The 549,570-nt window shown below is 41.2% G+C and overlaps 17 protein-coding genes, 3 long non-coding RNA genes and 1 pseudogene across 30 annotated transcripts; 10 read left to right on the forward strand and 11 right to left on the reverse strand.

Moving 5' to 3' along the window:
• Window positions 1–14,558: 14,558 nt before the first annotated feature.
• tmem102 (transmembrane protein 102) lies at window positions 14,559–33,498 on the reverse strand. Its single transcript, XM_053343370.1, has 6 exons — window positions 33,392–33,498; window positions 31,204–31,415; window positions 18,460–18,801; window positions 16,694–16,887; window positions 16,314–16,526; window positions 14,559–16,142 (listed from the first exon to the last, which is right to left on the reverse strand). The coding sequence occupies exons 2-6, from the start codon at window positions 31,403–31,405 to the stop codon at window positions 15,543–15,545; spliced, it is 1,551 nt and encodes a 516-aa protein (XP_053199345.1). The 5' UTR covers window positions 31,406–31,415; window positions 33,392–33,498; the 3' UTR covers window positions 14,559–15,542.
• A 7,935-nt stretch (window positions 33,499–41,433) lies between these two features.
• tmem256 (transmembrane protein 256) lies at window positions 41,434–45,023 on the reverse strand. The gene is made up of 4 exons (XM_053343359.1): window positions 44,887–45,023; window positions 44,203–44,240; window positions 43,723–43,803; window positions 41,434–42,326 (listed from the first exon to the last, which is right to left on the reverse strand). Exons 1-4 carry the CDS (start codon window positions 44,966–44,968, stop codon window positions 42,183–42,185), a joined length of 345 nt encoding a protein of 114 aa, XP_053199334.1. The 5' UTR covers window positions 44,969–45,023; the 3' UTR covers window positions 41,434–42,182.
• Window positions 45,024–131,810: 86,787 nt separating this feature from the next.
• Window positions 131,811–242,263, forward strand: nlgn2a (neuroligin 2a). Of its 5 annotated transcripts, XM_053342934.1 has the most exons (10): window positions 131,826–132,333; window positions 167,624–167,640; window positions 176,455–176,500; window positions 177,258–177,272; window positions 184,695–184,844; window positions 235,108–235,293; window positions 238,168–238,433; window positions 239,612–239,765; window positions 240,716–241,082; window positions 241,429–242,263. In XM_053342934.1, exons 1-10 carry the CDS (start codon window positions 131,826–131,828, stop codon window positions 242,261–242,263), a joined length of 2,544 nt encoding a protein of 847 aa, XP_053198909.1. The 5 variants fall into 5 exon arrangements, with proteins under 5 accessions (XP_053198912.1, XP_053198909.1, XP_053198910.1 ...); XM_053342938.1 differs by lacking the exons at window positions 167,624–167,640; window positions 176,455–176,500; window positions 177,258–177,272 and adding exons at window positions 137,271–137,294; window positions 141,420–141,442 and having other exon boundaries at window positions 131,964–132,337; XM_053342937.1 differs by lacking the exons at window positions 167,624–167,640; window positions 176,455–176,500; window positions 177,258–177,272 and adding an exon at window positions 162,106–162,159 and having other exon boundaries at window positions 131,811–132,333.
• A 2,814-nt stretch (window positions 242,264–245,077) lies between these two features.
• Window positions 245,078–258,479, reverse strand: LOC128383441 (interferon-induced very large GTPase 1-like; annotated as a pseudogene).
• Window positions 258,480–262,255: 3,776 nt separating this feature from the next.
• Window positions 262,256–292,348, reverse strand: LOC128383336 (interferon-induced very large GTPase 1-like). Its single transcript, XM_053342959.1, has 6 exons — window positions 292,237–292,348; window positions 291,945–292,005; window positions 291,765–291,843; window positions 269,963–270,217; window positions 269,346–269,606; window positions 262,256–267,557 (listed from the first exon to the last, which is right to left on the reverse strand). Exons 2-6 carry the CDS (start codon window positions 291,987–291,989, stop codon window positions 262,873–262,875), a joined length of 5,325 nt encoding a protein of 1,774 aa, XP_053198934.1. The 5' UTR covers window positions 291,990–292,005; window positions 292,237–292,348; the 3' UTR covers window positions 262,256–262,872.
• Window positions 270,373–271,092, reverse strand: LOC128383338 (uncharacterized). Its single transcript, XR_008323893.1, has 3 exons — window positions 270,972–271,092; window positions 270,550–270,610; window positions 270,373–270,442 (listed from the first exon to the last, which is right to left on the reverse strand). It is a non-coding gene; the product is annotated as an uncharacterized LOC128383338 (long non-coding RNA).
• On the forward strand, window positions 274,351–278,552 carry LOC128383337 (fucolectin-1-like). The gene is made up of 5 exons (XM_053342960.1): window positions 274,351–274,426; window positions 275,900–276,185; window positions 276,825–276,979; window positions 277,886–278,168; window positions 278,398–278,552. The coding sequence occupies exons 1-5, from the start codon at window positions 274,366–274,368 to the stop codon at window positions 278,546–278,548; spliced, it is 936 nt and encodes a 311-aa protein (XP_053198935.1). The 5' UTR covers window positions 274,351–274,365; the 3' UTR covers window positions 278,549–278,552.
• A 6,222-nt stretch (window positions 292,349–298,570) lies between the features above and the next one.
• LOC128384272 (up-regulator of cell proliferation-like) lies at window positions 298,571–308,010 on the reverse strand. Its single transcript, XM_053343819.1, has 4 exons — window positions 307,918–308,010; window positions 306,178–306,244; window positions 305,962–306,040; window positions 298,571–303,301 (listed from the first exon to the last, which is right to left on the reverse strand). The coding sequence occupies exons 2-4, from the start codon at window positions 306,181–306,183 to the stop codon at window positions 298,635–298,637; spliced, it is 4,752 nt and encodes a 1,583-aa protein (XP_053199794.1). The 5' UTR covers window positions 306,184–306,244; window positions 307,918–308,010; the 3' UTR covers window positions 298,571–298,634.
• A 3,732-nt stretch (window positions 308,011–311,742) lies between these two features.
• pop7 (POP7 homolog, ribonuclease P/MRP subunit) lies at window positions 311,743–312,983 on the forward strand. Its single transcript, XM_053342983.1, has one exon. The coding sequence runs from the start codon at window positions 311,787–311,789 to the stop codon at window positions 312,240–312,242; it is 456 nt and encodes a 151-aa protein (XP_053198958.1). The 5' UTR covers window positions 311,743–311,786; the 3' UTR covers window positions 312,243–312,983.
• A 21-nt stretch (window positions 312,984–313,004) lies between these two features.
• Window positions 313,005–321,207, reverse strand: epoa (erythropoietin a). The gene is made up of 5 exons (XM_053342982.1): window positions 321,091–321,207; window positions 317,139–317,269; window positions 316,900–316,986; window positions 316,450–316,614; window positions 313,005–314,695 (listed from the first exon to the last, which is right to left on the reverse strand). Exons 1-5 carry the CDS (start codon window positions 321,110–321,112, stop codon window positions 314,543–314,545), a joined length of 558 nt encoding a protein of 185 aa, XP_053198957.1. The 5' UTR covers window positions 321,113–321,207; the 3' UTR covers window positions 313,005–314,542.
• Window positions 321,208–321,310: 103 nt separating this feature from the next.
• LOC128383353 (uncharacterized) lies at window positions 321,311–325,640 on the forward strand. The gene is made up of 2 exons (XR_008323897.1): window positions 321,311–321,665; window positions 323,974–325,640. It is a non-coding gene; the product is annotated as an uncharacterized LOC128383353 (long non-coding RNA).
• A 3,899-nt stretch (window positions 325,641–329,539) lies between these two features.
• LOC128383442 (zona pellucida sperm-binding protein 3-like) lies at window positions 329,540–333,787 on the reverse strand. Its single transcript, XM_053343063.1, has 8 exons — window positions 333,470–333,787; window positions 332,660–332,787; window positions 332,411–332,514; window positions 332,117–332,294; window positions 330,431–330,548; window positions 330,091–330,182; window positions 329,855–329,940; window positions 329,540–329,625 (listed from the first exon to the last, which is right to left on the reverse strand). Exons 1-8 carry the CDS (start codon window positions 333,785–333,787, stop codon window positions 329,540–329,542), a joined length of 1,110 nt encoding a protein of 369 aa, XP_053199038.1.
• Window positions 333,788–334,520: 733 nt separating this feature from the next.
• Window positions 334,521–335,467, forward strand: ufsp1 (UFM1-specific peptidase 1 (non-functional)). The gene has a single exon (XM_053342981.1). The coding sequence runs from the start codon at window positions 334,567–334,569 to the stop codon at window positions 335,311–335,313; it is 747 nt and encodes a 248-aa protein (XP_053198956.1). The 5' UTR covers window positions 334,521–334,566; the 3' UTR covers window positions 335,314–335,467.
• Window positions 335,468–336,162: 695 nt separating this feature from the next.
• Window positions 336,163–337,685, reverse strand: LOC128383443 (endonuclease domain-containing 1 protein-like). Its single transcript, XM_053343064.1, has 2 exons — window positions 337,362–337,685; window positions 336,163–336,744 (listed from the first exon to the last, which is right to left on the reverse strand). Exons 1-2 carry the CDS (start codon window positions 337,683–337,685, stop codon window positions 336,163–336,165), a joined length of 906 nt encoding a protein of 301 aa, XP_053199039.1.
• A 1,124-nt stretch (window positions 337,686–338,809) lies between these two features.
• On the reverse strand, window positions 338,810–339,855 carry LOC128383444 (endonuclease domain-containing 1 protein-like). The gene is made up of 2 exons (XM_053343065.1): window positions 339,604–339,855; window positions 338,810–339,397 (listed from the first exon to the last, which is right to left on the reverse strand). Exons 1-2 carry the CDS (start codon window positions 339,853–339,855, stop codon window positions 338,810–338,812), a joined length of 840 nt encoding a protein of 279 aa, XP_053199040.1.
• A 6,582-nt stretch (window positions 339,856–346,437) lies between these two features.
• si:dkey-85k7.11 (endonuclease domain-containing 1 protein) lies at window positions 346,438–347,801 on the reverse strand. The gene is made up of 2 exons (XM_053343066.1): window positions 347,508–347,801; window positions 346,438–347,061 (listed from the first exon to the last, which is right to left on the reverse strand). Exons 1-2 carry the CDS (start codon window positions 347,799–347,801, stop codon window positions 346,438–346,440), a joined length of 918 nt encoding a protein of 305 aa, XP_053199041.1.
• Window positions 347,802–349,057: 1,256 nt separating this feature from the next.
• On the forward strand, window positions 349,058–351,840 carry LOC128383446 (perforin-1-like). Its single transcript, XM_053343067.1, has 3 exons — window positions 349,058–349,064; window positions 349,546–350,056; window positions 350,454–351,840. The coding sequence occupies exons 1-3, from the start codon at window positions 349,058–349,060 to the stop codon at window positions 351,697–351,699; spliced, it is 1,764 nt and encodes a 587-aa protein (XP_053199042.1). The 3' UTR covers window positions 351,700–351,840.
• A 2,333-nt stretch (window positions 351,841–354,173) lies between these two features.
• Window positions 354,174–374,034, forward strand: gigyf1a (GRB10 interacting GYF protein 1a). Of its 6 annotated transcripts, none has more exons than XM_053342890.1 (25): window positions 354,174–354,392; window positions 359,196–359,871; window positions 359,988–360,051; window positions 362,443–362,572; window positions 362,825–362,920; window positions 363,125–363,242; window positions 363,948–364,056; window positions 364,495–364,694; window positions 366,039–366,268; window positions 366,458–366,578; window positions 366,708–366,884; window positions 367,343–367,497; window positions 368,083–368,248; window positions 368,346–368,647; window positions 369,281–369,381; window positions 369,545–369,645; window positions 369,750–369,823; window positions 370,007–370,144; window positions 370,407–370,628; window positions 370,789–371,009; window positions 371,283–371,440; window positions 371,637–371,800; window positions 372,654–372,698; window positions 373,086–373,230; window positions 373,873–374,034. In XM_053342890.1, exons 3-25 carry the CDS (start codon window positions 360,017–360,019, stop codon window positions 373,938–373,940), a joined length of 3,276 nt encoding a protein of 1,091 aa, XP_053198865.1. In that variant the 5' UTR covers window positions 354,174–354,392; window positions 359,196–359,871; window positions 359,988–360,016; the 3' UTR covers window positions 373,941–374,034. The 6 variants fall into 6 exon arrangements, with proteins under 6 accessions (XP_053198865.1, XP_053198867.1, XP_053198869.1 ...); XM_053342892.1 differs by having other exon boundaries at window positions 369,551–369,645; XM_053342894.1 differs by having other exon boundaries at window positions 368,346–368,569.
• A 30-nt stretch (window positions 374,035–374,064) lies between these two features.
• Window positions 374,065–379,788, forward strand: LOC128383287 (uncharacterized). The gene is made up of 2 exons (XR_008323881.1): window positions 374,065–377,211; window positions 377,338–379,788. It is a non-coding gene; the product is annotated as an uncharacterized LOC128383287 (long non-coding RNA).
• Window positions 379,789–379,794: 6 nt separating this feature from the next.
• wrap53 (WD repeat containing, antisense to TP53) lies at window positions 379,795–395,224 on the forward strand. 2 transcript variants are annotated; one of them, XM_053342896.1, is made up of 11 exons: window positions 379,795–380,094; window positions 380,402–380,849; window positions 381,034–381,220; window positions 383,891–383,986; window positions 384,487–384,595; window positions 387,317–387,405; window positions 389,664–389,887; window positions 391,115–391,326; window positions 392,417–392,520; window positions 392,745–392,888; window positions 393,581–395,224. In XM_053342896.1, the coding sequence occupies exons 2-11, from the start codon at window positions 380,606–380,608 to the stop codon at window positions 393,804–393,806; spliced, it is 1,635 nt and encodes a 544-aa protein (XP_053198871.1). In that variant the 5' UTR covers window positions 379,795–380,094; window positions 380,402–380,605; the 3' UTR covers window positions 393,807–395,224. The 2 variants fall into 2 exon arrangements, with proteins under 2 accessions (XP_053198871.1, XP_053198872.1); XM_053342897.1 differs by having other exon boundaries at window positions 381,037–381,220.
• A 12,471-nt stretch (window positions 395,225–407,695) lies between these two features.
• efnb3b (ephrin-B3b) lies at window positions 407,696–480,939 on the forward strand. The gene is made up of 5 exons (XM_053342898.1): window positions 407,696–407,844; window positions 444,663–444,952; window positions 474,282–474,374; window positions 477,157–477,216; window positions 480,503–480,939. Exons 1-5 carry the CDS (start codon window positions 407,696–407,698, stop codon window positions 480,937–480,939), a joined length of 1,029 nt encoding a protein of 342 aa, XP_053198873.1.
• Window positions 480,940–549,570: the final 68,631 nt, after the last annotated feature.

The following is a 549,570-nucleotide window of genomic DNA, read 5'->3' on the forward strand; positions in this document are numbered from 1 at the left end:
TGGTCTCTACCAACTCTTGAGGGTAATATCTGGCTTTTTAGCAGCTAATTGCTCAAATTACATCATTTACATAGTCTGCAGTCATAACCTGACACACCAGATGATTTGCTAACATAACCAGTGAGAAGTTGGAAACTGTTTGGAGAAAGGGGAGGCACTCTGAAAAAAAATACTTGGCAGGTGATTGGATGAACATCTGTCTATCACCGCCATACCTTGGCATCATTCTCTAGGAACCGTGGCTCTAGGTTACGGTAAGGCAGCAGAATGCTCATAGGGCGCCAATTGGTTCCAACTTCAAAAGCGCTTAACTTGTGAATCCAGCTGCCTCCTTAGATAGAGTCATGGCCCAAACAGAAATAACCAAAGCAATGAGCTGAAAGAAGCTAAAGCGCTCCATAGAGAGTAGGTTTGTTACTATGACTCATTTCATCTGTTGTTTAGATAAAAAAACAAGTGACTAATCCCAAATGTCCCGTAGTTTGACTCACCATAAACCACTGACTGTCAAACTCAGTGGTGGCTTCACATAAATGCCTTCCAGTCCCTGTAGCAGCTGATGAATAATTACAAGCTGTTTTCATAAATAAACTATAAAAGCTTCTAAGAGGAAACATTTGCTGTAAGGTCATGAAATGAGGACGAGCGGCCTTGATAATGCTGCTACAAAAACCAGATCATCACACGCTCTTTATTGATCCCTGTGGGGGGGGGGGGGGGGGGGAACAGCTCCTCTTTCACCCCTCCGAATCTGAATTTCTCTCCTTAGTGATTTCTGGTTCAGGACTCAGAAGAGCAACAGGTGTGAGCTCAGGTAGCTAAAAATCTTGAGGTGGGGTGGGGGGTTTGATTTATAATATATAAAGCCCCCACCTTCACAAAATGCCGTTACAGTACAGCAGCTTTTTTATTTCCCGGAGTAAACTTTGCTCAAGTAATTTCACTTCAAAGATACCGAGGCCGTGACCAATTTTCCTTGCTCGCCTCAGATTCACTTCTCGACGATAGTAATTACACACAGATTTAATTAATGTGGGAACGGGAAGGGAGGAGCAGGGGGGTCTTTGAACTGTATGTTTGGAGTAGACAGAGAAAGAGATGGAAGAAGAAAAAAAAAAAGAGAGAGAGTGAGAGATTAGTGAGCAACGGCAGAATGAGTTATTTTAGATCGCAAATGTGTGCCAGAACTGAGGCCAATAATCTCTGGTGGATCCGTAATGTGTCAGTCTTTCTTCTGTCGGCTTCTTTATCCATCTGTCCCTTCTGTCTAATCTTTTTTTTTTTTCTTGTTAGAAGTTTAATGTGTCCCTCTTTGCTGCTCTGTTTCTTTCCCCGCTCGCCTCTCCATCACGTTGCCTTTGTTATAGCCAGAACTGCCGCTCTTTCTCCGAGGCCCCTCTGGGACAAGGCTGCTTTTCTTCCCCTCTCCTCTCTTGCTTCTCCTTCCTCCCTCGTTTCCTTTTCTCTTGGGCTGCGGATGCGAGGGGAGGGGAGAAGGATGTGGGGGAAAAAAATAAAATAAAAGCAGACGACACAAGACAATTCCTCTGTGCTGTGCTACGCTGCGTCAGCATCGGCCATCCCTGGAGGATAATAAAACGGCGGCATAATTCAGCACTGACGAAGGGCTAATGAGGGATGGAAGGGGAAAGATGGAGAGAAAGGGAGGTTGGAAGGAGAGGTGGGTGGGTGAGGTGGCTTGCAGGTGTTCTATCATTCAGGTGAGACCACACCATGAAAAAATAATTGTTGAAACAGCCTTGAGTCCATCGTTTGCAACCTAACCTTAACCCTAACCTTCCTTAAAGAAAAAGTGTGTTTAACCCTTTATAGGACATTGAAAGGAAGGAAGGATGGAGGAAGGATGGAGGAAGGAAAGGAAGGAGGGAAGGTAGGGGGGAGGAAAGAAAGAGAGAAGGAGGGAGAGAGGAAGGGAAGAAAGAAGGAAGGAAGGAAGAATAAAGGGGGATGGATGAAGGAAAGAAGGAAGGGAGGAGAGAAGGAGGGAGGGAGTAAGGACAGATGGAAGTAAGGAAAGGAAGGAAGGAAGGACGGAGGAAAGAAAGAAGGAAGGGAGGAGAGAAGGAGGGAGGGAGGAAGAACAGATGGAAGGAAGGAAGGACGGAGGAAGGAAAGAAGGAAGGGAGGAGAGAAGGAGGGGGGAGGAAGGACAGATGGAAGGAAGGAAGGACGGAGGAAGGAAAGAAGGAAGGGAGGAGAGAAGGAGGGAGGGTGGAAGGACAGATGGAAGGAAGGAAAGGAAGGAAGGACGGAGGAAATAAGGAACGAGGGAGGGAGAAAGGAAAAGAGGAAGGAAGGAAGGAAAGAAGGAAGGAAGGAAGGACGGAGGAAGGAAAGAAGGAAGGGAGGAGAGAAGGAGGGAGGGTGGAAGGACAGATGGAAGGAAGGAAAGGAAGGAAGGACGGAGGAAATAAGGAACGAGGGAGGGAGAAAGGAAAAGAGGAAGGAAGGAAGGAAAGAAGGAAGGAAGGAAGGAAGGAAGGAAGGATATTTTGGGATATTTACAGAAGTTACCAAATATAATTATTTGCCCAATAAAGGGTTAAATCAGATTCTTGTTTACTGAGACTCACAGCCATCACTTTTTACATTCTTACCTCACCATATTGTCATGTCTGCTCTATGTGTTTGATTCAAGCCACCAGCAATGACAATTTGTTTCTTTTTAACCTGGCATGATTACAACTTTCATTTTAATTAAAATGTGATACCGCTCCTCTACCGCTGCAATAGTGGAAACTAATCATTTCAAGAAATCATTAACACAGTCTAATTATTATGTATGAATACTGTATGAGGTGGTTTCATTATAGCCTACTGCTCTGTGATTAGTATTTATGAAGAGCTACAGTGTGTTTAAGCGATCGTTCCAACAGGATGTGTGTTATTATATAAGGGTATGATAGCATGCTGTTAGGGTTAGGGTTAGGGTTAGGATTAGGGTTGGGGTTAGGGTCATGGTGGTTAGGGTTAGGGTTAGGGTTGGGGTTAGGGTCATGGTGGTTAGGGTTAGGGTTAGGGTCATGGTCATGGTAAAGCCAATTTAAATATTTGGACTATTTCGACTGCCCCAAAGATGTGCTAATTAATAGTGTTTGACTGTATACAGCTTAACAATATGAATAACATTGTAACAGTGATGATACAAATATTTTGATATTTGCAATAAATATAAAATATACAGTTTTGTAAATTCTTTTTTTCCCACCTTGACTGACAATATTTGCAAATTTGTGCAAATGATAATCTGGCTGCACTCACTGAGAACTTGTCTACCTCACAAACACTGACAAAGCATTGCCTCACACACACACACACACACACACACACACACACACACACACACACACACACACACACATATTCTGGTGACATTGACAGCAGTTCTGCAGTCAACATGAAGTATTGTGAGGCAAGTGTATTGTGTTTTCATTGAAAGGGAAAACCCCCAGCAAATCTTCTATCTTGGCTGTGTCAAAAGGTACAAAAGTCACGCTAATGTAACACAATAATGTTTGGCTGCAGTGTGAAATAAGTAACGAGCAAACTTCTTTTTTCCTCTATCCCAATTCTCCACTAAACATCCTGTCCTGTTTTCTCTCCTCAGGACAATTATGTTATATTTGACATAAGCAAAAAAGCTATAGCAAACCTACACTACATATAAGTCATATCAACTTTAAAGGTGTTAATGGCTGTTTTTACTGGACAGTGGTTGATTACACACACACACACACACACACATGCACAAACGCTGCATCTGACGCCAACAGCAACGTCTGCAAAGTTGAAAGGAGAGCAGAGGAGAAGAGAGGGGTAGAGATGGTGATCAATAAAAGTAATTGTGTCCAATGACAGACATGACTGCCAGCATTACAATCAACAGTGACATCATCAAGCAGCCATTTGCGCACATACACACGTACGCACACAAACGCACACACACTCCTATGCAGTGAAAGGCAGAAACAGAGAGGAAGATGCTTGTACATTATAATTAAGCAACAGAGACGTGACAATGATTAATTCTACAAACACTCATTCCAACCAAATGCTCACTCACACACACATACACACACACACACACACACATACACACACACACACACACACAAAGATGCAGCAAATCTTCCAATCGCAGCAAACTTGATGACAGCCGAAAACTAATGACAACCCCAACAGAAAAAGTGCTTATGTCAAGTACAGCAAGGGAAACACTCAGGGTGAGGAGGACGGACTAAGCCGAAGACACTGTGGGTTTTTTTTCATTTCTTTTTCTCCTGAGTCTGGAGATGAGAAAACTTGAAGCTGGAGGGTTTACACTTTCTGGCCAAGCCACAAAGTCAACAGTATCGACTACAGTGTCAACAATCAATGACAAAAAAAAATCATTTTGGCATCTCTGCTTCAGGTTAGAGCCAAACATGTGGGTCCTCATTTGTATAAGGCATGCATACCGTACACAATGAATGGAGATTAGTTCTAGCTGAACATACACAATTGGTGAAAATGTAACCGGCTGATCACACCATTAAATTAGAGCTGCGACTCGGATGTGTCACAACATTGGCTGAGGCCCCAGGTGTCCGAAATAATTTAAAGCAGAGCTGACCTTTGGTACAACCTGGGGCTGTGTAGCTTTCTGGTCATGATTACTGACCCAATGTGTTGATCATCTGCATTAGCTGATGTGTCCATCCACAGCTCTGTATGAAGGTGACAGGAAGTCTGTTTTATTTACAGTGACCACTTAAGCTATAGAGTCTAAGCATATATTGACACATGACTAAGGAGGCTTATCAAGAGAGCCCTCCCCTTCAATAGGCTGGGCAATCTTTCTAAGCAGACCCATATATCACCCTTCCCTTCTACCAACAACTGGTATGTGACGATGCCATGTATCAGTTAAAACATTGCACTCCTTTTATTGAATTGCTGCTATTTATTCTTTCTTTTATTTTAATCAAGTGTACTGCAGAGAAAATGTCTTCGTTATAAGCTGTATAATGACAATAAAGACTATTCATCCATTCAACTGTTTACACACACATAGTTTCATGATACCAGACAATCGGACATCTCCATATACCGAAATCTGGGGATTTCTAAATGCATGGTAGTTGCTTGAATGGTGGTTGCTAACAAATCTACACCACTTATTTTTGGTAAAGGACACAGCTTACAGGAAATGATGCTGTTCCCTGCATGTCACCGTCCCAAAATGAAGGGTCGCCCTAAAGACTTTTAATTGGTATTGCAATGCAATGTTGTTTTTTCAAACTCTCTGATTGTTTCCACCCAATTCTAACAATGAAGCCTGGGAGGTTGTCTTCAGTCTCTATGAGTAAAGCATTTAGTGACCTGAGAGTCTAAAACACACATCATCCACAGCATAATCCTTACCATGAGCCAAAGTAAGAACACATCACATCAATACTAAACCAAACACTTAACCCAATACAATAAATCCCCCCCATACCTGGCCTAGCCTTAAGCTTCAAAGGGGTTGAGTATGGTGAGTCTAATAGTCTAAGCAAGCTAATATATAACTAAAGAAACTCAGGATTTAAAAGAATAAATAACTGAACGTAATCTATACTTGCCTGTCTTGATTATATCATGAATGTAAATGTAAGAAAACAATGTGAAACTCAAAGACTACCTGGGATACAATGTGAAAGCCAGGCTACAGTTCTACTGCCTAAACAAACAAATGGCCAGTATGGCAAGAGTAATGGGTACAAATGGTGAGATCTCACCCACTTTGTCACCTCATACTCATATGTGGAACTGTGCAAAGCAAACAAAGTCTTTTTCTCCCGATCTGATTCACAGATCTCAATTCAAGTTATCTGCACTCATTAAAAATTGGACTCATTTTCTGTAAGGTATGAAGAGTTGCTGCACTAAAAACCATGGCTGAATAATTGCAAGTGATAGTGGAAACACTGAATTATTTAATTATAGTACTTAAGAATATGTACTTAAAGTAGATCTGTCATTTCATGGCAGATATTAGTTCCATTCAATAAGACCAGTGTTGCCATGAATACTAAGTGTATTAAAATCAAATAAACATGCTCAGCACGGTCAAAGACTAGACTGGTCTCCAAACTCCATAGCTTCAATATCTAACATATTGGTCCTTATTAAGTATTCTACAATGATACTATCAAGCTACTTATCCATAGCTAACTTAATAATCCAAAATCTTTGCAATTACTAAATATTTCTTCAATGTATAAATGTCTCTAACAATTTGGATATATGTCTGGAGGCTGATACCAGATGTAGCACACACTTGGTTCCTTATGATGTTCCCACCTGTATCTGTGCATTTTTATTACAATATGTGGACTATGTCTGCAATGTGGTGGTAACCTCCATCTATCTAACTGTCTACTGCCACTTACCTGAGTCCAGGTCGTAGGGGGAGGACGCTAATGTAGTCCTTTCCCAGCTTCTCCTGGGGTCCATAAAAGCATTTGCAGGCACAATGTGTCATTTTTATGCTTTGCCTTTGTTTGGATGAAAAAAATGAGATATAGCATGTTAGTTAGTGAGCTTTAGAGATGCTGGTAGGCGACTTCTGTTACCAAGTAAGCAAATTCCCCTGTTCCCAGTCTTTGTGCTAAGATAAGCTAACCACCTGCTAGCTTTAGCTTTGTATTTTTCTGTTCAAATATGAGAGCTGTATAAATATTCTCATCTAACTCTCTGCAAGAAAGTGAATAAAAGTATTTCCTCTGATGTTTTTCTTCATTTAAGAACAGCTTAAAAGCTAATGACTGCTAAATAATGCACAGGCTAGTACTTGATGAAGTAAGTAGTGGTGATTTTGATATAGTGGTTAATATTTGAATTAACTAATTGCCGGTCAAATGACTGTCTAATCAGAAATTTTACAACAGCTCTAATGTTGCTCATCCAATCAGAACTAAGAGCTATCGCCTTCATGATGTGAGATTTACGATTAGCTCCGATTGGGTGTGTTTTTGCAACTCTGCCAAAACGGACCAGCTGAAAGTGTACAAGGGTAAAGGTGGGGAGACACCCTCCATGTGTGATCTGCATGAAAACGATGCAGCAATAGATGCAGGGTTCTCTTCTGGTTGTCCTCCTGTTTTCTCTCTCCCTGCAAACTCTTAATACACGTGATCCAGTAATGGAGATTAATGCACACTGGCACAGGAACAAGTTCAACACACACACACACACACACACACACACACACAGACTGAGGGTGTGATGGAGAGGAAGGCAGAGTGTGAATATAAAGCAATAGAGTGTGTGTTGAGGGGTGTCCTCGGCAGAAAGAAACGAGGGCAGAGATGAAAGATAGATTGGATTCAAAAACAAGAAAGTGCAGCACTGACCAGCCCAACGAGCAACAAACAAAGGGTTACACAAGTGAGTCTTTCACACACACGTGCACACACACACACACACAGATTGTGTGTGAACTCCATCAGGTAAGTGAGGCGGTAAAGAGGTTGCAACATCCAGTCTGACTACCTAAACGCTTTTAGGTCAAGGTTATGGATTTATGATAGCTCCACTGAGCATTGTGGGATGCATACGTGCTCATACACACACACACATACACACACGAACACACACATACACATACACACATCAGCAGATGGACACCAACAAATACAAAACCTCTTCATTTATGCAGGATGTAACCAGGATGACAGGATGAGTTTACACAAGCACTGACTACTGTTTCTGTCGTGTGAGTGTGTGTGTGTGTGTGTGTATGTGTCAGGTGAACACATGTCATCGTTCAGCCCCAGTTTCTCAGTGACAGACAGCCAAGTGCTATGGAGTTACAGCCTGGCCTCGTTCACACAACACACACACACTTTTATACCTGCAAACACACACACACACACAAACAGGCTGCCTGAGGGCTGAGGTTACAGTGGCCTATTTACAAGGCAGATTAGGTCACTATTGGGTGGTGAGGACACAATAAACATGCAGGTAGAGGACAGGGACACATTAACAAAACTAATATTGATGTATATATAAATCTATTTTTGAGCTGGGTTTGTTTATGTGACACATAAAACCAAGAAAAAATTGACATATTTTTGTTTATAAAGAATACATTTATAAAACCATCTGATTTCATTCATTCCTAGACACAATTTACACCTGAATTCATCCAAAAACAAAAGTTGTTATTTTTTTAAACAATAGCCTGAACCAAGAAGATGGACAGGTATGTTTAAAGACTGGACATAAAGGGGAACTAAAGGTATCAAAGTCTGTTTACAGGTCTAGGGAGTGCTAATAATGAATGTGCCTTGTTTTCCACTTGTGACAGGCTAACAGAGTCATACAGAAAATTAGACAAGCAGCCCGTGCCTCCATATCAGGTACAGACTATGAATTGTCCCTGTATCCACTTTGGGACTTCTTGGCTCAGCAGCTACTAAACCGGTTTGAATCCTATCTAAAGGACAGGGATTAATTTGTGTCTATAGGTAATTACATATCTGAGCAGATAAAAAAAATTATCCTTGGAGTTCCCCAAGGCTCCATTCTGGGGCCTCTTTTGTTTAACATCTACATGTGCCCACAAGCTCAGATAATGGAAAACGACAAAATGTTACCACTACTATGCAGATGACACACACATTTACATAACTATATCACAACGGGACCATAATCTCATATAAGTGCTGAGTAACTGCATTGAACAATTTAGAAATTGGATGTAGCAGATTTTTCTTCACTTAAACAAATTCTTTCTAAAGTAGCCTAATACAGTGCTCATCTTCAATCGATTAAAAACCAGAAACCAAGCCAGAACTCAGACCTGAATAAGTGAAAGTGATAGTAGAAACTCTTAATTATTTAATTACAGTACATAAGAATATGTACTTAGAGTAGATCTGTCTTTTCATGGCAGATACCAGTTCTATTTAATAAGACCAGTGTTGCTATGAATACCAGGCTGGTGTATTAACATTAAATGAAAAATATGCTCAGCACAGTCAAAGACTAGACTGGACTCTAGGCTCCATAGCTTCATTAGCTAACTTATTGTTGGTCCTTATTAAGTATTCTATACTTAAACTATCAAGCTTCTTATCTATAGCTAACTAAATAACCTAAAACATTGACAATTTCTAAATATTTCTCCAAAGTATAAAAGCCTCTTACAATTGAATATGTATTTGGAGGCTGACACCAGATGTAACACACACTCAGAGAAGTTCAGAGACTTTCTGGAGCCAAAGAAGAACAAGTAGAAGTCAACGCACACCTTCAATCGATAATTGTAAAAAACAGAAACCAAGCTAGAACTCAGACCTGATTTTCGGTGTCTTCACAGTTGTCCCTAAAAAGTTAGTCAGAAAGCTGCCACTGTCAAAACTAAACATTAAGAAGCAGTGTTCAGTTTCTATGCTCCACATATCTGGAACAAACTCCCAGAAAACTACAGGTCTGCTGCAATTTGTGACCAAGTGCCTCAAGAGGTGTCACTAGTGTCAACATCAATTGGGTCTAAAGACTAAAAGTTTGAAAATGTAAAAATTGGGCACTACCAGCATAACCCAACTGACGAAACTCCTGGCAGTAGATTTGGCACCAGTGTAGGCACCAGGTTTTGACAAGGAAGAATAATATGTGGAATTAAAAAAAGGTCACAAAGTATATTGTCAGGTCTGGTTTGTTTAATCAAGTGTAAGCTAGTTGTGCTTTTTTTCTTGGTCATGTGCTCCAGGTTTGTTGTGCTAGGCTAAGCTAACCAGTTTCTTACTGTAACCTTATATTTCTTAGAGAGATTTGAGCAAGATGTTGTATTTCCCAGAACGGTAGTTAGTCATTCATGAGGTCACATCTGTAAATCACACAATCCAGCAAATTCTTCGCTTCATAATCTCCTTAATAGGTCAACAGATTGCTGCTGTCAGTCTGGGCATGTGGTTCGGGGTATTAATGGAAAATGATAGGCTGTGTGTTCGTCCCAAAAACATCTGCGCCATCATCACATAACTAATGATAGATAATAGCCAAATATTTCTAAAGTCAGAGATCGCCTGGGGACACGGGCACATTATTCATAGTTACTCCTTTTTACCAGTCTCATTTAGAGTATGTATCGTCTGCATGGAGAGTGTTTAATTACCAGCTCATAACAGCTTTTTCAAGGGCTTCTCAATGGTCCCAGTGTGCAGATTCCTTCAAGGTGCTTCAAAGTACTTTTAGAATGTTAAAATATGGGTTTTTATATATGACCCAGTTTATTTGTGTCTTATTCTGAACTTTCTGTAATTGTGTATGGAGTTGTGTGTGATGAAGTTCATAAGATTCCTTTTTTTTTTCTATTGGAGGGGAGTGATGATGTATATTGGTGAGGACCTATGGGATAGTTGTGGGGATTGTTTATTGGTTCTGGTAGATTGTGGCTACAGATAATACTAAAGCATGTATTCAATCATATGTACATTTTTACTTTGACTATATTATTTACGCTTGTTGTTAGTGTACTGTCTGGTTGCCTTGTGTTGCAGCCTCCACCTGGGAAATAAAATCAAAAAATATATGAAAATCAGAGAAAAGGTTCATCTGTCCATGTGGTTCTTAAATCCCCAATTACCAAGTAACCCTCCACAATATCACAATCTGACAGGTCACGAAAGGTCAAGTAAGAAAAATAGTCATAGCTTACTTTAGGAATGTTAACATTGGTAGTTAAAGAGACATTCTAGCAAAAACAGCAGAATATTGTGGACAATTTATAGTCATAAAAATCCCCAATGCCACAATGTCCAAATTGTTGTAACAGTAGGTTAGTTGATATGAACTGATATGATGGCATTTTCAATTGATTAAGTTCAAAATAACACTTGAATAATGTATGGTGTCCTGTGAGGTGCTGTTTCTGTATTTGGGAGTGACTGTTGCAGCAGCATTGATGTTCAGAGACACCCGAGAAGCCAGACAGACAACATGCGCAATATGTGAGTGAAGCGTTTGTCTGGCCTGTCAGCAAGAATCTGTACTGTCTGTTTCAATCCTGACTTTGATCTCTGACCCTTGAGAAAAGACAAGTCCCTGACTAAGTAGACCCATAAAGAATCACATTATGACTCTATAGAACTGACATCATGCTGTAGAGTGAACCTGTGACTTGGAGAAATGACACTAAATGTAAAAACACAGTACCTACAGTATACAAATACATAATGTCCTGTATAACTGCATGTGTGCAACATCTGCCTAGAGAAACCTCTTACCCAGCTCAGTGTGACGGTGCAGAACACACTCAGGTGAAGCATCCTCAGCACAAACAGTCTTGGGGCGCCCTCTGTTGGCCTAAACATGTGTTGCAGTTCATTTTAAATCCTCCCTGTCTTGCTACTGACTGTGAACAAGATTTCCAGAGAGAGAAAAGAGAGTGTTTGTCTTCTTTTTTTATCATCCTTACATTTCCTGACATCTTACTACAATATTGATAGAAAACCAGGCTGCATGCATCATCAAAGGATATCCACACCATGTGATTTGAAATGTAGTGATTTATTTCATGCTAAAGCTTGAAGACTGATCAATATAAACCCCGCAAAAAAAACAGTAATAAATACAGTAAATCAGTTATGATACAGAGAAAATAATTTGCACTTTAAAAAAAGAAGGAAGAAGTCAAGTAATAAAAGAGATATGAAATATTCAATTTGTCAAACTGTGGATTCAGTACAGATTTTTTATCTCAGCACTTTTAAAACAGCAGGAAGTTAAGATTTTTTAAATTTTTTTTTAGAAATAAAGAGGATACATTCATTGTATTTAGTTAGTTATTTATCCGCAGCAGTTGACTGAATCTTAAATAGAAATAATCAGAAGTTCAAGCACGGAAAAAAAAAAGGAGTAGATTATAGATTAAGTAGCGCTGAGCGACGACTGATGTTTTGGGAGTGTCATCTGTGTTTCATGCAATCCCTGGAACAGCAGATTAATTATCCACCCCCCCCCCCTCTTGTTCATCACTAAATCTACACTAAAGTACAATTAGAGTCGGCGTTGTAAACGACAGGCCTTTCCAATAGGGGGCTCGATTGCATATCTAGAAACTGACGCTATTGTAAAATACAGGATTTTGATATTCTCCACAAAGATTTTTATGTGTACAATTCAGGAAAAACACACATTGATTGTTTCCAGTGTCTAGTAATCTCTAACTAGGCCCATTAAGGTACAAAGTGAGACGCACGCCTGATACGTTTTTTAAGCTTCAAAACACTCAAGTCAGACGTGAAATGGGGGCGGAAAGGAGGGGCAATGAGAAAGTACCTTAACATGAACTAGATTTTTCCAATAAATAAATGCTGTGATTTTTCTTTAGAACTTCTTGAAAACTTGAGTAACAACTGGAACCATCTTGAAAAAGTGCTGAAAATGCGCACGACCCTCCCCTCACCTCACCTCACCTCGCCTCATGTGACACCTGGCAGCTGAATGCACACCCTGCTTCCTCTGTGCGGGAGGAGCCCACATTCTTGTGCCACCTCAAAAACAGACACACAAAAAAAAACACACTTTGGTTTTTTTTTTTTCTCAGGTTCAGCTATTATACACACACACACACACACACACACACACCAGCAGTACAGACATTGTAATAAAAAAATTCATTCAGTAGTGCGCACTGATACTGTAACATGAGATTTAGCAGTGTTTAGAGAGGGAAAAAAAAACACCCTATAAAGACATTCCACCAGCAGCTTATTAAAAAGAATCAGCAGAATTAACCACCACCACTTGTTTTTAGTTCTTCAGCATGTAAACTTGGCTGTTATCACCAGTCATGTGCTTTGTAGCTTTCATGGAAGCAGCATTATAGTGCTAAGTAACCCCCATCTACTTCTAGTCATCTAAATCATTAAGATAAAACAAGCAAGTATCATTTAACTAGTGGAAGTGAGAAGGAGAGATTGAATGCTTGTCTGGTTAGACTTGCCACTACATTTACTATTGGAACAGCTCCTAATCAAATCAGCTGAGCGGCGTTGGAGCGGTGTGGTTACTAACAGTGTAAACACAAGATTGGAAGAATACCAAGATTCAGGAGATTTAGTTTGGTTCTGGAGCCGAGACAGAAAGATGCAAACCCTCTGAGGAGAAAGCCCCCTCTGTGCTTAGTTGGTAGGAAGGAGGAGAAAAAAGTGAAATGAATGTTTGAGCCATGAGAGTTTAAAAAAAAAAAAAAAAAAGACAAAAAGAAATAGGCAGAGAGAGACAGAACAAGTCCCGGAGAGAGGAAGCTGTCCAGGCCCCGCAAGGCCCATCTTCCCACTTCAAATCTCTTCAAAGGGGAAGAGGAAGGCCTGTCTCCCTCCCTCCCTCCACCCATCCATCCTCCATCCAAGCCCTCCATCCCCCCGTGGATAACTCACGTCTGGTGAGAAACGATAGGGCCCAGCAACTAACACACACCCACTGAGGGGATAATTCAGTGGGCAGCATCTGGGTGTCTGTCTGCATCCTGCTGCGTGGTTTGTGGTCGTCTCTCTCTCTCTCTCCTACCCACACACACACAGACACACACACACATATATATACACACACACACACACACACACACGCACATGCACGCACAAAGCTCATTAAAAAAGACCAACCAAGCAGAGGAGACAGGGGACAATTATCAGAATCAGTCAAGTCAGAACCACTCTCCACAAAAAAAAAAAGAAAAAAAAGAAAAATCGAATCAGAGACAAACTGAACTGTAAGTTCCTCCAGTTGAAAGTTAGCGGACACGCTCACACCATGTGCAACAAGATGTTTGACACACTGGACCCCTCCGAGGTCATTTTAACAGTAAAGTACCATGGCATAGTCCTTACTACTGTAGATGAATAACCCACATTCTCACTCTACAGCTATTCTCTGCCTGGCTGACAATACAACGCTGCTAATTCTCTAAATCCCTTATAAAGGGCCTACGATAATACGCCAAAAAGTTGGACAAAAAAAGTTTAAAAAAAACTCATAATAAATGCTTTAAGAAATCATAAGTCACTGTGCAGTACCAGTAAAACACTGTTTCATCATATAATTGACCTGTTTAATCACTGTAACATCCCCATTCTTTCTAATCTTAACCTTTTCTCATCTGTAAGGCCTGGTCACAGCAAATAAAAGTTGTAGAAGTTTGGTGACGTAGTTGATTAATCTGCTAATTATAATCTTTATTAATCATTTTGTCTGTAAAGTGTCAGAAAACAGTGATAAATACCCATTATTAGAGTGTCCCAGAGCCCAAGGTGACATCTTTAAACTGCCTGTTTCATCCACTCAACAGGCTAAACCCAACACATGTGCTATTTCCAACAAAGAAAAGCATTACATTATCAAAATCTGAGAAGATGATATGAATGATAATATTTTAGATATTTAGATAATTTTGCACATTCCATTGGAATTAATTGATTTCACCGCTAAATTTTTGCCATTTTACATGCTGTGTGACCTTCAGAGGATAAAAAAGGAAAATTGATATACTGAACATGACTTCAGGTAGATTTCATCAAGTTAGACCAAAGATTTCCAGATATGTAAGATGTATGATTCTCTTTGCAACACCGGTTCAGTCAAACCTAACTCTTTGGTACATCTCCATCACCCGATGAAATGTTAGCGGCATTGAAATATGATAAAAGACCTTCAAAGGGACTTGTTTACGTTTTAAAATGAAAAAGGAGGAGCGTTGTGAATACCTGAGAAAGATTAAAAAAAGTGAAAAAAGATGCCGTCGTGAGAGGCGTGGGGGTCAAAAAAGAAAAAGGAAAAAAAAAATGGAGTTGAAAGAGAAAACAGACTCTTTGTTCAAGGACTCGGCAGTTCTCACAACATTACATTCAGTTACATCAGCCACACCTTGTTTTTCCTTTTTACAGTAGTTCAGCCATCGCCCACTCTGATATCAGGGGCCAAAAAGTAAAAAGGAGAGAAAAGCAGCGATCAAGAAGCTTTTCTCCATCTGTCTTTAGAAGTAAGTAATATGTGAAAAGACTTAGGCGTACATATACACACATACACACGCTCTTTGTGTGAAATTCAAATTCACTCGACTTCTTTTACATGACTAAAAGCCTGCTCCTTCGTCTTTGGAGCGCCGGCTCGTAAGTCTAGTTAAGGCCAGCTCGTTAGGAATGGGCCATCTCCGTGGCAACAGCTCGGTGACATCTTGTCTGTTGTGCTGTCAAAACTTGGACGTCATGTCATTGTGTCAGTAGTAGGACATGAAGTGTTTTTTTTTTTTTTTTGGTTTAGAGAGTCAGTTAAGCAGCGAGGGGGCTGTGTTGCTGTTATGGTTCAGCCTCAGGATGGTAAAGCAGGAGTGTGTTCAGTTTCAGGCCTGCGGTGATTTTAAAGAGAAACACCCGCCTGGTTTTTTTTTTTAGTCTCCGTCTCCTCTGATGTGACAGATCAGTCACAGAGCGCATGTGTGTGTAAGCTAAACACACATTCCCGCATTTCTTCTCCGCAGCGTGTCTGCTTCAGTAGAACTTGTCGTCGATGCGGAAGTGCGGCCTGGTGACATCATCGGGGTTGAGGAAGACGGATATGGATTTTCCGGGATTCTCCGTGACCAGCTGCTGTAGCCGCTGCGCCAGCTTGTCCTCCGAAGGCGAGATGATGCCGTTGGCCGGGTGGTGCCCGGGGGATCCGTGTCCGTTGGTGCTCGTCGCTAGCTCCTTCTTCAGCTGGCCCGCCTGCTGAGCTTGGTCCAGAGCCGCCCGGAGGTGCTCGCTGGGATCCGAGCGCACGTGGGCAAGTTTCCTGGCGACGAGCAGCGCCTGGCTGTCGGTCAGGTGCTCCAGCATGTTGCACTGGGGCAGGAAGTAGTTGGGGCAGTTTTTACCCAAGATGCAGTGGGCGAGGTCGTCCAGGAGGCCCAAGAGGAGGCGGCCGGGAGTGTCGGGGTCGGAGCTGGACAGGTAGGCGGAGGGGAGTCGGTCGCAGGCCCAGAATAGCAGAGTACGGAGGTGGTAGAGGCTGAGACCTGTGCGAGGACGGGCCAGGATACGAGCCAGCACGGCTTTGGCTGCTTGGAAAGCCTGAGCCATGGGGAAGGGGATGCACTTCTTCAATTGAACCTGGTAATGAGAGAGGAATTCATTACTGCGAACATTGGTAAGGAATAACAGAGAGACAGAGAGGGGAAATGGGGGAAAAAGCAGACTAAAATGGCAAAGAAACAAACAAAAAACAAGAAAAGTAGATGGTAAAGTGCTGATGTTTGGTTGTAACATTAAGAATCTCCTCACTTCGCTGCGGGAGAAGGCGAGTCTCCACTCCCTGTCGGGCCGGCCACCCAGTGGGGAGCAGCAGGGCAGCAGATAGAAGCCAGATATGGCCTCCTCCTCTGTGATTTTACCGTCCCAGAAGTGGTTGGCTGTCAGCCAGCCTTGAGCCACAGCAGGCCAGCCCCGAAACGACACCACAGGTAGCAGGTCGTACAGCACCCGGCTAGAGCCTGCCTGCAGGGAGGAGAGTGGTGGAATATAACCATGTCTTGAATTTTTATTCCTCTGTAAAATTTTGTTGGAAGGTGATTTCTGGAAAATCATTTTAACACTTGACTACAATTTGCTCTGATGTTGATTTCACTCAAATGTCTGTGTTGTGACTACAGCCTGATCGGTACCTGGAGGATGATGGTGGTAAGCGGCCCGTTCCTCTCCAGGCGGTCAGGTGTTGGGATGCCTCTCTGCGGGCTTCGTCTCAGCTCCTCCACCGCCTCGCTCACCACCCCCCAGAACCAGTCTGTCACCAGGCTGGGGGAGAAGTAGCATCCATCCAGAGACTGGGGAGAGCATAGCGTGGGGATGGAGGCTTTACCTGAGCAGGGAGAGAGGAGAGGAGGAAGACGAAGGCTGAATACTGGATCTCTCCAACATCTATCCAACATTTAGGGAGCAAAGTTCTTCCTTTCTGTACTTTTTGCACACATTAGTACCACAGGTCTGTAAAATCCTATGATTAAAACAAATGACATTGATTGTTTCCTGTTTTTATAGTATATCTCTATTCAATGGATACAGCAGATAATGACCAACTACAATTCAACTGTGCTGTTTAAACGGGAAGAAAGAAATACTTAAACTGCAGGTACTAATTCTAAACAGAATTTCAGTATGTTTTTTATAACAGTGAAACAGTAGGGAACTGATTCATGTGTGAACTGCAGGTATGTTAGTAAAACATTATTCAGCTGTTCACTGAATGTTTGTGTATTTCTCTTTGCCAGTCTGTGTTAAGCAGATAAATGTATTTTGCCAATCCTGCAGTCACAACCCAGAGGCACTGGCACTGCACTCCCAATTTTCAGACATACTGAACAATATGTGCAGAGAAATGCTGTTACTGTAGAGCCCAGCTGTTGTAAATGAGTGCAGCTCTGCAACACTAGCAGGCTGAGGTGGACGAAACACAGTACAGTAAGTGAAGAATCAGCATTTTACCAGGTTTATGTTAGCCAAAAATTATTATTTCAATTAGTGATTCATTGTTTTAAGTCATCTATCAAGCAAAATTGAGGTTCCAACTCCTACAATGTGAGTATTTGTTGCTTTTCTCTGTTTTCTATCATTGTAAAATTAGTCTCTTTGACTTTTAGAATGTTAAATTTAGACAAAACAAGCAATTAAATGATTATTTTTCACTGTTTTCTGACATTTTATGGACCAAACAATTAATCAACTGATTTTAAAAGAGGTAATAATGGTTGTTGCAGCCCTAAAGTTGACCTTTGGGTGCTTGTAGTATGGAGCAAAATTCAAAAAAAGGTGACAATGCAAACGACTGTAGAGAGGCCCTGACTAAATAACTGCATCCTGCCATCCACCACCGACACAATAAAATGAAATCCTTGTAGGAAATGTTATGAAATGACCAGTAAATATGTGTAATGTATTTTCCAAATGGCAAACCAATTAAAAAGATTTATAGTCATGTCTTCTTCTCATATAGGATGTTTGGAGTGTGGCAGAACGATGTTGCGGTGGAAAAGCTGCCGTGTACTCTTGAACTTTCTATTGTTAACTTATCCTCATAAATGTTTCAGTGCCTATTTACCGAGGTAGAGTTTCTCGGTTCACCTGTCTGAGGAAGTTTATGGGAAACGGGGCATCATAAAATTGCATCATAACAACATGCATCAAATTATCTCAGTGAAACATGGACAAAATTGTATCAGCTTCCATTACTTCCACTCTGCACTGCCTCTGTAGCTTTCATCCTGTCTGTTCCACTCTCTTCTTCCTCTCCTTTCATCTTTCCATTTCACATTCTTGCTTACTCTTCTCCCTACTTCTACTTTCACCTGTTTTCTTACTTTCTATAGTCACTGTTCCTTCCTTCCTTCGTCCTTGCAATCATCATCCTACTTTCTCCTCGGTCTCTGCTACTTACCCATTTCTCCCTCTTCTTCTTCGTCGTCTTCCTCGGTGGGAAGACCATTCTCCTCCTGGCAGCAGATGTCCCAGCGTGACAGGATGGCCGAGTCGCAGAGGCGGAGGCTGAGCCACGAGTGGCAGGGCGGGGAGTGTCTCATGTCCAGGGTGACGGGCTGGTTGCGGTCGTGGAGCTTCAGGGCGGGAACCAGCAGGGTGAAGTCCAGGTCGAAGTCGGCCCCTTTGGCGTAGTCGCCCAAGTCTTCGGGGTTGAGGTCCAAGACGCCTTCGCGGGCGCCGCCTGACAGCAGAAGGTACTCGTTGGCCACCGGGAGGCGCTGGTCCACCTTCTGGACTAAGCCTGGAAAAGATGGAGGAGTGAGGAAATCAATCACACTGAGCAATATTCATATTCAGAGGCCCTTTATATGTGCAGAAATGTGTTTCTAGCAGCAGAACTGATGCAAGGAGCAATGACCGGAAAGGTTCTAACACCCTCTCTCTCACACACACACACACACACACACACACACACACACACACACACATATTAAAATGCATTTCATATTCAGATGCACGAACAAGCTCGCCGTACACACACTGCCTCTCTAGGACAGAAAACAGCAGGTCTTGCAGAGTGAACGAGTGAGGCAGGGAAATTTCTGGAAGCATAGCTTAGTTTGTTTTGAAAGGTGTTGCATATATTTATGAGACTGAGCCACAGTAATATTGACACATGAACTTGTGTGAAATTAACAAGTCCCCCAGTGACCGCCGGGCTAGACAAATCATTTCTGTGGCTCTGCTACATGTGTGCTCAGTGAAACCCTCAACTCAGCCTCCATATACTCTGTACTCTCTACTAACAGGATGCTGCTAGACTGTGATTTACAGTATACATCAACAGGAAGTCTGCATGTTATGAGTTAAAGAATATAACCTGGGTCACATTTTTGTACTTTGGTTAGTTAATTGCGGAGTTGAAGTTTCTATAAGGAACTTTTCACAGCATCCAGTTGTTTTCACCATCATCATATTACAGATTTTAATGTTACACAGCCTAAAACTATACAAATAGCTGCAATTAAAACACAATTAAAAATAATCTCATTTCCAAAACAACCCAACCCATGATTTTACAACACAAGGTGATGATGCTCATGGGTAATGTGATCTTCATTCTGGGAAGACATCATGGCTATTGTCCACAGGGGGCCACTAAAATCAACACAAAACAAAAGTTTGTGTTTATAGTTAAAGTAAGTCTATAGTTTCTTATGGAATTTTAGACTGGGCTGCAACATCATTTTTAAGGGTGCTAAAAAAAGCATTCCCTGCCCTCATCTAAACAGTTCACATGAAGGAACTTTGAGACTCCAAATCCCTTTATGGCTACTTAGCTGTGTTGTAAACTACCCAGGATCTGGCCCCCGTGGGATCCACAGTGCTGGAGTCAAGTAAATTATGTTTTGCCAGCTTAAAAGAGCATCTGAGAAAAGGTTTGATCCTCCAGCCAAACCTGTGCTGGTCTGGAGCGAACTGCTAGTTAACTGCGGGTCAAAAGGTAAAAACACGGACACTTTAAAACCTTTAACGCTCTCTCAGGTGGGAGATTGTATGAGCTTGAGCTTGAGCTTGTGTGTTTTATCCCTCTGGGGCAGTTAAGTGGCTTCGGAAAGCTGAAACGGGGGCATCAGACCGAGCTGGCAGGCCAAGGCTGGGGGCACAAAGCTCCTAACATGATTCCTCTCATCCAATTACATGGCCACACAACCTTGGTGGCAGGGTGCCATGTGATGTTTTCATGGAGAGGTTTATGTGTGTGTACTTAAATGTGTGTTTGGATGTGAGAAATGCTGCCGATGCTTCCACTTTTTGAAGTTGAAATGAATAATTATCATAATTTAAAAGGTGGTTGACTTTGTTATTTTACTCCAATCCTTATGATAATTCACCAGTACTTTCAATACAGTATTTGTGTCAAGCAAATAAAAGGAGAATTCACACCTTCATCCGTGAGAATACCACACAATCATCTGCTACTTTACATCAGAAAGGTAGATCAGTTTGAAGGAAAACATCCTGAGACCCAAAAACGAGCCAGCAAGACTGACTAAAGCGGGAGTCAAAGTCAAATGTGCTAACGTGGATCTCCCTAGTGCTTCGCTTTGAAGGGGAGCAAAATGAAAGTGCCTCATTTGATGCCACCACAGGGGGAGCAACCGAAAAAAGAAGAACAGAATAGAGGAAGTATGTGACAGCGAGTCTTTGAATCTTTTTATTCCTCGGCAGAATCAGCTCATCTCCGCTCTGCGAGCTCCATTCATCCGCTGACTAGACGAATGCGGCTCAGTCTTCGGCTGGGAGCTCCCATTGCACTTTATCCAGAGCGCTGCAGTTTCTAGAGATCCTCAGCCTCTCTGAAGCCCCCTGTGGTTAAGATAGTTCCAGGTAGTGTCGACATCAAGTCTGCACAAAGTATTTAACTTTCGGAAACTTTCTTCAAGCTCATACCTCTGATATTAAGTATGATAGACTGAAAGAAATGCTCGGCCTTGACCCCCAAATACACTGATATCACATATATCTGATATAGTAACAAATATTGATACTGGTATGTGATTAAAAATTGTTTGAGCGTTGGTCTTTCTAGTATTTAGTCTGCCCTTGTTGATTTCAATGGGTTTGACAAAAAATATAATATCTAAACTTTAATCAACCATCTAAAAACAGCTGTACAAAAACAAAGAATTATAACCTAAATGAAGGTAGGACTCATGGAGAGGCACTGACTTGTAAATCCAGTATATACTCTACCTTGTTGGGGAGCACATAGCAAAATATGTCAATTAAAAGCCAAAAGAAACTTTTCCAATAAGATACATACTATTATAATAACCTTAACTGAGCTTAAACCATGTCTTTATGATGGAGCAATATATAACCTACTTCAATAAGTGTGAGTCCCTCTCTTAAAAATGCAGAAGTCAGTAGTACAGTCTTTGTAACAGACTGCTAAAGAGTTCTATATCCCAGCTGGCCTTCATAATAAATAAGTCAGAATTAAAGTTGACTGCAGTAACAGAATAGAGTTGGGTCTGCTCTATATTTCTGCTTCACCAGCATTCAGGTCATAAAACATGAAAATGACCTTAGTAGTTGCAATAAATGCAATCTTCTAACTCATCTCTCCTCTATCTGAGGTGAGGGTTTGTGAATGCAACTTGCAAACACAAATCGCAACCTATCGATTATCTGAACTTGAAATTTCAGGCGGAGTGAAAGCAGAAAAGAGAGGAGAAACGGCAGATGAGCAGACCAGAGAAGAGAAGAAAGTGGTAGAGACGCGTCAGAGGGAAGAACGGATCAGACGTCAGCCAAAGGGCGACGAGTTTGAAACTGCGACTCCTCTGATTCATTCGGTTTTTATCTGCAGCTGATAAATTGGGTCAAATAGGCGAGGAGGAGGAAAAACAGTGATGAAGAAAGAGAATAAAGAGCATCTTATCTCTCCGGCAGGGGCTTCCGTTGGAAAGAGAGGAGAGCGGAGAGGGAAAAACTGTCTCAATTAGAGAAGCTTCTGCAATCTCCACGCCGGCTGCAGGAAGTTTGAGGTTATTCTAAGGAACATTATCAACTTTTCATATCCAAACTCTCAAATCGACAGTGGCACGCTACTCTACTGGGTGTCTGCCAGTGAGCACGCACAGATGCACAGATGCACACATGAACACGCTCTGACATGTATGTCTGCAGACACACACAGTCTGAGAATGAGTGCTGGAATGGAGACAGTCTAGGCTAGTTTCACAGCCACAGATTAAACCTAATCCTGTAAGAAATGTCTTTGATTGCAGATTTTCCATTTGAAGGAAGTTTTTCTATGAACTATTTTCAGACTAGAAACCTATTCCACTATTTGATGGCTATAGAATTCTCTCTTCTTGTCTTTGATATGATATTTTCTATTCTATTTCTGAAGGCCTTCTTTCCCATCTTAACTCTTATTAGTATTTTCTTTATGTTTTATGTTATCAATACTGTAGTAGTAGCAGTAGTAAAGAAGTTAACATTTGATTGTTGTCATTCATTGTTGAAGTTCCACATTACATGATGTGTGTGTGTGTGTGTATTGCTGTTTTAATTGAAATATTTGTTGACAGCTAGGCACACTCATGCATCATGATAATGAATTAAACCTTTTATACCTGCACATCTACCAACACTGAAATAATGAACCGAGCCTTAGAGGTTTAAAGTCACATATGATCAAGGAGCAATCATGATGCTGTTGATAGAATCTCCCAGCAGATGAGGCCTGGGGGGGGGGGGGGGTGGATTCAATATCTGATTTGATCAATCACAACATTAATCCTGAGAGATAGCTATGGTTATAATAACCATAGACAGTCATCACCAGCAACCTCTACACTACATTTTACTTTAAATGTAGAAATGATGAAGGTTGCTTTAAAAAGAGGTATTTATTTTGCTTACTAAATAATGCAGCATTTTATTTCAGCCTTAATATTCTAGTTTCTCCGTTTGAGCTACTGCTTTCATCATCCACATATGAAATACTACACAGAAAAACTACTGTACAAACTCTACTTGAGATTTAAATTGAAAAGGGAAAGACGACACGCATCAACGTTCTTTCCTAACAGAGATAAATGAGGTTTGTGGGAAATGTGGTCCGAGATTCGAGAAAGACCACATTTACTGTATATATAGCAGTGTATAAAAATGAATTATGAAGTATAATGAAAACATCATTATTTATAAACTAATTTACTGTGACTCTAAAATCAATGGAAAATGAATTTGCACCACAGCCTCATTTTGTCATCTGTCTTGAGAGTTTGTTAACAGTTCAATTCATCAGTGTGTGATATTACACACTGATGAATTGAACTGCATCAATTACAGCACGGTCTCACATACAGTATTCTACTAAAAGGCCCCATTTCTTTCAAAAGAAATCAGAGGTTTTAAAAAGCTGCAAATCGCACCATAAATCTGTTTAGAAATCATTTAAAAAAGAAGCTCTCTGTAGAACTCTAGAAATTGCCTGAGATAAAGCATGATTTGTCAGTTTTTCAGTATCAAAGTAATCCAGTGATAGTTGTCTTTATATTGATGGGCATGTTGCAAACATAAAGCCATAACAACTCATTCGGCATATATTTAGTTGTAGCCCACAGTCTAATGGAAATGTTGCACTTCCTGTTTACGACCCCCACGCCGTTATGGTAACTGCAGTTCTAATCGTGTATTCTCCTCCAGCCCTGCCCTAAATTATGGTTTGACAGTTTATATACTTACACTCTTCTACACTGAATACACTTAATCTATACTATATACTCATTCAGACATGCTTAAAAATGAGGCTACAAAGTGACGCTGCTGCTCTGCTTTAGGGGATTTCACAGCAGCGTCATTTTGTAGCCTCATTTTTAAGAAAGACGTCCTTTCTCATGGCAGCCGGAGCAAAGTGAGAATATTCTGCCACACACACACACGCACGCACGCACGCACGCACGCACACATACACCTCTTAACTGATAGACTCCAAAAATAGCGCTGTAAATCTCTCTGGAAAATGGGATTCCTCTAAATAAGCCGATGACTTCTATGTGTTGATGCTGGAAAGGCCTGCTGAGAGGGAGGGGGAGGGGGAGAGAGAGAGAGAGAGAGAGAGTCTGAATGTGAGACTGACTTAAAAACTAGGCTGAGATCTAAGAAAAAGCTGAGTTATGTGAATACCAACATCCCACAAAATATATATAATCCATTGGTTCACTTCTCATGTGAATAAAATGCTCAAATGTTCAAAAATGCTCTTTCTCTCATCTTCATGTCCAATATAAGACAACTTCTTGTTTACTGGGCAGGGCAACTTCTCTCTAAAATAAAACTCAATTATCTTTTAGAGCTATTACGCTTTCAGTTTCTCAATTTCCAGTCTATTGTGATCACGATATCTCGAACTCTGTGTGACCTCTCTGTTCTAGACAAGAAAACTCAGAGCGTGCCTTAACAATAATCTTAAAGGCAGCCTCATTCCAAAAAGCAGCAATTCAATCTGTTACAAATAACTCTTGACTATAGTCCCAACTGGATGTTATCACCACTATTCAACCGGCTCTGGCAGCCTCACCTCGCCGTCTAATAGCAGGATTAATCCCAGACAACCCCCGCTATCGAAAGGTGAGCCATTCCTCCTCCTCGCTGTTTATGAATTCATATCAAAGGCAGGAGATTAGCTCCGAAATAGAATAAACAAAGAGGAATGGAGGAGTTCCAATTTGATCTGATTGGTAGAGAGAGGATGCAGGAAGCTCCTCACCGCTGCTTTGATACCATGCCCTGCTAAATGACAGGTAATTATCATTGAAAGAGGAAAGACGTGGCGGTTTCATCTTCTTTTTTTTTGGGGCAGTGGGGTGGCCCAGACTTTCAAGAAATCATCTTACAACGATCCTGACCTTTGATATACCCATTAAGCAGGGGGAAAGATAAGTGAAAAATCCTCTAAAGAGATCAATTAGGTGTCATATTAACTAATTATGAGGTAATTAACTTGTGACCTTATATTTGCCCTAGTAGCCAATGTGGAGTACTATAGGTGAGCAGCTAGAAAGCTTGAAGATCACAATGGGAGTTAAACAAGATTGGGTCAAAAGATAATATGTGGCTCGACTGTTAATGGTCAATATGAAAAATTGTGGCTAATTTGTTACAGAGATAGTCTGTGGTTGTGTCTATAATATGAATTAGTGGATATTAAATGTTCATCAGCAATTTTCTGTTATCTCTGCAAGTGTTTTATTTCTCCGTTAGCTCCCCCCTGCTCTTTTATCTATTTCCATCTGTGGATTACGTAGGATTAGCATGCTAGGCTAACATACCGTTAGCTGTGCGACTTTATAGCCTCACTGTGACAGCAGTTCAGAGCAACCAACACCATAAACACATCTGTCACCTGCCGTTAACCAAGAAAAACCACAGCTTTACCTTTTAAACAGTCTGTGGACTACACATAGCATGGTGGGCTATGCTAACGACGGTAGCTGTGCTAAGTAGCTGCTAGCTGCTGTGCAGGCTGGTAAAATTGGTCGAGTCTTTTTTATATCTACAGGTTGGTGCTCCGAACCTTTGTGTGAGAGCCTTTGACCAGTAAATATCTGTTTTTATTATTTAGTTATTTCGGGACTTTGAAGACAAAATTGTTTAAGCCAATTCACTTTGAAAGAGCAATGGCTAACGGGGAAACTCTGGGCTAGCCGATCAGAAGACTAACTTGCAAGCATACTTTTATCATGATAAAAACTACTTACACATATTTCCCTTCATAAATGTTCATACTCTGATATTTAGATAATAGTCACACGTGTTGCAAAGACATATTTTAACGCAGGCTTCACTCATGTTATGTATCACACTGTCATAATTGATTGAGTAAGTCCACCCTGTTGTTGGGAGTTTGTGGAGACAGAATATAGTGTTGCAATAAAATGCATCATTTAAAAAAGCAGATGGTGACTATGAAAAATAATTAACAGGACTGCTGAAATGTCTCATTCTGTGAGTGACGAGGTGTCTGGCAAACAAACAAATTTTTTTAAAGATTTCTTATTCCCGGCAGCTCAGACAGCCACAGCCTGCGTATGTGATACTGTTATCAGCTGACAGCTTCTACCCAAATGACTCTTTCCTTCTTCGCCTCAGGAATACTTAAAGTGTGATTATGAAGGAGCAAAAATCTAAATGTCAGCCCCGGTTATTAAAAATGAGCACGACTGCAGATAACATGTCATGCGATGTCAAAACACTTGTCGCTGAAAGAGCCAAATTCTGAAAGTCATATTAAATTAGATACCGCGAAAGACGGTAAATGAATGATGTGATGTGAAGTCTGTCTGTGGTTGTATGAGTGTGTGCGTCAGTGTGAAGCAGTTCAGACAGCTGTTGGTTAATTTGTCGTACAGCTTCGGCTAACTGAGGTTGCGAACTCACGTAAATTAACATCAAGCAAATTGTGTATTGCGGTCGTTTTGGCTGATGTGCCAGCTTTCAAACTATTAAGATTTAATGCTGCTAAGTGCCAAAAAAAAAAAAAAAAAAAGTGGACAGTGAGCAACAATGGCCGTTAGTTTATGGCGGGCAAGATGCTGCTCATCTGTGCTGCCTGGCACTGCTGAGTCCCCACTGATGATAACTAAGCACAAACAAAGCCGGAATGATCAGTTACAAATATTTCAGTCATCTACTGTTGCACTGTCACAGATCTGCCCCAGCTGCCAGATGAAGACTCTCCAATCCAAAATGGTATTAATGGAGAATTACTGAGACGGAGCAGCCCCCCCCCCCCCACCCCACCCACGGGCCCAAAAGCTAGGCCTGCATCTTTTCTCAGCTCGAAGAAACAACATCCAGCTGTGAGTCGTTCACACATCAGACCACCAGCGTTAATAGGCTGCAAAGAGAGAGGGAGAAAGAGAGGGAGAAAGAGAAGAGAGAGACTGGCCAGACGCCCGATCAATCCTAGCAGGGGCCAGCCGCTAGCCTGGCAAAGTGAGCTGCTTTCCCACGAGGGGTAAAGTTGCCACTGTGATGGTAAAAATTTAAACCAGAGGGATTTCTTTTTCCCCGCCTAACTAAAATATGCATGCCGTCACATTGAAGTTAGCACAGAGTCATAGAGAGGTTTGAATGTCTGGGAGGAGAAGTTTAGCAGCAGATAAACGCACCCAAATATTCCAAGTCTGATGTAAAAAAAAACTCTGGATGTTCAACTCTGTGTGACCCTGTCCATTTTTTCAGGCAGCTATAAGCCTTAAAAAAAAAAAAAAAAAAGGACAATAACACACAAAAATAAATCAGACTCTGCAGTAATTGTGTGTACTGCTGTGTCTACTACTGTACCAACAGTACAGCAGTGAGAAATGGTTCAATTATAAGAATGTCTCATTTTCGGAGAAATAACATCATATAACTGGTTTACTATTGGTAGTTATAAATGATAAATGACAAGCTCTTTCAATTATTTCTCTGTTTCCCCACTGACTTGTCATTTCAGATAGGACTGTATTATGACAACAAACAGCAGAAACATGTTTGCTGACTGTACCTCCTGTATTCTGTTGCAGTAAAACAAGTGAATTCGGTGATCACAGCCGCCTCGAGTGGGACCGCTAAATATTAAAGCCTGCACTACACGCGACAACGCTCACACACAAACACAGACGTCTTCTGCTTCGTTTGCTTCAAGGTGAACTTTTGACTGGAGTCTCTTCTAAATTGGGTGAACTCAGGAGCTGATTGGTCTCCGTCTAACCTCCTCCGCTTATCGCTGCTCACGACTAAATGTGAGTACAGTCAAGTGATGTGATGTGAAGAGTAATGGGGGAAAACAAAAAGGAGCTGATGTAAGATGCTCTGAAGAGAAGGCAAGAGGCGTAGCGTAGGTCGACGTGGGACAAAGTGAACATCTGGTGTAACAGGAGATGATAAAGGAGTATTTCTCCATTTAAACTGATGCATCTTTTCTCATGACTTCTTCGGAATTTGACGCAACAGGTTATTTTTCTTGTTTCGTTGATAAAAATGTCAAATTGTGAGCCGAGACAGTCCAGCGCTCATGACTCATTTTTTAACTTGCATCAAAAGTATCCGTTTCAGGGCAACATCAGGGAGACAATGAACTCTGATCTGCACTCCCGAGCCGGCTGACAAACTTTAAGATCTGAAAAGTTGGGTTTGGAGGGGTGGGGGGGGGGGGGGGGTTTGTATGTAACACCGCCAGATCTTCTGCTTCACTGGCAGCGTGCGTCTATTTCTGCCTTCATCAGACTTTTGGTTTTCAAAAATTTATATACACTAGCCCCCACTGGGCTCGCCTGAAGGCAAACCACAGTGTTTACTCAAACGCAGGGTAAATAAGAGCCTCTTCTTGGATCTGTCAGGCTGTGAAGAAGAAATTCACCGGGTGCACTTGCATGCGTGCGTGTGCGCGTGCCTGTGTGTGTGCATGTGTCTGTGAGAGAGAGAGTGAGTTTAATCTCTTTTCTCTTTCCTTTTTCCCTGACAGTGCGCAAAGCCCTGTGGGATCTCACTGCAGCTCAAACTTTATAAAAGCCTGGCAAAAATAAATAAATAAATAAAACAGCCACAACCACCCAGGATCCAGTGTTCAGCATCCACACACACACACACACACACACACACACACACACACACACACACACACACACCTATGCAGCTATAAGGCACCTCCTACAGCAGGCCTGCATGCTGTAACAAGGCACCTCCATCAGGCGGATGATATTTGCTTTTTAGAGCTGCCTTTTATCCACAGCAGGGCCCACAGAGGCGTAGAGCTACTAATGCAGCTACCACCATGTACTTTACTTTATATTCCTAGAATCCAACACCAGCCGCCTTCCTCTGTTCAAAGTGCCAAACTTTTTCTTTGTTTCTTCTTCTTTTCTTACAGTCAGAGCTGTCACAGCAGGCGGTGAGGCGCAGGGTATGAAAATACCAGCAAACCATTGGTGATTATGCCAAAAGGCAGAAAGCAGCCTCTAAACTTTACCAGAAGGTTCTCCACCAAGATGGAGTGACAGCAGACTAAAAGGAAACTGAAGGGCTTTTGCAATGGAATCATAAAAAAATAATAATAATGAAATCGGAAACAAAAGAAAAAGTTGAGGTTAAAAGTTTATGAGGAAAGTGTCTGACTGTGGTGATATAGTAGAATGAGAAAAGCAGGTCTGGATAGCATTTAGATCTATGTGTGATTTCTCGATGGGTGAAATCTGTCAACTAATCCGACACGAGTAACTTGACAAGAGGAGTAAAACAGTGTGTTGTGATATTCTGGAGGCACAGGATGTGAGGAGCCAAAAATGCAAGTCTCTCTGTTCTTACAGGCGTGACACAGGAAGACAAAGAGAGAGAGAAAGAGAGGGAGAACTGGCAAAAATATAAAAATTGGGAAATGGAGACACAAAAGCGAGCCGAATGAAAAGCTGTAAAAGAAATGGACGCAGCTCTCCGGACGCTTGCCAAACATGCTTTGTTTCCCAGGCTGACAGTGACATGAGAGAATGGGGATGACAGAAGCAGGGAGGGGGGAGAGTGCCACCTATTGGACAAACAAACACACTTCACTTTTCAACTCACAACTGTCAATACTGAAAACCCCCCCAAAAAAAACAATACAATTGAAACACCTGCAAGTCTCACTTCCCACCGCCTCACAATGAACAAATGAATCATTATAGTGAGTGTGCTTGAATTCCAATGTGTCTTTAGAATCTAATCTCCATTAAAAAGACTCCACATGTGCAAGTTTTAAATCATTACATTCACACTCCCACGAATTATAAGCCTCTAATTTTGCATTTGAGACATTTTTTTTAAATAACAAGCGTGTGATAATGTGTCTATCAGAGGATTAAATTGGAGATATTGTAATTGATCCAACATTTTAGATGCAGATTGAGTCTATAGTGTTAATCATGTTTGTTACGGGCGCTGTGTCACAACCTGAGTCATAAAATGAGACTTAAAAAAAAAAAAAAAGAAGCGTATCCCATCCCATTTAAATGATAGCTTGCTGCTTTTTTTTCTGCCAGAATTCAGTCTGGGAGTGCACACACACGCACACACACACAAGCACACAGAGAAATCCAAAACATCCTCTCTGATGCCGCAGAATGTAGACTGAAGTGGAATAAAGCCTCAGACATAAACAAAAGGGAGCTGATGTAGCTGTGGTTGATTTTGATTTGAAATGTGTCGAGCTGAAAGAAAATCCACACTATTGCTTTAAGAGTGAAATATCTCAGGCACTAATTTGCATAAAGCATCATTATTTCATTCTTTTTGGGTATGCTGTACTGTAGAAGCTTCATTATTCACTAAAGCTACCACTGGACACTTATTTCTCCTGTATCAACAGACAGCAGTATAACCACTATAAATGGTACATCAGTGAAATATAGGCTCCATGTTTAGAATGGGTTTTAATGAGAGAGCCAGAGCAGCATGTCAGGGCACAGTCAGAGGAAAACACTAGTGCACAGACTGTACTGGGCAGCTCCCAGACAAAATTGGTTGCAAGAGTGCAGGGCGTTCCCTAAAAACATTGCTTATTGTTCCTCTGTGACACTACCCTAAGTAAATAAAGGTGAGCTTATGCTTTCCCTGTAATGCACAAAACACTGGTGAGATAAACTACGTTATTAGTCACAAGATAGTTTATTTTAATTGATGCTATGACAGAACGGGGGTGTAAAAATAAGGAGCAGCACACACACACTTGCATAAAGATAGACAGAGGTGCGGTGCAACAGACTCGTAACTTCCACTATGCAACCCTGCCTTCACAACCACAGTAAAGTATATTAATAGTTCATTGACAGTAACTTTAACTCAAAGCAATAAATAATTACTAGGATGAGGCTTGTAGTGCATTAAGATCACATTCCATTAAAATAACGAGGACGAGTGTGTAAGTGGTTCAGTGTGAGAGTAAAAGAGGAGAATTCTTTTTGTTCTTCATTGTCTTCCCGGCTTTTAATCATCACAGGCAATTTAATTTAAAGCTTTCAACAAAAGCCATCACAGCTGAGGTTCAGAGTTAACAAATACTCCAATCAAACAGAAGTCCATGATCTCATTTATAGCCGTTTGGGGATTGAAGAAATGAAAATGTTGAGTAAAAAGAAATCAGTGTTTTTGTTTGGAGACGTACCCAGCATGTTGAAGATGAAGTCCTTGGCGGTGTGGACCTCTAAGGCGGTCTGATCTCCAAACTCCCCCTGCTCCAGTAGAACCAGCTCAGACACCTGGGCCGACAGCTGTTCCAGAGTGGCTCCGGACCGGAAGTCCACCTCGGACAGCTTCTTGGCAGGGGCTGGGGAGCGCGGCGCCACCGCACTCATCAGCGAGTCCATCTCTACAACCCTGTGAGGTGAGGACGAAGGATGAGAAATTGTTTTAGGTTTGTTCTCCTACACGGTCAGGGTTTTAACATCACAACAAACTCATTCCTACAACTAACACAATCGAAATGGGTCCCTTGAGCGATGAATTATGTTGTCAGAGCGCCAATAATCTCTGTTGTTTTTGAGGGTTTTATTGTTTCACGCTGGAACAAAATACAAGGCTATATTTGAACCTGTTTTCAAGATGCGTCTTACAGCCTGTGTTTAGTGTGATTTAGTACTGTTGAGGCCGCGTGTGTTTTCTTTGCTGTATAATGCCTGCCTTGTTTTCAAAAGCCTCGTGTGAATCATGAGACTTTGAGAGGCGCTTCTAGACAAACATATGACAACAGAGAACAACCAAAATTAGCACTTAAACAGCTGAAAATGTGATGTGGTCACACAAGCACAAAAAATACAATTTGATTAACTAATTATGCCTCCATACTGTTACTAAGTATAACCTCATGTTAAATATAGAATACGAAGTGTAGACTGAAATATTGAACTGAAATATTAATAACCTAATCTAACACAAATTACCAATAGTGTGCAGTTAATTGCTGAGAGGAAGGCTGTCTCATTTAATCTATATTTTTGCATTAATTCTTATATTTGAACTCCGACTATCTTTCTCCTAAATATATCTCACACCATATAGGTTGTTTAAACTTCATCCTACCAGCATATTTAACATACTGCCGACTGAGGTCCCCAGGGACCCCAAGAATACCACAGCATGTTAATTTATTTCATCTCAAATCATTAATTATAATTAATGTCATACAGAAAAAACAGATTATTATTATTTTAGGAAAGTTGTTGCTGATTTGCATATTGTGTTAAACAAAAATATATACTTTAATTTAGAATAAATTGCTGCCATTATCCCAGCTTGCCACTGTTGTCCCCCAGGAGCCCAGTACATTGGTATTTTTGAAAATGCACTAATTAAAACAGACACAGAAAGCAATTATATTAAGGACATTAGGACAAATCTGATTGACAAAGTCATAAAAAATGGAATAATAATAAACACCTGTGCGATTATGGTACACCTCTGAGGTCTGCATTATCCCAGTGAGAGGGATTAAGTTGAACAAAACTTAAATCTTTGCTGTTTTAAGAGTATTTCTACAACCTTTAAAACATAATTATATTATATTTTCTTTGCTGGGTTGTATATTGTGTTGGTTGAGCCTTATCAGACAGGTTAAAATAGACTTTACGATGTACTCAACGTTAACAGCGTAAGAGTTTAGAGGATTTACAGGGAGGAGCATAAACGTTATTTCAGTGACAGGGTTACTAACATTGCGTAAATGGTGTAGTTGTCTATTTACACATTCAAATAACTGTATAAAATATTATAACATGCAAAAAAGTTACAATGTAAACAAAGCTCGGTCGAGTGTTATGACAACATGGCCTCTGCCCCACCAATGTAGGTCAATTAGCGGCTAAGCTAATAGCAAAGCAAATTAGCAAAGCCGGCTGGCAGGCAGTTGACACGGGCTAATTAAGTAATGAGTAAAAAAAGAGAATAAATGAGCCCGAGCTGCGTTAGATAGGGTTGTATGCCGGCTCCACTATCGTAGTTGCAGACCATTTGACTTGCAGTGGTAAACTCGGTTTGCGGTGCCTCGCCCACAGTCGGCTCATTTCTTTTATTAGCCAATATTAGCCGGCTAGCTTCATCAAATTAGCATGCTCGCTAACATGACAGCTTGGGGACAGTGAAGACATGTGCAGCGACACACACACAAACATACCGAACACGAAAAATACACACACGCACCCCCCACACACATACACACACATGCCTACATATACACACGCACACACACACCAAAGGCACTCAGCTCGGCTCTCTTTAGCATTGCGAGTCAAATCTTTAGCTATCAGGCTAAGTCCGTCAAATACCACGAGCAAACACATACACACACACTCACACACCCTTTATACGGTGAGTTTCTTCGCTATCTTCTACGTTTACTGTTATTTTGATCCCTGTGCTTCAATCCGCCTTCTTCAGCTGTCATTTCCAACAGGTCCCAGGCGCCACCTTCCCCCTGGCAACACCGTCCCAGAAATCACGGTCCTACTCTCTGAGGATGCGGGGATTAGTAGTCACGCCTCCACATTACAAAACTACAAACGGATTTGTGAGGTCAGGTTTATGATTGAAAATTGTGCCTGCGTGTCCTGCTGAGGTTTTTAGGCAAAAGCAGGGCAGGGCAGTTGGTGTTTTGATGCACGGAAGCAGTCCTGCTGGAAGTGCAGCACGGCAGCGGTGTCCCTGCAGCAGAGGGGCAGGCTGCTGCATGTGGGAGTGGGAAGCAGCTCTCCCCTGGTCCTCTTTATGTTAATAATGTCTGCTGAAAGAGCTGGCTGCTTATAATGCTGCTTAACATATCAAATAGGGAGATAATTAGACACACTGGACCACATTTAAAACCTCATGATATTGGATGACTACTGTGTTTTAGTTGAGAATATAGATTTTTTTTAGGTGGATGCAGACCAGTTTGAGCCTCAGTGCAACTCCTTACTCTATAATGAATCCCTTTATGTGAAAGTGATATTCTTAACACACAAAAAAACATTGTAAGTGTAATCCACTAAACTAAAACTGCTTTAATCTAGTTCCTCATTTAACACTCTCACAGCAGCTCCTAATTTAGAAATACAAAATGTCTCACTTTTAAAGGAGAAGTAAGACTGGATCCTACATTTCCCACAATAGCCTCTTTCATCCAACCCTCTTTGATGGGTAAATGCCTGCATCTTTCAGATTCTGAGATATTAGTTTGTAATGCTTGTTGTTAAAAATGTGATCTGTCTCAGGCTCAATCAACTCAATGACAACAAGGAGGTGTTTGGGGGTTTTTTAAAACTTTTTTCATAGACTGAGAAGCTACGATCATGTCATGTAAAGTGATTTTGATGTGTGAAATTATTCTTAAATTGCCCACCCTTTTTTTGGATAAATATACTTTAATCCTATTTATTTAAAGGAAAAGACTGAGATTTTAATGATCCCAAAGGTGTGACACTACTTGGTTAGACTTTTTTATGATATAGTATTTTATTTTTTTAATCAAAAAAATAACACTGTAGAGTTAAATCTATATAAAGTATTGTTCTTGTACATTTTCTCATCATTACACTGAATGGAGTGAAGATGAAATGTCCTCTGGTGTAGAGAATCCTTTCATTATTCTCCTGGTATCCTTCTCTCAACGATCTGGCAACCACTTGCAGTTTAATATACATGCGTAAACCTCATTGATTACATTTCAAGTTACTCATTTTCTGCATCACTGCTAAACTCCTGTGGATTAATAGTGTCTGCAATAACCTGTCAGACCTCTCTCTTAGCCCGTCGATGGATCATTGTTACCTAACAGACGGCAATCACACTGTGCTGTGAGAAGAACTGTCTGTATAGTGCTATACAGTGTCTGGTTCATCAGCCTATTCAGTGGCATAAGTGGAACATTTATCAAGATAATGGTGTACCAAACAGCACTTAATGAGCAAGGAGTGAGCGACAATCTCGGCCTTCAGCAGACAGAATGAGACACTTGAGTGCAATGTTTCTGAAACTCACTGCTTTTAGCTTTTCCTCACTTTCCTCGAAGTGGAAAACATTGCTATGTGTCTTGACAACCCTCCATATATCACAACTGTCTGCAATGGTGCAACCATAAAAAATGTTCCTCTGTGCAAGCCAGATCAGGCTGAAATTACAGGCATGTGGTTGCAACATTTCAGGTTGAAGATTCAGCCTTTGGCATCACGTCATATACTTGCTCAGCAAAACTATGAAAGACAGAGCGATGGTAACTTATGCAGGTGATTAATGACATGAACATGAAAGAAGAAAGAAAATACAGTATTACATGTCACGCCAACAGGTTCAATCTTCATATTTCTGTTATAAAATAGCAAATACTGCTTGAAGCTACCTTTATTTTCAACATTTTCAAAGCATCTAATCGACCCTCATTTAAGTCCCCACTTCTTTCATAAACACCCGCAGACATCACGCTGATTTCAGACAGGTGGACAAGCTGAAAAGATTTAACATTAATTGATGAACTGAATAGTTGGTTGACAGTAAATCTATTTTGACAATCAATTCATCACATTTAATAAGGCTTTCAAAACCTGACTAAATTCCAGCTTTTCTTAGCAGCAAAATTACTTCTTAGAAGCAATATGACTTCTGATCACCCCCAATTCAAAGAAATAGTTTTAGAAAATGTGCTCATTCCTTTTCTTTCCAAGAGTTAAATGAGAAAGCTTATACCGCTTTCATATCTTTAGCTACGCTTAATATGAAGCTAAAATCAGGAGACTGCTAGCTTAGCATTAAGACTGGACACAAGAAAAAACCACTAGCAGGCCTCAGTTCAAACGTTAAAAAAAAAAATCCACACAATAGCACCTCCAAAGCTCACTAATGAACAAGTTATGAGTAGTAATAAGTAATAAGTTTGTTTAATCAGTAGAAAAGCTGAAGTTTGAACATGGCATTTAGTGGTTTTACAAGTGCTGGATTGTTTCTTGACTGGGTACAGTGACTTCCTGGAATATTTGGTTTTTGTGTAGCTTAAACAAATAAGTTAGTTTTAGAGATTCGGATTTTCGGATTTTCTTTTTTCCATTTAGACTAAACCAGGCTCACTCTTTCTTCCTGTTTTCAGTGTTTATGCTAAGCTACGCTAACAAAATCCCATGGCTCCAGCTTCATATCTGGTAAACATGAGGGTATTACTGAAAGCTAGAAGTTAGAAAAAGATTCATTTCCCCCCAATAATTATCTCTGTAGAGTGAGTACTAAAATGTTACTGTGTTTTGGTCACAAGGAGAAAAGGTAATTAAAGTCCCCCTCCACTCAAAATGATGTTTTTCATCTTGTTGTTCACTGTGCAGAGTTTGTTTTCACATTCATCTCCTGAAAGTGGAAAGTTTCTCTGTGCTCATTCAACATCTGATTTTAAGAGCAGGATTTGTGACATCACAACTTTAAGAAGCTGACTTTGGTCCAAAACTCAACTTACACAAATGTTATGTAGAAACTTGAAGCCTCTAGTGCACAAATACTAATAATGATTGATGAAAGTAAGAGACATCTTGTGTCCAGTACTTAAACTTCTGAAATGAAATACATTTGCATATTCATAGATTCTGGGTAATTTAACAAGGGAGAAGGAGTTGATGTAATTTTAAGAAGTTTAACGAGATAATTAACTTTTTTTTAGTGGAAAAACTGTATCAGACACACATCATTGTTCCAAGCCGAGTATTTTTATATGTCTTAGTATATATCTGGAGGGGACCTATAATTACTTTCAACTTTTATCCTTAGCTGTAAATCGTCATAGTTCCATTATAGAAAGTTTGTGTAATAAAATTTACATCACGCAGCATAACCACCAGTCATTAACACCAGCTACCTACCTCCCAGCTGGCTAATAACAACTCCTAGACATTACATTACTCACTGAGATGACTGCTGCTGATAGTGGTTATGGTGATATGGTAACAATGGCAGCTCCCCCTTGGTGTCATCCCCCTTAGTTCCTCTGATGCATGGCCATCATCACTGTGCCGCAGATTGAAGTGAAATGATTGGGTATAAAGCCGTGAAAAGGGGTCTGCAGTGATGGGGCCTCAGTGTCCATTGAAGTGAGGGAATAATCTATCTCGCGATGTGATAGTGCTGGCCATCATTTAAGTGGCTTGAAAAGGTCAGCGGGGCGACCGGGATGCGGGAGTGATCTGGACGGCCATTACATCCATTCCGCTTCGATGTGCAAGCCGCAGCAGTCTGATTGATGCCTCCGAGAGAGGATTTGGCGCTGCTGTGGTGTGTATTATACAGCATGCACTTTAATATATTGTCTGTGTGCGTCTGCTGGTTGGTATTTTTTTGTGTCTCCTGGTCCGTGTGAATGAAAACGAGGAAGCTCTGGTTAATGGTGTACGATGGCCCGGGCAAAGACTTTCATCACAGGTCTTCAGGAGAGGATCTGGAAGAGCAAAGTCAACCCCATCAGCTTCTATAAGCTTTCCATCACCTTACTCACTCATGACTGATGACTCCCAAACAACCACTCTCTTCATCTTTGACCAAAATAGACTCAGACCAAGAAATCAATGGAACAAGGAGCCGTTCCCTGAGAAGCTGATGTAATTAAATCTGTCTGCAGGGTAAGAAAAGAAAAGGGCAGGAGAAGGAAAAGGGGGGAACATTTTTGACTAAATAATATGTTCTCGAGTGGTGAAAGAAAGGAGAGAGGAAAGCTTGTGAAGTGTAGGGGGGAAGTCCCTGGAGGTATAATTAACAATATCTAACATTAGTATCTGTGCCTCTACTTTCTCTGACGCTCACAACAGTACAGACTGAGGCGAAACCCAGACAGACTTACTGCCAAGGGGTTTGCTTCTGTGTAGACCTTCCTGCTTTGTAGTCTGTGGATTAAACACCATCATACAGTGCTTTTTAAGTATTCAGTTTGCCTTAAAAAATGGAATCAACTAGGATTTAATGTAGCTCAAAGTATTTACCTGTACACCGAAATCATTACTGGTGCTTTTTTTTCCCCCCGCTGAAGATATTCTGCAGTAGATAGTGAAATTAATAAGAGCTGATATTTGTGCTTCTTTCCACAAACAAGTCAGGGTTTTTAAAAGCAAAGTCGACAGGTGAATGTGCGCACCTGTACAGAGATGCTGACACGTCTAGGAACATTTTGGAGATGGGAAAATTGGCAGCACAGATGGCAAGGTAGTGAATTGAAGCCAGATTGTGTAATGATTCCTTCTACACATTTAATTCCACTTCATAGCAAACGTTAAGGCTAATCATAGATCTACTTTAACATAAACATTCAAGACAGCAGTGTTACTTCTGCTTCTGCTCGTATAGTGAGCAATAACTATTCCATTAGCACCTCTCAATTTTAAAAGCTCAAAGCCATCTCAACTCTTGACCAGTTACAGCTTTGATTTATTATTGAGATGTTATTGAAAGATTGAGCTCAAAGTGTGAATATACTGATTCCTTTTCACCTCAACCATAATTCACCTATGTATAGTCAAGGTGTTTCATTGGATTGTAGTAGATCTATATCTGTATGGTTCACCTTTTGGTATTGTGGTAAAACCTTCACCATGAAAACAAAGGAACACTCCAACAAAAACTGATAATGGAAAAGCACAAGCGAGGGAACAGATAAAAGAAAGTGTCCAATACCTGGCCAAGAAAGAGTATAGCACATAATCCACTTTAAAACAGTAAATTGTTGTTTCCACTGCTGTTTTTGTCTGAATTAAACAGCCAAGATATAATATGTTAATTACTGAGCTTTGAAGGTTTTTTAGTAGGCGAATGTTGTTACCTTCAGGCAGAACCAGTCTAGCTGCCTCCCACTGTTTCCAGTCTAGTTAACCGGCTGCAAGCTGTAGCCTTACATTTAAGTGATAGATATGGCAGTGGTATTGATCTTCTCATTTAATGCTCTGCCAGAAAGCGAATAAGCATATTCCCCAAAATGTCAAATTATTACTTTAGGAAATGGGAAAAAGGGAAAAGGTCCAGGTTCTGTTTTGCCAGACGTAGTCTTCATCAGGACATGACATCTGTTCTGTTGAAATGGAGATGAATTGATTGAAATACAGATTCAGTAGCTGTTATGATTTCATACAACATATTATCTAATACATGTCATGTTCACTAATGAATAGAAAATGTGATTGGGCTGAAAGCACAGGAAAGGCTGGTAACAGGAGCTGGCACTGTTTTCTCAAACTACATCTACAAGGTCTCTATTGTATTTTATATATTTTAAGTTTGGGGTAGTGGGGGCCCAACAGAAGATATTTGCCCCAGGGCCCCATAGTAGACTAATGCGGCTCTGTTTGGTACAGGGAAAAATAAAATACAAAGAAATTCTGGAGGGAAACCTGTTGCAGCCTCCAAGAAAGCTGTACCTTGGGAGATTTGTCTTCTTGATCCCAAGCATAACGCTAATGCAACACATGAATAACTTAACAGCAACACTGCTAATGTCCTGTAGAGTGGTTGAGTCAAATCCAGATCTCAATTCAACTGAGAATGAACGTGTGGACTTTAAACAGGCTTATCACTCACGATCTCCATGAAATGTCCAGATGTGCAAAGCTGAAAAATAAGTATCCACACAGATTGAAGGCTGTAATTGCTTCCAAAGGTGCATCTACTAAATACTGACTTTGGGGAGTCTGAATATGCAAATGCAAATATTTTGTATTCAGATCAATTTAAATCACTTTGTTGTTTTCATTTTGGCATTGAATAGTCATCTTTTGTTTGCTGAATGCTTCAAGGCACCTGCTTTGCTGTAGCTAGGTGACATAAAGTAGATGTGCACAGTTCTCATGCATAGTGAGAGGAATGACTAGCTTTGTTTGAATTCCCTGTGAGGTAACTGTAAAGGATATTAGGGCCCAGACGCAATTGTCTCCCTTTATCTCACTTTCTATGTCTCCCTTTCCCATGTACCCACACATTAAATGTGGCCTGCCAGAGCAGAACAGCTTGATCCTGTTAATGGATTTTAACACAGAGGTGCTGTGCTGGCAGCAACAGGATCCACACATCTGAATGTCAGCTGCAGAGGAGAGACATAAATACCCCTAAAATAAGACTGTCGTGTGAAACTGGTCGAAATTTGGAGCTTGCGTCTTGTCACGGAATCCGATGATTTTCACCTCAAGTATTTAACATGTAGCTGAAAATTTGCTGCAGCGCCTCAGATATGTACCTAACAGTGCAGAACACCCTGTGACTTTCAGTAAGGTGTTTCCCATCGACTTTAAAGTTGTAAGTCGGGGATGTGTGAAAGGGTGTCTGAGTCTCCTGTGCTGTGTGGCTGCTCGTTCCTTGAATAGCAAAATGCTTCCCCATCGTACTTAATTCTAATGAGGGTTTTATGAGTCGTGATCAAGAGCTCATTGGCGACGTGTTCAGTCAATAGCGCCTTCTCTTCTGAGCCGAGCCTCAGCTTATGTGCCGACCCCAGCAAATTGACCCGGAGATTTATACAGCTATTTTCTAAAGGTCCCCATTCGTGGGCCTACAGTCAGGAAGGCGAATTAGTGTGTCAATGGATTTCACTTTCAATTTGAATGCCGAGTGGTTGGAACATGGCCCCGGCTAAGGGGAGGCCATGGGTAATGAACTCCTTTGTGTTCTGCCACTTTACAGGATCAAATGCTGGAGGCTGTGAAGACATTCAGAGTTGCAAGAGGGTGAGTTCCTTCAGATGCCGTAGGTAGTGAATCATATGGATTTATCCACCATTTAAGGGAAACTACACATGAAGCATCCCTGTTCAACTGGGGTGGCATTAATGTGTGTGTGTGTGTGATCGGTATTGACAATTGTAAATCCACCCAGGATGTATTGATCTAGATACATGTAGCACATAAGTCGAATCTAGATGATCTGCAAAGTACTATATGGGTAGCACAAACTGTCTTTTTTTGTTATGGTGATTGTTTAATGATGACTAAAGCACTTTTCATTCAATTAATTACCACAATGTAATAGTCCTACATTCAGAATTTGATTTAATGGCATTTGTAACTATGTCAGGCAAAGTGTGCTTAAAGTATCACAAGTAATAATTATGCAGCATGGCCCCTTTTAGTGATATTATTATATGTTTTATAATAGTAGATTACTATTATTAATGCATTTATATGTGTAATTAGCTTCTGAAAGTTGTAGCTGGTCGAGGTGGAGCTAATTGTAGTAGCTTCATGAAATCTAAAGTGACTATCCTACAACAGTACTTTCATGAATGTATCTTTCACCACAGTCAATATCTATTCATGAAATAAGCAGTATGCAGATATCTACATATTAATAGAAAACACATTAGCATGCGATACTCAACGGATCAGACTTCACTTGTAAAAATGATGCAACACATCAAACTGTATGAAAAAAAAGTATTTATTTCCCTGAAATCCTTCACATTATTTTCTTTATTTTTACTTCATTAGCCACAGAGCTGCAATGATTAGTCAACCGACCGCAACTTTTGCTGATAATCGATGAATTGTTTCAGTTATTTCTTAAGCAAAAGTGCCATGGGTTTGTTTTCTGTTATAATAAACAAGCTTTGGGTTTTGTACTGTTGGTCTGACAAAAAGAGGCATCAGAAAGCATCTTCGGCTCCAGGCCAGCTTTCATTACTTTACTTTTTACAGACCAAACAACTGATCGATTAGTCAGAAAAAAAAAATGTAGTAAAAACAAAGAAGTACAACATATACTACTATATTGTTTACTGTCAAAAACTGCATTGAGAGGTTAAATTAGCCATTGTCATTCACAGCACAAAATTAAAATGCCATTGAATATATAAGATCACCAAATCTAAAATATATCTATTTTAAATGTGACAAAAATACATGACATAATCACATGCTTCTCCATTCAAACTCAAACAAAATACTCAAAGGGCACCAGTCAGAAAACAGACAGCAATGGCAGAAGAGTGATAATCCTGTTGTGACCTTATCTCCTGCTGACACCCACAGCCCAGAGCAGGGAGCGGTTAGATGGGTGAAATAACTCAGCACTTTTAACCTCTCAAATCTCACAAGCTCTCCAGTTCGTCCATTAGCAGTCTGACAGTTTGGTGTCACGCGGCGGCCCTGCGGAGGAGACCTGAGCTGTTACAGTTCAGAGAACCATGGCCAGCCAGCCAGCGATCATAGCCATGCCTCCCATGGGAGCAATCTTGCGAAGACCAGGGTCTCCAGTTAGGGCCTGGTGGTACAGAGAGCCACAGAACATCCCCATACCTGCCAGAAGAAGAGTACCAGCCTGTATATGAGGGGAGAGAGGAGAAGCATGAGCATCATTTTGAATTCAGTTTCCACCCACAGACTGTAGATGTAAGATGACTAAATCAAGTTTTGCATGATAAAGAGTGTCAAATACCATCACAGCAAGTTATAAACCAAGGCCAAATATACTGTTTATTTTTAGTTCCTAACCCCCTACCTATCTACCTTTCACCTACCTGTGAAAACACACATTTCATTTTGTTTGATCAAGTAGCTCTTTATCAACACCACATGTCACGTTCCAAATAAATCTGACCAACATATCAACATTATGTCATAAGTGTGATATGAGAGTAGATGTCATTTTAGATTCTGGTAATATTGTAATATGACATAATTGTTGTCTGTAGTTCTGAGAGTAATGTAACTTATCAGACTGTTCTAGCTGTTTTATACTTCTGTCTTTACCCACTGAGACATTATACCCACATTACTGATGATTATTTATCATAAAATCTCACTGTGTGAATATTTTATGAAAGCACAAATAGTCATCTCTACAATATTGACACAATATTGATAGAGATATTGTGACATTTGATGTTTTTCCATATTACCCAGCTCTAGTTTCACATGTTTTAAATTACATTTAATTTATTTCCAACTTTTTATTTAACACTATTAATTATATAATATTGATATTTTTACAATATATTATTACAATAATTGGTCTCTTTTTTTCCCAATGGGTTTGGTCAAGTTTTCATTCAACACTTTGAATGGCTGAAAATGCATTTTACAACTATTTATCAGCATTTTTATGTTCTGCCTTTCTTTTTATCACCTATTCATTTCAGTTTTTCTGCTCTCTTGACAACGCGTTTTCACTCTATCCAAAAATATTCTATATAAATCCCTGGTTGGGAATAAGTGAAGTGCAGCTTCTGCCAGTCTGTGGCAGCCTGTTCTATAACCATTTTTATTACTAAATCATCTCTCTTACACCTCCTTACAATAGCAATTTGTCGACTTATGACATAATACGTTTTTTTAATAAATGCATCTTCGCATAGACCTTCTACTGCTAATACTTTGCACTGCAAGATTTAGATATAATCCATCTGAAAATTACCATTGAGGCAAGTAACTGAATAAATCTACTGACTTGATTTTTAAAAAGTTTTATACATTTATACATAACTGTATAAAACCACCATGGAGGTTTCCTAAGCACTCAAAAAATATGAAACTATAATTCCCCTGTAGTGCTAAGGCACACGTTTGTTCAAAAACAGCATCTTGTGTAATAACGGTCTAAAGGCATACTGGTGTTCTCAGTGAGCGCGGACAGGAAATGGCAAAATGAGAGTTTGATTTTAAGGACACTGAAGTGCATCGAGCCCTGCAAACTGATATTAGGCTTCCATACTCACCACAGCAGGTTTGCCAGAGTGGGCAGCACCCAGCAGGGCCAGGCTATGGTAGAAATGGTACTTGTTGGCAGTTTCAAATAACTGAAGAGGCAGACAAACAGAGAAAGAGCTTTCAGGAAAATTCCTCTCCAATCAAGTCATTTTAGTGAATCGAAAATTTCCCGGAAAAAGAGCTACTACCGCTGAGAGTAAATGGATCAAAAGAGGACACTTAATGACACACTGGTTTGAAGGGAAAAAATCCCTGGATCTGTTATACATCATTTTCATCAGGCTAAGCTGTCTAATCACACAGACTGAAAAAAGTATCCATTCTTGAAAGGAGTATATTGCTAGTGTCAGTCGATGCAGCACACATGGTAAATTTGTGAAAGGCACTTTCAAAAACTGAGCACAAACCAACCGAAAAAAAAACTACATCTTCTCAATATTTTAACAACACAATTGTGTGTTTTCATACTAATAGTACTATTTACATACCACTCTCTGGTAATCGTCAGGGTCGCTGTGTTTGAAACCTAAAATAAGAGACACAGGACAGAAAAAACACATAATTCAGTGTATAATATACATTTGACATATACAGCAATTATTAGACTGAAGGAGCCTTCTGAGTTTTCCTTGAGATCATCACACACTCTATGTCATAATGTTTATCTTGGTATGGACTTTAATCAATGCTTATGACCAATGGCATAGTTTTGTGTACACTCAGCCATAATGCAGTATAAAGGTTATCTCAGGATACAAAGCATTATTAGTTCAGCCATCAAACACCCATATAAAAATGTTACAGCACCAAACAGCAATGATGCACACAGCATCCACTTAACAGCAACCTAAATGAGCCCCTATCTTCTACCATGATACCCTCTTGGTGCGGGTCACCTTGATTATGAAACTGTTTATCTATCTCCCATAACGGGCTGCTTGCTGACTGTTTTTGGATGCCGAATTTAACATTAGCATATTAAACATTAGCAGAAGCTATTAACTCTTATTTTACAGCTTAGCAGTTGTTAGGATATACAAGCAAACTTTAAATTAGCATGTTTTTGAACGGAGGCTGGCGTAGACATGCCAGTTCGTCCTGGTATTGTTTACTATGCAGCCCAATGAACAGGCTAATGCATGTACGGATAGTTAACTGATGTCAGTCTGTACCGTGAGCCCCGTACGCCCCAGCTGCCACAGCAGAAGCCCCGGACAGGGCTGCTAGCCTCCGGACAACAGCAGCAGCGGTCATTTTAACTCCGTGTGGTTTAGATTAACAGACAGCCGGAAGAGTGAAGGGGATGGTGCCTTCAATGTCCTTTTGTAAGCTCCGTTTTCTGAAAGTTGCGCTCGAGTACTACTAGCAGAGACATTATAATAAGAAGTCCTTAGAAGGACTTTGCTACTAGTGGCAAACTAGCCATGTAGTCTACATTGTAAGGCACTGTTATAAAAAATATAAAAATGTGTGTGTGAAAAATAACAAAAAATAGAGAAGAAGGAACGGGAAAAAATATCAGATGTGGGAATATATTATATTGTCATCCTGTACACGTATAGCTTTTAGTGTTTATTTCATTATAAATAATAGAAATGTGGGCTAGAGTAATTACTGATAGGCTACATGTAGGTCAAAAGGGATACAAAACAATTAGCCTACAGGTGCCAGCAATTAGGTTTTACCCTAGGCCAGTGCTCTTTAAAGGATTCTCATTGGTCCAGATGATGCAGAGTTCTTATTATTATTATGATTATGATGATGATGATGATTATTACTGCTGTTATTATTACTGTGACATATGCTAAAAATGGGGCGGATGTGTTCAAGTATGTATGGCATATCTAGTGAAAATAGTATGGGCCAACCATGTTTTTAATGCCTCTCCTGGTGTGAGTCCAGTAGGCTATTAGTTTGTTACAGGAGTCACGTCAGCTTTCATCAGAGGGCCAAATATTTTGCTGAAGGTCCGGATTTGACCCACGGGTCGCTGTTTGCCTACCACTGCACACTGACATCATGCTTCTCACATCAGTTTTGGCTTGTCCACAACCCTAATTACAACAAACAGTACCACTGAGTCCTTGAAAGCAGCAGCACCCCAGGGCCACTGGTGATGAAGGCTTGAACCAAAATGGCGACTGCCTTGCTACAGTTTCATCCCACAGGGCAGATTTCAAACTCCACAGAGATATTTGACATTAACGTGACACTTCAGCCATCATTGTTGTATCCTTAGGCAACGTGTTAAGATCACGTATATGTAGATATAAGTGAAACAAGACACAGTGCTAGGGTAAAAGTTAAAAAGCACTTTAAGTCATACTTTTATCATTTTATTCTTTTTTATGTATGTGTTAAATCTGGAGGCAGCACAATTAAGCTCAGAGGACAGAAAAGGCCCAAAAATCACTGTTGTTAACTGACCTTCATTTCATAAATGGGAAAGAAAATCAAACCCTTTTTTTTATTTTTATACCTCTGCGTTGTTTAATACCTCACATGTGAAATGCATTATTCATGGCAGCTCAGAATTATAGGCCTACTATTGTGCTGCTTTTGTATGAATAATTAATTTTCTCCACAGAGGGGTTGCTTTTGAAAAGGGTGCATGCTGCCCTTTTTTTCCCCAACACCACTGTAAGCAATGCACCAAATTGCCCGCAAAACCACTGAATGATAGGCTTAGTGGTGTAGAGGGTGCATTAGTGTGCAGCACTTTGCAATTTGTCCATCACTGCAATTTGGGAAAAACTGGTAAATGTCTCTGCTTTAAGCAAATGACTAATGTTTGATGTGTTTTCATGCCAGTAGAGGTGTGGAGGACTAATGTTGGTGTTACCCTCTGATAAAAATACACTAATCCCTGCTGAGGGCCCACCAAAAGGGGGTGCTATATTGCTTTCTCATCTGCCAAAGTTTGTCCAGAGAGGGGGTGTGTGTGTTCATGTGTGTGTATGTGTGCGTGTGTGTGTGTGTGTGTGTGCGTGCGTGCGTGTGTGTGCAGGGGGCAGGGGGACTTCTTCCAATTATCATATTGAAATTACACAGGGTCACACTGCATTACTGGAGAGTCGCTAAACCACAGTTTCCGCCGAGCCTCGTCCTTAGCTGACTTTGACACAGCATTAACACAATGCATACAATTAACACATTTTAATGACCATGTAACCAATTAAAAATAAGCCTTGTGAGTCACAAGCCTTCATCGTCGTCTGTGAGCCTAACCTGTGGCGAGAGTGGGTACGTTTGTGTCAAAGCTTGTATGGGTCTGTCTTCATCAGGCATGTGTGTATTTGACGATGTGTGGACATCTCTTTGGCGTGATTTGTGAGGAATGTGTTGTATGCAGAAGGATGCTTGCTTACTCGCTCCAGAATCAACTCACACACACACATATACACACACACAGGTCATTTTCATTCTGGCCTGTGGCAGATGGGACAGCAAGGACAACAATAAAGTATGGCTTTACATCTTGTTTTCACAGACAAGCAGCAAATTATCTCTAAGTCCCAGCAGCTGTGTGCTATGAGGTTCCTCCAAGAGCCAACATCCATCTCACTTCAGGCAGCTCGCCTGCCCGTCCTCTCCTCCGCTCAAACTCTCAACGTGTTCATGTGGACGTGTGCATGTATGCGTCTGATCGCCTCAGATTGTTTGGCCCCGGGCTGTCTTGTTGCGATCGAGCTGCCGTCTGAGGAAACATTCGACTCACAAGAAAAACACCAGTCGCTTTCAACGTGGAAACCGACTGAGCACTTCCTGCAAATGGAAACTGGTAGCTTGTCTTGCAACTTACACATTTACATGACAGTTGCCGTTGCCTAACCCTGTCCTTCAGCCTGCTGCCGCCTCTTAGGTATCCATATTCACATTTTTAAAAATGTACACACACCTGGAATATCTCCTTTTTCCGTCAACTTAATGTACTGCTGTGGGTTGTGTGGGCAATCCAATTTCCCATCCTTCTTAGCTATATTATTAGGTATATCTGGTGGCATTGCATCTTTAATGCAAGGCACATTAAGTGGAAACAGTCTGTCTTGTCAACATAGAAATAAAGATTCTGCTTTGTTTTTCTTCAACAGGTAACAAGACAGAAACACTGGCAAGACCTCAAAGTCATCTGGAAGTGTCATCCATCTCTTCCGCTGTCACACTCTGACTTTCTTGTATCTCAGAGTGAAAATACAGCAAGAAAACCGACAGGGTGGCTTCACCATGCAAGCAATGAAATCCTGTCTTTTGTGTGCCAAAAGCTTTGCCTGCTGCGCTCCCTCCCTGATAACAAAATTTAAAAAGAACCCCTCCCCATTTCTGAAATTCTCCATTAACCTTGATGTGTTTTGACGGTTGCAGCCCTTCAATGTCTTCGGCTCTCTTTGAGATGCTGCAACCACAGCCAATTATCTATCTGTTAGGGCGCTTTCATGTCTCTGAGATGTTTAGTCACAAATGTACGTATTGTGCCCCAGTGTCAGAGCTCTTCATGCTCCAGCTCTGTCACTCGTCTATGTCATTACATCCCTTTCAGCAAAAAGGAAAGAATTGAAGGAAGAGAGGAATAGAGGCTGAGAGAGATAGAAGAGACAGGCCTGTCGAGTGACATTTTGTCTTGGTGTCCAGGCTATTGTGTGCCAAGGGAGACAACACCAGTCATTGTCATTACACTGGCTGGCAGAGCAGCACACACACATACACTGGACCAAAACAGCCTCAGGTGTACACACACAGACACACACACAAACACACATAAAATACTATTTGTCTCCATACTCATGTCAACACTGAAAATATTGCTCTGTGGTTGTTTTCTGCAATATAGTTCCATTTTCTTTCTTTTGTTGATTGCATAGCAGGTTGTTTGTGATACCAAGAGCTGAAATGATTATATGTGAGGCTCCAAACAACCAAACAATGCAATCAAAAGGCATTCATACTTATTAATCTGCTGAATGATATTAAAACAGAGTCACACTCTTGTTAATATCAGGTTGTTTGTCCCCAGCATAGCATGTGTTAAAGACAGGAGAAAAAAAAACACACGCTCAGACACGCACAAGCATAAAATCCCAAATATGCATACACGCAACACTTGCACACACACACACACACAAGTTGCGGTTACAGCAGGCTCCCCACGCCGAGCGAGCATAATTAGCACACTCGTTAAGCTCATCTGCATCTCTCTTCAAAGGAGATCGATGCAAATGGATAGGATTTAGCCACTGGCAGCAATTAGGCCGAAAAAAATATCCTAGCAGGAGAAACTTGGTTACAGTGAGGCAAAGTCGGTTTCATCGTGGGGAAGAAATGTATTTTCTGCCCCTGCACCGAGCGCATAATACAATCCAAAACGAATGCTTTCATTTAATATCATGCTAAATCAAGTTATGTTAATCACATTCTATACCAGCATTCGTGTATATCACATAAACCTGGGCTTTTAGGGAGAATGAAGTTTCATTAGGAAAACATGACACTACTTATCCTACTAAGTACTGTCTGTGTATCCAAAGCTTGATTGCACATAGTCATCTGTGCCATAGAGCTCTGTTGCTGTCCAAAAACACAAATGTGTATCAATCCACAGCTTGAAATAATCCCCAATGATGCACCATTTACTCCTGTTTGTGTAGAAGTTTGTTAACAACTACAGTGCCAGGTGTTTTAGGAAATGGCTGAGCCTTTAACAAAAACAAAACTATACATTTGTGATGTCATGATCAGTAATGAAAGGAGGAAGTGATGTTTAATGTTTTCAGATCGACTGAAACTGAAAACTGTGAATAACCATTAACCTTTGTGTTTTGTTGACACTGGCTTTATTTTCTCATTGGTTGGTGTCCCACCAAACCCAGTGTTGTATATATATTAAAAATAATAACACTTTCTTTTTTTTGAGTGTCATTTATTTCATGCACTTAAGTATTATATACAATTATTTACATTTACATATTTACATTGATTGAATTATGCTTCAGAAGCAGCAGCATGACATTTTCCTCCAAATGCCACGGAAGAATGCACGTATTCTCTCCTTCTTCTTCTTTTTCTTCACAGTGAAGTTCTCAGCCACCACCTCCTCCTGCAGAACGTTGAACTCTGGTGAAGCTACCATCTCCTCAGGGTGTTTGTCTTGAAGGCTCTCTCTGAGTGCAACCTCTGGAGAAGTCTCCCTCTCCACCAGAGGTGCCTCATATAGTCTTTCCTCAGAAACCTCCAGAAGTCCCTCTTTTAGTAACTCTGAGCTGCTCTGGCTGAATGCTGGAGTCTGAACTTCAGGGTTCATGTCCTGTATCGTTGATATGACACCTCCTCTGACACAGAAAGCACTTTCATCATAATCAATTTGATGAAAGGTCTTGGAGAGATGCTCCGTCTCCTTGAAGATGGCTCGGACCATGTATCGCCCTGCTGTGGTGCAAACCCCGAGCAGAAGATATCTTGAGATATCCCCATACTGGCTGAGAAAGGGAGCTGCTGTGCCACTTAGCAGTCTCCCCACCTCAGTACTGGCAGCTTTAATTTTTCCTTCCATCTCTAGTTCTTCCAGGAGGAACTTTAAAGTGATGTTGACCACCTCTGGAATGACTGGTGCAGTGATGTGTTCAAGCTCCAAGAGCTCTGTTGGTTTTGCATCACCTGCAGAGTCTGGGGGAAGCTGGATGCCACCAAAAATTCTTAGCAGCTTGCTCTGGAGGGATGGAAGGAACGTTTGCACCAATGCCTCTGCCTTTGGACGGATGACTTGCACAAACATTTGAAGACCCTCCAGTGTGACCTTCCTGCCCCATAGCTGTGACAGACGCTCTTCTTTGCTGATTTCCTCGTGGAGCTCCTCCTCCATCAGATTAAGGCAGAATCTCCTCGCAGTGGCCCAGCCCTGTCAACAACACAGTGAGATGATGAAGGTGAAAGTAGACAAGTGTTACATGTAGGTTTACATATCACAGAACAATCTGAAGATTCACTATATTTTACTCACAAGTTCAGCCATGAGGAGATGTTTTATCTGATGTCTGTCAATCACTTCCTGAAACCTGTAAAAATAAAAGCAGTTTAGTTATCTTCTAAAAGTTGTACATATTTGTAAAAAGCTGTAATATAATATATGAGTTTTCTATCATTGTACAAGTCAATTAAATTATCAATTCAACTCACTCCTCCATAAAGCTCCTTCTTGTGCGCAGCCAGGTCTTCATGTCCCTGACAGATAAGTAATCAGGGACTTGATCCTGCTGCTTCATGAGCATGAACTGTCTCAGCATCAGTTTCTGCAAGATAGATTCAGATTCAGATACAAATACTCCATATTTTACTCAAATCTAACATTAAATTGAACAGTGCACTTTCACATTTGACAGTAACTCACTTCTGCTTGGTAACAAGTTCGCTCTTTCTCTGAGAAAGACGATGGTCTCATTTCATGGATACGTTTGAAGATGATGTCCATTTTTAAGAGATGTAAATTTTCCACAGAGGGAAAAACAAAACAACAAATACAATAATACTATCAAAAATACTAATCAATCACTAAAATAACAAGTAAACAGGTTTGTTAAACACTGAGCTACTATGTTGGTTTGGACAGCTGAGCAATCAGATACCAAATGAGTAAGAATCTGCCAGTTAAAAGCATATAGAATGTAGAAATGACATCATAAACGTCACTGACATCATCGAACTCTATGACATCATAATGGTGAAGATTCTGTCAGAGAACAAATCACAACAAAACACGGAATGTGATATTCAAACGAGGGAACCAAACCCAGATATCAATGGATTTATGTATTCAAGTATTTTTACACCAGCAGATAATTCACAGAATCTACATTTATTTATAAAACCAGACTTGGCCAAATGTTTCTCTGACAGACAAAATAATTATAAATATATTATTTACTGTTTGGAAATCCAACATAGACCTCCACTGTTGTCCAAAAACTATTAAAATTGCATCAACAAGCCATTACATTGTAGACTACTGTAGTACTGTAGTATTACTTTATGAGTCAGTCTCACTTTCACCATCCTGCAACTGTAAATACTCACTAGCACAATATAGATTAATGGTGAAACTGAAAATAGTCCTGATATAACCTACATTGTTGCTTTGTGGTTGAATAACACTGTTGAAAACTTAAGCCTTTTAAATGTTTGCCTTCTGTTTTTTTATTATTGTCCATCACTGTATGATCACTGTAGTTTTGTGACCAAAACTCTTAACTGTGTTCAGTGCTTACCAGGAAATATCAGAATGCTGACATGCTAAACTAACAGTGAACATGCTAAAAGGAATGGAAACACACAAAAAACTGTCTGGGCTGTTTTATTTCACAGTTTGTATGTTAGTAAGCATAGAGGGTTTACCGCATGCCAAAGTGGGCTTGTGCCCGGGCCCCAGAGCCAATAGGGGCCCTTGACCTTCAGAGTTGTTGTTTTTTTTTTGGTAAAATTACAAAATATATATTGGAATGAATGTGGTTTTGAAAATGTAGTATGATAATAAATCATTTGAATGTTTTAGAAATTATAAGATCAAAAAAGATCAAAAAATCAGTAATGCGTGATGACACAATGACGTACTGACGCAGGGGGTCAAAGGTACAGTGCGTTTTCAAAATGAGGATGACAGCACAGAAAAAGATGTGGTATTTGATGGGACAAGCAAATTCCAAATAGAAACATTTAGTGTGGCTATCGATAAGTTAGTCAGCTGTCTCAGCCACAGAATTGGTGCATACAAGCACCTGTGTGATCTGTGTGGTGTTCTTTTCATGCCAGAAAACACATCTGACCGGGAGTTAATTGACAAAGCGAACAGACTTGCCTTTTGCCTATCCCGCCGACAGCAATCTTGGAAATGAACTGATTCACTTCAAATCTTTCATCAGATCAGATGGACAGAATGTGCCTCCATCAAAATGTCTTAAAACAATACTTGATTGCGGATTACAGTCAACATTCCCTAATGTGTACACAGGCCCGTCGCAACAGGACAGGCAAACGAAGCAATTGCCTGGGGCCCCGAGCTGGCCGGGGGCCCCCAGACAACGACTGGTTTTGAATTGAATGCAACGACAAACTGTGTGCGCGTCCCTTTAATGCTGTGATGGTCAATGCAGGAAAGTGCAGCGACACTGTTATCGGAATCCCCCTCAAGGGGGCCCCCCACACTGTACCTATGTTCTCCGGGACCTATGTTCCTAGTTCGTAGTTGAAATATAAACAGCAGCAGTGTTCTTTTTAAACCAACAAAATATAACCTCTTAATACACGCCCCTATTTTTTATGTTTTTAGCCTAAACGACGTCATACACCGATGGAAACCTCAGACTATTGGCTAAAAGGTTATCAACTTCATTTCACAGAATATTTCCATTGGCTGGAACAGCTGTCAATCAAAGCCTAGTTGTCGTTGTCGTCGGTCACATGTCCTCATTGGCTTTGGAGGCACGTGCTGCCTAATCCTAAGCACCGATTGGCTGGACTGTGGTGTCGTCAGAAGCAGGAGAGGCTCACGGTTGTAAACATCTAGTCACGTGTACTCTGAGATGGACGTGCAGGTCAGGAAATGACGTAAACGGACCGTATATGGTTTGTTATTTGTGTTATTACGTTACGTGTTAGACTAAATCCATGTTGACATATTGAGGAAAGTATTTCAGTTTTATGGAAACGGATTTCATATTTCAGCAGAATGGATACTTGGCGAGCTGTACAGAAAGTCCTGAGTCATAAGATGATCGTTGTGGATAAAGAGAAGACTTTGAAGGTATGTAGCATTATAGCTGTTTTTACTTTAGCTGAGTGGCTAGCCGAGCTAATCGCTAATACTATTACGGCTGTGAGCAACCATATAAGTCGTGAGTGGTCTTGAATGAACAGGAGAATCTAAGCTTTCTAACAATGTACGGCATGAATATATATGTTTAAGGGTTGGTGTTTAAAACATCCAGAAGAACTTGTGGCTACCTACTAACATCCGTCCCGTCCTGTAAGAGGAACAGCGTGCGTTAAGAGGATAAACTGCTCTTCATTCATAGGAACATACACTCTGCCTTTTCACTCTAGAATACGGTGTGTAGTGTGTGTGTTTAATCAAAGACATGATGTAGTCATGCATTGTAGTGGAGAAATGTTAGCATTGATGTGGCAGGTACAGAATTACGAGTTCGTTTTTTACATTGATCAGAGTCAACTGACTCACTTGCGTTGCTGCTGCCTCTACCGCTACTCGTTTTTTGTTTTCAAACGACGCATCGACGCACAGTTTTTGCGTCAGCGTAATCGATTACGTCGACGCGTCGCCCCAGCCCTACTTTGAAGCTGATAAAGACATATATGAGGTCCACCATGAGCCAAGAGAGGCTCACAGGACTGGCCGTTATGTCAATTGAGTGTGATGTTCACTGGTCTTTGGACATGGAGGACATTGTGGTTGCTATTGCTGAAGCCAAGGCTCGCAAACAGCAGATGTAGATATTTTGCATATTTTTTAACGGTTAATCTTATATGTGTGTGTGTGTACTTTTATCTATGTTGGATTTTATATTTAATACCGAATTTTCACTTTGTTTATATGTTGATAGCAAATGTTCAAATAAAATAAGTAAAGATACTATGTGTGCAGTAGCCTATATGCAACATTTGTAAGCAGTATTTGTAATGTTAAGAAATACTTTATTGATATAATGTTTGGTTGAACTTCAACAGTGTGTCTATGCTGTGGTTCCTGTAGGCTTTGGGCGGGCGGGGCGTAGGTTTTTTTTGCTGTGGTCCAGGGGGTGTCGGCGTCGGTGGGCGGTGGTGGTGGGGGGGCCTCCAAGTTCATTTTGCTTGGGGCCCCCAAATTCCTTGAAACGGCCCTGTGTACATTGCCGTAAGACTGTATCTGACGCTTCCTGTCACAAACTGCGAGGGAGAACGGTCATTTTCTCAAATGGCCAGGATAAAAAATGAACTTCGGGCAAAAATGACCCGCCTCAACAGTTTGTCACTCATGGCCATATGAGCCGAACTGGTCCAAGAGTTGGACTTTGATGACCTTATCATCACCTTATCATTTCCTAGAAAAAGGCCAGGAAAAAGCCAGTGGTTTAGGTGAGTGTCACTGTGGTTTTGTGTGGTCTTAGCAGGCGGGGAGTTCCGGTCCTCTGAAATGAGTCCAACACGGAAGTAACTTAGAGCTGCAGTCTATCAAAAGGCCACCAGGGGGCGACCGTTTTTGTGTTCAAAAGGACTTCCGTCTCAATACAAGTCAATGGAGAATTCACCAACTTCTCACTTGATTTCTAACCTCAGTAAACATTTTCAAAATGTGTTTATGGTCTCAATCGCTAGTTTAAAGCCTTCTTCAATGCAGTATGATGTTCATTTGTGAAATTTTGGCCTCCCTGATTTTATATTCGATCATAAAGCAGGGTATGCATTGGGGCGTGGCTACGTCGTAATTGACAGGTTGATTGACCAATGTCCTCGAGATCCAGATTTCTTTTATACAGTCTATGGGTCTTAGCTGTGGCTCTTTACTGATGTTCATTCATGTTGCCTTTATATTAGGCTTCTTTCACGATTTATTTTAAGTGGTTATATTTTAATTAAGGTGTGTTTTACTCCATAATACTACAAGGCCCGGCTATTTGAGCTTGCTTTCTCTCCCATAATATGTATATTGTCCTGTACATGGCAGTTGCCAAACGAAACAGACCTAAAATGACTTTAATTTTGTGTGGTTGTGTGTTGCCCAGTGTTGTTATGTGTGTAATGGAAAGAGTGTCTTTGCGCACGCACTTTTTTTGTGTGTAGGCCGGTGGCGAGTTTGTGTCCAGGGCCTGTGGTCATGATAATCCGTCTATGTTAGTAGGAGCATCAGAGACCTAAATATATTTGCACATTTCGGCATTAGCACGTGACGCACAAAGCATGGCTACGCTAGTGTGCCTGTCAACACTTTATTTTTATTTTTTTACATTTTGCACTACAGAATTTAATGGGTATTACATGTGAGCTGTGGATCTGCTGGCTTCCCCTAGAGCAAATGTCATATCGACTCCCGCTGTCCTCTGTGTTTTCCACCGTCACTTCATCTACCAGGTGTGTAGTTGCATGTCAGACTCAGAAAGTGAGAGTCAGAGCGGCAGTAGATTAGCCGGCGAGCATGTTAATCAAAGCTGTCAGACAACATGTATACCAGTCACATCGTGGCATCATCCTCGGGGCTTCGGCAGCTCAGGTCATCCATCTCATTCACTTTACCTTGGTTATTCCTCCCTAGTCTTCCAGCTCTGTCGGCTTGTTTTCACACCTCTAATGAGTCCCCCTCTGAATGCTTGTTTTTCTACAACACCTGAATATCCACAACACCGTAGTGAGGGATGTGAGGAGATCAGAAGCTAAATTTAAGGCTGGGAGAAAGGGAAGGAGGATGGATGTTTATGTCTGTTAGTCCAACATTATGAGACTTTTAATACCAGAACTAGGTGCTTGTTGGTTAGAGGTGATCTGTAGATCCATCCCAGCCCTGAATTCATCAGAGGAGTGTTGTTTGGAAAAGCTATTTGGAGATATCTGATATGAAAGGAGGAGTGCAATTTATTGGAGGTCAAGCCTTGCTGTCTGGCATTGTTGTGGACAAGCAAGAAGAAATCACAGAGAAGAATCTAGATGGCAGCGTAAAGACTTCTACAATCAGCTTTTCTCTGTTTGGAAGAAAAGAGAGCAAAGAGGAACAGAGTAGAAAATCATTGTGACAGCTTCACAGTTTGGTGGAGGAGATGTTTGATATTTTATTTTTACTTTTTCAAAAGGTAATATTGGGACTTTTATGAGGAACGTCTTCACACATCAGTGAATCAGTGACTGGCAGGGCTCTTACTTAACGCTGCTCTGCTCAACCACTGTAATGGAGACTACATTTCTTCTACACCCCCATCCATCCACTATGGTTCATTTTAATGGCTGTACATATTTCACTCTGGCACAATATTTGTATATTTGTCTTCATTTTCAAAACACTTACCTTCAAATGTGTGCACCTGCCATCTGCTTTAACTATAGATTTAATCTGAATGCAGCGTTCACAGTAAGGTTATTTCTTTTAGTGCTGTAAAAAAAGACACATAACTACCTTTTGCCAAGACATACATATTTGAAGTTTGAAGGTAAGGCGATTTATATGTTACTATAAATACCTGGAGATGCAGGTTTGGAAAATGTAAAGCTAAAATTGTTGAGAAATCAATTAAATTCTTAGATGTGTATCCAATTTCAGTGATATGAACTTTATGAACCACAATTGAAAACTGCCTCCATACATTCACATCTGGACCAATAGTTCTCAAACTTCCCCAGAGACCTTTTAGAAGTAGAAATGGTCTCTGGAGGTCCAAAGCTCAGGTTTCAATCTGTTCGTTGGGTATGCCCACAAATGGAGAGCTCCATTAAGTAACCTTGGTTGCTAAGTTTCTCCCATTTGTTGTTTGCTCAGCTTGGATTTTGGCTCGGAGGTGTACAGATGTATTTGAGAAATCGACCCTTCGAGAAAAGAACAAGAAAAAGTAGAGAAACCCAACTACTACTGTTTGCTTCATGGTTTGTTAACGTTGTTTCCGAAGCCAGCAGAAGTCTCCTGAGGGAGCGGCTTCCAAGAGTGAAGTAAAGTTCACTAAACTTTTCACTTAAACCAGCTTCCTGCTGCTGCTGCTGCTGCTGTTGCTGCTGGTAATGGGGTTAATGAGAGTTCTGGGCTCCAAAACCAAAACAATGATCTAAAAAAATAGTTAAATCCCTGTAGAGCTGGTGTAGAACTACAGAGCTGAGTGATAACTGTTGGTGGGTCTGTAACTCTAAGCAAAACCTTTTAACATTACACTGTTATTATTGTTCTAATAAAACTAGTGATTAGTGCAGCTAATAGTTCACTTCTCTCCATCTTTAATTATCCGCTTAAGTATTGACATTATGCTCTCTTGTACAAAGCACATCTAGTATTATGTTTAGTAGTTTCCATTTGTTGAATCCTTGTCTAGATCCAATTCTCTGCTGCTGCAACAAGCCCAGTCTCCCCATGGGGACCATTAAGATCTCATCTAATCATCTCGTCTAATAATGCTGAAAAATTCAAGTGTTCAACACATCGTAAGCAAACCATTGCTTTAAAGTGAATGTCATCCATCTGGAACAATGATGTTGCTGGTGATAGAGTTGTTGAGTTGTCTGTCGTTTGGATACACTCTCCCGGAGGAGCTGCTTTCATTATGTTGATTTGGCTCCACTCCTTATGCTGTCTCTCCTTTTTACAAGCGTCTTGCTCATAAGGCAAGCAATGGCAGCAAAAGAAATGCGAACAGTGGATGAATGAAATATATCAAAAACAATTACTGTCAGCAAAATGTCAGACAAGGATAAGCCTTGCCTAATAAACTGTAAAATTATGTCTCATCCTGTTTATTGTTGATGATGGAGTGTGCACGTGGACACACACACACACACACACACACACACACACACACACACACACACACACACACACACATACACACACAGACCCTTGAGCATGTCGGACAGCCGAAACTCACGCACACTCAAGTGTTTGTGCTGATGTTTGTGTGTGAGACAATGATAGAGCATAATACAATGTGTCGGCATTTCAAATTATTCTAGTTTATTATGACTTGGGTTTAATTGTTATGATTATGCTATCAGCAGGGGAAGTTACTTGAAAAATGAAATCAATCACTCATTCTTGTTGAGAATTATTTATTATTCAACAGCAAAGGTAATTTTGAAAAACTTTTTCACTCATTTCATTACTTGAGTTTGTCAGCTCACCTCCATCAAAGGTGCCTTTAAGTGACACATTCTGTATTCAACATGTTTGAAAATGACATATTGAGGTCTAATCAGCAGCCAGCCTATAATTTAAAGCAATCAACTGACCATTAAGATCTAGTTTACCATTTTCTACACTGCTGTGACCTGTTGAGCAAAATCAGGTGAAGGTGTACCAGTGGTTAACATGTCAATAACAGACATTTGGACTGTACCATTTCTCCTGTTTTGGCAGAGTCCTCCCTCCTTCCTAACCCACCTCTAACCTCTACTCCAAGCTAGGACTTAACAGATCAGACACCCCCGCTGTAAGCAGGTAGACAAAGCAGATATGAAAGCTGCCTCCAACTCCTGGTAATACACCCAACCAAGCCTCAAAATGATGAAATATATGAGATAAATGTAATAATGGAATTTCAAATAGTAATGCCTCACAGTAGCCTTTACTAGAGAAAAGAATCACATTGCTGTACTATATATATTACTAGATGGGAAACAGTGACATTGATGAAAAGAAGGAAACACCACTAGATAAACAGATTGTACACAAATCCAAGGTTAGCCAGATGTATTTGGAAGAGAAAACAATGGTCAAACTTAAAATTATTACCCAAACGGTCCACTGTGAATGTCCAGCAACTACTGTACTTGCAGTATATATCCATACATACTGTAGATTTCCTGCAGATTAAGGGATTACATCTTAATTTCAGTATCACCTTCAAATGAGATAGTTCCAATAATCCGGCAAAACCATTGGCTTGTTTACAACCTGCAGATCTTTCCACTTGTATTTCTTGTGGCTGGCTTCAATTTAGCAACGTTCCCATTTTCTCAGATCTTACATCATCATAACCAATAAAAAGTTGCTACAACCCCATGTTGTAATGAACTGAACTAATCCAAAAAGTCATTTTGGAAGCTTATCCTTTTGTTTGTCAGTGTGTGATGTTTTTGCAACAATCTAATGTCCTTATGAGAGTAGAAGCTAATGAGAAAGCAAATTAGTTTGTATACTTGAAGAAGAAAATTGTTATTGTTAAATATAAAGGGTTAAAGTGAGAGTGTCAGGTTAAGGCATAAAATGTAAAGATTAGCTTTAGTCCAACATCAATTGCAAGATGGTGTGTGTGTGTGTGTGTGTGTGTGTGTGTGTGTGTGTGTGTCTCTGACATTTGCCATCGTCCATCTCCACTAAAGGAAGAGGGGGTCTCCTCCATGCTTCATATCAAATAAGCACATTTTCTCTTTATGTGAATTTACTATCTCCTTACTATGAATTATACATCAGTCCTGAGCTAGTCTCTCTCAGCAGGCTCCCACACACACACACACACACACGCACACTGACACACACACGCCACACAAGCAAAGGCACAAGTACAGACACAGCATACGGACCTATTAATGTTAATCATGACTACATGTGCATATATGATCACAAGGCCATAAACTCAAAGTTTTCAGGGCATAGGAAGTCATAAAAAATGCAAAGTCACACTGTGCAGGTCTCTTTCTCTCTTTCATACCTCAGCGTGGCAGCCTGCATTGATGGGACATGTGGTGCTGCAATTAGCGCTGGCCAATTCTTGGATGTGGAGACCATGCCAGTGCTCAGATGGGTACAATTAAAAGCAGATGCCACTCTAGCTAATGGGGTATGTATGTGTATGTGTGTGTGTGGCAGGATGATGCTGAGTTATATAGACAGAGAGAAAGGGGGTGGCATACGATGAGAACCAATGCAAGTGGAGTTACTTTAGCGCTAATCTGGCAGGCACCCTGCTGCTACAGATCAGAGAAAGAGGGATATGGTCCCCGACCCCAAGGGACTGGAGGCTTGCTGAGGAGCAGAGATATAGGAAAACAGGGAAGAGGGTGGGGGGGCAGAGGAGAGTAGACTAACATAGTTAACCATGCGAGGCAGAGAAGCTTTGAGCCTGGGAAATTGAAGACAGGTGAGGGCAGGGAATAAAAGCACCACCAGGTCATTGGCTGGAGGTGAGAATGAAGAAGGAGGAGGAGGGTGAAAGAAGGCTTATCGCAACAAGGGAGCAGATGTAAAATAGGAGAAGAAGGCGGAGAGGTCGATGGAAACTGCTGGGAATCCACCAGGAGAGATTTGCTGAGAGACGAGCAGTGGGTGGAGGAGGGAGGGAGGGAGGGAGGGAGGGATGGAGGGGGGGAGTAGTTGTGGTCTGATGTGCTGAGGAGATGTTATTGGTCTGAGCAATCAATCACTGCTTCCTTTTTGGCCGTTTAATTTTTCTACATTAGTTTAAAGCATTGCAGATTAGTTTTCCTTTAGCTCTCACTTGATCTTGAATTGATACATTAGCACTTGAGGTGTCAGTTCACTAAATATTACATCCCTCCCACTGTATCCACACCAAAAATGAGAAGAAACACCTTTTCAATTTATCACTTTAAATCGTCAAAGACACTGCATTATATTTTCAACCTTTGCCCATGGGTGAAGATTTTGAGTCCACCTGATGAATGTTGGGTCCAATATTCACTCTCTGTTTAGCTTTGATTTGTAGTCCACCGACTCTCACAGGAACATATCTGTCTCTTTATCTGCCAAATATGCTCCACTATGTTACCAGGTCATTGCTAGCTTTATCTGTGCAATGCTGGGCAAGAAGTCTACTTTGGGTTCATCTAGCTTTTTGCCAGAGTGGGCTAGGTTGACTAGAGCAGTAAGACTGAACCAAAACCGAGCAGTTGTGACCAAACGAATGAGCTGAAAGACTAGATACTAGCAACACATTTCACATTACATATAGTCATTATGACCCATTTTTATATAAATGTATTGATTGATGCAGCTTTAAAGTGGACACATTTGAAAATGCCAACCTTGTAGAAGAGAGAGCCTTTTGAAAAAATGGACATAATTTCTCAAACCCTTCATAAGTAAGGTAATTCTGCTTGTCATCAGGTTTCCATGGCCTCCAGCTCCCTTTTCAGTGTATTGTAAGTAATACCAGCCTTGGTTAAGAAGTAGCATTTAAGATCCTTTATCAAATAACTACTTGTGCAGTTGTCTGGCAACAGAAACAGAAGGATATCAATGACACTATACATATCATACATATATTGTGTGAGCAGTGAAATGGTACCAAGAGGTGGAATCCAACATTAAAGTACCTTCAAGTGCTATGCCATCAACAGCCACTAGATGCTAGTTCTCATTGACACCCATTCAAAAAGCATCAACTTCATTCTAGAAATAGTAAGTCATGTAGTCAATGAATCATGGTCACAATAGCTCCTCTATTACCTGTGCTAGTTATCAAACTTATAGCAGCTTTAATGTCGACCATGTGGGTGTTGATTGAACAGGTGGTATCACACCATCTTTATACATTCTATGAATGGCACACATAATGAGAAACTACACAATGAGCCAGAGGTATACTTTCCCTGCTGACAGCAAAAAAAGCTTTCTGATGTTTGCCAATAAATTAAAAGATTTGATTCTGACTGCTTCCCAGTTGTTGTTAATGGTAGTTTTATCTGTGTGAAGCAAATTACAAGGTCACCGTTTGCAGTATCAAACTGAGAGCCATGTTTACCGCTATGTGCCATTAACGCTCCATTGAACAACATAATGCATTAACTATCATTCTGTCCCACGCCTGATTCATACAACACATGCTCTGCACACTGCTTGTGAATTCACCCCATAAACATAATAAATAACCTTGCGCCCACACGTAAATCCAACATTACAGTGAGAAATGTGTGTGTGAGAAACAGAACAAGAAGCCAGGAGGTAAAGAGTTGGACAGGAGGAGAGCATAAGGTTGGAGGAGCACCAGCTACTGACCCGGAGGGCAGATGCCTCATGGCAGGCAGAGAGGTAGAAAGAGAGATGAGAGAAAGAGAAGGGAGAACAAATCTGAAGCTACATGGAAGTCAAGAAAGATTACCAGTGATAGAGTTAGGAGTGAAGCAGGGGAAATCAGTGTAAGGAAATAAGACAGGGTGTGATGTGTAAGAGGTTTAAAGGTGGAGGGACGAAAACACAGAGGACAAGATAAGGGCACAGAATAAGAGAGGGGGGAGATTGTGAGGTTCCAGTGTCATACAAGTGTGAACATTTAAAGGGAAATCATTGCTGCAGGAACAGGAGGCCGATGGGCACATTTCATTGAAATTGTGTCTGTGCTATGCGGTTTTTTCCCCCCTCTCCTGGCAGTCTCTTTTTCCCCCCCTTGAAACAGCTTTGTGAATTAAAAGATCCTGGCATCCACTAGAGCTGGAGTTTGCAATGACATTTGCGTAGACCTTTTTTCTCACTTAGGAATCATTTCTATAATTATGCTTATTATTCGTGCACAGGTGAGTGTGTGCATGATCAATACATGCTGTTTTTTTCCCCTTAAACTGCACCAAAAGACTCACATTCCAACACTACAGTCCTTTTGAATGAGTCATAAACGAACAAATAAATTGTCTCTCTTTGATGGGCTATTTTAATCTCCGTGACAGACCAGGCTCTCACATTGTGCAAACACAGAAGGGGATTTGTGGGCATGCTCAATAGGTCAGGTTGCAGGAAGGTAAATTAAGCAGAGAGAAAATGGGCTTTCTGTATGCTCTGGGTGCCTCAGACAGAAAGGTTAATGGCTTTATGAGATTGCAATGACATATAATTGCAAACACCTCAGAGCAAACAAATTATTTGATTGTAATATGGCAGAATGTAGCAGTTGTTGCAGCCCATTGTTAATGGAATATTAAATCCACAGGCATGTATTGTACATGTGATAGTGGCATGCAGTTGTGTGGACATGTATTTTGTACTTGTATGTTAGTATTTACATATGTGACGGTGTGCTCATTTCATTGTGTGTGTGTGTGTGTGTGTGTTAGTGTGTGTGTGTGTGTGTACATTGCTACACATTGCTTTCCCCTGCAGGCATTCTGCTGCAGCTCTTTTTCCTTTCATAGCTTTAGAAAAGAAGAGACAGAAAAAGAGCCTGAGGCAGGTGTCTGTAGGGGCCGTGGACCCCGGGGGCCACATCAAATGGCCTGTTGACTGGCCACTTGTGCGTATATGACTGTGATAATCTTGAACAACCTCCTATACGCTGGAGGAATAAGAGCATATACACTACAGAGGAATTCACAGCTGACCAGCAGCTCCCACTGAGGCTCTATAGTGGCAAACTGACCTCTAACACAACATCCATCACAGCTGGTGTGTGTATGTGGCGTGAGTGTATGTGTGTGTGTGTGTGTAGGGAGAGATAGTGTGTTTTTGTCTGTGTTAAAGGAGAGCAAAGGGGACCATGTGTGTCCTGTCTTGTACATTTGTTTGGTACCATGTATCGATGTAGTCCATCGGTGACACACAACAAGGAGTTGTGTGAAACAACAGGCAGTGTAGTGTGTGTGTGTGTGTGTGTGTGCTCGCACGTGTGAATGTGCGTGTATCTCAGAGTGGGCTCAGCTGTCAAGTATCCCTGGTGGGCCATTACCTCTGATGCTTGGCTTAGGTCTATCAAGTGTAGGACATCTACGCCCCCCCCCCCCCCCCCCCTCCCTGCACATGCAGACACACGCACGCACACACACACACACACACACACACTTCTTTCACTTCCTCACCTTGGCCTGATGGGACAGCACTGGGGGAATGTACATCCACCACCAAAGACAATTTGTCTTGATAGCCAGGATCGTAGCCCCATCGCGGTCTCTCCCCTCCTCTTTCCCTGCCTCCTCTTTGTCCCTGGGGTAGCTGGGAGTTATCTGACGGTAAAAATCAGGACGGGCTGACACGATGTTTTGGTTGATCGACGACAGCCTGGCTCTCCACATGAGTGGAGAAGTCGACTGTTTCCCTGCCCGAGGTTTATATGAGAAAGTGAATGAACAGTGGCACATGGATGTTAAAGCAGTAAATCTTCTCTAAAATGAGATCTGGATGCTGCCTGGGAGCACATGGGCGTCATTTGGATATGGCTGTGGATGGCACTCATTATACTTTAGCTAAAGTGACTTCATGTAGTGGCATAAAACCAAGAAAGATGAAACAAAATTTCGAAGTCTTTCTTTTTTTTCCCTTTCTTTTTCCGAGGGGCTTTTATCCTATCATCTGGGTATTCCGGGCAGGCGTCGGCCCACCAACTGTGGATACATGGCGCTGCAGTGGGGCCAGTGAGCGAGGCAGATGTTACACTGTGTTATGACCCTGGTAATAAGATAGACATGCGGCTGTGCTGCTTCCAGAGGACCAGGTGCTGCCACCACACAGCCATTACCATTTGCATTGATGAGATCAGGGACTGAGCCATGCTGGATGTTAGATTTTTTATGATCCCTTAAAGTAAAAACATAAAATAAATAAATGTGCAAGCTGGTGATGTCAGCAACTCACCCCCCCCCCCCCCCCCCCCAAAAAAAAAGAAAAATCAGTGTTATATTCCAAAAGGGAGTCATAGTGCTGATTAGTGAGTGTATATCCTAATGTTATTGTATATTATATCATTTTTATCTTCTGTGGTATCACCGATGAAATTCATTTAATACCTCATATAGGCATTCAAAATACTGCTGTGACCCCCTCCCCCCTTGATGATTAACATGGTTAGTCTGCTATGGAGATTAGTGAGGCAGAGATGTGTTGCATTTGGGTAAACCATGATAGAGTGAAGAAAGGATGTATGGAGGGATTCTTAAGTTGTTTGGGTTAATGGTGGAGGGAGGGATGAAAGGTGGAGGGATGGATGAGGGGAGACTTATGATCTGACAGCACTTTATAAAGATAACTGAACTTTGCACGTTATCAATGCTTGAACTTTATCTGTGTTTGCACTTCATTGCTTATTTTAGCACAGGCTATATACCAACTATATTTCACAATCTTGTACATTTTTGATTGTGAAATCCAATAAAAAGAAAAAGAAAAAAGAAAAAAAGAAAAAAGGAAAAAAATGGGCTAGTGTCGCTTTAACGTCTTCTTACGTCATGCTGATGCAGATCTGCCCGGCTGGATGCGAGCGGAGGAGAGGAGAGGAGAGAGGGATGCCGAAAAAAAAGAAACTCCTCAGCACGAATGTCTCCCATCCCTCTGAAAGCACAGAGGGAAACTTTACAATCATTAAAGCATACACTAACCGCTGGGTTAACATGAGAATGCTGTCAACACTATACATTTAGTAAAAGAAAAGCGAGCATATTGAGGTCAGAGGAAAGCGTTGCCGGGGCGACCAGCTTGCTGGGGAGGACACTGCGGCGCGCGTCACACGGCGAGGACGAGCGTGCGTGCTTGCGTGAACGCGCACGCCGAGGCGGTCACGGCATCCACACAGCAGCATCGGCAGCAGCAGCAGCATCCTCCACAAGACTACCGGAGGACCGCGCAGTGTTTTGCCGCCGTTAACGAGACGAACCGAGGCTTGCACCGTGACTTCACCCGGTGCTCGGCGGTGTCGGAGCTCTTCTTCAGAGGATTTATTGAGGAATTACCGACGGCCACCAAGAAAAACGCTTTAAAACTGAGTAATTGCGACCATTGGTCAACACAGGTGACACTTCTCGGCTGTCAAATCCGCCGAGTTCCCGCAGAAACGTCCGGGTTATTTGGGGGTTATTTAGTCGTTTCGGGGCCTCGATAAAAACGGACACTGTTCCCGAGGCAAACCGAACTGTCAGCAGATAAATGAATTAATTTATTGGCGTGCTGGAGAAGACTGAGCCGAGCCGAGCCGAGCCGAATGTGGCTGCTCGGATGGGGAATCATACTCTATCCTGCTGTATGCGGTGTGTAATGCAGTAGAGCAGCTTTATTTGTGGGATTCAGCCTCCGATGTGATTGTCTCCAGTCATAAAGTCCCACCTGCCTGCCCGGTTGGTTTGAACGTGGTAGAGGTGTCAGGAGGGGGGGGTATTTTTTTTTTCTAAAAAAAGATTATTATTTTTTTTATTCAGCTCATGTTCTGTTTTTAGAGAGAAAAAGGGCACTTTTTGCTTGCTTGACATTTACCACTGCTCCAGGAAGGTTTTGGGAAGAGGACAAGGAGGAGGAGGAGGAGGAGGAGGAGGACGAAAAGAAAAAAAAAACATCAGTGGGAATCTGGCAGCCCACCAGCACCCGTGGATCACAAATTAACAGGTAGGCTGAGATTTACATGGTCACTGCTAATTTCTACTGAGATGATTGTCACTACTTAGACATGTCAAAACAGACTCAAATTATTAGCATATGACATATACTTTAATCCTAATTTGCATAACATTTCCATGTTTAATTGTATGTGTGGGTTCAAAGGATGTCTTGACACCTACAATGAGAAAAAGGGGATCAAAACAAGCAAAATGTGACTAAATGTGTGATTTTTATGTTTAAATATGTCATGTTTTCAATTATCTGTTGCCTGCATGTAGTCTCTTAAATGCAGAAAAAAATGATAGAGATGTATGTTGTCAACAGCACGCTGATGAAAGCGTTTCCAGTTGCCCAAAACATGTGTTGAATATTCATCTTGCACAGTTTCTGGATTTTGCAGCATATCTCTGTATGTTGCATGTGTGTGTATTTGCTGTGTGGTCGTGTCAAACCTGTTGTGAACGCTTCGTGCCTCATGCAGGTGAAGTGCTCTTTCCTAACAGTGCGTTCCTCCGTACCGTTAATGAGAACCTGGACTCACAGCTCCTCTGCTGGAATGAGAGAAAACAGAGGCTGCTATTCAGTTAGGGCTGAGCTCGTCTCTCTCTCTGTCTTGTCTTCGTAACATGTCGAATTTGTATATTCTTGTTAATCAAAGTGCTTCGGTGAGATCCAATCAATGCCAGTCTGCTTGTGGCACATATGGCTGTCACTGCGCATATCTTTCATTGTGTGTTGCGTGGAATACAAGAGCATGGGAACGAGCGGAGGGGAAATTCTGCTTGTAAACTAGTTTGTGTTGCAGGCCGACGACTGAAATGGTGCACGCACACATCTACACACAAACGTCCTCCTTCAGCAGCAAAATCATCCCTCAACTTAATATGAGCTTCTTTTTCAGTGGGTCTTTATACTCTGGAAGATCCAGGAAACGCCATGGCCATGAGAACATATTCCCCATAAACGCTCTTCTCCACACACACACACAAATAGATGCACACACACACAGCACGAAGAATGGGGTGCATTTATATGCTGTGGCTGGTGTTGTGGGGCATTCGGATCAGCAGGGCCTGCTAGATGATAGAATTCAGCAGGGACAAGAAGACCTCTGTTCTTATCTAGCGACGACTAGAAGGGAAAGGCTCAGCTCAGGTTTAGGCAACTAGCCTGCCCTATATAGCTAGATAGGGACATCAACCCTGTGGGGAGAAAGCTTTTTAATGGAGACGAGAGGGGGGTGGGGGGTAGTGTGAATATCCTTGTGCTAAATAGATGTTGTCACAGAGGAGTTGTTATTTATCTAGATGGCGGCCGGCTGGAAACTTTGAAGACCTGTGGAGATGTTAAAAGGAGGATAAAGTGCCACCTTTACCCCCACCACCCTCCCCTGCTAATGCGGTGTGAGGAGTGATTGCAGAAATATGTGCACGCTGAAGGGGGGGGGGTACTGTAGTATGTGTGTGTGTGTTTCTGCAGCAATGCCACACAGCCTACTCTCACTGTTCATTCGGTGTCAGCTTCTGATTACAAAAATACAAAAGACAGGTGGCTTTGACAAGGATGTGTGTGTGTGCATCACTTCATGTTTGTGAACATCTTGGATACAGATTTGTATATTTTTTTGTATCTCTCTGTGTGTGTGTGTGTGTGTGTGTGCATGCAAGGCTCCAGAAAACATTGCTCAATGCCATCCATCCATCCATCCATCCATCCATCCATCCATCCATCCTGGGCAAGGAGCTGCAAAGCTGGAGGCAGATGGGACATTCAAAGCGTGGCGCCTGATAGATTGATGGCTTCTAGCGTGGGTCACTAAGCAGTCAACAGATGCAGGCTTTTATTTTGACGGGGTACAGTTTGGAATGGCCGTCACAATCCCAAATCACAACTATCTTCCTCTACAAAATCCTTAGAAATCTTACATGTCTGCTAATTTCGTCCCTCTTTATCTTTTTACTGTTGATAAATCAGCGACAGCACGTCCCCTGAGCGGGTTAGGATGTGTGGAAACGACAGCAGTTGCCGCTAATTTTAGGTGAGAGATGTCATCTCTGTGTGTGTGTGTGTGTGTGTGTGTGTGTGTGAGTAAAAAAAAATCTTCAGGATTATGGCAAGTGACAGGTTGACTGGAGAAGCGGAGGATCGTCTGATGAACGCTGGTGAAATTAAATGTTTGTTTAGCGAAGTCGGAATGCATTAGTAAAGCCACGGCTGGCTGAACACAGGGAGTCCTCAGGGAGGCGCTGTTGTTTGTATCTCCCGTCTGTTAAAAGGGAACTACTGTGTTCCTTTCAGACAGTTTTGAAGACGCATAAATGTATTTTCAGGGCTTGCCTGCAGATTTTTATATATTCCCAATGGCATAAATTTCTCTCTTATATTTCAGCTAACGTCGGCTAGGTGTGTGTACAGTTGTAGAACTGACTTTATAACTGACAGATCATGGAAAAGATCTGTTTGGGTGCACTATGTTATATAGATACATAATTCAGTGAAAGAATGTGTCTCAATGGCAATACTGGACAGTGTGAGTTAAAGTGTGTGTCGCTGTGACCTTATCTTGGTCCATTGCCACACTACACCAGCACTGGATAGACTTTTGAAGGTTACTGACACTACTACTCACAAATAAAAAGGTTTCACAGCTTCTCTTGTGGAAAATAAAGCTCATTAAATGGAATATGTCTCCAATTAATGCTGTACACAATGAGTATAATGCATCTCCTCTCTGTTGAGTCTCCCCATGTAATCCCAAAGTCTCCTCCATGCGTTTGCAGTCACGTGCAGGCCGCCGTTCTCTACCCAAATGAAATTAAATAGACTTTTCAGGGCTACTTCCCCTCCTTCTGCTAAGACAGGATGCTTTTGTAAGACTGCATACACTCAGCACGGCTTCTTTATCGCCTTTATTCCTCATTCATGTATTCATTTGTTTCTCCCCCTCCATCCATTTGCGGCCGACTCATTCATTTGGTTCAAAGGGAGCCTGGCTGTGTTTTTTTTTTTTTTTTTTTTTTGGGTGAGAGGAGTGTGTGTCGTTGCCATGGCAGCATCTTTTTGGAAGGATAAGCCCCGCAAAGATCAGCGTTTTAAAACATGAAGCCTGTGTTTTGTTTTTATTTTTATTTTCCGCCTGTGTGTGTGTGTGTGTGTGTGTGTGTGTGTGTGTGTGTGTGTGTGTGTGTGTGTGAGAATGCGTGTGCGTCCGTGTATATTAAAGCTGCAAAATTAATCAAGAAACAACCGACATCAACACATCGACTGCTGCAATGTCCAAATTGCTGGGGGGTGCATTTTTTTCCCCCTGTTTATGATAAAGCCCAATAAACAATGTTCTCTGCTGCTGTTCAGAAGCCAGACATTAAATCGTTTTGACCAAATATTTTATTATATTTAAAATGAGCAAAGCTAAGCCTGAGCGTGTCTTATTTACTTTAGTTTTTTTGCAGCTGGGAATGGAAAGACCTTGAATACGTTGCAGATCCATTGCTTCATTTAGTGATATACAATCTAATAGTGAAGGTGGAGGTGATCCCACAATTTTCTTTGAGTTATTGAAAAAGTAACGATAAAAGATTGTAGTATGTTCTTGAGAATTGTTTTCCAAGACAAGTAGCTCCATCTTCCTCCCCACTCGGCCTGTCAGTGTGTCTGTTTTGTTGCAATTCTCTCGTGCAGGACTCCCACAGTCCCTCCACAGTCGGCCCATCTCTCTCCTTTTTTTCAGAGCCTGTTGAATCTCTTGGGGTGCAGGATGGAGACAAAGGGGTTAGAGCTATTACTCGTCTCAGCTCCATCCTTCACCTCTCTTTCTCTCTGCCTCAGTCTATTTCTTTTTCTTTATATTGCAGTATTTTTTTGCTGCTGTTTTTTTTTTGTCACTTCTTATTGTTTTTGGCTCTCCTGTCTTACCCTCACACATTCTCTCCAAACACGTCTCCTTCCTTCCAGTCTGTTTGTCTTGAAGCCCCCCCCCCCCCCCCCCCCCACCCATGTCATCCGTCAACCTGCGGCGAGCATCGCACTGTTGTGTCTCTGGTGGGCTCATTAAGGTTAGATCAAGGTTGAATACTGACACATTTTGATTGAAAAAAAAAACCCTTCCCAAGTCTTCAGCCAACAGCAGCAGCAGCAGCAGCATCAACCTTTGCATCAACACACCCCTCCCAACCACAACCAGGCTGACCACCGGCCAAGATCAATGAACATTTACTCTTCTTTTCTTTTAAAGAGATAAAAGCCAAAGAAAGACAAAGAGACAGAGAGAAACACCCATCGAATTGTTAGCTCCCCTCTCAAGTTTGACAAAGCAGGGGGTAGAGAGTTGAATGTACTGTAGACACGCATCCCCTCTTAGAATAGAAAACCTGGAAAGTGTAAAACCAACCACCAACTGTTGAGTGTTTTTTTTTCTCTCCAACAGATAATTTCATTCATAATAGAGGTGTACGGCTACAATGGGATTTCATGCCTCTGTGTTGCAGAGTCGAGCCCTGAATAGAAAAGCACGATACAGATTTGATGGAATCAACAGAACTGGAGTCAGCAACAGCCGGGATTAAATACATCCTGCTTTCTGGCCAATCAGATTGACTGACAGTTGGAATCCATGTCGCTCTAAGCGGTGTAGCTCATCCCTCTGGTGAACTGGTTGACTTCCCTGTATTTCACTAGTTCATCCATGGGAATTCTACCTGTGTACGCTTCTTTTTTTTTGTGGCCTTAATACCCCTCTGCAATCCTTTTCATAGTCCAGGGATTTTATACACAAATCTCACAACAACATAACTTTGGAGATTAATGTGTTATGACAAAAAAAAAAAAATCATTGTTTTTGTTCCCCTGTGTTATTCATTTCACTTTTGTATGTCTATCACACACAACCTTCACACCGCATGTAAGATTTTTGCTGTCGATTGGGAACATTGGAGAAATTGAGTGAGTTATGGTATCGACAATACCTCAAGGTCAGGGGTAGCCACATCCTTGCTAGTTCACCATGGGTAAACCCACAGCATTGCAAACAAGCTGCGGGTCAACAGGTTTGGAGACAGGAAGGTAGGCAGGCAGGTATCGCTGCCCTCTTTACCCCAGACACATACAGAGGGAGGAGGAGGGAATGTGCTCTGACAGTCAAGTGACCACGGATGTCGTAAAGAATAGAAAAAAGAGAGGAGGAAGCATGCTGAAGAGGAAATGTGAAGGTGTATTTGGAAAGGAGACTTAGCAGGAGCATACTATAACACCACACAGAGAGAGAGCAAGAGAGAGAGAGAGAGAAAGATGCCACACTACAACACCACTATCTCTATTTTGCACTCCTAACATCTGCTATATACTACCTCGTCCCTGCTGTTGCACACACATTAGTATAGGCTGACACACCACCACACACGTATTAGTATGAGCTGTCAGCTGAAGCCCTAACAACGAGCTAGAAGAAGACCAGTCGAATGGTAACGTTGGAAAAAGAAAGCAGCAGCAGCAGCAGTGGTGGCTGTGTCGGCCAACACGCTGAAGTGATATCACTGTGGCTGCACTGTATAATGATGAAGGTTGTTATGAAACACACACATTTCTCTTTTGTTTTGGCATACACACACACATACTGAGCATCGGTCTCCGCCAGTCAACTATAATGAGTCTCCATGGCAGCATAGCCAGTGACTGTCCTGTGGCAAAGGCTAGGCTATTATCCATTTGATGTTCATCTGTTGACATAAGTGATGTTGGGTCGCGGCGTTTGGGTTTTAGGCATGGCCAGAGCTGCCAGCTAATGGCAACACTTGAGGATGCCGAGATACCACTGGGTACTGTCGATCTCCTGGAGGTCAATGCTGCTGCTGCCCGGAGGAACACTAGGATGAGCCGCTTTCAACAACACACTCGGCAGCCTCCTCTACTGCCAAGACATATAATGTTAAGGTGTGGATGTGTTTCGTGTCACCTCCTCAGCCCTACCTTAGAAACGAGCCTCAACCCCCTTTACCCTGAACAAATGAAGCATTTCAAGTACTTCCGTGTGCCGTCGAGCTCCAGTTGATGCATTGTTAGGCTGCTGGGCTGTAGCTGTCGTGATGGCAGATGCTAATGAAAAGAATAAGGCTGTTCTTACATAGTAAATTAGGATGTCTCTTTCTTGTGTGTGTGTGTGTGCCGGTTAGAGACCAAAGCAGAGGACCGACAGTGATGAATGAGCACCAGAATGGCAGTGTTACACTTTCACGCTCGATGATGCCAAGCAGGCAATGATCGTCGTTGTTATTGTCACAATCAGCAAAGAAAACACTAACCCTCAGGATGAACGGGAACACACATACATGGGCATATGGATACACACAATACGGTGAAAGTTTCCGCTTCTGTGCACACACTAAAGAACAAACAGCTCTAAACCTTTGGCACGACTTTCTCCTTTGATTTGTTTTAAGGCGCTTTCTTGTTGTTTTCTCTTAATATTTAAGGATGCAGCCGTAGTACTCTCCATTGCTCACGGAAAACAATGCGTGTTGGTTGAATCATTCATCTGCGGCTCTTCACACCGTCTCTCAAGGCTGAAGCAATTCCTCTGCTGATAAATGGCAGCAGGAAAGAGGGGCTAAATTCCAATCTGTGTGGATCACTCCTGGGTCAAACATCCCCGCATGAGCAGATTTTTGTGGACTATACCTGCGCACAAGTAGCAGCTCACAGCACCGGGAACATAAATGTCAGTGTTCTGACTCGTACTGAACTTTATTGAGTGTACTTATCTGCTGCCTTGAGGCCACAGTATCTTGGTGAAAATGACTCATCTTCACTGTGCAGTGCCCTTCATAAGTCCCCTCTGACTATCTCAAATTTACCTGGTGTAAGAAAAGGTGTAACAAAGACAGAAAAAAGTGTAAAGAACAGGGATGCAGATTTTGTTGTTTTGGATTCAATGATTTAGGGAACCAGAGGGTTCAAAATGTGAATGTAAAAGATTAGTATAGAGAAAATGGACTCTAATGGTAAAAGGGACAGGAATGTAGATGATATGGAAAGAAGGGAACAATTCGCCATTAGACGAAGAAAGATAGGGTCTTGTCAACTTAATTAGCTAGGGTAAGGGAGTGTAACCTTGATCACACGCCAGTGCTAACGGCTAATGAGTGGTGAGATTGCTTTGCTGGGATATCTGTTGGTGTGTATCGTTTATAAATGGCGCAATGAGATGGGATTGGGTTGGAGGGTGTTGCTGCAAAGACGAAGACATGGGAAGAAAGCAACCGGAGCTCCCTTGGTGCCTACATGAAACGATCTCTTTCCATTTGGGTTTAAACTCCAGGGGCTTGGAAATGAGAAGGGGAATAGGAAAAGGGGGCGGCGATTTAGGAGGATGCAAGTCAGCAGGATTTCACCGGCCCTATTTCTTTCTGCCTGTTTCTCTCCTTTTGTGTGGAATAAACACATTTCAAAGGATGAGCTGTATCCCTCTCACTGGAGAACGTGCTTCACATTCTGGAATACAGAATAGCCGCAAGGATGCGTGCTGTGTAAGTACGGTTGATGGGTATGTGTGTGCATTATACTCATATTCCTGCCGTACAGATTTTGTTGACAAGTAAATATCCGAAATGATTTTCCAAAGGTCTCTGGAAGACTGCCCCTTAGATTGCTCTCTTGACATCTTATTTCACAAGACTTTGACAAATCTGAAGAGGTGGAGTTGTATCGATTCTGTAGGTAAGCCGATAGTTCAAAACCATCTTTTAACGTGATGAAATTCCCATCAGAGAATTGCTAGATGGGTCCAGTCAATTAAGTAAAGCACACACGAAGATTTGACTCCCAGAGTGGACTCCACATCTTCCAGATCTTAAGTAGTCAAAATCTGTCTACCTCTTCTGTTGTCACCCTCCTAACCTCCATCCATCTGCCCTTCCATCCCGCCCCCTATCTCCATTGCCACTGGCGACTCATTCCATCCTCTGCCCTCTCCATTTTCTCCTCTCTCCACTTAATTAACCCATTGATCAGGACGCACATAAATTAGCCCTCTGGAGAGGCCCTCATAGAGCACTCGTCCCCTTGTCTCACACCCCTCACCCAGAACCATTCTTTCATTCGCCTCAATGTTACAAACAAGGTCCCTGGGCCACTCTAAGCTGCGGTTGTGTCATCGTCTGAAGCCAAATGGATTTTTCAAAATTTTCGGTCGATTCGGCTCCTCATAGATTTACAACAGGGTTTGCAAAAGCCGGAGAGCGTGGAAAGTGGAATTAGAGGCAAGTAGGGAGCAGGGACTTGGAGGGCGAAGGGGGTGGGGTTGGTGGGTCAATGCTGCACTTGTATAACCCTTCAATTCATTAGACTCACATAGTTCAACCTTTTCATGGTACCCCTCTTGTGTCTGTAAATGTTTCCCCCCTTCCTTCCTCTCTCTCTCTTTTGCTCTCTGCCTGACCTGAGCAGGGTGCCGGGTGCCTGCTCAGAGATTTGCCCAATTAGGAGGATCTCGGAGATCATTATTGAGGAAGGCCTCTGTAACACCCCCCTCCTCGACAGCCTCTTGCCTATTTATTCCATTTCCGTCCTGCCTTTTCACTCTTTCTCCTGTTTACATTGCTTGTACCTTTCACCCACTCATCATCTTTTGCCGCAACCTTTCATTGTTCACTTCTTTTATTTAGCCCACTCACTTCTGTCATCATTACATACCTTCCTTCTTATATCTTTCTCCCTTTGCAGAATGTTCTCCTTCTTTTTCTTGACTGTCATCCTTTAGGTAACCCTTGCCACTCTCCCTTTACGTACTTACCCTTCCTTACCCTTCCTTACCCTTCCTTACATTTGTATCCTTTCATCAGTACCTTGCCCCATGGTTCACATCACACCCACACCCCCATGGTTCATCTGTCTAGTTTCCGCTCTGGCCTAACAGACTGTTTAGCACTAAATGGATCTGAACCAGGAACATGTGTTAGTTATAGTCCTGCTCGGGGTGGATGGAGGGTTTGATTTAAAGACCTTTTTTCTCACTGGCACATGATTCATTAATATATCTAGAGGTCTCCTGCTAGGGCCACAGGCAAGGATGTGAATTTTCACTGAGCCAGAAGCTATGTGTGCAGAATGCTTTGGCAAACTGCAGAGGAGGATATACAATATATATCATACTATGAAGCTCACACAGGGTAGCGCCTGTGTGGCATAGAGGAAATATACTTAACCATCACCTTGGTGAGCTGGGTTTGCTTCTTGGCAGTGGTGCGTACGGCTCTGCTGGGTGCTCCATCAACATGTAGCAGTGATGCCAATTGCTGGGGGGAAGCCAGTGAGGGATCATATCTTTGTTGCTGTACTTGGGGATTGTACAGATTGGTCACAGTGCCTGCTAAAAAAAAAGACGATAAGACTGTATGGGTGGAGGTTGTACTTGCTTGCAGTATCATAACCATTAGAATGTGTGGAAAAAAATACAAGACAAAAAAAATGAAACTCATGATTCACCTTTAACACACAGCCATTTTTTTGTTGATGTTGTTATTCCTTGTAACATTGGCAAGTGCTACCACTGCTCTTAATAAAAGGATAGCTCTTACAATATGATAAAAACATATACGAGCTAGTGCTATCCCTTGTGGCCTTCAGCAAATAAAAAAGAGGTAAAGACAGTGAAGATTCAAAGGTACAGAATGCCTGCAGGGCTAATAACAGCCGAGCATGCCCAAGGGTGGTGAACGGATCCCTTCCTGCTCATGCGGTGGTCTACTGTTGCCAAGGCTTGAGGGAAAAGATTCTGCTGAGTTACTGCCATGTGTGACTTCAGAGATCCAACTCATAGGGTCTTGAGTGGGGTTTTCTGTCCATGTATCTGTTTTTACAGTATCTATTTCTATGTGTGTAAGGAGCAAAATATCAAAATGTGTGCGCATTTGTTTTTTGAGGATGTTATGAGACCAAAGCTCTGTGGAGGTGAGTTGTCCTCTTTATTTGTCTGACCACATCGTGTTGCACATTGCATGACTGCTTACTCCTGCATGCCTAAGTGGTTCTCATGGCTCAGTCTGTCATGCACATGCGCGCACACACACACACACACACACACACACACACACGCAAGGACACACACACACACGCACACACACACACACACACACAGGTTTACCAGCCTCAGGCATATTTCACTATAGCTGTCACTGCAGCATAAGAGTAAATATGTTTTAGGGAATAATCTGATCTGCCAAGTGCCCTCAGTACCTCACGAGTCTTTTCTGTACAACAGTTATAATGCTATTACATTTACTCTTGTCAAAGCCAGACTTCAAGGTCAGTCACGACAGACAGGGATTTAGAGTCACTGAGCAGAGAACAAGTTAAACATTGTGGTTTTACGCATTAGAGTAAAATGGTTCCCAAGGGTTCTACAAGTCAAGGTCAGTGATAACACTATCATATGGGGCTAGTTGGCAGATGGGGGGGGGGGGTTCGGTGCAATGTTGAACATCACTACAATTTTATCCCTGGAGTAACAGAGTCTACAGAGATTACCCTACCTGTCAGCACCTCTGTCAGCATGTTTATATGCATAATGTTACACTGTACATAGAATCTTTTTTTACAATTACGATTTACTAGGATGCTGTCAGTAAGCTTAAGCCTATATTTTCATTTGATTAAGGTCAGTTTCCATGAACATTCAGTGTTCTATATATTCATCAATGCATAGCTGCACAGACGCCAGGGCTGTAATGATACATATTGTACCATTCAGGACAGTAGACTTTTTTCTGGTTGATCCCCCATATGAAGCAAATAAGTATAGTTTTATTGGCCTAATGCAGGGTAACATAAATAACAGTAGTCGTGTGTAACCAGAAAGCATAACAGTGTTTTCTTTTAATTGAACATTTCTAGTCAGTCTGTACAGCTCGCAGTAAGGTGATGACAAATTATTTTGAAGATGCTCGCATATCATTTGCATCCTGTGTTTAGGAGTATTATGGTTTCAGATTAAATTACAACAAAACTGGATAAATAGTAAGTGGATCAGAGGGAAATTGTGTCGAATAGAAATGTCACTGATTCACCATTAAAAACCAGAATCAATAAGAAGAAATTTAATGTGTAATGAAAACATACTGAACCATGAGCCATCTATCATAAGCCACCTATTCTGTTACATTGATAGGAGATACATACTGTATAAAGAGCTTATCTTTAAAAAGACCTTATTTTAGATATTAGCCATGAATTACCCTGTGAGAACAGGCATCATGACACATCATTCTTTAAAAACCCTCCTCTTCCACCTACTGTACCTTAATCCCTACCATTATCCCCAACCTGGAAGCAGTGAAGTGGTGGTAAATTACGACTTGTAGTCAGTCATCATCATAAAACTGCTCAGCTGACGCCAGTCTTCCAACCCCAGCTGCAAGTACTCAGCACAAGACCCAGGGGAAGGGCTCCTTTCAATGCGGTTTCATCCCTCTGGAGTTCCCTGACAACGTCCATCCTCAAAATGTTTTAATCCCCCTGCTTACAGTAGAACTTGCTGTTTATTTGTATTTTTTCTTTAGTTGTATCTGTTTGAGAATTTTATTTCATTTTAATTTAGAAAAATGGAATTCATGTATATGTTTTCAAGCTAAATTACCTTCAAAGTACCTACTGTACATCAGCCCAAATGGTAGTTTAGGAGTTAAAGGTGGGTTTGGCCTCTACCATATCCCTGTTTTTTGCCAGTGCTCCTTGTTAAACTGTGACACACTAAATCTGAACCAACATCCAGTCTACCGTGTTATCTCGAACTGATGCATGATGAGTACAGACTCTGGCATAAGGCAGGGATCATCATTCACTTGGCTGTCTGTGTGTCTGTGATGGAATAGCTGCTGTGGCGCGGGATTATTGTCGGCTCTTTGCGTGCCATTATGGGCGACAAGCGGAGCCCTGTTCGCATATAAAAAGGTGTTCTGCATTGCATTAAAAGTAAGAAAAAAGAGACATATACAGAGAGAAAGTTAGAGTGGTAAAGTTTGAGCTCTGAGCTTTGAAATAACATAGCTAGGAACATTTGTGTGTATGTTTGTGTTCTCATACACACACAGCAAACACTTTGACTACAAATATCATGGTTTACAACTGCTGCCAGTACTGCTTGGTGCATAAATGCTCACACAGATTTAAATACCAATACTTCCAAAGTACTGAGCCTTGTGGCAACATGTACTGTAGGTTTGATTTTGAATAAACACACATGTTCACATAACATATACACGCAACATTGCATCGTACAAGACCATTTGAGAATTTGTGAAAAAGGAATGTATACAGACATAGCAAACATGTTCACTTGCACAGTCTCCACAATGAAATTCACTCAAGCAAAAGAACACTCTCTAGGCATTATATGATCAAATTACCAAATGTTCACGGGCAAACCAATGCATGGATGCACTCACTGCAATACACTAACAAGAGCTAACCACATTTTGTATACACATACACAGACTGACATGTGCATTACACACAGATATCACATACCACATAACCTCCTCTGAATGACGTAGTAACGATACAGTTAAGTATTGTATTTGTTTATCTGTTCGTGGCATAAAGGTCATATCAATAATTGGCTTCTGTGAGACACACTGATAGGCATTACATTTCAGTTACAATCAAGCCGATGTAAACATTTCAAACTTGTTTGATATTAAGCCAAATACTGAACCAGACTGATAATACCAGATTTTACCACTAGGTGTCGTATGTGACAACATAGTCAAAACACAAAGTGTTAAATGTCTTACAACAACCACTCAATTGAACTTTTCTTCTTATGCTAAGGTGCTGTGTGTAGCCACAGTCTTTAACAGCTGGAAACATACCCAACCCAAGGAGAATATCAGTTTTCTTCTGAGTGTGATAATACAACCACATACAGTACTTTAAATCTGGTTGTTTGAATGCTTTAAGGTTTGTTTTCCTAACTACTGTTACTCCATTCTAGAAAATCTATCTATCTAGCTAGATAGATAGAAGAATTTTTTTTCTTTTTTTCCTGGCAATGATGCAGCCCTTGCCGCCTTTACCACCCAGTTCTTACACACAGGCACACAGGCACACACACACACACACACACACACACACACATACATGCACAGGCACAGGCACAAGCTTTTCTTAGCGTTCTCATCCATTTCTCCCTCTTCTCCTTCATGCTAGATGCTCTTTTCTGTGCGATCTCCACTTATGTAAGGCCCCAAAGCAGGTGTTGCCAAAAGATTGTGTTTTTTAGGCTATTTCTGGGCACAGGTGGACGTGTACAGTCAAAGCAACACATCAACGTTCCCTAGACGATGCTGCCATTCAGGGGGTCCCAGATGTTGCTGCTCTGGCACAAATGGACCAGTGTGCGTGTGTGCACGTACTAGTGTGTGTATAGGTGCTTTAGTGTTAGAAGCACTTCACTCTGACATTGCAAAAAAAAAACACAGATGCAAGGCAGCAAAATAATATGATTGTATCTGCACACTTGCTGTCATAAATACATTTATCATGCACTTACAGACTGTTGCAACACTGCTTTAATAGCCTCAGGCACGATATCTGCCTCTTGTGGTATACATTTTTCTCCATCACGCCACACAACATACATGTGGCATTTCTTTAAATGCTGTGTGGATAAACATCTTCTCAGCTACATGTTTATCTGCAGGTAAATGCAGTGCTGGAACATTGTCCATGATAGTGGCACTCGGCTGATAAGAAACAAAATGGGATCTGGAGCGCGGCTGGGCCTCGGCGATGAGACATTCGGTCATATACGTGCCTGTATGTGTACGTTTCGGCGCGTGAATGTCGTGTGATGCGGAGATTAGAACCCTATTTCAATGATAAGGATGGCTTTTAGAGAGTGACGCATAGCCTGACGGATGCTGGTGCTCTGATGTAAAGGATTATCCCATTACTGAGACCTGGGCATTAGCACTCAGCTACTCACCTCAGGGAATGACAGACGGAGAGAAAAGGGAGGGAAGGGGAGAAAAGGAAGGGACATAGGAAGATGGGAATGGCAGGGGAGGGGGTTGGAATGAGGAAGAAAGTGAAAGTGATGGAAAAGGCAATGAGAGGGAGATAGAGGCGAAAGGAGCGTGAGGGAGCATAAAGGGAAGGGTTGAAAGAGCAGGGATGAAGTGAGAGACTGAGCTTTGCCATATGGATAGAAATAGAAAGAGGCAAGAAGAAGCAGCAGCAGCAGCAGAAAGAGAAACCAAGACATTAAAAGGGGGAGAGAAGGGGGGAAAGCTGGAACACTAGATAAAAGCCGATGATGAAGATTTGATAGTGTGGCTGTGAAAGAGATAGAGAGTGCATTAGGGAACAAAACCATGAATGATGCATCAAAGAAAGGACTGTTTGAGTTATTGGGGCTGGAGCAGAGGGGGGGAAGGGGGGGTTGGTGGGACGTTTGAAAAGAGAATTTTATAAAAAGGGGGAAAAGAAAGGCGATCAGCAACAAAAGAGAAACGGAGGATTACCGGGGACGGCAGTAAGACTTAAGAAAAGATGGAATGAAGGGGAAATATATGAGATTAGAGGCAACAGAGAGGAGTTATTCCTGGACTAGTGCGACAAGAAGAGAGGACAAGATGAATAACGGAGGGACGAGCGAAGAAGGTTGACATGCGTATGAGCAGTAAAGGAGAGCTGGAGGGGGGGGGGGGGTGAGAAAAGTAGAGCATACAGCATACAGTGAGAGAAAGAGAGAAAGGCTGATGAAAACAGACGACAGGTCATTATTCTATCAGTCTCTTTTCTCCTGTGGATTGATCCAATGATCCGACTCGCCTACACATAGACACTCACAGACACTCACACATGGCGGTGCAATAGACTTTGAACCTGCATTGATTTGATTGGAGTCCTGTCTGGTCCTGTGTTTGCTTGTTGTTTACGAGTTCTGTGTACTGCACGTCAGCAAGAACACACACACACACACACACACACACACATACACACACATGTACATGTACAGGACCGTGGTTTACAACCTGACTTTAGCATTGCCCTTGAGTTTGTCCACATTGCAAACATAAGCTTCTATCAACCATATTGAATCCATAAATTTAGGGCTCTTAGTTTGTTCAAACAGACAAATCAAAGACCTAAGAGGACAATAAACTGACAGTCAAACAAACATAATATTTCCAATATATTTCATGGGGGTCACTTGTAGAATGAAGTGGTCAGTCCTATAAAACGTGATCAATTGTATGGAGGGGCTGTTGCATTAAAATCAGGGGGAAAAAAATGTGTTAAAATGGTGTTATGGACAAAGGACAGGTAGTGCTCAATGGCTGTTACTACATCGCCCCCAAAAACAACCATTAAGAATAGCCTGTAACCCAGTTATATTAAATGTGACGTGATGGTTTGTATTGTGTTTGGCTTCCTTTGGAGACTTTTAGTATCTGTACTTGGATTGGATTGTACAAAGGTTTCTCAAGATTGTTTCTAAAGTGACTTTGTTGCCTCTGCAAAATAACCCTCTGCTAGAACATCTCAATCGGTGGTAGCATATAACAAGAGTAAAATTGGACACAGTGTTTGACAATTGGCTTTAAAGATTACAAATGCACGCCGATAAAGAAATTTGTTGTTTTGCCTTGGATTGGAGTGGGTTGTATTACTGTCGGATATAGCCAGCAGGTAAACCATACCAGAGCTGAATTGCACCTCAAGCTGAGAAGGGATGAAATAATATCTGTTTCTTTGATGGTATCTTTAGAAGTTACGCTAGTGGAAGTTGCCACCCAAACGTGAGTGGGAGTTAGGTGAGTCGAGAGCACACTGACAGTTCTAGTCGAACACGAAATGGCAGCGAGTATATTATATTGTATAGAAGGAGAAGGCAATAAACATCAAAGACGATGTGATTAAATATAATTGCAGTCAGATTGATTTTATTACTTTTATCGCTGTGACTTTGATCATTGTGCATTCTCTGAAGTGTTTAATGTCTAAAGAGGAGCTAAAGCTGTGCACTTTAAAAACATTACTTTGCAGCACCTCAAGATTTAGTGTAGAATATTGCATTAGCAAAAACAAGATCAAGCAATCAGCTTTGTCAATAGAAACATTAGTATAACTGGACAAGAATTACAATGTCATTGAATACATAGAGTAACATTATATAAGGCTGCACACAACATCATCATTGCACTCTGTTTTTTCATTTACAGTAGTAATCTAATTTAATGTGCTATACAGTCGACTGTAGCATCCAGATGTGCTGTGCTAGTATGACGTATGATGATATGCTGTCTGGTCAAAGGGCGTTCATGACGGAGAGGCAAAGAGAACACGTTGCAGATGTCAGGCTTGTGATAATACTACATGTTGAACTCTGCTGCACACATATGTACGTGAATAAGAGCAATAACAGCAATAACAGCTCCAATGTGGAAACACTCACCTGTCATCTGCTGTTGCTGATGCTGTTTTCACGCCTCCATCCACCTCTCTTGATTTTCTGGAAGAATGACAGGATTTGATTTGTCTCTAAATGATCCCTGCCACAGTGTGTCAGCCAGTTGAGAACATGTCATTTTTTTTTGCCCACAAAGGCAGCGAGAGGGAAGAGCTGAGCCAGTCGATGTGGAGTCGATGATGATGAGAAGCCTTTGGCCAACTGTGTTCGTGCAGTTAGTCTCATTACTTGTGGCAATCGGGGGATCAATTAGATCATTTTTTCTCAACCAGTGGTCTGCGGACCCCTAGTGGCACATGGTGTAAGTGTAGGGAGTCAGTGAAATAATACAATATTTATTAAGACTTAACCGCAGAAGATACTAGGCCTTTATTTGAAGCAGACTTGTATTAAAGGCAGACCTTTATTTCCAAGTCCCTTTGTTTAACAGTATAATTGGTCATATATGAGCACAAAGCTTAATTTGGAGAGGTGTGTATGTGTGTGTATGTGAGTGTGTGTGTGGGGGGGTGACCACTCAAAATATACAAGGGTCCAAGTACCCAGTAAAGTTTCAGAACCATCGAATTAGGCCATCTACAAAAAAGGCCCACATAGACTGTCTCCAGGGGGCCGCTGGGTACAAAACCATCAGATTGTGCCAGGATGAGACTGACTGGAGAGTGATAAGAGGGAGGAAGTAAAAAGAGGTGGTGTGTGTGTGTGTGTGTAAGAGAGCGAGAAGAGAGATGAGCGTCACACACAGTCTGAACATGAAGCACTATCCGCGCTAGCAACAATTGTTTATGAAATGGCAATTCAAGCACCTTATACTCAACACAAATCTGCCCCATTTTTATAACAGAATAATAGTGCGTCAATTCCATCTCACCCCTGACACAATATTAGGTTTTTTTAGCCTACTAATTTCTCAGAAGACAATTTAACATCCGAACACTTTAAGAGAGGAGAAAAGAGGAAAATTGCTATATAGGGTATTGAAATTGGTTTTGGAATAGCTCCTTTTTTTAACGTAAAGTGCATCATTATGTTTAATGGAGAGACAAACTATAGTGAGATTGCGGTGCGACAGCGAACGCTGCAAAATGAGTCGGTAATGTAAATCTTACCAAAAAAAACTAAATTGAGACATCAAGGTAAGTGCATGTACAGAATTTGAATGGCCACATTGAGTGCATTAAAGGAGTACTTCCCCCTCATGCTAAACCAGGAAACCTTGAACACGGAACACATTTCGAACACAGAGCGTGTTGATGTGAAACTGTAGCTTCAGGAATACCAGAATCAGTAGTGTAGCTGTATATGTTGATTGTCACACACTGCAAACTTTGAAATTACATACTGCAATATGGTGCTGTCATGTAAATAAGAAAAGACAATAAGCAATCGTGACTATGTGCATTACTCACCATAAAAACTGATGCACCCACACACACACACACACACACACACACACACACAAAAGAATTAAGTGCGTTACTGTCCATCTCATCAGGTGGGCTTGAATCTTCATTACATTTTTATTATCACTGATATTAATTGTCCCCTTTTTACGAGTTGCAAGGCTCTCTGTGGCTCAACTCTATTAAAATAGGCACAACATTCTTTGTTTATGAGTTCTGGACGAGCCAACTCGTTCGGGGTTATTGTCACCGTGGCGCCTGCGAGACCAAAAGCCGGTCTCTCCAGGGTAACCCCACAATCGATCACGGAAGCCGGGGATACTGAAGAACGTAAGATATAAAGAAGAGCAATATTTTCTTAGCTTCTTCTGGCAAGTGTCCTTTTTGTGTGTGTTTGACTTTGAAACGTATGTTGGTGTCTGATTAAAGAGAGGCTGATAAAACAGATGTCTCCAAATTGCGGTGTGGTTACTTGAGGGCTCTCGTGGTGGAGCTAGTTTTGCCAGTCTCTTCATTAACTGAAGCAGAGCGGTGTGTGACGCTCAGCGCTGCCAGCAGACACACACTTAGGAAGACGGTGGGGGGGACGAGAGATCACACACACACACACATGTGCAGAAACGTGTACATCTGGATACACAAGAGCCTACAAATCCTAATGTGCATGTTGGATGGGATGCACATATTAACATAGAGATCATTCACAGTTAGCCACACCTGCACAAATACTACACTTCCCAAAACACACACACACACACTTACCTCTTACCCTGCTCTTCACACCAAACCTGTCAGCCCACAAGTGGTTGAGAAAAGTGTTGGAGAGGCTCAGAGTCAAGATGGTCCCCGGTTGATTAGGAAGTAGCAGTCGTTTACCTCCTCGTGTAAAGATGATAATGACGACTCTAGCAGCCCCTCGGCCACAGTGGGACCGGTGTTGAGGACCCGTGGAGAGGAGCCGGAGTGGTTGGTGGGTGGAGGTTCGGCTCTTCAGGTTGAAGGGCGCTCAGCGATACCAGCAGTGAACTTATTGTTAAAACGAGCTTCGGGATGTCCAGGGCCGTCCTGGGAATAGTGAAGGATTCAGAGGGGAGCGGAGCGCTGGAGACAACAATGGAAGCCTGATGAAAATCTGATGAGGGCGGCTAAATTGTAGTGTGTTTTTACAAAGACTGCATCGTGGCCTACTGTACTCTACATGTTGCATTATGCAGTTGTCAGTGAATGCTTGTACACAACCAGAACAAGTAGTTTAAAGGTCTGGAGAAAAGCTGTGTTACATGTTGAGAGATGAGAACTTGGAACAGGCAGGAACAGTGGAATGAAAGAGTTGCCTTAATGATATTTTAAGGCTGTTCAGTTTGGCATATTGTTTATGTATGCTGTTTTCCATTTAGCCAGTCAGGAGTGATTGTCCCGTTATGTCATCGATCAAGTTGTGTTTTATGTAAACTGACTTATTACAACATGTACAGCTGTTGATCTCGTCCCATCTGTATTCTTAATTCTGCCTTCAACACTCGGATTGGCTCATCAGTGAGTACTTGAGCAATTCAAGTGACAGAAAATATAGTAGATGTGTAAATTTAAGTGACTAAAAAAATATGCTACATCTATAATCTGTCAAACATTGATTTAAGTGATTGACTTTCCTTCAAAAGTGCCATAATGTTTTCATTCTGTGCTGTTAATCTTTTGTAAGAGTAGGTGCTACTAGCTTTCCTTCCAAAAAAATAGACATCTCATTTAGGAATGAAACATTTAATATTGGCTAAGAGCTCAGTTACAAAAAAAAAAAAGTCTTCCCACTCCTCCATGCCTCTCTTCTCTCCCTCTAGAGACAGAGGAAGATGCTGCATCTTCCTCTTCCTTTCTGGACGACTCTCTTATATTTCTCAGCCCTCTTTCCATCCCTGCATGGCTCCCATTTCTCCTGACTAGGCATCTCCCAGCCAGATATTACCAATAGTTCCCGTGTCAGAGTGCAGTGTGGGAGGGAGATAAGCAGATATTAGCCAGCTTTCGCCATCAGCAGAACGGACCCAGGGGGGATGGGCTCGGCGCGAGGCTTGGCTGAGCATCAGTAGGCACTGAAGGGCAGACGCCGGCGAGGACAGTGGAGACCTGCTCCTGCCAACAAAGGTTTGGGAAGGAAATTGATTACATGTCATACTGAGGCTACAATAATCTGATTAGAAGAAAACCAATATCTGTAATCACACACATGCAACTGTAATTAGACTAGAAATATGAATCTTAACTCAACTTTTATGGCCCACAGGCTTTGTGATTTTCTTTGGATTTATAGTTGATTTACAATTATAATTGGGTTATAGTGATTTCCAAACAGTGTGTAATTGTAAATTATGCCGTGCTACATCAAGATAGGGTTGTTAAGTCTTATCCTTGCTAAGAATACCTTAGTTGATATTGTGTACGTGTGTGTGTGTGTGTGTGTGTGTGTGTGCGTGTGTGCTTCTAAAAATGACCAAATCTGGACTAGTGCCTGCATGATAATGAATGTTTGAGGCTGATTCTGATATTAATATTTAAGAGTTATAAGAAATCTGATAAAAATGATTGGCTGATATTCAATTTCTGTGTCATTAACCACAACATTAAAACACATTTTATACCAAATTTCATGTTCGGTTATGGCTAGCTGAAACAATTTGTTACTTAATAATTAATCTATTTTCTCAGTTTTATATAAGCTGTAAATTTGGCACTTTTAGTTAGACAAAATTACCTTGCACCTCTGGGAAACTGTGGTTTTATTACATTTTTTAGACATTTGTAGACTAAAGAATGCATCGATTAATCAAAAAAGTAATTAGTAGATTCATCAGTTATCAAAATGATCCTTAGGTGCAGCCTTAAAACTTGCAATAGCGACACTGTTTAAAATAGTTGTTCTAGAACTTCTTCTTATTTAGCTTAACATTTAACACACTGCCAATATGTGATAAGCTAATATTAGATGGTAATATATATTATACAGACTCTTATCACTGAATATGTAAACAGTAAATTAATGCTGGCTCAGCTGCTCCAGTTTGCTGGTCCTGGTATTTAGCATACTGGCTCAGAATGGAACCAACATCTGGACCTGTGTTGCTATGATACGACTAACTTTCCACTGTGAAAATAACCCCATGGAGAATCCTGTTTATTTACATTCATGAACTATTGATTGATGGGACTTCTGATAAAGAGATTTGCTGCCCAAACAAACAGTTTATCCAAAATACGAACTTAATCAGAATAAGAACAGCTGCTAGAGTACAGCGTGCATGTAAACACACTCATTACTCTTTTCTGAAGTCGCCACTGGTGGATGAAATAGACTGTAGAGCTGTGGTCAGCTGGCAGGGAGCCACTCCGAGTGGCACCGTGTTGCTCTGCGGTTTCTTTATCACTCTATCCCTCAATCTCTGCCTGTCCTCGGTCACCTCACCTCTCTCTCCCTGTCACCCACAGAGTGCCCTCCCCGCCCCTCCCGGCCCCTCCCTCCACCTCTCTGCGTTTTAGGAATCGTATATTCAAACCAAGAAAGTCTCAAACGGAGAGGCTGATTTTTTCGAAAATAAGACTATCGACTCACTCACCAGCACACACACACACACACACACACACACACACACACACACACACACACACACACACACACACACACACACACACATATACACACACACACAGAGCAAAGATAAATAGACAGACTGACTCACATATGTGCACACATCAAATAGACACAAACACACACACACACACACTGAATTACAGACATAAACACACAGTTGTAACAGACACACGCTGCGGTGACACAAACACACAGAGAAAACCGCATAGGCTGCTGTCACACACACACACACATACAAACAGAGTCAGAAATACACACACACACACACGTTTAATTTAAATCACCACTGCACCCATGTACGTCCCAACACTCCACTTTTAATAGACCTCTGCCTCTTTATGGCTTTCTGCCTCCTAAACCCATCAATCCTCTCCCCTCTCTCTCTCTCTCTCTCTTTCTTTCTCTCCCTCTCTCTCTCTTCTCTGTCATATCTGATTGGAGCTGTGACGCAACCTCCCTTTCCCATTCAGTCTCTGTTTTAGCTGGTTTTTATCTCACTCTTTTTTCTGACCAACAGCAATCATTCTGTCTTTTTTTAATTTTTTTTTTTTTATCCCTGATTCTTTTTTTCTTTTTCCCTCTCTCCCCCACCACTTGCTAACCACTTGCTCTCCCTCTGTTTTTCCTCTTTAGCTGCTAAGAAGGCTGGAGCCAATGCAGCAGTGCATGTGGAGAGGGATTAGATAAAAGAAAAAAATGGGTGAGAGAGAGAGAGAGAGAGAGAGAGAGAGAGAGAGAGAGAGAGAGAGAGAGAGAGAGAGAGAAGATGAGTGGAAAGTGAGTCAGAGAAAGGACAAGGACAGTAAACAGAAGGAGACAGATTGACTCAGAGAGGCTGTAAATGAGTGCTGGGGAGGAATGGGTGGGACGGATGGATGGATGCAACGTGGACAGATGCTGCGCAGACTCACGATGCAATCAGGATCCAGATGTGTATCACTTTATTTCGAGTGTGATCTCAGCTGATGTGTGTGAAAGTGCTGCCAAGATATGACAGGAGACAGAAAGAAGTAATAACACATCTGTCCTCTTACAAATTAAATATTGAATTAATTGGCAAGAAAACACTTTAATTCTCAACTCAGCTGCTACAGCCTCACTGCTCTGTTATGAACTGTAGATTATAGTTTTCTGATATTGACTCTTTTCTATTTGTGCTACTGACCAAAAGTCACATAGACTTGCTTTAAAGGTACATTTTCGGTATATTCTGTAACTTTTTCTTAATTAATTATTGCACAGTAAGAAGATAAGCATATTTACAAATGTTCAAATGACCCGTTTAAGCCAGAGGCCTCCATTACTGACTGTAATTAAGTCTGACAGTGCTGAGGTAGAAAGGAGAGAAATGTCTCACCTCATTGGGCAGAGACATACAGAGGCCCATTAGGGTCAGCTGAGAAAAGCTCAAAAAAAGAAAAATATGATTTCTAAACCAAGAGTCCAGATTTACACTTGGCCCTTTTTCTTTTTTCTGATCTGTGTAGAGACGACATTAGCTGTGAGCAAATAAAAACGTGGTAAATGAAGAAAGAGAGAGGAGAAAGGCAGAGGGGGGATGTGGTTGTGCTGCAGAGAGCCAGTGTTGGCTGGCTCAGGTGGTGTGGAGATGGCAGGGGTCCGGGGGTAGGAATCAGTAGGGCCTGACCAGTACATCAGCACTCCGGCCCCCTGCCTCCCATGACCCACATCATCCCAAAACCAGTAATCACTCTCCCCTTGACCAGCTCCTCCATAACAATTACTCCTCACCTCACTTCAGCCCTCCCTTTCCTTGTTTGATCTGTTTCTACCATTGGGCACAGTGTAACCCGTCTACTGTAACTCTGAGGCTTTTGCCCTAACATGTATTGAACTTGCTCTGGATTACATTTTGGATCATTCTAAGCGAGCAAATAAATCAGATACATGAATATTTAACTTGAATTAATCCAACACCCCCCCCCCCCCCCCTCAACGATGATGTCATACACTTGTGTCCCCAGTAGTGCTGAGTGAAGTTTAATATGTTTGATGATTAAATCATTAATCGACCATGTGTCACAGACAGATTTGATGTATGAGGCAAGGCTGAATATGAGAACAGATTTTTCTTTTTCTCTTTTTTCTTAAAAAAAAAGAAAGAAATTCCAAATTAATCATAACTGCCATCCCGCTCTGCCCTCACTATAATCCTACTCACTGAACACTGTCCTGTTTATAGCATAATATATTGAGCTGGAACAAGAAAATGGGTCTCCCAGGATTCCACTTGTACTACAAACACTGTATCAGGCAGCTTGGTAGCAGACATTGGGCTCAGTTTCAGGAAAACAAGCTTTGGGAGCAGACGGGAGTCAGGAGGAATCATGTGACGGTCATTTCATATGCCACAGACTTTAGCATGTTTTCAAAAGAAGAGCCAAATCACTACAGGCATCCTCTCTCGTGTTTAGACCTTTTTGAAATTGGAATTCTAATTGTTGTGAGGAATAAAAAATCTAATGTTTAGGAAATAAAACGGGCAGAGGAGAAGATGGGAGGCTCATTTTTAGCCATGGACTCAAGGGATGGCCGAATCTGCGTGTCGGTTGGTTGGTCCGGACTGAAATATCTCCACATGGCCCCCAGGAGATGAATCCTACTGACTTTATCGATCCCCTGACTTTCTACTTCGTGCCATCCTCAGGTCAAAGTTTCAATTTGTGCAAAACTTTGGTTCGTGACCACATACCTAATGGCATAAAACTAATGACATTGCCATCAGCCTCGGCTGTACTCTGTGTTAAGTAGCCTTCTAAGTAGCAAACATTAGTGTGTTCCCAGGCTAAAATAGGATGGCGAACACGGTGAACATTATACCTGCTAAACATCAACATGTTCCCAGTTTCATTGTGAGCAAAGCGCTGTAAGTGCTGCTACAGACCCAGTCTGACTGAGCCATTACCGTGGCTGTAGACTGTTGGATAATGCTTTAATACAGTGCAGAAGGCATTGAAAGATTTTGGTATTTTTAAAAGATATGTTTCTGTTGGTGAACCTGTTGACCATTTTAGCGAATGAACTCAAGCACTCAACTACAGACCAGGAGCAGCAGTGAGTAAGTGGCTCGGGCATGTTAGTGTGAAGGGAATATAATTTGAAGTACTGTATTACAAAACCTGTCTGTCAAACTAAATCACTCCATCTCTCTCTCTCTCTCTCTCTCTCTCTCTCTCTCTCTCTCTCTCTCTCTCTCTCTCTCTGCCTGATGCACATACACACACACACACACACATATTCACACACAAGAGGGGTAGAGGTGAACTGCAGGACCTCAGTAATACCTGTGTGCACAGGGGTGTTTCAGCGGTGAGAGGAGCCCTCCTCAGAATAATAAAGGGACGGACAGAGGTGAAAAGGAGAGGAAGAGGAGGCCAGGAGATGGAGGAGGAGTAGAAGGGGGAGGTAGAATATAAAAATAGCACAGAATAGCCAGCCTTTCTCAAAACAGGCTTTTGCAAAGTCACATTTGCCCCAAGCAAAAGGTTTGAAGTCTACTGGAATAATAGATTCACCATGCACTCTTTTCTTTCTCAACATGGCTTTCTCCCTCACTACAAAGAGCTGCAGTAAAAGGAGGAGAAGAAAGATACAATGCTTTGTCCATGTTCACACAAATGTTTCTCCTCCAAGTTTCACTGGAACCCTGAGATCTTAGAATTCTTTCTGTCATATTGACAGTGCAGTTTTGACAGTAATGAATATAAAAGCCCTTTGAGCATTTCAGGAAGATTTGGAGTATCTGTTTCTCTGTTGATGTCAGAATTATCCAAAAACCTTAAATATACAGCCATAAACTATTTTTAGCTGACTATTGTGCTGCTCAGCATGGTTCCAAATTGGATTTCACCAGGCTAGCACAGCACAGCTTAAGGAACCAGGAACTGCAAGGAACAGTTTGTATTGACACATAAAGCATAACCTATACAGCACACCTAACTTTATTTATAACATTTAAACCATTGTATAATTTAAAGACATCTAGTGCTCAGATATTTAGTGCTTAAACATAAAAAACCAGCTAATTGAGTTCATAGAGGTGAGCTCTGAAATGTGACACTCCTTCTGGAGGGCAGTTGAAACTCTTAAAGGGTAAAGAGACTTCCTGGCATGTTCAGATATGAGGTCAGTCTCTTAGTGAAATGAAATATCCGCTATTTAATAAATAGAAAAGTCTTCAAACATGTTGGTTCCGTATTGATCCCTGTAGGGAAATTGTCTTGCGGCTGCACTCTGTCCACAGTGGGGAGAGAGGTTAGGGATCAGCTGAAGAAATGCACCTCGGAGCTAGTAAGGATATAGTGTATTGCTCAAGGACAATCCAGCAGATGCCTGCTGATATGGGTCTTGAAAGGTTAAGGAACATCCTGCTGGCTAAATAATTGATAGCAGAAATGTGAAATGAGGATTTGAAAGCAAAGGAGGTTATTTTAGCCCTTGGACGACAGCAGTCTTGACCATGTGGTATTTCACCATTAGCCTACTGAATGAAAAATATGTTTTTCTGACAGAAGGAAACAGCAAAGAAACAAATATAATGGGATACACTTTCTTGAGAATGTCTTTACCTATTGTCTATATGGTATATAAGCACATGTCAATAAATAGTGTGGTTTATATAACAGTTAGAGATGCACACAATGAGCTGGATACATTTCTTACTGGATACATTTGCCACCAGTCTTTAAAAACCTGTCACCATTATGATTAAGATGTCATACACACTTGCTGCTCAGTATCTGCATGATGAATAATTGTAGTAGTATACTTACAGGGTATTAATTTGTCTTTCTTGTGAAATGTGATGTCACGTAAAGTGGTCTCACTGGACCTGGATCTTGTCCTTGGATCTCTACTGGGAAGATCTAAGTTGCCTGTTAGCAATGCAAAGTCTCCGTTGTACCATTTCACAATTTTTTCGACAGCACAGTTAGAATAATTTATCAGAGTCAGTGTTGACACCCTCATTGCAGACCGGTAGCAGTGGGTAATAGCAATAAAATCATTTTATAGTTATTTTATATCGCAGGGAAATCTGGGATATCAATTCACAAAATGCATAAAATACATACTGCATCACACTGAAGTAAAAATTGTATAAAAATTCAATATGACCATAAAACAGTTCTGCATGCTGCCCACAATGATCTAATAGAACCAGATATGTTATGGGAGAGATACAGCAATATAACCAAGGCACGTATGGTAAAGGCTCTGATGGTTGACGATTGAATATACCCAACCCTACAAACCAACAAATACACCACATAAATATCAATCAAAAGATCCACATTAAGTGGATATACAGATTTTTATCAAAGCTATTAGTATAAAAATCTCTTCTCACTGGCTGGTAGAGCAAGTATTGCCTGGCAAATGCATCCGATTAGGCATTCCGTCTGGAAGCGGGGAGACCTTTTGGGACCACAGAGGCACAGATATGGCATGAAATGCTGTGACTGGGCCGAAGGTCACCACTGCTGATACCATACAGACAAAACCATGTTGGCAGATGCAGGCGAGTGTACAGCCCAGACATTCGCAGACAAAACATGAGAGGACATTTGGTTTAATAACTAACTCCCAACCGCCACTGCAGTATTTGGCAGTAGTGTTACCCATATTTTCCCGAGTGATGAGTTGTTCATTTCCAGAACGCAATTTGTTCTTTTGTCCGAGGTAGGTCTTATAATGACGTGTCAGGGCAGGTCACATTGGTTACTAGCCCAGAAGCTAAACGAAAGATGGAGGATGAGGACGAGGGATAGGGTCCTCCTTTGAACAGCTGGAAGTACCATCATTACTTTGAGTTCGTCTGGGTCTAAGATGCAAAGAACATTGTCGTCTGCTGTAAAGTTTGCGCCAGCAGCAAAATGCTTTCAACAGCGACATCATTCAAACACAACATTCTAATTTATTGAAGCATCTGAAACGACAGCCCAGCAATGTGAAACTTGTCGAATAAAATACCAGCGCTGACAAAGAGGCCTCTACTGCCATTGATGCATGCACTTTGTGGAAACAACAGAATCTGGATTTCAGAGCAGCACACGGTGGTGAAGAGAGGTTAAGTGGACATGATCTGAATAAGCTTGTCGGTAGGTATATCGTAGAGGAGATGTTACCTATTTCCAAAGTTGACTCACCCTCATTTTGATGCATTATAGAGAAAATACCCATGAAGAGCAGTGGCAAGCTGCCACAGAGAAAGATGTTTGCTGGCTACCTCGAGAGAGAATATGTGGTGATTGAATCTAATTTGAAGGCCACACTCGGAGAGGTAGACTCTGTTTCCGCCACAGCTGACATCTGGACAGCTAACAACAAAAAGCTTTCTGGTTGTAACAGTTCACTGGATCAGCAGTTCCGCTTTGGAGCGCAACAAGGCCACCGTAGCATGTAAAAGAATCAGAGGCAGGCACAGAGTTGATGTTCTTGGCGCTGAGATAGAACATATTCATTCATCAGGTGGACATCAGCTTGGCAAAGTTGTAGCCAATGTGACAGATGATGCATCAAAATTTTCAAGGCATTTAAAATATATGAGATTGTAAAGAGCCTGATTCTGAACTGGAAGACAGTGACGAGGATGTCGCTTTAACAGAGCTCCTAAAAGCCCTCACCATTGAGACAGATGTTCAGGTTACTATTCCCACCTATTACAGGTGTGCATCCTGACAAATTAACAATCATTTCCACTGGTGAGGTTGAGAAACTGAGTAATTTCCTGTGAAGACACCAACGCTGTGCATAGGAGTAGTATCACACAATGCACAACCTTTTGGACCGATCTACAGCTGCATCAGAACATGTGGAGGAAGTCATTAGTGGAAAGCTACTGGTACGGTGGAATTCGTTTTGCAAAGCTATTTCCAGAAGCATCTCAATTCCCATGAACAAGCTGAATAGTACTGTCATGAAAGCACTTCGGAGCATCGGACATCTCATAAGGGGATAACTGTGTGGGACTTAATTATCAACTCTGAAAATCCTGATGTCAAGGATACTTTCCTTGAAAGACACCCTCCCAAAATGACAGCTGGCTTTCCAGATGTGATGATGAAGGTACGCCTACATTCCCAAACCTCTTTTTGTGAATGTATCGGGACAGATTTGTTACATTGCACCATTCATGAACAAAGGGAGTAGCGATTATTGGATTTTTTTCTTCAAAATAAAGCACCATGGGGGATCAAGCCTTTTGTTCAGCTGCCCCTCAGCTGTGGAACACCCTTTCTGATTAGCTGAGGGAGCTATTGAGACTTTTAAAAAGGGAAAACATTTTTTTTAATAGATCTTTTAATTTTAATTATTTTCTGATCTTTTATGTTTTGTTTTTGTTTTGTTTGTCTTGTAGCACTTTGAATTTTACTTTGGAAATGTAAAGTGCTATATAAATAAAATGTATTATTATTATTATTATTATATTCATCATATTAAATCATATAAAGGGTGTCAATAAATAGCCCAAAACTAAATTAAATCGATGATATAGATAAATAGATGGACAGCAAAGACATTCTTCTTTCAGCTGCCAGTTGTCTGAAGTTCAAGATGAGGGTTGGAGAAATCTTGTGAAGGAACTTCTAACAGCAGATTGTAGCACAGCTGCTCCTGCAGAGGACCCTGCCTGTGTCCATGACGATAGCCAGCCATGATGAAATGAGCTTTTTTGCATTTCAGACAGAGCCTGCGGACAGCTACTCGGCAGAAAAAGAAGTAATGGACTATTTGAGGTCAGGGGGGTATGAGTTTGAGACTCTGAACTAGTTCTCAAACATCAAAAAGGTTTACAAGACTCCAGCCCCAGCTAATGCACCCGTGGAGCGGCTTTTTAGTTTAGGAGATTTGGTGTTCACCCCTACAAGGAACAGACTGTCTGATAAGAGGTCTGAGAAGCTTCTGCTAATGAGATACAATCGTTGTTTCACTTCCGAAGATTAGGACCTTGCTTAATATGTTAGGGCAGAGATAACAAAACAAGAAGCTGGACACGATATCTGCCTCAATGCGGTGTTATGCAACGTTTTATATTTTGTAAAACCACTGCCTCTCTTATGATGAGACTAGCAGAAAAAAAACAAGTCAGGAGAGAATGTATTTTCTTCTTTTATGTATAATTATATACATCAGGTTTGAGAGGACGCAATGTTTTCAGCTATGTAGTTTGGCTGATTGTTGACTCTTCCTGTAAGGTTAATCCTTATTCCAATGAAGTTTAGTCAGTTCTAAAAGTAGCTACGCAAACAGTTGTATGTAACATTTTCGGAGGGGATTGGGGGGGGGGGGGGGGTAACGAAAGTAATGTAGGAACACAAATAATGACTTCTGATAATGAGAAAAGGAGTAATAAAAAAAAAAGTACTTCTTGAGTAACTGGTCCAACACTGCGGCTACTGTAACCTTAATTCAACCCCAATTAAGAAACATTTGAACCATTTAATTATTTATTTATTACTGAATGCACCATAAGTTAAATTGGGGTCACTGCGTCGAAACTGAACCCAAAGTTTTCCACAGTATGGGACCTTAAACATGCACACACACACACACACACACACACACACACACACACACACACACACACACAACCCCTGCATACAAACATCAGCATAATTACCTGCATAACTTGCACCCACTAAACAAACACACACACACACACAGACACATCCAAACTCTTTCTGTCCCTTGACTCCAATCCCCCTCAATCCCCATGGCAGCCAGCGAGTTCGTGCTTGGGTAACAAAAGCAAAATCAAAGTGCTGTGTGAAATATGGCTGGGATTCGTTATTAGGTGAAAGCTTTGTTTTCCCTGGCACGCAGGCAGACTGGGGGATTTAGGCCTCCCTATTGGAAAGCATACAGATTAGCCAGGAGGGAAGCAACCGCAGCCGCACGCTGCTTTTCAAGTTTGTAGCATGGTTGACTCTGAGCTGGCCATGTGTGAGAGGAATGGATAAATATTTGATAGTGCTCTCCTGGTGAGAGGAGGAACAGTTAAAAAAGCAGAAGGCAGTGTTGCCTGTGCTGCCGTTCACAAACTTTCCTTTTGGAAGAAAAACAGTCAAGAAAAGGAGTTCATGTGAATCAGAATAATGACAATGTTATTCTATTCAATTTGCTGGAGCGGAGAGGAAAATAATAAACTCCCCAGTGATTGTCATTATCCTCTCCCAGTTGGCTGCACTTGATTGGTCAGCCAGAGATGAAAGGGAATTACTCAGGTGTGCAAATGTGGAATGGAGGATGCTTTTTGAAACTTCCGCCTCTCTATTTTTATACACTGCATATCTGTGCATATATGGGAGAGTACAGTGGAACTCCTAGCTCAAGGGCATACAACCAGGGACATGTTGAACACGCACTTACACTTGCTAAGTGCTAGCATGCTAACACATACACATAAACACATACACACACACGTGCACACTGTACACACATGCACTCAGAATTGGCTTTTGTCCTGTCATATTTTATTCAGGCCGGCTCTATATGTCTATTTTCAGCTCTGCATCATTCAATAAAGATGAGCTGCTCTCGAGCAACGAGTTTTGGGAAAATGGGATCATTTCAGAAAAATGTTCTCCTTCACTGCCCCTTTCACTCTCGCAAACACACACACACACATACTGTACACACATGCACATTATGTGTAAATTACCCATTATAGTAGCTGCTCTGCATATTCATAGAAGTGTTTTGTGCCAAAGCAATGGCAGCATTCCACATGTGACAGTCAATTTAAATACTGCTCTCCCATACTGCACTACACTCTGCTTTCTGCCTACACCAATTTACTATATATAGACGTGCAATGTGCATTTAACATCTGTTGGAAGCAGACAGACTTAAAGAGACAGAGAAGGAAGTGCGCAGAACAAGAGAGCACAAGGTCACAAGCGGCAACCACCGAACGCGGCAGATACGGGGGGGTGTGAGGGATGAGGATGGAGGAGCGGAGTTAAAATAAGGGGTGAGGAGATTTTGCAGAAGGAGCCACAGCCCCTGTGGTGGCCTCGATGACTCAGCGGTGGAAGCCTGTTTAATTAGAGCCATGCTCTGGGTCTCCGCCATCATTAGATTGGTGCACATATTAAATATTCAATGAGACATTTTGGGCAGACGTGTTCGGGTGCAGGCAAAAGGGCAACTTTGCAGGGGTACGTGCTATGTGCCGTCAAAGATATGTAAACGTGTGTGTGTGTGTGTGTGTGTGTGTGTGTGTGTGTGTGTGTGTGCTTGGAGACTTGTTTTCTTGCATGAATGTGTCTACACTCATGCATTTGTGTAGTTTCATGCACATATATATGACCCCCCCCCCCCCCCCCTCCAAGAGGCTTATGCTAACATAGCTGCTGGGGTTAGCTTCACTATGGGAGTCATGGGCATCTGGTTATTTACAGGAATTGTGAAGCCTGTGTATTTGCCAATAAAACTTTCAGGTCACTACATTTATTAGAGCATAAAGTAGCAATGACTGATGATGACTAACAAGATGATTTTGTCAAGATCAAACAAAAGAATAGAGTGTAACAGCTTCATGGAGATACAAGAGTCAAGCTCATTATGCAACATATGTGCTTGGTTGTTTTCATGTGTGCTGTATGCATAGATGATTTATTCAGCAGTATTGTATGTGTGCTAAGGTGATAGTGAATGTATGTCTGGGTGAAGCCATTATTTATACTAGCATTAGTTCTTTTGGTTCACCGTGCTAAAAAAAGAACTCCACAGATGCAGGTGCAGAGGCAATGATCAGAGCTGTTTAAACATCTGTCCAGTTGTTGTGTTTATGAGAAACTGCCCATTAGCCTACATAACCATACAATATAACTGTGTTCCTAGGCCATGCCATCTTTTATGCAAACAGAGTTGAGTCCAGATGCTGAATGGATCCAGATCACTGGTTGAGCCGGAGCCACTTCACTCCTGAGACTATAATAAATATGCAGATTTGCTGACAGGCCTGCTGCAGATGTGAGTCCTGCAACTGAAGTTTTGTAGTATGTGCTGATGATGAGAGAGTGTAACTGAAGACAAATAATCAAGATTTATCCTTCTTTTGAAATCTTCTTTCAGAAACAAATGAAAACAAGACTCAAACGGAGAGACTCAGAAGACGGCTAAATGCCTTCAGATGATTACTGTTTAAAGATATAAATAGTCTTTTTTTAAGGTAATAATAGCTGTTATCTGATTCCCTGTCAAGCCTGCTTTTATAAGGAGCCTTGATTTCTTGATTTAGTTTTGCAATTGTAGTGTCAAAATCTGTGAAATATTATACTCATATTTTGGTGATGGTTTGTCAGTTTTTGTTCATGTTACCATCTGTTAGACACTCTCAATGATTTCAGAAGTGATGAATAGTAAAAGGCCACAGTTTGATTTCTGACTTATGTGCACAGGTGTACACACACATTGCAATTTAATAAAGGTTAAGGCCTCCTCTTTCTTTTTCTATTTACTTCACCGACAGCGACTTTGTGATTCCACTCCTCTTTTTTTTTTTTAGGTCTTTGATAGCGAATCCAACCGATGCCACGAGCCACAGTAGCTGCTGTAAACCTGTGAGTCCAGCCAGTTTGGGTTAGCCTCACTCAACTCTAACTCTCGACATGTTGCACGAATGCGTCGAATAAGCATAGTAATGAAGCCCAGGACAAATCCCGCTCTATTTTCTCCATCAATCCTCTTCGGACCAACGTGCCGCCTGCTTGCTGCTGATGTATTGTTACTGTACGATGTGCGGCGGAGCTCCATTTGTCTCAATCGCCAGATTTCTTCTATTATCATTCCAGCTCAGTTACTTTTGGGAATGTTATCAAGCATAACAAATGAATAATACAGCACATATTCATTACACAAATAAAATATGAGACGTGCCAAAAGTCCTTTTTTAATTTTTTAATTTTTTGGTTACAAATGGCCCTTTGGCTGTGTTTAAAGAGACCAACGGTGCATTTAGCTGAGGGATAATCACAAGCATCAATACTGGCATTGAGACTAATGGCCAATGGACATCAGCAAACAAATGTAGCAGTGCACTAATTGGGAAGCTATACTATTGAGAACTGCTGCTTTGAAAAATACTTAAGCTGAAAGGTAAAGTTAAAGGAGTATAGTAACAATAGACTGGATTCAAATCTTCTAATAATAGCAGCTTTGCACTGCGGACCACCTGCACGAACGCCAGGTACTCAAAAGTCCTCAATTTCACCCCATCATCCCTCTCTCTGCTATCTCTCCTCCCCACTCTCAATAGTCCCAAACTGGATTGACGGCTGTTTATTGCATGCTTCTTTATGGCCCAAGGCGTGAGCGAGTGAGTTTGTCGCTCCGCAGGGAGAGAGAAAACAGTACAAGATTACACGCCAGTGTTCCACTCCTGGGCCAGCCTCTGTCACAGCTAGCCTCAATCTAATAAACACATGTCTTTATTGATCTAGTCCGCACTCCTGCATGTGTTTTTTTTTCTTTCTTTCTCCTGCACGTCTCTCTTCTCTTGTTGTCTGTGAACGCAGCGTTCCCCTCGGTACCGCATTTGATCTCAACGCTATCAAGAAAAAGAAAACATCGGCTGGTCTTGTTATTTTATATGTGTGTGTGTGTGTGCGTGATAGGAATTTTTGAACAGCTTGTGTGAATATGTGTGTGTGTGTGTGTGTGTGTGTGTGTGTTGTGTAATTAGAGCCCATGATGCAGGCGGTACTCAACTGGGTTTCCATAGATATGTAGATGATGTGCTGGAGGATAGAGACATGTGCAGCTTCTATCATTGATTGAAGGATGCTTTGCTTTTAATGGCAAATACAATATGTTGAATTTCATCAAATGTGTCAACCAAAAAGCCTTGTTTAAATAAAGCTTTATACTAAGACATTTTAAAGAAATTATATTTGCGAGTTGCTAAAACTACTAATATACTACACTCTAGATTCACCCACAAACTAGATCCAGATGTCTTTTTAAACAGAACTAATGAGACACTTTGGATTACGAGGACATAATCAACCTTTTAAACTCGAATCCCAGAAGTCTCCACTTTGTGTCGGCATAGTAACCGCAGGTAAGCTGGCGTCGGTTTTTAAATTCCCGCCGTGCCATGTTATGATGATACTTTCTTGGAGCACGTTCTGAATTGTAAAATATTCATTGTTCATTTTGTGTTTGTAGCTCCTCTCCTAACGAGGGTTATGCAGTGTTGGATTTGTTATTATAGCCATTCGTCTGACTGGCTCATTGATATGCCCGTAGTATTCAGATGTGAGTACTAGGCATACTAAAATTCACTACTAGCCTGCCAGTTTTTCCCCTTATATCATTTTTATACATATCTCAGCTTAAAAAAAACATTAGTCACAATCTGCTCCTGCCTCTGCTGAAGATTTCCCTTTCCGTATTTATAAAGACGGTTGCCATGGCTGCGATAGTGCAAGGCCGCCAAAGTTTGGTTCCCGTGAGGTGGAGAATTGGGGTTGAAGAGTGCGCTCCGTGTCCCCCTGACCGGGTGCGGTCGAAGCGATTGCGGTCAGTGGTTTGGCGTGTCAGGTTTCACTGAACCACAGAGAGAGGGATGGAGAGAGGAGAAAAAAAAGGAGGGGGGGGGGGGTGGACAGAGGACGATGAAAGCGGTCACAGACAGATTTAAGGTGGCAGCTGACTCCAAGGTGGACCACAGGGAGAGGGTTAGAAAAGACCCAAATCGGGAAAGGAATTAGAGAGAAAGATGGAGGATGAGACGGAGGAGAGGAGACGGATACAGTTAGAGGTACATCAGAGAAACTTGTAACTGCAGTCTGGAGAGCTCACGACAACACCAGACTGAGTAAAATGATGCCATTTAAATTGTGGATGAACTCAAATTTTCCACAAACACACACACACACACACACACACACGCATCCCTCTCACATGACTACACACACTCTTAATAATACATCTTTCCACTTTGTGTCACAACATTCGCCACGAGATTGTTGCGAAGCTTGTTAGCCCGCCTCTACAATTTAACAGCCTCAATTTCCCTTTATCTGTTTGTGTGTGTGTGTGTGTGTGTTTGTGTGTGTGTGTGTTTTTGTGTGTGTAATTGCTGACTCAGCAGGCCCCCGTCTATCCAGTCAGACATTTGCGGGGGTGGGATTGTTGGATTGCAGCATCTGTCTTGTACGCTACGCCACACACACACACACACACACACACACACAAACATTGCAGACACATGTTTTTTTTTTACACCTTGTCACACACACGCTGCAAACACATGCTCATTTTAGCAAGAGCAAGCATCTGGAAACATACATGTACTGTTAGCTCTCAGAGGACTTGGTCAGTGGGAATTCAGCCTTGGCTCCTTTTCGGCGCCTAAATGGTGCGGCGGTGACATTTTGCTCCAATTAGCTTCCTCACGCCCCTATCAGGTGGTTTTAGATCAGCCGCTAAGTGGTATGAGATAAGAGGCATGGCCGCTGAGCCCCCCCACCCCCACCCTCCACCCCCCAACGCCATATTCTTCCCGAGCCGTGACCGCGGCAGTCATTTTAAACAGCCCCAGTCACCGCAGCCATTACACACCTCGTTGGATTAAAAGTAAGCAGGAAATCACGCGGCAGGCCAACGGTGTGATAAAAGATGAGGGGGAAGGATCTGTGTGTGTGTGTGTGTGTGTATGTGTGTGTAGGTGTACGTCAGCCCATGTCTGTAAAGAGCCGACTGCGCATCCAAGTGTTTTATGGATGTGCACACTGTTGGCTCACTAACACCATGAAATGAAAGTCAATGAATCCTGAAATCTTTTTCAAAATGTTTTTTCTTCAGAAGAAATGAAATGATCTTCGGCTACAAGTAGATAATTGTATATTTCTTCCTGTTGAAAATCAGAATATATGACGTCTCATCACCGCTGGATCATTTAAAGGTGTGAAAATAAGTCAATTCTCTGTGATGATGTGAGGAAAAACTAACATGGATCACTAAATCTGCCTGGAATAGACTTAATAGGCTGAGAAAATGCTTCTTTTTAAGCAAAATAAACCATTTAAAAATATTAAAAGTATTCTCGTGTTCAGAATCAAAATTAAGTCCATTTGGAAAATCAAACAGAAATGTTTCAAAGTATTTTGGAGCGCATGCTGTGATAGATTTCGGTGAAACAACTTATCATTAATTAAGATGTGACAACTCTTAATAGCTTTGTGTTTGGAATGATTGAACAGAGACGCAATAATACTTATTAACTCCTAACTAAATGTGTTCCCAAAGACGGAAACATTGCAGTAATGCTTCTTCTTCTTCTTATTTCCCCTCCCGCATTCTCTCTAGTAAAAAGGCAGAAATGCCACATGAATAATGAAGAGGAGCATGTAATCTGTGTGTCGGTGCATGTGAGGGAGCGAGAGAGCCTTGCAGCGCTAGAACAGGTAGCAGCCTAGTTGTTGATGCTGATGTGGTCTCAGTATGCATTTGGAAGAGGTTATATAACACATCACGCTGCGTGGCTGGCGAGCGGTGTTGCTGCTATTTATAGAAACGCTTTGATGGAACAAACTCTGTGACACACAGACACAAAAAACATCAACCTGGGTGAGTATACATATACATGCATATATATGTGTTTGTGTTCCTGTTCCTGTGCGTGCGCGTGCCATTTCTCTCTCTCTTTCATAGATACACATGCACACAAACGAATAAGCTGTTCAAATAGAAGAGGCTATTTTAAATCCTCTGATAGTTATTGATTAATTGTGTTCTGATCAGTCATCCTTTCCAACCCCTGAGTCAGTCTTTTAGCTGTGGCGCAGCTCTCGCCGTCTCTCTTTGCCACACATGTGCGTTGTAATGCGCCTGCAGACACCTACACACACACACACACACACACACATACACACATGCACGCACATACGTAGAAAGAATACACACAGCCACAGTCTGGCGCAGCATCCCTCTTTTGTTCATTTAAATACCAAGGAGTCAGTCCAGACAAAAAACCATTACAGGGTGCAATGTGGCGTGACGGCTTTTTGATCAGCTAGAGAAAGAAATAAGGGGAGAAATGTTAGGGGGCATTACTGCTCATTTTGTCGAGGTGCTCTGATAACGTTTAACCAGCTGATTGCTTTGTTTAGAGCACCGCTCGCCACTGCAGGCCGGAAACATGACGCCCAGTCAGGCTATGCTCAGAGGGGAAATCATCCCTGCTGAATTTCAACTGTTCAAACTTAACATACAAGGACACAGCTATGTTCTGTATGACTGTAGTGGTCATATGCATACATTACTTTCAATATTGATTTAAGTGCAACTGGGAGCTGCAGTACTTCTAGTATAGCCATGCTGTGTAAAGACCACTTTAGTCGCAACTGTTGGATGGATTGCAGTGTGATTCATGGTCACCAGAAGATGAATCCATGTGGTAGACTTTGATGGTCCTCTGACCTCTTCTTTAGCAGCACCACAAGGATGACATGTTAATCTTTTAATGAAATATCTCAACAACAATTGGATGGATTGCCATGACATTTGGTCCACAAATTCATGGTCCCCAGAGGTTGAATCCTTGTGGTACTTGTGGTTGACATTGATGGTCTTCTGACTTCTTCTTTAGCAGCACCACGAGGATGACGTGTTCAGTTTTTAGTGAAATATCTCAACAACAATTGGATGGATTGCCATGACATTGGGTCCACAAATTCATGGTCACCAGAGGATGAATCCTTGTGGTACTTTTGGTAGACTTTGGTGGTCCTCTGATCTCTTTCTTAGAAGTACCATGAGAATGACATGCTCGTTTGTCAGTGAAATATCTCAACAACTGTTCCACACATTCATGGTCCACAGAGGATGAATCCTAATGAGTTTGGCGGTCCTTGGACTCTTCCTCTTCCACCACTAGCAGATCAAGTTATTCAGTGAAATGATATAATTGACAGAACATTTTGTACAGACATTCATTTGTAGGTTGTTATTTTTTGGCTCAAAGTGAAATATCTCAACAGTAATTGGATGGATTGTCATGAGATGTAACATCTTAGGTGGTTCCCGTCGTCTAGCACTGTCATAAGGTCAAAAAATTCACCAAATTTCAAATATCTTTCATTTCTAATTTCAAAACTAATGACACCCCCTTCAGCCTCAGCTCTACTTTGTGTTAGGTGCTAATAAATGTTGGTATATCAACACACAAACCAAAGATGATCAATCCAAACCTCACATTAACAGACTCTCAGTGGGCTTCCTTTTTATTCCATCAGCTCTCACAGTTATTCACCGAATGACTGCAGCAGAGAACCACTCATCCAGGCTTCTGTGAGCCTCCATTACTCTTTCATGTTATGCGAGCCACATCCCATGATCATTTCCCTCCATGTCCACCACATGCTACATTAGCTCCCCGCTGCTTAAGATCTACGCTGTAACATCAGCACGCCATGAATTTAAACGGCGCTCCCTGAAGTCAGTCACAGTAGCAGCAACAACCGCAGCATCCGTCCGATATGTGTTCCACAAAATAAAGCTACCCATATAGAAAACAATCAAAAAACCAATATAGAAATTGCCTTTTATGACAGGCTATAACTGCTCACCCTCCCTGCTTGCCAGTTAACTGCCACAAACTCCTGAAACTGCACAAACAAAAGCCAACAGCTGGTTATGTTATGGAGAACTAAATAATGTAGTAAAGCAGCTTTGGGGAAAAACACCAGAAATGTAAATGCATTTACATTTTCGTTGCTAGATTTATGCCTTCACTTGATTCAAACACTGATTTTATAGTCGGAAAATTAATTACCAGATGCATCTACACTTTTTAGATGTTGTATTTTTCCAAACGCACACTTAACTGAATTGTGAAAGAAGCTGTAAAATTACAATATTTTTCAGCGTCAGATTCATTCCATCCCTCGTTTTTCGATTTGAATGATTAAAAGGGCGAGAAAAAGATAGAGAAAGATATGAGAGGGGGGTGGGGAGGGGTGGGGGGGCGGAGGAAGGAGCTGACATTGACAGCTGCCCCCAAAACCAAGCTGCCTTTCAAGATATCAGAGCAACGGCAGCACCTCGGCAACCACGGCTGATAAGACCCCAGCCAAGATATCAAACAGCATCAGCAATAAGCAACCGCCACAAACAAACACTTGCAGTAGCGCCGACCGCTGCCAAACAGCCCCGGGCTACCTTTTCGGAAGGTGTGGATTGGTAAAAAAAGAAAAAAAAAAAAATTTGGACGTGTCAACATTAAAGCGCTGAGAGTTTAGTTTCTAATGTTTGATGTGAATAGCAGGGGGTTGGTGGTACAGTGTTCAGGTGGGGTCTGGGGCAACGGGAGAGAGAGAGGGGGAAGCAGAGGGAGGAATTGAAATGAATGTGTTACTCATTATTGCAACATTATTTGACCGCCTTTACAAAGAAAATAGCAGAGAGCAGTTTAAGGGTAACAACCTGCAGGGGGGGTTTCTGAAAGTTGGGCGTAGAAAAAGCCTCTATTTTAAAGAGTGTGTGACCGATGAGTAACCCTAATATACTTGTTCATTTCTAGAATTCAGCTATCGAAGCAGCAATTATTGTTTTAAATGGAGGGAAATTCTTTATTATCCTTCTCCAATGGAATATTAGCCCAATATTAGCCCAAATGGGACTGAATTAACCAACTTCTGTGATTCATTTCAGCTAAAGACAGACTGTAATAGCTTTGAAATTGTCTTGTTTCTTTACAACAACAGTACGGTTGGTTTCAACAGTGTACTATCATTTGTGTGATACACCGAACAGCTTGTTTTGGATGTTGTGAATACTCTTGAGCCGAGGACAATACACCGCTGACGGCAGTAGATTCATCATTCTCTTCATAATGCTGGATATGAATCACGCTCTCAGTTGTTGTCCCTCTCTCCAAAGGAATTAGTTAAGAGTTGCGAGGCTGTCCCATTCCTCATCCATTTCCTCCGTCTCATTCATCTCTGTCTTTTCCTCAGGTTGTTTTTTTTTTTAATTTTTTTTTTTTTTTTTTTTACAAAGCTCAAATTTATTGTCATCAGAGCCGAGGTGGATGAACGTCTTACTTTACAAAGAAAAGCTGAGATTTACACGCACAAAAGAGACAGCTGAGCCCGTAATCATCCATACTGCAGACATGCCACCTTCATCCCAAAGTGAGACATCTGCCACCAGTTCATATTGTAGAGCTCCAAGAAGAAATACTGCATGTCACATCTCTAAAACACACACATGGAGTTGTACCTTGAGGACTTTTTTTCATTTCAGGAGAGATTATTATTGTGTGCCAACCAAAGCCTCATAGTGCCGAGTGTACTGTATAACACATGTTCCTGATGTGCAAAGTCCCGTCAATAGGGGGCAGAATCTTTAGGAATTTCTTGATTAGATACAATTTGATTGCAATTCTTGGTCTCATTATTAGTTTGGCAATTGGTTCTCAATTCTCGATTCAGGAGATAGAAAATTGGTACTTGGTACTTTAAATTGGTTTGCCAAACCATTCTTTAGTTTTTTTAGTCCACTGAATCGCAATATGAAACATAATTGGCAGTTAAGCAAACCGAACAGAAAGAAGTCCTCTGCTTGTGTGAGAATAATGAAAGTCTACTTTACAACCGTTGGATGAAAGCTTGTCTAGATGTTCAGGTGCACTAGATGAGAACAGTCTGTACTGCAGGGATATCATTGTTATACACTGTAATGTACGAGGGCAGGTCTTTTTTGAAATGAAACGCGCTCTATATAGACTGACTTATTGACTCGCTCCAATCGAACAAGTTTAGTCAAGCAGTGTGACTTGGTATGCAGGAGTTGGGGCGCTTCAAATGCTGCCGGCTGCTTTAAACAATGCATGAGATTTTATTACCTTATCTTTTGTTATATTACTGTTCAGACAATGGTTGAAGCCTGAAACAGCATTCCGCAACTCATGATTGACATGAAGAGGAAGTGCGAGGGAGAAAGAGTGGGTGAGGAGGTCAGGTTGTGTAATGTATACAGCTTTAATACAGGAGATTGGAATTTGCATTTACTTGACATAACCATGATCTTTTCCTCATAATAATGCGATAGTTGCCAGGCACAGACGCTGTAGAAAGAACCGGAATAAAACTAGGATGGAAATCTTTGCCTCTCTGTCCACAAGATGTTTTGTTGTCATGAAAAAGTCAAGTGTTTCTTGTACCTCACTCTCTGAACTCCTATCGTGAGTTTTACATCGGCTCAATAAAGGTGAGCAAACTCTCTTTCATGACTAAACAGACAGAGTTGAGATGGAGTCACCCCCTCCCCTCCCCCTCCCCCGCTGCTCTCGCCTTCAAATCTCCTCTCAATAGCTTCTTTATCAATCCACTTTTTTCTTCTTCTCTCCAGCACTTCCTCTTTTCACTCTCTCTCTCTCTCTCTGTCTCTCTCTCTCTCTCTGCTTCCTTTCATCCCGCAAAACTGTATCTGTCTCTCTGACATCTTTCCCTCCTCCTCCTCTTCTCTTCTCTCCCCCGTCCTTCATTTGCCCCTGCCCTCCATCCTTTTCTCCCACCATCAGCCCTCTCCTCTCCTCCTCCTCCTCCTACACCTCCTCCTCCTCCTCCTCCTCCTCCTCGTCCTCTTCTTCCTCTCTGCTTCACTCCCTGCCTCCAGCTCCTCCATCTTAGCTCGTCATTGCGGAAGCAGTTTTTTTTCTTCTTTTTTTTCCTCTTTTTTTTTTTTTGCATGCCAGTGATGTCACAGGTGTCGCGTGTCGCAGGATGATATCGTTCTCACTCGGACCGTGCGGATGAGATGATCCACCTTTTCGCAGCCTCCCTGCCTCTATCTTCTCCAACACCCCCCACCCCCCCCCTTCAACCTCCCTCGCCCCCTCCTCCCCCGCCCCCCCGCCGCACACTTCCACTTGCATAAAGGAGTCAATTTGTCAGAGATGTCAGGGGTGCTACTGAACAGCCAGCTTCTTGCCATATGCCTGTGTGTGTGTGTGTGTGTGTGTGTGTGTGTGTGTGTGTGTGTGTGTGTGTGTGTGTGTGTGTGTGTGTGTGTGTGCGCGCATCCCTACTGTTGTTGCAGCATGGTGTGAAGAGTGTGTGCTGAGTGTACTGAGTGGAAAAGTACATGTGTGTATATATATATATATAGAGTTGCTGTGTGGAGTGTTATGGGAGACTATATTACACATGTGACATGGTGTGTGTGTGTGTGTGTGTGTGTGTGTGTGTGTGTGTGTGTGTGTTCAGCCTATAGAGGAGGTGAATGTGTTAATTAATACGTGACAGCTCTGCGTTACTGTATAGTCTTGGCTTGCCTTGTCTCTATATGTGTGTATGCAGTGTGAGTGTGTGAGTGTGTATATGTGTGTGTGTGTGTGTGTGCGCGCACATAGGCTCCTCTTCATCCGGTGCCGCCTGAGGAGTGTGATGACCAGTCTATTTGACAGGCGGTCCAGTCACAGCGGTTGCCCCATCACTGCACTGACTGGGTCACCGGAGTTAATTATTCTCAGTGCTGGTCCATCACGCTCCACGCTGCGCACGCACACACGCACACACACACACACACACACATACATACAGGCAGTCACAGCCAGACATGTGAAGTAGAAACACACGTTCTTCCAGCTTTGACCTGTTAAACATGATGCCTTTTAACTAAGAACTTCAAAACACACACACACACACGAACACAAACACACACACACACAAACACACACACACACACACATGTTCCAGTGATCCAGCAATCTAAAGTGGGATCCTTTCAGGTATCTTCACTTTATATTCCACTGAAACACCCACACATGCCGACCCTACACTTAATGTATGGATTTCTGCAGTTGAATATGAATGACAGTGACTAATGTGAGGCAGTCTTCTTGCTAATTAAAGTCTAGTCATACATTAATTACCAGGAGCTGCAGTATTTAAAGTCTTAACTGAGCGCGGGATGATTTTCCGTTTAACCTTTCCTTAACCAGGATTTCATTTTGGATTATTTTATCATCAGAATTAAATAATTTCCTATTTTGATTCCTGCTTCCTGTTTCTAATACAGAACTGATCTAATAAACATGGCCTTCAGTTATTTCATTGGTGCGTTGTTAATTTTAATTGAAGCACTTTCTATCCCTGCAGTTATCATTTGTGTCCAGCCTCACTCCGACGCTCGGCTTCCTTTAATCATTTTCTCTGAATATCATGCTAATCCATGTTATCTGTGTGAATGTTCTACTAGACGGCCCATTCACTGGTGTGAAAGACATATTGTTTCTCAGGAGAACAGGGAAGAATGCGCCGGTGTCACTTATCAGCATTAGGCGTCATGTTTAACGTTGGAAATTGTCTAGAAATGACAACACTTAAAAGGTCTGTGAGCAGAAAACCAAACCAGAAGTTTCCTTTTGAGAAAATGAGATCACAGCATCACTCTTTGCTGCAGACCAATGTATTAATAATTCAAGAGAAGATGCCTTACCATGCACTTTTCTCCCAAAATCACCCTTGAAACATAGTAACAGCAGTAGTCAACTGATAATACATAATAATACTTTTTTTTTCTGTTTGTAAAGACTAACATTTTCTTTAAAACTGACAAAGTTATTAAGCATGGGTCACATTAAAAGATGAACTTAGTATATCTGCATCTGTGTAAAAAAGAAATTCTTTATATTGGTTGAAAATTGGTTTTCCTCACCAATGAATCACTCATTCAACCATTTGTTTTATAATGTAGAAGGTCCAAATGTCATGCACTTCACAAACTTTGGTAGTTTTGAGTTTTTCAGATAAAATGTAGAATTGTTACTGTTTGAATGAAGACAATTCTCTTTCTTCATAAGTTAAATAAACCATTTATTGGACCAAATTTATTGGATCTGAAAATGCATTGTTAGAATGCTGAAAACAAGGCCATTTGTCCTTGCTCATGAATAGTAGATATTTTGAAGTTACATGGTTTTCACAGGACAGCAACAGCACATTAATTACAGCAAAAGGACCTCCAGAGAATAATATGTGAGGAAAATAACCCTTTAAATGCATGATGAATGGGAACTAAACGTTTTACGATACAAGATGGTTTAATGGCTGCATCCTGACTGAACTGTTTGGAGCAGAAGGTAGCCATATGTGAGTGGGCGGGGTGATCACCAAAATGCTCACACAGATATACATACACACACAGTGTTTGTTAGAAAGGCCATGCTGTTCAGGCACTATCTGAATTACATTATTGCGCAATGCTTATTCACAGAGCGAACCAAATGTACCACATGTCTCCTGGTCTGCCTCTCTCTCTCTCTCTCTCTCGCTCTCTCTCTGTCTCTTTCAGTTGGTGTACCGCAGCAGGATCACAGCTAAAAGGAGGGAAAAAAATCCCACAGCTAAAAAACAAATCCAAATAGCTAAAAAAGAGTTCCTAATTTGGCAAAACAAATGAGCACCCTCGCGACTGCGAACACATCAGGCGAATGATATGCAAATGAGTGCTCCACGAGCCTTCGAGCAAGCTTGCCAGATGCCGGCGAGCCCAGCCCGACGGGTGGGTCGTGAGGGAGATCTCACATAGAGAGAGAGAGAGGCAGGAAAAGCAGTAGAGGAGGCTGTTTAAAAATGTGGTGTTATTAGCACTGAATATTTTGGCGATTGCCTTAGTTTGGCATCAAGTGTGAAAGGTACATTTATAGCAGAGCGCTAAGCCAAACAGTCATTCCTAATGCACAAGCATGTGTTAAAAGTTTTTTTGGACCATGTAGATGTAAAGCACCTACAAATCACATGTGGGATTTCTTTGCGAGGGGACTGGCGCAGCAGCTGATGCGTCTCACTGACGTCGATTCAGTCAAACAGAACCTGAAGCTCTGCTGACTGCCTCTAAAGCAGATGCTGCTAAGACAGAGCAAATAAAGGATTCAGTATGTCAAGTCTATCATAAAACAGTACTCACATAACTACATCGGGGGAAACACTGACGGATCATTTTGTACTTTATAAACTGGAACTTTGGAAGACGCCCACTCAATCTGGTGAAGTCAGACTTGGCTGGACATCGCAGTCACACTCTGAAGAGATAGCCTCTGGTTGGGTATGGAGAGGAGGAATGACCACAGCAACCAAGACCTATCTCCACATATGAGAGAGGTGTATTAAGAACTCTAAACTAATCCAAACAACAGCAGAGAGAGAGCCAATCTGTAGATATGAACACAAAAAAACATCAACTGATGACTAGTTTATCCTTGTTTCACGTACCACGCATCATTTTAATCAGTATTCTGATTGGTGATTGCCAGTCCTCTGGAGTCTTAAAAAAAAAAGACCAATTATAATCAGCCCCTGACAAAATGATTGAGACGGCACGACCGACAACCAGACGTACTGAAATGAAAGCAGCGAATAAAAGAATGCATAAAAACTACAGCCTGGGTGTGACAGGTTTACAGGTTACAAGCAAACAGCAGCTCTTCACATAATTAGCCGGTTGCAGATGGAACAATAGGAATAAACAGGAGTGGGTGCAGATGTGCAAACTGTATAGTAAACTAGCACTTCATCAGATATTGGGATGAAGAGGATAAATAAGGGAATAAATACATTTGAGTGTAAGCAATACAATGGCTCATAGATAGTGGGATGTGTGTTGTCCATGTGCATGAAAACAGCTTTATTTTTAGTGACGTATATCTACGTGGTATCATGCTGTCATTTAGGTTGGCAATTGTTCCCTCTATGAACAGAGTGCACAGTTAAAGACACATCAGCTCACTGTGTTCAAAGACTTATTATGGCCTCATCCTCTTCCCCTACAGTACATACACATCTCTGTAAGTACCTAATGTTCCTCCATGAGCAGCTTGAATGCTTATATTAAATGCATTGTGTGTGCTCATTGTGAACATGTCTATAGCCCTTCAGTCACACATTTGATCAGGTCTACATCTCAACGTGTACATTGAAGATCACATTGTACCGCACTGAATATGAATAATCAACTCTTGCTATCTGAACATACTGTTTGCCATTGTGCACTTGTTGGCTATGTAATGGCCCTTGTGTACGCACTGTTTGTTCACACACCTGTTCGCTCCTCACGTGTGTATGTATGAGGAAGTGCCTGTTTTCCAGTCACAAAAGCCATGGAGCTCCGGTGAAATAAAGCAGATGAATCACAGCGCCACAGTTCAGTAAACCCAAGAGGCTAGTGGCTGACGCTAGCGTATTGTTGTGAATCAACCACCCTGTCAGAGCACACTGCACCCCTCTACCCCTCCCTTTCCTAACAGCCCGTGTCACCCAGCTCCCTTGCCAACACCCACACACACACACTGAAAGCTGTTAGCCGCCGCAGTTTGAGAGCAGGTGCTAGCGTGGCATGGCAGCGCCCACAGGGCTCAGAGGCCGCAGACAGACACCAGATCAACCGCCAGTTCTCCTCATTGGGCTCGGCGACCACTTGCTGGTACCCAACCCTAATTATTATTGGCCGCTGTAATTAATTACAGAGCCTCAGAGCGGCTGGCAGCAGTAATCCAGGCTTCACTCCGTGACTTCAGTGGTGTTTCGGTCTGTGCCGGTGTGGCTGGTGTCCCTGTTGAACTGCCAAGCCTGGATCATCCTGCTCTTCTAGCTCCTCCACAGAGCAATTAAAGAAAATGTCTTGTGATTAAACACTTGGTAGTCCCAAACTGATCTCACAGATCGGTATCAGGGCTCATCAAGGCATTTTTTAACTGATTGGTATTGGCTACATCCTCTACATCCTCTTGTAATGTCTGCAATGTGAACATCTTGCGAGGCGGTAGCAACAGAGCCCGGTTCACTACTACAAATTTGTTACAGGGCCTAAAAAAAATAAACACCAAACAGAACACAGGAAGGTCACTCAGGTAACTCAGGCAAAGGCTGCAAACTGGAGAGAGCCAAAAAGATTACAAAGAGGGTAATTGGATTCAGGTTTTTGACGTCTTCCGAACCTTTAGGGGCAACGGTACGCCTTAGACCTCTCGATATTGCATTTCAGACACCAACAGAGCTTTACAACAAAAAACAGCTTGGATGCAGTCAATGTTTCAGTTGTCAATGTTGTTTTAATAACTTAAATGTACTTTTAAGTGTACAAGTAAGTAGGGGTCTTGGTATCGGCAGACATTCAATAGTAAATGAGTTGGATTGGGATTTGGGGCAAAAAAGCATCTTGATTTGGCATATGGTCCGATATTGGAATGACTGATTTATCTTAAATGTAACATCAAATTATTTAGCTATTGGATTATATTAGTTTAAACTGTGCAATCAAGTGTGGGAATCACTTTATAGTCAGTGAGAGCGCCCACTGTAGGCCTGAAAGGGCAATTATTCTTGTTGGGAGCTATAAAGATTATGGGTTTATGAGCAGGGGATTTGTCCTCTTGTGGTCAGAGGGCTGTTGCTGCCTGCCCACACACTAAAAGGGACTTGCAGCACACACACGGGAGCCAAGATTTAGCAGACAAGTAGATGAGTATTGAACGACGAATATATCTCGCTGAAAATTGCACTCGGGGGAGAAAGAAAAGACGGAGTGAGGGCTGAAGAGAAAGGCAGAACAAAAGGAGGGGGACGGAGAGTAAGGATGAGACTTGATGGCTGCAGTCACAGCATCCGGATTTGCATCATCTTTTTTTTATAAAAAGTGGGCTTGTGGCCGTCTTATCCCATCCCTCCCTCTCTCCTTCGCTCGCCCATCTCAAATTACGGCACGGGCTGCGTGAGAGGATCAAACCAGCCGCAATGTCTTATTCATTTTTCATGCCGCCGTACCGAGGAAGCAAAGGAAGGAGAGGCAACAAAACTAAGAGGCTGGGGGAATGAGAGGAAGAAAAAAAAAAAGAAAATCTATCAGAGTAACCTACTTTTTTCACACTGCGTCTCTTGGTGCATATGTAGAAGCTTAACAAGCAATATACTCTAAAACACTTTGCTTGTAATCGCTCCAGTTGTTGCACAGGAACAGTGCGACACGGATCCCAGAGGTGGGGGTGACGTGCTGACTGAGAAACAAAGAAAGAAGAAAATGGGGACGTGTGTGTCATTTCGTCGATGTGCACACACACACACGAACACGCCATCACCCCCTGGCGTCTCACGGCAACATGCCACCAAGGACCAAGCTTGACCTGCCTCCCTTTGCAACGCCAAGCGGCCTCCTCCTCCATCTCACGTCTCAGTCTCCAGTCGGGGCCTTCAGTCGCTGCTCAGCGTCGAAAGGCGCCGCTCTCTCCGCCGGCACCTCATTATTTCCTCGGGAGCCGAGGGGCAAAGGCATTCCGATTCCTTAGATGCAGGGATAGAGAGAGAGAAAAGATTGACGAATAGAGAGAAAGGCAGCGGCGTTCAATATCCCACGGTGCTGCACCACACTGCTGTGACAACTCAAACATGCCACAGACTCACACACACACACAAAAACACACACACACACATTCAAGTACAGTAGCAGTAGAGGAGGAAGACGGAACGGAGGGAACACATTATATCTGCTGTAACGCGGCAGAAAGACAGAGATGGCGAGGAGGGAAAAGACAAACTGTCTGAGATGGAGTTTGAGTGGGAGAAGGCGTCAGCTGGAAAGAGAGCAAGAGCAGAGGAAAGTGTGGAAGAAAGACTGAGAGGCGGGAACAGAGTGAAACTTTTTGCAGGCGAACATTTTTGCCAGCAAGCCCTGCAGTAGCTGAAGAGATGCCTGAGTCTCTCTGTGTGCTGCTGCCAGTCCAAAACCAGCAGACCTCATTCAGTCAGTCACACCTGCAGGTATTCAATCCCAGACTCCCATCACTGGCTACAAATATACACACAAATATAGGTTCACAAATGAGTGCTAGTGCTGAACATATTAGCCAGTTAATCGATTGAATGTTCGCTCAACCTTTCCTCCAAACATGGATTGTCCAATCATAGCTTAGAAACCATAACTAGGCACAACAGGCCTGTCAAGATTTCCCCACGTGCCGATCGGTGTGTGCAGGAACGATAACAGAGTTTGGCAATTGGTCTTTTTTACTTCAAGCCTTTCCAAAATTAAGACCACACGCAAGTATATAAGGGATAAATTGAGCAGTGTGTTCATACTTTATCGTAAGCTGAAAATGTCTACCTGATGAGTTTACACCAGCCCAAGGCCAAAAGTTAGCAAATCACTAGCTAATTACATTATTTACAGGTTACATTAAAATTGACTTTGTGGAAGCTGGACTGGTTTAGATAACCCTAAAGGCTTTGTCCTGCTCTGTATTGGATTAAGGGAAGTATACACTTCAGTAACCCCAGCCAAGCATTATGTTTGCCAAACACATCAGTTAGTCCACCTTTTTCTGTTACATTACACCGGAAATTAACTGTTAAAAATATGAACAACACAGCATAATTCTAGCTTCTGGCATGTCTGTTGAAGTATGTAAGCTTAGCAGCCAAAACAAGGTTATTTTAGATGCCTAATCAGTAATCTTTATAATGCTTACTGATCATAACTAATAAATCAAACCAATGCTGTTTCCTCATTTTCATAACCCTAACCCTAAATCTGACTTTTTCTGCCTGGGGCATGTTGTTTTTATTGAGTATTTTGGCAGCTGTAGCTATCATTTGGCTTATTCCTACTTTTGCCTGAAATCAGCCAGCCATTGTTTCGAAAAAGATAATTCCTAGTATAAATTCTCAACTGCTATCATGTGTGGGAGAATGAGAACCTTGACAGGCTTTGCAACAGTAACTAAGGCATGTTAATTTAGCAAAATGTCAATTAGTCAGTCTATTCTAGCTTCTCAAATGTGAGGAGTTGCTGCTTTCCTCTGATCTGTAGCATTATAAATGGAATATCTTTGGGATCTGGAGTGTTAATCAGACAAAACAAGCAATTGTAAGACATTTCCTTTGTGGTCCTTTGCGTCGTTTGTCTCATGGACATTCGGTAAACAATCAATTAACTCAAGAATAATCATATTTGCAGCAGAAACAGAAAGGCTCCATATGAGAACAAAATGTACTGTACATGCAGCGTGCCAACATCATCATGCACATCAGATCCGGTGGAGAAAAAAACCCACTCAGTATACTTCATATTATCGTGCTGATCGTGTACAGTGTATTTATGAGCACATCTCCCTCCTCCAGCTCTCCCCCAGTTGTAAAACAAACACAGCTCTTCTAGATGAGCTCAGCTATAGATTAAAGCGGCGGATGAATATTCATCGCTCATGTTAATAGCCATCGGAGAGGAGAGGGAATGGAGAAAAAAAAGAGACAGATAAAGAGGTAGAAAGATCTAGGGGAGAGAGGAAGAGTGTTACCAATGCAACTCGTTATTAATAACGCTGATTATCGTCAGAGATTATTCTTTCTGTGCCCTTTCTTTTGATATTTATCCCTCATCCTCTCCTTGGCTTTAGAGGGATGCAGCATAAACTCCTACTCCTCCATGTTGGATTCAATCAATTGAAAGACTGGAATAGACTTGGGCGTAGAGAGGAAAACAACAACAGGTAGAGATAAATACAGCAAATGTTGACGTGCCCTCTTGTGTGGGAAGCAGACAATCATACACATCAGCTGCTCGTGTGTCTCAGCGGCCATCTGTTAGGGAAAACTAGATCAGGATGGCAGCTCTCCAAACCCTCGCTATTCATTCTCTCTGGCTCTCCCTCGCTCTCGGCCTCTGTGGCATTCATCTTTATGTATATCTGTCTCGCTCAAGGTTCATAGCTGATCATTACCAGTCAAATGACAGTGACATTATTTCTCAGTGTCACGTCCTCAGCTGGCCCCCCGATACCCTGCATGCTTTAACAGTCTCAGTCTCTTCAATAGGAACTTTACAAGACTCGAACTCCATAGGATACTAACTTTTTATTATAACTACATCACAAGGACTGTTCCTAAAGATAAGTATGACTTCACTTTACACTGTAACTGGGAAATGTCAACTGTACCTTAACTATAGTAGCAGTAAAACCACAACTAAAACTATATCTGCAGCTAAAGCTACACCCATCAACGTATCAGCAGCTATATCCGGATAGCAAAATTGTTGTGGCCCAGATCCAGCCCACACCCAACACTTTGGGCATTTTATTCTGGCTCACATACCACATGGAATGATGGAACTTGGGTTGTCCACTCTTGTTTCTCAGATCTGGACCACAAGCAAGACATAGCAATGCCATATGTCAACCAAGAAAAAACAGATAAAGCAAAACTTGGTTGGCCCACATCCTGAATACACATACCCAAGAGCACCACGTCTTTACCAAAAAAGCCCACATTTGATTTGGGATATATATGGGCCATATTTGTTATGTCAATGCGGGCCATTTCAGACCCACATCCATTTTGTCCAGGCCGGAAGAAGGCCAGCTGTGCCACATCAATGCCTGAAGTGGCCCACTGACATATGATATCTAGGAACCTACCTATGTTGGATCTTTACTTTATATTGAAACCTCAAAAATAAGGCTCACCCTTTAAATCGTCCCCTATGTCCAACGAATGTCCACCGAAGTAGTCTTAAAGTCATCTTGTTCCAGGTCTTGATTGAAAAAATGCGTTACCACATAGCGATTTTTTAATGGCTGCACCATTCGATCAAATGGCGATATTGTAGATGTCTTGTGTATATTTCCTCCAAAATTCATGGGACCTCCACTGGAATAAAAAACACAGTTCTTTGGGTTTTTAGCAGTGTTCAGCCTCAAAGCATTAGTTTGTAACCACTGGCTTAAACAGTTAAGTGGTGACAGATAATTGGAAAACAGTATTAATATTCAAAGAAGTCTTAGCTTGCTGATTCCAATCTTCCCAAAACATCACTAACAACATACTGAATAACAATTTAAAAGAATATTGCAATAACAGTTCATTACAGGACCAACCAACCGTGTATACACATAGATTATAATAAAGTACACCAGCAGCAGCTCCTAATATCACTTGTTCATGTCTTTTTAGCCTTTAACTGTAGAAAGTGGATGCTTCGACTCAGTCCCACAGGAGGTTAGAACACGTCATCGTTGTGATTCAGATGAAATTGAGACTTGCATTTTATATGCTACAGTCTTTTCTTTAGATGACCACTCTTGGGTATATGACACTTCAATATGTAGACAAGTTCATTTTAATAACCATGTTTCAAATAACAATTTGTTGCCATTTGTTGAATCTGTCAATGACTGATTGAGCGACAAAAAAGGGGAAGGGGGAACAGCAGTAGAAGCAAGTGTGACAGCAGTTACATTCTCCATATTTATTGTGTCTTACTCGACAAATTTGGATTAAACATTCAATTAAACCGCTGATGTCTTAATATCTCTTTTCTCTAGAGTCTTTAGGACATCTCAGGTGGAAAATTACAGATTTCTGTTACTTTACACAAGTTGTCCTACCTCCCTAATCCTCTACGTCAATATTTTAACAGAAAGCTTTTACTTGTCCCCGGTCGCAGGTCCCTGTTCGGCTGTAAACAAAGTCCAAGTGCCTTACTGCCTGTCAAGTGAGCAGCTGTGAGCTACGGCTGACATTCATCAGCTTTACTTTGCCCTGGTGTGGGGAAAACCATTTTACATTCCTCCCTCCCTATTTGTCCTTTTGGACTGTACCCTTGTTTCGGCCACTGTTGCTCTCCATGTGTCAGTTTCCCTTTGGCGTCGTTCATTTGCTAAATTAGACCCCATTTACCCCGTCTCACAAACACAGTTGAGCCATTTTCAGAATCTGTGCCCCATGTTGCTGCGGGCTAAATACTTTCCATTGGTTCATTGGAGTGTCCCACTCACCCAGTTTAAAAAATGACTCTCCATTTATCCCCATTTGAGGTATTGTACCACATTTACATTGTGGGCATTTAGCAGAGTTAACGGCCGGTAAAACCAGAAAGTGGGACAGCGAAATTAATTTGCACACCCTCACAAAGTGGTTTTCATTTGACTACTTGCAGAGCTAGTTAGTGAAGTACTGGACTAACTATAGCTTTCCCATGCTTCTTTATATTTTGGCTGTACTGGGCCATTTACTCCCCCTCGCATTAAGCACTCAGGGTTGTACAGTACATGTATTTCATTCAATAAACAGTTACACACAGGGGGAAAAACAGCTATTACAGCTGGCTTTGCTACTGTAACTATCATTTAGCAGGCTTTTTAGTTGCCTGTCTCCAAACGTTTTACTGAGCTGTGGTGCATTTTTAAAAAACTGGTGCAGCACAGCCAATAATCAGCAACAGCTTCCCCCATTTTGAAACGTCCAGTTCCGAGTTCCCAAATTCACGTGTCAAAGGTTCACCAAAGTTAAACTCGATGCAAATAACTGGGCACTAATTAATTTTGCCCTTGAGAGCTAATCCATTGATCGTGGTGATTCCATTAGAATTAATTGATTTTGCTGTGAAATTTGTCTTTTCAAATGCTGGTGTGAGCGAGCCTTTAATGTAGACTTTACTTCACTGTAAAATAAAAAATAAAAAAGCCTTGAGGTTGTAGAGAAGACGGCGTTCTAATTTGTTAAATCTTTATTGCAACTGTCATTACATTCACTTTAAAGGTCTTGGAAGTTAAAGGCAGCTTTCTTAACAAAACTTCCACATTATTGTGTTTATTAAAAGCAGCTCAGTGTTCGTTAGACGTTTCATGAATGGTGAAGTCAAGTGTTTGATGGTGCGTAGTGGAGTGTATTGTCCCTCCTTATTAAAAAACCAAAGGTAAAGTAGGTTTTTTGATCACGTAGACAAGACCTTTTAAAAGACCCATTTCAGCCCAATTTAATTACCTCTGTAAGAAACTCTTAAAAGTTTTAAAACTGCTCGTGCCACTCCCGTAATGTGGTTCAACCTACAGTACTCTGATCCAAGGTCAAAACCACTTAGAGGACGGTAAAATATTTATGATATACAGAACGTGTTTAATGGTGGCCCTCTCAGCCAACGACTAAACCCCCCCCCCACCACCACCACCCCTTTCTTTCTTAATTCTCACTGATCTCCTCCAGCCTATAGAGGAGCCACGCTGCCCGCTGCCTCTCCTGGACGCTCCCACTGGAGAGGGGTGAGAGCCACAGAAGCTGTTCTAAGTGAAGGGAGATGAGGGGAGGGGGATTTAGAGCTGATGATTTATAGAGGTGCAAACAGGGAGAAGGGAGCATCAGGTAATCAGAACACGACAGCAGGTCAGCCTATCTGTGTGTGCAGATAAATAAGAGGGAACACGGCACGCTCGTCAAAATCTGGATACACTCGTCCTCTCTGGGTGAAAAGAAAACAACTAGAGTGTTTTGCCAGATGAGCTGGTGACTAAGTGATGGGCCCGCGTACAGCTTGCGAACGTGTGTGTGTGTGTGTGGTTGTGAGGCTGCTGCTGTCAGCCTGTGATTAATCTACCACTGTCTGTCTGTCTAATTACCGCCCATGCCCCCTCCGTGTTCCTCAGCTCCGCCACAGACGCGCTGACCCACACCGGAAACTCAATGCTCCCGATGCAAATTAAAGCCCTGTAAATATTTGCTTTTAACTCTTGCCTACACATTGTTTCCAATTTTGCGCTCCGGTGATCCGCAACCCCAACACCCCCCCCCCTCCTCCTCCACACACACACATACCCACAACACCACCTACCACTGAATTGTGTGTGTGTGTGTGTGTGTGTGTGTGTGTGTGTGTGTGTGTATATAGAGCTCTGTGTTGTCAACAAGTTTACTGACAGCCTCTACAGTGCCTCCTCCTCCGTCTAGCCCTCCCTCCTTCCGTCTCCGCATCCTCCCATTGTGTCTGTATTGTGGCTGGCAGTCTATCAGCCCATTCTCTTCCACTGTCAACCCGAGTCTAGTCTCCATAAGGAGTGAATAGGGTCTGGAGAGAGAGAGAGAAGACAATGCACAATGTATAAATATAGAAAGACTGAATAGAACCACATTTGTGTATGATTAGTTGAATATTGAAGAAAAGTTTCATGCCTGTGTGAGGCCAAGTTTGTTCTTTGCAAAGGAACTATGTTATATTGTGATGTCGCATTCATACTAATGTATATGGGCTGGATGTTGGTTAACTTATAAACTCACCCAAATTTACTTTCTACATATTTTTGCCAAAAAACCCTGCTAAAAGTTACAATATAGTATGTGGAATTAAATGAATTTGTATTCAAACAGCTCAGCTAAGACAATCTGCTGATACAAGTACCTCAAAGTCATTTTATTTCAGTCTATCAGCATCCTTTTTATATTGGCAGGGTTATGTTTCCTGGCTGCAAAAAGGAGATTTCTTTATTTTTAATAGGTTTTATATATTTTTTTTCAATTAAGCCTTTAAATTAATTACAATATGATAAATTAGAGCAAAAGACATACATCAGTAGTGTTGTACTAATTGTTTTTTTCTCTTCTAAATCCTAAGGCTAAGACTCGAGGGTGTACAAGCTTGAAACGCCATGCTTAGAAATGATAAATGTTGCTTTAAATTGTAGATTTAAGTTGAATATACTCTATAGACATTGTGTATAATGAGATATTTTATTGTAAATTAGATGGTGTAGTAGTAGTAGTAGTGGTTCAAGATGATGAAACTGATAGGACATAGGATGACCTGAGACTAGGAATGTGTGATATTCTGACCCAAGTGGCAGAAAACTGAAAATGTGGTATTTAAATGCAGAAAGTGAAGCTCTGAGCCTTTCAGATCATCTCCATGACCTAAAAATGTTTTTCATCTGCTTTGCTGTCATGATTTTCCTACAGAGCTAAACAACGGTTGATTGGTCTGTTTTTTTTTTTTTTTTTAACATTTCTCTGCCCCTAGTTATCTCTCCGTCATCTTAACATACCTCCCCCTTCAGCTATCTGTTGAAGCTGTTGAACCCCAGCTTGACTTTGATTCCTTCTCCCCCCCCACACGGTTGGAGAGAGATGGAGGGATGAGGAAAAAAAACAACAACAACAACAACTAAAAAAAAAACAAAAAAAAAAAACAGGATTGACAGGAGCCTGAGCGAGCACTGACCTGCCCGTCGGCTCTTTTCTATTCGGAGCTCGCACACAGGCTGTCAGCAGGATGGCAACCATACAAAACACGCACGCTTACATTGGTACGCTGACGTCTGCCCCATCCGCTCCATCCGCTCCATCCGCTGGCATTAATGTGGCATGTGCAGAGATGAAACGGCCCTTTCTCTTCAACCACTCAGCACCCACTTTACCCTCAAAAAAATTGCCATCAACACATCAAACTCCTGTCACATGGATAAAAACGCACCGCAGATACACACAGGAACTCCACACATATTAAATGTATTCAGATATACACGTGTGTGGAGACAAACACACAGTCAAAGGGACTCCATGACCTTTAATGTCCAATTGTCTTGTCCAAGCCTTTATGTATTAATTAGCAAATGTGGAAACAAGCTGTGCCGATTCAAAGACTATCAGACGTTGAAAGCTTTGAGATGATAATGAGCACGTGAGTGTACATGCTTGGCTGTGCACCGTCATGGCGAACACACTGTACTGTCCTTTTTTTTTTTTGCATTAGTGCGTAGATTCAAGCAAGCTCTTTATTCGTTCCACTACTTTACTTTGTCTCCATCCGTCTGGTTTTTCTGAATCCTTCCTGACCTCGACATCATTTTAAGACTGCACCCCCTGTTAACCTCTTCTATGCAGCACCTTTCCAACACCGAATTCCAGCTATTAGCCTGTACCTCTGTCCTGGTAAAGGCAGGTTATTATCTATCATTAAGTTGAACCCGATGTACTGACAGACTGGCAAGGCAACAAAACACAAGAGGCAGAGGTGGCAAGCAATTACACTGGAGGTCTTGGTGGGTGATTCCGCAGCTGTATTGGAGTCGAATTGGGTAGAATTGGTTCTGGTGGGATATAGATTGTACTTAGTAAGCTATTTGGCAGAATGGTGATGGATTCGATTCACAGAAGGAGATCTTCAGATTAATTTGATCACTGCAGGAAAACTGGAAAACTTTCCTCTGGTAGGCATTGAGGTTAAGACGGGCTTGAAAGAAACTACCTGGTATGACCTGTCATCAGAAGTATTTATAGCTGTTCCAAATGGTCACATTCGAAAGCATGGAGAAAAAGCCTGTCATCTTTACAGGAGTGCGGGGATGTGATAATTGCTCTAATGAAGGGATAAGAGGGCACATTATCGGGCTGTTGGATTTCATTGTACACATGAAAAGTGACAAAAGTAGTTGTCTACAGAATGAACAAAATACCTTTTAAAACCTGCAGGAAGTGGTTGTGAATGTCAGATTGTTTAAGAGAAGTTAGAGAAGTTAGAGAAATGGAATCAGAGGTTGGTCAGGTATTAAGGGAGTGGGTTTCAGATGCTGTTTGACCTTCTGACAAGCCAAGGTTTGGTAGACTGACTCTAGTCTCAGGGTATCTAGCTGGTATCTGGGTTTATTCTGGTCAACTATACTTTACATTATCCTCACATCTTCTTTAAACTAGGTCTAACCCTCTTTGAGCCCTTTTCAAATCTGCTATCTCTTTTTGGAGAATATAATTTGCCTCCTGGGTTCAGGTCTGTTTTGGATCTCATCCAAAATTCTGGAATCGTGAAGAACTTCTATTTGGTCAGTCTCATAAGAAACTTATTAATTGATGATGTTTTAACTGTAAATTTTGCCAATTTTGAATGTTTTATTTAGGCAAGGTTATTGTAGGACTGCTTGTGTTTCAGGCTACATTGAACATTTTGCTGTGTTTGTAGAATGAAAAAGTGGTTTTGTCGAAAGATGTATAATTATTTCACAAAGTAAGCCATTTTTTAAAAAGTGTCTTTTTAATATCAGTACTCAGGTTGTGTCAGCACTATTATACAATACCTAGCCCTAGATTTCATTTGTGTCTTTCAGTCTAAAAGCGTCACTTCTGTATATAATCACCAACTAACTTTGTTAATTAGCCAAGAGAAATATTTAAATATTAAATATATATATAGGGGCACAGTGGAAAATGAAAAAGCTCAAGCATCAAACCATGCTTCTCAAATCTCTGATCCCTTTTCATGCGTTGATCATACAGCCTTTAATTCAACTCATCATCCAGCCTTATGAAACACAAAGAATAATGCTTTCCCCCCTCCCCAAATGAAGTGCAATAACAATCACCCTCACTGATCACACTTCAGTCACCATGAGCAATGACACGAGCCTCCATGTGCAAGATTAACAGCAGGTTAATTGGAGGAAGCCTCTGACACGGCGCCAAACACTCCTCACAGCAATTAAAGATAACAAAGTGGGCTTGCTGTTGAAAACATGAAATCATAAGTACTTTATGTAATTCTTTTCTTAATGTGAGCAGGGAGAAAAAAAAAAGCTTCCCCTCGCTTATGGCGACGACATCAAAGTCTGGTGCCAGTTTTGAAGTCGAGATCCGCAGAATAAAGGACAAGTAATAATATGTGGAATCTGTGGAGACTCGCTGTAATTAATGAGGGAGAAATGTGTTCATATAGATACAAGAGAAGGACACAATAATAATACCTGTACAGTGTAGTGCAGTTTTAATAATCCCCGCAGTCAGCTGAAAGACTGACAAATGCACATTTTTGCAGGGGCTGTCAACTCAATTATAATTTCTCAGGTCGTAGTCTTCAATACTGCAAGAAGTTATTTAAATTTCAATCATATGAGTCTTATTAATCAACAGCTATGTGCCAAAGTCAAATCTAGCCAGTGTTTGTAAGACTGATTTAAGTATTCAAACATCTTTGCAGCATTTCCTGATCAATTATGCTGAGAAGAAAAAATCAATTTCTTTACATTCAGGTTTTGTTTGTTTGACTTTGTCTTGTAATCTCACCAATAGTTTCCTCTATAAGGTGACCCATCAGTTGTGAAACTTAAGTCCACAGCGGATTCACTTTCTCCGTGCTGGCAGACACTCCGTCAGATACATCTAACCCTGTTTAATTGCTTCATGGCAATGTCAGTTCTTACAAAGGGATAGTTAATTGACTCTTAACGTGAACTATGTCTTTCATTTATCTGTACTTACAGAAATAGACCTTTTTAGAAAATACGTTTTTCTTGCTGAAATATAGATGAGAAGAATGATACAGCTCTTATGTCTGTCTGTTAAATATGAAGTTAACATTACATCAAGCAGCTTGGTTAGCTTAGCATAAATGGTTTGAAACAACAAGCTCTCTACGAAAACAGAAATGTAGAGGGAAAAAAACAACACGGGTTAGCTTAGCTTAGCTTATCAGCTGAACATGGTTGGAAACAACAAGCTTGTCTCTCTACGAAAACAAAAATGGGGAGGAAAAAAAACAACATGGGTTAGCTTAGCTTAGTTTATCAGCTGAACATGGTTGGAAACAACAAGCTTGTCTCTTGAAGGGATAAGATAATCATAAACATTTCTATAGTTTTAGCTTGCAACATTCCTATAGCTTTAGCTTGCATTTATGCCAGTATAAAAGGCAGTGCTGACATAATCATAAACAAGCATGTGTCTTCTGAGTCAGTTCTCGGAAAGTTATCTGCCAAAAATATCTACCAAAAAAAAGGATGTGGCAGGGCAGGACCGAAACCGCTGAAACTGCTAAAGCTGCAAAAGAATGATAAGAAAGTTGTGTAAGAATAACGGCCAAAAAATGATAAACAATAGGGCAAGGGCGGGGGAGCGCGGACGTGTGTATAAAAGAAGAACTGCCTAACTGATCGGCAGATCTCTCTCAGTGAAAGGCGAAGCGCTGTTGTACTGTGTAATGAGTGATCTCCGCTTTATGCATACAGCGAAATAAACTGATGATTTTCTGAACAACTCTGGTCTTCCTAGCACTTCTTTCTGCGTCAACCAACTCCGGGGAAGCCAGGCAAGGTCTGCTTCAACACTCTCTACAAAAACAAAAATGGGGAGGAAAAAAAACAACATGGGTTAGCTTAGCTTAGCTTATCAGCTGAACATGGTTGGAAACAACAAGCCTGGCTCTCTACAAAAACAAAAACGGGGGAACTCGGTGCTAGAATATGTCTTGGCAGGAACCAGTGACTTTCTGGAGTCTCTTCTACTTGTCTGGCAACCACCCATAAAACCACAAATTGTTGTTTTTAAAGGTTGCTCTTTGTGCAGACTAAACGGCCAAAAATAATGTGTTGATTTAGTAGTAGCTGTAGTTACATTTTGACAGAGCCAGTCTATTTGTTTGCATATTTTAAAGCTAAATGCTAAGCTAAGCTAATTTTCTCTTGGCTGTAGCGTAATATAAAGCATGTGGATATGAGACTCATGTTGATTTTCAAAGAGTATTTCCCAAAAAGTTAAACTATTCCCTCATGTAAATCTAAAGTCATAGTGTAAAGAGTCATACTGTAGCTGAGCAGTTGGCTCCTTGTTTGTCATTTTGTCTCTTTACTTTAAGTGACTGTATGACATAGGTGAGAGTGTTTCATCTTTAATACAGTTCCTCTAGTGTAGTAGCTGTAAAACTACTACACACTATAGACAGATGAGTTATTCTGCTTTTTTCTCCACCTTGTTGAAACATATTCAGCTGTACATTTACTGCTATATGCTCAGCATTCACTGTCGACTCAGACGGGGATATTGACTGTACTGAGCAATAGTGACATTGTTATAGCCCACCTAGGGGCCTAATAAGAACATTACTGCACCATCTATTGGAATTTGTTAACAGGCAGGAGACGTTTTAGGTCAACAAATTAAGCAACAAATTTTTTATCACTCACAGATTTGTGGGTCAGGTTAAAGCCGTTCACAGACTAGGTTTGGCTCGCAGCCTGCAGACGTAGTTTGACTGTGCTCTAAATTAACAGGCGACCCAGCGGTTTATGGATTAGAGAGACGATGGAGAGTTAGAGATGGCAGGTTTGAGTCCTAAGTGTCAGAATGCAGAAGTATGACGCTGAGTACCTCTCTGCTGGCAGATTGTAGGTCGCTGTGGATAAATATGTCCCCTAAAGGGTACAGTCTGTACCCAATTTGAATAACATTAAGTCAGGGAAAACATTTTTTTACCATTGTTGTGCATCTTTTTTTTTTCTGCTTATCCTCAATGATACAGAGTCACACAGCCCTGCAGCAATACAGCCTGCAGTAACCAAGGTGGTCAAGAATTGAAAATAGAATTTCTTTGTGTTGCATTGTCCTCCGGAGGTTTTTTCGGCGGTGCACATTTAGATGAGAAATACCATGTGAGAGAGAGATGAGGGAAGGGCAACGGAGGGAAATGAGGTTTATACTGATGGTCTGCCGCTGAACAACCTGTGTGGTCCCCTTCCTTCTTTGTGCCTCCTGGGGGTTGACAGAAAACATTCTCTTGATGACATGAATCATGGATGAGTGTGTGTGTGTGTGTGTGTGCATGAACTTGTGTGGTATTCATAGTATTTCTGGGAAAGCTGCTCCTTTAAACCTCTGTAAGTGTAACAGTGTGAGCTAAACACACATACACACACATGGGATATCTCCTATATGGCTCCATGTTCAACTCTCCTCCCTCTACCCCCCCCCCCCCCTCCCACACCCCCCCACCCTTCATCTCTCCCTCTCTGCTTCATCAATCACTTAAGCTCTCCCACTGCTCACTGCAGAGCTGGACCAATTAAGCCCTCTAATTGAGCCAATTAGCAATTAAACACTCAGATGCACCCCAAAATTCTTGAGGTCCCTCTGGGCACGCTCATGCCTGCCACGGCCTTGGATTTTTAACCAGGATTTTGGCTTGCGTGGACTTCTCTGGCTCCCTGTGTCTGCCTGGGGCTTGAGGTGCAGTTCTAGGGGGCAAAAGGAGACTTAGTTGACCCTCTTCCTCTGCTTGTGGATGTAGATCTATTAGACATCCACCACTCAAAGACACTCAAGGACTTTGAAGGGTCTCCTCTGACCACAGATGTGCTTTTTTTTTTATTAACACCAAGACCTGTTTCCACTCCATACACATTCTCTCACTTCTCATCTTTTAGTTCTTCTCTATTCCTTATCCTTCTTCCTCCGCTCTCTCTTCATGTCTGCCTCTCTATCTCCCATGCTCTTTTATGTGTTTTGGAAGATGAAAGTTTAATGGTAAATGTCAGTGTGTAAGCGTGTGTGTGTGTGTGTGTGTGTGTGTGTGTGTGCGTGCACGTGTGTGGGTGGAGGGCTCGTCCCTGAGCGCCGAGCAAAAACAGTCCGGCCTCCAGACTCTCCACGGTTTAATTAGAGCCGCACATTGTGCCGCCCGCTTCTCCACGAGAGGATACACACACCCAGACGCACACACGGAGCGCGTGGGCAGCACAACAAAGTCCACACTGAGAGGAACAAAGGCAGGAAGCGAAATATTTAGGATGAGCGCGCTGTACCCAAAAAGAAAGACAAAGAAGAGCGATCGCAGAAGCCGCGCAAGTGAAGTGAATTTAACGCTCGCTCCCAAATTACCGCGCTCTGAAAGAACACACGTTTTTTTTATTCTTCCCACAAGCTGGCGTACACCCCCCCCCCCCCCCCCAACCCCCCTCAAAGAGCTTGTTGTACATAAGAAAACTTTATTATTACACAAATGAACCTCCCTATTTGTATGTCTTACATCAGCGTGAGTGAGACCGCTCGCCTGCTCATCAGCCTATAGACTCTAATTATCTGCCGTCTTGCCTCAGGACGCTTCACTCCCATACTTTCACATTCAGACGGCTTTATTTGCAGTGGGAGAAGGGGTGGAGGAGTGGGGTTGGGGGTGGTGGTGGTGGTGGTGGTGGTGGGGGGGGGGGGGGGGGGGGGGGGTATAGACAACACAAAAACACAGAGCTGCTTCAGTGGGTGCGGGCCCATGCAATAATACGAGTAATGATGACTTTAAATGGGACAATTACAGGGCGGCGATGAAGCAAGAGGGAGCGTGAAAGAGAGAGAGAGAGGTAATGGTGAATTTAAAAAAATCAGATAAGAATGAAATAGTACGCGTGTGTGTGTGAACATTAAAATACAATTTTTGTCTTGTCTCATACTCATTACTTCTACGGTGTGTGTGTGTGTGTGTGTGTGTGTGTGTGTGTGTGTGTGTGTGTGTGTGTGTGTCTCGTACCATTACATAACACCACCCACCAATGTTATGACAGAATAATCTCATGCATTTCCGACTCTGGGTCTGTTACATGCGGATTTGCACATTTGCGCAGTAGATTACATGAATGAGCGTACAGTGTGTGGGCATTCATTCATGTGTGGGTCAGTTAAGGCTTACTCTGTGTGTGTGTGTATGTGTGTGAGTGTGTCTTTGAGCTCTTGTTACTCTGCATGTAGCCAGAAAGTGTCCCGGGCCGTTATAAGCTGCTTAAAGGCGCATATTATTGACCTTTAACCTTTCTGGGCAGTGAAAGGCTCAACCTAATCTCCAGCTTCTTCTCTTCATCCATCTCTGTCTACTGTACTTTGATCTTCAAAAACCAACACTGAAGCCTGTAGGAAATTAATAACCATCAATATTGAGGCATCAGTAGCATCGTTATTAGATGGGAGACTTAGGCATCAGCTGTGCTACATTAGCTCCTGCAGTGCTAGGAGCGAGCTGGCAGGTTAAGTACAGTTCACCAGGAAGGATTTGGTTCCAGTCCTAACACAGGTCAGACCAGGACAGGGCCAACACGTCTGATTTAGGTTCGTCATGCATAAAATAGAGGGAGAGTTATGTAGAAATGTGCACTGGACACGGAGTACACATGAGATACCTCGGGGTCAGATTGTGTTGTGAAAATCAGAGGAAGTGAAGCGTGATTACAAAGATTGCGGTTGTTTCGGTGCTTTTGCTGTTTTTTCTACTCGTATGCTGCAGGATGGTGATTTTTTTTTTTTTTTTTACCGCAAAATGGAACGAGGTGAAGCGATCATCTTGTAAAATGTTTCCTAAAATGAAGCTTGTTGACTTGATTCAACAATATTGTCTCTAGATTTAATGTGTCTTCTCATTTCAAACTGCTTTGGTTCCAGGGAATATGTTTTGCTTGGCGACAGTTGAAGGGAAAATGTAGCTTTTACAACATTTAATGTGATGTATTTCTGTTTCAGATAAGCTATAATCTCTCTTATCTTTTCTGCCCCCCCCCCCCCCACCCTTCTTTTTTTTCCTCCTTCTCTCTCTCTTTCTGTTTTTCTCTCTATACATCACTATCATTTAAATCTCTTCCCCTTTCCACTTCTTCCCCTCTCTGTTTCTCTTTCTGCAGACTTAAACAACATCAATCAAATGATCTGGATAAGACGAGACCAATAGGGATGGAACGCAACAGAACCATGGCTGGGGATGCGTTTCGATCCGACTTCGCTCAGAATCAGCACTGACCTGGCACCCACGCCGAGGTCCCACCTCCCTCTCCAGCATCCCAGGGACCCTGCTTTCCCCCGGCACGCCGCTTTACCCTCAATCTCACCTTCACTCAACGCTCCCTTTCTTGATCAAGCCTCCAGAAAAGCTCCTTTTTGTCTTTTAGAGGCTGCTTGCTTTTGTTGTGTTAATCCCTCTCTTCTACTTTACCTTCTAAATTGTTGGTCACGAGCCACGTTCCCTCTTAAGAAGACAGAGCTACATCCGATTGTCTTGCTTTTTTATTTCACTGGACCCAAAACAGACTAAGAGCCAGGTGGCTGAACAGTATGAAACCAGTCATGTACCCCCTTCCACTTGCTTCGTGTAAACAAAGTCGACGGGGTCCGTGGACCAGGACGAGCCCCCATAATCTCATGACAGACTGGTGCCTGATGGGGGCACTGGGCCTTGCCCTTCTCTTCAGCCTGGTCTCGAGCCAGAAGATGGACCCTTCCAAACACCCCATAGTCACCACCAACTACGGCAAACTCAGAGGCATCAAGAAGGACTTAAACAACGAGATCCTTGGCCCGGTGGAGCAGTACCTCGGCGTTCCCTACGCCACCGCGCCAATCGGGGACCGCCGCTTCCAACCGCCAGAAGCTCCGGGATCCTGGCAGGAGATTCGCAACGCCACCCAGTTTGCCCCCGTGTGCCCCCAGAATGTCCACGGTGTGCTGCCGGAGATTATGCTGCCCGTGTGGTTCACAGACAATCTGGACGTGGCAGCAGGTTACATCCAGAACCAGAGCGAGGACTGCCTCTACCTCAACGTCTACGTGCCCACTGAGGATGGTGAGTGGACAGTCTTACTAGAAGGGGTTTGTTGAGGGAATAGATTAATGACTGTTTGCTAAGCTCCACCCCCCTCAGTTACTGTTGCTGCATCTGTCAAGCAACAGTTTATCAGAAGAAATGATTAGTTATTTTAAATAAATAACATCAGATAGAAGTAGACAAAATAATGTTTTAATGCAGGACACATGGGGAAATGATACTTAATGGATGTACTGGTCATGAAGGGTTTCTTTTTTTTTTAACCTAACCCCACAGAATAATCGATCAATACAGTGTTTAAGAGATTCATCACTTTTTTGGCCTTGTATTTTTTGGTTTTAGAGAGGGCAAAAAAGAAAAGCTCAATGGACCTGCCATACCCTTCACAATTGCAAAGCTACGATTGGACATTTGCTGTTGAGGGGAGGGGTTTAGCAAATGGTTGCATAGGACCTCTCATAAGGGAGGGAAGCCTATGTTGGGAAGTCCAGTGATTCTTTTTTTTTTCTTTTTCTGGTTTCCTGGTAAACACCATAAATATTAACTTATGTGTTTTATACATGGTGATTTAAAGAGTTTTAAAGATGAGACATTATCGGAATATCTCATGAAGGGTCAAAGAATTTTTTTCAATTACCCCTCTCTGGTTTTACACTACATCCCATTCATGGTGTTATAAAGCAAGAGAAAAAAGGCCACAACTTGAAGCAGCTTCCAGGTGTTTCATGAGAAAAGGATTAGCTGACATTTGACTTTTCTTCCCTTTTTTTTAACCATCAAGAACCCTCTTCTCTCAACTTAGATCTTACCACGGACGTTTTTGTCCGCCTGGGCAGTATTAGCTGTGTGAGGAATAAAAGAGAAAGACTTCCATTTTGTCAGGAGGTGTGATATGAGGAGTAAAGACTTTCATCACCCCTCTCTCTTTCTCTCTCTCTCTCTCTCTCTCTCTCTCTATTTCTCTCTCCTTGACTATGCTATTATAACAAGTTTTTCACATTTGTCTTTTCATTTTTATATCTCTAATATAAGCTGCACAAAGCCGGCGCTTTTCATAGAGAGGAGACGGTAAGAATCATGTTGGCGGGCAGAAGCAGTTTTTCAACATTCATTTGCTTTAGATGACTCTCACTAACACAATCTATCTCTTATAGAATTTTTTTTGACAAACCTGCGAATAAGAAATGCGAGTGTAATAATTCAACCAGAAAGGAAAAACCACACGATATCAGTATCAGCTCTTGAATACCTAATATGTTTGTATTCATCCATGTTTTTCTTAATGTCTAAATGTGCACATTTGTATGCATGTCAGCTCTGTGGTACAGTGATGAGGTACTGATTTCCACTCTAACACATCGCAGTCTCACTTTCAGCACTTGACCGGACTTCTTTCTTTTTTTTTTCTCCTTTTTTTCCTTTTTTTTTTTATTAGCCTCTCACAGCTCAGCTCAACACCCTTCCCTTCCCTTCCACTTCTCCCGTCCAACACTGCTTCAGCCCCTCAGCACCCTGTCATTGCTTCTTATAGCTCCTCGGGTACATATAGAAAACTATACATCAGGTTATGAGTCATTTCACACTGTCACACTCTGAGGTTTTTTTTCTTCCTGTTTCCTCAGATATATGACTTTGTGGAAATGCGTGTGCCATAAGAGAGATATACACACACACACACATCCAGTGCACAGTGTGTGGAAAATGTCACACAGGTGTGAAATATTTTCTGTTTGCGAGTGTGCCGAGCTGACGTGAGTGTCTATAGGGCCGTTAGACTTTGACCTCCATTCATCAACATGAAACATTAGCAGTCCAGTCTACATCTTCACTGGAACACACAATCACAGTGCTGGTGAGGTATGTGCATTATACCAATACCCTAATTAGTCAAGGGTGTAAGTTCGATTTGAACTGTGGCACACGCACACACACACACAAACACACACACACACAAAAGCGTGATTCTGTTAAATCTTAACTGAACATGCACTTGCTGACTTGACCGAAACCAGACTTGTATCACGATTTTTTTCTCTCTGATTCTTACATTTTATTTTATTGATAGACTACTTAACTATAGATCTGAGGCAAAAATTAATATTTAAAAATAACAAATCACATTCAACTCCTGAACTCACTCGCTAGATCTTTCATTGTGACATCAGAGCTCTACCGCAGAGGCCGCAGCTCACCTGCTCGCGTGTCTCGGCGGCGCTCGGCAGCATTTTCATCAAATCAATCCTCCAGCAGTCACAAACAAATCAAGCTGCGGCTAATTTAGCTCATAAATAATGCTCACGTCTTAATGACACATACGCAATAATAACTCTGCTCTGGATCCACTCGTGAAAAGAGAGAGGGGTGGTATTGAATAGTAATACTTCCCCTCTCTCTAATTTCAAAGAGCAGATGTCTGAATTTTCTTTTGAGAGGGATTTCATCATAATGTTGTGTAATTAAACAGAGTGTCTGAGCAACAATCACAGATTAGGGAACAACACCTAACGCCTGAAATTAAACATCAGATCAACAGATGTTAGGTTTGTCCAGTGAAGTCGGTTTCAATACTGTGACTCCCGGGGGGTTTCAACTTTAAATACAAACCTGCTTAAGATTCTTCACTTCACCGACTCCACTGCTGCTGCTGCTGCTGTCAGGTTGCTTCTAGTCAACAATGCATACAGCTTGATGTTAAGGGTTGCAATATAATCAGGTTGTCATGCTTTATCACAATGGCACACTTTTTTTTGTGTAGAAAACACACAAACCTGGCAAACAATATTTTGCAGCAGCACCTTGATATTGGTACAGTCTATATCCTAATATACACTCATATAATTAGTGTATGGGTCAATGATGTTTTTTTGTGTCCTTGTGGTTTACTCAATTTTAAAAGGGTTACAATTAGAAAATAAACCTATGCATACCTTGCACAGATTCTTTTTTGGTGGACCCAGCATTACATTTCTGCTTTTAATCCATTTTAAGAGAATATATTAGCGATTATGGCAAAAATGTCTAAGTGGTGTAACCTTAAAAACTTTGTAGCAAATAATTCAACTTGCTTAAAAACACTAAATTCTCAATAAAACACAGTAATGGAATACAATTGTTCTAAATATTACATTTAATCTGGGGAATCATGTTTTTAAATGAAGTTTTTTGTGGTTACACCATTTGACATTTTCAGGAGCATTCAGTCTTTTGGTAAAACAATGGTTCAAATGTCATTTCAAATGCCATAAAAGCAACAAAAATACAAAATATACATTTTAACAAACCTAATTCTGCTTTTAAAACTATTTTAAAGATATTTTTGAATTGATCATCTTGCCAACCCTTACTTGGCACTGACCCCCTATACAGTATGTCTTTCTTATTGTTAAAAAGAAGCTGTGGTAAAGCGTGAACATGTTTCATCACTCATCATCAATTCTGCTATATTTATGGTGGTCAAGTCAGGCATCACATTGCTAGCCTCAGCACTCTCTCACAGCCACAGGGTTGCCTTTTTTTTTCTTTCCTCTGCCTCTCCTTCATTGATTTTAAGTCATTTTCTACTTGTGCAGCTGGAGAGGAGATGAGAGGAGAGAGAGGAAACTAGGAGAGGATAGAAGAAGAGGGGAAATCAGGGAGAGGAGATGAAACAAGAAGGAGAGAGGAGACATTTGGGCAGGAGATCAAAAATCAGTCCATGGGAACTATCGGCTCAGCTCATTGTCACACACACGCACACACACACTCTCTCTCTCTCTCTCTCTTACGTCTTCTCTTGTGGTACCGTTGAGTCCACTCCTATTCTTTTTCCTTTTTAAAACATGGATCCCTCCATATCTCTTTTTTAGGGCACCCTTAAAACAGAATTCTTAAAAGCCTTCCCCTAATTTTAAGTGGATTAATCCGGCAGATTTACTTCTTAATGCTGTGATCAGTGCAAATGGAAGAAAGTGGGACACGGACATGAATTTGTGGTGTTTGTTCATAGATAAACAAACATGCTAACATTTGGTGGTTACTTATGGCTCCTTAATCAATATTACCCTACTTAGTCTAGCCATGTGTTGTCACTTTTACATTAATTCCGCTGCACCCGTGAATAAATATGATTCATTTGTAATATTTTAGGAAGAAACCAAGAAATGAAACAACAAAATCATCTTGGAGTAATAACAGAAAATTACACTTGTTACTGATTAACAGCAGTTTAATATTATATGCAAATGAGGACTTTAGTGCTTCCACTGCGTCAATATTTCAGATCCTGGGATGATATTTCTTTGTTTCTTTCTAATTTTAAACACTGTTCTAAACACACTAACAGGTGTCAGATGCTGTCAGACAATCCAGTAAGCTTCATTTAAACTATACTGAGGCTGTGTGTCCTTCTAGATGTGATGTTCTCTACAAACCCAACTTGTGTCATTGTCCCTGTGGTAGTATAGAACACCAGGCTCTAGGACCCAGGGGAACTGGTTATGCCCTCGGGCAGGCTGCTCCTTCACAGAATATAGTGAGGGAGGGGCTCCACCGGTTCCCCTGTAGATGACATCCCATAAATCATAGCGAGAGGTTTTCATCTGGCTCCTGCAGAGTCACGGCGGATCGATGGACGAGGGGAAGGGAGGGAAGGACCGGCCGCCGCCGCTGCTGCTGCTGCTGCTGCTGCTGCTGCTGCTGCTGCTGCTGCTGCTGCCTCAGGCCCACAGATAAACCGCATGCTTCTCTCAGCAGTCAGCAGCCATTAACACAGAGCAAGACGTCACGGTGAATAAGTCGGAGTAGCTGCACTCAGCAGCGGCTAAATGGGAACTCACTGTAAATGTTAACCAACGCACAAGACCTCATATAGCTGTGCTTTGTACAGTTAGGCAGAGTGCATCTAAGTGACAGAGAAAGCATTGCTTTGATGTTAGCAGAAACAGATTTTCTCACAACACCTGCTGAAGCCTGAATAGACAGTCTGAATCAACCGGAGCTGAATGGCTCAGACAATTCCTACACTTCATGATTTAATGTTACCCTCAGCTCTTTACATTCATAACTCTGATTTTCCCCCCTTTCACATGTGATTTATTATAAAACTCCTCAACCAGGCATTTTCCACACAAAATGTCATGATCGTGATCATCCCAGAAAATGTTTTGCATATTTCCCGTTGTCAAAGGCAGAAAACTGGAGATGTATCCTGGAGGAAAGCATTTTGTATTATTCTGTAAAACCACTCTCTACCAATCCCTGTGACCATTTCTCATTGGCTGAGGGGCCTCTGCCTGTGTATTGTTAGATACAATTTTAGAATAAGTAACAGAAAAACTGAGTAAAACTCCACCAGTCTTATAAGAACTTTTGTGGTAGTGGAGCTGGGTTTTAACCCCCATAAGATGTTAAAAAGTGCCTTTTAAGCTGCTAGTTCTACTCAATTAATCCTGTTCGAGGAGGGTGTACATCGGTTTTGCCAGATAATCCTCTGAGATTTGAACCGCTAACCTCAGCGTTATCAGCTCTGTGCTTCTCAGGTTGAGCTGTGGGGTGCAAGCTGGGGGCCTGATAAATTATTCCATCAGATACTTCATCTATCTCCATGCATCAAACTCAAACTCCCACATCTCCCCTTTCTGCAATATTTCAATTTCTTTTTAGGAGATTCATCAAGAAGGGTTCGATACTAACACAATAACGCACACGGAGAGCTGAGAGCTGTGCTGCAACATCAGCATCGTGAAAAAAAGGGGCTAGAGATAAAAAAATAAATAGAAGAGGTAAAAAACAAACAGATAGATAATATAGAAAGAGAGAGAGGGCCAGCATGCAGGAGTGGAAGTATGATATATATTTTTTCTGATTTGAGAAAAACCTTGATTATTCTGCTCCATCTCTTTCTTTATGTCACTCCTTTGTGTCGGCAGCCCCAGTCGACACCCTCTAAAGAACAAAAATGGGTAAAAAAAAAAAAAGGAAACAGATCAAAATCTTTCTGCAGGCAGAATATACTTCCCCTAGAATGAACAATTGCTGTTACATACAGTGTAGGTGCCTGTAGCTCACAGGGGAACTCATGAAATATCCACTGCCGTTTCCTCACCCACGCACATACTCCAATTCACACGCCAGAAAGTTTTCTTTTGATGTTAGCGGACTAACCGAAGCTGACGGAGACAAAACCGAGCTTTTAATAAAAAGACACGGCCGCAGCGGAGAGCAGCGAGTCAGATTTAATGTGTGTAATCTCTATGTGTGGTTGTCATTTTAAGGAAGACGGAGGTCAGAACAGAACAGAAGGGGCCTGTGGTCTAACCCTTACAAACCCAATCTGACAGAGTCCATCTTTTCTTTTTGCGCCTGCTCTCATTTTTCACCTCCTCCCTCTCCATCTCTCCATCTCTTCGTCTCTCCGTCTCCTCTGCTCAGCTGGTTCCTCTCTGCTATGCTCTCTATCCCGAGGCACACTGGAGCAGACAGCAAGTGGCCCGCTCGGTCAAAGGCTTTGTCTTACTCCGGGAGGTGGTATGGTTGAAGGAAGAATCAAATCAGCCAGGGTCGGTCACTGGCTTTGAACTTTTCCATTCATCCATATAGGATATTCTTCTACAGTAGATACCTAGAAAGGCCACCAACAGCCTGAGCACACAGGGTGTCTGCTGGTCCCTGAAAAGTTTGACAAGGACTCAAAAAGAAAGTTTCAGACTTTAAAGGATTATTTGTACTTTTTTTTTTTTACTTTTTTCATTTTACCAAATGTGTGAGCATCAGTGCATATGTAGGTTTTCCCTTTCATAACAGAAATACAGTATAGAGTACAGTTTAAAAATTGGGATAAAAGGCACTTAAAGAATAATTTTGGAAAATGAGTTAATTCACTTTTTCCCAGCGGCTAAATGAGAAGAGCAATGCCTCTCTTTATATACATGGTTAATAGTCCAGTAATTTCATGGTTGGGTGCTGTAACTTCCCAAAGTCGAATCGCTGGTTTCCTGGCAACCGCAATGTAGTCAGTAAAACAACAACGTGTCGTTTTTTTACACTTTGGTTTTAGTAGGGATTAAACAAAAAGACATAAAGTGTTAATTAGTGCGCTTTATAGGTTCTGCTGGCATTACTTTGCTGCCTTCAGTTAGAGCCAGGCTAGCTTTTTTTTTCTTTTCTTTTACTGCCAGTCTTTATGCTAAGGTAAGGTAAGGCTTGCTGACTGAAGCTTCATATTCATCGGTGTTAATCTTCTCCGCTTACTAAAGGTCATCCAGAGAACGAATCCAAACACAGGAAGCATTAAAAAGTCTTACATAGCATTACATTCAGCTTCCAGAAAGGTGTAGATTGCTCATTATGGAGCCACAGAGTACAGTATGGATTTATTGTGTGTATTGTTTCGGATGCGGTCTCCATGACGATGTAAATGTATGGTTCTATATGTGAAGGACAGACAGGTATAGTGATATGTTTAGAGCATTAAATCATGTTTGCTTCTAGCCTCTAATGAGAAATCATGTCAATAAATGAGGAAATTGCATATTTGTAATGGAATGAGTGAGTTAGATTAGAGAAGGGAAGCTTTTTCAGTGGGTTAAACAGTATGTGTAAGTGTATGACATACATCTGACTTGATGTTAAACCAGAATAATCAGATTATATACTCCCTCTAGGAACTGATGAAGCAACTTGAACGAGTAGCAAAACATCTTTAAGACTAAAACAGTAAATCCACTTTCTACTGATGTACCTCTAGGTTTGTTTGACTTCTGAGAGGCACCCAAAGCAAAGCGATTGTTGGCTTGTTCTTTAAAAAACGGACATTTACATGACAGAAAGCATTCAAACATGTCAGCCAGGGCGAGGTTCCCCAGGGAGAACAAAAGCTTCTCTGTTTGATACGTGCCAGAATTTGGACAGTGACATCCCTCTTTTTATATCACCGAGCTACGATATCCAACCATGAGATGTGAGTTGAGAGGAAGAAGAGGGGGCGTAAGAGGGGGGGGGGGAGAGCAGGGGAGGAGGTGCAGATTCCTTTTTAAAATGTTGACTGCTGAGGTGGTGTAGACTGTGGGGGTTTGATGGACTGTTGAAATCTAGGAAAGGTTGTTAGAAATGTGTCCAGAAGTAGTGACGCTAATACATCTTACAAGACAAGCTGCACAGACAAAGAGAGGAGTTGGAAAACATTAGAACAGGTGTCTGTGAGTGTGAAAGAAGTAGTTGTTGTGCGTGATGTAGAATTATATTCAAATCTTATAGGATCTGTTAGGATTTGATTATCAGTGGAATATGTCTCGATATGTAGAATACAGTCCATTTTTTACTTGGTTATGGTTTTAAAGGCTCTGAAATCTGAGTCTAGACTAACTTAGTAGAAGTATTGAAGTGTATTTCTTCTATCATTATTTTAACCAATCAAACCCAGTAAGTAACATATCATTCAGGACCTGCAGCAGCATATTTTTCAAGTGTGACTTGATATCAGACTCCTGATAGACTCCATTGTGAGATAATTCTACAAAGGTAGGACGTTGTATGAAATCAGACAGTCTCACATGGTTTCCTAACCCTATACATTTAACTACAGTGAACTGACCTGAGCTATTCTTGAGGGAACAATTCTCAAATATCAGATTCAAGCTCAGTGCTGGAAGAGATGGAAGAGAGATGTTTTATAAGGGTTCTTGGTGCTTCAGTCCCTCAAACACCAAGAGCATCTAAAGTGTAACCATCTTTGCACATATCGATAACAATTGGAGAAATCATTTGCATATTTCACTCAGTATCTTTACTCATTCTAGATGCAGCTGTCTCGTGATGTGATAACGCGACTGAGACCGAGCACGCTGGCAGATTATGATATCGATCACGTTCCGAGAGGCGTTGGGTTATCCTTGCGAAGGAGGCCGAGAAGCAACAGAGTAGTTAGCTAGAGAGAGAGAGACGGCGAGATGAAGAGAAGATGAGAAGTGGCAAAGACGGGAGGTTCAAGGAGTGCAGAATTTAGATCGAAGACACAAGAAAGAGGGAAGTGGGGCGGAGGGGTTGTCTTGGCAACCGTACACCGCTTCCTGTATCTTCCTGTCAGGGCGCGCATCAAAGGCCGCATGCATTTTGCCTTTCCACTAGACTCTGAATGAAGGAATTAGCAAGGGCTCAGTTCCAGCTATTTATAGCCTGTAAGCCCGATAGATGGAGAGAGAGAGAGAAACAGAGAGAGGGTATGTGAGGAGGGAGTATGTGTGATGCATGCGTGGGTGGGTTTTAGGATTCGGTGGGTGTGTGTGTGTACGTATGTGCATGAACGTCACATGATCCTAATAATCTCAGCGGTGTGTTTTTAACGCATCCTGTCTCATACATGTAGGTCATCCGTTTGATCGACTCTCCTCTCCTCACCCCATCTCTTTCTCTTTTTCACTCATTCAGCTCATATTATCTTTTCTCTTTCATGCATCGCCACCGTTTTCATCCATCCTCTCTTCCCTTTACATTCCCCACCATTTTGCCTCTCTCTCCAATCCCTCCCTCCCTGCTTCCTTTTCTCTTTAAGCGCAACCCCCCCCCCCTTCCCTCCTCCCCATCTCCCGCCTGAAATTCTCACAGCTTTCCAGTCATCACCATATGCTTTGGATGAGCAATGAAGGCAGAAATAGGATTTAGCTGTAGACAGTCCATTTAAATGATCTTTTTAGCCTCAGGAGAGTGAATTGACTTTACAACAGTACTTAAATAATAAGCTCTCAGGGTTTTGACTATCCATGTTCTTTTGGCTTGGCTTCTGGTGAACGCTCCAGCACAATCTGGCAAATCGTCTGAATTCACAGGGGGATTGATGAAGTACATCTAATGGGACTTGATGAAATCTGAGGCACCCTCTCCTATCAATTAAACACGCCATTAAAGAATAAGCACCGGACCACAGGTGGGGCAGAGGTTCAAAGTCAGGCTGATAAACATAGGCGCCAATCCAAACTACTGCAAATCCAAGCTGAAATTATCATCAAAATTTTAAATGAAGGCTGCTCTCAGTGGGGCGGCTGTGGCTCAGGAGGTAGAGCGGCCATCCTCCAATTGGAAGATTGGCGGTTCGATTCCCGGCTCCTCCAGTCCACATGTCGATGTGTCCTTGGGCAAGACACTTAACGCCAAATTGCCCCCCTTGCTGCGCCAACGGTGTATGAATGTGAATGAATGGTTAAATTCCTCTGCGTGCGGCACCCTGCGTGGTAGCTCCTGCCATCAGTGTGTGAATGACGTGATGTAAAGCAGTTTGAGTGGTCGCAAAGACTAGAAAGGTGCTATATAAGTACAGTCCATTTACCAATGTTTTTAATAAGATGAAATGACTGCACACAACTTTGGTCCAGCATGATTTCCTGCAGCAGTAGGCAGTTCCTCCTCAAAACCCTTATTCTGTTACCTTCCCAGCACCAAACAGTAAGGGTTGGGGTTGTAATTGGTTTTCCAGTGCACAACTTCACTGTTTTGGTCCAGCATGATTTCCAGCAGCAGTGGTGAGTTGTTTTCAGCACAAAACACCTCCAAAAGACCCATGATATGTTAACTTCCCAGCACCAAACAGCTAGGGTTAAGGGTTAGGATTGGTTTTCCACCACACGACTTCACTGTTTTGGTCCAGCATGATTTCCAGAAGCAATAGTGAGTTGTTTTCATCAAAAAACCTCCAAAAAGACCCACCATATGTTACCTTCCCAGCACCAAACAGTTAGGGTTAGGGTTAGGGTTAGTGTTACGGTTGGTTTTCTGGCGTGAAACTTCACTGTTTTGGTCCAGCATGATTTCTAGCAGCAGTAGTGAGCTGTTTTCATCAAAAAAACCTCTAAAAGACCCACCATATGTTACCTTCCCAGCATCAAATGGCAGGCAGACAAACTTATCCACTTGCTGGTAGACATAATGGAGCTTTGAGTTTTTCATTTTATACGATAAAGCTATGAGCTGAAGCTATTTCTACAAAAGTGACTTTAGATGCTCTGTAATCTTTGTTACACACAGAAAGCAATGCAATATGGCTTTTAAATTGCTATAATAGTTGCTTCATGACATAATTGTATTGTCTCCTTTTTTATAGCTGGATGTTTAACTGCAGATTGGTTGGATAGTGGGATGGTTTGTTGGGATAACATCATTTCTAATGCAACCCCACATATCTTATCAGTTTTAAATAGTATTTTTGTTATGTAGTAAAGATTGTCCAGCAAATCCTCAAGCAGCTGTAACACCTTCTCGCACTCTGACACATAACAGACAGGATTCAGGCCTATCATATAATGCATTGCAGCAGCGGATAGTCATAAATTTTCCCGCAGCTCTCGGTGTGGTCACCTTTTAATTAATCCTCCGGTTTATTGATACAGTTCACATTCTCAGCTGCTGAGTCAGCCGTTTGGAGCCGGCGAGGTCAGCTATCCTGTTACCGTGTTGTTGATGGGAGCGGCAGCATTTGAAAATGACCTAGCAATGCTGTGAATGAGAGATAAGCCTAAGAGTATAGAAATAGGGTTGTGCAGTGTAGGATTTTTATTTTTTTTATTGTTGATATAGGGGCGAATTGTACTGTTCAATTAAGGGAAATAGTTTTTGCTTTATTTTGAAATAGGCCTGATATCATCTCCATTACAGGACTTTCCACCAAAAAACATGCAACTGCTTGTTTTTGATGGCTTACAGCACAGCCTCTGTTCCCTCTGTCCATGGAAATTGGAAACAGATCGTGTTCTCAGACTGCAAGTGTTATTAAAGTGATATTAAAGTAACCTTGAGAAAAGAAGATATAGGAAGATCAAAGAGCCCACAACCTGTAAGGCGCACAGCAAAAAAAAAAAGTGGAATTCAGCTGTCTGGAGATTAATAACGGCTCTGGTTTGCCTCAAGGATAAATTACTGAAGATGTGCTTGTATGCAAACACACACACACACACACACACAAACTTGTTGGTACATATACACACACAAAAACCCACACATACACACTTGTTGGTACAGGGACACAAGCACATACACATTCACTGCGTTATAAGGTATGAGGCTTTTCTCACTTTGTACGTACCTCCCACCTGCCTCTCTTTTTCGGCCACACACACACACACCCACGCTCTCACACATATACACACACATAGACACACACATATGCACACACACACTCCATCTCTTTCAATGCAGCTCAAAGAGCCATCTCTTCAGGGCTTCTGAAGCTGAGGTGGCCAGTGGCAGTGAATGCAAATTAGCCCCCCCCCCCCCCCCCTTCTGGACACACACACACACACACACCCACACAGCTCCCTTTGCCAGATCTGGCTGCTCACAGTGCCTCCCACAACACTGAATTGTAAGGGCAGGGAGAACGAGGGGGTGTGTGGGGGGTGAGGGGGGGAGATTAAAAGAAAGGAGGGATGGAGGAATAGATAGAAAGAGCAGGAGGTTATCCAGAGGTAAAGCCCCCTCCTCTGGTGGAACAAGTCAGCTGATACATTCATGCAGGAGAAAGTCAATGCGTCAGTGCAAATGCAATTCATCACTAGTAGGCAAGAGTAGCTGCTAGGTTAAAGCTTAGTACTAATGAATGCAAGTTCAGTTTAATCCATAGAGTTGTGATTTCATCATTTGTGCAGCTCCATCACCTGGGCCACTGACACACTCACACACACTCAATTTAGCACACACTTGCAGATATGCTGATATATACACTTCACATGCGTGTGTGTGTGTGTGTGTGTGTAGGTGGAATCAATCCTTCACTATAAGGACCATACAGTAACAGTCATAACACAATAAACTACAACAAAAGTGACGTGCTGTTTAACATAGACAGTAATCACTCCCTACGGGGCTGTTATACAGAAGAAAGTCATCATTTTGTTGCCATGGAAAGCTTCATATACAGCACAGCCAAGCACATAAGTAATGCATGGGGGAACAGTGTATATAAATGTCAGCCTTTTTTGATTGATTAATCTTTAAGTTTTAAAAAAATAATAATGAAAAATGAAAACAAAAATGTAGCCAACTGCTTAGTCAGCCACAAAATTATGAATCAGTGTCAAAATGAATGTCACAATGCAAAATACTAGGAAATTAATCAGATAGGTTCACATGTATATACAGTATATACTTCCTACGTGTGCAATTATACACAGAATAACATCACTGAATGCTGAAATGCACCTTTTGATTCAATTAGTCCTCATGCTATTTTCTGCAATGTATGAAAAAACAGTAGTGTGCAATCAATGGACACTAACCAATAACTTATTACCAGTATGTATTGTGCTGTCAGTCAAGCAGGAGTCATTTAGCCTGTGCTGCATTTTCACATGAGGTAAAACAAACACCTACTGTAAGAACAACAAGCATACACTGCAAACTCATGTCAGCTCACATTTCAGGACCACGGACAGCGCCGCAGAACACAACCCTGACACATGCATAGTCAACCGAATCTGAAGGCACTTTCTCCTCTTTCACTCTTTCACCTCTTTCACTCTTTCACTGTTGGAATGCTCTATCGAAATACAAAAACAGTTTCTCTGCTTATTTTTCATTTGATAGTCGATTATTATTATTATTATTCATCTTGCATGATAGTTAGCTCTCAATAAGTGGCAGTAAATTGTGCAGAAGCCATCAACAAAAGTATAAAAAAGTAATCAAGGTTGTTTCCACGCACTCAAGCATAGATATGTGGTGTATGACAAGTAAACATTCAATCAGAATATAAGTCTGGTTAGTCAATAAACCTTAATTAGGTGTCCACCACAGTTAAAGAGCTATTAAAGGGTACTTCAACACAAACTTGAATGTGTTTTTTTTCATTAGGTGCCATGTCTATGAAACCTTTTATTACTAATTAATGCTTTAATGAAAAATTCCAATCTCAAGGTGACAGTTCATACATCTGTCCCCGCTTGATTGTACAGTAAATACAACAGCTACTGGTTTTAGTCTCTAGGTGACACAACAGATTACACAGTTGGCGTTTTGGTATGATGTAGCTTGGGAAGGGAGGGTGGGGGGGGGGGTTGGCTTGAGAGAGAAAGAGATGGCAATTGAACTGTCCAAAAGCATTAAAATAACACGCATTCTGTTATATCACTGCTGTCAACGCCGCCTTATTTCTCAGTAGTCTCCTTTATTTTTTCGGGTTTGAGTTAAACAGGATTTCGACGCCCCTTTTTAAAAGATGTCAGACGTGGGACAAATGAGTATAAATGGTAAATCTCCCGTGGTGTCATAACTGAACATTAGCAGGCGTTTTTATTTAAGAGTGGGCTTTTCTCTTTTAATGGAAAGTGTAAAGATAAGGATAGATGAAGAGCCAAAAGGAAGACACAGAGAAAGTTAAAAACACTGCAGACACATGCAGGAGTCACATGGCCATGCGTCTACATCTCAGTGTCCCTCCTGGGCCTTTGACCTAAATTACTCCCCGTGCTCCATCTTGGCACTCCCTCAGTGTTTCACTCTGTCAGCATTAGGAGCTCTGCCTCATCCGCTCACTGGTTAGTAATGTCCCAGTGCTGCAGCCCGCGGTGGAATAAGCTCTTACAAGGCCAGGCTGAGAGGAGGAGATGGATTTAGATGGAGGCAGGCAAAGGGTCAGGTCTAAACAAGCTTCGTAGTACACTTCTTTATGTCCATACTCCCAGTCCGGTTACATTGAGACATACTGATACCGCTGTTTCCACTGACAATACCCCATGTGAGTATTTGTAGAGGATGATATTAAGTAGTATTTAAGTGCTTACATTGGGTGCAACAGTAAAATTTGAAGTAGATTTATTAAAATTGACACTGTCGCTTCACTGTCAATTACCTGTGGTGATAGGTAGAGTACCCACAGGTGGTCATTCAAGTGGGTCCCTAATATAATGTGTCTTTATTTAACAAATTGCAGTGTTAAATTGATGTTACATGCTTATTATTATGGTTATAGTCATAAAATTAACCAAAATACCACATTTTTGTATACACTGCAGGCACAAAGTAGCCCGACAGAAAGAAGAGTTCACTTTACAAAGAGAAATATGATCTTTTTCCGGGTGAATAAATTTTAATGTGACTTATAAAAAGGGAAGCTAAAGGGCAACCAGAATGCTGAGCTTTCAAGTTTCATCAGGAGCCATTAATAACACCATCAAGCACATCATGTTTAATTAGGAAAGTAGTTTAAAAAACACGCACACACAAAGGGCAACCATTTACTGCATACTGCTGTCAGGGACTGAGTACAATTAACTGATACATAATTAGCCTGATCGGCCACCGTCAGTAATCAATACAAACACACATTATTAGACTGTAAAGCATTCCTCACACCAATAACTAAAAGCAGTCAGTGTTAGACAGGCTTATCATACTTGAGCAGTTGCCTTGTGTTTCTTTGGTGGTTGGCAAAAACTTCAAAATAAAAGTTTGAATTAAGATTAACCCCCCTGTGCTCACTGGTGATAATATAACACCAAACTAACTTTAAGAAATATGACATTTAACAATTCCTTCAATAACACATTCCTCTAGAAACACAAGATAAAAGGTGTCATGTGCAGACAGTCTTCTTGTCAATTTGGCATCAATATAATCCATAAAGATAAACTGTATTTGAGAAGTTACCTTAAGCTGTAACCTTAGTAACCACTAGGCCTGGGTATCGTTTAAAATGACGATACCAGTACCAATCCAAGTAACCTTAAAGATGTGCCAATTGGAATTGAACACATCAGTGATATAGCACGTATACTAAGCAACATCACAGGCAGCTAATGATTGCTAATGTTTGCTCATTTAAGATGATTGACATTATGGAGACAATTAGTAAGACTCTTCTTGTGCTGCTGTTACACTACCTTCTGGCATATCACTGATAAAATATGTTGTAGTTCCATCATCATTTATCACCAACAAAAACAAGACATATTATTTCAGACTTATTTCACTCGTCTTAAAAGTAACTGATTACCAATATTACTTTATATTTGTGCAATTTTCTCCACTTCTTGCCTTTAACACTGATCATTTAAAACACAGACCCTCTTCTCCTGGTATCTGTTCAGTATATGACACCATTACTGTTACTGTACATTTGAACGTCTAATTGAGAAGAGGAGAGAACCAGAGAGGAGAGGATGCTGCTGTGTGTGTGTGTGTGTGTGTGTGTGTGTGTAAAGCAGCAAGAAGAGTTGAAAGCCTACATGGATAAACAAACATCGACAGTGATCTTGGATCATTGTACAAGGTTACTGCACAGATCACCAACAAGCCTTTGGTTAGGGCAGAAATAGCCCAGGGGTTGGATGACTCTTCAAACACACAAACAGATTGGTTCCTTTTGTTTTTTCATGGAGAGAAGCAAGGAAAGACAATATACCACACAGATTACCTCACAGATGAAATACTACAGGAAAATGGCAACAGTGCAGCTGAGCCTGTCGGCATTTTGATAGCTCAACATAACAACCTCTCTCCATATTTTTCTTGTTTCCCTTTACCTTCTCCACCTTCCCTGTATGTCAGACAACATAAAGAGTCTTCTCTCTTCAAAGGTTAGCACAATAAAGAGCACACGCAGCTCGGCTGACAAAACTAGAAATGTCAAAATGGTTAAAAAGTGAGCTTTTCTGAAGTTACGTCTTATCTGTTACACGGGGAGACAAACAGCAGGTGTTGTCGGACAGACACAGGGTATCATGGGAGATGGAGTGAGAGTCTCTTCAGTAATCTATCACCTTTGGAGCAGGGAGAATCACGCTATTGAGACTGGGAATACACTGGCTCAGCACACACAGACACAAACATACATCCTGTCAGGCCTAATTATATAAAACAAGGCAGTCACTTGTTGTTGAGGTTGACCCAGTGAAAACGTCTACCTACTTTTCAAAGGTGACCCATTTACCTCTCGTTTATTAGGCTATTAGAGTAGTGGTTTGCCACAGAGGATACGCCGCCTCTGATACTGTTTCTGACTCACATCACATTCATAGGCTGACAGTATAGTTGTTTTACTGAATCCTGCAGGGCCCAATTCTGAACATTTTGCCCAGTTTGGATCAATACAGTACCAACACAACACTGGGTTAATGTTACCCAGGAAACCACTTAAACCAAGATGTTGTTTTGACACAATTTTAGTGTTTTTTTGTATTATTACTGTTTGGTTATTTACTCAGAACTAAAGCTTGTTAACCTGTAGAGTGACTCTCTCCCACCTGTGGGACATTTCAGCCTTGGTAGCATTATATTCAGGAACACTTGTACTCACTTTGGGGTTGTAAAATTTGAAAGACTTCCATTTTAAATGACTAAAAGGGGTTAACGAACAGTAACCTTTTCATTTTTGGTACTCTCTTTTCAGGCTTGTGCACAGAAATATGGTGCCTGGTAGGTTAAACCATGTGTTTGTATAAAGTGTTTGCAAGTTGTGTGGCGTTTAAGGGCATACTCACATCATCAAGTGTTTAAATAACTCTTGTGTGTAATACAGGACCAAAAAAACAGATTTCTACTTTGTAAACATGGATCATTGGTCCTATATTGACCCAAACTGTGTAGAATTTGAACTCAGTTATTTCTACTTAACAAGACTCCCCCTCTCACTTTAGAAGCCATCATTGGATAAATGTATAGTGCATAGATACAAGAGAACAATCAAGAGTTTATTTTTTGTTGTGTCACCAGCTCACAGAATGGGCGTTAATTAAATAAACGCTTGCCAACTTGAACATGTTACAGCTGGTTTAAACACTGATCATTATGCAAGTTATAATTAAGGCAGCGGCTTTTATAATTTCAATATAACACTCTGTCAAATTATAATCATGATATAAAAAAAAATAAAAAAAACTCTTAATTGTGCAGCATCACATCTCATAGACCCAAACTATCCTCTCACACTATAAACCTTGTGCACAGTGTGAAGCTATAATAAACAGACAGTTCCCTGATGGCGATAAAGCTCATCACTCTCCCAGACCAGACACACACATCACTGGCTGAACCGCAGATATATATACTCGACCAGTGTAAATCAATGTCCAGAACGAGGGGGGGGAGGGGATAGGAGGGGAAGAGAAGGGGGGAGGGGAGGGGGGTGTTTTTCATTAAAAGTTGTCAGTGCAGTATTTACACCGGGGGATTCAACAAGGCATATGAAGTTTTTGTAACTATTGGATTCTTTTTCTTCTTTATTTGGTCACCTTATGAAAAGTTAATGTAGCCGCTCACTTTTTTCTTTTTTTTCTTTTTTTTTTTTTTTTGCAATTATGTTCAATATTCTTGGTTGAGAAGAGCAGAATTTATAGTTGACAGAGTGCGAGGGTGCTGCAAAGCCTATAATAATTATTTAATGACTGTGTGGTAATAAAACCCTCTAATAATTCTATATAGTCAGTGTACTGCTATCCACATTCACACTCAAATTTAAACTCTAAAGCACACATTTGTCTGTGTAATAGATGCATGAGTGCATGAATAGATAAGCCTACAAGTGTGTGTGTGTAGGTGTTTGTGTGTGTGTGTGTGTGTGTGTGTGTGTTAGTGTGTGTGTGTGTGTGTCTGGCTACACAGGTAGAAAATGGCTTTAACCTTCATGCCTACTCGATCATCACCACTCCGTAAATGTCACTCCATCTGCCTCCCCCGCCACTCTGTTTACCTCTCTTTTTCTTCTCTTTCTGCTTTCCTTTTAATCTCTCTATCTCTTTCTTGTTTCTCGCTGTCATCTCTTTATCTTTTGCTCTGTATATCTCTCTTATTTCCCCCTCTCTCTCTCTCTCTCTCTCTCTCTCTCTCTCTCTCACCGCAACACCTTAATCCTCCCAAGGCTCCTCTCTGCTTTTTTTTGTAACTTCCTCTTCTTTTCTCCTCCTTTCTTTTTTTCCACTTCGCTCGCATCCACTTTTTATCTCTCTCTCATTTTCCTTCCAACCCTTCCACCCGAACAAACACCAAATTGCTTCATCTTTATTGTCTCTTTTCCGACTCCTCTCTTTCCCTCCCTCCTTCATACGCGCATGATTTTGAAAACCCTACGTCAGCACCCCATTTCTCTTCTGTCCTCTCCATCCTTCTCTCTCTCTCTCTCTCTCTTTCTTCTTTTTTTCCACCTTTTTTTCTGTCTACTTGATTCTCCTCCTTCATCCAGGTCGGATCGATATTTCTCAGGCTCTCAGTCGGAGGCTTGAGAATGAGGCACCAGGAGACTGAAAAGGTAGAGAGAGAGAGAGAGGGAGTGATAGAAAGAGAAAAATGATGTGCTGAAAATAGGAAAGAGGGAACAGGGGGTGGGAACATAGAGGTGGTCATTGTGGCAGTAACATGTGAGAACATCATGTCTTCCTTTGCACCACAGTTATTTCTAACTTTGCATTATAATTAGCTGTCAGTCAATTCTATACTATTATATCACACCTACAGCATGTTAGCATTACCATAACTAGCAATGGCCGCACCACGCTGTAGGTTAAGCAACATCATTAGAGGTCCGTAGGCAAAAGTGATGATTCTGTCAGATCTATAGACTCATCTGAATGAGCCTTAAATGAGCTGAAGTTGGTGTTTAATGAAGGACACAGTTTACATCATTAATATGAGGCAGTCGGAGTCAACCAGCTGTCAAATATGTTGCGTTCAGGAAAAGAAAAAAAAAAGCACATCTAAAGTGTACATTAGCTACAGCATACAGTCAGCTGCTAATACTGAGAGTCTCTCTGATGCCGCAGTAAAGGCAATGAGATCACAGCTGCAGCAGAACACAGATGAGAGGAAAATCTAATACGATACTTCATTAAAATCTTCAGTTCTTTACAACGGTTTATTTTTGTCAGATCTGAATAAACTTTCTCATTAAGCAGCTATTTTTGTTGTTGTTATCTTGGAATCGAATTCTAACTGCTGCTATTAAACTATAAAGAAATGAGATGGAAATATTGGCCAGTATGTTATTTTAATATTAGCATAATATCAAGATGTATGTTTCAGGTGATAAGAAACTGTGTCTCCATTGAATATGTTATCTATTTTTTCAACTGTGAAGTATAGTTTTTAGTCACAGCTATTTAATATTTAAATTTAAGGAATCTGTGGTTTCATTAGTAGTATAAATGAATTAAAAAAACACTTGAAGTCATGTTTTACTATATGACTGATGATACTGTTATGTATTCAGCATTAACACCAGGAAGACATATAGCCACATGTTTATGATGACAGTAACATCTGGACACTTCAATTCCCTGTTTCAAATCTGATTGTATTGGATGACCAAAATATAAAAATGTAATGGCATATTGGTAAGATACCTTAAATAAACCTCACCATCTTCATCCATACATAAATGTTGATGCTTCCTCATTGTTATAGTTTTTATTTATTTATTTGTGGCTGTCTTCAACACCTCCAAAGTACAGTTAGTGCAGCTGCCAACAGTCACAGGATGTTTTCCTCTGTTTCTTTATTCCATTATCTGATGGCTCAAAAAAGAAGCCTTGTAGAGAACAGATATAAATATCTCTTATATATTTGCAGAATCTTCCACACACATATATATATAATTCATCCTTTTTTTTATTTATTTGCATATACTCGCCTGAGAAGCATACAGAATGAGATTAAAGCATGCTGAAACCTGCTCCAGCACACCAGGCTTAAACAAGGACGGAAAAGGGAACTATAAATAATTTTTTAGCGCTTAAAAATCAGGAGATAGGCAGCGTGATAATCCTAAAATAATCAAACATTTGCACAATGTGATACAGTCAACTTTTTAATATGTGCTGCTGAACTTGTCTTCCAGTCCTATTCTGCTCATGAGAGGAATCATTGTTACTTGTAAGCCTCCAGGAGTCAGATAGAACTAAAACTCATCATTTCAACACTTACTAACAGCTCCAGCTCCTCTCTTACCTTTTGTTGTCGTTTGCTAAACCTGCCAGGCTGTTAAAACTTTACTGTGCTGTGGTCATTTTCCAGCTGATGTCCTACAACTGGCTGGGACAGCATTATGACAGTCTGTCACAGTCTGACAATCTGTCTTTGTCCTTGACTTTAATATCCCCCAAAAAGCCTATTATTCACCTAATGCTTGCTTCAGGCAAGGTTACTGTTGAGTGAGATGGACAGGAGGAAAAAAAAAAGAAGAAGCCTAGTGACTCAACAGGAGGAGAAATTAAAGCATAGCCTGATCCTTGTGTACAGAAAGCACACATATCCTACTGAATGTGATGTAAAGCTTTAAATGTAATGTGTTTTTGTAGTTGTGCAATATTAATAAAAGATAAAGGTGATCAAAGTAGTTTATATTTCACTCTGGCTTAAAAGTAAAAGCTCTTCTTTTCCAGTGTCAGGGTTTCACTTTGTATTCGGCTTTGACAGTATCGTCTGACAAACAGTCATGCAAATCACGTAATTTAATTGAAAGGAATGAATTGAGACTTAATGATATGAGAGCGGCAGAAAACTCATTGTGACAGGGTGACTAATGACGACTGTATTAATCCGTCTGGAATATTTCTGGAGGGTGAACGTTGAGCATCACCTGAAAAGGACAGAAACCTTCAACGGCTCACCGAGGATGCTATTTTAACTGCCATTCATCTGAAAATGGACTTCACAAGTTGTTTGTACTGTAGTGGCAGCTCATCTTAGCTACCCGTTTATGACCGGCACACACACACACACACACACACACACACACACACATACATACACACTGGCATGCATTGGAGTGACTGAGAGAGCAGTGGTGTGTGATAATGAAGCAGAGGATTGGCAGTAGGAGTTGGTCTGCTTGCCTTCTCGCCTGATTGTCTGCACATCTAACAACTGTATCTCTCTCTTAAACACACACTTACTGTAACACACACACACACACACACACACACACACACACACACACACACACACACACCAGAACATATACTTACAATGTGTGAAATAGAGATTGCGTGTGTGGGTGACCGGCTCTTAGAAGGGCAGAGTCACATCTCACTCATCCCCACTTACTCATAAACAACCTGCTCTCCCGTGAACACACACACACACACACACACACATAGTCGCACACACAAATCTTCTTGAGTTATTCACTGCATTTCTGCTGCAATATTTTAGCTCTAGGACAATGACAACGTCGCCATCTCTTTTCCTCTCTGTCTCTCTCTAACACACACGCGCACACACACACACACACACACACAGTCCTTTGTGCACTTCCGAACAAGCGTCCATCATTCATGGTCGACGCTCACTCACAAGCTGTCAGACACAGTTCCATTTACTCGTAGATCATGCCGGACTGGCACACATTGCCTAAATGAGCTACTCAACACCTACTTACTCCTGTGCCTGCACAAAAACATTTGTTACACACAAACACACACTCATTCATGCCCATAAAAAGAAAGAAATAAGCATCTTTCCTGTATGGATTACTGTCTGGATTGAGTCAGAGACATTTAATGAAAGATACAAGATATACATACAATATACAGTACTTATGTAAGTTATGTTAATTCTGTTACTCATTATATGTAAAAGAAAACCACAGAAATGAATATAGTTAGTTTTTAATTACAGCTTGGTAAGCTGATAAGAAGTCATTTTTCTGGGAACTGATTGTTTATTGGTTTAAAGACAATTAGCACAGTGCAAGTGATACTAACAAACAAACAAGTACAACAAACATTAGATATAGCAGGTCTCCACATGCCTTCCTCTGAAGCCTCAGGTTATGTGTTATTGTAGTAAAAAGTACTCTAACCATGACTGGTGTGTTGGGACAGTGGATTTTAACCAGATTACAGTGATTCCTTTAATGGCTGTTACTGGGAGAATCCAGATGTTACAAATGGCTTCAGCCAATTACAATTATGACATATAGTTGACAGGTGCATAGGTTCAATTCCACACCCTGAGACACTTTATTAATGAACTTTCAATCATCAGGAAAAATGCATGTGATCAAACACTGGCACCATATACTGTATACACTCAGTGAGCATTTTATTAGGAACACCTGTGCAGTCTAACACAATCCAATACAACAGCTGTGCCATGACTTTGACAAAGCTTATACATATTTTATCCACCCTAAGAGGGGCAAAATATTTTAAACACTTTTCACTATAATGCACTCAAGTACAGTACATCACCACCCACTATGAGCTCAATGATAAAAAATTAAATAGAATAATCAGCTTTCTGACAATGTCAGCAAAAACTGAAAAATGTATAGGCTTTATCTAAATAGAATTTTAAAAAAAGTAGAATGTTGTATTGGATTGCTTTAGATTGCACAGGTGTTCCTAAAGTGCTCAGTGAGTGTACATGTGACCCAGGAAAAACCAATCAGAAGCTGCCATCAGCACCTCCAATCATTTATGTAAATGAATGTTAATAAGCTTTTATGTTTGTGAAAGTATAAAATGACTACAGAATCCATTATAGAAATAATATATGCATGAATGATTATGAATCAATAAGTATCTGTCATAAGCAGAAAAAACTCTATAGCCTATATATAAAATATTTAGTAGAAAACTGAAAAAAAAGCTTCTATTAATCACAGAAATCAGATCACAAGGTCACAATATCAAAATGCTGATCAAAAATAAAGATGGCATAGTGTGTGAAGGCTGCACAATAGCATGTTTTTGTATATGTGTATTGCCAGTTGCTTTTAGACAGTATGAAAAGGTCTGAGGATCAACACCACATGTAATTATTAGTCTCTGCTTGCTCAGAATCGTGATTTTAATAAAAATCTACACAGCGATAATATGATCAAATAATTTCATCATGCTATAATTCTGCTTATACTTAACAGTTTCCTCTGCACTTGGTGTAATGATGTATCCGCGCAAAAAAAACTGCTCCCTGTATGTCCATTTTGCATGCATGTGTACTGTGTGAGGATGTGTAAGCGCAGTGTGTGTGTGTGTGTGGGGCCATCAGGAGAAGTGGAGCTGAAGTGAAGAGTTACATAACTCAGCTTCAAAGTAAGCTGCAGTCGGCCGGCCCGCCTCCCCCCTTCCTCCTCCTCCTCCTCCTCCTCACCACCACCACCACCACTGCCATACAGACACAGCAAAATGCAAGGAGAGAGACAAGAAAACAGTTTCACACAGAGGAGGATAAAAGGAAGAGATGATATAGAGGAGAGAGGGTGTCAACAACTTGAGGTCTAAAATATTCTGTAGCAGGTACTGTATAATTCATGAAATTAAAAAAAGTAAAAAAACATACACTCATCATATAACTGCTCATATGTTTTAATGAAAATCTGTAACACTGTGTCATCTGATCTTTTAAAATTGTATACCCTCGTATTTTTGTCATTTACAGATCTGTATGTGTGGTTGACGGGTTTGTGGGGCTCCATCAAACTCCACATGCCCCAGTCACGTCAGCTCCTTTGATTGAGAAAAGAGTCTTAAAACGTCAAGAAAAAACAGGGTTTTTTTCTTTCTTTCTTCGCCCTCCGGGCTTGATTCACATTGCCAGGCTCCTCTCACCCACTCGTTGCAAAAAAAGATGTCAATCAAGCTCCGTTGTTACACTTTTTCTCAGCGTGTCGCCGGGGCCGGTAATGGTTGCTTGATTGTTGCTTTGCTTTCCCCCATTTTTGTCAAAGTTACTTGGGGTTTCTTTGATGGGCAGGTTACTATTAAAACTTTTTTCCATCACTCGCTAAAGTTTTGAGCAGATAGTTTCGACACGCGTCAGTCGGCAGCATTTCTCTTTAGTTTGTTTTGTGCTGCACAATCAATTAGCTAATGAGCTGCTGCAGATGTTATAGTATTTACTCCCTCGTGTTTTAGCCCAAAACTAATTATACTGCATCATATTCATCGTGAAAAGACAGTAGCTGAATGATTCCTAGTGGAAAACACCATTTCATTGATTTTTCAGATACTGAAAAACACCACAAACCTCAGTCTTTAGGTTGTAATACCATAGTAAGTATTAAACACAGCAGCTCCCAGTTAGTAACACTTAAATATATGATAAACCTCAGCTTTTAGACCATAAATAATACTTGTCAGAGGAAGGGTTTTTATTCCGTTATCCTTGATAAGTCTGGTTTTCTGATTAAGAATTTTAGTTTTGCTTGGAGCAAGCTGTCAAATAATTCTTCTAATTATTCTAATACCTGAAAACAGTGTTTATATCTAGATATAAATGCCTAAATAACTACAAGTGGAGTCTGTTGGATGCAAGTCCAAATTCAACAGAGAGAAGGTGTTCCTGCTACCTCACCAGTCAACTAGGAGCTCAAGGACCAAATGGCAATAACTAACTCTTCATCAGGGTGTTGAACTATGCAATTATTACTATACATACTCATCTTGAATTCCCTTCTTACTGTATTTTTTAATGATGTGTCATTTTTACCCATGTTATGTTGATTGGTCCACACTGGAATACCTTACCAACTTTTTAACAATGACATAAACCCACATGTGTTTGATGTGATTGACGCAAAACTTGGTACAAACATTCATGGTTTCCAGATGATGATGTCCTACTAGCAGGTTTTTTGATAACAAGTTAAATGTCTCCACTAGTGTCGGCTGAGTTGACATGAAACGTGGTCCAGACCTTCCTCTAGCGCTATCATTAACGTCAAATATTCAGTTTGCTTTCATATCACCAAATACCTACAAAATGAATAACGTTAGCTTTAGCCGTACTTTGTGTTTAGCACTAATAAGCGGATATTAGCATACTAACACACCGTACTAAGATGGTGAACATTGTTATCATTGACAGTCAAAGCTCCAGCAACACTTCTAGCATGACCCTGATGAAAGCTGCTAGCTTAAACACGTTGGTCTACTAATAAAATTCTTTTACACTACAAGTGTTGCTAGAGCTTTGACTTCACTTTTTTTCCTTTTCCATGCACCTTGGAAGTAGGTGAAGTTGTGCCAGAAACCTCCACTCTGTTTCTACAACATGGTTATCATTTAGCAGAGCCTCACAGAGCTACTAACACAACTGTGTCGGGTGGGTTGACATGAAACGTGGTCCAGACCTTCCTCTAGCGCTATCATTAGCGTCAAATATTCAGTTTGCTTTCATATCACCAAATACCTACAAAATGAATAACGTTAGCTTTAGCCGTACTTTGTGTTTAGCACTAATAAGCGGATATTAGCATACTAACACACTGTACTAGGATGGTGAACATTGTTATCATTGACAGTCAAAGCTCCAGCAACACTTCTAGCATGACCCTGATGAAAGCTGCTAGCTTAAACACGTTGGTCTACTAATAAAGTTCTTTTACACTACAAGTGTTGCTAGAGCTTTGACTTTCTTTACTTTTTTCCTTTTCCATGCACCTTGGAAGTAGGTGAAGTTGTGCCAGAAACCTCCACTCTGTTTCTACAACATGGTTATCATTTAGCAGAGCCTCACAGAGCTACTAACACGACTGTGTCGGGTGGGTTGACATGAAACGTGGTCCAGACCTTCCTCTAGCGCTATCATTAGCGTCAAATATTCAGTTTGCTTTCATAACACCAAATACCTACAAAATGAATAACGTTAGCTTTAGCCGTACTTTGTGTTTAGCACTAATAAGCGGATATTAGCATACTAACACCGTACTAGGATGGTGAACATTGTTATCATTGACAGTCAAAGCTCCAGCAACACTTCTAGCATGACCCTGATGAAAGCTGCTAGCTTAAACACGTTGGTCTACTAATAAAGTTCTTTTACACTACAAGTGTTGCTAGAGCTTTGACTTCACTTTTTTTCCTTTTCCATGCACCTTGGAAGTAGGTGAAGTTGTGCCAGAAACCTCCACTCTGTTTCTACAACATGGTTATCATTTAGCAGAGCCTCACAGAGCTACTAACACAACTGTGTCGGGTGGGTTGACATGAAACGTGGTCCAGACCTTCCTCTAGCGCTATCATTAGCGTCAAATATTCAGTTTGCTTTCATATCACCAAATACCTACAAAATGAATAACGTTAGCTTTAGCCGTACTTTGTGTTTAGCACTAATAAGCGGATATTAGCATACTAACACACTGTACTAGGATGGTGAACATTGTTATCATTGACAGTCAAAGCTCCAGCAACACTTCTAGCATGACCCTGATGAAAGCTGCTAGCTTAAACACGTTGGTCTACTAATAAAGTTCTTTTACACTACAAGTGTTGCTAGAGCTTTGACTTTCTTTACTTTTTTCCTTTTCCATGCACCTTGGAAGTAGGTGAAGTTGTGCCAGAAACCTCCACTCTGTTTCTACAACATGGTTATCATTTAGCAGAGCCTCACAGAGCTACTAACACGACTGTGTCGGGTGGGTTGACATGAAACGTGGTCCAGACCTTCCTCTAGCGCTATCATTAGCGTCAAATATTCAGTTTGCTTTCATAACACCAAATACCTACAAAATGAATAACGTTAGCTTTAGCCGTACTTTGTGTTTAGCACTAATAAGCGGATATTAGCATACTAACACCGTACTAGGATGGTGAACATTGTTATCATTGACAGTCAAAGCTCCAGCAACACTTCTAGCATGACCCTGATGAAAGCTGCTAGCTTAAACACGTTGGTCTACTAATAAAGTTCTTTTACACTACAAGTGTTGCTAGAGCTTTGACTTTCTTTACTTTTTTCCTTTTCCATGCACCTTGGAAGTAGGTGAAGTTGTGCCAGAAACCTCCACTCTGTTTCTACAACATGGTTATCATTTAGCAGAGCCTCACAGAGCTACTAACACGACTGTAAACATGTAGTCTTTTCACTGTTCATGCAACATTTTGTGTATTTTTGACATTTCTGTGTCAGAGATGTGCCATCCTTTTAGAGGTACGTGTCTACTTATCTTTGGACAACTGACAGACATTCAGCCATCTTTACAGAACAGTTTCGTAGGCTGTAGCTTTCACCTCTTCTGAACAAGCTCTCTGATAAAGAGCTGACTCTTACAGGAAGTCACTCAATGTTGCAGTTACCCTTTTCACAAATTCCCCTGAAGGAAATCCAGTTTTTCTTTACCAAACCTTGAGGTTCCCAAAGTGGATTTAGAAGATGAAAGCTAAGGTGAAGAGTGATTTTGAGTAGTACTTACCTTCTGAAAGCCGAGGTGAGCTGTACACCAAGGAAATATTTTGATCGAGGTGAAAAATCTATCTTTTCTTGTGTCCGCTGGCCAAATGGCTAGAATGTTCAAATGTTACCAACCACTCAATACATTAACATTGGGTATTTTTCAGCTGGTGATTGAAGCAGATCTACCAGCCAATTGCATATTCTATCAGCATTTGTCTAGTGTTGGCTGGTGCTGATTTTGTGCTCTGATTTTGGGTGTATTTCTGGTACCTAAAATATGTCTTGAAGGGTTGTTTTTTTCCTGCTTGTAGCTGATTTTGTCAAAATTTCCCCCAATCGCCTCATTTCATGATTGTGACTCTATTATCTACAGATTGAAAGGTTGATAGCACAGAAATCATTTGGTCACAGTCAGGTTCCTCAAATAAGATATTAGCAGTTCATCAACATCAGCGCAAAAAAAAAACATTCAGAGGTGATGATGGAGGGAAGAAAAGAGGTGGTTAGTGTTCTCTAAATGTTGCTTTCTCTTGCTCTCTCTCTCTCTCCCTCTCTCTCTCTCTCTCTCTCTCTCTCTCTCTCTCTCCCTCTCTCTCTCTCTCTCTCTCCCTGTCTTCTCTTTTTAATTTACCAAAAACAGCCAGTGGCCAGATGGAGATCAAATTACATTCACCTTTTACCTGCACTCCTCTGCGCAATTAGCGTCACACTTACTTGTCATTTCAAATTAACACACTGCTGTTGTGCTATGTAATTATTTACCCGCCTGGGGAGTAGCTCTCTGCTTTTAACCACTAAATAATGACAAACACGCACACGCGCTCGGTCACACACCAAAAAAAAAGCACCTGTGCCCGATTTTACCTGCAACATGTTTAACATGCTTCTTTTTTTTGTTCACCATTACAGGGTCATTGTATATCTGCTGTCTAATTAAAGATGTCTGTGTTCAGTGTGTCTATCTAAAAAAAAAAAAAGGTTTAACTGACTAATGTTGTGCAACAGTCCTTTAAAATGTTGTGTGTTTTCACTGCTGAGATGCTGAGAATTTGGGGGTTTGAGCATCAGGACCCAAAGCTGCCATTCTTTTCCTATAGGTGTCCACTTCTTTGCCAGTTCTTTGTCTTTTTTCTGATCATATGGTGGAAATGAAAGGGGCTGGGTCCTGTTCTTCAAACCACAGAGGCCTCTTATTGCTCCACATTCTCCTTCCTTTTCCCCCCTTTTCACTACCACCCCCCAAACCCACCCAACCACCCACCCTAACAGCACCCCCCAAAAATAAAAGTCCAGGGACCAAACAAGGTTTAATGGAGAGAGAGAGAGGGAGAAAGAGAGAGAGAGAGAGAAAAAAAGGGACTTAAACAATGGCAGCCGTTTTCTTCTGCAGGGGGAGAGGAGGAAATCACATCCAAAAACAGCTTTCTTTGATCTTGTGTCTTTTCTTGTGATAAATCTGTGTCTGTGATGCCTTTTGTTTTTGTTTTTGTACTCTTTTTAAAGGAAAAAACAAAAAGTCACGAAAAATACAAAAAGAGAGAGAGAGAGAAAGAAAGACAGAGAGAGAGAAAAAACCATAAGCAAACATGAACTCTTGCTGATTTGTCCTTTTTGCTCTTGCTTCTTTTCTTTTTTTGATATTCTTTTTTTTTCCGTTTTTGCCAGTAATCTTTTTTGAATTTTCTCTTTTCTCTTTTTCCCCCCTTTTTTTCTTAACCCTAGGTCCGCTCACAAAAAAACACGATGAATCTTCAATGAACAAGCCTCGAGACGAAGGTATTTTTGTTGCATGTTTTTCCTTTTTTCTTGTTTTGAAGTCTTTTTGGGGGATGTGTACACATAGAGTGGAAAACACACACACAAGTCAAACATCTCTTTAGGTTTGGGACTTTTGGATATGAGATGCATACCGATGTGTTGGTGTAAGTGTTATGTGCTGACCAGTTTGCAATTAAAAAAAGCTGTCTATCCTATGCAAATCATTAGCCTCATGTAACCTTGGATGATCATCAGGCCTGGCTAATGGAACCCAGATACTCCTCATTATAAAGCCATCTACAGCTCAGGCGCTTGTGTGTGTTTTCCAGAGGTCCTTATCTGCCTCTCAGCTGACACACAGAGCACCCCGGACATCTTCATCACCCCTGTGCCCTTGAAAACACATTGGCCGACTAACAGCATTGCCCCCCCTCCACCCTCAACCCCTCCACCCTCCGAAACCCCTGAAAACCAAATTGTTGTCAGGATTTGGAGCCACAAAGCACCTATTGAGACCGGCTTACACAATGAGGGTGCATTATTATTACGCCTCGATCCCCCCACTCAAGGATGAAATTGCTATTGAGTGAGGACCTACACAAATATTAAGCTACCCTTATTCCAAGTCGGTGATGATAACATCAAATCAAGTCAGGGGGGGGAAAAAATCGGGGACATCCAAGGACACTTGTGCCACTCTTTTGAGGATGTGGGTTTAATCGGCTGCAGAACTTATAGCCTGCTGTTAATTTATCTCCTACCTGCCAGCACGTACACTCACTATGGAGGTGATTTTATCTGCACTTTCATCCCCCCTCCTCCCTCCCTTCTTCCTCCCTTCTTCCTCCCCTCTCTTGTTCTCTTGGACTTGTTTCTTGGAGGGGGGGAATTAAAAAAAAAAAAAACAAAAAAAAAAAGATGAGTGATGATATTTTGATACATATTTCTCTTTATGCTATTTTGAGGGTGTGTGCGGGTGAATCTTTTTCTTGCTCCGTGATGCTCTTTGATTTGGGGTGTTTTTTTGAAGTCGGGAGTCGGGGAGGAAGTTTGACACAAGAGGATTTTCTTGGTGATCAAACGCAACTGGCGCAGGCACGACTTTTTTTTTTTTTCTTCTTCTTCTCTTCCTGAGCTGCCACAGTCAGCAAGCAGTCAAGCCCAGTTAGGACGCTACTCCCCTCCTTCTCCCTCCTACCTCCCTCCGCCCCCATCCCCACCTCCTCTATATATATATTTATATATATATATTTATATACGTCTTTCATCCTTCATCACAATGTCCAATTAACCTTGTTTGATTGGGAACTGCTAATCCCAGCTCACTAACTCTAGGAACACAATCCCAAACTGGAATTCATCTCAGGTACAAGGTAAAACTGGAGTCAGCTATGGAAGAAAAGCTGGGGATGCACTGCAACATACAGATAAACCTAACATCCTTGCATAAGAATACAAATCTAGAAAGGTGGAGGTCAAAAATAACCACCGCACACTGAAATGACTTTATTAGGACTGAACAGTGTGTTTTGCCTGCAGCGTCTTCAGGTTAAGATGTTACTGAGTCCCAACAAAGCAGATTCTGTTCTGATTGAACATGCTGGTTGTGCATGGGGAGTTCTGTTCACAAACACAGAAAGCTGGCATAGAAAACAAATAAACGTGCTGCGTATAACAATGCAGATGCAGATAATCTCCTTTGCATAAGACTACAGATACACAAAGGTATCCTGATCCCAATAGAAAATGAGCTACTGTACAGTCTCATTAGTTCCACTGCTAACCAGGTTTTATTCTCTTCTCATTTTAGTCTATTTTGCCTAAAAAAAATAATCAAAATTATATGCAGAGTTTGACATTAGAAGACTATTTCACATTCATCTGCTCAGAGGGGAAAGTTCCTCTGTGCTCAAGTATGATTTGTTACATCACAGCTAGTTTGGAGCTAATTGTGATCCAGTATTAAAGGTGCAATGTGGAAATTTGAAACCTCCAGAGGGATATATTTTAGGTATTATGATGAAGCTGAAGGAGTAGATGCAATTTAGTACAATTTTTAACAAGGTAATTGAACTTTTTTTTGTATGTGTGGAAAAACTACCATGTCTGGAGGGATCTTTAAATATATTTAGCCTAAAAAAAAGATCATAATTAGTTTTCAAAACTTATATTTAACCCTTACATACTGTTCAGGCTCAAATAAGACCTGTAAAAACACCATAATTGCATTTCTTTAAGCCAAACTTTTCCTAATGTGACCCACAGTATACAAAAATTGGAAAAAATTGCATAATGTTTTAAATTGAATGTACAAATTTGACCCATGTTTATTAATCAGCATTTAAATACATCTTATTCATTATATTCTACTCTTTTTCTCCATAAGCTAAATTAAACATTTATTAATGACCGATGGGAGAATTTATGAATGTGAATTGGTGAGACTAATTATGAGTCAGAATAAGAACAGTATGTGAGGGTTATTGTAGAATATAAACAGCTCCTCAAAATGGTAAAAATACAGCATCATTCCCAGAATTACATAATAGTGAAGACATGAACTCCTGGATGTCCTTAATGACACAGTCGCTCCTGCTTGGTAACCATTATAAAAATCCTACTTGGTTCATTTCCTCTGCTTCTTACAAGCTTTTATGTTGTATTTCAATGCACAACATGTATCTGAATTAAGTAGAAAACAGAAAACATCTCCAAACTCCTGAAATCTGCAGTATTTTTAAGACAACTGCTCATTTGGATGCAACACAAGTGGATCATTAGTGTAGAACCAATGTAGTTGCATAAAAATCACATTTCAAAAAAACACAGTAATAAAATACAACAGCCACATTGAGTCTGTAGGGACTGTTCCAATCTTACATGGAACTGGCACAGACCTGATTTGTTTTCTAACCAACAAAATAAAATGACAACCTTAAATGAAAGACTGTAGAAAACAACACAACCAGCTATAATCTGATAGCAGTTCATCCTTTCCGTCCATCCTTTTGTCCTCATTCTTTCAGCTGCGTATCAGCGGCTTTTTTCATATTGGTACACATTGAAGCAGTATATTCAAGGCCGTCTATTCATGAGCTATTCAAGTAAAAAAGGACACGCTGTATGTTCGTGAAGAGGAGGGAGGAATTAAGGCAGCATCCTTCGCCTATCTTGATGACTTTATTTTACAGCAGTAGCAACAGCAGCGCTCTCCAGCTTTACATCAGGTGTGAGAGCAAAGGCTATTGGGCTGCAGTGCTGCTCTGTGTCGAGGGGTGATGTTCAAAAAGATTGATAGAGCTCAGAGCAGAGCTTTGTGCATAGGTGCGTGTGCATGTATGTGTGTGTGTGTGTGTATGTGTGTATGTGTGCGGAGGAGAGGAGGGGATTACAAGCCACAGCGAGATCGAGCTAAATCAAATAAGAGACAGAGTGAGTGTGTTACTCTGCTGTCCTGTGTGTCAGCTCTGATCAGAGACAAACGAAGCCACCTGAGCCCCCCAGAACCTGGAACATATTTCTGCCAGGAACAATGTCACCTCTCGCTGACGTCCTCAGACACACACACACACACACACACACACACACACACACACACATACACACACATACACAACACAACCCCTTAAAAGGAGATGTGGCATCGAAACCAAATGATCTGACACACAGATGAAGTACAGTTTGCCAAAATTCTGCTACCATCGCACAATATGTGTTAGCTTTCACAAGTATCACAAGTGAGAATATAAGAAAACAATGCTATATATATATATATTAAAAGGCACCTATTATGCTAATTTCCAGCCACATATTTTTATTCTGGGACTCTTTTAGAGTAGCTTTGCCTGATTCACAGTTAAAAAAACTCCTTATTTATCTTATACTGGTCTTTTATGCAGCCCCCTCAGTTCAGCCTCTGTCTCATAACAGGCTGTTTTCGCTCCTCTCTCTTTAAGGCCACCCTCCTGTTGAGCTGAAAGTAGAAAAAAACATTATTTGAAACTTTAGCCACATTTAATATGAATATCTGACATTATAACATTATATACATGACTGAAAGTAAGGAAAAGCATTATAGCTTCTCTTTAAAGTCCGAATAAGTAAGCTATATTAAACATTTTCTTTCAATAATCTATAAATGGATCAATCAAAGTTATCTTTTTATTGCTAGCTAAGTTGAAAAATGATCCAGAACTTTCAACCACAATGTAATCAACCACCTCTTTTATTCCTACTCCTCTAATAAAAAGGGAAATGGATGAGAATGAAGAGAGGCTGGAGAAGCAGTTAAACATGACCTACTGTGTCTGGTAATCCTCAACCTGACAATTTAGACTCCCCATGTTATAGATTGCTAAAAATGGAGACCGCTTTAATTTCCCACAACTGAGAACAGCCACTAACATATTACAACAGAGCCTCCCGACGGAGTACTAAAGTGCAATAAATGTCTCGGTTTCTGGACTGCTTTAAAACAAACTTGGAAATAAATAAGGGGAAAAGAAGCAGAGAGAGAAACAGATGTTATGTTACTGTATTTATTGTTGCTGCTGCTTTCATTACCTGATTATCTGCCTTTCAGGAATAAAATGTTGCCGTTCTTTTGTTTTTTCAAGCTTTAAAGGCCCCATGAAATAGAAGTTAGAGCACATTCACCTTCTGTTCTGTGACATATTTTCCAATGAAATGGAATATGTGGGGGCGCCGTACAGTTACAAGAGGAGCTTTAAATCAAATCCTTCACATTTGATTTGGCCACTAAAAAGGGGGCGGGCTTTAGAGTAAAGCATGATACAGAGCTACAGTATACACACACCTCCTCAACTGAGAGATAAATGAATCACACCTCAGATACTGATATCCACACACACACACATCTCTTCCATGTTGCTCTGTTACCTCCTACAACCCACAATAGGTGAAGTGCAAAGTCACATTTGATTGGATAGACCTTTGTAAACACCCCTGAGTGCAGGATGAGTCATCAAACATTTAAAGCATTTTACAGGAGGAGAAAAAACTTAGATTTAGATGTAAAAAAATACTCTTATAGTGTTTTTATTGGCGTATAACAAGAGATGGATGAGTTAACACAGGGACACATTAAAACTTAGAGAATGTATTTTTCATTACATGGGGCCTTTAAGCATGTATATTACATCACCGATCGAAGGAAGCCTTGGGTTTTTTCCAGTAACTCTGTCAATTTTCTTCATGGCTATAGTGATGATAAGAATATCAACCATCCAACTGGGTTTTAATTAATATGTTATATTAGCTATCATTAATCAAACAAAGAGGTGAAAGGTGCAAATTTACCTTCACTAATTTTGGTGGCCAATACTTCATTTTCTGTTTTTAATATGGCACAATTATGCTGGGATGATAGAATCACTCCTTCTTATATTTTTATATGACAGTACTCAATGCTTGCTGCTAATGGAAATGGTAGCTTTGTTTTTTTTTCTCTGTGTAAAGATAGTTTTCACATCACTGCATGTATAAATAAAAGAGAGAAGCTATTTCCTGGGGGACTAGGATATTACATATTTAAAGCAATAGAAAAGCAAAGATTGAATGTTTATTTGAGATTTGATTGCTTTGACTTTAGCTTAAACTATAATAACCATCAGTAGATTTAACAGATAACCAACTAGAGTTAATTGCTGTTAAATGAACCCTTCTTTGTGTTTTTTTTGGGTCCATCATTTAAGTGTAAACCACCAAATCAAGACTTCAAATTGGAACCTGCTAGCGCTTACATGCTCCGACGCTCCTCCTCGGATGGATGATGGAACAGCTGATAACAACAAAATCAAAGCAATTAATGTTTTCTGGAGCTGTTAAAGCGGCAATCATTGATTCTTTTTCTCCCCCCCTGTGGGAGGCGAGACAAGCTGTAAACACAACACTGACATCACCTTATAAAGTATTAAGTTCTGATAATGGTGTTATAGGACATAGATGTTTATTTTGGGGGGAGATATGTTTCTTTAGCTGCTAATATCACTATATTCATTTATTTAGTGTAGCAGATGTTTAATGAATCATAGGCTAGAAAACAAAACAATGAGCTAAAAGAGGATAAAACGCTTAATAGAGATCTGAGGGAGACTCCAGCGTTGGATCCTGACCTCTCTCACATTACAAATATGATCCGTTGTTCACATAAAAAATATAAAACTTTAAAGGTTTGTGCTCCTGCTGTGTTAATCCACCAAAGCAGAACCAGCCTGTATTTATAATTAGGATCCTTTGAAAAACTAAATCTAGAGTATTCATTCTTAAATCACACTCTTTGGTTATGAAAGAGAATATAACTTAAAAGATGTTAGGTGAACATATGCTGAGATAAACCCTGTGTACTGACCTAGAACTAGATCATATATAAAAGATATAGTGCTGTTACAATAGTGTATTTGAATATTTATGATAGTGAATTTATTTTGATGTGCATACTACATCGGGGGCAAATTAGTTCAGCTCAGCACAACAGAGTGTCTAACTAAAGTATTAATAATATAAGAATGTCTGCAGCTAAAGCCCACACTATTAATGTTACACAAGTCTGCAATATGTGCAAGAAAAATCACTTAACACAGCCATGTAAAACAACAATGAACATTATAACTTCAGCATTTCTGTTTAGTATTACTTAGAATATAATTTATTGTATCAAGGATATAGTGAACAGCATGTGCCCTAGATCTAAAAACGAGAATACTCTACTTCACACGCGGCGAGCAGGGAGTGGAATTAAAACAGACCAGAGTGCCAAACGCTTGTAAAATATGTCGTCCCCGCTGACCGCCCTGCGCTCAAAAGCAAAAAAAAACAAAAAAACAATGGCTCTGTATCAAACGGCCTTTTTGATTTAGTGCTTGAAAGCGGGCGGTGTTTGTGTTCCTTCTGGATGAATGAGCTGTGTTTACTGAATCAGCTGTTAAAGAGCTGTTTTATTGACAGATAGTGTGTGGACTTATACCTGAGGAAAAAGTTGGGACTCTATAGGGAAATGCATAGTTTAAGTGACTTTTAGAGGTTAGGGTTAAAAATGGAAAGCTTGATGGAAAGACATAAGAGAGAGATTTCATGTTGAAGATGGTACGGCCCTCCCTCCTGGATGGAAACATGCTAGACGACAGCAGAGCAATAGTTTGTTTGTGTCTGGGTGAGACAGATACAAGCGTTTCATTCCACTCTGTTTTCGTGTGCATCAACATATTTTTCTCAATTTCCTCTCTCTCTTTCTTTTTTTTCCCTTCCTCCTCTTCCTCCTCTTTGTCTGTCTGTATTATGTGGTGTTTCCACTCTGGTTATAACTCTGCTAACAGACGTCGGCCTGTGGGCAATGTAACATCTCTCTGTATTGGCTCCTCTGTTTGCTGCTCTATAAAACACCCCTCCCTCTCCCTCCCTCTCCTCCTCCTCCCTCCGATTACAACACCCGCCTCGCAATCCCTTGTTTTTTTTTGTTTTTTTGGAGTGTGGCGCCATGCGGGGATGTAGACTTGGCACGTTTCATCATCTTTTTTTTTTTTCTTTATAATTAGGAGCCATCCAGGGAGATGTTCTCTCTATTTCCTGTAGGCTTTTTAACACGGACACTGCAATATTCTGTACTGTCCAATTCAAATCTCTAAATTGTGAAATACAAAAGGGACAAGAATCCAGCAGCAAGTAAAACGAGCAGGTCCTTCATCCATTCTATTATTTATTTCGCCTTTTTTTTTTCTTTTTTTTACATCCTTATGTGCCTGGTACAAATTACTTTATAAGAGGATTTTGAATGGAATGAGATGGCACGGGGACACGGTTGAGTAGAATATTGAAACATGATGAAAGGAGAATGGGAAGACAAAGCAGTAAAAAAAAAGAGGAGAATTGAAGAGGAGGGGTGGTGAAGGAGGGGGGGGGGTGGAGATCGAATTTAGCAGGTTACTGTGGAACATATAAAACACAGGAAATATCAAAAAAAAAAAAACAAAAAAAACAGGACATCCTGGCTCAGGAAGCAGCACAGTACAGATATAGTGTGGCACAGGACTAAAGAACCCAAAATCAGAACAGAATTTATGGTGTAAAGGATCAACAGCACTGTCAAACCTACTTTATTTTAACATTACCACAGAGACCCAATCTCCTTCTATCGCTCTCTCACTGGGCCTGTCAGTTATTTTGCTACCTGGGCTCGCTGCCTCCCCGTCACCCCTCCACGTTTTTTCGGCCCACGTCGTGTCAAGGTTGTATCAATATCGTGTGGAATACACCTACTCCGTCGCGCGCTGACAGTTACTATTTTACTGAGCTTGAAACCCTTTGACAAGACAAAGAAAGTGAAGAGGAGGGGAAGGGAAAGACGGAGATGAAAAGAATCGGAAGGTAGCGGGAGATAGAGAGGGGGACGGCGGGATAGAAAGAAAGAGAGGGGAGAGGGGAGGAGAGAGAGAGAGCTACTTGGCGTTGTGTCATCTGTCAGCTTGCTTAGCGCTTGGGAAAAAGCTCAACACAGTTTTTTTTTTTTGTTTTGCTCTTGGCTGGGCTTATTGCCGTGTGTAATGGCTATAAGGGACTGAGGGAAGCAACAGTGAAGGCTGGCTCAGCTCCTCTTTCTACTCCTGGACCTCGCTGAATAGCCCGATCCTGGCTTTGAGCTAGCCAAGAGCTATTGTGGGTCTATTTAATCCAAATCAATAAACTTTAAAGTGCTCAGTGAAACAAATGAAGTTTGGAATTGTCAAATGGTGTTGCGGAGAAGACCTCCCGGCTGGCACCAGCGAGATCAGTAATATTAGTGGAGGATTTAAGGATTATGCACTAGGTTAGTGATTGACTTGCTAGAGGAGCTACAATGGACATGTGAGCATTCTGGAGATCATAGAAGGAAGGGTGCACATGTGAAATTGGGGGGATGGTTCTGTGTAGTGCTGTACTGCAGTGGCAAGAAAAGATGCTGCACAAGTGTGTGTGTGTGTGTGGGGGGGGGGGGGGGGGGGGGGTTAGATGATAGTCCATGACAGCTATGACTGACCTCCTCAAGAGTTTTGCATGTTCTCCTGGTGCCTGCAAGGTTGTCAAATGTATGGCCCGAGATCCAGAACTGGTCCCAATCCGGCCCCACTGGATAAGTTAAAGTATGAAAATTGCAGAAAAGTAATTCCAATTTTTCTGCTGATTCAGCGTTTTTTGACTAGAATATACATATTTTCATATTTGAAACATTCAGATATTAAACATTGTGCAAAATGTCAATCAGCAGCTGAGACATCATATTATTGAAACTGCTCACTTCCCTTCAGACATCTCAGGCTGTTTATCTGTTCTGCAAGGAGATTATGATAAAGTTATAATGTATATGTAATATTTGTACATTATTATATAATGATTTTACTAGTCTGACCTACTTGAGATCAACTTGGCCTATGTATGGCCCTTAAACTAAAATGACTTTGACCCCCCAGCTCTGGAGGATAAGTGGTTTGAATAATGCATGAATCAATACTCATTATAGTTTATAGTAGTCTATAGTCATGTGTTGGAGATATGGTTGCAACCCCTGTGGAGAGAATATTTGCTCCATTAGAGTTGATAGATGTGGAGGAGATGAAGGAGGCTTTAGAGCAGGACACATGCCCAGCTTCTTTAGTCACTTCTTATTTACCCATCATCTTTTTACCTCATGCTGACTTACATTTTCACAAGCTAACCCTTTCAATGGAGGGTTGGAAATTTTAAGATATTTGATAATAAAAGTGTGGACAGAACTACAGTACAGAGCAGGGATTCAAATGGGAGTTTTTAACACTTTTAAGCTCAGCTCAGGGTTAGATTAAACTTAGTTTTCTGTATCAAACATTGTAAACTGCAAGCTTTTCTTTAAACAGATATAATATTTCAGCTACTTTGCTCATATAATCATGCTAACGTTTCTCCTCATGCAACATTTCTATCAGTAATGTTACTGCTTATATTTTTTGAACACTCCCTTAAGAACTTTTGTGTTTTTCAGCTAAATCTAACTAAATAATACTTTGCTATAACTCATTTATATAAGCTATATTTCATGATAGAAGCTTTTCCAATTATATTCATACCTGTAATCAAACAGCTGTTGCCTCTAAAATCCAGCTTCTCCACTCCTTGAAACTTTAATTAAACCAACAATTCAAACATGACAGGCAACATTTCAAACATCATGATAAATAGCATTGAAAACAGGCAGTGTAACCTATTTTGAAGCTGCGTATTAAACATTTGAGGCAGTGAAAATATTCTTGGCAGTCACATTTTATTTATGAGTTGGTGGAAGGTGTGCCAAGGTGTTTAATTTAGGATTCTGCATCAATGCAAGAGACAGATGTGATCAGCCGGGACCACAGGTGGAAAAAGTCCATCAGTCATATATCAAGATAATTATGTTGTTGGGGGGGGGGGGGGGGTGTGTCGTTATAAGGAGATGTGGGTTTTTGTAAGAAGCGATGGCAGCAATGACAGAAGTGATGCAGCAGTGTTAGTGTTACGCCATCAGATTAACTGTCGGGTCAGGGAAGAGAAGAGATAAGTGGCTGCTGATAATCCATATCCCTCCTGGGGTGACATGGAGCACAGGAAGAGGAAGATCTCTATACATGTAAAAAAAAAAAAAAAAATGTTTGATTACAGATGAACAGCTACACACACACACACACACACACACACACTGGCTTCTGGCAATGGCGGCTGTAAGGCGGAGATCATAGCTCTAACTGTACGCCTGCTGAGAAGCACAAAATACACACACACACACACACACACACACACACACACACATATTGTACTAACACAGGCAGCGAAAAAAGATGAATCATTTCTCTCACACGCGTCAGCTCAGCCGTTACATGTTGAGCAAAGTTGCTTTGTTAAGTTACAAAAGTGCCACTCACTTTGACTAGCCACCGCACTTTCCTTTTTTTTCTCTTCTTCTTCTTCCTCGGGTTGTATCATTTCTTTCTCACTTTGTACTCCCTGTGTGTGTGTGTGTGTGTGCGTTTTTTCACCTGGATTGGATCGTAACTGTCGGAGTAGCGTTCCAATTAAGGAGGTATTGTTATGTATGAGATGGAGAGCTGGGTGTTGGGTAGAGGCAGAGCTGACAGCGTTACCTAATGGGAACGCTGGTGTTTGAATGGAGACAACAGCGGAGACTCTCTACACCCCAATTTATTTGTTTTCTCTGTGCCTACTGCTGGAACTCATATACACTCACTAATACAAACAGAATGCACTCATAAGATAATATACTGTAAACTTCCTATATGCATGCACTAGTGTAATGAAATGAAAAATAATCTATGTAACATACAAATGGGAAAAATGAGGAATAGAATAATGAATATAGTTTGTTTGTATTCATTTATTACTGTAAGTGTAGTACACATTGATAAATTAGCTAATACTGACTCATTTCCCTATGCAGTCCCTTGCCACAGTGTTTAAATAGAACCTAATATACCTGCATAGTATCTGCTGCTACACATTACATATTCTACATGTACATTACACATTAGAAAAATTGCCACAGCAAGAAGCAATCAAGTTAGACAACCTATAATAAAACTACCTCATCAAAAGTGAAAGAATAATAGTGGAAAAAGTAGAAAGCTACAACCACACCGGTCATCATTATTATTTTAACTCTAAGCCCGGTGCAGTTCATTCATCAAATTCAAATCTACACACAATTCCAAAATCTGAAAAATATTTGCTCTGAAATGCCAAAGATAAAAGAAACAGATACAGAATGACACCAATCACCTCCAACTCCTCTGCCAATGTACCATTCAGTGCTGGCAGCTCTACTACTGCTACTTTCCCAGCAAATGAATTAGTATCATTGAGTTGTGTGATATAATTCCACTCTTGTTTGGTTTTAATGGGGAAAAAATAGACTGGATGAGCTGTGATGACACTCGTTTCTTAATGCCAGTGATGTGTGTACAATTCCAGATGTGTTCAAATTACAACAGCTGGAAAATGTTGAGTAAATATAGATTAATCATAGGTTGAAAAAAGTTGCACACGCCTTCACGAGTGTGCGTATAATGAAGAGCAAGTGTCCAAGTAAGGTATCTAAGCCTGTGTCAATGAAGCTTCATTGCAACACACACTCACACTCGTTCAGTCCCAATTAGACCCCAGACACCCCTGTGAAACCAGGGCTGGAACGGCAGCCCCAGTAATGGCCGGATCGTTAAAGGAGGGAGGGGATGGAGCGACCGGTGGACTGAGGATAATGAGAGGTTGCACGAGGACGGAGCTTAGATGAGTACATGTAGACATACACAAGTGTGCAAATACAGATTAGAAAAAAAAGTATGTGTATGTACAGTATGTGCACACATGATTGCCCTCCATTGACATTTATTTCTTATGCTTGTTCCTGAAAGTAATAACCTGCTATCTGGAGTCTATTAAAATCCATATTGCTATTGGTGATAGAGATAATTTAGCTTGGTGATGTTAAACCTATAGAGCCAGCTCATAAATGCTTCTTGTACTGCAAGATAAAGAGAGAGTAGCTAATTTCTCATTTTAAATTGAACCTTAGACGCTGCAGTGTGGAGGTGTGTTTTAGTAAACAAACACAGTTATGTTTTCATCCTTGAGGTCTAACAGAAGTGTTGAATGCATTTCCTTTCACATAAAACATTTTTAAATCTAATTTTTAAAAACCATTTTCAAAGCAGTCTTGTTCTTCTCTGTGTTTGTTGACACATTGCTGGTGTGTCTCTACCACCTGGAGATAAGAGGGGTGCAACTAATAATCCTTGAATCCTGATTATTTCCTCTATTAATCAGTGAATCAAAGCCCCTTATTACATTCCAGAGTCAAAGATGACATATTCAAATGTGTTGTTTTGTTTGACCCACAGTCTAAACCTTGATGATATTCAGTTTACTGTCATGTATGACACAGAAAAGCATGAAATCATCACATTTGGGAAGCTAGAACCAGCTGCATTTTGGCATTTGGCTTAAAAAGTGATTCATGCTTGATAGAGCTGAACAATTCATCTAAATTTGATTGGAATCAAAATATGACTTACATCACAGTATTTGTTAAATAATAGAATAGAATAGAATAGAATAGTCTTTATTGTCTTTGTACATGTATGAAATTGAAAGCAATCCTTATTGTATCATAAGTTAAAAAAAGAATGAAGGTGCTTGTAAAAGAAATGAGTAATTAGTATTAAAACTAACTATGCTTTAGAATAATATGTGTCAAAATACGATATTTAAATGACATCTTGTGGTGCTGCAGATAAGTCCTAACCACATGTTACAATTAATCATCTGTTGATCAGCTGTTTAATCATCTAATTGTTGCAGCTGTAAAGAGGAATAATGTGAATGTGTTAAGCATCAGCAACATGCCTGTATGTGATTGTGAGACAAGCAAAATGGGGACTGTGAAATAATAATAATAACACTGCTCCATAAAGCTACTACTGGTCAAAAAGTCCATAGGGTGCCTTTAACTCAGTCCCCAGCTGGCTCTTGTGAGATGTGAGAACTGGTAAAATGTCAACGTTTAACAGTATTTTTCTCATGAGGAAATGTATAGAGGAAAAAACGCTCAATACGCTCAAGAAAAGGACAGATTTACAAGAGTTGGGACTTGGGTTTGAAGTTTTTTTTGTGTTATGAGATCGATAGCTTCACTGTCAGTTGCGATATTTCATGATTTTATTGATATTTTGAAGTATTTGTGCAACTGAATCGTGCCTTTAGGTTCCCATAGAGACTCATGGGAAACAAGACTCATTAATAATTAAAACTTCTGTCTCATTATAATGTTGCTGTTTTGCTACCAGTCAAGCGTAAAAAGAGTGTCGGGATAAAGGCAAGGAAGGAAAGAAGAGGAGGAGGAGGAAGAGGAAGAGGGGGTCAACTGAAGTTCCGAAAGGCTTAAGTCTGAAAGAAAGGGATGTGGAAAATAGAAGAGAAGGGGACTGTTAAAGAGAGGAGAAGAGAGAGGCAGCGGTGGGAAAACAAGGACAATGCCTGTGTTTGTGTTGTCTTTGTGACTGTGGTATTTCGGAGGACAGAGAGGCTGTGTGCCCGGATGTGTGTGTGTCTGTGTGTGTGTGTGTGTGTGTGTGTGTCTGTAGTCGCTTCCCCATCCACTCAATTTGTGGAATTGATCTGCTCCCTAATAGTGAGCAAAACAAAAAGTCAGCCTAATCCAACCACTATTTATAACACAGATGGAGAGAGAGAGAGAGAGAGAGAGAGAGAGAGAGAGAGAGAGAGAGAGAGAGAGAGAGAGAGAGAGAGAGAGAGAGAGAGAGGAAGGAGCGACGGATATCATTTAACAGTAGAAGTGCTATACCAAAGCCTGTGACGGACAGATAAGAAAAAGATAAGAGGGAGACGAAAAGATAGAGATTGACAAAGACAGAAATAAGGGGGGAAAAAGCGAGAGGAAGACTAGTAATTGGAATAAAAACAAGTTACAAATAGACTCTGGGAGGAAGAGGCTAGCCAGTGGTAGATTAAGACGAAGGGAGAAAGAAGGAGAGATTAAAAAAAGAAGAAAAAGGAGTAAAAACAGTGAAAGATAAAGGATGTGAGATAGATTGAGAGCAACAGGAAGAGAGTGAGAGGAGAGAGAGAGAGCTGTTGGCAAAAGGCAAAGAGGTGTTGCGAGTGAACAAGAGGAAGGAAAGATGAAAAGGGAGACAGATGGATGGACAGCGGGGGAAAATTAGGGAGGAGCGCTTGCGTTTTTTTGGAGATGTTATTGAGTGTAATAAGAGCAGGTTGTTGTGGCCGGCCAGGCCTTCTTTTTTTTTCTTCTTTTTTTTTCCCCAGTGGTCTAACTCGTCTTTTTTCTCCTCCGCCTCGCTCTGCTCCTTCTTTTTTATTACCTCGCCCACTCTTAATCTGCAGAGGGAAAGAAGAAGAAGAAGAAGCATTGCTGTGTGATTTAGAAAAAGAGAAAAGTAGATGCAGGAGGTGAAAATCAGCCTGAGCAATATTCATGTAATTACAGCTGTAATAATGATACTACTAGATAACGGTCATAGATTAGAGTAGGAGCTGTTTCTCTATATTTGTGGAGGTTGCAGGAGGGGGGGGGGGGGGGGGTTGTTGCTCTGATCTTAGCCAGTATATTGAGCTGTGAGGTGGATGTTTACTCCATGTTGCAGGAAGTGAAGTTGGTGTAGACGGAGTGCAAACAGCACGACGGCTAAAATCATCCTAACTCCATCCTGCTCCCCATAGCCCAGTGTTATGAGCTCAGGCAGACAGTGAGAATAGAGACTGTCTGTGTGTGTGTGTGTGTGTGTGTGTGTGTGTGTGTGTTTGTGTGTGTGTGTGTGTGTGTCTGAAGTAGTGAAGCTTTCTGGTTCTCCATGTATTTTTATATTTTAATCAATGGACGTCATTAAAGCTGCAGTGTGGGACTTTTGTCTCCCCCTCCTGGTAGTGAAGGTAAAAATAGGGTTGCTCAGCTATGATTGTCTGACACAGACATGCAGCACGCTCTCATGCGCACCCAGAATGACAGGCTCATAGAAAGGGCTGGAAAAATGGATATGTTTTGATGCTCCACCAGCCCAAAAACATATTTCTGACGGTCCGCTGGCCCACCTGGATTGGTCCCAGTATGCTTCATGGCCAGTACACCACTGGCCGTGACCTACCGTTGCTGCTTTGAAATGATGGTAAAAATAGTTTCAAGCATCACACAGAATTTGATCCATTCTCCTGAAAATATTTGTAAAGTTTAGAAGTTCAAAAACTCTTCATACTATGTAATGTGTGTCTTTTATATAAAAGTTAGGCACTGCAGGTTTAAACAGGAATTGAGCCTTTAAACTTTAAATAACCTTAATACACAAAAAGTGATGGACACACGAGTTCAGTGGCACTTCAGACACAACTTTAAATGTAAAATCATGTGGGCTAGAGTTACAACATGCCTATGGGATCCAAAAAGGCCTAGAATGTAGTAATCTCCTAAAAGGCAATAATTGTTAATTATCTTCACATAATTATGCACGCTTTAATCAGGGAGTGAAGGGTTCGGTACACTGGGACTGACACTTGAGAGTCAGCTGCCAAACAGCAACCTGAAGATACCAAATGATTAATGTTAGCTTCTTGCTTGCTTCTCGCAGTATATCATGTAAATGCAATGCTAAGCCGTAGCTAACTCTCCTGCCTTGAATGTCAAAGCTTCCTAGCAGCACTTGAATGCACCAACAGCCAGGAGCTTTTTAAGCATATCCTGTCATCAGCTGTTTTCCTATGAGACAGTTAGGTAAGTTTGAGAAAAAATACATAAAAATAAGTAGTAATATAAGTAAATGTACTGTATGTGTTGTTAAAGCTAAAATACGCAAAAAAAAAAAAACCCCAACCACAACAGATGTTTGAATTCCATTATCAAACACCAAGACAAATAAAGAATGCCTTTTTTTCTTAAGCGAGGACTAGCTGTAATGCTCCTGCTACTCACAAATATTATAATGCCAGTGCATGGACACACACAGACACACACACACACACACACATACACGTCCCAGATGCAATCAGTATGGCCTTTGCCTTGATCCATTGTGCTCTAACGATTAAGCTTTAGCCCAGCTCAGTGGCCTATAGGCCAGCTCTGCTGCTGTGCATCTCATCACATCCCATTCATCACCGCGCATCTGTCTCCACCTCCAGCCCTTTATCACATCAGCCTGTCATTGACCTCCTATTGACCCCTCCCACACACACACAAACACACACACACACACACACACACACACACACACACACAGGGCCCACTCATCTCATTTCAGACAGGACATATACACACTAGTACAGTTTCTACAGTGTGTTTTTTTTCCTGGATGCAGTTTATTTCACCAGCTTGATATCTATTGACTTAACTCCTTCAAAGAGACATTTTGAAACAGCTATCAATAATATCTGACAGACCATGTAAATGTGAAGCTCTGCTGTATTTTCATGTAGAAAGTTACACTCTTGTGTCTTACATTTTTAAGAAAACCGCATCTGTAGTTCCGGATCATCAAAGATATGAAAAATAGTGGGTTTTTTTTCTTCTAATGCACAAATGAAATTCTTTGGAGGGTTTTCCTCTGAATATGAAGCAGATAACATTTACATGGACAGTTGTACTTTGGTTCAAGCGAAATACTTCTCCATCAGCTTCCATTAGATGTTTTCTTAATGAGGAGGATGTCTTGCATATTTAGAGTGAAGCCTCCATTCCAGAGTGTATTTAACCACATAAATTGTACAGTGTGTCCACGTTCTTCTTAAACAGCTTGACTTGCACATAGAAGATAAGCTTTTTGTAATAATTCCGATCCATCATAACTCAAATTACAGGTCTGAGAAATATGCACCAAGGTATTCCCTCCATTACACTGTTACAATATTTTCACCACTCTATAACCTTTCCTGTTAATTGGACCACTAGTACAAAGACCCTCTGTGTATTTGCACACAGATGACAGTTCATCATTTGCTGTGAGCAATTTCCCTATTATTACAGCTTGGAACCTCAGCGTTAAAGGTCAATATTTATCTCTACCTCACACTCACATGCGCTTGTGCACACACACATTCACACACACTCGCGCCTGCCTATCCATACAAATGAAAATGAAAATAGAAATGGTGGAGAAAAAATGTGCTAAGTCAAGCCCATATGAGAGAAATGAAAATGCTAATTTGGAGACGGTATATAGTTCTGTATGCTGCGTTATTCCCCTTTGAGTTGTCGTTTCGCCCCCAACGTGATTCAGTATCTTTTTAATTACGGCTCTCTGTAAAGAGAGGGGGCCCTCCGCTCCCATCTCTCCATGCTCACTTTAACATATGGGAAGATGATATCTCAGCAGGCGTGTGCGCTCTGTGTTCGGTTAAGAAGTAATATATGCTATTTAAACGCTGTGTCCTCCACACGTCTCTCTGCTGCTCTAGTGAGACAGATTGTAGTAGAGGTTAATCCTTCAGGTGAACCTCTGCTGTTATTTAAAAAGATATAAACAAGGCAAATATTAATATAGACATTACAATCAAAGGCATTGCATCTCACTTATCCTTTCTATTACGCCGCAAAGTTCAGCCATCCCTTAAGTGGATATCAATCTCCCTCTCCCTCTCCTGTTTGGAGATGTCACTGTTTACTGACAGCAAATATCAATTCCCATAAAATCAACAAGCGGCACCGACGTAGACCACGCTCCATCCCCATGGCTAATCAGTCAGTCTGCGATGCGGCGGAGACGATGGCCCCCGCGTCCCGTCAGGAGACCAGAGGGTGGCGTCTCAGAGGGCAGCGGTGGGCGGCGTGCTAAACTGGAACACTCGACACAAGTTTAGGCCTAATCGTCTCATTGTCTCCGTTCTGCTTGAAAGGATCAGCAGCCGTGCTAAGCTCCTCAGGGTACCGGCCCTCAGCTGCTTTGCCATCTTGCATTGTCTTTGTTGTTGTTGTTAGTTTTTTTGTGTGTTTGCTGAGAGGAGCCAAATTTTTTTAGCCACTTTTGTTAGGTTTTTTTGATTTCATTCACCTTTTTAATTTGGGTTTAAAATAATTAATTCTTCACTGTCATTAAAGTAGAGGTGCTTTTAGGAGTTTTAGTAAGTTTTGGGAAAGCTGGAGTGTTAGTGAAAGAAACAGAACAGGGTTTTAATTAGTAGTCATTTACATTTATATTTTGTCTGACTTAACTATCTCTAATCTTAGAATGAGTTTTCTGATCCTTTACTAAAGTAGAACTAGTATTACCACAATAAAAAAAATACTCTAAATACTATAAAAGCTAAATTCCTGTAATCTGAAGCAGCAGCAGTAGTGTAAAGTGTTAGGTTTGCATCAGTGGTAACTTAACATAACGAGGCCTCATACATTGCTTATTTTGTGTTCAGGTCATTTCAATTCCAAGGCACCTAAAATAATACAATGACAGTACATTAAGTGGTTCATCTTAAAGGTTAGAGTAACTTTACTGTGAGAAGTAAAATACAATACAGTCTAAAAACCAAACAATACAGACTGAAGGGAAAGAGCAAACCTCTCAGCCGTGTTGACCTGTTGCTTACATTCTACTGTTGCTTTAGTTAAACGTGCAAACAGTACTATGACACAAATCACTGGAGCGCCACATGTCAGTATTGAGTCCAGGCCTCTTGCAGAGCGTCCCTAGCGACACATTCCTGTCATCGCTTTGAATGCAGCATTAGCTCGGTCTGTGTGGAAGCGTTGACCATCTGCCGAAAATCTAGGATAGGTTTTCAAGGATTTGTTGAGGCTTTCTAGCCATGTCCCAAACTGCCTGCTTGGTACTGGTTGTACAGGACATTATGTTACCATGCAGCATCTGTCGTGTTTGCCTTGTAGACACGTTGGGAACGAAACACAACCTGAAAAACAAATGATACCAACAGTATACATACACCACAGGTTCTCCCAGGAGAGCTGATGATCTGATTAGTTTTTCAAGCACCTTGCTGCATCTAATTTGCATGTTTTTAAGAGATTAATGATGGAGTTTTTTTTTTTTGCAAGCTCTGGAAGGAAATTATCCCACATGGGGATGAAATGTGGATCCAGAGGCTAGGGATCTAACCATCCGCCTGTTTCCGGGCATTGCATGCTAAACTTTAGTTATGGTATAAACACAGCAAAGCCAGAGGCGGAGAGAGAGAGAGTGAGAGAGAGAGCCTGAGACAGCAAGGGATAGAGGGAGAGAGAGCTTGTAGCCCCCCAGGGCCTCAGTCCTATCTGTCAGTGTGCCAGAACGATTCGCCCTGTAACTGATCCATGGACACAGAGTCTACAGGTCAACTGTGACAGCCTGCTTGGTGCTCACGCGCGTGTGTGTTTGTGTCTTAGGCGGGTGTGGGTGGGTACATCAGTGCATCTGCATTCTGTCTCCCATGATGCCAGTGGCTGTCAGTCTTCATCTCCTGATGCAGAATACAGAGACGTGTGTGTGTTTGTGTGTGTGTGTGTGTGTGTGTGTGTGTGTGTGTGTGTGTGTGTATAGGAAGTGTCTATGTGGTCATTTGTGGCTAATGAAATGAGATTCAGGTAGAGACGCGGCGAAGGGCACCACGGGGGTTAGAGATGCACAAGTGCAATATGTTGCCACGGCAACAGTCAATGAGACTTTGTCCACGTGAGAGTGGCTCATGGAGGGAGAGGGAGAGATTTAAAGAGAGAGAAAGAGAGAGAGGGAGAGAGAGAGAGAGAGGAGAGGCGGAAACAAGTCAAAGTGAAGCAGTTGCCATAGCGACTCTCCATTGCAGCTGCCTGTAAATTTCTCTCTCCCTAGTGTGAGTATGTCTGCCTGACTGATGCACTGAGTTTAGCGTTATGACTGTCTATATGTGTACGTCTGTGTGTGTGTGTTTGAGAGTGTGTGTGTGTTGTTTTAGGGGGTGTGTTCAGTGTAAAACATCTGATGCATGTTTCAGCAGGTATTTCACATACATATATATATACAGTATAAGCAGGTTTCAAAGAAAGTCAAACACCCTCCATATCTCTTCCCCCTCTAACAGATGCTGTAGTGGTTATTTATGTGGTTGTTATGCGCTACTGCTCTCATTTCCCCAGGCCTACACACACACACACACACACACACACACACACACACACACACACACACTTACACATACACAGAAGCCAAAAGAGGCTGTCACCGTGCCATAGTTGTATGTCTTGCGTGCCATATGTTACCGTAGGATCCTGGCAGGCAGGAGTATCGTTGCTCTCAGTCAGCAGGGAGACCGGTTCAAAGGCCAACGAGGGCCCATCAGGGACCCTTCTGCATGCATGCTGCGCTGCATGAGCGGGCATATGCTAAAGCCTCACATGACTGACAGTGAGTGGATGCACACTGATATGATCTGCATGTATTTTTTAAAGGAATGATAGAAAAGTGTATCATCACTGCTGTCATTTTTTACAAGGCAAGCAGACAATTTAGATCAGCTACCAACCAAAAAGATGCATATCAGTCGGTCATTTCATTGCATTTATTTTAAAGATTTGTTGAAGTAGATTCTAATGCTTTACTTTTTCAGACATTTATGATAAAGGAAATGCACGGAAATTCAGACTAACGGCACTAATATTAGGAAAATGACAGCTACTGTGGGGTAAATCTCTCAGCAGGTCTAAGTGAAATCACTCTGCTGTACAATTGCATTATAAGACTCAATATTGGATTTAAAGGCTCATGGAATGACTCACAGAATGAATCTCTCCCTCAAACTCCTAACTTTATGTCATGTTTTCTGATGGTAAAAAAAATTGTCATTTTCATTTGAAACTTTTTTTCCATTTACTTTTATTTCCACCTTAAGGCAGGACCCACTAACAATTTGTGCTAGTGCGAAAATGATAGCATCCAAGAAAAACGGTATTTTCTAGAGATTCCCCACAGGGCCATTGACCTAGAAATAGGTTGGTACAGCATAGCCCCAGCCCCCCTCCTCCTACCCCCCGTCCTGCTGCTGAGGGCAAGCTGCAATTTGCATTTATGGGAGTTCCGAGTTCCAAGGTGCAAAATAAAACGAGGAAATTATGGAAATTCACAGCAGACATGATATATATATATAGAGCCAGTGGCCTTTTATTATCTGTTGATTGCACACAGAATGTTCTTCTTCAGAGGGAAGCAAAGACATCAACTTTACTCTTTCTAAACTTGGATTTAATGCCTCTCCTCGCATCATTCTGGTGCTTTCTCAGCTTCTGTAAATCGTCTTTGTGGTGCCCACTCGCTTTCACCGCGCCACATCATCCCAGAGTGCATCTTTATAGTGTTAAAACGCTCCTCCTTTTGCAGCCGAGAGCTTTTTCGGAGCCTGAGCTTTGACACCATCGCTTTGAGTTCTCGCTGCAAATGGACTGCTCTGTATTGTTTGCTGTTTACATTCCCACATTAATAGTTCTATCTAATTACCTATGTCAGCTTTCATTCCTGTACTTTCAATTAGTAACTAACCTTGAACAGGTGAGATGGGTTGCACATGCAGCTGCTTGTACGCCTCGTGCTTGGGATTGCATCAGGCCTCAAGTGACAGAGACAGAAAGAGAGAGAGAGATTATGAAAGATTGTCAGAGGCAGTGACACGCAGGTTCAACTCTAATATGCAACACTACCCTGTGATTTTCTTGAAACATCATCGCTTTAATCACCAGGAAGCATTTGATTCGATTCGTGTAGTGGTGTCTCTCTGTATTTGCCTGTAGCTGGAATCATTGCCTGAAATCTAAATTACCTCAAGCTCATTTTTAAGAGCTGACATCCAGCTGCAGGGAAGGAACAGTAGCACTTGTTACACTCCTGATACAGTGCTGTGTTCTCACGCAGCCTGAGCAATTTGCTGTTTGTTCAGTATATTATCTAACACAATGTGTGATCAAAGAGAATATGAGAGGTGTAAATACAATTATTGACTTTTTTTTCCCCTTTTTTTTTTTTGCTCTCTATTGCATGCTTTCTGCTCTGTGTGTGTTTGTGTAGACATTCGTGACCGCAGGAAGAAGCCGGTGATGCTGTTTATCCACGGAGGCTCCTACATGGAAGGCACTGGGAACATGTTTGATGCCAGCGTCCTGGCGGCTTACGGCAACGTGATCGTGGTGACCATGAACTACCGGCTGGGCGTGCTCGGTGAGTGACCTGGATACCTTCTTAAATACTCACACACACACACACATGCACACACACACGCACAATAATGAATACAAACACACCAAATAACGCAATCTTAAGAAATTGTTGCCTTTTCTTCTCCGCTTGCCACCATCCCACACGACACAAAACACTCATTTGTGCACACGCTCTACGTCGATTTCTCTCAGCCGACTCGTCTTTTCTCCTCTCGGGGGTCGATGGAGTCAGTGATGGATGACATCGACGGGATTCATCAATCTAATGACAAGCAGTGTGCAGCCGTTTGATCATGAGAGCTCACTTTCACATTGATTTTTCCCCTTTGTTGATTATTCCAGTCTAAACACTCAGATTGTGAAATTGTTTCACTGTCTGCGAATGTCAAGGTTTCATTATAGGACCGCAAATCAGCTGTTATTGAAAGCTCTCCTCCAGGTAAACACAGTGTTTCAATGTCTGATATATTTCACACACACACACATCTTGATTCTTGTTGAAAAGGAGTATTTAAGTCTTACTTTTTGGTGTTTATAATGACAATTGGTCACTGCTTTTTTAGAATTTTAATCATTTTTTTAGGCAGGCAGGTTAAGATAAGAAAGCTGATTGCAGATAAGCTATAGTAGACCAAGCTTACATATAGTAGTGTAATAAAAAAGCAAGAATGCATTCAATATTAAACAAAATCTAAACATTTCATGAGTTTTTCACTGTTCTAACAGGTAGTTTTACATGTTTACAGTGAATATTTAACCACAACTATAAAATAACTGCATGATTGTTAAAGTGTAATTAAATGGAAGTCATAAAATGCCACCAGCATCTTCTTATTACAAGTCGTAACCTTTATTTTGAAATGAGAGACAACAGGAAACATTCATAATCTTGCACCTTGACCTTTTTGCTATGTGGCTGTCACTCTGTTATATATCTGACTACTGAATCCTGCAGTTGGTCTCCAGTTATGGTTTGCTACCAACTCTAATAGAAGACCTTTTATAGGAGGAATTGCAGAGACAGCAGGGAACAAGCATGCAAATCAGACACAGATCTGGCATTTTTACTGACACAGATATGCGCTTGCACAATTCTTCATTTTAACTGTTCTGTCCAACCTCTAGGTGTCTATTTCGTGGCTGTATAATTTATTCTACAAAGACTTATAAAAAGAGAGAGAAGGGGGAAAAAATGAAGAAACGCCTTTTTTTATGGGGTGTTTTTTTGTTGGAGGAAGCGAGGTTATGATGCACTTTGAAGCCGTTACTACCACAGAAAGCGAGGGATTTGGAAAGCAGTTAGGGGTGGCTTATAGGGCGAGAGCTGTACATTACTGTCTGCTCAGGTCGCTGTGTGATAGTCAGGGATGAGAAATGGGTATCATCTGTCACCTCAGCTCTCCAGCACGAGCTCTTCATCCTTTTCCTGAAAAATACACTTGACTACTCCTCTTTGTTACTCAACGCTCTCTGTCTCCCTCCATTGAGACCAAGTAATTTAGCTCTGAGAAGAGGAACATGCCTCTAAGGAGACAGGTGCTAACTAAAGGAAACTAAGTGCATTAGATATTTCATTAGCTGAGGAGAGAGTCACACGCTGGAAGCTGTTTCAAAATCAGCTGCCTGGCTTTGATTTGTTTGTCTCTTTATTTTTTTGATTTTTTTAAAGGACGTTACCGTGTTGTTTTTTCGTCTCGCTTACGCCATTTACAATGGTGACAGATTTTGCATTTGCATGTAATTATCTAAAGTGTTTGCTTTTCAATGCATCTTCATTGACTTCATCAGCGTTTCTGCTACAAGTGGATAATGAAACACAATCCAAAAATGTGACAATCGCTCCAGAGTTCCAGTGTGTGAAAACAGCAAGCGGTCTCTCCTTTGCTTTTATATTCATCCGTGCACATGATGAGCAGAGGTAAGAAGTTAAAAGATGATTATTTTCTTCTTTTTCTTTTTTTTTTAATGTATTTTTATCTGGGAACATCCCTAAGAACTTGTGGAAGCTCCAAAATAAGACAGAAGTTGTGTTAAACCCAAATGATCCTTCAGTGTCAAAGACTGCATCACATATATGAATTTGCTCTGTTTATTATCTGACTTCTTGCTACTCTAATCCATTCGTGACAGTTGTTAATTGCAGCCAAACAGGCTTAATAATAAAATAAAGTATTATGGCACGACTCTGCCGTACAGTAGGCCATGTTTGTCTTTGTAGTGGAGTCTTTTTATCCCTGCTTGAGCCTCGTACGTAGAGTTTTAGATGGATAAAAGATAATCCCCGTCAGAATGAATTCAAATAAGTGGATTACTAATAGAAGTTTAGTTTTCAAAGGCAATAAAATTACCCCCAATCTGTATCAACAGTGAGAGGGGGAAAAAAAAAAAAGATAACGATGAAGTCTCCCAGATTACGCCATCATCACTTTTCCGCCAGATGTATCATCTCACCTCCTAGTGTGAATCTTTACATCTCTCTCGCCTTTTTTTCCTCTTTGGGCGACCTCTCCGCGCCTCTCTCGTCACACCCTCCGAGTCAAGGAGAAAGCAAATTGAGTGGGGATGCTGTCATTTGCATGCAAAGAGAAAGCCCTGCCTCTATCTCTCCCCAAATATGAGAGCCATCCAGTGCAATTTGGCCATGATAGTGGGGTTGGGAGGGGGGGGTGTAAGTAATCTTTCACCCAGTGCATCCTATATGATGGATGGCATTTGGCTTTGACAGAGAGAGAGAGAAAGAGAAAGTGACACACACACACACACACGCACACAGCAGAGAGGTTTAGAAATGTGCGTTTTGTGTGTTTAGACTAGAGGTACTGTAGCCGAGCGCGTTCATGCATATCAATCTCATGCGCTGTGGATACACTCGCGAAGCTTCCTGCCCTTCCTGCGTTTGCGTTCCTGCTTCAGCAATCCGACACGCTGATTTTGGAAGGGGGGGCGAAAAGCAGGAATTATTGATACAGCGGCTGGATTTGGTCAAAATGTAAACTGGATATCTCTCCCTGCGTCTGTGTTTGTGTGCAGACGGGAAACGCTTCTTCTTTGTAAGAGATTATCTTCAATCTCTCAAGTGTCACACACACACACACACACACACACACACACACACACTCTCCTCCTCCTCCTCCTCCTCCTCCTCCCGTGCACGTACTAGATGTAACACAGCCAGGCGTGTGTCAGTTGACTGATATGCTCGGGCTGCCTTAGTCACAAGTGCAAAAAAAAAAAGTGGAATTCTTTGCAGTCTTGATTTATGAACTCTACCTTCAAATTACCATGCGGGGGGGTTCTGCTTTGCCGTATATATTTTCCAATTGAGCAGAATATTTAATAACCTGATCACATAACTGATTACAGCTGGAGTGGAGTTCATCTGAATAAACTGCTGCTAATTAAGACTTTTTAAGACATGTTTGGCCCATATTGCACCTAGAAAGCAGCAGATTGCAATAGCATCAATTCCCTGCTACCTTATTTGAAACCAAAGAACATATTATAAATGTGGTACAGTGTACACTTATGCTTCACACAAGAAGAGAAAATATTTGATTCAAACTTGTTTTACTCTCCAACTCACATCCCTGTTTCTGGCTGCTCTACTATAAGCTTCATTACAGACTCCAGCTCTACTCTACTTTTTTCTCTCCTCACTGCTTCTCCTTTCCTCCTGTGGCAGCTAAGACCAACGCTCCATCCATTCTAAAGCCTTCACAGCATTACATTTGTTCAGTTAGAATTCCAGCCATGACTAGTGAGGAATAAACAGCCTGCTGTAGTTATATTTAGTCTCTGCAGATGCATTAAAGACATAAATAACTTCTGTCTCTTTCACTCTTTTTGCTAACCCCCTCCTCCTCCTTTAGGCTGTATATATGTGTGTGTGTGTGTGCACATGGATCGTCTGCATATGAGACCATTTATGACAAATAGCACATAAAGGCAGGAGTGACAGTAATAGAGGCCGGAGGGGAAAGAAATCTTCCCTCTCAATCTTTTTTTGTTTTTTTTTTGTTTTTCTTCAATCAGGCTGATTGAGAGACGTGATCTTTTCTCTCTCTCCGTCTGACACTGTTATTTAACGTCTCTCCTCTCCGGCCCTGTCAACGCCACGCAAATGCTAACCACCGAGGAATCATTCGCATAGCAGAACACGTCCGGCTCTGTCCGTATGCTAATGTGGAAATTTACCTGTCTGGACCTAGACAGGCGCAGACACGGGCTTGAGGAGGCGGTGTTAAAGTAGAGGGAGAAACAGCAGGCAGTCTCCAGCTGGGTCTGCGAGGAATTCTGCTGAGTTAAATATGTAATGAAAAGCTTTGTAGGGCCACCGAGCACTTGACCTTGCCTCTGCCGCCTTAGCGACAGACATGCTTTAGAGTACAAACGTCACCTCCACCTCAATGAGCTTTTTATATCCCTCCGCCACCGACGCGAAAGACGATGGAGGGAGAACAAGAGCGAGAGAGAGATGAAAGTGAGACTATGCATTCATTCAGACATTAACAATGATGATGAGAGCAGAGAGGTGGAACGGCGCAGTACAAAGCTCGGAGCAGTTTTTTTTTTTTTTTTTTTTTGGCGGGCGCAAGGGCGAGCGCAACACTTATGTCGACATACTGTACGCGGCATGGAGCTCTGTGTGTGTGCGCTCACCGTGGCCGAGATACACGCACGGAATCAGGCGGGAGATTTTGAGAGATGAGAGAAGTGACAGTGGGAGAGAGATGAGAGAGAAAGAGAGAGAGAGAGAGAGAGAGAGGGCAGAGAGCAGGAGGAAGGGGGAGGAAAAGAGGGGCTGCATTTGCCTGTGATGCTAAAAATAAAACCTGCAGAGCCGCTTTGGAGTGTGCACTAGAGCAGGCATTCATCTAGAGCACAATTATATATGCTCCGTCCTGCTGTCTGCGCACATGCATACAGCACAGATATAATAGAGAACCATCCGCTCTGTGCATTCAGTGCATCAGCTCCACACACACACACACACACACATGCACAAGAAGACGCTAGAATGTTTTGTGCTCGGGATGAATCCTCCCTATAATAATGGTTCTGCCTCACACACACACACACAAGCACACACACACACACTTTGTAAAACTGGAGAATTGGTATTCACGGTGTGTTGAGTGAAAAATGCATGCTCAACGCTTCAGCAGGGGGTCCTTAGTGTTTGTGTGTGTTCGTGTGTGTGTGTCTGTTTTTGGTGTGTGTGTGTTTTTGGTTAGTGTGTGTGTGTGTGTGTGTGTGTGTGTGTGTGTGTGTGTGTGTCTGTGCGGTCCCACGACTAGACAGCAGTGTGAAACGCGACCTGACAGGACCAGAGAAGATATTAAGACACACAGGCTGAACACCTCTCCCAAACACACACACACACACACACACACATACACACACACACACACACTATTCGCAGTCTCCATAGCAACCCCCGGCAGAATTGATGAGCAAAGTCCTCTTGACTCTATGTGAGGAGGGAGAAAGGGGGACTGTGGTGTCTTAAGTGTGTGTGTGTGTGTGTGTGTGTGTGTGTGTGCGTGTTGGGTGGTATATAGAGTGACTTTGAGAAAGAGGACAGGTTGGTCCACTATTTTCTGAGAGGGGATTAGCACCTCAGGTGGCCTTCATCACACACACACACACACACTGACACACATTCCTACGGGCAGGTGAGACGCCCTCCTCCACTGAGACACACACACACACACACACACACACACACAGACATGTATTCAGACAGCTTCCCCTCTCATCGTTCCCCAGACGCTGTTTCTCCTCTGTTTGTCCGTGGCCTTGATAATCTCTCACCTGACAGGCCTCCCACTTTCTTGCCTTCTTCTATTATCCCTTCTCTTTCTTTCATTCATCTCCTGGCATCTCTCCACCTATAGATATTCTCCCCTTGAGAATTTATGGAGCGTCAGTATCAGCCTCATTCTTATAAGAAAGTCAGTAAAACAGGCTTTCCTCTATTTGTGGGACTCCTGGAACATCATGCAATTGTGAGTGTGTTTTGAGGGGAAATGAGGATGGGGATTTAAACTTTTACCAAGCAGTTTTCACAGATTGCTTTTTAAAATGAAAACTTACTTGAATAGGAACATGTATAATGGTAAACCCTGATAGCTGCATAGGAAATGGGGCACACCACTTAACAGCAACACCCCCTTTTTCTATTCTGTTCTGTCTGCTGTCCAATAAAAGTGAAAAATGCCCGACATGACCAACCCTAGCCCTGACCCTAGTTTTTTGAGGGGGTCATTGTGGTCCTCTATTAAAAATAATCTCAGTATAATGCACAGAATAATACAACTATATCCACAATAATAAATTCTCTCCCCTACTTTCACAGCTGTCTGGCAAACCAACAATGTAATAAATCCTTGAAAACTTAATTCATTGTGAGGGTCCAATAATTAAACATAGTCACCACCAAGAATAGTCAATGCATTTTGTACTTTTCAGCCCAGTTGCAGTGGAAGTGATTCATTCACCTCTTTAACAATTCAATACTGAAGGATTTTCTTTGTTATTTCCCAACTTGGGTCATGCCAACTTCCTAAATATACACTTTAAATCATGGAAAATCATGGAAAAGTCCCAGGATTCTGCATCATGGATCTGGTGGGGACTAACTAATGTAGACCAGGTGTGTTTGTCATTTACTATGACTATATGAATATACAGTAAAAAAAAAAAAAAACTAAAATGTAGTTTAAAAAAGAAATACCTCATTGACAAAAAAAGAGGAGAGAATATTACACATACATTAACAGCAGCGAGTGCTCCGTCTACTTATCTACACTGGAGGCGTTCAAGTGCAGTGTTAAGTGTAGGTCAACCATGTATGTAAGCACTTAGAGCTCAATACACAATTACTGTACTTACATGCATAAAACATAGGAGAATAGACTATAGGTCACGTTAACATGTAATTATAATGGAAGTGAAACATGAGCAATACACAGCTTTATACACAGCTGTATTGATGAAAACAACAGTATATAACATCACATCATTGTGATTGATGACAAAATGCTTTTCAGTTTTATCATTATTCTAACTACCTTCATTTCCATTGTTCAGAACCGAAAGGAAAGTTTGTCATGTACTTTGGGCAATCAAGCAACTGAGAGTTTTGAGTTCCAGTTGTTGAATGGTTTTGGTTTGAATATGAATATGTTAATCAGAACATGTTCCATGTCTGGATGTACTCCATCAGAACGGACCATTTCTGCAAAAAGCTGCAATCTTCATCATTCACCCTGTGTTTGTCATCATGTAAAAGAAGTTTGACTAAAATGACAAAAAATGGTTTTGGCTCGATTGGATTGCTCTCTACAATAATATAATCAGATGGCACAAAAAGACTAAAATGTCAAGTTTTCATTGATTAGAACTGTAGTAAAATAGTGGTTTTCTAAGACTAGAGTTAAACTAAACTTAAAAACAGGATTAAAATTAAGAAGGACATTTAACACAGGAGTAAGGGTTAGGGTTACTGTGAATAAATAAATGAATAAAATAATGACAAAATTAACAATAGAACTATGTTTTCATGGACTCAATAACTTTTGTGAGCTCCAGTCAGAGCTCTTTATACTTCCCATCTCACATTCTGTTTCTACAATATTTCTATGATATTGACTAGACAGCTAACAATGTTATGTTCAGCTTATTAAGAGTTGACATAGCTAAGATGATGACAGGCAAATAGAATATGTAGAAAATTGATTTTTAGTCTGTGTCTATGTTGTTTTTTCCTCCTTTTACTTTTCCTAAGCCTACCTTGCTCTCCCTCTTCCAACTACCACCTTCTCTCTCTTTATCTCATCTCTACTCCCTTCTATGTTTGTCCCTTCTCATCTTCTCTTTCATTTAATCTTCACTTCATACCCCCGCCCCCCCGAGCCCTCCCCTATCATTGGCTTGTGGGCGCTCCCGTAAAAACTGAGTTATGGCGCAGATTATGCTGATGTATGTTTCACATGTCAAACAATCAGTTTTGTAAGTGAGGAACCATGGGATGGTAATAGCCAGGGATGGATCATCATTACGGAGGCATGACAGCTGTTTGAATCATCGAGTTGCGCTACGGGCCTAACTGGGAGTCTTAGCTCTCCCGTGGGGACGGCAGTGTTGTTTGGGTAGCCAAAATAGCATCTTCCCCCCCCCCCCCCCCCCCCCCGCCCTCCCGTGCATCTGTACATTCAAATTGACGCTCACACAGTCTGGCTGTTAGTGATTTAACACCAGCGCTGTGAAGAAAAGCAGTCGGAGTTTGCGCTGCGGGCTGCTGTGACGTGTTGTGATATCTCTGAACTAAAACTAACACATTCTTTGAGTTCTTTTGGCGTGCAGCAAACCACACACACACACACACACACACACACACACACACACAAAACAACAATAAACAACATATGGCGTCAGGATGCTTTTTAATAATCCACCGCACTGTAGGCCTTGTTTGTGTTTAGTTTTTTTTTGTTCCTCCTGATGTTCACTCTTACAGATGTGCGTCAATCCTTCAATGCAACTCTCTCACACACATGTTCAGGTGTAAAAAGAAGAATCCACCTTTTGTCCACCTGAAGTTGCTTTTGTCACTTTTATTGGTTATGTGTGAGGAAACGCTAAATTGAGACATTTCCACGCTTCTCCCTTTTAAAGTACCACAGTGTGTGTCTTTGTTACATTCTAGTCAACTGGAACTGCTGGCTAGTGTGATCTCTAGCTCTCCAAATACTAACCAGCAGTTAGCTTCAGAATGAGCTCCACATCGAAGTGTTCACATGTCATATTTTGTGAATTTAACGTTGTACCGATCTGTAATTTTATATTATCAATGGACAAATAACTGTGTTTTACAGCCACAAACCCCCACAGGAATATCAGCCCATTCTTCAGTTCCCTGCAGCTCAACAAAGCATTTTAGTGTCTTGGTTCACAGCAGGCAGTTATTTTCTGCTTGGATGAGCTCAGTGTACATTTACCTGCTCAGCACCAAGTAGAAGACAGACAAAATAAGAGACTAGCTGAACATTGGAAATGTTAAGAAACTAGATATTTTTACCTCAGGAGTTGAGACTAAAACAAAGCCAAGAGGAGAATGAATATTGGGCTTAAATGTGTCATATGAATGGGAAAGTTATGTCTGCCCAATTTAGTGTAGTTTAGTTTTGGGTCACATGATCTCAACACACATGTACATGTACAAACAAACACACAAAGCAAACAATCATATTTTCCTGTTCTGTCTCATTCATCTCCACCAAATCTATTAACATGCCAAAAGGGAAAAAACTAAAGTATAAATAAGTAAATAAGCAGTTTAACCTGAAAAGATGTAGGCTGAAACATTTGCTTATAGCACCTACCCTTCTTTCATTAATCATTCAATAGATTCCAATGTGTATAACAAACCCAAAACATCCATAACAATGAGCTATATACATAATGCACACACAATGTTCAAATAAGGATGTTTTTAAAAAGTGATAAACGTGTCAATGTTTTTCCAGCTTGTCCTACTTTGCTCAAGTGGCCAGAAAACCCAAAAAGCAAAACAACAAACAAACAAAAATGACTGTAAAGTGTTGAAGGCGTGTATGTGTGTGTGTGTGTGTGTGTGTGTGTGTGTGATACGCTCCAGAAACACCAGATCATCCCGGAGCTCCAGCTGTTAGACTCTTGGTCATTCCCCCTTAGAGGAGGCTTTGCACCGGGGCACAGCTGGTCACCCCCCCCCCCCCTACCCCCCCCCCCCCACACACACACACTCCCCCCTCTCTCCCCTAGATCTCTACTAACCTTCAGTCTTCCATATCTCCACCCTGCCATCACCACTGCACTGACCCATCAAACCTGGTTAACACAGCACCTGAGGCTCGGAGCGTATGTGTGTATGTGTGTATGTGTGTATGTGTGTGTGTGTGTGTGTGCTCCATTACCCATGTCAGACGTCCCCCCCTCCTCTTTCCCCTACCTTAAACACACAGAGAAACACCATGGTGCACAGAGACAATATGAATAGTAATACAAGTCATTAGCATTATAGAGAGGGGTGAGGTCAAGGACGGGACTGCCCGTTGTCGGCCACATGGTTGGCCGGGGCAACGGTGATTGACGGGAGGAAAAGCGCGATGGCAGGGGCGATACGACACCTGACACAAGCGCACACTCACAGTCGCATTTACACACACGTAATAAAACGAGACAGCAGAGGACCGAGAGAGAGAGAGAGAGAGAGAGAGAGAGAGAGATGGGTAAAAGGAAAAGAGAGGAGAGTGCAGGGAGAGTAGTGAGAGAAATAGAGTTCACTCATCCATGCAGTTCACTCCTCTCCACACACACACACACACACACACACACCATACACAGGCTGGCCCGTTGTAACTCGCTGGCCCAGTAACAGATGCTTGGAGCAGTGTGAGAGCCAGGCTACACCTGCTCTCCTCTGCTGCTCCACCTCCTCTCTGGTCCAAAGCCCCGCATCCAGACCCACAGAGTCACAGTTCCTGCCCCCCACCCCTCTTTTCCCAGCCAGGCCACCTCTCGTCCCAGCCATTTTCCAAGCCATGCCCCCCCTTCTTCGTCTCCACCTGGTTTCTTCACGCACAGGCCAAGCTATAAAGTCATCACCCCCTCTAAACACACAGAGACAGCTATGCCGCCTACTGTAGTTCATAGATTTTTTTAATTTTTGATTTTATTTGACCTTTTTTTACACAGGAGAGTCCAATTGAGAGTGAGAATCTCTTTTTTTAAAGGACACCTAGCACAAGACAGGCAGCAGTATAAATATAAAGACATAGTAACAGAGAGAAAACACATTGAAAAAAAGAGAAGTAAACAAAAACAGGCTTTGGGAACTCACATCTTCAAAAGAGAGACTTTTTAGGAGTCACTTTCCCGCCTCTAATTCTTCCATTTTTGGATTGGATTTTCCGCTGAGCATAATCTTCACTCCTCTCTGTCTCTTCTGTCACACACTCGGATATGGTGCAAGTGTGCAAATTAGGTCCAAGTTGATTTGCTTTTAAAGACAGGCTGTGAAGTTAAGAGCTTAAACTCCAAGTTCAATTTTTGAAAGTGGAACTGACTGATTGGAATCGTTCACTTCCGACCTGCTACAACACCTGGCCTGTTTACTGAAAACCTCACATGGCTCGCAAAAGTACTTGATGTGTGTGGAAGTGTGTGTGTGGAAGTGTGTGTGTGTGTGTGGAAATGTGTGTGTGTGGAGGTGAATTTGCACGTGCAGATTGCAGCTCATTATATTAAAGAATTTATTCATAAATGGTAGTTATGTGGTGGTGATGGAGTGGGCTATGAATATGTACATGGTGAGTATAAGGTGTGTATGTATATGTGTGTGTGTGTGTGTGTGTGTGTTACACCTGTGCCATCCTCCATCTCTCCTCTGATCAAGGATGAAGTAGTGTAGGCATCTCATTAGAAAGCTGCTGGAGCTAATTAACTAATTAACCAACCTATCCCAGGGAACCAAACCTTTGCCAATCAGTGGGACCTAAATGAGTTGCGTTCACTAACCTAAAGGGAAGCCCTTGCTTGGCTGTGTGTATCTTTCTACACCCTCCTCCTCCGCTCGCCACGTTCCCATCCTACAACCTTGCCGCTGCTGCTCGCGCTCGGCCAGGCTGAAACAAAGACGAGCTGATGATAATGAACGTTTATCTGTTCCTCAGACAGTGCTGGACGGATGTTAGTGTGTGTGTGTGTGTGTGTGTCTGAGCAGCCACGCTGAAAGTAGTTTCTGTTTTTCATACGGAAAGCCCTGTAATCTGTTGAGCTTTGAATGCAGCAGATGGTACCTCGAAAGTGGCGCCACAACAAGCCTTTCTTTTCTTTTTTTTCTTCTCCTTTGTGTAAGAATGTTTCTTTAACAATTCTGCAACATTTAAACATTTCAAAACACACCGAATAAATGACTGCTTGAAATCGTTGCGCAAAACTCTCTTTGGAACCTGAATTAATTGAGAAAAAAAAAGGTATTACAGGCTTTTATATTAATAAGTTAATGTTAATACACCCACACTCAACACTCCACTGCAGAACTACACTGAACTGAAGGAGTGTGTGTGTGCAGTTATTTGTGCACATGAATGCATCTCCCCTAACAGCATCTCCTGCCCTCTCCTGTGCCCTCTGCTAGCCTTCTGTCAATGTTTGTACATATAACAGTTGACTGTTGAATTAGTAATGAACACAGTTATGAAGCCTCTTTGTCCTGTGTGTGTGTGTGTGTGTGTGTGTGTGTATGTATGTGTGTGTGTGTGTGTGTGTGTGTGTGTTTCGGCTTCTGACTCTGTGTGTGTGTCGTGTGCACAATCCCAGGACTGCGATTCCCATTCGTCATCTCGAACTGTGACCGTAAAAAAAAAAAAAAAAAAGGCTCTCATGGGCCAAAAGCTTGTGATAAAGACGTGCTTCTTCAGCTTTAACCGAATGAATGTTTAGCTGTGAATGTTGTGAAAGTCTCGGCGCCGCATGTGAGCGTTAAAAATTTACCACGCTCGAGCGGAGTACGTGCGCGCTCCCCTGATGTTCGCACATGTCTTGCGATTCGCAGCCTCCCACTGAGACACAGTGGAAAGTTGCGATGTACTCTAGCCTGCAGCTATGAGAGCATCCATATACAGCACCGTCTGAAGCGTTACTGCAGTGGCACCCTGGGGTCTAACCCACGAGGAGACTGTGTGATGTATGATCCGGTTAGTCCCACACCACCCAGCTAAGAAGCAGCGCCGGCTCTCCTCTCTGTAGGAATTTTCACTGATTAAAGGACTAGTTTGTCAAATATTTGGCCTCATAGCCGCACCCAAAAGTGGGAAGAGCTTCATTTGCTCTGTGGTCTTTTATAATGTCAAGTATATGTCTGAAGTACATCAGTGCAGTATGATACTAGAACTAGAGTGTTGATGCATGTTCTTAAGCATGTTCAGTCTCTGATCTTCCCCTACAAACGCTTGCTTCTCTCTTCTGTGCCCTTTTTTAGAGAAGCCTCTTCTGTCTTATTAGAATGAAGGAGAATATATTGCTATCAGTAGTTTGGGGTGAGACTATAATTATGTTTGAAAAAATACACATTGGCCCTCAAAATCCCTTAATTGTTCTTGCTCACTAGCTGTGGCGCTTCCTCAAAGCTTCTCCGTCTGACCTCCCTCACCACCTCGCACGTTTTTCCCTGCTTCCTCACGCTGGCTTTTTAATTAGAAAAGAAACAAATGTGCTCATTAAGAGGCTGAGGATAAAGACAAAAAAGAATACAGGAAGGGCAAAAAAATTAGAGGGGAAATTAGATGAATAAAATATTTTGTCTTTGGAGGATGAGATCCAAAAGAGAGATTTTTATATTTGAGTAAAGTATTGAGACTGTTGTGTTTTTTTTTTGTTTTTTTTCAGGAAATAGAATAGGATCAAACGACAAATGATGCCTTACACATGTAAACACGAGATGTCTGGGTGACTTTGCGGAAACGATCTGGCACCGAGTGCGCTTTGAGCAGATGTGAGTGGTGGAAAAAGCAAATTGGAATTGGCGCCCGATCTGACAAGTTGGCAGCGTTCTTACCTCCCGTCCTCGATATGAGGCGCGGTAAATTGAGTGCGGCTCAATATGGGAATAAGATGAGGAGATTTTGTTTATTTTTTCTTCTTTTTTTTTTTTTGGCTTGCTCGCAGAGTTTTGTAGATGTCAGCAGATCCTCCCCCCAAAAAAAAAAAAATCCCGCTACCTTCAGAGTTGAGTTAATGTGTTTTTGACAGCTAATTGGAAACAAGACATTTCACACTTTTTGCTGCCTGCTTGAATATCAAAAAAAAATATGCAGCAAGTCCGCTTATTTACAGAGAAGGCGCCGGTATGTACACACACACATACACACACACACACACACACACACACACATACACACACACACATACACACACACACACACACACACACACACACACACACACACACATACATTCAAACACATAAGACATTCAAAACTAACATGACACAAACCATTTAGGTGTCATGTGCTGTACATTTTGCTTCCCTACACTTGCACCATACTACTCACTGTTCAATTATGCATTAGATATAGCATGGATAATGCATGACATGAATATAGCTGATGTAAAATACCCTAAGGAACCCCTACACCTCTAACATTATTCATATACTGTGTGGGTCCAGTTTATGTGTGAGTGTGTGTGAGTGTGTGTGCCTGCAGTATGTGTGTATTCACAGTCATGCTATAAGAACATCTTGATTCCCAAACCGATTTCCTAGCAGGGGGTTCTCGGTCGCCCCCCTCCCCTTTCCCTCCAGCTCTTTGCTCTGCATCTCCCAAGTAGGATAGAGACAGTTTTTGGAGAGGAGGGGATGGGGGGGTGGTGAGGTGGTAGCAAAGACTATGATTATGTACCTCTCCATAAGTATTCATGAGTCAAAAATCTATTCACACACTTACACAATATTGCCTTGTGGCAGATCTCTTGACAGAATTGATGTTCCTGTGTGTGTGAGAGAATGTGTGTGTGTGTTAGAGAGAGAGAGAGAAGGAGAACAAAAAAAGAAAAGGGAGAGGCTCCATCTTCCTTCTCCTCTGTTGTTAGGAAAATCTGCAGAGAGCTCCACCGGGGATTCCTTCAATTCCAAGCCTCAGTCAGCTCCACCCCACCTTTTCATCCGGCAGCTGCCCCCCCCCTCCCCTACCTCCTCCTCCTCCTCTTCCTCCTGTGTTTTTTTTTTTCACGCCGCAACTTATTTCACACCTCCCTATCTCTCTCCATCTCATCTTGTGCTGTACCTGTTTCCATCTTTGCTGTATCTGTTCCTCTGGAGCTAAGAAAACTCACTGCCATTATCCCAACCCCACCCCCCCCCATCCCCCCTCCCCCCCTCATCTCTCTGCAGTGTGAAATAAATAAAACTAATTCTCCAGATAAGTGGTTCGTCTGAAAGAGGAAAATTAAATTAGTCGTTTTTGTCGTGTGTTTCTAATTTGCTGCTTCAGTCATTAGTTATAATAATAAAAAGCTATATTAATTTGTTACTGTCACTTTTCACACCCTATAAATACCAGATTGAAGTTGAAATTTCCAACAAGCGCATCATCCTCCAGTTTCATTTTCCCCTTAAAATAATGAGTCATTGTTCTCTTGACTGATGCAGCAGTGAGCTGTGCCAGTGCAAAAAAAAAAACTGTTTCAAAAGTTAACTAACTCCAAAATGTCTGGGTACTGAATTGATTGTATTAAGTGAAAGCATGGCAGCAACATAGCTGATACTATTAAGTTAATTGCAGAGTTTTAAATAAAATCTTTCTATGGTGAATAAAACAATGTCAAAACTACTGAAGCAGCTACTTTTAAACTACCAACAAAGTTTTAGAGGATATAAAAAGATGCTGTCAGCAAATTCAAACATTTAATGACTCTGTATTATAACAAATAACAGCTCTTAATAATAAATAGGAATCAATAGCAATCTTTCTGAGTAGAGTCTGACCTGGCATGGCAGATCAGTTATTATCAGCTGGTTATAGCTTATGTCTTAAACTGGCAATAAAATAGAAAGGTTTAATCAAATTAGCTCATTAGTTATTTCTAACTCGTTAAGGCTCAGCTAACTCTGTTTAGTCATGTTTTTTAAAAATATGATGATATAGGGTGTACATTTAGACTGAATGAAATTGAGTAGTGTTTGTAGCAACTTTAAGTAGTGTAAAATGTAAAATCATTCCTAAGGCATAAAAACGGTTTAAAACCTTCCTGTTAACACTCATTTTCCAGTTGAAAACAGTGTGACACACTCCAGGCTAGACAAACAGTTTTGAGCATTTTGTCCATTGGCAATAGCAAGCTTTAGTTTTCATTTTCACATATTTACACAGGATGGAGGTCTGTCTGTCCACCTCTCTGATTTGCACACAGATACTATTTCACATCATTTATACTCTAAATAATAATAATTTGGAGGTTGCGCTTTAAGCTAAGATTACTACTTCTAAAGGTCAAGTATTAACTTTCAGTTTATGTTATTGCCAGAACTACTACTAACTTTTACACTTTTTTGAACTAAACATGAACCTAAAATTTATACAGTAACTTCTGGGTTACTTCAGTGCACATACTGTAAAAGTATATTTAAAGTTGACCCCAGTGAGAGCACCAAGCCACATTTACACTGTACTCCAACCAACTCTCCATCAATATTCAGCCTTTCATATTCCTGTGTCTTCTAGGGTACAAAAACTGTGTGTAGATATTGACTGATAGGAGAGATGTCTCACTCTGTACACATTTTTTGAGTAAATATTGCAGTAAGAGATCTCACTCAATTAGCATTTTTCTGTTTGCAAACACCAAGCAAACCTGTTCAGTGTGTGTGTAGGTGTTATTGCTACACTTGACATACTCTGAAGTGTGAATCTGGCAACAGTCAGACCAGACAGACTATGTCTACTATTTCCCAACAGCTCTCCGTGCCTTTTTTATTTTCCCCACCATCGCATCCCTCCATCCTTGCCACGAAGTAACCTCACTTCTTCACCTCCATGCCCCCCCCCCCTCCACCATTCCCTCTGTGGTATCCTGAACCAGATAGGTCAGGTTAGTTCAAAGTGAAGCCTCCACCTTTCTCCCACAGTTTGCCTTCCTTCCTTTATCTCCACCTTTCTTCTCCATCTTCCCTAACCCTAACCCTAACCCTCATCTCCTCTTCCCCCCCAACTCCATGCCCTCTTTTCATTCCGCCGACCCCCTGCCGTCTGTGTGCGTCCTCAGCAGCGTGGTTCAGCCAAGTTCAGAGCGTCAGGGTGAGCAGTCTGCTTGTTCTGACAGCCTGTCCGAGTGCATGCACCTTCCTCTCCTTTCACGCTCCTCCTCTTCCAACCCTTTCCTCCTGTCTTTCAACTCTCAGCCCTTCCTTACTCACCCTTGCTCTCTCTCTCTCACTGCGATCAGACTCCCGGAGCCCTTCGCCCCATCCTCTTCCTCTTCTATCTCATGTACCCGTCCAGGCGTTGTCATCTTCCCTTCCTCCCCTGTAACCCCAGGTTGGCCCTCCCATCCATCACCGGCTCTTCCTGTCTTCTCTCGTTGCCATGCATATGTCTCAAACTCTAATAGCTGTCCCTCTGTCTCCATCTCTATCAGTTCATCTGTCTCCTCCTCTCTCCTCTTGCGCCCCGCCACACACACACCACCACTACCATCACCCTTCCTCTGTCCCTCATCCGTCACGAGCTTCATCTTTTTATCCCCCCCCCTACCCCCCTCTGTTTCTCTCCTGTTTTTGTACTTTTTCCTAATGAAAAGATCCGTTACGTTCTGAACCTGAGGATCGTTCATCTTCATTTTCTTGCGTTACAAGTGGTCCGTCTGTTCATTAATCTTTAGCACTCCTCCTGTCTTTCTCTCTCTTTTCTATCATCTATCTGTCTCTCTCCTGCAAACTTCAAACCGCTCTTTCTCAGATTTAACTCTTAGCCCGTCTCAACCACATTCCCAGTTGATTTACCTGTACTCGTTTATTTGCATGTACCGACCACTAATGCTTCCTACAAGTGCTTTGCAGTTAGCAATTATTGTCAGGAGAGGATGGAACCGTGTAAAAAAAAAATCAGCTTCAGCCCACATACAGTATAATTGCATCAAATAAAGAGATTGCCTTTACATGGATAGGAAACACTGTGGAGTTTAATTCAATACACTCTGCAATATAACCTCACAAAATATTCCCCATGGATATGTTCCACTGTTCTCATTGAGCTTGTAATGCAACTAAGTACAGAACACAATAACTATAACCTTTTATTTTTACTGTTTATTGTTCACAAGAAGACAGTGAACAACAACAACAAGAAGACAGGGACATTATTTTTACCTCATAATTACTTTTCTTTCTCACAGTATTTAAAAAAATGGACCTAAGAGATTTTAATTTAGTACTATATCATTTTAGGCTCTATGATTGGACGTTTAATACCAAAATTCACCTTGAGAGTCACAGTTAACATTTATTATTTTTTAATCTATGTAAGCATGTTTTTTTTATTTAAAAAACTGCATGGTTTCTTATCCATTATACTGATAATTAGGAATGTAAGATAATATCAGCACATCCTCGGTATTGACTGATAAAAGCTTTAAAATTAAATATGAGCATTGACATGAAATAAATATTTCTGCGCTTCCCTCTGTGGACTGTTAGCTGCAGTATTGCTAGCTAGCCTCCTAGCTAATAGAGGCCCTCCATGTGGATCCAATTGGAGCACTAAAGTGGAGCCTGTGGAGGAAGTACCAGGACTGTAGACCAGAGATTAAATCCTTTCCATTAAACCTGTCTATCTAATAAACTCAAAGAAAATTCCACTACTCGTCCGACTTGGCAGATTCATTAAAGTTTTAATGCTGAACTCCTGACCTCCAGTCTTCCCAACTTCTTCCCTCATGTATTGTCTTTCTTGATCATACTTAGTACAATCCATGCTTTCATGCATAATGGTCTCCTCAGCCAGGTGGAAAAAAAATATGTGCATATATGAGTATCGGCATTGGCAATCGTCCAAAATGAGTTTGAGAATATCAGCATATCAGATATCTTCAAATAATCCAATATCATGAATCTCTACTGATAATACAGCTGGGAGAGTTTTATGTTGAGCTCTAAAAGTGCTTCAGCTTCCAGGCACAAAGAAAATGAAGGCTTTTACCTCCTGAAACCTGCACACCTGAAACAACGACCTTGTCACCTATATGCAAAGAAAATACAGGATCTTTCCTTTTCCTTCAACATCTACTATATCTACTTATAAAGAGCCTTTGAGAATAATGCAGAGGTTGCACTCTTTTTTAGCTGACCTTGCCATACTCTGACCTCTGACCTCTTGTTGTGGGGTGAAAGAGTAATGAGAGTGTTCTGAAAGGAATCAATAACACATCACATTATGATTGTTATCACACTAATTGGTGTTAGCAGTAGCCATTATGAAACCAGTGCTACTGTTATCTTTCTAGTGTCATTAGTTTGAACAGCCACATTAGCAAATGTCACATTTTCACTGATTTAAATTAGTGGTTAACAAAAGCTCTGACAGTGTTCATTTTTCCATCTTTACTGGTCTGTGTTAACATTGCCAGAGTCTTACCTCTTCATTACGTTGAATTAGCAGTTAGCATCAGTCGGCCCACTGCTAGGTTTCTCCTTCTTCATTGGTTTGCATTAGTGGTTAGTGAGGACAGAGCTAAGGTTTCCCTAGTCATCTCCTATTAGCAGCCGTTTAGCCCCAGCTTTCCCTTCCTATTACTGTGACTGACAGAGCAGCCGGGTGGAGGAGAGCCAAGCAGTCAGAGGACGACAGACCAGTGCACATTTCACTCTGCTTATGCATCCAGCACACACACTCACACACATACATCAAGCAGAATGCCCACAGTTGCAAATGACACACACACGCATACAAGCCACTGCTGTGGGAATACAAAGAACCTCGCCTCAGCACGTATTTATGTGATACTCAAGTGCGTAACACTTGCATCACTTCACAACAACCAATACTAGATTCTTTATCCCATAATACTTTGGCTCTCTGGCCATTGTGAGAATTAAAATAGCAAATCAGTCCCCAAAACCTCTGAATGGATGCCCACAGCTCACATTATTTTGAGTAAATCAAAGGTCTGCCTTTGTTGGAGTCAGGACAAAAGTCTCACGGTGTTTTTGACAACTACTACAAGCAAATACACACATACGCACCCACACACTGATGCACACACAGGATCAATAGCCACCATTGGAGTTTGGGTGTGAGCCCGCAGGAGGCAGAGTGTATCTTTTATCCAGTGTTCCTATGCTGTCTTTCTAGTTTCAAAGTCGTGATGCATTTGCTGCTGGTTTGAGTGTGATTGTGACTGTGCTTCATAGCAATCATGTTCAAAGGATTCTGATTGTAATTTTTGCATTTTGAGGGGCTTCCATTGTACTGCTGTTTTTATACCAATATAAAATAAAGTGTATAATTAGATTTAAACCATATTATGTCTTTACCGTTACCCTTAAAAAATAATTATTTAAGTCATGGTTAGTGTATCAGATTGCCAGAGACAGCAAAACCAATATTCTACTTTTCCCCCTACTAGATTTTAGATTTTGTTTCTCTCTGTAGCTCAAAATGAGAAAACAAATGACCTACAGTTCAGCAGTAAAGCCCAATTTACTTATTTCAGTTCCATGCGTGCACATGTGTAAATAACAGACACTCAGTCAAACATATACATTGCCAAAATGTGATGTTTGTCCTGGAAAAATTGTGTTAACCAGGTTTCTGGTTATCCCTGGATTTCTCAGTAATACATGGTATTAAAGAAATCTGTTTACTGTACAAACCACACAAAAACAACATTGTCCAGGTTGCTAAGTGCATGTAAATACACTAACTGAGGAAGAAACAAAGAAGCTCTCCACTTTGTTAAGTCAATGTTGCTCAATGGTCCTTGAGCTTTGTGAAACAACTAGATTTGAGTGACCACACAGTAATGGGATAAAGAAATAAGAGACTTAGAGAGAGGAGAGCCTTTGAGTAAGTTATTAGAGTGATTGCAAAGGGAAAGAGAGAAGAGGGGTTCGTTGATTAAGGGTGGCAGAGAAGGTAGAAGAGTTAGATGGCAAGAAAGAGCGAGCGTGTATGCGAAGTATGGGAGCTGATGAGAATGGAAAGGACGGATCAAGCGAGCGAAAGGGACACCAATCAACACCTCCTGATTGCCTCAGGTGTCCCTGGGGAAAGATCGATCTGCGGGGAAGGGGAGAGAAGAAGCGGTGGAAGACAGAAAGATAACCACCCCAGACACTCCTCAAAGAATACAAAGGAGTGTCATATCCTCCACTCTCTCTCCGTCTCTCTACAGGCCACTCAGGGGAATGAGCCGAGATGGCGTAGGGGTTTGATGTTCAGCTCGGTTCAGTTGTTGTTGACAGTAAATGAATGCTCTGACACTCCTTTCCCAAATGCATGTACTAGCCAATCTGTCCACATATCAATCACTCAACCTTTATGTATGTAACTCATTACTTAAACCAAACACAATTCAAAGTAGTAAAGAGAGTGAATGGAAAATGATCACAGACTGCCAGCATGACAAGGGAAACTGACTTACAGCCTTGTCAAATCTTTGTCCAAAGGTAGCTTTTCTGAAACACTCATACACTACTCATATGTCACTAGCACAGGAGTCTTTGAATACAAGCTTTATATGTCCTCCCCAACCTCTGCCTGCCAATCCTTTCGTGTAATGTGTTACCAATATAACTGGTTCAAACAAGTCCTTCAAATGAAACACCCTCCAGAATGATACATTAACATTTTCTCATCTGACTTTACCATGGTCAAGATTTGGTTAGGGTTAGGCACAAACATGCCTTGGGTTAAATTAACAACCTTCATTGTTGTGGTTTAAAAAATAACTTGGTTAAGCTTGGAAAACATTTGTGATCATGCTTACAAGTTGTTGAATACAAACCATGACCTCGACGGTTTGATGTTTTGTTGAAGCAGCCAGGGACTTTATCGTTCTCACTGTGCAGACTCTGTGGCTCTATAACAAGGTCCAACTTTATTCCAAACTTTATTCCAGTCTTTGTCACTTGAACATAAATATGTCATTTTTTGGCACTTGCTGAAATAACCGATACTGTTGTTTATCTTAGTAGGACAATCTCCATGATCTATACTGTAAGTGCCCTGTGTAGACATTGATTGATCATCATTGGATTTCACCTGCTGATAGCACCATTACAACACTAAATGGATTTGTCATACGTTAACTGGCCATATTGTTCTTTATGTATATATCCATACAAGGATAATGGGGATGTTTGCCCAAGCTAACCAACCATGAAAACAAATGCATTGCATGCAATACTTAAATGTTTTATTCACATTGTAATTGAATAGGCTTTGCTAGATGTGTGTTACCAAAGCTTTTCTTCAACTTGCTTGTCAACAGTCTCAAATGACAAATGACCCATTACAGTTTTTGTGGTCTCTATGTGGTATCTGTAGTCATTGTATCTCTACTTTAAAGTAAAATCTTTGGGGCGGTCAGTGCTATGCCAGAACCCTTTAACACGCAAGTAGAAACCTGAAAGTAGAAATCTAATACGATCTAATGGCTTGTCAAGAGTTTGACTATGCCTACTTTATTCAAAGGACATAGCCATGCCTCCAAGTGCTTCTTAATCAAAGTTCAGCCATCCATACTAAAAGTGGGTGCAATAAAGAGGAAAGATTGACCCAATTATGTGTACCTGCTGATTACCTTGTCTTGGAATCATGGAGAAGCACTCAATCTATGTCGCTACACACAGCTCTCAGACTGATTCTCCCACACACATCTAGTGCACATCCCTACCTCTGGCTCCTTGTTCCACTTGTGACTTCTAATCACAAAGACAAGGCTGTGATATGAAGTAAACCAGCCATGGCCAAGTCACGTTCGTGTTCAGCTGACCCTAACACGACAAAATCAATGTCCTCTAGACCCTTTCCACTTCAACCTTACACTCTTACTCTTTCTCCCTTGCTGTCCTTCCTCCCATCACCTCCATCTCACCTTCTCAAGCTTGCTAATAAATTATGAATCCCTCTAATTCATATCCTCAGCAACATACATCCTACATCTCTCCAGCTTCAATAGCCAACAGAGGCTCGCCTTTCTTTCATTGAGAGCAAAGGTGGCCTAGGTCAAGGAAAGCAAAGGTTACTTTATTGTTGTCTTTCCTCCCCACTGACATTCAGTAAATACAGATGCAGATAATAGACTGAGTCACCGGGAAATGTGAATAGAGTGGGTGTATTTGTTGACTTTACTCAGGGTTTCATTGTGCGGATGCTCATATTAATGAGCATTAGTGAATACAATTAAACAGGATGTTCACAATTTCACAATGCCTTCTCCAGTGGCGATAATTAACAAATATTCCTCTGTTCCTGTCTTAACATGTTTTCACAGCAACATGTTTGTGGGCGGCTTTTGTGTGATTGTGTTAATGGTTTGTTGGATCTTTTAACAACATCTGAATATTTGAGATTGAGGGTCTGCTTCCGGCAATTTTTGTGACTTCATGTGAGGGGTTGGCCAGTACAGAAGTGTGTAACTAGGCAGGATTTGAACCTGTCAAAAGCTTTTTGTATTCATTCTTCACACTACTACTTTTGTCATCTTTCATGTGGATAACCGAGTGCAATACAATGAATGCCTGAAAAGAGAGGCTGTCCAAAAATGTAGGTTGCTTTCCACATTTGTACAATTCATGGTGTCTCACCACTCTCTATGGCTGCAGGCTCACCTTTGAGTGTAGCCATTCAGAATGGGTATAGAGATTTTTTCACCTTAGACATGGTTGGACATTGTATGACCTATTTTTTGTGAAGCACAAGTAGGTCATAAAAGTGTTGTCATTTAGTCTACTACCACCTTTAAAGGTATCTGAACCACTTTATTTTATCTTATAACAGCCGTTTGTGAAGCTGGTGTTAGGTTTTAGTGTGAGGGATTGCAAATTTTTGGAATCCGCACAGAAAATGATCTGATAAAGTGTAATGATTAAATACAGTTTCTTTGTCAGTGTCATTATAGAATTCAGTGCTTCACCCACCTATTTCATTAATGTAGGCATATCAGACTGCCAAGTTTTTAGCCCCACAGTTATCTCAGGAGTATTATCACCTTATGAAAAAATAGACTCCCATGAGGTATACAGTAGAGATCACTGACAGATACCCTAAGTTGCAGTATCAGAATAAGTACTGGGGGTTCCCTAAGTTTTTAGCACAGCTTGAATAAATTGGGAGGGAATCAGATTTTATTTTGGGGTCATAATACTAGACTCGTCTTTACACATGAAGATATGACTTTAAACTAAGGCCTATTGTTATCACCTCTGTGTCTTGGTTAAGGCTACTGTTCTCAGACCAGTCATTGTGAGATATATTAAGAATATTTATTTTATGACCTTTTTTCCCTGTGGACCCAGGAAGAATGTCCGTTACCATGGTAACAACTAATGGATCGTAATAAACTCAATAAACCCTTTCAGTCTTAGTCACTCTGTGTGGATTAAAGATTCACTAATGGCTTTAAAAGGACAGCTGCAGTTCAACCAAGTTTCTTTCACATCTTGTAGATTTACATTTCAAAATGATGATAAACTTGAAAAAGGTTTGTAGATTTGTTTAGCATAATTTGCTTATTATTAATAACATCCCTCTCACAAACAGTTAGCTTTGGAGGGGAAAACATCCTCATAAGTCCACCCCCACCCCCCACCCCCTCCCGGTTAGCCCATTCAGTTCTGATTGGCCAGCCTTTCCAGAATCCTGCCTAGGAGCAGCTGTATCAGTCATGTTAAGCTACTACTGATGAGAACCAAACATATCCTGGTTTTGGTGGCTGCAACAACATGTTGAAATATTTGGAGCTCTTTATTGAGCGAATCAGGTAGAAATAATGCAGGGAGGAATAGAACAAGCAGAAACAACCACAGTGATGATGATGTTTGATGAATAGCTGCAGATATATAGCTTTCTATTACTTAAACACTGATAGCGCACCAGCTTCACTCCAGACATGGCTCGGAATGACTACCACCAAAACAAAGGAAGAACACTAAAATGTCAGTGGAGCAGAGCATTGAACTGGTGTGCTGTGTGTAGAGGAGGTGACCTTATAAAGAAATTAGAAAGTAGAAAAAACAGTTGGAAACCAAACAGTAAGAGCAGTCTGAAGCCGGTGCTTTCTGCTCACGGAGATAGCTTCTACATACGTTCACCTCAATATTTGACACTTTCACCACTTTAAATATGAACAACCGACATTGCAACATGAAATGAATGACTGAAAGTAAGGAAAAGCATTATAGGTCCCCTTTAAACCCAAGACAGCGAGAACAAAGTTTAAATTTTACCCTTGGTGGCTGCCCTTCTCCCTCATTGTATAAGAGACCTTCAAACAGAGTAGCAGAGGACAGTGATTTCATTAGCCATTCAGCGGATGGTGTGCGTGTATGTCCATGTGCACGTGCATGTGTAAATGTTAATGATATAAGAAATAGAAGGATGGCTAAATGAAAGCCATGTTAAATGTCAACGGTGCACATGTATGTGTGTGTGTGTGTGTGTGTGTGTGCATGTTTTTCAATTTTCATTACTGCTCTCATCTCTCCCTTTTTCTCTAATTCTCTCTCTATCTCACTCTCTCACTCTCTCTCTCTCTCTATCTCTATCTCCCTCTCTCTCTCTCTCTCTCTCTCTCTCTCCCTCTCTTTCTCTCTCTCTCTCCCCCTCTCTCTCTCTCTCTCTCTCTCTCTCTCTCTCTCTCTCTCTCTCTCTCACTGTCTGCCTCTCATGCTCTTGCTTTGCAATTATAACCTCCATTAATTATGAATCAGGCCCCGGATGAACAGGGTGAAGCCGCTGCCACTGTCGATTCAGCCAGGCGGCAGAGAGACCTGGCAAACTCCTGAGCTGTTGATGTCGCCTACGGAAGCACTGCGTTTTAATTTTCCATTTATTAATTCAGGTCGCTACCGGTATGAGCGGGGAGTGGATGGGTGGAGGAAAGAAGGGGGGAGAAGGGGGGGGGGGGTGCTGGAGGGATGGAGAAGGGGAAGAGTGTGGTATATAGCTATAATTATCCCACATTATTAGTAATGATAATAATATTGCTGAGAGAGTGGAATTTGTTTGCCCCTCAGCCTTGCCCACTGCTTCATTTCAGAATGTGGAGTGATGAATTAATAAAAAACTTTCCACTGACTGGCTGGTTGAGTGGCATGTAGCGTACTTTTTTTCCCTCTCTTTCTCTCTCTCTCTCTCTTTCTCCAGGTGACTGGCTCACTCTTTCGCTGGGAAAATAGCATCACACACATCCATTTTCAGGGGAGTGAATATAGGAAAGAAGTGTAATCATCAAAATTGAAGCAAAGCGCTATACTTTGTACACTTCAATTCATCAATGAGGAGCAATGCGCATTCTGACATTTTGCTTAAGTGTGTGTGTGTGTGTGTGTTTCTGTTCCTGCACAAGGTGACTGCCTCATAATCAGGGTAGGGAGTGCAGACAGGTCTGGTTGGACAACGCCCTGCACTATCAGTCAAAATTTCATCACTTATACGCCACAACCAGACACTTGATCACCTGAAGTCACCCTAAGCAGTGCTGCATGACTTGATAAATAGAGAAAGAGTCTTTTAGCAATGTTTATTACAGAGAACTTGGTGTCCATCATGCCACCTGGAGACAAGTTTCTAAAAGTCCCACTCAGGTATAGGAGAGGGTGGTTATTGTGAAAAGTGAGTGTTCTAGAACAAGCTGCAGCAACTTGGGTATTAATGTCTCTCAGAGTTGATGACGGAAAGAGTCTTTTCAGGGCAAAATGTTTCATAATTAAGTCCCAATGCAGTATGACACGCTGCTAGATACTGAAAGAGTGATTTGAAAAATGAGCTTGGTTTTTTTTTCCCCTTCCTCTGATGTACCGCGTCTGAAACACTCTGTTTTGCCGACCAAACTCTCTGATCCCAAGTGCTTATGAAGTTGACAGTGTTCAATCTTGTTTTCTGAACTTCGTGAACCTGAAAAAGCTGTTCTTAATGAGATACCACCATGTTTCTGCCTCTAAACACTTAAACTCTGAAAGCCCTCGTCATGGCAGGTCCCCTCATTAACCGTCATGTTCTCCCTCTTTCACTTTGCTTGTTCGTTGCTTTCATATACCGATTGTCTCTCTCCATCTCTATCTTCCTCCTGAGGCCGACCGTGTTGTTGTCATTTATAAATCGACACCTAAGAACCTTTGTACTCCTCATTGGCCTGCTCTGACAGATCGGATGCAAGGAATGAGTAGACAAGTCGAGTCAACGAAAGCAATTAGCACATCGAAGGGCCCTGTGTTGTTGCATGTCACTTTGGTTATCTAGTTAGAGCTTCATCTTGCCAAGACCAAGGGGTTATTTGTCTTTCAAAGGGATAACAGTGTGTGTGTGTTTGTGTCAGGGCTTTCTTTTTCCTATTTTCCATCAACTTCTCTTGACTTATAGGTACAAGCAGTAGTGGAAGATGTACTAGAAACCCTTTACTGAAGTAAAACTACAAATAAAACTATGTAAAGGTACAAGTTACGAGTAAAAGGTGGCATTCAAACTCCTCCGGAGGGAAAAGTAACATTGCATTACATTATTGGATTGTTAATACAAATTCTTCAATGACTCACTGTTGTAGCTGGTCAATATGGTGATGAGTTTGTTTTGGGTCTCATGGGACTTTACCTGTCTATGTTAATCATGTGACTACTCCCTGTCCATACTGATCATGTGATTATTTGCCCATGTATATAGGAAGCAGTCTAAAGGCTTGCCTTGATGAAAGCTTTAATGGCTGAAACAAGTAGGCCAGTTTCTAAGTATGACTAAGTAGCCATGAAGTATTAAAGGCTTTTTTTAAATGTATTACCCCTCTTGAATTCCTCAGATCTTTTCAATAACTCTAAAATAATGAAGAGCACCAGAGGGATACTTTTCTATTCCCAAGCAGCACTCCATGCATCTGTTTTTTGTCAGAGTATGTTTGTATGTCTTCAAATTTGACCGAAGGGGGTCTTCAGACATACTATGCCAAGTCCACGCTTGAACAAATGTGCTTTCCAGCACTTTTTTTTTTTACAGATGCTTTTTAGACATCCTTTTGGCTTGAGTTGCAATAAACACACATTCACACAAAGACACATTCACATTGTCCAGTGTGTGATCCTTCATGCAGTTCTGCTATGGTATAACTCAGCCCAGGATACAATAGCAATTAGCAAGTCTAATGGAACATCGACTACCTTGGCCTCCTTTTTGTCCACTCAGCACCCTTCTCCCTCCTTCTGTTCACCATCACAGGACGCCCCGTTGAAACAATCCATAGAGTGAGATCATCACTCTTCGCCACAGTGTCAGGCCACAACACAGGAAGTGTGTTTTATCCTAACCTGTTGCGGATTAAGAACGCTCATCTGGCGGTTGCATGAGATTAACGAGTGTTGCCACAGGTCATTGCCGACAGATGGCTAGGCTATCATTAGCATCTTAATCATCGTGGTTATATGTGGCTGATAGCTATCACAGTGCAGGCTAATTTCAACAGCCTAAGCGCTGAATAGCCATCAGATATTTTTCGCAGAGAGGGTCATGCTGAACATAACTGCTCCAGTACCGGATATCACTTTGTAGGTAGAGTAGTAAAATATATAACAGCTATCACACGCATCATTTTGGCATGCTGTCAGTAATAGAAGCCAACTTACTGTTTATTTTTATAAAAATGTGAAAGGGCACATACTATAATACAGGAGCAAGACACCAGTAGTGGTTATCTTAATAAGGTCGATGCTAGCACACAGTTTAATCCTATGAAACATGCCAGTCAAGTCATTTTATCAGCACTGACATACCATCCACACACCACCTAATCCTGCTTATGTGCTAATAGAAATGTGGATGTTCACTGTATCGCTGCATACTCCCAGAAGAAAACAACAATATTAAGATGGCTTAACGCCCTCATCCTTCTGTCTTCCATACAGGAGCACACGCTGACATACACACACATACCACCTCCAGTTCTGGTCGAAGAGGGATATTATTTAATGGAATCATGCTTTTTTTTGCTCTTATCGGCCTTTCCGCAGACACCCTGCTTGCCCTGCCAGGAAAACAATGAGAGCACAAAGCCTTTTGTTAGGACGAGCACCAAGCATTTCCACCTCCGCTGCCCACCCATCCCCAAAAAAATGCCACCCACACTGTATTCACACTTCCCCAGTTTTTATCTCAATGTTGTCTCACTTCCATCACCCCTCCTTCTTTTCCATCTTCCCATCCTGCTTTTGGCAGCACGCACGTCCAAGGCGGTATTTTTTTCTTCTTCTTGTTTTTCAACGGCGGTCAAGATGTGCTCAAGATTCGCTTATCATAAGATGCGGCTGGTGGTGGGGGTATGGAGCGAGAGAATGAGGCTGGAAGTAGGGTGACGGCTGTGCAATCTGCCCATCATTATCAGCTGCTGTTAACATGGTGACTTCAGCACTATGGCGAGAGAGGGAGATCAATGTGAAGATTGTACGTATTGTCTCCAATGTGTGAGCCGAAACAAGGAACAGCTCCCAATGACATCATGCTTATTCTGTCTGATTCAGGAGTGAAAACCAAATTCAGTCCATTTGTGATGCAACTGTCTCTCTCGCTCTTTCTCTCTCTCACACACACACACACACACACACATATACACGTCAGCTTCCTTTTCCATTAACATCACCGTCGCCACCAGCACCACTTCCGTCAATTTCCACCATCCAACCGCACCTTACCTACGATGGACGCCGTCATTAAAACATGATTAATTTCCTCCGAGCGACTATTACAAACCTTAATCTTCCTCCATGCACCCATTGTAAAAACCCTAATATCATTCCAGCCACACGAACATGCAGACACACATTTTCACCACGAATTATAGAATTTAGAGATAGCCGACTCTTATTACTTTATGGGAAACCTACTGTATGTCTTCAGGGAGAAAGGTGTGTGTGTGTGTGTGTGTGTGTGTAAGAGTGTGTGGTTATTCAGCTGCAGAAACATTAGCCCGAGACCATCAGATAAAGACGAGTTGTGTGTGTTTCTGTGTCTCCTTTGTGGGTGTATGAGTACATGCAGCCCCCTTTCCTTCATGAATATGGTAAATGTGTAAGCCCTGCCAATGGCCAGGATAAAGGGCTGCGTGTGAATAAACTTTCTATAATTACAAGCAGCGATTAAATCACCACAACCAATCTGCTACCATTCAGTCCTAAGGCGTGCACACACACACACAATCTCACACACATACATAAATATATACTCTGTATTGTCTCTTGGATAAACATGTGTTAATGGGCATGTTATTAATGATGATAATAAAGGTGATTGGTGAGTGTTCTTCAAGACGATGCTTGATTATTTCTGTTTCTCCTGCCATGTTCTTTCACTAGATACATACTCTAGTAGGAGATCAATGATTGGACTCCATGTTAAATGTTTTCTCTCAGTTCCTCCCCTCCGTCCACTCTAACTTTTATTAATTCTGTCATCGAATTCTTCTTTTCGTCTCAATTTTACTCTGTTTCCATCTCCCTTTCACTCCCCCCTCCACTTCTTCTTCTCTCCACTGTTTCTCACCCCCCGGTCTCGTTGCGGACCAATCAATCCCATATTCTATCTTTAATGTGGTCTATCATAATTTTCTCATTATAATCAGAGAGTGATTGGATTCTGGGGGTAAATGAGGGATTCTGAGAGGTAATTAGCAGACTAATAACTCCAAGTTCTGACACGCTGAAATAAGAGACGGATGGAGGGACTTTGACTCTCTCATCTGCGCCAATGAGAGGAAGAGGGAGGAGGAGGAGGAGGAAAATCAGCCTCTTCTGAAAGCTCTCCGCACAGATAGATCAGTAGCAAGCCCAATATTATTCTGTGGTAGTGGGAGGAAGTGTGTAAATGTGAGTGGGTATATTTGTAGAACAGCATGCACGTTTTGAGTGTTTGCATTAATTCTTCTTCTTGTGGAGTTTCTGTTGTAAGTGAAGCTGGCAGATAGAATAGTAGAATGACTATTTCCACCACTGATGTTTCTTGGTCTTGACACACAGACTGAATGATGGATGCTGTGTGGATTATATTCACTGGCATCAATGACTATACCACACCAAAAAACAAAGCACATGACTTTGAGTGTGAAGGCCATGGTCAGGTTTATGAAACAAAATGTATGTTTCTGTAACAAAACCACTTTGGTTAAAGTTAGGTTAATAAAAAATTGTAGTTTTGATGAAATGTTAATAAAGTAAACACGCAGCCTCACATTTCACATTTCCAATATTTAACCAAGACCACAACTTTTCCTAAAAAACTTTAACCAAGCACTTGGAGTTCCTAAATTAAAAAAAACATAACTTTTCTGACAATGCACTGACATTGAATTGCAAGAGTGAGTATTGTAGGGAAAACAAATAAAATACATTGTCACTGGGGATATTGCAGATACATTCAGCATGAACAGCTAGATCTGAGTAGGTATGATTAAAATTATATAGATAACAGCAAAAATAATTAATTCTTTCTAAACCTATTTGCTTTTGTAAATCAGCAGTATACTAGGACAGACAGATTATATGATAGCTGTAGGGTAGCCTTAAACATCTTGTGAGAACACGCTGCTGTTAACACAGAAAAGGTTAAGAAATGGGGCAAAAATGCAAGCGCACATTTTCCAGAGCACACACAGTATATATTGTAGTTCATGGTAATGCAAATATTAGCATGGCCTGCATACATGAATTCATTACTGCCTCAACACACGAGTGCACACACCACCATTAACACTATAAGCTTCAATTAGTGGTGTAACAGAGCTTAGTTGATCCTTGCTCTGTATAGACGCCCCCTCCCCACCCCCCCCCATTGTTCGGCACACATGCGAATCTTGGATTGACTCACAAGTTTAATGTCAAAGTATATTTAATGGAGACAGATAAACACAGATTTTGAAGAGCAAAGACCAAAGCAGCATCTAACAGGTCCCATGTGACATCTAGAGGTATGTTTACATGCTGTTTAGCTGTCTAGCTGCTGACTGACATTTGCTGTGACTTTTCCATGGTGAATCTTTGTTCGGTGTCTCATTCAACACACTAAGCTGGAGGACAAGAAGTCTGGTTATGTTTGTAAATGATGATCATGTTTTGATGATGAGGACATAGGCTATTTATACATGCACTACCATGTTTAAGGGAATCACACCTCATATTACACTTTAATTTAACAATTGAGAGTTGGGAATAACCCTTTAACATTTTATACAAACATCTTGAATGTTGTTTTCATTTAAAATCATTTCACACTTTTTTTTCTTTCCTTTTTCCTAGCTGATCTCAAAAAATTATCCAATCTGTGACTAAAAACCACACGTTTTGTGATCTGTTGCACCCCTTAGATCCTTTTATAATGGTACACACTGATCCCTATGGTCATATATAGTACCTGTTATAGTTGCATGTGTCCATTGGCCTCAGGTGCTTGTGTCCCGGCCAGCGGAGCGTGTGATTAGCCCGCACTGCCAACCATCCATCTTGGTTGGTGGAGAGAATGGGGGGGGGGGCGGGGGTTCGGTTGACAAGAGACCTGGCCTGGCCTGGCCCCCAGGATACAACTATGTCTCCATCTACCTACCCACACACACACACAAACACACACACACACACACACACACACACATAGCACCAAGCCTGCAGGTTAATGGCTTTGACTCCTGCCTACTCCATCTCTCTCTCTCTTTCCTTCTCCCTCTCTCCCTGTCATTTCTTTGTCCTATTCAAATGTTTGCTCTTCCTGTCTTAATCTCTCTCTGTCTTTTTCACCCCCATATATCCCCATGCCATCCACTTCCTCTATGCCTTTCTTTTCCATTTCATCATTCATTTCCTCCATTACCTTTCCATCTCCTCATTACTTCACTTCAGTTTTCTCCTATTCTGTTTCTCTCTCTCTCTCTCTCTCTCTCTCTCTCTCTCTCTCTCTCTCTCTCTCTCTCTCTCTCTCTCTCTCTCTCTCTCTCTCTCTCTCTCTCTCTCTCTCTCTCTCTCTCTCTCTCTCTCTCTCTCTCTCTCTCTCTCTCTTTCCTCTTTCTCTGTCTTACCTGGAGTGTGTGTTGCATATGTATGAAGGATGTGACAAACTGCTGCTCTCAGCGCAAACACAGCCCAGCATCCAAAGACTGAACTCGGTACGATGTGCAGAGAAAGATGGAAAGAAGAATGAAGAGAGATGAGGGGGGGAGAGAAGGAAATAGGAAGGCTGGGAAGGAAAAGTGGAGGTGAAACTAAGAAATACAGATGGAAAATGTGATATGCTATGAATGGGCTGCACTTGGAAATAATTCCCACTGTTTGACTTTTGCATTCAGTTTTTCATCTTTTTTATCATCATCTTATGTAATACAAGCCAACTTTAAGTTTAACATAATATTAGTTACATGTCACTACTGGAAAATACAATTTTGTGGGGGCCACTTGATCTAGACGTTTCTGCTCATCTTTATATATGAGCATTAGCAGCTGGTATATGGTACATTTTGCTAATATTGCTTTACTGTAGAAAAGTAGTTTTTAACATCACATTCTTCAATGCAAATGCAATCTGCTGTTTTGTCCGAAGCAAACCTGTCACATGAGTATCTGGGTTTTGGAAAGGGTTGGGGAGAGGAAGTAGAGCATGAAACAGTTTGGTCAGGCTTGCAATTGTGAAGAAGAATAAGAGAAACGCACAAATGATGAGTGACAAAAAGAAAAGGTAGAAAAAGAGTAGAAATGATGAGAGAGCAGTAAACAGAAGTGGGTGAAAGGATGTCTACTTTCATACTGTAGCAGCAACATCAGAATATTCACCTGGATAGGACATCATCCTGACACTCTGGGTCAGGCTCACATTGTAGTTCATATTATATATGCATGAAAATAACAATACTCACTTATAAAAGTTAAAAAACCATATTAAAGTTTTGAAAGTCATACAAGTTTTGTGGATTAAAACATTTGCAATATGTTTGTGCACTTTTCACTTGAGCGAGACAATCTGACAGATCTTCAAGTGTCTGAATCTTTTATTTCATTTTATCTGGTGCACTAAAGGGCTCAAGTTAATTTAGTTTGACACTTGATAAATCATTTGTTATTTCTAAGTAACTCTGAAACCCCCTAAAAACAAGTTATTTTTATGCCAAGTGAAGTAAACAGAGATGGTGAAAGAGAGATGATATAAAAAATGTTGGATTTAATTTTCATCTAACAAAGTAGATTGAAGACGAGACACAGAAACAATGTGACGACAGGAAAGAATGAGAGGAGAAAGAGAAGAAAAGTAGTGAGGAGACAGACAGACAGAGAGGTCATCGTCCCTCTTATCATCTCTAGCTGTTTGCTGCCTTTGGCCAGTTGCCAGGCAACCGTGTGCTTGACAACAGCCCAGGATGAGTTGATGCGGCTCTCCTGTTGCAGCAAGGAATTGTGGTTAGCCAGTGGCAACCAACCTTTCCCCCCAGCACACACGTAAGGTCAATAAGAGGGCACTCATCTTTTACCAAGGGGAGAAGAGTGAAAACAGTATGGAAAAACTTTGTCTGTTTGCACACAAGACACACACACACAGACACACACACATCAAAGGAGAAAAATATTATGCATACACACTCCATGTGGCCAGGCCCACACATGTAAGCATTAATATCAGTGAGGCAGTGTTTTGTGGTTGTGTGTTAGTGTGCATGTGTGCCCTCCCTACTGCATCCTGCTGTGTCCATGAATAAGTGAGTATCTGTGTGTCCCACTGTGTTTGAGCCCACCTGCCCGTGTTTTGCTGCTTCTGCTCCCCTCTTAGTCCCCAAGCAAACACCTTGATAGAGACCCACCACTGTTTACACCTGTAGCTTATGGTAATACTACCATTGATATACACACGGATACACACACGGATACACACACACACACACATGTGTGTGTGTGTGTGCACACACACACACAAACACACACACTGAACACCCACAGTGGGAATGGAGAAAAAAAGACCTCCAGCAGCTGCAGAGAGTAAGAGAGTAGTAAGAAACACAGGAAGGAATCTGAAAGTCCTGAAACATCTTAAAATGTGACATTTCAAATGTAGGCAGTTCACTTTATATTTAATGTAATTGAATCGTTAGGTGCAATAATTAAACCATCAAATATGTCTGTAGATGAACTCCTATGTGGGTCATATTCAATTGTGCATGAAATGTGTATTATTCCAAGGCTGAAAGTAGTTCCTAACTATTTGCTCTGGATTCACTAACCTTTGCTGAAAACAAGACATGGAATCAAGTGTTCTAAGAAATAAATGGACCTTTTTAAAAAAAAAAAATGCAATTATATGTGTAACATGCTTTGGTACATGCTTGGGGACTGAGCTTCACTGACTTGGTAGGGAAGTTGGAAAGCACCTACTAAACCATGTTGCTGGCAGTAGTAAACAAGACATCTTATTATCTTTTTATTGTAAATGTATTGTCCTTATACATCACTATTTCTAGTCTTCATACTACTCAAACACTTTTACACTACAAGTCACATTCATCCATACACACACATTCATACACTGATGGCAGGAGCTGCCACACAGGGTGCCAACCTGCTCATCAGGGGGAACTAACATTCACACACACATTAACACACTGCCGGTGCAGCCATTAGGAGCAATTTGGGATTCAGTATCTCCGAGGACACTTCAGCATGTGGACTGGAGGAGCTGGGAATTGATTTGCTAATCTTTCACTTAGTGGATGACCCACTCTACCTCCTGAGCCACAGCTGCCCCATTAATACACTGTAATGTATGAAAAATATGTTACTTCTTTCTTATGTTTTTTTTACCAGCTTTTCCTTCAAAATATATCAACAGGATCAGATAGAACCTGTAATCAATATGGCATTGATATAAAGGTCATAATTTAAATTTAAAAATGTAAAATCCAGTCCATTTTTAATCAACAGTCTAGCAATTTTTCACAGTAAAATCCACAGAATTGACTTGGCTGTTCTGTTATCATCTGCTAAACTAAAATGAATTGTTCACACCTACACAGGGCCAAAGCTGGGCTGTAAAGTCAGTGTGGCAATGAAAGCCGAGGTCTCACGCTGGCTGGGTACACAATACTTATTCAGTTTTATTGTGTTTTAGAGCTTTTTTAGATTATGTACAGCATTCACCTGATAACAGTGCAAGAAGTCATTGATTGCAAGTTTATTGATTCATAATAATAAGCCAGCGACTGTGACTGAATAGACTGAATAACATTCACATTGACATCCTACACACTGACTGTCGCGACTGACAACCTTGATAAACCCAAACAGAAGTGCTTTCACCAAAACTGTGAATTTGGTCTGTGTGACTCAAGAGTAATGACAGCATCACCAGAGAGCACAACACATAAATCAGAAAGGGGAGAGAGGGACTAATGCATTTTTTTTTCTTTTCATGTGATGTGTTGACAACTCGAAAAATATAAAATAATGCCAAATTTTCAACATTTCCTGTTTAAAAATATATATCAAAGCTGTATATAGTAAAAAAAATATATGTTCTCAGCATATGTATATAACTCTGTATGTACGTAGTGACTTTAAAAAATGTCCCAAAATATAAGTTTAAAATATTTGGACCCTGCTCTTTACCTATTTTCAGCATTTTACCTTCCTGCCATTATCTCTACATCCTTACTCAGACATTAAACATTGCATCATATAGATACAGCTGTGGTAATAGCATGAGTTAAATCCAAAAGTAAAAATAAACAAGGCGATAGTGATTCTGTCATGTCCAGAATGAATGCTCCGCTCCTCTGCAGTTTCCAGTCATTTACCAATACGTCAAATATTTCTGAATGCTGGGCCGCAGAGCTCAAATGCATCATTTCATCCCCAAGTTTCATTCATTCTACGTCGCCTGAGTTTTTTTTCCACATGTGACAGATGAAAGGATAAACCCACAGATAAATGAACAGTCGAACAAATGTCATCGAAGGAGAGAAAAACAAGTACAAAAAAAACACAAAAACAAACTAAATATATTTTTACTGCTTGTTTTTCACTTGTATCTCTCTGCGTCGTGTCTGCTGCTATATGTTACACTTCACATGTGCTTGCTCGGCCCCTCCTCTGTCATGTCGACGTTAACTAATGGCAGCCGAAGCAGGAAGTACTCTGTTACGCCCGGCTGCTTGCTCTGCTTAAGAGAAACGGGCGCGTTGGCAATAATGCGATAATACTGCTCTGATGAGCTGTCACTCAAACACCTCGCTGCTGAAAGAGACGACAGGGTAGAGACACTTTTTATTGGTGTGTGTCTAAGTGTTTGGGTGGGCAGGAGGGAGGGTTTGAACATGTCAGTACGTGCGTGTATGCGTGTGTCTCATGTTTATGCTAATTTACAACTCAGTATGTCAGTTCTGTTATCAGCAGACCTGTATTGTGTTGCAATATTGCTCACCGTTTTAAGTGTGTGTGTGCGCTTTTGTGCGAGTACACATGCGTGGGTGTACGTGAGAGAAAGAGAGTACGAAAGAGAGAAGCAGTATGTGTGTGTGTGTGTTTGTGTAGGTAAACACATCTTGTCTGTGTGTCTTTATTCATGTGTTTGTGTGGCATTAATTTAGCAGAGCGCTGGAAGCATCCAGGCAGGCCAGTCTGTTAGCGTAGCCGCTCTGCCACTACTTATTAATCAACCTGGCAGACAGACAGTGGTGGCACTGCCCCTCTGCCTGCCAAATAGGGAGCTGGCCTCACTCTGATAACTTTCAACACACGACACCCACTGCTCTGAGGCTGCCAAATTAGGAGCAACTCTGGCTAAGATAAGTCTAATAGTCCCATGCTGTGGGAGGTTGATAGACTGTGGCTTGCCTGTAAGACTGATGGTTTTGCTTGGAGCTGTGAGGTGGGGGTTAAGAAGAAGAAAGCAGAGGTTGTGAGTGAGGGAGCAGGGGGGGAAAAAACAGAAGAATTGTGAGTTTCTCTTTCTAGTTTATCCTGAGAGAATGCAGCCTGCACACAAGCTGTATTTCGAACAAAACTTGGCCCAACCACCGAATGCAGGAAGTGTCGGCTCTGAAGAAACAGCAGGTTGGCCAAATGTCAGTGTGCATTCAAAGCAGAGCAATGCTCAGTTACTCTGCCAGTTGAAAAGATGATGCTTATTTACAATCTTTGTTCATGTGTTAGTCCAGCAGAAGGGATGTCACTGCCAGTCTCTGTCTACAAAACTTCCACCAGACACAAAACAGCAAATTGATCAGCCAAACTGTGACTTTGGATGGGTCACAAGATTTAATCCCTCTCCTCTGTGCTGAAGTGTAAATAATTGTCAAAACTTCAAGTGCAGCAGAGTGGAATCTTTAAGTGCATTTCTGTTAATTTGGTTCTTTTATGGTCTGGTAAACTTAAAGACTTCATAGCTCGGTTTTGTGGCGATTTAAAAATCATCTGAATAATGGACCGTTCTGGTGTACAAAACCATAAAATATGTTGTTTAGAAGAAAAAAAACCCGGCAACTGAAGGGTTTTCAGGTTGCCTTGCATCTATTTATGTTGCTTTATGAATTATTCATCAAGGTCTTGGACATCTTTCATAACAGTCAGTCTGTAGATTCACGGTACACACACGTAACACTGACTTCAACTTCTCTCCCCCACTCTTCTTCTTCTCTCTATCTTGCTGTTTCACCACCACAGGACTTTGACTATACTCTCTATACACACCACTTTCACTCAACATCTCACTCCTGACATTTCTTCACTCTGTTTGCTCCCTCTCCTTCTTCTGAACCCCTGAGTAAAAGCACAGTCTTTCCTCACATACACATCAACTGCAGAATCTCTTTGCACCCAGCTGAAGCCATTGTTTTCCTATAATGAGAACGAACAGTGCAGTGAACAGTGAGTCTCACAGCTGTGCTACACTAAGAACTGCAGACCAATCGGAATATAAATCTTAGTCACCGTGCTCGGAGTTCAAAGTACCTGAACCCTATTTGGCGCTGACCTTTCGAGCATAGCCAACCAGATTACAGCTGAGTGACAAGCATAAACATGGAGGAAGCAACTCAGAGTTTCCAGAGATATAAGCAAACCCCAACGGCACAAAATTCACTGCGATTTTTGTCGATGCGCCAACAGTCAAAATTGAAGATCGTGTGACACTGAAAACTTTTTCTGTTTTACCATTATATAACAAACTTCTGCACCACTTCTGGTAACCCACGTTAAATCATTACCTTGTGAGCCATAATATCAAATAAGAATCCATGTTTAAAATCAATCTACTGTTACCTTGAGCAGATGTGTTGTAGATAAGAGGCCAAGTCATACTTCTGAGTATCTGAGCTTTGCTTGGGTGAAGAAAGGATTCAGGGACACATTAAAGCTACATTGAGTCAACAAAAGTTTTCTCATACAACTTGTAACCATTACTGAGACTAGTGGAGCTAGAAAAGAAAAGTGAGGACAACAGGACTCCTGAGCGGGCCGTGACCTTAAAATGATACTGTGGATACAAAGTAGATCTAAGGGTCAAGCTGTGTCTTTGTTTGGGTGAGATCGAGATTTAAAGGCAGCTTAAATAGAAGCTAGGTCAAAGCTAGAGAATGGTGTCACCTGTAATGAGGCCAAGTAGATTCATGACAGGACAACCTGATAGCCACTGTGGGTCCTAGTGATAGGTCAATAGTTTATTTCCCACAGCATCCATTTAATATCAATTACACTGAATATAGCAGATGATGTATAAGGTGATGTACTTTCTATGTATGAGAAAGGGCAACTAACAGTGGACGTTGAGATGGAGAGAGAAGAGAGGGGACAAAATGTACCTCCCAGTCCTGTTGGCAGGAGTTGTGATGTCAGCAGCTCTGAAATACCACTGTACTGTACACAGTGCTGGAACACACGTACGCACTTAAAGTTTCATTAACACATGTCCAGGCACTGCTGGCTAAATTGGTGAGAAGAAAGGCAGCGAGGGACAGACAGAGCAGATAACAGACTGAGAGTGGTGGAAAATTGCAGGAATAGATGTACACTGTTCAGCTGTGTGACAGGAGCTCCGTCTTTGTGCCTGTTGTTAAGTTTTTTGCATTGTATTTTGTGGGCAGTTAGAACATAAACTATGTCCTTGAATCTTTAAGTTTATGTCAATATCATGCATTCATTCAACATCATTTCTGAGCACATTTTAAGAGGTGCAATTTTTGTGATAATTTGGGGAGTTTATGGTCAATATGGGGAATTTAAATAAGAAAAATAAAATTGCTGCTTCTTCTCTTTGTAACTTCTAAATTGGTGTAAATGGTGTTGCTTCTTCTACACAGTGATTTATTGATAAATCAGTACCTTGCTAGACATTTCATGGACTAAGTTTACCACACATGACAGGCGAATCCTGCGAGTCGAGCCCTGTGTGGCCTTCCTCTCCCTCAGAGCGTTTTCATTTAGGGCATTACCTCCATGCATTCAAGACAATGAGTGATGCGACAAAGGCACAGACACAAATCATAAGGTTTGACAAACTGTTATCCGGCTTTGCACACGGGAGCGATGTTTTCCACCCCGTCTGACAAAAGCCTTCAGCGCAGTTATTTGTTAGTTTTTTATTGCATTCTGTAACAGTGGTAGATAGTCCAATAGCCTATCTGGATCTCAGCCAACACTGATGGACTCTACTGTTCTGTGTCACCACGCTTGTGTCATCCTGTCAGTGTGATGAGACCTGCTTTATTACTATGCTTTTAGGATGAAGGCCAGACATAAAGTATCTGATCAGCCAAGTGAGACTCATCTGACTTTCATGTTTGTAATGAATCTAATTTATTTACAAGAAAGTTAAAGGTGCAGTGTGTAGAATCAATAGAATCAAGTTGCATCTACATCAGACTTGGCAAACATGGAATATAATATTTATAGGTATGTTTTAGTGAGTGTATAATCACCTGAAATTAAGATTTGTTGTATTTTCATTACAAGTAGAATGAGCCCTTTATTGCAATCTACAACCTCACCACTAGATGACACTAAATCCTACACACTGATCAATTGGATAAATTCAAACTATACTGATAATATAATGAAAACCATAGCGGGCATTAAGATTAACATGAAAAGTTAAGAAGTGAAGTACATTTTTCATGCATTTTGAACTATGACAACACCATGAAGTTAAATATTTAGAACTGTGGGAGCTGGTAAAGAAATTGTGACGGACTATGGAGAATAATAGTCAGAGTAAAACTTAAATTATAAATCTTTATTAATAAGTAATATTTTCTCCTATCATGAATGAATTATAATTCTGAGTGAAGAACTGTCATGACTACTACAGTTAGATATTAAGATCTCTACAGTAGTATAAAAGTGCTTTATAAATGCTCTTATGACGGACATGTGCTCTGTCTGTGCTGGTGTGTTTTCCTTATAGCCCTGCCTGTCCCTGTATGTTTTATTGGTTAGCTATAGCTTAAACCTGACAGCATCTACTCTAGGTAAGCATTGAACAACAAGACAAACACACTCACACACCAAATGTGTTTATGCACCATTTTTCAGAACATTGTTTACCCAAATTGTTTACCCAATATACATGCAAGTGGAAGGTCAAAATAATCAAACGCTCTGCTGAGTACGTGTGTGTGTGTGTGTGTGTGTGTGTGTGTAGGTGGTTGTTTGTGTCTATAAGTGAAGAGGGAACTAGATAGATAGGCTGAACAAGAGGGAGGGATATGAGAAGCACATAAACACACAGACATGTCATCCAAACTTTTGATGTGAGGCGGCCTTATCTGACAATAACCTCCCAATATTCAAGGCATTCGGCATAACTGCCATTGTCGCCAACAGAATGAAATGCAGTTTATCATATCATTTGCATATTTTAATTACACTGCCATGGAAGAGTTCGGAAAACAGCAGACATCTCGATGAACGTCTGTAATGTTCTTTTTACTTTTGATGGACGGGATTATTGTGTAAACTCATGTGTGTATAGGTGTGTGTGTGGGAATAATATGTTAACTGAGCAAGGTGATGTTGAGGGTTTTTCTTTGAATGGTGCAGGAGAGGAGGAGGAAGCACTCCCCCAGCATGAGTCCGACCGTGAGAGTTGAAATGGAGGTTAGCTGCTGCATAATGACTCCAAACACAGCAAAGCTCTTTTCGAATGGAGATATGAAGCAGCCGCTTTTATTGAACATGTTTTGATGTGAAAAGTTGTGAGGCTTAGACTTTCTGTTTACTTTGATCCCAGTTCATCCAGAAGTATCACTATAACACAAAGGCAAAACATAGAAAACTTACTGCTTACAATAATCCATAAAATACTGATTAATTAAGGATTCTCAATGCAATCACAAGTTGCAAACCGAGGGGGGTATTAAGATTTTTGTAATAAAAGATGACAAATTGTCAAATTAAATATTTCCAAACAGGCATGGATAGTGCCAGATGAACAAAACCCAAGCTCAGCTAAACTGCGCCATGCTGGTTACATTCAGTGCCATACAAACTGAGTGCTGTGTGAGGAGGCGTTACAGTAACTAGGCCAACCCAGCGTGGGCTCCGTTTGAAGTATTGCAGCATTTTGCCAGCGCGTAGTGGAATAGCAGAGGTCTAATTTTAGCTCCAGAGATGCACAGACACAACAGCCATTCACTCCACTAGCAGCCGCGGAAAGGCAAAAAAAACATGAAGGAGACGATGGCACACGCATTCAGACGTTCACAGATAGACGCACAAACGTGTACGCAAGCATACAAATAGAAGCAGACAGGCACACTCAGATGCTCATACACACACACACATATTCACACACACATTCATACACCCCTGCAGACCCACAATGAGTGTTTATCCATTTATTTTTGCTGTTTGTTTGTTTTGCTCGGTAAATCCTAAGCACCACACAGCTGCTGCTGCTGCTGCTGGAACAGGCACGGACGGCAGTTTGGGGATTCATTAGCTCTTGTTTTCCTCCCTCTGCCCCACCATTCCATCTCTTCTTTTTTTCCCCTCTGTCCCTCCATCCCTGCTTAGGAACATTTTATAAATGGTTTCTCACATATGCTGCTACATTTGGCACTCAATTTTGCCACTTATTTTACATGGAGAGTACTACTCAGCTTGTAAAAGCAGTTGTACAGTGTCTTCTGTGACCCTTAGAGTCAACTCTAAGAAAATAACTAAAGTGATATCAACTTGGGCTTGGACTACAAACTTTTCACATGTAGCCTGCATTGCAAACGGGATATTGAGTTTGAAAGACGACTTTAATTATCAGGCAGATACAGTTATAAGAAGCTACAGAGCTGCATTATGGGAAGTGTAGGATCCAATGATTCTGGAGCTTGACCCATATTGCCAGAGCCTAAAAAAGTCAGAATATCACACCTTCAGCTGCTTCAACCATTCTTTAGTAACCTGTCTCTCAGAAGTTCCCCAACTGACATGCAGTATTAAATGGCTGGAGTACCCCTTTAAAAGTCAGATAATAGTGGCTTTAGCTACTCCAGATGTTTGTTTGTTTAATTATTATTTTGTATTTATCATATCTACTATCAGACACTAGCATCTTGTGACTGAGTTGGCCCAGGAACCCAGCAAACCTAACTTCCTGATCCATGCATTACCTGCAGTTTTGTCTAAATCAAATTCACACTCGACTCAACCTGTTAATGGAAAAACCCACCAGCTGACTGTAGAGGCTGTATACTGTCGATTTTAGGGGTGCCAGATTACTGTAGCAGCACACAACAGCAAGTAACAGAATAAATGATCAAATCAATGTAAAAGCTTACTATATGTCCAAATTGTGGACACATAATCGCTATCTACGATTATGTTGACTTGTGTTTGCTCCTGACTCATTGGCAGAGGCACATATTTTTAATTAAAATGTTTAAATTATAGATTTTGTGCACTTTCATTATTTCTTTCTATCTTCTGGTACCTATCTACCAACCTGGTGCAGGGACTAGATTATTATATGGGTGAACACCTTTCACTTACGATAAAATGAGCCTCGAAGGTAAGATACAACAGCGTTAATGACTCTGTTATCTCATAAAGGCATCTTAAGAGTCTTTTCAATTGGTGGCAAATACAGAAATGACTAAAAACAATTACTATAGCATTGTACAACTCCTACCCACACAATCGTACACATTATACTTTACATCGTTTCCGATCTGCCTCATGGCATCCCTATTTCACCCGCCATTACCCTCTGACTGGATAAAAAAAACCCAGGGACAGCGACACCCAGGGGATCCGAATGATGGATAAACAGGAGTGAAGGGAAGAAGGCAGGGTGAGGAAAAAACACACGTATACACACAATAAAAAAAGGAGACAGTGAAGGTGAAGGATTTTCAATTTCTGAGCACATACACACATGAAAAGGCTCATGATGGGAGTGTGTGATCAGCCCAGTGAGCTATTGTTGCTTGAGGCTGTAGAAGTGTTCACAGGGCAACAAAACCTGATCGATAGACATACAGTACTACTATATAAAGACTCTAGTTAAAGAAGGAGAGGGAAAGAGATACTGGTCCTTCTTCTCATCCCACTGGACACACACACACATACATACACACACACACACACCTGACAATCTATCATCTCACTTCTTCTTACTGTGTTTGTCCCTTTGTGACTCATTCTGTCTCAGTCAGCCGCTCTCATCATCCTCCCTCTAAGAGAGTGTGTGTGTGTGTGTGTGTGTGTGTGTGTGTGTGTGTGTGTGTGTGTGTGTGTGTGTGTTCCTGCATTCCTCTGACACACTTGGACTGGCTAGTGACAAAAACAAGAGCAATCACACTCTTCCATGCTCAGAACATACACACACACACACACACACACACACACACACACACACACACACACACACACACAGACAGACAAACATGCATGTGCAGATTTAGGCTCGTAGAAACATGTGTGCACACAGTCATGCTCTGCTGGGAGCTGGCCTGGTTTCTCTTTCACCAACACGCACACACACATACACACACAGTATACAGAATGACAACACACACAGCTTGAAACAACATCAAAACATACTGAAAACACATTGATGCAGGCACACACATACACACACACACACACACAATTGGCCCTATGACTTCATTAAAGAGAGAGCGAGAGAGTGACGAGGCTTGAAAGAGAATCCACTGACAGTGCACAAAGTAACCTCCAAATGCATAGGCAAACACAAACACACACACACACACACAAACACAAACACACGCACAGGACTTCAGAGGGTAGCAGCCTCAGACCCAGACTAAACCCTGAAAGATGGAAGGATTGAACCACAGGGGGCAAGAGAGATAAAAGAATGATTGAGGGAAGAGGGAATGAAGGAGCATCCGTGAAAGAGATGGTGGAAACAGAAGACAGATAGTTCAACTATATTTTGTGATAAACATGTAATGTGTTATGACAAAAACTATCTTCCATGTCTGTGTCATGGCTGGGCTCCATTATGTCGGCTGGAAGTAATCGAGCAAGTGCGCCAATGTCCTCCTGTCATGAGATTGATGTGTCTCGCCTACATATGGCTCTTTTCTCTGCTTTGCTATTTTTACACACATGTGCCTATTTATGCCCGAGCAGCTTGCATCTCTAAAGTGTGCAAATTTACTTGTGAAAGCATATAAAAGCTTATTTTTAGTGACAGATGATGTGAATTTATTATTTAATGATTCCAAAGCAGCAGTAAGAATACTAAGGTTTTCCTCCCGCTATACTAATAAACTGTTCACGGTTCAGGTAGTACTGATAGCTAATTTAAAAAAAAAAGACAGTGTGCTGCATATTGTAATGAGTTAAGTACAATTACAAAGTATCTTTAACTACATTAGTTGTAAATGAGCTGCGATGTTTATTCAGTATGCTGATAGAGGAAGAGAAAGGGAGAGAGAGTACTTTGTTAATCCCAATGGAAAATACAGTGTTCATGCAGTCTTAAAACAACAGTCAGGTGTTCACATGAATACTGAAAAACATTCTCTTACTGTAATCATCCCTCCTGTTCATACTGGCCATTTAAATATTGCAAAGTTATTCTTCCCAGTGCAACATTCCCTCTTTTTGTTGAAACATGAGGGATGATTACAACTAGCAAAACCTGTTGCAGTGTTCATATGAGCACCTGGCTATTGTTTTATTGTTTTTTAAGACTTAAAAATAGTGAACCTATCCTTTAAACACAAAAACCAAGACAACTGTAAGAACAACATACAAGCAGAGTACTCCCTTAAAGTAGAACTATAATCTTTAACTCTACTGTTTATTGAATATACACTGGGCAATGATATTGTTGAGTAGGGCTAGGTATTGTTAGGGTTAGGGTTAGAAATTACAATACTAGTACCAATCCAAGTACCCTTAAAGTGATACCGATACCAGTTGAGTACTTGTGAATACTGTAGATGCATTAAATTACCTCCACTCCTCCACATCTAAATTATTTGATTTTTACACAAATGCATTTTGAAAGTCTTCAAATTATTAATATTTCTTAAATACAACATTTTCAAAATCAGCATGTGGGTCACAGCATACGTGACACACACTTATAAATCCATGTATGTGTATATGTGCACACACATACAGCTGACTTAACAATGACCACAGACCCATTTTGCTTAAAGTTGCTAGTTACAGGGAAAAGTTAGCAAACTAGCACACAAACCCGGCCCACTAGAGCAGACCGTTTCAGTAAAATCCAAGATTTAACACACAAAAGATGAGTAATTAAGTCTACTAACAGAAGACAGTCTGCACACCGCAGCTCCCAATGCAGGTATCATTTAATAGGATATCACAAGTGACGTTTTGAGGCTTCTCTTCAGCTAATAAAATAGTGTACTTTACTCCTCTTCTAGTCTTCAGGGGACAGAAATCTGGGCCAACCAAACCACAAAAGGAAAACACAGAAGGAAAAAGGGGGAAATGCAAAAGAAGGAAGAGATTAGGGAGAGGTGGTGACTGCTACTGACACAGCAAGGCTCTGCTTCATTCAGCTGATTGTTCACATCTCGAAACATCATTGTTTTTCCTGCTCGGAGAAGGGTTTGCATCACACACACGCACACCCACTGAGTGGGGTCCTGCCCAGTATAAAGGCATAAAATCTGAATAATTTCACAGATAATTTGGTTGTGGCAGCCAGGCAATAGTAATAACAACTTTAGAGAGAGAAAGAGCACAAAGAGAAAGAGGGAGAGGAGCGGAGCGAATCACCCAAGGCCAATCACTGTGTCTAAGCCAGAGTGGTGTTTGTGGGGGGAAAAAAAAACATCTTTAAAAAAGCCTTTTCAAGCTCTCTGTGAAAAAAGGGAATGTTTCTCATTTCCCCTTTTTCTCCCACTTCCAAATCCCTCTTCTCCTCCCGTCCGGCTGTGCAGACGGTGGCATAAACAGAGAGGCACGCTGCTGTAATTGTAATTACATATTTAGACGGTGGTAGGGGAGCATGCACCCTATCTAACAGGCAAGTGGCTTTCATCACCTTGGAAAGAACTGAGCACAATCGGAGATGTGTGTGTGTGTAAAAGTGTGTGTCCTATACATTATTCACAAGCTTCAAGCCGGTCACATCTGTTCATTTCTCTGGACGATGTGCACACTCCTCTGATGGACAATAATTATTATGCTGCCAAGGACACACACACACACTCACACACACAGAGCTCTGGTACCCATGTCAACCTCCAACAATGAAGTCACATGGGATGTAGTGTGTTAGAAGCACAGTTTGTCATCCAGCAGCCAAACTATTCACACACACAAATCATAATGACAAGAACACACACACACACACACACACACACACACACAACAAACCTGTACAAGCATGTTGGTTTTATAAGCATAATCTCATGGCTCTCTGAAGGCATATAAAAGGCTCATTTCTGCTCCATTGCAACTGCAGGATAGACACACAAAAGTGTTTGTGTGTTTGCTCAAAATACACAGAATGGGCGCGCAACAGATCTTTTGTGGGCACTAAATTGTTTGATTGTTGGACTACGTGTGTCTGTGTGTGTGTGTGTGCATGTGTGTCCTGTTTACATGCGCAAGTAGCGGGGAGAACAGAGTATATTTTCATTATTCTTCTGTCTTTGTGCGCTCACATGTATATACGTGTTGTGTGCATCTGTTTCTGTTTGTGTGGAAGAGAGAGGGAGATGGAGAGAAAAGGAGGCAGTCTTCTCTGTAGTGTCAGCCTTTGATCAGTGTCCCTGTGTGTGTGTGTGTGTGTGTGTGTGTGTGTGTGTGTGTGTGTGTGTGTGTTGTGTGTGCGCGTGAGAGCCAACCCCTGGTGTCTTGGAGGCAGATGAAACACTGTGCCTCTATCCGGGACTCACAGAACACCCACTATCCTTCTCTCCTTCTCCTTTGCTCTCTCTCTCTCGCTCTCTCTCTCCCTCTCTCTCTCTCTCTCTTTCTCTCTCTCTCTCTCTCCCCATCCTTTGCCCCCTCTAACCACCATTCCTTACCACAGCCATTTTAAAGGCTATTCATGCAGAGCTGTGCTTTCATCTTGCATTGCAACGTTTTAACCAGCTTTTTCAAGCATTTTATCAGAATATAGAGGAAGGGGAGGATGGGTGAAGTGGCCTGCTGTTGTACACTGACTCAGTCAGATGGACACAGCATGAAGGTGCAGGGAAGACAACAGCTTTGGCTGCTGCAAGATAACATTAGGATCTTCAGTGTCTGCTGGCTTTGTCTAGTCCAATTTATCTGCTTAGGTATTTCAATGTCCCACCGGCACAGTGCATGTTTTTGTAACGAAAGAGCAGCACATTGCAATGGATGATCTGCTGGCTTTCTAAAATTGCACATTAATGAAGAAGAACTTATTTTCAATTATTCCATATTTCAGGATCTGGACTTATTAATACTGCTCACATATCGGTGTCATAGATGCACGTATTTGCTCTGTATTGCATTAATTAGCTTAATTAATGACCTCATTAGCATAATCGGTTATGTTTAATATATCATGGTGATTACAGTAGGGCATTAGGCAGCTTATTTGCCTCTTGTTTGTGCTTGCTTTAATTAATGCAGCCAAACATGCAGCTTACTTGTGTGTGTTTGTGATGTTTAAGGAGCAGCACAAAGCCAGTAAATGCATGACGTGCTTACTGATATGTGCTTTGATTGGTTTTGTTTTGTGGATCATCAGAGATGATAAATGTCGATTGATTTCAGCCGCACTTGCAGGATGAAGAGAGCAATTATTGGGCGACACTGTGCACAACACTTGATATAAGCAGTAAAAGGAGGACATGCTATGCACATATACAGGTCTATGGGTCTCTATTGGTACATCTTCCCATGATACAGTTCAACAATCTCATTATTTAACTCATGTACACATCCCCCTCTCCTCTGAAACAGGTCATTTCAGCTCATGTCTCTTACAGGCCCAGTATAAAACCAGTACAGATACCTTGAAATGAGCTGATTGGATACATTTATTCAATTGTGACCTTATTTTGGGTCTAATTGGAAATGGCCAAGAGCTCGATAACACTATTGAGGTTCCCATAGCAGACAACATACTGTATGTTTCTGTTATAATGGGTCCTAGCTGCTAGCTGTATACTATATATGTTTAACCTCTACTGTAGAGACTTAATGGATGACCTTTCCAGTGCACCTGCCATTAATAAAGCTTTAATTAGGAGTCCCATTAGGAGCTGAGAGTATACCAGTTAATAGGTGCTTAAAGAGAAGAGATTTAGGTCTTGGTTGGAGCAATCGAAGATACTCAACAATAATCATGAGAGGCAAATGTCAGCTACAGTAACAACACAGAAAACTAGCTTCATCACTCAGATAGTATTGAACATATAGACAAAGTGCTCTATGTATCTGGATTTAAACTTAGTCAAACAATGTGGAAACATATAAGAACTCACTCAATCCTAAATTCTAGGCACGGTGTGTCATCACTTGTAATCCAGTTATGGGTGTGATTCAGATTAGGGTCACCTAGATTTCTCAGGCTGCAGTCTGTTGTATTGTAAGTGGCTTTGTGTTAAAGTCCCCACACAATGGCATTAGAAAGAGTAAACGTCATTAAGTGTGGTGCTGAAAAAGCAATTTCTACTCTCACTCTCTTTGCTTTCTATGTATACTGCCTGTTACTGCCTGCCTGCCAGTGTTGTGCACACACACACACACACACACACACACACACACACACACACACACACACACTCAAAATACACCTGTTCTCCACAGCCATGTAATTCCCTCTCAGACAGAGGCTGATTTACAGGCCAAACTGGGGAATATTTACCAGACAGATACTAAATACTGAAGGTACTGATACTGACATCACTATATCTCTCTTCTCTCTACACCTCCTCCCCTCTCATCATACAACATTTCTCTCTATATATATCCTCCTTTCCTTCATTATTTCCCTACCTGTCCTCCCCGCTCTCTTACTGTAAATATCCTCCTTCACCCTCTTCTTACATTTTTCTCTGTTTCCACCCAAACCCAGGCTTCCTCAGTACCGGCGATCAATCTGCCAAGGGGAACTACGGCCTGCTTGACCAGATTCAGGCGCTGCGTTGGCTCAACGAGAACATCGGCCACTTCGGCGGAGACCCAGAGAGGATCACCATCTTTGGCTCAGGAGCTGGAGCATCCTGCGTTAATCTCCTCATTCTTTCGCACCACTCAGAAGGTAAAGAAAAGACTCTAATTGGCCCTTTTTTATTGTTTCATTGTTTGTATGTTTTTTCATGGTATAGCATCCATATTTCTACATCCATCATCTCACCATCATCTTGTGTTTTCCGTTGACTGGTCATGGGATTCATAGAATATGATGGTATTTTTCTAATACCTTACTAATAGCCTGGATCTACGGTAGCTCTTTGAATCGCTCATTAGCCACATATTTCTTGACTCATTGGTTGTGGCTGCTTACATGAATAGTTCCAGTTTGGATCATTCCTCACTAATCCAGAAATAGCCATATTCAAATGTACATGCATCTGTGTATTCCATATATTTGTTGGACAACAGATGGTGATGCACATGTGCACATCTGCTTCAACCTGGAAAAACCAACAAGAAAATGTGTTCTAAATGTAATCATAGTAGCAAGGTCCTGCTGTACCCATGTGGATTGATGGAAACTCAAGTAGCAGCATCCAGACCAGATATAGTTAAGTCCTATGATGTTCACTCGACACCACCTATCCTCAAAGGAAAGCACTGCTGGTCCTTTGAACTGAAGAATTTAAGCAGATAATGAGTTATCTAGGTTTGATCCAGGTTATGTTGTTCATGTCTATGGAGGATAAATGACAGGAGAGCTCCAACATTACCCCACATTACCTGGCTTGGCAATCGCTCCCGGCTCTGTTAACAGTCCACTGCTCTGCTGCAGAGAGGCTTTACCTCCGTCAAAAACCTACATCCATCTGACCTCATGCTCCCCATTACCAACAACACACCCCGAGGGCTAAGTGTTAACATTGCACCACCAAAAGAGAGAGGCCAACAGTCCAATCGACTTTGATCTGAATTGAGATCAGTGTGGCTGACGACCCGCAGCCAAATGGTCACGCACTCGCCGCCTTTGATCATGGTGTTCTTGAAGCTGTCCTCCTCCGATCGTACCTTCTCTGTTCTCTCCGCCGCTCGAGGACTCTCCCTCAATATCTCTCTCGTCTCTTCATTTTCACACACAAACTGCAAAGGACAGAAACAAGGAAGAAACGGTGGGTGAAAAGAAAGAGAGAGATTAGAGGGAGCGTGTTCACACAACCGCACAACTGTTTCAATCACCTCTCTGTGTGTGTGCGTGTGTGTGTGTGCATGTGTAAAGCATCAAGCAGGCATCTGACACGTCTCTAATTTTGACTCGTTCTGTCTGTGTAGATGTGCCTGGAAAACAAATGTCGTCAAAAAGCTTGAGTGAGCATGTGTGCATCCATTTAACACAGCCTCTATAATTACTACTCATGTCTGTTAACCCTTCATATTAACCCCAGTCACACCCAACTCTTTTCACTTAGTGGCAGTGTCTATATAACAGTAAAGAATTACTCTATAGTGCTGTAGAGTTAGAGTTCTCTAACCTTAACCCAAAATTATGATCTATAGCTGCAGAGGAATCCTAATGGTTGGGAAAGCCTGTATTAACCCATTGTCTCCTGTTGCTGACACTCCCCCCCACCCCTCCTCCTCCTCCTCCTCCTCCCTCCACTGCCACTTGTCCATTCATGCCTCCGCTTTGACACCACCCCATCGTCACCATCGTCCTCGTCTCCATCAGCATCCATAACACCAGCCCTGTAGACGCCGTCTTGTCTGTCATGCCCCCTCTACCCTGCCAGGGATGCCAGGTAAGGAGTCTGTCATCCCCACCCTTAAGGGACACCAATCATGTCAACAACACAGCATCACAAATCAAGCCTGACAGCAGTGGCGTACATGGATGGATGGCAGGGTGGAAGTGGCAGACTGAGATGAAGGGCGGGGTTGTAAGTGATATCGATATGATGAAGGTTGAGGGACTGTAGAAGAGGGGACAGAATTTTGTGCTATCTAGTGTTAGACAGGCTTTTAGGGGGAAAAAGAGTGGAGAGTGGATCATTGGTGGGGATGTGCTAATGTAATAATCTTGTTGAGGGAGAGAAAAGAAGAAAAGAGAGCAAAGAAGATGCTCTGACATGACAAATCAGAAAAGAGAAGTAGCCAGAGAGAAGAAGGTACTGAGCTGCAAAGGCAAGAGGCACTTAGGGAAACTGATTTTGAAGAGGAATAAAATAATACCTATCTCCCACCTCTCTCCCTCTCTGTCTGTGTTTCTTCCTCTGTCTCTCTCAGTGCAAGATATGTAGGTGTAGCTGTTTCCAAGATACTTCATACCATAATTGATTTCCCAGGGAAAGGGGGCTCTGCGGCTCTGCTTAATAATTAACTGACCAATCTTCAGCCCAGGAGAGGGAAGAGAAGAAAAAGGGAGTGCGAGAGGAAACGAGTGAGGCAGGCGGCCCCTTAACGAGCCACTTGAGTGGTTCAAACGGCACAGGACAGGCAGAACTAAGGAGACAGAGAGAGAGAGAGACAAAGAGGAGAAGAGGAAGGGAGTAACACAGCTAGAGATAGTATAAGAGAAGAAACAGCCAGCACAAGAAAGAGAAAAAAATGGCTCTTTTGACATCTTAGATGAGCTTATTCCCAGTCTTGCATCTGTTTTATAGCTCTTGCACCATAGCATGCTATATATATGTGATGTTTTTGGTCTGCAGCACCAACCTGTATGTGCTAGTTTGCTCCAGAAGCAATGAGAAGAAAAAACATCACAGGTGGTAGCTGTTTTGGTTTTAAAGGTAGATTCTAAGGCTGGAAAAGAGGGGAAAAATACCAAGTTATGTCCTGGCACAACTTCACAGACCTTCATCATGCTTGTAAAATGCTACAAATTGACATGACATTTTAGTGAGATCACCAAAATGTTCACGTAATTTGAGGATGTTTAGGGCCAAATTTCTCCCTTTATGAAATCATTTAAACACTGCTTTTTTTTAATCTTTCCCCTCAGGTCTGTTCCACAGGGCCATAGCCCAAAGTGGAACAGCAATCTCCAGCTGGTCTGTCAACTACCAGCCCCTCAAATACACCAAGATCTTGGCCAGGAAGGTGGGCTGCACATACACAGAGACAGCCGACCTGGTTGACTGTCTGAGGCGCAAGAACTTCAGGGAACTGGTGGACCAGGACATCCAGCCAGCCCGCTACCACATTGCCTTTGGCCCTGTGGTAGACGGAGATGTGGTGCCCGATGATCCCGAGATCCTCATGCAGCAGGTGAGGGTCTGAGGGTCGTTAATACAGAAGTCTACAGTGTGTTGTTATTGTGCAACGAGACAGACTTGAGCTGTGATGAAACACCCGAGAGAAAAGAACATGATGAACTTGTTGCAGAAGGTGTGAGTGTGACCTTTCCACAAGACGTCCCCCAGCTGGTGTCAGCTTATACCTTAAAATACTGTGCCAGTGAAAGAGAGTGTTGGTCTTGTACATTGCCATGGATTTCTATTTGTTGGTATATAAAAATCACTGTGTACTTGGGCAATTTTATCTTCTCAGTTTCATTAAAGTAATGTTTATAGGTCTGAAGAGATAAAATTACTCCATATTTCACAACAGTAAATCATTTAATGTAGCTTAAAAACACACAAAAAAAATCATTTTATCACAAAATAATGACTTGAATTCTCCAAACTGTTTCAAGCATATTGGAGATAGTGATAAATGTAAGAAGTGTGATTGCTGCTACTTTGTTAATAGGCTATTAGACTCTCCTATTTGATCCTCAAAATGAATCATAATCTGTAAGAAATAATTAGAGGTGAGCATTAAAAAGGTTTTTGGCTCATTTGCAAGAGAAAAATGAGCCACAACCTAAAATTTTAATTGGGCTCTTGTTAGGCAGTAATTGAAACTGTAGGCTTGGGAAAAAAAGAAAAAAAAACGTCCAGTGTTTACAATGCTTGTAGTGCCGAAGCCATAATCTGCAGCACCTGTGTGTAGAACTTATCTATGAGGTGATGTAGTAAATCTTCTGTATTTGATGGTAACACATGTCAGTATTGAAACAGACAACTAGATTTGTTGCTCCTAACTGAGCTGTATTGGTGATCCCACAACAAACACATACACACACACACACTCTCACACACACACATTCATCTAAAACCCTGCTGCAGATATACAGTATCAGTCAAAAATGTGGGCACACTTTCTTATTCAAGTGAATGGGATGTGTGTCCAAACGGTTGACTGGTACTACATATTTTTAAATAAATATCAAAACATGAATCAAATTAATTTAACCCTATTGTACCATAGCAAAATTGTGTTCAGTAGCATGTGTATTTGGGGGATTTTATTTTTATACATTGTGTTTGACTTGTACAGAGACTTAATACTGGCCTTGAATGAATTTCAGCACTCAACATGTTCTTCCCTCCCTTCACCACCAGGGGGAGTTCCTCAACTATGATATCTTAATAGGAGTGAACCAAGGAGAGGGGCTGAAGTTTGTGGATGACAGTGAGGACAATGACGGCATCTCAGCTGCAGCATTTGACTACACCATCTCCAACTTTGTGGACAACCTCTATGGATACCCTGAGGGTGAGAAATGCTGACATTACCCTCATCAGGTTTCATATTCTGTCATTTAAAGTCCTCTACGTCCTTTCAGATGGCAGAATTTTGACATTGTAGTTTTTGCTCACAAGCAGCGCCATGGGATGAACTCTTCCTGGGGTCCACTGTCACAAACTAAATTGTCAAAGCTATTGTCAAAATAAAAACAACAAAAACATATAGTTATAATTGTGAAGGTCCTTATCAAGGTACAGCACAGTACATATGTTAACTCAGACCTGAGCTTCTGCACTATCATCAACAACAACCTGTGCAAACCTACAGTTCCAAGTTCAAATTCAAGTCTTTAAAATGTGGGAAAATAATGAGAAAAGATAAAATAAAATGTGAGCCCTGTGAAGTGTATCAAAGACAAAGACAGGCATACTAAAGAGACTGCCTATCATGGAGATTATCTTTCACTGTGGTGGGCCCATGCTTTGGCCTTTGAGGCTCTGTGGGCTCTAATGCTGTCTTTCATCATCCCCCAGGCAGCCAGCTCCCAATCACAGTGCTGTTGTTCCTAACAGATCAGCCTGCAAACCCCTCACAGTGGGCCACAGTCAAAATACAGACACATTTAGATAATTCAGTCACGCTCCCTCTCAAGTGCCTTTCACTCATTTTGCTCTCTGAGAGGCATATTCTCTTTTTTACTTTGTGTAACTCAGTCTATGCTTTCAATTTCTCTCTCAACTATATCTGTCTCCCTCGTTTACATAAAGACACACACTTCTTCCATTTTTTTCTGTTATTCCAGTTCATCTTAGCAACGCCTACTTCTATTTTCCTTCACCCTCTGTTTTACAACTCCTGACCACTGTCCTCCCTGTCACAACTTTCCTCTTAACTTATCATAATTTTCTCTTTTTTCTCCCTATCCCTGTTTTTCTTTTCCCCCATCCCTTTATCCCCTACCGCGTCTAATCATCCAGGTAAAGACATCCTGAGGGAGACCATTAAGTTCATGTACACAGACTGGGCAGACCGAGACAACGGTGACATGCGGAGGAAGACCCTGCTAGCTCTGTTTACAGACCACCAGTGGGTGGCGCCAGCAGTGGCCACCGCCAAACTCCATGCCGAGTTCCAGTCCCCAGTTTACTTTTATACGTTCTATCACCACTGCCAGACTGAGACGCGACCGGAATGGGCCGACGCTGCACATGGAGATGAGATACCATATGTGTTTGGTGTGCCCATGATTGGTGCCACAGACTTGTTCCCATGCAACTTCTCCAAGAATGATGTGATGCTGAGTGCTGTAGTGATGACCTACTGGACCAACTTCGCTAAGACTGGGTAGGCCTTGCTGATCTTATTTTGTTTCAATATATTTCAAGTTCTCTTTTCACCCTGTGGCAGGACTGTAGTGTGATGTTTCTTCTGTAATAGTTCTTCTTAAGGTTTTGGTTCCCCTTGAATAAAGTGTGTCTATGAATAGGGCCCAATCTCACTAACCAGATGTTAACAGAGTTGATTGACAGATTTTTGCTGTAAGTTCATGAACAAAAATTTGATCTTAAAAAGTGGTTTAACTGATTTGATATAGTCAATGCAGAAATTGATTAACTGGATTAATTAAAACCTTGTATTTGACTGCATTTGAAATCCTGTAACTAAGGTACCCCTCTCTGTCTTCCACTAGGGACCCCAACCTGCCAGTCCCTCAGGATACCAAATTCATTCACACCAAGCCCAACCGCTTTGAAGAAGTCATCTGGACCAAGTTTAACTCAAAGGATAAGCAGTACCTCCACATTGGGTTGAAACCTCGTGTCAGAGACAACTACAGGGCAAACAAGGTGGCCTTCTGGTTGGAATTAGTCCCTCATCTCCATAGTTTACATGAGGAGCTCTTCCCAACCACGACCCGATCACCACCAGGCCCTGGCTCTGGCACCCACAGACCCTGGCCCAAACCACCGGGGCCTCGCACCACTCGACATCCCTACCCTACTTTCCCTCCCGACCCAGAGCCTGAGGGTTCAGAGCGTCCACGCCAGGACCTCTTCCCTGGAGACACCCGGGACTACTCCACTGAGCTGAGTGTGACGGTTGCTGTGGGGGCGTCACTCCTCTTCCTCAACATCCTGGCCTTTGCTGCCCTTTACTACAAGCGTGACAAGCGGCATGAGATGCGACGCCACCGACTATCTCCTCAGCGCGGTGGCCCTGCCAATGACCTGGCTCACAGTCAGGAGGAGGAGATCATGTCCTTACAGATGAAGCACTCGGAACATGACGCTCACCATGACATGGAGCCCCTTCGGCCCCATGACATCCTACGGCCCGCCTGCCCGCCTGACTACACACTGGCACTGCGCCGTGCCCCTGACGACGTACCACTGATGACACCTAACACCATTACCATGATCCCCAGTACCATCACCAGCATGCAGCCACTCCATGCCTTCAACACCTTCCCTTCCACCGGCCACAACAACACCTTGCCCCACCCCCACTCCACCACCAGGGTATAGTAGGGACTGACCCAACACAGCGCCACCTAAGGACCAGGAAGACTGGCTCTGCAAACAATCTAGAAGGGAGGCCTCTGGATATGGGCCTTTGTTCTGTTTTCTTATTCTCTTGTTTCTCCAAAACAACTCCACCTCCTCCATCATCTGCTGTCAAACTTAACAGCTCCCTCCACTGGTGGCGTGTGGAGAAGCAACTGAACTGCAAGGCAGCAGATGACCAGTTTGGGGGAGATTAAGATCTTTCAAAGATACTGTTTTCAAAGAGAGTCTGATGTTTCCAGACTATAGCCCCCTGACATTTGTCGAATGGACGAATGCCTCTCGCCTTTCGCTGTTTTCCCTTTTTTTACTTTGGTGTCATCTCTTTTCTCTTCTCTCCCTAGTGTTCTGTGTGCATATATCATACTCTTTTCTACATCTGTGTCTTATCCCTGCTTTGTTTTCCTCATTCAACATGTGATTCTCTCCCTTTCCCCAGGGCTCTTTTGCTCTAAGGATTCATAAACTACTGAGCTGTAGGTGAGGACATAGAGTACATACAGTAAGCATATAGCTATGAAAACATGAATATCTGATACTTTCATTCTACCAGCATTCTTGGTGCCAAGTATGTACTACTGTGTTTGCGTTCTCATCAAGGGAGAAAAAACTAAAGAAAATTTTAGAGTATTCCTATTTACTGTCAACTAACAGATGCTGTGTGTTCTCATGACAAAGTGCCAAACTGGCCCTCGATTGTGTTTTTCTTTCTTTCATCTTCTGTTTCTTTTCTCTTTTTTTTCAAGCATATGTTTAACTGTTGTTTTTTGTGGAAAAAAAGTTTTGCTTAAAATATAGATATAGAGAAAAGATATTATATATAGTTATATATAAATGTGTACAAAGGAGAAAGTATATAAATGGGTTTTCTCAGTGGGGATCTATGCATGAATTATTTTTAAAGATGATGACGGGGGAAAGGACACTGTATCTGTCAATGCACGTTTCCCAAATCTAATCAAATCATATCGGTCCGCTTCTGATATTTTGGTCATTGTTTTACTCAAGAACAACACAGAAAATAAGTAACCCAACAAATCCTCTTCACCTCCCGAGGCTCATTTAGAAAAGGTCATTGCCACAAAGTATTAAAAAAATCTTAGGGTGAAATCGACATGTGTAAACTTACTCTTCCATTCATGCTCTCATTCATGATGGTATTTAGAGGTATTTCTCCTACCAGGTGATGCAGCACACCAATAGCAACCCCAACATCCTGCAGTAGCTACTTTTTCTTTCCATTTTTACGGAGATTATGTTTTTTTAGGGTATGTGAGGTACCAAATCTGTTGTTGTAGCTTGCCTGTACAGAATTATTTTTGTATATCGTGAGGGTGAGAAACAAAGCAGAGAAAGACAAGCCTCTGCTCTTTTACGCACACCTTCGTACTCCTGTCTGCACCCCTATTTCCAGCACATGCATATTCTGTTTGATGTGTGTCTGTTAGAGAGAGTGTGTGTGTGTTTGTGTGAGTGTGTGATATCAGAGCTGCTTGACATGGGCATAGGTAGGCCCTAATTAGACAGCAAAGAGATAGAGGGGCAGACAGACAGGCAGGATCACCCCCATGGTATAGACTCAGACTCCAAAATGAGCTCCTTCCTGCTGCATATCCCTCTCCTTATCATTACCATTTACTCCATTCCTTCTCCTCTCTCTGTCAGTACACTAGTTTTGTATTCAAGACTGATGCCCTTACTGCGATGATCACTCATAACTCCCCCCGCTGTGACCACAATACTCCAAACCACCTGACTTCACTGTGTCAGCACCGTTCTATACAATTTCTGACCTCAGTTCAGCTCTATTATCCTCACATTCAAGGGTTAGTTCACTAAGCTAGTGACTTTTTCTGAGCTTGTCGGTTGTATATTAAACTCTAAGCACACTGAGGGTAACCAGTGGGCCTTTATGGTCTGCGTACACAGAGCTGCAAGGTGAGAAGGGGACTTGGATCCCCAAAACAGGGTAACAGAAACAAAGTTGTTTCCAATTTTGCTCTTTTCATTCCTGGTGAGAATGTGCAGGCTTACAGCTCAGCAACGCCCCCCTCCCTCCGATTCTCCGCTAATGGGTCATGGGTAATACTCTATGTTAACTGAACCAACGTGTTGTTGTTTGAGCCTACAGGAACACATGGTAGCCTACATCCAGTATGGGAGAAGTTAGTCACCGGTGCTGTCTTTGCTTGTGCTCTAGCTATAGCCTGTCTGTTTTCTATTTTATTACTACCCAAAAGGGGTGGTGGGGGAGGACCGGTAGATTTTGTAAGCCCACTGAAAGTGAAATGTGCACAATGTAAAACACAAAACAACTGACTTGGTGCACTGCAGGTGGATAAATGCTGTGGAACAGATGATGGACAAGAGCTCAAGAAAAGGTGCACGCTGTGGAAAAGAAACTTTGGGAGGATATTAGGAAAAGACTCACAGCCTTAAATGTAGAAATCAGATCAAATGAAGGAATGAACTGATCATGAACAAACAAGGACATTCAAAGGCATGGCCATCTTTCTATCCACAATGTTCACTAGGAGTATACCTTGTTAGTCTGTCCTATGGAGGATCTGATGTGTCTGATCAGATCTGTGTGAACACTTTTGTACCCCTGTGGATAAGAAGGCAGTGAGGAGCTGTGAGGTAAACTTCACCACAACACAGCTACAACGACACCACTGGAGGTAAAAACAGCAACAAGGTATTATTTAGTTTGGTCTGTTCTTTTTTCCTTGTCTATTTTATAAGCTAACACTGGAGGGCGCCATCGTGTCAGGTTCACTGCAGTCTGCCCACTTTGAGGAAACTGGATGTGAGAAGAAAAATACCAAACTGGGTGGCAGGACATACACGGACACACAACACCTGGAAGAGGATCAAAACTGTACATTTTTAAGTGTAAGAATCAAACAGACAAAATATTTGTAAATATTAAGTTTCTTGTTTGTTTTTCTTTTTTTCTTTTTTTTTGAGTGAATGAATGAAATGCTTATTTTGTAACAACAACAAGACAACAGGTGCAGTTTGCAAAGAGATGGCCACTCGATTGAGGTTTCACTGCTGAGTAATAGAAAATGCTTACCGCTGATCACTTTTCATAACAGTAGTATTTTTCTTTTATCTCTTTACCTTGTCTTGTCCTTATGTTGCCCGTTATCATATGGGCATCCTGTAGCATCATGATTCCTAACCAGGAAAGTCACTGTAGCAGAATTCATCTTGTAGTTGGCATTTGTTAGTTTCTAATAAACAGTACGTTTTAAAAATCTGTTTAAAATCGATTATTTCATTGCTTTTTGTTTTGGGTTTGCCTTTTTTATTAAAGCTTTAGTAAACTTTTATTTTGAAATATATCTTGTGATTAAGCATACTCCTGGTAGACCTCTGCTGTGTGATCTGTGTGACTTCAGAGTATTAATGGAAACATCTCAGAGGCTGAGAGCACTGATAGATGCCAGCTTTGCCTTTTTGCCAGCTAACTAATGTGACGGTGGTGTAAGGAACTGGCCTGTGATTCATGGTCAGGACTGAGACACTAAACACAAGTACAGTCGATTAAATGTTAGCTCACTCCACATGTAGCAGTGTTTACATGTAGCCGCTTCATCACTCCGTGGGACAGATATGAGGGCTTTGATACCGTAAGATGCCTCATATACAGTCATGAGATCACACAGGTGGTCCAATGTTATCCTTCCACACACTGTGTTGCATTGTGGTTATGGAGGTGAAGTTGACCGTACAGTGATGTGATGTAGCAGAAAAGAGTTTCATGTATTAAACAGTTGAGAAATTGCTGAATTGTCAAGGAAGTCTGAAAAGTCCAGTACACTTGCAGACTCGGAGTATGTGTTTTTAACAGTGGATCAGAGTAGACACACACTCAGCACTGTTTACCTGATGAAGTGACTTGTGGTTCACACAGTTGCAGTTACATTTTGGCTAATTTGTATTTCAACACACCTAAAAATTGTAGTAAGCCAATTAAACTACATGACTTTGTTTGATGCACTCCATCACTTTGAGATCTTGTGTTGGGTCAATGGTGCATGGAAGCACGTGATTTACATCCCTCAATGGCAAACATACACACAGATAGTGATACATGAAAACCTTTGGCTCGGTCTCCATTGCAAAGTTGCACCTGTTGTCTTGTTTTTACATTCTTTGTTGAATTCAGAAACCCGAGACTTGACATGAAGAAAAATGTTAAATAATGGAGTTTTAAAAAAGATGATTATTAAAAAAAGTAAAGTAAAACTATATAAATAAATGAGGTGATGATATTTCTGTTTACTTTAGAAGTTATTATACACTGTATGCTGTGATTCTGATCTGGGAAACATTAAAGACATTCATAGCCAGTCTGCTGATTTTGTGTCTTTATTTAATCAATGAACAGAAGTAAGAAATGTGTACATGTTGACAATGAAATACCACTTATAGACTGAATAATCTTTTAATTCATGTGAAACTGTAAATATTTGGTACAATAAACTTCACAGGAACAAAAACAATATATTATGAATTTAAAGAATCAACTTAAGAAATACCTCATTTGAACACATTGAGTACTCAGATTCTTCAACTAGTATGGCCTCTCCTCCCCACGCCCAAATTTACACACTGAATGATCTTTTCATTCATCAAAGAAAAGTAAATAGTTGGCACTGGAGAGTTCACAGAAACAAACGCGTTATGCAATATGCGATATGTTGCATATCATACATAATTTGACACCTTTTTCTGTCATTTGGTTGCTTTGATTAATTGTGTGTGTACATTATCATACAAAATATAATGAAATTCATTAGTTAGACAAAATCATAAAATGCTAAACTAGATGCAATCAAACTGTTTGTAACTGAACATGTTCTCACTATCAAAAACTATTTTAAAGTGTGTTCATCAACATATAGTTAAAGCACATTATTATATCAAACTTGTTAAATTCAGTCTTTTGTACTGGTATATCTGTGTATCTTCAACCTTGTCATCATATATACAATATGTTACTACTCGTGATTGTCTCCTACATTATATAAAACAAAAGTATCAGAAGAGGGTAAACGTATGTATATCATGAGAAGAGTGTGTATCTCTGTAACCACAGCACAGAGCGTGTTTTCTCTCACTTAAAAGACTTTCAGGCTTGCTTCTGCCTGCTTACATGTGATACGTTTCCATGATATAGGAATATTGGCAGGATTTGATCCATATTTTTTGGCAAACTTCTCATTGAACCTTTGAAATACATATTTCCAATAGTCTGATGCCTGGAGGCTTACATCTGGAGCAATTTTCCAGTCTGGGAATATTTCTCTGTAACACTTGTAAGGATGCCATGCAAAACGTGTAGCCAAACGGCGAAAAACATTGTCACTGGTGACAGATGAAGAGCATATATCAATGAGAAGTGTTTCTGTGTCATTCCACTTGCTTCTACCAAGACCCTGTGGGCGGTGTAGAGAAGCCCAGTGCTCAGTATGTTCTTTTCCTCCTGCCTCACAAGGCGCTTTGCAGAATGGACACTGTTTACCACATCCAATCAGTCTGGTGAAAAGCTCATTCTGAGGTTTCAGATGGAGATTTTTTAGCTTTATTTGGATGTTGTCTTCCTGTAAGGTTACCATGAGAGCTTGTCCCATTTCGTTCACACAATCTGTGAGCCAGTGGGCAAACTGTTCCTGGTCGGCATTGTTCAGGATCATGAAAGCACCAAGAGCATCCTGGGAAATGACCAGTTTATCACCAAGTTCTTTGCAGATATCTTCAACGAATGTCTTCAAATTGCCACTCTTTCCTGTTTTGGCCTTGTTGATGGCATTGTTAATGCTCCTGATACTTGACTGCAGATGTTGATTTTCAAACTCAAACGTTTTAGCCGGGTTGGAGAAGTGTTCCAATATTTGGCTGAGTGTCCATTTCTTTACATAATCTTCATATGAGCAAATGTAGCTCAGATACTTTTCAAAGTCATCCTTGGAGAGTAAATCCAGTAAAACTGAATACTGGAAGAACATTCGTGTGCTGAACTGCTGGAGTGTCAGCATTTCACCAATGATATCAGGACCCAAGGAGCGGTTGACAAAGTCTTCGACTGCAGGCTTCAAGCATTGTTTGGTGAATTCTTCTGCCTTCTTCTGGCACTGGTCTCGTTCATGGAACACATCCATAAAATCACTCCGAAACTTTTCTTTGTTTTGGTTTAGACATCTTTTGGGATCATTCACATGTATGAAATCTTCATGCATTTTCTGAAACTTCCTGGCTGCAAGTCCACAGATGTGCTGTTTCAGACAAACTTCAAACTCAATGCCTGTCTTCAGATCTTGGTTGTTATGCAGCCTTTCATCAATCACGTGTAGGATCTCCTCGATGTAGGTTTCATGGTAATTGGTTTTCCTTTCCATTTTCTGTATTAAAATGTCTTCACAAGCAGCTATAGTGCTGTCAGCCATTTGTTGTATAGTGGCTTCTTGATCGTTGCTGAACCACTTTTTCACAGTGTGTTTAATTTGTTTGAAGAGTCCTTCAACGATAAGCTTATATGTGAAAGGCCCCTCTCCACAATTTTTCAGGTCTTTTTTACTCAACATTTCATTTGCATGTGCGCCCTTATGTGAGACATTTGTTCTCAAGGAGTGAGACACACTGGTGAAGACGTCTGTAGCCTTTTGTTCACAGAAAGATAGTTCCTTCAAAGTTGTATCCCACATCTCATCAAATTCTTGGTCCAGCTCTGTGTCTGTCATCTTGACTTTTTTCTTCCGACATTCCTGAATTAATGCACAAACTCTCCCCTCTAATTCTTTTGTGTGGTTCTCCTTGATTTTATCAAGCTTTGTCATTCCCTGTCTAATGTCAGCTGCTGCTTCCAGCTGATTAAACACAGACCTCTCTATTTCTCGTCGAAGGCTCCGTGAACTGTTTGCAAAGTCCTCTTTGTATCCCTCTACCAGATAGACATGACCCTCAGTTTGCTTGAAGTACTGTGTTAGATTGTCAAGAAGCTTAGTCTCCCATTTAGACAGCAGTGTTTGAGCCTCATTTTTCAAACATGTCAGAAGTTCTCTCACGTCGGGCATCTCAGATTTCACATCAAATTTTCCAAAATTGGACATTTTTGTCTCAGCATCTGTGACCCAGGTGTACATTTCTTTTTTGAATTCCCATTCCCATTTGTTGAATTCTGTGCAAAGCCTTATGTAGGCATCAGCCACCAGGCTGTTTCTGAAGCTGAAGATGAAGTTTTCATGCTTTACTGCATTCCACAGGCTTGACATCCACTCTGTAAACTCTGAGACATTGTTTGCAGATGAGTCACAATTCCCCAGCATTTGGATGATGTTCTTCTTGAGATCATACACAGCTTCACTGTACCCCACATTGACAGGTGCCATTGGTGGGTTTCCATTCCAGAGTCCAGGAATGTACCAATTCCCGGTATCTGGGCTGTACTCCATCACATCAGTGAAGCACTTGTTCTCCTCTTTCTTCTCCATTTTGGCTGCTGCCTGGGTCATCTCATTTAGCTGCTGCAAGAGCAGTTTCCTGTCTCGTAAGTTCTTGTCATGGGCTGAAACATCTGACACATTCTGGTGAACAAACTGACATTTGGGTTTTTTGCCAACCTCTTTCATTCTGAGAAAAGCATGCACAACTATTTGCAGGATGTCTTTCATTTCTGTTGAATTTTCCATGGCAATATTGATAATGGTGATATCACTCAGCCCCACAACGAGTGTTGCAAGCTCATTGTCATGCTCATGGCTATCATCCAGTTGTGCAAGCTCTGGTGACTTTAAGCCTTCAGTGTCAATGATCACCATGAAGTCACAGTTGACTACTTTTCTCACATCTTCATTGACTCTGATGAGCAACATAAAGGCACCTCGAGTACATCGACCACTGCTGACGGCAAACTGCACTCCAAACATGGTGTTAAGCAGAGTAGACTTTCCTGTGCTTTGAACTCCAAGTACTGTGACCACCAATATCTTGCTCTTAGGAGACACCAAGTCATTGAGCTGAGAGAGCACGTCGCTCACCCATCTGAGAGGTATGTTGGATGCATCTCCATCAACAAGCTCAAGAGGAAGTCCATCAAGCAACAATCCTGCACACAGTTTTGGAAGATGCTGTAACTGTTGACGTGATGGGTGTGTTTCTGGAAGGGAAACTGAAGCTTCATAGATTTGACCCATTTCACGGAAGAAGTGTTCAGTCCCCAGTGAGCTGTTGGAAAGTTGTCTGTCGATGTCTTTAATCTCCTCTTTGTTCTCAGAACTCTTACATTTCTTTTTGTACTGCTCCCTGAGATAAGACAGCTTTTCTCGAGACAGGTTATCGAGGTTAATTCGCATCCATTTCAGGAAATAGCACCTCTCTATCCCTAGGCTTGATATTGCCTTGATGAAGCATGTCATAGCAGGTGATATGTCATAGGAGTTTTGTTTTGCTCTAAGTTTCATTTTTTGTACCTGAAGATTGCTTTTGTACACTTCTATATTTTCAGACCCAGCTTTCCGAAGCCGAAATTCTTCCTTCTCTAAGGAAGTCAATTCTTTCCATATTTGGCCTTGCAAGGGAAGCTGAGCTTCTTTGTATGCCAGGGTGTCTTGAATTTCTGCAGTAATGGCATCTGCATTTTTCTTGGCAGTCTGGCAGTCAGGAGAGTCTTCATCAACCAAGATTCCCAGTTCACGGGCAACATCAGCCATCTGCTCTATTGGCATCTTCATCTTTGAGTTCTCCACCACATTGCTGACTGTTTTCCTCAAATTTTTGACAAAGTCTGCATCATTCATGCGTTTAGTCTTCAAAATAATGTTGCTGTTAGTCAAACCCAGCTCACTTGCTATATTTTCTAAAGCATCTAGACTGAAGCTTTTGCTTTGATGGTTACCCACCAAGAAGATCTGCGCCTTCTGTTGTTGGTTGGTCAGTCGCATGCATGCAGAGTCCAAATTGTCAAACAACACAAAAACTGCTGTAGATGTCTGACACAAAAAAGAGTATTGTGTTTCAAATGAAGCAATGTCCCCACGAAGGTTAGCTACAGCGACTGGCTCACTGAAAATATCCATGTTTTTGTTTCCACAAGGAAGGTACCAAGTCATTTCAACCAATCCATTGGATATTCTCCTTGGACTGTCTCCACACTCCATATCATGATGAACAAAGGTGTCATGGTACTGCTGAGAATTGCTCAGAAGCTTATTGAGAATCTCTGACTTGGACAAGGAGCATTCACCCAGTCTCACGAAAGATATCATTGGAAGATCTGAGAGAACAATTCTGTCTTCAATGAAACCCTTGGATTTGGACAGTGACTGAGGTCTGTACTTTTTAACAATGTCTCTCATGGCCCACAGCATGAGAGTGCATTGTTTTGTGTCACAGTTGGGAAGCAGCAGAGGCACAGAAAACTGACACATAGACATTTTGAGTGCCATCTCTTGCTGTACAAAACCATCAGAACATAGAAAGAGAGCAGTAATTATGTCGAGTGGGTTTAGCATGTCACCTGAATTTGGACCATCAACCAGATATTTAAGATCTAACCCTGTATTCCCTGATGCAGCATCACAGTTTGAGTCACATACTGATGTACATTTCACATTCCTAGCTGTCACATTAACCATCATCACTTTCTTCAAAAAATGCCATAGAATATCTGAATTACACTTGACAGTTTCATCAGTCATGGTCTTCTCATCAATCTGAAGTATTGTGCTCAGGGAAAGCTTCTCATTGTAGTGCTGCTCCAAGCCCAGATCCTCCAATAAGCTCTGCAGTTGTGTCTCTGTGGACATGAAGACAATGATAATTAAATACATAATTGGTTGTTTTAACATATTAAAGCATGGACCTAAACCCAAATGGAATATAGAATAAATGCATTGACAATGGTTTTTGCTTTATCTGGAAACCCCAGCTAATCCTGCCTTCCATACATAAAATATAATATTCAGGGTATGCCACTGTCCTGTTTCACAGCAGTGACACGTCACCGTAGCAGTGACACATCTTTTTTGTCCGTTATAATGTCACATTCTTATCACATTTTAACATGATAAGTTATTAAGTTGTAACATGAAAAACGCATATTTCTCGGACAGACTTGGACTCTCTGTGATTTCCTCCTACACTTTCTCTCATCTTCTTATCTACTATGGCGTCACACACTGGTCCAGTGTGTGCAGAGGGGCACACATCATGCCCTCTGATGTGATTATTTTCCTCCAGCTGTTACTAGATAGAAATGAAGCTCTATCTATGGTTAAAGCATGCTTCAGCCATTTCATCCTACCATGAAAGCTGCGCAGAGAGATGAGTCTTTCCCCAACCTAAGGTGGTCCTTTTTAAAAGGAGTCAGGTGACCACAACCTGTGCACTCCTTGGCATGTGAGTTAGTGCTTGTGGACTGTGGTGGCTTTTCCACAACACATCAATGAGAGATTAAACTACTTCCAGAGGGCTGGACTCATTCAAAACGTTTCACGTTGTAGTAAATAATATATATTAAAGATTCACATTATCATATGTTGTTTGGAAACAATCAGTTTTGAGCTCCTTTATTATAACACAAGCTTTAGTAGCATTGTCAAGGGAAAAATATAGACCTCACAGTAACAGTATGAGAAGTCAAAAGCTTCAGTAAAATCGAAATACAGTAAGCGAGTGTAGACTTATTTTCCTTTAATATTCCTTCTATTCCTCACAACTGTACAGTTTATAAATATGGTCAAAGAAAGTCCTAGCTTTGCAAAAACTTAAATTTCAATCTGGGCTCTATAGTGATTGGACATATAATAAGCCTTAGCTATGGCAGAGATATTTTGCCTGTTTCAAAACATCTAAACAAACCATACAGGGCACAAGCAAGTTGAGGAGATTTTAAAACTTTTTAAGGCACATTTTGGAACCTGTAGCTTAACCTTATTAGTAGCTATTTGAATTTGCACTGCACTTAACTCAGTGTTAAGATCCTCACTAGAGGATCTTAACACTGACTATCTTCTATTGATAAGATCTCTTGTATGGTTTTCTTTGGACAGATTTTCTTATAAATGGTGTCATCAAAAGGCTACAAAAGTAACTAGTAGGACATTATTATTACATAATAATAACTTCAGATGTCTCTGTGATCTGCATGCCATCAAGTTCTATATTCTCCATAGGATTCTTCTGCCTCCTGGTGGGTCATAGTGCAGGTTTTTATCAGACACAAATTTAGATTTCTCCAAGAGGTTCTTCACATTAGACTGATAATCTTTACATCCCATGATTGTGCCCTATGTCTAGATTGCAACAAATGCTGTTGCTCTTTGTTCAAATAGGGTTTCTTAGAAGCCTTGAATTATATTTTAATTAATTTACCATTGATAGCATTTATTTTCAATTCTTTGTAAATTAAATTACAAAGGTTGCTGTCCCATACATTCAATATTTCCTGTTCATGATGGCAGTTCTATTACCTGGTTATCAATACTGGTAGTATAGAACTCACTCCAGAACAAAGAAAGTTGGGTAATCTTTAGACACTTTTCTTTATAAGAAAGATTCATCTTTTTAACTGTGTAATTGTGCTCAATTGCATGCCAAGTAATTTTCAAATAAAGTGTAGAAGGAAGTCTAGAACAATCACCAGTTAAATCAGAACAACTTGTAAGTTCAACTATTTAACTTGTTATCCTCAAAAGAGATAAAAGAAGTAATTTAATCATATAGTAATATGATGTCCTTTTAACTGAAACAAGCAATAGTTATCATTAAATAGACAGACACTGCCACTGAGGATTCAGAAATTCAATTGGTGATTCACCATATTTATAGCCATAGTTATAATTGGGCTAACTAGCTCATCAGTATTGTCATAGGTTTTGGGCAGTTCTGGCATCTCCAGACACACCTGCTATTTTTGTTTAGGTATGTGCAGCATAAACTGTAAATATGGATGTAGTTGTACATTTTAAATCTGCAGCCCATATATCAGTGGAGAAAGTGCACAGGAGTCTAAGATATCTTACGCTGAAAAGTTTTATTCAGACTTGATCAAGGAGAATGAAAGAATAATCAGTACACACTCTGTCCTGATGCTCCCTTCAATTTTGGAGATTCGGTCCTCCCAGGATAGTCATATAGTAAGCCACACAGATAATGGCATAATATGGGCAGATCCAACCCATCTACAGCATATAGAATTTAGTCTATTGGCCTACAGATGAAAACATACGCTCTGTAAATCTAATGCCATGGTTACATTACATTATAAATGTTGTCACAAAGCAACTTCTTAATCACAGGGTAGCCATGCCCTAAAACATACCCTGCCTCATGGTCTGTTTTACTTACTTAAATGTGGCCCTAATTTACAAAATGAACATCATGCTCTATTGAAGAAAACTTGTGATTGAGACCATAAACTCATTAGGAAACTTTTTACTGAGGTAACATATCATGGTCCTTTTCTCATAGACTCCAATACAATTTGACTTCTTTTTGCAAACAGTGCAGTCACCCCATGCTGACCATTAGAAAGAATGCAGGTTTAAGGCACTTCCACATTGGCTTCACTTTTTAAGTGGGAGCTACCCACTTAGTTGCAGCATACCTGCAGTAAGTGTTTAGTTAGATCCTGTTGATAAAAACATTAAAGCAGCAGTGGATTGACGTTGCGCCACAAATAAATGTGGTTCCTTAACATCTGTTTTCAGTGCAATATCGAGGACTAAAATACAACAACTGTCTCTGGGCTGTTTCATTTGAATAAATCTCCCCCCTGTCTGCACCTCTCCACACACGTGCATCCTGTGCTCAGCCCTGGTCAGCACAATACAACTAGGACTCGCAAAGTGAGTTTCAAGGTCAGGAAAATATCAAACAGCCAGAGTATTGGCTGTACTGGTCATTGTGCCCGTACGGAAATACAACCTGATGTGTACAATGATAATGAAATAAATAACAACATTTTCTATGATCACATCGAACAGACGCCATTTCAGTATCATAATTCTAAGAATCATGGACTTATCTGTATCCTATTTGTACTCTGTACCTTGTAGTCATGCTAGCAAATATTTCACCAGCCACCACTGAGAATATCGAGTTATAGTATAACTAACCAGTCTGCTTCTATCTATCTGTTTTTTTGACTTCAGATGGGTCTTGGATTTAATGAACTAAATGACAAGCTTCCCATATACTTATAGACAGCTGTGGACAACAGATTCAATAAGAATCTATACAGTAAATCAGCTTTACTAATATTATTTGGCCACATTAGAATGATTGTTTGTGCTGAAATAAACACCATCTGATGAATAGTGTTTAATTTAAATAGTTTATTAATGTTTGAAGTATTAATTGGTTATTGCAGTATGTTTACTGCCAGTTTTTAGTTTGCTCTTGTTGATAAAAACAACAAAGCAGCAGCAAGCAGACTGACCACCAAATACAGCTAGCTTTGAGCCAATTCATTTGAATGAACCTCCCATCAGTTTGTCCTTTTCTCCTCCTACTTGTTCACCATGCACTCTGTGCTGGTTAAAAAACCATCACACAGATGGGCACAGTGAGTTTCATGATCAGGAAAATGAGTATACTGTAGGCGGCATCGCACTGGTTGTTCCTCCGTGAAAATAAATGTGTTTTTGGTCACCTATATGTGGCTAAACAAGCTGTGGTTTGGGGTAAATGTCTAATATACTGATATTTAGCAGTTAATATGTTTAACATTTTCACCATCTTTCCATATTTTCACACATTAAAATTCTAACACTTGGTAATTAGAACTAAACAGGCTGATGGCAATGTCCTTAGTTTTGTGGGTATCTGGTCATAAAATAAAATATTGGACAAATAAAGATTTTGATGTTGCTAGGTGAAAAATTAAGTGATCACTTACAGTCAGTAGGATTTATACTGTAGGGACCAAATGTCTCTAAAAAATGTAATGTCAATCCATCAAATAGTTGTTGAGGTATTAATGTGGCCAAAAGTGGTGAGAATTATATTGCTGTCATACAGACATGCTGCTAAGAATAGGAAAACTAATCAGCTGAAAAATAAAATAAGCTAGTTATATTTAAACAAAAGCATTAAATAGACAACTGATTGGAGAAAAAGTTTAAAACTACTTTGTTTTTACACACTACTTCAATTCAATGCAATCTTTTCACTTAATGGTAATTCTGTCTTTTTATGGACTTCATAGTGCAGAGGATTTAATGTCATTTATTTAAGGGAGCTTTAAACACATTTCTGCAGACAGGTGTGCATTTACATCTGGTGTTATTTCGTACACGGTCGTCCATAAAGTTGGAATAAAATATTTTTTAAATGATTGTGACAATGTGATTTATTCTTGATAGATAAAGTCTATATATTCTCAAAATTGTATTGTTCAATCTCATTGCACCTGGTCAAAGGTGATATAAATAGAAAATAAAAAGAGGAATGTGTCTGAAAACAAAATGATTCCAACTTTATGGGCGACCGTGTATTTTACTTTATTGTGTCATCATACTTATTTATTTTAATGTTTTACTTACTTGTGTGTGCAGATGTTACAGCTGGCTTGCTTCTTCCATTCTTCAGCTGAGTAGACACTTGGAGGGAGTAACACACCCCTGGCTTCAGACTGCTGACAGTCAGGCTGTTTGTGTGTGTTGTCAGTTCTTGCACACAGCTGTCTTCTTCACTGCAGCAAGTCACAATGTAGTTCTCCACTTCACCAGCAGGAGGGTCCCAACACAGAGACAGTGACTCACTGCTGACCTGAGTGATTGTAATCTGCACAGGAGGGCTGGGCTCTGTGGGGACAATATTATGGTTTAAATCATTGCTTTAAATTCAGGTTTCAAATCTGTGCTGTTTTCTAGCAAAGCATAAAAGGTTTGGCAGACAGAAAAGCAACAAATGGTTTATATCTCATACAGTTTATAGAAATACACATTTAGCAACCTCTTTAGTCTGACACAAAAACTTCTTATCTCCTTTTTACCTCAATGTAAGAAGTATATTCATGTATGTTAAAGTTGTGAAAAAACATTTGTTGAGCTCAGCAACCACTCAGCCAAATTTCAGATTTACCTGTGCAGACAGATACACAGGCTGCTTCACTCTGATTTCCATTGTCTGCTCTCCTTGTGATTCTGAAAGTATACTCAGTCCCAGGAAACAGTCCATCAACATCTACAGTGCTGGAGTCTTCTTTGATCACACTGCCACTGTATGTGTCACAGGAGTAATCGATATGTAGTTTGTACCTAACAGGTGGTGCTAAACCAAGAGAAACAGTCTCACTGCCAGCATGGAGAACTGTTAAATCTCTTGGTGGAGGAACATCTGTCATAAGAAAAAGAAAAAGAAAAAACCTCTTAGATACTCCACAACATGTTTTCAATAATAAAAATGTGCACAATTTCGAATAGTATGTATTGCTCTCTGACAATAGATAGCTTCAGGCTGAACTTCTGCAATCACTCGTACTTACAGTCAGACTGTGATGTTGCAGGAGAGTTTTTTTCCTCACCGTTTTGGGAGGCATCTGGTGCATTATAGAGCTCCTTGATAATTGAGAAAAATATGCATCTTTGGTGTAATGAATCAATCAATATCTGCTAGCACAATATGTATATACTGTGTAATGTCATTTAATTATTTTTGTATTATTTTAAATTAAATATTGAATATTATTTTTAAATATGTATTACTCTATTTACCTCCTCTTCCTCTGAGTTATCCATGGTGGGTACACTCTCACTCATCCCACACTGCTTCTCACTACAAGTAATGGGAAATAATTCCATAAGTTTACAACGTTATGCAGCCGACAACTCTCTGCTTTTATTGTATAATCAATGTCAGCAGTTAAGTCATAGCTTTCAAATGTAGTGGAATAAATGGTACAGTATTTCCCTCCAAAATGTGGAGTAACATAAAAAGTGAAATAAAATGGACAACTCAAACAAAGTACAAGTAAATCACATCCTACTTACATAAAGTGGGTTTCAGGATAAGTGCACCTACTTAGTTACATTCCACTACTACATTTTTACATGTTTTATCTTCCTTTTTTCACTTTCAGGTCATCCACACATGTAAGCAAAGAAAAAAAGCAATGAAGATAAAATAGCATGGTGACTTACCTTTGTAAGACCAATTCTTCCATGGCACAGTGACATCCTTCTTATATCCTCATATCCAAATACTTTGTAATCGGTTAAGAGTTTGGCCTGAAATTGAAGCAAATGCCAACGCAACACTTCAGGCTTCCTTTTTTATTCAGCAGTGGGGTGTGTTCACATCCTGTTTAATTTCCCGAGAAACTGTACATGTTATCTCAGTTACAGGAAAAGGAAACTTAACTCTCTGTTTGCAGGCACATTAAAATACATGACTAAACCTGTCTGCCCCCATTCAAGTTTTATTTAAATATCATACTGTATAGTGATACATCTGAACACATCTTTATTAAAGGGTTAAGTTGACATATTTCATGATAAGGACAACATACTTTTCATTTTATTAAAATAACATGGAAGACACAGCAATAAGGAACTTACTGCATGTGTTTCACTAATGTTAGTGAATTGCTCATAGAACTTTGGACTTAATTCATATTAAAGTATTACACATTATATGAAATACATTACAAATTAACCATTCATCTTTTGTAATTTCCCATTTTCCACCAATATATTATATTATTATATATAACTTATTACACATCATGCTGTAGGGGAGGGGTGAGTTTCCTTCATCTTCTTTGTTTCTGTTTTCATTTTCTTTTCCTAATATAAGAATATGCACAAATCCTCATACGTATAGCAGCTCTGATTTCAGTTTTTCAGTCTGACATCTCCTTTTTTAGACATTTGTTAGAATTTATTTGAGACATGAAAGCTCTAATTCATGACTGAAGTAATTATTGATAGTAAGATTTTTAAACATTTCCAAAGGAGCTGGAATTATCACAACTTTACCACCTTCACTTATGCATGATAGATATTAGGGATATTAGGATTGACACAACATGTACACATTTTGGAAAAAACTACATTTTTGAAAAGTGTTTGAAATGCCACAATTACCAGAGTTATTCGATGACATTTATGTACAGTAACAATTTCAAAGTCTTGGAGGCAATATTAACTTGAGTAATATGTAGCTTGGTGTTCTCGTGTGGCCTTTTCATTAAACAGTTCATAAATAATATGCAAAGATATCTTACAAGACAGAAACACTTTTCTGTACAAGAAGACACCTTAGAGGTAGAGAGGAACATTACAGTATATATAAGGTAATAACAATACAATATAATACACAAAACAACTGACTTGGTGCACTGCAAGTGGATAAATGCTGTGGAACAGATGATAGACAAGAGCTCAAGAAAAGGTGCATGCTGTGGAAAAGAAACTTTGGGAGGATATTGGGAAAAGACTCACAGCCTTAAATGTAGAAATCAGATCAAATGAAGGAATGAGCTGATCATGAACAAACAAGGACATTCAAAGGCATGGCCATCTTTCTATCCACAATGTTCACTAGGAGCAGGGACGTGCACATGATTATAGAGAGGCAGGGGCTCAAAATCAGAAAAGGTCCTTTACACAATATGGAAATTAATGTAAAATTAAAAATAAAGTGCTAATAGAAAGCTAACTACTTAGCTGTGTGTCCTGTAGGTGAAAGTGATATGCAATTGCCATTTATTTTGTGTCAACAAATGATTGTCAACATGAGTAATAATACAGTTTATATCCCCAGAATGCTGAAATTACTATATTATTGTTAATATTATCATTATTATTTTGTTAGCCCGAGTAGAAGCAAAGTCGCAATAAACTTTATCTTAACCTCGGACCTGTACTTCAGACCTGTACTTCAGACCTGTAGTGAGGGAAATCCGCCGTAAACACGGTGTAGTTTATTTTGAAAATTAACCCGGTGTTTTATTTTGTATTTTGTACACGATTTCCTGTCCCGCACGATCTGCTCTGTGTAGATTTGATGCGCCGTGCTCCGACGTCCAGCAAAAATAGAAGCTGACACATTGACTAAAATCAAGCGTTTTTCTGAAATATTACCCATAATTAAGTACGTTGAATAAGTGGACAGCGACTAGTTAGACCATAACTCACAGGTTCAAGTTGCTTCACTGTCACAACTCCTCAGTTATTCCCCCCCCCCCCCCCCTCTCTCTGGCTGCTCTGCCTCTGTGACCGAGCGGAGCCGCAACGGATAAAGAAGCAGCAGGCTCAACACACACAACAACCCCGTATTACAAGAAATGGGTACAGTCTTTGTACCGCCGGTTTTTTTTTTACATCCCTAACAGGACTTTATTAATGTTATTTAAAACAAACAAATAAACACACGCACGCACGCACACACACACACACACACACACACACACACACACACAGAAGGCACTTTTTAATACGAGGCAAAAAGGGCAGGGGCTCAAGCACCCCTAGGGCCCTATGTGTGCACGTGCCTGACTAGGAGTATACCTTGTTAATCTGTCCTATGGAGGATCTGATGTGTCTGATCAGATCTGCGTGAACACTTTTGTACCCCTGTGGATAAGAAGGCAGTGAGGAGCTGTGAGGTAAACTTCACCACAACACAGCTACAACGACACCACCGGAGGTAAAAACAGCAACAAGGTATTATTAGTTTGGTCTGTTCTTTTATCCTTGTCTATTTTATAAGCTAACACTGGAGGGCGCCATCGTGTCAGGTTCACTGCAGTCTGCCCACTATGAGGAAACTGGATGTGAGAAGAAAAATACCAAACTGGGTGGCAGGACATACACGGACACACAACACCTGGAAGAGGATCAAAACTGTACATTTTTAAGTGTAAGAATCAAACAGACAAAATATTTGTAAATATTAAGTTTCTTGTTTGTTTTTCTTTTTTTCTTTTTTTTGAGTGAATGAATGAAATGCTTATTTTGTGATCTGAAAAAAATCTGTTTTAAATCGATTATTTAATTGCTCTTTGTTATGGGTTTGTCTTTTCTCCCCCTTTTTATTAAAGCTTTAGTAAACTTTTATTTTGAAAAGCAGAAAAGAGTTTCATATATTAAAATTTGAGAAATTGCTGAATTGTCAAGGAAGTCTGAAAAGTCCAGTGCACTTGCAGACTCTGAGTATGTGTGTTTAACAGTGGATCAGAGTAGACACACACTCAGCACTGTTTACCTTATGAAGTGACTTGTGGTTCACACAGTTGCAGTTACATTTTGGCTCATTTGTAATTCAATACACCTAAAAACTGCAGTAAGCCAGTCAAACATGATGACTTTGATGCACTCCATCACTTTGAGATCTTGTGTTGGGTCAATGGTGCATGGAAGCACGTGATTTACATCCCTCAATGGCAAACATACACACAGACAGTGATACATGAAAACCTTTGGCTTGGTCTCCATTGCAAAGTTGCACCTGTTGTCTTGTTTTTACATTCTTTGTTGAATTCAGAAACCCGAGACTTGACATGAAGAAAAATGTTAAATAATGGAGTTTTTAAAAAGATGATTATTAAAAAAAGTAAAACTATATAAATAAATGAGGTGATGATATTTCTGTTTACTTTAGAAGTTATTATACACTGTATGCTGTGATTCTGATCTGGGAAACATTAAAGACATTCATAGCCAGTCTGCTGATTTTGTGTCTTTATTTAATCAATGAACAGAAGTAAGAAATGCGTACATGTTGACAATAAAATACCACTTATAGACTGAATAATCTTTTAATTCATATGAAACTGTAAATATTTGGTACGATACACAAACAAAAACAATATATTATAAATTTCAAGATTTTTTTTTTTTAAAAAGACACATCATACTATTACACTGAACACATTGACTCCTCAGATTCTCCAACTAGTTATGGCCCCACCTTCCCACCAAACATACACACTGAATGACTCTTTAATTAATTGAAGAAAGGTAAATATTTGGCATTGGATACATGACAGAAACAAACAAAAAACATTGCATATCATACTTAATTTGACATCTTTTTCTGTCACTTGGTTGCTTTGATTAATTGTGTACATCATCACACACAATAAAATTAGATTCGTAAGTTAACTAACTCAGGTGTAATCAAACTGTTACTGAACAACACATACTAATCAAAAAGTTTTAAAAGTGCATGCCATGTACGCAGCAGACCCCGGTTCGAGTCCTGCCCCCCTCCCCCCTGTAGTTTCCTGTCTCTCTACTTTCAAATAAAGGCATCTATGCCAGAGAAAATCTTTATGAAAAAAAAGTATTAAAACATGTCTTTATCCACATATAGTTAGAGTACATTATTTCTATGCATGCACAACATGTTGAATTCAATCTCAGGTAGAAATGACCACAACATTTGATTTTCTCTTATCTTTTGTACTGGTATATCTATGTATCTTAAACCTTGTCACCATATATACAATATGTTACCACTTATGATCCTCTCCTACATTATATAGAAGAAGGTAAATGTATGAATGTTATGAGAAGAGTGTGTATCTCCATAACCACAGAGGGTGTAGTCTCTCACTTGATGTTAAATGACTCGTTGAGGCTTGCTTCTGCCTGCTTACATGTGATAACTTTCCATGATATAGGAATATCGGCAGGATTTGATCCATATTCTTTGGCAAACTTCTTATTGAACCTCGCAAATACATATTTCCAGTAGTCTGAGGCCTGAAGGCTTACGTCTGGAGCAATTTTCCAGTCTGGGAAAATTTCTCTGTAACTCTTATAAGGGTGCCATTCACCCTTAGTAGCACCACAGCGAAAACGCACATCACTGATCACAAGAGAAGAGCAAATGTCAATGACAAGATTTTCTGTGTCATGCCAGCTGTATCTACCAAGACCCTGTGACCGATGTAGAGAAGTCCAGTGCTCAGTATGTTGTTTTCCTCCTGCTTCACAAGGCGCTTTGCAGAATGGACACTGTTTACCACATCCAATCACTTTGGTGAAAAGCTCATTCTGAGGTTTCACATGGAGATGTTTTAGTTTTATTTGGATGTTGTCTTCTTGGAAGGTTACCATGAGAGCTTGTCCCATTTCGTTCACACACTCTGTGAGCCAGTAAGCAAACTGTTCCTGGTCGGCATTGTTCAGGATCATGAAAGCACCAAGAGCATCCTGGGAAATGACCAGTTTATCACCAAGTTCTTTGCAGATATCTTCAACAAATGTCTTCAAGTCACAACTTTTTCGTGTTTTTGCCTTGTTGATAGCATTGTTTATGCTGTTGATACTTGACTGCAGATGTTGATTTTCAAGCTCAAACGCTTTAGATGGGTTGGAGAAGTGTTCAATTATTTGGTTGAGAGTCCATTTCTTCACATAATCTTCATATGAGCAAATGTAGCTCAGATACTTTTCAAAGTCATCCTTGGAGAGCAAATCCAGTAAAATTGAATGCTGGAAAAACATTCGTGTGCTGAACTGCTGGCATGTCAGCATTTCACCAATGATGTCAGGACCCAAGGAGCGGTTGACAAAGTCTTTGACTGCAGGCTTCAAGCATTGTTTTGTGAATTCTTCTGCCTTCTTCTGGCACTGATCTCGTTCATGGAACACATCCATAAAATCAGTACGAAACTTTTCTTTGTTTTGGTTGAGACATCTTTTGGGATCATTCTCTTCTATGAAATCTTCATGCATTTTCTGAAAGTCCCGGGCTGCAAGTCCACAGATGTGCTGTTTAAGACAAACTTCAAATTCAATCCCTGTCTTCAGATTGTGATTGTTATGCAGCCTCTCATCAATCACGTGTAGGATCTCCTCAATGTAAGTGTCATGGTAATTGGTTTTCCTTTCCATTTTCTGTATTAAAATGTCTTCACAAGCAGCTATGGTGCTGTCAGCCATTTGTTGCATAGCTGCTTCTTGATCTTTGCTAAACCACTTCTTCACAGTGTGTTTAAGTTGGCTGCAGAATCCTTCAACAATAGGCTTATATGTGAAAGGTCTCAGTCCACAGTTTTTCAAGTCTTTTTTACTCAATATTTCATTTGCATGACCACCCTTATGTGATAGATTTGCTCTCAGGGAGTGAGACACACTGGTGAAGACATCTGTAGCCTTTTGTTCACAGAAAGATAGTTCCTTCAAAGTTGTATCCCACATCTCATCAAATTCTTGGTCCAGCTCTGTGTCTGTCATCTTGACTTTTTTCTTCCGACAATCCTGAATTAATGCATTAACTCTCCCCTCTAATTCTTTTGTGTGGTTCTCCTTGATTTTATCAAGCTTTGTCATTCCCTGTCTAATGTCAGCTGCTGCTTCCAGCTGATTAAACACAGACCTCTCCATTTCTCGTCGAAGGCTCTTTGTACTGTTTGCAAAGTCCTCTTTGTATCCTTCTACCAGATAGACATGACCCTCAGTTTGCTTGAAATATTGTGACAGATTTTCAAGAAGCTTTGTCTCCCAATTAGTCAGCAGTGTTCGAGCTTCATTTTTCAAACAAGTCAGAAGTTCTCTCACGTCAGGTAGCTCATATTTCACATCAAATTTTCCGAAATTGGACATTTTTGTCTCAGCATCTGTGACCCAGGTGTACATTTCTTTTTTGAATTCCCATTCCCATTTGTTGAATTCTGTGCAAAGCCTCATGTAGGCATCAGCCACCAGGCTGTTTCTGAAGCTGAAGATGAAGTTTTCATGTTTCACTGCATTCCACAGGCTTGATATCCACTCTGTAAACTCAGACATATTGTTTGAAGATGAGTCACAGTTCCCCAGCATTTGGATGATGTTCTTCTTGAGGTCATACACAGCTTCACTGTACCCCACATTGACTGGTGCCATTGGTGGGTTCCCATTCCAGAGTCCAGGAATGTACCAGTTCCCAGTGTCTGGACTGTACTCCATCACATCAGTGAAGCTCTTGTTCTCTTCTTTCTTCTCCATTTTGGCTGCTGCCTGGGTCATCTCATTTAACTGTTGCAACAGCAGTTTCCTGTCTCGTAAGTTCTTCTCATGGGCTGAAACATCTGACACATTCTGGTGAACAAACTGACATTTGGGTTTTTTGCCAACCTCTTTCATCCTGAGAAAAGCATGCACGACTATTTGTAAGATGTCTTTCATTTCTGTTGAATTCTCCATGGCAATATTGATAATGGTGATATCACTCAGCCCCACAACAAGCGTTGCAAGCTCATTGTCATGCTCGTGGCTATCATCCAGTTGTGCAAGCTCTGGTGACTTTAAGCCTTCAGTGTCAATGATCACCATGAAGTCACAGTTGAGTACTTCTTTCACATCTTCATTGACTCTGATGAGCAACATAAAGGCACCTCGAGTGCATCGACCACTGCTGACGGCAAACTGCACTCCAAACATTGTGTTCAGGAGAGTGGACTTTCCTGTGCTCTGAACTCCAAGTACTGTGACCACCAATATCTTGCTCTTAGGAGACACCAAGTCATTGAGCTGAGAGAGAACATCACTCACCCATTTGAGAGGTATGTTGGATGCATCTCCGTCAACAAGCTCAAGAGGAAGTCCATCAAGCAGCAATCCTGCACAAAGTTTTGGAAGATGCTGTAATTGTTGACGTGATGGATCTGTTTCTGGAAGGGAAACTGAAGCTTCATAGATTTGACCCATTTCACGGAAGAAGTGTTCAGTCCCCAATGAGCTGTTGGAAAGTTGTCTGTCGATGTCTTTAATCTCCTCTTTGTTCTCAGAACTCTTACATTTCTTTTTGTACTGCTCCCTGAGATAAGACAGTTTTTCTCGAGACAGGTTATCGAGGTTCATTCGCATCCATTTCAGGAAAAAGCACCGCTCTATCCCAGGGCTTGATATTGCCTTGATGAAGCATGTCATAGCAGGTGATATGTCGTAAGAGTTCTGTTTTTCTCTAAGTTTTGTTTTCTGTACTTGAAGATTGCTTTTGTACACTTCTATATTTTCAGACCCAGCTTTTCGAAGCCGAAATTCTTCCTTCTCTATGCAAGTCAATTCTTTCCATATTTGGCCTTGCAATGGAAGCTGAGCTTCTTTGTATGCCAGGATGTCTTGAATTTCTGCAGTGATGGCATCTGCATTTTTCTTGGCAGTCTGGCACTCAGGAGAGTCTTCATCAACCAAGATTCCCAGTTCACGGGCAACATCAGCCATCTGCTCTATTGGCATCTTCATCTTTGAGTTCTCCACTACATCACTGACTGTTTTCCTCAAATTTTTGACAAAGTCTGCATCATTCATGCGTTTAGTCTTCAAAATAATGTTGCTGTTAGTCAAACCCAACTCACTTGCTACATTTTCTAAAGCATCTAGACTGAAGCTTTTGCTTTGATGGTTACCCACCAAGAAGATCCGTGCTTTTTGGTGTTGGTTGGTCAGCAGCATGCACTCAGAGTCCAAATTGTCAAAGAACACAAAAACTGCTGTAGATGTTTGACACAAAAAAGAGTATTGTGTTTCAAATGAAGCAATGTCCCCACGAAGGTTAGCTACAGCGACTGGCTCACTGAAAAGATCCATGTTTTTGTTTCCACAAGGAAGGTACCAAGTCATTTCAACCAAGCCATTGGATATTCTCCTTGGACTGTCTCCACACTCCATATCATGATGAACAAAGGTGTCATGGTACTGCTGAGAATTGCTCAGAAGTTTATTGAGAATCTCTGACTTGGACAAGGAGCATTCACCCAGTCTCACAAAAGATATCATTGGAATATCTGAGAGAACAATTCTGTCTTCAATGAAACCCTTGGATTCAGACAGTGACTGAGGCCTGTACTTTTTAACAATGTCTCTCATGGCCCACAGCATGAGTGTGCACTGTTTTGTGTCAATGTCGGGAAGCAGCAGAGGCACAGAAAACTGACACATAGACATTTTGAGTGCCAACTCCTGCTGTACAAAACCATCAGAACACAGAAAGAGAGCAGTGATTATGTCGAGTGGGTTTAGCATGTCACCTGAATTTGGACTGTCAACCAGATTTTTAAGATCTAACCCTGTATTCCCTGATGCAGCATCACAGTTTAAATCACATACTAATGTACATTTCACATTCCTAGCTGTCACATTAACCATCATCAGTTTCTTCAGAAAATGCCATGGAAGATCTGAATTACACTTGGAAGTTTCATCAGTCATGGTCTTCTCATCAATCTGAAGTATTGTGCTCAGGGAAAGCTTCTCATTGTAGTGCTGCACCAAGCCCAGATCTTCCAATAAGCTCTCCAGTTGCGTCTCTGTGGACAATGATTATCAACATTATAATTGGTTGTTTTAACATACTAAAGCATAGACCAAGACCCAGCTGGAACATAGAATAAATGCATTGACAATGGTGTTTGTTTTATTTGGAAAACCCAGGTAATCCTGCCTTCCATACTTGTAAATTGAGTCATTTATTTTGAGTGGTTGGAACACTAGTCAATTTACAACATATTCAGCTTCCTAAAGAAGTAACCACAATACCCACTGATTAAGCTCTAGCTTCCTATTTATCCCACCCCCATCTTATACAAGGGTGTAAAAGAGCATAGAAGACAGCACTCTGAAACCATTTAAACAATGATATTCATGACTGGCTCAGTTGCTAATAAGACCACACTCCTCTTCGCCCTTTACTCTGTTCACAGAGCAGTTGATTTTGCTGCACTGCTCCAACTGCTCCAACACATCTACAGAATATAGAATCTAGTAGCGGAGTTTAGCTCAGTGGGAGGAGCACCCGCCACATGTGTTGAGGCTGTAGTCCTCGCTGCAGGCTACCCCGGTTCGAATCCCGCACCGAGCGGTCCTCTCCTGCGTGTCATTACCCCCCTCTCTGCCTCCTGTTTCCTGTCTGTCTCTACTAACCTGTCAATTAAAGGCAAAAACCCCAAAAATATATACTTTAAAAAAAAAAGAATATAGAATTTAGTCTATTGAGAACATATGCTCTGTAAATCTAATGCCATGGTTACACTACAAATGTTGTCGCCAAGCGATTTCTCAATCACAGGTACTAGCCATGCCCTAAAACATATCCTGCTTTATGGTCTGTTTTACTTTAAATGGGGCCCTAATTTACAAAATTAACATTATGCTGTATTGAAGAAGACTTTAAACTAGTGATTGTCATTTCAGTATCACACTTCCATGAATCATGGACTCATGGATAGGATATTTGTATCCTATTTGTACTCTGCACCTTGTAGTCATGCCATATAGTTTGCCTTCAGATTGGTGTTGGGATTTAATGAACTAAATGACAAGCTTCCCATATACTTAGACATACACAGCTGTGGACAACAGATTCAATAATTTAAGCATGAATTATGTTTACTGCCAGCTTTTAGTTTGCTCTTGTTGATAAAAACAACAAAGCAGCAGCAGCAGATTGACCACCAAATACATGTAGCTTTTAGCCAATTCATTTGAATGAACCTCCCACCAGTTTGTCCTTTTCGCCTTCTACCTGTTTACCATGCACTCTGTGCTGGTTACAAAAACATCACACAGATGGGCACAGTGAGTTTCAGGATCAGGAAAATGAGTATACTGTAGGCGGCATCGCACCGGTTGTTCTGGTCATTGTTCCTCCGTGAAAATAAATGTGTGATTGATGTTGCTAGATGAAAAATTAAGTGATCACTTACAGTCAGTAGTATTCATACTGTAGGGACCAAATGTCTCTAAAAATTGTAATATCAATCCATCAAATAGTTGAGGTATTAATGTGGGCAAAAGTGGTGAGAATGATATTGCTGTCATACAGATGTACTGCTAAAAATAGAAAAGCTAAAAAGCAAAAAAATAAAAAAAATAAAATGAGCTAGTTATATTCAAACAAAAGCATAAAATAAAAGCATAAAACTGCTTTTATTTTACACTCTATTTCAGTTATGTGCAATCTTTTCACTTAATGCTAATATAATGTTTTACTGTCTTCTGTCTTTTTATGGACTCCATAGTGCAAGCAGGTGTGCATTTACATCTTGTGTTATTTCTTATTGTGTCATCATACTTATTTATTTTAATGTTTTACTTACTTGTGTGTGCAGATGTTACAGCTGGCTTGCTTCTTCCATTCTTCAGTTGTGTAGAAACTTGGAGGGAGTAACACACCCCTGGCCTCAGTCTGCTGACAGTCAGGTTGTTTGTGTGTGTTGTCACTTCTTGCACACAGCTGTCTTCTTCACTGCAGCAAGTCACAATGTAGTTCTCCACTTCACCAGCAGGAGGGTCCCAACACAGAGACAGTGACTCACTGCTGACCTGAGTGACTGTGACCTGCACTGGAGGGCTGGGCTCTGTGGGAATAATATAACAATAATAGTTTAAATTATTACTGGAAATTCAGGCATTCTCAAATGTGTGCTGTTTTCTAGCAAAGCATACGAGATGTGGCAAACAGAAAGGCAGCAAACTATAACCTCACACAATTTATGCAAATACATATTTTGCATTTTTTTTTCTCTTTAGTCTGACACAAACTTGAATACTGTGTGATGAACTGAGAGGATACCTTAGTGTAAGAAGTAGATTCATATATGTTAAAGTTATAAAGAAACATTCGGTGAACTCAGCAACTACTCAGCCAAAGCTTTAGTGTATTGGTAAATAATTTCATTTTAATTCTAGCAACATTTAGTTATTTCAGATTTACCTGTGCAGACAGATACACATGCTGCTTCGCTCTGATTTCCATTGTCTGCTCTCCTTGTGATTCTGAAAGTATACTCAGTCCCAGGAAACAGTCCATCAACATCTACAGTGCTGGAGTCTTCTTTGATCACACTGCCACTGTGTGTGTCACAGGAGTAATCAATATGTAGTTTGTACCTAACAGGTGGTGCTAAACCAAGAGAAACAGTCTCACTGCCAGCATGGAGAACTGTTAAATCTCTTGGTGGAGGAACATCTGTCATATGAGAAAAGAAGAAAAATATCTCATGTTTATAACATGTTTTCAGTCATGAAAATGTGCACAATCTACTGGCTTGAATAGTATTTATTTATTCCTCTCTACTGACAATAGATAGCTTCAGGCTGAACTTCTGCATCATTCACACTTACAGTCAGTTGCAGGAGAGTTTTCTTTCTCAAAGCTATGCTCATGGGAGGCATCTGGTGCATCATAGAACTCCTTGATAATTGAGAGAAATATGAATCAATCAATAACTGATAGCACAATATGTATATACTGTGTAATGTAATTTCATTATCTGTATTATTTTAAATTATTTTCTTTACCTCCTCTTCCTCTGTGTTATCCATGGTGGGTACACTCTCAGTCATCCCACACTGCTTCTCACTACAAGTAATGGGAAAGCGTTCTGTAAGTTTACAAAGTTATGCAGCCAGTAACTCTTTATTTTTTTTCTAAAATCGATCGGTGTCAGCAGTTAAGCCATAGCTTTCAAATGTAGTAGGGTAAAAGTTACAATATTTCCTTCTGAAATGTTACTCCACAATAACATAGAAAGTGAAATGAAATGGAAAAACAAGTGAAAGTACAAATAATTCGCAGTGAGTTTCAGGATAAATACATGTACTTAGTTACATTCCACCACTGTATTTTACCATGTTTTCTTTTCCTTTTTTCACTTTCAGGTCACCCACATGTGTAAGCAAAGGAAAAAAAGCAGTTAAGATGAAAAATCATGGTGACCCACCTTTGTAAGACTGATTCTTCCATGGCACAATGACATCCTTCTTATATCCAGGAGCTTACATCTGCCCTATATGCAATACTTTGTAATGTGTTGTAGAGTGAGAGTTTGGCCTGAAATTAAAGCACTGCACCCTTTCCCAAATGCCAAACAAACAGTTCAGGATTCTCCTTTTATTCGGCAGTCAGTTGCAGTAACTTTCTGTTTCATTTCCCAGAAACAGTGTGTTTTGTTAAGAGTCAGGAAAATGAAACTTAACTCTCTGTTTGCAGGCACATTAAAACACATTACTAAACCTGTCTGTCCCCATTCAAGTTTTATTCAAATATCATACTACACAGTGATTGAACACATAATAATTAAAAGGGTTAAGTTGACAAGTTTCAGTAATACTTTTCATTTTATTAAAATATAGATTTGTTAAAATAAAAAAAGAGACAACAACAATATGGAACTTATTGCATGTATTTCACTATACTTTAATGGACTGTTCATAGAACTTTGGATGTAATTCATGTTAATGTGTTACATATTACATGTTACACAATAACGTTAATCTTTTACCTTTAACCTTTTCCTGCCCACAGATTCTTATTACACATCCTGCTATGGGGGAGGGGTGAGTTTCCAACATATTTTTGTTGAGGCATTTTCCTATTAGAAGAATATGTATAAACCCTCACATGTGTAACTGGACTTATTTCAGTTTTTCATTTTGATTGAAGTATTTATGATAAGATTTTCAAAGAGTTCTAAAGAAGTTGGACTTATCACAGCTTTACCAACTTTATATATGCATGATAAAAAGGGATATAAAAAAAGATATTAAAAGATACATATTTTGGGGAAAAAACTGCATTAAAAAGTGTTCTGGAAATGCCACAATTAGCAGAGTTATTCTATGACATGTATGTATTGTAACAATTCCAAAGTTTTGGATGCAATATTAAGTTGAGTAATCACCTGTAATACGTCACTTGGTGTTTTCATGTGGCTTTACAATAAACAATTCATAACTAATGTGCAAAGATATTTTTCAAGAGAGGTACACCTTCCTTTTTAATATATGTAAGACATTATTCAATCCAGAGCATGCATGATAGATGATTGTAAAACCAAGCAACAATATAGACATAAGAGGAAAAGGCTGTAATGGATTAATATATTTATCTTAGATTTTGATATGACCTGGTATCAGCAGAAATACAACAGGAGCACAAATGTAACACAAGATGACTGTTAATTATTAAGCTAATTCATTAATTACACTAACACTTGAATGGATATAGTGTCCTACATTAGCACAAGTAAAACAGTTATTTCACATGTGACTCTTACTAACACCAGGTACCATGTGGTCAAATCAGTATGGTGGTGAATGCACCTTCACCTTGAGACTGAGTCCCCTTGTCTACACTGCTATCTCTTTATGCAGCTGTTATAACATAAAGATAAGACCTATGAGATTAAACCTCATCAGTGAGGGAAATTAAGCATTACAGCTGCAAAAGAAGAAACCCGAGAGGTAGAGAGGAATATGATATAAACAGAGAGAAAGGTAATAGTATACAGATTGAGAGAAAACAAAAAAGATTTAAAGTTAGAATGATACACTATATAACACTAACTGGTGAGCGTATATATATATGTGTAATAATCATACAGGGCAGGTGATAGTAGATCAACAATAATTTCTTTTGTTTTCTTAGTGTTGAAAAGCAGGTTGTTTACTGAACACTAGTCAGTCAGCCTTCGGACCTCCTCCCTGTAAGCTGTCTCATCACCTTCACTGATCAGGCCCAGCACTGTTGTGTCATCTGCAAATTTAATGATGACATTGGTATTGTCATTGAAGCCCGTTAGTTTAGTCTGTTTGGGTAGTGGCACAATAGTGTAGGTTTTAAGACAGGTAGGGACAGAGCACTGCAAACTACTTATACTCATTGTACTCATTTAACTCAACGTTAAATAAATCAACATGTAGTGGATATGAAACTAAATATAATAGCCTACAAAAATTCACATGCCAGCAGAAATATGCCTCTCAACTCAGTTTTATAGAAAAAAAGCTGATATTTGTGGTCAACATACTGTAGGTTCACCATAGACATGCTGGGTAATATAAAAAGAAAATGAAAATCCTACCCCAATACCCACTTGTGAATCAGAAATGTAAATCAGTCAACAGAAAATGTAATAAAAAATACAAAGAGGTAGACATATTCTAGATCGGTGTGTTTTGAACAACAATGTTGGCATGTCATGACATGATTCATGCCTTTTTTCAAAGTGAGTTCTGGAACACAGTAACGGTAAAATAACATTTATAAAAAAATATTATTGACCAAAATTGCAGTTTGTAAATTGAGTAGTTAAACTACAAAAAATAACCCAAAAAGTAGTTGAAATACTTGAGCGCAGCACAAAATATGAATGTAGTTTAACTACCAGTAAGTTACAGGAAATTGTAGTTCAACTATGTAGTTCAACTACTTGTAGTTTAAGTCTCCCCAACACTGTGGACAAAATATTTGCAATACCATTCAATATAATGGACTCCACTGTTGGGGTCTGCATGAATGTTAAATGTGCCACACACACACACACATACACAGAATATAAATGTCAAATAAGTCGACCACTCGAGACAAAACGTTTCTGTTTTTTTTTCATTAATACTCACACACTGACTCGGTTAGTCGTTTTCTGTCACACCAGCTCATGTTCTTTTGCTGCTGCTACAGTATTGCTTTTATTCTTAAATATATAATCATTATCTACATGCATTCATTAATATTTCTCCACTGGGGAGAAGTAGGAGGACTGAGCCCTTTGTTTCACCTGTTGCCATGGTGAGTCATGTTATCTGCGCTCCATTGATGAGGGCTTGGTATTTCCTCATGCACGAGCTTTGCTCAGGGTTTACTTGCTCAGAGTTGATTGGACTAACTGTTATCTCCTATTCAGAAATTGAAAACTCTGTGTGACAGCTCAGAGTCAGTCGTTTGTTGAACTTGCTAACTGAAACAGGCCCCTGATCCTGCACATAAATACCACTGTCTGGTTCATCAAATCAGATTCATTGGGACAGCAGAAACAGAGGCTGCATATCTTCTTCTGAGTTTATTTTGCACGTTAAGGTATGTGGTAGTTACTGAATAGCCTTGTCTCAAATATACAGTTATGACAATTATTTAATTTTATGTGTATTGTTCAATCAATCCATGATTAACTTTAGAAGATTAATCACATTTGTATGCATTTTGGGTATCCAGTGTTTCAAACAAATCATTTAATTGCTGGTCAGTTATGAACTTAATACAATAATGATGTTGACAATGTAAATTTCTTCAGTGTGGTTGTATTATTGAAGATGTAATCTGTCTCAACCAGAACAATGAAAACTGGTTCAGTTCTAATGCTGTTCTTCCTGGGGACATGCTCGGCTTATGACTACAGTAAGTATCATCTAGCTATGCCTGGTATATATGTAATTAAACATGAATAAGCATGACCCCAAAAATCAATAAAGAATTGAATTCATTAAGAAAACCCAGTGCCCTGACATAAATAATTAGTTAATGTGAAATGAAGTTAGTGTAGTGACCATGAAGATTGATGCGTCTTACATGTTTTAAGCAGATTGATTTAAAACATTTTCTCTCTGGTCTTAACCTCTAAATTAAAATCTAAAATGATAATCTAGGATCACCACGCATCACACAACTTTAATTTTGTAGAGAAATGTTTATGTTATTTTCCAAACAAATGGTTAGTTTTATGCATAAATGTAAATGTAAATGTACTTTATTTATACAGCCCTTTACAACAGTCCTTTCGGTGTACCAAAGTGCTTTACAGCAGGTAATAAATAAAAAGAGGAATAAATAAAAAACAATTAAAAACAATAAAATAACAGTGAAAAAAATAATTAAAACAAAACGAATAAGATAAAATAAGATAAAATGAAATAAAATAAGATAAAAGTGTCATACTACTGGGTGTTAAAAGCCTGGACTTGAAGAGGCCCAGGTGAGGAATAGTATGCATCTCGGCGGGGAGCTTATTCCAGAGCCTGGGGGCAGCAACAGAAAAGGCTCGGTCACCCCAATGCTTGTACTTTGACCTGGGCAGTTCCAGCAAGAGTTGATTTGTTGACCTCAGAGCTCTCCCAGGATTACGAACAGTTAAACATAACAAAACAAAACAAACAGTTAAGCATAACACAAATCAAACATAATATGTTGTATGTAGTTTATGTTATGCAGCGAAAGATGATGAATCCTTGTTCATCCTATCATACAATCCCTAAATATATTCATTCCAGTATATTCTACTAATTTCAGATGCATTTAATGTGTAAATTGCAGTAGAATTATGGCCTTGCACATCAGCAGCATTGTCAAAAAACATTTTCAGCAACATTTAAAAGAAAATCAATGCATATGCGATTGACAGAAAATAACTATTAGGCAATTTATTGGCTGAAACATTTATTTAAAATTAAAGCTTGTATAATTAGAAAATACATAGCCAGAAATGACAGATTAAAAGGAGTGAATATTAGCCTTATAGGAGGCACAAGACTCCAAACTGTTGCTTCATAAATGTTGGATGTAAAAAAAAAAGAACAATTCTTCACATCAACTTAAAGGTGATGATAAATCATTGTGTTCACAACGTGTCACCAATGCCTGCAAGATTTTATTTATTCAGGTACAATCATGTGATAAACAGCAGAATTACAGCACCAGTCTAGACCAACTGTCTCTATGGCAACACTGCTAACATGACTGACAACAAAGTATTCAGATCAGACTAATGCAGACCACAGGGTGGGCACATAGAGGTTTACAGGTGTGATATAAATTCCTGCACAGTGATAATTATTAATAAACTTTGGGGAGAAAATGTGTTTTTTTTTTATACAGAAAACGTGGCTTTGCGTGGAAGAGCGACACAGTCAGATCGTCTGGAGCATATATTTGCATCTGCTTCCAACGCCATTGATGGAAACCGTGAATCTAATTATAACGCTGGTTCATGCAGCCACACTAAAAAACAGACCAACCCCTGGTGGAGGGTGGACCTGCTGGAGTCCTACGTGGTCACTTCTGTTGTCATCACCAACAGAGGAGACTGCTGTCCAGAACAAAGCAATGGGGCAGAGATTCATATTGGAAACTCTATACGAGACAATGGTGTTGCAAACCCAGTGTAAGTGAACATACAGTAATTACTCTTTAAATACAGAACTTCTGACTGAAAACTGTTAAGCAGATGTTGTAAACCATCCAGATCCTCATGTAGCCCGTCTACCCTGAATATTTGTAGATGGGGCCCTAAGTTCTTGATCCAAATTAACTTGGATATAGTAACTCTGATTTACTTAATGTTATTCATATTGGTTTACTAAACACACCCAGACACCATTTTAAAATGAAAAGAGGGCTTTTCTTACTTTAATTGTAAGGCAAAAATAAATAAAAAATAACATTAACTAAAATCTTAGGTGTGTTCCCTATTCTTGCTTCAAATTACATAATCAATTTGTTTGTCCATCCATTTCCTGTGACAGACAGTGTAAATGGACACACCCATGCAGACTGTCTATGTGTGTGAGGTCAAACCAAATGTAAAATCAGTCAGGATAATAAATCTTCCACCGTACCTGTGAAAGACAACCAGCTGTTTGTTGTTTAGCTGGACAACATGCTGCTCAGTAATATAAGAAGTAGAAATACAGAGACCCATGAATTATGATTAATATGTAAGAAAAAAATATTAGTGATCTTTTGGATATTTTTTATTACATAAAATACTTCATTCATACACTGTTTCCTCTCTCTTTTTCAGTGTTGCTGTAATTCCCAGTATGCCAGTAGGCACAATTCACACAGTAACTCTTACAGAACATGTGGAGGGACGTTATGTGACTGTAGTTTTACCTGGTCCAGAAAGGCACCTCGCACTCTGTGAAGTGGAAGTCTACGGGTATCGTGCTCCAACTGGTGAGCCACACAAATTCGATTTACTATGTGATGTTGGCACCTCATTCACTTCCTGCTGCAAATACATATATGCTTAGCAGTCTGGTATCTATTTGAACTGAGACTCCATTTACACCTGGTATTAAAATGTGTTCAGGATCTAGATGCATTATCTGGATAATCACATCCAATCAGTTGATCTTTTCATTTACACCTGTTGTTAAAATGTCTTCTTGTTTTATCAGCTGTTCCTTCCTTGTGATTAGCTCTTAGCTCTTAGATCTCTCAGTGGAGCTGGCAGACAGCCTTTACAGAGCTTGCTTTAGCTGACAGGAAGAGCTTAGTGACGTCACACCTGGTATTATAATGCCAGGTGTATCTGGGAAAGGAAAACAGATGTTAAAGCAGCGTATAAATGAACACACACTGTGAGTAATTTAACATTCGAAGGTTTTTGGCTCATCTTGTGATCAACTATCATCCAGTCACAAGTCTGACAGATATGCTTAGCTAATTTGCAAATTAAAATGTAATCATAATGTGGCACAAATGAGAAAAGCAGGACTGAATGTCATTATTCAGAAAATGTATTCAGATTCAGAACACATTTTAAACACATATAATGTGTAAATTTGACCATAGTGAATGAAATGTTTTTTAAATTATCCATATGATGAATTATATGAAGAAACAATTCCTAACAAAAAATGTGTTGAATGATAAAGAGAAAAATAAAAATAAACATTGGATTCTGATATACAACATCAAATCTGGCACATTTTGTACTGTCAACTGCTGGTGCATCCGTCAAGTTTGAGCAACATGAACCTGCATAATTATACATAATAATACATAAACTTTGTTCTGCAGATAGAAATGAAAATTAGGTATCAGTGCTGATGTTTGCAAATGTGTCCTTTTATACAGGAGAGAACCTGGCACACCAAGGAAAAGCTTCACAGTCATCATTGGAATCATATCTTGGCAATGCATATAATGCTATAGATGGGAATCGTGCCAGCAAGTATGAAGACGGCAACTGTGCTTGCACAAAAAGCGAGCTCAGTCCCTGGTGGCGACTGGACCTGGGAAAAACCCACAAAGTGTTTTCTGTTAAGATAACCAACAGAGATGTTGTCCCAGAACAACTCGATAGAGCTGAGATCCGCATTGGAAATTCTCTTTCAAACAATGGAAACAACAATCCCCGGTAGTTGACAGTTCATTAAGTAATTGATTATTAATCATTATTATTATTATTATTATTTATTAATTAATCATTGCTATTATTATGACTAAAAATTGGTCAATATATAGATATTAATCATTAGGTTTATCTGCAGTAAATTATATTTATATTAACTTTTCATGGCAACATAGTATCCATGTATTGGACTGATCATTCAATAAGTTAACAGTGTATTTTATTTTTCTCCCAGGTGTGCTGTGATCAGTCACATCCCTGCAGGTTTTACCCAAACGTTCCAGTGCAACGGGATGGACGGTCGCTACGTTAACATAGTCAATCCTGAAAGAAATGAGTACCTGACCCTGTGTGAGGTGGAGGTGTATGACTCTGTATTGGACTAGATCTGATTAGATTCAAAATGTACAACAGTGGCAATTTACATAGCCAATATTTAGCTGTTTTTATAGATTCTGGTAGAAATCATATATTAAATTTAACTTATGACATTGACATCATTAGAGACAACATATGGTTAGATCATCAAAGCTGCATTAATACATGTTTGATCACTAGGGGGCAGAATAATTCCAAAACATGACAAACACAACCCCAACATAATAATCTAGTCCAATAAATGTGTTATGGCTAATATGTTAACAAAGAGTTGCCCATTCACACATCCTGTCAACAACAACAACATTAGCATTCATTTGGAGTCATGTATCTGCCTGCAGGATGAATGTGAATCCATTATTCAGTCTTCTTTTAACTCTAGTTTGGTGTCCATGACTCCTGAGAAAAATATCTGATGAAGGATGAGGATGAAGAGCATCCTCCAATTCATGATGTTATGTCATCTACAAAACATGCATCTTGCGTTTTTGATTTCACATAATTCTATTTTTTCTGTTATTAATCTTTGGGTTTGGCACCTGGACATTGGCTCTGTCACTTCCCACCTTCCATCTATCATCCAATATGTTTGAATTCATGCTCAACCTTCTACCCAAAAAGAAATGTACACCTATCATACGTTGACAACATAAGTCAGTAGTGTTGAAACATTAGTCTGCTTGCATTATTAAAGGCTGCATATCAATCAGTGTGCTCCTGTCTTTTCTCTCTGAAGTGTACTTTGGGTTTTGTTGGAATTATTGTACATAAAGTTATCTCATATTTACCTCGTTCTATAATCATTAACCTTTATAGCCTACAAGCATACTGTTTTAAAGTTGTTTTTCAGGACTTGTGACCCTGCTCAGGAGGTCTCCGAAGTGTGTGTGACCACCTGTGACCAACTTGTGACCCTGCTCAGGAAGTCTCCAAAGTGTGTGTGACCACCTGTGACCAACTTGTGACCCTGCTCAGGAAGTCTCTGAAGAGTGTGTGACCACTTGTGACCGACTTGTGACCCCCACCCTTTAGAGCAGTAATGACTATGTAAATTAGGGATGGTCCTGAACCAAATAAAAACCAAGGGTTCTGCAAGGTTTGCTCAGAGCAGGTTGGAGATTGGAACTGAGCAGATCTCTGTCCGTTCTCCTTGCAAGTAGAAACTCTAATCCTGTTGTGTTGTCTTCCTTTGTTTGATATTTTAAGTGTTTTAGGTTGCCTGAACCTGACAGGTTTATCACAGCTTTTTCAGCAGTGACACCAAACCATACAGTGTGTAAAACCAAAACAATAAGCAAAACAGACTAAAAGGCTTTGTTAGTTATAATTATGGTTATAATTCAGAGTGTTGCTTTTCACATTGCTGAATATATGCAGACTCGAGTTTTGAGAATAGGTTTAACAAAATATTGTGGAGGGAGCTTCATCTCTGTCATTTCTCGACTTTTGTAGCTGCAGAGAGATTGTTAAATCTAGCTGGTTGAAGCCGAGCTATCCAGAAAAAGAAGGATAACGTGACAGACGGAAAGACGTGACAGTGGAGCAACTTGAACCTGTGAGTTATGGTCTAACTAGTCCCTGTCCACTTATTCAACGTACTTAAATAAGTAATAATAATAAGTAATTAAACTCTATTTTAGTCAATGTGTCAGCTTCTTTTTTTGCTGGACGTCGGAGCACGGCGCATCAAATCAGCACAGAGCAGATCGTGCGGGACAGGAAATCGTGTACAAAATACAAAATAAAACACCGGGTTAATTTTCAAAATAGAATGCACCGTGTTTACGGTGGATCATATTTCCTTCACTACAGGTCTGAAGTACAGGTCCGAGGTTTAGATATAAAGTTTATTGTGACTTTGCTACTACTGTGTGGGCTAACAAAATAATAATAATAATAATAATAATGATAATGATAATAATAATAATAATAATAATAATAATAATAATAATAAAGCTGCTTGTTTTCATAGACAGATACACAGATTTGATGAAAACCACATGTAAGAGACAACACAAATATGGACCTTTCTGAATGTATTTCACTGACTGTTCAGTCAGATTTAATTCATAGAGAAGTTGCAGCTCGAGTTTTAACCAGAACAAAGAGATCAGAGCACATTACTCCAGTTCTAAAGTCTTTACACTGGCTCCCAGTCAGCTTTAGAATAGATTTTAAAGTTCTGCTACTGGTCTACAAATCACTGAATGGTTTAGGTCCAGAATACATGAATGACATGTTAGTAGAATATAAACCCAGTAGAGCTCTGAGATCTACTGACTCAGGTCAGATAGTTGAGCCCAGAGTTCAAACTAAACATGGTGGAGCAGCTTTTCGCTGTTATGCTGCACACAACTGGAACAAACTACCAGCAGAACTGAAATCAGCCCCAACTGTGAACACTTTTAAGTCCAGGTTAAAAACATTTCTCTTCTCCTGTGCTTATGATGGAGCTCTCTCTGCACTTTACATTTTAATCTTTCATTTGCACTCTTTAATTTGCACTCTACGTCGTTTTAATGATTTTAAAGCTAATTTATTATTTTATGCTGCAATCATTTTATTTATGTCTTTCTATTTTTATGTACTTTGTTTTTATTATGGGGGGGTGGAGGGGTGGGGGTTAATTGTTTTAAGTTTCTCAAATTACATGTTTTTCTGTTTTATGTAAAGCACATTAAGTTGCCATTGTGTATGAAATGCGCTATATAAATAAAACTGCCTTGCCTTGCCTTGCCTTTCCTGCCCACACTTTCTTATTACACACCCTGCTGTGGAGGATGTGTGATCTTTCACTTTATCCTGTCTTATTTTTTCCTTGTTGCATTTTCTCTACTAATAGATGACTATGTACAAACCTACACGTGGAGCAGCTCGTATTGCAGTTTTTCAGCCCCCTGTCTCCCTTATTAGGCTTTTGTTAGGCATGACTTGACTGAAGCTCTTTCTAATTGAAGTAATTATGATAACATTTTCAAAAAGCTACAAAGAGCAACTTTACTGATTTCATCACTCATGCGTGATAGATTGAGATATAAGAATAAAATGTAAATTATCAATATATTTCGCTTTGATCTTGATACAACACGTTTGACACAAGAATTAATTAATTGTAATAATAGACAAATGAACATGGTGACCTGTAGTATAAGTCTAACAGTTATATCAGTTGATATCACTGTTATTATCAACAGCACCATGTGGTCAAATCGGTATGGTGGTAAATACATCCTGAGACTGATCCCCATTGTCTCCAACTGCTATCTCTTTATGTAGCTGTTAAAATAAGATAAAGATAAGATTTGAAATGTATTGATACCATGAGTGAAATTTAATATTGCAGCTGCACCAGAAGAAACCTGAGAGGTAGAGAGGGAAATGATATTAATAGAGAAAAAGGTACAACAAAGGTATAACAAAACAATTTAAAGTTAGAATGATGTAGAATATAACTCTAACTGGTGACCATATATGTATGTTAATTATCCTAAATTCAGTTGAAGTGGGACAGTTGAAAATATCTTCAATTGTTTTATTCTTTATAGTATATATTTGTGTTTGTCTTCTGCATTAAATAAAACAAAACCAAGATCAAAATCAATCATGAAAATGAAAATATCCATGAGAGAGTGATCAATGAATGTAAGGAGGAGGAAATACATTTCACACTCTCAATCAATCACTTGAGGAAGAAATGTCAGTAGTCTCTCATTTGATGTTAAATGGCTTGTTTTTGCTTCCTCAGGTGTGATAATTTACCAAGTTGGAGGAATATCATAGCAAAATCATTGTTGAAGTGTATAGTTCTAGTAGTCTGAGGTCTGGAGGCTTACATCTGGAACTGACCTGGAATTTCTTTGTAACGCTTGGAAGTATGAATGGCACCCTTAGAAGCGTCATCACTGATCACAAGAGAAGAGCAAATGTCAGTGACAAGATTTTCTGTGTCATTCTGTCTGTATCTACCAAGACCCTCTGAGCAATGGAGAGAAGTCCAGTGCTCAGTGTGTTGATTGCCTCCTGCCTCACAAGGCGCTTTGCAGAATGGACACTATTTACCACCTATCAAACTCTTTTTTTTTTCTTTGCTTCTCTCTAAGAGCGAAATGCCATGTATCCTTTGCAGATATCTTGAATATATGTCTCTTCAAGTTACCACTCTCTCCTGTTTAGCCTTGTTGATAGCATTGTTCATGCTATTGATACTTGACTGAATGTGTCAATGGGGAGGTGGTGGGTGCATATTTTAACCTGATGATGGTGCTAGATGCAAAGTCACAGATCACTAAAGTCAGTAGGATTCTTTCTTTTAAAATTTCATGGTAATCCATCTAATATTTGTTGAATATTCCAGTTTAGGCCAAAGTGGTGGACAGATAATGTTGCACTCCACTTCACCAACAGGAGTGTCCCAACACAGAGACATTGACTCACGGTTGACCTGATACTTTGATAATACTGCCACTGTATGTATCACAGCAGTAATCTATGTGAAGTGTATATCTAACACACATGAATCAGTGGGTGCCTTTTCTTCAGCAAACCAGCAAACCAAAAGATGAACTGTTGTCAGTAAAGTAGAAAAAGGGACATTTAACAACTATCATATTAAAACTTTTGTAAAATTAATTTTATTGTGATGATTCACAAATGTCATTTATAGACAAGAAAATACATTCTCAATATTTTCTCTGTTCCTTTATGATTTCACAATGTTTGTATCTCCTTAAACACTGTGCTTTTAGTATTATTTAATTGTCATTGTATTACAAGACTTGATCATAATTTCAACTCACACTGATTATCATGTGGATATATACAATAATAAAAAATCCCATAAAATCTGTGGTGAACTAAAACAGGTTTACAAATCATCCAAATGCACTATGGGTCATATTACAGGCGATTACAGGTCAAAAGAAATTTCTGCTAAAAAAGGACAACAAGAGAATGTGATAAGTTTGATCAACTTTAAAAAGGTATAAGGTTTCATCTTTAACAATGTGTTGTATTTGAAAAGGTTGTTACATAATCTGTTGTGTCAAATCTTCATCTGAAAAGTAACTAAAACTGTCAAATAAATGTAGAGAGTAGAAAGCACACAATGTTTCTAGTAAATGAGTGGAAGTAAAAAGCAGTGTCAAATGGAAATACTCAAGTAAAGTATCTAGCAGCTGAAGCTTGTCAAGGGCTTGATAACGTGTTCATTATTAGAATCAGGGATGTTATGGTGGGGCAATACCTAAAACATTCAGGGCAGTACAGTAGCTCTCCAGCAGCAGGGTTTGTGACCACTGCTGATATGATCCATGCTCAGGAGGATTCAATCTGTCATCAGAAATAAAGATGGACGATTAAAAATCATTATTAATAATAATGAAAGTCTGAATAAAGTCAGTGTTACATATACCAACATAAGCCTATGTCAGTGTGTACAACATAAATGATTGAATGATTTTCAAGTTTTGCTCTCTTAACATTTTTGTCTTTAACTTCAATTCAATCCAGTTAAGTTCACTTGAGATGAAACATTAAAGATTTCATACAGTTGCTAATTGCCATATTTCTTATTTAATCAGATAACAGAACTAATAATGTATACATTTCATATACAGTGTATAATACATTGTGGTAATATGTTATACTTCACAGAAACAAAAACAATTATTCTGAGTAGAAACAATGTATATCATACTAAAGATTTTTTTAAACTGTCATGTGTACATTTTGAAATACAGACTACATTATCTTTTAATTCTTTAAGAGTAGTAAATAGACACCAGATACTTCACAGAAACACAGATTCTACATTCAGTAAAGAAAAATATCAGTCACGCAAAATCATTCAATGCAAGCTTAGATTGAATGATTGTAAAGTTTTAAACATGTGCTCCTTGCATTTATACTGAATCAAAGTATTTAAAGGTATCTTCAACATCAACATCATCAGCAGATAAAACTGATCATTTTGATTAATAAACACATTAAATGCATTTTAATGTACAGATGAGCGCTACATGCAGTGGTTTTCTCAAAAATATGTTACTATTTGTGACCCCTCTATTTCATATGAAACAAACAAATCAAAATATTCATGAGAGGATGATAAACATAAAGAGGAAAGTGTGCACCTCTATCATGTCAAATCACATGAGGAGGAAATGTTACTTGTATCTCACTTCATGTTAAATGACACATTCAGGCTAGCTTCTGCTTCCTTCTCTGTGATATTTTTCCAGGAAGCAGGAATATTAGCAGGCTTTGCCTTGTATTTTTTAGCAAAATCATTGTTGAATTTTGTCATTACATATTTCCAGTAGTCTGAGGCCTCGAGGCTTACATCTGGAGCAATTTTCCAGTCTTTGAAGATTGCTTTGTAATCCTTGTAAGGGTGAAATTTACCATTTGTGGCTTCACAGAGAAATTTCTTGTCACTGATCACAAGAGAAGAGCATATGTCAGTGACAAGATCCTGTGACCACTGAAACCTGTATTCACCCAGACCTTGGGACCGATGCATTGAAGTAAAGTGCTCAGCATGTTGATTTGCTCCTGCTTCACAAGGTGCTTTGCAGAATGGACACTGTTTACCACATCCAATCAGTCTGATGAAAAGCTCATTCTGAGGCTTCACATTAAGATTTTTTAGTTTCATTTCAGTGTTTGTCTTTTTAAACTTCTCTTTAAGAGCTTGAGCCATGTCTTCCATGCACTGTGTGAGCCAGTTGGCAAACTGTTCCTGGTCGGCATTGTTCAGGATCATGAAAGCACCAAGAGCATCCTGGGAAATGACCAGTTTATCACCAAGGTCTTTGCAGATATCTTCAACAAATATCTTCAAGTTGCCACTCTTTAATGTTTTGGCCTTGTTGATGGCATTGTTTATGTTTTTGATACTTGACTGAATATGTCGATACTCAAACTCAATTGCTTTACACGGGTTGGAGAAGTGTTCCATTATTTGATCAAGTATCCATTTCTTAACATAATCCTCATATGAGCAAATGTAGCTCAGATACTTTTCAAAGTCATCCTTGGAGAGCAAATCTAGTAAAATTGAATGCTGGAAGAACATTCGTGTGCTGAACTGTAGGCATGTCAGCATTTCACCAATGATGTCAGGACCCAAGGAGCGGTTGACAAAGTCTTCGACTGCAGGCTTCAAGCATTTGTTGGTGAATTCTTCTGCCTTCTTCTGGCACTGGTCTCGTTCATTGAAGACATCTTTGAAATCTGCACAAAACTTTTCCTTGTTTTGATGCAGACATCTGTAAGGATCATTCTCTTGTATGAAATCTTCATGCATTTTCTGAAACTTCCTGGCTGCCAATCCACAGATGTGCTGTTTTAGGGAAACTTCAAAGTCAATGCCTGTCTTCAGATTTTGATTGTTTTGCAGCCTCTCATCAATCATGCGTAAGATCTCCTGGATGTAAGTGTTATGGTAATTGTTTTTTTTTTCTCCTTCTACTTTTTCACTTACAAACTGTGAGCAAGCAGCTATGATGCTGTCAGCCATTTTTTGTACATCTGCTGTGTGATGTTGAAAGGGCAACAAGTCTTTACATCGGTTAATGAATCCTTCAGCTGTATATTTGAACGGCTCCAGTCCACAATCTTGCAAGTTTTTTTGGCTTAATAACTGGCATGCACGACTCCCCTTAGGTGAAAGATTTGCTCTCAGGGAATGAGACACACTGGTGAAGACATCTGTAGCCTTTTGTTTAGAGAACAATAGTTCCTTCAAAGTTTTAGTCCACATCTTATCAAATTCTTTCTCCAGTTCTGTGTCTGTCATCTTGACTTTCTTCTTCCGACATTTCTCAATTAATGCACACACTCTTACCTCCAATTCTTTTGTGTGATTCTCCTTGATTTTGTCAAGCTTTACCATTCCCTTTCTGATGTCAGCTGCTGCTTCCAGCTGATTAGACACAGACCTCTCCATTTCTTTTCGAAGGCTCTTTGAACTATTTGCAAACTCCTCTTTATATCCTTCTACCAGATAGACATGACCCTCAGTTTGCTTGAAGTACTGTGTCAGATGTTCAAGAAGCTTTGTCTCCCATTCAGACAGCAGTATGCAAGCTTCACTTTTCAAGCACATGACAAGTTCTCCCATGTCATTTTTCTCAGATTTCTCAGAAACCGTACCAAAATTGGAAATTTTGGTTTCAGCATCTGTGACCCAGGTGTACATGGCTTTTTTGAATTCCCATTCCCATTTGTTGAATTCTGTGCAAAGCCTCATGTAGGCATCAGCCACCAGGCTGTTTCTGAAGCTGAAGATGAAGTTTTCATGCTTTACTGCAGTCCACAGGCTTGAAATCCACTCTGTAAAGTCAGAGATATTGTTTGAAGTTAAGTCACAATTTCCCAGCATTTGGATGATGTTCTTCTTGAGCTCATACACAGCTTCACTGTATCCTGCATTGACTGGTGCCATTGGTGGGTTTCCATTCCAGAGTCCAGGAATGTACCAGTTCCCAGTGTCTGGACTATACTCCATCACATCAGTGAAGCTCTTGTTCTCCTCTTTCTTCTCCATTTTGGCTGCCGCCTGGGTCATTTCATTTAACTGCTGCAAGAGCAGCTTCCTGTCTCGTAAGTTCTTGTCATGGGCTGAAACATCTGACACATTCTGGTGAACAAACTGACATTTGGGTTTTTTGCCAACCTCTTTCATCCTGAGAAAAGCATGCACAACTATTTGTAAGATGTCTTTCATTTCTGTTGAGTTCTCCATGGCAATATTGATAATGGTGATATCACTCAGCCCCACAACGAGTGTTGCAAGCTCATTGTCATGCTCATGGCTATCATCCAATTGCGCAAGTTCTGGTGACTTTAAGCCTTCAGTGTCAATGATCACCATGAAGTCACAGTTGACTACTTCTTTCACATCTTCATTGACTCTGATGAGCAACATAAAGGCACCTCGAGTGCATCGACCACTGCTGACGGCAAACTGCACTCCAAACATGGTGTTAAGCAGAGTGGACTTTCCTGTGCTCTGAACTCCAAGTACTGTGACCACCAATATCTTGGTATTGTGAGACACCAAGACATTGAGCTGAGAGATAACATCACTCACCCATCTGAGAGGTATGTTGGATGCATCTCCGTCAACAAGCTCAAGAGGAAATCCATCAAGCAACAATTCTGCACAGAGTTTTGGAAGATGCTGTAATTGTTGACGTGATGGGTGTGTTTCTGGAAGGGAAACTGAAGCTTCATAGATTTGACCCATTTCACGGAAGAAGTGTTCAATCCCCAATGAGCTGTTGGAAAGTTGTCTGTCGATGTCTTTAATCTCCTCTTTGTTTTCAGAATTTTCGCATTTCTTTTTGTACTGTTCCCTGAGATCAGACAGTTTCTCTCGAGACAGATTATCAAGGTTAATTCTCATCCATTTCAGAAAATAGCACCTTTCTATCCCTGGACTCAATATTGCCTTGATGAAACATGTCATAGTGTTTGACATGTCAAGAGAGTTCTGTTTTTCTCTAAGTCTTTTTTTCTGTATCTGAAGATCACTTTTGTAATCTTCAATGCTTTCAGACCCAATTTTTCGAAGCCGAAATTCTTCCTTCTCTAAGCGAGTCAATTCTTTCCATATTTGGCCTTGCAAGGGAAGCTGCGCTTCTTTGAATGCCAGGGTGTCTTGAATTTCTGCAGTGATGGCATCTGCATTTTCTTTGGCAGTCTGGCACTCTGGAGAGTCTTCATCAACCAAGATTCCCAATTCACGGGCAAAGTCAGCCATCTTCTCTATGGACATCTTCATCTTTTGGTTCTCAACTACATTGTTCACTGTTTTCCTCAAAGTTTTAACAAAGTCTGCATCATTCTTATCTTTAGTCTTCAAAATCACATTTTTAGTCAAACCCAACCTGGTTGCTACCTTTTTCAGAGCATCAAAACTGAAACGCTGGCTTTGATGGTTTCCCACCAAGAAGATCTGCGCCTTCTGTTGTTGGTTGGTCAGTAGTCTGCATTCAGACTCCAAATGATCAAAGAACACAAAAACTGCTGTAGATGTCTGACACAAAAAAGAGTATTGTGTTTCAAATGAAGCAATGTCCCCACGAAGGTTAGCTATAGCGACAGGCTCACTGAAAAGATCCATGTTTTTGTTTCCACAAGGAAGGTACCAAGTCATTTCAACCAATCCATTGGATATTCTCCTTGGACTGTCACCACACTCCATATCATGGTGAACAAAGGTGTGATGGTACTGCTGAGAATTGCTCAGAAGCTTATTGAGAATCTCTGACTTAGACAAGGAGCATTCACCCAGTCTCACAAAAGATATCATTGGAAGATCTGAGAGAACAATTCTGTCTTCAATGAAGCCCTTGGATTCAGACAGTGACTGAGGTCTGTACTTTTTAACAATGTCTCTCATGGCCCACAGCATAAGTGTGCACTTTTCTGTGTCACAATTGGGAACCAACAGAGGCACAGAAAACTGACACATAGACATTTTGAGTGCCATCTCTTGCTGTACAAAACCATCAGAACACAGAAAAAGAGCAGTGATTATGTCGAGGGGGTTCAGCCTGTCACCTAAATGTAGACTGTTGACCAGATTGTCCAGATCAAATTGTGTATTCTCTAATGTAGCATCACAGTTTGAGTCACATACTGGTGTACATTTCACATTTCTAGCTGTCACATTGACCATCATCAGTTTCTTTAGAAAATACCATGGAAGATCTGAATTACACGTGACAGTTTCATCAGTAATGGTTTTCTCATCAATCTGAAGCACTGTGCTCAGGGAAAGCTTCTCATTGTAGTGCTGCCCCAAGCCCAGATCCTCCAATAAGCCCTTCAGGTGTGTCTCTGTTAACAAAAATGACAATGATTATTCAAATCTTATCAGTTGTTTTAATCTACCAAATAGGGGTCCAAATGAATAAATGCATTTGCAATAGTGATTAGTGTAAATTGATATTCAGTAATTTGTCACAATACACAATTTTGCTTCTTTCCTTATATCATTCATTGAGTATAAAGCACTCATAAGGGTGTCAACTGCCTCCTAGACAATAAAATTTGTTACAAGTCTTTGTCAGGCAGCTGTTACTGTTCAGCTGTTTCTGGCCTGTTGAGCACTGTTGCTTCTGTTTTTTTCTTTGTCTTATCAGCTGGATTGTCCTGGGATTTCAGGCACTGCCCTTTTTCCCAAGTCCATTACGTTAACTGTATAACATCATAATAAGTTTGAGGCTTAGGCACCTAATGTATACTTATTTGGCTAAAAATACCTTACTTATCAGCATCTTCAGTCTCAAGTGACATGAATAAGTAGTACATTGAGACAAAAAACAAGCACATTGTCTTAACAAGTGTTAATTTAAAGGCCCTGCATGCTGTTTTTCAGTAGTAGACTGATCAGACCTCTGTTGAGGTTGATATTAAATTGATCTATAGTGTTAACTCAAGGTATTGGGTATTACAGGTAGACAGATACCCCATGTAACCAATCAGGGATCTAGAATAAGGAGCTGGGCAGAGACATAAGAACCAGCAAGTTAAGATGAGAAGTCTTACTTTGTTACTCATGATGTTACTGGAGACGCGACAATAAAAGGACACGTTTCAGTACAGATAAGTTGTTTCGGCCAGTACCTATTGAACAGTAACCTAAAGTAACAGCACCCCATTCCTCCTCTTCCAAGCATACAGGTGAACCTATGGTGGCTGTGAAACTTGCGAAAAACCCTTACTGCCCTTTCTAAAGCCAGTATTTGGTTTGTCTCTGGCCTCTGGGAAGAGGACCTGCTCTCCATTTAGATATGAAGGGCACATTCCAAGGTAAGGTGATTATTCACACATTAAAACATGCTTATTAAAACATGCATATTAATATTGTGTTCAATTTCTGTCAAGTCTGTTCTGCTAGATGCCACTCAATTCTACACACTGCACCTTTAAATAGCAATGGCAGAGAATCGCAGTCTGTCCTGAGAAGAAGTGTAGTCAAGCAAAATAACATAAATCACCTGGAGTTGTAGAGAGACTTTAATGTGAAGATATTCACTAAATTGAGCTTTAAAAATAGCCTGGCTGACTTTCTTGTTTTTGTATTATCTGGGGTTGTTTTTCTTATCTATCTTTATCTTTATCAACCTTTGCAGAGTCAGGGTAACAATTAGTTACGGCTATTTCTCCTAATTTGATTAACTTTTTTTTTTTACATTACAATATTTTTGTTTTACTTACTAGTGCAGGAAGATATTACAGTTGGCTTGCTTCTTCTTCCATTCTTCAGCTGTGTAGAAACTTGGAGGGAGTAACACACCCCTGGCTTCAGACTGCTGACAGTCAGGTTGTTTATGTGTATTGTCAGTTCTTGCACAATGCTGTCTTCTTCACTGCTGCAAGTCACAATGTAGTTCTCCACTTCACCAGCAGGAGGATCCCAACACAGAGACAGTGACTCACTGCTGACCTGAGAGATTGTAACCTGACTGGGAGGGCTGGGCTCTGAGGGGACAATATAACAGTTTCACTTTCTCTGGAAATTAAGCTTTTCCCCTTATTATTGCTGTTTGCCTGCCAAGCATAAGAGATGTGGCAGACAGGAAAGCAACATACAATCATCTCTCACACAATTTGTAGACATAAACATTTTGCAACTTCTTTAGTCTGACACAAACACATTTATATCATGAACTGAAAGAATACCTCAGTGTAAGAAGTATCGTCATATATGTTAAAATTATGAAGAAACATTTGTTGAGTTCAACGACCACTCAGCTAAAGTTTCACTGTATTAGTAAACATTTTAATTCCAGCAACATTTAGTTATTTCAGATTTACCTGTGCAGAATGATACACAGGCTGCTTCACTCTGATTTCCATTGTCTGCTCTCCTTGTGATTCTGAAATTATACTCAGTCCCAGGAAACAGTCCATCAACATCTACAGTGCTGGAGTCTTCTTTGATCACAATGCCACCGTGTGTGTTACAACTGTAATCTATATGAAGTGTATATCTAACAGATGAGTCAGTGGGAGCCAAACCAAAAGAAACAGTCTCACTGCCAACATGGAGAACTGTTACATCTCCTGGTGGAGGAACAACTGAGAAAAGAAGAAAAATATATCTTAGAAACTCCCAAAATAATTTACTGTCTTGAATAGTATTTATGTATTCCTTTCTGCTGGACAATAGATAGCTTCAGGCTGAACCTCTGTATCACTCATACTAACAGTCAGACTGTGGTGTTGCAGGAGAGCTTTCTTCCTCACAGTAAAGCTCAATGAAGACATCTGGTGCATCATAGAACTCCTTTATAATTGAGAGAAATATGAATCAATCAATATTTGATAGCACAATATGTATATGTGTAATTATTTTAATTATTGTAAATAATGTATTATTCTATTTACCTCCTCTTCCTCTGAGTTATCCATGGTGGGTACACTCTCACTCATCCCACACTGCTTCTCACTACAAGTAATGGGAAATAATTGTGTAAGTTTAGTGGAGTAACTTAGAAAGGGAAATAAAATGGAAAAATCCAAGCACAAATAATTCATATTAAGTGGGCTTTAGGATAAGTACATGTACAGTACTATACTGTATTTTTACATGTTTTCTTTTCCTTTTTTCAGTTTCATATCATCCACATGTGTAAGCAAAGAGAGAAAGCAGTCAAGATGAAATAGCATGGTGACTTACCTTTATAAGACTGATTCTTCCATGGCACAGTGACATCCTTCTTATATCCAGGAGTTTATATCTGTTCTATATGCAATACTTTGTAATCAGTCAGGAGTTTGTCCTGAAAATACATGTAAGACACTGTTCTCTCCTGCAAATGCCAACACAACACTCTGGGCGTCTCCTTTTATTCTGAAGTGGGATGTTTTCACTTTCTGTTTCTGATTTCCCAGAAACAGTGTGGTTATCTCATTTACAAGAAAAAGAAACCACCCCAAAAACCCCCAAAAAAAAGAATATGCACAAACCCTCATATGTGTAGCAGCTCTGATTTCAGTTTTCCAGCCTGACGTCTCCCTTTTTAGACATTTGTTAGAATATTACTGAGGCATAACTTGACTGAAGCTCTAATATCTGATTGAAGTAATTATGATAATATTTTTAGTTCCAAAGTTTGACTTATCACAACTGTACCAACAACTTTACTTATGTGTGATAGATAGGGATATTGTCATAAAATGAAAATGTTTTGACACAAGGCACATACAAAAGTGTTGGAAAGGCCACAATTACCCAAGTTATTCAAGGAATGAACTAAAATAAAAACCTCTAAAACCTGTCAGGACGTGAAAAGCAAGGAGAGACTTGATAAACTATTAGATCAATGTTAACAACATCCCCTACCTGATTACCAGTTAGGGAGTCAAATGCCTTAAAAACTGATTTGTACTGGAAAGACAAAGATATAAACTCATTACATGGGGACTCTTACCATCCTACATCCTGAAGAAGAAATGATCTTGCCTGTGTGTCACACTGCCTTTTGTTTCTTTGCTGATTACTGTTAGGAAATTTTCCATCATTAATATGCACTGGGTCAAACTAGGCATTGCAGTCATAGCAAGGCCTCACCAAATGATAGGGTTAGACACTGCCTCCCCTTGAGATAGTGGTAAGCAGTGAGTCTGCTCCTTTTGGGGAAAACAGGAGGCGTTCTGATAGTGTTGCTATAGCAGCCGAGGTCAGATATGTGTTTGACTGTTTTCCCTGAATGGGGTAGAGGCAACTGGAGTCAGAGGTTTGATATAGTGTTGGATGTAGGACAAAGGTCCTGAGTGAGGTTTAAGCAATGTTATATAGACCAGTAGACTAAATTCTGTATATTGTAGATGTGTTGGATCTGCCCATATATGGGCATGGCTCAACCTTGGGCATTATCTGTGTGGTTTAAAGTCTACCCCCGGAGGAGAGAAACTTCAAAATTGAAGGAAGCATCAGGGCATGTAACATGAACTGATCATTCATTCACTTCTCCTTGATTGAGTAAATAAACCTTTTCAATACAAGACATCCTGGACTCCTGTCTACTCTCTCCATTGATGTATGGGCTGCATAATTAAAATCACTATCAATCACTGCCTTAGTCTTACTGTATAAAATGCGTCCATTTCATTTGCTCTGGGTCAGTCCACTGTCTCTGACCCACTCTGTGTCAGTGTGCTCACTATCCTGGATATCAATAAACATCCAACACCACAGCAAACTTAACTTAAGAAGAACCTCCCTATGTGACAGTAGAACCTGAACAGAGAATTGCCAGAAGTCACCTATTGCAAGAGACATTGAGGAGGTTATAAAAACATTGGCACACCATTGATACAGACCCTTCATAAAAAAGATTTTTAGTATAGCCTATAAAACACCACGTATAGCCTACCTTTTGTAGCAGCGTAGAGGGCACTGTCCTTGATTACAGCCAGCTGGTGGCCGTTGGCCCAGCATTGTATAAATGCGGTCATCTCTCGCCGCCTCGTTGTCTTGCGCTCCCGTCACGTCATTTCCGCACCGGCTGTTTGGCATCGCAGGTAATTGCCACCTGCCGCTGCTTCAAGTTCTGTACTCTCGGTGTGCTGACGGCATTTGTGTCCTCCGCCGTGTAACTGTGGGACTTCTGCACCTTGTGCTCCTGCGTTAGGCGGCATCGTTTTTGTCGGTAGATACAGGTGTCGTGCCAAAAAGTGATCGTCTGCCAGAATCTGATTTTTTAATGAATTTAGTTGTAATGCCTTTGCATCCATGCATGGTTATTAAACATGCTTTTGTGTAACGTCAAACATTTAAGGCAAAGTTCAGAGTTTAGATCATCTAATCAATGATGGAGTTAATGTGACTGACATTAGCTTCAACTTATACATGTTACAACTTTCAGACGTCTCTACGTAAATGTTTCTAGATTGACTACATCAAATCATCAATAGCCAGTGTGCACATTATCAATTAAACTTGCTATTTTGATGACCCAAGAGCTTTTGCTGCTTGTGATTAAACATTACTTTCATTCAAATTCTTATAGTATGCTTAATCATACTGTAATACAAACCTTCAATGCATAGGCCCCACAGGACGTTGCATAATTTTGAATTGGGTGGGGCATGGTCTCACATGCCCATCTTGAGGGATTTAGCCCCCTGTGTCTCATGAATGATCTATGAATGATCTAAAAGACATGCAGTAAAAATTGGTGCAACGTTACTTGAACAGTCTTTTAATAAAATGAACATTTTAAATGTCCATTGCATCAATGTCATTAAAATTTTGATAACAGCAAAATATGCAAAGTTTCTTACAGTTTCAAACCACATTTTTATTGGAATAAAGCATGAAAATGGAGAATGATGAAGTAATTACAGACATAACTTTGACTTGTAAGTACAGAAAGCGTTGTAAAAGGCTAAATCTTTTACAAATGTTTACTACAGCACTGGGAAACAATATTAGTATAACTGTTAACTTGTTTTTTTCCTTATTTGCTTTAAAACTGAGATTCACATTGAGAAATGAAAAAAATTAGGGTTTTAATAAAGTAAGACTTTTGAAAAAGGAAATAGTGAAATAACAGTCTAGGAAAGTTCTATATTTTTAAAGTCATGTGGCAGACATTCAACAGTAAAGTACTGGTTAAGGTATAATCAGGTAAATATAACTCTGAAGAGTTACATGTAGACATATCGTGGCAGAAAACCATTTTCAGTATCAAATTTGGAGCCGGAATCAATTTTTGGCAAGTAAAAAACTGCATTTTCTGCGTAGCATTGGCCCTTTACACCATTTCCAGAGGGTACAGAGTAAAGGTTAATCTATAATGAGCTAAATATTGCTCTGTTGAATAATAGGAAGTCATTTAAAGCAAGAAAACACTTTTCATTATCAAATTAATCGCAATAATCAATTTTTGGCAGGTGAAAAAGCCCATTTTGTGTAGTAATGGTCCTTTAAAAGAGTTCCAAACTATCCTGTGAGCTCTAGAGTTTATATTATGCAGCTCTTCAATGAGATCAAGTCATTTTTAGGCAGAAATCACCATTCAGTAACTGCATTTGGCCTCCAATCAATTTTTGGCAGGTGAAAAAGCCCATTTTGTGTTGAAATGGTCCTTTAAAAGAGTTCCAAACTGTCCTGTGAGCTCTAGTGTTTATATTATGAAGCTCTTGAATGAGATCAAGTCATATTTAGGCAGAAATCACCATTCAGTAACTGCATTTGGCCTCCAATCAATTTTTGGCAGGTGAAAACTGTTTGTTATTTTAATAGTAGGCATAAACAATAATATTAGATATACAAAACACATCCATACATGGGAAGCAAATACTACGTAGGGCCCAGATCAGATAAAAAACAATGCAGAGTCACAAGGATCATTGCAAAAGTGATAATTTCTTGAAAACACACCCATAAATCAAACACACTGTAGAGACATGTCTATCACGTAATTGCCATGTCTTATTTCGCTACAAACTACACTTCTTTTGGCCACAGTTGTGATAATGTGTGATAATTGTGTGTATATGCATATTATGACCGTTTAATCCAAAGAAAATCAGACGTTTTATAGCGCTACCGCTCAACGGGCTGCTGTGCGCGCTCCCGCGGCCACAGATCAGATTCTGGCAGACGATCACTTTTTGGCACGACACCTGTCCCTGTGTGACTGTCCTCTCTTCCTCACTCCTGTGCCTGCTCGAAAACTGAGGGGAATCTAGTCAGCTGATCGTCACTGCTGCTTTGTCTCCACCACTCGTCTCTGCTTGTCATCTACTCCACCTACCCAGCGGCACCCGGTTTCGTTAGTGTGACTGTGGGTTACTGTCCTGGTTTATACAGCCATTTATACAATTGTGTGCCCGTGGGCCATGAGTGACGCTGCGACTCCGGTTGCTCGGCCGTCTCCTTTCCCTCTGGCGCTGGCAGTCTCTGCTGCGTCGGCTGCGTTACGGGGGATTGTATGGTGTGGCGGATTGTCTCACGGTGGCACACTCCAGTTTGAACTGGGCCCGGGAAAGAACCGAAAACGATCTAATGTCCTGACAATTTAGTGCAAGTATTAGTTTTATGTAAAAGACTTGCTTCGTTTAATATTTTGCTTATTTTCCTTTTGTTTTTTATTCCGTTATTTGGTTTGATTCCTGTTTATTTAATTTAGCCCTATTTATCTTGACTGAGTTTTCTTTCTTGTGTGTGATTTAACTAATAACTTGGGGCAATTTGTTCAACTTTTATGTTGGGCATTCTAGTCTATCATAGTCCTACTTGCCCACCTTTTCATTTTGATTGTTTTGTGATTAAGTAATTTTGTTCTCTCCCCTCAGTTGCTGCAGGCCGGTGGTGGTGCTGGTGGTGGTGTCGTCGTCCCATTTGTGTGCTGTGTCCCGGGATTGTGGGTGATTACACTGTGTGTGCTGGTCACTTGTGTTTAGGTGTTATTTTTTGCTTTATTATTTTGTCTTTGGTGCCCCCCCCCCCCTCCTATCCCCACCTGTGGGCCGCAGCTCCTGACCCTTCAGTTCTCCCTCTTTTCCTTTTCTTATGTTGAGAGGTTTTAATGCCGCCACACTTTCCTTTTCTTGATATGTGTAAGATATTATTCAGTCCTGAGTCTGCATGACAGAGGAGTGATCACAAATTAGAGGAAAATGCTGTAATTGATGTTTTTGGTTGGATCTTGATACAATCTGGTATCCGCAATAATACAACAAGGAGCACACATTTAACACAAGATAACTTTATTTATTACTAAACAAATTCATTAATTGCATTTAATATATGAATATGTAGTATCTTCAACTGACCTTTCCTGAAGAGGGCGCTGCTCTAACTGCTCCCTGAATGATAACATTGTGTTTCCTACAATTCAAATCTTGCCATCTATGCAAAGTACCTAATTTATGTCTAATGTGTTATAAGGACAAAAACTACAGTTCATTGTGTAGTAACTCAAGGGAAAACTTCTTGTTGAACACCGAGGGGTTTATTTTGTCCTTGACGAACTCAGTACTTCACATTTTCTTTTCATTAACAACAGGCAGACAACAACTCTTATTTCCCCGTCTCAATAGTATACTCCCAACAGAGAACAAGCACACACTGGCGCCACCTTGTGGACCGGCATACATATAACACCCAAAATAAACAGTGTTATCACAATTGACTACTGTGAATGTGTGCTTTGTCTTATTTTAAAAAACAGACACTTTAAATGAAACATTAAAGACATTCATAACTGATTTTGTCTCTTTAATTAGTTAACAGAAGTAATAAAATCACTTAATAGTCTATGGTACATTTTGACAATACCACATAGATGTTATTTTAAGTCATTTGACAATGTAAATACATCACAGTAACAAAACAAGGTCATTGTGAGTTTGAAAAAAACACATCACTACTAGATTTTAAAACATAGACATGTATTCATGATGACATATGGACTAAATATCTTTGATTCATTAAGAAAAAAGTAAATATTTGAAACCAAAAACTTAAAGAGAAACAAATATATATTCAAAGTAAAGTAAAAGACATATCAATCATGAAAAAACTCTCTATCCTGCATACATGTTGACAATATCAAATATATTTGAGTTTTCATTTAAAACTTTGAATATTTGAATCAGATACTTCAATGTCACATTGATACTTTGATTAACTGCACACAACGTTTCAATTACAATAGAATGAAAGTCATACAAAGCTCAGATTTAATGATTGTAATGTTATAACATGTGCTCCTAACATTTTAACTCAGTGTATAAAAAAAATGTAAGTAAAAAGTGTCTTTGTCAGAATACAGTTAAAAGGATATAATGTTCTTATAATGTTACACAAAGGTTTAGGCAGAGGTGAGCATTGCATGCAGTGATTTTTATGTCTCTTTAGCAAACTCTGGTGGTAAAATATCTCTATGCACTGACTATATATATATATATATATATATATATATATATATATATATTCTATATTCAACTTTTCTGCTTATTTAGTATGTTTGTGACATCCACGAGAGGGTAAAATCAATGCAAGGAGGAGGAAGTACATTTCTGTAACATAAAATCACTTGAGGAATAAATGTCAGTAGTCTCTCATTTGATGTTAAATGACTCTTTCAGGCTTCTTTTTGCTTCCTCAGGTGTGATATTTTTCCAAGCTGAAGGAATATCAGCAGCCTTTGCTTTATATGCATTAGCAAACTCATTGTTGAAATTCGCCATTACATATTTCCAGTAGTCTGAGGCCTGAAGGCTTACATCTGGAACAATTTTCCAGTCTGGGAAAATTTCTTTGTAACGCTTGTAAGGGTGCCATTCACCCTTAGTAGCATCACAGCGAAAACGCACATCACTAATGACAGCAGATGAGCATATGTCAATGACAAGATTTTCTGTGACATCCCACCTAAATCTACCAAGACCCTTTGGGCGATGTAGAGAAGTCCAGTGCTCAGTATGTTGATTTCCTCCTGCTTCACAAGGTGCTTTGCAGAATGGACACTGTTTACCACATCCCATCAGTTTGGTGAAAAGCTCATTCTGAGGCTTCGGATTGAGATCTTTTAGTTTCACTTCAATGTTGGATCTTTTTAGCTTCTCTCTTAGAGCTTGTGCCATCTCCTTCACGCACTCTATGAGCCAGTAAGCAAACTGTTCCTGGACTGCATTGTTCAGGATCATGAAAGCACCAAGAGCATCCTGGGGAATATCCAGTTTATCACCAAGTTCTTTGCAGATATCTTTAACAAATGTCTTCAAGTTGTCACTCTTTCCTGTTTTGGCCTTGTTGATGGCATTGTTTATGCTGTTGATACTTGACTGAATGTGTTGATCCTCAAACTCAAATGCTTTACATGGGTTGGAGAAGTGTTCCATTATTTGGCTGAGTGTCCATTCCTTCACATAATCCTCATATGAGCAAATGTAGCTCAGATACTTTTCAAAGTCACCATTGGTGAACAAATCCAATAAAATTGAATACTGGAAGTACATCCGTGTTTTGAACTCATAGCGTGTCTGCATTTCACCAATGATGTCAGGACCCAAGGAGCGGTTGACAAAGTCTTCGACTGCAGGCTTCAAGCATTTGTTGGTGAATTCTTGTGCCTTCTTCTGGCACTGATCTCGTTCATTGAAGACATCTTTGAAATCTGTACGAAACTTTTCTTTGTTTTGAAGCAGACATCTGTAAGGATCATTCACATGTATGAAATCTTCATGCATTTCCTGAAACTTCCTGGCTGCAAATCCACAGATGTGCTGTTTTAGGGAAACTTCAAACTCAATGCCTGTCTTCAGTTCTTGGTTGTTTTTCAGCCTCTCATCAATCATGAGAAGGATCTCCTCAATGTAAGTGTCATGGTAATTACTTTTCTTGTCCACTTTGTCATTCACAAACTGTGAGCAGGCAGATATGATGCTGTCAGCCATTTTTTGTACAGCGATTGTGTGACCTTGCATGTTGAAGAACTTTTTAAATTTGTTAAACATTCCTTCAGCTGTATATTTGAATTGCTCCAATCCACATTCATGTAGGCTTTTTTGGCTTAATACTTCACATGCACAACTCCCCTTATGTGAGATATTTGTTCTCAGGGAGTGAGACACACTGGTAAAGACATTTGTTGCCTTTTGTTTTGAAAATGATAGAGCATCCACTGTTTCCTTCCACATTTTTTCAAATTCTTGGTCCAGCTCTGTGTCTGTCATCTTGACTTTTTTCTTCCGACATTTCCCAACTAATGCGCACACTCTTCCATCTAATTCTTCTGTATGATTCTTCTTGACTCTTTCAAGTTCTGCCATTCCCTGTTTGATTTCTGCTGCTGCTGTGATCCGATTAAACACAGACCTCTCTATTTCTCGTCGAAGACTTTTTGCACTGTTTGAGAATTCCTCTTTGTATCCTTCTACCAGATAGACATGACCCTCAGTTTGCTTGAAGTACTCTGTCAGATTCTTAAGGAGCTTTATCTCCCATTTAGACAGCAGTGTGCAAGCTTCACTTTTCAAACATGCAAGAAACTCTTTCATGTCATGATTCTCTGATCTCACAACAAATTTCCCAAAATTGGAAATTCTTGTTTCAGCATTTGTGACCCAGGTGTACATTTCTTTTTTGAATTCCCATTCCCATTTGTTGAATTCTGTGCAAAGCCTCATGTAGGCATCAGCCACCAGGCTGTTTCTGAAGCTGAAGATGAAGTTTTCATGCTTCACTGCATTCCACAGGCTTGACATCCACTCTGTAAACTCAGAGATATTGTTTGTTGATTCGCAATTTCCCAGCATTTGGATGATGTTCTTCTTGAGCTCATATACAGCTTCACTGTACCCTGCATTGACTGGTGCCATTGGTGGGTTTCCATTCCAGAGTCCAGGAATGTACCAGTTCCCAGTGTCTGGATTGTACTCCATCACATCAGTGAAGCGCTTGTTCTCTTCTTTCTTCTCCATTTTGGCTGCTGCCTGGGTCATTTCATTTAACTGCTGCAAGAGCAGCTTCCTGTCTCGTAAGTTCTTGTCATGGGCTGAAACATCTGACACATTCTGGTGAACAAACTGACATTTGGGCTTTTTGCCAACCTCTTTCATCCTGAGAAAAGCATGCACAACTATTTGTAGGATGTCCTTCATTTCTGTTGAATTCTCCATGGCAATATTGATAATGGTGATATCACTCAGCCCCACAACAAGTGTTGCAAGCTCATTGTCATGCTCATGGCTATCATCCAGTTGTGCAAGCTCTGGTGACTTTAAACCCTCAGTGTCAATGATCACCATGAAGTCACAGTTGAGTACTTTTCTCATATCTTCACTGACTCTGATGAGCAACATAAAGGCACCTCGAGTGCATCGACCACTGCTGACAGCAAACTGCACTCCAAACATGGTGTTAAGCAGAGTGGACTTTCCTGTGCTCTGAACTCCAAGTACTGTGACCACCAATATCTTGCTCTTGGGAGCCACCAAGTCATTGAGCTGAGAGAGAACATCACTCACCCATCTGAGAGGTATGTTGGATGCATCTCCATCAACAAGCTCAAGAGGAAATCCATCAAGCAACAATTCTGCACAGAGTTTTGGAAGATGCTGTAATTGTTGACGTGATGGGTCCGTTTCTGGAAGGGAAACTGAAGCTTCATAGATTTGACCCATTTCACGGAAGAAGTGTTCAGTCCCCAGTGAGCTGTTGGAAAGTTGTCTGTCGATGTCTTTAATCTCCTCTTTGTTCTCAGAACTCTTACATTTCTTTTTGTATTGTTCCCTGAGACCAGAAAGTTTTTCTCGAGACAGGTTATCGAGGTTAATTCGCATCCATTTCAGGAAATAGGATCTCTCTATCCCAGGGCTTGATATTGCATTGATGAAACATATCATAGCAGGTGATATGTTGTAAAAGTTCTGTTTTCCCCTAAGTTTTTTTTTCTGTACCTTAAGATTACTTTTGTACATTTCTATATTTTCAGATCCAACTTTCCGAAGCCGAAATTCTTCCTTCTCTAAGCAAGTCAGTTCCTTCCATATTTGGCCTTGCCTGGGAAGCTGAGCTTCTTTGTATTTGAGGTTGTCTTGAATTTCTGCAGTGATGAGATCTGCATTTTTCTTGGCAGTCTGGCACTCTGGAGAGTCTTCATCAACCAAGATTCCCAGTTCATGGGCAATGTCAGCCATCTGCTCTATTGGCATCTTCATCTTTGGGTTTTCAACAACATCCCTGACTGTTTTCCTCAAATTTCTCACAAAGTCTGCATCATTCATACCTTTAGTCTTCAAAATGATGTTGCTGTTGGTCAAGCCCAGCTTGGTTGCTACCTTTTTCAGTGCATCCAAACTGAATCTCTTACTTTCACAGTTCCCTACCAAGAAGATCTGCGCCTTCTGGTGTTGGTTGGTCAGTAGCCTGCACTCAGAGTCCAAATTGTCAAAGAACACAAAAACTGCTGTAGATGTCTGACACAAAAAAGAGTACTGTGTTTCAAATGAAGCAATCTCCCCACGAAGGTTAGCTACAGCAACTGGTTCACTGAAAAGATCCATGTTTTTGTTTCCACAAGGAAGGTACCAAGTCATTTCAACCAATCCATTGGATATTCGCCTCGGACTGTCGCCACACTCCATGTTGCCATGAACAAAGGTGTCATGGTACTGCTGAGAATTGCTCAGAAGTTTATTGAGAATCTCTGACTTGGACAAGGAGCATTCACCTAATCTCACAAAAGATATCATTGGAAGATCTGAGAGAACAATTCTGTCTTCAATGAAGCCCTTGGATTCAGACAGTGACTGAGGCCTGTACTTTTTAACAATGTCTCTCATGGCCCACAGCATAAGTGTGCACTTTTCTGTGTCACAACTGGGAAGCAGCAGAGGCACAGAAAACTGACACATAGACATTTTGAGTGCCATTTCCTGCTGTACAAAACCATCAGAACACAGAAAAAGAGCAGTAATTACGTCAAGCGGGTTTAGCATGTTACCTGTATTTGAACTGTTGAGCAATTTATCAAGATCTAACCCTATATTCCCTGATGCAGCATCACAGTTTAAGTCACATCCTGAAATGAATTTCACATTCCTAGCTGTCACATTAACCATCATCAGTTTCTTCAGAAAATACAACGGAAGATCTGAATTACACTTGACAGGTTCATCAGTAATGGTCTTCCCATCAATCTGAAGTACTGTGCTCAGGGATATCTTCTCATTGTAGTGTTGCTCCAAGCCCAGATCCTTCAATAAGCTCTCCATTTGTGTCTCTGTGAATATTTAGACAATGATTATTAAAGTTATGATTGGTTGTATTATGTACTATAGATGGATTAAACATATAATAAATGCATTTGCAATATTGATATGCGTGTTATGTTATTTAAACCAATCATAGGAGTTAATATTCTGAAACATGGATCAAAATTGTTGACACATAGAATCAATTAATGTATGTACACTAACATGTGTGCATATTGTTGCATCCCACCATTGCATTCAAGATGAAATATGTTTCGGTTTTAGAGAAAAAAAAGTTTTTCTTTGGTAGTTTCAAAATTAAGTTTCTTTTTCTACATTATGTAAAATCAGCTTTCCAGAGTTTTGTGTCTAAAATATATAGTGTAATCAACAGTTGTTGTGACAAAGCAGTCTAGAAATTAACACATGTTTGTAAAAGCAGAACATTCCTCAAATAGAAATATTTTTTTCTTGCTCCGTGTTTGTCGCCCAGGATAAAGGACCTAAAGATAACAATGTTGGTCAGATTGGTTATATAACATTCGACCACATATTTTAGCCAGATACCACCAACTGTTAAACTGGCACCAAGAATTTAAGTTTTAGTTGGACTTTAATCTTTGAACACCAAATACGATGTTCGTTTGAATTAATATTGTTAAAATTATTTTAATTGAATATTTCCTTAAATAATTGTGATGAAAATTCAAGTCACTAATATTTGAAATTTATTTGGAAACAAAAAGATGCAGTATGCTTATACTGAACAACCTACAAACATGTTTAAGTTCCGCAATACATTAATGGGTAACAGTTATTGCAACTATAAAGTTTATTTAGCCTATTAATTCAGTGCTAGACTCAGCATGCCAGGTTGCAGATATTTCCCGGAGACAGTGCAGACCCAATAAATTCTGAACTATAAAAAGTCTCAGTATAAAATATTTTTATATTATTTTTTCTGTTAACTACATAGCAATTTCATTTCTCTGCTTTCATAAAATACACAGGTTCATGACATGTTTAGCTTATCTAAGAAAAAAGCCTGAAAGCACCGAGCCTTCCCAGATAGCATGTGAATGTGGGCCACTTGAGGCAATGATCCGGCACTGTAGGCATTCTTCTGGCCCGGACAAAACAGACGTGAACCTAAACTGGCCCATGTAGTAAATGCTACATTTGGGCCAAATATCACAAAACGAATATGGCCCATCTTTGGCCGAAATATGGCAAGTATGGCAATGACTAATCCGGATGTGAGCCTAAAGAGGCCCACATATAAGGAAACATACTTGGCCCACCTTTGTTGAAACATATTTGGGCCAGTCTTGGCCGAACTGGTTTATTTGGTGTGTTTTTGGTTGACATCTGGCATTGTGATGGCTTGGTTATGGCCCACTTTTGGTAAACATGAGCGGACCGCCCAAGTGCCATCATTCCATGCTGTATGTGGGCCGGATGAACATGTCAGGTGTGGGCCAGATATGGGCCAAAAGAATTTTGCTATCTGGGTTCTTCAAAAGTAAAAATATATACCCTCCAACAATTCAAAAGTTGTCTTCCAACAATGTGACAAGGTTTTTTTCTGGTAACATGTGAGATAGCAAGTTGAAATGATCTGTCTCTGTTGTCTTTGCTGACTAGTCTTGTCCAGGGTGTGATAATTTAGCAGGAGTTGTCCTATTTTCATGGTGTGCTTTGTTAGCTGACAATAAAAACTAGGACCTGAACTGTTGCTGAAATTGCTGTTATTTTACATCAAAAAGTAAATAGTAACCCATTATCTTTAAATGCAGTACACTACACTTAATTTGGATTGTTGAAATGGCTCAGACAAAAGATGCCACATGGCTGTCTGGATAGTGAAGTATGATGATTCACCCATCTTCATCCAGCAAATTCACAGTTAAGTTCCTTTTTGCTTGCTTGGTTGCTTAGTCAAAATACATTAAATTAATGATTTATAATTTATCAATTAATGGCAAGCCTGCTGCCAGTTCTTTACTATTTTTTTAAGAAAAATCTATAACAACGACTGCCTTGAAAGTAAATCCCTGTGCAGTTAACAGTTACTAATCCAGGGGCATTATTTCTGTCTTTAGTCATGCTTATAAATTAAACTCGACACAATTGTGACATCTAGTGGTGAAAATTTGAAATGAGTAAAATAAGTATGGAATTGTATTTAATTTGTAAGGAGGTTCTTTTTGGAGGCATAGCAGGGAATGTTTTAACAAAAATAAACTGTCTTGTGTCCAAACAGCCACATGTATGTTTTGACCACTCAGTAGTTTCTTTAAGTATAGTGATACTAAAATGGGTCATATTGTCATGAATCACTGCCATCTGACATGCACACATGTTAAAGCCAAGCAGGAAATAAAGAAAAAAGCTCTGGCAGAATTATTATTAATTTTCTCACACAGGGGTGACATTATTAATATTTTACTTCAATCTTCTTTTATAACCCTCTGAAGGGTCAGGGGAAACATATGTCTGCATCTGTACTCAGGGATGACAAAACCTTGAACTAAATGTCCATAAAAAACTATTATCTTAACAGTGGCTGCAGCTCAATGGAAATAATAATGCAATAATAATATTGATAATAAAACTACTGCCTTTCGTGCTCAATGATAAATTGCCTAAAGGCGACTTTTACTATTTGGATCAACCTGTTGACACTCACCCTTGCAGCCAGACTGTGGTGTTGGTGGAGTGTCCTCTACTTCTGCACAGTACAGATCAACATCTCCATTACAAACGTCCTTGACAAATAAGAATAAGAATATGCATGATTATATGTGTTAAATCAACTCATCTACTCATTAGCTGGTAAGACAATTTGCATATATTGCAACTTTGTTTTCATCTATCTTCTGTAGATGTGCGAGGAGTAATTTACCTCCATTGTGGATATACACTGTAACTCAGTCCCACGCTTCCAGTCCAGATATTTAAGATGCTTCTCACTGAAAGCAATAAGAGACAAGTCTGTAAGCTTTATTATCAAAGTACCATATTGTGCATGTTTAAAATACCACGCAGTGTGCTTTACTATAGACCCAAACCATATTTACACTTCCATGCCATGTTGGCTAAAAGTCAGAACAGAGTCATCAGTCAGCTCACTTTACAGATTCCTGGTTTCTGTGCTTCTACAAAGCAGAGGTTAACTACGATTTTACCATATATCAGTTTTAAAAGCATTAGCTTATGCCATGGTCACATTGTATTTTCAACTTTGAATACAAATAAAAGGTCTTGTTCAATATTAAATTTTAGCTGCATAGCATGTACTAATTTACTATCTGAGAGGTAAGTTTGGGTGGGATGTGTCTTGGATACCTAGATGGATGAACATCTTAACAAAAAAATTCAAAGAACACTCAAAATAATTCTCTTCTCTTGCTTTCTACTTCCCTGACAAGACATACAGTTCATCTTGAATGGAGATATAATCTTTTTACCAAACATGCATAGTTTCTCTCTCCTGAAGGTGGCCCATTGAAAATATTATATTTACATTTTTGCAGTGTCATTGGTGGGGGTGGGGGTGGGGGGTACGGGTGGAGCCCCCTAGACACTGAGTGCACTAAAAAAGAGGAAGTAGGATACACCCTAAACACTGGACAGGAAGCAGGTAACACCTACTTGCACAAACATCCACGTTCCTACTAACACTAACTCCAACTGACTGTAGCAAATTCACTGGCATGTTTGGCTGTGGGAGAAAACTGGAATAGTTTCAGTGAATGAATTTCAATTCCAGTGTATTGAGGGTTTTTAAAAACGTATGAGTGGTTATGTGTCCTTGCAAATATGAAACACCCACTTTTATTTTTTAATGGCTTTTTAGCAAATATAAGCCAAAATAGAATACTGCTCAACTTGTGAAATGTCAGAGTTTCCAAGGTGTTATGTCGAGTTCTGTCTGCTGGCTGAGAACTGAATGCACCTTGCGGGAGCGCGCACATCTAAAGAAAAAACTAGGCCTACCACACATTGTAATGATTTTTTAAGGCAAACTATTGTTTAAACCCGATATAAACTTTATCGGGCTCATCGACGATTATTGATGATCTGAAGTCTATAGTTTTAATGTCTAGAGTCATCCGTGTTTTATTAGACTGAGTAGGTTACCAGTAGCCTAAAGCAGCATGTCCTTGATTGCCTACGATTGGTCTGAAATTTACAATTTTTCCTTGATTAATAATAGAAATATATCGTGACATTACTTTGTCTTAAAACTCATTACAATCTCTGCTAGCCTTCCCTGTCGCTCTGCGCGCTCCCGCGAGGTTCATGCGGTTCTCGGCGGGCAGACAGAACTCAGCATAACACCGGTTGCGCAGTAAGACATTTCCAACATGTCTTTGATGCAGATCATATAAGTAATAATGATTGGTGCACTGTATATTGCCGAATTAATGCATAAGAGTCACCGCAATTTATAAAAAAATAAATAATAAAATCACCGCATTAACGATAATTTAAAAAAAAAACAAGAAAGTGCATAGTTCAGCACAAGTTTGGATAGACAAGTAGCCTATTCGATTATAATAATCTATTGTACAAATGGCATACGTCACCCTCATCATCACATAACGGAACAATCACTGACAAAGCGAAAAGGATAACCCACCTTTAAAGGGGAGATTTCTCCATGTTAAAAATGCATTCTTCTGTTTCAGCTATGCAGTACTGCAGAAGCTGGTAAGGCGTACTTGTCCTGTAGACATGTCCTCTTCGCTGCGTCAATGCAGGGCGACGGTACACAGCAGACCCTTTTATTCTGCTGGATCAAGCAACTTTCACTTTCACAGCATCATCTGATTTCCGGGAAAACGAAACTACTGTTTACAGTAAATGGCATGATTAAACTGAAACCCACCACAAATGCCCTATTTAATGCACACATTTGTTTACCCTGCTGTCTTGCAGATTTAACACAATTCAGAGATAACTGTGTAGAGTCCACCAGAATCACACAATGTTGATTTCATGTCAGTTGCCCTATTACATTAAGGATTTAAAATGTAAACAAAGTCATCCACATTGTCTGACCTACACAAACACATTTTTGTGCAGTGATTATAATAAGAACTATACCATGACCAAATACATAAACCTTAAGCTGTAGTTGAAATTAGGTGAAAGGTCAATGTTGTAACAAAGGATATCTCTTAGATGAGACTCCCCTCTGTTGCAAGTGTGTTGAGAAAACAGGTGACACCCCCCATCTCTGAGAAGTTTTAATCTGTGTTTTGAGTAGAATGATCCATATGTCCATTGTCTTGACATGTGACAGATGTGTGATACCTGGAATGTGTGACTTGCCCACTTGCAAGTGTATCAAAAATCCAAAAAGACATTCTCTTGTTTGTCAGTCTATCTTTACAGACTTTTCAGTCACAAATTACAGACTGTGGTTGACAGAAACTAATTTCATTTAATCAACTACTGCACTGAAGTACAATTTGGAAGCAGTTGTACTTTACTTGAGTATTTCCATTAAATGTTACTTTATACTTCCACTACACTACATTTAGGAAACTTCTACTCTATTATATTGATTTGACAGCTTTTGTTATTTTTCAGATGAAGATTTGACACAGTGGATGACATAAACCTTTAAAGATTGTTAAAGATAAAACCAGTGGTTTTCAACCTATTTGGCTTTTGACTGCTTACAGAAAGCAGTGTCGGGTAACATTTCAGACATCTATAAGTTAACACCTTCAACAAAATCAACATATTTTTCCCTCTAAACTTAACTGGTGACCCTTTGGAGGGGCCCGAACCCTAACCCTATGCTGGGAACCACTGGACTAAATTAGCTAACTGTATAAGTAGTTGAAACTAACGTCACCAGCTCCAACAGTAACATACTGCTCTAACACTGATGCTTCAGTATAATAATTAAATGATGTCATATATAATAATATATAAGTCAGAGAGACTAAACTACTACTTTTAGCTGATAATAGATAATACTTATGTACTTTTACTTAAGTATGATTTTTCATGCAAGACTTATACTTATAATGTAGTAGTTTTACATTGTTGTATACTTTTACCAATATAGCAATGTAAATGGTGGAATTGACTCCTTAACCCATTCTTTCATATTTAGGGACATGTGACTCTGCTGCTTTAAAAATAAGTGATGAGTTATACCACTTCTGGGCAGGGGTGCCACTCGGGATTATGTGCCCCATAAAAAGATATCACATTGGATCCCTCCACACACTTAGGCCAAATATGTGCAATTGCTGTAGCCACATCCTCACCTGTGCAGACTAGTCCAATACTAACTGTCCAATATTTGCTTACATTGAGCTGTGAGAGTATAACGCTGTGCAGACATTAATACAACATTAAAACAGGTACATCAGAGTTATGAATAGCTGCTAAATATTTACCTGCATTGATTCAATGTTAGATAAAAGAGGGACGAAATACAAACACTATTTTTTCTATAATGTTAGCAGTAACTAATGTTTGGGGAGAAAATGTAACATTAACTTGTTTGACTGTGGACTAAACTTAGCTAACAGGTTAATTCCCAGCACTCATGAACTAGGGTAAAATATTATGGAATAGTTATGGTTCTAAACAGGGGAACTGTTAGCTCTTCTACTCACTCTAAGCTGGATAGAAATAAAACAAATCAAAGTTTTGATTAGATTGATTCCAGTAGAGCACTAGCAAGATTGAATACATACAGTTAGACACAAGGCATGATATTGGTGTGGATGGAAATGAGCAGGCAGTTAAATATGCAAAAGATGCAACATGACAAAGACAAATAAGTATGGTTGTAAACTATTGCAAGGCTGAGGTTAAAAGTATAATCAAAGCAGAAATGAAAAAGAAAAGGCAGGATGTGTTGTATAGAGGAAATAATAGCCTAATATTACCACTGCATTCAGAGAAAAGTAGCAAGTATAAATAGAAAGAAGGAATGTTACATACTACTATTTTTAAATGTTAAGAAACCCCCAGGAATTAATAGACTTGAATGTAATTGTATACTGTAGTAACCGTTGTGATCCAGTAGATGGCGGTAATGCACCTAAAAGCTGTTTGCCAACCGACATTACATAACAATAGAAGAAGTAGAAACGGGGTGCTAAAATGCTACTGTTGTAGAAAAGAGTGGACAGACACTTTAGTAGCACTGAGGAAAGGTTAATATTTATGATCTTGTCTTCTGTGGGTAAGTGTTTATATAAATGGTCTGCTTAAGTATTGACGCTTCACCGTGAATAGCTGCTAATAGCTGCTGCCGGGCTCACGGTGTTAGCTATTTTTTCTAATGTTCTACTGACAAGTCCAAGGTTCAAACAGCGGTTTTTATCGCTGGGTTTAAGCTAAACGTTGGTTTTAGGAGATGAGATGTTGTTGTGAAACAAGAAACATGTTAATTGTTCGGCGTTATTTCTATTCACTCACACGTGAAACACGTAAACAAAAAAAACGCATCCTGCCAGTAGATGCCAGCAGTGAACTTTATTAACAAGCTCATGTGTACTATCTGCAGATATATTTTAGTTTTTCATGCATGTGCAGATGTTTGTCAAACAGTTAAAGAGGGAAGACACTATGTGGACAGTGTGTATGTGTGAAAATGACTCCACGTCTTTTTATGATAAGTTGCCACTGATGTACCTTAACATTACTATAGAAATATACATTTCAGCATAATCAAAGGTGTTTGGTTTAGTAGTGTATTTTTATGGTAGATGGTTTTTCTTTTCTTTTATACGTGTGCAGTTTCAGTACACTACATAATTAGAGTATTATAATCAGCTTACTTTAGGATCTATGAGATTTAAAGGTGAAACATTTAGTCATTGACATTGTTTGGATTTATCTGATTATTCTTTTTATTTTATGGCAAAAATGGGAAGCAATTTTAAGAATGAACATTGATTTGGGTCCCCACAGTCATGAAATTCCTGGAAAAGTTATGAAAGTGTGAAAAACTGTTTTCCAGGCCTGGAAATGGTTTGGAATTAGGTGAATGTTTTGGAAAACCTTTGAATTAGGGATGACCTGATGACCTAACCCTAACCCTGATATCAAAGATAATGGGTATAAGACAGGCTGCATGAACTAGGACCCCCCCACACACACACTTTTACCTTGTCAAAAATCAGTAGATTCATTTAATATGAATATACTAATCACCAATCAACCCTTTGTTAAACTATTTAAGTCATGGAAATGAGGTAAAATATTATGGAATAGTTATGGAAAAGTTTTGAAAATTAATTGGTGAAAATGTGTGGGAACCCTGGTTTTAGGAAATTGTGATGAGCATATATCGCTGACTATTTTATCACATTTCATGGATAGAAATAATGAATTGAGACAATAAGCAGGAAAGGGGGGGGGTCATGTTCTTTTACAATTTCACCACAGTATGTCAATTTATATCTGCTACTCTATTTCCTCAGCTTCATTATCTGGGCTTCAGCGCATACATCTACACACACTCTGCGGAACATGACAGATCCACGCAACCCAGGGATGTCCTCTATGCCTCAGACAGCCCCTGTGCACCCTGACTCCACGTCTCCGGCTGTAGAGATGGACCCGGTGGAGTACACCCTTCGGAAAAGGCTCCCGCGTAAACTCCCCAAAAGACGGAATGATGTCTACGTCAACATGAAGACTGATTTCCGGGCTCAACTGGCACGCTGTCAGAAGCTGTTGGAAGGCGGGGGTCACAGGGAGATCTGTGTCCACGGCCTGGGCCTTGCCATCAACAGGGCTATCAACATCGCCCTTCAGTTACAGGCCAGCAGCCAGGGGGCACTGCAGCTGGCAGCCAACACCTCAACAGTGGAGCTTGTGGATGACCTGGAGCCTGAAGATCCGGATGAGGCTGGGGAGCCCATGACACGTACGCGCAACAACTCCGCTATTCATATTAAGGTTTTCTACCCTGACCCACAGTGACCTTGGTAGAAGTTTCCTTGATGTGTGTGGGCAGAGGTTTTCTGTTAGTCCTGTTTGTTCCTTCATTAACCAATTGACAGATATTACATTGTTATGTGATGGAGCTGTATGTGTGGAGACCTATCATGGCGCTAGCAGAGGACTGCAGAATGGAGCAGATGACATACAATGTGTAGGAATACTCCCAAATGGACAGCCTAAGTTGACTGAGTTTTATTTGTTGTTGCAGTTTGTTAATGTCATCACTTTTTATGTTTGCATGTCTTGAAGCATCAGTGGTGTTTTCCAGGTGAAACTTCAGTGTAATTTAATATATGTAGACATGGCTGTGCCAAATGTAAATGTACAAGTGTCTTTAATTTTATGGCCTAATATCCTTCACAAGTGTTGACAGTTTCATGTCTGTTTGTTTTTAAATATAGAAATACATATAAAAACTGATAAATCCTAAGTTTACAATTTAAGCAGATGTTGTAGTGAATGTCCACTAGATGTCAGTAGTTTGCTACACATACATATACCAAGATGTTATACTTCAGCAACCTTGCTTCCATGGCACTATGAGGCAACAACTTGCTTTCTAGTAATGTTTATAGTGTCGGTTCAGATGAGGGTCAAAGAGTATCTAAGAATTGATTTACTTTTGGTTGAGGATATCATTGAATGCAGTGGTGTTACGTTAATGGGCAGCTTTCATGTTTGACTTCTTGACAAAAAATAAAATTACCTGGAATGTCTAAATCTTTACCATTTATTTAACAGTCGACTGGATCATCTAGATTTGGATGTTATTGCAGAATGATTGCTGAAGTCTTTTGTAGGATCTTGTAGTTAAGCATCTGAACTGTAGCAGTTTGCCAACTGACGAGCAAGACAAAGATAATTAATGAAAAGGACAGACTTCCCCTTGTTGTGTTTCCATCTATCCTTTCTTTATCCAAGAATAATATGTTGTATTTAAATAGCAAATTATACAGTGATGGGACAAAACAATGCAAAAAAACAGGAAAGAAAACATGTACAAACATCCTTAAAAACATCTTGCACTTGCACAACACAGTATAAAAATACGGAAAAAAACAAGGAAGAACACTTAACTAGTTTGAAATGGTTGAGCATCCATTTTACATAAAGCCTCAAGTTCCCAGGACTAACTGATTGCCTTTCTGACGACTAATGACGAACAATAGAGGGGGGGGGGGGCAGAGACAGTGCTAGCGTCAGATTCTGGAAAACTATTTGCAATTACGGCCTCACAGGATGTTAATTGTAAAGGCCAAGCTTGATTTTCCAGAAGGCTGGCTATCAGTGTAGGCTCTGGGTGAGTGTTGGTGAGACAAACAACAAAGCAGCTTCACAGTTCTCATGTAACCCTCCGCCCTCCTCCTCACTGACATTTTGCTCCCTCTTTCACTGTAACTTAGCCACTGCATTAACTTTATAGTCCTTCATTCTGTTATTTGGAAGGAACATTCAGTGCGAAACTAACAACTAGTCGGGTACATACAATCTTATTAAAAAAGAAGAAAAAAAAGGACGACAGCAGCGTGTCATTGCAAAAATGTCAACAAACACCTTTGCGCAAGTGTTCAGTGTTGCACATGAGAACATGAGCCCAACTAAAATCCTAAAGCTCCGACACAAAAATACAAAGACTGGAGCTTTAAAGTAGAAAATCTGTATAAATAGCAATTATACAACTTTTAAAAAATATATTAACATTATATTAACAAATCTAATAAAAGAGACTAATGTTTCTGTGAGGCATGGTAAAGGCATGTGGTTAAGGCCTCATTCGTTTTTGCCTTTTTGCAGTGGTATTGAAAATGGATGCCCTGTTGCAACCTAACAGACCTCCAACTTCTAGGTGCAATCAATATTTTCCGGGTGTTCCACTCCACAGTTCACTCTAAAGATACGAGTTAGGGGTCAGACTCGCTGGAAACAGACACATACGCACATAAAAACTTGCAGTCTTAACTCGCACGCACACACACACACACACACACACAAGTACATCCACACACAAAGTGCAAGAGCAGTGCTTCCAAAAAGCCTCATTTTGGTCAATGTGTGCTTCATCATGTCCATGTTTGACGTCTACAATTCAAGGTGCAATCATCTCCTGTCCATCCAAAGCCCAGCTGGGACTGTCCTTTCCTTTCAGCCTGCTCCGCTTACACGAGGATGGCCGTGTCTGTCTTACTGCTTCCAGCAGCCAGCAAGCAGGTTAAAGTCAAGTCCTGCCTCTTCCCTCAGAAACACAAATCAGCTTTGCCTGGAGTAGGGAGATGACCCGATCAGCTGACATCTGGCTGACAAGCCTGTGCATCCAAAAGAAGGAGGCGCACTTTTCCTCGCAGGAAGTTGACATGGACTTGAAGCAAATCTGTTGGTGAGGACACCGTCCATGTTCCCTCAAGCCCTGCTGCACTTGCCGGTGGGGTATATTCCTAAAAGAGAATACAAAGAAACATTTTTTTTTTAGTGTTTCCTCCACTTTCAATGAACATCTCAAAAACCTGTGCTACAATATGCTACATTTTTGCCTGCAGGGGTACACAAAACCACAGAAATTTGCATTAAGTCGTCAGTTTCATGGCATTTCCTTACATAGTTAAAACTTCTGATATCATCAACATGTCAAATTGATCTCATCTGTGTTGTTGACTGAGTTATGGTATTAACAAGATCAATATTAGTAAAGTTTGTGTTTCTTTGCGTTCAAAATCTGCTGTGGGTGTCAATGAGTGTAAGAACCTTGTTAATGTTCCCAGTTTAAAATAGTAAAAATATATCAGTGACCCTTGAGTCTGAACACAGGCTTCTTTTCAGGTTTAGTTTGTCTTTCTGTAAGGCCTGATTATAGACCTGAATGATTCATTTCAAAGGCTGTGTAAGAACAAGCCTGTAAAGTAGCATTAGTGCCCACAGCCTTGTCACGAAAGACTTCCAGAGAATGTCACATGACATCCCTCAGTTTCTATATTACCAGAGAAAACATTGTTACTCAGTTATAGGAAACTCAGGTTGAGCTCAAGTGTGAGGATGTCAAATAGGCAAAGGAGAAACTGCTGTAATAACCTGGTGCCAATTAATATAATTAAATTCTCATTAAACAGTTTACGTTATCACTACATAAAATTACTATATCAGAAGGAATCCAGCAAAAATGTGGAACTTTGATAATTACTTGGCTTACTGTGCAGTGCTTTATTGAAGCAACAGAGTTTGTCAGAATATTCTGCTTTCAGACTCACTGAACAAAGTCCAACCTTTTGTTTATCACCCAAAACTTGTAATTGTTACATATTGTAAGCAAAGAACAATGAACCCCTTAGAAAGGTGGCTCAAGAACAAGTGTACAAGACACAATGAAGTTAGGTTAGACCAGTATTTGGAAGCCCAGTATATACCTGACATTATATTTTAGGCCCTGCATCTATGTTGTATCGTCTTAGGCTAACCTAAATTGTCTCTCTGTCCAAACACTATCACTGCTGATCTACTTCCACTTGTTATACCAATGGACACTAGTTAGTAACCCCTCTGGTCTCCAATCTAATCAGATGGGCACCCTCTCAAAAGGTGTTTTTTTGAGTTGAGATCATGACAGAGAAAGCTCAACCTCCAGCTTCACCTTCACCCACAGACTCAGCACAGCCGCTGATACTCGATGGACTTTGGCTGATGTGAAGTGTCCATTTGTGCTTGGTTTTCAGACATTTGTAGGTACCTTAATGTTCTCCACAAAGTATTCACCTCTGTCTATGATATCATCGGCTAAAATCAACAGTTAACATAATGCTTGCTGTAAAGTCAGTTTAGCATTTTAAGCTAACAACTAGCAGCATGTGAATGGGGATGTCAGCATGCTAAACTAACAAAGTGTCATCAGCTACACCATCCCAGCTGTAACATCACCAGTTCACATTATACGATTCTACACTTAGGTATCTCTCATTCCAGTCAATGATCTTTCTTCTTACTCCTATTAATATCTCAACAAGATGAAGTCATGTATATGACAGGATCTTTCAGGATTTTAAAAAGTCCAAATTATCCCTTTAAAGTAAAGTTTATTAAGATTAAGGTTTTTAATTTATTTCATTCTAATTAGGCTCTTCTCATGCTAGGTGGCAAAAACTCAAAGTAATACAGCTGCAGCGGTTTTGAACTTTGTACCTTTGAACTTGCTGTGACTCACCTGGATGTTGAGGCTACGCAGCACAGCGTTGATGCTAAGCAGATTTCTGATGGAGTTGTCTATGTGGCTGTGTAGTGCTGTGTTGGTGACTGAGGTCCGTAACAAGCTGAGGGCCTGTTGCAAAAGCCATAAGCCACACTGCACCTCCTGGGCTTGCTCCAATGCCTTGCCAAAAACAAGAAAGGGCAAGAGGTTAAGAGTTTCATTATGTTAGAGATAAGAAACAAATTAAGCAGATAATCAGCACTGTCATAAGGTTACAGGCCCCCCAAAACACTTCTAGGATTATCCAGAAAGTATGATTCTAAGTAGACATTTGTGGTTAAAAGACTATATACTAGAAGGCAGTAGTTTTCTATGAGGTTGTGTTAAGTTTTCTAACATGGATACATTCTAAAGACATTACATATCATCATATGTATGTGTAATCTGTTTTCAGTGGTTACTTACATTTGTCTTCTCCCAGACATCAAAGTCTACTGTGGTTTGGGGAACAGTGACAGACTCTGACAGGCTACATCCTTCTGTACAAGACTTCTATGGAAACAAGAGAATAATAATGTTAGAGTGTTTGGGTACTTTTATCTAATGGTACATAAAACATGTTATGTGGGTGATTCCAGGACCACAGTCAGCAGCAAGTTTCAACTGCTCCTTCATCTGAAAGCATGCATACATTTCCCTCTCACCATAGCGATTTCTGCGTCCCGGGCTTCCTGAATGAAATGGTTCAGAACCCTCAGGTCACAGATTGGCCTCAGCGGAGATGGTAGACCTGGCCGGGTCCACTCCAACACTATCAACAGCAAGGCAAGCAGTCCTGCCAACACAGATACAGCAGACACAAAATACAGTCACTCAAAGGTTGCTGATAACTGAGCAGGAAACAGGAAGGTCAGTTGATCAGTGCTAGCAAGTATGCAACAACTGTGAGATAGAATTTGGGACCCCTTTAACCTATATGTATTTACATGAAGTAACTATTGCAGAACAATACAATCCAATCTGAGGGAGAAGACTGCTCATAAGCTTTCTGCACTATGTCTCATGGTAGGGGCTTACTTTCTAGCAGAATAACTGTTTTGTAAAGGCCAGTGTGAGAATGCTTTTGAAGTCTAAGTCTAAGAAAGACTTTACTGTAAATTCTTTCTCACTTCCATCACTACTCTCATCTAGTGAAATCAGTTGAGAGGTCTTTCTATGTCTGTTTCTTTCTACATCTGGTGAGGGTCTGGTGACTGTTCCATGCTTACCTTCAGGGCTAATGGCATATGATTTTTATTCTTGAATTCACTTATTGATTAACACTAGGAGTACCAGTCAAAAGTTTACACAGTTTCTCATTCAGGGAAAAGAGAAGTTGTGCCCAAATTTTGACTTGTACTGTGGTTGTCCTTTTATGTTGTCCTCTTTAATAGTTTGTCAGATAACTTAGGACGATACAAAATCAATGAGAAATGAGGTAAATTAATGTTGCAGATTATTCATCCTTTGAACAAAATTTGATTTTCTGTTCACCCACTGCGAGGGCAGACGTCAATACCCTATACTAGGGTTTTTTTTAAGTCTGAGGCCATGAAACTTCCATTCACTGAGCCTCCCCTAAACTGTTTGGAGCCCACCTGGTCTATACCAAAAAATATCCTTTGATATGCTGGAGATACTGCTCACATTTGTGGCTGTCATCTGGCTGCTCAATGAGTTTTTCATACACGTTATTGCATATGATTCTGAATATTGATATCAAAGTTTTGCCAATATATGGTAATCATACACTTTGCATAGCAGTTGATGATCATTACTGTGAATCATGTAGGCATGATTCAGCATGATTAGGCAGCATCACATTCATTTTGTTTCATTCTTGCATATGAAGCATACAAAACCATGTGATATCTGAATTATGAACAGAAACCTGCAGATATTATGACAGTGCAGAAATGCCTGTGTCCTTGTTTAACCCTTAATTATAGGACAGGGTATTTCTATAATTGGTTCATTAGTCAGCTTTATTCAAAAAAGCAGATCCTTTCACCTTCAATCTAAAGCATAGCACACTCTGACCTCTAAGGATATAATTGGAAGTGAGAGCGGGTTTACTGTTGTGGGTCATGTGGGCAACCAGTCTCGTTCCTCTTTACCACATGCTGAATGCACTCTTTCACAGCAGTCTGGATGCATGACGCAGAAGGATGAGAGAAAATACAGATCATCCTCCAAGAAAGACAGGTCAGATAAAGGCTAGATTAAGTTCCCAGACTCCCATGTAACCAGCACCAATTGAGCGAAACAGCAAAAACAATTCTGCTACAACTGAGGGATAATAAGATATAACGTCAATAATTATGATACCATTACGAGTACTATATTAGTAGTGGTTCTTTAAGAGGTCACTCCTGTAATCAGCTTAACCTCCATGAAACATTTTCTGCACAGACAGTGCCATTGAGGGGAGACTCAATGACACGTAGCATCAGTCTGGGTTCATCAAACTGCACATCAGACTTGTATCACGCCTATGTTTTACATAAACCTTCTGTAAACTCTATATGTGCTGGTTGTGTCCCACAACAAACTACTAATTGCTCCATACACATAAGTAACCTTTTTGAGTCTCCTTGTTACCCTGAACAAACATTTATAATCCCTGTAGACTCATTATCCAGAAAATACACATACACCAATACATACATATAAATAGAGTATTGAGTGTGTAACATTTACTAGCACAGTTTGACATGTATTTTGATCATTCATAGTCTCACTGGAAATTATCACTTACTCATAATGAATACAAGCCATAACCATGGCAGGAAATTGATACTAAATGGAACTAATTAGGGAGCGTTGCTCAAGGAATAAATCCTACTACACTGGCTCTGTTTTCATCCTGTTGGCTGTTAAGTGGCTGCTCCACTTAAATTACACACTAGTAAATTTATTAGGGGACTTTTATACATTTGTCAATGTCAGAGTAAATCTTTGTGCAAATGGTCTTTTTCAGACCTCCTGTGATACTTTAAGTTTATACAAGCCCAGGAGGTCTGTCCACATTATTATTTAAGAGCAAAACATTACATCAACAAAGTGGTCCCAAGTATACTACTTTACGATACACACTTTAATCATTTTTGACATTTACAAATTTATATTCATGTTAGAGAAGCAAAGCAAAGTCTGTATAGACAAACTAATGGCCTTTCAATGCCCTCTTACATTTGACATTTTACAAAATGCGGTCACTTTGTTAAAGAAGTGTGTGTGACTCAGCTTGAGGATTAACTGTGACCTTTTCACCTCCACCAGTGCCTACGTGAGAATGCATCAACCTAAACTGTGTAAACACACACATACACACTCTGCATTCTCACCATGGTGGTGGAATTTGTGGTCCAGGACTGTGGCCAAACTAAAAGATAACAGCTTTGTCTGCCAACATCAGCTGCCAAAACCATGTTGCTATTTTAAATTGGAAGCAGCAGTCCACAAGTGGTGGTACTTTGGATAATGGCAAGCATTACTCCAGGTATGTGACAGACGCTTTGGAAAGGTGGCAAGATGCTCACATGAGATGAGGCCTTTGACATGGTATTTTAACCAACACGTGTCAAACAGGTGCACAGACAGAGCTCAGCAATTTAAACCAACTAGTCATTGTGGTAGTAATGATTAAATGATACAGTTGGCTGATAAGGAGATGCTATTTAAAGTGCATATCAGTGGTGGCAGGATTGCTTCTGAATCTTTTCAACCTCCACTTTATTTTGAACATGTCTTCCCTATGACAAAGTGCAGACTCGTAAGTAACTAGATATCAGATGACACAGGTGTGACATAATTTCCTGATCGACTTACTGGAATCCCTTATAGCTGTCAGCCCTTGATAAACTCTTGCTCTTTTCTGCTGACATAAGAATGTGATGACTGTGCGAAGAACTGCAGATTCAGCTTTAGCCTTCACTACCCCTAACTTTCCTGTCTGCTGAGTCATGCTAGATACTCAGGAGATGATTTTGTAATGTACAGTAACAGGGAATAATACATCTTTAGCATGAGTGGGAATCAAACTCTCATATAGATTAAAAATGCTATACTTAACTCACTAATATCATCTGCTTCAAAAGATGTCTGAATAGTGTCTACTCTCCCAGTTACCTGGTTAGCTTCCTTGGATGTCTACCACCTGATAGGAATATTGCTTCATTTAAAGGGACATTTTAATATCTTAAATGGATCATTGTTATTGAGAGGGTATTCATTTGGCAGTATAGTCTAATGTACATCAGTATTCTAGGAAGTGGCCTACACAATCTATTCCCATGGACTGTGGTAAATTAATGCAATTATGCACCATACAGAAATAAGTCTTAGAACATGTAGGGTTTGGAGTTTGGCACAGATCAGAGAACAGACATAGCTACTCAAAAACCCCAGACCAACCGACATGCCTTAAATAACTTCAATATTCAATATTCACCTATGCACATATAAGATATGTACTGAAATGCTGCAAGATGCATCTATAGCCTATATAATCAAGATGATGAACGTGTTTTAAAATACTGAGCATGGAGACAAGCTGCAGCACACAGGTCATTCACACAAAGTTACCTGACAAAGTAATATTTCAAGGGCTCTTACCTCTACTCGTTTTCTGCAACATTCGCAAACAGGTGCCGCATCTTTTAAAATCATTGTGAAAAATGTAATATTTGCTCAAGCGTCACGGCTCAAGTTAAAGGCACCAGTGAAATCCAACAAGACCAACGTGCACCCAAGTGCGCTGCTGCCAGCGCTAGTCCGACCCGCATGTAGGTCTGTGTGAAAAAGATCTGCGCTGCGGGTGACCGCAGTCACCTACCAGACTTTGCATCACTGCTCTGCTTTGGCTAAACCTTTTATTTGCCTCCCCAAAGGATATAGCGATAACGCGATAGCCCGCAAGGACGAGGAGGCGCCTTTTTACGCACCACGGTGAGCGATTAAACATCAACCCATGCATGCAGTCCGCGTTTGCGTAAAGCGTGAAAATAGACTAAGTACTAAAGCCAGTGTACACAGAAAAAACATATGAAGGCATGTCCATAACTCACTGGGAATCTCCATAGCGGTATCCGCATAGCCCCTCACAGGGTCCTCGCGGTTTGGCCCATAGGTCCGTCTATTGCCCATTAATTGGAAACGAAGCTCTTTTGTGGATCTCCTGCACTTATCCGGTAGGTGTTTCTAAAAACTGATCCTGTTTGATTTTTTATTGATGACTTTGAAAATAAAGTTGCATTGTTTCTATGATGACAATCAAAACTACATCCTCCCTTAAGGCAAAATGTTTTCTTTCATTGTTATCCAAATAATAGGCAATCTGTGTTTATAAAACATTGGTCCTAAAAAGTAAATAATGTCTCAAAAAAGACGTGCGGAGACTTCCCTTCCATTGTTCTGATGATTTTTTAGAAACGGTCACTACGGTATTATATTTCAAAAAAGCTGAAAAGGTGTAAATATTGACAACAAATATCAAAAGAATGATTTAGTTCTGTTTGTCAAAATGTTGTTAATACAGCACTATCAATGCTATAGGCTATGTCATACGCCAGGGCGCACTATTGATCACAGAGGGTAAATACTGACAGAGATCAAGATTTGCCATAAATTGACGTTTTTCATCAACTTTTCCACCATGTGAAACATGGCTTTGAGATTTAAGAAACCAAAACTTTCACCTGAATGTCTTCACCCTGGCATTCGAGCATCAAGGTCGTTCAGGGCAGGATACATTAGATTACAGCACGTGCCTTACACATCATGTTACTATTAAAAGAAAAGTACAACTACAGAGATGTGTTGAATACAAGGATGGGGGATAGGGGGTCGCCAGAGGGCTACACCAAAATAAACACGGACAGACTTTCATTTCCAGTCTGAACGACTTAAACACCTAGTTGAATCTCATGAAGGCGCTACAAATCAATCAATCAATCAATCAATCAATCTCTTGGTGTGCAGCTCCAACAGATTAATCACAGGTGCACAGGGCAGCAGTGAAAGAGAGAAAGACCTTTGAGTACAACAAAAACAAAGAGGTATGAGTTTTTGCATATGATATCTTTTGATTATTGTATGTGGTGTTCATTGAAATTTAAAATGAAATGAATGAGACAGTTGTTGTTGGTACCACTCAACATTTCTACAACATTTGGAAAACTGTCTTTTATGAAGTTTATTTTGTTGATTTGTTTTTACTCTTGGTTCATTTGTCATTGTACTGTGAATTGTAAAAGAGGAGTGGGTTGAACTTGAATTTGCAAGTTATTGATTGCTATGGCTTTTGGGAGCAACGTGTTAGGCAGTGTTTCATTCCACCATCATTTAAACACCAAATGAACAATCTTTTAGGGGAATTACGCTCATCCCTCCACCCCAGTTCCAGTTACATTCACTGACGTCATGTTGGTCTGTACTTTGATCTGTCACATATCTTTAGATTTTGAATATAGAAGATAAATGTGCTTCTTCTGAACTTGCTGAACTTGCATGACATGACATGACTAACATTGAAGAAGGAAGTTGAGTCAGGAAAATGTTAGAAATCCTCAAAACATTTAGTTGATGTCTGGCCTGATGGCCAGTAGACTCTGGCTCCAAGAAACCTCCAACTGAATTGAAGTGTAATGAGAAAACCCCAGACTTCTGCAATGCATAGGTTAGACAGTTATAATATATACATATACATACACTTACATAACTTCAACTTATTGATCTAGAACATTACAGTTTCATTAGGAAGTTATTGCCTCTAGACAAATACTGTATGTTTTGAGAAATGCAGTCTCGCCTGAAAGAAACTTGTACTTCCAAGGTAACAAATGCTACACATTAATGCTATTAGCAGATTTTTATCCAAGATAAGCTTTGCTAAAAATTGTGACCAGGATTAGTTACAAGGACAACACATAATGTGATAATAACAATTATTATTATTATTATTATCAATATTATTATATCTAAAATACTACAAGTCCCCACCCTCTCTTGTGAATACCTATTTCCGGTATAAAACTTTTTTTTTTTTTTTTTAAAAAGACACTTCAATGAACCCGGTGACAGAGTGACGTTGGCCTCAACCCAGGTATGCCGAGTAGCAATGACTTATCTGTGCCATCATCAAAACAAAGTTTCTGCTCTAGGAAAATGCAAGTTATTTAAAGAAATCTGTCAATGTACAGTGCAAGCATTGGAGTTCCTCTATGGTGGCATTCTTAGAATAGTTGAGTCTCATATGGCTTCCTTGTGATACAATGAAACAAATAATCCCAAGACAAACACGAGGGAGCCAGGATGATATTATTTACTCATTGTACAAGATTGTATTTTTATTAGCTTTGTGAATGCGGTTAGTTTTCATAAAAAGAACGTGAACACATTGTGAATATCCAATGAAGACAATTGATCAATTGAGTGCAGGATATGTAAGCTGATGTCATACAGTAATTATGTTTTCTGCAATTGTAACTCTTCAAACAGGCGTATTTATGGACCATGTCTTCAACCTGACCCTTGAAAGCCCTGTGGAGCCAGAGTAAAGGAAATACATTGAAATTTCCTGGAAGTCCCCGTTAAGTGTCATAAAGGACGGGTGTCTCCAAGAAGCTACAGGAGGCTTTTCCCTCAGACAGGAAGTAAAAGTATGTTTGCACATGTACTATCAGGAGCCAACATGCAATGTCAAGTGACACACATAGCCTTACTCACACAAATACCTGGAAACACTGATAAAACTTAAACACTATTGTATGCTTACTATTTCATAAGCCTATGTAATGTGCACGTACAGCCCGCATGTCTGCATGTGTACACAAGTGTGCACACACAACACGTGAGGGTAAAATATACAAAATTAGAGAAAGTATTTCAATTGTAAAAAGAATGTGACTATTGGATTAGTCTATTTAGATTTACTAAATCACTTTGTACCCCAGAGCCATGACAAACTCTCTAACATTTATAGTTCCCTTGTCAGAATTGTGATACAAAAATGCCAAAAATTGGATGTCATAAGTGGAGAACTCGTATGCTTTTAATAGGAATTTAGTCCCTGAGTCCTCTTTAAATACATTTGTATATCTATACACCTTCTGATATGAGCCATCTTTATATTGGTCAGTACAGTGCCTAGTTTAAGACAATGTTGACAGATTGTTGTACGGTTTGCTCAAAGTACTGTTTGCTTATGTCTGAGCCAACATGAGAGAGAGGAGAGGGAGACAAGGTACGTGCTGCGAGCCATGCTTTGTGACCAGGGCAGGGGATTGGGGTGGGATGTGAGGGATGTGAGGGAGTGCGGGGGCAGGGGAGTCCAGTCACAGTGACTCCTTGTTTGGAATGGTACACAGTTATTGAATTTAGCATGATTTAAAAGATCTGGGGAAATATAAAGTTGGGGATGAAACCATACGCTTTATTCCTGTGCCTTACATACACTAGTTAAAGATGGTCAGGGGTGATGCCAATAGGCTAATGAGAGAGGGAGAATCCTTCTATAAAAAGGGCAGTGAAAGTGCACAGATGTTATGCTTGCTTGTGTGTGTGTGCGTGTGTGTGTGCGTGTGTGTGTGTGTGTGTGTGTGTGTGTGTGTGTGTGTGTGTGTGTGTGTGTGTGTGTGTGTGTGTGTGTGTGTGTGTGTGTGTGTGTGTGTGTGTGTGTGTGTTGCCTCCTCATCCAGGTTTTGGGCCCGCAGCCAGCTAGGTCTACTCCTCTGGCGCGACACAAGACAGGAAGCTGACATAAAAGAATGGGGGGACCGACTGTGAGGGACACAGGAGCCAAGGCAGGAGCCACTGACGGTGTCGGAAGTTATTGTTTCAGCTTACAGGCATCCACAGTGACAAGAATCTTATCACTCTGTTGAACTTATTGTGGTCCCACGGTGATGGCTACAAGTGTGGAGAGCATTCCAGGACAGGAACCTCATCGCTGGAGTTCTCCCTAGCTAAATTTCTGTCTACTACGTGTCTGTAAACTTGGCTGAAAAGTGAGCCCCAAATATTGCCAACAATACAACGCAGTGGTTACAAAAAACAAAACAAAAAACAACAGCGTAGATGACTCCTTTTATAACTATTCCTGCACAATGTGAAGATAATTGTTTCATGTTTCATTGTTTAAGAATGGATTAAATACTAAATCTGTAGTCATTGTCTGGTCATTCTCTACCACCACTAAAACACTAAGTAGAGTATACATAATATTTCATTACATTATTTCTTATATTATTATTTCTTTCTATATTTCTTTCTTCAAAAGCACTTATCTTGTTGTACTCAGTGTCTTTTGCATTTCATTTAAAACACATTGTTCTTTAAATAACTGAACCATTACTGGCCTTAACATCAATTAACCTACGGCCACCAAGTGGCAACTACAGCTCGAGACTGACGCCAATAATAGTCAAGTACTATAGAGTGTAATGCCACAGATGGCCACTAGATGCTCGCTCCTATTGACTCCCATTCAAAAAGAATCAAATTCTCTCACAATTGCCTGACTCCAGGATTCACACTAAATCAGACTATTGTCCATAACGTCACTTAATTATGATACCTGCCCTGTTCAATAGGTATCAACACTTTAGCTAAAGTGGCCAACTTTGAGTGTGCAGCAGTCAGCGTGAGCTAGCATTTGCTTTAGTCCAAGGTAGTGGGGCATGTTACCAGAGGATGAAAGATGGCACCCCACACTCCTTATTTGGAAAGTCCTGGCACCAAACCGAATAGATGGCACTAAAAAACTCAAACCAACTCCAATGCAAACCAATGGCTGACATCACACCTTGCTACGACTGCCCACAACAGGACCACATCCTTCATTTAATCTTTCTCCCTCATTTTCACCTCTGCTGACCAAAAGTCAGTCCTCAAATATGTCCCTTTTTATCAGCTGCCCTGTGAGCAATGCATTAGCTATATCATCTTTTTTTCCTCTAACAGGTCTGGTATCTTTCCTGTTGCCAAGTTGCCTTGTGTGGCTTTTTTTTTTAACCATTTTGCCTGAGCCTCACACCCTCTGTTATCTAATAGACCTCTCATCACCTATCATTTCCACTTCATGCTCTTATCCCCTCTTTTGGATGTCCTGTCTGGCTTTTCCCCGACTTGACAACGCTGGCTGCGAGCCCTATACTGCATGAGACTGCAGGTTTTAATTTCCAACTGTGACTGTGTGCTTTTGAAATGTACAGCCATGAGAAGTAGAGTGAAAATGCAAGCATTCTTCAAGGCTCAACATATCATTAATCTTGCTATTATTTACCCTTTTTATTTCTCCATTTACACCAAAAGAAAGCTTTAAAATATATTTTGATCCAATCTAGCTGTTCTGACTGAAACCATGTATTGTTTTGCATCCAGCTTTTGCACCTTGTTTTTTCTGTAGTTGCATGAAGAAACATCACCATTAATTATAATTCTAATAATGTCTATAAATAAAAGTTGTGGTTTCAGAGCACATTTCAATGAAACCATGCTGCTTCCTGTTACAACAACAATGTAGTTACACGTCTCTCCTCTGCATCTTAGCATTTAGGATTCTTGTATTCATTGTATGGACATTCACAGCAACTTGCTTGAATCAACTGCCCAACAAAATTCTTTAATAGGGACACTGTAAACCACTTTCTAGAACAAGATCTGGGAATTGTGCATTCCAAACAAATGCCAGCGATCCGAGTGACCTCATACCAGCAAGCTAATATGCAGAAGTCAGGTGCAATGACTGAGGCAAGTCCAACATAGTGAGTGGTGTGTTAGACAAGACCTGGCTTAAGTTCTACAAGGAGACTTTAATCCTAACAGTGACAAAGACTCCGACAATTAGAGTGGCATGTATATGAGGAATGGCATCCTTGTTCTGACCCTAAACAATGTTCAAGACGGTCATAAACCTTTACACTAAATTCCAGGATTATTCTGGAGAACTATGCTACTCCTCCAAGCCACTTGGCTTTAGTGAGTAAATAAATCTTGTTCACAGTGGTCACTGGGGTCAAATGCTATGAGAGTCTTTGTGAAATTATAGTAGATCTTAGCAAAATCTGGATTGTATTCAGCCCAGTGATTTAAGACACATTTCTTAAGCTTAATACTTCTGCACTAAGAGGATACACTGTACCTGTAGCTGACATGCACCTCCTCAAAATGTAACAGCAAGGCTATAGCCACCACAGGGATACTGTGATCGGTCTATTTAGCTTAATTGTGTTTGCTTCTATAAGTCTCTGGTGCTGGTGGGGATTGCTGAGAGTGAAACAGCAGGAAGCAAGTCTAATCAAAACTCAATTACATTCTTCTCTTTAGAAACAAACATTTAGTTAAAGATGTCTTCACTGCAAACTCTCTGCTCCTCATGACACCCACCACTGTGGTAGGGCCACAGTGAAAATAATAACAAATATGTTGACTGCACTGAGCAGTACATATGATTTATATACAATTCAGCAATGAAACGACAGACAGGCCTACAGTCGCTCATATTCTAAAATAAATGAAAGATTGTGAACACATTTACTTATTTCACAGTTAGACAAAGTTGTGGTAAATGGAGAGCTGATGCATAAACAAAATAATAGGTTTTATCAGTAGATCTATTTTTTAATCCTCAACAGCTAATGTGAGCTAATGTACTATATGAGTCATAAATTACCAAAATTAGGGTTCTACTCAATGTTGATTAACTTACTTTTTATGATATAACAAAGAATGGACTTCAGCAACCCTCCCACTAAGAACTTAGTGTCAGAACATTTTCCTGTCTGTGCTGAAGGCGCCAACTGAGGACGACATCAAACAACAAACAAAACATTATCTGATGGGCCATGCCAAGACCAACACTTGCAACACACACTCCAGTAGTACATTAAAGTCAGAACATTTCATATAGCATTAAAATACTTGTCTCAGGAAGTGAGATAATATAAGGGGTGGAAAATGACTGACGTGAACTTTTATATTGTAAAGAAATTAAATCATAATTTTTTTTCAGGGAAGACACAAATGACAATACTATACAGCTGAATGTGGATAGCAATACAGATCAAGAGGCACTTGGCATCCTAATATCATGGACCAGATGCCATGAAACCTGCCAGGTTTCCCATTTAGTCTGCTACATTTCCTCTCACGGAATTAGATGAGTGTTACTACTGCAGACAAGGGACGTAAAGCGCATACAGTTCATGGCTGCATGACTGTCCCATTCTTACCCCAATGTCTGTTTATTCTAGTATGCTTGTTGCCTCCGAGATATTTTAGGTTCCATTGTAGTTCTTTGACCTCTTTGTGGAAATTCCTCATGGTTTGTTTTCACGGCTATCAATTTTCATGGCTCAGAGAAAAACTGCCCATTCTTTTAGTCATCATGAAATATAATTGGTCTAACTGACTCCAATGAAACACACATTCATAAACAGGATTGTTGTCTTCATCTCAAAGACAATTAAAAGTTTAAAAATAAGTTACAGGCCCTAGTTGAAGAATACTGACATACACAACATATTCTCAAATTAATATTTATAACAATATGGAACAACTAAACCATCACTGTGAAAATATATTAAGTCTGTTTCTCCTGTGGTCAGATACAGCTTCCAGAGAATATGCTAGACAGAGTGACTCGTTTTGGTTTAAGAGCTTCCTCAGTCAAAACAGGAACAGCAGTGTCTCACTGGCCTGGCACACAGTGTGGAAGTATTATACTATATACAAACAGAGTTCAGATGACTGGTAGCATGATATCGTAATTGAAATGACAAAACTTAAGATAAACAAAACAAACTTCACGAGTATCATGTAACTGACATGCAGTCTGAGATGATGAGCACTTTTCCCACAGAAAAGAAGAACTCTTTCTTACATTGGTTTATTACACTGTCTGCTAAAGTCATTGGCTTAGTTTACATTATGGCAGTTTCATACTGCTACAAAAAGGAAACCAATATGTATAAGATTGTCTGTTGTTAAAGATGTATCAGTGAGCTCCTGTGGATGGTGTCTCAATAGCCCATGTACCTACCTAAAGTAAAGCAGGTAAAGACTCTTAAGTGATTGACAGATGGCCTGTCCAATGGGAGTGTGGCAAAGTGTGAAGAGGCCCAACTGTTGTGTCCACCTCGTGCTTCTTTTCTGTCAAATATATACACACACACACACACACACACACACACACACACAACTGGCTTAAGTGACTATATAACTGCACCAACGATGTATATATCACATAGGTTGCTATGGTCATGCTATTCTTTCCATTTCACACAACTGGTAAATGTAACCCCAAAGATTATGAGGATTGAATTTGTTTGTCAAATTTGTTTGTAACCTGTTTCTTGGTGAGTTGTCCTGTCAGTGTGGCCACTGTTCTCCTCTCCAGTCTGTCCAGAGCAGTCATTAGCATCACAGCACTTACACAGAGCATTGTCTCCCTCTATGGAACGCCAGCTGAATTACAGAGAAACATCCTGATAGTACATCACAGCTTTAATGCCATAGCTCATAAAATATTTCTTATGTATGGATGTTAGAAACTGAAGCTGAAAATTGCATATAAAACCAAATCATGATAAACTGACATACAACTAGCAGTCTTACCTGAATGTTTGCCTGTGGAAGAAGCAAGCTTTATCAAGGTGGCTGTGTGAGTTTTGTTTCAGAGTAGCCCTAAGGTGGCAACTGATGAACATCTGGAAGAGAAAAGACAAATAAACAAAGTACATCTGATCCAGGATCCATTTCCATAAATATCTTTAAGGCTTGATCAATTAGAAATGTATATGTCAAATGCTGAAACACATAAAAATGCAATAGGAACAATAATAAAATAAGCACAATAAAAACACATATGTCACCCTTTGTGCTACAATGAGGACTCAAATGACAATTATTATCCTTCTGAAAGTAATGAACTGGCGACTGTCCAGTGAGGTGTGACCTGTTCCCAAGACGCCTGCTTTAAGTGGAAGGCTTGGACACTAAAGCATAGCCTGCTGTCTTGCTCCCGAGGAAGGAATTTAGATGATGACCCAGGCAATACACTGTCTATGAGACATCTGTAATGGAAGAGCACAGATTGGTGCTTGAAAGTTTGTGAACATTTTAGAATTTGCTCCATTTCTTAATAAATATGACCTAAAACACCATCAGATTTTTATGTTTCAAGTCTTAAGATTAGATGAAGAAATATCAGTTAAACAAATGAGAAAAAAATCATTATTTCATTTATTTACTGAAGAAAATTATTCATTGTTACATATTTGTGTGTAACAAAAGTATCCAAACCTCTGTGATTATCAATTCAATTTCATTCTCAAACAAATGAGATTTCTGAGGAACCTTAAAAGAAGAGTTGATGATAATCACCAGGATGGAAAGAGTTATAAAACCATTTATAAAGAGTTTGGACTCCTCCAGTAAACTGTCAGGCAGATTGTATACACACAGAGGACGTTCAACACCATTGTTACCCTACCCAGGAATGGCTGATCAACCAAGAACATGTGTATAATAGTCTAGGAGGTCACAAGGGACCCCAGAGAAACATCCGGGAAACTATAGGCCTCTCTTGTCATGGCTAATGTCAGTGTTCATGAGTCCACCATCAGGGGAACAATGGATATCAATGGTGTGCATGGCAAAGTTCCAATGAGAAAGCCAGTTCTCTCTTGTCTATCTGCTATTCACTGAAGACCATATGGATAACCCAGAAGGCACCTGGAAAAATGCTCTGTGGATAGATGAGAGCAAAATTGACTTTTTTCACTTGAATGAGAAGAGTTTTGTTTGGCATTGAGCAAACAGCATTCCAGCATCTGTGAAACATGATGGTGGCAGTATCATGGTTTGGGCCTGCTGTGCTCCCTCTAACCCAGGACAACTTGCAATCATTGAGGGAATTATGAATTCTAAGTTGTAGCAGCAACTTATGCAGTTTTACTCTCTGGAGGTACCCGTTTATGAACTGAAGTGCAACAGAAAATGGGTCATGCAGCGAGACAACAACCGTAAAGACACAAGTCGTTCTAAGGTAGGAGAAAGTTAACATTTTGAAAGGACCGAAAGTCCTGACCTTAATCCTACAGAAATGCTGCGAAAGGTCCTGAAATGGACAGCACGTACAAGGAAACCCACCAACATGCATCTTCCTTAAAGGAGGAATGGGATAAAGTTTCTGTAGCTGATGTGTACATCTGATAAACCAAAAACATTGAGGGTACATACTTTTACCTCACATAGATACGCAAGATTGAATATTTTTTCTCAATAAAATAAATAAAAAAATAAATGAATTTTAATGTTTTTCTTATTTATTTAATTAGGATCCCTATATCTAGTTTTAAAGGACTTATGTTTTTCAGATCATATTTACAAATTTAGAAAATTCTAAAGGGCTCACAAACTTTCAAGCAGAGTTGTATGCCAACATGATTCCATGATGAAATTTAGACATGATGTGTACAATCTAGCCTTCCTCCCACCAAGGTCAGATTAATGTTGAAAGACCAAACTTAGATGTGAGGATCCATTTGACTGATTTAATCTTACATGTGAATTCCTGGATTGAGCATGTAACAACAACAAAAGTGTTTTGATGAATTCTTAGCTAGAAGAAAAGACTGACCCGTGCTTAGTTATAAACTTGTAGCTTGGCAAGGAGAAAGGGTCAGGCTTCTGTGTAGCCACACAATAGTCAACATATAAAGTGAGAGGAGGGTGCAGCGGGGCCTCCACATTGGCCTCCAGAAACACTGCTTCTCCCTGCTGGTAGACTGAGGAACTACGCGGCGAGGTACAGTCATCTACATGAGAACACACAGAGATTTTCTTTCTTTTCCAAATTTAATATGGATTCCAGACAGAATTAACATTGACGTATTACGAATTTTTGATACAGTCCTGATACAATTAGATTCACCTGTCATGGTACGAAAAGAGAAGAGCAGAAGGCCAAACACACTGATAGTGGAGGTCATGGGTAACCAGGTTGGGGTTAATGGTTCTCCATTCACTATCTGCTTCCTGTGTTGACACAAAGATCAAAGTGAAGGTCACCTATAATAAGGATGGATGAGAGCTACAAAATTTAATGCAGCATAAGAAATAGTCATGGAAAATGTTTTGTCTGTACAATAACATTTTATCATTAATATAGCATATGCTTTACCTCTTATAATAGCATTCCACAGGTATGACAGAAGTTGACCCTTTCACTATTTTACTGCCTGTATAGATGGGAACCACAGCAGGAAATAGCATCAGCAGGTTGGAGTACAAAAGCCATTCACCATGTACCTGGACAGAAGCAATAACATGGAAATAAATGATGACAGATTAGGGTGTGACCAATACTGGAATGTTGGGCCCAATGTCAATACCAGAGAGTAAAAAAATATTATGTCAGATATCAGCCTATGATCTTATAAATACAGAATATATACATAAACACCCATTATTTGCAATGATTCCTCAAATGTGGTTGGCAAACAAAAGAAACATGTACATAATTAAGATTCAATTTAAGAAAAATGATCATAACTGCCTACATATAAAAAATGTCTCCACAAAAGTAGCTTCCACTAATGGCAAAGATATAATAGTACCTATTGCAGTCATTTTCGTTATAAAAAAATCACCAAAAACCCAATTTAGGTATAAATACCCCTGTAAGGAGTGCTGTGTAACATTATTAAGTATTTTCTGTTCATAATTGCAGTTTTTGTCAATAGCTGCAAGTCTATTGCAATCACACTGTAATGGCTAAATGTCCTATAAACTAACAGTGTTGTAATTTGGGGTGCTGCACTGTGTTGCATTACACCGATACAATAGGCATGTGCATGCAATAATGACTAAACTATGGGAAATGTTTCCTATGACAAGGTTTTGAATGGGTTTTGTCACTCTCTAGCCACATAAGACATAAGATAACGTTATTATGTGTTATTATTGTCTCATTTTACCACACCGGCCTTACACTGGACTTGGTCCCACATTCCTGGAGCCCTACACTGATGACCATTTCAGATTCAGACGTCGGTTCTTTCGGCCCACAGGACTCCTGCTGTGTTGAATTTGCTCCCAGTCGAATATTTTCAGGTTTGAACGGAATACCTCTGCCTTCGAAAAGCAGTCGTTTAACTGTTAGTCTCATATTAACTTCTCCACATTTTATTTCAAGTCCAGCGTTTACTTGAGTTTCTGCAGTTCTTCTTTGAGCCAAAGAAACACCGCACTCATACAGCAAAACAGCCAAAAAGTAGACACATGTCGTATATTTTCCCGGCGTCGCCATTTTTTTTGAAGAAAAACCAAGCAGGCGATTCATTAATTAAAGTCAATTTGTTAGAGCCAGGTGCGTTCAGTTATGTTGCGTTCACGTGTCCTGCGTTTAATGCAGCGTTCAGAGTCTGACAGAAACGTCACAAAAATTTAACATCTTGTAAAAACGCCAGAAAAGGAAAATTGTACTTATCCAATGTTATACATCATATATAAAAATATCAAGACCATTTTTAATTTGTATCATAATTTGCCTTTGCATTTTCCGTTTTTTTAGCTTTACTGCACTCTTTCCAAAAATTACGTAGGCTGTATCTAACAGTAAATTTGACTTAACATTTTAAGATGATCATTGAATTCTATTCAAAATGTTTTAATTGAAGATGTCTGTCACTTAAACTATTTTATTTATTTACTTTTTTGTTCTTTATTTATATTATTTTATATTTAAACCGTTTTATTTGTCTATTTACACTTCCTTCTTTAATATTATATTAAACATAAATGATTCATTTATGTTTGTTCTTTTGTATGTTCTGACCAACAAAGAATAAAGAAGATATGAGATGGTGTAATAGTAATTTCACCCGCTGAAGAGGAGCTCCTGAAGGCGTCAGGAGGAACAAAAGCTAAGGCGGAACTTAAGTATTGTGGGGGGACGGTTATTGCAGTTACACCACGGTCCCGTCGTTAATTCGTGTTATGAACTACGAGCTTTACAGTCTATGACTGAGCAGCTGGAAAGTTCTGAAGTCTAATACGTTAAACGAAATGTGTTAGAGACCATTAAAAATGGATAAAAATAATTTAGCTTCAGGGTCTGAGGAAGGGATTGACTGGGGAGAAAGTGCAGTTGAAGAAGGGAAGATTATGAAGAAGATGAAAAGCTTACCAAAGAATGTGCACACTGGCCTTCCTGCTCCCATTGTAGACCCTGTGAAATGCTCTCTGATTAAAGGAGATTACCTCTACTTCTACTATGGCTGTGATGGGCAAGATGACAGAGGATGGGGTTGTGGCTACCGCACCATTCAGACAATGGCTTCCTGGCTGTGCGATAACTGGCCCCCACCTAAGGGCCAACACAGACCCCCACCTAGCCTCCCAGAAACCCAGCAAGCCTTGGTGACCATGGGGGACAAGCCAGGCTCGTTCTCAGGCTCTAGGGAGTGGATTGGAACATTTGAAGCCTCCCTGGTCCTTGACTATTTCTATGATGTTCCCTGTAAATTGGTACACATCAGAGGTGGAGGGGCAGAGCTGGAGGAGGTTGCAGTGGAAGAGCTCCATCAGCACTTTCAGAAACATGGATGTCCAGTCATGATGGGAGGGGACAGGGATAACTCCTCCAAGGGGATTGTAGGCGTTTGCACAGACAAGACGGGGAGCCACTTGCTAATCGTTGACCCTCATTACTATGGATGTCAGCTGGAGATGGAGGAATTGCAGAAGCGAGGGTGGGTGGCATGGAAAAGAGTGTCATCTCTGGATCAGTGTTCATTTTATAATCTGTGCATGCCTCAGACTGCCAAAAAATGATCAAATAAATGCACAAACCTGCAAATCATGTTGATATTTGTGTGGGTGAACTCAGCAAAATGTTGGACTTCCTCACTGATACAATTGAGTATCAGTGATTGCAAGTGTCTTACTTGAATGAACTGTCTACAGTGCTGTCTGCATGTGTGTTTTAAAAGGAGCTGTGGTGCCATCCTGTGGATGAAATCAATAATGATAAAGAACTGGTAAACTGACATCTAAATGATTAAATGCCTTCTGTATGACTCTATTAAAATCCTGTTGAACCACAATGTGAATTATATGAATAGTGTTTACACTGAAAATGATACAATGATAATAATAATAATGATATATATATATATATATATATATATATATACATATATATTATAATATATAATAATATAAATAAGCTCTTGTAAATGTGTAAATTGCCTTCTTTTCCAACTTTTTCTTTTTTGAGAAGTTGAGTTGCATTTTATGACATTATTAGATTAGTTGATCAAAAGACAATGAATAAGATGCCCTAAATTCTCTGGCTCCAGCTGCTAAAATGTGACTTTCAACTTTTGTCTTAAGTGATGGTTAACTGAATAGACACAGTTGGTTTTCAGGTTTTTTGTGATAGACACTTTGTTGACCTTTTAGTCAATGAAACGATTAATGGAGGAAAATAAATGCAGATTAACCAATAATGAAAATAATTGTTAGTTGCAACCATGTTAGTACTTCAATAAGCTCTTTATTTAATTGCTTACAACATACAATATTATTTTTTAGCTGTAAGAACCCCAAACCATTCTACAATCAGGTGCTAAATATGTTTTCTAAGACATAATTCATAACAGAGGTCACAGCTACTTTGTCTCAGTTATCTGGCACACAGTCATTGTAGAAAATCTGGAAATTCTTGTCCACATCCATCCTCCCCTTGAGGAATTTCTCTAGGTTCTTGAGAGGAACCTCCACCATGTGGTTGTTGATACGATCATTCAACCCATAGGCTCCAAACACAGGGAACTTGTAGCGTACAAAATATGGTGCATTTTGGTCGAACGCAGTGCAGCAGTAAGCAGACCACATGTACTCTGGTACTGCCACTCGGTCCAGATTGTTGCGACGGATCGTGTGTCCAGAGGTGGTGACCCCAGTGATCACGAAGGCCTTGCCACGGCAGTAGTTGTTGAGGCGTTTTCGGATGATGTCCTGATGTTCTGCCCAGGGACCCATGTTGAACTCCCTGATCTGAGGCACCACATTTGTCAAGCTGTAGGTGGCTGCTTTGTCCAGAGGGTCAGCCTGATGCTCATCGGGATTTAGCTGGCCACGTTCATACTGAACCACATCAGCATAGTCCTCCAGGACTGCCTGGCTGTCCTCGAAGTTCATATGCATACCTGTAGATTGGGGGAAGGGCTCCATGTTACTGCTGCTTTTTTCTGAGGCCAACTATAGGAGGAGAGAGAAGGACACAGTACAATATTGCTGTAAATTCATTTAACATTTTCATTACTTATGAAAGGTTCAGCAGAACATAATAATTTGCTCATCCATTGATAAGAGCATTTACTACATTCACATAAAACCCATTTGCAAGTGAAATAATTTGCATAACTACTTAACAAAGCATAAGACAAGGCTATCCGACTAAATACCACTTTCTTTCCAGTTAAGTGGTAAAACTTACTTTGTTGTCCATAGCTACAGTAATATAGTTTCCCCAACTGACTAAATTCCTGGGTAGGTGTGAATATATGAGAGTTTTTTTGCCTGCAGACAATCAGTCAAACTGTATTTATATAGCACCTTTCATGCAGGTTAGCATAGTTCAAAGTGCTTCCAAGTTGACTGACAAGCTAGTAATACAGAAGACAGCATAAAGAGAAGCAACAAAAACGATGAAGGACCAAACAAAAAAGTAAATTTGATTGACAATTTAGATTCCTTTTATAATGATGCCGAATGGTGTACAATAGGGTTTGTATATTATATTGTATAACATACTTTACATTCACAGAGATGGCAGACCTATATACAATGAATTTGGATTTTAAAAAAACACTCACCTGGGGCTCAAACATCCAAGGGAAGTCCACCTTCTTCTCCCCATCTGACTTCTTGAACGTATAGGCAGAATAAATGGGGATATGCTTTTGAGAGTCATACAGAGTGACATAGCGAGGTTTACCCTCATAACGCTGGCAGATCTTCTTAAAGGAGTTGCTGAGGTAGCCTCGAGGTGGAGTACCCATGTACAGAGAGTCCTTACAGCGCTCCGCATGGTTGAAGTCCCCCACCAATCCCGCCTGGGCCCCTGGGAGCAACACACAGGTCAGCACAGTCACCACAACTGCCAGTAGTAAGGCACAGTTCTCAGATGTAGGTACCATCCCGACAACTCTGTTTTCCACTATGTCTAACCTTCTGTATGCCTTCAGATGCCTCTGCTCCTGCTCGTGTGACTCTTTCTCACCTGTAACTCACCACTGCAAATCCACTATAATCTAACAAGTACAACCCACATCCCTGCTCTATCAAGACTCAACATTATTTCCCTCCCTGCCTCATCTGTAGTTCAAGCAGACTGGTGTCCCATTGTAAAGTCTTTTTCATATATTCAAAGTGATACAAGTGTTGTAGCAGTAATTCAAACATAGTGAATGTTATCATTCGTTGAGAGCATTTTATAGCTGTGGAATACAGAGAGCCGAATTACACTGAGTTGAAATGGAGGACGTTTAATCTCCCCTCTTCTTTCAAGGTATTATACTTTGAGTAATTATGTTTTGCATTAAGTCTTGTTTTTGTGGGATGAGGGTTAGAGTTAAGGAGCAACATCAAAGAGTAAAAAGGCATGTAATGGAGAAACTTGAATGTATAATAATGGCAATCCATATGTCAGAGGACAGACAGATGCTCGGATCTTCTAAATCCACACCACCTTCTTTTTTATTTATTTTTTTAACAAGACTATTAAGTAACAGAAACTAAAGTATAGACTGTACATCCAGTATGTATACCAATGAACTGTTCTTGAGTGTGTTGACCACAACATTTTTAACCCACAGTATAAAAGTGTTGGCAATATCAATTAGATTATATGTACTGCTAGTTATACAGTATATTGTTTCATTCTGAAAGAAGCTTAGATAAAATGAGAAGTGTGAAATCAAAAGTCCCAAAAAAGATAATGAGAAATGGTCATATCACAGAAGTGTTTTTGGATGTGTTAAAAACTTCAAAGACAGTTCAGTCACAGATGGGCAATGTTTTATTACTGCAGATTTGACAAGGCAGGCACATTTCTGTTACATTTTCTAACAGCTAGTTATTCTAAGTCAGCTGTTTATCTAAGAGCACTGTTAACACATATAGTCTCATAGTGTATGATGACAAAGTATCACCAACTTTTCTGAGTAAGACTGGCCAGATACAATAAAATAATATAATGAAATGTGATTCAAAGACTGTTGGGGAAAAATGCAAAATAGCTACCCTAAAGCAAAATATTTCCCTATTTAACTGGACTGGCGGCTGGGACACAGTCACCTACAAAGATCTGAAAGTTCTGGTCTACATAAGTTGTCTTCCTAAGGAACTCCTTAAGCTTTTGGACAGGGATTTCAACTATCTCATTATCCTTCTCATTGAGGCCATAGTAAGCAAAAGATGGGAACTTATAGCGCTCATCATAAGGCGCATTATGGTCATAGTCCTCACAACAATAAGCCGACCACAAGTAGGTGGGCACTGCAATGCGGTTGATGTTGTGTCGGCGGATCATCTTCCCTGAGGTGGTGATGCCTGTGATGACGTAGGCTGTTCCCCGACAGTAGTTGTTGAGCCGTTTGCGGATGATATGTTCTTGTGTGTTCCATACTCCGTTGTTGAACTCAGGCACCACAGGCACAACATTGGTCAGGGTGTAGGTGGAGGCCTTGTCATCGAGCTCATCATGATGCTCGTCTGGGTTGAGGGTACCACGTTCATAGAAGATGGCGTTTGTGTAATCATCCAGAACAGCTTGGGCATCCTCGAAATTCAGGTGCATGTAACCACGTGGGAAGGGCTGCATCTCATCTGTGTCAGATGATGTGGATAGCTGTGTAGACAGAACAGACAGACCCAGGACAAATCAGAGGATGAAGGTAAAGAGATATGATCAATGTGATATATGACATCTGTATGAACTAAAGCATTTGCACAACAAAACTAACATGATTTCAATACAGAAAAAGGTTGCTGATGTTACAGCACATACACTTTATGGTCTTAGCTCCATATGTCTAACCTTCTATTTTTCTTTACCTGAGGTTCATACATCCAAGGCACATCCACACATTTCTCCCCATCCGTGCGTTTGAAGGTGTAGGCAGAGTAGACAGGTATGTGGTCCACGGTGTTGTACAGAGTCACATAGCGTGGCTTCCTGTTATAACGCTGACAAATGAAATGGAGGGAAGGGTGCTCCAGTCCAGACGGTGGTGTTGCCATGTAGAGGAATTCTCTGCACTCTGGAGACAACTCTTTCTCCACTCTCCCTCTGACTGATGATGTCATTATATTGAGTAGCAGTAAAACTATCTGTGACCAAAATGCCATAGTAAGTATGGGTCCCATGCTGTCAGATCCTGGATATGTACCAGAAAGGTATTTCTGCAGAAGGAAAAATCACAAGCAACACTATTCTTGAAGTATATCCCTGTGAGCTGCTACAAATGTCCTTATACCTGGCCATCTAACTCAAACAGTTGCTACAGGTCTCACACACAGCTCTCTGTGATCAGCACTCATTATGCAAAGCACTGCACGTCTTGCCACCCAACTGATACAGTGCATTTCCATTGGCCAATAACAAAGGCATCAGTCCTATTGTTCTCTCATTGGTGGAGAAGGAGGCAGGATCCCACAGAGCCTTTGGTAAGGCAGTCATCACAGATTCAGCTCGCCTGCCCATCCTTTCCTCTCCTCACTGGTCACTGCTTTACTCTCCACCAAACCTCAACATGTTTGTGTGGACACAGGTGCATGTATGTGTCTGATCATCTCAGATTGTTTGCTCGAGCTCCCATCTGAATAAACATTAGACTTTTATGAAAACAGTCAAGAAAAACACAACAGTAGCTTTAAAGGAAGAAACCAAATGAGCACTTCCAGCAAATGGAAATTGTCTTGTAATTTACACATTTACATGACAGATGCTTTAAACGAGAAAAAGAACAAGGGTTGCTGTGGCCTTGGTATTCACATTAAAAACAAGTATATGCACACCTCGAATATCTCTTTTTGTCATGGGTTGTTTGGACAACTCAATTTCCTATCTTTCTTAGCTGGCTGTATATCTGGTAGTGATACATCTACATCTACAGTCTGTCTTGTCAACATAAAAATAAAGATTCTGCTATTTTTCTTCAGCAGGTAACAAGACTGGCACTGGCAAGACCTCAAAGTCATCTGGAAGTGTCATCCATCTCTTCTGCTGTCACACTCTGACTTTCTTGTATCTGAGAGTGAAAATACAGCAAGAAAACAGACAAGATGGCTTCACCATGCAAGCAATGATGTCTTGTGTTTTGTGTGCCGAAAGCTTTGCCTGCTGTGCTTCACAGTTGCAGCCACAATTACAGCAAATTATCTATCTATTATCTGTTAGGACACTTTCATGTCTCTGAGATGTTTAGTCACAAATGTACATATTGTGTCCCAGTATCACAGCTCTTCATGCTCCAGCTCTGTCACTCGTCTATGTCATTAAATCCCTTTCAGCAAAAAGGAAAGAATTGGGGGAAGAGAGGAATAGAGGCTGAGAGAGACAGAAGAGACAGGCTTGTCGAGTGACATTTTGGTGTCCAGGCTATTGTGTGCCAAGGGAGACAACACCAGTCATTGTCATTACACTGGCTGGCAGAGCAGCACACACACATACACTGGATCAAAACAGCCTGGTGTACACATACATACAGTCATGCACAAGCATAAAATCCCAAATATGCATACACGTACACACTCACACACACACACACACAAAGTGGTGGTTACCGCAGGCTCCCCACTCATTAAGCTCATCTGCATCTCTCTTCAAAGGAGATCGATGCAAATGGATAGGATTTAGCCACTGGCAGCAACTAGGCCAAAAAAATATCCTAGCAGGAGAAACTTGGTTACAGTGAGGCAAAGTCGGTTTCATCGTGGGGAAGAAATGTATTTTCTGCCCCTGCACCGAGCGCATAATACAATCCAAAATGAATGCTTTCATTTAATCACATGTCAAATCAAGTTATGTTAATCACATTCTATACCAGCATTCGTGTATATCACATAAAGTTTCATTAGGAAAACATTAACTACTTATCCTACTAAGTACTGTCTGTGTATCCAAATCTTGATTGCACATAGTCATCTGTGCCATAGAGCTCTGTTGCTGTCCAAAAACACAAATGTGTATCAATCCACAGCTTAAAATAATCCCCCATTGATGCACCATTTACTCCTGTTTGTGTAGAAGTTTGTTAACAACTACAGTGCCAGGTGTTTTAGGAAATGGCCGAGCCTTTAACAGAAACAAAACTATACATTTGTGATGTCATGATCAGTAATGAAAGGAGGAAGTGATGTTTAATGTTTACAGATCCACTGAAACTGAAAACTGTGAATAACCATTAACCTTTGTGTTTTGTTGACACTGGCTTTATTTTCTCATTGGTTGGTGTCCCACCAAACCCACTGTTGTATATATATTAATAATAATAACACTTTCTTTTTTTTGAGTGTCATTTATTTAATGCACTTAAGTATTATATACAGTTATTTACATTTACATATTTACATTGATGTGAATTGTGCTTCAGAAGCAGCAGCATGACATTTTCCTCCAAATGCCACGGAAGAATGCATGTATTCTCTCCTTCTTCTTCTTTTTCTTCACAGTGAAGTTCTCAGCCACCACCTCCACCTGCAGAACTTTGAACTCCGATGAAGCTACCATCTCCTCAGGGTGTTCATTTTGAAGGCTCTCTCTGAGTGTAACCTCTGCAGAAGTCTCCCCCTCCTCCAGAGGTGCCTCATATAGTCTTTCCTCAGAAGTAACATCCTCAAAGGCATTTGTAGCAGAAACCAACTCTGAGCTGCTCTGGCTGAATGCTGGAGTCTGAACTTCAGGGTTCATGTCCTGCATCATTGATATGACGCCTCCTCTGACACAGAAAGCACTTTCATCATAGTCAATTTCACGAAAGATCTTGGAGAGATGCTCCGTCTCCTTGAAGATGGCTCGGATCATGTATCGCCCTGCTGTGGTGCAAACCCCGAGCAGAAGATATCTTGAGATATCCCCATACTGGCTGAGAAAGGGAGCTGCTGTGTCACTTAGCAGTCTCCCCACCTCAGTGCTGGCAGCTTTAATTTTCCCCTCCATCTCTAGTTCTTCCAGGAGGAACTTTAAAGTGATGTTGACCACCTCTGGAATGACTGGTGCAGTGATGTGTTCAAGCTCCAAGAGCTCTGTTGGTTTTGCATCACCTGCAGAGTCTGGGGGAAGCTGGATGCCACCAAAAATCCTTAGCAGCTTGCTCTGGAGGGATGGAAGGAACGTTTGCACCAGTGCCTCTGCCTTTGGACGGATGACTTGCACAAACATTTGAAGGCCCTCCAGTGTGACCTTCCTGCCCCATAGCTGTGACAGACGCTCTTCTTTGGTGATTTCCTCGTGGAGCTCCTCCTCCATCAGATTAAGGCAGAATCTCCTCGCAGTGGTCCAGCCCTGTCAACAACACAGTGAGATGATGAAGGTGAAAGTAGACTAGTGTTACATGTAGGTTTACATATCACAGAACAGTGTGAAGATTCACTATATTTTACTCACAAGTTCAGCCATGAGGAGATGTTTTATCTGATGTCTGTCAATCACTTCCTGAAACCTGTAAAAATAAAAACAGTTTAGTTATCTTCTAAAAGTTGCACATATTTGTAAAAAGCTGTAATATAATATATGAGTTTTCTATCATTGTACAAGTCAATTAAATTATGAATTCAACTCACTCCTCCATAAATCTCCTTCTTGTGCGCAGCCAGGTCTTCATGTCCCTGACAGATAAGTAATCAGGGACTTGATCCTGCTGCTTCATGAGCATGAACTGTCTCAGCATCAGTTTCTGCAAGATAAATTCAGATTCAGATACAAATACTCCATATTTTACTCAAATCTAACATTAAATTGAACAGTGCACTTTCACATTTGACAGTAACTCACTTCTGCTTGGTAACAAGTTCGCTCTTTCTCTGAGAAAGACGATGGTCTCATTTCATGGATACGTTTGAAGATGATGTCCATTTTTAAGAGATGTAAATTTTCCACAGAGGGAAAAACAAAACAACAAATACAATAATACTATCAAAAATACTAATCAATCACTAAAATAACAAGTAAACAGGTTTGTTAAACACTGAGCTACTATGTTGGTTTGGACAGCTGAGCAATCAGATACCAAATGAGTGAGAATCTGCCAGTTAAAAGCATATAGAATGTAGAAATGACATCATAAACGTCACTGACATCATCGAACTCTATGACATCATAAAGGTGAAGATTCTGTCAGAGAACAAATCACATTGAAGCATGGAATATGATATTCAAATGAGGGAACCAAACCCAGAAATCAATGGATTCATGTATTTTTCTCATAACTCCCCAACAGAGAATTCACAGACTCTAAATCTTTCAAACCAACTTTTCCTCTAACAGACAAAATAATTATAAATGTAATACTATTTACTGTTTGGAAATCCAACTCAGTAAAATCAGAAGAAATTTAGTAAAATGCAAAGCCTGAAAATCTTCCATGCCATAGACCTCCACTGTTGTTTAAAAACTATTAAAATTGCATCAATTAAACTAAGCCTTTTAAACATTTGCCTGTGAAAACATTATAATTCACAGCTATATTTTTTAGGGCATTACAGAACCACCAGTGGTTTTACTTGTTTTACCTTTTACTGCAAATCAAGTATACTTTGAGTGTATCTTTTCTATTGTTCCATTTGCTTTTCATTCATTTTCTGCATCATATGAAAATCATTTAGGAGACTTGAAACTTGCTTATTGTGTAATAGTGAGTGTCAAGTTCTGACAATAAGTAAAAAATAAGAGCATCCGTTCATAGTCAGTCTCTTGGATGCTCATTTACTACTGTCACTCTAAATACCTAAGCATGGTTTCAACCAAATATTTCAAGGTTCAGCTCCTCGTGTAGTGCATAATGATAACACTTAATAGTGTGAAAGATGGGACAAAAAAGATGACACACAATGTTTATTCTAGTGATTAAAAACAGTTGGTAGTCTAGTATGTCCAAAAAGTATAATAAAAGTGTATAGTAGTCAGAGTGCAAGAGTATCTCCTGTAGATGGACCTCACGGATCAAATAAAACATTGAACCATTGTTGACATAGCATTTGACTGTTAAATTACACTCAACTCAAAGTGATGCAAGCTATACCTGTCACTAAACTGTCCAAAGATTGTCATAGACTTTCCTGCTTGTAGAACAACTTTTGGACAACGCATTGGAAATTAAAGTCTCCCCCAACAATGCAATCAAAAGAATTGGAGAAATATGAATGCAGGGATATTATGGAAAATAATTACAAAACAGCATGATTTTTATTTATTTTTATTAATAAACAAAAAAATATCTACCATGAAAGAAAAATATCTCAACAGCATCCAGTCAAGATTTCAAATCAGGTGTTTGGCACTGATATAGTTAAAAGTCATATGAAGGGTCTATCAAGCATTGTCAATAATCAATTATCTATATATAATGCTTGATAAAGATGCCAGAATGTATTTTCAGTGAAAGTTAAAATTAATAGTTGTTAATGTTTTAAATTCAGCGATTCATAATCAACTTACAAACAAGCACACAACATTCTTAATATGTTTAAACTAGTAGGTTACTTAGACGTTCAACCATGGTGTGTGAAGCAGAGTATAGTGGCTGCAGTGTGGCCAAGTGAGGACTGTTTCTGATGTCATACTGTACAGTGCAAGATCTTCCCGTAAAATGCAGAAGATTGATGACCAAAAGGAACCACAGAATGTCAGAGGTACTCATGTTGTTAAAGCCTAAAAAAAAAATTCACCCTCTTCTTGCCTGTTGCATCATTCAACAGCTTTCAGCTTCCACATACACTGTATTAGAGACAGATAGTCCTTATAGCATGTTCTTACTGTTGGGCAAAACCAGTTTGCCAAACAACTAAGCATTAATTTGTTCAGCACTGTGCAGGTTTACAGAGCACAAATGAGGTAGTTTTTAGGGGCTATAAACATTGTTTAAGTTTGATTTGAACAGTTGAACCATAAAATCCAGATAATCAGGGCCCATTTGACTAACATAGAGACTTTCCTGTCATTTGAATATACATGAATGTGTGAACTAGTATAACATAAACTCAGCCATTGACACAAAATACACAAAACAAATGATGTGACCAATTTTCAATCGGTTAATTCTGCCTTGGTTTGATATACTGGATTAAAGGGGCAAAAACCCTGATGTTGTCATCAGTTATAAACTGCAAATTTTTATCAGCAAGCCTATGTAACAAAGTGGGTTTAAGAACATAGCTGTTTATCAGGCAAGGAAGCTCAGATGAACGATGCTATTGAGTTGCATGATGGGAAATGTTGAAAGTCTTTTTATAGCTTAGTATATACAAGTCTGTATACAAGTCAGGATATCTCAGGCTCTGATGCTTTGATTTTGACAGTTCTTCTCTTAATATCTTTATTATGAGTCTCCACAACTTTGTGGAAATTGATGCTTAATCACAAGGTATCACTTTAGCATGCCATAACATCTTATTTCATTTGGAGGTGCAAGTTAATATATTCTGCTGTGGCCCTTTCTCCCTGCCACAGGCGGCGACCATAAAATTGGAATGTTAACCTGCCTCATAGGTCAAGAAATGGACCTGCACCTTCTTAAAATGATGCCAATTCAATTTATTAAAGATATGTGAAGTCAGGACTAATTAACACTTTCACTATTAAAGTTTATTGGGTGTTAGTCCAGTTTATAGGTGCATTTTAGTATTAGGTTAGGCTTCATCGTGTCTGTGCATCCACTTCAAGATCTCCCCTCATACTGTAACACTAATCAGGTCTCTCTTCTTCTTCTTGAAGAGGTTTTCTGACACACAGCCCTTGTAGAAAATAGTCACATCACTGTCTATGTCTGTTTGGCTCTTTAGGAAAACCTCCAGAGTCTTCAGAGGGACTTCCACCACACTGTGGCCAGTCTGTTCATTCAGTGCATAGCCCCCATAACTGGGAAACATGAACCTCACCTCGTACGGTGAATTACGATCAAACTGTGGGCAGCAGTACGCCAGCCACAAATGTTTTGGAATTGCCAAGCGGTCTCTTTTATCTCTCTGGATGGTTGCCCCAGAGATGGTCACCCCTGTCACCATAAAAGATTTGCCAAAGCAGAAGTTGTTGAGGCGACGGCGAACAATGTCCAAGTATGGATTCCAGGAAAGGTCCATGACGTCTGTGATTAATGGGACCACGTTGGTCAGGGTGTAGGTGGAGGATTTGTCATCTGACTCTGCTTGGTGCAGGTCTGGATTAAGTGGGCCACGTTTATATTGCACAGCATCTGTATAGTCCTCCAACACAGCCTGGCTGTCCTCAATCAGGGGTGGCGTGTCATCTGTAAGGGGAAGTGCCCTCATGTTACCACTCTCATCTTCAGAAACCAACTGTAGGAAAAAGAAGAAAAAGAAATGTGAGGTTTTTTTTCTTTTTTAAGTGACTAGAGCCTGAAGGTCATGACTGAACACTTAAGCCAATATAGGAAAGTCTTAAATTGTTGTATCCATAATTAAATTTGATTAAACAAGTGCCACTTCTTTCTCAAAAAGTTATGACCTTGATAGAAAAAGTCTCCAAAATAACCTCAAGCACTAAACCCAAGCTTCAAAATATCCCTTAATAAACAAATGATCGATGCCTCTGTTTTTCTGTATGTGTAAACTGTGGGCTCTTTAATAACCAGCTGTTATTACTTCAAAAGTCAGTAGAGTAAAATTGAAACACAATTTGTATGACTATGACATCTTCATCTGACATAGCATAACTGCATTACTGCCCACACAACCAATCAGCTTCTCTCAGTCCTAACAGTAAACAATGCTGCTGTCTATACCTGAGGCTCATACATCCAGGGTGTGTCCATCCTCCTCTTCCCATCAGACTTCTTAAAGATGTAAGCTGAGTAGAGGGGGAGGTGACGACTGCTGTCATACAACGTGGTGTAGCGCAGTTTGTCTGCATACCTCTGGCAGATCTTCTTCAAGCTTGTTCCTCTGATCCCGACAGGTGGTGTCTGCATGTAGAAAAAGTATCTGCAGTCTTTGAAGCTGTTTGAAACACTGGCACTCACCAGGAATGACACCATCAGGAGGGAGAAAGACAGGAAGCAGGTGCAAAACAAGTGCATAGTCATACAACTGGAGTAGATGGTGGGGAAAAAAAGGAATCCTGATTATTTCCTCATCAGGAGGTTTGAAATGTCCTGTATCAACATGAATGAATTTCATGTAGTGTATAGTATGTCATCCTGTATTGGAGTTGCCCTGGATAATGGCTGTGGGACAGAAAGCCAGTATGCAAAGAAGCAGTGGCTCAGAGTGGATCTATTGGCTGGATAGTTGACTTATCTGCTCCTGCAATGTCTGTGCAGTCATGCATATCTGCACAGGCAGGCTGTGTTCATGTTCTTAAATGTTTCTAAATGATTTCACTCTGTTCACTGCATTTACCTTATTTAAGACAATAACCTAACACACTTGGCGGAACTCCTCTCCGCATCCCTACATGCACTCGACATGAATTGCTTTCTAATGTTTATCTTTGCCTGTGGGTCCCTGTTGTATGTGTTAGTATAAACTTTAAATATAACCTTTGCAGGTAGTGCCATTGATGGGTAAAGGGTTTTACTATTGTATATTGCTAACCTCTTGTATTAAGGAATGCATGAAACTATCAAAATAAGAAGTTATCTTGAATTAGATAGAAACAACTTCTGCAAAACTAAATAAGTCTGTGGTCTCTGTAAGTCAGCAAAGATGTACATGCATGTACAAGTGTTGCATGACATGCCTGAGCTGATCACACCTTTTGCAAGGACACGTGCACAGTAGAGTGGACATCTAACCACTTAGTTCCTCTGCCAAAAACGCCCATAGATTGATAGATCTGTCCAGATACAGAGATGGTTCCTCTTTAAGAAATGTAGTGGTGTTTGCTTCATAAACAAAATTAAAACAGAGGAGTTACAATTCACTTGTAAAAGGTGCAGATGGTCCATGCGACATAAACACATTCATCAGATTAATTCTTTTCTATATTGAAGCTTTTCTTTTGTTGGAGCACTGAAAAACATACAGAAATGTGCCTTTGGAGTCAAACATGACAGTAATTACAGTTGTAATTACTGTCATGTTTTGACTCCAAAGGCACATTTCTGTATGTTTTAAAGGCAACACAATATGCATTGAAAAGACATGTATTTAGTTTACATTTATAAACAGAAGTAATCTAGATTACCAAGTAATCTATTATCAGGAATCTATTAAAAACTTGCTAACCGCACATGTTGACGCACATCAGAGCGACTATATATAGGAACCATTTTCAACATCATATCAGCCTATCTTATCATCTTGCTATACAGGCTGTACAGTACAGGCTGACATGTTAGGTAAGTCAATATAACACTAGATGATTATTTGGCAGATAAAATGCTTTTTGTATTGGGAATAATTTTGTGATCTCTATCTGGTCACTCTTTTGGGTTAGAATACAGTTCTTTATATTTCATTGTTCAAAAAAGAAGCATTAGTATGCTTACTTGGAAGACTGTTTTATTATACTTAATTTGGCTCTATAGTAAAACAGATTTTTGTTTTCTTTTGGGAAACAACTAAAACAGAACAATTTAGATATCAGATCAATGTTTGTGATGCTTATAAAGCTTATAGAGTCTCATCACTGAGCTGAAAATTAACTTATGTAGTGGAATGTTTCTTTAGTGGTATGCAAGCTCTTGCCTAGTTTGTTTTCTTAGTAATCACAAATTTTGAGTGATGGTGTTTTATATTTTAATTCCAATATACAATTATAACTTGCCTAAATGAAAGTAAGTAATCTAACTTTCAACACTCATTTACCTCTGTTCACAGCATTCCAGACAGTGGTCATTGCAGTGTGGCTGCTGCCGGCTGTGTGCCACTCAGCCCAGCTCACCTGCACAACAGGCCAAGCAGAAATGTGCAAAGCTGCGGGGAAGGCACCCGGGACAACTCTAGCTGGACTGGGATTTGACGTTGTCACCATGAAGCGTACACAGTCCTACGTGATTGATGTGAGCACCTGGCAACAGAACAACTCCTGCACCCTTTGCAAAAACCCCCTTATGGGGGGGAGGCTACAGAGGCTGCCTGCAGCTGTGGAGAAGTGGCAACCCCTGAAACTGAACATGATGTTATCCTCCACTGTGTATGAGTCCCCTGAAGCTTTTATCATGAAGAGCAACACAGATGTGCAGCCTGGCTGGACAGTAGGCCTGGACTTGAACACCACTTCACTCCTAGTTGGGGGTATGCAGTCTACTGTTGCCAGGATCATCACGGCTCAGTCCAAACTGGACAAGTTCAGCTTCATTACCCAAGAAGTGAAATGCTCCTCCTACCGGTGAGAAATCACACATACATATTTAAAAAGCAATTTTAAATTAAATTTGTGTGAAAAAAAAGTTGAACAAACCTAGACCTATTTGTGTTCTTCATGAGGACATCCTTACAGTGCCTCTTTATGCCTAACAATTATTACAATGAGTTAGCTGTAATCTTCAATTTAAACATTTTTCAGAGCATCAGTTGAATCATGGCAAAAACAAAAATGTGTAATAGCTTGAGAATGAATTTCAAATTTCAGAAGTGACTTTAAAGTTCAATTGTAGCACCATTTTGATTCCATATGAGACTCTCTTAAGATGCTAAAAGGATACAAATTAAAATCATAATATACATTTCTTCTGTCTGTAATACGTGCATTGTTTCCTCTAAAGTCTGTTTTCTTTCTGCTTCAGTTACAGCCTGAAAAAAACCCCACCCGTCCACCCCATGTTTGTTCAGTCTATTATGAAGCTACCACAGCAGTACAACAACCAGACCAAGCCAGATTACATTAAATTCCTGGCCACCTTTGGCACACATTACACGCACAAAGTCGATCTGGGTGGCAGAGTGAAAAGCGTCACTTCTGTGCAAACATGCAAGGCGGCGTTGGATGGCTACACTGAGATGGAGGTGAGAAACTGCCTGAATGCTGAGGCAGCTGCAAGAGCAAGTGTCAAGAGCACTGAAATAAAAGCTCAGGCAGAGTATTGCAAGAATGCCTTGAAAAGACATAATAATATGGGTAGTTTTAGCAGTACATTCAAGCAGAGGTTCACCCAGGTGGTGGGGGGCTTTATAGGTAATACAACCGACCTCCTCTTCTCTACCAAGGTCAAACCTGCCACCTTTCATAAATGGAAGAACACCCTGAAAACTAATCCAGAAATGATCAGTTATAGCCTGTACCCACTCTATCAGTTAGTTAAAGACCCTGTGAAGAAAAAGGGAGTGAAGAAGGCCACTGAAGACTACATTCTGCAACACGCTCTAATCAAACACTGCTCCAAAAATTGCACTCAGGGTTCCACTCCCAGCTCCCATGATCCATGTGCGTGTGCGTGTCGACCCACCAGACACATCACCGACAACTGCTGCCCTCAGCAGCGAGGCGTGGCCCACCTCACTGTAACTGTCAAACATGCCACTGGCCTGTGGGGTGACATATTCACCGAAACTGATGGCTTTGTGAGGGTCCTGATGGGCAACCAGACTTTCCAGACAAAGGTCATCAACTGCAACAATAACCCAAAGTGGAACGAGGATTTCTACCTGGGCACGGTTGAACTGCCCCTGAAGACGCAGCTGAAGCTTGAGGTGTGGGATGAAGATAATCACTGGTATGACCAAGCCAATGATCTCTTGGGGTCTTGCACCAAATCAGTCAAGGCTGGGTCCTTCACAATCATCTGTCCTATGAATCATGGCAACTTGTACTTCTCCTACAAGGCGGAGTGTGCCCCCGGGTTAGAAGGTGACAATTGTTCAGAGTATAGCCCGTTCAGAATGAAAGATGATATCCTTGACCTGTACTCACTGCGCACTAGCCTGAATGTCAACCAGGACCTGCTGGTTCATCTGAGAGGGGACCACACAGTGGTGAGGGGAAACAAAGAGGTCGATGTTCAAGCTTATCTGCCTCTTCCCAGTGAGCTGTGACTGGAATCCATCAGTGGAGGAAAGTCTTTTTAGATTTAAGATACATAGAATACAAGTCTGTCTGATACAAAATTGGTCTGCAACCAGACACAAAAAATTTATGCAAAAAGCTTAAATAACCTGCAGCTACTGTGAAAATATGTAATAATTACATTTATCTTCATTCTACAATAGTTTCGTCAGATTTCTTTACAATCTGATACACTATGGGGACAGTAAGTGCAGTCTGTCTTGGTTTGACAGACTTATGCAAGCTACAAAACACTTCTGTTCTGTTCTTGTCCACTGTTGCAAGCTGTCTTCCTTCCTGTATAATTGTAATTAAGACACATAACAAATATGAGTCTGTCAATGGCTTCATGTTGTTGATGTTTTGGTTGCTTATGTTCCTCTATATTTTCTTTGTTTCATTAAAATTACTAAATAATATAGTTTGCTCATATATTTAGAAGCAACTTTTTTTTGGAATATAAATGCTTTGATGATGCTTTATAATGCAATAAAATTGGTTTAAGCACATAAACAGAATTGGTAGTTGATCATTTATCAATCAAATACACAGATTGTGAGAGTTTGTTGCCCTCTGGTGGTAATAATTACTACAAACTACAACTCTGCAGCCACTGATGAATACGTATACTATATTAATGATTATCAAGATATTATTACAGGTATTAATACTGGTATTAATAGTCACAAATCGGTTCTGCTGTCTGTTAGATCTGTATTCATAACATGCAATTCATTTAAAAATGTTAGCAATATTTGTGTGTGTCCGTATTTACAAATGCTACGACTGCAAAAGTTTTATCCACACCATTTACATCTTGATTACACTGATGTCCATTTTAAATGCCAGTCTAAAAATCATGCAACGGTTGAATTTGTTTGCACTGCCCCTCCTATATGTCTATCATATCTGTGTTGTTAGTTTTCTTAAGTTTGCCGATCACACCCAATACACAGGTTCAAACATATGTATGTACTTATTAAACATACCACAACAAAAACAAACAAAAAAACCCCAACTGTTATTATTAGATTATTAATTCCCATGTATTCATAGAGTAATTGAATTGATGTGTAACCAAAAGTTTTCTCAGCCTCACAGTTTGGATATTGAAAATGTGCCAGACTGAATTATGATTATCCAGATGATGCACTCCTGCAACAATAATAGCTGTTTTTCAATGTTTGCACATTTCCTCAGTGTTTTCATTCCGTTACATCCTTTATCAGAATCATCGGTACTGGCTAAGTATGTGGCTAAGGACTTTGACTCCAGTTTAGTGGGTCTCAACACAACCATTTTAAGAAATATACAGTAAGGAATGACTATATACAGGTGAAAACATTTCAGTGAATTGTAAACAAGATACAAATAGTGCAAAGGAGTGAACAGTCCAAGGAGTGCTGAGATAATATTAAAAAATATTGTTTATTTTATATTTTATATTTATGTTTACTTTATATGCATAGAGTAGGTGGTTATGTATATAGCCTGTTCAGATATACAGTAGTGAGAAAAATGCATTGCACATTTTGTATTATAGACTAAACTAAATGTATATAATTTGTAGGTACAGTGGGTACTATAGTGTTCCAGGATTATTGCACAGTGCCACAGTGAATTAACAATTTATAAGTCTAACGTTTAGACAAAGAAACTGTTCCAATTCTGTAGGTTTCTTCCTTGTTGCTCTCTCTGAGGTTTCTTCCCCATTAAAGTTTTGTTTAAGGAGTTTTCCTCATTCGAATATATGGTCTAAGGACAGAGGGTAATTGCTGTTAAGATGGTAAAGCCCCTTGAGGCAAATATGGGATATTGGGCTGTACAAATAAAATTGACTTAACATGCACTTCATTCAAAGGGACATATATATTCTTCTTCTCAATGCTAACTTAGTCTTCATTGATGTTTAATGTGAAGAAAGGCCCCACTGCAAAACAATTGACCCTGGTGCATCAAGCCCAAAATCATTGCATTCAAATGGTACCACTGTTAGCCAACAGCGACCTCTGCTGGCTGAACCCTACTACTGCCTAACGGAATTGTCCTCCACTCAACATGCTTTTTCCAGTCATTCACTTCACTTTCAAGGGTATTGAGGACTCATTGCTCCAAATCCCCACCATATACATTTCGAGCATTTTGTCGCTGACTGCAAAGTTCATGAAACAACTTTGAAGGCAGGTTATGTATTATTCTGTGACGGCTCTTTTTCTGTTTCGATGCACCCCTTTGTTAATACAACTTCATGTTGAAATCCACACTTTAGACTACTGGTTAATTGAGCCCATTCAGCTACGACGCTTCTTCTTTATTTTCTTATGAAATGCAAAAGTGTGGTCCACCACGGCAATGTCCAGGCGGGTAAATAGGGGTGTGTTTGCTCTGCTACAACATTGGTTAGCCGCTTGTCAATGTTCAGTCACGTGGTGTCACACGGACGGCCATGTTTCCGAAACACAAACAACAAGAAGAGCAGCGAGCAGCAGCCAGCAGACACATAGTGATACGCAGCAGCGACCGTAGGAGGAGAGGGGCAAAAAAAAAAATACATAAAACACAGAGCACGACTTTCTGAAAGTACGATTCTGTCGAGTGAATACGTTTACAGTGTTTAAAGAGACCAATGCATACAATATATTGGCTGTAGACACGCCGGTCTGGTAGCTACAAACAGTAAAAGGTAAGCCGTGGTTTCCTCTTTGCAGCTTGTCTTTTAGCTAACGCTAGCTAACAGGCTAACATCTTGCAGCTCGGATGAGTTGGGATTTAATAGTGGCGAGGTTAAAAAAAACATTGCTACAGAGTCGTTTTCCACGTAAAAGCCTTTTGTTGTTTCTGGCGTTATTACAGTTCGGTTGTTTTCATTGTAGCAGCCCGAGGTGAACACGGACAGCAGAGTGGAGGTGGTCGTCCCCGCACATTGGCGGAGCAGGCCGGGGAGTCTCTCTCCGCCCCCTCCGCCATCATATCTGGTGTCATTTGAACCTACAAGCCAAGGCCTTAACGATCAACGCATACCTTGTGCTAGGTTAGGTAGCAGGCTAGCTAACACATCTCTGTTATGCAACAGAAATATGATATTGTGGGTCAAAAAAGTGGTGTAATCATCGATGTATCTTTATCCCATCAATCGAGCTGCTGTAGTTAGTTTTGAAAGACGAACAACGTACCACGCAGATGAATCTAGCAACCATTAACTGCTGCTAATGTCAACTTGAGCTATTTTGTGCACGTTAGCCATCTTTCCTAACAAACAATTGAGTATTTTTACCAATTTAAAGTTGCAAAATCGGTCGTTTTAATGTTAGCAATTAGCATTGTTTTACATTGTGCATCGCCGCCGCTTGAATGAGTATCCCGCCACGTTTTTGAAGAGCAAAACATTTGCAAATATTCAAATGCACTAGAAAATACATATTCTGGTAACAACATTATTCCTGAATGACCTTGCTTCAGTTTCCTCGGTGCAAACTTGGTGCTACACAGTAAAAGATGTCGTTTATTTGCCGGTTGTGGCCTGGAGTCTGTAGTATAGTAATGTATTAATGCTCCGCGATCTTTACAGATGTGAAGGGTTAAGTTACATTTTGTACATTGTTAAGGTGCTCTGAATTTCTGCTCTTGAGTTATTGGATTTCTGCTTGTTCTTTACTTATTCTTTTCACTCTCATTTATATGATTTTCAACCAGGAGTACTATAAATGAATGAAATTATTTTCTTATTTGAAATCACGTGTTTAAACCAGAGCCTGACTGATGCTGACTTTTGGGGCCAATACTGATATTAAAGTGACAAAAGTACCTGATATTGATATATCAGCTGGTAATCTTATATATACAGAATATACACAAACACTTTTATTTTGCAGTGATCCCTCAAATGTGGTTATCAAACACTTGTGACAAAAGCTTGTGTGATATTTTACAGTTTAATGATAAACTTTATTGTATTACTGAAACATTAAACATTACAGTGAATGTTATAATTATACATATAAAAACAATTTGTAACCAAAACAGCATGTTATGTATGTATGTATGTATGTATGTATGTATTGGGCTTGGATTAAGAAAAACAATCAAATGCATAACATTAAATTCTGCCATTATAAAAAGTAAAAAACAAAAAACCGAGCAACATATATGCAGATACTGATATACTTGTGATAGGCAAGTATTGGTGGACTGATACATTGGTCGGGCTCTAGTTTAAACCCAATGCTCATTAAATTACACTACTATCAAATAATACTTAGATATTTATGAGGTGTTCTTGACAGTAGACTAAAATGAGTTCATCAACAGTTGTGGCAACCAGAGCTTTGATGAAAATGGTATAAAAGTCTTATTCAATTTTACCACCATGACGGTTTTATGTTGTCACTTAAGTTAGTATAGAAGTTGACATAACTACAATACACACACACACCATATACCCCCCACCCTCCCCCTCCAAAAAAGAAAAGAAAGTGTAATATTTCAACAAAATAGTATCTATTGTTGTAAACATGCGTATATTGCAATATTATTAGTTTATATTATTTAATGTCATTTGAACTACTTGGAAAGTAGACTGTTGAAAATACTTTGCTGAATTTTCATCATTATTACACATTACAGTATTAATAATTATAAATTGCACTGAGACATAATGAGTTGCAGAAGTTTCAACACTAACAGTAAACAGCACAGGATCCACTAGTGTTGCTATTAAAAGATTTTAAAAAGCCAAGACTGCCATCTACAGTCAGGACAAGTTTCCAAAATCAAGTTGTTGTTTACATTTGATTTTAAAATGATTTAATGCAAATAAATGGTGAACCTGCCAAGTGCTAATATAATAGAATGCCAGTGGGCAACTAACTTGTATTAAAAGCTCAGTTTTCCACTTCTTACAAAAAAATCTTTCATATAAGTAAACATGGATGTGTGAGCAATATTAAAAAAGTATCATGTGTAGTATTACAGTTCATATTTTGTGTTGATTTGCCTCATAAGAGACCTCTAACTAGTGTGAGTGGTTGTGTGGTGTAAGGATGGCTGATTAAAGCATTAAATGATTTTTAGCATTTTGACATTGATGATATTTGACACTATTTTAAGCATGCTCAATTGTGTTACATGTGGGGGTCATTGAGAATAAAATACTTTTTCCAGCCAGTCCTTTTGCACACTCAGTTAAACCGACACGCGAGTTGAATTCTTTTATAGAAATTGGCTTCAACGTGGTCATGAAATGGGTTGTTTTTCACAAGCTTAAATTGTTAGGCATTGCATATCCATAAAAATTGCCCAAATCTACAGAGTCAGGAAAATTAATCACATTAAAAATGATATTTAGCTGGCATAGAAGTGTTACAGGGCTTTTACTAAGCAGCTGCAGGGAGTGGACAGTGACTTAAATGGTTGAAACATTATGTAATCTTTTGAAAAATAGACGAATGAGAGCAAAATTATATAGTTATTAATTTCTCTATTTTCAAAAAGTGAAATGTATCAATAACTGAACCAAACAGGTTAGGTCTGAAAGCATAAGCACAAACCAAAGTTTACAATCATGTGAGAAACGTGATCAAACCTCCTGGTCAATCCAAAACAGTGGTCCTAGATTACACTGGGAGACACCACCACCCACTGATGAGGAGCTTTGGTGATCTAGAAATGAAATGGGGGGGGGGGGGGGGGGGGGGAGTTTGTGTGACTTTGTGTTTTTAAACATCCAAGCAGCATCAGATGGATGATGCCAGCTGACGATTTGCTTTCATAGACTTTTTTTCTATTTATGTCTTAGATTGTTTGGTGAATCACAATACTAACAGCCTCAAATTGATGTTGTGCAGTCCAACACAAATAGTGACCAAGATTTTATTAGCATCTTGTGTTACATCCCATAAACATACACAATAGTTGTTTAGCTAAAGTCGCCTTTAGTTACCGTCTGAAACAGGTTTCTGAGCTTTTCCAAATGAATTGGATGGTAAACTGTTTTGCAAAGTTAAAGCAATAATAATTTCATTAGTGTTAAACGACTCCTTTAACAGTGTACCAGTGGCTCATAGTAGAGATGAGTGATATGGATAAAATCTATCAGTGTATATGTCATTTTATACATCACAAAACGATTTTCTCATAATTCAGACAAGACTCTGTTTATAGATAAAATAACCAGATTTGAAGGTCTGTTTTTGGCTAATCCTTTGAATTCCATCACATTGATCACTCTGACAGTTTATCTTCTATAAAAGAGTCCGGCTCATTGTCAGCATTGCAGACAATGGCCTGATATAACACTGCCAGAGGTATTTAAAGAGAAAGATGCCTCCATATAACTGGTAGACAAAACATCTGGCTGTCACCCAATCTGAACTCGTCGGATATTTTACCAACCCGCAGAGCAAATGTAATTGGCCACAGCTGATAAGATCTGCCAGTGATGAGTTATTTAAGCCTTTGAAATTGACAGTCCCCTGATACCCTTTTAAACCACATTTAATGCTGAGAAACTGTAATCCTAAGAACAAAACCTCCCCCAAGTGTTAATGTAAAGAGAAACTCACTTGTTAACTTGGTGGTTTAAACTATCTTCTGTTGAATTTAAATTTTTTTTTTTTTTTTAAAGAAATGGAATGCAGTTGAATCACATCTTGAACTCAACAAGTGGATATCATGCTGGATATTGTGCGTTACAGAGTAGTACTGCTTGAATGGGAAAGCTAACACAATTTTCATGATGGTAAAAAGGAGCAAAATAAGGTCCAGGTTTAAAATAACCCCAATTATCCAGCCAAGACATTGGTATAACGTGGTGGATAATGGTAGCTGGCAGGGCAAGCAGGTTTCTGTCTGCCAGCCTCTCATTTGTGTATCTGTCAGTACTAACTGTAAGCGATGTTTTATGTGTGGTAAATATGACGGGAATACAGTTAAAAATGTATAAATGTAAGGATGCGGAGTTCATATCATATGGACGCTGTGTGCATGTACAAGCATTAACCGAAGAAACCTGGTTGCCTGGATATCGGTTCAGTTGCCATGACATCTTGAGGAACTATTCCTGACCAGCTGCAATGCTTTAAGAAAGACCTGGTTCACAACATCACTGAAATAGAGTCTTATAATTTCTGGATGGAAAATGTTCAGTGAGAAGCAGAAACGTTGGGCCGTGATTGAGCACTAGACTAGAAATAGCTCGCCATCACATTTATCCAGCGAAGGAATACCACAGTGTTGTTCTCTCAGCTCAGTGCGCTATACAGATTGATCAAATTGGGCCGGTGCCTTTCAGTGAGTCTGAGGCACGCCGCCTTGAAAATAGCGTGTCAATCCAGCGCAAAGGAAAATCAAATTAAACTTCCTTTCCTGTCACAATACAGGCAGACTGTCAAGCTGTGAAAATGCATCTTGATTTATTAAGTGTATGTTTTTGGTTGTGTTTGATTTCTCTAATCCTCTCTCTCAAACTTTGTTTGTTTGTTTTTTTCAGTGGTGCAAAGGGAGGAGGACAGGAAATAAAGGAGTTACCTGGAGGGTCTCCGTCAATCCACATTTCAGTTGGAGCGCGAGGAAAAGGCACAGAGGGAGAGAGAGAGAAAGAAAAAGGAGAAGAGGAGTGCGAGTCGCGTCTGCTCTAGGCAGCTGTTCCAGCAGCCTGTTTCATTGTTTCGGCTGTTATTTCGTTCCTGCGTTACCTTTTTTTGATGAATCAGTTCATATTTTTAACTTTAATGTGAGATATAACTGCTGTGTATATATATAAATATATATATATATATATATTGAAAAAAAAACACAAACAAAAAAAAAAAGAGAGAGAAAACATTATTACTAGCAAGAGTGTTTTATTTTGTTCCATCGTTAATTTCCAAGGTTCTTTTCGTTTCTTTTTTATGTTTAACAACCTTTTTCGGCTGTGAGTAGCAGGAGCTTCCATTCTCCAAACTATTGTCAAAACCCCCTTCCTTACCTAGTTAGGACCTGATAACCTGGTATTCCTCAAGCACCTGAAACTGGCAGCTATTCTCTTTGTGTCTGTGTGTTTGGGGAGCTCTGTGACCACAGCTTAAGCACCACTCAGCCTTCTAGTCACCTAAGCCTAACTAAATCCAGCCAGCTCTAGCCTGGTCCAGCCCAGTCCAGCCTGCTCCGATCATCTGGACAGGGTAAGGAAGCGGAGTCTTGGGCGGATGGCACAATTTAATTCTTCTCCTTTTTGGAATGTATTTATTATTCTTCATATTTTATAACAGAAAATTGTTTTGTTTTTTCTTCTCCTCAGATACTCAGTTCTGTGTGGACGTGAGGAATATGACTGCTGAGACTCTTAACTTCGGCCCAGAATGGTAAATGATCAGATTTTGTTCTTTTCTTTAGTTTCTTGTAGTGAAGAAAAAGAAAAAATGCTTGTGGCTGGTTTGATTTTGTCAACATTTGTGGCCTTCTTGACTGTGATTGTGTATATTAAGTTTCAAGGCATTGTACTACATGTCTTGTGTGTATATTGGATATCACCCCCTGCTAGTGGCAGTAAAAGACAGGTCAGGGCATAAAGAAGACTGGGATTCATTTTTCAGACAGCAAATATCATGTAAATCTGTTCTTATAATATAAAATAAGTTCCTCTTTTACATATACTGTTTAATTTCCCCGGTCAAATCAACCACTGGAAATCAGGACCGTGAGTAAGATATTTAATGAAACAGTGGCCTACATTTACAGAGATAATGGTTAGTTACTAATTGATTTGTCACAGAATATAACTGATAAATTGGTTGAGTTATTTTTCAATTAAAATGCCAAATAGCTTGTCAAATAGACAAAGCAATTTAGATTCGCTTTCAATTTTTTTTCACTTTTTCTGACATTTTTACAAACACAGCCATTAACTAGGACAATAATTGGCAGTTCAATTGATGATGAAAGTAATAGTTACTCCAAGCCCTGGCACAAGAGACCAACCAGCATCTCTGTCCTTAGCTGTGCCATCAGGAGAGATGAAATGCATACCAGTAAATATAACTAACCACATAGAAATAACAGTAATAACATTTAATGACTTGGCTTTTAGTTGTAGCTTCTAAAGACTCATTTCTCTTATAATTACTAATGGTGGTGAAAGTGTTTTTCTTTACCTGAAGTCAAACTGTAGGTACTATGACAGCAGTTTCCTGTCCATCTCTGTCTCCTTCTCTGCTGTTCCTCCTCCTCCTCCTCCTCCTCAGCAGCGAATGTTTGTGTAGCGATTAATGGGAGGGGTAGCCTCCAGTTTGGTAGCATGCCATCTCTAACGGCCTGTGACTGCTGTATGCATTCTTGGTGCAGCGCCAGCCTCGCAGAATATTTCTCTCTTTACACATCTGCAGCTGCTTTCCTCTCAGTGGCCCTTGTAGCCCCACATTTATCCCTGTACCCCTCCTCCCCCATTTTTTTTTTTTTTTAACACTGCCATAGAGTGGTCCGGTTCGTGCGCTGACCACATACAGCTGTCTGGCCGGAGTGTTTACAAGTCTTTTTAATGCCTGTTAGAGTTCCAAAATTATTTCAACCATTTGAGATTTAGCTGGCAGCGGAGCCGGCAAGTATGTTAGTCATCGTGGTAGAATTCAAAGGAAAAACCATCTGCCAAGAATTTCAATTTATGTAACGTGGATGAGGGCAGCCGTTGCTATAAGGCTACAACACTCATGAATGATCATTAACTTAAGTGTATGGAAGATCATCTGCTTCTCAGTCTGAGCTGCGGCCCAAGCGGGACATCAGTATATCCTATGTTTGCACTATTTGCGGTGGAAGCTAAATTTAGTTAAGATAACTGCAAGTAAAGCGGATACTAATATGCAAAAATATTTCCAAGTACCCCACCCACTGGCTTGTTTCCTCAGCTCTCCTCTTATTATGCATAATAGTCCCTGCTCCACTTATTTTTACCGTCTTTGATTCGCCGCTCGCTACCAGCTAGTCTATCATGATGCTTTCTTTCCCTCATCAGTATTGCCTCCACCTCTTCCACCCCGCACCCACCTACACATCTCACAGAGGTGCATATGGTTTTGATGTGGGGCTGTAAGTCAATGACACACTTTGTAGAGGCATGTGAATGGAGCCCATTGTTAAACAGCAGGCCTTGGAAGCCGGCCTGCTAGTAATAGCTTTTTAAAATGAAATCTTGAGATTGGAAAGCTAATATATCATCCGAGTCGAGCCAAGTGTATTCCGGGGGACCTGCGTAGGTGGATGGTTGATTTGTTACAGAACATTTAGTAAATTCTTTTTTTTTTTTTCCTTCTTCTTCTTTCCCTGGTGCAAGATGGATGCTATTATTTTCTCCAATTCACATTAAAAAGGAGTTCTATTGCAGTTTCACAATAGCCCTCTTTTTTTGGTATTCAGTACCAGCAGGGGATTTCACACCGAAAGCTATTGAAAGTGATCTTTCTGCATTATACGTTAGCTCAAGTCAATAACCAGGAAAAGTACTGCAAACATGTAGCTTTAAAAGTTCAGTCTGTAATTTGAGAACAGCACCTTCCTGTTGAAACACTGACCTGACTAATAGCTTTGATTACCTGTTAAGGTGATTCCTCTTTCTACACTTTTGCACCTTCCAAAAAACACTAACATTTGGAGCAAAATCATACAGTTCTTAAACTCAAAACTAAGACATCTGTTTGATACAGGAAATGCTCACGTTGAAAATACATGTTACTGATGTCCAACGATCTGTCTTCACCCAGGCTCCGTGCACTGTCCAGTGGGGGGAGTGTGACATCCCCCCCTCCTTCCCCCGCCATGCCAAAGTACAAGCTGGCCGAGTATCGCTACGGCCGAGAGGAGATGTTAGCACTTTATATCAAAGACAACAAGGTTAGTGGAAAGAACTCTCACAGTATCATATAACATTTTTTTGCTGAATTTCAACAATGTTGAGAAAGTCATCGGTGCTAAAAGTGATGAAACATGCACAGTGCTTTGAAATTTTGGTCTCCATTTACATTACAAACCATCCTCAAAAATGACAAGCTGTTTTAATGGTCATTGTTTTTCTGCAGTCATTGCCAAAGTTTTAAAGATGGCATGTCCTTTTAAATGCCTGTTGTTGTTGTTGTTGTTGTTTAGGTCCCAGAGGACATGCAGGATAAGGAGTTTGCTACTATTCTGCAAGATGAGCCCATGCAGCCACTGGCACTGGTGCCTCTCACTGAGGAGGAGCAGGTGAGCCACACACACCCACACAGCTACACTGATACCCTGATAACTACAAATGTTGAATAATTTCAACTGGTCATGTGGTATCTCACCGTGATACAACCTCTGCTCCAAAGCGAGGCGTTCAATTGGTTGACAAATGTGGCTGCAAGCTGACATTCCTAACATTCCTCTCTTTTGCTCTCTCCTATTCTCTCTCTCTCTCTGCAGAGGAACTTCTCCATGTCTGTGAACAGTGTGGCGGTGCTGAGGCTCATGGGAAAAGGGGTGGGTGGGGCTGCCCCGGCCGGAGTGGTGCGAGGACGAGGGGCCACACGAGGCGGTCGAGGTAAGACTAAAGAGGGGGAAAAAATGTCACCCAGACACCCATTAGGAAAGGGGAAAAAAAAACAAACATGGCAACAAATACAGCACAGCATTGATTCAGCCTAAGTGCAGTTATGATAAATCCACAACCACTTACACTAAAGCTAACACAAGTCCAACAGCAACAGAAATGCTGCCCCAAGCCTGAAACTACAATGGCTGCATGGCTTTTATCCAGGGAACGTAAAAAGAGTTTATTCAAGCCAACCACTGAAGTGTTTATTTCCCCTTTTTCTTCCACCATCTTGATGCAGCACACTTCCTCTTGGCCTGTCTAAATAGTCGTCCTTTTGTCCAGCCACACCTGCCTAAAACCACGGGGCTTATGAACTCACCTTGCACACACACAGCACTCCACTCGTATGAATGGCCAATGTAAACACTGGCCGTCCGGTTCAGGACAGCCAAGGACGCAACTGAGAAAAATGATGCCATGTGGGTTTTATAATTTGTGTGCACATTGGTGTCTGTCTGTGTTTGGCTCGAAGTGGATTCAAGGTAATAATAATAATAATAAAATAGTTGTGTATTTTTAAAGAGTTATGAAAGTGTTTTATAGGGCTGATTCAAGGAGATAGAGAGAGAGAGAGAAACAATATATGCACACACAGCATAGTCTTAAATGGCAAGTTGTCTCACCTACGTGTGTTTGTGTGTGTTTGATCAGGCCGAGGCCGTGGTGAAGGTGGATTCTACCAAAGAAGTATTGAAGATGCGGAGGTTGGTTTTGGCCGCAGCGTCCGAGAGATACATCGCAGCCAGAGCTGGGATGACCGGTAAGGAAACCAGCACACACTTGTGAGGAAGTGTTTGTTTGGCTGTAGTAAATCATGGCTCCCAGCGCTACATTGCGTAGTAGAAGCTTGTATCCTCACTGCTGAGAGGAGCTGTCATCCAGAGTAATGAACTGAATAATCCTCTGTGGTATTTTTGTAGCTTTTTGCTCTCATGGTTTAATTTATCTCACTTTAGCAGGAGTCTTCTCTTATCTGCTTAGACTGAACAAAAGCATCTGTTTGTTGTATTTTCCAAGCAGTTTATTTTTTCATGGGGGTCAGCTTCAAATGTATAAATATGGGATATGTGGTGATGAGATGTAGGTTTTAGCTGGTCAGATTTATCTAGGACATAAACTAGTTCATGTTTCAGGATTGTTTTTCTCTGTTTATCACTTCACTGATAAGAATTACTCTTCATTTCCCTCCTTTCCCCAGGGGTGAGCGTCGATTCGAGAAGCCGCTGCGGCGGGAGGTGGGGCGTCCTGGCTTTGAGGAGACTGGAGGTCCCGGGGGCCCAGGGAGGAAGGAGTTTACAAGGGCTGACAGCGATAATTGGCGCACCCTCCGCGAAGAGCAGGAGGAGGAAGAGGGGGAGCCGGGCACCAACTGGAGACTCGCTGGACCCCGCAGGGATGGTACGATAAATACAAACGTTTATCTATTTATTGTAGCGCTGCCTCAAACTGTGTGTGTGTTTAAAAATCAAAGCTACACACGAGGAAAACACAAAGGCCTCATGTGTTTTTTGTTTAAATGCAGGATGGGCAGACCACACACACCTCTGATATTTTATTCACCAGTATGGAGGGAGAGTTGCTGTTAGCTTAGTTTAGCTGCAATATAAAATGTGTTTAAAGAAGCTGGTGGTTTTAAGGGTTTAACAACTAGCGTCCTGCTATTTTAGTGTCATTGCTCAATCAAAACAAGTAAAAGAAACTACAGCTTAAAAGGAACTTCCTGAAATAAGTGATCAACACTGATGATTCAGTGAATACTGAAGGCTACACAGTAATAGTCCATGCTGTAAATTGATTTTTTTTTCTTTTTATTTCACTGCTTTACTATTATATTCTTGTCTTTTTATACACCTTATAAACTCTGAGCCAGAATAGCCTTAAATTGATCTGTGGCTAATTTGGAAGCTGTTAACCCTTTTCGGATAAATGAAGGTGAATGATTTCATTGAATGGCCTATACAGCAAAAGAGCATTAAGTCTGCATTTTGGAAGAGCTACCAAATCCACTGTTGTCTAGTTATGTCACAGTGCTTAGTCTTAGTGAAGTTATTCTTGAATTTTTTTTTTTTTCGTGGAAGATAAAAGACTTGCATTCCCTTAACTTCCTGTTCTGAACAGTTCATGACCAGATGTGCTGCTTGATTCAAAACTATCTGAAGCTTCTGCAGATCATTTATGTTTCACTGGACTTTTTAAAAAGCCCATTTAGCTATAATTTATTGCAACCTGCCCTGTGTAATTACCCTGAATGAGAGCCAGGTTTTTTCCATATGTGTATGTGTTGAACTAGAAATAATTGTAAATTGGTTCTGGGTGATGCAATTTTAATCAAAATATCTCCCAGAGCTCATGTTTAAATCAATGACAAATATTCAATTGTCCACTGTACTGCCTAATCATCCTCAAATAAGGTCATACTAGTGTTAAATGTTCTAACCCACCTGACTACTGATGTGTTCATGTTATTGGCACACCAGCTATATGTAATATGCTTATGTCGAAGTAGCTTATAGACTGTTAAATCAAAAGCAGCACTAAAATCTAATAAATGAATGAAATGTACAGTTCTAACTTACAAAGTAGCTATAGTGACATCTAGTGGCAGTAAAATGATCTCTACAAGGAACAGCAGCTTGAGAGTTTTTAGGCTTTTTACTATTTCTTTTGATATTTGAAGGGCTCTTCTGATTATTGCTCTGACAGTGTCTCAACTAACAGTGGTCCATTTCTTCTCTCTGTCAGATGGTGGTCCTCGCTCAGCAGGCTGGCGGGACCACGGTGGTCCAGGAGAGAGCCGTCGAAGGAAGTTCGATTTCGACTTCCGGGACTCTGACGGTCATGGTGGCGGCCGCCGGCGCGCAGGCAGCGAGGGAGTAGAGGATGACAGGGACGGCCTGCCTGAGTGGTGTACAGATGAGGAAGATGGGGAGATGGGCACTTTTGACTCCTCTGGAGCTTTCATGCCTATGAAGGTGTGTATTGGGGCGGGGGAGGGGGTGAGGTTATATTATTTTCAATTCCACTCTACTCTCACTCTACTCGAATTGAGTAGCTGTTAATGTTTGAGTGAAGTGTTTTATCCAAAATGGGGTCATCTTGTCTCTGCCCTCATGAAAGTTTGTTCCACTCATTTTCTCTTTCTCCTGGTCTCCATCTTTCAGAAGAGCGGCAAGGAGACAATCCTGGAGGAGGAGTTTGAGTTTAAGGGGATAGAGGAGGAGGAAGAGGAGGAGAGCTTCGCTGACATGGAGAGGAACAGTGCTGACGGAGGTGAGGACAAAGGTGAGGAAAGATTCTGGATTGAAGGATTTGAATATTCAGAACGCGTTTCCCCTTTGTTCCATCCAGTTCTACCTAGTCACAAGCATTTCTTAAAATTTGCCTCCTTTCCGTCACTCCTCACCTCCACAGAGAGTAAAGAAGCCGGCTCTGCTGTCATTGATGGAGAGATAAAGCCAGCATCACCCTCCACCTCTCCTCCTATCCACTGTACCCCTCCATCCCTGGAGCTCCCAGGAGGCCCAGTGGTGGACAACACTCAGCTGAGCAACAGCCACCCTGTTAAGGCTGGCACTACAATTAGTGAAGGTACACCTAACTCCATATCTATTGTAGAGAGGCATATTTATTGTACACTTACCTATCAGTTTAACCTTGTTGAGTGAAAAGTCAAGAGTAAGTGTTAAAATTGGAGCTTAATGATAATGTTTCTGCAAAGTGTACATTTACTGTAATTGAAGTGACAGATCCTGAAGTCCCAGTGCGGTTACTTAAGAGCTTGTGACCTCGTACATTCAGCCAAGCTCATTTAGTCTCAGAGCAGCGAGCGTGAGAGGAAATTCAGCCACGATGATATTTTGGTTTGATATCCAATATGTTTAGCCCCAGTCATTTAATATCTTGTTTACTGAACCTGCTGTTCTTGTTCAGATACAGAGCCGGTAGGTGGCTCTGCTCTTCACATCCAACATCATTATCCCACAAATAGAACAACCAAAAATAGCCCCATTGTTTTACTAATGTTTTGTTTGTTGTTTTTGTGTCAGACGTGGCTCCGGTAGGGGGCTCCAAGGCCCAGCTGAGCCCCAGCACCTCCACCTCCTCCACTCTGCCTCCCCCACCCCCTTCCTCTGCTGCTCCTCTCCTCCCACTGTCTGGAGGAGACACCGAGGACGACGAGGGCATGAAGCACCTGCAGCAGGTTGGAAAAACAGGAGGCAACATTTAGAGCATCTGTCTCTGAAATTATGATTAACTCCGCCGAGCGATCTCTTTTCCTGAGAGGTCGGCTGCAGCCAGTGATGACTGTGCCACACAACAAACTAGACTCATCATATTGAATGCACAATAAGTGTGTAGGTGTAGATGTGTCTCAGAGACATTTGAGAACAAGTGCTTCATTATCACATGCTTGATTTAGAAAGAAAGAAACTCTTTTTGTAACACTATAGCCAACATCTGCACATTGATCATTAATGTAGGGAAACCTTTAGCACCACCAAGAGGCCAAGATGTCAACACTGCATACTACAATGTACTGTATCTCTTAATCTAACAGGCATTTTCAAAACTAGTATAAAATGAATGCTACAAGCGTGACTTAGTTTCAGTTTCCAATGTGCTGCTGTGATTACTATCAGAAAGTCACTGCAGCTTTATTTTAGCAGCTCTCCCTGATGACTAAGCTGTATTTAAAAGATTAAAGCTGTTTAAATGTCTTAAATGTTCAGTCTAAACTTCCAAGGTAAATTGATGTGGTGTCATGGCAACCTGTGTGTTTGTATAGGAGGCAGAGAAGATGGTGGCATCACTTCAGGACACTTCTTTGGAGGAGGAGTGTTTCACCCAGACTCTGCAGCAGCAGGAGAGCAGGAACACAGCAGCCGCTCTGCCGCTGTCTCACGAGGCTGCCATGAAGTGGTTCTACAAGGACCCACAGGGAGAGATCCAGGGTACACTCTCACTACTCCTACACACGCAGACAGTATATCACTTCATTATCACGGCTTTGTAAACTCATCCCCGCCTCTCTATTCCACCCACACCCAGGTCCATTCACCACTGTGGAGATGTGCGAATGGTTCCAGGCAGGCTACTTCACCATGACCCTGTTGGTGAAGCGGGGCTGCGACGAGGGCTTCCAACCCCTGGGGGACGTCATCAAGATGTGGGGCCGCGTACCGTTCGCCCCGGGGCCCTCCCCGCCGCCCCTGCTGGTGAGACAGCCACCACCAACGCAGCGCCCGCAGCCCACCCGGGGGCCCGCTGGGACTGTGAGTCAGAGCACAGCCAACATAGAGGATGGGAAGGGGAGGATGCAGAGGAGAGGAAAGATTGATAGACAGGTCACGGTAATAGACTTAAAATCAATCCAAGTTCAGTTTGAGTAGAAAGATAATGTGTTGTAGAAAAAGATGAATATTCTCTGTTAAACATTTGTACAAGATTGTGAAATGATTGATATTATTACACACAACTTGCTTTTTGTACTGTTTATTGTGTTAATTCATTACTTTTCCTCCTGAAGTCAGTGAGTAGAAGTCCAGAGGAAGTGAGGAAGAGTTATCAATACTCAAACTCATTAAACTGATTTTCAGTGTCTAGTAACAGTCACTAGTTACATGTAAGCTTCAAATTGGTAAAGCAGAACAAGGCAGACTACATATTAGCATTCAGTACATGAAGTGTTACACTACATATAGGTTACCATGTTCCTGACTGCCTTTAAACGTGGCACAGGTGATAAGATAAGCACATTCATGACAACCTATATTATTATGGGGAAACACACAATTCACATATGCTCACTTTAAAACATTTATCTATATGCAGAAGACACAAAACAAATTATGTTAGGAAAAGACTGGACAGTTCTCTGTTAAAATGCCTCTGTGAAAACTAACTCTTTCAATTCTTATAAAGGGATAACTGGTACCTTATGTATGATATTGACTGGCAATGGTCTCTTTCCTCTTTCTCTTCAGGGAAATCTGGACCAGGAGCGCCTGAAAAAGCAGCAGGAGCTGGCAGCGGCAGCTCTTTATCAGCAGCTCCAACAGCAGCAGCTATTCCAGCTCATTAACAGGTGAAAGCATGTAGTCCAGGTCAACCTACATGTCAGGACTAGAGCACATTTTTATTCTAGCTTCTGACATTTTCCACTTTTAAGTAATTTTCAATTTTTTTGTACATAAAACGTTTTCTTTCTTGGGTGATTTACCTGTTGAGCGTTGCTTCGCATGTTCTAGGTGCAGTGAGCAGGGTATGATGCCTTCGATGAACAGGTCGATGTCAGTGCCAGATACAGGGTCCATGTGGGACATGCATACCTCAGCTTCACAGCCGTCAGGTAAGAGCTAGCCTGTAATTTGTTTTGTGTGTGCATGCAAGTAGTGAAAAAAACTAAACCGTGATTATGATTTTAAAAATGACCCCATTTTTATTTCCGTGTAGGCGGTGAAGCCAGTCTTTGGGACATAACAATGAATCCTTCTACTCAGGGTCCAACTCTCGAACAGCTTCAAAAGGTGGGTTCAGTCATGAGATTTTCATCCTTAGAGCACAAATTCATCATTTGCACGTTTTGCTTCTAGGACCTACACTGCACACAGTCGACCATGTGATTTTTATTGTGTTTTTAATCTGAGCACTCCAAAGAAAAACTCATTTTTTGTGCTTTTTTACTTCAATCGACAACATTTTCCCTTCAGCTCCAGCAGGAGAGGCGAGACGCTGAACTCAGGGCGAAGCGTGAGGAGGAGGAGCAGCGCAAGAGGAGGGAGGAGAAGAGGAGGCAACAGGAGGAGCAGAAGAGGAGGGAGGAGGAGGATCTCTTCAGACGCAAGCAGGTTAGCCATTTTATATATGAACTAAATGCCAAAAAACGTTTGGACACGCTGTGGACTAAGGTTTTAAAAAAAAAATGCTATTGTATTTTACTTTTTGGGTTTATATAATTAAGGGATTAGAACTGGTAATCAAAAAATTGTTTTATTATAGGAACACAGACTATCGGTGTAAAACTATATTGATTTATCACCTGGCTCTAGTCTCCATTTATATACATATTTTTATGTATTTGAGCTCTAAAGTGTTTGTCCTATCTCCCAGCAATGTCGTCAGCAGCAGGAACTGATCATGAAGTTGCTGCAGCAGGCCCCCCAACAGCAGGGGCCTGGGGCGAGCAGCTCAAGCTGGAGCGGTGCTTCCTCCTCCGGCCTCACCAAGTCAGGAAAGCCCCAGGCTCTGGCTCTGCTGGAAATGCAGCAGGAGGCCGAAAGACTGCTGAAACAGCAGCAGCAACAACAGAGAGCCCAGCAGCAGAGAGAACGCGTGAGTTTCAGCAACTTAAAATTATATGGGGTTTTTTTTGGTGGGGTTTTTATTTTGTTTTCATACAGAAATAATGACAGGGAGCGCACACTGTAGGCAAACACGAATAGAAATGTCTTTTGTCATAACGATGAGCTGGATTTTCTCTCTCTGTTTCCAGCACTCCGGCATGTCGATGGGGAGTTCTTCCATGGGAGGGCAGTGGGCGGATGGCGTCGGCATGTGGGGCGGTCCTGGAGGCATGGAGGGTAAGGGTGGCAGCGGAAGCTCTTCAGGCAGCATGGGCATGTGGGACGAGGCCGTGAAGAACCAGGCCAGCCTGCGTGGCAACAGCAACAACAACATGGGTTTGAAGAGCAGCCGCAGCAGCCCATCACTCAGGTACGAGAGATGAAATTAAATGAAGTGAAATGCATTTTAATGTACGCCGGAGGAATACTGAGTGGCCTGTTGTAAACTCTGCAGTTGGGTTATGTGGTTGCACCCGTTATGTTGTAACAAATATCTGTGTCATTGTAAAGTTACATAATTACCTTCTGCTAGCAGTCTGCTACATTTGTCATCAACTTTTTCGACCTTCTGTGGCAAATATCATCGTAACGTTTTATATCCGAAGCTAATAAATATGCACTCGACCCCGTTCGTCCTCTGCAGTGATCAGTACATGATGCGTCGGAAGCGGACGGAGGAGGAGGAGAAGCTGCTGAAGCTGTTGCAGGGCATGAAGCCTCAGGACGGCTTCACCACCTGGTGTGAACAGATGCTGCACGCTCTCAACACCTCTGCCAACAACTCCTCTTCCTCTCTGGATGGTAAGCTCCTCAGCTTTTATGTATTTAGCAAATTACAAGTGTGTGTGGAGAGTTCATACATAGGTGAGCGCCGCTTGCTAAATGCAACACATCTATAGCGTTTATATTTACGCAAGCTCCCTCCTAAGTGGAATATAAATGTGAATTAACCTTAAATGATTTCCCTGCTGTAATTAATACATGTTTTTGTTTTTAGTTGCAACAATTGTGGCATACCTGAAGGAGGTGGAGTCTCCCTATGCAGTGCTGGACTTCATCCGGTCCTACCTAGGGGACACAGTGGAAGCCAAAGAGTTCGCCAAACAGTTTCTGGAGCGACGTGCCAAACAGAAAGCCAACCAACAGAGACAGCAGCAGCAGGTAGGCTTGTGCTCAAAGGGGTTTTTGTAAGTGTAAAACAGCATATGTCTGAAACATAACCTGTTGGATACACCCCCTCAGTTCAGGATCCCAAACTAAACAAGTAAAGAAAAAACAGACACTTTACTGGCTAAAACTTTGGCACAGACTTCCTTCTCTCTGTGCATTATGAGTAGTTATCATGTCCGTTAATGGCTGCTGTCATTGCTGAGAGAATAGAGATAAAACATTTTCACAAGAATCAGAAGTTACTCCATTTACTGAGCACACTGTGTCCAATGTGACTGTTTTCATCTCAAAAAATTGTTCTTTAAAGTAATTCATTCCACTTTAATGGCTGCTCCAGACTTTTTCTCTTAAAGAATTATAATGGCAGTACAAAAGTTGGATACTAGTTTGCACCTGTCTAATGTAAAATCAGTGAGGGTTTTGTCAGGAATGAATGCAGCAAAGCAGCGTTGCTGTTCACATTCATGTCTGTACCTGTTATCTGTTGAAACATCACATATTTGTAAGTTAATTGGAGGTTACAGTTCTGATTCATTACCTAAACAGAGCTGTGCACATAATACTAGCAACGTCTCCAGTCGCATGATGCATTCAAAAAAGGAGTGTCTTGCAGTAAGATGTACATAAAATATCCCAAATGATAAACTATAATGATGGAAGTGATGAATGCCTTGTACATTTGATTTGTAAAGAGCACGTACATATTTGTCAATGCAGTTTTCATATGAAACATTGTTTTAAAATACTATTTATAGGTTTAAAATTCCAACAATAGAACGCCTTTAAGCATGTTGGACAGGGTTACCTATATAAATTCCTCCTGTCCTTTTCTTTATGATAACAGTTATCAAAGGAAGTGGCTGGATTGAACATGAACTTCCCTCTGCAGGTAACATACCTCCAACATGCCTCCATACAGTACACACAAACACTGAGCTGTCAGTGAGGCGGAGAGAGTGATTGTCACTGTGTTTATTGACACTGCTGTTACTACAGGCGTGACAATTTTTTTTTTTCTTCTAACAACAATAACAGGAGATAACATAATAGACTCCACGTGCTGCTCCTTGCTTAGTGGACAAACAAGCCATTGTTGTTGCATAGCCCCACCTAGCAACTTAGTAATCGTCTGTTTCCAGTGGCTATGGAATATATTAAGCTACAGGAAAGCAATATTAGTCAGCTGGTAACTGAAAGGCAGTCACAGTTACAATGTTTAACATAGTTTCATCTTAATTAAAAACCATGGTTTGCTCCCGTTTTTCTTTTCTTTTAGGACTCAATGCGAGGTATGAATCCAAGCACCCTGCAGTCCATGTTTCAAGCCAACCACATGGGCAAGGCTGGTCTCTATGACAACCAGGGGGGAAAGATGAAGAAGAAACAGCCCATGATGCTGCACTCTGACCCCAGCATCTTAGGTATGTCACCTTTCTCCATTTCCATACTACACATAGTAACCTTATTATATGAGTAGGATGTTTAATTGATAGGAGCAACAGTCTGACATAAATAAAACACACTTTTACATCAAGGTAGCAACTTAATACACAAAATGAGCCCAAATGGAAAACGTCATCATCACCAAGACGTGTTTGCACCCATTCCAGGTGGTAAGGCTTATAGAGCAGGATTATATCTGAAGGATTATATCTGAAGTGCGCTCTTGAAGTAAATGTTAACAGGTGGTGAAATAAATGGGATTTCGGTTAAAAAAAAAAAAAAAAAAAAAGTGTTTAGATTTATTTAAATATAGAACAAAACCGTGGAGAGTTTGCTTAAATGTGACAACTATCCTCCTTTTTTTTAAAACTTTTTTTCATGTTAAAAAGTCCTACATAAACAAATGTAAATGTATTCTCACATATACAGAATGCAACAGAACTCTTCAAATACTGTCTGGATCATGTCTTTATCCCCTGCCTACAGCATTAAAGGCAGCCCTGTGAACTCCCCTGTGTCCCGCCCTCCTCTGATCTTACTCTGCTCTTTCCATCTCCCCTCTCTCTCTCTCTGTCTCTCTCTGTCTCTCTCTGTCTCTCTCTGCCCCCTCCCACCTGCAGGGTACTCATTCCACAACGCGGGCGACTGTCTGAGCCTGAATGAGATGGAGATGGTGGAGGATTACTGATGTGACGCAGCGCAGCAGCAATAGCTACCTGAGGCCTTCTGTCTTTTAATCAGACAAACCTGATGACGAATGTGCACTGCTGGGGGAAACGGGGGGTGGGGGTGGGAGTTGGTGGTGTGGTGGTGGTGGTGGCGGTGGTGGGAGTAGGAAAGGAGCGAGCGTGATGGGAGGTGCAGGGTGGAGGCGCCTGGATCTGCGCCCTCCCACCCTTTCCTCATCCCGAAAGGAGAGAGAGGAGGAGAAAAAAAGGGCTCCCTGCTGCACCAGTTGATCACTTGAGCAGGGGAGAGGGGGGGGGTGAGGTTAAAAGGAAGATGGGTATCCTCTGGCACTCAAAAGATTAAGCACCTTATACTGAACTAATGCACTTTATTGAGATGGGATTTGAATAGGTTTTTTTTTTTTTTCATGTGTGTATGTATGCGTGTGTTCAGAATCAATGCGCATATGATGTGTGTGCATTACACATTATCCGTGCGCATGTGCATCGGAACTGGAAGGGGGCGGAGAAACAGTCGTTGGGGGTGAACGGTCGGGCTGTTAGGTTTTCAAAGTCAGGGGGACCTTTAGTTGAAACCTTATCAGAGAGCAAATCCTTTCTCGAAAGACAAACACTGTTGATATTTCTCTTGTTTAGCATTTTTTTTTACGTTTATATAAAAAGTTAAAGCTATTGAAAAATGGATTATAAAAAAACTTGAAGATTTGCACTTGCCTAAAAAAGAAATAACAAAAACAACAAAAAAAATCAAACAAATGGGGTTAGTTATAGAAGTGAATATTTTTGTGAATGTGTATGAATGACTGAGTGACTGATGTGTGATGGTTGGTTTGTGTCAGTAATATACCAGTCTGCACAATGTTTTTTTTTTTTTTCTTTCTTTAGTTGCTTACCAAGATGTATGAAACATAAGAGGCCATTTTTGTCTTTTTTGTTCAAATGTTAATTTTTTGTATTCTCATGTTAAGAGTGGTCGCGCGTTTGTGTCCCTTCTCCAAACGGGGACTCGATCTGTTTGTTTATGAGAGTGAGTGAGTGAACGAAAGAGAGAGAGAGGGCAATTGCACAACACATCCTTTCTCTCACCAGCTCTTCATCCCCAGATAGACGAAAATAGAAATGCATACATTTGTAAATGTTAGCTTTGCGCTCATCACACGATGACCACCACTAGTTTATTTCCCTTTGCTTCTCCTTCCGGGGAGCTGTCTCTAGGCCTGTGAGGACTAGATGACAGGGCGAATCATGAGGGACATTACTGTGTGTGCATCAGAATGAGACTTTGTACGAGTGTGTGTGTGTATGTGTGTGTGAGAGAGAGAAAGTGGGTGTGTGTGTTTTCAGTGTGCATGTTCATTTACTGTTCATAGAAATGAGTTAAGACTACAGGTACTCATTTTGAATACATGTGCTTTTTTGTATGTGTATGAATGCACATTTGTGCCTAAGAACTTGGATAGGGTGCGTGGCCATTGAGACATTAACTCTTTTTTGAGAGCGAGTGTGGCGTGTGTCAGTGCTCAGCACAGTGTGTGTAAAGTATGTAAGTTTATATCGTAAATATTTGTAGTTCAGTCTAGGGGTGATCCATCGGAAGGTTAGTCCAGTCTGTTTTTTCCTGGGGTGTGATCACGTTGCCTTTTGTCAGCTCTCGAACTTGTGAATGAAAGGTGTCGAGTTTCTGACTCTGAAAAAAAAAAATACAGCATCTTAATGTGCAAGTGCACAGAACGGTGCATGAAATGTTAGCATATTGTGTTACTTCTTCGTTGTTGCAATTTGATAATGACGAGTTTTCTTTTTTTAATGAAAAATATATATGAATATATACATTATATACAAAGTTTAAAAAGTATTTGGACTAAGATAATGAGCACTTGGGGCTGCTATTTTTGTTGTGTGTTTTTAATTTTTTTTTTTTCCTTAATTTGTTTTTCATTTTTGTTTCATTATCGCCATGTGAAGTGTGTATTATTTCTTTCTTAAGAAAAATATTGAATGTATTCCAAAAAAATGACAAGAAACCCGTGCTGATACCAGATTTTTTTTTTTCCTCAGAAGATTTCAAAAATGGAAACAAAATACAAAAAAGCTTCAAAGAGTTTAGCGAGGTCTTTTTTTTATTTACACAGTGGAGAAGAAAAAAAAAACTCGGGATGGATACAGTTGAACACACTGCCTCTACAATCCTGGTCGTACAAGTAGTGACTAAGAATTAAAAGAAAGGACTCTTTCTATTCCATACTGGAGCTTTGGTTGTTTACAAACCACATGGATATCCGTGGGTGCAGTTTTTTGTTTTGTTTTTTTTTCTTTTTTTTCCGTTCCCACATAAGACGGGTGGGGTTTGCAAGTGCGCTTCTGCCATATGGACATTGAGTGGTGTTGGTTTTTTTTTTTTTTTTTTTTTTTCTTTTGAGGAAGAGTGGCAGGCATCACAACAACATGGACAAGATCCTCTAACTGGACTTTTTTGTGTGGTCGTGGATCCTGAGACTTGATGATCAACCACGGAGCAAAGGCGGGAAAATCAAGGATCGGCTCTGTTTTGTGTAGAACGGAGTGCAGGGCTACAGAACCCTAGAGGGGAACTGAGAGGGCGATATGAGTACACCTGGTTAGTGCGCTTGTCCTCACCTCAACCCTCATAAGCACTCACACCCTGCCCTCACCAACTCACCTATGCACTTTTGTTCATTCAAGCTGTGAGGTACCATTTTGGGGATGGGAGCACAATTTACAACAGGAGGATTGCTACGACTTTGACAAAGTCACTGAAAAGATATTCCCAAACTGAAATAAGAGACTCGAGAAGGTTGTCTTCTCCAACCTCCTGTATATAACCATATTTTTGTATTACCTTTCTGAGTAGAAAGAAAAATGGATGAAGGAAAATTCATGAGACATTGATTATATGGAGTGAATGTTCTTCAAGAAAACCAATCTTTTTGAATATAGTTTAAGATAGACTCGCGGTGCATTTCCCTTATTTTGCCAGTAACCCTGAAACAATCGGGGGTGGAAGGGAAAACCACATGGACTGAGGTGTTGGACATGCTACAGTGGCTCCAAGACTGAGTGATAGCTACTTATCAAAAATGGATGTTGCAGTGGCTACAGATGTCCCCGCCCAAGAGTGTTTGATCAACAGACAAAGTTAAAAAAAAGAAAACAAAAAAAAGGCAGTAATGGGTTCGAAGAGCTGTTGGCAAGGACACTTCGTCTCCCATCCTGCTGCCTGCCTTGAGAGCCGTAGAGTCCTTGGCATTGGTAAGATATGCTCGCTCAAGTGCAATTTGACCTGTTGTCGGCACACACAAGTGACTTTATATGATACATGTTCTGGCTATCCTTGTTGCATTGTGGTGATGGTCTTGTACGTTTGTCTTCCCGCAGGAGTTTGGCTGTGCTTCATTCGCTGCCCCTCTGCGAGGAGGATCTAATCTACAGCCAACCCATGAACCAGTTAACCCTAAACCTATCCTTTTGAACTAAAACCCTAAGAAACTTTTCTGTCTTGACCTTGGACTGGGCAGGCCATTGGCATTATCAGTTGGACAGTTACCAGATGAAGTTACAGGTTTTTTATCGACCGTGGATCCCATCTGTGTTTTGGAAGTGTTAGGTTTGGGATTTGATCATGCACTCTCCGCCAAGGAAGAGGATAGAGAGGCACGATCTGCTCAGATGTCGTCATCCTCCTCAGCTTGAAACTCTCGGGCGGCCGCGCGGAGGTCTTCTAACCAGCAGGATGGAAGACCTGCCCTCCCGCCCAGATGTCAGAGACAGAGAGCTGGGGTCGGGGGTTGGATGGACACGGCTGAATTAGATCTAAGCCGCCACAAGTCCCTGCAGCTGTGGAACTGGACGAACTGAAGAATTGTACAAAAAAAAAAAGACTTTGAAACATAACACATACACTTAGCTACACACCACATATATTCTAGAGTGAAAAAGGAGTTGCAGACACACTACATGTACACCTACAGCAGAAGCAACATGCACTCAGTTAAAATTGGCTCTCCTCTGGAACTACACCTACACACATAACAGGGCTACATTAGTATCACATCACAATACAGTTACACACACACACACAAGCGTCAATGCTCATCACTATAAACGCTGAGCTTTGTAAATAATGTAAAAGTTTGTGTTTTTGATTTTTTTTTTTTCTCATAGTGGTTTTTGCTTTATTTCTCTGTTCAACATGCCTTAAATTGTATAGTTCAGTCCTGAACAGCTAACTGAAAATGTTCTTGAAACGATGCCGAGTTTAAGTTGGAAACAACCTTGTTAAATATCTTAAGTGAAAAAAAGAGAGGAGCTTTTCTACAAGACTGTTTTCTGTTGACTAACAGAACTGTCTGTTCTGTAATAACCTGCTACATGTACATCTGATCACCGTGAAAGTTACTAGTTAGCTACAGAATAGAGCAGCAAGCTGTTCTCGACTATTATTATTTTGCTGGTTGTTGGCTTTTTTTGCCCTTTTGGTTTTGCTTTCCAATGAAGAGTGGATTTGTTCAGATTTCCTGTTTAGATTATTGCTGAAGGTGCAGGCTTAATAAAGGGCTGAAGTCTGTACTGTGTGGAGCTGAACTAACGGGGGTGCAGAGAATAAGAATTAGCTTGAAGCGCAGACTTGTTGCTGTTTGACAAAAGATTGCAGTAATACTGTTGGATATTGCAACAGATAGCCAGATTAAGACTATGCTGAACCAGAGTGAGAGGTAATCCTCAATTTGAGATACAAGCTGGGGCTTTTTGGTTCATTTTTTTACACTCCGGGGGACTTTTTTACAGTTTTGAGATGATGTCTCAGGCCTGTATTAGAAGCATGATTGTTAGGACAAGCTTGCATTACTTGTAATAATTGTGGGTTTTGACACTAGACCTTGTGGAGGGTCAGAACTTGGCCTATGTTCTCTTTCAACCATCTCTGATGGCACCGACTAGATAAGGAATGGACTAGTCAGTCATGTGTTAGCTGAAGGGAGACTCCATGCCAGGAAATTTTGGAAAGTGTCTTGTATATCTAATTGGATTTGACAAATAAGTGCTTTTAGTCAACCATTCATTTTTTTTGTACCATAGATAATCAATATGGAGTTTTTAATCCAAGTAGCATCTGATATTCATTGATTACCATCAGATAAGAATTGTAATAAACTTTGTATATTTGTTAGCTGAGATTGTGATGGATAGGTACCTGTCATAGCTAACTGTGTTTACTAGAGCAGCTACAGCCTCTAGTGTGTCATAACTGTTTAATTGATACTGAATTATATTAAATGGTTACCAAGTTTAATGTGGTATCAGGTTCCAAAACAGAGAAATTGACTTTAACCAATGAGTATGCCATCAAGTCTCTTATTTGTGAATGACTTTAAACAAAACTAACCTTTTTAAACACTGATATTGGGTGGTGCTAGTTGTTGGTCAGTCAGTCAGTCAGCCTGTCTTAAAAGGGTAAAACATAGTTGGCAGTTTATTGTACTGCACTACAATGGTTTTTATGATTAGATAAACTGCAGTATTGTGTTGCCAAAAAGCCCCGGGTGTTTGGTTGCAGCCTTTTGAAAAGATCATGATGGTATGTAGTTGATCTCCTGGTTCATTTGTCGCTCTGGTAGTTGTCGTTCCAACAATACTGACTAAAAAAAAATGATGACAATGATACCCCAGTTAGTTCAGCTCCTTTGCTTTAACAAGTCTTTGAATGTTGTTGAAAAATGACAGCGTACATGTAACGAAACCCTTACAGAAAAGAACAACTGAAAGATATGTAAATAGTTTTTGCTTTTTGTTTGTTTGAAGAACAAAATAAATACTGAATAAATAGCATTTAGCAGTGACTGACTGTGTTTTTAATCATCCATAGAGAGTTTCTTTCTGCATGAGTGCACACACATACACCAACCCTCGTCACGTCACTGGCGCAAGTTCTCGCGATAGTTCGGGAAAACACATGGCCGCGGTCGGTTGTATACAACTTCTCGTGATGAATAGTGGTGAATAGAAAACACGAAAGTCTCGGAAGTGAAAGGGGGTCGTCGAATACTCGTGTGTGTTATTCGTGTTTCTCCGGCTTTGCCACAGCCGAGCAGGATAGCGTTTAAAGCCGAATTGAGCGCGAAACCGTGAGGCCAGGTAGGTAGCATCACACTGCTAACTGAAGCTAACGTAAAGTGACGGCTGCTGTTGTTGTGGAGGGGCGAGTGAAGGCAACTGAAGCTTACAAATGATAGAAAATGGCAGCAGAAGCTTGCATGCGATAAAATGTGTAAGGTTTCGTGATGTAATATTGTACCTCACAAGCTTTAACTTAGAATAATTAATGGTTTGGTACGTCTACGGCTAGCCACAGGTGTCTGTTGCATAGCATTTTTTCCTATCTATCATTATTGGCTTATCTCACCTGCTGTGTCTTCTTCATGTTCATCTTTACCCGCCCCAGGCTAGTCGGTGTTGTGATGTCCTCGTCCCCCAGCAGACTCAAACACCCACACTGCAGGAAGAAGCACTATCCTAGTAGCACCTACCTCACCCACGTCTGACAGCAAGCACACGCACACACACTCACACTTACACTCACAGACACACACAAGGCACCTGGCAGCCAGGTAGAGGATTTGACAGAAGAGATTGAGAAACAAAAGAAATGTCCGACTCGGCTGGAAATGGTGAAAGTGGAGGTGTGACAGGGGCAGGGCAGGACTCAGAGGCAGACAATGAGCCCCCTCAACAGGAGCCACCTCTCCTTGAAGGTGATGGCGTAGAGGTAGGGGAGACCTTGGAGGAAGGAGCCCCAAAGTCTGCCAAGAGGCCCAGGCTGAGCGAGGAGGATCAGGGGCTGGAGCAGGTTGCCAAGCCTGCAGAGATGCACACAGGAACACCAGCACAAAGTAATGCATCCTTTGTATTCTATGAAAAAGGGTGTGTGTGTGTGTGTGTGTGTGTGTGTGTGTGTGTTTGATAAATTACATTGTTTGTGTGTCTGTTAGAGATTATAATTCAGGATTTGTTTGAAGACTAATTCATTTTTTCTTTTCTATTACCTTCCAAAATTTCCACTTTGGGGGAAAAAAGCAGCACCCGTACAGTCTGAAGAGGGTGATCGAGGGTTGCAGGAGGTGACTACGGCTGAGGGAGGTGAGGAGGAATGCCGTCACAACGGAGACGGAGGGCATGATGCCTCATTAGGGGAGGGAGAGGCGAAACCAGAGGAGGAGCACAACGGTAACGGATCTGCAGACAGCCCCAGTGAAGAACAGCAGTAAGTGGAGGAAGGAGTCAAGTTTATTTTTAACCAGTGTTCACATAACTTAGGGCAACCCAGTATCCAGTAGACCGACCATCAAGTGAGCTATTTCAAGCAGGGTTTTGCCGGGGGGCGGGGGGGCGGTGGCGGTGGTGTTAAGTAATGATTGGGAAGATGTGTCAAACACATGTTAGTGAAATGGAGAAAGAAAGGAGTTTTCGTGCTGGCACTGCAGAACATGTAGTGCTGACAGATGCAGTATGCCTGTATAGTCTGAAACGCAGTGCTAATGCCAATGTTCCTTGATCATATACTTTAAATACTTGTGGTTTATGACTTTAAATTAAATGTGTGCTGCTGGTGAATCATCTTAAAAGAGCATTCCTGCTATTTTTTGTAGTCCTTATGTGTACCACATAAAAAATGATAGCTAATTGGTTGTTGCATTACAACATCAGCATGCAGAAATAGAGCTACAACTCTGCCATTTTGGACTGAAGGCGACTAACATAATATCAAAGAACTTAAAAGAGGCCAATAAAAGATCCCACCTACACAATACCATACAGAAGTAAAACGAAATTCTTTCTGCATTCTGTACTTATTTATTTAATTTATGAGAGAAAGCAACATTTTCTTCAATGCAAATCAAAGCAAAAAGTTGATAAACACTGATTCAGAATTCCACTTTCCATGGGTGCAGAAAGTGAGCAATGGACATAAATGGAAGCTTGAAAAATGCAGCATTCTTGGGATTTTGAGAAAACAGGTACTCTCAAACTTTTTTATGTTTAAGGAGGACCTCCTAAATAAATGCACTATAGACCACAGACATGTGTTTAAGAGGATTTTGTCCAAAACCATCCCCTCTAAGAAGATATTTTTCCTGGGAGTTAGTGTAATAAAAGTGAATTCATCTATTTGCTCTTGTGCTGGGAACCCCCTGCAGCCTTCGCAAGGAGCCCTGGTGGTCTCTGGATCCCAGTTTGGGAACCATTCTCCTAAACAACTCGATTACCACATTACAAAGTGGATAAAATTAGGGATGTCACAAGGATCAATACATAGATCCCATAGATACAAAATCAATACCAGCATTTACACTATGATACTAATACCATTTTTTTCAGTTATTTGTAGTATTAATGACTCACTCTATAAATATGTGTTATTATTCTAATGTAACCATAGTGTTTGTTTTAAATCCTGAAACACTTCAAGTTTCAATCACACATACAGGATTGCAAACCAAAATGAGAGCACAAAAGCACACGGTTGTATTTGTTAATACAGCGTCACATTTCATACACTTTATCTAATTTGGAAATACTATTTTTTTGTTGCTTTTCTTCCTGCTTAAAGGCTACAGGCCAATGTGTAATTTGTAACTGTTATTTTAAAGCAGCCTGTATGTTTAAACAATGAAACACACAGTTTCTGTTCAATTGTTAATGTTTATAAAAAGTTGTTAATGATTTGTGTCCTGAATGGGATTTCTGGTTTTGCCATGACATCAAATCAGGTATTGAGAGTATTGAAACTTCAGTGCTAGTATGGTGACACCACTAGTATGCACTGTAAGTTTCATACAATTAACTGATGACTTATTTTGAGAAATGTATTATTGCTCTCCTGATTTGACTGTGTGATTCACCAACTTTGGCCGCATGAGACGTAATGAATGTGATGGGGCTTTCAGGCCAAAATGGTGGCAGTGTTACAGCAGCACCATCTAGCGGCGGTTGTCAAAAAATCACCAGCGTTTGGTCCTTTGAGCTTCTATACTCTTTGGCACTGCTGCTGTCCAGTATACACTCAAGTGACCAAAGCTATGATACAATGACACCAATCAAACTTGTATATGTCAAGAATTCAGATTGTTTTTATTTAACATTAAAATGTGTAAATGTCTCCAACCTGGCATTACAAATTACAAACAGTAAACTTGGCAGACAATCTACCAATACTGCTGTTATGAATATAATTATTTCTTATTACATTTATTATTACATCATCTTTACCAAAGTGAGGAAATGTTCCTAAGGTTGATTTTGGATCTTGTTGGGTTCTTTCAAACAAGTAAAACTTTTAAAAAAGTCTAAAGCAGCTTCAGCCTGTTTTCTCTGCTTCTTCAGCCAACAGGCAGCAGGAAATGTTTTTAAGGGTGTCAGCAAGTTAAATAAGTTCCAGTCATAATTTAAATGATGTGATAATTGTGCAGTCACAGCTATTTGTGTAATTTCCATGTGATTATTATTGTTTTGGCTCTAAGTATTACATGTTGCCATGCTTCCTCTGTGCCTTTTATGATGGTGCTCGTGTTGAAGTGGGGCAGCAAAAATAACCACGGCATTAACCAATCAAACATGTCACACTGTCAATTATCGTAATGGGATAATTTGGACAAGACGACACAGGATGAAGAAGGATTGGAATTAACCTGTGGGAGTGTGAAATGTAATTAACAATCCGCTCTTAGTGACACTAAGTGAAGCAGGGTCTTAATTCAGCAGCTCAGTGAAATGTTAAAATTCATCATAAATCTCCTATTAAGGTTTGTGCAAGTTGACACTATGTCTGATAGACACCAGGAAATAAATGGGATGATCTTCACCTTAATTAAACAACATTAGTAAGATGTAATGTATGTTTGTCCATTCTCTCTTGTCTCTATCTTGCCTCCAGCCTCGGCTTAGACTTTACCCAGAATCCCCAGATGCTGACTGGTTCCTGGACCGAATACTCCAACTTTCCAGAGAATTACCTCAAAGGCTGTAAATGGTAATTTCCTCTAAAAAAAAATAACATGACACATAATAAACTATGTGGAGGAGGTTTTAAAGGCGCGAGGTGTAAAACTTTCATACAGTTATCGACTTTGGGAGTCAGTAGTACCATAAAGAAACAAGACCATTACATTTGTACATGTTGTGCCTAGGGGCAGATATCAGTGTTCTGTATTACAGGGAGACATTTATATTCTGTCAGTGCAAATGAAGCCAAAGGAAAATGTTTGTCTCCCTCAGGCCATAATGAGAACATAGTGCTGACAGTACATTTGGTATTAGAGAGGATATTGGGAACAATCTTAATCTCATCGTGAAGATAAATCAATATGTCAGCCAGTACTGTGATGATGTGAATAGTCCAAACTGTCCATATGTTAAAGATGCATGCATAAAATAAACCAGAGTGCGTGTTCTTCTCACTTTATAGCTCACTTTATAGCTCTTTTATACAACATGACTTTTTTCTTTATCTTCTCTCCTTTGCTGACCCAGGGCCCCTGATGGTTCCTGTATCCTAACCAACAGCGCAGACAATGTGCTTCGTGTGTACAACCTCCCTCCAGAAATTTACAGCTACAACTGGGACTTGCTTCCTGAGATGGTGGGTATAAAATAGCTTTGTCATCAGGGGTTCCTAAAATGTTTTACAGTAGTGCGTGGGTGGAGAAGAAGCTGGCTAAGGGACTGTTGGAATGCTTTAAATGTTTGTTCTCAAAGCAGGATATTTGAGATGACAGTAGATGTCAGTCTTGAGCAAAACTGCTTTGTAGAGATTCTCAATATATTTGTATGCAAAATCCAAGTACATTGGAGTCTCTCTAGTGCCCCCATCAGGCCAAAGTCGAGGTCACTTTTTCTCCAGTTGGTTTAGGAAAAACAAACACATTTCAAAAACTTGAATATTTAGAATTAGAAATGAACATTTAAGTTTTTGTAGAGATTATGTGTAAAGAGTAAGAAGTCAACCAGTTTTTGATTGCTGACAAACTTGTAGGTTTTCGTTGTGTTTTCAAGGTTTGTAGTTATTAGCCTGTTTTGAAACTGACTGCATGACAGTGAAAGTGAATGATCAATTTCACCACAAGAGGTGTCTTACAACTTAATAATTGAATATTTAATTCAATATTTTAATGATGATCATGCAAATATTTTTATTTCTAAAGTTCACTGGTAAATCTATTGTGTACGTGCGCTGGGCCTTTGAAGCTTCCACATTGAATTTGTGTATGTTGCGTATAAGCTCCAGATTTAAAGTGAACACAGACACTTTAAGCTTTCAGCTGATGAATGTGCCGCTTTGCAACTCTGCACATTATTTGACAAGGTGAAGCTCAGACATCCAGGTGAAGTAACTATCAGTAAAACTCATTTTTGAGTGCAATTCTGAAATAACAGGAGGTATTACTTTAGATTCACCAGTATGAACTCTTCCACTGCTGTCCCTTCTCCTTGAAAAGCTTCAAGTCTCAGTATGTGGCAAAGATTGCAGGCTATCATTAGCTAGCACTACTTTGCAAATCACACACTCAGCCGGCTGACTAAGAGTCACTTGATTCAGCCCAAGTTAACCCAGTGGGAGGTACTGGTCATCTGATTTCCAACATTTTGGTTTGGATCCTGTCGTCTCAGGCTGTGATGCTGTCTGTATCAAAAATAGCTAAACGTTGCTACTAAAAGAACCTTAATTGTCTGCCTGAGCTGTGTCTAATGCATACTGCTGCTACTGCAGTGGTTGACCATGTTGAAAAGGAAATCAGCATGCAAAATTAAAGTAATTACCGTACCCTTGTTTTTACAACACCTGCATGCACCTGCTCCTTTCACCCAGTACACAGTATCTGTGCTTCATGTCTCTCCCACATCCGACTGGGACGGTACACCTCACATTTTAAAAACATCTGCTTTAATGACACAACAAGTACTGTATTCTGTTACTTTGATTACTACTACCTTATTCTTTGTCACAGTTTGAGATATTATCTATAATTAAAGAACCATTTTAAAGATCCTCTCCAGACATGTATTAAGACTTATAAAGATAATCAGCTTAGAACAATAATGTGTGTCTGATATGGTTATTCTGCAAAAAGAGTATAAGTATAATTAACACTTTAAAATCTTTAAAATGGCGTTTACTCCCTCATTAAAAGCTCCATAATCTATGAATAAGCAAATATGGTGGCATGTAACAGTGCAGCAGCTTCTCTGGCTCTTGGTTATGGTGTAAAAAGAGTTGTGGACTCTTCTCTTAACTTGAGTAAGTGTGCAGATAACAAGATCAGTGGAAGTATGCCAAGAAAGTACAGCCCAACAGAACTTGTGAACTTTACTAACAACTTGCGGCGTCCAGCAGACTGCAGCTCCTGAGGCAGCGGGCCGGTGTAGCAGATTACAAAGACTCAGGGGAGAGAGGAAGCGGTGTGCACAGAAGCAGAAGACGTAATATCAGGGTAGTGCGTTAGCCAAGCTACGACGCTACGACCCAACGCCACCAGGCCAGCCGTTCCGTCGCTCTTTCTGGTCAACGTTCGCTCACCGGATAACAAAATGGATCTGATCCAACTCAGACTGAGCACTCAACAGGAGATGAGGACATGTTGTGTTTTTCTCCTGATGGAAATATTACGGTCTCTGCTTTTCAACTCGACAGGTTGCTGCCCTTATGTCCAGATAGAAATAGGCTGTCACAGAAAACCTGAGTAGGTAGACTCTGCATATAATTATCTTTAATGACAAATGATTGATTCTTTAGATTTGTGCTATAGGAAATCCTGCCTGAATCTGTGTTTTTGAGACTCTCCTTGGTACACTGCAGTTTTAAACTATAATATATCTAAATTTCTGATTAGCTTTGTGATATATTGTTGAGCTTGCATATATTTTGTGTAACTGAGATGGCACACTTGAATCAATTTAAGGCAATGCTCAAGAAAGTGTATGACTGCAGATTCAGCTGATTGAATGAAATAAAAATGGGCATTCTGTCATCAGGTTTGAGAAAATATCAAGTGGCGAGCCAAATCTTTTAATTGTATTACATGCTGGTAGATTGGGATCACTGAGCAAAAATAATTGAAATATAATCCATTTTCCTCCATAACAAAGATCTCAGTCTTTGTGAACAAGGTAGAAAATTAAGCTGTGATTGCTCTATTTCTCTCAGGGTGCCACAGGCTTCGGATATTGGATTGAACTATATGGGGAACAAAGGCTGCAGTATTGTCATCCAGCCATCTAGTAGTAGCCCAGCAGTGTCCATCAACTCTCCTCAGTTGTTTGCATGCTTCACTGTGTCCTCTCCCTTCTTTCTCCTCTGTGGCAGAGTCCAGTGCTGAGGATGGCAGAGGGAGACACCATCTACGACTACTGCTGGTACCCCAAGATGAACTCTCTGGACCCTGACACTTGCTTGTGAGTTGAAGCTAATCTTCGCCATGATCCTCAGCAGCAGGATAGAGGAGACATTTTCAAGTTCAGTCTGAAGGTTAACGTGCCAGATGGCAAAGCGTGTGCGCGCAGAAAAAGGTACCATGTCGTCACCGTGGCTGGTGTCAGTCGGCGATTGGCGTTTTTAATCTAGACCTGCAGTGGTTAGAGTGGTAAACCGTGTTTATGCGACTCAAGATCTGTGTGCTTGAGCCTGTGTAATAGACTATCCGAATATAGATGTTGTTGTATGCTTCTGACTCATTCTTTTGATCCCAGTGGTATTTGCACTCGTTGTGGGAGCCGGCTTGCCAGCGTGGAGAGAAAGCTGTAAAAGCTTTCTGATGTCTCTCATTATGAGTGAAGAGTCGGCCTTCGTCTCGTCTGTCTCCATCGCGATGCGCTCGGCTGTTTGAGGCCCACGGTGCTTTTTTTTTCAGCGCCATTCAACCCGCTAACAGCACTCGCGAATCCAGACAACACCTTAAGGGCCTCACGATTCCCTGACTGTGGGCTTCTCTTTTCATCTCTTTTCTCCTTTTTTTTTTTCCTTCTGCGTGTGTGTGTATGCAGGTGCGCGCTCTCACAGGCTTATTTTTATATATATCGCGGCAATTATGACATCATAGTGTGTTTGTGGGTGCGCTCTGATGCCGAGCCAACATCAGAAACACCCCGCCGTCACCGTGGAGAATGCCGATCGTCTGTGGCAGGAGAGGTACGACCGCACTAACAAGCGTAGGCCAAGTTGCCAACAGTGCGCGCTGTGTCCCCCTCCCCTCCACACACACACACATTCTCTCACACACGAACACACTTGCGCAACTCCCATCATCCTCCACTTAGAGCTTCCACCCTCCGACAGAACCCTCTGATCAAGGCCCAGCTTTGGCAGCGCTCCACCCCTAACACCACACAGCCTTCATTTACAGGGAGGGGGGCTGGGGGGGGGTCAGGGCTTAGACGTCCAAAAGATGAGAGTTGTGTAAACAGCGCAACGTTTTAACAAACAACTCATGCCGACAATCGAGCACTCGAGAGGCATGTTGTGTATCTGCCAAAGCGGCGCAAAGAACTGTCCGTCACGAGGATGAGGATGCCAGTAGGAGCTGACAACAGATGCTCTTCATCTTCCTCAGATCACCACCACATATCAGAGAGGAGCTCCTGCGGGGGGCTCGGCGAGGTGGTCGGACAAGATCTCAGCACAATTTTAAAGGCCGAAACAACAGATAAAAAGGTTACGGTCGCGATTATTGAACGCAGCAACATTAAAACCTGTTTTTCTAGTGCCTTCCCTGTGCCTCCCTCCTCTCTCGTTCTCCCCGTCCTTTCACATCTCCCGTTTAGTTTCCTCATTCCTCCCACTGCGCTCCTTGAACTCTTCGTCTGCCAAAAGCTGTGTGTTGTTGATGCCCCTCCTGTAGAGAGGGAATAAGGGCCCCTGTTATGGCTTGGTTAAGTTGCACTGAGTTCTAGGCATCGCTCCAAGCTAGCAGCAGTCTAGCATTATAATTGGGCATTTCCCTGCTCTGGAATAAAGCTGCGGCTCAGAGGGGCCATAACAGAACACGGCAGCAGCGGTAGGGGCTAATTTCCTTTGTCTAATTGAGCTGCAGTGATGTTTCAGCGTTTGTTCAGCGCCCAATAATTAGAGTTTAAAAGGCATGGCTCAGTCTCGGGTCCTGATTTGAATCAATAAGAATGTGCCGCGGTCTTGTCTTCATAATGAGGCATAGCACACAATGCAGCGTGTTTGTTTTGATGCATTGATACATTCAGGCGGATGCGGTGCAGTAGAGGTTAGCAACAAGAAAATGAATCAAGAAGAAGTTTTTCAGTCATACATAATGTATCTTTAAGGAGAACCTCAGCAGCATATTCAGGGATCTGTTTTGTACCCTCTGAGATGCAGGTATAACACTGCTTTATTCCACCACTTACTTTGTTCTACTTTTATGGACAAATAGTGACTGGTACACTGTGTTCCTTCAACACACATTAAATATGCTCTTGTGCTGAAGCTCTAAAATGAGTAATTTGTTAATTGGTAGCTGGCAAAAATAGCCCCTCAGGGATAAAAATGATTGACGCTATCTAATATTCTCAGCATTTCTTTTCCCCTTGCACTGTTCACTCTCTATTCCCTGTTGTCTCTTAGTCTTTTTCTTTTTTTTCCATGCGTGCTAATAACTCACTCTCTTCCTCTCCTTGCCATTCTTTTTATCTGGCCTCATCTGCAGTCTGGCCAGCAGCAGCCGTGACAACCCGGTCCACGTGTGGGACGCATTTTACGGGGAGGTGCGAGCCAGTTTCCGGCCCTACAATCACCTGGACGAGCTGACCACGGCCCACTCCCTCTGCTTCTCCCCCGACGGCACGCAGCTCTACTGCGGCTTTGACAAAACAGTCAGGGTCTTTTACACTGATCGTCCTGGAAGAGACTGCGAGGAGCGACCCACCGTAGGTCAGCCATCAGCTGCTATCTGGAAGAGTCCAGTCTCAGCTCTATAAAACTCTGGGTGTTAAGGGTGTAACTTTAAACTCATGTTTAAAGTCATGTCTTCATTTGTCTTCAGCAAACAAACACATTTTTGTGCTCTCAAATGATTGCAGATGTTTTAAAAAATTCATAACAACTGTATAATCATTATTTGTAATGAGTATTATGGCTTGATCCGATGATTGATGTAACATGTGAGCAGGGACTGTTTGGAAAAGTCTTCTTGTTTTTCAAGGACATTCAAAACTCAGAGTGATTTACCAAAAAAAAAAAAACCTATTGCATTCACAGGCTGTGTTCTCAGAAAATCAAATCCACAAGACAGGGACATTGTGAAAGGGATAATGAAGTTAAAGTTGGTCGTTCCTTGTATTCAGAAAAGTTGCAGTCTGACAGCTGGCTGTCACAGACTGAAGCGTCCTTGAACAAACCAACAAGGAGAGCTTTTATTTCATACTTCTGACAAAAAAAACAAAAGGCGACTAAATGTTTACTGTGATGGATTCCCAATCTCTGTCACACCAAACAACTTTCAGCTCGCTGGCAGTTGATTCTTTTTTCTTTTCTTTTTTTTAACTTGAAAACTGAAATGGTGTCTCCTCTACAGAACTCATCCTTAATAATGTCAACAAGTAGCTTTTTATTTTTTAACTTCTTGATATCCTTTCTACTTTTTAATTGATTCTTAAAGTAGCAACAAAATTAGTCACTTACATGTTTTAGATAAAAGAAGATAACAAGTCTCAGCCCTGTTTCACTGGTAACAAAGCATGCTACTACAATAGATCACTGCTGTCTGTGAAACCTATAGTCAACCTCAAAAACAGGTTATGTGATACATGTGAGCGCTGTGCCAAACCCTCACGACTGCTTTTGTGCCAAAAATGTGCTAAGAGCTTCTTTTCAAGAGTGAGAAAGAGCATGATTCGGAAAAGGAGTGAACGCTTAAAAGGGAAACAGATGATCCGGTTATGAGCCTATACGTGGATTGTTGAAAAATATATTCCCCTCGGAGTTGTAATCAGGAACGTAGCCGCTGCCAATAAGTTAACTTTGAGTAGAAATGATTGGGAGCTGTGTCTGGTGAACCTTTTTAAAAGGCTGCAAACCCTGCCAATTGCCACTCTCTTTCTCTCTCACTCTCTCTCTCTCTCTCTTTCCCTTTCTTTCTCTCTCTCTTCTTTGCTGCAGTGAAGAAGCAGGGCCAAAGTGGCATCATCTCTTGCTTTGGCTTCAGCCCCTGCCAGTCTGTTTACGCCTGTGGCTCTTACTCCCGCTGCGCTGGCCTCTACTCCTGCCAAGACGGCACCCCGCTGGCTCTGCTACCGACCCGCCACCACGGAGGCCTCACCCATCTGGTCTTCTCCCCTGACGGCAACTACCTGTACACCGGCGGCCGCAAGGTGAACACACAAACACACATATCCACAATGGCAGAGAGGAGACCTGAGGCTAATAATTCATTTGAATGATCTCACATAAATCATCATCAAGGATTGTTTTGTGAACCAGGTGATTTTGCTCTGTTGTAATGCGAAATTAGGTGACACAAGCATTATTAAAGGTTTTGGGTAAGAGCTTCAGACACTAATTTGAGCCAAGATATAACTGATCAGACATCAAGGCATTCCCCCTCAAGTGAAGTTCCAAGTATTCAGTTTTTCCCAAGCATCTACAGAGGTTTTGGTTTGGAAATTAGTATCTGTTCTTGTCTTCAGAGGTATTATATGGTTGTTTTTTTAGTAATTAAGTGACACTCATATATGATAAAATATTAGCTAGTAAGAAGAGGTGAGGCACCGCAGTAATTTTAGTAGAAATGACCCTCAGCGTCTGGAGTCTTCCCCTACTGTCATTTTAACAAATTGTCCGGAATGTTCTTTTGACAACTTACAATATAGTGCTCCCAAAAGCATCCGCCCCTCGCGTGATTCAGTGTCCTCCGTTCATCCCTGTTACCTCCTGTCACCCCTGTTAAGATTCAATATACTTTGTGGTCTCAGGTCACACTGTCAGTTAATGAATCTACAATTTAGCAACAAGGTCAAGAGTACAGATGGACTGTTCACTGCTGGTCTGTGTTTAAACAAGTCAACCAAAGCAAAAACAAGTGGTGTGTGTGAGTGGAAGGTTTAGATGGTGTTGGATATAATCATCAATAAAAATGCTTGTATGAGTGTCAGTTTTTCAAATGTGGTTGGGTAGGTTTACCTTACTTTTTAGTATTTAACAGATCAGATTTTCAGTTTTAGTTAATGTATTTATTAGTTTCAGCTCAGATAAATTCATAAATCTAGCCACAAATTATCCTAAACATTTGTATCAGGCATGGATACAAGCTACCTCTTTATGCTAATGTGTGTTTAGTTTTATTACTTATTCTTGCACACATGTTATTAGTTCAAATAAGTAAATAATTAGAAAACATCTCTGATACCTGCTGGGCTCTGAAGCTTCTTTGATTTGTGCGTGCGTGTGTGTGTGTGTGTATAGGACCCGGAGATCTTGTGCTGGGACCTAAGGGAGCCAGGCAAGGTTGTGTTTTCACTCAAGAGGAACGTGGCAACTAACCAGCGCATCTACTTTGACCTAGACCTGTAAGTTTAACTCAACCAAGCAGAACCCCTCCTCACTGATGTGTGTGTGTGATACAGCTTACCTTAAAGGCCACACACTGTTCAGTGGGAGCATGTGAGTGTCATTCATTCAGCTTTTTTACACCCTGTTTGTTTACTCGGGGGTCATCATGGGTTTCCTCATACCTCCTCTGTTTGGCACTTGCATTTTTATTTATTGTCCACTGATGTTTGTTTGTGTGCAGGTCAGGCAGGTACCTGCTGAGCGGGGACACAGAGGGAGTGGTGTCAGTGTGGGACACCCAAACAGCCCCTCCTGATGGTAACGAGGACCTACTGCAACCTCAGCTCAGGTTCCAGGCCCATTGGGACTGCACCAACGGCATCAGGTATTCAAAAATCGAACCCACCTCATTGATGTTTGCTAATGTCACAGCAATTAGCAATGTAGAAGCATTAATTAATTAAGACAGATCAAATATCAGATTATAGTTTATTTACAAGATGTATCAAATAAAAGGTACAAATGGTGATGAAGCTGTGACGGTGGAGAAAGATCAAACATCAAATTGAAGAACTTTTGTTTACTGGCTGTGTTGCTGTTTTTCTTTCTGCTTCTACTGCTGGGATGTGCTTTTAGGTTCTCACAAACCATAGGACGCAACAAACAAATCATCCACCATTTTCTAGATAAAAGAAGCCTCCACTTTCTTATTGTAATATAGCAAAACATATTGCTGCTTTGTGACAGGAATGAATAAAACCTCAGCACGCAGATGGTTGCTAAGTAGCAGTTCACACAATGTAATGTCAATGTTATCATATTTGAACACAAGATATAAGTTCTAGTAAAATATGTATGTATGGATGGCCTTGATTTTGCCACATAAAAGTGTAGGTTAACTTTTTTCCAGGACTGAATAACTTTCCTTCATAATGGGTATTATTTATAAACATATATGAAATGCACTTTAAGAGTAATACAGCAGGTCAAAGTAGCATACATTTCAGCCATCTAGAATCTAAATAAAAACTCATTAACATTGTTTTTTCTCTGTTCCTTCATCCTTCTCTACCTCAGTGTTCACCCCTTCATGCCATTGTTGGCGACATCCAGCGGGCAGCGCCAGTTCCCGTGGCCCATGGATAGTGACGGTGACTCCACCTCAGACGGCGAAGGAGGCGAAGCCGTGATGTCACAGCAGGAGAGCCGACAAGACAACACCATGAGGCTGTGGTGGGCCGGACCCCTTGGCCCCGCCCCAGAGGAGAACCAGGAGCAGAATACAGCTGCGGCGGAGGCCTGAAGCCCCTCTGACAAATTGGATGAAATTGAGTTACACCTTCCATGTGACATTTATTTCAGGAATGTTTTGGTGTGGATAAATCTGATTATGGGTCAGTCAGATTCAGTTTAGCATCAGCAACATGAAATCCCAACATGGAGAAGCATGTCTGGATCACTTTTATACAGCTATACATACATAGTCCAAATAAGTTTGAGTGTTAACACCATAAATCACCTGCGTTTAAGAAACATTGCACATTAGTCTACAAAACAGGTCAATTTGGTATATAACAGTTATATCTTATCTATATGCCAAAACCATTGTCATTGCTAAAAGCAGGGAGTCCCACCTTACTCAGGATGAGACACTTGAGTTGCATAAGGAGTGGATTGGAGCCCAACTTTCAATTCTGTTCATTTTTGGAAGGAAGTTATTTTTTATGTAATCCAGTCAAGAGGAAACATGACATTTTTAAGGAAATTTAGTTTTAATTTAATTTAGCAGAGAAGCTACTTTTGGATTAATTAAAAGCCTTGACTGTGGTGTTAAGCAGGATCCATTGTCCTGCCCGCAGCTCTGATCTGAGTTGTATCTATGGGGAGTGTTTGTTTACGCGTGTGTGTGTGTGTGTGGCTGTAATGCTGCCCCTGGAGATCCCTAACTGCTATAGTTAACAGTAAGTGCCATTTGTTCTTGAGCTTTGCTTTTGTAAACTGACGGGATCTCCTCTTTTTACCTTCTTTTTTAAACTATTGGACGCACCCAAGTCATTGTGTCGCTCTGTGCATACCCACAAAATGTATATTTTTGTAAAGCCATCATGATCATTCTAATTTTCGAATGTATACTCTATAAGCAGCTAGTTAATTACTGTAACCTCATAACAATGTGAAAGTCTATAATTAGTGGGTGCACCTGAGGGGGGAGACAAAACGTGATCTTTCTCTTATTTTTTCTACAACTGGTGGTCAGATGACAATTGTATCTGTGTGAGTGGTGATGTGGCAGCACAAAACACATTGTATTTGTATAATGGCATTAGTAATGTACTGCAGTGATATGCGTAATGCTTTTGTTGCCATCAGTGAGGTGTGCTTTGCTGTAGGGTTTCTTTGCAGGTTAAGGATCTGATCAGAACATGCTCCAACCAAAGCCTTGTATCTTTAGACACTGAGGAGTCTGTTTAGAAAAAAAAAAGTCTCTGCTGATTCAGGTGTCACTTCTCGGAACTCCAATTTGTTGCCAAACAATAGTAGCTATGCTTTTGTAGCTATTATTACTCAACATTACACAACTTTACTCTCTAACCAGGAAGCATCAGGAACCATGTAGGCCTTGATGATGTCATACAAGTCTCTAGATAGTGACTCTGTCTACAACAGGTGGCTTTGTGGTGGTTTTATTTAAGCTGGAGTGAATTAAAAGCATATCTCTTCACAAGATTCACGGCCTCATTTTTGTCCTTTCTGTTGAAGGGAGTTCAGAGTCGAATGCCCTGTAATAAATCCTCAATGAATGCAAGATGTTACACTGGAGTCAAGAGGCAGCTCTTAAAAGCTAAAGGGACTATTGGCTTTCGCTTATGAGATGGAAACTATTCATAGCTTTCACCTTTCCCACACACATTATGTATGAATGCACACACACTCATGTATTTGATTGTCTGAAACCACAGGGGCACACAGAGCAGAGAGCCAAGTTGGAGAGCTGCGCTGTTGTGTTGTGCGGGTTGCTTAGCGACCGTCTCCGCCTTCGGAGAGGAAAGTAGGTAGAAAGACGACAAGAAGGAAAATTGGGGGCAGAGAGAGAGAGAGAGAAAATGCCAAGTGAGTGTAATAAATAATCCAGGGGTGTAGTGATTGCCACTTGTTTGTGTGATGGTTTTATCTAAGCCCTACCAGAGAGTGATCCGTGGATCCTTTTCACCCCTGGGTGTCTGCTGTTAGTCATTAGGGATGGAAAGTGGTTATAATGGATAAGAAGATGTCTCAATGGACTCATCTTTGGACAGTTCTTTAGGCTTTAATTTCTGCTGTATTATTAACTATAAACTGACAACTACAGACAGATGTATGAAAATTACAATTGAGAATATGGTATATGTGGTATATAATATGGTATGGTATATATATCAAAGGAATCATGTCCATTCATCTGATTAAGAAAGGATTAAAACTGTCAGAGCAAAGGGTCTGAATAGGTATAAAATCACAGTATTTCATGTATTTAAATTTTAAAGCTGCTCTAATCAATATATTTGTATTAAGGATGGATGAAAGGGCAGTGTATAATGTAAAAGGTGTCAATCATAGTAATGAATTATCACCAGTCTGCAGTTCCCTTTCAGTTCTACTGGGAGTTTCAGTGTCTTTCAGCTCATTGTTTTGGTTCAGTCTCACTGCTCTTATCTTTATTTAACAGCCTGGTTAACTATTAGCTGCGTAACGGAGCATATGACTGCAAAATAGTGAGATATTTGGTGTTGTTGGACACCAAAAAGGAGACTGTAAATAAAAGCTCCATGTATGAATATGCAAGTCAGCAACAGGTAGCTAAAACATTCACCACATTCACAACTTTACGAGGAGATAATTATGTCAGGGTTGTGTTTGCTGTTTGTTGCACTGCCCTCATGTGGCCAAAATATCAACTCCTGCAGGTTTGATAGGTGAATATGGAAAATATTATTTATTTTCAGGCTTAAAAGACTGTGTTAAAATGATTAGGAGAGGAAAGAGGTTAAGAAAAGGTGGAAGGTAATGTATTTTTTCTTCTTAAGGGAGGGTAGTCTAGATTTTTTTTGGGAGAATCAGTGATTGAACTTTATCTCTCCAAAAACACGTGATTTGTTACTATCCTATAGCAGCTTAGCAGAAAGCAATGGTTTATTTCATTAACATTTAAGGGTTAAACTATAATAAACAGTTTTAGGTTATTGTGCTCTTTTGGTTATTAAAGGTAGAGTCAATCTAGAGAAAGATTGTTGATATTTGAAAAAATAAACCACTCCCGTGAATTTTGCGGTCATTTTAAAAACATGGTGTGTAGACTGATCCATTATATCCATTTTAATTGTCCTGAAAGCTACATTGAGATTCATTGAGTTAGTCTTGACCAGCTGTGATATAATGGTGACTTTTTAGTTTGTATTAGAGTCCTTGCCTCAAGGCTAACGCTGTATACATTTTTTTTCCTATTATCGTTTGTCCACTGAAAGCCATTACATTTATTCTGCTTTTTTGCTTTTGTTTCCGCACAAAATTGGTTGAATCTCATGACAAATTCATGATAAACCACTTAAGGCAAAGTCACATCAGGCCAACTTTCCTAAAGCAGTTACTGTAAGCCTCTGAAATGTACAACGTTTGCCTAAATGTAAAATGATGCCTACAGTCGTATTATGAAAACGTTTCCCTCAAGGCTAAAAGCATTAATTGCATGTGAGAGATATTGATTTCAATATTAAACGAGTCTTCTATTAAGTCCCATTTTCTAATGAGGTTTATCAACCCTGCCAACAATGAAATTGGAGAGGAAACACTGAACAATTGTCATCTTTAATTCTGTCTAATTGCCACACGTACAGTGAATGGTATCTGCGCTTCCTTCATAAAGGCATGTCGGCCAAACCTTTGTGCTGCCACACAGATGACAGCGAGGCCATTATCTTCATCCCAAGGTGGCTGCAGTGTACTCTTTCCACTTGTGCAGTTAATGAGCCAATCCACATCAAGTGTTCTGTGTTTCTGTGTTCTGTGCCTCCATTTATGTCGCATCCTGAGTGAGTCTCCATGGCCTCGCATAAGTGCCTTCCATTAGACTGACACACACACACACACAAACACACATACACACAACTTAACAGTCCCAGTGCCTCATTGCCAGGGAGTGTGCGGAATAGTAAGTAATGGGATCTTGATATTAAGAAAGACATTTGAAAACAATTATTCAAATGGCTGTCTGCCTGTTGAATCTTCTAATCCCACAGTGAAGCACTCAAGCAAACACTCAGTGGTGTGACCCCAGCTGAATTAGCATGGAGGAAAAGAGGAGCACACAGCTCTGAAGCTTGAGATGCTAAAATGTCTAGACTGCTCTCTGGTTTTTCACTCTCATGCTGCCTTTGAAAGGGAAAGGCTTTTTAGAACATGCGGCAGAGGGAACAGATTTCCTGTAGCTTTTAGAGGTTGTCATACATGGCATTTCTCAAAATGTCAAAGGGATGAGTCCTTTATCTCTGAGAGACTTTGAATGTGTTTGGCAGGCGCTTAGCACAGGGCTTCACTCTGACCTGGCACTGACACACCAGTGTAGCAGAGATGTTACATCCAGTTTTCTTCAGAGTTAATAGATTATGTGCTGCATATACACAGCTGCCACATTATTTGGTACACCTCTCAGTTTACAGCTCAGGCTTTTAGGAAATGTGTCACCTTAATTAAGCGTAAAGTGTACAAACAGATCTCAGCCTAGTTGAATTTTGGCTGAACCCTGGTGGTCGCAGATGTTTTAAAAGTGAATCTAAAATGATAAGTATTACATAGCAGTGTTTAAGAGAATGTGCATACTGCATTATCAACATTTTAATGATTTGTTAAAGTAGCTATAGGCTATTATTAAGTTTTGGTATATTTGGACTAGAGGTGGGAATGTTTACACTTCTTTATAAATGATTAAAGCATGTTGATTTTCCTCCTATGTGAGGTTTTCATTTTAGTATTTTCAGTTTAGATTTTAGGACCATATCTGCAAGTGCTTAGTCTGATATGGTTATTGCTTCTCTTTATCCATTAATTTTGTTCATATGTGCATCGGTTTTCTTTTTCTTTTTTTAAACTACAAAAATGTAAACATCACACAATGAAAATGACTCAAATTACTGTAGCCTATAGCTAAACTTGTACTTGATATGTTTTTCTTCAAATAGCCTGATGACAGTTAGTTTCAACTGAATGGCAAAAAATGTTTATGTTGTTAACTAATTTTAATGTAATGTGGCCCACTGAATATGTAAAGTAATGTTATGTACCGCCAGGACTTTCTTTGTTTGAGTCTGAACTCTTTAGTTCCTGTTTTATTTTGAAATAGTTTCTCCTTGTGTTTTTGTTGTCTTTACTTCCTGTGTTTTCCCGCTTCGGTTGATTACCTCATCTATTTCACCTGTGTCTTGTTTCACTCACCTGCGTCCAGTTTGTAACTATCCCTGGTGTATTTAAATTCAGTTTTCAGCTCAGTTTTAGTTGAGTTAAGTCTTTTTTTTTTTTTGTTATTTCCTGTTATGTTCAGGTAGCTTTTTTTTACCCCCCTCATTGTTTTCTTTTGTTTTCTTTTTGCACTACTTATCTTGTGCAGCCCTACTTTTGCCTCCGGTCTTCGCAATGGGGTTCACCTGCTCTGCTCTCCATTGTGATAAGTACTGTAAGTAGTGTTTCCCCTGCTCAAAACAAGCTTTACAAATATAAAACCTCCATAAATCAACAATTAATAATATAAAGAATCATAATTGTTTGGGTTTACGGTGTCCTGTCAACAGTTTCTTTTATGGTGGTGGTTTATGGGTAAAGGGCTTTTTGAGCCACAGGTGGATTTTTCGCTGCAATACCACCAGTGGCCACTGGGAAAACTTAGTTGCAAGTCTGAGCAGTGGAACCCTATCCAGCTCTTTTATTACATCAATGAACCCAACCCCAACAAAGGCTGGCTAATTAGCAGGGATTAGCCTACATGATGCTAGCATGGCCATTCACTAAAACTAACATAGCATAGCAACATATCATACCTTTCTCCTTGCCACATTGTCTTCTTTTTTTTTAAATACTTCACCTTGAATGGCTTTTTACTTCTTTTTTTTCTTTTCTTTTAAACATTCTGATTCCCAAGACTTAGCTTTCTATTCCACCATATCCATCAATACTCTAGCATGTTGTGACTGTATTGATCACTCACTCATGAACTTTGGTCCCTTAATATGGGCTCACACAGTAGCAGCATGTTCAAACCCATCTTTTACCACAGGGTAATGCTGTCAACACACCAGACTGACCTATCAAATTTGTACAGCACACATTCTTGATAGATGACTTTTGTAATGAGAACAGGGTAATTCTGCTGTTTACCTCAATAAAACAGCAGTCCCGTAGTTCTTCAAAGGATTGTTGTCCTTGAGCCCAAACCAAAATTACATGAACACGTCAGTCTTGATGAATCTCCTACAGGGCAGCACTACCCACGATCAGTAAATTGACTTTGACATTTAAAAGAGTGACTGTTTAACTTGGATGGAGGATCTTCCTAGCAGGGCAGAAAAAGTGAGGGAGTGGGCTCTGCAACATAAAGATAAATCTACTGGCGTCATTGCTGCAGACTTTATTTTACAAAGCTTCTTCTATTTGTAAGCTGTGTATTGTAGCATTTCCTACCTGCAGTAGATCAACAACTTCTACTGTTGGGAAAGGAGCTCAATTCCAAAAATAGTCAATGTCTTAATGTGCATGCGTCAAAAATGAAACTCTTTATTGTTCTCAGTCAGAAGTAGAGTCATTTTCACATTGCCACATTTTCTGCTCATTATAGACAGACCAGTCTGAAGTTCAGATGACTTGAGGTTTTCCTCACAAAGCCCGAATCTGCAGGGATATTATATATAAGTCCCAACCAACCTATTTCATCAGCCGCCAAAATAGCCACGTTCCTATGAATACATCACATTTCCATTGCAAAAGGCAGCAGCAGTGATTGACGCGTCCTTGTTCTCTGGTTTACATTAGATGTGAAAATAATTGGCACCTGTATTCCTCTGCATGCACTAAAGCCAGGGAAAAGCACAGCACCAGAGGTTTCATTTCACCCTGGAGTCTGATCCCCTTCTATTCACTCCAGATGTGGAGGCACACACACACACATACACACCCTGGATATCTATCAGAAATAGCTGAGAAGATTAATACAGAATAAAGATGTGTCATATCATTGTATTCCACACTTTCAACTGTTGCGGACACATAGAAGCGAATAGCTCTGCATTGATATTTCTCTCACGGATATATAAGCCCTCATGCATATAGAATATCAACTTAATTCATGTACTCACATGTGTGCTTCTACCGTCCCTCTACCCTTCACCTCATCCTCTCATCCTCTCTCAATCTCCTCATCCTGCTCACCACACATTCCCTCTGGCGATATCCGTAGCTAGTTATCATGAGGACAAGCCTATTGAAGTACATTAAGCATCCAGTATCCCAGCCAGCCCTGACAGATTGGATGTGATCTTGGCGGTTTAGTGGGGTGTGCGATGCCCAGGGAGAGTAATTGCTTGCATAATTGCACTCTGGGGATTGGTAGAGCCTAAATTCATCCCTCTACCTGCCCTCAGGCAACATGGACAACCCATGTCCCAACATCTGTCCATTCTTTACACCTTTCCATACACCACCCTCCTCACTCATTCCCCTCACCGCAGTAGCTGGAGGGTAGGTTTATCGTGGAGTCAGCAGGCAGAGTGGTGTCAGGGGGAGCAGGTGGAGCATGGGCCAGGTCAGAGGGGCTCTGCATGAGTCTGAGGAGACAGATGGAGGAGGAGATTAGGAGGAGCATGGACATACCCTGTTGATAAAATAAGAAGGGAGGCAGAGGAGATGAGAGGAAGACACACAGAGAATATGAAAGCCAAAGTCCAAGTGAGCGAAGATGTGCGTGTGTTCCTGCACTAGATATTCTCATAAGGATCGAAAGATGAGGAAAATCCTCTCAAGTGGGGAAACTGTGGGTGTCCTGCAACTTCTAAGGGGCTACTTTAGCTTTAGAACTTAGGAGTTAAGGTTAGCATAAAGTCTTTTAGTGCCTGCTTTCATTGTGAGTGAAATTTACTGCTGGGGCACAACTTAAGATGAATACAATTGACTGCAATTGTCTGGCAGGGCTCTGATAGGTCTGGTATACTTTATACTTTTATAGGTGAACTGCTCACTACTCATAGATTCATTCAACCTGTAATAACTGGTTACAAGCATACATTCTCTATTAAGGGGCCAACTATCAAAAACGCTAGAAACACCTGGTATACAGCATGCACCATTTAAAGCAAAAAGCGATTTTGGAATGTTGCAGCCAATCAATATTTACATGCATAATGTGTTTTAATGCTTTCCAGCTTTAAGCAAGCCCTCAATTTCTTGGCATTGCATTGTGGGGCAATGGTGGCCAACAGCACCTTTTCAAAATAGATTTTTTCATTGACATTGATGTCTTACTTCATTTGTCACTTTTCTAGTATGAATACAGAACATTATCAAAGCCTTTTTACCTTCTGTCAGCTAAGACCTGAGGACTGTAAATAAAAACTATGAGGCTGTAGTAAGAGTTAAAGGATAATGCTGGCAATATGCTCTGTCCTTCTTACTGTCCAAAACAATGTTCATTCATTTGTATGAACATGGGCACTTTAGTGTATTTTTAGTCAATCCAACATACACTTTCCTGTTGCTGTAAATCAGAATAGAGCATGTGGAAGTAGTCAGCTAAAAGTAGTCCCCAACAAAGGTACTATTTACTCCAATTTTATATTTATCCAAATTTACAACTGCATTTCTTAGCTGTTGTAAGTCAATAAGGAATTATTTTCTTCAGTAGCAACCAGAATTCTTAGGGCTAGAGCTGGGTATGAAAGTTCTAAAATATTGAGCTATGTAATTTGGATTTGTTGAAGATAAGAAAAATCTAAAATAAAAACAGACTTATCATTTAAGGCTTAGCTAAAACCTATAATTACTTATTCATTTTCATCGGTTTGAGCCAGGCTGAGATGAATAGTTGATATCTCTTCCTGTACTTGCAGAAGGTTAGATGCCAGTGACTAAAGAAACACTACATTGTTTTGTACTATTGGGTATTACCACTTCAGGTAAAGGTTATTTTCAGGCTTAGATTTGAGTTTAGGGTTGAAATTAGATCTATATTTAGCTGACATGAGAGGTTGGAGACAGTCTCTCTTAAAGTATAGCTAAAGAACTTCAAACATACAGACTGCTTAAGAATGCAAATGCAGCTAAGTCTGTGTGTGTGAGAGATCAGCTGTCAGGTATGAACTGTTTACTGATGCAGAATCAACGAGTCACTCAGTGCAATGCATATGTGTGATCTGCACATCACATGTTGCTCAACCCCTCACCACTCCTTATTTAATCCCCTCCCCCGTGTCTCTCTCTGTCACCGGAAGATACAAGGAGGTGTGTGTGTGTGTGCCTGCTGGAAGCTTAGGAGTGTTTACTGCAGCAGTGTGTGTGTGTGTGTGTGTGTGTGTGTGTGTGTGTGTGTGTGTGTGTGTGTGTGTGTGTGTGTGTGTGTGTGTGTGTGTGTGTGTGTGTGTTAAAGAGAGAGAGAGAGAGAGGAAGCTCACAGGGACAGACAGATGCTGAAGGATAAAGACGTGCAGCTGAGATCTATCAACTGCAAGGCGGGCGAGGGTGCCATGCTCTGACACGACTCACATCCTCACACGCACACGCGCACACACATATTTCTGTACCACCCTCAGTGTGAATTTCATTCCCATCAGGGTGCATGTTTTCCTGTCTGAGGTCTTTGTATTGCCACCACCATGGGTGTCTGTGTCGGTTCATGTGTTTGTATGTGTGCAGTGCACACCTTCACCTTAACCCTTCCTGCCTCATGCTTAATGTTAACCATACTGTAATTGCTTATTATATGCATGTTTGCAGCTGCACATGCTGTTTGATAGCAATGCCTGATTTTGTGCAAATGTGTGTGTGTGTGTGTGTTTGTGTGTGTATAGTCTGGCAGCTGAAGCAGAGTGTGCCCAGAGTCACCAGGGAGAGGATGCGGTTATGGAGGAGAGTTGAAGGTCGGCGCACTAAATGAGGTCAGCATTAGTAAATGAGCACTAATAAAGTATTTATTAGTTAGTAGTACTAATCATAGGACAATAGCATATGAGTGCATATGAAGACTTCTTACACACATATACTCTCTCTTTCCACTCACATTATCACTCCAGAAAGTACATCCAGTTATTCAGCATTGGCAGATCTGATGTAGGTGGTATCTTTATAGCTCTGCACTTTTTAAAACTGACTCATCTTTGACACAACACATACTCAAACATAGCAAAAGAGAGCGCCACAAACCAGCCAGTTTTCCCACACAGATAGATTCCCAGACAGAGCAGAGGGTTTGTTTTTCATGCCAGCTCCACCTCTGAACTGCTGTTGTCTCTAAACCAGTCTGTCCTCCTCCACTACATTTAGCTCTGTCATCTGCCCTGCCAAGGTTACTGGAGGTCAGTGCAACAGAAACAGCTCCATCTCTGCTCTCTTTTAATTTTTTTTTCTTTCTCCCCTCCCTTTCTTTCCCATTTTTCTTTTTTTTCTGAGCAGCTCTATAAAATCTCCCCACAGTATTTGTTTCTTGTTTGGATCTCATAACCTGCAATTACAATTCTTGTTGGAAGGCATGCTGTAATTTTGGATTGCAGAAGCAATGTCTGCACTTTTGTCTTACTTAGAGATCCTTCAGCTAAAGCAGACGCTGGTTTAAGCTCCTCTAAGATCACTCATCCGCTCTGCTAAAGTGCCCTTGAGCAAGACAGTGAATCCCTGCCAGCAGCAGGTCTGCTGTTCTTGTAGACATGACTTCCCTATCATTTCTGTCCCTGCCTCCCTACACTCTCCTCCATCTCGATCTCACTTTCATTTCCTCTCTCTCCCTGGCTGTGCAAGAACAGCAGGAGGTGTTCATGGTGCATCAAGTTTTTCCTCCATCTGTTGTTTTTTAAGTGAAATATTTTGAATGAAAAATATTAAAGGTCCCTGCCTCCCTCTCTCCCCCCCCCCCCCTCTGTCTCTCGGTGTGTTTATGAAAGTGTGTTGCACTGCAGCCACAGATTTCGGTACTGTAGCATTGCAGGCAAGCAGAGCTGGAAGTCGTGTAAGGACCAGGGCCTCTGCGCAGGATGAATTCCCTTGATGGAAATGTCATGTCAGCACTATTTACATTTGGGCAGTGAGTTCACTGTAAAAAAAAAAAAACCTCAACATGGCAGAGAAATGATATTTTGTGTCAGTTAATGTGAGTAAAAATGCACACTAACATGCAGTTTTATTACATCTTGTAGCAAATTGTTTTTTTTTTTGTTGTTTTTTTATTTTTATCTAAGAGTGGCCAGATTTTCCATCTCCATAAAATTAGGGGATTCACGAGAACCTGATATTTTCTCTCATGGGTCAAGCTTCAGAAATGCGAGATCCATCATTTCCCATAATGTTGGATCTTCGATTACACCTCCCTGCCCACTTCTTCCAAACCCCGCACCTGCAGTTTGTAACATCGGCTTTCTGTTATAAACTTGGAGTCTGACAGTCCAAGCTGAGATAACCCTGACATCATCAGGGTTATTTATTAAACTCTGGAAAGCTCCCACCAGAGCCCTAGGAGATATTATACAACTGTATTCACAGACTGAGTCATACTCATGAGGATTAACTGAGCTTCATGTGTGAAATCAGTGGAGTGCCCCTTTTAAGGGCATCTAAATGTGTGCCTTAGTCCTTTTGTAGGTTTGATTTTTCTACAGAATAATGTGTGAAAGATTGTAGGATGAATAGAAAAATATGCAAAACTCTTAATATTCTCAGATATTACAGTTCATTTTGTGATTCAACAGGCTCCACCATCACTTTAACACACTGTGCAGTCTGGTTCATGCACTGCATCCACCACATGGGGGCAGTACAACCACAGTTTTGACAGCCCTCCATTATCCAGCTCATGCATGTTCCCGTGCGCGTGTGAAAGTGTATAAATGAATCAGTGTCAATGTTCCCGGCGACCGGGGGCCTCAGTGTAAACAGTGGTGTGTGTGGCCCTCAGCAGGGCCTGTCACCCGGCTCGTCCTGTACCTCGTCATGCTGAACGGCCCACTTTGAAGCGTTGGTGCGCTTCCTCTGATCTGTCAAGGCAGAGGCGGGCAGGGGGATCACATCCTCCCACACAGAGAGAGGGGATTCTTTTTGTTTAGACTGGACTACAGACTAATGAGTTGGATCCAGTCTGATGATCATGTGTGACATCATCCTAAAGCCAGTCATTTCCTGGTTATCTGTACTTTACAATGACATGCAACTTATTCAAAGTATGACAGTCTAATGCTACTTTAACCTTTTAAATTGTTGCCATGCTATTCCTTTAAAACATCTCTAATGAGTTACAGTGTGATCTCATCATGTACCTTGAGGCATATTTCGTCTTAATATTACTATAATAAAGCATAAATACTCCTATAGGGACCTATAGCTTCACCGTGAAATTTGTGTAATATACCTCTAATATTCCTGCTAGATTTTTTTCAACTCTCCTTTTCCAGTTGCACATGTGATTCACAGTAAATACATTGAGGGCGCTCTTGCTCTTCCATCTCGGCGTTGAAGCTGAGCAGGGCGCACGTTGGTGCGCGTCTAGAAAGGTGGGGGGGTTCTTCTTCAGCGTTTGAAAGGAGGCAGAATAGAGCGCCAGGGAGTCCAGAGGTCCGAGTCGGGGGGCCCCTGAAACTCAGAGAGGAGGTGCTGAAAGGGACTCGATACCGCCTCCCCCGAAAAAGCCTGGAAGAATTGCGCTCCGCCAGTGCGCCCTGCCTGCCAGTCGGAGGATGGGGATTTTTTTTTCCATTCATCCACGTCCCCTTTTTCCCTCCTCCTTCTCTCAAACAACCCAGTCGGTCTGTCAATGTGCTGCGAGCATTAGGGCAAGTCAAACCAGTGGGATTTTGAGGCAGAGAGACGGATGAGATAACGAATGAACCGCTTTCTACTGGCCGAGAAGAGACGCGTCCAGCTCTCCAAATGATGCGCTACATCAGATAGGCGTCAATTTCCAACAGGGACTGATGCACAACTCGCATCTTATTATTTTTTGTATCACTTCGCAAGTTTCACGTTGGCTTTGTGCGACATTGTAAGAGTGGGGATGCTTTTCTAGCATCTTTGGTTTCTTTTAGCCTCAGTTTACTTGTGTTGTAGCTTGAATAGATTCTTGGATTTACCATCGATTTGGATCTTTTGATTCTTTCTCTTTTTTTTCTCATTTTCAACCAATCCGTTGCTAAAGGATTTGCGGATTTACAAGCCGTGTTCAACCTGTGTTATTTTCCAAAGAGGAGAATAAGGATTGTAATGCGCATTGACTAAAGCCCATCGAGCATCAACATGTCTTTATGAGGATGGAGCTGTGGACACGAGTGACATCTTTTCCATATTAAACGCTTTTACCTTCACAGTTTTGGCCTGAGCTCGACTGTTTTCCTTTCCTCACAGACTGACAAGATTTCTTTTCAGTCCAGTGTGATATGTTGGAAGGTAGATCTTCTTGCGACAAAACAAGGTAGCCTAATGGGAGAGAAATCACATAGAGTCGGCACAGAGAACAAGGGAACATTGTTCGGAAAAAGACAATTAGGACGCACCGAAAGGCAACAGAAATAGCTCTTGGGTGGCGATAAATTTCAGTAAATTCGATTCGGTGGAGTTATATTTGAGCTGAAGGAGCGCTGCTTTGGAAGAAAAGGAGGACTGATGACAAATTAATGGGAAAGTCATGGGATTGGCACTGAAATAGTACGGCCGTGGACGCGCAGAAAAACCGTCGATATTGGACAGCCAGACGCACGGATTGAACAAGTTTCTCCTGCACATTTCAGAGTGTGTTTTTTGGTTTGATCCAGTGCCATTTGATGCATTTTGGATCCATGAGGTTATATACAACAGGCTTTCGCTTCACTCTTTGACTGTCTACTCTCTACCTATAGCCGGCTCGGCTGTAGTCGCTCATCCTTTTGTTTTGAGAGTCTCCTTGCAACAGCATTGAAAACAGAGAAAAAGATTACCCGTTTCTTCTAAATGGGGCTACATATGCTGGGTTTCAGGGTTGAGATGGCGTGTCGAGGAAGTGGGAATGGATTGGGGATCCTGCTGGTATTCTTACTGGATTTACTGGGGACGACGGCCAGCAATATGGAGCCCATCTACTGGAACTCCCTGAACGAAAGGTAAGAGGTTCTTAAATGCAGACCTTCAATTTTTTTACTGCTTCCCTTAATTGCAGATTTGAGTTTAAACTTCCCTGCCCACGCCTGATTGAATAATTAGTGTAATTTCATGTTGGAAGTTGGGAGTGCAACCAAAGCTCAAGAGATGGAACATTTAATGAAACTCGTGCACTGCTCAGTGTATGGTAGTAATGCAACATGGCACACTAGACACTATAAAGTTAGATAAGAGCAGAAATTCACTAACGAGTGGAGGCCTACCGCAGATAAAGTCCCTATAGAGTATTAATGATTTTTCATCAAGGTCTCTCTTTGGCCAATTCGTCACACCGTCTTTCCCAAATAACATCATTCCATCATTAGTGTTTGCAGTATAACAGGAGTTCAATAGAAACAAGGTAATGTGATAAATGGATACACCTTGAGTTGAAACAGGCTGCTTTGTTTCACAGCTGTTCTGAATTTGTCACACTCTCATTGATTATTGTGGATGATCCAGCTGTAGTTCTCTCATTGGTAAAGTCCCCCGTAAGCTGCAGGGGAATAGACACAGGTTTGGTGGTGTGTGTAGGAAAATAAAGACTTGCGAGATGCTCTAATTGCTGTTGCTGGATGACCTTGATTAAAGTCTAGGCCCCGGCCCGCAGGCCTCTCTCTCTCTCTCTCTCTCTCTCTCTCTCGCTCTATCTCTCTCTCTCCCTCTCCAACACCCAGTCTGCCCAGTCCGCCACGCTCATTTGCATTTTTTTCTTTCCCCTGGAGAAGGTGTCAGGCATTAGTTGAGGAAATGTCATTTTAAACACCTCTCTGCCGGCCGGCCTTAACTACCGACACCACTTTCCTCACACCTCTGCCAATTTCCTTGTGTCTGAATAGACGCCCGGTGGGGCGAGGAGGGGCTGGAGAATAACAGGGCAGCTTGTATGGAGGTGAAGGGGGGTGGGGGGGGGGGGTTGTTACACCAGGCTTCACTTCTCTACTCCTGACTACTTTTTATGAGGGAAAAACTGGATTGACAAGGTCGATAAATAATTATTTGTAAGCCAACAAACTATCTTGGAAGGATCAATAATGCTACATTTTGATTATTTCTCATATTTTACAATTCAGTCTTCAATTTCTCATCTGTTCATATTGCTAAAAAAAATAGAAAATTAAATTTAGATTTATGTCAGCTACCAAAACCTCACCATCCCCAGCTCACACCCATGCCAGAGGCTTTTTCCCAGAGAGAGAAACAGGTTTTTACTGCGTCCGTGTGCTGTAGGCTATGCAGGCTGCCCAGTTTCTCCCCTTTCCACAGATGTGACTGCGTGGGCCCCGCTGTGGAGCCAGGCATGAAACCCTTAATGAGGGCTTTTTGTCAGCAGTGGGTGGATTCACCCAACAGGGAGCAGAGTTGGACACGGGAGGGTAATTTTCACTGAGAAGCTAACAGCCTGGGCTTTTGAGGCCTTACAGGTGATTCCACGCCATTGTTTCCTAATGGAGTTTAGTGTTAGGTGGGTGTCAGGGCTTAGTGAGTGAATGGGCCTGGCTTGCAATTAGAAGGGTGGTGGCTTTGACACCAAACTCTACCGTCATCTCCAAGCTCAAGCGTAGATTCAAAACACAAAGCCTGGACTATGAAGCTTCTTCACAAAGCTTCACAATTCATAGTTAATCAGCTTAGTCATTCCTCCTGTTTAGTTTCTTGGCCCCCTCACACACTTGCATGTACTTGTTCTTCTCGGTCTCTACATGACAAGAGCAGTACTTTAGTTTCCACTGCCTCAGGGCAAAATAGGCTTTGGCCCTGGGCTGAAAATATGTTAAGAGCCCATGCTCGGCCAAATAGTGCGCATCTTCCAAGGACAGAGTCCCGAGCCCACACACATCTGGTTTGTACTTCTGAAATGAGGCGAAAAGTAAGCAGAAGCAGTCTGTATCAATCAGGTGCAGGAGTGCATGTATGGTTCACATCTTGTCTGTGTAGCAAATGGACTGTCACGTTGTTAACCTCTAAACCTCTGCTGGATGTACCGCTTTGAAGTTCAGACTGTCCACCTGCAGCTTCCCTCCACCTCTCCTCCCATCTTTCTTTCCGCCTCTGTGAGCAATCTCCAGTTCCCCTCTCTCACTCTGCCCCTTCTCCCCTCTGTCTTTCACAGCTTTCGCCCCCTTTTTCTCATATTTTTTTTCTTCCCCTCACAATGCCCTTACCTACATGCCCCCCCGCTTCCTCTTCCATCCCTCTCTCCCTCCTTTTTTCCCTCCTGTCACTTTCCGTCTGTCTCTATCTCTGCCTCGCTCCGTCAAACCCCTTCTCCCCCTCCCGCCCCTCCTCCGGTGCAGTGACCAGACGTAGCAAATTGGAAACATGTGTCACATCCAGCCACTAATTATAGCGCTACAGCAGCCACTGACACACCCAAAGATGTGTTAGGAGTGATGAGGTGAGGAAGAAAAGAAGGCACCCATGGGTGTAGGGAAGAATACCTGACTTTTAGCTGCCCTTTTATTTACAATAGTAATTACTTGAGTGTACCACAAGTTAGAAAAAAAAATCAAGCTGACATGTATTATAGTAAAATATAGTTTGAAAATACTTACAGTCATCAGGTGCTGCATCCACCCTTTTATTGACTGCTCCATCATTTTAAATGACTGTTGCCCGAGAGAAAGAAAAGAGACAGAGCTGTGCAGAGAGGAATATAAACAGACAGGTGCTGGGAGGTTACAGAAAAACAGGAGGAGCGGCAGAGAGAGCAGAGATGAGGAGGAGGAGGAGGAGGAGGGTGGGGGGGGGGGGCAGGGGAGACAGTCCCAACCTAAGTAAATCAATACCAGTTAAGTCTCAAGTGCCAATACAGGTTCTGCTTGAGGAAGAGAGAACTGAACCAGAACGATCACCTTGGGAAGAGCTTCCCCCCACCAGACATACATTATCCTTATCTCAGCATCTCCTATTATCGGCCTTACACGGCCATCCTAATGAAAGATCGAATCTTACATTACTGCTGAGGAGTTTGGGGGAGGGTTAGGGGATGCTGGAGTGCAGGTGACCCACACACACAAACATACACACAGACACACACACAGGATCAAAGAGTGTAGGTCACGCTGATGGACACACATATACACAGAGAGAGAAAATGAATTCAATTAGAGAGAATGTTGGCTGTGGTCACTCCTCTGATCACAACATATGGAGTTTTGTAGTTTTTGGCTGTTTTGCAAGTTTGATTTCAGTGTCTGTTCTTAAGGCCAAAGCGTCTCATTCACCCCTCCCTCCCTCTGCCCGCAACACCCCCCCACCCCCTTCCTCTCTTTCCATACTTTGGTAAACGGCTGTAGATTATTGTAAACGGCTGCTGAGGGTGGGTGTCTCCTCGCTGTGCGCTCGCGGTGACTTGTAATACAACTATTCCCCCTAAGATCCACATTAAAATTTAATCCCCCCTTCCCGTTTCTCAATAATTCATTAATCGCCGGCTAATTGGCGCCGGATAAAAGACTAGCTAACTAGGCTAAGTGTTTCAACTACAAAAAACCAGAGAAAAGAATCCCAAAAAAAAAAAAAAAAAAATTACTGGAAATCTTCTTGGTGAGGGCACTCTGGGATTGAGCGCGGAGAGTGGAATAAGTGTTAATAGGTCAAACAGGGTGTCCTATCAGAGGAGAAGCATGGCAACACCCGTTTATTGATTGTTTGTGTGTTCTAAACTCCACACCCGGTTTCACCCTTGCGAAATTCACCCATAGGTCTCCCCTTCGTGAATAATACATGCATGCACTGAGGCCTTTCTGGGCTGTGTGGATAAGTAAGCAGTAGCCTGGTAAGCCTACACGCATCCTTAGGCTAAATGATTAGAGAATATCCACTGGGTAGTTTTTTTATTTTAAGAGGGAGTGTAAAAACAAGAGAAGGAATGTCGTGGAGAGAAGAGAAGGAAAGAATATGAACCATATTGCTCAAGCTGCCTTTTTAAAGGAAGCAGGCAGCGGTTCTCCTCTTCTCCCTCGCTTCCCCCCCCCCCCTTCTCCCTCAGTGAAAAAGAGGAGTGTGTGTAAGTTTACGAGCTGAGAGCAACAGGAGCTGTGAAAAGAGGTTTCAGCTGAGGTGGCAGAATGGAAAGGCAAAGGGAAGGAGAAAGAGAAGGCAGCCAATCCATCCACAGGCTGGAATCTCTTTCTTTTCTTCTCTTTTCTTTGGGCTCGCAGGCTGGCAGATGGACACACAGGTATGCAGTCGGATCACGAAAATACAGACGTGCGTACAGACGGATCCGTTGTGAGCGCACATTCTCAACAGATGCCTGCACACGAACACATAAATGAGCCTCTGGGGGCGCGACCTCCCCTCCCATCTCTGTCGGACACGTGTGTAAAGAGTGTGTGGTCCTAATGTATCTCCTTTATTGCATGTGCTAGTGAGCATTAAACACAAACGGTAAACACTAGATGGGAAGACACACACACACACACACACACACACACAGGAGAGATGAGGAACTTGGTAGGCGTCACGGACTGTTGTTCCACACGGAATTCATTCATTATTTTATCACTCGATTATAAGTTTATTTGGCAGGGGCAGTGCACATTCATCAACATCATAACAGCTATAAAGCGGTGTTGTAAATATGCTGGGGTTAGCTAAAGAACTAATTTACTTCCTCACTCCCTTGGGCTTTAGAAGTGACTTTGGGATTTTGGTAATTGTTAAAAGTGCTGATGATTAGGATGAAGGAGATTAAAAGCGAGCTAGTTCAGAATGTTGGAACACACACAGAAACAAGCAACTTTCTTTCTTGGAAACATATGCATGCAAACACACACACACACTCACAATGTTGTAGTAGTGGTAACAGTAATCCAGGCTGTGGGTCTAAAGAGGTCACATGTGTCCCAGCATCACTGGGCAGATTGCCCTGGGTGACTGAACCCCAGAGCCCCTTAGCAAAGCAGCCAACACACACACACATGCACACATAAACACACACACATACACACATCCTGGCCTCTCATTAGCTTGCTTCACAGCACACCCTGCCTAAGCAGGATCATCCAATCCTCCTGGCAGCATTTGGACTGGGCCAGGTCAATCCTCCTCCCTCGGGTGACAGAGAGAGAGGCGGACTGGTGGGAAGCCAGTCCGAAGGTGTGTGTGTACGCACGTGTGTGTTTGTGGACTTTATGGGCCAGAGGGATGTGCAATATAGGAACAACTTTTCCCTCCTCCTCTGTCATCCCTCCATCTTCCTCTCCCCGCTGTTGAGTTTTGTCGAGGCTCTGTATCAGAATACTCCCAGCTCTGCTGCTCTGCAGATCCCCACACCACTGGGCTGGGCTCACATTGCAGCAGCTACTGTGGCTTCGGCATCATTCCAGATAAATGGGATAGCAGCAGGAGGGAGTTGATGCTGTTGTCATTTTGTGTGTGTGTGTGTGTGTGTGTGTGCCTGGATGCTGGTTTGTGACAGAGGATGCACTGGTATGTGTGTATTTGTGCCTTGAATACTAAACAGTGTGGAAAGATCTCCAACATCTAATCCGAACTGCGTGTGTAATGTGCACTTTGTACTGCAAAGAAATCTCCCTCTAATCATGTTCTTATTGTTATTGACTACTTAAGTCGTGTTTTTTTAAAGAACTGAAACAGTAGTTCAATTATTTTAACCCTTTCCCAACAAAAAAGGAACTCATTTCAAGTATTTTAGTTAAGTTTCTTTCTTTTTTGATGATGATTTTGTACAAGAAAGAAGAAGATACTTTTGGTGTTTTGGCACATTGATTAATTTTTTGTAAAGGAAATAAGGATGTAGAACATGTAAGACAGGAATTGCTTGATCCAATTTTTTCTCTCTGTGTATGTCTTAGTGTTCATTTAATCTTTTCACACCTGCTCTCCCACCCAGCAACATCAAGGTGGAGTCCTATTTTGCATAGCCCCACACACGGTTATGCAGAACTTGTAAAATGCAAAACAAAGCAAATGTTTTGTTCTCTCTTATCTCTCAGTGAGCCAGAATGCATTCCAGTTTCAGCCTTTGCCTTGCATCACTTTCATCAACACTAAAACTCCATCACTCTCTTCTCGCCGTCTGCCAGCGGACGTCAATACAACACTCTGACTGGGCACCGGCCCAAAATGGTTTTGTAACTAAATGTTAAAGAGGGAGTATGTGTGTGTGTTTGTGACTGTGTGTGTGTCTACACAAGAGAGACAAATGAGTGGGTTTGCTGCTGGACAGCTGTGCCATGTCACAGCTGAAGTTTTGGCAAACAATTTCGACCGATATGTACAAGAGGGCAGAAATAGAAGAAGCGGGTGTTGTAAGGGTGAGATGAGGTAAATATAGAAGAGAGAGGAAGGGGAGTGGAGAGTTGACAGGGTCAGAGGAGAAAACAAAAAAACATGAGAGACGGTGAGGGAAAGGCGAGTTGAGAGAGAGATGGATGGTTTGGGAGTTGGGCAGGGTTTGACAGTGGTACTGGCTGATGTGACACGAGGCAGACAGGGAGAGTGACTGATGATCTATAGGTCACCGCCATGACTAGCTGCTTCCTGCTTGCATACAACTGAGCCGGCCTCTCATTCCTCATTACTGACACGTCCCATAATATTTATCCCTGTGAAGTTCAGCATGAAACCTGGTAAGCTTTAAAGGAATTCATTGACGTTTTGGGTGAAAAAGCTCAAAGCTCTCTGATCAACTTAGCATGCCGCGATTAGACAACCAGCAGCTGTTTCCCCTCTCTGTGTTTGGTATTTACTTCTCCTCTTATATTAAGATATGTTGCAAACGCACACACTGTGCTTAAACTTCACACACAGTATGCAGGCATCACAGAGTTAGAAGTGATGCCAAATGCCTTGTTGCAGAACAGTGTGTTGATAGACCTATTTGCCAAAGGCTAAATCAATTCCATTACAGGAAATCTCTATGATTTCATTGTATAATCAATATCAGAAGCTCATTGTGTTCCAAGATGAAGTGTTGTAATTTACATTTATCGGTGAAACCTCCTTGTTAGAAAGTGACAGTTTGATTTTCTGCATTTCACAAAAGAGAAAGTGAGTCATGTGTTGGTAGAAATTGGTTAATAATACAGTAAATGCAAGACACCACATTTTTTCCCTGATATTGTTGTAAGAAGAGTTGTGCTTCTTATTCAAAAGTCAGCTTGTATTCTCTTCTATTGAGGCTACAGTCAATTGATGTCTGCCTTGTCGTTGATAGATTTCATCCCGTGCGATTGTTGGTGAGTCTCGGAGCCAACATTCTTTGATTCTGCGAAACACACTCCAAAACCTGACGTTCGGCAGGCGAGCTTTTCTTTTATTGTACTCCATTGTAGCCGAGATGGAACACAATCTCTCAAAGTCATGTCGGGAATAACAAAAATACACCGTCAAACAACAAAATGGACCTAGAAATGCAAGGCGCACAGCCAGTAGCTGCATGCTTTTTGTAAGTGATGAAGTGGTTACAGGTGGAGGATTTTTTTTCTTTTTCTTTTCCTTTCTTTTTTTTTTTTTTTTTTTTTTAAATATCTCATTTTACATTTATATTTTTGGCATAAAAAGCTGTTATCCAGAGATTTGCAGACACACAGATCTGCAAAAGTAAGCATACATGAATCACCCTGCCTGCAAGGAGCCTGGTAACAAAGCAGAGCAACTGCAACTCAACTACAAAATGATACGTATTTGTGTGTGTGTGTGTGTGTGTGTGTGTGTGTGTTGGGGGGGGCTGTAGGATGTGTGGATCCTCTGGCTGTTGCGCTAGATGTTTGGTCTCCTGTGTGGGAGATGTGGAGACCTGTTACACCAAAGCATCTTAGCTTTAAGATAATCTTTACCCATTGACTTACAATGGGTAAGAGATGATCCTCATGCTAAGAGGCTTTGGTGGGGAACCCTGTCCTGCTCTGCCTCGCTGTAGTAACACCCAGTCATCTTGAAACTTGGCTAAATAATAAACGAACACATTTATTACCCCATATGAGCACAGGCCTTCTTCTCTACCTCAGATCTTTTGCAATATTCGCCGTGCTTAAACCCCAGCACCTTGATTAGTTTTCCAGGCTTCACGCTTTCTCTGCAGATGCTTGTGTGAGCGTGAGTGTGTGTGTGCGCATATATGCATACTTCTAATTAGGAGTTAAAAGACCGTACAGTGAGCGTAGTCCATCTGGTTTTGGCATTATCCCATCGTTGTTGCAGTCTATAGGGAAACTGACCTTGGCTAGCTGCTCAGGGAAAAATCACACTCCATTTCCTGGGCTGTGCATTAAATACAATTTAAGTAGGATTGATGTTAGAAATGCAAGATTAATTCCTCAGTTTTGGATGCAGGTTCGGGCCTCATGCCTCATGAAAGTTGTCCGTGTATCTCAGTTTGCAGAGATCATATACTGAGTTGGAAGTATAGCATAAGCCACATGTTTTCAGTTTAAATCGTTTTTTGTTTTTTTTTGTGATTTTTAAAAATGTGCACTTGTGGTTGAGCAGAGGAAACTTTTGTCTCAAGGTCTTTTCCTGCTTTTATATTTCATTGATGTTGCTGAGAAGTGAACAAAAACAGTGCTAATGAGTCATATTAATTTCAGTCTAAGCAGTACTCTCACAATATTATTCTCTTGAAGGAATAGTTCAACATTTTGGGAAAGATCCTAACTTGCGTTCTTGCTGAAAGTGGGATGAAAAGATTGATAGCGCTCAATCAAGTGGAGCTGGAGCTAAGAGGCAGTTATCTTAGCTTAGCATTAAGACTGGAAGCAAGGGGAAACCGCTAGCCTGGCTCACTGAAAGTTAAAAAAAAAAGTGCATACCAACAATAAAAACCTCAGTCTCAATAGTTTTATCCAGACAGACACAAAAAAACTGAAAATGTCTGCTTTTTCCAACCTCTCTGTTAAGCTAAGCTAAGTGCCTCTTTGAGCAAGCTAGGGGAGGACAGAGCAACATAAGTACAGTTTTTAACCTTTCTAGCAGGTCTATAGAGCTAGTGAGAGGGAACACTTTGTCAACCATGATATAAACCTGAGCTATATTTATCATATAGGCCTACCTGACTGTTAACACACACTTGATATGCCTAAATTGATAGAAAAACATTTCCAAGATGGAGCTTTCCTCCTGAGGTCTCAATACAAGTGTTAAAATCGTGTGTATTCAGACGCACACATTAGCCTTTCCTCCATTTCCATGCCTCGTTTTTCTATTGGCCACGCAGGTATTCATCACACAGCGAGCATACGCCTAAAGTTCTGGGCTCGAGCTGTGCTGCACCCGCATTTTCCTCGAGGCACCGAAAAGCCGTCATGGTGCGGCACACGCCATTGAAAATAATGGGTTTGAGAGCACAGTGGTGCCGTTGTCACGTCGGGTCTGAAAGGGCCTTCAGCGAGAAAGTGAATAAGTGCATTTCCCCCAATGTCAGACTTTAAAAGAGGATTTAGTTTTAATATAAATATCTATTCTTACAGATTCATCTTGTGCCAAGTTGTCTTTGATGTTAGATATGTTTAGCTTAAGCTTAAGAGGGAGTGTTTTTAAGGAGCTGAAACAAGCACCTGGAGTAGGATCAAGAGTAGAGAAGTGCAGCCAAGAAAAAGCAGAATGACTTGAGCTTTGTCAGAGAGCTGAGGGACAGACAGAAGCAGTCGCTGAGGCCACTACTGTCAAATTAAAGGATAATGGTAAATGGTAAGTTGTAGAAAGTTCTAAATTTGAAAGTTAGCATCAGAAAGCCCGCAAACTGATTCACTTACACAACAGTGTTTATCTAAAGTTGATAAGAAAAACTAACATTAGTCACCATAAACTAACAGTCATATCAAAGCATGAAGCAGAACTTCTTTTCCAAGTAGAAGAATGTGCTATTTGTTCTTTTTAAAAAGTTACACTGTCTCATTTGAACGCAGGGGTTGAAGGGTTACATTGTTCTTTTTGGACTGAGACAATGAATCATCCTACATTTATGAAGCCTTGTCAAAACTGCATTAGAAGAACTCAGAAATGCATGATTGTCAAACTGAAACAAGGCTTATTTTTTCTTCTCCCCTACTTTTGTGGAAAGTGGACATTTTGCCGATAAAACTATTTTAACCTGAAGGGATGATTTAAGGCTGAGTATAAATTCAAACTCGCTCACTGCCTCCAAATGGTCTTTTTTTTCCCTTTCTGCAGCATATGGAGTGCAGTGCAGTGCTTTGTTGTCTAGGACAAGCAACTCTTAACAAGATCCATCTTGTATAGACAGAGCAGTGAAGTGGATTGTTGTTGCCCTGTCCACATGCCATCATCTGATACCCCAGCACTGGCTATAATACATGACTTTGTGTGTGTGCTTGAAGCGACAGAGTGGCTTTCTAGCGGTTTTACCCTTCCTCTGCTCAGTCTCACAGTCTCTCTCTTGCCTTTGTCCTCATGTCTTACAGTCTGCGTTCAACACACACCAGCGGTCATATACACTGGCATACACACATCCAGGCATGCATGCACACAGTGGAGAGCTTGTATATACACACACATCCTCATGCATGCACAGATGAAAAATGTTATTGCTCCCAGTGCTGGAAAAAGTCCAAGTGGAGGGGTTGAATTTCTTCAGAGGTAACCCCCCCCCCCTCTCTCTTTCTGTCAGTAGCATATCCCTCACTCCTTCCTTCCACTCCTTCTTCTCTACTCCCTCACTCTCCCTCCTTCACTTCATCCTCCTCCCTCTGCTCCCCGTGAACAAAAGAGCTGCCCTCCCAGCGCTTCCACTGAAAGCCCTCACACACACTCGGCTCTCGAGCTTTCGCACTCTCCCACACGCACTCTTACTCCTCTCGTCGTCTGCAGAAACCGGTCCACTTCTCCACACTAATCCCCCCCTTCATGTCTTTTGTCTTCTCTTTCACTTTTTCTCTCCGTCTCTCTCGTTGCCTGGCTCTCCACCAGTATAAATTTCCTTCTCTACATACCCATGCCGTTATCATGTTACAGCTAGTTGGCAGACTGTAAAGTTTATTCCCCTCTCTCTAAAAAAAAAATAAAATTGCTCTCATCTTTTTTAGCTTTTGTTTCTCTTCTTCTTTGTGGGTGTTTTTTGATCTATGGGTTCTCTTTTCTCCTCATTCGCTCATCACTGTCCAACAGTAAATAGGTTCTCTGTAGTGAAGACAGGATGAATAATCATGATTGCCTATCACTGTGGTGTCAAAGTAATTTGGGAGTCACTGTGAACCCCCCCCCCCCCCTCACACACACACACACACATACACACACATACACATACACACACACACACACACACTCACACACACGTATATGCATGAGCAGATGTACCACTCCCTCAATATTCTCAGAAAATCAGGAAGCCATTCCCTCATTAGCAATCCCGTCTTCTTACCTCCTTTCCAAAGATCTTTCTTTCTCAATATTTTTATTATCAGTCTTGCTCTCCATTGGAGTGCAGCTGTATTGCAGGTCCCCAGCCACAGGAGGGGGAAAAAACAGATGGAGCGCCCTCCTTTCTTCCTTTCTTCCTTTCTTTCATCCTTCCTTTCTTTATTCCCTCCTTCCCCACAAAGAAAATCAAGCCAGAAGAATGCCATTGCACAGGGTTGGGGGAGAAGGGGGGAGATGGGACAAAAGCTTTCCTTTTCGACAGTCTCTCTCTTGTGCTCTTTGGTTTTCAGTTGATGGATGGGTGGCACCAGTGTGGGTCACTGTGCTGAACATGTACAACCCTGCACTGTGTGGATGTATGTGTGTGTGTATGTGTATGCATGCGTGTGATGCTTATTTCCAATGTGGCACTGACAACTCTCCGGATGTGTGGTCTTAGGTTTTTTGGAGAGAGCGTGCCTGTCCTTGCTCTCACACACACAAACACACACACATATATATACGCACACACAGCTGCCGTGTTGTTTGTGTTCGGTTCCTCATTTTTTGTGTTTCACTAAAGCCACTGGTCCCAGTTAGGCCTAGCCCATCTGGAGAGAAGTCCTGGGTGGCCGTTATATATATGTGTGTGGCGTGTGTGTGTACACAGCTGAGCATTGCAACACGTCCAGTTGCTAATGTGTGTTTTCTGGCACTTGGTAAATCATACACATTATCTGATTTCTGAAAGCCTTAACATAGCCGCTGCAGAATGGCCAAACAATGCCACGATTGTGCATAAGTGCTGTAATTCAACTGTATTTTTTACGTTATCTCTTATTAATCGAAACCTTTACTTTCTTCTTATGTTTCCTCTTAAATTTAATCACTCTTGTGACGGGCGAGCTAACTCTATTATGGTGGTACTTAGCTAGAACAAAAGATTTCACTCAAGGTCTTGTTTTAAATGCTTCTGTACCCTCATGATGCCCTTGCATGCTGAATAGAGTGAGTTTGTGTGTGTGTGTGTGGATGTGATTGTGTGGATATGTCAGGCATGCGTCATGCGTGGGTGCGTGCGCCTGTGTACATGCCCTGCGTGGGTTTGTGTAGAGACCCCCCCCCCCCCCCCCCCCACCCAACACTGCTGCCTACCACCCCCCTCCTTTGCCGCATTAAGCATTATTTGCAAAACAGCACAATAACATGAGACAAAGCAAGTTTTCTGGGCAAGCGTGAAAACAACAGAAACCGGCCTGTACCACTTGACCCTATGAAGGGGTGCGGTGTGGTGGTGAGGGAGGGGGTGATGAGGTGGTGATGAGGTGGTGCGGAGGGGGTTGTTAAGCCAGAGAGATAATCCCTCCAGTCACGGCGGCCCCCCTGTGCTAAGGCTCTAACGTAGCGCGCTGGGCTGTCAATCACTCAACAAAGCTGTCTGTAAGGGGATTATGAACCAATGGACCCTCCCTTCTCTCCCTCACCCTTCTTTTTTTCTCCTCCAATTGCCTTTTCCCCTTTCATACCTCCTTTTCTTCCTTCTTTCTCTCATACCACCTTTTTGCATCTCACCCTCTGTGTTTTCCACCTGTGAAACTGTCCGTCTGTCCCCTTGTCCGCTGTCCTCTCACAACAAAGTCTCCAACTACACATTTTGCTTTGCTGACTGAAGCTTAGTTTATCTCCAGCTTTCCATCCGTCCTCCCTCTGTCCTCCGTAAGCCCCGTTTCTCTCTCTCTAAAGCCCCTCTCGCTCTTTCTCTATCTCTTCGTCCCACCCGTACGTTATTTCTCACCTAGACAAGAGACAGGTGTTTGTGCACACACACACAAATAGAAAGAAACATAAAAAACGAATGCAGTCAGTCAGTACATCTTCTTAATGTATGTCTAAATGTATTATCGCTTATGGTCTTAACATATGGAGCATAATGTGTACAATTTTGCCTGTTTACATGGGGACAAATCTGCTTGTACAATCAATGAATCAAACTTTAATATATAGCACCTTTCAAACACAGGAAAAATATGGCTTAGAAATGAGCTCCATTGATGTAAAAGTTGTAGGCGACAACACAGAAGTCAAACTAACAGCAAAGTTGCATGGAAAAAAACCAAAGATCTATGAATGCAGATTTATGCAGAGCACACCTACAGTTTAGCATGCAAGTGATGATCCACACCCTTTTTTCAAGCCTTTTTTTTTTTTTTTTTTTGGCCCGTTCACCCTCAAAACACACATGCACCAAGCTGTCGTCTGGTTAAATGTCACCTCTCCTATAAATGTGATGAATAGCTCGCAGTCCTATCTTATCTCTCCGTACTTAACCATGCTGTTTTAAACCCTGCCACGGCTTCCATCAGCTCCTGCAGGTGGTGACAGAAGCTCCTCCTCCCGCAGTCACCCTCCATTAATTCCCCTGTTTCCCCCCACCGACTATCTCTCCATCTAACTGTCTGTTAAACGTCTGTTTAGTTTAAACGTCTGTCAATGCTCAAGACTAGCTTTCACTCCTCACCTCCTTTTTTAACCGGTTGGCCCAGCTGTGTGCTCCTGTTTTTATCCCTGGAAGTCACTCTTTTGCATACTCCCTTAACTCTCCTTATCCAGTGATCATCTGACCAGTTTGGCCAGAAGTCATGGTTTCTAGGAGGATGTGAACTGGTTAATCTGGCTCAATCCTATGAATAATCTTGCTGCTTTAATCCAACATCTAGCAGTCAGCCCTGCATGGCAGAAATGTGGATTTCTCTTTCTGTTACTAATGAAAAAGACATGGAAAGGTCAAGGCAACTTTTAATTAAAGGTCTGTTTAATTTCAAGTTGGCATTACACTGATCTTTTATTAAAGTTTTTAGTTTTTGCCTCTTTTAATGTCACTTTTAGAACTCTAAAACTATTAACATACATAAAGACTGTCCCTTTTCTTTAGGATCAGTTATTTAAGGATTCTTTGACTGTAGAAAATGTATTTTTATTATTTGATTTGATTTTGTCACAGGCCTTTTGGCCCTTCTTCAAATTTAATGTACTTTTTTTTTTGGTTCCATTATTTTAAATCTCATTTCAGTTCATCCGAAAGTGTTTTTCATGGCTAAATTTAGACTTCTTGTTAACTATAATAACCCTGAAGGAGACTATGATGCAAAGAGACTTCAATTTGTTCAAAAATAAATAAATAACACAGACGAAGAGATGCTTAGATTTAACAACCATTCATTTTACCATTAAGAGTGCGAGATTAGACAACGGCAACGATTGAAAGTGAGGGAGAAAAGGGGAAGAGGGAGAGAGAGAAAGAGAGAGAGAGAGACTTAATGTGGGTGACAGGATTGTTATCTAGCAGGCGGCTGATGGTTTTAACAGCTGTATTATCTTGTGTATCTCGTATTGGATTAAGCTTCATTCTCTTTTGCACGTCGAACTCTGATTGACGCGCTGATTAAAGACATCCACTGGCAGGGGAGAGATGCGGAGAGAGAGAGAGAGAGAGAGAGAGAGGGGGGAGAGAAATGAGAAGGAACGGGTGAGGAGCTGTGCTTGAACTCCTACTCCTGCTCCAAAGCACCAGTTTGTTAGATTTGTGTCCGAGTGAGTTCTGCTACTGGTACTGCACTACCACTTTCACATGAATAAATGGACTTGTGGTGTAGTTATTGTAATTGTTGGGCAAAAAATAGGCTTGTTTCCTGCTCGAACAAGCCACAAGAGAGGCGAGAGAAGGTGTGAAGTACTGTGCCGCTGTGTTTTGATAGATTGAGGACTCTCGCCACCGTCCAAGCTTTTACTGTTAAAAGGTAAAAAAGGAGTTTATCGTAGTGGAAATCACGGCTAACCTGCGCCAGTGGAAAAATGCTAGTGTCGGCCAAAATGGACCCGTTTTCCCGCTCGAACAAGCCACAAGAGGTGAGAGGCGAGAGGTTGAGAGGAGGTGTGAGGTTGAATATGTCAGTCAAAAAGCTGCTGGATGGAGCTTAAATTTCTGCTTGCACCTCCAGAATGTTCTGCCCATAAATGGTGTGTACAGAAGGCAGCGGGACATTTGTGCGCATGTATTATTAATATTGGAAGTGAGTCATTTGTACTCTCATTTTAATATTTCTTGCGCATGATTTCTGCCTCCATGTGAATAAAATGCGTGATGCTGGTGAGGAGAAGATGATAGAGGAGAGTTGAACAGAGAGGGAGGGATGAGGGTTAAGAATGAAAAAAGAAAGGTAAAGGATGAGAATGTGTCATACCTCCTTTTTAGAAACTGTGACTCTGATCCATTTGGTCTCATCACACCTCCGTCTTTGCGCGTCACTCTCTCTCTCACTTCTTTTCTTACCCCCACTCTCTCCCTACATCTCTCTCCCTCTCTCACCCTTTGCTTTCCCTTTGTGGCACTTGTATCTGTCTCTCGCTACTTCTCACTCGTTCTCTCTTTCATACCCTGCAGTCTCTCACCAGACAAAAAAAAAAAAAACTTCTTATGCTCAGTTTGGTGTGCACCCTGTCAAGCTTGCTTTGAATGCACGCGCACACACGCACACACACACACGCACAAGCATATACTCCTATAACTCTAGCATACAGCCAAGGGAATAATAGAATCAAGGAATACTCTGAGATAAAGCGTAGAAGGGGGGTGCGCATAAAAGGATAAAGCAGACTGAGAGGGATAGAGAGCTTCATATTATTAATTTAGCCAGAGAAAGAGAAAGAGAGGGAATTTCTTTCAATCCCCCCCCCCCCCCCTTCACTGCTGCTTCCATAGAGCTCTATAGTGGTGCACAATGGAGAGATTGGAGCAGGAGGGGGGGAGAAACAGAGAGGTAGATAATCCATCCTGCTGTATAAACCATGGAGTTAACTGTTTCATACCGAAAGCTTGGCCTGCTTTTATTCCTCCGTCATCATTGCTCTAATTTCTGTCTATCTTTGCCTCACTTTGTTTGATTTATTTCATCTTTTTTTCTCCTCCTCCCTTCTTCTCTCTTCATCTCCATCCTTCCGTCCCTCCCGTAGCTTCTCCATCAACCTCTCTGTGGGCTCTCTCTCTAATCCCCCAACATTTCTTCCAGACCTATAGACTAGAATAAACCTGCCCACACCCAGTGTGTGTGTGCGTGTGTGTCCGCGCACACACACACACACACACACACACACGACTCTTTGTGTCCTATATGCATGCATCACATGCCAGTGTATGATTTCGGTGTGTGGTTGAGAGTGTATGTTCGCAGTTGGCAGCCCACTTGCCCGTTGAGTTTGGCAGAATACCTCCTCATCTGGCACAGGAAGAAGGGAGGGCGTCCCATAGCGAGGGATTACACAGACTTACACACACACACACACACACACACACACACATCCATACACACATGTATTGGCACATATTTCTACATTAAGAAATGCAAAGCCACATGCTTTCAGCCACACACAGGCGTATTTGGGGTGGCTCGTTCATTCAGACACTAAGATATCAGTTTCCATAAATTTATTAGTAAGTATTGTGAGCCAAAAAAGTTTCAGCCCCTCGAAAAGAAAATACACACCCAAAAAAGATACTGTACATCATTCCTTGTGGCTTAATGTGTTGGAGAAAGAGTAAATATTTTTGTCCGCACAGAAAGAAAAGTCGACACTTCTTTATGTTGCTATAAACCAAGCTATCTCGGCAGGATGTGTCTGGAGCTGTGAAGCAGTACTCGAGCCATCCTGCCCAACAAGAAGTGAAATGCCAATGAAATGCATTTCTGTAATAGGCCTGCTGACAGTGCAGCAGCTACAAGAACTGGGAGGAAATAGTCTCCAGAAGCCTGTTACTGTAAAGTGTTTCTTTGTCTCTGAAGAAAGATGGAGGTAGCAGCATGCAGGGAGGGGGGGAGTAGAGTGTGAGCCAGACCTCCACCTTTTGTATGAACCTGATTGATAGGTGTGTCTGACCTTTAGCACTTCTTGAGAAATCCAACAAGTCATTTTCTCACCTTATATTTAGTCCCCTCTGTATCTGCCTCACACACACACACACACACACACACACACACACACACACACACTTTCAGACAGGCCCCTGGATGGAAACCTAATTCTGTCTTTTCTTTCTCTCCTTTTCAAAAACCTCCCAATTACTGCCACTCCATTTTCCACCTCCCTTCCTCTCTCCTTCTCCCCCTCCCTCCTTTCTTAACGAGCAATCTCGTTAATGTCAGAGCGCCTCTCTCTTTCTCTCTCTCTCTCATTCTTTCTCTCATTCAGGCTTTTGGCCCATAGAGAGAGAAGGAAAGAGAGAGAGAGATATGAAGAAGTAGAGATAGAGAAATCAGAGCTCAGCTGAAAGAACAAGTGAGTGGATGAGAGAGGTTGAGGGAAGGGAGGGTGTGGGCAGAGAAAAGCCAGAGCCTCCATAATAATGGCCAGACAAGTGTGTGAGATTACTGCCCTGGTTTCAGGGGGGACATAATTATATGCTGCACAGCCTGTCAGGAAAAATGAGATGAGGGGGGCTGTATTTAGTGATGCACCCGTGAGAGATTGGTGAGGCGAGGGCGATGACTAAATCTGCACCACAGCCCGAGCGGCTCCAGACCTGTGTGTGTGCGTACATACGTGTGTGTGTGTGTGTGTGTGTGTGTGTGTGTATGCATATTCACAGGATGAAGAATGTTAAGCCATTGAATGCTGTAAATTATTCAGAGGCTTCATGCATGGAAACATTATAATTCCATGTCTGAGTGTGAATTACCCTCCGTTTTACCCCCAGGCATATTTCTAACTCTACCCTAAGGCCTCAGGGGAGATTAAAGGGTGTAAATACTATGGAAGCTGGACCAGCATATAAACCACATGGAGAGGCCAGATACCCCGGCAGGATGTGGCTCAACTGTACTCTATATGGTGCCTGTTCCCATGTGTCTTTATATGCACTAACCATGAATGACATATCACTAATGACCAAATTAGATTGAGTGATTTGTACAGATTTCTGCGAGATGGTTAAACGCTACATTTCCCACAGGCTGCAGAGGTTCCCATCCAGTTCACTTACTGAAGTATCTAAAAAGTGAGATCTTATTTACTGTCCATTCCTCTCCTGGCTTCTTCCTTATTTGGAATTTTTCCACAAGGGATCTTCAATGATGAACATTTTGTTTCATTATTGAGATTCAGCTTTGGTCATGTCAGACATCACAAATATTTGAATTAGAATGAATTGGCCTGACATTTCCAGCATACAAGAACAACAGCACCTCATGTACACTGCAAAGATACACATGGGATGCATGTCAAGTGACAGAACGTGGCCCAACAACACTTTAGTTAGTCGATTAATTGTCATTTCTTAAGCAAAATGAATAAATCTGCTTCTTTTTTCTGTTTTTATAAGATTGTAAACCAAATATCTTTGGGTTTTGGACTTGTCGTTGGATAAAATAACCACCTTGCACTCACAAATTGTAACAGGCACTGACTGAGATACATCAATAGATTAACTAGTTATGAAAATAATCTTGAATAGTAGTCCTAATATGACTTTGCATGTGCTTTACTGCTTTAAGACCTGGTCATACTGGAAAATGACACAGTTGAATTCCTCTGTTCATACTGGCAAAATAGGTGGTAAGCCAGCTGTTAGCCTGCTTAGCCAGCCAGGAGCATACAAGGCACATGCTCTCTCTCTCTCATATAAAATTCTCTTGTCTCATAACTGTGTGCACCATGTCTCTGTTATGAAGCAGTCTTATACTCTGTCAGAACATGGGTTATATAAAAGTAGATGATGCAACACAGCTAATACACTATGATAGCTTACTCTGTTTTGGACTCTCCAGGCTCTTTGTTCCTTAAAAGGGTCGGCACTGTCAAGACAGTTTTGTAAAAGTCAGCGGTGAAAACTTGTGTCTCACAAAAGTTGAAGTAAGGATTCACTTTGCACTCACAAGGGAATGTTTTAAATGTTGGTGTCACTGAGCCTTTATGCATTTTCTATCATAGCAGCTCAGCATGCTCAGAAAGTCAGTTGTAAGAGGGGGGGAGACATAGTTATTGGTGGATTTCTAGGTTTCTGTCTAGACTTTTTAATTCATACCCTTGCTAACACTAGCACTATTGCATTCCCCACCTGCACATAGTGACAACTCCAGTTTTATGGCCGCTCATTAGAGGCTGTCGAAATACACGCTGAGAAATGGACTATAGGGAACTACTAAGTCAAGCTGACGCGACAAGAAGTGCGAATATGGTTTCACAAAAGACAAATTACAACACAAGACATTAAACATCACAGGCTGATAGCAGCATTTTCCCTTTAATCTGTCGCTAGTGGTGCATCCTCAAACCATATTGTCACATTAAAGCTTCTTCTCAAGAGTCTGTTTTCTCTTCTTAACTGACAGGATCTGAAGTTTGGGTGAAACAGGGTTGGAGTTGGTTTGTAGTGTGAGTGCGTGTGGGGGGTGGGGGGGTATTGGGGAGTGTTGGGTGTGAGTGGGAGGTGAGCTAGCATGCAGCATTAGTTCTGCTTGAGCTGATGTGTTAATTAGCCAGCCGGGTGCATAGATAATTAATGAGAATCATGATTAATGACTGTACAGTATGCACGGCTAAGGCGGAACGCAACTCACTGATAAGGCGGAAAGAGGAGGAGGATCACTGGCTATTCACCCTCTGCTGTGTGCCCGCCGGGTGTGTGTGTGTACGTGTGTGTGTGTGTGTGAAACATGTTTGTCTGTAAGTGTTTACATATGTGAGTTTGTGTATCTGACCTGTGTGTGTGTGTACGCGTGTTGCCAGGCGTAGGCACTGATGCCAGTATGAGTTAGCGGGCCTGGCAGTCGGTGGACCTAATGACAGACTGCATCAGGTCAGGGGGGCATTTAACACTTCTAAACACACTGGCAGGACTGCCCACTGATGCCAGATCAGAAGGAGGACCTCACACACAGTGAAGTGAAGGACGTCAAACCTGATCTGTTGTTGTTCTACATTCTTTCTTGAGTCAAAGATGCTTTACACTTTTACACTGCAAAAAATCTACTTATCAAGTCATTTTTATCCATTGAGCCCTAAAAGTGGTCTTATTTTCTGATAGAAGCTAATAAATATACATATTATATAGAAGTGTTTCTGGTAGCACAATGAAATTCCTCTGTGTCCAAATACAGACATTCATTTCTGGAGAATTTCTGAGAAACTGTAACCTCCGAAATGAGTCAATGTGGAATAAGTCAAAAGGAAAAAATTCAAAAGCTGATTTTTCTTTTTCTTTTGTAAGACAATAACGTGTTTATGATTCAGTTTTGACAGAAATGGCTTGACCAGATGGAAATTACAGGGTATTTCCAGACATACAAAACTGTAAATGTTATGACAAAAAGAAAAGAGTTTAAACAGAGTTGTTTGGTAGAGCCTAAACGTATCCCATCTAACTAGTGTGCAATTTAAAATCTAATATGTCTCTGAAACATTTAGCAGATTAATTAATTAGTCAGAAAATTAGTCTGCAAATGATTTCAGTCATTTATCAAGTCCACTGGTTCAGCTTCTCAATAGTGAGTACATAATGGACTATTTTGGACTGTTGGTTAGACAAAAAGAGCAATTTAAAGCTTGGTTTGGAATTTTTCAGTTTTCAGAGATTTTATAGCATGAAGATTCATTAATTAATCACATCTAATTGAAAGATAATGATGATAATAGATAGTTGCCACCCTACTATTATAGTATTTTAATGTTAGAGCATATTTGTATTCGTGTAGTCAGAAATCCCATTTTTGAAGCAGAGGTTCCAGGTGGAAAAAGAAAAACGACAATTTCCCTCTGAGGAAGTATAAAATGTGACATTATTTAAGCCGATAACACAATCTAAGTTTGCATATTAAGCTATTTTTTTAATCTCATCTTGAAATTCTCTGCCAGTGCGGGGTCAGACAAGATGACTAAATGAAATTAATTTAGAGTTAAACTCTGCCCTGATAACATTCTTCTGATTCTCACTGAGTTTAGAGATTTAACTGAGTTGATCTTATAGATCAGTGAGCGGAGCATGGCACCAGCACTGTCAGGATCAGCAAGTCAGTTCCCAGCCCTGCTACATTAAACGTGGCCTGTAAGAGAAAAGTGCGTTTGGTGGATTGACGGATCCGCTAAATGGCCAACATGATGGATGTGAGATGCACAAGTATTCACGGAACAAAACACGAATCAACCCACAAATGTCGCCTTGTGTTTATCTGCAATTTGTTGGCTATGAATACTAACTGCACTGACATCAGCGCCCGTGGCAAGAGGTGGTTTGACCGCTGACCGCACGCACAATCCGGGGCTTGACCTCCCATTGGTGCAAGTTGCAACATATGATACTATCTCACCCAATGAGATAGAGGCTTGGGAACAAGCTGCGAGAGGCTTTAGACTGGTGACATACCACCGCTCACCCTATGTATGTGTGTGTGCGTGTGTGTTAATCTGCTTTGTCTGGCTAGATGCACCATCAGCACTCAAGCGTGACCCTTGACCTCTAACCTCAAATAGTGGGGATAGGATGGGGAGGTCCCCTCTGTGCCCCAGACTCCCAGTAATAGAAAGTCAGAGCTATTTAGAGAGAGGCTATGTTTAAGGGTATTTGAGCATCTGTGGGATGGAGAGAGGAGATGAGGAGGGGGAGGAGGGTTAGAAAAGAAATCGAGTTTGAGGAGGACAGACGAGAGAAGCGAGTGAGGAAGAAGAGACATGAAGAACAGTGTGTTCTGTACTTTCTCCTCTCTCCTCTTTCTGATGAGGAGACAAATGGCTATTGTCATCTAAGAGATGCTGGAAAAAGCAGCTCTCCCTTTCGCTGGCGCTCACGCTCCCTTTGTCTTCCGGCTCTGTGTTTGAGAGGGGATGACAAAGGGCATTTTCATGCTCTGCGTCTGTCTCTGTCACCTCCTCCTCCGCCTCTCTCTCCGCTTTTTTCCTCCCCTTACTTTTAAACCTCTGTCCTCCGGGCTGCCCTCCTCTCCTTTCTTCCTTCTTTCTCTCACGCTGAGCCTGCCATCTCTTTAGTCATGCCTTAGCCTTTCCTTTTCTTTTTTTTCTCCCTTTCCCCTTGCTATGTCATCACGTTCTTGCCATCAACCCCGTCTCTTCTTCATCTCCCCAACATCCATCCATCTTTCACCCTTGCTTTCCCGCTATTTGTCCTTTCACCTGCCAGACTCCTCTGCCGGGGGTCGGCCTAATTATTCCTCACTGATCTTTTTTTTTTTTTTTTTTTTCTCACCCTCCGTTTTCTCCCTCATGACTCCCTGATACACGTACCTGTACCTCTGCATGACATCTCCCAGTCTTTCATCCACCCCTCTGTCTCTTCATCACTTTCTTCTCTCTGTTCTGAATCTCCGTTTCCCTTTTTGTCCTCAAATTTTCAGCCTATTTTTCACTCTTGCACAAACTTACGTAAGTACTGAAATTCCCGTGTTTTTCTGTAATTCTGTGTTTGCTCTCTTTTCCTGCTCTTGCTCTGTTTCTCCTCTCCGTATCTGATGTTGCACCTGTTTATGCACCAGCTGCATCTCCTCTCACTCGTCCTCCTCTCACTTTCAGCTGTCAATCAACAAGTCACTGAGGTTTCTTTTTTTTCTTTTTTTCGTATTTTTTGCCAAGAACATAAACATGCACCCAATTTGAACCAGTTGCACTCAATCCAATTTCTCTCTTTGAAGAAAGGAGAATGTCGCAATCCAAGAGATTTGGGTGGCTGTAGAGGGAGATGTTCATTGGAAAAGCAGATAGGACAAAAACCTATTTCTCTTTCTTTCCCTTCCTCTGTCTCACTCTTTCTCTCTCTCATTGTCAGCCAGGGGTCTCTCTGGAGTTCCCCTGAAACAAAGGGAGGAATAAACCAGTATTTTTAGACCCTTTCATTTTTCATTACCATAATGATTTGGGCTTTGTAGAATCTTTTCATGTATATTTGACTGTCTGTGTGTTTGTGTTTGTGTGTGTTCAACAGGGTGTGCAGGGTGTTTCTTTTGCTGCACTGCCGCTCTCCCCACTCGGGAGCCCAGAGGTTGAAAACGAGAGTGCGCGCACACACACACACACACACACACACACACACACAGGCACACACACTGCAAATCAGTCATACTCATCCCCAGCCGTGCCTCCTGTCTATTTATTCCTCGATTCATCCGATTCTTTATTTATTTTACACGCTGCTTCCTAATGCAAATAGGTTTGTCTGCTCCCTGCCGAACTGTGGAGCAGCATGGGACCGTGTGTGTGTGTGTGTGTGTCTGTGTGTCTGTGTGTCTGTGCATGTAAGTAAATGAATCCGTGTGTGTGGGTGGATGGGTGAGAGTTTGTGTGTGTGTGTGAGTGTGTGTCTGTGTGTCTGTGTGTCTGTCTGTGGGACCCAGTGAGTAATAGAGCCAAAGTCCTTATCTGTCACCAGAGAGCTGCCTGGCTCTCTCTCAGCTGTCAATCATCCAGCCCTAGAGACAAACACTCTGCTTCAAACACTATGAGAGGCAGAGTGAGAGAGAGAGGGGGGGTGGGGAGTGGATGAGGTAAAAAGAGAGTAGGGGGGAGGTGGGGAAGAGTGAAGGAGTAGAGAAAGGGAATGAGGGATAAGAAAAAGACAGAAAGAAAGAGGAGTGCGGGGAGAGGAGTGCAGGTGTGGAGGGACAGTGGAGGAAAGTGAAGGATGATTGTGATAAAAGTGGAGTGAGGGAGAAGGAGGGAGGGGTGGGTGAGGAGGAGTAGGGGGGGGGTGTTATTTCAACACCTCTGTTGTGTGTTCTTCAGGCCCCGCAGGTAAACTGGGGAATGGAACTTTAAAACACTTCACCTGCATGAATTAGACAGGCCCCTTGAAAATACCCAGGCGACTTTTGAAAAAGCCACTCTTTAGAAAATAAAGTGGGAGAGAAGTGGTGAGGTACGCACACGGACGTGCTCAAGCATACACCCACAACCCACACACTGCCATGCACTCTCACACACACACACACACACACACACACATATATATTCTGCCAAAGCTATCAGCACTGAAATATTGGCATGACACACTTCAATATCCTGACGGGAGTGAATAGGATTTTTGATGACCTGGAGGCTTTCACTCTCAGCATGTTTGTGTGCAGGCGTGTGTGTGTGTGTGTGTGTGTGTGTGTGATTGCATTTATGTGTGTCTGTTTGCAGTTGAAGCAGCCGTCAGCCATAGCCCTAGACCTTGTTTGTCCTACTTACACGGACTCTTCCCTCTCTCCCTGACTTTTCGGACTCTCCTCTAGCGCCAGGCTAACTGTTGATTTTACCACAGGGGCTTCACAACCCCTGGGTCGAGCTGGGACTGCCACTCCAGCGCTTTCCCCTAAGCCCTTCAAGCTTCCTTCAGCCGAGAACGGGAGGAGGTATTTGGGTGGGTGGGAGGCTTGGGGAGCCAAAAAGTAGGGAGAAGAAGAAAAAAAAGAGAGGGAGCAGCGGAGGGCTTGAGCCCCAAATCGCTTCAAGATGCGTTCCAGTGGAGTCAGAGTAGCTGAGAGTCTGGGAGTCGGGTAGCGCTGCATGGAGCCTGTGGGGAAACCGAATGGAAGCCAGGTTCCCATTTCAAATGGTGGATTAAGCACTGCTACAGATACACAAGGACTGTTGGGATATACACAACAAACATATACACATCCTTGGACTTATATCCTTATGAAGAGTCTTTGGAGTATAGTCCTTCCCTTACCATAAACTAACCTCATCTTCAACCTAAACACATTGCTATCTTGTTTTATTCTTACAATTTTGCACAGACTTTAAAAAAAAAGGTAACCCTAGAATGAAATAACACATCATGTCACTTGTGATCTTCTGTATTTTTCCCATTGTCAACAAATCCCATGAAAAGACCGAAACCAACAATGAATTGGTGCTACTAACCAGCAACCAAAATATGATGTATTTTATTTATTCATGCCAAAGAGTTCCATTGATGTCCAAAAACGTTTAAAAACACATCAATGAGCCACACTGTAGCACTGGTTGAAATGTTCCTTCATTACCATAAACATTGGCTCTGTAGTTTATTTCAAATCAATCCCACATACTTTGTAAATACACGCTAAGCCACTAAATGTGTGTTCATCCACAGCTGAAAGTAGTCCCAAACAAAAGCACTATTAACTTCTGTTTGATTAACATTTGCTCAAAAGTACGGTGCCCAGCTCGTGTTTTTTTTTTTTGCTTAGCCTTAATGAAAAAAAAGAATAAGGAAACTATATCTTCACCAGGAACAAATAAACTTGGGGATGAGTAAAAGCTTGGACTAACACGCTGTTGAATTCATATTTTCATGGGATCTGTCAGATAAATATAACACCAACCTTATCCTTGGAAGTTCACACGCGAATAAACATGGACATACTACTTGTGTGTGTTTTTTCTCACACACTTTTAGCTTGGTTAAAAAAAAAAAAAAAAAAACATCCCAAGAGCCCTGCATGCTCGGTGGCCCCTAGGGGCCCCCTATGGATTACACTGCTCTCCTGACACCGTGGCCTGACTGAGCTTAAGTTGAGTCGCCTTTAGCTAAAGTTTCAGACTCTCTGCACCCTATGGCCTCCCCGGAGCAAAGTTGAGCCTACACACGCACACACACACATACACACAAAACTGCCCCTCACAGGTCACAGATGGGGAGAGGGGACCCGGGGGAGAACGGCTACATGCATGAACGCATGTGGATACACTCAAACACACACATACACACAGATAGAGGGAGCTTTGGAAATGTAGGTGACCCACACTGTGGCAGGTCAGCGTCTCACCTCACTTCTTCACTCCCAGAGGGATGACTAGTGGATGGTTCCCTTTCTGTGTGTATGTCTCTGAGTGTGTGTGTGTGTGTGTGTGTGTGTGGCATAAAGAATGAGAAAGAGAGCCAGTGCATGCATTATAACCTTCATTCCTCCAGAGCCCTGGGTGACCTAATTAAATTAGTGAGGTGCTTGGAGTGAATGAGTTGAAGCTCCTAAAGTTTTCACACACCAGGCATAACCATCAGCTGCTGCTATCAATGTGTGTGTATATGTCATCATAAGCTATATACTTAAACACTAAATACCTCACTGGGAGTTTTAGGGGGTATGTAGCATGTGTGTGTCTCAAGGGTCTGCTTCTGCCTGTGTGGAGGGGGTACGCATGCGTAGGTGTATCCATTTGTGAACCGGGCAGTCCTCTCAATCTCTCCCTCCCTTTCTGTCTTTCTAACACACACACACACACACACACACACACATACATGCACAGAGCTGTCAGGACCCGCAGTGCTCTATCATCACACACCTCCACTAGACCACCTTAATGGGAGCAATCCAGACTGCCGCAAATCATCCAGAGTGCATGCTGAAAACGGGGTGAAAAGGGAGGTGGTGGGACGGAGGGCCGGTGAGAGGAAAAGAGATACAGAAGCAGGAAGAAATGGCGATTTGAGAGGGCTTAGGAGTGAAGACAGAAAAAGAAAGAGGTGGGGTGTATTGTAGCAATGAGGGAGGAATTGAAAAGTATGATTTTTTTTTTTTTAGGTTTGCATGGCCACCCAGAATATTGGTTCAGTATCACTTTGGAACAATAGCAAACGATTTTGGACACTAAATATCTCCGCTGTGGCTTTGTGGTTGCTGGTTGTTGCATGTCGTCATATTCGGAAACATGAAATACTACCAACATTAGCTGATCTTTTTTGGAAATTACAAAATATTCAAGTAGGAAAAGTGTATCACAATTTAGCCCTGAACAGTTTTTGACAGAAGGAACATTTACAGGCAGCAGTTTTCATAACTGATTATTCTTTTGAGTCATGATGTTTATGATGAACATTTGCTGGCTCCAGCCTCTCAAATATAAGACTGCAGCTTGTAATTCTTTTGACTTTGACTTAAATATAAGCTACTTTAAAATGTTAAAAAGGTCACATTGAGCTCTAGGAAATTTGGATGAGCATAAACTAATCAATAATGAAAATAATTATTTGTTTCAGTCATGGAAATGCATTAATATAATACAGAATTCTATTCAAGCAAGCACTTTTAAAAATGTTCATTAAATGCCCCAAGGGAAGCATACTTTGGATTTTGTGCATTGTAAATGAACATGTAATTATGCCTGCTTGTTTTTGCATTAAGCCCTATTCCATTTTTGCACTGTTTAAAGAGTTTTTTTCAGCAAATTGAAATCAAAAGAAAAGCTGTGAACAAGCCAGGTGCCATATGGTCTGCTGGAGAGGAAAGAAAGATGGGAAGGAGGAAAGATATACAGAGGTGGAGAAGTGAGAAATGAGACAAAGGGGGGAGGCTTGGTGAGAGACACGAGATGGAATTCAGAGCAGTGTCTTGAGCTCACTTCTAGCGAATGTGTGAGTCAAAAGAAGCCGTGAACAAAAGTTCTGAGCTGGAGATGCAGGAGCAAAAAAAAAAAAAAAAAACAGGAACAAGAATGCAAATGAGAACGAGATGACGACAAAGAAAGAGGGAGATGTTTGCTTGAGAAAAAGTTTCTGTGACCTGAATATGGCTGCGTTGTTCAGCTTTGTTCAAAGAAGAGAAAAAGTCTTTTTCAATAGTTGGTTAGTTAGTTCTAGTTTCTCTTTATGTCGGAGCTACAAGTTTCAACTTAATGTGACACGCTCATCTGCTGCATTGTATCGTATGGAATGTATTGAACACAGCAGGAGCATAGCAACAAGAGAGAGATGAAGGGTGTGTGTGTTTACCGGAGCGACAAACACAGTGTGTGTCTGTCTGTGTGTGTACGTGCTCTTTGGAAATGCCAAGGCATCCAGCGTGCTTCCATCCCGCGTCTCTGTGGTTACGCTGGGTGTGATAAGTACTGGATGTGACACCGACGCTGCAGCATTCTGGACCGCCTCCGGACAAGAGGAAGAGTGTGTGTGTGAGTTTGTGTGTGTGTGTGTCTCATGACAAGGACGCAGTTACCTTCAGAGTCCCATGATGCCAAGTAACTATTCAAACAAGGCTCTGCATCCCTACCCGCTGACTGCCACCTCCCGTCTCTTTCTCTCTCTTTCTCTCTCCTTCTCTCTCCTTTCTTAGCCTCATCAGCGTCTCTCTTCACACCTCTCTTCCTCTCATCCCTCTCTCTCTCTCTCTTTCTCTCTCTCTCTCTCTCTTTTTCTCTCCTTCCCTTCCTCCCTCACCATATGGAAACTATTACCGCCGTTGTCGTTTCTCACCACCAACATTCCTGAGGGCTTTCCAGCGCTCGCTGACTTTACATCAACCTTGTGCTCCTCTTTCCTTGTTCACACTGCTCTTCATAGTTGGCTTATCTCTCTCTTTATTTTCTGTTTAACCCCTCAACACCCAGTTTTCCCTTTTTTATATCCATTTGAATAGCTTTAAGGTTGGAAAAAGCAATCTGTCTGACATTATCATAGAAGCCCTCTACTGAAGCTCTCAAACAGAAAGCTCCTGTTTCTTTTTTCTTTTTTGGCTGCACCACTTCATCCAAATGGAAATGTTTAGGATGTCTTATGGATCATTTTATACACATTTCTTAGTGTCTTTGCCAACTTTCAAATCTCCACCAAAATTTAAAATAAAGCTGTCAGTTGGTTGGATTTTGTGCTTACTGACCCACCAAGTTGGACAGAGAGGGTTGAAGAGGATAAGCTAATGAAAAAAGCTAATCAAAGTGTCCTTTTTTCACTCCATCAACACTGATGATAATTTACTAAACAATAGTTCTTGGAGGAAAACTTTCTTGCTCCCTCTTCCCCTCTCTCTTTCTCATCGAGCTCACATCCATTTCACCATTCCATCCATAATAGAAATGTTCGGAGGTATCTGGGACATGCCTTCTAGAGAGACTCAAACTCTCATCAATTTACATTATAGCTCTCTCTTTCCCTTTCTCTGTCTCTCTCCATCTCATACAAATGTATCTCTATCTAGCTCTATACACACAGTCAAAGACCACTTCTGCAGCTCTTCTCCAGGGTATATGGTTCTTTAATGAAGACAGTAATAATGATTATGGATATTTTAAAACCGTCTGTCTGCCCTGCGCCCTGATGGAGGCAGAGCAAGCAGCGTCTGCATGCTAAAGGTCCTGTCAGATGATGCTGGATTTCAAATAACTAAATTATGATCATTGATTATTCATTCCTAGAACAGTTAAGGATGACAAATATGTATCAGAAAATGAGATAATTTCCCTTAACTTGACTGTTACAGATGTAAGAGAAGGGAGCAGGAACCCGAGGTACTTTATGGGTTTTTAATGCACAATCACATGCTCTCAGCCTGATATATGACTGTATAAGTATGTCAAAACATGAACTTCAGATGATAATAGCTTTTTTTTTATGTGTAGGCCTCACAAGTGCAGCATGCAAATGAGGCTCGTACGAGCAATGGAAAAAGAAAAAATCCTTTTCGATTACAGAAGCGATCAAAGATGAGGTCAAGATGAAAGCATCCAACACAAGTAAAATTTAAAAGCTGCTGAATGTTTTATATTAAAGCCATCAGATGGAGCAGCAGGGGGATAATGTAGGTGAGACATGGAGAGCGAGCAGGTCAATTTGATGGAGCTGCTGTACTTACAAATATTGTGTCAGCGACAGATTGTGCATTAGATGAATTCATGTTCATATGTTTTATATACTCTTGACCATATGTTTTACATTATATATACATAGCTGGTGATCTTGGCTGCGCAATATATAGGGGTACTGATTGCAACAGCAGAACAGTGGAAAACGATAGCTGCTACAGTCCTCTAGCTGTGTGAGTGTTTTGAGAAAAATCACCATCGTAGCAAGTGATTTAATCCAGCGTTGAGGCTTGAAATAATATTTTTCTTGAAGTAGGTAAAACAGTCTGTCAGTAGAGTGAGATAATTTTCCACATCCAAATCTCTTGAATCATTTGCTTCATACAAGAACTAAGACTTTTATACTTTGTTTGATCGGAAATTCATTAAAGAAAATGAAAGTGCAACGAAATAAAGTTAATTATGTTCCTAAATTGGTGGAAATTTTCATTTGTTTCATCAGAAGTGAGCTTTAAAGATTATATACAGTCTTAAATGACACGTTCAAAATGGACGTTTTCCACTGCGTGTGTGTTTGAGTGAGTTTGCTCATTGTGGCATTCTTTGGAAAGCACCTCTTCTGCAAATGAGACCCAGCGGATTTACTTGAGACAGCTACTAGATGGCCTGCAGGTGTTGCGGCTCAGCGTGTGTGTGTGTGTGTGTGTGTGTGTGTGTGTGTGTGTGTGTGCCCGTGCACGCTTTGTCCTATAGAGTGTGTATTCCTCCCGTAGCCGATCGGTTTGCTACTCTTTTAGTGTGCGTGCTCCCCTGCCGTGCATCTGACAGTGTGTGTACATTAAAAGAGAGGGGAGGGGGAGGGGGCACTCAGGGCCCCTGTGTGTGTGATTACACTGTGTATACCATGAGATTAGTGCAGACAGCTTTATGCGCAGAGCCCGCCATAAATCTGCCTCGCCACAGAACCGAATACTGCCGTCGTTTATTATTCCCTAATAGACTGGTCCTTTGCTGTCTCTCCTTGGCTTCCCGCTCACACCAGGTTGTGGTTAGTTCAAGGACAAAACCCCCATAGCGGATGGAGAAGGTCAAAGTTGATGTGGAGTTTCGAGTAAATCCTCCACGCTGATTTCATTTTAGTTTATTTTGTGCTCTCTGCCAGCTACAGTGTCCTCCCCTCTCCCTATTATTCTATCTCCTCTGGTATGTTTTTTCCTTTTTTGCACAAGAGTTTATTTTTCCACAGTGTATGCTCTTGCAATCTGTCCAACTTCTTTCTCTCCCTTTGTCCTCGTGTGTTTTGTTTTCATGCTCGACCACTGTGAATCCCACCTCTCTCTTTCGTCTCTCGCCTCATTCTCTCCATCTCAGTATCCTCATTTTCAGCTTTCTCTTCTGTGGACTCTGCGCTCACACGCGTCCACCCTCCCTCACCCCTGCCTCAACTCCATATTCTCATGTTCGCACAGACGTACACACACAGACACACACACACACACACACCCTCCCTTGTCTACACCCCGCTGGCTGCACCTGTGTGCCCGGCTTTGGTCCGGACAAGGCTCGGGTTGCTGCTGTGGAATCTGGGAAATGTTCGAACCGTCCGATACACCGCCTAGAGCAGGTACAACGGCAGACAACATGTAGACGGACAAGAGAAAGAGGGAAACACACACACACATACACAGAGCTCACACAAAAGCACACAGAGTCTCAGATGCCATTGCAAGCTTTTCACATTACTATATCATCTCAAATGTCTGTCTTTTTACATGTTTATTAGAAATTGGATATTGATAACGAATGGTGTCTTAGAGGTGTGCATTTTTAAGAAGTTTAAATGTTGTACACATTCATGCTAACTGCATGGGGAACAGTGGAGGGGCAGGTTGGGGAGGGGAGGTCAGGGAGACTGACACTTGAGTCTTCTCAGCTCAGCTCGGGGGTCGCGGCGGGGCGACGCTTGGTTTGAGAAAATGATGTTTCTGCCCTCATAAAAGAGCTGCGGAGAAGAAAAGAGAGGAAAGCCTCCACCCACTCCCCTCCATCTCTTCTCCCCCCTCGGTGTCACCTCTGGCCCCCTCCAACCCCCCACACCATGTTTCAAAGTGTGGCCACATGAATGGGTCTATTGTTAACGGCTGAGAAAAAGGGAAGGAGGGAGAGAGAGAGAGAGAGAGAGGGGAGAGTGGACAGCAAAAGAGGTGAGGGTGAGGGAGAGTGAGGGGAGGATAGAAAAAAAACAAAAACCCCTACAGACCCTTAGAGATAGAGAGTGTGTCTCTTAGAGCGAGATGCGGCTAAAAAAGAAAAGAGTGAAGGGAAAACATAATGTTGCTCACGGCTGCTTGAATGGGATGATTTATTTAGATGTAGTCTCAGATGAACTCTATAAAGTTGTTTATAAGTTCACCTCACTTCACTTTTTCCTCTTGTTCTTCAGCCCCCCCCCCCCCCCCTCCTGTCTTCTTCATTTCACCCTCGGAAGTGAGTTTTACAACCTGTGCTTTCACAAGGCTAACAAACCGTCCCGAAATTTATACTACACTTTAAGGTGGATTTAATACCTCCAGTGTGTGAGTGATTGTCTATCTCCGTACTCTCTGTTTGAATGCAGTTCAGATTTGTTGACACAAATAGGACGTCTCACAAAGGAGAGATAAATACTCACTATTTTTCCTGCTCTGCCTCATGATTAGATTGGGACAAGGTCTCCCTACCTCATTTTGTTTATGGCACACACACATACGAGGTTAACCTGGGTTAACTCTGCAAATCTGACACCCTGAACACAGAGCCTATCAGAAAATTGAGTTTTGTCACAGATATGTGCTCACAGTTTTCTATCTTTCTCTCTGTATTTTCCCTTCTTCCATTTGTCTTGGTCTGACTGTCCCTTCTCATCATCCATGTTATGTTTGCAGGTCTTTTCCTTCTGTGCGGTGTGTGACCCTTTGTTTCTGTTTCCTTTCTGCTTGTTCACCACATTTCTTTGTTGTTGCCACATAGTCTACCTACCCTGACATGTTCAGTATTTTTTATTTTTTGAGGTTTTTTTCTTTTTTCTTTTTTCTACCATTTTCCACTCCCCTCCCTCTCCCACTTCTCTGCTTCCCGTCTCTTTCTTTCTCTCTTTCTTTTTCGAGCACTGCACCTGCCCAGTGGCATTTTACCTTAACACTCATACCATCATCCTGTGTTTGTGTGTGTGTGTGTGTGTGTGTGTGTGCTCTGCCATTCTGCAATGCAGCTCGACTGTGACTCAGGGTACCATCAGATACCACTCACAGAATGCGTCAGGCAGGAAGCAAAAGGTGCTTGTTTTTATAAGAGCATGTGTGTGTATCAGTGGGTTTCAGTGTTCATGTTTTGGGAAAACTAAACCTGAGTGTTTGGACGTGGGTGGATGTGTTTGGGCAAACCTTTTGTGTTTAGCAGGAGGGCCTTTGTATGGGCCTGTGTGTGTATGTATGTATATGTGTGTGTGTTTGAATGGATTTTTTTGCTGTTTAGACTGTGCTGCAAAAGCCTGTGGAACCACCACCATGTTTACAGTTTTTCGGAGGCCAACGGGAAGGTGAAATATCTGTGTGCGTGTTGAGTGAAGCCGAGTACCTACCTCTCCAGTCTAAAGTATTGCCTGATAACCCTGCGTGACCTCGGTAATGAGAAGTGGAACAGTGGCTTCCCAGCAGGCCTCTGGGTCCACCTCAGTATAAGCTCCTCCGCTGCTCAGTCTGCATTCTCAAGTTGCCCTCCGGTGTGCACCACCAGCCCAACACACCACCAGATAACACTTAAATCTCAATTTACAGCAGGTGTAAGGGTGTTAGCTTGCAGTGCTAAGAGATAGATTTCGCCTGCATGAAAGGGAAGGACGTGGTCAGAAAGATGCAGGTACAAAATCCCTCTGTCTCCTTCTATAAATAAGCTCTAATGATTTGTCATGTGAAACCACATTATTGTCCTTTGTCACGGGTACGGTGCTTTCATGCAGGTATAATAAACTACTGCCAAATATCAGCCATATGAAGAATGTCACAGCTCCAGCAACACTTGTAGTACAGGAGAAATGTTGAAATGTGTTGGTCTAGCAATAAAGCTTTGACTTTCTTCAGACTTTTTTCCTTCTCCATTCACCTTGGAAGTAGGTGAAGTTGTGCCAGAAACCTCCACACTGTTGCTACAAATATCAAAATGTCTGTTTTTAGCCATACTAACAGTGTGGGTCTGTGGATGACAGTGTTCGTCTGTCATTCTTCTCTCCAATCATATCTATGGCTATTTTTATCCAGCCGACTGCAAAACTCATGACATTCCTTAAGCCTCAGCTGCATTTTGTGTTTACAGCGAATTAGCTAATTTTCCAAGCTGATACGCTAAATTCAGCCAGCAAAAATGCTAAACATTATATCTGGTGTTAGCATGCTTATGTTAGCATTGTACAGTTTCTCAGAGGCGTTGCTATAGTCTCTATAGACTATAGTTGAGTATTATTTAGGCCAGTGGTTCTCAAACTGTGGGGCGGGCCCCTATGGGGAGGTGTTGGAGGAGAGGACATGCATGACCAGAAGCAAAATGTGGAAAATCTTTTGTGTCAGAAACCTCTCATGGGCAAAGTTTAACTTGCATTTTCAATTTTCAAAAAGGCATTTAACTGATTTTACCCATGAAGATCAGTTTACTTGTCATGGTTAGTACTACCCAGCCTGTGAAAACAGTTACATAATGTCTTCTGTGGCTCTGGAGAGAGATTTCTAGTCTTAGAAAATAACCATGATGATGTCGTAGTTATGTCATCAGGGTTATCTCTTGCTTGGAGATGGAAAGACTGTGTTATAAACCCAGCATGTGGAGTTTCAAATATGTGGGCACATACTACATAAATTATTGGAATACTCCTCCAGTTTGCACAACTGAAGCTAATGAGAAACATGCATAAAAATATATTTAATGTTTTTGGAGATTTGACTTATCTGTTACAGTGATTAACACTGTTAATTGGCATGAATTTCTGCCGGTTTCCAAATTGGAGTGTGGCAGAAAACACTGATTTAGGCTATTTGTATTTGACAGGTGGACAGAGATTATGGTAATTGGACAAATGAAAATGTCGCTTGTTGTTAATGTGACATTAGGATTTATTTAGTCTTTTTCGACAGTACAGTTAAGCAACATAATAGCTTGGTGTGTTTGTGCTTTGTGATAATGTATTGTTTATTTTTTAATGGTCAAACAGTTGTCTGACAGTAGAACAGAGAGAATAATTAAGCAGGTTTGAGTGCTGTGTCTCCCATGTGCTCCCATTTGTTGGAAACAAAAAATGAGTCTGAGGTAACAGAAAAGTGGGCTTCTTAACACTACAAGCATTTTTTTCCTCCCACTTCCACATCAAAGTGTCACTTAACATTCAGTGGGAATACTAACAGTGCAGAAAATCCAGCAAATCTCCCTTTTTATTTTAGCTTTTACCTCTATAAACATTTCACCTCATTCTGTCAGTAGTGCCATTTATTTTAACCTGAGATAAAGTCACTATGGGTGTGCATGGACTACTTTCTGCTTTCTCACTGTTAGCCAAACACGCTAGCATGGAATTTTTGAAGTCATCACAGGCCTCAGGAGCCAAGTTGATAACTAATAGTGTTTGGCCTTATCAGTAAAGAGATGGACGCTGTGCTGTGAGGGGGATGACAGAGTCTGAGTCATTTGTAAGAGTTTATGCCCATCCGACTGCTGTGTTTCATGTTCTCTTCTCTGGAAAGACCTGCACAGTCACAGCGAGCCCACCAACCCACCATACTGGGGGGAAAAAAGCACTTCATGAAGGCTTCTAACTGGGTTTTGTTCAATTTGGGTTAGTGCTGATGCAAAATTAATTTCAGTGTGAGACTTTTCATGTCAACTATTTCATCAAAACCTCCCCAGGAAAGCAATTTAACAACTTCAAGACTATGCAACATTAAAGCTCTTTACTGATGGCAAAAGTAATAATGATAACATTGAAAATAAAGCATACTCAAGCATACTTTTGTGGAATTTAATCAGACTTTTGCCTTAGAGTGACTTCAGGCTGCCATTCTCCCATGGACGACAGGTGTCAAATTTTTAACCTACATATAAACAAACTGCATCCGTCTGATATGAAGGAGGCATATCAGAGGTGGATGATGCTGACTGACTGACTGACTGTCATCGAGACATACCTGAGACCTGGCATCAAACTACTTTTATTCTCGTTTGTTTTTTATTACTTCTACTTTTTAATCATGTATCACATCTGTTGACCCACTTATACAATGAAGACACTTATCCCTTGTTGAATGATGGTATACTAAGAGTGAATAAACTCTACCAATATAGCAACAATATAGGTCTAAATCAGTCATTTCTTAAAGTGTTTCATGAACAAATCCTGTCAAAGATTTTTATCACAACCTTGGTGATGTTTCTATTCCATCACTTATGAATACTCCAAATGTATCTGAACTCAAGGTCACTTCTGGAGAGCCGATTCACAAGGGAGAGCTAACACGAATGCCTTTTCTAAATACTGAATCCTTTTTTTGGCTTCATTTCCCCTATGTGGATCATCAACTGGTGGTTATATTTTTCCCTCTTTCCTCCTCAGCCACTTCACGGGGTCAACAGTGGAATGTGTGAGCTTGTGTGTGTGGTTAAAAAATGTGTGCAGCTGAATGCAAAGCAGCTCTTCAGTAAAGGCACCTGTTGCCTGTGAAGGAGGGAAAATGAGAAAAAAGTAGGAGAAATAAGAGAGGTGAAGGACTCGTCTGTTGCTCCTTCTGCAGCAAAGACAGGTGGCTTTGGATTTGGTTTATATCGCAGTAGCAGGAAGCAAAAGACTTTAATTAATGACTCTCTCCTTTCTTTCTTTTTTCTCCCTTGCTTCTTCCAGGTTCAGGGACGATAAGGGCTACGTTCTGTACCCTCAGATCGGGGACCGGCTGGACCTGATCTGCCCTCAGCTGGACACCGCCAGGTCCACGCCAGAGTACGAGTTCTACAAGCTCTACCTCGTGTCGTCACGGGAGCAGGCGGACCGCTGCGAAGTGATGGGCCCTCCCAACATCGTGCTGACCTGCGACGAGCCAACCCGAGAGCGTCGCTTCACCATCAAGTTCCAGGAGTTCTCGCCCAACCTCTGGGGCCACGAGTTCAAGAGCCTGCATGACTACTACATCATCGGTGAGTTCAAGGAAGCAGAGAGAATGCTGGAGATGAGCAGGATGGAGAGTGTGTGTTTATGGGCATGTGTTGAGCTTTATTGCTGTGTGTGTGTGTGTGTGTGGTGGTGGTGGTGGTGGTGGGGGGTGTTATGATTGCATGGCTGATTTCTGATTGTGGCTGAGTGTGTTTGTTTATGTCAGTGATGATGGTGATGATTGGGCGGGTGTGTTTAGAGTAATTAGGTTTGAGAATTGTGTGTGATCCGGTCCATGGGAGGATACAGTAAAGGACGTACACTGCAAAGATAAAATAAAATAAAATAAAATAAAAAATGACCAGCTGGGTGTATAGTTTTCAGAATATTTTTTTTAAATCAAACCTGTGCTTGTAGATTATTTGGCTCAACATGAACTAATTTAACTTGTTTCATCTTTGTGACATTGAACACATCATCTCTTGTTTATTTTAAGCAAAAGAAAACCAAACAGTTCAATTTGTTGCAGTGTGTCACAGGATTTGCACTTCTTTGCCACTTATGTGGGATTTTGTTTTTAGTGAAGTATGATTGCATTTATGCTTCAGTGCCGTTCTAAGAGTGTATGTTTGTATGTGTGTTTGTATGTGTGTGTGTGTGTGTGTGTGTGTGTGTGTGTGTGTGTGTGTGTGTATGTGTGTGTGTGTGTGTCATTGCTACGTCTTTGTCCTGCTCTGCTGCTGTGTTGGCCCTGGGGCCTGTTTATTGTTTCTGCCAGACTTGCAGTGACCGCAAATGGCGAAACATAGTTTGTTTTGGTTTATTCAGAAGGTTTGTTTGGAGTAAGGCTGGGTGAAGACCTGATGAGGTCATCAAGGCGGGCCAGGCCAAGCGTTTGTATCGGACAGAACAATCTGCAAGTAAAGGTCGGGTCAACCGAAACCTGTGGGTTTGTTTTTAAATACAGCCGGGGAGCCAAGAGCATTCAGCATTCACAACTGGAGCGATCCATGTAACACACACTAATGTGCATGCACACATACACACATTCTCTCACGCCTGTTTCCAGTATAAACACAAGCACTGTAAAAACCCCCTCAGGAGTGAGAGAGTGAGCAGGACAGACAAAGCGAGAAAAAGAGAGAGAGAGAAAGAGAGAGAGACCCTCCTTGATTCCCAAAGCTTTCCTCCCACGCACCTGCGAGCTCTGTTCACTCAGGTGTGCAAATGCTCTTTTCACTTCTTTTCATCTGTGGGTAGAAAAACCCCCTAAAAACTATGGAACGAATAGAGCCAGCAGGAGGAGGAGGACGCTGGGACAGGAGATTGAGAGACAGAGAGACAAAGAGAATATAAGATCTCTCAAAGTCTGTGAAGTCCCTCATGCCTCTTTGTGTTCTATATTTGTTCGCCGGTTTCAGGTGATTTCGGTTCTCGCTATCAGTCCTCATACGCGGCGTGTTTGTGAAGAGAGGTGAGGCACTGGGCATATTTCTCCTGCGCCCTGCATCATTATCAGCATACAAGTATTTCTCTCAGATTAGATATGAGTAGGTGAGATACTATTCTGTAGTGCAGTAAGCCACCATGTGTATGAGTGTGTATGTATGTGTGGTATCGTTACACTGTATTGTATGTGCACCCAAGGACCCAATGATACAGGAATTCTGGCCTGATAAAAAAGGGAGGAAAATTAATGCAATCTGATACCTGCTGGTACCTGATTCGATGACTGACAGATGTTGAACAAATGAACAGCCACATCAAATACAACTGCAGGAAAGTGACGCAACAAAACATACTCCCTGATAGCAAAATTACACTATCTCCTAAATTAAAATCTATTCAACAGACTATTAAAATGTCGTTTTTGTATATCTTTACATCAATATTGTGCTAGTGGGTTAATGCTCACTTCACATGCTTTATAAGTTATACTAAATCCTAATACTGATAAATATAGACTATATTTATCACTGGGAAACTTAGGAAGCTTGTATTTCAACAATATATTTAATTACATTGGTTTATTATCTCTTTCGGTCCCAAATGTCTTTCTTTTTATTGAACTGCAGCCAGATACAGATGCATTTTACTTTTAAATATTAAAGGTTGCCAGATTTTGTTGTTGTCCAAATTCTGAATTCATAAAACTCAAAGTTCTGGAAAGTTAAACACAAGTTAGGAGTGTTTGCCTAGAGAGTACAGAAACCGTCTACTGGGCATCTATAATTTAGAAGTACGGTATGACACAACAGGTTTGAAGTTAGGTTAGTCATTCAGAGCTTGGGTTAGTATTATCAAAACAATTGAGGGCATTTGTTGAAATGGTACAAAATGTGTTTTCACTTATACGTCAAGCCATCAAGTATTCAGCAGCATACCGGTTATGCACCGTCACCATGAGATCTGTTGATTTAGTCTGTCCCAGTTAGTTTTTTTAAACTTTGGTGTTAAGTTACCCAGTGGGTAAATTCCTCATCTCTCATGTTTTCACAGATAATGATACGTATCAGACACACCCAGCTGACTTATCACCAAAAACCTCCATCAGTTAAAAAAATGTGTCTGAAACTAGAATTTACTTACATTGCAGTGAAGTAAATACACTCACGGAGTACTTTGACCGACCACGAAGATGTACGCAGAGGGCCAAGCTTGGCCCTCAGCCTCTATTTTGACCACCTCTCTTCTGTAGTTCCACCTGGCAACTGGAGTGTCCAGAGATAGAAACACCTTTATCTCCACATACAGGCCAGACTGATCGATTGACAGCTCCAGTCCGATCAATGATGGCTGCAACTCTAGGTCACACACACACACACACACACACACACACACACACACACACTGCACATGCACTTGCACGTTTGGAGAGGGGGAGACTTAGGGAGGTGAGGAGACAGGTGAGTAACTGATAGAAGAGAGCATTTGGTACTGATAACTTCTTGATAATGCCAACGGATAGTTTGCGTATAGTGACCTGCGTATCTTTGATTGCGTGTCTTTAATGAAGAATTGTTCTTACTCTCTCACCAGAGCTTCTGTGTACTTAATGAGACTGTGAGATAATTAATAAATGTTAATCCTACTGCTCACTCGGAGCCACATATCTGCAGTAGCTTGTTGGCCCGATAGGGAGTGCATTGAGCATGCTGAACACACTGCTGACTGGTTTGTTCCTGAATTTAGTAACTGTTAAATGTATGTTTGTGCATGTGTGCGAGTGCACCAATGTATGCGCAAGCCTCAGGGAAATCATGTTATAATTAATCTGTAGCATAACATGATTCAGTTTGCACACTACGGGTCAGGCACACGTTAAGTGTATGTGTGGCAACGTGAAGTGGTGGAACAGCAGGAGGAAACGAGGCAGTGGAGGTTAATTTCAAAGTTAAATCCATTACAGATTACCAGTAACTTGCTTAAGGTCTACTGAACAGTCTGCTTCCTTTGAAGTCTGCCACTACAGAGCGTCATAAATTAAACTAAAAACTGTCTATGATTTAATTTCCATGTCATAATTTGTGTTGTCATCATCATCAAGAAGTATCACGAATCAGAAAGTCATGTTTGTGTGTTAGATTCTAATCATGTCTCGAGAAATTCTAGCAAGTAATCTGAAAAAATCCAAAGTTTCCTCTCTTTTTTACTTTGTTTTTGCAAGTCACTAACGCATTACAGATGCCACTGTTTTGTAATTAGATTACTTGAATCCCATTAAATGTAATTCTTTATTTCCGATTCCTGGGGAGAGGAGAGATAGAGTGGGGAAATCGATTAGTTATACTCATTGATTGATGTTTTCATTCATAACATGAGGTCAGAGTTTATGTAAACCCATTTCTCGTTCACACTCTCCCTCTCCCTCTCTGTCTGTTGGGGCTGTGTCTCTCCCTCAGTCTCTCCACCCTTTAGTTTCTCCCCTCCTCATCCCTTTCACTATTCAAATCCTGCCACACACACACACACACACACACACACACACACACACACACACACACACACACACACACAGACAGACATGCTCAGTACATCAACCCAAACCGCAGATCAAGCCTTTCACTGCTTTTAATGAATCCTTTGAAAGCGGGCGCCAGGGCCTTGTGTAACACACACTTGTGTAACACATGCAGGCACACACACACACACACACACACACACACACACACACACACACACACACACACACACACACACACACACACACACACACACACTTTCATAATCAGTGTGGTCTTGATGACATGTGTCTTCTTTAATGAGAAGTGCAAGAGGAGACCATCTCCATGCAGCTTATCTGGTTTCAAACACAGCATACAGACAAGGAGAACACAAGAGTTGTTGTGGAAACAGGATCAGTTCACCAAAATGATGAAAAAATGCATTTTCTCACTTGTCTAAACTAGCATTCAGGTATGCAGATAATTTCAGATTTATGTGTCCAGGTTTTGAGATATTTATCTGTGGGATTTTTGTCTCTGTCCCAATTTGACTGAGGTGAAAAGAATGTTATTCATGGTGCCCAGAGAATGACTTTTAAAGAATTCAACTGCGGCATCTATGTTCATAAACAATATCCTGGTTACTCAGGATAATCCACAGATGTCTCTGTGAATATTTGGTTTTATATGGACTGCCTTTTCAAAATAAATAAATAAAATAAAATAGTTCCTAAAACGTAACATAAAACGTGTTTACACCGTGTTCTGAGGTTTAACTTGAAAAAGGGATGCTTTTTTGTTATAGCGGCAAACCAACTCTTAGCAGCCTTTCAGCAAATGACTGATGGAAGTGAAGGCAGGAAAGATGCAGAGAGGCTGAGTGAGAAGGGGGGGGGGGTGAAAGGATGGAAAGAGAAAGAAGTAGATGGAAAGAAGAAAATGACAACAGACAGGTCAGTTTGTGGTTGTGTGTGTCATTGATGTGAATGGGATGTGAGTGTCAGTTGACACAGAGGCACAGTATCTCATCTGCAGGGTGACACTGAAACAACGCGGCCACTTTCAATCACCGCTGCTCCTGTCAGGGGAATGGGACACACACACACACATACATACATGTTTGAACAGACACTAACACTGAATGTTTGCAAGCTCACAGGCAACACACACACACACACACACACACACACACACACGGGCACGGGCACGGGCACGGGCACGCGCGTCAGTAATCAATCAGTCAATCAAAGGTTGTCACATTCAATTTATGGATTAAAAAGTGTTTAAATAGAATGGCAACAGTAGTAATATGTGTATGGCGGTGGTGGTGTTTGAGGGAGGGGCAGTCTTAGGGAGTGACACTTCATTTACAATCCTAGTAGCCTGAGGGTAGCTCCTGAGCCTCTCAATGCAGGTCTGCTGTATCCGGTACCTCCCTCTTAACGGCAGCAGGGAGAAAAGGCTATTATCCGGGTGGTTTGGATCATTAATAATTCTCCACGCCTTATTCTTGCAAAGCCTGGTGTAAATATCCTTTAGGGAGGGTAGAGCACTGCCTATTGTTTGTTCAGCTAAATGAACCACTCTTCCCAGGGCCTTGCGGTCCTGATCTAAGCTGTTTCTGTTCCCCGTCAGGACACTCTCACAGGTGCAGGAGTTAAAATTCCTCAGTATTTATGAGGATACCCAATATATCCTCAAGCGTCTGGGATGACACAGCCTCTGCCTTGCCTTTCTCACCACTGAGTCAGTATGCAGCACCCAGGTGAGGTCCACAGTGATGTGGACACCAAGGTACTCAAAGGTGTTCACCCTCTCCACCAAGGACCTATTAATACTAAGTGAGGCTTAGTTCCTGCCCTGCTTCTTCCCAAAATCCACTATTAGCTCCTTAATCTTGCTGACGTTCAGGAGTAGGGTGCTGTCCTGACACAAGCGGGTCAGATCCTTTATTTCTTTCAGGTAGGCCTTTTCATTGTTATCTATGATCGAGCCCTGGGGTGCTCCGGTTGCTTGTCTATGTGGTCATGGTCATAGCTGGTGTTTATCCCCCTCCACCTTTCTTGATGTTTATTCCCATAATTACATTTGAAACCCTTGACCAACCAGGTAGCATTGTGGGCAGGAGGAGAGTTTACATAGACCAATTCGCCTTTGTGACTTATACCGTTGTCCAGGATTATTCACAAAAAGTACAAGTTATATTGTTAAAGTAAATGTGAAGAGCATACATTTGCAAAAATGTGGCAGAGCTAAGCGAGAGGCAATTGGATAGGTTGTTGCCTTCTAGAGAAGCCTTCCTTGGTACTCACACTAACATATGCATGGTCACATCGGCATACACGGGGGCATTCATAAATATATGCACTCACACACACATTGGCATACAAGCAGACTTGTGGTCGTAAACACACTCAAAATAGCTCACACACACTGAAAAAGACACACATACACACATAAAGTTTTGGTGAGATCCGCTGTGGTGAATGGGTCAGTCGCTGGGGGACTACAGTGTTGTTGTTGTTGTTGTTGCATACGAAGACAGATGGCGGAGTGTGTGTGTGTGTGTTGCGCGTGCACAGATACAGGTATGTAATTGCATTCTGTGTGTGACTATGTGGCCGGCGAGTGCATGTATGGCTATGCTGGGTGGACATGAATGTATTTACTGTGTTTGCCATGTGTGCATGAATAACTCCCAGTGGTCTGTTTAGGGAGCAGGGCCCCAAGGGCTTTGCGGAGAGCCTGGTTCTTGCCATCGCACAATGGCAGAGATAAACAACCCCCTATGATATGAATAATAGAATAGCTGACTGGAAACTGCACACCTAGAAAAATAAGTCTGTGTGTTTGTGCATGTTTGGATGTGTGTGTCTTTGAGTAGGTTTATGAGTGTTTGGAGAAAGTTAATGGTGTGTTGGTGCGTGTTTGTGTCTATTTGGTAGTCATTTGCATACCACGGTGTCTCACTCTCTATCTGCAAACTTTATTTTCTCTTTCACTGGGTACTGTTTTCCTCTCCTTTGCCTCTGTTTATCTTTCTTGTCTATCTGTCTATCTCTTTTTTGTGTTTTTGTGTGTGTTTGTGAATTTGTGCATCACCCTTTCACGACAAAATTCTTTTTTGTGTGTAAGAACATGGGACAGGGTGGGGCTAACGTGTGCATGTGTGCGTGTGTGTGGTCTAATTGTTGGACAGCGCAGGGCCAGCTCTGTGCGTTCAGACAGCAATGTCAAAGTGTTCAATAATGCAGAGGTACTCACTGGTTTATTTATCAGGGTTAAGCTGAAATAAATGACACAGACTCCAGATGGGGTGGGAGGGAGGGAGAACAGAAACAGGGGGAGAGGGAGAAAATGGAGTGAGCGACAGATGAAGAGAGAGAAAGATGTGGAACGCCGGAAAATCGAGTGAAATAGAGGAGAGAGAAAGAAGACAATGGAGGAGAGGAAGCAGAGAGAAACACTGCACTGCAGTCTCAATGAGATGCACCTCTCCTCTCCACCACTCTGCGTTAGTTTATGATTCCCCATGTGCAGACGTGCATAGCTCTGAGTGTTTGTGTGTGCGTGCGTGCGTGTGTGTGAGGCACTCAAGTTTGTTTGTGACTGCGGTGAGGAGAGCAAAAGTGAGGGATTCATGTAAAGGATGAGTAGAGGGAGGGAAAGATGGAAAGCAGCTGGAGGGAAGAGGTGGAGAATCCAGGGACTCTGAGAAATCTATATCTGCTGAATATTTGATCAAGTTTAAGCCCTCTGATTTGAGCCTCCTGCCAGGCTCTAAAGCAACCACAGGCACAGGGGAAAGGAGAGGAAGAACTGCAGGAAGGACTGAGAAGAGAGTGATGGAAAGAGAAATAAGATGACCACAGTGAGGGGCTTCTGGCAAGGGTACTCTATGCTTTTCTACACAGAAATCTCACTAAAATGGAAATATTTGTGTAGCACTATATATGCCATCTTTATGCCTGTCACAGCCAAAAGAGTAAAAATTTGAATACCTGTTACCTCTGGTGTAAACATGGAGGATATTAGACATTTCTCTTTTACTATTTTAATCTTGTATAAAGCTATAACTACTTAACATGCAGCCTCTTTCTTTGAGCACAGATTTTAAAAATGTAAGCTTTTTCATTGCATTTTTAAAGAATGTACAGTTTAGTTTAGTATGCACTTCTGTTACAGACATTGTAACAGTGATATTGTGATATTACAACGGTTTATACAAATGTTATTTTAAGGTTTTGTGCTTTTAAAGGATGGAAAGTTTGTCAAGGTTGACTGAGGACTTAACTTGTCATCCCAAATATGGCCACAAGCCCCCCTTCTGGTCTGTATTTGGGCAGCAGCTTGTTAAGGGTGTAATAATTTTATTATATTTTCCTAGTTGAAAAAGATCCAGAAATCCTGCACACTGTCAGTCACTTCTACTTTCTTTCTCTAGTTATGAATCTCTGGCTGGTTGATCCTCTTCAGATAAGATTCATCATAGGTGATGAAAGGCTGTGCGCAGGACTGTCTCACTAGAGTTTTTGGTCCTACACATACCTACATATTTTCTATAACTTCATGGGGTGTGAAAACAGTTTTTTACCTGTTTGCTTGTTTAATGACAAAAGACAAATTAGGCTACAGACCAGAGCCTCCTCTTCCTGGCCACCATGAATTTTACTGTATGTAGTGACACACAAGTAAAATTGTGTGACACATTTTTCTACTTCAAATGTGTTTAGGCTTTCACATCTGCTGTGGCCCTCAGGAGACATCCCCAGAGTCCGCTCCAAGCCAGCCCCTGACAACTATTTTGAGGTGGACCTGAGACTGCTTTTCTAGCTTGCAACACATTTTTCACACTTCACCAAACACATCGAATTCTAGGGGCGAGAAGCGTCAGTTAAACTCTCATGTGTGAAAATAGCCTCAAATAAAGTGCAAAAGTGGAAAATGGAATAGAATAGGCCAGCAGGGGTTTGGTGCAACGGATCCAACTAATTTCCCCTCTAGAGTTGAAGTACATCTGCATCTCTCAATGCATAAGAGAAGGCAGAGAGTAGAAAAGATTGCTCTATTTAAAAAGAATAGTAGTCATCTGAAGGGTTTAAAGTGATTTAAGCCTGAGATTCATGTGTGTTTCTTTATTGTTTGCATTACAATATGTACAAATATGCACATCACCACAAAGCATCTCTAAACATTCAGCATACTGTATGCCACACCTATATTGTGGGATACAAATGAGGCCAAGGCGTTTCTGGTAAAGATAATAAGAGAGAGGGGAGGGATAGGAATGAGCTGATGTAAAGTGACACTGGGAGAGAGCGAGGGATATTTGGGCAAGAAGAAAAGAAGAGAGAGGGAGAAGAGAAAGGGGAGGAAAAAAAGATGAAAAAAAAGATGTGTGCTGAGTGTGAGTAAGAGAAAGTGACAGATCGCCTGGCCGATTTAGGTCAGCAATCAGAGCCGCGCTACTGTCTGTGAGATTGTGTGTGTGTGTGTGTGTGTGTGTGTGTGTGTGTGTGTGTGTGTGTGTGTGTGATGTTGGCTGAGTGCTTGTGTGTGAGGGCAGAGGGTGCATTTGTGGCTGTTGGTGTGTGGTTGCGTGTCATGTTCGTGTGTCTGTCTGTTTGCGTGGAAAGCTGACAGTGTATTAGAGAGTTTGTGTGTGTTTGTGTGTAGTTGTGTTGGTGGGTTGGGGGTTGATTGTGTGAGTGAGTGTGAATACGTCTCTCCTGTTAAAGGTCAGACAAGAAGAATCCCTCCCTAATTGGATTGGGCCTGGTTAACATTGTATGATTCATTTAACCTTCCTACACTGTCTGTCTGTCTGTCCGTCTCTTACATACACACACACTCTCACGCACTCACACATACACACAAACTTTTCTCATTCCCCATCACAGCTTGGCAGACAAAGGCGTCATTGTGCTGCTGCCTTTTGCTGAGGAACCTTTTGCAGAAGGATGCATTTCCCGACAATCAAATATGGGGGAGTTTAAAACAAGCGCACCTCTCAGCTGACCCCTGCCATCAGTAGAATGCATTAGCTTGCTAATATAGCTTTGATTTAGTGTCCAGGTTCATGCAAACATGACCCCTGATCAACATAATGAACACTTTCACACAGACAGATGTGCAGCTCAGCACACAGATATGCAAACATGGTGTGTGTGTGTGTGTGTGTGTGTTTGTGTGTGTGTGTGTTTGTGTGTGTGTGTGTTTGTGTGAGTGTGAGAGAGAGAGAGAGAGAGAGAAAGAGAGAGCACGTACACACACTGAAAAACTTTGTGCCTAAACTTGAAACCATCTGTCCTCCACTTTTTATTGAAAAAAATAGTTTGGAGTATTTTTTTTTCTTTCTTTCTGAGAGTGAGATAAGAAACGGCTGGAGTAAGGTCAAAGTTAGCCTAGCTTAGCATAAAGACTGGAAACAGAGGGAAACTGATGGCCTGGTTACATCCAAAATGAAAACTGCAACATTATCTGTCTTATTTACACAATATATAGCACGACATGCTTTCTTTCTGATAGTGAGATGGAGATAGCATCTGTTTTAGCCAACCTTGATATAAATAAGTCAGTGCAAGAAGCTAAACTCTGATAAAAATACACCTACCAACAACTCTAAAGTTGCCTTATGTACAAGATGTGGCCAGTTTGTTTAACCCGTACAGCGCGAGTTGCTAGATAGACTTAGTGGTTTTAGTGTTGGACACAATGGTAAAGGTCAGAGGTGTTGGTATGTGTATATTGGAACTAAGTTTGGACAAAGCCAGGCTAGCTGTTTCCCTTTGCTAAGCTAAGCTAACCACATCCTGACTCCAGCTCCATTTTTAACGCAGAGACATGACGTTGGTATCAATCTTCTCATCAAACTTTAGGAGAGAAAAACAAATTGCCGTATATAGAAAGTGGAACTATTCCTTCGAGAGAAAGCAAGCAAACACGCATACTGCTGCTGTTGTTTTGGTGAAAAACAGTTTGTTAGTAACAGGCGTGATCTTAGCCATGGCAGAGGGAGATTATGGTGTTCTTGGAGATGGATTGGACCCGGCAGCTGTTCAGTAGGAGAAGAAGAGGAGGAGCAGGAGGAGGAAAAGTGAAAGAAAGAAAGTAAATTACATGGAAACTAGACAAGCTAGAATCATTTAAGAGAGGGCGGAATAAAGGGAAGCGGCGGAGGGGTCGGCTGTGGACGAACTGATGAAAGAGGAGACCGTGTGCTGTAAAGAGACAGTAGAAGAAGACAGTGTTGACACTCAGTGGAGCAAGAGGGCCCACAGCTCAAAGACACAAGGACAAACAATCAGCTGCAAATCCTTTTTAACCACCATTTAAGCAGCCCTAATTACCCCAAAAAACTCCACAAAGAACATCATTATCACTGGGTGCTCATGCTCATGCACGTGCACGATGTGTGTGTGCGTGCACGTGTGCTCCGCTTGTTTATTGAGAAGAGATTCATTAGCGGACTGGCTGTTTACTTGTTCTCGACTAATCGTCATTGTTGTGAGATACTTTGGGTGCAATTCAACAAATACAACAAGGCATATTCGGCAATTTTTACCCCCGCCTCTCGCAGTCAAAGCCCAAATCCTTCCCCTCCCAACACGCTCCACCTTTATTGGCCGGAAGATCTCTATCTCTCTTTCTTTCTCAGGCTGCATATTTTTATTTTTTTATTTTTTTTAACTGTAGGGTCAACTCAAGCCAAAAAAGCTTAATTTGATGCATGTTGTCCACTCTGCAGAGCCAAGGCTTTGATAATCACTTAGAATGTGCAAAACATACGAGCCAAAAAAAAGCCAGGAAGTGGAACAGCAGTGGAACTAATGCTCCTGATGTTGTCATGGTCTGTGTAAGGCTGTGTGACGCGCTGCGGGCCCAGACGGGGCGAGGCCCGGTGGTCGCAAATCAGCGGCAGGGTTTGGCGTCTCGAATGTCACATGGAGTGCAGCAGTGAGTAAATGATACAGCAAAGAGTTTCAGACGAAGATGGTTTCAAGTAGTCCCTGTAGTTCTAATATTAATCCCCTCTGTTCCCTCTGGGGGGGCTTATCATCCATATTAGTACCACACATCTGCTGCTGCTGTATGAGCTGATTATATATTGATGGAAGGGGGGGGGGTTAGATAATTGAATACCCTCATCACGGAGGGGTGCTCTTGGTCTTGTTTCTCCACTTCAGACTACCTCAAGTGGGTGGGGGAAGGTGGATCTAGTTTGCCACTTCTGTGTGTGTGTGTGTGTCTGTGTGTGCATGTTTGTGTGTAATACCCTTTTGTCCGCCTGTACCCACCCCCAGCTCCAGCTTTAGATCCAGACCCTAACCACGGCTCCAGCCCTGCTAACCACTGGTTTAATATATGCAATTAAGAAGCTAATTAGAGTAATTAATTCAGCCAGGGCCAAGGCCCAGCCTGGCCCCTATTCACAGCTTTGGAACTGCCATAATCCTCCTTCCTCCACACACACACACACACACACACACACACACACACACACACACACACACACATTAACCGCACAAAGAATAACACACACTCAGACACTGCTATGCCCTCATTATGAGCGGGGTCTTTGTTGGCTGTGTGTGTGTGGTGCCAGAGAAGTCGGGAGATGAAGAAAAGGGTGTAAATAAAGACAGAGAAAAAGTGAGGCAGTCAGTTCGGTATAATGAGTGAAAACAGTGAACTAATTCATTGGCACCTCTAGTCTCGCTCGGTTGCTCTCTTGGTGGCGCTGCAAAAGAAGAGGGCCCTGTTGTGGCGAATAGCGTCTTACCTCATCTGCAGCAACAGTTCTGCTGTCATTGCCTCTGGAAGGCAGCCGGCTGGGAGGAAAGACAAGGTTTAATGGAGAATGCCCAGCCTGTTTTATTGGTTCAACCTTTATTTATCCAGGTTTGTCCCTTTTTGAAGATTTAAGAACTGTTTTTATAAGCCTGACCTTGCCAAGAAAGCACTATTACATTATTGCAGGTCCATTTCAAATTATTTGAAGCTTTAATTAAGAGTAAAGTCATGTTTTTTCTTTTATTTTACAATATAACAAGGTGAACGAGGTAGCTTGTTAGTCTTCGGTGATTCATACACACGCTATAAACCTTTGATAGCCCGCATTTGGATCAGCTCTTCCTGTACAGGAAGAAAAGACTAAGTAATTCCAGGTTTGTTATTTTTGGAGTGTGATTAGGAAATGTGTGATGAATAGAAGATTAGAGCAGCGAGACAGATTTACGACACATGGAGCACACTGATTTAAATGGATTACCGATAAAGTAATCGAAGAAGTTTTGGCGGCAGCGCCGTGGAAGAAAAAAGGTCGCTCAACACACAAATATGACACAGAGTGACAAATTAGTCATAGTTTATTTAGGGCTGACGCATTATATGAGATGCTTACATGATTCTGTCTATTTCCTGGGATTTGTGCTACCTTTTTTTTATCACCAAGCTCTCCTGTGGAACTGATATTTTTAGCTAAGTACCCCTCATTGAAGACATTGACGTTGAAGTGCTCCTTTTTTGCCCCCCCCCCTCCCCTCCCCCCTCTCCCGGGTGTAGAGAGTACATCACACTTATATCAATACTTACACCACCAAATCAGTTCTTGTTATTTGAGGTTTTGTCAGTCAGTTTGTGTGTGGAAAATATCTCCCATCTGCCATGTTTTGGCATGCAGTGGCTTTTTTTGTGTGTATGTGTGTGTACCCAGGCCTTTAAAAGAGCTTCTAGCAGTCCTTGGAGGTAGGAGTAGTGGGCTCGTGATCCTTTGGGATCTGTATGTGCTGTTCAGTGCTGCGTGTGTGAATGGCACATTTGAAATATGAATTAGCCCGAGCTGTTTTTACATCAGAACCTCGCACTTGACCCTGTTAAAAGTTTCACTCAGAAGGGAAAACTCTCTTCTCTCTTCTATGTCTCGTATGTCGTATTCTCTGTTTCTGTCGTTCTGCATGTCCATCACTCTGCATGTCTGCGGCTCTCTTTCTGCACTGTACACGTATTACTCTTTTAGATGATGTCCTTCCTTCTCTCTCCATTCCCTGCCGTAAGTAGCACGGAAAAGCAAGCGGCGTAGAGATACACGCATTCCTTTTGCTTATCAGATAAACCAGAAAAAAATACTTTTCCGCTTACAAATTTCAGTAGAATTTTCAGAGTCAACAGATGAAATCACCAAATGTGTGCAGTAGATTTCCAGATCAAGACAAAATGAACATTTCCATGGTGGGAAAAAAAGGAGAAAATAATATGTTTTATCATTGGTTGATCATTATACCCATGTATTGAATCCTCCCTGCTGAAATGCCTTTGAGCAAGACAGTGAGTCAAATGCGGTTCAGTTTGTCCCTCAAGGACACTTTGACTGGACACGTGAATCAAACCTGTGACCTTTTTATTTCAAGGCTCAGGCACTCCATGAATTGGATGTGTTACTTTATGCCAAGTGAGAGTTCCACCATATTATCATTTTATGGCTGCTTTTAAACAAGCCCGTACCTGTAAAATATGTCGCTGTCCTGAATTTTAATGATTTACAGTTACAGTTGTTGCACAGGTTTGTTTTACACATTTTTTTTTAATCCGTCTTGACAGACTCCAGCGTTGTGTACTTTTACTTTGGCAGCGTGAGACTGATCTTATCTGTTAATAAAGCTTGTTGAACTTGAAAATGAAGGTGGTAGAAAGAGACAGATATCTTTCAGGTGTCAGATGATATAAACGTAAATCAAACAGAAGAGAATGCAAACAAATTTCAGGACAGCTCAGACAAAAACCTTCTGTTAATGAGCTCACACACACACACACACAATCACATACACACACACATAATCGCACACAGGTTTTTCCAGCCCCGCACACAGCAGACATCCGTGGATGATTTCACTTAAGCAAACGAGACCAGGAGATTAGACACTAAAACACACATTTAGGGAGGAGAAGCAGACAGACTGCAACACACACACACGCACACACACATACACACACACACACACACACACAAACGCTCACATGCATCAACCCCAAGACGTGACGTGCAAAAAAGGATTTAAGAGACATGCATAAACACCCTTCAAAACTGAAGACAGACTGATGCGTATAGAGTGCAAATACACCTACATTTCTGAAAAAAGCAGAGGCAAGCACAAGCATGCACACGCACACACCACACACCACACACACACACACATCACACACACATACACACAAGACTGACAGATTCCCATACAACTAAGCACACAGCTTCTCGCAGGCTGCTTTAATCATGGAGGAGCTAAACAAACAAAACTGTCATCAGTCTTTTTCTCTAACTGTTATACACGTATAGACAGACATATATGCGCTCACACACACACACACATGTATTTACGCACACTCATAGACACAAACAGTATATAATTGCCCTCTGCTTTCTGCTGTCCCTCATCTTTCCCTTCATATCTCACCCTTCTTCTTTCCACTTTCTCTCTCTCTCTCCAATCTCTCCCTCGAGCAGTATGCAGGCACAGATGTCAAGATGTATTATTTCGGCTGGCTGGCTCCCATGTTCTGTATATATGTGTGTGAGTGTGTGTGTGTTTCTCCTGCTTTCCTCTTTTGGAAACAAGGATAATGGTGGGGGGTGGTGAGGAAGATTTTTTTTTTTTTAATGAAAGAGGAAAGGGGCTGTAAGGATTAGTAAAACATTAAAAAAAATCTGATGTATATGCCCAATATAGGTTTAAGCATACAACACAAAGAGTATGAACACACACGGCTCAGTATTTAAGTATCACATTCATGGTCCATGGACATTTAAGGCAAGCATACACACACTTGGGCATTGTACTGAATCTGTGTTGATCCATTAGAAGGACCTCAGTGCTCGTCAGGATTGTGTTCTGGCCGAGTCTTGGCTGGTGCATTTAAACACTAAAACGGAGCCAGGTTTAAAGTGTGCTTTTGTGTGTGTGTGTGTGCGTGCGTGTATGCAGTGTATACTGTATGTGACATAGCTGCCGGTTGAAAGACTGGCATGCAATGAGAGAGGGAAACTTGAGGGTAGAAAGAAAAGAGAGACTGTTTTCTATGTCTGCAGCGTTTCTTGATCTATGAGTGGGGCCCTTAAGATAGATAGATGGCGGGGAACTTTGTTGTAGCCATGGAAAGAAATAATAATGGTATTAGTAAAAGTATTACAGTAGAAATATTGCAGCGATTGTTAAGGTGTATCAATGCCTGTAACAAATCTGCTTTATAGGAAAGATTTAACTAGGGTGCAAATTGCTAAAACGGTAGTGCTGAAGCTACAAGCCACTCCTGATCATATACTTTTATTTAAGGGGCTATGCTATTCCCTACCAAGAACCATCTCCTGATATAAAAACGTAATATAAAATTAAATTGAAAAGTCATTAAATAAATAGAGCTTGCCCTCTGCTCTGTACCACCCAGGCAGCCCACTTGCTTGAGTCAGACGATGGGGAGGTGCAGGTGTTGCGCATGGCAGAGCAACAGACTGTGGGATGCAGTGCAATGATTTCTCTATTGAGCTGTAGTGTGTTGCCGTGCTACCGTGCTACTTAGTGAAATACTGAAAATATCACCCCACTGGAAGTGTTACATAGCTGTTACAAAGCAACTGGCAAAATAAAGGTAAACTAGTTGCATACATTATAGCATCACAGCGTAGCAACACTATTGTTAGCACACCGCAGTTACTGCAACCCACATTTGCCACAGGGACTAACAGTGCTGATACAATTATTACAATTTCTCATAATAGCAATGCACAAATTACTAAATTTGTACAACATGTAGACATTTTGCTTCCATTTTACTACCTAACAGGGATCAGTTAACAGTTCAAAAAAGACCTGTCTTTAATGTTGAATTTTTTTAAATCCATCTATTTGTGATACTATAAGCATCACAAACAAAATACCACTCACTTACATTTTATTCAAGTGACGTTAAAGACAGAAGTCTCAATACCCAAACTGAAACTGCTTGCATGACTAGATTCTAGCTAAGTGGGGAAATTTGTTATTTGGGTCAACTGACCGTTAAAAATCTACACAACAGAGTGTACTTTGTGCCATCATTATACTTGATTAAGCACGCCCACCCAAAATCAAACCTTGATCTGATTTCAAACCTTGTTTGAGTTTGTTTTTTGCTCAGTATCTGCTGCTAGATCAAGACCCAGCTTTTTTCCAGCCTTTGAGTGTAATCTATTTTCCATTACCTGGCCAGCCAACAAGAGAGTGGAGCCAAAAGTTTTAGCAGCTGAGCTTAATGATGTAAAATGTAGATTAGTTCTGTGTTGTGAAGTATTCTCTTTCTTAAAGTTTTCCTTAATGGCAAATCCAATTGTTTCAAAGGTCTTTCCTATACTGTAGGTGTAGTCACGCCTGTGCAGTGGGCTGGACTTTAGCACTTAATCACCATAAAGAGTGGGACAGGAATAATTAGGTGTATGTGTGTGTGTGTGTGTGTGTGTTGCAGTGGGAAATGATAGGCCCTTACAGGTATGCATTAGACGGCGGACCTCAAAGCTGCACTTAGGCTCATTAAAATGTTTAATTGTGTTGGTGTTTATGCGCACGTCCTTCCTTGAGCGCATCATTTATCACACACACACGCAAACAAACAGGCACGCGCAAACACAGTTCCAGTGGCTGGCAGTTTTTGTCCTTTCTCATGGAGTTCATTAAAAGCTTTAATTAGACTGACAGTTATGTGTAATTACAGTCTTTAAGATGTACAGCTCCTCTGCCGTTCTGCAAGCCCACTCCTTCACTGCCTCCTTTCAAAAGTCATTGTCTGAGAGGGGAAAAAAAACCTCTGTGTGTTTGAGAGCGTTCATACATGTGTTTGTGCGTGTTTAGCAGATCTAACCTCCTGTAAGCTCTGAGACTTTGACATTTGCCATTAATATCACCCAGAAAGGAGTGACATTTATGAGGCCCTTTTCTCAAACAGCTCTTGCCTCCCAAGGATTCTGCCTCTTCCCGTCTATCTCTCATATTTTCACCCTCACTCTTCCTCCTCCTCCTCCTCCTTCACACTCTTCTACTTCCCTTCTTCTTAATTTAGAAACCCCTCCCCTCTCCCCGCCGCCATCTTCCCACTTGCTTTCACTTTCTTTCTCTCCTGCTACATGTCACAGATCGCTGTCACGTTCCTCCCTTCAGACCGTTGACCCACTTCCCTCTTTTTTTTTTTTTTTTTGCATCGTTCCCAGCTTCTTGTTTTACCAGACGTTTGTCCTTCAACCAAGCAACTTCTCCCCCTCCTGTTCCCTTGTTCTCCCAATTTGTATTTTACCAAAAAGTGCATAACCTACATATCAAACACAAAAGCGAGAAATAGGCCTGCAATAATTGACCGTTTGTCCTTCAGAGAGGTTTCATACCGTCTCAGAATTATTCTTTATATTTTGGTGTGATTGATGGCAATATAAATGGATATAGGCATTGTTGTCCTCCAGTATGATGGACTTAATGTAGTTCAAAACGCTTGTTTCAAACAGTTTTTTCCACTCTGCCAGGTATAGAATTTCAAGGGAACACTGAGTCCTGGGACTTGTTTTGAAGCCTAAATAAATAAAAAGGTACACAGTAGCAATAGAAAATATCAGGCAATAAATGAACAAAAATAGCAGTCTGAAGCTTTAATAACAGTGAGGGTCAAGCTATATTTTCTCAGCGTCCCTAAACAGTTTTTTGCCATACCTCGGTTGTCTAAAAGTCATCATCAGCTACAAAGTTGACTCAAAGTCACTTACATTAAGAAAATCTGACAGCTCACTGGCCCTGAGGGAAGTTTTGGCTTCAGATACACACGCTGTTTCATCAGTTGTTTTCCTGTGGAAGGGTTTGTACCCCGTGGCAGAGCAGAACGCATGCAGCGAGGGTCGCCTCCTCAGCGTCTTCGGCATGTTCGTGGCTCGACGCCAACGCTGTAATCCTGCAATGACAGACAATGTCACAGTGAGGTTCTGCCTGAGAGGAAGCCCGTACAAAGAACGGGACAGCAGGAAGGCTGGAAACATAAAGGCAATAATTGAAAGGAATAGGAAATGTTGGAGAGGGACGGAAAGCAACAGCGACTGGAAGAGAAAGTGATTGCTGCAACAGAAGGCTTTTTCCTCCTTTTTTTATTTTTTTCCCACTCACATGTGATGAAAGTATGACAAAGTGACAGGAGACGTGAAACTGCGAGTTAGGTGTAGTTGTCTCCTGTTTTCCACTTCACCGCACAGAATTCATGCTTAAATTGAGGCAGTAAATCAGGATAATGTGAGACTGTGGGCTTTTATTTAGAGATTCTGTGCTCACACAGGTGTGTAAATGTGAATTCCTCTGTGTATGTGAGTGTCTGTACATGGGTTTTTGCAGGTGGGTGGTGTAACCTATATGGGATGTCATGAATAAGAAGTGGAGGGAAGGGTTTCAGGGTTGACTTACTGGCCCAAAAAAAGACAACAGGATGAATGATGGAGGCATTAGTGTAGGAGAGGGAGTTGGGAGACCTCCCCCCAGTGCTATTAGTCATGACTATGATATCCTGTTACCTGTGTTGTGTCTCGCTCAACTCACCCTCTCCAACTGGTTTTGCAACAGGTGTGTGTGTGTGTGTGTGTGTGTGAGTGGGGCCACCCTGAGGGTCACTATGAGCATGAGCCAGCCACACAGGAAACTAAGATGATTTAAGAAAATTTACTGTGACAAGTTCTCCACTAATATTTGATCTTCTTGTTTGTTAAACAAATGTTCAGACACAGACGTCTGCTGAGCAACATGACCGTAACAGTATTAGTGTCTTATTCCCAACGTACAACATCCATATTATAACACTGTGTGTGTGTCTTTCTTCCCAGCTGTAGATTATTAGAATACACAAATGGAGACTTCTCAGACTTTCTTTATGTAACAAAGAAAAGAGGAGGAGAAACAAAGTGGGGGGGAAAGAGGGAGTTTGTGATGGACTTAGCTGGTTTAACCCAGATCTAGACAGCCGCAGGAGGAGTGGACAACCGGAGGTGTTTCGTTTTTATTCTTGGAGCAACTTGGGAATAAGAGAGACTGGGAAGAGGAAAAAAAAAACATGAGCAAAGAGCAGGAGAGACAGTGAGAAGGAACGACAAGGCTGGCTCTGACCCATTTCTCCAGGCTTCCAATCTAGTGGGTGATATAATGGAGAACGGCTAACCACATGCACACCTTAAGACGCGGACACACAGATGCCAGACACCAGCAGGCCGAGGACATGAACACTTAGAGAGCGGCAGCCCTGAAGACAGAAGCCAGACCCCCCCCCCTTCCCTCCCTGCAGCTTCAAGTGTTACTTCTCAGTCGGCGTCACCTCAGCCGCCACTGAAAAATATCACGGTCAGACGCTAAAACGCGACCATGAACTCTCTGGCCCCGCCGAACAAGCTCAGCCTCCTCTCTGCTGCCCCCCCGGCGTCGGAGCGCGTTACATACCGTGCCGCATCTAAAAGGGCTTCGCATGCCTTTTAAAAGCCTTTAAAAAAAAATCAGTGCCGTAGAAGTCACTCAGGGATTCACTGATAAGTATTCATTAAGTATTGATAAGTAGTCATTGAAGTATTCATTCAATATGTATGAAGGTCCACTCAGAGGTGTGCTTGACAGGGATTGCAGGGATAGCAGTTTCTAGCAGGTTTGTGCAAGTTAACTGATAGATACTCGCTATACACACATACACACATACAGACACACACACACACAGAATGCCCTCGCTGCCCCAGGATGGGAACATTGACCCAGTTGTAAGGAACATTGGTTGTGACTGTCCTACATGGCTAGCACTTTACTGACGTTACACAAGGCTCATCCACCCAGTCACTAGGCCTCTTTTTAATGGCCCTGCTCCCTCTTTTCTTTTGCTTAGCTTTTTCTTTTCTTTTTTTCCTTCTTCTTTCTCCCTCGCTTTGTGCCTGCCTGTCTTTCTTTTGGTCCATTATGCACGTCTATGCTCTGGCGGTCACATTTATTTGGCGTGGATTATTTTCCGGATTGGGCTGTCAGACTTATTCCGTTTGCTCAGCCACGATTTTTGTTTCTCATCTTTTAATTAACGTGAGAATGAATGGGATGAAATCGGCCTCTGTGTTTATGCCTACTGATGACCTTATTTATGCCCCACCACCAACCCCTCCAGCCCCTTCTCTCTCTCTGTCAGTGATGATAACCCACACCAACCCCCATTCAGCCCTATATAACTCCTATAGAGGCTATAAGCAGCTTTAGCTTGTACACAGAGAATGTAGACATAAGCAAACAATCATGACCTTTGCACACTTACATGAAACATTTAGATGCAAGAGAGTGCACAAGTATTGTCACGTGCACACACATATAACATGACAGTACCCAACTGGATTATCAGTATGGAACAAGCAGAGCTGTCATGATATGGATTTAACCACAACATGACAGATAACAGCAGCGTTATTCAGGCCTCCGACAATGTTTTTTTTTTTTTTTTTTTTACTCTCCGCCTCAGAACTGAACCATAAAATGGCAGCGGATGTGTCACAAGCAATCAGACTCTCCCGCTCAGCATGCATGTGTGTGTTTGTGTGTCTGTCAGATGTAGAGATCAGGTGCGTTCCTCACTCTAGTCCTCTTTTTGGAACTCTGACGGGCGATGGGAGGAGGGAGGTGGGGGGTTGGGGGGGGGGGGGGGGGGTGTGGATGCTGTGCAGTGGCCTAGTTTGTTGTGTGTGTGTTTTGGCGCTGGAGGTTAATACGATGTGATTCTGAGTCGCCCACCCTCCAAGCACACGGGACATCGAAAGACAGAGAGACAGAGGGAGGGAGAGAGAGAGAGAGAGAGGCGAATAAAGAGGCGGGAGGGTTGATTGTAATAGAACAGGAAGGATGGAAAACGAATAACTGCTGAGAATTAAAATGTCATCCAGATCAACCGCACACAAGCAAAGACACTGAGATTATTTTCTCCTGGTGTATCGTGTGTGTATGTATGTGAGTTGCGTGCATGAGCTGACTTCTGGATTTTGAGGTAATGTCTCTGTGAAGGCGTGTGTGAAACTGGGGGCTTGAGTGAGATTCCTGAATTTATATGTGTATATATATAGATATATATATATATATATATATATATATATATGTGTGTGTGTGTGTGAGTGTGTGTTCGTCGTCAGCATGTGACACATCATGTGAGTTTAACCTGTGACCATGACTTGGCTCCCTACATTGGCCTGTCCAAGGTCTTATGGCCTCTGGCTCTCTCTCTCTCACACACAAATTGACGCACTGGAGCTGGCAAGAAACAGGTTAGAACGACAACAATTGCATTAGTAACTTTACTTTTATTCCAGCATGTTTCGACCTAAATGTCATACTTGTCTGCATTTTAAATCACATTATTACAGAATACAAATTATGGAGAATTCCCATCAGAAATCAACCAATTTTGTTGCGAGCAGAAATGAGAAATACAGCTTTAATTTGCTCATGCACTTTAGGTACTAAAGTAATTTGATTTATCTACCCTTTCAGCATTGCATGGGTTAGATTAAATGTTCTTTCCCGTTAAAAACAACAAAAAGTTTATTTTCAAGCAGTAATTAGTCTCCATAGTAACCACAGTATCCTTAAATGTCATATTTTAGTCAGTGAAAGCGGAGCATTCAGCGGCATACATCAGTAGAAATCAGGAATTTTGGGCACGACTTTCTATATTTAACAAGCCAACATTTCTCGTCACACTACTGCATGACCTCATGTGAAAAACACATATCATACTTGTCCTGTCTCTAACCCGCATACCTACCATCATGTCACCGTGCAAAAAACAGGCAACTAAACACGCAGACATCTTTGTCTTCTCCTTGTTTGTAGCTGGTCCCATTTGTAAATCAAGTGCTCCCACAACTCAGTCAACAGAAGGCCCCTTTGTCTGCAACAACAGAACAGAAAACCTGCACCCTTTGCAGAAAAACAAGTTCTGAAAACCTCATGCTATGTTGGAAGTAATGGTGTGTTGTGTGTTTGGAGGTGGAATGCAAGTAAAATAATACTCGGCTGGTGTATTTTTTTATTTTTTTGGAGGGGTAGCTAAAATAATGCCCGTTCTGTTTCAGTACACAACTTAATGCCTTTTCCCCTCCTTGCCGCCGCGACGAAGTAATGGCTTGTGATAGCTTCGTTAATGCGTCATAGCCAGGTTATAAAAGCGCCATAGGAGATTTATGAAGACGTTTTTAGTTACAGGGAATTTTGATGGTGAGATGCAGGATTTTTTTGGAGTGAAGCTGGGATGTGGGGAGAAAGAATGAATCCTTCAGCTTCGCCTCAAGGGAGAGGGGATCAGGTTATATGCTCTTCATCATCTAGATGACACACATGGAGCTCATAGACCCTCTAGAGAGTGGTGACTACAAATTTAAACAGGAAGGTAACTGTAAATTCAACCCCCTAAGTCCCCTCTGCACCCACACAGATACACACACACGCACACACACACACACACACACACTTCCCGATCCACTCCAGCGACAAACTTAGTTTCGTGGTCGTTTTTTTGGAGAGTGTGGTCCAAAAGCCAAACAAGTGGAACTAAAAGGAGGATTTTAAAGGCAAAGCTGCTGTGAAGCAACACATTGGTTTTAGGTTGATTTCCACAGATGGGAACACTTTCCACACACATCGACGCACACATGCAGACTCGCACGCCTAAACCGCCACAGCCTTAGCATGCACACCAGTGTGCCCAGAGCAAAGCCAAACACCCACTTGCATTTGTGTCTTTCACGTTACATTTGCATTCGTGATTATTACGTTCGTTCAACTGACACAGCCATGACGCAGCTGAGACACCACAACACACCAGAGGCTAGCGGGGGCGCCGCTGTGTGTGTGTGTGTGTGTGTGTGGAACGTGAGACAGCACAGCGCAAGCAAGCTTTGTTCCTCCCTGGCCCTCGCTTGCTTGTTTATTCATTGGGTTTGTTGTTTAATCTGCTCTTTTGTTGCACGCCACATGCACATTCCCATTTTTGCTCCCTTTAATCTAGCTGTCATCAGAAAAGATGTTCCCACTTCACGCTCAAGGCCTGCGTGTGTAATTTAAGCGTGTGTGTGTGTGTGTGTGTGTGTGTGTGTGTGTGTTACAGTAGCTAGCTTGGACTGTTGTACTAGCTTGGCCACACATACAGTATTTATGCGCAACGGCAGCACTTAGACAGCTCCACCTCAATCTCTCCTATCATAAAAAACGTGCAACTTGAGTGACATTAATCTGCTTGGAGGCCCTGGGGGAAAATTGAGCTGTGAGCTCCTGTTGAGCCTCCTTCCTGTCTTTGCATTATGTTTCCTGTCATCCATAAGTAAAACACATTAAAGAAGCATTATTGAGTAATATACATCATCTCAGACTAGATTTAGCACCCAGGGCCGCTCAACAAAGCAGCGCTGCACGATTAGGCTATAGCGCAACACTGATTTCTTTTTTTCTTTTTTTTTGAATGCCTAACAAATTTATTCAAATCATCACAAATGCACCCCTAAAATGTGTGTCCACTTCCTAAAACGTCACTCCACCATCCCATTTAAGCCAGTGATATATGTAGTCAGGGTAATAAAACAACACTTCCTGGGACTTTTGAGCCAAGAAAAATGTGAGTTGTGTCCCAAACTAGACAGCGCGACGTGACGGAAATAACAACATCAGCATGTCCGCAAATTCACATCGCTCACATAGGAGCAAGTGTTTTGCTGCGGGAGGCCGGCTGTCACTCAGCATGTGCAGAATATATAAACCAGGGCTGCGAAATCTACCACAGGAGAAGCAATAGAGTGGGGAGGGCAAACACTGAGGCTGCGTCTTCATGCAAATGCAGTAGCTTTGCATAGTCTGCTGCAGTAGGTGACAGTTAATACGGAGCTGAACGCATGTCACAAATGGAGTTGAAGTCCCTGAATCGAATGAGCAAAGTGTGATATGACTCCAGTGAAGTCGCGGTCTACTTTTTACGTAACTGTGGGCAAACTTGAGATGCGATAATGGAGGCAGAGAAGAGGTTTGGCCCGGCACTGACCTTGGTAATAACAAGAGAGACACAGAGAAAAACTCTCATCTACTCTGTGATGTTTTCTATGGACTTGGATACACACTCCACCCCCGGCCTGCCTCCCTGACTCCCTGCCTGGCTGCCTGCCTCCTTGTGTGCCGAGCCCCGGTGCTGTGCAGTCTGATTGAGGTTGACTGCGGTATTATTTCATTAATTAAGTTTTTCCACTTCCTCCGCCTCTCCCTCCTGTCTTCCTGTCGAACGAGGGTGGCGGAGCGACGCCCTTCCTCTCCTCTGTCCTCTGGCGCTTCACATCCCCCCATCACTGCTGATCATTGTCTCAATTACTCATCCCTCCTCTCTCTCCCCTGTCTCCCACTTTCTCTCTAGTTGTTCTTCCTCCTTTCTGCTCTTATCTCATCCCAAATTGCTCTATACACTCCTCCCCACTCTTTTCTCTCTCTCTCTCTCTGTCTTCCCTAAAGCGTTGTGGGAAAATTTTTAGGCACGCCAATCCCACATCTCTCCATCTTTCCCCCCTTGCCTCTTATCTGTGTCTCTCATCGGGATTTCACAGATTCTTTTTGATTATTTCTACCTTGATTTGGTGATATTGTTTCCCCCCTGAAGTGCGAGGAAATTTGCGTCACTTTCGGTGTTTAGCAACCAAGATTGGGAGGGAATATTTTTGATCTAAGGACAAAGCAGCTGTGATCTCTTTTGTTCGTTTTGCTCCTGTGAAATTGCGATTCACAGAAATAGTGGCACCTGTAACACATCTAATGGATTTAAGAGGATTTTGCCGTGATATGGTTCACTATTTTAACCAAAAAATTGGTGATATTCTGTTGATTATGATGTTAAAAAAAATAGCTCACATTTGCAAAATTGCATTTGTGGAAGCTCTTCTGGTTCAATATGGCTCTCAGTCTGTCTCTCTTTGTCTCTCCCTCTTCTTTGTATCCATTACAGGTTCCACTCTTCCATAATGGAGACATTAGAGTCTTTTACCTCTCTGCTATCTATCATGTCATTTAAACTCTTTCCTTACTTTCTGTTTTTAACTTCTCCACTTTTTATCTGTTCTATCATTCTGCCCTCCCTCGCTCCACCGATCTCATCTTCCTCCTCCTTCCTCTTCCCTCCGTCCACTGGGCCCTGGGTCATCTCCATCGTCTCACATAGTCTCCTGTCCCCATCATATCACCAACAGCTTGTCACAGGCAATCAGTCTCCCTGCCCGGCTTTTCTGCACGACCCCCCCACCCCCGCCTTTCTTCGCCCTCGTCGTCCTCACCTCCCTCGTCTCCCGTCACCTTCTTGTCCTCCTTCGCATGTCAGGAGTTATTACTCTCAGAAATCATAGTCCTCCGCTCTTGTCTCTAAGACCAGTTGAGGGTATTTACTGCATCCTCCATTCTTCCAATCAGTGCTGCTGCATTCAGTTTTAGCCCTGCAGCCCATTACATTCCTATTATATATCTCTGCAGCTCTGTCCTGGTTTGAAGTGGAGGGTAAACGCCTGTAACCTCTCTTATGTCACCTCCTTAAACTGCTATTTAAAGTCTCTTATAGATGCATAGCAGTGTTTCCAAGAAAATCATGCAGACATTAATGTTATTCTGTATATGAAAATGTTCAGTTTTGATGTTTTAAAGATAATTTATGATAATTGAGACAATAAGTTTAATATATTTCTTTCATATTTTTTTCATATACTACGCCCCAGGACAAGAATATGTAATTAATGATGTTAAAAATGTGTAAATCAGTGCAGTTTCATTCAGTTAATTTGCTAAATTATTAAATCTGTGTTCAGAATTTAATAAAAAAATATATTCTGCACAGAATCTAAATGCTCAAACCGCCAGTTCCTGACATTTTTTATTATTTATAAGGAAGACAGTTGCACGTATAGAAACAGAAAATCCATTTCTATATTTAATTCAACCTTTGTCTGAATGTACATGGTTCACAGTACATGACAAAAACTGATGCAAACATACTGAAAATAACTATATTTTCTGTATGTATCATACAGAAAGTATGAATATATTTCCCACATGGATGACACTTCTGTTGTGTATTTCCACTTTTGCCACATTTGATTGGGTAAACAGTGGAAGCTTTTGTATAAAACCTACAAAATGTTCTGTATAACAATAAATTGATTAGAAAATGCCATTTATTTTTATGTTAAGTTATGAAATTAGTATTCTCAGAGATGGAATGAACTGAAAGGGAAGTGAAGAGTTTTATTTTTTACAGACTATTTTTCTTATTTTCTGTGAAACAAAATTTAATGTCTGAAGTGTGAAACACCTAAACTGTCATTCCTTTGAGTATCAAAACATGTTGCTAAAAGATGAATGTGACATCTAACCGGCCAAAAATGTAGAAAAATACACGTTTTCAATAACTCAATTAAACCTCGGTAAAACTAGAGCTGTACTTAATTTGGCACATTTTCCATTTATCATGAACTTCATTAAAATAAATTGGAGTCTCCTACATTTCTGTACTGAAATGATTGCAAAAGCATGTCTCACAAACACAAAAACACTCTAAAACTATTTTGTAAAAACAACAAAGTTTGTGCAGCACCTTATTTAAACCTTCTTTATATATCCCATCATCCATCCCTGTCTCCTGGCTTTCCCACCATACTGCTGTTCGCCTTGACCTCCGTCTGCTTCTCTCCTCCTCCTGCTTTCACACTCTGCATCCTGCAGGGATGGAAAGAGAGAGAGAGAGAGAGGGAGGTGTTAGAAGTAAAGCTGCCTCTTTTTCACACCTCCCTTTCTCTATCCCTCCTCTCCCTCTCGCTCTCTCGTCGAGCCATCATCCGCCATCCCTCCCTCATTGCTTCGCTTCAGACAGGCTAATCTATAGCCTGAAGGGATGTGGCGGGGAATTTTTTTATATATATATCTATATATAGAGAGTGAGAGAAATATATCTATATATATATAGATATATAGATCTATATTTTTAGAAGACTAGGTGAGAGATGGCCCCAGGGGCTGTAATGGTAGAAATAAGGATAGACAGGTGGTGTGTGCAGGGGTGTTTGGTCAGGTTGGTAGAGAGAGAGGAAGAATATGTTTGCTGTCTCTTCTGCTAGCCACTGTGGCTAAAACATCCATCTCCTTCACAGACAAAGGCTGCCAGTGATGAGTGTACAAATAATTGAGAGTGACTGCAGCTGCAGAGGTGTGATTCTCACTTTGTAGGTCTTTCTCATCTCCTTGACCCGCTCCTCTTTCTCTACATCTTACCTTTTCTCCCCTCTCACACTGTCTCTTTATCTCCATATTTCTTTCCTTTTACTTTTACTGTTTAATCCCTCCGTCCTGAATCTCTTGTGTGTTCCTTCCCCCTACCTTCACCGTCCGCGACCTGCAGACCAGTGATCTGTAATGCATTTACTGACATGCTTTATGTTAAGAAGTGTTAGACTGTAACAGGAATTCATGCACATACACACACCCCACTGCCAATGCTTTTTGTCAGTTGCTGTTTGACCTCCTTTGGCCTCCCTCCTGCAGTAGATTCACTAGGAACACACTTGTTAGATTCCTGAGCAGGTTATGGTGCTCATTTCATTGAAATACCCTCAAATCTGACACTGTATTTTTACTGCTTTTATTCAATTGAAGCATTTTCCAGTGCAATAAAAGCCCTAATAGTTTACAAATGCATGTTAAATCCCTTATAGCCTGCATTAACCCATCAGCTCCAGCTTTCACATCAAATATTTCTCTTAAATAATTAATTAAAAGACAAGCAAAGTTAGTAATGCTGTATTTAGAGCTTTAACTCATTCAACACAGTCTGTATTCTAACCAGTCAGGTCCAGTTCCTCTCTACACAAAGTATTATGTGTCTCAGGGGCTCCATTTTATTTCATATGCACCCTTGATTGGATTACCATCCCTTTTTTCCGTCAGCCAGTCTATGCCTCTCTAGATTTCCCCCCTCTCCTACTATTTCTCCAGGCCAAGCAGCAATTGCAGTTGACTGAAAGCGGTTGAGTCCATGCGGCGCGGCGGGGGTGTTAATGAATTCCTGCGGACTGCTAAATGAGGACTTATTAAAGTGCTGCCGCCTCGTACTTTGACATTTCAGAGCTTCTGGTGGAGTTTTAAATCGCTGCCTCTGCAAATGTCACTCGCTGACTCTCTGGAATGGTTGACTATATGAATAGAAGCTATTGTTGGGCTCGGCTATATATTGAGAGAGTTTGTGTGGCTATAATGGTTTGGTTTCCACTGTGTGTGTGTGTGTGTGCTCGGTATATGTGTGTATGTATATATATAATATACATACCACCCTGCTACTTTGCTAATTGTGTCATTTTCTGTGTCCACCCCTCCAGCTACATCAGATGGGACTCGCCAAGGCCTGGATAGCATGAGAGGCGGAGTGTGTGCCACGCAAGGCATGAAGGTGGTCCTGAAAGTGGGGCAGAGTAAGTCATCTCCTACCACTCCCTTACTCTCCCTGTCTCTATCTCTGTCTCTATCTCTCTCTTCCTACCTTCTTGTCTCAGGTACTCACACGTGAGCTCACCCATCTACACAACTGCTGGATTCCAAACACACATGTACTCATCTTCACACACTCACTCATAAGCACACACATTGGCATTCATGCAGCGCACACTATCACTCACTTAACACACACTATGACTAACATACATTGGCTCCAGTCCACCGGCATCTCACATCATCTCCCATCTGTACGGTACACAGTCTGCACCTTATCTTGCTGCCTCTTCCACTTTTAAACCGACTCTCTTATCTTTATCTGTATGGCGCACACATGCTATGCACATACACGCACACCCGCACCTTGCTTCTTTGTGCGTGTGTATTCTCACTGAGCATATTAAGGCTCGTTAAGTGGTGAGAACAGCGAAGAAGTGTGGGATCAGTCAGCTCTAATGAGCCCTGTTGACTCCCCTCTCACTCTGCCTTTTAACTACTACCTACTCACACTGGACACACACATTCAAACACCCACACCCTGAAACACACAAATCCCTTAGCGATGTATACATTACAGGCATGAACATTAGCTCACACATGCAAGGACACGTGTACATGCATGAACAGAGGCATGCAAACCGAAGGCATATGGACATATCCAAACACACCAGAACACACACATTTAGCCATACAGCAAAGCTGCCAGCTAAAGTACGATAACAAAATGACTCCACTCGGTGTTAAAGCACACAGTCAGTGATTTTTAATGACTCGTACTTGCACACACTTCTAATTTGTTTTGGAAAATATTCACATTTAATGACCCTCACATGCAGCCTTTTCAAAAAAAAAAGCAGCAGGAAAAGAGCCCGTTTTAGCATTTTCACTGACCTGTGCATTCCCACACATAATAAGCACCTGTCCTTCACATGACCCACCCCCAGCACACAAACACCCACATGCACGAGCACACACTCACCTATTTCTGTTTCTTTAGCCTATGCGGCGTTATCAGGCCTCGTGTATTGTAGATGCTCTTTAGCAAAGAGCCAAGTGGTGCTGCTGTCGCTCTATCAGTCCACAGCATCAGCATAGTCAGCTTAGCTCAATACAAATACCGCACACACACACTTTCTTTCTTCCCCCTTGCTTTTTTCTCTACATGGGCAATGAAAACATCCTTCCTCCGCACCTCCCCCCAATATGCAAACACTTTTACACAACTCTACACACATCTTTCTAATTTGTCATCTTTTCTTTCCTTTTTGCTCTATCCTCATTTCACCCAGTGTCATTTCTCCTTCTCTTTTCTCCCCTGTCCTTCCCTCACTGCCTCTCGATGCCCTCTGCAATTGCCTTTTTTCTTTTTTTTGACCCCATTTCATTCAAGCAACATTGCTCGCTTCCTTTTCAAATTCACTTTTTCCCCGTCCTCATCACCCTCCCTTTCACTTTGCATGCTGGCCATCTCTCCTTACAGCTCCCTCTCAGTCCCCGTCTCTGTTATTTTCTCTCTCTGCCTCTGTCTTTCCTTATCTGCTATGTGGCTGAAAGGTCACGTCTGTGTTGTTTGTCGTCTAAATAAGCAGCGTGCCGCCTCATGGTGATCTCTGATGAGATATGGCGCTCTGCTCCGCTCCGAGGAGCACACACACAGTCCCGAAGTGCACACTTGTACCCTGGCCCCATACACATACATTGACCTGTCTTCTCTTATTTTATTCTTTATCTATCTTGCTTGCTCTCTGTCTTTGTCTCACACACACACACACACACACACACACACACACATACACACGCACACACACACACAGCCTGAACCTCCCTCCACTAGCCTCTGCTGACCACACAGCAATTCCTATTGATCCAGACAGCACCACCCCTAACTTCTGTTTGGTTGACTGTCATCTGGGAGCCGCCAGCCAATAGCCTCACTCTTTTCCAAATGTCAGTATGTGTAGGTTGATGTCTGTGCATGCCCACACACACATCAGTATGAACAGTGTGTGCAAGGGTGTGAGCTAGTGTGTGTTTGTGGGTTCTCTGTACAGTTTCATCCATAAGCATCCCGTGGTCATATCTATTTTACTCTCCCCTGCTGCCGCAACGACCAATAGCAGACTCTCTTTTTAAAATGTTGCATAAACTGCTGAATAGTCGTATCATAAAACTCTATTCTTACAGCCTATACTGTCAGCCAGATGGCTGAGAAGCAAACAAAATTAGTATTTTCTGAACCATCTCTTTCAGTGATGAGGAGTGGCATTTCCACAATGGCTGCATCTGTGTGTGTGTGTGTGTGTGTGTGTGTGTGTGTGTGTGAGCATGCGCGTGCACGCGCGTGCACATGTGCATGTGTGTTTGCATGTGTCCCATAAACACACTTTAATGCCATCACCATTACTGAGGGTTTGCTAGACAGATGGCCTGATTTAGTGACTACAGATTACAAACCGTTATGGCCTTGTGTAAATTCACTCTGGCCAAAACAACAAACGGCCTCTCTTTAGTTTCTCATTCAAACAAATGGAAAAGTGCTCATATGCTGCACATTGAAACCCAATCAATATGTGCTCTCCTATTATAGGAATGGAAGGGAGGGAAGCCTTTATTAAAGCTCTATTCCTCCTTCTGGCTGGCCCTGTCTTTCCTAATGTCACTTATTGGTTCCAATTTTGAGAGCTTTGGCTGCTGTAGAAGATTGAAGTTGTCTCAGTATTTCTGCCATTCTGCTCATCTTCAACCCTTATTTTCCCTCTACAGGCCCATATGGGCTGCCTCCGAAGAAGGAGCCAGCAGGACGCTCCACCACCAGAAACTCAGGTAAGCGGGAGAACAAATGGAGATAATCCACGACGTATCCATCCACAAAACGGATGGAAGGGAAAAGCAAAGACTGGTAGATGAAAGGAATAGCAGTGGGGAGAGTGAGAGAGGAGGCGACAGATGGAGAATGTGCAGCGGTGACATCTGTGGATCTCTCTATTTAATTCCATATCTTTCTCCCTCTCTCCCTCTCCCTTGATCTCTATCCTTACCCTCCTCGTCTCTGCGCCCAGCCCTCCGAGCTAAGTGCTGCAGACAGGGAATGGATGGATAATAGCTACCTTGGGAGAAGGACAAGAAAAAGAGAGGGAGGAAGAAAGAGACGGGGAGAGAGAGAGAGGAGAGAGAGGGCAGAAGGAGAGAGGGCTAGACTTGCGGCGACATTTCAGAGAGTTATTATTGTCATTAGTTCAGGCGGCCTGGATTCCGTAGTTCCGTTGAGAAAGAAGGAAAGAAATAAGAATTACAGAAAGATGAGGGGAGAGAGAAGAGGAGACATAGGGGAGTGACGGAGCAGAGTGGGTAGAATTGGGAGGCACATGAGGAGGAGAAAGAAAAGAATAATTGAAAAGCAAAGAGAAAAGGGGAATAGAACAAGGGGATGGAGATGGAAAGAGACTAGAATCATGCTCTACCTCAAAGTCATTCAGTGGAGGAGAAAGAACACCATTCATTCTCAGTGGTGTTCATTTTCTCTTTTTTTAATTCATTTTTCGGGGTGCTGGTGTAAATTGGGGCATTCACACATTATCCAATCACTCGTCCATACTTCACATAGGTGAGAAAAGTATGTGTGAAGTAAGTAACAACAGTATGCATTTTTACTCTGTGTGTGTGTGTGTGTATTAGACAAATAACACCACAAGACTGATTTACACATATAATGAGGGATTTTACACATTTTAGTTCCACTGACAAGTACATTAACACACACTTAACGACATATCTGAAATGATTGCTCTGACTCCTGACAGCGATTATGTCACAATTTCTAATCCTCATGCGAATACACTCAAAAACCATCAGAATCAACTCAAAACTGGACTGTCGGTGGCAGATTTTGTAATGAATCTGATGCTTATCATTTGAATTTCATCTGTGATTGCCAGAGGGAATGGCATTGTTGTTGAATATTTTTTCAATTTGCATAAAGTAGCTGCGGTGTAAAAAAAAAAAAAAAAAAGAAAGACATATGATTGAAGAAAATCGATGAATTCTGATGAAAGGCCGTCCGTTCTAATGTAGATAAAGCATTCGTTTTGTACAGACGCTCCACCAGAGATCCCTGAGAGTACAGATTAGAGCAGAGGTGTACAGTATGTAATCACACTTTTTCCATTATGAGCCCAGATGAAGATCCTTGTAGTGTGTGACCATCTTTTCTATCACCGGAGCAGCTGATAAAACGCCGCGTGGTACACGTGAATGAGAAGAGAGGAATTCATTCATTAAAAGACAAATACCATCTTATGTGGGAAGAGTTTATCAGAGTCACTCCAGTGGTGCTCCATTAATTATGCACTCGTGTCATATCCTCTTGAATATATTCCTGTGAAAGTTATTGATGGATGCATTCTCTGATTCACGCTCGATGCTTCTCTGATTCATGAAATTTGCATTAAACTATTGAAAAAACACATCAGAAATGTGCTGAAGACCAACTGCTTCTCCTTTTAAATGAAAATTGCACTCAAGAAAATGGAGAGATAGAAGACAAGTATAAAATTATGTTTTCACCTCGACCTCTGCTTTAATTTCTGACCTGTCAGGTGTCTCTTTGTCAAGATGAAACCCACTAATGAAAAAAAAAGGAGGAGGGGAGTAAGGGCGAAACGAGGCACGAAGTCTGAACTTGTATGATAAAAAAAAAAGGGAACATAGGAAGGAGTGAGAGGTGGAAAATAAGAGGAGCGAGACGAGGAGAGGTGAAGGAAGAGGATATAATAAAGAGATCCGGTGAAAAGCGGTGGTCATAATGGAGATGGAGTATGAGGGATGTTGGGTTAATGGCGGGAGGAAGAAAGCAGGAGGTGGAGAATGGGGTGTAATCGACGTCCGGCATTAGCGCTTTGCTCCCAGTCAGTCCAGCGCGACGGGAGGCCTAGCAGCAGGGGGATGATGCGTGTTTCCTCGCATGGTTGTGTACGTCCATATCTTAGTGCGCGTGTGTCCGCATGTGTGTTTGTGTTGCTAGGCACTGAGCTCAGAGCAAGGTAGGTCATTACTGCTACAATAACCCGAAGATAGAGAGAACCACGGAGCGAGGGAGGGCGAGGAACCGGAGGAGACGCAGGAGAAAGACAGACAGGGAGAAAAAGAAAGAGATGTGTGCCAAGAATAATGATAGACCAATCCAAAGGCTCTATATAGCAGAGACTCGCATTACCGGCCTTAACCAGTTCACCACACACATTCACACGGTCCGGCGCCACAGCCTCACCCCACCAACCCCCCCATGCAATAAACATACACACATATACACACACACACACACACATACACACCTTCAGACCATCGTCACCTGCTGAGTTCTGACCCAACCTCCTGCAGAGAAAACTGTGAGCTCCGAGGCTGTGAAGATCTTAAGTTTCAGGCAGACACACAACAGACAGAGGGAGCAGTCGCCTGACAAACAAGAAGGTAGAGTGACAGACAGATTGATAAACAGACAGACAGATAAAAAAGACAGACAGACAGGCAAGCAGGCAGGAAGGCCAGCAGGCAGGCGGAGTGTGTGGTCTGGTGGTCGAAGCAGCGCGGGGAGGTTCTCTTTATGTGGCTAGCTGTAATGTTAAGTAAATACAGTTGTTAAGGTTAGGGAAATAGAGTGTGTTACCTTGATACACACTGCGGCTTAGCCAGGCTATCCACAAGAGTATATACTGTACACTACACTCACACTCGCACACACAGACTCTATGGACATTCCTCTCCATTTTATATGCACTGCTGTCCACTTCATCACATCAACAAAGAGACCACTTATAAGCTTCTGTGAGATTTGCTGCATACTTACTGCATTCCACTGGGTTATGTCTCTGTAGCAGTCACTAGCAGGGCTAAACCAGCACCATTACTCATGTTATTGTGGTACACAGCTAAAAGGACTGGTATGTTTATTTAAAAGCCCATGAAAACACCAGTTGTGAAAGTAAGTTGTGTTATTGCTCTATATTCACGATGATTAATATGCGTCTAGAAATCAAAGGGATGCAATGAAAACAGCTTGTGGTATTGTAGATGTCGGGGCACGATTGTGAAAGCGTTCTGTGATTTCTTTCAGGCGGCGCAGGGAACTCCACCCAGTCTCGAGGACCTAACACTTACGGGGGAACCGAGGGCGGCGGCGAGAACGGGCCCCTCCAAGCCTCCAACATCGCCGTCATCGCCGGCGCCGCGGGAGGTTCCGCCTTCCTCCTGCTAGTCACCGCTGTAATCTGCGTGGTGTGCTACCGGCGGCGGCACGCCAAGCACTCAGACACCCACCACCCTCCGCTGTCGCTGTCCTCACTCACCAGCCCCAAGCGGGGAGGCGGCGGAGGCATCACAAGCTCCAACAACAACGGATCTGAGCCAAGCGACATCATCATCCCGCTGAGGACGTCAGACTCGGCCTACTGCCCGCACTACGAGAAGGTGAGCGGGGACTACGGACACCCCGTCTACATCGTCCAGGAGATGCCGCCTCAGAGCCCGGCCAACATCTACTACAAAGTATGAGACGGTCGCTGCTCTGGCCGTCTGGACACACCCACCTCCCTCTACCCATTACCAACCAAACCCCCGTTCCAAATGAAGCCACAGCAAAGCTCGCCATCACAGCTCCCACCCTGAACCCCTCAATACTTACCAGTATTGTCCCTAGGACACCCTCTCACCGCCCCATGAGCCCACACCCCGGGCCACAGTTGTGCTTCTAGCTGAATAAACCACCCCACCCCATTCTCACACAACTGGGCCACTAAGTGTGTGTAAAGGGGCGATGTCGCAACCATTACACAGCCCTTCTCAACAAGGCCCTCACGAATGGGCAAGAGCCTCTGAGTGCCCCCTTCTTGTTAACTCAGAGCGAAACAAGCCCCACCCGTGCTGAATAGAAGAGTCATCCCCAAAACGCCAGTCTGTGTGTGTGTGTGTGTGTGTGCGCACGCGCGTGCGACAACACACTCTTTTTCTAGCAGTACGGATGTGGCGTTGGGACTTGTGATGTTTTAAAAAAAAATTCAAAACGAGAAAGAAAAGGACTACAGCGAAAAAAAAAACTATACCCCTGAACCCGCTTAGCGCCGATGAACTCTGATTCTCAGAGGCCATACCTGCCTAACCCACCACCCCGCCCCTCAGAGCTCCATCAGCCAACCAGAGACCAGCCCCTGCCACTAACTCACCAATAGGTTTCTAGTTTGTTTGTTTGTGTTTCTCCTGAGAAAACGGGGGGCCTCGGACTCACCCAATCAACTAGCCGGGGGTTGGCGGTCACATGTCCGGGCCTGAAGAGGTCTGACCAATCGAGTCACGGTGACACTCAGAATCTTGTATATTTTAATAATGTGCGTGTGTGACTGTGCGAGTGTGCATACGACTTGGATAATAATTATGGCGCTGCTGCTCCACATTAGACATGTGTTTGCAGTTAGTGTGCTTCAGTACAGCAAGTTTGCATATGAGTTTGCATATGCGTGCGTGGGGTTTAGTTCATGTGTGTGTGTACGCTTTGTGTGAGTGATTGTGCGTACGCGTGCGTTCTTTAGACTTGTCTTAAATACCAAAACACAAAATAGTGAGCGAATATCAAAAAAGTGAGATTTTTTATCGCTATCAACACTTATAGATTATATATATGAATATCCAGTAAATAATTTCTAGATGTTTTTTTCTGTTTTCTATTGTTTCATTATTTTTACCCACTCTGTTAAACTACACTTCTGTTGCTAGACATTTTTTATCTGCTGTTTTGTTTTGTTTTTCTTTCACAATTTAGAGCGACCTTATTTCCTTCCTTTTCCATTTGCGTTGTATATTAATTTAATCCCTGTTTTAATTTTCCCGGCGAATAGAGGTTGTTTCTCTCTTCCTCTCTTCCCTCTCTCATTCACTCCCTCCTACCCTACCTCCCCTCCACCCCTCCCTCCCCTCTAGGGTCTCTGAACTCTGTGTATATTTTTATAGCTCCTTGTACTATGCTGTAGTTTTGAAGTTTAGACCTCGTTTGTGGAAGTGTTGAGGTAGAACCATCTATGAAAGTTTTTTTTTTTTTTCAAACGCTTTTTTTGAAACGCAGAAGTGAAAAGAAGTGAGGGACAGGAGGGGGAGGGGGGATGAAATGACAAAGAAGAATAAAGGAAAAAAGAACAGGGCGAGAGAGAGAGAGAGAGTACTGTCTGGGGAGGAGGAATAAAGCAGTGTCTGAATGCAGAACTTTAAAAAAAAAAAAAAGAGAGAGAGGAAGGGAGGGAGGGAGATGAGGAAAGAAAAGACTGTGATGGAATTGCACACTAAAGAAAAAGAAGCTGAGGGGAGGGGAGGATGGGAGCGGCAAGAGTGAGAGATGAAGGATCCCAAGGAAGGAAGGATGGAAAGAGTGGCTGGTGAAAGGAGAGAAACCTTTTCTTTGAACGGAGGGTCTGAGCCGCCTGAACGGAGGCGATGGACCGACAGCCAAAACGGATTTTGAAGGAGTTGAACTCTAACCGTGGAAAGGAGAGATCTCATCACACACGCACACACACACACACACATCTACTGTGACTCTGTCACACTTTACGTTAACGTGAGGTGGCACATTTCAGATTTGCTCCTGTTTTCCGCCAAAATTTGTGTTGAAGTGCATCTCTGTGTATCACACACAAACACACACACTCTCTCCCTCATTTATTATAAAGGCACACTGCTAGCTGTGGACACACAAAAGAGAAATCCCCCATGCAGTCAGTACACTCTGTTTCTCTATGTTTGACGCACACACACACACAGACACACCCTCTCACACAACCTAACACAAATTTCACACCTTTTAATGACTGCCACAAATGCCTACTGATTGCAAGTGAATGACATACATTCTCTCTAGTGCCCGCTTGCCCTCTCAAACACACACATACGCACACACACACTTTCACCCACACCCGACAAAAATGCTGATTGCTTTCATATGACTCTGTATTTCTGTGATTAAGACTAACCCGATGGACATGGGAGGGATGAAAAGAGCGTTTGTGCGCGGTGTGTTTTCTCCTCTCTCACACACACACACACACACCCTCAAGCCCTCACACAAACGCCCACACACACACACACACACACACACACACACTAGTGCCCAGCACCTCGACCATGGAGGGCAATAACATAACGCTGTGTTCAGAGGTGCAATAAGTTCACATGTGCATACTAATAAAGCTGTTTTGTGTTGCTCAAACATGTTTATGGCTTATGTGTAAACTGGGTGGCAGTGGAGAGCTTACGCTTTTGTTTTTGTCACACACAAACAAACACATACATACACACTCACTCATTCATAAGGCCTCCAGTGATGTAGCCATGATGTTTTCTGTGTGAAACCAGTGTTAAATCTGGACCTTACAGCATTTCTCAACTGTGTTTTGTATCAGTATCTTAACATCATATAATAGATATGTTTCATGATTAAGTGTCACATTCGTCCGAAATGACTTTGTTCAACACATGATGATGTTCAGATATGTTTTTATATCATGGTTGAGTTTGGATTGTATTTGACTGTATCAAAATTGATTTCAAAGATGAAATGAGGACAAAACACCTCAGATACTTCTTTTTTGTACAACTACCGACTTGTGTTTTTTATGTATGCTATGTCTATTTAAACATACTCAGAGTACCTAAAATATCCTCCAAGCCAAATGAAGTGTCTGTTACTCTCTCTTCAACAACTCCTGCAACGCTTTGGAGCGCTCCAATCCAAAATGACAGTATTTTGTTCAAAAATGGCTGCTGCCGCGAGGGGGAAAAACAAAACTTCTCAGACTTTACGGCATCGACTCCGATAAAGAAGCCACTGCCCTGTTTTCAGTCCATTACACCCCCTGCCCCCCCCCCTTTCAGCAGAATGTCAAGTATCTCTTGGACTCAAAGTTTTTCTTTTAATGTTTGATTTTCATGTCGATGTTCTTTCAAAAAGTTGTGTCTCTGACTCTCCGTGTTTGTGTTTGACCGGTCGACTCAACGTGTTGGCTTTTCTAAAAACCACGGACACAGCCACTGGTTGTCATTTTGAAAAGAGAAAGAAGAAAGTGCTGTTTCTATGGAACGGGGGAGAGAGAGAGAAAAAAAAAAGCAGCTACCGCCTAGCTCCCTCACCTCTCCGTTGGTGAAAGTGTGTGTATGTGTGTGTAAATGTGTGTGTGCGTGTTTCTTTGTGCCAATAGCCAGCGAGCGGAGGCCGCGGAGCGAGGTGGCCCTCGTATGTGACGTGTTGAGACTTTGTATTTGGGACACCTCTGTGTGAGAAGGGTTTTTTTGTGTCCTCTCCTCCTCTTCCTCTCTCCTCCTTTACCCCCTTGTCTACTCATCACGGCGACCCCTTTATCCCCCTCCTCCCCCGTGTCCCCTTGCCCTCCCCCAACACACCTCTAAAGAGAGGAAAAAACTAGTACATTCCTGGTTTGGAAAAAAAAGGTTGAATAAAAAAACAAACAAAAATGTTTAAGCACCACTCTTCTGGTCCTGTTGTGTGATTCATTCTTGCGTGAGGGTCTGCAGAGGTCTTTTGTTCTGAATGTGTGTGTGCGTGTGTGTGTTCCTGAGGCCCACTGCTAACCCTGCCTTTAATAGAAGGTCTCTCCCCTTATCTCTGCTTTGGGCTTGTCTCAGCAGGGGCTCTTTCACTGCCTCTGCTAATAACACTGCCATTTTAGACACACTCTCTCTCTCACACACACACACACACACACACACACACTGGCTCTCCCACTGGTGTTATCAACAAGTTATCAAACCTGGCTTCGTTAGTGTTGAGTGTTGCTTGGCAACGTATTGACTGAGCTGATTTCATTCTCGGTCCCCCTCTCTACTCCCCTCTTTCTCCTCCGTTTCCCCTTCTCTCCCTCTAGGTTTGTGACATGTTGCTATGGTAATCGTTGGCGTCTTTTGCTCCCTTCCAAATTTTTGTCTCATCCGGTTGTATATGTGTCTGAATGTTTTTAAGGCCTTCCAGAGCATGTAGCTTTTTTCCCCGTTGGCACTCGGTCGCGCCAAGTCAAACCATGCTGCATTGATTTGCATTTCCATTACCAGTTTAAATGTGCCGAGTCACACCCGAGATGGACCATCTCCGAAGTCAAAGTGCACCGCACCTACCTCCAAGAGGGTTACGGTGACATCAGATGAGTTTCGTCATTATTCAGGAAGGAGCTAGCTAACTTAGTTTAGCCCTCTGCTAACTTGAATATGGTAGATTGATTGTATGGTCTGCCTCTTCTAGACTTTCCAAATGTTATCAGACCAAATGGATTAAATTCTGATAGTGAAACAAGTTATTTTGGGGTAGTTGTGATGCTCATAAAACATATCCACCATTTCACAACTGCTCTTTTAACCATTAATCACAGTTGGGCGCTGCTTTTAAATGTCATCATAAGATAAGTCTGTCATCAGTTAAAAAATACACCTTCAAGCAGGTAGAAGAGTTGTAATGGAGATGCAAATCCTTGCCGCATTGGCGCGATGCACCAAATCAGACCAAGTCAAGCCAAGCCAGCACATGTGTATAGGAAACCCATAATGGTGCGCCACCAGGGTGGCCTGGTGGGTAAGATGACCAAGCAGCTGCCTTTGCCCTTTGATCTGTGATGTGTGAGAGTAGATTACATGCTGTCTCGCACACACACACACACACATATATATATATACACACATTCACTGACCCCCAACTACACAAACACCACCACATGTCCATACACAAATACAATCGTATGCACTGGCACACACACCAATATATAGCGGCTCTGATCTTGGCAGATACTTGTCACTGCCTCTGCCATGACAACCCATCACTGTAACTGAAGCCAAGCACAAAGAAGGTTACGTCCATTCACCAGCAACCTGCTAAGACTACTAATCTACCTTCAGTCAGTTACACTTTGTCGCTCTGTGGCCATTTTGCCGTTTTCTTCTTTCTCTTCTTTCTGTTTTAACAAGTTTTCAATCATAATCTCGTAAGCCATAATCATTACCTGCTTGTAAACAAAACTGCTCATTTACTGTGACTGGTTTGGACTGGAACTGAGAACTGCTTACTAATTAGACCGAGTCCAAATTTAAATCAGTTCCTAAGTCATTTCCTGTGGTGTCACATCGGACACTAACAGTTGCTGTTATCATTTAAACTTGTCATAGGAGGAGAAGCACAGGTTTTAATAATTATAACTTTTTTTTTTTTTCATTCCAATTAGCCATGAAAATGCGGCAGTGAGCCAGCATGCACAACACCAGGACTCTGAAGGTGAAGCAGCTAAATTTATTTCAGCCATCATTAATTTTTCTGTTTATTCCTGTGCTTTTCCTGCTGTTACAGGTCACAATATCCTCTGTGAAAAGGGCCAGTTTCATTGAACACACATCTATTGTACACCTACACAGGTGTTTTCACTTATGTTGCCTAAATAGACTTCTCCCACCTATGTGCGCAAACCTCTTCATTGACACACCACACACACTCTGTAGCTATAGGTGTGATCTACCTTGTTAAGGTGGACACTTTCACATTTATCATTGTATGAAAATGTAGGTGACACAGACTAAAACCCTGCACAGCTCCAGCCTAAGCAGAGGTCTGTGCAGTGACTGAAAGTGAAAACACCTGTGTGAGTGTGCAAAGCCTTTAACACAATTGGAGTTTACTGGTTTCCACAAATAAACCATTATGTACTTGCTGAAATCAATTAAAAAGATGCTAAATGTTATTTCCATTTTCTTTTCCTGTTTATCAGCATATTAAATGGTACCATGTGTGAAATCCACCTAAGACAGCTAAATACTGTTTCTTTAATAACCTGTGAGGACAGAATGGTATTACTATTACTACTACTACTACTACTACTACAAACCCAAAAAACACAAGAAAAATAGCTATTTTAAAGAGAAACACTGTTTGCACAGTTTGTAATAAGTGATGCAGTTATTTAACTTACTTCATCAAGGTAATGTCATTTATTACATTTGATTACTTTTTGATTAAAAAAGTTTGAAACTGGTCAGTAAATCTGAAAAGTCCTAAACACATCAATTTAAACCAGATTACACTGATTACTTTCAAAAAGGTTCTTCAATATAACTTAAATTAAGATTGAAATGTTTAGATTTTCAAACCAACCACCAAAACAAATCCCAAGTATGTGGATGACACAAACAACAAACTGTAACCGTAACCTCAAACCGAGTCCACATTTGGGAGAACCCCCCGCTGAGTGGCGATGGGAGTTCAAACAAGAGAAGAAATCAAAAACAAATGAATGGAGCCTGTGTCTAGATGTACTGTAGAGACTGCTTCCTGTATGCTACCCCTACCCTTGATGGTGTCACACTCAAATTTGTCCCAATGGATTTGTTGAAATATTGCTTTTTAATGAAAATAATATATTTGGATGTAACCCCTTTATACACACTAACATTTTGATTAGAAATTGTAATTTAATAACAGATTAAACTGCATTTAGTTTGCCAGCTAGTTACTCCCCAACACTGCCAATGGGTTAGTGGTCTATTAGTTGTACCTGCAGAGCACCTGGGTGGTTGGTAGGTATTTATAATCTACAGGAAGCAGCCGTCACTGGGTAGAAATCAGAAAAAGCAAAACAGGAGTGATTAGCTGACAACAAATCGTTAACTTTAATACCAAACCGGTAGTGATAATGTTCCCTCAATGGCTCACCACTGTTGCTAATCCATGGAAACCAGCAGCAATATTCCCTTCAAAGAGGAACTAATGCTAATCTAATGGCTGTTAAGCCGTAATGAGTTTGCTTGCTTCTTTCCAGTCGGGTTTAAAGGAAGCCTGTTTAGACTATCGGGACTGCTGTGGTTCCCCTTATCATTACATGCTCATCATTACTCCTGCTAATCTGTTCTGCTCAATGCACACACAGATGAATATTAATGCCATGGAGGATGATAGCCGTGTGTGTGTGTGCCGCATGAACACACACAGACAGATGCAGATAGGCGCCAAAAGTTGGATCGGCACACAAAGACGAACACGCACACTCTTGCGTGCTCTCTGTGCGTTGCCAAGTGAGACGGCTGAGCCTCCTCTTCAACTCCGGGGAGGAAGGAAAACGCTTGATACGTCGCACACACAGAAACAGAATCACACACACACACACACACACACACTCACACCGCTTCCTTGCCTGATATTTTATCACAGCGGCAGAAGGATGGAAAGAGAAAAGAATCAGTTTTAAGTGAAATCAATAGAGAGATAATCCCCTAAATTAGATTTTGAAAAGCTTCGCCGCTGATGCGCAACTTAAAACCCAAGGATTGGCCCACTTGACTTACCAACGAAACAATCCTCGAGTAAGACGCAGTTACCATGGGAATGAGCGAAGGTCAAGGATAAGAGTAAAGTGAGGGAAAAGAGAGAGAGAGAGGGAGATGACGCTCTACATCAAAGAAATATAGCCAGCTATGTGCATAGGAATCAGGGTAAAACTGCTGTGATTACAATGTCATGGTGATTAATGTAGTGTGATGTCCTAACACCCTGAGGAGGAGAGACTCACAGGGTTCAGGGATGTCTGGCACCTGACAGACCTGAAATGTCATGTCATGATTGGAGGAGAGATGAGAGGTTAAAAGGTCAGGCTGACTGATTGGATGCTAAGACACTCCTGTGTGAGAGCAGACCTGGAGGCGGACAGATAACTCAGGCGGAGAGTAAACCTCAGCAGAGGAGGAATTATCAGTAGAAAATCCATGATTTTACAGTAGTGATGCTGGCAGCTATTTCTCTTTGCCTCCACATTGCTCTGATTGTGCCCCCCCCTCTTCTCTCTCTCTCCCTCCACCATTCTCCACCTTCTGTCTCTCTCACCACCTGACTCTCACTCGCCTTTTTGTCTTTTTTCCCCCCCCTCCCTTCTGCTCTCTCTCTCCCTACCTTGCCTCCTTGATTTTTTTTCACTTTCTGTACCTTTCACTCCATCTCAGAGTGAGAAATATGTTGCAGTTAATAACAGGCCTGATGACAAGTGCAGCTGCGATCTGCAAATGTGGAGCTGATGGAGAGAGCGAGAGAGGGAGTGATGGGGGAAAATGGTTGGAAAATAGCTTGGTTGCACAGTTGGGGAGAGAAGGAGGGAGGGAGGGAGGGAGGGAGGGGGAGGTGATGTTGTACATTTTGTGTTTGGCTGGAGGATATAAGAGCGTTAATTTCAGATGATTAACTTGTTAATATTCCTGAGTGGATAGCGCCACTGTTGGAGACAAGCAAAAGTTCTGTAATGCCTCTGCTTGTCACACAAACAACTCCCCTGATGTCCCCCACCCCCTTCACCACACACACACATACACACACACACACACACACACACACATTATGCATACACACACACACACACAAAACTGATGCTGCAGGAAATAAACAAAGTAGGTTGTGTTCAATTAAAGAGTTTTGCCTCTAAATTTGATCCTCAGCTGCTGTAGAAGGATCTCATTATTCCTCACTGCTTTTAGTCTCCTCGCATATAAATTTAAAGAATAAAACTTGCATAATTTTCTGTTAAAGAGTAATGACATCAAATTGACCGTTCACTAAATCCCCCCCAAGCCATGCTAGTTACTCAAAAATTTGCCAAACACATTTATTAGTTCTCATCAAAGTCTGTTCCCTCTTAAAAAAGAAAAATATGAACAACCAAGTATAAATCTAACCTTGGTCTTGCTTATATAAGTATTTTTTATGTGTGATACAGATCTTTTAAAACAAAGAAGCTTTTCTCTACAATCCAACATTATTTGTTAAGCACTTTAAAACAACCACAGTGGACCAAAGTGCTGTACGGAAGAATAAATAAAAGACATAACAGCTGACATGAGGCATAAGATAACATATACAGCACTATAATGCTTGGGATAAGTCTACTACACTATAATACAAGAACAACACTGCTGCTTTATTCCCTTGTCTTCCATAGAGATCATCAACTATTGCACTAAGGATGCAGGCATATTACCAGGGACATGTAGCTGTAGCCTCAGTATTTTAGCATGATGTCATTGTTTCAGTGTTAAAGACCCTTCACGTGGTTCTTGTTGTGATGCTAGCAAAGTTAACGTTAATCAGTCAGCTGCTTATTGGTGATAAACTGATGCAATTTCAGAAAAAAATAATTTCATGAATTTTGATTGCTTTTTGGGTTTTAAATGTGTTTTTGTTATAATTGCAAACGACATGTGTACTGTGCGAGAATGGAAAGCTTGACAGGCGTAGCAACAGTTACTAAGGAAGGACCAGGCTTGTAAAATGATCAAGAGTAATTAGGCCTAATAAAGACATTACAGACACTTAAGTTAGTGAGAATTTGCTAAATTTATGTAGAAGTACAGTTTTTTTTTTGGTTGCTTGTTTGTCTGCATGTTGGGTTTAATTAATAACAGTTTTGCATTTGGATGATTCCAGCAGTAACTGAAAGTAATACCTAAAATCTGTATGATTACATTTCTAGAGTACGCTGTAGGAGTAGTTTTCCAGGCGTCACTTTCTCCTATACACACATAGGCTTTCACACAAGAACAATAAACCACTCCAGCACAACAAGATATTGTACATAAATACATTCCACATTCACACACAGACGCTCAGAACAGATAAACAAACTGGAGCAGACTTTCCATAAACCGCATTCTCAGAGACATTCCAACCTAACCCAGCAAAACAAACCCGCCGTTCTGTTGTGCGGGCGTGTCATGATTGAAGTTGATTTCCAAAATGCTCTTCTATTGTTTCATCTGTCAGTTTAGCATGAACCTCATTTAGAAGGAGAAAAAAAAAATTGTCTTGGATTTCAAGTTCATTGTGAAACTGAAGGAATGCCACAGCTTCCTGACAAAAGAGGCAGTGTTATTGGCATCAGGGTGGTCTTGTGGTTAAAAAGAGTCCCACACAGCTGAAGGATTGAGAGTTTATTCATAAACATCTCCTCTGTCAAAGTGTCTTTGAGACAGACACAGGAACCTGGATTCATTGGAAGTTGCAGTGCAAGAGAGAAAATGCACAAAATGACCGAATCAGTAAGTATGAAAGTATTAGACTCCATTGTGATGACTGGTTTCTTTCTCAGTGTTACATAAATATTGCACAAACCTGTGAGAAGTGTTCTAGTTTGTCGCTGAACCAACTGCTCCGTACACTGCAGCTTCTGTACTCTTTTAAAAAGGACCAAATTTCTGTGAAGAGACACAAAGCCCAAGGCACTGCCAGTCAAGTAATGATGAAACAATCACTGCATATTGAGAGCAGTTAAAGATTTCATGTACAAAAATAAACATTTGTATAACTGACTGCATATTAACATAACGCTAACTGCTATTGGAAAATATCCTCCTTTGAAGCTGACACATTTCTGTCTGTCAAACTGCCCACACTGTAGCCATGCTTTTCATGGTACAAGTTTGTTTTACTTCCTGGAATCTTATTCTGTTAGGTCAATACAGCTGTTAGAAAAAATAAAAGTAGCTGAATTAATAAAAAGTCTCACAATATAGAAACATATAAGGAAAATACAATTACCTCAATATTATTTTATTTACATTGCAACAACAGCTTCACCATATTTATAATTTTTTAAAGGTTTTATTTTATTTAACCTGCATGTTGACTTCTGTTATCCTTCTAAGTGTACATCAGTGATAGCATGCAAGTCAAGGGAAAGCACTGGAAGTGGGTTCCCATCCTAGATTCTCAAATCAGATCAGAAAAAGCTCCAGTTGCGGAGGGTCTTTAGGGTGTACGGGTGCCAGACTTGCTGGATTAGTCTTAACAGCTGAAGCACACAATTTGCTCTTGTGATTGGTGATGAAGGGGGGGCTTTTTGGATGAGCGGCGCTCTTCTTCTAGGGCTTGTTTGTGCCACAACTTGATTTGCATAAATTTCTTAGACTGAGATGAAAAAATCTACACTTTATGGTTCAAGCAACTGAAGCGCAAAAAATATGCAGATAGCGCTCGCAACACATTCTCAGTGATTCCGGACGTGATTCCTTATCAGCTGGGTTTCACATTTCAGTGGCAGAGCTTGACTTCTGATCTGTTGGCAGAGGAGCAACAAGAGAAACATTTCCTTACCAGACCTACCTCATCTAGCTGTACTTGTTGCTGTATTTTATTGAGCCTGTCCTCCAGAGAGAAAGACAACACAATAGGTACACTATAGGTTGTAAATTCAGTAGCTAAAAATGACCTTATCTGCCACTAATTAGATAGTGACAGATGCCACCTAGCAGCCATGGTAATTATGGCCCAAGGAAATGACGCAGTTCCGATGTCATCATTATATTGTGACTTCCCTCTCAGGCGGAGGGGCGTTGAGTAGATGGCTAGATAGTTAATCACTGTTTGCTTCCAATTTCCAACTGTGAGTGTTTTCAACCCTCTGTTTTAACCACAGTGTTGTCACACCATTAAACATTATTATTTTTAACAGTGATTTTTTTTGGTAAGCAGCATATTACCCTTGGGGTCATTATGGAGCACAGGTATAAACAATCTATGTGGTCATTTGAGTGTTTTATTTTTTCAAGCATCACAGGCATTTAATAGGAATGTGCTCCAGCTTTATGTACTGTAAAGCTAAACTAATAAACAAAGAAAGACCCTGTTCTGTTTTGCTGTGAAGTGTGCAACATGCAAGATACAGAACGGTTTTCATCATACCAATCGGTGCATGTCACACCTATTTCAAGTCTTTAATGCATCATCACCGCCGCGAGGATGTGTGTGCATAACAAGATGAGAGGTTGCATGAAGAGCTGGGAAGTTTTTTCATTTTAGGTTCAAAGTTTAGGTGTAACCATGGGGAGGCGGATTTCTTACCTGCACACATTTTCACGATCAAATTGTGTCATGAGACCTTTCTCTAAATGATGCCCGGGCAGAGTTCAAAGCGAATTCCTGTTCAAAGGAAATCTGATTTAATTTTCACTCAGTCAAGTCTAAATGTGATCATGCCAAAGTCATCCTGGTTAGCACCACACCCTTTGAGATGCTCAAGAAGGCAAGCTTTTGGATCCCTAAAGACACTTTTCAATCCATCAAGAAGGATTTCACACCACTTGTGCTGTGGCAGCCTCCCATTAGCTTTTGCAGGTTGTAGCAGTCTGTGAGAGTCAAATTTTATTCAGAATATTAGTCTCTCTCTCTCTCTCTCTCTCTCTCTCTCTCTCTCTCTCTCTCTCTCTCTCTCTCTCTCTCTCTCTCTTCACAGCTCTCTGGCTCATTCCCTGATTTTGAAACTCGCAATCCTTAGACAACAACTGTGATCCAGAGCCAGGTGTTTTAAAAGATATCTCCTGATATTTCCTGACATAAATCAAATTTATTCTACCTACAGTAACATCCCACTGTGTTTTTGATATTAAAGCTATCAATCATTGTGTGAGGGTTGCAGTTTTAAAAAGGTTAATGTGTCATTTTCGAGCACCTACAGACACACTAGCTGTCCCTGTAGAAATATTACAATGGCATTTAGTCAGTGAGACCTCCAAAAGATTTTAGGCAGTTAGATTAGATCTCGAGCGGTACCTGCACCATAACGCCCCTGACAGAAGACGTTCCTTCTCTATGTTTTACTAATATTCATAATAGGATTTCAGTTTGGTTTGGAAGAGATTTGAGTTGTCTCAGGCAGCGATATGACACACCTGGCAGAGCACTAGTAGAGCTGTTGAGTTGTACTATTCTAAGAGGATCACATAAGGGAGAATTGTTTAATTTGGAGGGTCTTTTTTGGGGGGAGGAGCGGGTGTTTTTGGAGACAATGCATCTCTTTATCCATAAAGCAATCTGTAAACCTAACCCTAACTCTTTCATCAAGAGAAGAGCACATTGTCTAGAGTAAGAAGAAGAAAGAAGAGCAGGAGAAGGATGCTGTGTCTCAGTCCTACGGTAGCCTGTAAGTTTGGTTGTTTGTCCTCATAAGATCACACTAGATAATGCTTGTTGGAGGCCGATGTGAATCCCAGTGTGGCAGTATTTGATAGGGGTGTGACGAGATCTCGCGAGACGAAAACGCGACGATATTGCTCGTCGAAGTGAATTTTGTCTCGCGAAGCTATAATTCAGGGGCGCACCAAAAAAAAAAAAAAAAAAAAAAGACGATCGGTTTTCATGTCTTCTTTTTATAATATCACGTGTGGATCATTAACCTTGTTGCAGCTTCTACCTGCTGAGAAGACCTCAGTCAGAAGTATGAGATGAGGAGAGGAGCAGTGCAGTGCTAAGTTGACCTCAGGTCTCTACACTGAGCCTGAGGTAGGAGGAGCAGGTACGGAAGCCTAATGATGCCAAAAGTAAAATGAGTAACACTACCAAATTATAACTCAATTTATATGTTGTTCTACTTGTGTAGGCCTATTTATTTGATACAGGGTTTGTGCAATTTATTTTATTTCTGTGTTTTTTTTATTAGCAATATGTTATAATTTGATAATTGGATTCTTTATTTAATGTATATGTATATACTGTATTAGAATGGTTTCAACTCTATACAATTTACTTTTTAGTATTTAATGTTGCCTAAGAAATGTATTGCTTATCAGAGGTGACAACTCTATGACATAGCATTTAAATATCACTACATTTATTTCCTTACAAAAAAAGGAGAGAACAGGTTTCACTATTAACATTAACGATGATTCCTTTCTGTTCAATGGTTTAGCCATCATTCAATTTATTATTTAAACTTGTACTTTTCCTACTGTGACATATTGAAATGTCTTCCATGAAAAAGGTCTATGGCTAAGTCATACCGTGCGTCACCTTGAATCTCCCGACCTTGTCAGAGCGGCTGTCGAAAAATTTATCAAAATCTCTGAGACAACGTGCCGCTCCTCTCTCTCTCCATGTTTAATAGATCAAGATAGTCCTCTAACCATCATTTTATCGCTAATGTGAAACTCTGCTGTGTTTAGGGAATTTAAGTAATGGAAGACAGGCTTTGCAGATGGCTCCTAAGCCATTGTGGTCACATTGTATCGTCGTTATCTGATGGATGATATGAGTGGCCGTTACCTGATAGGGAGCAAAAAAAAAAAAAAAAGGGCCATTTTAAGCCTCACGTATCAGCCCGTCTCTGTAAAACCTACCCAGCAGCGGAGCATTTTGTCCATTAGCCAACAACAGATCCAGCATGTTGGTCGTCATAAATACAAAGAAGACACAGCCAAGGATCCTTTCTGGTAAATAGCTGTAACCGACCGTTTGTGTTTACATCTGCTGCAGCCAAAGAGAGTAAACAGTGTGAGAAAGAGGTACAACAACTGCTATTCCAAATGCTGCAAAACGAGCCAAAAACCGAGCCAACCCCAACCCCCCCTCCATCAACCTCCTCCCCAATCCTCATACCCGACAAACCCCCCGAAATGCCCCCCAACCCCAATGCTCTAACTCTCTTTCTGCCCACTGCAGAAAGAGAGGAAAGTGAATGAGTCACCCGCCTCCCTCTCCATCTCTCCCCCCTTTCTCTCCCTCCCCCATCTCTTTATTGAGGCAGCTGCACCCTTTGACCTTTACGCTTGTGGAATGTGTGTGTGTGTGTGTGTGTATGTGTGTGTGTGTGTGTGTGGACCAGTGGTAGTGAAGGCCCGATGTTAAGGGGGAGTGGAGGGGATGAAGGCAGGGAGGAGAGGAGAGGAGGGGTGGTTGAGTTGGTGAATTTGGGAGATGGGGACTATGGAGGGTGGAAGGAGAGGGGAGACAGGGGAGGAGGAGGGGGAGAGAGGTCGCTTTTTCTCCCTACTACAAAAGCTGTCAGGGGGAACAATGAGCATGGAGAATGGTGTGTGTCCAGGGAGGCACTGAGCCGTGTTAGTGTGTGAACCGGGCAGAGAGAGGGCATAAGAAAGAGGAGGAAAAAAGAGAGCGACAAATGATGGAGAATGGAATGAGATGAGAAGACGAGGGAGGACAAAGGGAGATGAAGAGATAGAGAAAAACTTACAGGGACGAGAGAAGGAGGGTGAGAATGGGTGAGAAAGAAGGAGAGGGAATGATAGGAGAGGGGGAGAGAGAGACAGAGGAGTGCAGAAGGGTATTTGTTTTGTCTAGCAGCGCTCTTAAATACTAAACTTCCGTTGCCAAAGGAAACAGAACACAAGGCCCAGCATCGGGACATGTGTGTGTGTGTGTGTGTGTGTGTGTGTGTGTGTGTGTGTGTGTGTGTGTGTGTGTTTGTGTGTGGCCAGCATACCAAAGGGGCCCTGCTCCTCACTGTACCAATGACATCAGTATGGTTAGTGCTTTACATTCACCAAGTCCTCATTAAGTTTATCTGTGTGCGAATGTGTGTGTGTCGCCGTGTGTGTGCGTGCCTTGTGTTCAAACTATGCAGCGTTTCAGACTACACACCGTGCAGCTGGCTGCAGACAAAGGTGTTCAACGCGCTTTGTTTCAAAGATGCGGGTGCGAGGGTGCGTGTGTGTGTGAGAGTGTTTGAACAGTTGCAGGGGCGGAAGAGAGTGGGGGTGTTGGTAGGTAATTGAGTGGAGATTTTGAATGTGTGATTGTTTGTGTGTGCGAGTGTGTATGTGTGTGTGTGTGTGTGTGTGTGGAGGGGGGAGGGTTTCAATGATAGGGTATTTTGCTTTGAAAGCAAACTGGAGGGGAACGGTGGACCCCCACCACCACACGTACACACACACAGGAAAAAGTATTGATTTTCTAGCTGGTGTGTGAGGTGTGGTAAGTGGTTGGTAATAGCAGGAGAAGAGTGTTGTGAAGTGGTGCAGGTTAAGAAGTTTGGCTGCTGGGTAGACTTTTTATCTCTGTGAAGGGGGCAGTATTGATGGGATGAGATGGACGGGGGTCACAAAACACTCCAGTGTCTCTAAATGAGGAAGAGAGATGTGAAAAACCACTCAAATAAAGCATGTCCAAAGGCACAGTTTATTATATGCACACATATATCTCAGTACGTGCACTGTTATGACACACATGAAGGACTACATAGCACCACACATACATATTCTGCAAATGTACAAGCATACTACATACAGAGGCAATGCATACATTCATACATGTATCTCATGGTGCACCAATACATAAACATTATGCATACTTTTACACATATACCTCCACAATACATGAGTACTTAAACTATAAACACACATATAAAGTACACTTTCCTGCACACAAGTATGAACACACGTGTATGGATGTACACAGATACTTCAGTATTGAACCAAGGAAATATTATGCTGTTGTGCTACCAATGTAAAGTGCAATACAAATTACATTTATTATTATTATTATTAAATTAATTATGCAAAAACATGAACTCATTATACAGACACTTAAGTACAAAGTAAGTAATTACATAGACACACCTTCAAATGTTATTTTCACATGTACATTTATGCTACTAAGCACATGGTGACATTTACGCCCCTACTAAACACATGGTGCTTAAGTGTGTGCATGTTCTTAAAAGCTACTAATATGTCACCAGACACATTATGCACACACCCTTCCATGAGCCAGTTCCATACACATAATGGCTTTTAACACATATATAACCTCACACACAAGAAGTGCCAGGGCTGAAGAATATAAAAGTGCTTTATATGTGAAATGGAGTTCAATTCACTGTAGCATTGTCAGATCTTTGGGAAAACCTTGACCTCCACTTTAATGTATGAGAGAATTGGATACAGTGCTCTACAGTGGTGCCCTATTCATGTCATTGAAGGTTGCACACTCAGGGCACACACCAGTGCTTCTGCCATTTTGGCCTTACAGCACATCAGAGTCTTTCTCTGGCTGAGGCAGCTAACTTCCTGCAGACTCCACACACACACAAGAAAGCCACACAAATAATAAACTGAGACCCTTTTCTTTGTTTTCTTAATCTTTATTCATTTATTCAGACTTAATGGTTGAAATTGTCATAATACAAAGTACAAATCAGAGCCTGTGTTGCAGCCATACATACTAAGTCCTACAAAGTATTTTTTGGCATCACAACCCAAACATAAAAAAAACATTTTAATCTCATAAACTTTCATCCACATGCATCTGACTGTAGCGTCTTTAACACATATTTACCAGTAAATTACTGGGATAACATTTCAGGTACATCTAGTGAATTTTTGATTCACACATGTAGTTACATTCAGAAACATTTCCTCTTCATACATGCTGTGGCAATGCAGGCATGGGGCAAGGGACAACCCAGTGAATTGTGGTCATGCAACACTTATGGATGCCAACTGCTTTGCATGGACTGAGAGGAGCACTATTATTTCTGAATCTGTCCAGTTTCCAGCCATTATTGAGCGCTGGCAATGCAATAGAAAACAAGTTGCAGATTCAAATAAGTCATCAGCTGAGTCTTGTGATTGGTTCACTCGGTCCATGTGAAAGTGTCTTTCGTCAGACAGATGCAAACCTTTTATGAGCTAATTTCTGCAACGTTACCATTTACATTCATAACACAGCCATAGCAGCATTTTCCCATAAGCTCTTGAGGTGGAAAATTGGCTTTAAAGATTTACCTGAATATTGATTCTTACTCTCATTCACACTTGACCCCGTGCAGGAAATATTCCTGAACATTTCAGGGACAGACAAATGTGTGGGTAAAGTGGGTATTCAGACCCTGCATTAAAAAATAGCAAGGCGGGAGTTTGATTTCAGGTGGAATGGAAAAGTATCACACACCAAGGGCTGAAGTAAGGTGCTGATGACTAGAATTAAACTTGAGAGTAGGAACAAAGTGTCATACAATCCATGCACATTTCTTCTTTTATTTAAATGACGTTTCGGCCCTTAGGCCTTTTTCAAGAAGGCCTGAGGGCCGAAACAGCATCTAAAAGAGAGCCTTCTTCATCCTGAAAGAGGCCTGAGGGCCGAAACGTCATTTAAATAAAAGAAGAAATTCATATGGAGCCAGAGTGTGAGACACTGTTTTTCTACTCTCAAGAGTATTTTCAAGCACCAACAAGATGATGAAATCCAATCGAAACAGTTGCCAGGTAAACAGTATACAGTGTTCACCTTACAATGTGAATACATTTGTGGTGAAAATACTATGAATTTGTGCTATTACATATTTAATAGGCCAAAGCAGCGCCTTGCCAGAAGACCTTGCAGGTACTTTTGCATTGGAACTCACCCTGCATGAACACAGTGTCTCCATTCAAATAAAAAAGGGGGCTGCATTATTTTCACACAGGGTTAATGTCAGTCTGAACCCTAATAGCAGTTCCTGGGTTGCTGTATTGAGGCCTTGTAATTGGCTTTATTGACATAGAAAACAAGCAACCATGGAGACAGTTGGAGGGGAGAGGAACCTGTCTTAATGTGAATTCTACTCAGAAATACATTATGGTGTCAGTGAGGGTTTACCGTCATACATCACTGTTTTTCAAAAAGCTCTGTTTTGCTCTCGGCATCACTGTGTGAATTTATCCAGTATGGAGAGTGTTTTAGAAAAACATTTTTAGGGTTTGGCAAATGCCAGCTGTGTGTGTATGGAAGGCTTCATTCAACAGCAGTATTTAAATGCTGTCTATATAGCGTCTAAGCACATAGAGGAATAACAACCCTAAAACCTGTGAAATCCTCTGCTGCTTCTGTCCTTGTTTGCCGACATGCTCGATCTATGTTTTTGTTTTTTCCTCTGATGAAACAGGTGGTCTCTGTATAGATCCATCAGCCCACGCTTCTCTCCTACACACACAGACACACACACACACACACACAGACGCAGACACAGACACACACACATACACACTCTTCGCTATAATAGCTAAAGGATGCTTTTCCTCTCCAATGCTTTCACGGCATCCCCGTCTCCCCCAGTTTTCTCCTCTCCTCACTTTCGCCTGTCCCTTCCTTCATCCCTCCCTCCCTCCCTCCTCCCCTCCCCTCCCTCCCTCTCTCCTCCCCACCATTACACACAACAGCTGCCAGTGTCCTTTGGAGGAAAAATGATGCGTGTCCAAAACAACTGATCTCCCTCTCTCCTTTTCTTTTTCCTTCTCCTCCTCTTTCACTCAGTCTCCTTCTGTGCCCTCACCTCCCCTCCTTTATTGACCAGTTACTCCCTCCACCTCCTCCACCTCCACCTCCACCTCCACCTCCACCTCCCTTTCCTTCTTGCTCTATCTCCCTCTCTGTACAGTTGAGGCGTGTACCACATTACATTCAGGCAGGCAGGCAGAGAACAGTGGTGATGGGAGATTTCCTGTCTGCCAGGCGTGCACATGTGAAGGTCCCCGGTTGCCTTTATCATCTCGCCTGACAGATACACTGATAGCACCATGGTGCACGAAAGCATTGACTCTTTCTCGCTCTCTCACTCTCTCTCTCTCACACACACACACACACACACATACATATACACACAGCTAGATAGACATGACTGGGGCGGTCACATGATGCTCATTTGAGAGCAGATTTTTTTCCGACTGAATGACCGGGTCAAAGTGACAAGATTTTGCTTTTTTCTTTTGCAGACAAATCTAGCCACAAAAGGTTGGATTTGCTCCTGATTCCACACGTGTCTGTCTGGGTTATGAAAGAATCATACACACACACACACACACACACCACACACACACACACACACACACACACACACACACACACACACACACACACACTACAATAGCTTTTCAGATAAAGTTCTGGAGAAGGGAACAATTGCAAAGCAGAATGGCATTGTTGTTATTGTCATATCGAGCAAAACAAGTGTTGCGCAAAAGAGAAGGACACACTCAAACACACACAGCAAGAGAAAAGGTCCCTACAGTGTGGTGACAAACTTCCAAAGCCTCTTGCAAGGCTTAAGGTACAGTCGAAGGTCTGAAGGATAAGTGTATGTGTATGTATGTGTATGTGTGTGTGTATGTGTTTGTGTTTGTGTGTGTGTGTGTGTTTTGTTGTATTCACCTAGGTGTTTAAAGGGTTTGTTAAGGGTCTTGTTTTATTGTGTCCTCTGCAGCGGCGTGATAGAGGGAATTTCATTATGCAAATCTATGTCTCTCTGCTGATGAGCATGCCCTCAGGCTTCTGTCTCACACTCAATGGCACTCACACACACACACACACATACACACACAAACACTCTGTCTTTGTCACCAACACACACTCACGCATATAAATACTCATCCATGCAGTCTGTGCCTCCTTCACCCACACACACTCTGAAACACACACATGCTCAGACACTCATGAAGAAAATGCGTGACTGTGCCACACAGACACAGTCACGCATATCATGTCTGAGACTGCAGGCACGACAGGGGTGTCTGTGCGTGTGTGTGTTTGTGTGTGCGTGTGTGTGTGTGTGTGTGTGTGTGTCTGTCTGTGTGTGTGTGTGTGTGTGTGTGTGTGTGTGTGTGTGTGTGGTGAAGCTAAGAGGGGCTGCTTAAGGTTACAAACCATTTCAGGGTGACAAACCATTTCCCCCAATTCCCTTGTACATGGCTGCTCTGGATACCCCTACACACACACACACACACACACACGCACACACACACACACACACACACACACACACACACACACACACACACACACACATACACATAAATATGAAATTCATAAAAAACAACACACAATAATAGAAACAAAAAGTAGCACACAAATCAGTATACACACACATACACACATATGAAACACACATAAAAAACAACACACATTAATATGAACATAAAGTAGCACAAAATCAGTATATACACACAAACACACACACATATGAAACACACATAAAAACCAACACACAGTAATATGAACAAAAAGTAGCACAGAATCAGTACACACACACATATACACACACGCACACACACACACACACACACACACACACACACACACACACACACATATATATGAAACTCATAAAAAACAACACACAATAATATAAACAAAAAGTAGCACACAAATCCGTATACACACACACACACACACACACACACACACACACATATGAAACACACATAAAAACAAACACACATTAATATGAACATAAAGTAGCACTAAAATCAGTATAGACACACAAACACACACACACCTACACACACACAGACAAGAACATTTAACATACACCTATACACACATGAAAAATAACACACAACTACATGTGTGCATGCAAAAGGTCAAATTACACATATACACACACATACACACACAAAAGTCCTACCCCATGTGGATGTGACCCGATGACCCTGCTGTCACACACAGTGCCCATCTGCCACAGAGAGGCACAGAGGGAGGGGACAGGGGTGGGGTGAGGGTGTATTGAGGGAGGGGGAGGTTATTTTGGTGGGTGGGGAGGGTAAGTGAGTGCACCGGGAGGGGGGAGGTTGGGGCACCAGAGCAACTTAGGACAGAACAGAGCAAAGAAAGAATGTGTCTTCACGGTAAATTTGGAGTTCAGTTTTGCACAGATGTGCTGTTTGGTACTCTGAGAAGTTTTAGTGGTTTTAGAGCCCCCATTATTCTTGTTCAGTACCTTCCCCCTCCTTACCAACACAACACACACAGTCACACACTCACACACACACATGCACATTAAAGTAACAAAATGTATTCCTGTTAGCCCGAGGCTCATCTGTCCAGAACCTCCTGTCCACCATTTCCTTTAAACTGAAGCCATCTCTGACTTCCTATGGTAAATAAAGAAAATACTCAGGGAAGCAGGCCGACTACTGTCCTGAATGTAGAACAGATGAGGAACAGAGAGGGAACAAAGACGTCAGAGGCACTGGAAGGGTGATGAGGGGGGGAAGGAGGAACTTGTTATTGCCGTGTTAAAACTGGTCATCTCCACTTTTGGGGACTTTTTAGTTTCTTCTGATGATGTTTTCAACTTAATACTGCAGTCATCACAGAAACCTGTTTACTAAATTTAAAAGCTTTTGGTTTTCATGGTTTTTGAAAGTTGCTTTCTTAGTTTTGGAGATATTTGGTTTTCCTTTATGTGGAAACTTGTAATATCAATAGAAAATCTGTTCTTGTTGACAGGAGATTTGACTTCATGGAAGTTTCATGGAAACTTTTTTTTTTGCACAGACTCAGTGTCCAAACAGAAACAAAGAGACAGGGATGATGTGTCTGTTATACAAATCTGGTTATAGTTAGGAAGATATATGATCTGCAGTTACATCGTGCAGTTATTGCTTTTTTATGACATATCATATATTGGCATCCTCTGCCAATATGATGGCAGTTCCTCTCTGACCACAGCTGCCTGAAAACAGCCTGTAAAACCTGCAATAAAGTTTTATTTTCTGTGCAGGCTATGTTTCATTATTTTATTGTTCAGTTATAATTTTTGTAAATTAATTCATTTTTTTATACCAACTCTGACCACACAAAATATTAGACATTGACATCTTCAGTCTGAAAATATCTTTTAAACTCATAAAAGGGAGAATCAGACATAGAGATGATGGAAGATATGGGCAGACAATGGAGGAGGAGGAAGAAAGGGACAAGGAGGTACAGTAGGAAGTGGGAAGTGGGAAGAAGGTGCTCAGGCTTCCTCCCCGGAAGATAGGAGGAGGGAGGGAGGGAGGGAAGGAGGGGGACAGGTTGTGGAGCAGGAGAGTAGGGGGTGCGAAGGATATCCAGAGGGGGCCAATTGTAGTGGTGTCAGACGAGGGTGCTGCCAGTGCACATGCTGCCAACACACACCATGAGCCAGACACACACAAACACACACACACATACACAGCCTCAGGCCTGGCCCTAAGTGTGTGAACAATCCTGCCAACTGTACCCCCACCACCATCCATCCACCCACACCCTCCCCTCCACACAACCCCTGTAGACCCAATCTGGATTCGGTCTACAGCGACAACTCTGGTGCCAAGCTCTCCCTGCTGCCGTCCCCGCTCGCGTTTACCTCGCCGAGTTAGATATGCAAGTTGGATGAGCTCTCGACACAAAGACTGATCTCACATGACAGTGCTAAGAGGTTGTAATGTATTTTTGAAGCTGGGAATTGTTTGTGAGTATTTGTATTCCTTTGAAATGCTGGGGAAAAAAATCAATCTGAAGGTTGCATAACGCTGGGAGCGGTAAGTTGTGAAGTGATTGTTTTCCATAGGCAAGCATTAGCCTTTGTGAACCTCTGTATACATACCCGCAATTTATTTACTCCCAAGGGTGAAGTGGTGGTTCAGGAGACTCATGTAGTACCATTTACAGATGATGTTGTGGATTTAAATTCTGCTCACAACCTTTGTTGTATGTCATCGGCTCTGTTATTTTCCTCCTGCCTGCATCAAAAACATGCAATCTTAGGAGCAATGCTTCAAAAATCATTGTTGAAAATCCCATAATGCATTTTTAAACCTCTTCTCAGCCCATCCCCCCGCCTCTAAGCGACACTAACCCCTAACCCTCTTAATTCCCTAATCATGTTTATGCAAATTCTATTTGTACGTAATGTGTGTACATAATGGATGCAGCTATCACCTATGGGACAGACCTGCCTTATGTATATGAAGGTTTCTCTATCATAGGCAGGCTGATAAAGATTATATATAGTCTGCAGATGAGGAAATGTGTGTGTTTTTTAATATTTCAAGCAAGCTAGGCTTCCAAATCTGATTATGTAAAGACTGCACTGTAACCTGGGGTGCTGTGTAGACTCGTAATCCAAGATAGATAAGCATGGAAATCTTACTCCAAATGATTTGAGCAGACTATTGCAACTATCACTCACATCTAACTCGCTGTTACATTTTCACAAAGGTAGTTGTAGAAGACCTGCGGGTGTGTAAAAAAAAATAAACCAAAAAAAAAATCACAATCAATAAAAGATAAACAAAATGAGTCCAAACTTTAAAACAATTAGGATGTTGTCAAGATCAATCTAATACTAGTGCTAGACTGATAAGGCAGTTAATCAATAGTTTATTAATTCATTAGTTTGTTTATAGGGGACAATGCATATTAATCAACACTGACATTTTAACGATGTCAGCGTGTTAGCTCGACAGCTAATCTGCAACACATTTTTTATAGCTGATTTGTTCTTTTAAGTCATTTTATGAGGAGAAGTGCGCTTGTTTTATTCATCTTCAATAATACTGCTCAGACAATACATGTACTTTGAAGAACATTGGGCTGTTAGTGATTAGCTGTTGGCTGTTGTTGGCACTTTTTACTGTTTTCTGACACCGGCATCGACCAAATGATTAATATTTTAACAGAGAAAATTATCCAGAGATTTATCGTTGATGGAAAATAATTGGTAGTTATAGTTCTACCTAATATCACTAAACTTAGGCTATTATCAAAACCAGATGTTGAATCTACCGACAAATGTCCTACTGGCACCAAAGCCTCTAATTAAGTTACTGCAGTATACACATACTCCACAGATTAGAATGCTACTACATTGCTTATGCTTGTAAGTTCATATAAAACAGATATTTCTTTATTCTATTTTGTTCCTTTGACAGATTTTTTTATATGTTAAAAACAGTTTGAAGCAAAGTGGATGTTGTGAACTTCCTAGATAAATACAGCCTGTTTCATACTAGTCTGTATCTACAGTACCAACCAGGTGGCCAAATATACAAGATCTACAGCGTTGATAACAATATATTACAGTACAGGAGTTTAGAAGTAATATTGAAAATATTGTCCTTAAGCTTGAGATGTATACATTGAAATGTCTCAACAGAAAGATAAACAAAGCTGTAATTGCTTTGACTCTGAAGCTAACATCGGAGCAGGCATCCTACAATTTGCTAAACAAACTCCATCCCTTTTGCCTGTAAACAATTTCCTATTATAAACACATGTTGGAAATGAATCACTCCTTAGTTCAACTTTGAGAGAGGACATTTCAGACAAGTTCCCCCTCCTGTTTTCCATTTGGCTGTTTAATTGTCTCAGCGCTGTCAACAGACTATCAAGGTAATTAGCCATGACTGCACAACAACACAATCAGACAGACAGGAATGAACTGCAGCCTCTGAACATGATACTTAGAGAGGGAACGGGTGGGAACAACTTAATGTGGGTGCACGTATGCACACACACGGGTATGCACACATCCGGAGAGCACATATACACTGACACACACACAGCCTCTCATGCACAGTCATTACCGTACCCTGAGTACATAGTTCCATGCCACACATTATATTTCCTCCGCCAACCATAACCCTCCACCCACCTCCTCCTTAATCCTTCTACCTCTTACAACTCTCTCTCCCTCTCTCCGTCTCTGTCTCTCTCTCACTCTCACACACACATACAGTTACAAAACCAAAACCTCATTTCCTCTGTGCCTCAAGCTATAGGAGCAGTGTTAATTGCGAGAAGGTGGGGAGTGAGTAAAGGGTGTGCTTTTGTGTGTGTGTCAGTTTGCAGGAACATGAACGGTAGGTGTGTGTAAGCCTTTGCAACTGTACATCTGTGCATTTCTTTATATGTGTGTGTGTGTAAGTGCTTATTTCTTTTAAGTGTGTGTAGGCAGTCTCTCCTATGCCAGTCTGGGCATGGCTCCAGGGTTTCCTGCACCACCTGGGCATCTGTGAGTCCTAGTGGCTCTCACTGGGTACCGTCCCAGCTGGAGTGTGTGTTTCTCTGTGTGCGCATGTGTGTGTGTGTTTGTGTGTGTCAGCTGAGGAGGGGCAGACCATGATGAGTCTTGAGTGCCAGCAGCAAACACCATTGTCTTATCCCCTTTGAGCCACAGGGGCCTGTACACACACATACACACACACACACACACACACAAACTCGGGGTATGTACATCTGGTTCCCGCCTCCGCCTTCTCCTCCACATAATGAGTGGATTCTTCCCTTTGAAAAACAATACCAATAAAAAAGACACAAGAAATTAGGAGGGGGAAAAAAAAAGAGAATTCGATTAAACAGCCACCATTAAGTAGCCAATGAAGCTCTCTGTGCCTGCTTACTTAGACTATACATACACCATTAGTTGTTCAGGCCATGGCGGACTTAAAAGTTCCCTGACTCAAAGGTCATCTACCTCCATTGAGCAGAGTTAATATTAGATTAGCTCTATAGCACTATGTGAGTAAAAAATAAAGGGCATTCTGGGCAGATTGGAAAAGAAGATATTATTATAACTCTGGGGCGGCCATTGTCTCTATTCTCTTAAAAGAACTGCATTTACAGCACATGATTTATGATTTTAAGGTAACCTTTGGCAAAAAAAAATATGACGACACAGGTTGTGAAAGCTGGCAAAAGCTGTTACAGGCAAGATTAATGATATATATTTTGTGGCTGATAAACATCACGTGTGTACAGTTTTAATTCATGATACACATCAAGTATTAAGATAATGTAAGAAATCTCTAATTAGTCGAAGCTGTGTATGTTATTGTCTCGTGATGACAAACTAAATATTGTTCATTATCTGCCTTTTTACTCGCCATTGACTATTGTAATAAAGTTAATAGCTGATAGAGGTAATTGGTAGCGAAGTTTAAAAATAAGCGATAAGATAACAAAGTTTAGCGACAAGAGCTAATGGAGTGCTAATATTGCTATCAGCCGACAGGGCATTAGTAACAGAGACAAAATTAATGACAACAACAAAGAGGTGTAGAAGAGAAATAATAGTGTAATAAGAGAACGTCCTTGGTCCTCTCTGTTGGTGAACTCGCCCTCAAAATGATGCATTCTCTCTGGATGATTATGGGAAAGTGTGCCAAAAGCTTTAGCGGTGAAAACAATTTTAAGAGCATTCAGGTAGGGGTCAACAGATTGCCGTGCACGAAAACATTTCAGGGTTGAAACAATACACCCAGACCCTGATACAATAACACCCCTGGCCTCGGGCACCACACACACACACACACACACACACAAACACACACAAATACATAAACACAGGCAAACACACACTCCTACGTTCCCTGCCCACTGTAGCCCCAAGGTTGAAACTCTAAACCTAATCACTCAGTACTCAGTGGAGGCAACACTGCTGCACTCAGCCAACCTAATCTCTCACACATTTATTTCTTATGTGTGTGTGTGTGTGTGTATGTGTGTGTTTGTGTAGGTGTTCCAATGTGCATGTTTGCATATAAGCAGATGTCCTGCACTTTTTCACATGCAATAAAGGAGCATGTATAAGCTTGAATCATTCTTTTATGTCTTTCCCTTCTTTCCACTCGTCTGTGAAGATATGAACGCTGTGGTGTGGCGGAGCATCAAAGTAAGCTGCTTGAGTGTGCGCTTTAATACTGCATATGCTTTCCTATGGGTTAAACTTGCAGCGTATTTGTCTGCATATGGTCTTCATCTGTGGGTCTACATGTGGGTTAGGTCAGGGTTAAGCGCAAGGTTACCTGAGATGCAGCAATAGACCCAACACACCCAGAAATATATATATAAAAAAAGGTGTGAATAGAAAACCATTAATACTATAATTAATTATTCATTGAAGACCAGGCTAATGGTTGCCCCAGGGGTAAGAATAAAACACAGTGAAGCAGTATTTTGTCATCATGGAACACAGACCTGGAACAACCTCCCGTATGATATTAGACAAGCCCCTAAACTAAAAACTTTAATATTTGAAATTGCCTACTCTGCCTAGTAATGGCTCAAAAACTTTATCTTAGTTTTTAATTTAATTTATCTGATGTAGGAATAGGCCTATTTGCTATGTTCTTGTGGTTGCTGATTGAAAGTGCTATAGTTAACTTTCAAATTTGATCTCTTGTATGCTTGCTTTTATTTTTTTTGCACATTGAATTGCCCACATTGATTCTTTTTTGTTTTTTTTACCTTTTGTTCCATAAAAAAACATCCATATAGTATATGTTTTTTTTGTTATATGTAAAAAAAAAGAAGAATATATCCAATTATTACATTATGTACTATACTATACTATACTATACTATACTACTATACAAAAATATTTTTAAAACCTTTATTCTGAAATTATATGGTCAAACTGGTGTTTTGATTTGTTTATTTTCACGTCCGTCATAATCACTCTGCCGTTGATTGGTTGAAGCCTGTTGGCTAATTAAAGGGCAAAGGTCACGCAGGTGGGTCATGTCTGACATTTAGCTAGCTCTGTCAACATGGCGGATTATCGAACATTTTATTGCCACACCGAAAACACCATAAAAATGTCACAGCTTGCGCGAAAAGTTCCAAAAATGATGAGGTTTGCGGCTAAATAACGTTATTTACATCAGTCATGGCGATAAAAGTGGATTTTATTCATCTGTAGGGCTTTCCTGCTGAGCATATCCGGGATATAACGCGTCTCAAAGGTAAGGAGCTCCCTGTTTAAATCATTTTCTGGTATTCTTTATCTGGACTGTCGCTGTATTTTCTGGGCCACATTGTTAACTTGGCCAGTGATGCTATGCTGTGTGGGCCATTAAAGATGTGTGGCTTGGCTTTGTGTGTGTTGGACACCTGTTTTCTTTGTCTGAGCGCCTGGACACGCACGCAGTATCTTTTACTTGAAGCTGTCATATACTATTAGTTGATTTTAGGAGTGTATACTGTGTTCAGGGATCATTTTGTCACATGTGTATATTCTTGTGTTGTGCTGTGATGACTGTTAAGTGTAAGTTTTGGGTTGAATTTCGCATTTCTATCTGTATTCATGCAGTCAGATGTTGTTTCCAGGTGTTGGAGACTCTCCAGCATTTTTAACATTGCTCTGTTTTTCTCTGTCTGTGCTGAGTGACCTCCTGCTGCTCTGTGTTGTTGTAACTGTTGAAGTATACTCAGGATCTTTGACATAAGGTAGACTTCCTGAGATCTTGTTGGTATGGCATCTCTCTGGATTTCATAGTGTAGGTAGGCACTGGATAATGATGACTCAAACCCAGGGGCCCAAACAATCCCAAGCCCCCCCTGCCCTCCCCTCTATGGGTGCAGTGTGTATGTATACACATGTAGCCTTGGGAAGACAGTTCAAAATTGCTTTCTGTATTAGAAAGCAATTTTGTTTTCCAATGCATATACACAGTAAGTGCCTCTATCCGCTGTCCTTAAGTGTGCACGTGCATCCTTGTAAACCTGGGAGCACATATGTAAGAATAGATTTATCTGTGATTCAATATGTGTGTATGTTGAATTGTACCGTACAGTGTAAGATATAAATATATATGTGTGCGTGTATAATGGGTTTGGGGAGTCAGCAGGGGTCCCGCGAGGCTGATTAGTGGACCCTACCAAATGTCATTAGGGGGTAATGAAATAGCAGCCTTGGTACTAATGCACAATAAAGTGAATGGGCTGTTACATTACCGCAGCGTCCAGACTACGCCTGTTGGCACATCAGCACTTCATCGTCTGTACATGTGTGTATGCATAGCTGCTCTAACATCAAATATCTGAGGAAAAGATGACGGAAACAGAGCTAGCACTGTCAGAACGCCAACATAAATGTGTGTGTGTGTGAGAGAGAGAAAGGTAAAGGAAAGGATGAATTTGACCTTTTTATTCCTGCCATTGTGTGAGAGCTTTCATATGTGTGCATGCATGTGTAAACTGTACATTTCATGCAAATGAGTCATAAACATCTCATGTTCATGTGTGCATACTGACAATTAATGTTTGCACATATGCTAATGTTTTCAAACAGAAAGTGTGAATGTTTTTTCTATGGATCTATTATGTGCCTTTTGAATGTGTGTGTGTGTATGTGTGTGTGCTGGCTTTGTGACTTCATCTACATTTTCCATGAGTAATATCAGTGGCAGGGCCAAAGGAACAGCTTTCATTCTGCAGCTGATAGAGAGAGAGAGGAGAAGTAATAACTGTCTACTACCGCGGCCTTGACTTCACTATTGACTGCATTAGAGGCATCGCATTCAGCTTCGTTATGCACTTGTGCGTGTGATGGCCTTATGAGTAGTGCTGCCGAGTGCACTGACTGGTTGCTCATTGTGCCAGCTGTTAAATGGAAGAAGTGCATAAAAAAGGCTTGTCACTCTGAAACGTTAAACTGCTGCCTGTCTTCCCTTTTTCCTCGACAGCGACCACAGTGAAGGGCGAACGAGGATGTGTTTGTAATCCATTCCTCTCTCTCTCTCTCTTGGTCTCCGCCACAGCGTCATCTAAGTCCCTCCAGAATGACTGAATATTTACTCTCATTTAATGCTACTGTCCAAAAACACATCGGGCAACAGAGACACACACACAGACACAGACACATACACACACATACACACACATGCACAGCCTAGTCTACCCATTTAATTAAGCACTCTATGAATAATTCAGTTTGAGCCTCTGGGCTGAAGATAATTATAACGATCAGGATAATAATGTTTATTTTGCTTTTTATTGTATTAAGACATCAATATCTCTGCAGTGCAGTGTGGACAGTTTGCAGCTACACTTCTAATGCCTGAAGCACCACCTCTAAGTGCTGGAGTGTCTTTGTGTGTCTTTGTGTGTGTGTGTGTGTGTGTTTGTCGCAGAAGGTGGCTGCTTGAATGCGTGTGAGAGGAAAGTAAAGGTATTATTATTAGAATTCGCCTTCCTCATGGTGCTAAACTGAAACGGATACAGTTTAACATTATATTTTATATCACGGATGTAGCTATGAATTAATGACAGTAATCTTGATGGTCATTGAATCAGTCCCAGCGCGGAGATTTCCAACTGTGACCTTGAGAATCTTGATTGTTCTCACTCCCAGTAGAGATATCGGTACTCACAATCCTCGGTTTAGCCGATCAATAATATATAATGTGATTACAGTCGGTGCTCACTGGACACAGCAGCTGTTCTCCAACCCTATGTGGTTTCTATCAAGTTCTGATTAGTCAATGATTGTCTATTCTTTGCCGGGCATATGGAATCAGCAGTCTATTCGCTGTCACTGTATAGTCATTGATTAACCCCCGGTAACAGATGTGAGAACAGTGATTGTGCTGTATTGTTGGTCTGCATCCCCGCATACTGCTACACACTGGGTAGTCTTTTCTAAATGGCTGCAATTTGCTATTCTTTTTGAAGATTACTGTAAATCTCGTCCTCTTTATTCCCGCAGCAGAGAGGTTGGGGGTGGGGGGGGGGGGAATGGAAGTATACGCGACTGAGTCATGAGCTAAATTTGATCCTGTGACGTACTTGTGCTCAGGACGTGCTGTAGCTTAGTCTTCTTTCAGCTGGTATTGTTCATTATTTCCTGGCGTCACTCAACTCAAGTATCGCTTTTAAAGTTGCAATCATCTTCGTCTTCTTTTCTCATAGATTTTCTGTCAACGTAATGCGTATCTACCTGTCCCATCTTTATATATCCATATCATATTCACATCCATCATCAACCATACCACATACGCACACACAGCCCATCTATTCTATTAGGCCCGAGATCCTTAAAGCCTTACCATTGATCCTTTTTTCTGTCACCCCCCAAAGCTCCAGGGCTTCTGTCCAGACACCCAGACTTTCTGAGATGCCTGGCCCAATGATGGCCTCTCCCTCTGGGCTTCGGCGGCAGGGAAAAGTCCATCTGTGGAGCTGGACCTGGTGGAGCTGATCCATCAGTCACTCGGGCTGACGGATGGCCTAGAAAGACAGGGAGGTTGTAGGGGAACATGTACACATACACACACACACATGTGCACACACTGAACAACAGATTGACTGTTCTTGTGTATGTGTATGTGTGTGTGTGTGTGTGCATGGGTGGTGTACAAGTCTAAGAAACTTGAGAAACTTTCAACTGCCTCTTGTGTCCCCTCAGTGTCCGCCTCATTTGATTAGTGGCCTTAGGGGGGGGCCTCTGGATCAATAGCTGACTCTGGTAGACCCTTTCAGCTCCACACTCACACTCAACAATAATGCACAGAGCGCTCCGCTGCAGTTCATTTAGGCCAAGCCGTCAATCACCAAGGTCCAGTCTGGCCCAGCCTATCTAGGACGCTGGAGGGGGCTTATGTTCAAGTGTGTGTGTGTGTGTGTGCGTGCATGTGTGTGTGTGTTTATGCGGATGAGATATTATGTGTCTTGCTTGGTCCATCTGTTTTGTGCAAGCGTGTGTGTGAGTTGCAATTAGTTCATGTTCCTTATTATCCCCGCCAATAATGACACGCCAATATGAGCAGGTGGGTCGATGTCAGTAATCCTGCAGTCAGACAGGTTTTTTTCCCCTTTAATCCTCCTTTTAACCAGGTAAGATAATTTAAGACACACACACTCGTGACTCGCGGGTCAACTACTGGGAAAGTCGTATGACCCACACACATACACACACACACTGACTCACGGGCTGGATGATGTCACCACCCAGTATGACCATTATCTCCTACTATTGAATATTAGGTTAACTGCTGTGCTCAAGGGCACTTTGACATTAATTGTGTAGGGAGGAGGGAGCATTTTTATCATCCAAATTTTCCCTCGTGGTCCAGTAATTGGAATGGTTGGAACAAAAGAAGCATTAGGCAACCACCTGCAGCTTTTGTAATGTGGATAAAAGACATAAAATATTGAAAACAGCGGCTTTAGACTCGCGGAATGCTTAAGTAAACACAACAGAGGCTTGTGTTAAGTTATCCCACAAGTGATATGTCCACTTAATAGGTAGTTTCCAATAACGTGTGATTAAGCATGCAACATCAAGAAATCGTTTGAGACATAAGCTAAAGGTGCAGTGCGTAGAATTTAGTGGAACAGACTTAGCAGCAAACGAAGATAGTATTTATTAGTATGTTTTAATTAGCGTATAAGCACCTGAAAATATAGTTGTGTTTACGTTAGCTAAGAATGAGCCCTTTATGTCTACTGTACATAGGGACACTGCAGACACTGTAGGTTGTCCTATACACTTGGAAGGGGAAGGGCGGGATTGTTCATATTGCTTCAGTCTTCAACATCATTTCTAAATGCACCTAAATCCTAAACACTGGTCCTTTAATTTTTTTTCACCAGGTCGGATTTGCAAGATTTGATCAAGGGCTCAGACAATGTTTTTTTTTTACCATAATTTCAAATAATAGAAATCTTAATTCTAGTTTCTCTGTTTGCATCTGCATATCGTCAGCTCCACAGTGATTTACCCTGTCAGAATGTGTTTTCACTGTTGAAGGCTGCGAGGCTGTTATCGCCTCTTATCCTCTTCTGGCTCTTCAAAACAAAGGGTGACTGACAATTGAATAGAAACACCATGTTTATGACAGTTTTTGTCTCAGTTTTTTTGCGTGTTGGTTTAAATGTTAGGTGCAGTTTAGTGTTGTGGAAGCAAAAATCAAATGTGTCTGAATTAGAATAAAAACTAAATGTATAGGTGTAAGATTCAAACATATTTAGCCCTGTGAATAAGGGTTTCATACTTTAGTCTGACAATTTGAGATCTTGCATTTAAGTGTAAACCCAGACTACAACCCAGAGGGGGTATTTTGTGGGAAGTCCAATCATTGCTGAGATCTTTTTTTAAATATAAACGTAGACAACGTGGGCTTTTGGATTTACACAAACTTGAAAACCAGACTTCCTGACTGAAGCTGACCTCAGGTCCCGGCATGTCACAGGGACATCAGCACTCAGTCCTTGTGGCCATTTTGGTGTCTTGTGTGGTCCACTCGTCCAGGCTAAATGGAAACAGAGTGTTGGACAAACAGCCTGTCCACCCACGGGCGATTTTCTTTGAGTACCTTGAAGACGCCACTGCAAGCTGACCGCATTGCTATACACTCAATTTCACACACACACACACACACACACACACACTCAAATGCACACTGTCACCTTCCCTGGGGTGCCCTGCGGCCATCGAAACACAGCCCACCGCCCACGCCGCTGTCACTCACTTGTAGGTCCGCCTGTCGACTTTTCCTTCCCACACACACACGCGTAAACACAGTCATTGGTCGCCCACACGTGCCAGTTAACCTACTAATGAGGCGGCACAGGTCACGTCATGTTCCGCTGCCCCCACGGGGACCAAGCCGACTTGTCCGCGTGTCAGGTTTTTTTTTTTTTTTTGTTCCCGCCCACGCCGACCGCCTGATGGACTGCTTCGCCTAATTGACTGACTGAATTACCGACTGACCATTTGGATGACTGACTGGGTAAATACGTAGCACGCTGGGACGGCGTGGGCGTGGGAATTCGAAGCAAAACATGTGGGTGTACTAGGCTGGAGAGCGAGGGATTGGAGCCCAGCGCTACGGCTGTAGAGGAGCCAAAGAAAAGACTGTAATATTCTTTTAATATTCCTATATGGACTCAAAGTATGCTGTAATTATTGCTGAGTGGCGACCTTATGCTCTCCTTGCACAGCAACTGTAGACTTTATGGTATATTTTTATTCCCCTTGTAATGTTTCTTCAACATTCCACGGGATTTCTAGAAAATCAGACTCATGACACCATTTGAAAACACTTTGGCTAAACCCTGATATGAATTGTGGGTAATTTGAAAACTATTATAGGTGCAGAAAATGTGGGAAAATACTGAAAGAACAAGGTGTAGTATTGAGCAAATTCTCTAAATGTTACAAATGTTTATCCCAGTGTTTTCTATTTTGGCTCCTCACCCAGTAAGTGTTGGCAGAGCATTCTTTTCCTGCTTTTTTTTTTTTTTTTGGTTGCAATTCTGCTTAAAGTGTGATAGCGAACACACACTGTCAGCAGAATGAAGCAGATCTGTGTTGAAGAAACAGTTGATTCAATTACTTTTCCTCACATTAAACGTGTTACACACCTCCTGTACTCATGCTGTCAGGAGAACGGCTGGGAGTGCTCACGCTCAGATTAAACAATTAAAATCAATTGGAACTCCGTCGGCTCGTACGCAGATTTGACGGACAGTTATTTTAGCAACTATTGCTATGCAGCACCTGTCTTCGCTTCCCCCTTCCAGCGAGTGCACGGTGTCGCGTGTTTCTGAATGTGTGTGACTCATGCCAGTCCCTCAGTGATGATCATCTATTGTGAGCGTGGCAGCAGCCCGAACACTTGACTGCACAACTGTTAATTTCTCTCTCGGCGCATAAATTAATAGTTCATAAATAAGCGAATAAATTAAAGAATGGATGGGAGGAGAGAGAGAGAGAGGGAGGAGAGGAATAGGGGGCAGGAAAAACTTTCTCATCAGAAAAATTTAATTTCTCACTCCGACACCCACGAGAATGGGGGGAGGGAGGCTCGAGCGGCGGGTAATGGATGCGAGCGTGCGTGTGTGTATGTGTGTGTGTGTGCAAAAGGGATTCATTTTCAGCGTTTCTATCACACCCCTCTGAGCACTGACATGTTAGCGTGTTTTTTTTCCCCTTCTTTTTCAGAGATCCACATTTGACAAACATTAAGGCCCATTACTGAACACATGCATAAGAGGTCTGACAGTCTTTCTTTTTTTCATTATGAAGAGCTGTGATGTTGATGCTGCAGAAGGACCATTTTAACTTGGCTTACTGATGTGCCAATAACAATAAATCAATATGACGACCCTAAACTTATGTAGCCGCTCCTCTGCCTCAACCTCACTGACATCTGGAGAATGACAAGGACAGTAGGTTCTAAGAAGGGTGGAGATAAAAGGTGGAGCATGTGTCTAATGTCATAGTAGAAACACTCATTTAGATCCCTGTGTGGAGTTACAGACTAATCCTTTACCACCAATTCTCATTTGATTTAATTCAGTTATAATCCATCTTCAAGTGTTTAGTATATTATAATAAAGTTATATGAATCTGGTTTCAGGGTAGGAGTGAATCCAGCAGTAGCAGTGTGTTAAACTGAACAGTATGACTGAAGGCTCTGGAGGTGGATGGCGTATTTCAGCTTTCAGTGCATAGCCGCCAGTGGCCGAGAAATTCACAGCGGCAATTGCTTCAAAAACAGCTTGAATGACACACAGCATGGTTTAAGCATTTTTTTTGAGAAGCGTTTACCAGCCTCTCGGGAGCTAAAGCATTTAGAAGCTGGAATAGTATATTCTGTGCCCACATCAGCAGCAATTAGAGGTGTTTTTTTTAAAAATAGAGTAATGTGTTATGTGAATGCGTGTAGATGTGGGGAGGTCAGCCGATGGTCAACTGATGCGGGTGGCACTAATGACTTCGCACTTTCTAAACTAAGAGCCCAGTTTCAGCAGCTCTTTCAGATTGGATATAGCATCTGTTTTAAGTTGACACACATTGTGAACATTTTCACTTAAGCAAATGATTCTCAAGTTAAATTACCCGTGAGCATTTTATGTTGTTTATTAGGCTCAGACGGAGTATAGAACCACTAAACATTTCTATTCTTCCAAGTAATACATCACAGGCTGGTTTGGAGCCCGGTGGTAAACATGGCATCGCTTCCCAACTTTTCATCTACGGCTGTCATTAAAATTGCTGAACCAACAAAGAGACTTGTTTGTAACGAGACAAAAAGAAATAACCAAAAAAACACCACCACATTTTGCCGTTTGAAGCGTTGTGATGTAAGGCTGCCTCTGGCTCCACATGGTCGTATCCAACATTTAGCTATCGGGGGTTTCTCCACACTCAGTGAGCTTTAGGGCAGTTACAAGATCTTAAGATACAATACGGTGGGCACTGTTGTTTAACATCAGCTTTTAATTTGCTTAGATTTGTTACAGACTGATCAGCTACATCTGAATCACCACCCTCTGCAATATATCCTGCCCCGACGTCTCGTTTCAGATGGAAGTATGTTAAATAGTTGAAGCAAGGCAACACTAAAAGCTGTTCACTCGTAACTTTATTTATTTCATTTTTGATTAGCTGCATATCAAAATAGAATGTGCCAGCGTCCGCAAAGTGCGATAACGCACACACTTCAGAATTTGTAATATGTGAAAGCTGATTTCCCCTGCTAGTCATTAGTGTTTCCAATAAACCATGGATTGGCCCACTGCAGATACTTGGCCAGCCATTTGGGCTTAAGGATGACTCCTTTTGGGCTGGAACGTGGCCACGCTGGTGAACAGCTATGTTGGTTTGTTTGTTTTGATCCACTCCCCAGCACAGCATGCCGTTTGGAAGACTTTCCCGGGATTACATATACCATGAAAAGTAGATTACTACACTCAATGGATTCCGACCAAAGGCTGCTGAGAGATGAGGTCTGCCGAGGTCCGCTAAGACTCCTCCGATTCAATTATTTATTTTGGCGCCACGCTTTTTGGATGTAGCTCCTCGCAACTGAGTGAATTCCTGAGACGCCTCTCTGACTTTTCATTGTCCTGAACTGAAAATGGTCGTATGCACAGTGGGAAAAATGTCACCTTGAATCAATTATATAAAGAGGAAATAAAGAAGTGATGTTGTGCAGTTAGCCACGTAGCTGTGGAGAGGAAAAAAAGACACCCATAATCTGTTTTTCCTGGTGATGACCTATCTGTATGATACATCTTTGGGGATTTTTTTCTGTGCAATGTTTTCAAACTTTTTTTTCCCCTCTGTGTACGACTGTCCTGAATGTGCCCTTGAACAGAGCAGCCGACAACAGACGCTGCAGAGATCCTCCCTGTAAAAGTGTTTTTAATTATTGATGCTGGCCCTCCACACTGGCAGAACTCCAAGCTGCCCGTGGACGGCCACCACATTTCACTCACTCTCTGCCATGAATTATTCTTTCACTACATGCTCACGTACACATAAATACATGCATGTACACAACCACACACAAGTAAGAACACACATACTGAGAAAGAGAGAGAGGGAGGGAGAGAGAGAGGGAAGAAGGAGAATTCACAGTGGACACATAGAAGGAAGTGTATTCACCTAGCGAATAAAATATGACCATTGTGCATTGTCACACACACACACACACACACACACACACACACACACACACACACACACACACACACACACACACACACACACACACACATATGCGTACTAATGACAGTGTTCATTCAGTAAAACTTGAAGTATTTATCATCTGGGCAAACACACAGAAACACAGCTCTTATGCAAGAATGTACACACACACACACACACACACAAACCTTTTATAGAAGAAAGTGTGCACACCACCACACATCCATGTTCCCTCTGTCCGTTATCTGACACATTACACACACATATACACACACTTGAGCAGACCCACAATAGATCCCTGAGCACACAGAGGCCATTTGCAGTATTTCTTCTATTCAGTGTATTCCGTCCAGCTGTCAGCAGGCTGTCAGTGCTCTCAGTTGCCAGGCAAACAGCCCCGCCTCCTCCCAATAATAAAATATGCCTTTAAAATGTCACCCGCTCCCGAAAGAGCAAAAGCAGAGGCAACAAATCGATTCACATTAGTTGTTCAATTGACTTTGGCTTGAACTTACAGTAGCTCTCGCTCTCCCTCCCTCACCCTGTCTTCTTTCTTTCATCCATTCTTTCTTTCTTTCTCAAGAAAAACTTTTCTGTCTGTCTACAACGTCTTTACCCTCTTCTTCTTTTCTAGCAGGTTCTCCCTTTCTCCCCTCCTCCTCCTCCTCCTTCTCGTCACCTGCTTTTTTTTCTTTCTTCAATTTTAGCTTTTTTTTTTCTTTAATAGGTTCACCGATCTCTCCACCTCTTCTCCTCCTTCCTCCTTCTCACTTCTTTTCTCACCTCCCGTCTATTTTCTTTCCAGCTAATCTAAGCGAATGAATGCGGCGGCGGCTTCGGCGCAACTCCCATTCTCTCTCTCTCTCTGTCTGTCTCTGTCTCTCTCTCTCTCTCCCTGCCGACCACCGCCGTGGCAGCACTCATTTCAATTTTCACCTCGTTTTAGACTTATCACATTGACATCATTAAGGCTCCCTCTCAGCGGCGCACTCATTCGTTATCCTCTCCATTTTACACCTTTCTATCTCTCTCTCCCTCTGTTTGTGTGCGTCTCCCTTTCTCTTGCTCCTCTCCCTCTCCTTATCTGTCTCGCTCATTGTCAGAGGATTTAAAAGGCTCTCTATTTGAGAGCGGAGAGTGTCTGGGCTTTGGTTTTTCATCCCAGTGACAGAAACCTGTTGGAGTCTCCTTATTCAGAATGAAAGAGTTGGACAGTTTTTGCTTTTTTTTTTTTTTTAAAGGGGATAGAAGAAGCAGTGTTGGGCTTGTAAATCTGAAAAAGTGACACGTGAGTCATTCTGTTTGCTCTTTTCAAAAGTGATCATGTGGATTTTCCCAATACAACCTTAAGATCAGGCTGATTTTAAAACCGGTTTGATATTAAGCCAAGTAACGGACCAGTAATACCGAATTTTGCCACTAGATGTCGTGTGGGGCTCCTGGGTGGAACGTAATGAGAGTGTAGCGGCAACACATGACAACTGAGTAGCGACATCCTATTTTTATTGCTCACCAACAACCGTTCAACTTCCTCAACCACGTGACTTCCTCCAGCTCTTCTTTGGCATCCAGCTTTATGGAAATCGGCAGCCGGCCCCGTCAGTGTCGCAGCCTCATTGTGAGACGCTTAAATGTCTCATAATGACAAATGTCGGTTCAGTCGGTTCACATAAAGCTCGTACACTGGACCAGACCAGCAAAAAGCAGAAACCTACCCAACCCTATATTAGAGGAATCATTTTTATTTAAATTTTAATAGAACCCAGCTGAAGCATTTGACAGCTAATTTTGAATATAATGAAGGGATGATATCTGATTTTTTTTTTTTTTACTGTACTACTATACTAGTGAATGAAATACAATACGATTGTGTGATGCTGAAACTATTAGTTGATTAGAAAATTAGTTGAAAGAAAATGAATTGAGAACAGTTTATTAATCATTCAAGTCATTTATCAAGCAAGAAAGGATGAAATATATACTGATTCCAGTTTCTCAATTGGGAGGCTTTTCTCCACGTTACATCATGTGTATTGAATATTTTTGGATTTTTAACTGTTGCTTGGACAAAGCGTGCAAATTGTGGACTTCAACACTGTTTCTCTTGAGAGTTTTCACTATTTAATCAGTTAATCAGATAAACCACCACCCTGTTAATCACTTATAAAAACAATAGCTGAGTTCTTTAAGTGTTAAAGTGTCCGTGACAAGTTGGTTGACATAATGAAGAAGCATATCATCTTCAACAATGCTTCTCACTGATAGGCAACAACAGGGCTCTGTGGCACAGAGGAATAAGCTAACAGGCTTTGGCTGCACAGACAATACTCAGTAGGATCAGTTTATTGTTGGTTTTAGTCTTTTCTCCAGATTTGTTTTTTAACAAGAAACATATAAAATCACCAGCCTCATCCTTTAAATGTTGTCGACATAAAAGAAAACTAAAGGAGGAATGAGGAAATATTTCATCATCCCACTTTGGCCAAATTCTGCTCCAAGTAAAACAGTAAACTGAAATAAGAAATGTTGATTAATCCCCGTAATGAAGTCTATCTTTGTCATGTGACAGGCCCGGAGCTCCTCCCGCAGCACACTACTGTACTCGGGAGTTTATGCATACAGGCTCGGAGCTATATGTTTGCCTGACTACTTGCACCGGCTTATCTTCCAGCCAGCAGCATCTTGTTATCTGCGACTTGGAAATAAACGCAGTCATAATGTGCGGTACTTTATTCCTCTTATCTCGGTGCAATGTTTTCTCAACGTTGAATCGGTTTTGCGGCCGTGTTGATACTTCACTTGGCTTATCTCATTGTGTTGTCCACATTAGAGGAGGGCTGCCTTGGTCTCAGATACCCCCCCACCACCACCCCACCCCACCCACCGCAGTTCGTTACATCTGAATGTTGCCTTGTGTTCGGGCCCGGCTCTCTCCTCAGCTCTCAGCTTATCTGAACGCTTGTGTTTTCACAGACGGCGTTTGACACGGAGGACCCTACCGTTAGCAGGGTGGAGCTCGACAGGGTCAGAGGTCAAGTGAGGTGAAACTGGCAGAGGGAGAGGTCAGCAGAGAAGGAAAGGAGGAGAATACAGGGAAGTGAGATAGAGGTGGAGGAAGGTTAAGACCCCACTGAAAAGGAGCCCAAAGTTAATATCCCTCATCATCCCCCTGTGCCTTAACCTAGGGTTGAACTAATACGGCCTCTGCTAATGAACAACAGTGGGCCCACATCTGCATTGTTAGTCAGGAATCCAGGCTGCCATCTTGGATCAATTTGAGGGCAAATAAAAGCTGAGTGCCAGGGCCATTTCTGTGTCTCCGGTGTCCCGCTTGCCACACCGCAGGCTTTCACGAGCTGGGAGTCACAATGTTAAGACTGTGAAAGTGAAAGCACACATACACATATACACACATATACACACACACACACACACACACACACACACACACACACACACACACACACACACACACACACACACACACACACACACACACACACACACACACACACACAGCTCACCTCCCATCTATAAACAGGAGCCCGGGGTAGGGTGCGGTCCTGTGGCGAGCGTCGGGGTGGCGTGCGGAGGAGGGGGAGAAGGTACAGGTTGGAGGCCGGTGGCGACAGTGGCAGCGCCGCGGTGAGCCTTACGAGCCTGGCGTCATGCACCCAGCGTGTCGCACCTCCCCGCCATCAGAGCCCGTAAAGACGTATTCGAATCTTACAGCCCTCCTCAACAGGAAACTTGAGGTCTGCTGATGGAAAAAAAATTTTTTTAAACTTCTTTTTATAAGCATCAAAACCAGCACGCCTTAATTAGCATGCACTCTTTGCTTATGTATATTTGAGTGTGTATGTGTGTGTGTGTCTGTCTTCACACTTGCCCAGATGTACACTAAAGGGCATGTGTCCATACGTGTAGTGTTTTTACTCTGTCACAAAAACAGAGAGCAGGAGTGAAGTGCTTCTGTGGTGAGAGAGGAAAAAAAAAAACCCCTATAATGCTACGTTAACAAAGGGTTGACTACACAGCTAACAACAAGCTTACAATGCACAGTGCGATAAAAGCACAACACTTGCCACAGCAGCTTTCAGCGTCCGGCCAATCCGCTCCCACAAATGGGCTTTTTTTCCTGTCTTTGTAATGATAGTTTCTGTCTGACATATCATAAAGCTCAGGATAGACGGACACTGCCAGAACCAGCTTCTCCTCCATTTTCTTTGTTGCCAGGGTGACGATTCTTGCCCCATCTAATATATGATTGGTTGCTTGAAAAAGAGCAGAAGTGATGACTCTGGCACCTTCCTACAAAAGTTCACAGAGTTTTCTACTAGAAGGGCTTAGAATGACCGCACGAAAAAAAAGTCAGAGCACTAATTTGCGTGTCCACATGCTGCCACATACACTGTCTCCACATTGGGGACAACTGAAAAAAGCTCAGAAAAAAAAAAAAAAAACACAATATGGACACAAGCCCTAAGGCTGCTGTGTTCTGGTGGCAAGTGTGCATGTGTGGGTGTGACGCAGCGATAAAAGTCAAAATAAGTCTGCCACATGGGATCATTTATCTCGCGACAGACCACTTATGTCTAATTAGCTGGAAACACAGTAGAGGAATATAGGCAACTGTAATTAAAGTAAGGGATCAAGATTAGTGTGTTGCGCATATGGTGCATGTGAGTCAGTGTATGTCGGAGTCCCCGCGGTGCTTCAGGTGAAGCTATCACTGCTGTCAGAGTTAGCGTGCCACATATGTTCAACAGTTTCATGTGCACCTCACACGTCTTCTCTGTGTCAGAACAGGAAGATTACTGCTGTTGGTGAGTAAGCCTTAAAAGCTCAAACCCTCAATTTGAGATTGGCTAAATGAGCTGGATGATTTAAGATGATTTGGGTTCATGTCTAGCATGTTTGCAGCTAGTTTGTTTGAACTCTTGCACTCTTTCAGGGTTTCATTTGTCTGCAGAGGTGGAAACAAAGCGCTGGACTTTACACGTAGAAAAAAGAAACGTTGCTCTTTCTGTCCTCTGTCCAGACAACTGCAGCATGTTGTGGTAGGAGTGAGAACATAATCTGAACAGGAAATTGCTCCGGAACGCAAGGGTTTATGGGTATATGGAGACAGATTATAATGTCTTAAAGCCAAGTCAGTGATGCTTGGAAAGCATAACAGAAAAAAAAAATAACCAAGGGCAGATTGCAGTCTGGGCTGATGCTCAGATTCTATTCTTGTATGTATTTTTAACTGGCTTGTACTGCACAAAAGGTTAATTATAAGAGCACAAACCCATTATGTTAAACTGAAGTTTAAGGGACTCTGCTCAGATTTGTTTTGTGCACCCCCAGGGCCAAATTTACAACCTAGTGGAAAGTTACCAAAAAATCTAATAAAGTGGATATTTAGTCTGGGTTGTTTTTAATTGTCTTTGAACCTTAGTTCACCTGTCATTAGCCAGTGTGTTCAAAAATAAAGCAAATAAATCTCAGCAAACTAAGTGGAACACAATAGTAGACTTGCAGGATATGTATGAAGGTGCAGCGTAGTTTAAGAACATACTTTGATGTATTGGTCTCACAGTCATATACGATCAAGTCTGACTCCGCTACCTTCGCTTTTTTTTCCTCCTTGTTGTGACATTTCTGCTTTACCTCATCCTTACCATTCTTGTTGTGTTCTACGTCGAGGTTTTGGGGAAAACAATTTGTCGCAGCATCGAATGTGATAAATGAAAGCCATATGTCTTTGCGAGAACAGATTGAGCCCTGTGTGTGCTGACAGTACATTTTGTCCCAGTGGGGCTTCCATCTAAGCCTTGACATTTTCAGACAATATTGCGGTGTTGAGCCACAGTTAGGATTTCATAAGTCAAGCTAACACTAGAGACGTGCATTTGTGCGTTTGTGTGTGTGTGTGTGTGTGTGTGTGTGTGTGTGTGTGCGTGTGTGTATATCCGCTAACATTACGATCATCTCTCTCCCTGTCTCAGTCTTTTAGTGTCTTTGTCACAACACTTATTACTTTTCGGCAGCGTGTATGTACATGTTTGTGTGTATTTACGTGCATCTGTCTCAGAACATACTCCCAGCCTTTGAATACATGTTACTTTGAATTCCTCTCCCTGTCACCATGTTTGTTCTTTGTTTAATAAGGCTGTCTGCTTGTTGTCTGGGGTAAGATGACACAGTATTTTTCCATATTTATCCCCATTTTTGGTTCTTTTCATCCAGCCGTTTTTTTTTTTGTCTTGTTTTGCCCAGGTATCCGTGCCATTAGGGTGCACAGTCTCCAAGGCCTTGATGCTATCTGCCGCATGATATCTGAACTAATGCTGCACTTTTGTACCATCCCCATGAGCAATTGCTTGGTAAAAAACAGGCTTTTCCTCTCTTTTCAGTTGTCAGAAGTCACAAGGAATGGCCTGATTGGGGGGCTGAGAGAAACCTCAGTTTTATATTTCAATATAATAATCTGCCTCTTCTGCCTCCACCATACAACGGTGAAGAAGGAATTGTCTGCAGTACTAATGCATTATAGATGCAGGAGAAAATGCATTAGAAGGAATTTCTACAGTGAATATGACTTTCTCTCACTATAGTCTGTTAGCTGTATGACCTAGCATATGTTTGTGTATATATATCAGAGTCTGGCTGACACTGCAGTTACAGATCTTAACACTTGAGAGTTAAAGACATAATATGTAACTTTTCCACATTAGCCACCCTGTTATTTACTACTGTTTGTATCGCTCACTCGTGATGGAGCATGGTTATTCATTGCTGTTTGCTGCATGTTTGTTGTCAAAGCTTTCCTCATAAATGTATGTATGTATAAATGTATGGGTGAACCAAGTGACCCAAGAAGATTATGGGACAAGAAGAGAGCTAAGATGAGAGTAAATATTGATTGGATATACAGAGCTTCATGACAAACTAGGACTACAAATGGACACTGATGACTGCCTAAATAATAATAATTGCTGTATATTATTATGATGAAACTGATGGCTGTCTAGGGAGTCGGCTAACGTTAGCTTCAATAATAGTGTGAGAATACTGACTGCAAATATTAGCTTGCTATCAATATATTATCAGTTCTTGGCACATGCAAAATTACAACTTTACAACAACTTTACATCTAATTAATATATAGGCAGATATTGATTTTTTTTATATGAATACATAACATCAACCGGTTCTTATGATAAGAACCAGTTTAATTGTGTTTTTAATGATTGTATAGAGTAGGTAGTGGACAGGGTATTTTACTGGTAAACTTTGCTTCTAAATGACACTCAAAGTACAGAAAGGTTAAAAAAAAAATTAAAGGATAAATTGACCTTTTTTTTTTTTTAGGTTTCAATCTGGCATTTTTGTGCTAAAATTTCTTCTTTCAGTTACACATATACACTCATACAGATCTATAGTGTTGACCAAGATCACATAAATAATCATTGTTGAATCTTCCCATCATCATCGCTTCCCATGTAAACTTCTTCAATTGTCATTTTTTTGGTCCAATCAAAAGATATTTATTCAGTTTAAAAAGCAACTCAGATATTAGAGTGAAAAGTGGACTGATAGTTTTCGATCAGTTTTCTGTGCATTGACTAATTGGTTCATGGATGAATCATTTCAGCTGTATTTTAAGCTTGTTGACAACATGGTAGATGGCAGTAGTGAGATCTTACTGCCTTACTCTCTTAATTTAAGAGGCTTGATGATCATAGATCTCTTACTTATAAATGCTGCTGTACAATATGTAAACACAGTTGTCAGTTTATTAGGCGTACTTCGGTATAGCTAATAAAGTAATGCCCTACAATAAATGTAGCCCTGATGGACTTTGTTTTTTACCGTTTAGAGAGATGCGTTGATTCATCTTCATGGCATTTTGTAGCTTGTTGTTTATGATGCGGCTGAATTGCATTACATTATACCAAAGTGTTTCTAATATTTAGTCCACCTCTATTGATATGAATGTGGTGGACTACCATAAATATTAGAAAGGCTTCTCCGTAAAACACAATGCATTTTAACAGCACCATAAATACTCTATATGGCACAGTGCATAACATTACATAGGAGTATATAATACATAACATTTGCCAAAAGCTTTCAGAGATGTGACAGTGTTTGTTCATTCTGGTGGAAACACAACAGAGAAAAAGGAAAGAGGCAATTCTGCACTTTATCCCCCTTTCAATACATAATGCTCACTCGGGGAATTCTTTGAGCCACAGCCACAATCATCGCCACCCTCTGCTCTCACTCTCTCTCTCTCTGTCCCCTCCTCTCTTTGTTTCTCTCCCTCTACCCATCATGCTGCACTGCTTGCTTTCTTCCTCCTCTTACAGACTCCTGTGTGTGTGTGTGTGTGTGTGTGTGTGTGTGTGCTACCACATCTGCTATGTATCTGCACAGCATGTGTCTCCTCTGTGAGTGTGTTCCATGGGTTTTATGCATATATATATATATTTTAGATGTCTGATTTCTCTGGCTTGTTTGTGTGCACATGCATCTGTGTGTGTGTGTTTGTGTATGTGTGTCGTCCTCTGTATTTTGTTATGAATCTGAACAGCATATCTAAACATGTAAATCTCATGCATCTGTTGTTTCTGCATATTATTCTATCCTGTGCTCCTATCCTGTATCCTGTGCCTTTATAAGCTTGTGTGTGTGTGTGTGTGTGTGTGTGTGTGTGTGTGTGTGTGTGTGTGTGTGTGTGTGTGTGTGAGTATGCTTGCATGCAAGGGGATTTTTTATTAATATGGACATATCTGTTATAAATCCCATGCATGTCTTTTTTTAATGTGTTATGCATTTCTGATTTTCCCCACTCACCTTTATGGCGTGTGTGTGTGTGTGTGTGTATTGACTTACACACTGCAATATATCCCTAGTGTAAATCTCTTGCATGACTTTCATGTAAAGTACAGTATGTCTGACTTTTCTGCTTGTCTCGCTAGGTTTTGTCTACACGGTATGAGTGTGCATGTTTGCTGGCATGTGTGTGTGTGTGTGTGTGTGTGTGTGTGTGTGCGCCTGTCTGCTTGTGTATTAATATGCAAGAGAAACAGCTGGCGTGGCTAATGGCTGTCCCTCCCCACGTCCCTCCCAGATCCAGTCCTCTCCTCCACACTCTGCTCATTCAACTGAACACTGCCTTCTTCTTCTTCTTCTTCTTCTGCTGCTGCTCTTCTCCTCTCCTCTCCTCCTCGAGGCTTCAAACAGAAGCAGGTGTGTGTGTATGTGTGTGGTAGAGGGGATGATACTGAGAAATAAAGCAAGGGGGTTGGGGGGGCTAAAAAATTAGAGTAGGTTGGAAATAGGTGAATGTGGGATTAGCGTTGAGGAATTATTTACAGTAATGATGAAAGAAGAGAGATTGTGTTAGTCTATGGAACAGTAATGTAATCACCATGCAAATTTAAATTAAAGCTAACAGCATGGTCTTGAAGTCCGGAGAGAATGAAAGAGAAGTGGAAGAGTAGGAGGAAGAGAGAGGTTCAGCATAAGCGAGTTCAATTAGCTGAATTTAGCCTATTAATTAGTGCTATTAGCAGCACCACGCTGGGGTGTTACTTAGCAAGTGTGTGTTTGTGTGTGTGTGTGTGTGTGTGTGTGTGTGTGTGTCCGTTTGAGATTTGACATGAAAGTGACTTGTTAAGAGGTATAAACAAGAAGCTTTTGAAATGCCAGAAACAAAAATACACACACTCATAGACACACACACACACACACACACACACACAAATGCAGGTTATGGAGATGTGGTTTGAATTAGCATTTTTGAGTGCATTCCCGCTCCTGGTTGCACTAACGTAGACTTCCGCACACACACACACGGAGCAGTCAGGAGTGTGTGCTCTATAGCAGTGCAGGCCGTTTTCACCGGACTCTGGGTATGTGTGTGTGTGTGTGTGTCTGTTAATTTGTGTGTGTGCCAGGCTGTCGTGAAGTGGGCGCAGTTCAGCGTCCTGGCTTGCGTGTCTTTTCTTCATAAAAATGCCACTCAACTCCTCCGCCGAGGAATCAGGAGCAGCTGGCGGCATTTTCACTCTTTTTTTTTTTTCTTCTCCTTTATTTTCTCTCCTTTTCAGGCCACTCTAGTTCCTTCTTCAAGAGTCTCTTCCTCCTATTTTTAGTTTCCTGCATTCATTTGTGCATGTCTTGGTTTATATCCTCACTGTCTGTCTTCAACTCCATCTCTGACTTTTCTTTTCTTCTTCTTCTTCTTCTTCTTTTTTTTTTAAGAACTTTGGTTTGAAACACTAACCGTCTTCTCTGAGCTCCAAGGCCAGAGCGCTTTGCTTTTCACCAACCCCAAAAACACATGAATCATTTTTATTCATGATCAGACAGGCCTCTGAATGATGCTGCTGGGGGCTCCAGGGGCCAACTGTGTGTTTGAGTACTGTGCAGTGATCGATGGTGAGAAAGGGGCTTGTGTGTGAGTTTTTTTGCTTTGTTTTTTTCCCTTTCTTTTTTTTGTTAAACGGACGATCCTGTACGATTCTCAAGTCGAGATGAAAATATTTTTGCGAGGGTGCGACGCCAACACGTGTACAAGCGCATTTCTCCACAACCGTGCATACGTCGCAGTTGAAGGAATGGAGAGAATGATGGAGAACAAACAAAGGAAACCTCAGACCACCCTCCCTCTCTCTCTCTCTCCCTCTCCCTCCACGAGGCTGAGAAGCTCATCGGCTCCCTCTGCTGGCAGGAAGTGTCATTTCAACCGTCCACTTGTTGCCGTCCCTCCACTCAATTGGTTTAATTGTGTTCTTATTTATATATTTCGCCATTGATTTCTCTGTTGAGGCTGACACGGCTCTAATCCACAGCGACTGGCTGTCATGGTGTGATGGATGGAACAAAGCCAGTAAGCAAACACAATGCAAGACGAGTGTGACACGCTCATGTGTGTCTGCGTGAGTCAGAGTGTGTGCGTGTGTTTGTTTAGGTGCTTGCCTGTGTTTGTGTGTGTGTGTGTGTGTGTGTGTGTTCGCACCCGCATCTCTATCAAAGTGTGTCTGTGTACAGATTTGAAACATTGTGTGTGTGTGTGTGTGTGTGTGTGTGTGTGTGTGTGTGTGTGTGTGTACATGACGAGCATGTGGTAGCTGCTGAAAGAGAAAAAAAAAAACAAGAGGCAGGACAATGTGTCATAATTACGCTCTGGGTGTCACCGTGAGAACAGCGTTAAAGACAGATGAGGTGCTGTTTACCAATATGAACAGACAAATAGAACACCATATTGGTGTCAGCTATCCCCCTCTTTCTTCTTTTCTCTATCACACACACACACTAACACACATAACTCTCCCCATCCCTTGTGGCCATGCTTGTCCCTTGTCTGTCACTTCCTGTGTGTAGTTATGGGTGTGTGCCAGTATGGTAAATGTATGCAGCGTCTGCCCCATTTCTTCCTCTTGCTTCAGATATGACAGAGGGGAGGGGGGAAGAGGGGAGTGGGGGGGGGGGATAAATGAGAAAAATTCCCGCAATAGATCCAGGCCTGGAAAGAAGGTCGGTGTATTGCTTATCAAAGAGGAAAGAGAGAGAGAGAGAGAGGAAGAGAGAGAGAGGGAAAGATGCAAGAACCAGAAATAAAGTAAAATTAAAGGGGTGGATGGAAGGAATAATAATATTGATATGACATAAACATTTATGACCTCACCCAGTTCAAACATGTATATTCATGACATATTACATGTATAGCAGAAGTGATATAAAAGATATAAAACTGTTTAATAGTGTTTTATAGATTGACTATAAAAATCCATTTAGGCTCAGCTTTCAACATATAAGCTTACAAATAACTAAAACCTAAAGATTCAGGCAGTGGTGTGTGTGTCTATGTGTATGTGTGTCTATGCGTGTGTGTGTGAGTGAGAAAGTGTATGCAAAGAACCAACCATTCTGTCGGTCTTCATGAACTGCAAATACACTCACAGTCAAACAGTGGTGTCCTGTAGTGGCACCCACTTGCAGAGAGCATATTAATCAAGCAGCCGGCCATTCTGGACTCTTTCATGCCTCGCAATTTACATCCAATGCCAAGCTCAGTGCCAGCGCTCTCTACTAGTGGCACTAGATGGAAAGCAAAGGTTTGGAGGACCTTCATTGTACGTTCGCCTTTTTTGTTAACTATAATCACAATCTTTCCCTAACCTTAAACATACAGTGGACGACATGCGCAGTTAGTTGATAAGTAGGATTTTAAATTAACGATGGCATTGGAAATAAAAAATAGCGTATTGATGATTTAACTGAATAAACAGTAGCCTTTGAAAATAAGATCTAAAATGAATTGAATGAAAAAAGATGTGAAGGACAGATGAATGGACAAATGGACTAAGGTCTATGGTCTATTTTAACATATGTTCTATTCATCAACAACCTGCATGTGCCAAACACTGCACAGCCTGATTTTTCTCCCAGAGCTGTTTGCACTGCTATTAATAGTAAGAATCTTGCATTTAGTAATGTTATGTCTTCATCAGTAATGTTATCTGATGTTCTAGAGAGAATCAGATTTAAGAGCCAAATTCATTAGAGAATTAGAAAAGGTAATGCAGAGGTTCAAGTTTTCAAGTGCCGTAGAGAAGTTCTTAATTCATTTAATACTTAATTCAATATAGTGTACACATTAACTCCTGGATGACTTTACAGGCTCACAAATCTTTTCTTGCTTTAATCCCTTTAATGCCGACAAAACCTCTGCAACTACAACAACCACACAACTACGCTGGCAACTCACTGTCATTTATAAGAAGTAGCTGTTACTGATAATCTGCAGCTCGGGTTGTCATTTCAACTCATTTCAACTGCTGCCTGAAGTGTAAGTTCATTTTTTCTTTGCTTATATATATATATATAAAAAATAGAGCGATAAGAGATTAAATATACCATAAGATATTTGGGAGCTTAAATATACACTGAAAAGATTCAGCAGTGAAAGACGAGAGTGAAAGTGAAACAGAAGGAGAGAAAAAAACAAACAAAAAAAGGAGATAGAGGTCTCTAGAGATGTAGATAGCAGGCTGAGAAAGAGGATGTGAAGGCAAACAGAGAGGAGATCAAATTTCAAACATTACAATTCAATCAACATTATTCGTCCCCAGGCAGCAGTAACCGCAGTAACGCATTAAAAACACCGAAAAAACATCAGAAAAATTCTATTCTGCCCTCCGAAAGGTCAGGATTAATTCAAGATAGCGTGCTACACAATGTATAAGTACATAAATGCCCACAGACGACCGGACTGTTGATGAAAGAAAAGACAAAAAAGAGTGTGTGTGGTGATGACTGTAAATGAGAGTAGGCAAAAAATGGGAAGATTGACGAAAGGGAAGAGAAGCTGTGAAAAAAAAAAAGGCCGTACTTAGCAAAAGGAGACAGGAAAATGCTTGTTAAGAGGATGGAGCGATAAAAAAAGCTGATAAAAGGAAAGAAATATGCTTTAGCTGGAGCCCGTACGAGCGAGAAATTATCTAAAATGATATAAAAGAGCTTTATGCATGCTCGCATAAAGCAAAGAACACGCTTAATGTTCGCTACGCACTTTCCTTCCCTAAATCTCCACGAAAAAAACATTTCCTTAAACGTTCCCCTCTTTTGTCGTTTGCTTTCAAGCTCCAAATATCATAAAAAGGCGTGTGTGTGTGCGTGTTAAATGGATGTTATCACGTATCAGGCTATGTGTGTGTGTATGTGTGTGTGTATGAGAGTGCATGTTTGAGTGTGTGCAGTAAGTGATGTTTGCTATAAGCACTCAGCCGTCCATGACAGTGAAGTGGTGTAATGTATTACAGTCCATCCAATATCCAATATCACCATAATTCCACTATTGAGCTACATGGCTGCCAGCTAGTACCAACTAATACCACACACACTCACACTAAAACACACACACACACACACACACACACACACACACACACACACACACACACACACACACACACACTCGCCAAAGGCCACAGTAAATGCAAAGTTTTTGGGGCTTTTTCGACGTTCTCGTGGATGAAAAGCTCCGGTCGCACATGTTTCTGTTTAGCTAAGGTAAACACACACATTTTAATTTACGAACAAAGACAGTCCTCACCCTTAACCTGCACACTCAGCCCTAAAAACAGACACTTTTCTAATAAAAGGCAGGATAAAGGAGTCACAGGAGACCAGTTTTTTAGGGTTATCTATACCCAGGGGGGCATTTTTTGGCGTCGCAGGATAGTAAAAACCCAGTCCACTCTCACTTACACAAACATACACAGACGCAGCACAATAAAGCAAATTTATGATGGCCTAATTTATGCCGTAGTTCCATGCACAGCCAGACACAGCTCCACGCAGGGTCGTATTTGTCTTATACTTCATCCCATAGTGCACACTTCACAGTTTGCAGAGGAAGAGCGACATAAAATTGAGCCATAAAGTGGATCTCTATGTGATGTCATCATATAGGATCATAAATGATAGTCACAAGCCCGGATTCATCATAAAACACTAAATGCTCTTTGGATATTAGAGGGGATTTGAAGGGTGGTTCACTTTTTTTTTGCTGGAGATGTGACGATAACCCGACGAGGTGAAGCCACCAGTAGGAGCTAATTATGTCATCTTGTAAATCATAATTGACCAAAGGCTTGCGAGGCTTTTTTTTTTCCGAGGCCCTGCTCACCTTCTTCTTGGTCTAATAACGGCAGCAGCACTCCTATCTGCAGATCTAACCGGCATCGGTGGCGGCGGCGAGCACAAAGCACAGCAGTCGAGCAATAATAGTTCCAAACACTTTACACAGGTCCGTCTTCTTCAAAAGGTTGGCCCGCAGTGAATGGCTGGAAACAACAACCGCACAAATGAGAAACATCTTTTTCTGATTACCCACCGTGGAGCAGGTAGGCACAGACGCCGTATCTGATCAGTTTATGTAGCGCTCATTTAAATATGTTTATAGGAATCATCAGTTGGAAGTGATTTTGCTCGGGGAAGCAAAAAAAAAAAAAAATAGACTCAGGTAATTTGTGAGAAGCGTATCATATTGTTCTCAAAATAAATAAAAAAAACCTAACATTAAAGTTGAGTTTTTTTTATTACATGATTCATGCAGTGATGTGGTGGAAAATGGAAAAGCCCGAGCATCGTGAGACTAACAACAAGCAATGTAAACAAAATTCAATTTCCTTTTCTACCCCCCCCCCCCCACCCCCTCACACCCAACCTTTTTTTAAAAGCAGCCTATCTTCATATAACTGGCATCTGTTTGATGATACTCGCTATGATGCGGACGACAAATTTACCTCATAAATATTAATGGCGGGCCTCCGAAGGTGGGTGAACTCTATTCTGAGAAATAAGAAGGTGTACACCGAGATAAGTTGGGTTTCATTTTGATGTGTACAACATGTATCAAACGCTGAAATGGCCGCCACCTCCCCACCACCACAAATAAAAATAAAAAAAAGAGGGGGGAGAAAAAAACCACCCTCTCAGCTTGTGTTTTAACACGAAAATTAAGTTAGAAAAAAAGAAAAAGGCGCACAGAATACAAGCAGAGCCCCTTTTCTTTCCCCTCGTTCCTCTCTCACAGTGAATAGTGCCATTACTTGTAGTTTTAGACAGAGTGAAGCCGAGGGTGGCTCAAAAAACACATATTGTATGAGTGGTAAAAGGTCTGAGAGAGAGAGAGAGAGAGGGGCGGAGGGATGGCGGGGGGGGGGGTTTGCACACATCTCGCTTTGGCCTTTAAGAGGCGGAAGCTGTCTCCGGTTTGTCATTTAGTGATGAGCACGTGAACAGAATAGGGTCGTGACTTTAACAGAATACTGAGAGAGAGAGATGGAGTAAACGAAAAAAAGAGAGAGGAAAGGAAGGAAAAGGAGGAGGTAAAGATAGAAGCAGAGATAGAGAGAAAGATTGGTATATTTGGAAAAAGGAAAGAGGATGGCGAGGAAGATAAAAGAAAAGGGAAAGGATAGGACTGACTCATTTTGCGAGGGAGGAAGAGGAGGACAAGAGGAAGAATGGGTGGTAAACAAAAGGAGGAACGGTGTTGATAGGAGGATGTTGAATGGTGCCTCTGGTCATTATATTTCACTCCATGGATTCTGTCAGGGCAAGCCGGAGCAGGAGTGCGTGCAGAGGAGGTGTGTGTGTGTGTGTGCGTGGGTGTGTGTGATTTAACAGATTGATCAACGGTATCATCCAGAGACAAATGTGAGTTCACACACTGGTATTGAAAAAGCAGCACATTGAATCTGGGTGACACACATCCATTTGAGGAGCTCACGTGCCAATCACGCCATCCCATAGCTACATACTGTAGTTTAACCCTAACTCACTCACTCTCTCTCTCTCTCTCTCTCTCTCTCTCTCTCTCTCTCTCTCTCTCTCTCTCTCTCTCTCTCTCTCTCTCTCTCTCTCTCTCTCTCTCTCTCTCTCTCTCCCTCTCTCTCCCTCTCTCTCTCTCCCTCTCTCTCTCCCTCTCCCTCTCCCTCTCTCTCTCTCTCTCTCTCTCTCTCTCTCTCTCTCTCCCTCTCTCTCTCTCTCTCTCTCCCTCTCTCCCTCTCCCTCTCCCTCTCTCCCCCTCTCCCTCTCTCTCTCTCTCTCCCTCTCCCTCTCCCTCTCTCTCTCCCTCTCCCTCTCCCTCTCTCTCCCTCTGACACGCACACTCACACAATCAAATGAAAGAAACACTGCGAGCGTCCCGCAGCTGGGCACTGATGAGGGAGAGAGAGAGGGAGAGAGGGCGTTCGACCTGCTGTGTGAACAGGCGGTATTTCCATACAAATCAATGGAGCGACAGGCTAAGCTCGGGGACGCATCGGGGGGACAAGCCTGGTCACACACGCGATGAAGCCGCTCATACGCACATCACATCACGACATGCAGGCACAGGAAACCGCAATCACCTGCCCTTTACAGTACAACGCACACACACACACAATCATACACACACACACACACACACAATCATACACAAGCCCCCAGCTGGCTGAAGCACATCTAGAGGATGGGTGAGCAGGCAAGGTTACTTTCATAATAAAATCTGCAGCACTGATTGCTCTCTGAAAACCTCAAATTTGTAAAAGAATCAATTTAATTACATCAAACTGACAAGATTAGTCAATTATTTAGCTTTATACGCTATGCTAATAGTATGTGTGATACACCCCATGCTTTTGGGCACTTTAGTTTAGACCTTAGTTGCAGTGAAAGTACATTCTAATGCAATTATCTTGACTCTTTCCTGTTTCAACCACCGACTGTGAATAAAAATGGATGCAGTGAGGTGTTACATCAATCATCGGTCTGCATTGAAACCAATTTGAAGTCCAGAATTGCTGCCTATGGTCGGCACCCTTTTTTCCATTTGGAGCCAAGACTTTCCAAATAAGTAGGAAGCTGACTGAAAACACCAACCACACTGCAAACTGCACACTTTGGAGAGCTGCTTAAATTGTGCCAACAGGGCGGGTATCATAATCAAGTTAACATTAAGCTGGGGAGAGCTGTAAGTGAGCCAGCTGTCAATCAACGCCCACACGGCAGCCATCGCAGCTACATCTAAAGCTAAGTCTTCAAATCTCATTAACTGAGTAGTAATTTACAAATTGACCCCCAGCACACTTATTAGAGGAATATAGTGATTGAGACTGTAATGACTCATTGACTTATTATCCAGAGAACTTTTTCAATAGGAGTCATTCGGTGACACTGCACTTTAAAGCACCTTAAAGCAGCAACTTCTGCGTATTGGCTTGAGTCTGAAGTTGATTTCAGCATGACAATACTCAGAGCCAGATCCATAAAGAAATGTCTTTTTCCCCCAGTTTGGAGTGGAAGAACTTGGCCCCCGCACAGAGACCCCAAACTCAACCTCGCCCAGTCTAATTCTGGATGAATGTGAACGGCGACTGCGAGCCAAACCTTATCTTCCAGCATCAGTGTCCGACCTCGCTAATGCTCTTGTGGCTGAATGGGAGCAAATCCCTGATCCCAGCCAGGAGCCTTAGCGGATTTGAGCCTGTTCCAGCCAAATATTAGAGCTCATGGTTTTCATTTGAGATCTTCAACAATCACATTTGGGTGTAATATAGAGTGGCCTGAATACTTTCTGGCCTTAAAGCATACATTTGGATACCTAATCTTCAAAAAAACTTTGCAATATACCGTAAACAGACAACTGACCCTCTATATCAGCCCTGCCAATAAAGCCAGCCTGTGTATGCAATAAATATAGTTTATGTTTCAAGTGTTGCAGTATCTGCCCTCATTTCTCTGTCTGATACCCACTTGGGTTGAACAAGCACATCAGCTTTCTGAGAACCAATTCAGGCCTTTGATGAAAAATGAGATATGGTTCACACTTTAATTAGATTCCATGTGTGAATACGTCTTCTTCTTCTTCTTCTTCTCCCTCACCAGCACCATCTTTGCTTGGACTGGAGGTTAGTGTCACATCATCTTCGAGACACAAAAAGAGCAAAAACTGGATTTTTTTTTTTGGCCTAACTGTCAAATGAAAAAAAAGAATTCAAGCCCAAACACTAATGGAAATGGAAATGGAAATGCCAACAAAAAAAAAAAAGAAATGCTCATCAGTCCCATAATGTTCAAACCCTACTGCCCCGCCAATTTTATCTACCATCATCTTTCTTTGTGATGGGGAGCAGGAATTAAGTATCACATTAGAGTAAGCATATTAAAAGGATAAGAGCATCACTACAAGGCTGACAAAATTGTCCAGGGATGAGGAGAGAGAAAAGGACAGAGAGAGGGAGTAGAAAGGAGGAAAAGGTGAACGTTGTAAAAATGAAGAAGCAAGGCGGGAGGGGAGGAGGAGAAAAAAAGGTGCAAGACTGAAAGAAGGCTGATTTATCATTAATGCCAGGATGAACAAAGGGCGAGCAGGAGAAAGACCAAGCAAGGCCTTTTCATGCTCTGCTGTTTAGTGAAATAAAAACGAGTGCGATGAAGAATCAGGAGGGGCGATCAAACAGGGGGGGGCAGAGAGGAAAACGAGAAAGAAAAGCAGAGACAATTCATTATTAAACTGAGCAGGCTGGACAGCTGCAGTCTAGATGGATGGAGGAGAAAAAGGAAAAACAGAGGTGGGAGTAGAGAGAAGAAGTATGTGTGATTGAGAAAGAGGGTATAAAAGAGAGAGAGAGACATAGGAAATGAAAACAAACAAGCCATCATCCATCCCATCCCTCTATTGTTGCTCAGTTCTCCTTTAAAGGTCGCCGTGCTTTTCTTCTACCAATGTCGACATGAGGGAGGGAAGGACGACGACCGAGTGGAGAAAAGAGGGGAGGGAAAAAAATGGTGAAGATTTATCTATCGAGGGGAGGAGGAGGAGGAGGAGGAGTGGCAGCAGCAGCGGCGGTGGCGGCGGCGGCAGCGGCAGCGGCAGCGACACTTCAGAATTCTTGATCATCACCACGGCGACCAGTCACCTGGCAACCGGGTACACAATGGCTGCGGTAGCCTTGGCAACAGCGTGGTCTCGCGTCGGCTACACGGGGAGGATGATGAGGCGGGCAGGCAGGGAGACAGGTAGACAGATGGAGTGATAGGGAGAGAAGTGCGAGGCGGAGGGGGCAAGAGGGCGAGATGGCGAGAGGGAGGGGAGAAGGAACAGGAGGAGGCGGAGAGGAGCAGGTGTAAACCGAGTCGGTATATCACACCTCAACAGGTGCAGAGGATCAGCCAAATGTGTGTAAAGACATAATGAGAAATGTAATGAGCTACTGACCAGGAGAAGGGGCCGCCATATGTGACCCGCCGTGTAGGAACGATGGGATTTTTGTACCTTTTTATATGTCCGTCTGCGTGGGCACGCTCCTGTTTGAATGAAAGGCAAGTGACGGCTCGCTTGTTCGTGAGCTCGCACGTTCACACTCCTCATTTCTTCACAGCAATTTCCTTTTTTCATAGTACGTGTGTGTGTGTGTGTTTGTGTGTGTTCCTGCACCAGCCAAGCCGCCAGCTCCACTCCCAGGTTTTTAAGTGACTACAGAAAAAGCAGGGTTCTTAGACCAGGTCTCGAACCCTTTCTCTGGATGACTAGACGTGCCGGCTCTGGTCTAGCCGGTTGATCTTTTGGCTGAGTGGTTAGCGCAGTCATCACGGTGCAAGACCTGATGTGGGAGCTCGCCTTTGCTACATATGGTGGTAGATGTGGTAGTGTGATGGTAGGAGCGTCTCGGTAGTTGAGTGGTTACCGTACATGCCATATAATGGTAGTGTCCCTGGTTTGAATCTGGCAAAGCCCCTACGCTGCACCTCACTCCCCTCTCTCTCCTCCTGCTTCCTGTCGGCCTCTCTGCCACCTACTATCAAAAATAAAGGCAAAAAGCCCAAAACTAAATATAGAAGTGTGAAGGTAGACTGTGAGCACCCAGCAGAGACGTTAGGAACCTAGAAGGATGAAGCATGGGTCACGGTGAGAATAACAAACATGGAGGACAAGATGCACTGAGGGTCGTCTTGTCTGTGGTCTGGAAGAGCAGGATTCAAGGCCGAATATGGGAGCTGTCCTTAATTACTGTCCCATGTCCTTTTTTGTGTGTGTTGTGCTTTTGGGCGCATGTGTATAACATAATGAGTCAAACGTCATACGTCAAACCCGACTTTAATTGCCTATAAGAACTTGATTCAAATGTACATTAGATCAAAGCTTATTTAGCATATTCATGTGGAACACCCACACATGTGTGTACGCACATGTCATGACGCAACACCAATGTAAAACCATGATGAATAAACATGTGGAACAACAGGAACAAAACAGAATACCTATAAATACATGCACACACACACACACACACACACACACACACACACACACATGCATGACACAGTAAGTAAATAGATGAGAAACATGGAGTAATACATCACCAACACACTCTGAATGAGTCAATTTTTAATTTGATGGACATGAATTAATAGTTAACATTTCAGATAAGACTTATTGAGGCCTGTAGGCCCAAGATTGCTGAAATGTTGTAATTGTGTGTGTGTGTGTGTGTATGTGTGTGTGTATGTATGTGTAAGTGTGTTTGGAAGAACTGAGGAGCAACTGAGATTGAGATTGTGTACAGCCTATAAGCCCATTAGCCCCAGGTTAAGTGATTTACAGCTTCAGCTTTAAGCCCCTCCTGCAATCTCATCCCCAACGCCCCTGTCTATCTGCTCTCTCTATCTGCCTACCTTATCTGGGAGATTACACACACACGCACACACACACACACACATACACACACCTGTCAGTCCGCTCCTGTAGACACTCTGCCAGACACAACTCAGAACAGGTAGGAGCTCACGGTGTACAGAAAACAAATATAAGACAAGAAATGTACTAATTGCACACGTGCACATACACAGACACACACACACTCACACACCTTCATACACACCTTCATACACAGCTCCCCATTAGAAGGTGTTGTGCTTCTGGAGCCAAACACAAAGGAGGTGTTTCATCTGCTCTGTATGTTTGTTCTCATTGTAGATTCTCTTTGATACAGGCTTCTTCATCAATGTATCTAATAGCTCCTTACACTCAGTCTCTTTCTCTCTCTCTCTGTAATGGTGAGTGTGTGTGTGTGTGTGTGTGTGTGTGTGTGTGTTTCAGAGTATGGATGCATGCTTAAGACAGAAAGGGAAGGATGCTTTTGTATGTGTGCATGCGTGCGTGCACCATCAACCTAATAAACTTCACAGCTGCTCTCTCACACTGCCACTTTTACAGGAGCAGCGAGCAGCCTCCAACCTCCGAGACAAAAGGAAATGTAGAAAGCAGCTCTAAGGACAGATAAAAGCAAGAGAGGGAAGTGCTAAATGATTGCTCCTGCACCACCTTCCCCCCTCCCCTTCCAAACATACCTCCCTTCACTCCTCCTCCTCTTCTTCTCCTTCTCCTCCTCCTCCTCCTCCTTCTCCTCTCCCCCGTCTGTCGGCCCCCGTTTTTAGAAAAAAAAAAATCTCTATTTCAAAGGGACAAAGAGAGAAAAAAGGGAGAGAAACCAACAGCAGCAAAGCAGCAACTCCACTTCCAAACACGCAGGCATTAGAAGCGGCCGCGACGTTGCCACGACAACACGCGCGGGGAGGTGAGGGGAGGATGTAGGGGAAGAGGTTGGGGAGGGGTATGGGCGACACAGGAGAGAGAGAGAGAGAGAGGGAGAGAGAGAGAGAGGGGAGAAGGAGGTAGAGTAGGTGGCAATAAAGAAAGAAGAGAGAGAGAGAGAGAGAGAGGGATGGAGGTTGTTATCTTGCCAGTATTTACCTGTAGCTCTCGTGGCTGTTTGGCAGAAATGTCTTCTCCCTCTCGCCACTGATCCGCCTCATCAGTCAGCGAGTCGATGTGTTTATCATGTTGCATTTTTTCATACGGGAACGACGGCAGAAAGAGTCCAAGCTCAGGTTATCTAAACACCAACTTAGCTTTGATTTCACTACATTTCTGCTGATATGTTTAGTGCAAATCAAATGGGAAAATGCTAACCCAAGGACGAGACTACTTCCCGGACATGGCAGCGGTTTCTTTCAAACATCCTAATGTGGAATAGATGTTGAGTAGTCGAGAGTTTCGGCTGCTATCTGCGTGCGGCCTAAATAACTGGCTGATATCAGTTTAGGTGGCGTGTCCTCTAGGGTGAAGGTGAAGGTGTGGCAGGTCTGGGGAGTTTGCATCCCATTACAGATCAACAGTCTTATCTGTTTCTATGCCCACAACCAGGATCCTCCAATCATAGCCATCCAGCTGCTGACAGATGCTAAGATAAGTAGGAATGACTCATTTAAAAAAACACCCAAAAAACAAGATTGCAGCATCAGTCTGGCCTGCAATGTGCCGTCATGTCATGTCTGTCTCAACACACACACACACACCACACACACACCACACACAGGTGCTACGTTTCACTAGAAAATAGTATCCCTTCCAGATATTTTGGCTTGAGGTGAAAGCAGAGAGCTTGGCACATGTTGCGACCTGTTACCTTCTCTATCCGACTCTAAAGCTGCAGTACGGTAGTTTTCTGATGATGTCAATCAATAGTGTAATGTGGAGGTTGTTGTAGGTGGAGAGTCTGAGTCAATGGCTCCTCTCATTCTTCCTCTAGGTGCACAACAGCAGACAGGCAAGTCAAGAGCGGGAAGGGATCCAGACAGAGGAGTGTAATCATATAGATCATGTGTATGCCACTGTGTTAAATCACTGACATACATACTGTAGCTCTTAAGTGTTGCTAGGGTCAGAACACTTCCATGGGAATATGTGGGAATTAACAGAAATAAACTGGAAATTTACAAAATAGCACGTTAGCCAATAACAGGGAACTTCAATGTAGTTAGAAAACATCTTGTAGCATAATCGTGGTCCAAACAACCAGATTGAATATCTCCCCCATTCCTCCATCACATGCACTCATGAAGGAGAGTATGTTTATTTTACTCAACATTCATGTTTTCTTGTTTCAATTAAATAATTGATTAAAGTTCTTATCAGTCAAATAAATCAGTCAAACATAAATAAATGTATTAGTTTGCATGCATGTCTGCTTATGACAAAATGAAAGGTTTATATTTATGTTTGTATACAGTTGATACAGTTTGTATAAATTATCCCAAATTTCAAGTTAATTCTCATAATCACCATGGAAAGTTTCCAACTTGGAATATTTCCAAAATTCCCCAGCTTAACTTCCCATGGAAAGTTTCCAGAAATTTACTGGCAATGTATTGGAAATGTTCCACCCCTTTGTGTTACTACTATCAGCATCACTCCAATTAGTAGAAGATATGTTCATTAGCGCATGTTTCTTTCTTCAGTCAGTTTACAATGGCAGTGTAGCATCATGATCACAGGTTGAGAGTGTCTGACTATAAGAGATGCTTCATTAAAAATGATAAAATGTCATTGTGTTCTTAAAGAAAGCCTCTTTATTCATTTCAAGATGTCTTCTCATACAACTAAGTACACTGAGCTTTGCTAGGTTTAGCTTCCTCTACATCACAGGTCACAGACGCAGGCACAAAGCAGCGCCTCGTTTCAAGTCTCCGCTTAAGCAATCTTGTGAGTTAATTCACCAATAAGAAGCGCTGACAGATACAATCAAACCAGAGCCTAAGCTTGTGCCTGTACAAATGTTAGTCTCTGACATAGAAAACAGGTCACAGCAGCACACAGCTGTAAGAAAAGGGATTTAGGTCCTTCCAGTTTGAAGTATAGATGTCTTGTAGACAGCGTACAGAGGTGGAGAGGCCACGCTGCATCACCTATTGACAGTCTGCGCATGGATCGAAAAAACCAGGACGGGCCGGTGTTGACGGAAATGAACAGGAGAATGAACACAATGTCTGAATGTCAAGTCAAGGCTGTCTAAGAAGTCAGCGATGGAGCCACTGGAGTCAATGAAGGAAGGAGGAAGAGGCGGAGGGGAGAGAGAAAGAGAGTCAGAAGGAGAAACAGCCGATAGAGAGGGAGCGCATAGAGGCATAAACATACAGCGCTCAGGATTGGAGAAATGATTCGGATGGGGAGTTAAAGAGAGTGAGACGGAGTGGAGCGCAGGAGAAGGCAGATGGAGCTGGTTAAATCCTTGTCCCGAGTATTGTACCAATTGTGGCAGAGAGGCAGACACAATAGCTGAGCGGTCTCCTGTCGCTTCCATAAACAAGATAAATTGATGGGGCTCCCCCGCCCACTAACATCCACAGTTTGTTTTTTATTGCCTTCCAAGAGAACAGAATGGAAACCTACTCTGGTTTAAAAAAAAAACAACAACAACAACAAAAAAACAAAAAAGAAACCCTCTACTAAATATTCCTTTTCCACTCTCTAAGGCTTTCTCAATAACATCATGGATGAGTGGCAGCATTTGATGCCATTGTCTCATATGAGTAGCTTTGGCTTGTATTAGGAAGAGGCTCTTTCAGTCTGGCTCCCATGTCGCTGAGGACAAACTAAAAGGGATGTAATTCAATCAGCGAGGTTTAAAAAGCCGCCTCTTTACAATATGATTTGATTATATATATTTTTTTCAACGTTTAGATAGACAAAACATGACGGAGCATAAGCGCTATTGATTTTGACTACATTTCCTCATCTTTGACAACCCCCAGGGATGTTTTCCCTGAATAATATTAGATATGATTATGATGGACAGGAGTGTTTTACACAGGCGTTAGCAGACACATGGAGAATACAAGCAGAAATATCCAAAATGTGGTTTGTCAGCCAATAAAACAGCAGAGATGATCACGGAATGGGTTGTAATGGAAAAAAAAAAGAAGAAGAAAGGAGAAAAAAAAAGACATTAATCACATAAATTGCTCGTAAAATCATGCAGGCTTGACCTAAATTACGTCAAATCAAGTCGAATAATGAGCAATTAGTTTATTTTAAAACAGTCATTTGATTCAAGTACTCTTTAAAAGAAGTAAAAAACAGAGAATAAAGTGGAACTGGAACAATCCCATCCAAACATTAGATGACCTTTAGAGAATGACATTTTTGTGGTGAGCAATCAAAAAAAGAAAGAAAAAAAAAAAAGAAAAAGCCGAGCGTGTTTATTAAAGTTGCTCTGTGCCTGCTCTGGTATTTCTGTGATTGTCTACTTGTTGATGCAGCGTTGTTAGCGGGGTGATCTATGCTGCCTTCAGCCTGAGTCCGTGATTTACTACGAGACTCTTGACACGGGCCGGGAAAGAGAGCACACACACACACACATACACACATACACACACCCCACTCCCCCCTCTCCCTTAAGTCCTGGGTCACGTTTAATAGCTGTCCGACCACCATCCATCTTCCCACCCAATAAATGACGCCACTCAGGCAGATTTCATCCAATCAAAGCAGGGGCCTATACATGTCACACTGGGATGCAGAAAGACCTTGTTTGAATAGACTACCCCACCTTTTTTTTATTTTTTACAAACAGATTAAAAAAATAAATTTCGAAAGCATGTGGATGACACACTCTTAGCTAGAGAGTAATGCAAAAGTTCAGAGCTGACCAAGCAAAATAAGAAAATTGGATGCAGCAATCATAAAGCGTAGCTGGGAACAGACACACAATATATCCACGCACACTTCCCCACCACTTTGGTAGCTGGAGGGCGAGCAGTTCATATTTGCTGTTTAAATATTACATTGCGTCATTTTCCATAATGAATTACCCTCTAATGCCTTTTTTTTTTTTAGACATGCAACACATAACAGTGCTGCCTTCATGCGTCCGGTTAGAACGTGGGGTTTTTGTCACTCACACAGAGATGTCTAAGTAAAGAGAAGAGTGCTCACGTTTTTCTTAATCATGATGGATTTTCTATTGAAGCCTTAATTAATGACCATTGTGAGCAACGTGCTTTTTCACAGCGACTTCACCAATACTTTAAAAAATCAGTAGAATCGTTTATTAGATAGCAAACTGTGTTGTTTAGTCGTGTGATGTCTAACAGCGTGCAGGAGCTTTTCTTTTGTTTCCTGTTTATTCATAATTTCATCTAAAAGGAAAAAAGGGTGCAGGTCATGTTGTTATTGTGATAAAAGGAAGCATTTTTCTGTGTGACACTTCTAATACCCGCATACTAACTAAACTCACGGTGACAATGCAAAGATGTGAAGCGGGGTATGACATCGTCCGCGTTCACCTTCTTTAGTTCAGAATGATAGCTCGCTAACGTTTGCCAATCAGCCCCGAGCACAAAGTACAGCTGAGCTTGAAAATCTCATTCAATTTGCATGTATTCAAGCCCACAAACCATCCAGCAAACTATTGAACATTTTTCATTTTTAACTTCATGATCATGCTAGATGAAAGTCAGGGGATCATCAAGCTGATTACACTTCATCCTGAGGGGGGCAATAATGTTTGTACCAAATTACACGGCTCTCGGTCTCAAGAGGTGATGAGATATATCACTCCCAAGCATAACTGTAAAACCCTCCTGCTGCTGCTGCTGGAGATATCAGGCTGCATCCTCTGGAGACTATGCACGTCTGAACTAAAGCTATTTTCTTTTTTCTTTTTTTTTGCATGTGGAAAGTGAGCTGTCGAGCTTAATCAGAAACATAGCTGACGAACAATAAGTAAACCACAACAACAGGGGGAAAATATTTGAATGAGGGTATAAAATTTCCTCCTGTTTGGCAGCCGGCGCTCACTTTCCCTGAACTCACCTACATGGCAGAATTATAAAAAGCAGACCCCCGCTCTCAGCTGCATTAGTAGAGAGAGAGAATGGAAATCAATCTCTCAAAGCTGGTGCACATACTGGAAAATGGTCAGCACTGATGTGAAGTATATGTGATTTGTAGTTAACGGACTAAAATGTGCAAAAACTGCCAGTCGAGTCTTTTTAAGCTAATAACGCCCTCCCGAAAAGGCGTCCTTGTCAATCTCCAACCCATAATCCATCTGTGCTCTCTGAATGGCTTCTATATTATTCATGGAAAAAAAAAAAAAAAAGTTTCGCCCTGTTCCTTTAAGGTGATTCATTTTCGTCACTCAGTGAGAGTTTTTGCGCTGGTGTTTATTCCAGCGGGCCTCAGTGGGAAGCATACACTGGTTTTGGATGTATTTAGTGTGTTTTATATAAACTATATAGTCTATAAATGTGTACTTATATAAACTGAGTCTGGCCCAAAAGAAACTAAACATGCCAAAAAAGCTCAACTTGTAACTTGCAAATTTATGAATCCGGCATCTGGGAACATGATTTATATTTTCTAGGCTGTAAGCTGGACTTTACTACTGGCCGTTTGTCAAACTAATTGGTAATAAACAAGAAAAAAAAAAAATCGAAATTGTAGTTTCTTTATCTGTTATGTTCTCCACAATGACTTTTCTAACATTTTTGCTAAGTCACAGCCAGGCTTGTTGCTCGGCGCCCTTGCTTCACAAAGTAATCCTTCCCCCTTTTTTTTTTTCAAAGTCAAGCATTTACCAAGAGAAGCACACACGGTCAGAATTGTAAATAAATCATCAAGTTAGGAGCAGACGTCCCACCAGGATGGAAGCCACACATATCTGGTGGGTAAGTGATGGGTGTGTGTCTAAGCCAGGGCTCCTATAGAGGGAGGTAAGCGGGCTACTGATGAATGCTCGTCTGCGGTTTAATGAAGTGTGTTTATTACCGAGTGATCAGCGGTTTAACGGACAGACCTCCCCTGGCAATATACTAAAAGGACATTACCTCCAGACAGACAGGAAGCAGTAGGAGGGGAAGAAGACTAATGTAAGGAAAGAGTGAGGAAGAGTCTGAGAATTAAAGGTGTAAATGACAGAAAAGGGGGAATTGAAGGAGAAAGTGGTGGAAATAGGTTATAATCATCCCACTCAGAGTAGTATATATTACCTGATATTTCAACCACACAACTACACAAGCACACACACACAGTCAGCTCGTCACTTTCACTTTTCATCGGTAGTTTATGTACGAGCGGGTGCCAGGAGTTCCTCTCAAGGTTGTGTTAATAGACTTTTGCTTTCACACACTTTCAGACTCACTCGCCACAGCCGCACGCTACCTCCCCGACGCCATAAATCACGTTCACGCACACGCACGCACGCACATCCATCATCCAGAGCGAGTCAGAGTGACAAATAATACCTCCAACAATAGGTCCTATTCATCAATACGGCCATATGTTTTTCAACAGTGAAAAATGGCCAAATAATGGAGCGAAACCTATTCAAAAACAAATATGCATGACAAATGTTTGAGAAACTTCATCAAAGGCTCAAAATTGAAGCTGACTGTTTCTGGCAGCGGGGAAGCTATAAAATGTTGCATTTCATATAGTTGTGTTCTAGACTCCAATAAAAACCTTTACCTGCACCTACAGTTGCAAAGTGGGTAATGACAGATGCAAAGAGCTGCCTCACATTATTTAAATCTCTTTTCCTAGACAGTACAAGGTTTGCGGAGGATACGCTTTAAAGAGGGGTCTTATTTTTCTTCCCGTGGCAAACGTTGTGTTCAGAGGGTTTAATTGCTGGGAGCTGGGAGCTGGGAAAGAAGAGACGTCATTAAACAAAAGTGTGACGGGGCAAGAAACACGAGACAATTACTAAAACCTCCCAGGTTAGAAAAACTTTATTTGGATGGTAAAACAAAGGTAAAGTGTCATTCCTCACTAACCACTCACACACTGTTTTACTGAGCAGTGAAAGATTCTAACTAGTGAGCTTACTTTTGTTTTCCTCCAAATCAAACTGAAGGTAATCTGACTAAACTGCTCTGATCGCCTGCCTGCTTGTGTTTCTCTTCCATTTGGATTGTGTTGTAGTGATGTCATCTCCATTCTCTTAATGCTCTACACATACCGATATATCAATAAGCCCATATTGGCCTATCAGATATATATCAGTATTGGCATATGTGTTGTCTGATATGCACTGATATTTGTCTTTAAGTTATATAGTAGCAAGTTTAATATATACATACAAGTTTTTTAGTTGTATGCATCTTTCCATACAAGTTCAAAAGTGTTTGATAACCACATTGCTAATAAGGTGTTTTTTCTTTTTTAAATTTTATATATATATTTTGGGGGCTTTTTGCCTTTATTGTACAGGTTAGTAGAGAGAGAGAGAGACAGGAAATAGGAGGCAGAGAAGGGGGCAATGACACGCAGGATAGGACCGCTCAGTGCGGGATTCGAACCGGGGTCGCCTGCAGTGAGGACTGTAACTCATTAAGGTGAGTTTTATGTCCATATTCTGTATATATAAGATTATCGGCCAATAAAAGATATCAGAATTTTTTAAACTCTCTAATATTGGTATTGGCATCGGCCCCAAAAATCCAGTATGAGTCGGGCCCTAGTACAATGTTATCACAAGCAGCCATGTGGAAGAGTATTTTGAGGAATATCAAGCAATAATATATATAGAATCTTTACCTGCTATGTTTTAAATTGTATTAATTTTTAATAAGGGAACATGTACAATATTAAACATACATTTACTTAAAGCTCATTCTAAAGCAATGGAAACATAGTGTATGCACTGTAACAGGACTAAGCTAAATACAATAGTACAACATCACACAGTAGTAGCTCAATGCAGGTGATGTAGCTGAGTAAATAGTGCTGCAACTACTATATAAACCTGCTGCTCAACTGAATTATAGCACTGTTTGCACCACTATACTGTACAAGATAAATAGAGGCACGTTTATGTTTCTACAGCTGCCTGAAAGCACACATTTGCCATAAAAAGCTTCACAATCTGTACCACAAACACAAGCCTCAACCCCTTAGACTCTTGATTTGAATATATATGATCATCTATAAGGAATATATAGATCAGAAAATGTTAAATCATGTCTAGAAACTACATTGTGTCATTCTTTT

Source organism: Scomber japonicus, chromosome 22 (genome assembly GCF_027409825.1).
Source record: "Scomber japonicus isolate fScoJap1 chromosome 22, fScoJap1.pri, whole genome shotgun sequence".
Classification (NCBI taxonomy): Eukaryota; Metazoa; Chordata; class Actinopteri; order Scombriformes; family Scombridae; genus Scomber; species Scomber japonicus.

Excerpts from the sequence above, each read along its gene's own strand:
- tmem102 (XM_053343370.1), bottom strand. The coding sequence starts at position 31,405 with ATGGACTCGCTGATGAGTGCGGTGGCGCCGCGCTCCCCAGCCCCTGCC. Across the intron at positions 18,802-31,203 it reads CTTCATCTTCAACATGCTGG|GCTTAGTCCAGAAGGTGGAC; the intron begins GTACGTCTCCAA and ends CATCTTTTCCAG. Across the intron at positions 16,143-16,313 it reads TCGCCTTCTCCCGCAGCGAA|GTTCAATTGAAGAAGTGCAT; the intron begins GTGAGGAGATTC and ends TCTCATTACCAG.
- tmem256 (XM_053343359.1), bottom strand. The coding sequence starts at position 44,968 with ATGACCGCTGCTGCTGTTGTCCGGAGGCTAGCAGCCCTGTCCGGGGCT. Across the intron at positions 44,241-44,886 it reads TGGGGCGTACGGGGCTCACG|GTTTCAAACACAGCGACCCT; the intron begins GTACAGACTGAC and ends CTCTTATTTTAG. Across the intron at positions 42,327-43,722 it reads ACTCTGGCAAACCTGCTGTG|GCTGGTACTCTTCTTCTGGC; the intron begins GTGAGTATGGAA and ends CCTCATATACAG.
- nlgn2a (XM_053342934.1), top strand. The coding sequence starts at position 131,826 with ATGAAACCAGTCATGTACCCCCTTCCACTTGCTTCGTGTAAACAAAGT. Across the intron at positions 184,845-235,107 it reads CTACCGGCTGGGCGTGCTCG|GCTTCCTCAGTACCGGCGAT; the intron begins GTGAGTGACCTG and ends ACCCAAACCCAG. Across the intron at positions 238,434-239,611 it reads CCGAGATCCTCATGCAGCAG|GGGGAGTTCCTCAACTATGA; the intron begins GTGAGGGTCTGA and ends CTTCACCACCAG.
- LOC128383337 (XM_053342960.1), top strand. The coding sequence starts at position 274,366 with ATGAAAACTGGTTCAGTTCTAATGCTGTTCTTCCTGGGGACATGCTCG. Across the intron at positions 274,427-275,899 it reads ATGCTCGGCTTATGACTACA|AAAACGTGGCTTTGCGTGGA; the intron begins GTAAGTATCATC and ends TTTTTTATACAG. Across the intron at positions 278,169-278,397 it reads AATGGAAACAACAATCCCCG|GTGTGCTGTGATCAGTCACA; the intron begins GTAGTTGACAGT and ends TTTTTCTCCCAG.
- LOC128383336 (XM_053342959.1), bottom strand. The coding sequence starts at position 291,989 with ATGAGTGAGAGTGTACCCACCATGGATAACTCAGAGGAAGAGGAG. Across the intron at positions 291,844-291,944 it reads ATAACTCAGAGGAAGAGGAG|GAGTTCTATGATGCACCAGA; the intron begins GTAAATAGAATA and ends TCAATTATAAAG. Across the intron at positions 269,607-269,962 it reads ATGTGTATCTGTCTGCACAG|AGCCCAGCCCTCCAGTGCAG; the intron begins GTAAATCTGAAA and ends TTATTCCCACAG.
- LOC128384272 (XM_053343819.1), bottom strand. Across the intron at positions 303,302-305,961 it reads ACCACAGTCTGGCTGCAAGG|AGACACAAATGGAGAGCTTA; the intron begins GTGAGTGTCAAC and ends AAATATTCACAG.
- pop7 (XM_053342983.1), top strand. The coding sequence starts at position 311,787 with ATGACAGATCCACGCAACCCAGGGATGTCCTCTATGCCTCAGACAGCC.
- epoa (XM_053342982.1), bottom strand. The coding sequence starts at position 321,112 with ATGTTGCAGAAAACGAGTAGAG. Across the intron at positions 317,270-321,090 it reads GTTGCAGAAAACGAGTAGAG|GACTGCTTGCCTTGCTGTTG; the intron begins GTAAGAGCCCTT and ends CTGTGTTGGCAG. Across the intron at positions 316,615-316,899 it reads ATGTCTGGGAGAAGACAAAT|GCATTGGAGCAAGCCCAGGA; the intron begins GTAAGTAACCAC and ends GTTTTTGGCAAG.
- LOC128383442 (XM_053343063.1), bottom strand. The coding sequence starts at position 333,787 with ATGGCGACGCCGGGAAAATATACGACATGTGTCTACTTTTTGGCTGTT. Across the intron at positions 329,941-330,090 it reads TTCCACAGGCAAACATTCAG|CTGGCGTTCCATAGAGGGAG; the intron begins GTAAGACTGCTA and ends TCTGTAATTCAG. Across the intron at positions 329,626-329,854 it reads GACTGGAGAGGAGAACAGTG|AAAAGAAGCACGAGGTGGAC; the intron begins GCCACACTGACA and ends TATATTTGACAG.
- ufsp1 (XM_053342981.1), top strand. The coding sequence starts at position 334,567 with ATGGATAAAAATAATTTAGCTTCAGGGTCTGAGGAAGGGATTGACTGG.
- LOC128383443 (XM_053343064.1), bottom strand. The coding sequence starts at position 337,685 with ATGGTACCTACATCTGAGAACTGTGCCTTACTACTGGCAGTTGTGGTG. Across the intron at positions 336,745-337,361 it reads CTTGGATGTTTGAGCCCCAG|TTGGCCTCAGAAAAAAGCAG; the intron begins GTGAGTGTTTTT and ends CTCCTCCTATAG.
- LOC128383444 (XM_053343065.1), bottom strand. The coding sequence starts at position 339,855 with ATGACATCATCAGTCAGAGGGAGAGTGGAGAAAGAGTTGTCTCCAGAG. Across the intron at positions 339,398-339,603 it reads CTTGGATGTATGAACCTCAG|CTATCCACATCATCTGACAC; the intron begins GTAAAGAAAAAT and ends CTGTCTACACAG.
- si:dkey-85k7.11 (XM_053343066.1), bottom strand. The coding sequence starts at position 347,801 with ATGCACTTGTTTTGCACCTGCTTCCTGTCTTTCTCCCTCCTGATGGTG. Across the intron at positions 347,062-347,507 it reads CCTGGATGTATGAGCCTCAG|TTGGTTTCTGAAGATGAGAG; the intron begins GTATAGACAGCA and ends TTTTTCCTACAG.
- LOC128383446 (XM_053343067.1), top strand. Across the intron at positions 350,057-350,453 it reads GTGAAATGCTCCTCCTACCG|TTACAGCCTGAAAAAAACCC; the intron begins GTGAGAAATCAC and ends TTTCTGCTTCAG.
- gigyf1a (XM_053342890.1), top strand. The coding sequence starts at position 360,017 with ATGACTGCTGAGACTCTTAACTTCGGCCCAGAATG. Across the intron at positions 363,243-363,947 it reads GGCCACACGAGGCGGTCGAG|GCCGAGGCCGTGGTGAAGGT; the intron begins GTAAGACTAAAG and ends GTGTTTGATCAG. Across the intron at positions 369,382-369,544 it reads CTATTCCAGCTCATTAACAG|GTGCAGTGAGCAGGGTATGA; the intron begins GTGAAAGCATGT and ends CGCATGTTCTAG.
- wrap53 (XM_053342896.1), top strand. The coding sequence starts at position 380,606 with ATGTCCGACTCGGCTGGAAATGGTGAAAGTGGAGGTGTGACAGGGGCA. Across the intron at positions 383,987-384,486 it reads TACCTCAAAGGCTGTAAATG|GGCCCCTGATGGTTCCTGTA; the intron begins GTAATTTCCTCT and ends TTGCTGACCCAG. Across the intron at positions 384,596-387,316 it reads GGGACTTGCTTCCTGAGATG|AGTCCAGTGCTGAGGATGGC; the intron begins GTGGGTATAAAA and ends CCTCTGTGGCAG.
- efnb3b (XM_053342898.1), top strand. The coding sequence starts at position 407,696 with ATGGGGCTACATATGCTGGGTTTCAGGGTTGAGATGGCGTGTCGAGGA. Across the intron at positions 444,953-474,281 it reads GCATGACTACTACATCATCG|CTACATCAGATGGGACTCGC; the intron begins GTGAGTTCAAGG and ends CCACCCCTCCAG. Across the intron at positions 474,375-477,156 it reads GGTCCTGAAAGTGGGGCAGA|GCCCATATGGGCTGCCTCCG; the intron begins GTAAGTCATCTC and ends TTCCCTCTACAG.